Below are 506757 nucleotides of genomic sequence, written 5' to 3' on the forward strand. Positions count from 1 at the left end.
AACACTCATAAAAATGTTTCTCTTTTTGTAAAAGCCCTCTCCCTCAAAGCTTGCCAGTGTGTCATCCTGGCCCTCAGTTTTTATTGATTGATGATGTGTATGTTTCTGGCTTTAAGAATTTCCTAACTGGGATACAATTGAAGTTACGGTGCTGCGATACAGCACTTTTGCTTCTGAATTGAACGTTGTACCTCATGTCCTTAGAGCAAAATAGTTCTAGAAAACTGTCACTTAGTCCTTTCTGTTCCTTCTCCCTCACCGCGGTGTCCAACACAGTTCTGTGCCCGTGCTGCAGGAATGGTGATTATAGTACCAGTGAGGCTGGAAACAAACTGAGAGCAATAGAGAAGAGCAAATGTAGCCATACTTTGTTGTATTTTTAAAATCCTGACAGTAATTTCTGCTTCTGCTTCCCAAACCTATCCCTAGAAACTTTGCCACTGGATGATGTCAGACCTTTGACCAACTGGCCACTCTCTGTCATGACAACTGAGGCAGCTGGGCCCGTGTGGGCTAGGGAACTCCCTGTCGCTCTCTCCCCATTTCTAGACTTGCCACAAGTCCTTTGCTTCCTCCCTCTCCCACATGGAATACCGATGGGATGAGAAATGTTGGTCAGTTTCTCCTCATTTTGTTGGAGGCGATGGCAGGAAGGATCCCTTTCCAAGTGACATGTAACACTTTGGCAGCAGTCGAATGCAGAAAAATCTTACAGAACAGATGAATGGCAAAGATCCCCTAATTGCACTGGCTGTTTATTCCCAAATTAGCAACAATGCTGTTTCCAAGACCATTAAAAATAAACTGCATATTCCTTTAGTTGTTCAGCTTCCCACAAGATGCTGAGACCAGCCCTGGAGCTGCTGCAGCTCATCCATGTTCATGAGAGAGCACAAAGTGCAGGACAAATTCCAATGGTGAAGATTTGTGAGACTCCCACAAGGGGATACAGTTTTACACAAAGGCTTCTGCCCTTGTGCAAGTATTTTCTTGCGAAAATTGATGCTGTTATGCCAGCAAAGTCCAGGAATTTCTGAATTCATCTCAGACTAAAGGAGGATTGGAATTGTTATGCTTTTTCATGCTTAAAATGTAGGTGGTCTATTTTTTTTTTCAGTATCTTAAAATATTTTCAAAGGTCTCTACTATATTTTTAAAATTTAAAATTATTTTACCACCTCTCCTGAAGTGGTTATACACTGTCATTCTGTGCAGCTGCTCAGGACAGGGAATAGGGTCATGGATCTCATTTTAAAGTCCAGGTTCCTTGGCATTGATTCATCACAAAGAACAGAGACATTTATCATACTCCTTTTCAAGGTATATGGAGCATTATGCAGATGTCACTAAGTAAATTGGAAGCAGAGGGATACATTTTTTTGTAATCTTTCCAACCATACTTGGATTAGAATCACTTAGATTCAGACCAAAAATGTTTCATGTCTAGTGTCAAGGGAACATAATTGGAGAAACTGGTGAAAACACCTTGATCTCCAAAGCACTGCCGTATTTTTTCAGTACCACTAAACAATGTCGACCAAATGTAGATACACTTCCTATGCAGTTTTAAAAACCTGACAGTTGACTCCATGCATTCTTTTGACTGAAGGAGCTCAAAGTGCTGCTGAACTTGCCTTTCATCTTCCATGTAAGATAGGCCTGGGCTGCCTGAGCCTGTGGAAAACTGACCAAGGTTTCTGTGGTGGGATTAGCACTAATCTGTTCTCTAACAACCCAGGTCAGGCCAACGGCCCTCGTTACCAGTGCTCCCATTGTTCTGTAGGAATGCTGTGTGTGCCTTCATGCCCTGATGTCAGAATGTATCGAAAAACATTCCTGGATTTCTCTTCAGTCCCCACCTCTTTGGAAAAGTGTTCATGTTTAAGACGTGGTGTTTGTCCTATTTGTTTTTGCTGCTCTTCAGCAAAAATAAATAGTGGCCCGGTGTGTGTGTGCATTTTGGTGTTTCTCACAAACAGCTACCCATAAAGCTCTGCTTTCCCATGTTGAGAAGTCAAGCACCTTAATTGCCTGCATTTTGCAACAGTTTCAATTTTAAACTTTTTAAGAAACTGAATTTTTAGTCACAGCATCAAATATGAATTAGGCTTTCCAGACCAGAACCTTGTATCCTGAAAACCAGTTGTTACTGAGCATACAGTAACACCACATTATGTAACTACAAACAAGCTGGTTCACCAAAGTGGGGCCAAAGTCCCGTTGCTCCTGGAGCAAGACATGGTCAGTGGTGCTCCCAAGGGGCCAAGTGCCTCTGAAGGGGCAGCAAGCCCCAGACTGCCCTCCCCTCTCCGGAGAAGACAAGGCCCCTCTTACAGCTCAAATGAATGGAGTTGGCAGCTCCTGTGTGAAGAGAATGTGTACAGCAGTGGGGAGAGAATTCCTGAGGGATTGGTTCTGCGTTGCATAGTGTGAGCTAACGTCAGGGCTTTAGAATTTACTCTTTACTAAACTCCTTGGATCACTGCCCTTGTTAAAACTACAAGGAAAAAAGGAAAGCTTTGCAATCCCATTTGAAAATTTTGATTTGGTCTCACTTTCCTGACTGGCAGAGCATGAAGAAACATGCCATTCTCCTGAAGGGGTCCGAAGGGAGCCCGTTGCAAGCCGCTCGCCCTCTTCACTGCCTGTTCTCTTCATCTTTCTGTTTAATAGAATCTTGCACCCAAAAGTTGGCAGACTGCAACATCAGGACACTGGGGCTGAACGAGCAATTGGCAAAATTCTCCAAGATATTTGTAAATTAGACCTTGGAAAATGGCCTTAATCCTGTAAGAAAAAGTACGATTCTAAATCAAAACAAATCTTAGGAGGTTTTTGGTTCACCTGAATGACAGGTGACATGTATTCTGTTTGGTTTGTAGTTTAAAGGAAAAATTAATTTACTTTGTCAATGACTGCAACACTCTTTAGCAAAGCCTCATACAACACTGAGCCCCAGTTCACTGCAAAAACTTAATGATTTTGCAGTCAGTCACCTTTGCCATTTTCTAACGTTTTAAAATAAGATTCTGATCATTCATTGACAGTACTTGTTTGATACAATACTTGAGCTTTAAGCAGATGTTTATATTGTCTGCAGTGAAGTCTTGTCAGAGAACTACCCAGATGGATGTTGAGTAATCCTGTGCCACAAATATCACTCCTGAAAACAACGAAACTGCAAAGGAAATTTAGAAGCAAATCTTGTGTTCCAAAGTGACCTTTTGTGCTCAAAGAAAGCCAGAGCTTTGCGACTTTGCAGCTTTCATTTGGAAAACAGACAAGAGGAGTGATTAATCCCAATCCTGGAATGCTGTTGATGAGGGCAATAACAAACAATGCAAATATCTGCTGTGAAGTTCACAGGGGTTAGAAAATAAGCTTATAGCACTTGAGTCAGCAGCTGTCAACTGCAACCATCACCCATCAGACAAGATACTGGTTCTGTTCAGTTTTACACTTGTGGGTTTTTTTGGCTTTGGGCTCTTTTATTCATCGTAACATTAAGTGCTTTTACCAGAGTAACCTTCCCAGGAAATGGCTTAGGAGAGGCAGCCTTAACATTAAAGATGCAATTGCTTATGCAGCCAATCCCATTCAAAGTAACCCACAAAAATGTATTTGGAGATGGCACTAACAAACTGATGGAACTTTTTTCTCCTAACTTGTCCTGGTTTAAAGACATTTTAAATGTCATGCTGGATTTTGCTCATCTAGCAGAGTCTTCGATTTGGAATGGATTTAGTATTTCATTCAGCTCTGCAGAGGTCTCTAAAGACCTGGAGAATTAACTATTTTGAATAATGAAAAGAGTATATTTCCAAATTACTTATTTTTAAGTCAAGAGTAATTATGTATTCATAGGAAAATTACATATTCAAGGTTTTAGTTGAGCCATGGATTCATTTGGTTATTCCAGTTGTTCTCAACATCACCTAAAACTAGTATCTTTGTAATGTGATTCCACAGAAGTGTAGAATCTGTCATTTATAAAGAGTTTCCAAAGAATCTGGATGTTACAAACTCCTTTGGATTAAAATAAAATAAATACAGACGAAAGGACTGATAGAAAATTCCCCTTAATTGGATTTGACTGCTGAAAGCAGTTTGTTACAAGCTGGTTGATAAAAAGAGAAAGGGATGGAAGGCAAAAAAATGTAAACCTGGACAGAACATATCAGTGTCTTGTCTCTCAAATCCATCTTTGAATTTCCTCTGTTGGTTTCAGTTGCTGTTGGGAAGATTTTTACAAGAGGGCACTTCCTCTCGAATACATTAATGACCTGGAAGTTACCAAACCCACTCTTTCATATGCTTTGATTATATGAAAGACTAATCAAACCAAAACATTGTACTAGCATTTCCTGTATATTTCTTTCATTGAATTATACTGGCTAGTACTGTTCATGCAATAATACTTCAAATATATTCAATGTTTTTCTTTGGAATGCTCAACAATTGCATGGATGTAATTTCACTTTCTACCTACTACATTTTTTTTATTACCCCCTGAGATTATCTTCCTCTTGTCCAAAGAAGCTTTGAAATTCTGTGCCACCTTTGTGGAATAAAAGTCATGAAGAAGAAGAGGAAAAAAAGCCCAATACATCCCAACAGAAAAAAAAAAAAAAGAGAAGTGCTATAGAGCTATTTTCTGCCCTGCAATGTGTTCTACATTTTTAATAAGATCCCAGGTTGTCTGTAGCAGTGGCCATCTTTATTATTACTATTATTTTACAAGGAGTGAATGCCTTTGCTTCTGTTGCACACGTGCACATTTACTACCTTTAATGGCTTGTTTAAATTAAATAACACCGTGCACTTAAATTCTGGGAGTCTTATTATCTCATTGAGATGCTGCCGCTCTTTTTGTATTGTGACAGAAACCCCTTGGTCAAATTGTATCTGTCTCTTTTTATCCCATTTTTACCAGTAGATAATGTTGCGATGAAAGATCCTCCGGACTTATTGGACAGGCAGAAATGCCTGGAGGCCTTGGCGTCTCTGCGGCACGCCAAATGGTTTCAGGTTGGCTCTTTGTTCTTACCTTGTTGTTATTGTAGCCTTGCGAGGTTTAATTTGAGACAGTTTTAATTTTAATGCCTCTTTAATTTCTGACTAGTCCCTCCTAGAGCAAAGGTCTAGAATTCCAAACCCAGTGCTGTACTGTGCAAGCGCAAACATGACAGGGAGACAGTCAGCTGGTCCAGAGTTGTCATGAGGCTACAAAAGCAATCTTGACATTTCACTGCCTTTTTTATGTGTCTCTCTAAATTCAAGTGTACTTTTATATAAGTGTTTTTATTTTGCATGAAGCTGATTAAGTATTAAGTAATAATAATTTTTAAAAAAATCTATCCCAGGACTCTGTGCATTTAAAAAGAAAAGCAAAATTGAAGACCAGGCTTTTGCAGGTGTATTGGAATCATTTTGTTTGTTTTAGGCCAGGGCAAATGGACTAAAATCATGTGTAATTGTCCTTCGTATTCTGCGGGATTTGTGCAACAGAGTCCCCACATGGGCACCACTGAAAGGCTGGGTAAGTACAGAAAGAGCTGAAGGCCACAAGGTCATGTGTCAGATCTCCTGAGAATTGTAGCAGTGTCTGGACTGGAGAAAGCAGAGTCTTGTATGAGACTCCTCCTTCTACCCCCGTCCCTTTGCTCCCCATTAACTGCTCCCCGTGTAGGGGAGAGAAGGCAAGTAGTCAAGTCTGTGACACACTGATCCCATGGGAAGGGACACGCTGCTGTGGGCCTCTCGCATCCCGGAGGTTTGGCAATAGACTCCCACTTGTTACCTTCCATCCCTCTTGTTTAGTTTTCCAAAACTACTCTGGGCCCATGACAATGCCACCCCTGCCAGTGGTTGTTCCCCTTTCCTGGGGTAGGTTTGCTCTGCATGCCCGGAGAGGAACACTCTGTAGGGCAGCAGAGGTGGTGTTTTTCTAGCGTGGAAATGAAAACCCTCTGAGAGAACATTCACCTTACTTTATTTTAGAGACCTCTCCTTTTTGACTTTTTGGGCAGACGGTGGAGAGCAGTTGGTCTGCTCCAAAGGCAACTCAGAGCAGGGGACAAAGACGTGCCCTGCACGAGGATGTGGCCTCCTCTGGGGCAGGTCTCTGTCCCTTAGACCTGTAGTGGATTACAAACGAAGTGACCTGATGTGACTGACTGTCCCCTCTGTCCCCCCATATTTAACTGAAGTCACAGTTACCCTTGTGTCTATACTAATCGTAATTTAATGTCTTCTAGCCACTCGAGCTTATATGTGAAAAATCTATAGGTACTTGTAATAGACCTTTGGGCGCTGGGGAAGCGTTGCGACGAGTGATGGAGTGTTTGGCATCTGGAATTCTGCTTCCTGGTAAGGGGCCAGATGAACTCCAGGAACACAAAGAGATGGTCAGCCCACCTTAACATTTAGCTGTTGCTGTAGGATTACATGAGAAATGCCTGCTGTGAACCCTGAACCTGCCGTGGAGTGAAATTAATGGTTTCTTCTGTAAAATTAAAATTAAAAAAAAATATCTTGCATAGTGGTCACTGTGTGAATGATACTGCCACTGCAGGAGAAGTTAATGGGGAATGTTAGAGTTGTTATAAATTAACCCCTACCTCATTAAGGGGTTGCAAGTAAATACACTTAGTGATTATCTGGTTTCTACAGATTCCTTGAAATCTACATACCTGTCCAAATTATATGCTGTTTTCTTCTAAACCTACTGCTTTCAGTTCATGTTATCACCTGTGTGCAGTGTTTACCCTGGTTAAGTTCTGTGGCCACTGCAAGGGTCAGTTTGCTTTGTGTGAGGCCTGACTCCCTGCTGGAGAAGGGGTGCTGCTCACTCTGCAGCAGCTGGGCTCAGCTGCTCTGTCAGTCCCTGTTTGCACACTGCTGCTCGTTCCCCTCAGTAATCCCCATTCCTCTCCCTGCCAGGGGGCCCAGGGCTGCACGACCCCTGCGAGCGCGAGCCCACGGACGCTTTGTCTTACATGACAGTTCAGCAAAAAGAAGCCATTACACACAGTGCTCAGGTAGGGAACTCTGTGTGTGCTGCAACAGTGAGGAATTCAGCTCATTAGCACCGTTTATTCTCTACCAGGATGGCAGTCCTGACAGTTCTTGTGGTGTGCTATCCTGGAAAGGTTAAACCAGAGTCCAGGAGTGCAAGAGTTAAACGTGTGTGGAATCTTATCCTTGCAGAGGCAGTGGGATGTCTGTGCACCCACCTCTGCTCCCAGCACAGAGCCTCTGGGTGGGCTCCATGTCAGTGTGCCCTGCACTCTGTGTTACAGAAATTCATGACTTTTATGCTTTTAGACATTAGCATTCTCCAAAGACCAGCTGTAAAAGCTGTCTTCCTGTCTATCAAAACCACAGAAGTAGTTTTGTGTCTAAAGACTTATCAAAAAACTTGGACAACTGAAGTGAAATCCTGCTGTGTTTCTACTGTGCCTTTCAGCACGCGCTCAGATTATCAGCCTTTGGGCAGATCTATAAAGTTTTGGAAATGGATCCCCTCCCATCAAATAAGTCATTTCAGAAATATTCCTGGTCAGTAACTGACAAAGAAGGTAGGTATTATTTGTTCCAAAAGTCACTAATTGGGCAGTAAACTAGGAGTTAATTTAGAATTGGTGAACTTCTGAATTATGTGCTAAGTAGAACCTTTTCTTTGTTATATGTGGGGTGATTTTTTAAAAAAATATTTCATCATGAGGAAAAAATCTGGAAGTTCTGTTCTCTAGAAATACCAAGAGAGGAGAGGTAGAACAACCACAATATAGCCAATTATTTTCTTTAACCACAAAGTCCTTTGGCATCTGAAGAGCGAAATGCTCTTACGCTGGAAGGAGAGACTGTAGATTTGCCAAAAAACATATAGTGAGTGTCCACAATAAGAATTACTCTAAAATTCTTCCTAGAAAACAATATATATCTACTGAAAAAAAAATTCCATGTGCATTTTTTTGTAAAAACAACACTGTTGAAGGTCTTGCTTAGACTAACTGTGGAAAACAGCACTGCAGGTTTGCAGTCTTATCCCACAGCTGGTATTGAACACAGAGGTCCTGCCTGGTCTGGTAGAGTGAGCAGTAAACCAGTATTGGCTTTCATGAAGCAATAAGAAAGCTGTGACTGATGGAGGAGTTCTTTTCACTATAAACAAGCAAGGAACAGTGTGGGGCTAATCAGACTCCTGCTGTGGGATTGTGTTTTTCTAGTGGCATATCTGTATTACAAGGAACTTTACACCCTAGGTACAGGCTCGTCTGCTCTGAAGAGACCGTTTGAAGACAGTGTTGGGGATGATAAAGATCCAAATAAAAAGATGAAGCGTAATCTGAGGAAAAGTAAGTGCAGCACTTCTCCATTCTGTTTTCAAAGATCTATTGTACAGGGGGAGCTGGTTTAAAAGTTTCTCTGTGTTGGTGTGGGTAGAGCATGTGAAAAAGTCTTTGGAACAAAATTGTTGTCTCTATCACCTTGCATTTGGAATGTCAAACACCTCTCTTACTGTGCATCCCCTGACATGCTTTACTAACTAAATGATTTGCATTTTTATATGGGATTACCCATCAAGTTACACCAGAATTGAAGGTGCCTAAGCAGCTGACATATTTTGTTGGTAACATCCCTGTATTGTGGGGTCTTTTTAAAGTACTGCAGTGACTTCGCTGAGTGAAGATTGAACTCTCTTCACTCTTCCCCTTCCTGAGTTAAGTGTTGGTCTCTCAAGACCTCCCACAATGAGAATAAAATGTGTAATCTGCAAAGTGTTAATGTTGCACATATGCACAGACTAGAAGTCTCTTGGCATTGCTGGGATCCAGTCATTCTGGAGTCCAGTCATTCTGGAGTCCAGTCATTCTGGGGGCTATTTCCACTGTGCTACTTGCATGCCGGTTCTGGATCTGGTTCCCCATTAGCTATAAAACTTATTACTCCCTTTAGAGCAGCCAGGAGGAATACAGCTAGCTGCAACAGAATAGTGTTAATATAAAACCGGGTCATTATAGTTGTTACCCCAAATTAGAATGGCTTATTAAAGACTTAACAGCATTATGGCTCTCCTCACCCTCTTGAGAGGTGAGGGGTGGTTTTGCTCCTTGATACAGACAGAAGGCACTGAAATGCAAACTGTTTCATTTTTCTGTTCATCTTGTTTTGTTCATTTTCCTTCCCCCTCCTTCCCCCACCCCTTCTACTATCTTGTATTAGTACTAGATAGTAAAGCAATAGATCTCATGAATGCTCTGATGAGGCTGAACCAAATCAGGCCAGGGCTTCAGTATAAGCTGCTGTCACAGTCTGGTCCAGTCCATGCCCCAGTCTTCACAATGTCTGTAGATGTTGATGGTACGACTTATGAAGCTTCAGGACCTTCTAAGAAAACAGCCAAGCTCCATGTGGCAGTGAAGGTAAGGCAGCCTGAAGTAATCTGCTAACCCAAGATCTCGGGATGGAGTATGAAATGTGGTTAGAACTAATAATATGCAAGCTCAACATTTTTTTTTTAATTCATTAAGCTGAGCTACTTGCAGTGTGTTCTAAATGCAGCTGGGCATGGTTCAAAGAGCATCACTGGTTTTGTGCTGGTGGGGGAGAAGAACTGCCCAGGGCTCTGCAGGTCAGCTCATGTTGCAGTGGACTGAAGGTGGTGGTCAAATCCTGGATGGGAGGGGTTGAGCCGTGTTCTGTTCTACTCCTTCCTCCTGTTGGTTTGGAAATGGCATGTTGGTGGCTCCTTCTTTCTCCCCCTCCTTCTCTGTGTCCATTCCTGGCTTGTGTGCTCCTGGAAATACGGACTTCTGTCCTCAATGTCTGAAGAGTACCTCTGTGTACTGAGTAAACCATGTAAATGATTTATCCAGTCAAATTTCCAGTAGGACACTGGTATCATTCAGAGACTGGTCAAGGTGCTATTGCTTCCTGTAGGTGCTCTACATGACAGCAGGACAGACTGGAATGCTCAACGTGAGCATCCACCAGATGTGTTGCCTGGGGACATGGCTTAGTGGTGGGCATGGCAGGGCTCGGTTAATGGACAGTTGGACTCAATGATCTTAAAGGTCTTTCCCAACTTAAATGAGTCTATGAAAGAACATCTCTTAATAGAACTGCTCTTCTGATAGGAGCAGACCCATCTGTCATTCTGTGCCTCATTTTGGTTTTGAACAAGAATTTCTTTTTTAGAATCTTCATCTGGCAACTTTCTGCTTTCCTTTGATTTCAGTTTTGAAAATCCCATTGTCCTATGTGCTTTCAAGTTCAAAGTGCCCAGAAGTATCTGAGGGCATGTATTATTCCTCCAGGAAAAGTAGCTAGTTCTCTGCATGTGTGTCCTTCCAGACCTTCTGCCTCATTCTTTTATTCTGCCTTCCTCCCTGCAGTTTAGAAAACAACAAAAAAAAAGCCCAAAAAACCCACTTGCCCTCAAAAACTGTGACTGCTCTGCCCTTGAACCTCTCTGCGTCAGCCAGATCTGTGCTGGTGCCGACCCAGCTCTGTTTTCTCTAAATTTACACATCAAAACATCCGTGATTCAAGCCAAAAGGAAATGGATGCTGTGGTCGAGACTTGCTTTTTTTCCTTTATTTCCTTTCTCAGCAGATCCAGACCGTGCTTTCCCAGTCTTATAAGAGGGAATAATGTGATGATTTCACTTTCTAATCTGACCTCTTTAAAATGCAGAAGCCCTGAAAATGCAACCAGATGTGTCCCAACTGCATGGGAGCTGAGCCGGGGGTTACCCAGGCAGTTCTCAGCTCGGGGTTGGAACACAGTCATTTTTGCAGACTTTGTTCGTGGCCCTAAATTTTCAGCAGAGCTTCAGGTTCCTTTCAGTTTCCTTTGCCCTATGCATGGTAGCTCTGTGCAGCAGGGTTAGGAAGCTGGTTAAAGGGAGAGGCTGGCCTTGCTCATGGAGATGTTTTTGAAGTAACTGAGCTCCAGAAGTACCATCTTGTACAAGGCTTTAATTCTCACAAGACTGTTTGTCATGTTTGCCCCACAGTCCATCTCTTGATCTGGCCACAGACACAGAGAAGGGGGAAATCATGCATGAAACTATTTCCTTGTAAGGCCATTAAACAGTGTCTTTAATTTCTTATTTTACAAGGAATTTTTGAGATGATGAATGATGCTCATGAGTATCTTTGAGACTAAAATTCAGCTCTGTGTTGATTCCACTTTTGGAAACCCGAAATTATTTTCCCCATTGATATTGTATTCCCCACTAGCAACCATTGAAATGGTATCTCCATTTCAAGTAGGAGAAAACTAATATTCTAAGCAATCTGCCTTTTTTAAGTGTATGGTGGACTGTTGTGTTATGATCAGCCTTATATTTGTTCCTGTTCTGCTGCCTCTGTCACAGTTCATTTCATGGGGCTTTGTTGTAGGTTTTACAAGCGATGGGGTATCCAACGGGTTTTGATGCAGATGTGGAGTGTGTAAGTTCTGATGAAAAATCAGATACTGAAGGTAAAAATGAAACAACGTCTTCAATCTCAAGCAATAATAATACTGGAAATTCCACAGCCGACACCTCCGCTACCCTAGAGGTGAGGATTGCATTGAAAGTACAAGTGACGGAGAGGTTTGGGGTTTCACTTATCATTGGGGGTTTTTTTTCTGTTCTACTTGTCAAGATGGTAAAACAAATTTCTTCAACTGGGAGACTATTTCCAGACAGTGTGTAATCACGGATAACTCAAGCCACATGTGTTTAGTCCACTGAGAAATTTCCAGGGAAAGGGAAATGGATTATTTTCAATGGAACTGCCCTGTTTTTATCCATAGCTGAGAAAATTCTATTGCAGGTGATCTGGTGTGCTGAGATCTCAGCTCTACCTTGCTTTCCAAACAGCTACAGATATTTCTACTGAAACACGTGACTCAGGACGTGAGGATTTCTTCAGTCTGAGCTCGGTAGTGCCAGGACATAATTAGATGGAGCAGCAGAGATGTGTGCAGGGCTGGGAAGGCCAGTCTTTTGGTGTGAAAGCCTTCATTTTCAAGGAACTTGACACCATGGCCCCACCTTCAGCTTTGGATTCTCTCAGGGTTGCAATTCCAAGTGCAGCTGGCATCATGTTTAGTTTGTGCACACACTAGACCAAGCCATGAGGACAGTAGCCCTCACCAACAGAAATAAACAGGTGTGACTTCTGTGACACCATTGTTTGTCCTCCTGCCCTTATTTAGAGACTTCCCCTTTGTGCCAGCACTGCAGGTTATGCTGCAGCCAGGGCAGTGTTACCTGGGATACAGATCTGCAGAGGTTTGTCTGCCTTTTGAAAAGAGAAAGGCTCTCAAGTAACATCCTGCATGTCTCTCCAGGTAAGAACTCAGGGTCCCATACTCACAGCAAGTGGCAAAAACCCAGTGATGGAGCTGAATGAAAAGAGAAGAGGTCTGAAGTATGAGCTCATTTCCGAGACAGGGGGAAGCCACGACAAGCGCTTCGTCATGGAGGTGAGTGGAGCACAGGTGCAACTGGTGAGGGATTACTAATGGTGCAGCAGAGTCGCTGCTGCAGCTCACATTTTTTCTATTTTGCTTTTTGCAATGCACACCTGTGGTGGTGATTTCTCAGGTTTTTATGTATCTCATTGCTGCTGTGATGATTCAGCTGGGGAAAGGAATAGCCTTTCTACTTTAGGAAAATACAGTGAGAATTAAAACTGGATTCTGACAGCTCCAAACTTCATGACAAGGAAGACTCCAGGGTATGGGCTAAATTCAGTATCCAACAGATATGCTGGTCATCTTTGAGTTGCACTTGTAGTTTCCAGAGTCCCAGTATCTGTGACACATTGGTTCCCAGATCACCGTGGTATCCTTTAGCAGTTTCAAATCCAGAATCAATAGAAATTTGTCACACAAAACACTGAGGATGTTTTTCCCTACTGAAGTTCTTTATGGGTGGCACATCAGCTGAGTGGGTGCAGCATGGTGTTCCCATGGATCAATACTAGGCATAAACTCGTGTCTTCATTTTCAGGTAGAAGTAGATGGGCAGAAGTTCAGAGGTGCAGGCCCAAACAAGAAAGTAGCAAAAGCAAGTGCTGCATTAGCAGCACTTGAAAAACTGTTTTCTGGGCCTAATGCAGCAAATAACAAGAAAAAGAAGATTCTTCCTCAGGTAAGAATTGTCACTTGCTTTTTGGACCGTTATCCAAGCTCTGGGTTGGTTTTTGATACAGAAGGCAGCATTCTAGTAAAGTGAGGTTAACACAGGCCAGTGTTGTCATGAGATGGTTGTTTGGGGGTGAAATCCTGCCCTGGTGCAGTTATGTTGGTTCAGGAGGGTAAGGGAGATGCAAAACCAGTGCTGTAAGTTGAGGAGAGGAAGGTTGTAAGGAAGTGGGAAAGAGAGCAGGGAGGAGCAGCAGACAGAGGGTCAGAAGCCAGTGGTGGTCAGTCATGCCCAAATCCGAGGTAAATAAGGCACAGTCTGAGGGAAGGGACTGCCAGGGCTGAGCACAGGGAACGTGCTGGGCTCTGCAGGCAGTGACAGGGCCAGGGACCCGCTGTGTCCCTGTCACTCACATCCTCTGGCACAGCACTCTCCAGTCTGTGCTCAGCCAGCCTGGCACATCAGGCATGTTTACAGAGCCCTCTCAAAGGGGGTGATTTAATGCAGGTGGCCTTGTATTCCAGCAGCACTTTCACTCTCTGAACTGCTATTTTTTGTCGCTCTGGGCAGACTAAAGGGGTTGTCAATACAGCTGTTTCTGCAGCAGTCCAGGCTGTTCGAGGCAGAGGACGGGGTGCTTTAACACGAGGGGCATTTGTTGGGGCAGCTGCTGCTACTGGATACATAACACCAGGTAAGGCACCACGCTTGTAGTTGATAGTTTTGGTTTTGTCTGCTGGGGTGTTCTTTTTCGTGCGTGTTACTCACCTGTGCAAGTGATTTCTTTAACCATCTGAGATGAAGCAGAAGGCTTCATGGGGGTTTAAATAAATCAAAGAGCTGGAAAGCTGGCAGAGTGTATTCTTTATGAGTGTACAGCTTAAAGCTCTGTGTGCACAGAGCACACAGTTATGGGCATAATGGCTTTCCTGGCTTTATTATTTTATGATTTGTCTTCATAGTTCACTGCCATGGCACAATTCCCAAAACTCTCTTCCTACCTAAGAACCTTCTGGATCATGAGCTGTTCAGCATTAGGAATGCCTTTCCCAAAAATCCTTTGTGAACATGAAGTCAGCAGGCTCAAGAGTCCCTGAGCTCCCAAAAACCTTCTACATTAATTCCACCTGGCAGCATCTATTAGTAGCTTCTGTGGTGGCCAGAAATAAAAGAATTTCTTTTCATACTCTGGCTGATGGGAAGTCATCATCCCCACTGCATTGTTCTGATTAGCAGAAACAGCTTTTGAAGTCCAAAGGCTTCTGGTTCGCATTTCACATTTTCACAAGAAAATGTTAATGAAATGGTCACTTTTTCCATCCTCTTACTTTTCAAAATGCACTTTCTTTGTGACTCTACAGCATGTCTGAGGTGGGTGACATGAGAAAGGAATCCAGACATAGTTTTCACTTGCTAGAACAACCAGAGATTTGTAAGAATGAGATGCTGAAGATGCCTTAGTCAAAGTAAATCCAGTAGTAGCTTCCAAAAAATAACACTTCTAGTCCTCATGCTCCAGTTTTTAGATTACAGCATGAGCTCTAGTTACACCCTCCAGCAGCTCACACGTGCTAATAGCAAAGCCCTGTTGTTTGGGAGCCTTCCTGCCTGGCACCGTTGGCGGCATGTCATCTTCATTGTTCCTGTATGGTCATGTCATTTTAAATATTAAAACCCAGTAATTCATTTTTAATAGCTGTTAACATTGTTTTTGGAACTGTCTGTCTGCCTGAGGAGTCATTTAAGAGACACTTTAACCTGCCAGGGGCATGCTTCTTGCCAGTGTGGAATTATTCCAGAAATAAGTTTGATTTCCCAGTTGCTGTAGTTAAGCTTTTATTTGCTTTGGCGTTCATAGATTATTTCTCTCCATCCCCTATTCTTCTCAGAAATCTCTTGCTTTTTGGAGTGACACCAGTAGTCTCACCAGGAAAAAAACCCTGTAAAGCCTCCATGAACTACTGACATGTAGAAACCGATGCTGCTGTTACCTGTGTTGCTTTTTCTCTCACTTCAGAGTCACACTCTGCTCTCTGGGGAAAAATGATCTGTTTATGTGGAGGTGTTCACATGTCTTCTGTGGAACTTTGTCTGTTAGAAATAGCAGAGATAGCAGAATTCACAGGAGCTTTACTGAGGGGGATGTGGCATCTGCCACAGGCATCCAGCATTCCCCTCTTTTTAAAGGAAATTTAGGAAAATGACTGTTCTCTGCATAGATTGCACTTGTGTTTTAAGAAGAACATAAGCAAATATGGGATGTCTGTGTCATGCCAACTCCATGCTCTGACAGTGCAGACTTGAGGGATTTGGTGGAAAATGCTGAGGAAATGAAATAGGGAATTTTAACTCTTTGATGCTGAGGCTTGAGGAAGTCCCTGGTAGCTTGTTCTTCAGGCCACCGCATAGGAACACTGTAGTGTTTTCAGCAATATTTGTATTTATTGGTGTGAGTTTGTTTTTGCTGTGCTCTTGCTTCAGGCACGGGGTCCGTGCCCATGTGCAGGTGTGCAAACACTGACAGGCAGTGCAGGGAATGACCCCTCTCCCTCCTCTGTTTCCCCTGCAGGCTATGGAGCACCATATGGATACAGCACAGCGGCACCAGCCTACGGTACGTACAGCCCTGTAATTAACACGGTAGAAATTATGCAGAAACTGTTGTGGCAGTCCAAATGTGACAGTCCAAGGAGAAATTCAAAGAGATTTAAGCTCTTAAACCATGACAACAACACCACTTTTATGCCATAACCTTGTGGTTCTTTTTTGGTTGGAGTAGCTTTTTGCCTCTGCTTTGCCTGGTCTGTGGAAGGACTGCTTGTTCTAATTGCCTGTTCCCTTCATACTGGAACCCAGTCAAAGTAGTTCCTTTACTTTTTACAGCCAGTCTGTGCTCCATTCAAAGACTACCGAAGGGCCTATTTCAGCACCTCTGACCCAGATTTAGCTAAATGGCATTACAGTAACATTGGTGAAATGTTTGTCCCCAAGTGTAAGTGACTTGTGGACAAAGCTCCCTTAATGCTGTCAAATCTTTGAAGTCTATGGGCAAATACCCCCACCCCCACAGGCTAAAACACCACTGCTTGGGACTCCAGGATGGGTTTTGGGTAGTTAGTACTGGTAGCAATCAGTCTGTGAGGCAGCCAGGACACAGTCATTTGCCACAATGCTTTTCACTATGAAACATGTTATATTAGGCTGGCAAAGCACTGGTTTCGTGGAGATTGTAAAATGAGCTGATAACCAGAGAGCTGTGATGGAAGGGTTTTTCTTAACTCAGCTTCTCCCTCCCGACTGGCTTGTTTTACACTGGACTAACAATGCATTCCTCTAACCGGCCCTTTTGGTTACTTTGAATGAGGTTTATGTGGCAATGGGAGCAGGGCAGTTTGGAGTCAGTGATATGTCCTGGCACACACAACGTGAGCCCACCAGGATCAGTCCCACCAGCCTCTCCTGTGGCAGGGACTGGTCACAGTCTGCTGCTCAAATGACTGGCATGTTTCAAGGCCTTGAGTTTTTCATATGGGAAACTTTTGCTTTTTAGCATTTGTAGTAAGTCTTTCCTCCCAAATCTGTCTAACTTGGGCAATACCAACTCCCCTGATGTCATTATAAAAGTTAAAAATATTTTGAAATGTTGATTACATGATTTCTCTAGAGGTATGAGCTCTAACAGGGCAAAAATGCTGCTGCTTTATGGAAAATGTTTGCTTTGCCTGACTGGGACCAGCTGGTCCAGTTCTATACTGAAAGGAGAGGTAGAATGGGCCCACAGGCTGTGCTCAGTGTGGAATTCTGCCCTCAGAATTGGAGCAAACCTCTCCAGTTTTACACCTGCTGATCGGCCCCATGCTCTGACAGAAGGGCAGCTGGCAGCAGGGCTGTCCCATGGAGTGTTGTCCTTTGTGGTGCATGACACAAGGAACAGCAACATGTTTTCTCAGGGAAAAATGAAAGGAAATTTAGTTTGGGGTATGGATTTTTAAAAAAACCCCTTGGTTCTTTCCAAGCAACAGTCTCAGACTGTAACTAGGATTAGTGGTATTTGCATGTCTGTGTTTTTACAAGCAATGACATACTGTGATATGAAGAATCCTTTCCTTGCTGAAGGCAGGAATACAACTGTTACCAAGTTTCCTTAAAGCTTTTCTTGCTTTTTTCATTCATTCCTTCTGTTTCGTGCTTTTTTTTTTTTTTCCTCATTGTGCCTATTTTGGGAGCTGGATCTTAAGCACTTAGCTGTGTATATGTGACATATCACTGACTTCAAAGCATTGTGGAATTGGATGCCCCCATTTTTCACATAAAGAGTTTCTGTTCCTAATGTCTTATGATTGTGATGCAAAGTTCTGGGATAATGCTTTTTGGCTGTAAGGTAAACATGTCTCTTTGCCTTTGTAAGCTGTTGCATGTTGGGAAACTTCACTTTGATCATCTGGTGCTCTGGAATACCTGCTGTTGCTGCTTTGTGATTTCTAAATGGATACATAGGTTAAATACTAGAATTTAAATAGGCAAGATTAAAAAACCAAACAAACGTTTAATTGTGCAGAAGTTTGTGAGGCCACAAGAACTCTAAAATAATAATGCAATCAGGAAGATGTCAATCTTTCCAGATTTGCTCCTCCAGCACAGGAGAGGAAGTGCAGAATAAGGAAGCAGATGCAGAATTTACTGTAGGTGCTTGATTTTTGGCTGACCTACCTGGATGCTGATCAAAACTGCTGAACAGTTTCCCTGTGAGTTGTATTTTATGCACAGCAGTGCCTGTCTAGAATATCTGCAATTGCAACTGGCCTGTGAAATTACCTCAACGTAGAACAAGCTAGTAGAGATTAATTAACATAAAGATTATGAAATAGAGCTTCAAGTCCAAATACACACTCTGCTTTTGAGAATATCACTTCCTTTAATTTTACCAAACACCAGGACAAAAATAAAGCAGACTTTAAGCTATAACCATCTGTCTGGAATAGTGCAAAGTGGTGAAGCGTTACTGTTTATGGGACTATGCACCCTGACATCACATTGACTGACTGATCTGGAAAAGGTTAATGAGAACACTACTGTAAGCTCTTATCTGACTTTCTTGGATTGCTGAACTTATTTGGAGTCCTCTCCCTTTCTTCTCTCTGTAGGTTTACCCAAGAGAATGGTTCTGTTACCAGTTATGAAATTCCCAACTTACCCTGTTCCCCACTACTCATTCTTTTAGCAAATGGCAGAAGCTAATTCCTATTGATTGAACAACACAGTACAGTACAGAATGTTAGAAGAAAAAAAGCCTTTTTATCCTGTTTTCTTTGAACACATACTTGAGCAAAGTCATTTGTAAAGAAACATCTTTTTCCTACTTTTTGATTTTAACAAAATGCAAATTTAGTTCTCTAAAACTTGAAAAAAATGTTCTGTGAAATGTTACCTCATTTTCAAATAACTTATACCAGCCTTCTGTTATAGGGAAGAACTAGAAGCTTAAATCTTACGTTTTAAATGAAGTATCCGATTATGTAAAATTAAATTTGTGAAGGATGTATAGAATATAAAACACTGATCACAAATAAACTGTTTTGTTGTAACACAAGAGTACTGCCTGTTTCCTAATGCAGTCACACAGACTCAGTTAATGACCTGTATTTGCTGTAGGGTTATTAAATGCAGGGCATAGTTATTTAAAAAACAAAAATAAAAATTAAAAAAAACCCAAACCACACGATAGAAACTTTACAGTTAACATTTAACTTTGTAAATACTATGGTGTGTAATAAACTTAGTAAAATATGGGTTAAAATATTGTTTTATCTTATTTTTTATAGTTAAGCATCAGTACCTGAGTTTCCTTATAGATCAGCATATTGTAACTGTGATTTTAGACACAGTCTTAATTATCCAAGAAGACTTTTCACTCATACACAAAATGCTGAAAAACAAATGAAACAAAGGGAATTAGTCTGTCTCTGTATAAGGCTGCATTCTGTGAAACAAGTATTAAACAGAGGAAGTTCCCACAGAAGGATGCAATTCCAGGGATACACCTTCCACCCGTATTGCCCAGAGAAAGGACAACAATAATGTTACATCAGGTTCTTTAGAGCTCAAAAGCTACACATTTTCCTTTCTTTTCTGTTTTTACAAAAGAAAAAAGAGCAAAAAAAAGAAAAAAAAATCCACTTGTTCTTGTGGCCTTCTTCACTTTTAAGATTGTCTGCCCACCCTTGATTTTCCATCCACCATTTCTACAGAAAGCATTTTAGTTGTCAATTGTGTATTAAACCAAAGGTTCTCCTTTCCCCCCTTACATTTATAAGAATCTAAAGCAGCAACAAGGTCCCCATGAAAACTTGCTATTTAATTGTCCCAGTTCTTGTTGAGTGCTGCTGTGAAAAGTGACACACTTCAGCCATAGGCCAGTACTTTTTTAAGAGTTGGTGCTCAAACCCAGAGTCCTCTTTTTGATGACGAGTGTGTGCACCTGTCTGAAATTCCATGACAGGCCCCAGCTCCACGATTGGAGTCTCCATGGATTGTGGACTGCTGTGGGCTCTAATGAGGGATTCCAGTGGTCTTTATTAAGGTATCACCCCACAAATAAGCAGCATTGTTGGTTGCACTCTCTCCTCAGCCCTCACCCATTGCTTTTCCACAGGCTGGCTTTAGTTCCTGCTCTTCCAAAGATTTGCCTTTATCCCCTGTTCTCTAACAGACTCTGCTGCTGAGGCAAGGGGAGCTTTATCTGCGTTGAGGGTGTTTTAAGACTGGTGCTTAAAGCAACATAAAGTTCCTCCTCCCCACAGCCCCCTTAGAGGGAGAGAAATACTAGAAAAGCTGAATAAGGGGTGGCTTATAGAACAAGCTGCTTACCCTGGAATTAACTGCAGCTGTTATTCTTAAGCTAAGTGTTTGTGCTTAGGAATGTGTTTACATTTCCATGGTTCTCCTTCTGCCGTAGCTCTCGCTTCCGTTTGGTGTCGGTGGTACTTTAATAAAACGTAGATGATTGCCCAGGAGGGTGAGCCTGGTGTCACCCATGGAACACAGAGCAGGGGCCAGGGATGGAGCCAAATTGAGAGGTGCTCAGAAATCACTGATCTGTTTTGCTGGCCTATGGATGAAAGGAAGCCATCACGGAGCAGAAAAAGCATGGCTGATCAGAGCCCACTTTTGTTAATCAAATATTCATTAAAGGAATCTTTCTTCCGCACACATTTTTTTTCCCCCTCTTTTGGAGTTCCCCTGATTGGCAACTGTTTGTAGTTTTCTTTTTTTTTCCTGAATCCCCAGCTTTGTAAAATTCCAAACAAAATATTCTGTGAACCAATTGTATTCAATGAACATTTGTAAGCCAAAAACTTGTTCTTATTTCAAAGACAAGAAGGGCGCTATGCTCTTTTCCAACATGATGGCAGTCATTTCAGATGATTTATAGAAGTCATTTTTTATTTTTTGTCATTTGTTGGGAGTTACTAACCACATTGTAAACTTGCCCCCTTGCTGCATATTTTACATTTCTCTGCTTTACTGAAAATATGAATGAGCTGTCAGTTCTTTGTTTAGAAAGTGGTAACCTTGGAAGTGTTAGATGTTTCAATACCTTCAAAGAATTCAAAGTGCCCATTTTACAATGAAAATTCCACTTGCAGCTGAAAGAGCAGAGAAATTTAAATGAAGCTTTAGCTTCAGCCAGTCTCAGAAATTAACGTGAGGTTTTTGCTTCTCTGCTCTTCTCCCACTGTAGGTGGTTTTTTCATTGACAGTCCCTATTGCCAGCCTCTCAGCATCGCACCTTTTATTATTCACTTGGGCCCTCAAGATTTCTTCTCTGACTTCTAGAACCATCAGGTTGTGTGGCTCCAAATGGCATTTTGTACATGTCTTAAAAGCAAGAAAAACGTGCTCGTTTTGAGGTTTCTCAACTTCAGACATGGAACCTGAGCTTTTTTCCTTTTTTTTTTTTTTAAAGAGTTTTTCTCACTTCTTGAACTTTGCTCCATGTAATGAAAAGCAATACTTAGTCCAAGCCACAGTCCTCTCTTTGGGTACATAGCAATAGATGTGTATATACTCCTGGTTATTTCTTTACACTAGAAGGGGAAGGACTGGTGTGTTGAGGGGGGAAATCCAAACACCAAACCAAGGCACAACCCGGGTCGAGTGCTGCTTCAAGCAGTGAAATCTGCCTTTACTTTCACTATTGAAGTCCTTCAGAATTTTAATACTATGCTGTATTTGCATGTTTCCTATAAAAGTTGCTACAGAGCCGTGCAATGGTCACTCCCGAAGCAGCAGTGCTTTGTACCATTGTGCATGTCAGCAGACATGAAATGTAGCAAAATGGCAGAAGAAAAAAAATAGCATATTTTTTCCAAAATGTAACTGAATGATGTATTCTCTCTCTCTCTTCCCCACATCACTGATATGAGGCACAAAAATGTAGGCCTGAACTTGAAAATCAAGTGGATTGCTTTTGTGTCTCTTAAAATCATCACCAAATGATAAGAAAACACAGTATTTGGGAAATATCCAGCTCAAAATACTTTGCTGCTCTAAATTTACTGATTTTTTTCCCTCTTTAATATTTGTATGTTGATATTTTGAGATTGTCAATCAGCAATAACTGAAAGGTGAATGTTTTTTTAAATGGTATTGGAACATCTATATGTTGCAGCTTAAGACTTCTAAGCAGTTTTCAGCAGGTTAATTCCACTTTATTCTCATTCTCTCCGGACCTTCATAGCCATATGCACTTGTATAAAATAAGCAGAAATGTAGTGACTGTAAGCTGAGATCGTGATATAAAAGGTAAGAGATTTTATTTTCAGCTTAAAGAATATTTTTATTGCTTTTTTTCTAAAAATCTCATATACCTGTGACAATCTTGTATATGGCACGTTTTTATTATGTCTTGTTAACTCAAGTGTTTAAAGAGGTCTGAATCCCAAGTTTGTGTTTCTCAAGGCCAATTCAAATACTCCAGTTTCAGTTAAAAAAGAAAATATCACCTAACACTTAAGAAATTGTTTGGTTTTATCAACAGACTGTTCTCCTTCAAATATTTTTCATCTGTGTAGCATAAAAAGCTAAGTTGATAACTGCTGTGTCAGGCACTGCATTCCTTGCATCCCTGTGGATACACTTGGGTAGGTACCAAAGCCAGGCCATGGCCTGCTCTGAATGCCACACCTTGGTTCTGGCTATGTGGGATGGGTAACACTAATAACGAGAGAAATTATTTCCCTAAACTATTAAAGCTAAACTCCAAACGAGGAATGAGCAACTTTGATGATATAGCAGTTAAAATCTGCAGAGATCAAATTACATTAAGCCAGATTAATTCAGGAAGCAGCCAGGTTTGCTTCCCTCCTGTGGGTGCAGTGCAGGACAGGAGGGCAGGCAGGCAGGGATTTATCTCTGCGTGAATCATTTGCTTAGCTGTGGTTTTCTACAGCTGGAAATTAGGATACAGCCATCCATAAATAATTGTTTTCAGTTCTGTAGTAAATGTTTTAGCGATATTTTACTTAAATTAAAATGGGTTTGGATTATGACCTATTGGTGCACATGATATGTGTAGTTTTAAAATACTATTTTTTTATTTGTCTTTTAAACCTTGCGTTATGCAAAGTTGCATAGTACAGTACTCCAGAAGTGCAGTACTTGCAGTACTTGAAGTTGCTGGAAACAACTCTTTTTATATAAAAATAGTTAAAAAACAAAAAAGCAAAAGGGAGCAAGCTGATGATGATGTATTAGCATTTTAGGGTCTCAATTCAGAGATGAAAACATGAACAACCCCTAACTGGTAACAGTTGACACTGGTGTCAAGCAGAAAACCACTTGGTACAGAATATGTAGTGGTGTATCAAGCCCAAGGTCTGCATCAAAATATTAACAGCAAATATAAACCATATTTGATTTTAATATTGAATCATCAAATTCACTAAGTAACTGCATGTATAGGTTATCCATTCTTTAGGATATTTCTGGATATAATTCATAGGCTGGTAAGAGAAAAAGAGTTGTTCAATAGTGTCAGCTTTGCTCCTGTGAGCAGGAACTTGCCCCTGGGAAATGAACTGAGGAACTGTTCCAGGGGCTGGCCCTGGAAGCACATAATCCTTCCATGATATTTGCAGGACAACTGATGAGCAATCAGAACGTCCTTGCTGTTCAGGGGGCAGGTTTCCATCTGCTGTTATCTTCAAGGTGCAAACTCAGGGCTGGATCTGCAGCTCACCTACAGTTCAGTCCTTTTTTGAGCCTGGCAGGCCCAGCAGTGCTGATCCTGGAGCAGCAGGCTGCTCTGCTCCTTCAGATTGGATTTTATATGCATTAAGGTGCATTATAATGAACTTCTCCTGAATATTCCTTTCCTAAGCTTAACTGCTGTCAGCCTGACAAGCGCTGTCCACATCAAGGACTGCTAAAAAACATCTTGCTGACTCTCATTTGATCTGCTTCTTTGTGGACTGTGCTTGGCAGCTTAATCCATCTGTATTTCTTTCCATCAGAATTGCTTTAACTGTGAATTTCGGTATTTTTCTGTCATCGCTCTTTTAACTCTTAAAATCCTAAGCTTTCCACTCTCCTGCTGTTTTTTTTAAATTCTCAACTTCGTTGGATCTTTTTTCTCTAGATTTGTCTAATACCCTGCTGTTTGTAATGCAGTATAGCATTGCAGTACTTATGTGTGAGATGGCCCCTTGCCTTTACTGCTTCCCTTTTCAGTACGAGAGAACCATTTTCCGTACTTAAGACTCCTAAATCCTGGGTTCTGCAGCCACTTGGAATCAGAGGTAAGACCCTAAGGTACAAAATTGCCTGGGAACCCCTCTCATTGATGTGGAACTTGAGCAAAATAGCCCCATGTATTGAAGGGTCACAGAGTAGGCTCTGAAGTGCCTGATGTACTGGTGTTCGAGAGAGCAGCCAATTCTATCAGTAGGTTTTAGCCTAGTATCAGGCTATTATCTGATGAGTAATTTGGGTAACATCTGCTTCATCAATGTTGTGGCAAGCACTGTTTTGCTAAGGCAGAACTAGAAACTCATTTCTTCTGCATAATACTTGTAGGTTTCCTTTTAAAAGCCTCCTCACAGGAGCTTGGTCTGAATTGCCTTTTCTGTGAGGTTGGAGGTCTGTGTTACAGCTGAGCTTTGTATTTCTGCATGTACCCAAGAGCCAAACATGTAAACCTGGTTCCGTATGCTCTGTGCAGCTGCCAGTACTGTTACCAATTCTGTAGTATCTTTTCCGTGAAGTAGAAATGGTATTTTACAGTTTGAATTTCTGGTTCATGGAAAGAATTCTGAAAAAGTTCCTTTCAATTAGTACATCTATAAATAGGAGACATGGGAAAGTCTCTGCCTATACACTACCCACCTTAATGCTAGTTTTAGCTAACCAGATGATCATGTGTATTTTGGGAGATGGTGTCTGGCACTTAAAGGATTAAAAGCCAGAGATTTACAATAAAGAATTGACCTGTTTAATGTGTTCTCTATACTGGAAATGAATGGCATTACCATTGACTTTGGAATAACATCTGTGAGCTTTAGGGGTCTGCTTCAGTCCTACTTTGCCAGCCACATGAGATTCCTCCAGGCATGCTCTACCTAGAGAAGGGTTTAGAGTAACCAGGCTGGTTTGGACGGCTTGGCTAGCTCAAAGCATGATATACGGTGCTTCCTGCCATCGTGTTCTCTCTCTGCCAGTGCTTGCTGTCTTCCTTAAGCACATATTCAGGAGCTGGAACACCGTGACCTTATTCCTGGGCGTTACGCCAGTTGGATGGAGGGAGGCCAGCCTATGCTCCTGAAGGGAATGTGTAACACAAGGCCTCGGTTGCCCAAGCAATTTCTGTTGGACACAGTGCATAATCCAACCCTCACAAAGGCAATTTAGTACCTGGGTAGGTGGTTCCTAATCTGTCTAATTTGCTGTCGTGTAGCCAGTGTGAGCTAATTAGATGATTCGGCAATTGTCATGGCTCCTCACTTAATGTGCTGTAAATGCTGCTGCCACGATTTTCACTGCTAATACCTTTGCTTCTGTGAATTCTGTCCTCCTGCCCTGCCTTTTCTGATCATCTTCTAGTATCCCAGTAAGTAACTGATTCTCTCAAATTATGAAATTGTTACATATAAGTGTCTAAATTCTTAAAAACTTTTAATCAGACTGTGAAGCACTTCAGAGAAACTAGTTTTCCTACAAATATTTCAACTTATTCATATGCCAGAGGACTATTTCTACTCATTAACAAAGATCTGAAAACTGCTCCAGTATCTCTGATCTCTGGAGACAAGGATTCTTTCTTTGAAAACACTTGCCTTCTGGTAGGAAAAAAAGATTTAAAGTGTGTCTTAATAAAAGACTGTACCCTCAAGCCCCTGAAAGAACTTAATTGGGGAAAAGTGCACAAATCTAAAATTATTTGAGGCTTTTGCTTTCATTGAGCTATTGAGAATAATTTCCCTGACAACAAGTTCCTCAGATTATTAGGATGTAGAAAATGCAGGAGGAGGGGCACGAAGATTTTTCAAGTAGTCTAGGAAAAAAATGTCCTGTTTGTTGGCTGTTCAGCTATGGGACATCATTCCCTTGTCACTTCTTTATCTCCAAGACAGCAATAAATGTGAGTAGCTTTAACATACCATCTCTGATCCAGTCCTGGGAATGTCCCTTGGAGAGTAAGCCTGGCAGTCCCTGTCTTTTCTGCCACCAACTCCCTGAAATAAAGTTCCTTGCTTCATTTGTAATTATGCATCTGTACTTCTGAGCCAGTCTAGAGGTGGGATTGCTGAATATCCCTCCAGATCGGTATAAACAAGACAGTATTTCAGTCTTTACTCAGACAAAATTGCAAGTTTCCTTCTGCCTCTTGTGCTTGGTGTGCCAAGATATGCTCACTTGGTATTAGAACTTCTTGCCTTTAGCTAAATTCTCTCTAAGACAGTTGCCTGTTACTTAATGAAGGGAAAACTATGTCTCAGCCTCACTGAGTTCCAAGTCACAAAGCAGCTTACAAAAACAGCTCCTGTTTCCGGTGGCTCTGGGAAACAGCACAGGAGCTCTGCTGCTGTGGATTCCTTTGGATACATGATGAGATGTGTATACGTGAAATTCAGATTGTTGTTCTCAGTCATGAAGCTGACTAAGACCTCCCATCTCTGGCATCAAAAGAATGAAAATGAGCTCTGTGCTGTGCACACTGAGGAGCTCTGTTAGGAATGGCTGTTCTGTCTCAAAATACAGTAACTCAGCTCAAATGTTCAGCACACAGACCCTCTTGGGCTTCCTGCTGAATAACCCAGTGAAAAATGAGATATTTTATTGACTTGTTTAAAGCAAAGCAAAGAGACAGTGCAGCTGAATCCACTGTCTTAGTACAGGAGACAGCTTGTCTAACAGCTCGTTGGTTTCATTCCACTGGAAGTGGAAATTCTGCCGAAGTCATTTTAGAGCACTTCACCAGAGAAACCCAGCACTGAAGTCCTGTGCCTATGGACCACGGCAGCAGTTTCACATGCACTTTCTTTTGAACATAAACCATTTAAGTTAGTGGTTAAGTATTTGGCATTAAAAGAATTGTCATCACTAAACTGTTTTATTACTTAACCCCAGAGTTATGTCTCCTTAGCTTTATTTGTGTCATCTGAATCCATACCTATTTATGTCCAGGTATTCTGGTGCTTCCTTTTTCTGCTCATAGAAATGGGACTGATTCGCTTGTTGTTTGTAACTGATATGTGACGTAATACAAAAGCACAAGTAGGACACATCTGCCTGTTCCTCTGTCTACTCCTCTCTGGGGTTTCCCAGGAGAAACGGGGCTCTTCCTGCCAGACCTGTCTGATGCTGTGTAGGCAAGGCAGTGCTTTACTGTGAGTTAGGTAAGAGTAAAGTTCATCAGACAGTAAGGTTTAAATTCAGTAAAGTGGGTTTTTTTCTCCAGTTCCTGAGATTGCATGAAACATTCAGACAACATTGTTTACCTTGACATTTATGAGGAGCTGAATGTCCAAAAGTGGTGTGTGGAGATGTGCAGTTCTAAAGCATATCTCTTATTCTGGATGTTGTTTTATCTTGTATTTGGTGCCTTAACTCTACAATTTAAGGTCATATATACTGTACCACAGGTAGTTTAGTAGTTAAGTGTACTTGAAAAGAACCCATCAAGCCTAGTCTATAGAGACACTTGTACAGACTGAAGCCTTCTCAGGGGGAGAGTACTCTTCCTTATTTAATTAAAAATCCACCAGTAAGTGAGAGTTGTAAGAATGTAAAGAGCATATAAAAATTTTAACTGTAGAGACTGAATTTATCTGAGACTGAATTTATCTAATTTCTAACTTCAAAAGTTTGGGGCAGTAAGATAATTAAAGCTGCAGTCTCTTCCATGCTGTGTAAGTAAACAACTTCAAAATGTTTTCTCACCAGCCAGAACTACATGTTTGTGAAAACCTCTGGACTGTTATCTCTAGTAGAACAAATAACAATTTTAGAAGGCATTAATTGAATGTAACTGGCTATCCTTCATTGGTTAATATAAGAGAGTTGGAATGAGTAAGAGCTGCAGTTAATTTTTAATTAATTAAACTAAAGCCTCATTCATACCTCTTACCAGGATCTAGCAGCACCAGTTGTCTTATGCTGCTTTGCAGTTCATGAGGTGTAGTGCAGCATCAGCTTGAACAGATTTCTGAACGTGTCTAATCCTGGTAGAATGCACTGAGGGGAGAGAGAGAGAAAAGGTAACAATGGAAGTAGAATGTCCTTCTCAGTTTTAGAGGTAGAGCACCATGGATAGGAAGTTGGAGGGAAAGTTGCACTGCCTTTTCGAAGTCCATTAAGAGAGTCTGTGGTAAAACCAGGAGGTTTATGTGTGCTGGGAAAAGCCAGCAGCCTTGTGTACTATGAGCAGGGGGAGATGGAATTGCTTTTCCAATAGTTAGTGAGAAATTAGGTAAGAGGTTTAAGGTAGCCATACTGAAGGCTAAAAGCTGCTAATGATGTTGCTACAGGAGATTAATTTCTTTTTTGTGTTCAGTAAACAAGTCCAGGATTGCAGGTTTTCCAGAGGAGGAACGTGAGAAATCCAATGGCCAAATTTGTTTCCTGATGCAGCCCTACCCAAAACTGGGAGACAGTTCCAGGTGGTAGACAGAGCATGCAAAAGAATTTTGGGAGGGAAAGGAATAATAGTAATTTCCTCAGAAGGAATACTAGTTAGTTATTTCTGCAATGCCCACAGTATTCTAGACAAGCTGCCTTTACACCGAGGAGCATGGCAACAAGGGGAAGTAGATACTGCTCCCACAATGACCTGTGTAATGTACACATTTCAGGTCACCAATATTGGTGTAACTTGTTATGACAAAGTAGGTTCATCTTACCAGCGAAGTGTATTTTGACATTCTATCCACTTCTATTTTTTAAGCAAAAGGGGAGTTAATCATAGCACTCATCTGTTTCAAGGGAGTAGAGCAGAAGGTAAGTTTTAACTTCATACTTCAAAGCTGCTATGAATAGATTAACAGTATTCCATGGAAACAACCTGATGTACTTCGTTATTTTCTTTGAGCTTCATTTCTGTATTCTTGCAAAAGCACAAGCTTGCATAAGCGTAATCAATAAAAAGTTACTCAGGGTACTGCATCATCTCAGCAGTGGACACTAACTGCATCTTAAGTCAACAGGCACACATAAATCAAGCTTAATTAAGAGGAACAGGACATCTTGGCAAGTTTAGCTTTACTGCTGGCACTGCTACAATTTAATGACCTATGCATACCGAAATGTGTGTATTGTTGCACTCCCAACAGAATGTGAGTCCTGTAAGGGTGTCCTGTAAAGTAACAAAGTCAGGGTAGGAGAGACAGTATTTATTCTTCTGTCATTATTTTCACAAAGAACTGTTTCTAAGCAGATGGAAGGTCATTCTGCTCAAAGGAGAATAATGATGGGCTAGAGAACGGCATTCAGAGCAGTACAGCTTTTGAAAAGTTAGTGATCCTAAGAATTTTAAAAATTCTGATTTGCAGTACAGATTCTTTCCTGTGTTTTTAAATTCATATCACTGTTTCCCTGCTCAAAATAACAGGATAAAGACAGTGCAGTTTTCTAATAACATCTATTGCATGGAAATATGCATACACTGGAAGAAAAGGGAGGCTGTACTGCAGAGAGCATATTCAACTACAGAGCCATTCTCTGGGCAATGCTGAATAATTTAGGAGTGGGTAACCATGACTTCAGGGACAACATGACACAGAGCAGATGGTTAAAAAAATCACAGAAAAAAGCATCTAAGCTTTGTCCAGTCATACATTTATTCCTCCCTGCAGAAGGGGACAGGTACATTCATACATGCATAATGAATTATCTGTCAGGCACTGCAGAGGTCCTTAAGGACAAATGTTTTGGAACCAGTCTTCTTTTGGACAGAAAAAGGAGGAAGTTGACTCTGTCTTCCAGTTCCAAGGTGCAGTGTCTTATTTCTCATCCTAACCCTAAGTCAATATTTATTGATCAAACTGACTAAGCTTTTTAGGCCGACCAGCTCTCTACGAAGCAATTCTGTTCTCTTGAGCCTCTGCAGGGGCCAGTAACTGGTGCTTAACTACTGCTTCTGCTCCGGAATGTCACCCGTCCTCCAGCTGCCCCAGAGCCAGGCTGGGACACTTGCACTTCTCAGAGAGCAACACTGCTGGGGGTGGGGCTCTCCAAAGCACTGAAGTACTACAGCAGAGCAAGTCCCAGTGGGCTGTATGCTTTTTAAAGTCCTGTCCAGTTCTTAGTGACAAAGTTGAGCATGAAACCTGTACTGCCACATGTACCAGCCCCTTGCTGAGAAGGGCATTGATGGCAAGCAGTTTCAGAAGTGGAGATTTTGAGGAAAGGCTGGTGTTTTCCAAGGCCAACTCATAGGCTTTTTTTAAATGGTTGAATTTCCACCCACCAAAAATCACCATCAGTCCAATCAATTTAAATTGCTGCTAATTTGGGCTGAAATAACACCTTTGTGTAACCCAAACAACATCCATCCATGCGTCTAAAGAATTCCTAAGCAAAGACTCCTCGGGAGGGAGAGCCCTTCTGATAGGAAATCTGGCAGTGCAGTATGATGTGACTTTTCTGATGATAATTACCTCTCCAAGATAAGGAAAAGACAGAGGCAGTGCTTTGGGGCAGTGTTTCATGCTCAGCAAATTAGTAGAGGGAAGGAACGCAATTCTATAAATCACTTGTACTGTATTTGTTTCTAGACTTGAATGAATTTCACTCTTCCTTTGTGAGTCAGCATATTAAACGTTAAAGAAAAGGTCTATTTTTCTAAATCTCTTTCACCAGTAGAGGTCTGACCTGCAGCCAAGAGATGGATTTATTTATCCACAGAGGATGGAGTGTTTATTTTTAAACTAAGATTGGATATGGCATTGAATAAAAAGAAGTATGACCTTTAAACTATCTAAACCTTAAATACTATGAACGAATTCCACAAATGAGTAATATGGTGGACAATTCCATCTTTCTTTGCAATAAATCTCTCTCAAAAGAAGTTACCCAGAATTAAACTTCCAAATGAAGTACAAGAGATCCTTGTGGTCTAATTACAGACTACTTTCAAAATACTTCAGTTTTCTCCCAATTTGTAATCAGTAGAGAACAATGATGACTGAACTATTCCCAACTATAAATAAACCAATTTCAAATAAAGTAATTTGGCAACAACCATGGCTATTTATAGCACTAAAAATGTAATTTGAACATTTCGAATTTTCTTAATTTGGTAGCAGTTGAGTGGGAAGAAAAATAACTGCACAGTGAATTTTAAATTGAGCTCTATCTGCTCACTAGCCAAAAAAGCCTGCAAATGTAAAGGGAACGCTCTTTGTACCTTCAGTTGCTTCCTCCCGTGCTGCTGTACCCTGTACACTTGGCTTCATTTGGCTTCTGTGCTGTGGTTTGTATGCCAGCCACTGTTACTGACTGTACACAACACGATCTGCACTGTAATCTCGGGTCATTTCCACTGGTTGTAACCCAATGCTACAGACTTCTCTGTATATAAAACCGGAACCATGTCCCATTTGCTTCCAATAGCTCCAATAAAGACTTATCTCTGTAAACAGGAATTATGGCCTAGTGATTGTTGGGGGGGCGTTCGTTAACAGTGAGCAAACTGCTTTCAAGGGGTTTCTGAAGCCTGGGAAGCCAAACCACAGAGGTCCATTCTGCCTGAGTCAGGTAACTCGCTCAGCAGAAAGGAGAGACAGGCTTCCGATGGCTGCAGTGTTAGCAGAGATGACTTGGGAGATGCAAACATAAAGCACGTTTATGGTGGAACAAGCAGAATGCATTCCTTCACAGAGGTGAAAGTGAATAGAGCATTACAGGATTGCAACTGGCACGGGTTGCTGCACACAAGTACCTCTGGGGGTTTGCCTTGGAAGCAGTACCGGAAAAGCCCAGAGAAGGCCATGATGAGATCAGACACGAAGGCAAGTTTCACTCCAAAAAGAAATCTGGACAATTCCTAGTATTTAGCTACTTAGAAAAACTGGATGTTTATTTTCTTAAAAGATAAAGTACATATAAAGAACAAGGAAGGTTCTCTCAAACTTCTCTCCACCCATCTCATTTCACTGTATTTCTTAAACATTAAATTCTTGTGGTCCCAGTTTGTCCTCTGAGGTCCAAAGCAAATCCAAGCAATTTCCTTCTCCGGAGCCACTGAGGGCAGGAGTTGGGGATACATGACAATTGTGTGGCTGGTGTTGTTTGCTTGAGGTTGCAACTCATGGTAAGATTTACTGGAATATACACATATGTCCAGTTGCCTGGAGTTACAGAACCCAGCTTTACTCTAGAAGAGAAGTCAGTGAACATATAGGCTTATTTTTCTTAGAAGTGCTTTTCTGGTCTTGAAATGCTGAAGTGAAGTCTGAGTGCAGAGGTCATTAATCAAATTCAGAGGAGATCAGACTTGAGAAGGGATTAAAAACTGTTATGAGCTGACTTAACTGAGACTGCTCTTAATGAAATGAGATACATGAAATCCCACAACTTAGAATGTATGATAACTGGACCAGGACTTGGCTTGAGACTTTTGCCCTCAACAGGTCAGTGTGCAGCCAGCTCAGTCTGCTGGTGTACTGCAAACAAGTCAGTTATGCACAAAGAGCTACTCAGGGACAACTGTACCAAACCAAACTAAACTACACGTCACTCAAAATTCGGAGCTGTATCAAATATTTTACAAGTAAGATCCACAAGGAACTGAACAGAGTCACTTAAGAAAACATCGGTAACACCTGACTGAAACTGAAGTCAGTCTTACCTACTGTATTAGCATAACGCCTGTCTGTGCTCATGCCTGATGTTAGCTGGCTCACTAAGAGGTCATTCCGAAAGCTCCCTCGGGATTATCATCTCGGAAGTGCTGAGAAGACTGAAAGCTCTTTGGCAGCAGCCTGGCAACTGCTGGTCAGTGACAGCTCAAAGCGAGCTGGGCCCACTCCAGGAGCTGGCGGGCATTCTGTGGCCTCACAGAAATGGGAGAGGGGCACATATGGGAGTGAGACAAGGGAGAAGCCACACAATACTTACTGGGCCTAGACTGATAAAGGAGGCTGGCACATCCTTCTTTCTTCACCGTGAAAATGCCTGGCATCTCCTACTCAGTTTTACTCCTGTACTGCTGTAGCTACGGTAACTTTGCCCAGGCAATTACAGAGTATCTTGGTTGGAAGAACAAGGAAGCCCCTCCCCCCCCCATCCTTGCCCCACTCCCTGCAAACCAACAAATACCCAAGTCCATCTACTTTTTCTCGGCAACCTCTCACTATGAATCTGCAGCAGAATGCACACAGTGAAATCTGTAGCAGAAAGCTCCTTCATTTCTGGCCCTCCCCAACACTGCTTGCCTGCCCCATCCCCTGCTGGCACAGCACTGAAGGGATCCATGCAGAAGGAACCACCTGCTTAACAAGCAAGATGTCCAGTTTATCTTGCTGCAATCAGCATCACCTTGGACAAGTGTATTTGATTACAGAGGAAGCAGGGAAAAATACTGATTGACTGATGTCCAAGCAACAAACAAGCCAGTCTGTAACTTCCATGTGCAAAGAAGTGCTGCATCTATAAACCTGCCCAGAACAGCACCCCTCTCTCTTTCTGCAAGAAGTGTCACCTCATTTAATTGCTCACAACATAATGCTGACTTTGGTGGTTTGCTGCAGGGTTGAGTTCCAGCAAGTCAGCTAGAAAGAGTTTTTCCCATTTGCTAAGCTGTAAATTATCCTTCTCTTTTGTGACCCCAATCCTTGGTACAATCAACTGAAAGAAACTGGAGCTGCCACTGCTTTCAGGGTCCTGAATTCATCTTCACTTTCGGCTACACGTTCCAGCATATTTATTTGTAAAGCTGTAAAAAGCCTGTGTATACTCTTGTTACAGTTACAACAAAAGGCCCTTTCTTGCTCCAGGCACGAACATGGGGCAAAATCCTTAAAAGGCCTTTAGATCCCAAAAAAAGGTCACATACCCTGCACGAATAACACTTCCCTCTTCCCCTTTGCTTAGGTGCTGGCACACACCAAAGGTAGGATTTCCTGTCTGCAATAAAGGCAGGCTCAGCTCTCTCTTGGTTCTGATTCATTAAAAGGGGCCTTTTTTTAAATCTGGGTAACTTTGGATTACAGTAGAAGAGGGAAGGCTAAACTAGGGCAAGATGACAAAATACAGCTCAGTAAATCCAATTATGTTGCCCTGCAAAGCAGTTCCACACAAACTCCTATACAGCCAATACTGCAAGTCTTGAGGTAGCCACAGGACTCCTGCATCCAGCACAAAGCAAGCATGTGGACAGGGGTTTGAGCTGCTCAGGTCAATTATCCTGGGCTTAACGAACTGTGTGGTTTTGAGAAAGATGCTGTTACATGTAGAAGACAAGTAACTTCTTCTGTCTGTACATACTACTACTCTCACTGAGATCAAATGAATGAAAACTTGAATGGAATTTAGAACTTTCCAGTTACAGTAATTACTGGCCTCCTCACTCTGTCCTAACCATGGGAATGCATAGCACCTGTAACTTGTAAAGACATTCAGAGTTCAGGCTATTCCTGTAATGCTGAGGCTGGGGGCACACCAGGAGTTTGCTGTTCATGTCTACAAGCAGCAGCCATGTCATCCATAATTCACAGCAGTCTGGCACAAGCTCCCACAGCCCCTCTGGCTGCAGGTTTGCATCGTACCACACAAAGACCACCTCAGGGAGACGCACAGTCGTCATCGTGCAGAAACACCATCCCTTCCCATCCATGCTAGACAAAATCTTGTTCCTCAAGTGATTCCCTGTGGTATTATGCAGCAGTCCTGCCAGGCCCTGAGTAGGTGGAGAGCTCAGATACATGTTGCTCTGCAAGCAGCCAGCCTTCATCCTCCTCCTCTTCCCCACTCGTTCTCTCTGGTGCACCAGTGTTAATTACCATCAAACCACTTCTTTAAGCTAGCATAGCCTCCAGGACACAGAAGGCCTTAAATCACTCCCCTGTTTTCCTGGCAGCCAAGACTTGTGCCAAAACCACAGTGGTTTGCTGTTGTGTTCTTAAAAGAACTGATAAACCCCTTTTGTTTATGCAGTGACAGCTGACAGTGGCACAGCACTTTCATCTCAGCGAGTCCTTTACTACCTTTTCTCGGGCACAGCAATTGAATAAAATCTGCACAGCAGTTTTCTTTTCCCTGCGTGGCATAAACTGACCAGCCAGATCAGAAAACTGCATCAGGGGTCATTCCAGTGTCCCCTCCCAAATGACATTTACAAATGTGGCTCCAACGCCCTCCTTTCCCCCATCACACTGCCAGCTCTGTGCATGAACAGACGCTCCCAGCAGGGAGTTTAAACACAGAGCTTGGATGTTTTCATGGCACACACTAACTGTGCTCAGCATGAGGAGGGCTTCTGCTCAGAGCTGGCAGCCTGCAAGTCTCATCTCTTCTGCACCTTCTGGAGCCTCAGAGCCCAGTGTGGCTGCGATTCCATCTTAAGCACTGCAGCCCCTTCCTAAAAATCATGACTTGTGTCACACAAGCTGTTGATCAAGGCGGACCTCTGCAACTCCATAAGGGAACCGGCCTGCTCACTGCCATAAAACATCCTCCACTTGGACTCCTGATCCCCTCCAGTGACCGCCATGTTAAGCCACACACCAAGGGCCCTTCAGGTGAGATGATGAGAGACAAAGTCATGCCACCTTCAGCTGTAACTCAAGCCACTAAAGCTGCTAAAAAATACTTTTGCCCTAACATTTTAACCAATACACATTTTAAGTTTTTTGTATTCTGAAAAACTTGTGATAAACTTTTGCTACAAAGTTTGCTACATCTCCTATCTCAACCATTAATAGTAAGCAAAGGACAAGAACTATTTACCAGTACTTTAAGTCAAGTTCAAGGTGTATTAGAAACACATCCCATAGATTTACTTCCGAGACACTTCAATTTTACTACGGTTCCTCCTAGCAGATCATTTTTGTACAAGGACATAATACAACTTTCCGATCAGATTTGTAGGAGAACAATATGGAATGTTCTAGTCTTTACGCCGGGTATCACTCACACTGTAGATTTCGAATTTCCTAGAAGGAAATGAGAGTCCACACAGAGCAGAAGTTTTTCCTGAGCACCTAAATCTGCATTTCTGGCTGGATGCTATTTGGCATCCTGACAGATTCTGGCTTTATTAGTTCATTGCTAGAATTACCTAACCGCTGAATTTTACGAAAATAGACTTTAGCTCTGTATAACAGGGAGAACATTTAATTCCACATTACAAGATCGTTCAACAAAGATGATTTCTGTAAAGAATCCTGCTATTTAACATTGTTCTTTACAAGTTTTTCAGGGTCCAGGACTTTTACAATGCCATCCGTGGCAATTTCGTTTATGCCAGTTTGGACCAAAAACTGTAGTAAAATTAATTAAAAATACAAGGTATTTCACTAATTGGTTAGCAAACTGCTTCTGCAGTTCTCAGGGGCAAATCAGATAAATTATATTCTTCTCCCATTACTTCTGGAATAGAAATCAGAAAATTCTATTTACAGAAGAGTTTATCCTATGTGTTTGTATGCACTGCATGTATAAACCTATAAGCTACGGCAGTATTTTTTCTACACTCACTAGTTACTACACAGAAATAGCCTCCCTTTAACATCTGTCCAAGCATGAACTCAGTGATTCTAAGATTTATAGAGGTGGATTTATTTTTTCTTATTTGAGGTTTCCATACTCCCAGCATTGGAACACTACCAAGATTCACCAGATCCTCTAACAGGCTGGAGCAACCCATGAATTACTTAACCAGCAGCAAGTGGTGTGATTGGCTTCTCATGCAGGTTCTCCACGGGGAGAACAGCCCACGGCAGCCACTCATCACATTATAGATCAAACAGCTCCACTTTATTAGCTCTCACGGCCTATTTCAAAGGTTTCCACCTCAGGAGGCCTCAGCTCAGACCCGCCTGTGACAGGCTGCCATGAACATCACCCACTCTCCTGCTGAAAGGCTGCTGCTGCTGCATGGGAAGAACTCACTGCCTGCCTCAGCCTGAGGGGCCTGGGGGGGTGGCTGCAAGGAGAAAAGAACAGACGAGGCCATTTAAACCGCGTGCAAATTAAGGGAAAACTCTACCTCTTCTCCACAAGGGCCATTAATGCACTACAAGTTCTGTACAGGTTTTCCCCAAAGTACCATTCATTTCCACCAGTTATTGTCTGGATCTAAAGCTCTGCTGTCCTCCGCTGCCCTGGTGCTCTTCTAACACCCACAGTCTCCGGAAGAGCTCTGCGAGGATCTGCATGGTTCCCTCATGAAGCACAGCACCGCCCCGCCCCGCCCGGGGGCCACTGCTCCCCTCCAGCCCAGCTCAGCAGTGTGCCCGCGCTCCGCACCTCCTTCCAGCCGGGCAGCCCCGGCCCGAGCCGGGCTTCAAGGCTCCTTCCCCCGGCCCCGCGCGTCGGCTCTCCCAACCCTCACGGCAAACAAAATGGCGCCCCGGCCGCCCTGCCGCCCAAAGGCTGCTCCTGCTGCCAATCACCCGCCAGCCTATCAGAGCTCGCCGCGAGCCCCGCGCGCCCCGCCCCCGCGAAAAGCGCGGGAACCGTGAGGGCTCTGAGGCGGCGCCCGGCCGGGTTTTCGGAGCCGGAGGGTCCGGGGTGCTCTTTGACCCCGTCCTCGGCTAAATCCACCTCAGACAGCCCGGTTCTACTTCAGTTAGCTTGGTTCCACTCACCCCCCAGTCAGCAGGAACTGAGACCACCATGAGGAAACACTTGACTTCAATGTTAAACCCAACAAAAATGGCTCCTGAGCAGAGCCCTCCTGCTCGCCTCACAGTTCGAGTTCCCTACCGTGCCTGTGGCCAGATTACCCCGAGGGAAAGCCCTCAGTCCCGGAGTACGCTGTCGTGTTCGTTAGTATGCAGAAAACGCAGCAAAACCAAGCCTGTGTTGCTCAAATGCATTAGGATGTGCAGTGGTAAATTCTAGCAAAATCTGTATGAAGAGACCTTGATAGTCTTTGGCAATACAGAAGGAAAAATACTGCACAATACAGTCATGGAAAAAGGAGGAAAAATCGAAAGCAACCCCCTGAGTGTCCAGTGATGGCTCATTTTCAGTATATTTTTTTTATTTAGGAAGGACTCTCAGTTGAGTTCGTGGGTTCACAGGAGCTTCCCTGATCCTTCAGGCCTCTGGGCACGAGGCTGGGTGAGCTGCCCGCCTGCAGTGCTGCCCCCGCGCCTGCCGAGGGCTGGAAAACCTCCCTGGATTAAACTCTTATGTTAGGCACCTCCGAAGTGTCTAAAGTTAGGCTGGATGAATGTGAGCCAAGCTGTTGAACAGATGGAGTGAAATCCTCCTCTTGATAACAGGAACTTTATATCACTGCCACAGATAAGAAGGGCAGCTAAAAAAAGTCAGGGAGGTAGTTATATAAATTTCAAGACGGCTTACCAGCAATGCTTAAAGGTAAAACTTTCTGATAGATCCTGAATATCCACTTCCAGCTGCGGACCCTGAGCTGCCAAGTTGTTCTGCAACACAAATGAGATTGTGACACTTGAGCTCCCACACTGAGACCATCGGAACTTAATGATACAGCACAAACACGCAAAGCATTTGGAGCCTGGGGCACAGGAGATTAATCCCAGCATCAGCAGACTGGCACTGAGCTGGAGTTCAGTACTCAAACCCAGCTGAGGCACATGTGAACAGAAAGGTGATTGACTACCAGAAAATAACCATCTCATTAATGCCCCAAATGCTACCAAACACACTCATTCCTTTTCTCTTACACGGCTGTAAAATACTCGTGCTTAAAGCAGCTTTGACTCAATGTGGTTTTCTACCTTCCTTATTCATAGTTTTGAACATCTGCAAATTTAATTTCCTCATCTTAAAACTGACCTGCTTCCTTGTCTTTCACATGTAATTGTGGTTCAAAAGATGCACATCTCAGCACTGAATCCATTTTTCTTAATTAGCTGTGGATATTTTAGATGGAGTTGGACGTGAAATACATTGGTAATATTTATTTCCAGGGATCAAAAACCTTCAGGTAGGCATCTAAAATAATCCATGACTGGAAACTGACTATAAAGTGTTTCAGATGAAATGCTGTGAAACAATTATGCATGTTCTGCATCCATCCCAAGAGGGGAGTATATGCTGCATGCAATTTGAAGGTAATGTTTATTTAGAGAGCTGAAGAAATCTGAACAATAAAGCAGCTTTTCCTCTTCCTTTAAGTACCTCATTTTTGGAGGAAAGTACACTATTATACCATTTCCCAGTCCCTTTGAGGAAGACAAGTGGATGAAGTGTTCTGGGCTTGGGTTGCTTCCTCCTCTCCCCTACTTACCTTTAAACTTTCTCTAAAGGTTGCAATTACTGAGAAACTGCAGAGCTGCCTTACCAAGGGAGCCACCTCTGCAAAGACAAAGAAGTGGAGACCACACACAACCACATAATACAATTCTTTTAAAGCAAAATATGGCTGGAAAAGTGACATCCCAGCAGCCTCCTAGAGCAGGGCTGCTTCCTGAGTCACCTTTGGTTGTTTTGGTGACAAGAATCCATTTGTACTCCTGGCTATCTCTGCAGAACACAGGGCTGGGGAGCAGAGCTGCCCCACAACCCAATTAGTGCAGCCCTGCAGTCGCACGGCTGAGCCCGTGCTCAGCCACGGCTACAAAACCCTGCTGAAGATGACATGAACCACACTTGACCCCACAGAATTTGTTACTGATGGTGATAAGCAGAGATAGCCTACATTTATTTTGCAGATTCAAGCAGAATTTGGAGGGCCACGGAAAAAAAAAAGTTCTAAATTGGACATGTTTGAGAAATACTGAGTCACAAGTTTCAAGCTGCACAAGGTCATTTTTGCAGTTTCTTTTTTCAAAGCAAACCCTAGATTTTATTATATAAAACTAGTGTTGGCAGCACTCAGAACATGCAGTCTTTTTTAGCAAAGCCCTTTGCAGCATGACTATGGTTTCAGTCTTGGAGAAGCCTACAGATGCTACTGCTTCTACTTTAAGACCAGAATTAGCTTTATATTGCAAAATATTTAATAATTTCCTCTTCAAATGAAATGAAACAACAAAATAGTTATACAATTTTACTAGTTTATATTTCAATTCATAAAGTATACACACTGCAACTATGCTACCACAATGTCCACGCATCTAATATTGATGGAGTTACAGTATTTTTTTTTTTTTTTGGTATTAAACAATAGAGATAATGTATGCAGTTAAGGAAAAAAGCTTGGACATAGCATGTTCTATCCGGTAGTTACAGAGTACATTAGCTAGCATTAGTACAGTAAACAAGAAAAAGGTAGAAATACAAAATAAACCAAATATCTTTATATACAAACCAGTGCCTCTTATTGTTACCAGCTTATACTCACACTGCACACAAAATTTATCCACTGATGCAATAGATACTTCAGCATAACACAAACCATTATAAATTAAAAAAATTACAAGGTGCAAAACTCCATTCTACAGCTTTCTGGTGAGAACTCAATACAATCCAAGGAATGAGAACTCCAAGCACTTTTAGCACCTATTAGTGCAACTGCATTGAGCGTGAAAAATGACCTACACCACCTCAGAACGCTACCAGGGAAGCGAGTTAGACAGCTAGAGATGCTCGCAGCTACACTCGCGCTGTGATTTTTGCCTCATATATATCTCCGTTTATTGTTTCTTTGTCCCATTCATACTTATGTGCAAAACTAAAACCTGGGAGCTCTGTCTGAGCTCCGCAGAAGGCCTGCTACAGCCGGGTAAAAACAAACAAACAAAAACAAAACAGAAACCTGACAAAACCCAGACAGACTCCATTGAATGTCAGACCATCCACATAACTCGTACTTATCAGCAGTCCTGGTGCTGATTTGGGATTTGAATGCTGTTGATATGTGGATCAAACAATATGACACAAGTGAAACAGAAATTTGCCAACGATTCCGATTATTCTTGTCTAGCACTTTGACAAGTCTCCCAGCCTCCGGTGGCGAATTTGTTTGGCAGTCCATGCCAAAAAAGCCCAGAGTTGCATAGAATTGATTAGTAACAGAAAGAAATGCCAAACACAGAGATGGATGCTGCATCTACTAGAACAAAGTGGGGTTGCTCGACAGGAATGCTGAAATCATCCCCATTCATAAAGCAAAACATGTCACCTCCTACTCTCCATTTCCTACCTCTGGGGACTGCTTTCTGGCACTGATGTAGTTCTTGATAAAGTTGTATTTTTTTTGTTGCATTTTTTCTTTTTCTTTTTTTTTTTTTTTTACTTTGTTAGTGACACTTTTCCTTTCAAATAAAATATTAAAAAAGGTTATAACTGTAAAAAAACCTATCATATGTAAACTTAACAATTAGGGTTTGGTAAGTTCTCGTACCTAGTCTGTGAAAAGCCTCCAGCCAGACGCAGAATGGAGTGTTTCTCTGAAGAGCTTCAATCTAGCTACATCACCTGTTAAATATCAGTAGTATGAACATCCCATGTCTAGCAATAAAACCTCTCTTGTGTTTCCATCCTCTTTATCACTGACCTATTGAAATCCTGACATGCTGTGTTTCTATTATATTTACATTCTGGTCCTCTCACATCACAGAATTAAACATCTGGCCAAGGAAGGCAACAAAAGGTGTTGTGTTAAGAAGGTGTGTTTGACAGAACTGCTTTTCAACAAGTCTCTTTTCCTTGGACTCCAGTCACTGTTTTTATAGAGCTTATTGTTCTGTTGAACCACGTTTTCTTTGCAGCTTGTACTTCATTCAGGGCCAGACCCAAATGGTGCTCCAAATCCTGCAAACAGAAGAGTAATTTCATTATTTTGTTATGTATTCACAACACAAGGTTGTAGGAGTTAAACCCAGAAGGCTTCAGAACATCTACAAACTCTTGGCCACTTTGTAAGTTAAACAAATCTTACATAAATTAAAAGCAGTACAACAAGCTGACAAAGAAAAAAAAAAAAAAAGCTTTGAAAAGCAAAATAAGACTTGTGTCATTGCCCTTAGTGAAACATTCCACTTTCTTCAGTATATCCAAACTCTTTCATTCTCTCCCATCTGAGGAGGAGCTATTCCCACAGGAAGTGGACTTTCTACAAACTAATTTTTACCCTTCTGTGAACGAGCAGCACTGACATATCAGTTTTAGGCTAAAAGCACAGTGTTGTCATATTTTACAGAAATACCTCAAGTACCTGGAGTGCTTTGCAATCATGTTTTAAGAAACATTTGTCAATGTTACTTCTTCATTTAGTACTGATTGTGAGATAAAGACATGCATGATTCAGTACTCTTGGGCTCCTTCCAAGCAGTTGCAGGAGATCAGGCAGCCAGCACTGCACTGCAGACAGGCAGATGTCTGGAAGCTGTAGTGGCTGCTAAATACAGTTCATGCAATTTCAATTAAATCGTCTGCATACAGCAAGTTTCAGACGCAGTGTTTGGTTAAATAACCCATGCAGGAAATAGCAGGTTATAGTTTCAACCAACAGGATCTGTTCCAATCCCTCTACAACTCACACACACATTTTTCTAGGAATGCAGACACGCTGCACAGACTACAAAACAAACCTCCAGAGCATTACCTGTATTTTACATTCCGCCTCCACAAGCTGCAGCTTGGTCTGGGCCAGCTCAAGCTCCATTTCCCTCAGCTGATTTTTCAGTGTTTCCTTCTCCTCATCCGTGTCCTCGTCTGAACCATCCTTAGCAGTGCTGGCAACCTTCACACGGCCTTCCTTATTGAAGAACTCACGGCAGTGCTCGCAGTCATCCACCTTTTGCTAAAGTAAACACCTGGCTGTGAGCGAAGTGCTGGGGCTATGATCAAAGCCTGTCCTGCCTCTGCTCTGGAAGAGCAGCCCAACACCAGAGGAACCACTAATGGGAACCTTTGGGGAGGCACAGCCAAGCAGGAACTCTTGCCATCCCCAGACTCACGGCTTTGGAAACACCCCTGTGTTGTTTTGCTACAATAATGGGCTCTATCCCTCCCCCCTGTTACTTTAAGGTAAAAGACAGTCAGAGAATCTCTTCCAGAAAAAAAAGACCCCTCAAAGAAACCCCAGCATCGAGATTAGCATGTAACCATTATAGCATGAGAGGGCCCACAGTTACTCACCTTTTCTCCCAGGTCTCCCCCTTATAATCTTCTCTTTTATCTACAGGGACTCTCAGCCACCATTTTAGTAAGGAAATAAATTGTGTGTTTGCTGCTATGATTTTGCTTAGAGATTGAAACATTGTAGACTGTGGATCTATCTGTTCTCTTACCCGTATTTTCTCAATTTCAGCTTTATTTGCTGTTTGTTGCTTTTCCAGTCGCTCACTCAGCTGGGAACAAATCTGACAAGCAAAATTATGTTACCAGACCATTCATAAATGTAAATTCCTTCCCAAATGAATGCTAAAGCACAAATAAATGCTGTTGCAATATTAACATGGATAGTCTACGGACTCTTAGAAAGCTAGAAAAATGGGGATGCTGCATTAAGCTGTCTCATTGTACCTTTTCCCATTCTCTACATATTCTTCTATCCCCACAGGAAAAGGTGCAGTTCCAACATAAGTTATTAGCAGAGTTTGGCCTTGCTAAAGGAGCCAGTAAAGGTTAGGAATAGCATGGCCCTTTTGTTGCCTTTGGGAGAAAAGAACAGGCAAGACAGAGTAGTAATTAATTCCCTGAGACCTGTTATGGGCCTACTAAAGAGACACATGAATTTGCTCCCTTGATACCTTGTGATCAGGAGCTTGAGTGCCAAATCAAAGCCTTGAAAGGAAAAAGGCATCCTTTTTTTTTATTTCTTAGGTGCATTTGATTGACAAAGGGAAGGTAGGAGAGAACCTTTTTTGGCATGAGGTGAACCTTTGATGTCCCAGAGCCCATTTGAACAAGGTTTGGCTGTGACTGAGGCTGTGGTGACTCCTGATCTACACATACACACATCAGGGGCAAACAGGACTGACTACTTCAGGATCTCGGCCAAAGAAAATGCAAAACCAGCCACCGGCTTCCCATTTAGAACAGCTAAGTTGTGTCCTCAAATGCATGGCACAGATGACATTGGTTTCCAGAAATCTCCTAAAATACCTGAAAGTCTTGTACTTTGATAGCAAACAACATCATCATGGAGTTGTACTTACCTGCTTGTAGTCACCAATAATAGAGCTGTTCTTTCTGATCTCTGACTCTGCCTTATCTAGTTCCCTGCGACACATTTCCTTCAGCTGCCGGAAAAAAAAAAAAAAAAGAAAAGAAAGGGTTTATTTAGTTATAGTCTGAAAAATACCCAGGTGGTATTTCCTCCTTCTCCTTAACCTCACTGCTCAGCTTGACCCTGGGACCCAGAGCCCAGCTCAGCTCCATGCAGGCAGGGAAAAGCGGGGCTTTGCTGGCCATCACTGACAGAACAGTGGGCTAGCCAAGGGAAGGAAGGATTCAAAAAGTGCTGACAGCTGAAGTCCTGCACTGCCTCTCTGTGCAGCATCTCCGGCACAGGCTGAGACTTTGTGATTTCAAGTTAAAAATTCCCCACCCTATGAAGCACCTGGCAGGAAAGTGCCGAATTCTGCTTTGCTGACGTCCTTTACACCACAGAAGAGAGACAAACATGACTTAGAACATTAAGCCCTTCCCACACTTGTCACTTTTTATTTTTATCATTTCTGTACTGTACAGAACAGTGAGAATGACAGAAGTGCCCCAACCTGAGCGGATTCTTCCTCCAGGCGCCTCTTTTCTTCTTCTGCATCAATCAGCTTCTGTTTGGTCATAAGCAGCTCCTTATTGAGGGCATCTGCCTTCTCCTCTGCCTGAAACACAGAGTGCAGGCTGAGCAGAGGCTTCCCTGCTGTGCCTCCACCAGGACGGAGCCAAGAGTGCAGCTATTCCAGTCTTACAAGGTTTGGTTCATTGTTATTAAAAAAATACCACTTTATTCTGAAAATTATTTCTCTAAAACTTCCCGTCTGCAATAGCAAAGCAGCAACACATCAAAATTAATCACACTATTACCACTACACTCCAGCCCTCCAAAAATGCCTCCTTGAATTCAGTGATTAATTTTAGCAAAACTGGAGCAGGGATTGCTCCAAAGAAATCCAATAGCAGAAATAAGTTTCATTTTCTCATACAGTCTGGAAGGTGACCAATGCATTCTGAAGACAACCAAAAGCACAGAACAGCTCAAAGTGTGCAAGATCACTAAAAGACAATAACCAGCTCAGACCTAAGTTTAATTTGCAAACATTCACCCTTGCAATGAAAACAGAATTAACGCAAAATGCCTCTAGAATGTTTAAAAAGCCCCCCGAACTCTATGACACTTCCCAATGGATGTGATACCATCCCAGAAAATACATGAAAAAATTGAGCTGCCAAAGCAAACATAAGAATCAGGCCACTCTCTCCTTCGTCCTTAAAGGAAAGAAATGTCCCACCAGAAGCCAACAATCCCTTTTTACTGCAGTTTTTCAAGTATAAAAATATATTGTTGAAAAATTTCAAGCTCTTTATAAACCACTAAAAACTCTGCCAAGTTAAGACGTCTTTTCCTGTCTCATACACACAACACAGCACTTCCCAATAGGTGTATGGATTCTTCATAAAAATAGATCAATAACTCAACTGATATATAAAATCTTCAGAAACTACCTGTACCAATTCCCTTCAAAGGAAGAAAATCAGAAAGTGAATTTTAGTCCCTTAAAGTCCTGCTGATCCTTTCAAAAAGATGGCAAAGGCAAACAGAACATCTTTTCATTATAGATGGGGTTTAAGCTGTTTTAAAGTTAAAGAACGCTGGGATGTAGGAGTCCAACAACAGTAGAAAAATGAAGCCTATTTTCTGGTCTAGTGAAAGGATATTAAGGAAATTCTTGTATTTCCAAATGCTTTGTTTTGATCTTTTAGGTTGCAGATTTCAGACATGCCATGTAGATATCAGAAAAGGTGTGTTAAACAGTGTCCTTTGGTACTTTCCTTTCAAGACCTCAGGCTGGCAGAATGAAACTTATCATTTCAGGATCCAATTAGAAGAATTTATCGTGTCCTAAAGTAGGATCAAACCTACCTATCTCCTCCAGGGGATAACCCAAGTGCTGCCAACATCATTTACCACCCTTGAATACAAGACTATTATATATCAAATGAAGCATATCAATTTTGCTTAATTTTGTTCCTCTCCCAGCTCTCCATTTAAAAAAACAATGTAAAAGTATCACCGTGTCTCATGCAGGCTCAAGCAGTCACAAACAACAGTTAAAAACTGATAGAAAAAGCTTCTTCAGGACAATTTTTGCTGGAGTGCACCCCCTGAGTGCCACTGCTGGGCTATCATCAGTGTGGAGCTTCTGGAAGCTTCACTAATGAAGGGAAAAAGCCCAGGTAAGAGGAGGTGAACATACCAATGTGTGGTGAAAACCTGCTTCTGGAACATACTTCTATGATTCACATTTTAACACCTAAGAACAGGAGAGGTAATAAACCCAAAAGTCATAAACCAAACCTCATTAAGAGCAACATTCACCCACTGGCATCAACATTTACTATGAATAGTTTTCCAACAGCAAGTTTCCAGGAGACCGTGGGAAACCTTAAATTGTCTGAGGCACATCCAGTGAAACATTTTAAAGCCTGTCAGCTCCTGCACTGTACAACTTTCAGAAGTCATTTTCCTTTGAGATTTCAGAAATGCACTTATCTTGGTACAGAACAAGAATGGCAAAACATGAGCACTTGAACTCTTCCCCTCATCTCCCCAAGCAGACAGACTAAATGTGTTCTAGCCTCCCCTGTGCTAGAAATGCCAGTACCTTTCTGTCTCTGCATGTCCTGGAAAAAAAGAAAAAGCATATCCTAGTAAGATCTCCCACAACTGAATATGTAAAGAAGGGAGTGGGACAGCAAGCTGAAAAAAAATTCCTGTAACACAAAGCAAACCTGAAGTTTCCTCCTGAGAGCTCTACTGATCTGGAAACATCCCAGGATGAGTTCATACGGGCACATTCCAACAAGCCAAATGGAAACCACAGCAACATTTTCAGAGTTGCCTGAGGTACCTGAGAACCTGATCCATGCAGAGCCAGACAGACTTTCAAGTTTATCAGGCACTTTGCAAAGCCTGTCTGCTATGAAATTGTATTCATAAAAATCCCAGGAAAACACAGTCCAGCATCCATGTCATGATCTCTGTGATGGTTCAAAGACTTGACACAGCTCCTGCTAGACTTCTTTAGAGAAGAGAAAGTAACTACTCAAGTACAGGCTCTCCTTTCCCTGCAGTTATTCTGAATGCTTTTCAGGGTAATGAGTATTTCAGTCAGCACTCCTGTTTTTCCCATGGACCTCTGCCACAGGCCTATACTTGTCCATGTGCAATAAGGATGTGGAGGAAGGAATCCTGTCCCACACAAAAGAAGTACTCCATGTATCTCCTCTCCAGTGAGAGGAGGAACAAGGAATTATCCCTTGTCTGCCCTACACAGCATGAGGACATGTCTTACATTGTCCAAGTCCTTCCTCAGTGCAATCTTGCTGGTGACCAGCTCGTGGGCGAGGTCGTCGTTCTCCTGCTCCAGTCTCATGTTGGCTTCCTGCAGGCGCCGGTTCTCGCGCTGCGGGGACACAAAGTGGCCGTCAGGGAAAGGCTGCCCAGGGATTGCCTCTGACACACAGAGCTTCCTGTGCTCACACACAAATGCCCACCGTGCATCTCCAGTATGCACAGACAGTTCTACCTCCATGAAATTCCCTGGAACAGAACTAGCCAGCCGTAGTGTAAAGGTAAAATAAATACAGGATTAGCCTTGAGAAGACACCAAGTATGAATAACTCTGCTCAGCCATTAGTTGTTGAGCTACAGAAACGTTTGTGAAGCCTGCAATAGTAGGGTATCATTCTGCCATTGATACCTTGCCAGGAGTTTCCTACAAGTACTGCTTTTCTAGGCTCAAAATTGAATTTACATGCTGCAAACAGGTAAGAGAGGAGAATTCTGGGAAAAATACTCTATTTTCTCCTTCCTGTTACAACTCCTAGCACATAGATGGATACTAAAGAAGGTTTACATAAAACTGATTAAAATACATGAATTTGTTGTATATATGTCTCTCTGTGTGTGTTATTGTGGTATGTATATGCATACATAACTTTACATGTGTAATTTATCCCTGTATTACATTTATTTGATAAATAAACTATATATAAAATTATATGCTTAGGGCAATATACATCATTTGAAATTAGGAAGAGGAGTAAAGGTGGGATTATCATCATGGAAGGCAGAGTTAGAATCAGTCAGGCATTTCCTTTCTGTTCATGGCTTGTGGTGCAATCAGCACGTTAAACAGGCTCTACTGAAACAGTTCTATAAGCCCAAATAAAATTCATCCTATTCATTTTCTTGCACAGCTGGGCTCACAACAACCCCATCCTGATTAACGTTGCCAATACAGAGGCATTCCCTTCACGTTCATTGAGCTGATGCCCCTGTTGCATCCAAATTGGTCAGAAAACAAAACCAGCTCAAAAAAAAGAGTTCAAGTAGCAACTTCCTGTTTGTTAAATCAGACTGGAGAAGGTAAAGCCTTACCTCAAATCTTTCTATAGGGTCCTCCTGTTGAGCTTGCTGCTCTCTCATGGTATGATACTCTTTTTCATATTTCTTCAGCTTCTTCTGGCTAATCTAAATTAAAGCAGCCCATTAGTTCCTGCCCAGAACATTGATAGAAGAACACAACACACACAGGATTATGGAACAAGCTTCAGGCAACTCCTGCCTTCTACAAAGCACAGCTCATGGCTTCAGCCAGTTCTGAGTGTCAAACCCTCAGGGATGGTCAAAAACTCGGTTCCACTCAATATAACGACAGCAGCCTTTTCCTTTTATCCTTTTGTGGAATACAGGGAAGGTTTCAAAAGCCACCCAGAGCATCCTGCCCGAGCTCCCCCTTGGTGCTGCACAGCTCCCTGGTGCTCCACACACTGCAGAGCTTCAGCAGAACAGAACCCTGCGAGACGTGGTTCATTTTTGGACTGGCCTGATGCTGAGCCTTCTACAGCTGCTTTTTCAGCTGTAACATTTATCATCACACAGAAGTATTTGGTTTACTTTACATGAGACTGTAAATGTTGAAAGGGCAAGTGCAGGCTCAGCTGACATTTCTGCCAGTGTCACTCAAGCTCAGCAGAAAACAGCCCCATCCCTGAGCTGCCAAGGTGTCTGGGCAAGCAGCAGCACCTCAGAGGCACAAGTGCTCTGTCCTTGGCTCTGACACACACAGCACCAGCAAAGCCACTCTCACAGGCCCCCAGGTTCCCCTTCTGTGAGAAGGGACAGAAAGGTGATGTTGAATTCAGTATTTTGTGCCCCGTGTTCAAGTCCTGCAGGGACAGGGAACGCGAGGGAAGCTGTAATAGATCCTGACCAGCATTTTCCTGGTGTCACCTGTGTCACAGGTCACAATGGTTTAGCAACACAGACCACGCCAAGATCACTGTGAGCATTTCACATGCAAGACATTATGCACCTAAATGAAATCTCTAGCATTAAAAGTTGCACCTAAACATTTATTATTATCTCAGTAAACCAAATAAATGTAAAAGCTGTAGCTAAGACTTCCTCTTTAAAAACTCTTTTCTGAGAAACAGGTTGAATTTTACATGCATAAATGACAGGCAGAATGGAAAACATGTTTGGTTTCCCTGAAGTCTGGTTTTATCGTTAACAGCCTTCCTTGGAAGGAGCTGCAGAAAGCGGTGGCCAAGCTCCCTCTAGTGAGAGCTGATCAGAAACACCTCCCTGCTCTCGGGGGAACATTTCTTTGGAGATGCCAACCATTTACCTGGAGTCAGTCCAACCACACCACAACTGCAGGAGTTATTCTTGCACCCCAGACATCCACTCAGAGAATTAACCCTTCACTGACAATGGAGTCGGTAACTTGAGGAGATTATTTCACTGCTCTGCCCCTGCTCAAACACTGCCCAAATTTTGGGGTTTCACACCCCAAACCTCCTGCTACGTAAAGTTAGATCTTGACAAGTGAGGCATCCACCATGCCAGAAGAAAGGAAGGCAGGCACACCACTGCATTTTTATCTTCCATTTTTCAAGTGCATTAAGCCAATTTTGCCTTTTTTAGGTGATCTTGAGCAGATTTGTCATTGTCACAAATTCTGGGCATGGGAGGCCTGGGGAAGTCAGCAGGGATTCTGGGTTTGCAGAAATGAGCACTGATGTCCCACCACCTTTTTTCAGGGGCACAGGAGGCAGCAGCAGCTCAGCTAACATGTGTTTCTGAGAGAGGTTGTGAACTCCCCATCCCCATCCCAGGCTGGATGGCGCTTGGAGCAACCTGGGATAGTGGAAGGTGTCCCTGTCCTTCCACCCTGGCAGGGGGTGAAACAAGATGGGCTTTAAGGTCCCTTCCAACTCAAACCATTCTGTGATTCTATGACTTGATGGGAACACTGAGGAGTGACTTTAACAATCTGGTGTTGTCTCCAGCTGATGACTTCCTGACCTCCTTTCCAGCAGAATGCTGTTCTAATCACAATGCCTTACCCAGGCTACTTCTCCCTTCCTATAAATTATTTATTTTGACATCAGACCCTTTTCTGCTCAAAGAAACACTTCCAAATACAGAGCTGGAGATTTCTACTGACAGCGAAGGACTTATATTTTAGGTCAAGGGACGCAATTATGTGCAGCACTCCCATCCAAGGAGGTGATACAGAAGTGTTCTGTTCCGAGCCCAGCAGCGCTTCCTCCACAACCTCTCCTTTAATGCCCCCAAAACATCCAGCACTCCAGGAAGCCAGGGGCAGCCTTGCCATGTCCACTCAGAGACTGCTTGTGGCACTCCACACAGCACTGGGAACACAGGGAATTTTGGCAGAGTGGGAAGAGGAATAAGTTGTTATTTGGAAACATAAAAGGCAAATGCACTCAGTTAGGATGATGTGAACCAGGTGCATGTGGAACATTTAATCTGTGGCTCCAGCTAAATGATTAGAGAGATAAAACAGCTTTATCCTTGATAATTCTGTAATTTCTACACTAGTTGCACACAAGATATGCTTGAACTCTGTGCAGAATACTGGTATCCACACTGCTACTACACCTGGATCACAAAACGTCTGGAATGTTAACACACCAGGGAAGTTGTGTACTTCCACACTGACACTACAAAGGATTCCTCAAAGGAATTTAAGGACACTTTGAAAAATGTCAGTGCATTTGACTCAGAATTAATCTCCATGATCATAGCCAATTAACCTGCACTTGCCCTTGGATAAGGGGTTGCCGGCTGCAGCTGGAGCCAGGAGCTTTTCCCAGGCTGAGCCTGCAGCTGGAGCCAGGAGCTGCTCCCAGGCTGAGCCTGCAGCAGCCCATCCCAGCTCACCTTCATGTTGCAGGCCAGCTCCATCAGCTTCTTGGCGTTCTCCTCAGAGCGGTACCGCTTGGGCAGCTGCACACGGAAGAACTTTAAAGCCCCTTCAAAGTCAGTCAGCAACAAATCATCCTTGGTAGTCTGGAGACAAGGAAAGAAACACCAGAAAAAGCCAATTTTGTACAGTTATTGAAATCCCAGAGACAATAAAGCAACAACAGCTTTGGAAAGCTCCAGTAACATCACTGCTTCTTAACCTTCTGCAAAGAGTGTTTCTGTTTCTGCAACCTTCTGTTCCACCCCCCAAAAAAAGCACTGTGCTGCACAGGACATGCCACATTACAGCACAGGTACCACAGGCAGTTGTTAGCATCTCAAGAAAACCAACGTATTTTTGTAAAAGGCATGTTAATTTTCACACGGTGCATGAAGATGCTTAAACCACAGTGTAACGGTGTATACTCACTTTTAACAATCCCAGTGCAACATTGAAGATAACACTTATTCCCTGGAAAGAAAATATAATGACAAAATAAATTAATTTCTCAGTATTTACAAGCTGGGACATGAATTTGTTTGGTGAGTTTTGTTGTTTGTCTAGTTTCTGTGAAAAAAATAACAAATATAAATCAAAAGCACAAAGAAAGACTTTGCAAACAACTGGCAAAATATCTTTACTGGAGAGTCATTGTAGAGAGCAAAACAATCAACACCAGTTTTACTGCCTCCTTAGCAGTCTGAAACTCTGAAATTATGCTGTGCACTTTATTTTATTTCTTAATGAGTAGTTGGTCAGCTCAAGATAATTTAATTTTCATACAGCAACTTCTAAAAACACTGATTCAAATGCAGGAATATATACACCATTATATTAAATTCTGGTCTTCACAAACTGGGATAATTCATGTAATGAAAAGAAAGTGACTCACTTTAGGACAGAGTCCCACGACATCTATTTTGCCTCTACTCCTTAGAAGTGTTCTATTTATATTGTCCAATTAAATACAAACAGTTCTGCAGTCAGGAGTAGCTCACACCTTCTTCAGGGGTCCCACTCATAATCATGACACATTGCTCATCTTATTTCAAGATCCTGCCTTTCTTCTTCCCACCAACTTATTCTTCCACTATTACTTTAAAATGATGAAAAACCCCTTAAAACTTCCCTGTGAGCACATTTACTATTTATGAATTGAAAATGTGTTTCTAAACAAACAGAACTGATTTTCTCCATGCCATCTGCTGCCTTCTATTCCACTGGCACACAGACAAAGCAAGCAGCAGACACAGGGAAAGGGCAAAAACATTGACCAGGAGGTTTGTGAATGCTGAAACCCTTCAGTCAAGGAAAGGCAGGAAATTGGCCACTTCATAGGAACAAGTGCAGATCCAAGAAGAATGGATGCATAAAGTTACCCAGCAAATCATTAAATAACTCAAGGATGCTTCAGTACAAAATGGGATTTGTTCACTGATGGTAATAAGTGCTGACTGTAATTACACTGCTTACCCACGTAGCACCACATACAGTGTTCTAAACATGATTACAGACAACGTCTCAACATAAAGAATTTTGCTCTCTAAATATAAGCTGTGAAATATAGAGAGACCTCAACTTTTCCAGGACAAAGAGCTCCAAGATTGTTGATTACCACCATGAAAGTTATCTGGGCCATTTTATACACCATGGCCTCCATGCAATAATATTATAGGGAAAAAAAAGGTTATCGTTGTGTATAATGTGACTTAAGAACAGAGGAACCCACATATTTGTCAATCAGCTCTCATCCCACTTTATGGAGTCTTCTCACATAGATTCACCAGTGCCATAGGAAATAGGAGATTATAATCTTTTCTATAGCTATTGATTCCTAATTTGTTTCTTTAAAATGCTGAGAATCTTTGTCATTGCAGAAATGTAACACTTCTACATAAAAATATCACACGCTTTGCTCTGAGAGAACAGATAGTAACAAGGACATGAACCAAGATAGTGACAAACTGTCAAAAGCTGGAAGCTGCGTGAGTCTCCAGTTAGAACACATACCTCACATAGGAGTAAGTCAATAATATGGAAGACCATGTAGAGAGGGAATTTTGCAGTGAACAGGGTCAGGAACCACTGGGAAGCATACATGTGTGCTTCAAGGCTGATGTCCAGAAAGTGGTTATACAGATCAGGAATGTATTCCTAAGAGTAAAACACACAGAAGCACTGAGAGTCAATTTGGGCTATTTTGGAACTGTAGCTGAACCCCCAAATTACAGAAGGAAGTTGGGTAGAGTGACCATCGGTGCACGTCCTGCATCCACCAGGCCTGACAGGAACGGGCCTGGGGGCCTCCCAAGGATGCCAAAGGCTTGTCCCGGGGTGGATGCCCAGCAGGACCTGGAGTTTGCCTCAGTAGGACCTGGCAGTGGCTGTGCTGACACCAGAGCCACAGCAGAGCCACTGCAGCTGTCAGGCACATCTGCCTTCCCAGGCCCTGCCAGCAGCACCACACTGCTCCCGAGACCTCTGCTAGAACCCCTGGGATGGTGCTCGCTCTCCACCCTTACTCACAGGTTACAAACACCATTCCCCCACGAGAAACAGCCAGAGCTGAACTGCAGGCTCGGGTCCGTTCACCCTCCTCGTGTGAGCCCCCCACCTGCATGAGGCGCTCCAGCTGATAGAACTTGCAGTGCAAATCTTCAAAGTTTTGTTTGAAAAGTTCCCTGAGTCCATAATCAAACATGATTTTGACCAGAACACTGAAAGCTTGCTCCTCAGGCATCTGTGAGACAGGAAAGTGGATTCAGCACCGAGCATTAAAACCTTTCACATCAGCTCAATCTGCCTGTACCTCCCTTCTCCCTCTGACTGAAAGGCTGAATTGCCACTACTTTTTAACCCAGTTTAAATGTAAACAAGAGTACTAACACACAAAATGAGGCTTAGTGTTGCAAATGGCATTTCAGTGGAATAAGCCACCTCTCAATCATTCAACTAAAAATACATCTTCCAGACATCAAGACCAAAGCAGTTTCTCCAATGTCTTTATTCCAAAACTCATCAGAACCTGAATCTTACAGATTTTGGCCAGCCTAACCCTTTGTCACCTATGTAAATAAGGCAGAAGAAGCATTACTAGAGGATGTTAAACAGGATCTTTCCCTTATTCTTAACAATCTATTTACCTTTTTCAATGACATTATTACATTTGATGTTTATTTATTAGATTACATGAGTAAGAGAAACCAGTAACTGCTAACAGAAGTTCCACATCTCACAACTCAGCACTGGTTTAGGAAATTTCAGTATCCCTTTCCTGCCAAAAACTGAAGAAACACTCAAAGCTCATCAGTGTTTTGACATTTTTCCCTGCCCTTAAAATTCAGTTTTTATATTTCTGTTGAGAAGTCTGACTTTAGGTCAATTGCTGGTTCCTATAAAGGACAGAACATCCATCTCAAGTATTCTATTATTAATCTGCAGATGGAGTTTATTAAAACAGAAAACTTTGCTGAAACATTCCAAACTAGTAGTGAAGGACTCGCAGAAACTTAATTTCCTTTTCTGCAAGATTTGTTTTTATTATTTATTTTCCCTAGCAGCCACACTCCAAAGGCTGACTTCAAAGAGAATCAAATAAAAAGAAACTTATTTGAAATTTAGTTTTTTTAAAATGCATACATTATTCCCAGAAGCCACAAGTATTGTTAAAGAGAGAACTCTGGAATAACACATGGCTCAGTCTTGAGAGTGAATCTCTCTAAGGCAAGGGACACATGACAATGAAAAGCTGAAAGAAAGCACATCTGTTTCAGTAAAAGCATTTGGTTTTGTAGCAGGAAGTGTTGCCCTTCTCCATCTGATTCAGTGAGGAAATAAAGAATTAACTGCTCATCTAGGAAATACTTCAGATTACAGTTACAAAGAACTAAAAAGTTGTTATCATTAATCACTTGGCTTTTGTTTCACAAGAATGGAGTTTACAATCTCTTCTGTATACTCCCCTGACTTTACAACAGTATGGAAAATCCTCCCCTGAAGGCCAGACTTCCTTTTCCACCAAAGACTGCAGAGAACTCTTCATGCTCAGCCCTCTGTGGCAGCAACATCGCTGAAAGCAGCTGGGGAAAAGAAACCTCAAAGAACTACTGGGTTCACGTACTCTGCAGTTCCAACTACCCTTGCAACAGAAACACTGACAAAAAGCAGACGTTACTTTAAAATGGAACAGTCTATAAATACATAAATACAGATTTCTAATGCTCTTGTATTTCCCAAGCATCAGTGAATCTAAGACTTTTGCTCCTGACAACCATAAATCTCTCTCTAGCTTCTGAACACACCAGCAATTAAAGGATATTACACCGATGAGATCACTTATATCAACAGCAATTAAGTTTAAAAAAGCATAATACAGTTTCTTTTAAAAATATGAAGGTATTATTGTATCCTTCCCTAACCTCTCAAACCAAGAAGCACAAGGACCTACAAGACAACAGCCCACAGGCAGCACAGTCTGCACTGAGACCTAATGAACTGACATCCCTTCAATGTCCTAAATACTCTTCTGTGTACACAGGACATGGCAAACACCATCTGTATTCCTGACTGATTCCAATAGAAACATCTTTAAAAAAGCTTAAATCTGACCTTGAAACCCTGTAACAAAAACATTTACAGTGTTGTCTTATACACAAATTCCATGCCTACTACTGCTCGTGAGTACAAGCCTGAATGGAAGGGGTCCTAGAACAGGAACACAGGGGCATGAACGCTGAGTCCTTACAAACACCACAGTAAGTTTTAAACAGTGTACTCTTCCCTGTCTAAAATCACTTTATTACTGACCAACATATAAGTGGATGTGTGCCCTGTGGCCCTATTAGCTCAGAAGACATGCTGCTCTAGACATGTGCAGCAATACTTATTCTTAAACCTAAAACAACTGAGGGTAAACCCACCACTTACATGTAACAGCAGCACAGCAGCAAGAAAGGACTGGCCTTGGCAGTAGCCAATCTCTTCATCATACACAGAGTAGGCCTAGAAGAAGAATCAAGACTTTACTTGTACCGGTCTCCAGCTACAAACACAAATGAAACAGAACACTGCATTGAACACAGCTCCATACAATTGTCATGGATGGAGTGCAGCCACTGCCATTCAAACAAAGGGAAAACCTGTATGAGAACCAAACTGGGACATACAGAGGCATACAGTGGCTGGTTACAGTGATGCACCAAGGTTGCTGCAGCCTATTAAACCACTTATCTGAGTGCTTTTATCTCTAAACAGGTGCCACAGGGACATTAGGAAGAGGAAGAAATACTAGGAGTTCAAAAGAAAGTGCCAGAAGCTTAAACCATTCCAGCTGAGACACCTGAATACACCGAGCTGCCCATTTTTGCTGATTTCTTCCTTTTAATAATCAGCTTCAGTGCATGCCTATGGCTTTATAACCTTGATGGAGGTACACAGTCATCTCCAGTTACATAATCTGTCCTGCTTCATCCGGGCTGACAGGTCAGGAATGATGTGAAGTCTTTGCACCAAACACTTCAGTGCAGAGGAATCCAGAAAGGCTTTAGGTCTCCTGTGTGAATAACCAGAACCAGCCCAACAGCTACAATGGAGACCAGCCTGAGCCTGGTGCCAGTGGCTGTCTCTGTGACAGATAATGGTAACACATCCCCCTTCTTCTCAGCCAACAGTGACACTGCTGCTGATGTTGAATACAAGTTACCAAAACCAGCCCAGAAGAATTTAAAAAATACCTTGCATATTTTGTACAGGGAGTCCTGGCCATCTCCCCCAGTATCTTTGAAATAATCATGAGCAGGGAACGTTCGATTGATGTCTCGGGTGATGGCACTGTCTTGTGGAGACTCCTATTAGAAAAAGAAAATAATATGCAAATTAAAACACATCAAAAGAATATAAACTACAACATGCTAGGACTGAGACTTGGGAGATTAGCACTGGGTTCTCTGCACTGTTCTAAATTTAACAAAACCCAGTGTACCCCAGCAGAGCTGGCAGCTGCAGACCACAGCTGGGATAGTTTCGGGTACCTCAGCACATCTGGGGGGCTCACGGAGTGGCAGAAGGAGTACACACAAGCACACACGTTCCAGGCCAGGGCAGGGCAGATGCAGCCATCCCCCAGAGACTCCTGAATGCCAGCACTGCCCAGGCACATTCCTGTTATCCCACAACTGCAGCAGTCACAGTCAGCCGTAAGCAGCAGCTGTCCAAAATGCTGTCCCTGAGGTTCAGCTTGAGGAACCACTCGTCATCCCCTCCTCAGAACTCAACTAGAGAAAGTAGATGAGTGTGAGCCCTAGAGAGTGTCATACAGGAAAACATGAGGGAATGCAAGGACTGGTCCTGTATGAGCTGGGATTTCAGCATGAGGAAGATGCAACTTTGTTCTCTACATCACTCTGACGCCATCAGTTTCAGATGCCTTGGACATTTGGAAAGCTGAACAGTAAGAAAAAGGGGTTTAATCTATCCAAATAATCCATGTTTCTGTTAGGCAAATGGAAAAAGGTTAGAAGTAAAAGATAATAAAAAAAGTTCATGATGTAATCAGTGTAAAGAACATTCAATACAGCTTGTAGCTCTTTTTCTTCACAAAATGATTTTGCAAACAACAACAAAATGACCACAGCATGCTTCATTTTCTCTTCTGATTTTAATCCAAGGTTAATGCTCCTCTCTGGGGCTTAACACAGACATTTCATTAGGAAAGCATTATGCTGCTATTAGAATCAAAACCAGATTGTTTTGGAAATTATAACAAAAGTACTGTTCAGCACTCCAAATGATAATAATTAACATGCTAAAGAGGTCTGTCTCATTATAAGGAAATAAGAAACAAACAAAATCCAATGCTCAGTAAATTTCATATAAATGTACACCTTTTAAGTCAATTATGTGAATGGCTGGCTGTCAACTTCGGCTGGTTTAGCAAGCAGGGAAAGACAAAGCTCAGAAACAATTCTGAGAACTTTAAACATGTGAATACAAACTTAATGATAACTTTTAGTTTCTTTCAAGTTTGCAAGACTGAATTCCAGTGAAGTACCCCCAAGAGCACAGGTCCTGGCCACTGCCAGCAGCATCTCTGGTACCACACAAGTGGGTTTCCTGAGAGTCACCTGTGTTCTGCTGCAATGGCAAAATAATCTCAAATCCACTTGCCTTTTAAGCCACTTATTTAACAGCAGAGACCAAAGCATCTGCTTGGAAACTCTTAAGAGAGGATTCTCAAACAAATCACTCATTATGGCTAAAAAGAACTAATTAGTGGCCTCCCTGGCTTTGCGTGACTTGGTCAGCACTTGACTTCAGTGTCTCAGTACAATTCCTCAAGCAATCTAATGTGAGTTCCTGCAGCTGAAACACAGCTTGGGGAGAGAAAAATCAACGGAAATGATAAGGTTTAAAAAATGTTTTTCAAACCATGGCTTTGAAATCTCCCCATTAGTACAAACTGCTGCAATCCAAGCATTGTGTAACCTTTTCTTTACTCCTATTTTTATACCTTGCTGTGAGAATTGGCTCAATGGGCAATTTCTCATGCTTTCAGGGGACTGGAAACTGAAGGAAACCCTTCTGAACCCACACCCTTCACAAACTGGGATTGAAAAATAGAAAGCTAAGAATGACAGGAAGAAAAAGAAAGTAATAAAGAAAACAGAGTGGAAACCAGCCATGAGAACTGAGGCAAGTGTAGTGAAGATTAAAATTCTCATAACAGTTTACTGCTCTGAAGGAAAGCAGGAAAATGTAGATGCTCAGACTCACAATATGCCCTTCCTCCCCCTCTTTCATGCACTTTAAAATATTAGGCAAGTTATATTGAAGCCTTCCTCTCCAGCTGATTTAAACAGAAACTACGTGAGTAATTATGGAAACTAGGAGGCAGTCCAGCTGGGAAAAGCCCATTTATTCTGTCAGGCTGCATATAAAAGCATATTGGCTCCCACCTCCTAAACCTGACACATTTAAAAGACATTTTCCATGTATTTTCATGATCTTCCAGGGAGCATCCTGGGATCTGCAAACCATGTCATGCAGTTACAGCCTTGATCAACATATTCAGACTGAGACTGTGTTACTTTAGAAGCTTTTTCTGTAGCTTAAGGCACAATTAAAGGTATGGAAGAGCTGGAGTTCCCTCCTGCTGGGGCTGATCTACTTGCAGTTTTCAGCAGCTCAGGTTTATTCCTCCTAATCCCCTATATAAACCCAAAAGGATGAAGAAGAAGCAGCAGCAAAGAATTGCTAAAGGACAAGATCTGTGACGAAAAAAAATGAAATAAGAAACCTCCAGAGAACAGAGGAAGCTGCCTGCTGGAAACGGCTCATCACCCAAAGATCAGCTTCTGTCGAACCAGGCTCCTGGAGAAAATCCCCTGGGGGTATAACACAAACCCTGACCTGGACACAGGCTGGCTTCAGAACCACCACAGAAATGGAGAAATGGTGAGGGGACCAAACTTTGGGTTCCTCCTGCCCCAACCTGCAGAATGATTCCAAACTGGAATTTTCCTCACTGGGTGAGTTATCTGACACACCCACCACCAACCCAAACTGTGCCTGACTCTCACTCTTGCCACAATGGATCCATTTCCACATTCCAATTATTCCTTAGGAAGGTCCCACTGACTGCAAGAATTCTGCCACACGGTCAGAGATTACTGTGGGAAGGGTCTGGAGTCTCAATCCGTCAGTGGAATTTTCCTTGCTTTGCCCAGGGTGGGATCAGCACGTGGTGTGTTGCTGCAAGGCATGGACAAGCCACCCTGGAGTGCACCAGGGACAGATTCCAGCAGATCCAACAAGCAGAGAGAGCCAAAATTCACTGCAGCTTTCATGGCAGCAGCAAGGGTAATATTACACAATGGGGATAAGTTATTTTGAGCAGATCTGTACGTTTTAAGTACATTCAAAAACATTAAATGGTCTTTCGACAGCTATTTTGAGTGTTAGCAGGATCCTGTGCCACCAGGTCTATTTTGCAGGCTGATGGCATTCCCATAATTACTTTTATTAAGCAATATTTATATTCATTTTTACACAGAGTACACTTCCTGCATTTGTCTTTGCCCAAACCACTGGAGAAGGTTTTGGTAAGAGGAATTACACCTGTTACTGAGACCTTAAGGAAGTGACACAAAGCACGCTTTCAGAGTAATGTACTTGTTAACTTCCCATAAGGAATGCTGCCTGCAGAATGTGTTACCTGGAGTCAGCACTTACCAAGGACACTCACAGATAAAGAGTATTTGTGTAAAAAACCTGAATAATTTAGACAAATTTGGACTGGTTAGACACTGCAATTGGATACAATAGTGCATTGATACAGCATAGTTTCAGGCCAAATTTGGCAATATAGTGCAATTCTAAAAATAAAAGCGAATCCCATGTGATATCCAGCCCTTTCGTCCTGTTTGTTTCCTTTTAGGGCTCAAGTTTCCCACAGGAAAATTAAAGCGAGGAGTTTGCCTACAGTGCCCTGCAGCATGTATGGGTAAAGCATAAACACAAACCACGCTGGAAGGCTCTCCTGCTCCTGCACTTACTACAAGACTACTTAGAGCAATCAAGACAAGAGAAAAAGCCCCACCCACTGCCAGGGAACACACCTTCAGCAGCACAGTTACATAAAAGTCATCCGAGACAAGCCGTGAAAACATGTGACGTATCATTTATTTCTTAAATGTATTTATGATCCATTCAGACCTTTCAAATAAAGTGTACAAGTGCATTTCAGAATAAAAAACTACACTCTTCACACAGCTCTGTAGAACACTACATTTCATCAAGAAACTTGAAGCAAAAACTTCCTATTAAACCACCCATGCATCCTTTGGCTACAATAATATCACTTATCAACAAGTACTGCTAGTCAATTCCGAGTTCCCCTTGAAAGAGAAGGAGCATCCTAAAATATGCCATCCCTTCCAGAGACCTCTCTTTAAAGAGAGATTATTAAATAAATTAGCTAGGCTTTTAGGCAAAACAGTAAGGCTACTTAGTACTGTTGATGCATGATCCATATATTTGGAGAACAGGCAATCCCAGGCTATGTGAAATGCGTCAACAGCCCTTGAAATTTTAGTAGTATCAAGATTACATCAATCCAGAACAAATGGCAGACAAAAATGTAACCAGTGGAAAAATCACTGAAAAATGTGCAGTTTCTCATAGGATGGGAAGTGCTGATAACAGATTCAGAAAAGTGTTTATAAAATCCGCTAAGAACCACATTGACATTCTTAAAATTACATATTGTACAAAGCCCTAAACTCTGTGGCTGTACAACCACTGCGGTGTTAAACTGCTTGTCTGGGGATACATACACACACATATGTAAAATACACAGATATACTTATTTGAAAGCAATCAATTTAACATGGCAGTGACCGTACAGCTGCACAGCACACAAATATATATATGTATGTACATCTACAGCAAAAAGGAAACAAGCCAAGAGATGTATGACACAGCTGGGGTACACACCATCTCAAAAGTGAGTAATACATTTCTTGGAGTTTTAATAGCTCATAGCAAAATTACCTCTTGGAAATAATTATGCAAAGATTTAGAATCAGATATTTACATGCTTCCAATTTATCTAGTTCCATTTAATAATTAAAAATATGCAAGTATTATTTTAAATAAGTAACATTTGTCATTTTTGGCTCAACTGTAGTTTTTCTTATTATTAGTTGTAGTTGAAAAATCAGCTACAGAAATGTCTATTAAAATGATGGGGTGGAAGAACCCCTCTCCCCCGTATTTTAACAACAGTTCTGAGTTGGCACAACACAGGTAATTCTGGAGATCCAACATCAACTCTTCCTCAGCTGCCTTGTGCATGAGAACACCCTTTTCTTGTTTGAGCCAGAGCAGACCCAGCAAAGCCAAGGACCATCGAGGAGCCCACCCTGACAGTCCCCACTGTGTCAGAACTAAACCAGAATTAGAGAGTCTCGAGGGTCAGACTGCCTCTAATTCACCTGTTTGCTTTTCTAATCTGCTTTGGTGGAGATTTCTTTGCAGTTCTTCCTAGCAGGGGTTCGACACTCACAGCTCTTTCTCATCTTTCAATACAAAACAATTTCCAGCATTAAAAGGTGCACGAAGTTCTTACAGACACACACATACACATTCTCACCTGTGATTTTATCTACTCTTGGCCTTTTCACTGACATTCAGGAAAAAACTACCAGTTGGAACACTACTTGTGTAAGGAGCTGGATTGTCTCCTAAACAAAACTCCTTATAACGACCTCTGACAATGTCAGATCTCCACAGAACACACCAGAATAACCCCACTGGTGGCTTCTGCCGTATCAGGTACTGTGAAAGGTGTAAGGAGACAGGTGGGACACAAGGAAAAATGAGCATCACAGAGCCATGGAGTGGTTTGGGTTGGAATGGACCTTAAAGATCATCCAGTTCCAACCCCTGCCATGGGCAGGGACACCTTCCACTATCCCAAGTTGCTCCAAGCCCCGTCCAACCCGGCCTTGGACACTTCCAGGGACGGGGCAGCCACAGCTTCTCTGGGCAACAGAGAGGTTTTAAAGTAAGATCACTCCACTGTATTTCGTTCAGCAAAGCAACCTAAAAGCACATGCACGCACAGCCTCCCATGCTCGTGGTTTAATTGTAAACAGCATGTGAAAAAAACAATTTAAAAAGGTACGAATACAGTTTTGAAATCCCTGAAGAAAAGACATACCCACGAGTATTAAGAACAGTAAAAAAGCTCATCATTAGCAATTGCAAACGTGTTTCCATCCTGTTGCATTCATTAGAGGAATACAAAATTGAATCTAGTGTTTACATGCTAGAATAACAATAGAAACTAGATTTCAAAGGTTACATATGGAGAGAAATGTATCAGCATAGGAACTTGCAAAAGACTGTGCTGTACAGCATTTCTAAAGACATGAGTCTGTCAAGACAATACAATGACTGTAAATCCTTTCAGACAGTTCAAAAGCATGACTGGAAGTAATGCTGCTTTCTGTTCTCTGAGAGGATTAACTGCATCAGTATTTTTAGCAGATTTTAATGACAATTTAACCTCAAGAAACACCTAACCCCTCAAAAACCGAGGTGATCAGAAACATACAGGTACCTTACAGCCCTCAGGTTTTGTTTCTTTGTACACTAAACATCAATTCATTCGACAGCATCTACAGAAAACGTTTTAAAAAATGTTTTATGAAATACTTTTAATACTCAGTAATGCTAATATTTAAAAATACTTCACAGTGTGGTACTAATGTAACTCCATAAAACGAGCAACTTGAGTTTGCTAAAGCTCAAAGCCTTACGTTATATTAAAATAGTCCAAAGATTCCACACACACACACAGAATCACTAGCACTATAAATATACCTAAGCCACTTTAGTGCAAAGTCTGGTTTTGCTTCCCCTGACAAATCCCTCTATATTCCTGCCAGCATATTAAAATGTCATCCTTTACTAATCTAATTATTGATTTTCAAGGATTCACTTACAGATGAAATCCCAGAAGAACTTTTTTCAATTTACCATAAAAGTAATGACTTGGTTTATTAAGCATTTGATTGCTTGATTCACGTGGTCTCTGTCACACTGAGAATGACTCGCATATGCACAGCAAGATCTGAGTTCATCTTCATGAGGAGCCACTCAAATTTATTTCACCTTTTAATGAAAGGATCTCCAGTAATGACCATCAGAAAGAAGCCAAAGCTTTGAATTACAAAATTACTATCCTCATCTTACAAATTCATAAACAGAAGTCAGAACAGAAAGTTTGGACTCCCTGCTCTGTTCCGACCCCCCGTGCTGCACCTCAGGCCCCACGCACAGGCAGGTGGAGCATTCCCCGATCGCTCCCTTCCGAACATGGGTGTCTCTCTAAACCCCTACGCTAATCATTACCTAATGCAATGTGCATCCATTCAGCATTTCTAAAAACTTCTCAGCAAATAAAGCTACTGGTTACCAACCCACAAACAGGTCTGTCCCACAGGGACCTGGTGCCTCCTGGGCTCTCCTGGAGCAGAGCCTGCACATCCTGTGATCAGCTCAGGGATTGCAACATTCCCCCAAAACAGCTTCAGGACAAAACAAAGATGACTTTAACAAGTTCTGTTTCTCAGCTGAAACAACCACGAAATCACCAGCCTGAGGATCAGTTCTGACTGCACAGATTGCTGAAGGACATCTGAGGCTGTAAAGAAACAACCTGGACCAGGACACAGGAACATCACTTCTGTTAACATTTTCATTAACTGCTAAAGCTCAAGAGATGCAAATGGGATATGGGTGAGACCCACAAACACCTCCATTTGCAGCCACACTGAATTCCTGCAGAGCAGACAAGGACTGTGGCTTGTTTCCCACTCTGCAATAGGAGTAAGAACTGACAGATAACAGAACTCAATATTGCGTGGAGAACCACCAGCAAAGCTGCCTATATAAACAAACATTTCACCTGTCTAGAAAACAATGTCACAGGAAAAAACTTGAAAAGCTGACCAAACAAAGTATATCCCATCAGATTACCACCCTGTGGCTGGAACACCTAAGACAGATAACCATGACACGGACTGACATTACCTGAACTCAAATGAGGGGCTGATCATCACCCCAGGTCTGCAGGGAATCCCTTTGGGCTGGGTGTGGGAGAACCCAGGCTCAGAGGAGCTGCCTCCAGGGAGCAGCAAAGCAAAAGCAAGAAGGGTAAACTCCACTTTTTAAAAAAAGTGTGTATTGTAAAGAAAATGACCCCCATTAAATACTCCATTGTTTTGACCGACCTCCAGCGGGTTTCCTCTCTTTGTTTCCATCGGCCACAACTTTCAGTTTCTTTCTCTAAATACAACTGCACCTGGTCCAATGCTTACTAAATTTTAATTATGGAGACCTATCCCCTTCCAAAAATGTAACTTTAGTATTAAATGCCTTTGCTTATGTGCAGAAACATCTTTCAAAGCACTACCTCTGCAATGCACACGCAATAATGGAAATAACAACTGGAAATGAGAAGCCAGGAGAACACACTTCTTTGTAGTGAAAATGGGACATTCTCCCATCATCCCAGAAGAAGGGCTGTTTGCTTGGATGGTCTGTAAAACCTGACCAGCTGCAGCCTCCCAAGGTCTGGCCTGACCACAGCCCCATACACACAACAGCATTCTCTGTATAAGGAATATTAAAGATAACATTTAGATAAACTTGGATTAAAATCCGAGTTCATCTTGAAAGACACCATGGAAAGGATGGGTCGTATTCTGCAAAGCCATGGAAGGGAAGAAGAAACACTTCTAAACCAAACAATAAAATAAGGGTCAAGTCAGGCAAATGTTTCAGCAGGTGCTTCAAGAACTCAAAACCAAACACGTGCTAAAACAACAAAAAAAAGCCCTCCAAAACCTCCACTTCCTCTTACTAAATTAAAATTATCTAAAACAGATGAATCAGAAAAATTTTAGAAGGGTCTTTTGTTTGTATAGTCTGAAGGCAGATTCCTATGCTGACATTCTGGTTCCTAAGAAATACTTTTTGAAGCACCAATCTGAATTAGAAGTTCTGTCAACTTCAAACCCTGATGTGAAGTAAGATCAGACTGAAATGTTTCAGACTTCCTGACTCATGGAGTTACTGCCTTGATCATCACAGCACTTGGGAACACCACAATAAATAGCAAAAATTCTGCACACTGAATTTGCACACTGAGTGTTTCCATCTCGTATCACATCCGGGCCTTGGAAATCTTTTGTTTCAGAACAGACAAACTGAAATTTAGGATTCTCACACATAAAGCCTTTATATGAGCGGGAGGGAACAATGCCATTGGGAATTCTGTCTCTTGCAATTCTCTGTGCCTCAGTACTTTGTACCCCTTTCTTCCTGTCAAAGATTTGTGACAAATATCCAAAACTGCCCCTTGGCACTCTGACACTGAGCCACGTCAGAATTCCAAGTAGTAGAAACATTTCTGAGCGATAAGAAACTTAAAAACAAGTACAAACTCCCCAACAACAAATAAAGACTGTAGAAACTGGTAACATTTAATTAAAAAAAATTTGACAGTAGATAATAGCAAAACTTTTGTTTCACACAAAAGATTTCTGTTGAGTTTAAAAATACTGTTCCTTGATTGAGATCACAAAAAAAATATTTCACAGATATTTTCCCAGTCTATTTGGAAAATGACGACATAATCGCAACCTAAACTTCCAGTAATCTTAAAAAAAAAAAAAAACAACAACAAACACTTCTACATGAAGCAAATTACCACCTTCTGAGAGGTTTTGAGTACAGAAATCCTTCCCGTGGCACTAAAAAAAGCTTCCGAATTGCATCCTGCAAATTGAACCTTTCAGCAGCTTAATTTGAAAGTGAGGCAGGTAATTCTAATAAAAAAATAAATTTATAGTCTGAGATGAAACGCCAAAATTAGTTCATTTAATCATATCACAACCCCATTTTTATGAAGATGGAATTTGATTTCTGTCCTCTCCTCAGCATGGCATTTATCTGTGCAATGCTCTCACCACTGATTTCCAAAGCACCCAGACACAGACAGCACCAGGAGAGGATTCATTTCATATGTGCAAGGATGAAAATGATCCAACTGGAAAGTTTGCTGCCTGACCATTCCTAGCAGGGACTGTGATGGGAAGGACTCCTATGCCTGTGCTGGTTGCATGACAAAAGATGATCAATGCACTGCTGAGAAACAAAGTAATGTTTGTCAAAATTATTTCTCACTGTTGGCACAGTGAACAGAATTCGCTCCCTGCAATTTCACTGAAGACAACAGACTGAAATGTTGTAAATATTTAAAACAGCTAAACACATACTACACATACTACGTCAACATTAACTTAGAGGGAAAAAACACAATTTAAAATTTTTAAATGTCAATAAATTAACACAGACAAAAAGAGAAATATTTGGCACTAAAACTAAGCTACTGAGGCAACACTAAAAGTGTCTGTACAGTGGATGAAACTTGAACGCATCATTTGGCTGCAAATCCTCTCCATCCTCATCTCTTGGAGACTTCCAGATTCTGATTTTCACCTCTTACAGAACACGTCTGAACTGAGGAAGACTTGGAGATGAGTAAGGCAACTGAAAACAGCCTGGCCACCAGGAATGTTAGAACTGAACCTTCGCTGCAAAGCAGCAACAGCTGCAAGAATGCATCTGCATCTGGATCAGCCACCACGCTCCAAGTGCAATTCCAGGCTCAGGGCTGAAGTAGCAACTGCTTCAGCTCCAGTCAAATCTCTATGCCATGATTTAGACCCCTTACCAGTTTCAAAAACTTTCCAAATTCTCAAAAACTAGCACACAATGCTCCTATTTAAACTGTCTATGTAGCCATAAAAAACACCAAAAGCAACAATCTTTGCTTTCCAGCTTCCACTTAAACCTGAAACTGCCATTTCTAAGGTTTTAGGCTCCAGCAGATTCCTCTCTTCTGTTAAGTTTAATCAAATGCTATTTCAATGATACACTGCATCATTTCAAAGACTTAGAAATGTTAGATAAGGTGAAGAGTCAGAGAAAAGCTACTGGGAGTTTACCTGAGAGGCTGTTCCAAAAATACCACACACACACACTTTGACATGAGGGACTGAAGCCCTTGAATTGTTCCCCAAAGTCCACCTTTGCCATAGTACCCACAGACCGCCTGAGAACAATCAGCCATGATGTGCTGTGAGCTTATTATCCCACTTCTTTTACAAATGAGTCACTCCACCCCTGTGCTGCCCCCATGGCTGTCTGTGTCTAACCAAAATTCCGACTGCAAGGGCTCTGCCGAGCAAATCACCCTGGGCGTCTGCAAGGATCCAGCACAAGCCCCGGCTCTACGCTCTGCTCTTTGCTACAAAGAGAGCAAGAAACGGCGGCGTGAAGGCAGCAGGGTTTAGACAACCTGTGTTCTTAAAATTTCAGATGAACTGAGGAGGATGTTTATCTTGAGAGGTTTGGACTATGGATGAAATAGCTGGAAGCAGACCAAGATGCCACTTACATGCTTTGCCCCAGGGCCCTCCAAGAGAAGGAGGCAGCAGCAGCAAGAGGCTCTGCCCCATGCTCCCCAGAACAGGTACACACACATCCAGGAGAGGAACTCAAGTGTACCAGCGTGCCACGTCAGGAATGCTTCATCCTGCTGTTCTCTCTCTCCTTCCCCATTTCCTCACTGGCAGCCCCACGAGACCGTACTAGAGCAAATGTGGATGGGCAGCAAGGCCAGGCTGTAGCAATCGTGGCATGTGATGGGGCAGAGACAAGCTGGTATCCTCCGGGGCAAGGCATAGAGAGGCCAGGGCTCACAGCACAGCAGAGAGGAGGGGGGATTTTGCAGGAGGGACAGGGCAGAGTATTAAAAATATGATCTTGATCTAGAAAAACGTAGACTTGAAACCAATTAACAAAAACAGAGCCTTCCCTTTGGCCAAGAGAATTACCCCAATTCTAAAAATATCACATTATTTTTCCCTACCCTTTTTTCATTCCCACTGTGACTAAGAGCACACCAGCTGTACCAGAGGAGCTCAGGGAATTCCCCACTCAGCAACCCAAGGCAGTGACGGGAAGCACAAGGAGGGACATGGAAGGCAGATGGTCGGGGGCAAAACCTGCTCTCAGAACAGGAGAGACAGAGGGACAGCCCCTCACCAGGGACAGGGTGACACTGCAATCCACCACTACAGCAATACTTGGTTCACTTTCATTTCCACAATGGCATCAGTCAAAAGACAAGGATATTCTTTAGGAAAAACTCAGCAACTTGAGGGCCATTCTGCCTTCTTAACAGCATGACAGTACTCAAAACATTTAATCTAGGCTAGCTTGAACAAGCTCTGGTCAATGAGATTTGGTTTCTCAGATACTGCCTTTGTCTGACCAGTTAGATACGCTTTCACCAACAGGATTTAGCTCCTGCTATATTTGAACCATCTTTAATCCCATGAAGGCTAAAGAAAAATGTCTCTGATTTAGCTCTGTGCACTTATGAATAACTCAAATACTACAGTTAAATTTACAACATAGTTCCCTTAGCTGTTTAGAAGACAATTGTTTTCTTTCCTTTCCCCTTAAGTTCCAGTATGTAAAATATCAGAAGAATTTAGATTAAAAAAAAAAGGGGGACATGTTATTTTTAAAGTTGTTCTTGAGAAAATTTCCACATAAAAAACCCGTGGCATTTCTCCACTGGTTTGAGAACAATTTTCACATGTTGGCATCATCCTTGAGTGGCTGCCACAACTCTAGTATCATAAAGCAACACGTATTTCTCTTAGCTTATCAAAACACATTTTATTTAACTGCTAAATTTGGTCTGATCCAAGTTTTTCTTCTTACTTCACAACAAACAGGAAAACGCAGATGCCGCACTCTGATCCAAACATGCATCCTACCAGGGGAATGGGGCACGGAAGCCAGATCAGCCCTAAGAGTATGACTGCCCAGATCACATCGCTGCACTCATGGCTCATTAACAGAGTTCACACCGAAATGGTCACATTGTTCACTTCTGTTCTACAAGTCCTGTCTAGGTAGCACTGAAAAACAAATTGTTTGGCCCCTTCTGTTCTGACGCTGGAACGTTGTATCAATATACTTTGGCATATATTAAAAAAATCCCTGTAATATACCATAGACTGTGACATTTCCACTTCAGATCTATCATTTACATGTGAAGCACGAATTTCCAAAGAACCCAGTAAAGCTGTAAGAAAGACTACATTTTGCCGAAGCTCTCAGACACCCACTCCATTCAGTCACACCAGCTGGAGAGGTAAGTGTCAAGATACAGCTTTATTCTTTAAAATGAATGTGGAGGTGAAACTCCACAGCCTCCTCCACAGCAATCATTTTTTAAAGAGAAACCACAACGATATGTGCTCCTGATTCTTCTGTGTCAGCAGCATTTCTCAGAAACCTTTTTGCAAATCTGGGTATCTTAAAATCATATCTAAGTTATTTTGCAATCTATGCAATTGTCCCTGCACTTTCCAGTCCAGCTGACAGGCGTCCTAGACATGACATCCATTGGAAGATCTTTTGCTCCTAGAGGTAGAGGAGTCCTTAGCTACCCTCTGTCTAGCACATGAGGCACAGATGGCCCCCGAGAGACGCTTCAGCCCCTTCTGAAAGACACTGTTGGAGAGACTGTAAATGACACAGTTGCAGAAACTGTTGCTAATGGCAAGCCAAGTGGTCAAGAAGGATGCGACGCGGTTACTATAGACATTGGAGCTCTCCAGCAGGAAATAGATGATGTAGGGCAACCACAGGATGTAGAAGACACTGGTGATGCGGAAGAGGACCATGGCATAGCGCTTGTCCGGGCAGGGCTGGGCCTCCCCAGCCTCCCCGTCCTGGGAGCTGAAGCGCACCCGCCGCTCGTTGATCTCCTTGGTGTGCTGCTGGCAGATGCGGAAGATGTTGAAGTAGGTGAAGCAGACGATGAAAGCGGCCGGGGCATAGAGCATCACCACAATGAAGAGGGTGAAATAGGGATCGGTGTTCCAGGAACTGGCGCACCACTGGAACACATCCCCGTGATATCCAGGCTTTCCCCAGTGAAAGGAGGGTAAGAAGACCAGGCAGGAGTAGACCCAAATGGTCAATATGCAGATTCGCAGCCTCCACGGGGTAACCAGCGTGTTGTAGGTCAGCGGCTTCGTGATGGCAATGTATCTGTCAATGCTGATGCAGGCCAGGGAGGCCATGGAGACGCTCTTCAGCACTGATACCACATAACCAAAGATTTGGCAAACCAAGGACTCACTTAAAACAATAGGATAGTGCAGCAGAGACAAAGAAGGCACCAGACAGCTCACGCCCACCAGGAGGTCAGCATACGCCATAGTCTGGATGAAGTAGCTGGTGGTGTGGTGGTTCAGCAGAGGTGCACAGTGAAAGACAAATATCACAATAATGTTGCCCGAAATAATCAGCACCATGAGGAACACAATAATTACCACTTCCAGGAGGCAAAAATTGATGGTCTCCAAATAGCTAATGGCCAGGAGACAGAAGGGCCGGCCACTCTGGTTGCCAACCAAAGAGGAGTTCATCTTGAGCACTGCAGTGATCTCTCTACTTCATGCTCCTGCCTGCTGCCTGCAGCCACTCCAGGCAGCTGCTGTCATTGCGGCTGGTGCTCTGTGTGCAGCAATGTCAAAACCGGAGCTCCGGTCCCCAGGGCTGCTCCAGATGCTGCTGCTGTGCATTGTCTGCAGCACAATTCCCCTTTAAATCCGGCTCCCCGCCGCTGCCGGTGCACCGGGACCCAGCGGCAGGCATGTCAGCAACTTCCCCGGCACACGGGAGAGGGCTGATACTGATGCCCTCCTGGGTGGGCTCGAGCGCCGAGGAGGAATGAGAGGCTGGGGCAAGAGGGAGAGGAACCTCCACCGAGTCAGGACGAGAGTCCTCCCAAAAGCTGACAGAGAGAAGGGGAAAGTGCTTTACAGAACCGCCTCTCCCCCGCGCTGCCACCTCCGCCGCTCCCCTCCTTCCCCACGCCCTGCTCAGCGCTCCCCGCCGGCCCCGGCTGCAGCCCCGCTCCCTCCCCACGCCCCGCCGGCGGCAGCGGGAGGCGATGCCGCCTCCCCGGAGCCCCGGCAGCCGGGCGGGGGGATGCGCGGCGGGGAGGGCGGGGGTCCAGCCCTTCTCCGCTGGCTCCATTTTGCACGGCGCTTTTGTTCGCCGCCTCTCCCGGCCCCGCCGCCGCCGCCCCGGCCCCGCCGCCGCCCCCTGCCCGGCCGGGGCCAGCCCGGCCCCGCCGCCCCGGCCCTACCTGCGGCGGGGGAACAAAAGCGCGGAGCATCCTCGGGCGGGCGGCGTGTGCTCCGGCCGCGGCGATGCGGAGCCGGGGGCGGGGAGGCGGGAGGAAGGGGAGGGAGGCGGCGGGAGCGCGGGGGAGGGCGCGGCGCAGCGAGGACCCGGCGGGGAGCGGGGCCGCAGCCCCGGCCCCCATCCGCCCGCCCAAGCGCGCAGGGAGCCGGGCAGCGCCGGCCGCAGCCTCGGGAAGGCGGGTCCGCACTCCCGGGGCGCTCGGCGAGGCGGTTCCACGGGCGGCCGGTGGCTGTGGGAGCCTCACCCGGCGCGACCCCGCTGCCCCCGGCAGCACACGCGGGTCCCAGCCCTGCCCGTCCCCGCGCCGCCGGTGCCGCAGGGACACACACCCAGCGCGCAGCCCGCTCCTCCTCCTGCACCCCTGCACGGCGAGCGCCAACCGTCCATCACCGCCCTGAATTCACGCGGTTCGTCGTCACTTAAAGGCTTTTCCATCCCAGCCCTTTTGGGGAAATACCTAGTCGGGAATAAACGTGCCTTTCCTAGGTATTGTGTGTGTTGCTTAGGAGACACCTGAAACCAAGGGCAAAGCTGAGAACGATGTCCCACCATTAATCCAGATGATGCTCCAGGTAGGCAGGCACCTCCCTCCACACATACATATATACACAGAACACAAAGGCATCGCTGTCCCTGACAGTCCCTGGGACATCCGACACCAGAACAGAAAACCCAGCGACATTCCAGCCAGCAAACACGCGAGAGATTCACAGCACAACACTCCAACTTGTATTCACACCCTAAGTTAATACCACCTCACTATTTAACCAGAAAAACCTCTTTGAAGGCGGAGAGGCATAAAAGGTACAGCTCTTGTTTATTGTTTGTCAAGAGCTTCAACTGACAGGCTGGAAAACACGTTCCCATGGTATGTGGGAGCTCATCCTCTGACCCTGACAGTTCCACCGCCAACGCTTAGGACAGGCCCTTGCTACAGGAATTTGTATTTGAATGGATCAAACCAGTAAAAAACTGGAGTGAAGCTCTTCAGCAATCAAAATCATTTAGTCAGACATGAAAGTGTGCAACTGGCATCCTTACAAGCCTGAGTCCACACACTGAATTCAACCAATACCAACAAACCCAAGGTTTCGGTTAACCTAAGCTAAACATTGGTCACTGCAAAATACCTAATGGGAAATTAATTGAGGCCAAAGGGGTAGATGTCAAAGCAATCAAGATGCAACTCTCAGGTTTTTAGCTAACCGGTAAGTAGAAAAAACATTTCATGATACACTTGTGTTGGCCAAAAGTCTGTGCTGGACAACAGCATGACTTGGCAGATTTTACTCAGACTCATACAAATGTTTGAAAACAAAAATTTGGGGTTTCTGCCCTATGTTTAACCCAGAAAAGATCCCTTTACTATTGTCCATCATTTTTTTTACAATTTATGGTGTTTCTACTCATGACGACTGAAGTACTAGAACTGTAGCTAGGAAACATAAACTTTGAATTAAATTTAGGCCAGGGTATTGTGGATTTACAAAAAACAAGCTATGATTGAATTACTGCTGGAGAAATGATCTCCTATCTTTCCAAAGCAGAGAATGATTTACATACCGATTGATTCGAATAGTATTTCTGGATCCTTGGGCACAAATAGACACATTATAAACATCCCCAAGGAAACAACATACATTAAACTTTCTATCTCAGATACATAAAAATGAGGAAGCAATGGAAATACTGAACCCAACCAAAACAACATCTGGTTGCTGAAATTTTTAAACAGAAGCTGCACCATGAAATCAAAAACTCCCCAGTGTTCAGGTTTTTATGAAAAGTTGAATGCCCATAGAGCCGAGGTATTTCTATAGAAGAGCCACGTCTGTTTTTTCCTTTAACTGACATTCTATTGTTTCTTCGAAGCTGAGAGCAATGACTCCACTCAGTGCTCTTGCCAACTTACTCCTGTTTGCTTGAAACACCCAAACCAGCAGTAGCTCCACCTCCTCCTCCTGCCCTTGCCCCAGAAGCCAGCCCAAAGTGGCCCAAGGGTGCAAACTGCACCCAGAAGGTAACTGGGGTACAGTGCCTGCTCCCCCAGCTCTCTGCTCGGGTGCACCACCAGCCCACCACGAGAACCACTCCTAAAGACACCAAAATGTGTGGCTGAGGTGGCTGAGGTCCGTGAGGCTGAAAATACTGCTGGGGTATAGAGACTTCTCCCACTCTACACCATGTTACAGCACCACCTCATCTAAGGCAATGAAAAGTACTCAAGAAATTATTCAAAGTTACAATGAAAACTCTTGGGAAAAGTAATGCTTGTAAAAGATAATTAAACTTTTATCACCATGTGATCCAAACTAATCAAACAAGGGATCTTGAAGTTCAGGCACACTGACAAGGCTACACCATCTCACACTGTGATGCACAGATGCATGGTAGGTTCCATTTCAGTTGATTGTACACAGTCATGGCCCTCTGTACTCCTGAAAATTCAATGTATTCTTTTTAATTTATAGGAACATATGGAAATATGATTGTGATACAAGTGGAAAATAAGTGTTAACCACCCACAGCTAAGGTTCTGTCACATTTTATGCTATCGATGACAACACATTCAGTCAAATAACGGTAGTGACATTTTAATCTATTTCTTCATTAAAAACTAGCATCATTTGCACTGAGACAGACGAGTATATTTGGTAGAACATCTGTGTTCTATAATCCTCATTTCATGGAGACAAAAAGGTGGGAAGATGAGAAAGTGGGTAGCAGGAGTCCTGCTATAAGAAAGACTGGAACAAATTAATCTCTTACCAGGTCTGGGATTTCTCCCAGAAATGGTGACCCCGGGGTAACATTCCAGGATACTCCTCCTGACACTGGACTATAATTTTTTATTTTGTTTGTGCCACAAGATGTCCCTCTCATGTTGTAATTTTCTTAATATAGTGTATTTATCTGGTACAACAGTTCATGGTTTTTTTCCTTTCAACATTACTTCCTCCCACACAGACCTATATCCAAAAGCTTTTTATTTTCTCCTCAATATTGTAAATGTCAGGTTTTTAATGCTGCTATTATGAAGAACTTCTCCACTGAGAGATTCAGTAGTTGTGTTAATCCTTTCTAAAATTTGTCTGAGAAGTGGCTGTTGTCTCTTTTGCTTGGTATCATGATTATTTATCTTTTTTAGCCTGTCTGGCTCGCTTTACGCGCTTTCTACTCAACACCACCTTCCATCCACCTATGCCTGTCAAGAACATGCAGTATTTTTCCTGCAGGTGTCCGTTCATACCTGGAGTGAGTCCCCATGTGTCTTCTGCTACCTTTCAGTGGCTGGAAGCCTGAAGATTAACAGCCATAACTGTGATTGCCAAAGTGCTACCAGCACCAGATGCCTCTCCCAGGGATTGTCTAGATCGTTTTACCTAGAGCTTGCTTTCTGTCCCCAGTAGGGACATGACCTTAATTCACTGGGCTGGCTTTCATCCACACTCCCCACCACCAGCATGGCAATCTGGAGTTGCTAAAAGCTTTATTATTGCACACAGATGGCGTGCAAATTCTCAAAAGTAATTTGTGGAAGCACCACGATGGTGAAACTTCAACCTTCCTGCAATAACAAAAGCAAGGAGGACAAAACCCCAGCCAGTGTGTGGCAAAGAAAATCGGAGCAAATAATTAATAAATGCTGTCATGATGACTAGAACACAACAAGCACACCTTGAAGCACATTTTCAATGCCATTTTTAAGTCACATTCAAGAAGAGAGCTAGACACAGCTCTCCTGCATGGTAGAGCACAACAGGAGGCATTTCCTTTTCAATCCTTCAGTAGCCACAACTGAACAGCAAACAAAAAACTGTCCTTGCAGCAGTTAATTTGCAAAGGAAAGCAAAAACCAGAGACTCCCTGAGCCTGCCCAGGAAAGCGAACACCAGAAGAAATCCTGGGGCGCTGCATCCAACATCCTGTGCACAAGGGAAAAAAAAAAGCCCTGAAATGGGCCAGAAGGTTTTGAAACAGCTGTCAACACAGATCCTTATTAATTTGGGACTGTGCTGCCACACGGGGCCGTGAAAAGCCTGGCAGAAATCAAATGCAGCTACAGGAATAGAGGTCAACATGAAGAGAGAAAGGGAACTGCATTATGAGCACTCACACGGGTTTCCTGCATCTCCTGCTCACATTCCAGGGTATAGGTTTTACACGGACTCCTTGTGCTCCTGCACTACACCACAGCAGTTATTCTCACATAAACCCCCTTCAAGGCATGGTAATGCAAATAAACTGTAGGCTTGCCAGAGAAGAATTGGCATTAGTGACACGCAAAACACAGCAAAGTATTATGAAGATGGTAAAGCAAGGTAATGGACCCTTGTCTTCATATAATTAACAATTTTTTTTCCCAGGAACATTTACTCGTATGCATTGCTGCATACTGACTGTAACTGAGCTGCTATTTTAAGAGCAGTAAGAATTAGTCACATTAGAACTCCAAAATTATCAAATTTCATGCCTAAGAAAGGCATGAAAACAAAAATTTAAGGCCAAAGACCAGCCCAGCATTATTATACTCTTGGCACAGACTATATACAAAGGGTCTGCAAACGATACCTTGCTGTGCCTTGCATTCATGTTCTCCTCAGCCTCCCAAACAACCCTTGCATTTTCTGCCTGTCCTCCTCTTTAGTACCTCCACACACCCACTGAGAGATAACCCTATTTAAAACCTTACACTTTTTCCACTGCCTGCAGACTGAAGAAATCCCAATTCCCCTGTGAACCAAGCACACCCTCCTGTTCTCAAGCACCAACCTCTGTCCCTTCTACAGAAACAGTTCCGGCCTGTTTCCATACTTAAGTCACAACAAAACAAACAGCCATGGCACTGGGCTAATATGGCACTTCCAGATTAGGGAAACCTCATTTTCATTTGCTTGAGCTGGCTATGGCAGCATGCTGGTGGATATACTACAGACCTCATGGGACTACAGCAGGGTCTGAAAATGGTCAATCAGGACCCATTCTCTTTAATTTCTTAATTAGTTTCCGTGCTGAACGACCACTGCAGGTATAGCCAGTGCTTTTGCTGCAGAACACAGTGTTGGACCAGCCTACTCTCCCTTGTACTTGGACTCCAGAGATGCTTGCAACACATGAGATGCAGGTTACTTTCTTTGTCTCAGCCAAATGAAAACGAGTGGAAAGGTTTCACAGGTTTAAAAATGAAATGTTACGCTATCCCCTTCCAGCTGACAAAGATAGTAGCAGAACGTGTCACCAACTGTGCCACAAAGACATTATCTTTTGCATTCTGATACCAAAACACTGAAACAGAGAAACAAGTGAGGCTGACAGCTACTCACCAGGCAATTAAAATAACACAACAGCATAGCTGTGATCACTCCTTGCCAGAGCACTCAACCTCCACATTACTTATATGATTTATTCACCATGAAATCCAAGTTACAGCTCTACAATGCATAAACCAATATTAAGGAATTCAGATCAAGTTTTTTCTGTATTCACTAAGTATATGAAAACACTTATGGCAGAACATTTTTAGCTGATCTAACATGATTCATTCACATCACGTAGGATCCTTCCTGCATGATTCCAGCAGAAACTGAGTTTAATTTCAGAAGCCCTCTTGCCCTCAGAATAAGGTCTTTAATTGCTCCTTGTGAATCTGTGCCATCAGAATATAGATATACAAAGGCTGATTCACTTGTTTTGCTTTTTAACTGGTGAATAATTAATTTCTGTTATATTTGTACTAATGCTGCATCATGAATAATTTCTAATACAGTCCTTCTAGACTTGCATGTTTGATGAAAGCAATAAAATCCAATGTAGCTATACAGATAATGGTCAAATCCAAATTAACACATCCGTTTTCTAGATAAGAAAGCGACATTTCATTTTGTGACCCATTTGTTACTCAAACTTTGAGAACCACTGGATGATGTATGTACACACAATTCTTATATCCTTTTCCTACCTTACCGAGATCAGCATTCAAGATGAAAAGTCACAAAACTGCTGTCTAGTGCAAAAACATCCACATTGTTCTGTTTTCTTGCTATCAAAAAAGGCTGCAATTTCTACTAGTGTTGGATTTTTATCATAAACACAGACAATACAAAAAAATTCAGCCTCCATTCAGAAAAACCAAACAAGCAAAGAAAATTAATCTGTCCATTATGAAAGCAATTAATAGGATGCTTATTTTTTACAAACTAACTCAGAACTCGTAAAAAAGAAGCAGTGCAATGCTACCAGCAGCTCTCTGTTAGGGTTTTTGTTGGAGGATTGAATCATGGTCACTCATTGATACACTCAGGTACACTCACGGACCCTCAGGCAGGAGGGCACATACTTGAAGCCACTGTGTTTCCATTCTTTCAGAAATGGAGGGGAAAAGAGCTGAAGAAAGCCACGGTACCTTTGTGATGAGGATCCTGTACTTCTCCACGAGGTGGTCGTTGTTGTGACACCCTGCCAGCAGCTGCCACACCTCCCCCCGCAGCGCCTCGGGGACTCCGCTCCGCACCAGCGCCGACAGCGTCTTGGGCCGCACGCTCAGGTTCAGGTGCCTGCAGAGGGGAAGGCTCAGTTACTGCACCCAGCAGCAACAACCAACCACACATACCCGTGTGGAGCATCACACGTGGCACAACTGCAAGGCAGTCCAGATGTCCAAGTGAAATTCAAGTTTTGAAAAATAAATAACATTTGGAGAACTACTTCCCAAACTATTTTCTCGATTCCCATTAAATTTGTATACATACATATATATTTAAAACATTCAACAAACAAAACACTCCATCAAATACTAGAGGACAGAGGGCACAATGTGGAAATTCCAAGTTCAAACTACCCCAAAAGGAGCGGTTTGCAGAAGCCTACACTGCTCAGCTGCCCACAGCCCAGCAGGAAGATGACCTTCTCGGGGAGGGAAGGAGGACAGACGAGTCAGACAGAGCTCTAAAAGTCACCTCTCATGGTTATCTAACTTACATCCCTGCATTAGAGCAGCCTCCACTGCACCAGCCAGCCCCAACTGAACAGCTCTTTCCAGCAAGACCACTGACAGCTCATAAATTACAGCACTGCAAGTTGTAAAAACTAAACCTACATATAATTTATGCACTTACAGCAAGTTAACCTGAACAGCTCATTTGTGGCTTATATATAAAAATCCCCAAAAGACACAGGCCTTAAATCATAGAAATTACCATTTTTCTGCAGTTACTCAAAAACAAACTTCTGGATAGAATGATCAAGAGAATTGACAGACAAAGCCAGACAAAAAAAATGAACTTGTGTCACATCAGTCGCATTAAGTTCTTAATAAACTGGCATTTATTAATGTTTGTAACACTCTAACAGATATGTGGATGGTAATTTACACAGACTGGGACTCCCTATTGCCTTTCTCCAGTCTACAGTGTTCTGACACAATAACCTAGAGACTCGCAATGCAGACATTTAAATCAGTATTTACTGCACAGAACCCAGGACCATCATGTCCTCCTTCACTGTGCTTTCTCTAAAATAAATCAACTAACTAAAGTTTATATAGTAGTTACGTTTATATCAATACATAGTCATACCTATAGACATATATTTATAGAGCATTTATTATGCTTTTATAATATGTAAGTATATTTATATAAAATACTTCCTATATATAAAATAGCCAACATTTTTGTAAAGGCCTATAAAACTGCTTTGCCTCAATCTCAGATCAGAGGAAGTACAACAGCAGTTCCAATGAAAACAGTCATTGGAAGGCTGTAGAATAAAAACTACACACTACTGGGTTCTTCCAAACTATTTTTGAAATGAGAAAATTGTGTGACTCAGCAGTTATGAAACATCAGCCAAATATTCTTTGGTATCATAAAATACCAAATATTTAATTACTATACAAATCTAATTACACAATTCTAAAAAACTAGCATGAAACTACCTGAAGTCTGATTTTTATGATTTTCAATCCTCTTATGTTAAAAGCTGGAGGATCATTGCTTCCAAATACGCGTTTTTAGTTAAGAAGGAAAGCCCTTTAACACATATTAAAGTTGTTGCCAGCATTAGCACAGAAGCATTTCATATCCTCTTAGAGCTGCCAAAACATTTCCAATGGGAGTCAGGTGGCTTAATTATCTCTGAGCCCTTGGAAGAATTACAAAAAAATTCAAGTTGAAAGAAACTTTCTCACAGCAGCAGATGCACAGAGCTCATCTGGGAAAGATGTTTCTCCAAATCTAGGAGAGGGAAAAGGGATTATGCATCATTTTACCACAGCTTTCCCCTCTTACAAATGTTTCCATTTAGTGCAAAACCAAATTGGAAGGAGACATACTTATTCAAATAAGCAATAACTGCAGAAAATACTAAATAATTACGATCTTAAAGAGATTCCTTACTAAGTGGTCACATCAATGCTTTTTCTCAACTAAGCTGCATGACTGAGTCCAATCTCTGCTGTCCTGCTCCTTAGACCCAATACCCCATTCAACCCCTGACCTGCTGTACAGCCCTTGCCCTGCTCTCACTGACTTTAGGAAGCAAAAGGCCACAACTAAAGCCAGAGTCAAAACGAAACCTGTTTGAGCTCAGGCTCATGCTGCCCATCACACCACTTTGTGGGGAAAAAATAAAACCTAACAAAATCCCTGTCCTGGGGTCCTACAACCCCTGAATTTTGCAACAATCAGCATCACTTCAGAACTGCTCAGGCTACTTCAAGATGAATAAAAGATCCCTCATCAAAGGAGGATGGTGTTGCATTAGCAATTGGACTGTCAAGAAACAGTCTTCTTGTACACTGACATTTTCCAGGGAGAAAACAGCAGAGCTCATGTACTTCCTTCTTGGCAGGCTCTGGAGCCTTCCTTTAGATAAGGGAGGAAAAACATCTTCTCCATCCAAGTCCAAATCTCCCATATTCTTAAGCTACAGTCACTAAGATATGACAGCTGCAGGAAAAATTGGCTGTGAACCCAGTCAGAATTACAAAGAGGAATGGAAGTGATCTGTACAAAAAGACAAAGCAAGAGCTGCATCTTCTTTATACTGCTTAGTTTAGATTTTCCTTTAACAAAATCCCAAGGAACCTGAAGATAAGTAGAATATTCATTTTAAGACAGAACGAACTAAAGACACAGCATAAGTGAATTTCTATACATTAAGCATGCACTCAAAAATTAAAATATTTAGAACACCCTCTAAAGAAATCAGAAAACATCAAGCCAGAGAATAACGGGTGTTGTGGGGATGGATAGAGGACTAAATTCATACTAATCTTATCTCCAATGGCCTCTGGAAATAAAAAACTCCAAGCAGAAGGAGCAAACAGAATGAGAATACTCAGAATTGTAATTTTCAGAATGTGATTTTGCTACTTACCACTTGGACAGCAGCTCTCCCCACGTCTCAAGAATTTTTTCTGCACACTCTTTGGAAACATCTCCAGAACCACTTAAGAGTGGTTCATCATTGTCTGCCAAGAGAACAGAAGGGACACTTCAGCCAAGGCCACAAGGAAGGCCAGCAGGAAAAGTGGAAAAGCAGAAACCCAAGTTATCTCCATTTCAGCTTGGATGTAAGGCCAGATGTTTCTACACTCAGAAGTGGTCATGGTTTGGTTTAAAAGAATTTTTTAAAAGCAGAAAAAAGTTCTTGAAAAAGCATTAAGTTTCAAGCTGGGCAGGTCCTGGTACAATTTCATCTCTCACAGATGTCTGACTCTCCTCTGCACTAAAACGCTGCCTGCTGACACTTCCAAATAACACCAGCTTCTCCTTTCTGCTCTCAAATCTGTTCACAAATGCTCAGGAAGGGGCAGAAGCTACATGATAATCCCCAGTTTTCAAAAGCCCTTTTTCACACTGTCCCAAATACACCACACAGGAGGCCTGGGCTAAGAAAAGCAGGAACACTGAAGTGCCAGAGGAGGGAGAGGCTAACCAGGAATGCTGGGACACCAGGTATTGAACCTTGCAGTATTCCAGCAAAAAGAACCCATCAGTCAGGCAGATTCTGACTGGAAAGGATCCTGCATCTTTTATAACCATGTTATTTACCAACTGCCCTTTCTCAAAGTCCACAAAGCACAGGAGCTTCTTACCTTCCTCTTCATCATCTTCTGGAGGAGATGGGATCATGGAGCCTTGAGACCCCGACTGCGGCAGGCGGAGAGAGGGGCTGGCTGTGGTTTTCCTTCTCTCCCTCTCCGACTCACTCTCCAGGCACACGACCTCATACAACGTGTCCGAGTTGTTCTTCCTGTCCTTTTGCTTTATCTAGGAAAGGAGTTTCATTTTACTGAGGAAGCTACACAAATGCCAGATCACTTCCTAAGGCTCTGCCTTCTCTTTCTGGAATAGGAGAGCTGAGGAACAACTTCCACCCCATTCTACAGTGAGAAATGTTCACACCTGGAACACACTTAATGCAAAGTGCAGGCTGTCAGTGCTTCTGATGCCCTGAAATGTGCAGGAAGCATGCTGCACCCAGAGGCACAAAGTGTCTGTCACAAGCAGAACTGTCATTTGGATCTGCCATCCACAGGAAACTCATCTTTCCAACCATAAATGGACTGGACACAAATGCACTGATTTTTAAAGCTATAAATGCATCTGTGGTCTAAGAGATGAAGGTTCCTCAGTATGAAGCGATGTTGCCTTTATTTAAACATGCTGCGTTTATTTAAACAGGAGCAAAACCTTTAAAATTATGTCAAATTACTCTTCAAATAGAACTTCTAAAAAAAGATAAAGTTTTTGGGGATACTGATGGTGGCAAAAGTAGTCTTAAAAATTTTGTTCACATTTATTTGAACAAGATGAGCTTTAAGGTCCCTTCCAAACCAAACCAGTCTGGGATTCCATGATTTTCCCATGGCAATGGTCTTCAGCAAAGCTTCCAACTCTGTGTATACACTGCTGCAGGAACACAAATTGCTGAGTCCCAAAGTCTACTCTGTGGCCCTGTTTCCCCATAATTTTCAATGCTTTGGTACCTTCCTTTCCTTTAAAGAAGGATTTTTCTTTGTAAAGTGGTTCTAAAATTTTAAGGATTTAGAATTTTTTTCCTAACTGAATAAAAATATAGAGCAGAAAAGAAAAGGTGAATGAAAGAGGGAAGTGAGATTTATAATTATACTCCACACTAAGCTCCCAGTGCTCAATTTTATCCTTTGGAGCACTAAAAATGAAGAGAAATGCATCAAAACTAAAAATTACTAAATCACTAAATGTAATCGAAGCAAATAAAATCCCTCTGCTTTCACCATTTCCGAATAAAGAAACACTGCCAAAGTAAGATAAGCCAATTCTACACAGCTGTATTTTTAATAGGCTAATCATGACTCCACAGAAACAGGTTTCCCTTCCAGGCTTATCAGGCAGTACATTCTATATCTGTTGCTTCCACTACGAGTTTTGATAACCTTCCATTAGTAAACACTGGAAGTTGGATAACCTGACAGCATCTGTGGAAAAAGAGAATTGGCCAAGATAAGTCACAATGCCTGTGAATTTGGTAAGACAAAAGATACAGAATTAGCTCAGTAAGATAAGCTTCCTCTAAACTGCCACACAGAAAAGGCACCTTTTGGAGGCTGTAGAATATTTATAGCCCAACAGCCTCTACTGTTCAACATCTCCATGTTCCACCTCAAAAATATTCTAAATAAAAAGGCTGAGCTCATCCATGAAGAAGTTTTCCACCTTAAATTTTGAAGGAAAGGAGTTTTTTTACACAGAAAAAGAATCCTTGGTGAACTTCATCTTTGTTACTACCTAGATGCCATTCTCTGTTAGCACTTAAAGACAAGTGTAAAAAAGAAGGAAGAAAGGCCTCTTGCTTAACTCAAAACCTCTTAAAATAAGAACACATCAAGAAATCAGGACTCCCAACACTGCTTTCTTTTTGGACCACACCCAGAATTACTAAGCCTTGAGAGAGCACGTACATCCACATTGTTATTTGCTTCTATACATTTCCATTTCTTTAAACAAGAGTTTCATTTCAGAACAATAATATCTAGAGCAGAAGAACAGCAGCTACTTCAAGTACATGATCTCTTTAGTGACTTGGACCTTCAACTTACCAGCCTTATTTTGAGACTAAGTTATTGCCTTGTACTGTTATTGTGAATATCCTGGACAGAAATAATCCTTCCATTTTTAGTAGATGGGTAAGAAAGTAAGTTGGAAAAGACAGTAAAAATTTTTAACAAGTTCTAGGGATTTTTTGTGGTTGCTTGGATTTTTTTCCCCCAGGGCAAATTGGGGGTATGTGTGAAATCTGTTTCCAACCATGCAGAAGGGGAAAATAGACTTTTGACAAAAAATAATTTCCTTTGGAATTTCATATGGATGTTTGCTCATCTAAAAAAAAATTTAAAGAAATGTTAAATTTGTATGATAAAATAAGTTTAGTGATATATTAGATACCATATCACCAGGATTACAGTAAGGACTTTTTCTTTCCTCTTAACCCTTAATTTTAATTTTTTAATTAAAATTACCCCTCTATCCCCTTATGGCAGCAAGTCTCAGCATAGACCCAGTTTGCAGATAAATCCTCTGTTCCTTTTCTTGCTGTGGTTTGGCTGGAAAATCCATAAGCCTCTCTGTAACTTCACAGACTCATCAAAGCTACCAAAAAAGCTATTTCAGGCTCTTCATGGGAACTGCAGATAGCCAGCAACAATCAGCATAATAAAGGGCAGCTCTTCTAAAAGTGAAGTGCATTTATTTTACCTCTTTGATTCAGGAGGAAAATGTTGCATTATGAACATTAGTAAAAGTTTTAGCAATCATAGGGAGAAACAGCCCATTAATTGTCATTTTTATTCCTTTATTTTTAACACATTACCTGTTTCAATTTTAGGAAAAAATTTTCAGTTGAGCTCCTTTTGCTGAAGGGCCAGAACAACCTCTCATTAGGCGAGCAAACTCTGACTTTAGTCTCCAGAATGAATCGAACGGGTTCCTGCACCTCAGTTATCACCAAATCCACAGCAGTGGTCATGAACAACACTTTATCTAGAGAGAGAAAATGAAGCCATAGTATGAAAAGAAATATTTCAAATAAAATATTCCCTAACCCCTTTCCTAGTAACATGGAAGAAAAAAGGAAACTTTCCTTTTCAGAATCCATTTTCCCCCTAATTTAACATCTCAAGAAGTCTCAAAATAGGAAAATCAGATCACTATGCACTATCCACTAGAGAGAAAGGAAACTGCAGCCTTCAAGCCAAGAAAAAGATCTTGTTAAAGAGAATAAAATGTCTGCTTTTTCAAATCCCACTGAAATGTATCCAATACCTTCATTAAACGTTATAGAGGATCTCTGCACTTAACTGCACAGTGCAGATCTCTGGCCACCCAGCCTAATTACACTTCAATTCTTCCTTGGTTTTAGAAGTAACTTAACTGTTTAATACCATGATATTAAAGGCATTTAAGACCATCTCAGCTATGACATTCTGAAGATTTGACTACACACTCTGATGTTCCAAAAGAAGGCAACAGGGCTCAGCAACCTATGAGAGCTCTCTGGCAGGGAATGATAAATTGCGTCCTTCAGGCAGGATGGCATTCACTCCAGCACCAGATTGTGCCCAGCAGCTGACTTTTATGACTTTGCCCAGTCAATTCCCATTAACTTCCCAACCTTTGGCACACAACAGTGACAAGAGGTTGAAAAGATGATAATTCACAGCTGACATCTTAAAAGTAGTAATGACAGATCTCTTTCAGGACTTGAGAGAGCAATGCAATATCAGCTATTTTTGGATGACAATTGGGAGTGGTTTACTTTCATTTCCACAGGTATAGGAATCCTTCTGTTTTAAATAAAAACTTGGGTTTGGAAAAATCTGAACTGACCACAAGACACTGAGCAAAGCAAGTACCTGCAAAAGTCATTTAGTGCAATTCTCAGTGGGATTCTTAAAAAGCTCCAGTACCTGCATCCTGTCCCACAGCTGCAGAGCCTCCTACTAGGACACAGTTCCTACAAGGTATTACTGAACACAGTTTGGTTTTAGTTGTCTTTTTCAGATTTTATGTGGCATTTAGCACCCTACTTTCTGAGAATATACCCCATCCCGTGAAAGTCTTTTTGTGGGATTCATCGGAAAAGAAAAGAGAATTGATCCAATGTCCACTCTGGAAGTAATTTCGCTGCCTAGGGAAAACACCTGGCAACATTCATACCTTTTGGTGTTTCTTCATTTACAAACTGGAAGTGTGGAGACTTTTGATTCCAGCTCCCAGTGATCACGTATGATTTCCCATCAGAACTTTTACCCATGGACTCCTGGAAACAAGGTAAGTTTATATATCTTTATTTCAATTAAAGAAACCTCTACATTATGTGGTGCCAGCCCCATAGAAGAGCTACTGCACTGGCAAGGGAAGGGCAAGTCCATGTGACAGAGTCTGTAGGAGAGATCATCTCTGAAGGAAATAACAGAGTTCCCCTGCAATCCTTGGTCTCCATGCTGATAACAGAGAAAGGCCAATTAATACTATTGTAATACCAATTATTACAATTGGTATTGTAATACCAATTCTTCTATTAGTACATGGCATGACCAATAGTTTTGGAGATGGCCATTTGACAGCAACTTTCAGCTCACAGAGATGTAGGTGAGATCACAGCCAGTAACATGTTATTCAGCCATTAAGAACCAAGTCTTTATCTAACGTTCAGCTTGTCTGTCTTCCCAACAACCTTATTTTCTGGGCAATCCAAAGCCTGGTAAAAAGCAAAATTATTCATGTAGTATTAAACCTTTTTGAGTACTCACTATGTACTGCATAAATACTAGCAAATTTGTTGTCACTTCACACTTGTGAAGTCAAATGATCTCTATCATTACTTTATAGAGAGAAAAGCGAGTCATGAGAACAAAGCACCCACTAGCTCTCAGAGTTATATTTGAAGCCTCTCAGGCCTCGATTCTCACAGTGATAACTATTCTGTATAACTTTCCATGTTCAAAGCACAGTGCTTTAATATTCAGCATGTCTAAAAATACGGTTCCATGTCTCTAATTTCAGGCCTCTGAATGAGAACAGTCATGACTGACTGTAAAATTGGGCAAGCCCCTTGACCAAGCACCAGGTCACCTTCTAACTGAGCAGCAGAGGCGGGGACTCAACTCAACTGCGTAGAGCCCCACCCTGAGCAGTGGAACCTACAGCATCAATTCCCATCAACAACTGCAGAAGCGTCTTTTCTGTCTATCCTGATATCATGCACAATCATAATCAAAATTCTTACTGAATTTTGGGAAGAAAGATCCTTACCAAATCCAAAAGGTGCATGTCGCCACTCCGAACGTCTTTCCCACGGCTAAGGAGAAGGCCAAAACATCTGCAAAGCCAGGCAAAAAAATTTAACTGCAAAAATTAGACATGCTCATAAACAAACCATTAACATTTCTTATCTAAGTATTTGCTGTCATACACCACAAACAGCCCATGAATCCTCTGACAAACATCAACAAACCTTGACATTTGAAAGCAGCATCAAGCATGTCCAGCAAAACAATGTCAAGCCAACATCAAAAATGTTGAGCAAGATTTCAGAAGCATATTTACAATATGCTTTAACCTGGCTTACAGCAGCCTGGAAATTGTTCCACTACCTTTGTTTTAAAGAACAATGTAATAAAGTCACTGCTAACAAGGGTTCCTTATACCACAGCAACACTTGGCCCGCAGTCTTCTGCCCTTCCTTTGGTGGGTTTTTTTTTTCCTTCTTAGACATATTTGAATAGAATTTACCCTTCAGTAGGGACAAGGATCAAATGAAGCACAAGGACCTCTTTTATGATTTCATTTTGGCCTTTTCACAAGGACTTTTGGCCCACACAGGTATGTCCCACTTCATCCTCTGGTTTACCACACTCAAGAGAAGTGTGGCACTAAATCACACAAATGGAGCATCCACAGAACAATTACTAACCTGCTGCCTCAGAGGCAAAATACAAACATTAAACAGATAAAGAATCTTTTAAAAATTGATGAAATTACCTTTCAATAGCAAGTTCTTTATTCGTTGTCTGTTGCACATAAATCACTATCTTCTTATCAATCCCTTGGCGGAGTTTGAAGCATTGCCTATCCTTGTCTTTGGGAACTGCACTGTTATTCACCAGGAAAGGAAAAAATATCTCAGGGGATCATTTATCTGCATTCCTTGCATATACCAAACCCAGCATCAGACACTGGTGCAGTTCCTTACACCAAAGCACTCAAAACCTTTCTTCCTTGCATGCTGCAATCAGTAACATGAAAGAAATGGCAACAGATGTAGGTGAAAACCAACGACACAGTTTACAAAACAAAAACTGTGGGCTTATATTGTAGGGGTCAGTATTGTGAGACTTCCAGCAGCATTTCACCAGTTTCTAAATACTGTTTCTCCATGTAACATACAGTATTTCCTATAAGCAACTGCATATTGCTTGCATCTCACAAGGGACGTGGCTGCTGAGGTACATGACACCAACGAGCCAAGGAGGGCACCAACCCTTAGACTATTTCCCTTCTTTTTTTTCTTAGGAGAGGCCCTTCTAAATGCTGCAAAAAGAGTGGAAAAACCTAAAACTACACTTCAGTGCCAATGCACACACTGAAGTCCCAGCACCAATATTCCCAGCAGCACAGTCACAATGATGCACTTTCAGCTTTAGCAGCAATTTTGCTGAGCACAACTTAAAAGGCAATGAAAAGGACTTAAAGACAATAGAAAAAAACAAAATAGAAAAAGCACATCGCAGGTAGCACCATGTTCAGTTCAACAACCAAGGTTACATAGTCCAGAGGGTTGTCACTGTATTACTTCCCAAAATTATTTATGTCTGGGATTCATTTAAACTGTAACAGGAAACTTTCAAGGAGGCAATTTAGGGACCACCTCAGCCTCACAGTCCCTATTCACTCACTTTCCAGCAGAACCATATGCTGCATGCAAGATGACTCTCTACCTGAAATAACCTTTCCCATCATCTTCTTTGATTTCCAGGGACACGGAGAAGGTGAAGATGTCACTGTCTGGAGTCTGGGGGGTGGCAGTGGCTGAGAGCGGGGTCTGTTTGGCAGAGCGCCGGAAGGCAGTGGCAAAGCTGTACAGGATCCGGCTCACCTGCAGCCAGAGTGCACAACATCAGCTGAAACCTACCTGGATTTTCACTAATTCTCAACGAATTGTAGAAAACAATTCCGTTTTAGCATCTAATGAACTGTTTTTCTGCACTTCTTAGGATAAACTGTTAACCATGCATTCTTATCCCATAACTGAGGTTTCTATAATTATCTTAACTTGGAGTAGAAAAAAGCCAAAATGGATGGATTACATTACTTCCAAAGTGCCTGAAATACTTCACTTTAAATTCAGTAATAACATTTACATGTACACAATTATGATTTGATAAAAAATTTGCACTTACAGCCTCTTGGATTTCACATCGGAAGACATGAATCCTGAAGAGTTCTGCATTGTAGTGGCTTTCAGTGAAAGCAAAACAATCACTTTCGGGGGTCCCATCGTGCCCTCGTACACAGAAAAGGATTTTATAGATTGGATAATTTGCTATTTCTGTGTTTGTCTGAGGATCTAAAAGTCTGTTAAAATAGAGAGAGGGAGGAAAGAAAAGCAAGCTTGCACCTTTAGAAGAATTATTTCAGCCAGACATTAACTTGCAAGCTTTAACAATTTCATTCCTGCTAGAGAAAGTACACCACAAAATCTAGCTCCTGACTGTCATTTACTGCAAAGCTTGACCACAATAACGATTGTTTAAATTGAACAGCACAAAAAAGTACAATGCCACAGACATTGTCACCAGTAATTTCCCCATGGTTTTCAGGGATTACTCTTCAGAAAGTTACACGAATATTTGGCAGTGGACAGACTCATCCCTGTTAAGCGTCATGTATCAGACAATTTCCAGCTCTACAAACTACTTTCCAGGCTATTTCCAAAGTCCTCATCAATAACCAATCCCACTATGGCTTTGGGGACAGCTTGGATCATCATAGGGCTTCTTGGTAGAGTGTTTGGTAAATAGATTCAAAGGATCACTTTTCACAGATGTCTATAAAATCCACTTCTCTCACTAAACAAAAATCAAGTTGCTCAAGTCTCCTGCCAGGCAAACCATCAGCTTGTTTGCTTTCCAAAGGAGCGAAGATGAAATGCAGAGGCACAGAGCACCCGAGCGAGCTCCGTACCTCACAGTCCCTTCAGAGACGTTCGGCACCGACAGGGTGACGTCCAGGGAGATCTGGCACTGGCCGCGCAGGATGGACATCATCCGCAGGGCCTCCACCTCGCTGCGCGGGGCGTTCACCGAGGCACAGCCCAGGTACGTGAGCTTGCTGAACACCACGCTGTCCTCATCTGTCACGGGTGTGAACGGGCTCAAATCCTCACAGTCTAGGGCGGGACACGAGGGGGAACGTGAGAAACAAGGTAAGGCACCCGCAAGTGAAGTGTCAGAGACTGACCTGCCACTGAATAAAAGACAAAAGAGGCTAGGAACAGAAAAGTCAGGCCAGCTCAAAATACTGCAAGCCCTGTACTAATATTTTATACAGCCAGGCAAGTAAGCTGAATATTTGTGCACACATCTCAAGGCTGGTATAGCAGTGTTTTCAGAAGAGAGGCCAGTTCAGCAGATATTAACTCTCGCATCACATACATAACCTGGAACTTACTGCACTAAGTGACTATAATGTGAGACATGGGGAAAGGCTGGTGGCCACACCTGTACCTAAATTCTCTTCACTTTCCCCACAAAAAAACAAGCTCATAAGATACTACCAGGCATCCCCCCCCTTTTTTTTCCTAACCTCCCTGGGATGGTTTCACTGGCAAGCTCATATCTGGTTTCTGGAGTCCTGCCACCGACACTGGGTTAATGGTAGAGGATGCTGAAGCTTCAAGGACAACAGGTTCTTCCCCATCTCCATCAGTTCTAACTTCTTCTCCATGGTCCCGGTCACTGGACTGATCTTCCATGGGTGGATCCATCAGCACGTCTTCGAGCTCCCGCTGCAGCTGCTGTTCGCTTCCATTCCCCACAATCTAAGAGCCACAGAGTTGGAACACAAAAAAAAAGAAATAGACTGTTCAAACAACAAAAATCACCCCTCAGGGTCATTCATATGGCTTTTTATTTACCAGCCAAAGCACCAGTTAACCACTTTAACCCAGTTACAACCATAAACACAAACTGCAGTGTGCAAATCCATGCTCACCAGCATGGATTATATCCTCCCTGCTTTAACAAATCTACAAGCTCAAAGCAGGAATTTTCTAGCACTGGAAAAAGCAAGGAGATTAGTTTAAAACTAGTCTTTAATCACCAACTACAAAGACCAGCTTATGACAGAGAAACTTACAGATGCCCACAGTATGGACCATAACAATCCTCAGATTAGTACCAGAAAGGGACAAATATAATTAAATATGTTACGTGGTTCATGGGCAAGACAGCAAGGTTTCACAGACGAGAAGCATCTGGAACAAGCTTATGCCGTCACACTGAGGAGCAGTAACAGCATTGCTTTGTTTCCTAGTGCTCAGCTGCAGCCTGACTTTGAGCTCATTGAAATCAACATGAAAGCATGAAGCCACCTCAACAGTGTGAAATGAGGTCCTAAAGTGGAAAGGGAACCAAGGCATTCATTTCAGGAAACCCTCAGATACTGCTTCTAAGGAAGCTCTTTGTCCATTCCTCTGCAATTAATAGGGAAGTGACCAAGTTTACAGAGTATTTACCAGATGCCATCAGCAAAAGATGCCAACACTTTGGCTGCTGCTGGTTATTACTGCTGACACCAAAACTCAACCCTAGGAGCACTTCCATATCCTTACCTCTCTGTAAACTGACTGCTTTAAGATGCTACATGCCAGCTAATAAAATCCAAATTATGCAACTCCCCCAAAAAGTAATAACCTAGTGACTGTTTTGCTACAGAATCTAAACAACAACAACAACAGGAGACATTTATACTCTTGAAATTAATGCAAACAGAATGTCACTTTTTGTACAGATTAAAATACACTCCTGTGCTGTGATCACCTGCCAGAAGCAGGACAGGGTAACTCAGCTGTACACCCACATAGGCATCTGTAACCTGTAACTAGTTACAGAAATCCAAAGATTTCCATCTTCCTCCCAACAATTTTAGTATTAATTTGTGTGATTCATTGTGAGAACAACAAAAAATCTTGCACAAGCATGGGGTCATCAAAGGCAGAAGGCTTTTAAGCATCAAGTTTATTATTCAGGTCTTTGCAGGCATTCATCAGAAAGATGATGATGATGGAAGATGTTACTTTACTGTATGGAGACAAAAAATCTGAACTGTGAACTACTGTATTTGGTAAAATAATCAGTATGAATAACACATCTAGATGTTATAGCTATAAAACATGATCTTGAAAATAAAATTTCCTAAAAATAGTAGTGACAGGTAAAACACAAATTCAAGTTGTTTACAGAAAACAGGCATGCAAAAATAAAAAACCACAATCTCACAGATATTCTAAAACACCATAATCAAAACCCTCATTTAAAAAGCAACTTAAACTAATTTCTCCAAGAAAGCTTTCCTTCTCAGCCCAGACTACCCTCAAAAAGAATTTTAAAAGGCACAGTAACCACACTTTTGGACTAGAGGAGCCCTGCTGTTCTCATAGCCCCAAAAATCAAGTGCAACAAACCAGCTGCCTGCAAAACTGAGGCCTAAAACACAAACCAAGGTTCATTTCATGTTAATCAAAGCCTCTTATGCAACCATATGGATTCCCCACATCATGGGAACAGGGCACATGAAGGTGTAAACGTGCCTGAAGCCTTGCTGCAGCCCAAAAACCAGAGCCAGCCTGACAGCGTGGGGCAGCACCAAGCGCAGAAGGGAATGATACACAGGTGCACCTGATAGATGCTTGAGGCTGAGCAAAGAAACCATTACCCTAATCAGGACTTTCTCCATTTCTCACAAAACCGAAAACTGATTTTACTTAACCTTTAACTAGGAGGTAGCAAACTTCCTTTACCACACCAGGGGATTTATCAGAACTGTGATCTGTTCCCTTCTCCTGATGCATGTGCTGCCAGCCTCTGCTGGGAGAGGTCTCGCTGAGCCGGGGAGTTCAAGAACTCCTGCTCTACAGTGTGCTCCAGAAGCTTTCCTAAATCCAGTCCAGTCCCACTGCTAGTGGGCACAAGCAGACACAGGAACAATACTGGAAAGCAGAGACAGTTGGCAAACTGTATTTCTGGAAAACATTCACTGACAACCCCTTTTTAAACTGAACCAAGTGTTTCAGCACTGACAAAAAGCAAAAACACAATTATGAATTATGACCCACTGAATAAAAATACAGTTCCTAATTATATTCAAAAGAAATATTTCTCTGTCTGGACTTGAGGAAGAAAAGAAGTGCCAAACAAAAACTTAAGTTAACTCAATCTACAGCACTATTACTTAGAACTACAGCATTATCAGCAATCTTGAAAGAAGAGCCTTAGGCCCGATGTACAAATTTCAGAGCCTGTCACATTCAGCAAACACAAACCTGAACTTCCAGCACCATCCTCAGACTGTGCTCATTAGCAAATGAAACATCCTCAAACTGCTTTTCTAAAGAAACAGAACACCAGAAAGAGACACCTGCTCAAACAAAAACCTGAACTGATATTTTGCTTTTCTTACACGGCACGTCAAAGAAAAAGGGTTTGACACATACGAATTAACTTAGTTTTAAGTACCAAAGCAATTGCTTCTGCCCGAAAAAAACAATCTCATTTGTTCCTATGAAATACATAACCTCAGTTCTCATGCTGTACTGTTAACATTAATTTTTCATGCACTACTGAAACACTTTCGGGTATCACAGCGACAACACTTTTAACACACCTCTGACAACCTCCACTACTCCACTTCACTGGAAACTGAATGGCTATTTGCAAGCCGAGGAAAAAAAATACCAAGAACAAAGCCATAGGCCATGGCAGAATGTCTCTTTTCTTGTAGAACAATACCAAAATATCCACATTTTTGTCCCTAAGAGCTTAGGTAAAAAGTCTTCCCATTTCTTCTGCTACAAGTTTTCTCTTCCTTAACCAGAAGGAAGGAGCTTAACAGGAAGGTCCCTCTATGGGAGAATTTAGACTGCACACTGAGTGCTTGTTTAAGGTATAAAACTCCCATTAATCACTCAGATTGCAGCCAATAACCAACAGCACATGCTCTCCATGCTAGAATACTGAAAGGCTCAAGGTGAATTACTTTGTTCAAGGCTTGTGCTCAGTCCTGGCACCAAATTCATAAAGAAGCTTATCTTTAAGACCTGCAAAGCTCTGTGGCATTCAGTGCCAAATCAGGGAACAGCATAACTTTATTTTACAACTGATGATCAGGAGGCAGCAGAGCTCGTGTACTTCCTTCCTCATCAAGAGAAACAGCACACCTGTAGCCAGCATTTTATAAACCACTTTGGAAGCACACAGTGATACAAATAGCTCCCATGTGGGGCAAGAAGTGTTGCAGACTATGGCATTTCATGCTTCCAAATTTTCGTTGGGGATAACAGGATGGAATGGAGAATCTGGTTGACAGTGTCTGTCTCCTGGGATCTCAAACAGTGCTTCAGGAGCTGGTTACAGACACTGCCACAGAAGCATTCTCAAGGTAAGCACCACTATGAGATTACTCTGAATTCCTACATATTGATGCTGATACTGATCTTGATGCTGCTGGTATTTGCAGCATCGAGAAAGACAAGCTACAGCCTTTCAGCAGGTTTCACAGACCACCAGGCTCAGTGCTTAAGAAATGTTCACATTTTTTAGACTATTCTATGCTGTGAAGTGACATCTTCTGCAACAACCATAAAACGTAAGTGAACTTTTTTTGCCAGGTTAAGCAAAAGATCAGTCTTGAGACTCTTAACTAACAGAATTAATTTGAAGTCTTGTACAAAAGAAAAGAGCCACTATAATGGCATGTCTTGCCCAGAACTCAAAGGAACACAAGAAAAACAAAGCAGCTGGGAGGTAAAAGCAAGATGAGCAAAAGCATCAAGAAATGTTCAATAAAGTCTCTGTTACAACTACTGCAAAAGAAAAGAGGAGCACCCAGTTCAACAGGCAGAACACAGATTTCTTATCATCTTTAAAGATATAGATGCAGCTGTAGACAGACATCAGGTCCTTCTAATGGTGGAATATCTCTTTCCACCTCTCACAAAGAACACACTAACTTGTCTCACTCTAGGAAAGATCCAGTTTTCAACACATTAAAGTGATGGAATTTGGAGTGATTACCTTACTTGTGCCACTTTTCTTAAAAGCTGCTGAAATACAAATTGGGATGAAAGTTGCTTTAAGTAGCAAAAGAAAAATAAAAGAAGTAGAGGGTGACAAGGGTCTCTTTTCAGAACAGCACTTTTACAAGTGAGAAGATGTCAGTGCCCTTCCAATTCTCACAAGCCTTTCACACAGCGCTCGTGTTCTCTGATTCATGCCAAGGTGTTAGTTATAACTACACTTCTACGTTTCTTAAAGAGAACATTTCACATTGGGGAAAACTTCAATGTAACTTTGAATTAACAGATCAGGTCAAATCCACGTATGCTAATATTGCTTTCCACCTGAAAGCTGTGATAAAATCACAGTTCCACTTTCTTGACAATCAGTCTGTTTCATCCTAAGCACTTCAGGAAGGATTCTCCAAAGTGGGGAAAAAACCCACAGCTAGTGATGGAGAGAGCTCTTACTCGAAACCTAATTACCACCTCTAACATCAGCAATGAAGAAATTACTGACAAAACTGGTTCTTGAATAAGTTCTCCCTTCTGTCAAGTTTTCCACAATAAAGAAGTCCCTCTTTAAGCTCTCTATGGTTAGTTTGATATAGAAGAACAGGGAACAAACTCAGGTTATTGGTTCTTACCTTCAGTCCTGTTTTTTCATCATCACTACCATTATTTGTAGATGGTGTTTCATCCCCTTGCCTGGAAACCAAGACAAAATCTTCACTGTTAAGAGTGGATACCGAGTCTGAAGAGACACTGATTTTTCCAACAGAAGCCTTGTCATCCATGACTTAAAAAGGAAGTTCGATTCATGAATGAGATTAAATATGTTATAAATGCCTGAAAAACAAAAATCATAAAAATACTTATATAAAACTCCATGCTAAAATGCTCAAATGTTTCTTTTCAGAAACCTGCTGATTAATTATAAAAACTAACTCATCTGACAGCACAACCAAGCTCCAACTCCTCTCTCAGTGCACACTCACAGTCCTGCCTCCATTTTGCTAAGCAGCACATGCTATTACAGCACTGGTTTCCACAGCTCACAAAAGGGAAGTTAATAAATCTCTTTGCAGTATCTCATGGTTATGTCAGTCACCACTTTCTACACATCACACAAAACAGGGCCCTGGAACATACACTACACTTGCTGACAATTGAGGCCAGCACAATACTTCCTTCAGTTAATACCTGCCTTCACCTATGCTCATGCAAAAATTACTTTTATCTGTCAGAGCTCACTGTAGGCTGCAGTCACATTCTTTTCCCCCAGACAAGAGTTTGACCTAACTCCTGATATTTTGTCATAAGGTTGCTCTGAAACCTTGGGACATACAGCATTTTATGAATCTATGCTGAATCTTCTGTACTATAAGGAGCAATAAAAGCAAAGACTTCCAAGAAGCAGGAAGAACAGCGTAGGCTGGATCAGTACTGAGAAGCAGAGCCAACAGAGGATTTTAAAAAGCTAGAACTGGCACTGAGAGGCATTTGAAGAAAGGAACAAAAGGTGAAGTTCAGCTGCACACCTTGAACTCTACTGCACAGATTCCCAGAATCCATGGCTCAAAACAGACTGCCATGATAAAAATGGGTGATTAAATTTCCCAGAAACCCAAATATACCCTTATCTCAATGGCTCAGGTCTTTACAAACTCCCAAGCATGACCAAACTTTTCAGCCTCAAGTTCTGCCTTCCAACCTGGAAGCACCGTCCCAACCTGGCTTCCAACAGTGCAGCCAAACAACGGAGAGACCTGGCACAGCCACAGGCACAGCTCATCGCATTCCTGCCTGAACCAGGAACAATGCACCAAAAATAGCAAAGCCTGCTTTTATTCCTATCAATGCCCTTCTCCCCACAGCAACCAATACAACATGAAGTCTGCTAGGAGGACAACTTCTAACCAACTACCAATCCAGTCACTTCATGGTCCTGGAACATGTTTCAGAGGACAACTGAAGCAGAGTGTAAGAGAAAGAATAGATGTGGTTTGTCCATGAATGACAACACACCTCTGGTTATTTGGTTTCATTTTCAAAATCATGTGTGGTACTTACATACCCTTTTCAAACTCATTTTAAGATCCACTGACTTTCAGTGAGAATTACTCACTGGGAAATTAAGGTATTTTGAGAAGTTTTACACACTGTATGTGTCTATCTGGTATTACTCGCATGTATCTTAAAGGTAAGGCAGAGTTCTTAAAGATGCTTTTGTTTAAAGAATTCGTATTAAAACGTTTCTATAGAAGTTCCCTATTGCACCACCTATACAACACACAGATCTCTGAAAATACCTAAATCAAAGATCTTGAAACACAGACTAAAAATAAGCATCAAACACTAAATATCCCTTTGGCTTTACTGTTTTCATTCAAACAGAGCAAACTCATCTTCCACACTGACAGCAGGAGTAGAGGAGCAGGCTTTGATCACAAGCAGCTGTAAAGATCATCCAGGCAAGGATCAATTTAGCACTTTATTTTAGTATAGTGTGTCTGTCTTGAAGTGCTAATTTCACCTATTTCCCAAGTCTTTCAATCCAACACCTTTCACCAACATTACCTACAATTAAATAACAAGCATCCTGTGCTCTTCCACACTCCATGTCTGGCGCAGACAGTAAACAAACCCCATGCGGATCTTGGGGCACAGCTGGCCCAGCCTAACCCCACAGCAGTGTCACAATACAGAATTGCAACACCAGGACGTCCCAATCAGCCCAACTTTGCCAGTCTAACAGTGAGCAGAAGTCTCATGAAATTGCACAAGATAGGAGAGCAGAGGAAAGGACAGTGGAGCAGGTGACTGAGAGAAGCTTTTGTCAGTGATGTAGCAGCAAGCAAAGCTCAGATACCCAACTGTGCTAGAATCAGCCACAGAGGTTCACTGGATTAATGGTCAAGCACTCGAGGTGCAAAAGTAGTCTTCGAATATAAAATATTGCCTGAAGTTAACAAAATTTTCTATATCCTCACATTTTGCTTTGCATGGATTTAATTTCCTCTGTTCTGTGCCATCACGTTGTTCCGTACAGATTACCACATGGATCATTTTACCTGAATCAGAAAGCTCACAATGACAGAATCCCCACCAGAAAGCCTCCATGCCCATTAAAATAAGGGCCAGCCTAGAAGGGCACACATCAAAGACCAGCAGAGCAATTACTTGTGGCTTATGACTGCTCCGGAATCAAACCCCAAGAACAAACAGCAGCAGTGACAGTGCTCTTTAGGAATACCTGCAACTCATCTCAGACCCAAATGTTTCTGCTCTCACAGCTTAGGACAAAAGACCTCAGCCAAGCACAGAGCTCAAGTTTTGATGTTCTTCAGAAAGCCAGTGTCTCATCCCTTACAGGGTAAGGGGCTTTGGTTTGTTTCATCATAAATAGAATATGAGCTTTTGAATTCAGCACAGTTTAGCTCCTGACACAAAACTACACCACAATAATGCAGTGTGTTGCCTGAAGGTGTCTTTACACCTCCACGGGAGACAGAGTGTCTGGGTAAAACACATACGAAGAGGCAAACTTCTACCAACCTGACTTTCCTTGCTCATCTGTGTAATTAAATGGGTGTTCTGGCCTCTCCTCACACAACGAACTATTAGAAAGAGCTGCAAAATGAGAAAGTCAACACGGCTGGCTCTTGGGTCACTGCTTTCAATTTTACTTAAAATTCTAATTCACCGTGCAATTCCCCTTCACTGCTGTTATGCCTTATTCTCTACTCAAGACAATGTCCAGAGGAACAGCAGAGACCCCATTCACCATGCTAAAATCTTAAACAACTAGAAAGCAAACCTACCAAAGTTCAGATTAGTTACACAGACTTATAAAATATTTATCTTTTACTTTCCCTCCCTTTCCCAAATATTTGGCACCTGACCTGCAACTGGTGATCAAAGTTTTCCTTCTAAGTTCTGCCAGAATTAATTTAAAAGAGCTTAAAGCAAACAATATATAGAAAAAAGAAAACCTTCAATTTTACATTACTGGAAGAGGTTGAGGCTTGAATGCCACCTTGAGACGTACAACAAGTAAAGAAAGGCACTCATAACTATGGCTGGTCTCACTCCATTTCCAAGGAATACCCATTTTCTGGTGTTCAGAACATTCATAGCCACACAAAAGGACAGAGGATAAATGGAAAAATCAGTATTTCAGGCATGAACTTCTTGGACCTGAGAGTCACCAGCAGATGTAGCACCCTTAGCACAGAATTTACAGGGAAATACAACACAAAAATAAGTTCTGGGTTTCCAGGGCAGAAAGGACAATAAGCATGAGAACAGGTATGCAAACTAGAGAGGAAAAGAGACTTTTTTTCCCCATTCATATCTTTCTCAGCTTTTGTACCTCAGCTGCAGTTCCTAAAGTGATTCCACAAAGTTCCAATGTATCTGATGCAGAATGCACCAGATAAAGAACAATACAGCAATATTAACTAAATTCCTGAAGAACAGCAATTCATTTGCTTTAAAAAGCAAAGTCAGAAAGCTTGGCATGCAAAATAAACTTATATCCTCTATCCTCCAAAATATGAAACCACTAAGTATAGTGTTAAAAAACATGGAAAACAAGGTGACATGCAGAAAAGACACTGAGGTGGCTGAAATACCTAAATATAATGTATTTTCTGTTTCTATTCCTCTGGCTCTATGCACAGCTTAACAATAAATCCAGTATGGTTCAATTTAAAGATACAAAGTTCTGCTTTCTGAGTGTTCATCATTAGCATCTTAGTGTGGGTGAACAGTGGAATTTGTGGCAGAGTTCAGAGGCTTTACAGTGCACTTTGCAGAGTTGTGTTACGACAAAGAACCCAGCCTTCTGTAAGACTCTGAGCTCCTACAGCCTTGGACATCTGTGGGTTTTTCCACCTGTAAAATTCACCCAGTGCACACTCGTTTATTTAAAATACATTGCGAGTCCTGAAAAAAGCCTTGAAAATGCTCCAGGTCAAAGCCTGTGTTTTATCAGAGCTCTGGGAAAAAAACCAAAAAAACAGCGTACAAGAAATCACTAGCAATCTTTTTTCTTCTCACGTATCATATGATTAGTCTGCTTAATCATGTCTGATCTTTACCCACCTTCCCTGTGCAACACATACTCTCAAATGCAACAAGAAGTCCTTGGTACTCAAAATGAAGCAGGAAAGCCAGAGGAATACTGCATGTGAAAACACAGATTTAGGATGACTAAAGAGTAATTAATAAAAAATAACAACTACAAGTCTATCTTTTCTGTTCATTTTACAACACAGTGACAGCCACAGATGCTCCCACTAATTTCAAGAGCCAGAAAGAAAAGAAATATTGTTGTTTGGAGATAATGGTGTCTCCAATTCCACCCCTCTCCTCACAGATACCGGGAAGATGAGGGAATCATGAGACACTGTATGCAAAATCAGGCATCAGACAAACACAAGAGTTAAGCTAATGCAATCTTTGTTAACAATCCTTAACAGGTTGACAGCTATTGCCAACATCATTTTACTTTCAATCTTAATTTGAACTATCTGCTCAGAGGACAAAACTCTAATTTTAGGCTCTTGTAATCAGTAAATTCCCCATCCCAGAAACAAGCAGCCGGTCCTGGGAAACTGCAGTTTATAAAAGAAATGCTGACACTGCCTTAGCCAGCCCAGCACAGGAATGTTGCTGGAATGAATTAACTATGAACAGTTGGTTCATCCACGCGCCACAGCTGACGCTCCCCCAGCATCAGCCCCATCTCTGCGCTGTACAGCCGGGACAGGCAGGACACAGCACAGGCTGGAGGCTGGGAAAAAGGCAGTGCAGCCAGCAGCTAAATAAATTCTGGGGATGATGCTCTACGTACTGCTAGAGTTTCTCTCTTGTTAGGATTCAAAGACAAACAGGGAGTTACGCTCACCAGACAACCAGAGCACTTTAAAAATACACTGTGAAAGAACTGAGAAAAAAGGAGTTACATTCGGTGTGTGCTACTAAACACTGCCTGCACACGGGGCTGGAAATTGGAAGGAAATCCCTATGCCAAGCTCCATTTGTAATTTGTTTACTGTGCACACAAAAATAAGTTTGCTCAGGTCCTTGACCTTTTAAGTAGAGGCCCTTAAAAAGAATACAGCATTTCTGCAAGTCAATCAGCAGTGGGCAGCTTCTGTAATTACATGTTCTCTAAGTAGCCCAAAGTCTCAGAAATCCTACTGAGTTGCGCTTTAACAAAACCTTTAAGTTGAACAAAATCTGAAATACAGATCAAGCCATACCTGTATGCCCTACCTGTTCTCCAGCTTCTAGTCAAGAAATAAACACAATCTTTTTCCCCTGCAAACGTCTCACGTGATCTTTTCCCTCTCTCCAAACCTCTCCTGAATACTTTTTCTACTTCTCCTCCTCCCCCCCAAAATATCTTAATCAGGCAAATCTACACAGAGATAAACCACCAAGTTTACTTCCAGCAGTTCGATATCGACTTAATTTTTGCTGGTAAGTGTTTTTAAACCAACTTAACACAATCTGTTTATACTTAATTTTCACCTCTAACTGACACAACCAGTACTTAAAAATTATCTACTGGGGACGTTTCAACTGAAAGAAACACTTCCTTGACAACAAGAAGGAAAAAAAGCACAAAACCCACCGAGGTTACGGTACATAAATCAAACAAAGATGCCTACACGCAACGAAGTGCCACATTTTAGGATCCACCTGGAATCGACAGGCAACAACCGACACCCCGCGACACGGAGAGGGAAAGCGGGTACCCGGCCGGTCCCTCCGCGTCAGCCCCGCGGAGCCCCGCGCCGCCCGGGATGCGACGCGGGGGAAAAGCCGGCGGCTCCGGGACACGCTCGACGGGGTCCCTGGGACACTGACGCGGTCCGAGGAGGGTCCCCACTATCCCCCACACCCGCAGCTGGCGAGCTGGAGAGGACGGACCGGGCCCGGCGTCCCCCGCCCGCCCCAGGACTCGGCCCGGCCCTGCGGGACCCGGGGCGGTCTCACGGCCCCGCTCCCGCCGAGGCCGCGGCCGTGCCGGGCAGGGGGGATGGGGAGGCACCGCGCCGGGTGGGAGACACGGCCCCGGAGGCGAGGGAGGGACCCAGCGGTAGCGGAGCGCAGGACGGCCCCCAGCTCCCGCACACCGGGAGGGAGCGGCGGCGGGGCAGCGCCGCGGGAGCGCAGCGGGGACGGGGCGGACGCACCCCCGCGGCAGCGCGAGCCGCACCTACCCCGGCCGCCGCCGCCGCTCCCGGTGCCGGGCCTGGGCCGCCGCCGCCTCCCCACGTGACCGGGCGGAGGGGCGGCCCCGCCGGTCCTTCCGGGCGCGGCTCTTCCGGCGGGCGGACAATGCGGTTCCGAGTCGCGGTGCTGGGCTGCGGTGGCGCCTGTAGGTCCCGGCGGGCCGGCGGGGCGCGGGCGGCGGCCCCGGAGCGCGGCGCGGAGCGGCCCGTGGCTCCCGCTGCCCCCGCGGGCCGCGCTCGGAGGGCGGCCCGGCCCGGCCGGGGGCGCGGCGGGGCGCGGGGCCGCCCGGGGGGAGCGGCGGGCGGCCGGGCCCGGCCCGGCGCTGGGGCGGCGGCTCACGGCGGGTCTCCTCCCCTCTCTAGGTCCGTAGCCGGAGGCAGGAGCGGCCGCGGGTGCCAGCACGGGGACGCGGCCCGACGCTACAGGTACCTGCCCCTTCCCTCCCGCGGGGCCGGGCCTGGCGCGGATAGCGGCTTTTCCCCGCTCTCGCAAAGGGCATCGCGTTTACGTTGTTTTGGGAAGCTGCGCAGTCTCCCGGCTGAGCTGTGCTGGAATATCCTTTTCCCGGACCCCGGAAAGTAGATGTGAGGAGCCGGTGCTATCCGCGGTCGGTAAAGGCCGAGGAAGCACGTGCTTCCAGCGGGGAGCCATGCACGCCCGACGGGAGCTTCCTTGGTCTGCCACCCTCCCGAGATAGAGGGTTTGGGGTTCATTTGATGCTCTTTTGTAGATCAGTAGTAGTGGAAACTGAATGTGTGCCAAAGCAAGTCACAACTTTTCGATCTGCAGTTTCTTATGATATGGCTCTTGTAATCTGCCAGAGATAGGCTGAATGGCTGGAGTAGCTGTGGTTAACAGCACAGTATAACCATAGCATGGGTGCTTTAACTGCATTCATATTGTATGAATTCCCAAGGTGGAAAAAACAGAGTCACAACTGGGCTTCCCTCTTCACTTTCCAGAGAAAACACAAGAAGAAATAGTTTCATAACGCCTAAAATACACTGAAGATATACCAGGATGATCTATTGCTGTCATTTATATTTGCCAAAGGCTGTCGCATCTTAAAATTAAACTTTCAGCCCTAGAAATGGGGGTGAGTCAGGCAGCACTGATGGTGACTGAGGGACTGGTGGCTGTGCTTTCTGCAGATTTAGCAGAACCGGTTTTACTGCAGAATGATGCTCCCCCTGCTTCCAAACTTTCCACGGTCCCTGGTTTTTGAAGGCTTCTGAAATCCTTCCCTAATTTTTGCATGCCATACATTGGAAGATATGCTTGATGGGTGTGATCAGTGAGGAAGTCGTGTCTCCAAATGCTGTCTGAGCTGCAAACTGAAAACCCCTGATTATTGACTGATGCTTCCAAAAACATTCTTTGAACGGTTGTCTTGTGTGTTTATTCATTTCACTGGGCACGATGCCATCCCTGTGTGTACACCCAGCTGACACTTCATGCCCCAAGAGAGCAGTATCTGCTTTTATCTATAAACTTCAAAACTTCCTTTCTAGCTTTATGTGGTGTTTGTAATAGTTGGGAGGTGTAAGTTTTGCTTTGTTTTGTAATTTTATCTAACCAAATCTTGCATCATTTAGTCTCCTGTTATTTCTTCACTTCCTGCAATCCCAGTGCTCTGGCAGGATTGTGTGAACAGTGGTTCGTCCAGAATCAGTGTAGTCTTACAAATTCTTAAAGCAACTGTTGAAAGACAAAAGAACAGTACTTGGTTTATGGAAGATCCACTGTTCTTCATTCCAAGTACTAACAAAACAAGAACAAACTTCCTAGAGAAGTGATCTTCCAAAGAAAAAGGCAAGAAGTGAGGCTTCCTTTATTCCCCAGGTATTCAAACCAGGGAGCCTAGTGGAGTCCATTCTGAAGATTTTTTCTGTAATCTTAGGAAAAGCCTAAACAACCCACAGCAAAGCAACTCCTGCAGAAAAACTTGAAAGACAATCTAATGTGTTAAACCCAGTGCTGCAAAACCCAAAGCTTGCTAAAAATACACAGTTTCCCTTTACATCCTAACTCTTTAGGATATTGCTTCAGGAGAATTTCTGTCATAGCATCTCTACTTTATATTCAGGCTTCGTTAAACTAAAAAAAAGTTAAAGGTATTGTAAGGTGAGATGTAAACTTGATTTTGTTTTTATTTGTAATGGACTTCAACGTGTATGTAGGATAAAACATAACAGCTGATAAACACCCACTTTATATTATTACTTTAAACCTTTCTAACCTGCCTTTTAGAATCAAAAAGTTCTCATAGTTTGTTTTTTTTTCTGCTGCTTTTCCTTAGGTGTGCCAAAATGTCAGAAAGATCAGATATTCTTCATTTCAAGTTTGACAACTATGGCGATTCAATGTTACAGAAAATGAACAAACTGAGGGAAGAAAACAAATTTTGTGATGTCGTGATCCATATAGATGATGTTGAAGTTCATGGGCATAAAATTGTCTTTGCTGCTGGCTCTCCTTTTTTAAGAGATCAGTTCTTACTGAACGACTCCAGAGATGTAAAAATCTCTATCCTGCAAAGTTCGGAAGTGGGGAGGCAGCTGCTCCTCTCCTGCTACAGTGGCACTCTGGAGTTCCCTGAAATGGAGCTGGTGAACTACCTGACTGCTGCGAGCTTTCTGCAGATGAGCCACATTGTGGAACGGTGCACCCAGGCCCTGTGGAAGTTCATCAAACCCAAGCAGCCACTGGAGAGCAAAGAGTGCGAACAGCAAAGTGACTCTTCTGAGCTGAAGGAGCATCAGGGAGATGACGACTCTCTGCAGCAAGACTCGCCTTGTATTCAGCCTTCAGAAGACAGCATGGACATGGAGGATAGTGACATTCAGATCATCAAGGTGGAGTCCATCGGGGAGGTAACAGAAGTTAGGAATAAGAAGGATCAGAACCAGTTTATTTCGTCTGAACAAAGTGCACTGCATTCGTCAGAGCCTCAACACTTTCATATCAACTCCACTGTTGAGAACAGAGCAAGTGAAATAGAGCAAAACCACCTGCACAACTATGCCCTTTCATATGCTGGCAGCGATAACATCATTCTGGCCTCTAAAGATATGTTTGGGCCTAACAACCGAGGGATAGACAAAGGCCTCCAGTGGCACCATCAGTGTCCAAAGTGCACAAGAGTATTTCGGCATCTGGAAAACTATGCTAACCACTTAAAGATGCATAAACTCTTTATGTGTCTGCTCTGTGGCAAGACGTTCACTCAGAAGGGCAATCTCCACCGGCACATGAGAGTGCATGCAGGCATCAAACCATTCCAATGTAAGATCTGTGGGAAAACGTTCTCTCAGAAATGTTCCTTACAGGACCACCTCAACCTGCACAGTGGGGACAAGCCCCATAAGTGTAACTACTGTGACATGGTCTTTGCGCATAAGCCTGTTCTGAGGAAACACCTTAAACAGCTGCATGGTAAAAATAGCTTTGACAATGCCAATGAAAGAAACGTGCAAGACATTACGGTGGACTTTGATTCATTCACATGTAGCGCTGCTACAGACAGTAAAGTCTGTCAGCAGGCTGATGCCAGCCAGGTACTGGATGCAGGGAAGCTGCCTCAGGCTGTGCTCAGTTTAAGAAACGATAGTACCTGCGTCAATTAAGCAATTAAAACCTGCCCTGTGTAGGGATTGTGACTGAGAGGAGCAAAGCGCTGGTTTGGCTTCTTCCCTAAACTAGTGGTGTGTCCCAAAAGGCTATAGATGGTTGGATTGCAAAACCTGGCAGGTCTTCAGCCATCACTCTTAGTCTTACTCGATATTTTCTGTGAATAGCAATCCTCCTTCAGGTTTCTGTCTGTGTCTCTACTGTGGATTAAGGGGTTAATTGTTTCATTTCTCTCTGATTAGGAGACTCAAGACTAACACCTTTTGAAAGACTGTTGCTGTGGGCTGCAAGTAAACCATCTGCTGTACAGTTAGAGGCCTCTCTGTGTCTGGGCAGATGGAGGAAAGCAAAGAGGACAAGTGTGTGAGATAACCTGATTTTTTTTTAAAAAGCACTGGATAACTGAAAACACTCCATATACTTAAATTTAAACTTACCTCTTAAAATTACCTTTCTCTGATCTTACCCCTAGACTCCTGAAGTTGAAATGAAGTATTTTTGTGTCACTTTTTTGCCCTGCCCTTTCTAAACTTATTTCAAGAAACTTCTGCTGCCAATCAATGCTCTCTTAAAAACTCTCAGGGTTTTTAACCTCAACATGCATTATGAAAAGATGAAACCCTAAATGATTTGGCAGGGTTAGCTGATCATTGCATAGAGCTGTTCAAACTGAGGATAAATTGCAGCTCTGGAATGTGAGAAGCTGGTGCCTGGAGTGCAAATAAGACCTGTATACCTGGCATACCTGGGATTTTTAAAGGGCACTTACCAGTGCATGTACTGAGACAAGCTAAACACTTCAAAGCTAAAAATTATCCTCTATCTTCCATAAGTTTTGAATCAAAAACCACAACAGCTGTTGGGTTTAGAGCAAAGCTGGAGTGGAGAAATACTGCTTTTTGACACTGTGAAAAGAATATTTTTAAAGCTGCAATGTATAACAACTCCATGATTTTTTTTTTTTTGCCTTTTTCCTCCTTAGTTCTTTTATGTCTCTCCTTGATGTCTAACAAGGGCCACATGTCACTTAACTTTAAACAAAAATACCTGCTATAAGAACTTAACATAAAGTTTTTTGATTTCTTGAACTTTTTTGAAGTGACCATTAGTGTTTTACAGATGCTAGGATGAGGTATAGGTAGCACAATTTCTATAGGTTAATATATCAGCTATTGACTGTACTCAGCAATACCTCTTGTATACCGCCTTAAACATCAAATGTAGCGGGAATGGCATGTTTATTGGGATTCTGGGATTATACCATATTGCTTCTCAAAAGTGCTGTGGAATTATCTGCATCCCACTGAGGCTGAAAGAAGCTTAATTTATCTGAGGCACACCATTCCCAGTAGACCAGCACTCTTAGTACTGAAGTGTAGCATAGACTAATAATCAAACGGCTGATCCTCAGCAGAGAACTGCTGTTGGCGTTTGGAGTAAGGATTTCTTCCAATGCAACTCTTTTCCACAAGGTTTGCCGTGAGGCTGAGATTATGCTTCCTACCTAAACGTAGTACTGTTGTTGTGTTTGAATGAGGGGTGGGGGTGAAAGGCTGCTATTGTATGGTTAAAAATGTTAAACAGGTATGACCAAAGGTGTGTTAGAACAACAAGTGTTGTGTATGTCATTATCAAAAGTTGGTCTTGCTCTTCAGTTCTGTGTGTGTAGAAGTCAGGATTTCCTCACGCAGACATTACACTGATGGATGTTAAAACACGTTAATGTTGCAGAATGCTTTCAGAAATCCACATACTTTGAAGTAGAAAAGGAAGGTGATTCTGTGAATCCGTTTTTGCAATTGAGTTCTTGAACTACTGTACTTGACTGTTACATGAACTCTTACATGGACAGCTATGAAGTAAGCAATGGAAATTACATCAGGGCATTGATCTTTCAAGTTGTAGCAAATATATTTAGGCCTAAAGTCTAACTGTCTGAAACTTTTTAAAATTATTGTTCAGGTTCCTGGGGTAGAAGATAGGTTCGCATGGGAAGAACTGTTTTTCCTCTTGAAGCCACCCACTTACAGAGTTGTTTTGAACTAAATTTGACCGTGACAGTTGCATTTGACACTTGCATTCTGTCTTCAGGCAGAACCTTCTGTATTGTTCGAACATTTTGATAATCTATTTTTCACTAAATGGAAATAAGTTATAGCGGTATGTCAAGATGAAGATAGATGTGGAGAACAAGAGCTTGCAGAGCCAGGTCGACGTGCTGTAAGGTACTAGTGAACAATCCAAGGCAATATGAATATGGACACGAAAAAGAAAATGGTCTTCTGCCACAGAAAGGAATAAAACTGCACAAATGCTAGAAAACATGGCAGCAAAATGGACAGTATTGAAAGTTTTGTCTATCTGGAAAGTTTTGGTTTTTTTGGAATTATGAAGCTGTAATGTTACTGTAAGGAGAATACAGCTTGTTGAAGTAGCTGTGGGTGACTTGAAGCTGATATGAAGAGACAAGGGGTTTCCTAAGAAACAAAAAAAATTATTTGGTCAAGATACTTAGGTGTTGAGTCCACCCTGTGCTGTGGTGATTTGGACGTCTGCGAAGGCCAAGACTGCTGGGCTGTTCAGTTAAAGGCTGGTGTGGTCGTTTGGTGAGAGCACGGCACAAAGAAATAGGAAAAAGCAGAAATGCAGAAGACTTTCTTCACTGAAAATGGACACGTCTGTTGGATGAAAAGTGACTTCTACTAATGTCTGTGCTTTTGGCCTGGCAAAAGGGTGCAGACGAAAAGATTTATGCAGGAGATGGCTGCGTGACTCCAGAAACACTGGAGCTCTAAGGGCAATACGCCGATGCAAAGTGCACTGGTGGTAGAGTTCATCTAAAATTTGCCCCTATATGGAAAGACAAGTGAAGAGTATAGAAGAGGTATTAGAAAAGCAAAATCTGGCTAATGCTGCTTCTCTGAATTACAGATTAAAATGGAGTGAGAATTATGATAAATGGAATATGCAGAGGCAGCTCGATTATAGAATAAGATGAACTTAATTGTCCATGTATGTGAAATGTTGTCTTCATTGCAATGTCCCGAGTAGTGAAAGATTAGATCCATTGGTTGTTGCTACTGATGCTGCATATTCAGATGAGGACTATGGCAGTTATCATAATCTGTGTGTTACTGTGTAGAATACCATTTGCTGGTAAGTGGATAGTCTCACAACTTAATGTGCTGTACAACTTCCTGCATATCCTAAAAATAACTGAAGTCTATTACAAAAGTATTTTAATAACTCCTCAATATATTAGGATTTTTTTTTTATGTTGGCATTTTATTTATTTATATTGTATAGAAGAAGGAATTCTTAGAATTTAGGTTTGCCAGAGGTTTGGGCTCACCACTTCTCTGAGTGATGGTAGCTTGTGTGGCACGTGTTCCTGCAGCACATGCTCCAGCTGCACAGCCTGCTGCATAGATCAGGGCTGAGTCTTTCCTCAATTTATTTTTCTTTTAGAAGACATACTTTGCAAGTTAGTAACTGATAAATTTGAAGTGTCAGTCTTTTTCTCCCCTAGATTTTTGGCAAAACTTAGCTGCCGCTGAACTTCCGTTGAAATAATGTAGAAATTAATTGTGTGGGGCTGATTTGGTTTTGGAGTCATTGGGAGGAATAAAAGTGAGGAGGGAGAATCAAAATGTGATACAAACTGAAACTGTTGAGAGAATTCTAAAGTCACGTTAAATGTTAATTTTTAAAAACAAAGAGGGGGACATAGTGGTGCCTCCCGACTTGGTAAGGGGTGAGAAGGCAGGACGGACGCTTTTCCTTTGAGATTGTATAATCGATGGACTGAGCATTAGCTACCTCTTCACTGACTGGGCAAAAGTCTTACACTACGTGTGATAACCAAAGCAGGCGGGTCGGCGGCTGCCGGGCGATGTCCCGTGGCCGTGAAGAAGCCAGCAGCTCGTCCCGGTGGCGTTCGGGGCGGCGGTTCGCCGTTCCCCCGGCGAGTCCCGGCTGATGGCGAGGAGGAGCCCCGGTAGCCGCTCCCCGGGATGCCTTACGGGGGCGGACACGTCGCTACCTCTACCGAACGGTGGGCGAGGCGCGCCCCGGTGCCGGTGCGGTTTCCCCCAGCGGCAGCCGCTGTAGCAGTGCCAAGTCTTTTAATAAACGTGCTGCTAACTCTGTCTGCCGCCGCCTCTCATTTCCACCGCGGTCACGGCGCACGGGGGGCGGGCGGGCGGAAGGGGCGGGCGGGGAAGCGGTTCCGGGGCGCTGCGGCACGAGCGGCACGGGCTGCGGGGAGCGGCCGGGGAGCGGGGCGGAGCGGGAGCGCGGCCGGCGGCCCGGGAGCCCCGGGACAGCGGGTCCTGCCGGCGGCGGGGGTGGGCTGCGCCCGGCGAGACGCTCCGGCGGTGCCCGCGGGTCCCGCCATGGCGGCGGACTCGGAGGTGCTGCACTTCCAGTTCGAGCAGCAGGGCGATGCCGTGCTGCAAAAGATGAACCTCCTGCGGCAGCAGAACCTCTTCTGCGACGTGTCCATCTACATCAACGACACGGAGTTCCAGGGGCACAAGGTGATCTTCGCCGCCTGCTCCACCTTCATGCGGGATCAGTTCCTGCTCAACCAGTCCAGGCAGGTGCGGATCACCATCCTGCAGAGCGCCGAGGTGGGCAGGAAGCTGTTGCTGTCCTGCTACACGGGCGCGCTGGAAGTCAAGAAGAAGGAGCTGTTGAAGTACCTGACGGCCGCGAGTTACCTGCAGATGGTTCACATTGTGGAGAAGTGCACCGAGGCTTTGTCCAAGTACTTGGAGATCGACGCTTCCATGGAGAGCGGTGCCCAGGCTGCTGAGGGGTGCCATTCCTCGGATGCTGAACTGAGGAGCGGGGACGAGGTGTTAGATAAAGATTGCGAAATAATTGAGATCTCTGAAGACAGCCCAGAGAATGAAGAATACCCCGTGAAACAGGAGGATGGGGATGGCCCACACCCTGCAGCACAGAGCTTGGTGTCGGAAAGGAAGGACACAAAATCCCCAGAAATATCAACAGTGGAAATCGGGTATAAGGATGATGAAATCTGTGTCTTCAGAATGGATTCCATGAGCGTTGCAAATGTAGAAAATGATCATTTTCCTCAGCCTTGCACTTCCTCTAAAACAAATTTATATTTCCCAGAAACCCAGCACTCCTTGATAAACTCTACAGTTGAAAGCAGGAATACAGAAATGTCAGGAAATCACTTTCAGACTTTTGTCGGTGACAATCCGGAAGGAACTTCTAGTGGGGTGAACGGGTTCCAGAGCCTGGAGGATTCTGGCAGCTCATGGCGGCACCAGTGTCCAAAGTGTCCGAGGGGCTTTCTGCACCTCGAGAACTATCTCAGACATTTGAAAATGCACAAACTCTTCCTGTGTTTGCAGTGCGGCAAAACATTTACGCAAAAAAAGAATCTCAACAGGCACATCCGGGGGCACATGGGGATCCGGCCCTTCCAGTGCATGGTGTGCTTGAAGACCTTCACTGCCAAGAGCACGCTCCAGGATCACCTCAACATCCACAGCGGAGACAGGCCCTACAAGTGCCACTGCTGTGACATGGACTTTAAACACAAGTCTGCTCTTAAAAAGCATTTGACTTCTGTTCATGGAAGGAACAGCAGCGAAAAGCCAAACCTGAACACTATTACGAAAGTTAAAATAGACTATGATTGATAGCTGGGCAATTGTGGAGTCAGACTCCACAAAAAGCTCCTGGCTAGTGAAATTCTAGATGCAATTCCAGTTCCAGATCCCCATGTAATGGAGAGAAGCACAAACAGGTGGCTGGTGATCCAAGACAGGCCTTGGAGCAGGAAACCTGCCTGCTCCGTTAAGGTTGCTATTGCTGTCAGTGAAAAAAGGTGTTTCCTAGTTGAAAGTAAACTGCAAAATACGGGAAATTATTTCATGCTTCTATTATACTGAGCATGTCCTGGTCCCCCAATGATGTTTTATATTCCTTGTTTCAAGAGCAGGCACTGCTGACATTCAGACTATTACTGATACTGCAATAAGCTGAAGCCTGAGCCATGGTGTTGGTGAAAACAGCTGAGGGATGGGGGTGTTTGTATTTATTCAGTGAGTCAGTTGTTCCCATCCAGTTTCTGGATCATTCATGGTGAAATCACCTCCTTCTTCCTTGCCCAAACTTCACTAGATCTTCCAACAGAAAGAAGGTGTGTTTTCATACTCAAGTCTGTGATGTTTTAAGGACACACAACAAATGAAAACTAATCAAGGAAGCTTTCAAATTGCCTCTGACAAATAGAGAATTGGTAAAAGAGAAAGAAACAAGCAGTATTGCCTTGCAGTTTATTTGTAACTGGATAGTCCCATGAAAAGGACTTGCTTTTAATTTTATCAAGTTCTGAATTTTTATAAACTTCTTTCTTCTAATAGTGGGATTTTTTTCTGTCATACCAATGTATTTGATAAGTTTAGTTCTGTTTGTTGCATCATAACATTTGCCTTCATTTTTTTACAGATCTTAGCTATATGCACTCGTGAAATTCATCTGTGTGCTGTTGGGTAATCACAGTTTCAATGCTAATTTTGAAAAACAGGCATTTCTGTCTGACTAGCAATGGCTTAGACATAGAGGTCTCATACTCTGATTCTGTGACACGGTAACACAGTAATGATGTGTGATTGCAGAAGTGTGTTTGTGCTTTGTCAAAGGTCATTTTAGTTTCATCACGAGCATCGAGAGCCCTGTGATGCAGAGTCTGTGTCTTTGGCTGGTACATGTTTCTTCCACTTAATGTGATATGAATAAAGAGTCATTTCAGTTGTTAATATGTGATAATAGTACTTACAATTAGCAAAAAGCAGTAGTTCTTACTCTGTCTGTATCACACTTTCCTTCAAGTTTCAGAAGTGCTGTTCCAAGTTCTTGCTCTGAGTCCAGAAGTCTGGCCCAAATGCTTCAGAATCTGGCTGGCTCTAAAATCCAAGACAATAGTTTCTATTGTCAGTTCACTTTCCTTCCCTGTGTCTGTGAGTGCATCAGCCCATTTGGGGTTTTATTGATCAGCTAGGTTAGGGGTTGGGTGTGTACAATGTCTACCGTGCACTTTCCTGTTACTACTTGTTACAGGCATGGTCAGGTGTATGTGTGGGTATTTCCCTCATGAGCACTTCCCTGTGTGCCAAAGGGGAAACAGGCTGATCTTTTGAAGTGTATCTTCTGTGGGAGCAGGTTCCAAGCTATTTTGGTCATGCATGTAAACATGAGAGGGAGTTGTGTTGTGTGACAGGCCACCAGCATGTTCTGTTTGGTGGCTGCAGTGTCTCAGTAAGCTTTGTGAACAAACCCTGGTCTTGTGCACATGTTCACATTAGAGGTGTTTCCTCTCCCCTGTCCGTACATGTAACCATGTCCTGTCATAACACAATAAACGAAATGCAAATAAGGCATTGTGTCAGATATATATCTCGTTTTTTCTGATCACAGTTAATAATTCCTTATTATGCATACCTTAACAGTTAGTATTTTGGCTTGCAAGCCAAACCAACAAGATGCTGTAAACAAAACACGGTGTTCCAGTGGCGGTCATTTAGTAACGCGTTTTTCTGTCCTTCAGACGGCTCTGTCTGACCCACTTGTGCCATGAATTCTTTCCCCGCAGGAGTCACAGCCCTGCACCGCCGTGACCTTGGCTAGGGCTGTGTTATCTCTGCGTGACCGGAGAAGCGCGTGCAGCTGCCGGGTGTTGCTCCAGGGGCTGCCGTGGTGGGGCAGCAGCGCCAGCGCTCCCCTCACCTCGCTGGGCCCCGCCGGCCTGAGGCGGCTCCGGGACAACAGACGTGCGCCAGAGCGCGCCTCCAGTCCTCTCTTCCTCCTCACCGCCAGCAGTAATAAAGACATCAATTGCAATACAGAACAACAGTAAATAATCGACACTAGCGACGAAAGTTATCAGTTAAAATTTAAAAGGACAATAAATAATCGACGCCAGAGGGCAACGCTGCGCACCGAGGAACCGCTGAGGCGGCTCTGACCGAAGCGCGCCACAAGAGGGCGATGCCGGCGCCGGCCGCCACTCTGTCACGTCGTCTCTATGACCCCCGCTTCCCCCTGGCGGCGGGGCCCGTGCGACGGGCGCATCTGTACCGCCGTCTCTATGGTAACTCCCTCCCTCCCTCCGCGCGGTCACGTGCGGCGGGCGGCGCGCGGGTCTCGCGAGAGCGGTGTCGCGGGGCGTGGCGGCGGTGCCGCTGTCAGCGCGATGAGGCGGCGCCGCCGGGGCTCCCGCCGCTGCCTCCGCCGGGCCGCGCGCCCGCCCCATGGCGCGTGAGGCCGGCACCGCCCGACCGCGCTCCGGCCGCCGCCCCCGCCCCGCAGGTACGGACCGCACCGCACGGGTCGGACCGGGCTGGGCGGGGGCGGCCGCCGCGGGGGACGCGCTGACCCGCCGGGGCCCCGCCCGCCCGCCCCCCCCCCCATCACCCACCCCGGTCCTTCCTCTGCCTCCCGGCGCTGCGGGAGCCCGGCGGGAGCGGTGTCGGGCTGAGCCGTCCAGTGCGGCCCGTCGGGGGGCCGCAAGGCTGTCGGCGCCCGGCGGGCCCCGCCAAGGCCTCGGAGCCGGCCCGGGGACCCGGGCAGCCATTTGGTGGCGGCTCCGAAATGACGGCGGGAGCAGGGCCGGGCAGCGGGAGCGGGCAGCCAGGGCCGGGCCCAGGAGCGGGAGCCGGGCCGGGCCCGGGTACAGGAGCCGGGCCCAGGAACGGGAGCCCGGGCCGGGCCTTGGAGCGGCAGCCGGGCCTGGTGCGGGAGCGGGGCCGGGCTCGGGTGCGGCTGACAGCGGCCTGCGGACGGGGCGAAGCTGCGGGGGGACCCGCGGGGGCACCTCGCGTTCCCGGCACCGGCGAACGGAGGCAAGAGCTTCTGGTCCCCTCCCCGGCAGCCCCTTGGGGAGCCGCAGCACCGGACAGTCCGCGCTGAGATGCCCCCTGGCACCGGGGAGAATCGCACCGGAGCCATGAGTATTCCCACTCTGGAATACTCATGGAGCTGTGCGTTAGGGTAATGGTGGAGGAGAGTCGTGGTGGGAGACAGCTCCTAAGACTGCACCCACCGTGTCATGTTTTAAATGTCTTAAACAAAGCCAAAACAACTGAACAGGAAAAGCATGTCCCGGTTCTGCTGATGCTCGAGGTGCACAGAGGGTTTCCAGTTAAGTGTAGGAGTCAGCACAAAGCACAGGAAGGCCAGCAGAGTGGTGGGAGAGTGATGAGTTTTCAGTTCATTGAGGGTTCAGAGGGGAATGGTATGGATCTGTAACGAAGAAAATAATGACAAAGTTTAGACAGGCAACCAGGACAACGCCTGATCTAGGCCTGTTTCACTTCCGTGCAAGCTTAGGATTTTGTTTGGGTTTAATTGTAGTTCCTGTAGCTTCTCCTGTGGTTGTTCTCTCACGACCATTATAGCTACATCATAATAATGAACCCAAAATTAAAAACAGTCCTTTGGATTACAAGGGTGTAAATTTGCAATTGTGGCAGAAGAAATCTAATTTTAAGTGAGAACCAACCAATACAGCTGTAAGTCTTCTGAATCAAAATACTATTCTTTGACCTTTGGTCTGTCCTAAACATCTGTGGAAATGATAGAAATTGAAACTTCTGTTGCTGGTATAAGTATTATTCCATGAAACACTGTATTCTTAATTTTGTAGTGAATCGCTTGCCCAAGACCTTCATGCCTTTTTAGTGAACTTTTTCTTGTTTCTGCTTTTTAAGCAAAGCTTTCCCCAAGAAAAGGTGGTTTTATTAACTTGTGTTTCTGTCTTGTTTGAGGTTGTGGCCATTTATCTCAAAAATACTAAATTCCAACAGATTTTAGGGTCAGTGCTTTAGATATCCCAAAGTAAACTCGTAGGTCGTGAGTGTTGATCTCATTTATTTAAGGCTTTGTTGCTTTACAGTAAATAAAATATTTACAATATATCCAGATAGTAATAGCTAGTAGCATTTGTTAGGAGTATGTTACATTTCACTTGGTGATATTTTATATACCTTTAATAGGATGAATGTACAGGGTCTCTCCTTGCTGACTGGACAACCCTAAGGAAAGGAAAAAAATATATGTCCATGGGTATCTTAAGTCATTCTGTACAACCTTTAAAAAGGCTTTCCAGCTCCTCTGGAGCCCTCTGTTTTCTTGCCTACATCTCAGAATAGAATTAGTATTTCATTAAAATAGTTTTTAAAATATTGGAATACAGAATTTCTCTTCTAAAAATGTATAGTTTAAACATGGAGGTCATGTTAAAAAAAAAAAAAGCTTGGAGAACTAAACCATACATGGAAGTCCTTATTCTCTGAAAACATTACTGAAGAGTAAGGAGGTCTACACTGTATCTCTTCATGAAGTAACTGTGTCCAAGTAGATCTGCTTAGAAATGGATTCCCTTTCTCTGCATTCAGAGGGAGTTCAACTGATTTGAGTGGCAAAGAAAATTTTTCATTTATTTGCCCTTCAGTTAGTCCTGAAAAGTCAATACTTACAGAAGCCGAGTTGGTATCAGGCTGGTGGTGAGGACAGGCTCTCCTTTCAGGGACGCCTCTGAAACACAAGGAAAAACCCACTGTGGCATTACATAAGTATTTAGGAAACTTTTAAAATCTACTAACATGATTTGTGGTATCAAGGCTTGAGCAGGGAGGAGCAGGTGTGAATTGCTGAGGATACACTGACTCTGGTGTTGGTTTGGGGAGAGTTAACCCTGAACTGGGTGAACTTTGGCAGTCCCGAGCTTAAATTTATGTTGTACCCCTGTTGATAGGAATTACTCTTCAGCCACATGTTTTAAGGAGGCAGAGGGCATTTAAGCCTTGATTTTTTTAAACCAGATAACAAGAGAATCCTGTAGGCGTTTTTGCAAAACGTAGTCTGGGCACATGTAAATGTTCAGATCTATACTTAGGACACAAGGAAATGGAATGAAGCTATCAGGGAAGTTCAGGTTGGACATTGGTAGAAGGCTCTTCCCCCAGAGGGTGGCCAGGCACTGGAACAGGCTCCCCAGGGAAGTGGTTGTGGCACCAAGTCTGCCAGAGCTCAAGGAGTCTCTGGACAATGCTCTCGGACGTGTGGTTTAGCGTCAGATACTCCTGCGAGAAGCAGAGTTGGACACAATATGTCCTTTCCCACTTGAGATACTCTCTGATTCTCGTCTGTCCACAGGATTTCTATTGGTGACTCTTCTGGAACTTGAATTGGGCTCCAGATACTCACAAGAGCATTAATGTTCAGTGAAATAATTGTGTTGAAATACTATATTTCATGGTCATTAAAGACTTTACATATAGAATTTTCACATGATGTAAAGAGATTTGCATGTGACAGATATTATGGAGTGTAGAAATAAGTAAGTCTGTTCTGTAAAGAGGATTTATTTTAATTTCAAGCCGTCATAGCTGAATGATGCAAAGCTGTTATTGGGATGGCCCTTCCCTAAGCCTTTAATGAAGCCAGTCTTTTAGATCTGTAGATGGTGGCTGTTGAAGAGAAATGAATAAAAGATTCTAGCACTTCCAGAGAATACGTTAATACTGATAATTTGATTATGTGGATGTGTAAGTTTTTGACCCAGTCAGGATGCTTTCAGAACTACGTAACTAAGGAAGGAAAGCTTGAAAAAGTTGCCTCCTTGTACTGCAAACCAACCATTAATCTGCATAAATGAAAAATTTTAATGGAAATCACTTAGAAAAGGAAATACTGTGATCTCCACAGTCAGCATTAAGAGCAAGGCAATATCAAGGACGCTTTAATTTAGTGATTAAAAATAAATTGAATTCTAAGATTTAGGCTTAAATCCACAGTAAGATTGTAATTGAACCTCAGTTGTGAAAATGCCATATAATTTCACAAGTTTTCCAAGCGTTTCCTTCATCTGTAGAGAAGACTTCCCTTTGTTCAGCATTGACAGAATTATTCCATGTCTCATTCTCATCCAAGCTCTGCTTATTTGTTTTTGCCCGTGGCCCACAAGGGACCTGATGGGGTCAGCCTGAGCAGAGCAGAGCTGACGCTGTGGGGGAACTGAGTTAAGCCTTCAACCCTTTCTTTGATAAGGGGTGAAACTTGCCTATCTCGCATTTTGGCAAATGCCCTGACTGAGCAGTGTGGGAGAGGAACAGACTAACAGAAGAGCGTGATCACCTAAGCTTGGCTTCTTCAGAAAATAAGAATTGAATTATATTTATCATGTCCAGAGGTTATTGAGTAAGCATAATGATTTAGATTAGTTGTAGAGAATGTCTTGGGATTAGGTAGCTGTAAATTAATACAAAATAAGAACATCTAAATCTCACAACTTCCATCAGTTGTAAGTGGTACAGCTGTTTGAGGAAGGGTTTGAGGTTTTGCCTGTCATCAGATATTCTGGTCTAAAATGAGAAAATCAGTCAGTTATCATTGTTACTCTGATCCATTGCAGCCATTACTGCAATAGGAAAATACTACTGTAGTAGAAACACAAAATTACTCAGCTGTACTGGTTTTTATGTTTCTCAGTTTGTCATCTGAAGTATTGCTTCTGGTAGTAATACTATGAAACTAGTTGTAAATCACTACGTAATGATCTTTTAAGTAGCAACTACCATGACTTTTCAGACTGTTTCCTTGTATGTTTGGCCAGTTTCTGTATCTGCCATTTCTTTGGGATTTTTTTTGCAGGGTGCTTCTATTTTGACAGGGAACAGGAGTCCTGTGTATGTGTAGAGATAGATAAAAGTCTGCCAGAATGAACAGACAGACCAAGGGTAATTGTTCTAATTGAGTGTACTGCCTGTTAAAAACAAAGTCCAAAGGATTTCTAATATACCTTCTTTATTTTGCTCTCCTCCTTGTGTTTGCTCAGTTTAGAGCGCTGGAGCAATTTGTTCTTCAAGAGGACATCCCTGAAATACATTGTTTCTGACAAGGAGCAAGAATGTATTAAACATTGGCTTATGCTTTTTGTGGGAGTTGACATGGTAATTAGGAGACGTGAGATTGTTTTCCTACACACTGCGGTGCAAGAGTGGCAGGAGAGCTAGCAGGCTCAATAAAGTATGGAGATTCCTCCCTGTATGGCTGCTTGAAGTTTTGGGAGCGGAGAGCTTTTCCCAGCTGTTTGCTGACTTAATTAGATTTTTTTTCCTGTCAAGAAATCTGAAGGTCAACACATGCTTAGTAGAATCTGTCATTTGGGATGATTAAGCACCCAGAGATAGATCTTTAAAAACCGGTGGTGCACACTTGAAGAATCTGTTGTGTTCATTTCTATGCTGGTCAGGAAAACAACTGTATTTTAAAAGCTCATAAACAGAGAGGTGGTTTCTTGCAAGTCTCTGAAGCACCTGTGGAAACCGAACATGGGTATTGTCTCAGAGCAGAGATCCCTGCGTTTGAGATAATTAATGAGCAGTGTGGACATAGAGACTGTTTATTAGGAGCTCGTTAGTGACATACCAGCAGTTGTGCTCTCTGTGTACCAGCCTCTTCTTAAACTTTTCCCCGTGTGAGTCATGATGGTCACACACTTCCCAGAGTGGTCTAGTTTGTGCTGTTACCTGTGTCTTGCAGTCAGGTGAAAAAGCACCACTATCAGCCCTAGGTCAGCAGTTATGTTGGCATTGGTATCTTAATGTTTCTGGTAATGCTGCAAAAAGCTTTAAGGAAGGTGTTTACAGACAGGCTTTGCAGTTCTGTGCATCTCTTGTCCTGCTGTTTCGGAAGGGAAGCAGATGTGCTAAAGGAAATGGTGGGATTCTTAACAGAGGAATCTTTCTAGGCCTGTTGGCTCACTGTTTGGTTTTGCTCTTATTTGTTTTGCTTTTAAATTTCCTTGGTTAAAAGACAGATGTAGCAATAGCATGTTAAAGGTGACTGTGTTTGTTCATCCCTGCTAGAGCTTTGATTGTGCTTTGATAGAAGCCGGATGAAAATCTGATTTGTCCAATACATGGGAATTTTCTGGCTTATGTTGAAAGTATAACCTCAGCAGTTTGGTTTTGAGAGGTTCAACTTTCAGTTTGGTGTGTTTTACTATGGGAATTCATTTGGGGCAAAAATTGCTGCATAATATTGAAAAGCTCGCTGAGATAAGGACATCTTGTACAAGTATCCTGTTACTTAAAGGGCACTGAATGTTCATAGTACTAAATAGGATTTCTAAACAGATGGTCATAATTAACATAAAATACATCCACAGATAAGAGTCTATTTGGTGTTCTAGTAATTCTTTCAATGGCCTGGTACTTTAGCATTAATTAAACCATAGCACAGCCAACAATGGAATTGCAGTACGGAGTTTCTGAATTTGAACACAGAGGGGAGATCTCAGCTTCCTCAGAACAATTACCTTTTTTCTGTCATCAGAGTGAAAAAATAGAATGCTAAGCATGTAATTAAAACATTTGTGTATTTGCATTTGTAACAAGCTTGTTCATAGCCTCGAAGTGACCGAACTGGTCTGTAGGTTGCCTAGAGAGCCAACACAGTGGCACATCACAGCCCAGGGTGGGGCTGTTCCCTCCGGGGTGGAGCTCTGAATGTAAATCGTGATGACGAGAGCTTGGATGAGAACGGTTTCGATGAACTGCTTAGGCCTGGTACCTTTTTCAGGAATGTGATTTATATAAAATAGAAGAACAGCGTCCATAAAGCCATGTTTTCTTTGAAATACACTTACGTAAACAATTTGTTTGGTACTATGGCACAGAGTGAGATGTTTGAAGAAATGAGGAAGCCAACTGAAGTTATTGCTTGCCTTATCATAGGTTTTGTCCTAAATACCTGGATTTGACATACATCAAAGATTTTCTTGCTGTGAGTTCATGGACATAGTTATGTGTAAGGTAGAGACGTGAAAAGCAAAATTGCACACAGCAATCTCTGCCCTTGAGTGCTCCAGTTCTTGCGAGAAAAGGTGAAAGTAACATGAGAGATCATAAAACTAAAAACTAGTCTCTCATTCTTTTAGTGTTTTCTTATGGTTCTTGATTTTTGTTAGTTGATTTGTGTTTTACAGAAAATGTGTTTTTAAAAAGGCAAAGCTGGGTTTGGGTTGTTGTCTGATTAAGTCTGAATAAGATCTGCAGGAGGAAGGCATTCACTTCATTTCAAATGAAAATAACATTTTAAACCACCGCACCCCCCCAGAAAAAAAGAAAACCAACCTTTAATGCCATTTATAATAAGTTAAACTTACGGTAGTCTGCATTAATTTAGTTCATGAGGCTTTTTTGGTACAGATGTTAAACTAACACAGAGTTGGGGTTTTCGAGTACTTCAGCATAAGGATTTAGTTTTATTCTTTGTAATATTGAAATTTTGGTCTGTTTTTTTATTTAAAAATTATTCTAAATTGCCAGAAAACATGTTTTAAATACTCTGTTATTCGCTTACAGCTGCCAAAACATAGTACAGTGAAATAATGGTCTGCTAGCCTGCTAAACAAGTGTCCAGCTTCCACAATGCCTGTGCAGGCAGCTCAGTGGACAGAATTTCTGTCCTGCCCAATCTGCTACAACGAGTTTGATGAGAATGTGCACAAACCCATCAGCTTAGGTTGCTCTCACACCGTGTGCAAGACCTGCCTGAACAAGCTCCATCGCAAGGCATGTCCTTTTGACCAGACTGCCATCAACACAGACATCGATGTGCTTCCTGTAAACTTTGCACTCCTCCAGCTGGTTGGAGCCCAGGTATGACTGAAGCAGCTCTTTGTTTTCCCACTTTGTGTTGTTACCTTTTCCATGCCAGTTGCAATAGGTGTGCTGCTCTTCCTTCCTCATTTTAGCCCAAATAAATGGTAAGGCTTAGCTTTGGACTGTCTAGGAGTCCATACATGTTCTAAAAGCACCTGCACCATTTCAGAACCATCTTCCCATAAAATGAAAACGTGTTCTAATTGTAACCTGAATTCTGATTTTAAAAGGCTTTTGAACTGTGACTGGAGTAAAATCCCCGCTGGGAAACAGACAATTATCTGTCCCAACTGTCAGTAGAATGAGTGAACTTGCAGATTGCACTCATTCATCATAGCCTTGTGAGAAATCTTGTTTCTAAACGTCACATGTTTGGAAGTGGCTGTTTAAACAAGTTCCAGAAGTGTGTGTGTATAATTTTTTTTTAAAATATGCCTGATGATGGCTTTTCAGTTGCATTTGCAGACACTGGCTAATCAGGCCAGGAATGTTCCTTTTGCTGTCTCGTAGCAGTGGCAAAACAGTGATTATATAATCAGTACTGCGCTTTATGGAGACTAAATAAGTCTGTTCCTCTTACGCTGATTCATGTGCTTTTTCATATTACTCTCTCTCTAACACCTTGATGATGCAGTAAGAAGATGTATTTTACTTTGCTTTTTAATGTCCTATCACATACCTTGACACAGCTATTGGCAATAACACTATGTCAGAGCAGTTTTGTTTCTCAAGTTCACGTGTTCCTTTCATTTTTTTTATGTGTCAGATCACTGCCTTGATCTTACAACATTTATTTTCATGGTCTCCTAACTTCTTGCAATGTATTTCAAACAATTAATTTATTATGACTAATACTCCCTCCGTTTTCCTTATCTGACCTTGTTATTCTACTTAAAGGTTTTTTCCACCTAGTTAAGTTTCCTGCTTCTTCCCTTGGAAGATTTCAGCATGCCCAAATGATGATTAAATTATTTTTTAACTTTGCTTTATTATATTCTTGTTAGTTAATTTTGTCTTATAGCTTCCTTTATGTGTCTGTAGTAAATCGTGCTGATCACCTTCTCAAGTCTTGTGTTCTTCATTTTTTAGACTTTGGTTATTGTTTTCTACTCTACTTCTGTTTTTGAAGTGTTGAGTAATAACAAAAACCATCTTTCATCCCCCTAATCCTCATATTGGGCCCTTTTTGTTGTTCCTTATGCCATGTACATGCCCTGAGTGGGTCCTGTGTTTCCCTATTCTCAGAGCAGTGCACATCTGCAGTGTTATGTAATTAATGGTGATGTGGGTACCATCAGAGAGGTCAGCCAGGTGTATGTAATTCTTCTCCCCCTTCCTTCCCCTTGCATTTTTTTTAGGTACCTGATCATCAGACAGTAAAGTTGAGTAATGTAGGAGAGAACAAACATTATGAAGTAGCAAAGAAATGTGTTGAGGATTTGGCACTCTACTTAAAGCCATTAAGTGGAGGAAAAGGTGAGTCTCTGCTGAACAGTGGAATTTTGATGTAGCTTGCTTTTAACAGCATTGTGTTTTCAGCACTGATTGTGAATGTCAGTGAGATAATACTCTAATTTTTCTAATAAAATTGCCCTTGTGTCTTTAAAAGCTTATTCACACTTGTGACACTTGTTTGTGGTTTTTTTATTTTAAGTTTACAAAATACTCTATTTAATAATACCGCCTTAGGGCTAACTTTGTACTAAAGCTGAACTTTCACCAAAGGATGGCTTTGATGTCAGTTTAAGATTTTAATTAAAGTTCTTTTTGATAAAGAATTACACAGAGTTGCCTAAGAGAAGGGAAGGTACCTGTGACTGGTATCCAAGTCCTAGGAAAACACATACACTGTTAGACATTTTTTTGTCTCACTCAGATGAATTTGATCAGAAGCACTGCTTAGCCTTTTATCCCTTTCTCTGAAGGTGTTGCAAGCCTGAATCAGAGTGCACTGAGCCGTCCAATGCAGAGGAAGCTTGTGACACTGGTGAATTGTCAGCTGGTGGAGGAGGAGGGTCGGGTCAGAGCCATGAGGGCAGCTCGGTCGCTGGGAGAGAGAACTGTCACAGAACTCATCCTGCAGCACCAAAATCCTCAGCAGCTTTCTGCCAATCTTTGGGCTGCTGTCAGGGCACGAGGGTGCCAGTTTCTAGGACCAGGTAAGGGACCTCTACATCTGCAACAGAATATATTTAGCTGTACCTTTTCTGAACAAAAATTTTTTTGAAATTTCTTCTGTTCAGTTAAAGATATTCTGCCAGGAAGAAAGGAGAAGGGGGGAAGAAATTCCCCCAAATGTTAGTAAAATCTGCTGGCTTAAAGTGTTTGGTTGTTTCCCCTGCCCCTCCATTAAATGTTCTTTGAAACTGGGAGGAAGTATTTCAAAAAGCCTGGCAAAGAGGGGTCAGTAAGCACGTGTTGTGCACAGTTTGTAATGCAGTGTAAGTGTAGCAGGCTGGCTGTACTGCTGCCTGTGATTGGAATTGAATAGCTGTCAATACAATCAGCCTAACCTCAGCTGCAGCATACTTCTGAAATTTATAATGATCACATTTATATCTCTAACAAATTCATAGTTAAGAATGCTGCTGAAGCAAGCACAGAAACAAGAAGGAAATTCCCTTTAAAATGGAAGTTGTCCTCTCTTGATTCCAGTAACTGTTGATAGCATTCCAGTACTGTTCCCATATTTATTTTATACTTTCATGGTGTGGCACTGATGAGGTGTCCAAAAGGACAATGGCTACAAGACTGCACAGTGGAGAAAAGTATAAAAACTGCACTACTGATGTGTTTATTACTGAAAGTTAGTCTTAGCTCTAGGTTTGCTGTGCTTAGAGTGATTCTAAATACTTCTTCTAAACTAGCAACTTCTTCTAAAGAAGTTTGAAATGCTTTCTTTTAGTAAGATAAAAAGCACTAAGGAGTTACATTCAAGATGATTCAGATGCTTCTGCTTATCTGTTCAAATCCAGTAGCCTTGCTGTTTTCTGCAATATATTTAACTTTCATTTTTGTGTGTTAAAGCTATGCAAGAGGAGGCACTGAAACTTGTATTACTGGCACTGGAAGATGGCTCTGCACTCTCAAGAAAAGTTCTGGTACTTTTTGTTGTGCAAAGGCTGGAACCAAGATTTCCTCAGGCCTCTAAAACAAGCATTGGTCATGTTGTGCAGCTACTGTATAGAGCATCATGCTTTAAGGTAAAACACCAGTATCGTGGTTTGTGCTGTGCTTTTTATGATGGACATTGAGATTTTTTGTTAAAGAAGGAGTGTTTAACTATTACTATTTATTAGGTCACTAAAAGGGATGAGGATTCTTCTCTGATGCAACTTAAAGAAGAGTTCCGGAGTTACGAGGCTTTGCGGAGAGAACACGATGCCCAAATTGTTCACATTGCCATGGAAGCAGGACTTCGAATATCACCAGAGCAGTGGTCTTCCCTTCTTTATGGAGACCTGGCACATAAATCACACATGCAATCCATTATTGACAAGGTTTGTTGAAGGGAAGATTTTAGTATCTTTGTAGGATTCGTTTTGACTATTAGATGTTACAATAAAGATCAAAGAATTCCATGAATTAACTTTTTGTTTGTAGTCCTACCAAATATTAATTAAAACTAGATTGAAGTTTTTTACCCTGATGTAGCACAGTCATCATATGAAGTACTTTAATTAACTTTTTGGTGTCTTATGATGAAGCTTCATAGGGCAGATTCTGAGTTGAGAAATAAAATTTCTCTCCACTGATCCTCTCTGTGTGCCATCTGAAGACACTATATATTGCCTTTAGGAACCAATGTCATGAATATCTTTTTAAGATCAGTAATTTACATTGTAAGATGCAGCACACTAATGCTCTGTTTATTTTCAGCTTCAATCTCCAGAATCTTTTGCTAAGAGTGTACAAGAGTTGACAATTGTCTTGCAGCGCACGGGGGATCCTGCAAACCTAAACAGGCTGAGGCCTCATTTAGAGCTCCTGGCAAACATAGATCCAAATCCAGGTATGCAAATCAAGCATTTTAAACTTTTCTTGTATTCTTCATATCTAGCAAAATTAATTATTAAGATGATAACCTCTATTCCTGGTTTTGAAATTCCCACTAACATAATAAACTCTTCTTCAGGGCTCTCCGTGTTCTGTCCTAGTACTTGGTGTTATAAAGTAATACAAGACTTGCCTCTTATTTCTGATACTGCTGGGATTATTGGCAGAGTGACAACCCTGCTTTTAATTATTTTAGATGCAGCATCTCCAACGTGGGAGCAGCTGGAAAATGCAATGGTCGCTGTAAAGACCGTGGTCCATGGGCTGGTGGATTTCATTCAGAATTACAGTAGAAAAGGCCATGAAACTCCACAGGTAACCAGACTTGATCACGGCATTAATGTACATTTTCTGGGAGATGCAACTTTGAAAAATTACTGCTGATGTGAAATATTTACGGCCTTTACTGTGGAGTAATTGATGATACTGTTATTTGCTGCATTCAGATTTTGAGAACCTAGTATTTGTGAATATGGAATGCAGCAGAGCTGGCCATAGTGAAATCCATACAAGGACAACTTATCCCCTCAACAAGGAATGTCCTTGTCTTTCTGATTAAAAATGCAAAATGTAAAAACATACCATGGATGTATTTTCTGTATTTTAAGCCTGTTTTTGTGTGAACGTCTGATAGATGGTAAGAGGAATGTCTTGTGGTTTTTTTTGTTTTTTTTTTTAAAGCCACAACCAAATAGCAAATACAAAACAAGTATGTGCCGAGACCTTCGACAGCAAGGGGGGTGCCCAAGAGGAACAAACTGTACATTTGCTCATTCTCAGGAAGAGCTTGAAAAGTGAGTGTGGGAGACTTATTCCTTTTATTTTTTTTTTCCTCCTTTTAATCTAAATCCAAGCAATCTACAGAGATTTTTGAAAACAGTTTCTTCCATACATTCATTCATTTGGAAGGATTTGTGACTCTCTTGAAGTGACAATTCTTTATATGAAATGGAAGGTACAGCAAAGCAATGTCTGCAGACTAATTCCAGGGGTTTTTTTTGTTTTACCCTATATGAGGTAAAATTTCCTTTTCTGAAACTGAGTCTAAGCTCAGTGTCTCTCAGGGATTGATTTTATCACCTACAAGAGAGAATGTTAATTACATTTTAATTTATTAAGGAATAAACTGAGTTGTTGAACAGTATGCAGCTCTGCATTCTTGAAGCTGTTTTCACCCAAATGCATTTTCAAAGAACTGCAAAATGGATCGTACAAGAGGAGAGATGATCTTGGGTCCAGTTGTTGAAAATAAGTGTAATTTTTCAGTGTCATGTTCCTCCATTCTCTTCTTTTTGCTAGTTTTGCAAATCCATTAAACTTCACAATAAGCACTTTTTATACCATCTTGTCTTTTGTGTGTTTGCACGTTTGTTTGTAGATACCGCTTGAGGAACAAAAAAATTAGTGCAACAGTGAGAACATTCCCCCTTCTAAATAAGGTTGGCGTAAATAGCACTGTCTCAACCACAACGGGCAACGTGATCTCTGTCATAGGAAGCCCTGAGGCAACGGGCAAGATGGTGCCAAGTACTAATGGAATAGCTAATCTAGAAACTGGGGTTCCCCAGCTGATCCCCCGCTGTGCAGACACCTCCCTGAGAGCTCTGGAGAACACCAAGAAGGGAGGGAAGACTGGAGCCAATGGCCAGAACACTTCTGGGTCCCCCACAGAATCACTCCCTGAAAAGTAGGTGACTTTTTTACATCAAGACAATTAAACAGAACATTTTGCTTTCAGATTATCGTGGAGTTTGTGGGTGGCCAACAGGTGAAGTGTGGTACTGGCTTGCAGTAACTGCTGGTGCTCAGTGGCTGCAGAGCTGTGTAACGCCTTGCACTGCAGTGCAGGCACAGTCACACAAAGCCTGTGGGTTCAGGGTGTCAGAGCCAGCACCTGTTGTTTTAGCTGTTCATTACTTATGTGCAGTGTAGACAAAATGGTAAATATCTCCCTTTGTATTGTATTCAGTTGTTCTCAGCCTGGTATCTTAGTTACTGTTGGGTTATTACATAAAAATAAAAAGTTACGGCATACAAATAAATTATGTACATATTACATACAAATATGTTATTACATGCAATAAATTGTACTCAAAATTTTACATTTCCTAAAGCCAAGAAGGATGCACAAAGCATACTTCCTAGAAACCTTCTAGTTTTGGGGTTTTCACTTAAAACTTCGTAGATAATTCTACAGGAAACACTGAGTCTCTAAACAGCTTTTCAAAGCCTTTGTCGTTACCAGAATACACTTACAAAGGGTATCAAAACATTTATGTCCGCTTTTGAGTTCTCCTAGGAGAAAGTCTAAGATGTAGCACCAGTTTGGGGTATGAAAAACAAAATTCCAGAGGAAATGACAAGGCCCAAATTTCCATGTTACATGGGAGTGTACATGAAGAGGTGACTAACTGAAATAAGTGAAGGTCTGCTTAATGATGTGTTGGTAATTCTTTTCAGTAAAATTGGTTCTCCACCCAAGACTCCTGTAAGCCAGGCAGCAGCTACCTCAGCTGGTCCTCCTAATATTGGAACAGAAGTTAATTCTGTGCCTCCAAAATCCAGCCCGTTTGTTCCCAGAGTACCCGTCTACCCTCCACATTCTGATAATGTTCAATATTTCCAAGATCCCAGGACTCAGCTGTCATATGAAGTTCCACAGTACCCACAGACAGGTGAGTGAGATGAGCACTGAGTAAAAAACAGCTCTGAGCTTTCGTCTGGAAAAGCCCAAATACTGAGAAATATGGACAGACAGAAATATTTTATATCTGTTTTGTCAGTGTCTATTTTATTTTTATTAAATATCAGCCGAATCTTCACTTAATGGAATCCTAATCTTGTTAATTGCTGGGTATGTGAGGGACTTGCAGTTTGCTCCCAGTGTTGATGATTCTTGTCTCTGTGTGCTGTATGTTACACAGCTTACACATCGGCCTCCAGAAGAACTTGAACCTCAAGGTCTTTCATCTACTTTTTCCTTTGTTATCATTTAATTGCTTTTATTTAGGCTTGCTCTTGCCATGGCCTATCTGTGAGGGTATCCATGGGCAGGATTCAGAGACATAGCATGCTTCTGCTGGGAGGCTTACACGTCTTTGTGCTTGTTCAAGTGTTTTCAGAAGGTTCCAGTTATCTTTTTGGATTGCACTGTGCATGTTTATATTCAAGCAAACAATTGTGGTTTACAGCACTGAGTCATTCACAAGCTCTCAAAAGGTAGAGGCATTCAGGCAATCCTCTCAAAAGAGGAATAAGTCAAGTGTAAAATGGTTATTTATAGACTTTTTATTTTGTAGCAATATAGCTTTTTATTTTAGAGAGAACTATTTTAACTTCCTATATAAAGAATTGCTTAAGATCCTGTGTTTTCAGTTACATAGTTACACCGTAGCACGTAGGAGCAGTATTTTCCAAACTGGGTCCAGGTGGTGAAAGGCCAGCACTGCATCTGCAAGTATGGTTGTCATACCTGAAATTACATTTAACAGAAACATGGTAGGGGTCAGTAAGAGGTTTGTAAAGTGCGACTCCTCATTCTTGAAAGGTGCTTATCAGTGCTATTTACAGTTCTACAAGGTGTAAAATTCTTGGTCATTTGTGGTTGTATTAAATATGCCTTTTTCCAATTTTTAAGGGTATTATCCAGCACCTCCAACAGTACCAGCTGGTGTGGCTCCCTGTGTTCCTCGCTTTGTGAGGTCCAATAACGTTCCAGAATCCTCCCTCCCACCTGCTTCCGTGCCATATGCCGATCATTACAGTACATTTCCCCCTCGAGATCGACTGAATTCTCCTTACCAACCTCCTCCTCCGCAGCCGTATGGACCAGTCCCTCCTGTCCCCTCTGGAATGTATGCTCCAGTTTATGACAGCAGGCGCATCTGGCGCCCACAGATGTACCCACGAGATGATATTATTAGGAGCAATTCTTTACCTCCCATGGATGTGATGCACTCATCTGTCTATCAGACATCATTACGGGAGAGGTACAACTCTCTGGATGGGTATTACTCTGTGGCTTGTCAACCTCCAAATGAGCAGAGGACCGTGCCTTTACCAAGGGTAAGTGAGAGCCAGGAAGGAAAGGCTCTATGCAGAGTTGCTTCTGAAGGTCATTACTGGAAAGTTGGTAAACAATTAGCAGAGAGCTGTTTATTACAGTGGTCGAGACACGTGACTTGGACGAAGTTCGTGCTTTGTTTTTAAGCTTAAAATGGGCTTGCAAAACAGACCATTCTAATCTGCATCAGGACTAGAGCCCCTCTGCCTCTTTAATGCCCATGCATGTTGCTTGAATTAATTGTATATTTAAGATTTGAGTTGCCATACATGGGCCTACAAATTCTTATGAAAGTCTTCAAGTGATATCAATGGAGGATTACAGACCCAAGGAAATTTGGGGATCCAAGTGTGTCCCATGCAAGTATTTGCCTTCTCATTAGAGTGTGATGGAATATCCAGTCCTGTATTTGTTCTTTCTAGGAGCCTTGTGGTCATTTGAAGACTGGTTATGATGAGCAGCTGAGACGGAAGCCGGAGCAATGGGCCCAGTACCACACACAGAAAACTCCTCTGGTATCGTCAACACTTCCTATGGCAACACCATCTCCAACACCACCTTCTCCTCTCTTCAGTGTAGATTTCAGCACAGAGGTGGGAAGCCAAAGAACCTCTTTTATTTTCCCTTCCTGTTTCTGTAAGATGCCATTTAGTATTTCTAGTAAAGATTTTCTACCTGCCACTTATTGTTCATAAAATTAAATTAAAGTTCTAGCAAAAGGAAGGTGATACCTAATAATGATGCATTCAATTTGGTGCTAAGGTGATGCTAAACATGACTGCAGAAGAAAGGTCAAGAAGTGAAGTGATTCAACTCAGCCTCACTAAATGAAATGTAACTTTATTGAACTCACTTTGTGAACCTCCATGGTTTTGTGTAGGGAACAGCAGTTGTGTTTTCCATTAAAAAATACATTGCCTTTGATACTCCAAATGGCTTTTACTTGATGAGTAGCCTGAGTCAAACTTCAAGTGCTCATCAAGTCCCAAAGAATGCGTTCCCTTAGAAGTGGTAAAAGGCATCGGTAGGACATTGTGTACTTCTGTATAAGTCTTGAAGAATGGGAACTCAAGAAACAGCAGTAGTGTGCTTTTGAAGAAAGAATAAAATACTTCAAGGTTTTTTTTATCTCTCTAAATTAGATGCATCCAAGAAACTAGTTTGAAAACCACTGTGCCAGGCACTCTTAGCTGTGGTTTGACAGTTTTCTTGGTGGTATTTGAGGTGTTAAGAATGATTATTCAGAACAGATCTTGTAGGTGTACCTGAAGTGCCTTATGCATGCATTCAAGGTGGATCAGGATTCAGTCATTTTTACCCAGGCTGGAGGGTTGTAAGTTGTATTTCTATTTACCTCTGGCTAATACGTTGAAGGAAAACACACGGCTTCCTCTCAGCTAAGTTGCTGTAGGTATTTTCCTAAGGAAACCTGACACTAACACAGATTCCAGTCTCTCATCTTGGCAGGCCAGGCAGTTGTTTGTATGGCAAAGTTTGCCCTCTGACAACTGTCAGGGGCACTGGTTTAAAATTTGCCAAAACAGGTTATGTTGTCCCCAAGTCAAGTCTTGAATATGGCTGGAACTCCTTGATTGACTTTCGAGATACATTTACTGCTATTTAATTAAATTATCTTCTCATTTTAAAACTGAATTCCCTGTTTTTATTATTCATTGCTTATTTATTCCCTTTTCTGTAGTTCTCAGAGAGTGTCAGTGATTTGAGTGGAACTAAATTTGAGGAAGACCATCTCTCTCACTATTCACCGTGGTCTTGTGGCACTATTGGCTCTTGTATAAATGCTATCGACTCAGAGCCCAAGGATGTGATTGCCAATTCCAATGCCGTGTTAATGGTAGGGGTTTTCTGCATGTTCTCTCATTAGTGTGATGATCCTTACATGCTGAAGTGTCTTCTGTTTGGTTAAACCAGCCTTTTTGTAAAAAAAAAAGGTGATAGCTTCTATTATTAGTATTTTAAAGTAGTTCTGCTCATTTGAAGTTGTTTGGAATATCCTTTCCCAGTTATGTAAATAGGCAACAATAATGAGAAACTTACTGGCCAGCTGAAGAATGTGCATAACCTCTAATGAGTCCGTGTATCTTCTGTCTCCTGAATATGTAGGATTTGGACAGTGGGGATGTTAAAAGGAGAGTGCATTTATTTGAAACGCAGAGAAGGGCAAAGGAGGAGGATCCTATAATCCCGTTCAGCGATGGACCGATCATCTCCAAGTGGGGTGCGATCTCCAGGTCATCCCGCACAGGTTATCACACGACAGATCCGATCCAGGCCACTGCTTCCCAAGGAAGTGCTACTAAGCCCATCAGTGTATCAGGTACTAGTACAGGCTTGGTGTGACAATAATTCATCATTCATACACACCGTGAGCATTTCATCCTCTTTGTGCTGACTATAGCTATGAAATACAAAGAGCTAAGGAATATGTGTACCCCACTGAAGACAAGAGAAGATAGTGAATGGTATCTTAATTCTTTTACAGATTATGTTCCTTATGTCAATGCTGTAGACTCAAGATGGAGTGCCTATGGCTCGGATTCTGCTTCCTCAGCACGTTATGCAGAACGGTACGGACTCCTTCTCGAGCTCTGTTCACAGCTTTTCCTGTAGCTTGCAGTTCTTCAAAGTCCTCAGTGTGTGTGTGGGGAATCTGGAATGTCTATTAATAGGCATTCTTAATTTTAAAGTGAAAGACTTCTTACCTATCCAGCATAAAGCCTTGGAAAAAACTAGGTTAAAACTTGTGTAGTCTTTAATACTTAATGCAGTTAACAGTGCACAATTACTAGCAGTGTATCCCTTGAGAGACCTATCAAAGAACTGGAGTCAGGTGCTGCCAAGTTGTCATGTCAAAATCTTGAGGAGTTTCAGGTTTTCTTGCCACATCTTACCCATGTGTAAAATAAGGATGTTTGCTTCATACAATGCCTTGAGGTATTATGAGCCACAGTGAAGATGAAGAAGACATTGTCTTAATCACATCTAGTTTCTGTCCAAAAATCTAACACTGATTGACTAATGAAGTTATGGGATGTTTGATTTAGAGAACTTGTTTCTAATTCCTAGCTTTGCCTCCTTTCTTTTAAAGGGACAGGTTCATAGTGACAGATTTGTCTGGTCACAGAAAGCATTCCAGCACTGGAGATCTATTGAGTATTGAATTACAGCAGGTAAGACCAGTTGTTATACCATGAGGGTTTTTTAACTTAAAAATTGTTTAGTAAAGTGCTTTTAAATACACTTTCTTAGTGTAGCTTTTGGAAAACAGTACAAATGCAAAATGATCAGTAAGAGTTAAAGTAGACACGAGTCCTGCAGCACTTGGTGTGCTGCAGTAGGACTGCTAATAGGAGCTGTTCCACTGGCATCAGGAAGGCTGTTTTGGGGAGAAAGTGCTGTATCTGATGCATGTCAGCAAATGCAGAAAGAAGTAAGTGCAGTGCATTAAAAGAACACATGGTTCTCCACCTAGCAAGGGAACTGTGCTTTTGCGAGTGGGTTATTTTGCCATCTGACCACACATGGCTTAGGTGTAGTGGTTGGTAACTGATCTGTTTCTTTCCGTAGGCCAAAAGCAACTCCTTACTCCTTCAGAGAGAGGCAAACGCCCTTGCCATGCAGCAGAAGTGGAATTCTCTAGATGAAGGCAGTCGTCTTACCTTAAATCTTTTAAGCAAGGAAATTGATTTGAGGAATGGTGAGGTAAAGAAAGGGGTAACTGGGATGAAACAAATCTTTGAGGGTGTTTTTATATATATACAGAAGCGCATGAATTTTAACTAAGAGTTGAAACTTAGTTTTAATTTTAACACTCCCAAATATTTATAGCACCTTCTGTGCAAGTTAAGTCACTGTTGTTGCACTCAGTTATTTCCCTGAGATTAGGCAGGTGCACCTGCTATGGTGCTGCTCCAAACATGCATTTACAAAGTGGGGAAAAAAGTGACAATCATTTTCATGCAATCATTAGTTTTTGTCTTACTTGTATGTGTTATAAATCTAAACATTTTGCCAGTGGACTTTATTCAAATTTCTGCTTCAGCATTCATTTTATCTCTCTGTTACAGTACTTCATTGGGATTAGATTTAGCCTCGTATCCTATGTTGTCTATGGCTGAAGTTCATTTTTGTCTGACTAGCTCTCTTGTATTGTAGAAATCTTGTGTGCTAGAAATGCATCTTCTGTTTTCATTTTAATATTCCAGTGTGGTGTGAAGCAGGTGAAAAGCCAACTTGATATTTAGAGAACATATTAATTCTTTTTTAGACTGATTATCCTGAAGACTGTGCAGACACAAAACCAGACCGAGACATTGAACTGGAGCTGTCAGCCCTCGATACAGACGAACCTGATGGGCAAGGTGAACAGATAGAAGTGAGTACAAAAATCTGTGTCTAAAGAGATCGCTGGATCCTTTCATTAGTCTTTGTAGATCAGTATGTTGGAAGTAAAGCCTTTTGGTTTTAGTCCTAGTAATGACATCCAATATCTACCTTATTTTAACACTTGGGGTCTTGTACTTCTCACTCAGATACCTGGCAGTTAATACTAGTGAAGTTAAAAACAGCTCACAGTTTATATTGCTCTTGTCATTCACAGCCATCTTTGAATAATTGGCTTTTCCTTTAGTGAAATGTGGTAGACATTCCAATAGTATGACATAAAATTAAGGAGTCTTATGACTAGACTCCTGTTTCCATTAGCTTAATGTAGTGGAACTTAATAGGAAAATGTAAAGCTGGTAAGGACAGAGTTGATGGGCATTTCTTCTTTTCTCTTGTAGGAGATTCTGGACATACAGCTAGGGATTAGCTCCCAAGAGGATCAGCTGCTCAATGGAACAACCGTAGAGAACGGGCATCTGCTAAAGCAGCACCAGAAAGAATCTATGGAACAGAAGAGACAAAGTTTAGGTGAAGACCTTGTGATTCTGTGAGTGTTAGACAAAAAAAGCAGTGTCTGCCAATGTTAGACAAACAGCAGCATCAGAATAGTGGAAGCATGATTGTATAAGGATGAACTACGTACCTGCTCAGACTTGGATTAGACCAATCTGCATTGTTTATACATGGTGGAGTGAGAAGAACCTGTTAAGAAATAGAATTAGGCCACAAAGCTGAAAGTCCCAGGCTGGTACCATTGTTCGTTTGCATCGTTGTAATCGTACACACTGAAACGTGTCACAGCTGTTCAAAATACCTTTCACAGTCAGTAAGCAAAAAATGCAGAATATTTTTATAGTTAACAGAAATTAAGAAAAACTTCAAAAGGTTAAATGGCGGACTGTTTGCACAAATCTCCGTGGAGGGGTAGATTTTGAAATACACTATTTTAGGTTTATATGTTCTGTAGTCTTTAATGAGTAAAGCAGCCTTTGAAAATGAGGCAGACTATTTTAACATCTCAAGCATACCATTCCAGAGGAAGATGTTTAGCCTGTTGCTAAAAATAAGTTTATGCCAGTATTTATTTAATGCACACAATTCAGTTCCGGATACTTGTGCATGTCCTTGTTTAATATTTGTGTAACTTATTTTTCTCCTCAGGGAGGAGCAGAAAACAATCCTGCCCGTAACTTCTTGCTTCAGTCAGCCGATCACAACATCTGTTAGCAATGCAAGCTGCCTGCCCATCAGCACATCAGTCAGTGTTGGCAGCCTCATTTTGAAAACTGCTCACATTATGTCTGAGGATAAAAATGACTTTTTAAAGCCTGTTGCAAATGGCAGGATGGTTAACAGCTGAAAGGCATTCATCTTTCCAGCTTGTGACCACACCATGGAAGCATTTACACTAGCTTTTTATATATATAATATATATTATATAATGTATATTTTTTTTAAAAAAAATAATATTGGGGTCATGCATTTCCTGTGGACTCTTTGATACTTCAAGCCCCTCTCGCATTAGCATTCTGAAGAAAAAAAAAAACTTACTTTAGTAGGGTAAGGCGTTCACTTTCCACAAATGAATGGAATTTGGACATTGTTTTACTTAAGCTTAAAGCAGCTTTTTATGAGTTTGTAGCAATCCGGTGCGGTATCTGAGCCATTCTTGTTGAAAATGGCTTCTGTAGAAAACTAACAACTCAGTTATTTAAACTAGCAGGATCCTACGATGATACATCTAGTGAAAGGAAGACTAACTTATTTGTCTCTATTTTGTTTCACGAGAGAAGAACTTGTGTCTTGTTGCAGCTGCTTTTTCTTTAGTTGTGGAACTTTGCATGGAGTATTGTTTCCTGTTGGAAGACTGAGAGGTGGAGATTTGGACTTGAGGCTTTTACAGGGTTAACACACCATTAGCTTTGCACTGCTGCGTTATTTGCAGGTCTGTGGGGCAGTGCTTTGCTGCAGCTCTTGGTTTCCATTCCCCCCAGTTTCTGCTTTAGTACTGTAGATACACATACACAGGCTACTTGTCCAAGTAAAGTTATCAGAAGTAAATCAAGTGCCTAAGTCCTCCAGCTAATGTACTAGGTATTGATTTCCCCAAGCTATACATGAAAAAATTTTCAACAGTTTTGAGAGGTTATGCACTAATGTAACAGCAATTTTGGGTTTTTTTCTTCTTCTTTTTCTTTTTTTCATTAATAGTTCTCAACTTGGAGATGATAGGATCCAGATGACTTGGCAAAAAGTATCAGGTGCTCTTGGCTTTCCTTTGAAAACCCTGTATCTAGTGTTTGCACTGACTAACAAGATGGTATTGCTGTTTTTTGTACTGTTTTGTTTTTAATTTAAACTAAATATTGGGAATTTAAGGTGGTTGTAATTACCTTTGTTAAATGTTGTTAATCATAATCTTGTATTCAGGTTTAGTTTTTGTTTATTCAGTGGCAACTTACTTTCAAAGACCTTGAAAATACAATGAGATAGCATTATCTGACCTTCAGAGAACTGAAAACTGTATGAATTTATGCCCTGATAAGAGGTGACTGAGAATCATGTCAGACATGTCAACTGAAATTTGGTTTTCATAAATACATATGAATTAGAGCCCTGGGCATATTTTTTTGAGAAGCTTAAAAATCCACTTTTTTTTTTTCTTTTAAGAAAGCAGGACTCTCCCTCCTGATGATTACTATCTTCTTGTTTGTCCTCTTACTTTTCTTTGTGACAAGTTTTACATTTTTTTATGTTTTTATTAACTTCTGTGAAGTTGTTTACTCTGAAAATTGTACTGGAATATTTTAAGCCAAGCTGATCTTTCACCAGGTGTACTGCATGTAAGGGCTTTTCCTGCTAGCAAAATGCTTAAAGAGGATCATGTTACTGGTCGTCTGAGTTGTTATTTTACAAAATCACAGCTATGTGGTCGGGTAAGATTTTGATAACTGTTTTGTGCACGCTTCTGGGGGGTGGGGGTTGGCATTTCCCTGAGGGTTACTGATTAGACTAAGTACATATTGGTGTTTGATATCTCTCCTAATGAACCTGTCCATGAAATAATTATGTTGTAAATATACCTGCAAATCCAAGGGTTAGTTTTGATATTCTGGTGTCAGTATGGAAGATCTTACACATCTATTTAATACTCCAATGTCAAGGAATGTATGTAGAAAAACAGTCAAGTAGTCTTTTCTTAGTTTCCTTTGGCTGTTGCTGTACCTTCTCCAGCCAGTGCCACCTCACTCTAGGGTTAGACTGATGCTTCGTTTCACTCGCTACGTGAAGTGAATGGATACAAGAACCAGACCACCTTTGTCACCTTAACTTATTTCCTATTGATGTTAACTTTAACTTAGAATGCTAGACATAAATATGATTGTTGTATATTTTATACCAAGACCATTCTGTAAATATGAATTTATATTACTTTTGAAATGCTTCTGAGATACTATTATTTGCTGTACAATGTAATTCCAAAACAGATATGCAAACAAGTATGTCTCTTTCACGGATATTTAAACAGTGAGATCTTCCATGTTGAAGGTGATGTAATTTTTTTAAAAGATTTTTAAATTTTAAATTGCTATTTTGTTACAAAAATAGAGAAAATATAAAGGTTTGAGAAGTCCTTATTTGCCCTCAGGGAAAGAGCCCTCTGTGCACCAGAACTCCACAGAACATCTTCAGCATGATCTGAGGGTGAATATATACTACATAAATTGATTGTGTATTTACCTTAACTTTTTAATTTTAAAATGGCAATTTTAAAAACTTGGTTGTGCTCTGCTGGAGGGGGTTGGGATAAGCTGCTTACACACATTTGCCTGTTTGTCCAGTGAAATGACATTAGCCTGACATATTCCTGCCAAGGTCTTGGCATATTTAAGAACAAATGTATCTCTAGACTCTTGTCTGCAGCAGGAGGTCCTGTGATAGAGCAGTTCTCTAGGATGACCATACACTTCATATGAAAAGTTGGTTCTCAACTGAGGCTAGAGTTTTCTAGTTGAATTTTTAACCTATAATGACAGGCAAAAGAATTATTTGGGGGTTTAACAGCATGCCAGCTTTGTCTTACAGTTTTAACACTGACTGTGTGGTTTTTGCCATGAAACTAATGCCCTCCAGTGCCCTGACAGGGAGAAGAAGCTGCAGCTGGGAACACCTGGCTCTGGCTTCCTTCTTTGTTGAAGTTTCAGCCCTTGACCCTTTACAAATAAGTATGTATTCATTTGTTAGTTGTAAATCAGGTGCCTTTGGGCTATGGAAGGGCTTATTTTCTGACACTGAGAGAGAGCGACTTACCTTTGTGTGTCAATAGCAGTGATGCCCATTTAGGTTTTGGCCTAACTTACTGAGCTGTCAGAAAAGAAGGCCCGTAGCAGATCGGGGAAAGAGATTGGCTCTTTTGCTTTGCTTGGACAAGCATTTTGGGTTGGTTTGGTTAATTTTTTTTTTCCCCACTAGGGGTACAGCAGGGATTTCACATGCAAGAGAGACAGGAATTATTAGTATCTAAGTTAATTGTGTTGCCTCACTACCTGGATTCATTCCTCGGTTTGCCTCATTTCCCACATAGGTCTTAATAGAGACTAATGCTTGTGCTGGGAGAATGCTTGTGTGAGAAAGTAACTATCTGTACATTCTTAACATATACTTAGAGCAGAGTGATTGCCCTGCTACTGATATTTTGTTCCTGTAAACAGGTGACAAGAAATGAATCTTAGAGTTTATGCAGATTTTGCATTGTAGAATGTATACTAGACCCTTCAAAGGCAAGGTTAGACTCTTTGCAAAGCAAACTGGCGTTGGTTCTTGGTAGTCTAGTACAGGGACACTAAAGTTTGGCATTTGATTTAGGAAAAAGAAAACAGTTGTACACAGCTGATTATGTTAAATAAGCTCTTAATTAAGCTCTTTGTAGAAGTCTAATTTGGAAGGTTTTAGTGCTTTGATAACTCGATTGAAATTTTAATTTCTCCTGTACTCAAGAGCTGAATGCTGTTCTTGTATAATAGTGTACTAGGCTGGATGAGGTACAAAATAATGCACAGTGGTCAGAAACAGCTGAGGAAAGAACGCTTAAAATAAAACTCAATCTAAACTCAGAATAGTTCCAAACATTGGTTTTGTTTGCTTTTTTAAAGCACAAGTTGTCAAGTTGTACCTGTTGCTGTACATAAACACTGTATTTGCCAGCAGCTCCTTGATCATATTTGTGAACAGACTTTTCATTAATTATTAGACTGGTATTAAAGGAAGGTGTTGAAATTGAGAGTGTAACAAAATGAGAAATGATCAGATGATCTATAGGATGTAAAAGTCCATTTTTATGTTTTAGTTTAATCCCTTAGTTAGGAAGTTCCCTCTCATTGAGGGACCTCTTCTGCAAGCAGAACACAATAAATGTGCTTTTTTAAATGACCCAATTTCCCAGTATAAATGAACAGCTGACTTTGGCAGTAGTCATCCCCCTGCATCTCTTTGCTGGCAAGGGAGCAGGACAAGGGGGGAAAGAAAACCCCAAAACTGTCACTGATGAGATGAAACAAATCTGAATAATCAAAGTGCCCAATGCCCAAACATAATTCTACAGCCCATTATTTAAGGATGCTTGTGGAAGCTTTTAATCACTCAAGATTTTGCTGTAAAAGCTGAAATAAAGCAGAGCCTGGCTGCGTTTCTTACTGCCAAAAGCCAAGGTCATTTGCACATAGCCCATGGATTTCTCCAGAGTAGATCTCCGTTACCCAAGGCATGGGAATGCATGCGTTTTCTTAGCTGGGCAAACAAGTACATTATACAGTAGTTGTGATACAACACACGTGGCTTTGATTTGTACTGCACATACCCACTGTACAGCCACTCCGAAGTATTGTGGTTAGCTTGCAGCATCTGCTGTCGCATTGATACTGTTTACTGCGTATTCTTTTCCCTGGAAGTTTTAAAGAAAATTTTTTTTTCTTGTTGCATTGATTACATTTTATAAATTTGCTTAGCTGGAAAGTTTGGGAAAAGAGGCCTGTTTGTCAATTGTACAACCGATTGTGAAGCTCTAGTGTGAATATTTTTACGTCTGTATTAGACATTTTCTTTGCAAATCTATTGTTCGATTGAAATGTAAATGAAATAAAAGATGGTGTACACCCATCATGTATAAAGCAGGCACCATCGCTACGATGGATTTAATGCTCATTTTTATGGCGCATTCTCAGCTTCTATTTAAAACTATAATTTAAAGAAAAAAAAAATCTGTAAAATGAAATGGGGATATATGGGGGAGTAAATTCTATTCCGTTTATTTCGGTTTTGATTCCCAATGGTAATGTTTCCCTTCGTGTTAGAGTAGGGGGGCCCCGGCGGGGCCCGTGTGTCGCTGTAGCACTGACGTGCAGAGGTTGTAGCTTTGGCTGGGCACGGATAGAGCATCCCGGTTCGGTGTTTGAGAGACTCGATGGAAGAAGTTTGCAGTATTGACATGTATTTGCATGCACGAATAAAAATTATTTGTCCACCTTAACCGGCAGTTTGTCGTCAGTGCGGGCTGGGGGGAGCGGAGGGAGCGGGGCCATTCCGCGGTGGGGGGAGCGGGGCCGGGGCCGTTCCCGGGGCGGAGGCTCCCGGCCGGGCCGGTGCCGTTCCCGGTGCCGGGGCGGGGGCAGCGGGGCCGCGCCGGTGCCGTTCCCGGGGCGGAGGCTCCCGCCCGTGCCGGTGCCGTTCCCGGTGCCGCTCCCGGGGCGGAGGCTCCCGCCCGTGCCGGTGCCGTTCCCGGGGCCGGGGCGGGGGCAGGGGGGCCGTGCCGGTGCCGTTCCCGGTGCCGTTCCCGGGGCGGAGGCTCCCGGCCCGTGCCGGTGCCGTTCCCGGTGCCGTTCCCGGGGCGGAGGCTCCCGGCCGTGCCGGTACCGTTCCCGGTGCCGGGGCGGGGGCAGCGGGGCCGGGCCGGGCCCGTCTCCTCCCCCGGCCGCCTCCTTCCCGCCGTGCCCCGCGCGGCGGCCCCGGAAGGCGGCGGGAGCGGGGTGAGGCGGCGGCGCCGGGCCGCAGCGGCGGGGCCGGTTCGCTCCGCTCGGGAAGCGCCGCTCGGGCCAGGGCTCCCGGGCCCCGCACGCTCCCGGGTCGGAGCGCGGCTCTCCGGGCGGGAGAGGGGCGGGGGCGCGGCCCGGGGGTCCCGGGGAAGGCGCAGGGCGGGGGCTCGGCCGGGGCGGCCGCGGGCGGCTGAGCCGGTTCGCTCGGGGCCCGCGGCTCTCACCGGCCCCGGCCGCGGCTCAGCGTGTCCCGCCCAGGCTCGGCCCCTCTGCGGGGCGATCCTGGTAATCCCGGGCCATCTGGCGCTGTAAGCGGCTGAATCTGGCGTTGGTTAGCTCCTGCGGAGCCGGGAGCCGGGCTGTGCCTGTGGGCTGGCGGCAGGGTCTGTGTCACACACACGGCCTGGGCTGGCTGCGAGACCCCTGCACGGTCACGTGTGAGCGCAGATGAACTGATTTGATTAAAATTTCTTCTTCCAGGTCTTGATAGAAGCTTGTCTCTGAAAGACTGGAAAGGAATACAGGTCAGAACATTTTAATTTGCTTAATTACATTGATAGTTTTTCAGCGCAAATAAATTATTGTTAAATAACGCAAATAATACTCAGTAGCTGGGAATCGGCCTGATGGAGCTGTCTAATGAGGCTCAAAGGTTTTAAATTGAGTTTGAAATTGTGGTTTAAGAATTAACCCAGGTGACTGACTGCACCGGGGGCTGTTCTCCTGGGGTTAAAAACTGCCCTGGGGAAGTAAAGGACCATTGTGATGCATGCTTGATCAGAGAGCATCCTCTGTTTTGTTAATTTATTTTTAGAGCATAATGACTACTACGGATGATAAACTGCTTGGTGAGAAGCTGCAGTATTATTACAGCAGCAGTGAGGGTGAGGATGAAGACAGTGAGAAGGAGGATAAAGAAAGAGAGAGCAGCATTCCTGAAAGTGTGGGCGAGGTGGAGCTCAGCAGCGATGGCAGTGCTGTCAACACAGGTATCTTCATATCAGTGTACTTCTTTTGTAAATCCTTTGTTTATTGGAAATTTTGTATGTTCTTTTAAAATCCATTTTTTGAAATGAAACTCCTGAGTGTATGCATATTTGAGTCAGAGACTGATCATTCCTGGCTGTTGTCTAACCTTACTTTCAATAGCTGTTCTTTTTTTAATGTTTGACTTCTCCTCTGAGAGGATTCAGCATTATATCTGAAGCAGTCAGGCTTTGGATAGAAAGCTGAGACAAGGCTGATTTGTACAATTTGGTTGATAATATATCATTACTTTTGTTCTGATTAAAGCCGTGCTAACAATAGGGGAACTTTTGTGGGCTGTGCTCTATTTCAAGAGCACAGATATTAATCTTTGGGACAATTTTATATAAGAGTAGCCTAGTTTAATAAACTGTAGCCTTCTTATTAAAAAAAAAATAGATACACGCTCAAGGACATGCAAATAGCAGGTGACTTCTTTGATTTCATTTCAGTGTTTTGCATAGTTACAAGAACATTTATGACAGGGCCACTGTTTTACTGATTTATAAATTATTCCTAAATGATAGGTAAAATTGTATTGTCTTTTTTGTACAAAATGCCTGCCTACACGCTTAATTGCAGGTCCCAAGGGAGTCATTAACGACTGGCGAAGATTTAAACAGCTGGAAACGGAGCAGAGGCAGGAGCAGCGCAGGGAGATGGAGCGGCTCATTAAAAAGCTGTCCATGACGTGCAGGTCTCACTTGGATGATGAGGCTGATAAGCAGAAACAGAAAGAGCTTCAGGAAAAAATCAATGGAAAGGTAGGATGGCACAAAGGAATTAAAATGCCACTTAAGTGTTTAACAGTTTTGTTTGCCTGTGATAACAAATAAGTGACTTAGCTGCAATACCAAAGAAGCCCAAAACCTTTTCCCAGATTTCTCATCTGTTGATCAAATAAGTCAGCTTCAGGGGACTAATGTGAAGGGTTGTACAGCAAACCTATGAATGCTGCCTCCCCTGCCTGAAACAGGTTTAGGAGCCCTTATTGATTTAGTATTTAGTAAGTGGATGTTGAGAATTCAAGTCCGAGCTCCAGAAATTGAAGATATTGGAGGTAGTGAATGGTTTTAATCAGCTGGGCTGTAAACTAGCCCTGAAGAGCAGTCAGAGAAGTTACTAATTTGCAGATGTATTTGTGCCTTCAGATGATGAAGGTTGGCTGTGCTCTTCTGTATCTTGAGTGATGCAGATAAGTTTAATGAAGCAGGTGAACGGATAGAAAATACATAAAATCCTGTTAATTTCAGTTCTACAGGCACGGTGGTGCCACAAAATGTTAACTGAAAAGCTAAATGAAAATCTGATGAGAAAGAAGCTCATCTTAGGTCAGGCACAGTTTCCAGATCAGCCCTCCCAGCTTGGTGAAAGCACATGTCCACCATTAACCTGGATTAAAGTGGGAGCCTGGAGCAGCCACTTGTGTTGTTAGTGCATCTGGTAGAAACTGGAATACGCAGGGCTGAAATCACTGTTCCCACTGGACATGGTTTCTAATTAGATCAGAATGGAGTGTAATACACAGGGTGCTTGAGCCTTCATGGGTTGCACTTTGCTGTTATTAAAGATGAGTGACCCACATTAATCCTCTTGATTTACATTCTCATTATGTAAGTGACCCATATAGTGGTGCAGTTGTTTTTCAGCAATCTCTCTGTGTGTGTTTTTTAGATGACTTTACAGGAATACAACATGATCCACAACGATGAGGACGATGAGGAATTCTTGCAGCGCTACAGGAAGCAGCGGATGGAGGAGATGAGGCAGCAGTTGTACAGTGGGCAGCAATTCAAGCAGGTGTTTGAGATCACCAGTGGAGAAGCATTTCTGGACACCGTGGACAAAGAGCATAAGAGCACTCTGATCATGATCCATATTTATGAAGATGATATCCCCGGCACTGAATCCCTGAACGGCTGCATGATCTGCCTGGCTGCTGAGTACCCAACAGTGAAGTTTTGCAGAGTGAAGAGTTCACTCATTGGTGCCAGCGCTCGCTTCACTAACAATGCCCTGCCAGCTCTGCTGGTCTACAAGGCAGGGGAGCTCATTGGCAATTTTGTGCGCATCACTGACCAGCTTGGAGAAGATTTTTTTGCTGTAGACCTGGAGGCCTTTCTGCAGGAATGTGGTTTGCTGCCAGAAAAAGACCTACTGCTCCTGACTTCTATACATAATCCATCTGCATGTTACAGTGAAGACAGTGATCTGGAAATAGACTGAGCCATTTATGCCAAGGGCCTGTAGGTGTAGTTGTGCTGTGGGATGTTCTTGTGCTAGGGATTGTTCTCTCTCCTCCATCGTGTGGGTATGTATTCCTCCCCTTCATGCACTTTGACTTTTGCTCATTAAAAATAACAAGGAATTCCTAACATTTTCTTAAATTAATTCCATATGTACAACTAAAACAGTCTCATTTCTACGCAATTCAAATGTACTTTACTTACCACGAAGTTCTAACACAATTCAGTCAGCTTAGGAAATTGTCTGCTGTCATGTCTCAGTGTCCTTACACGTTTCAATTGAGATGTGGCCACCAGCTCCCTAACACAAGAACTGAGACCGCAAATAAAAGAGTTTTTAAAATTCAAGACTTACTAACCTGATGCTGAACTGCTCCAGTAAAAAGTGTGAGGTCCCATGTTCCATTCCACAATTTGCAGCCTCCTTCCTGGAAGTATCTTGTTCTAACACTTGGCCTTAAATTTTTGTTCCTCTCTCACTTACAAATAACGACAGCCCCTGGCTTCATCCTGAAAATTGCTTTTCAGCTGGAGAGAGTTCTTCTTCCCTTAACCTTCCCTGAGACATAAATGCAGCTCTTAATACATTCTTGGGTTTTAAAATACCCATCCTTGGAGTTCACAGTAGTCACTTGATCAGAAAATGAGCTCTGCCTCTTCAGAGAGACTATCTGCTACAGAGAGCTCCAATGTATGTGCTGCACAGCAGCAAGGAGAGTTTTGTTGGCAAAATGCAGAATTAGGACTTGAATAACCTTAGAATTTCATCTCATGCTAAAATTACTAAATCAGTGCTAAAGTTCTTTTCTGTCTGCCTTCAGTAGTAGTAAGTAGACTGTCATTACCTAAATACATGACCCAATGTAATGCCATGTTTAATGACTAAATTTAATTGCAATTTTTATGTAAAGCACTTTGGAACACCAGGAAGAAATGCACGTGTCTGTGGATCTTAATAAGAATGGATCTTGGGCTAGAAAAAGGAGAGTTTCTAACTGTATCTATTTGAACTGTGTTTTAAAAAGTAGTATGAGCAGAAAAATAAACAATCTGTAATTTAAAGTGACTGAGTTGGCACAGATTGTAGCTGTTTTAAGGAAACTGGCAGAAATCCAGGTTTTCAAATGTGATGAGAGATTATTTCTTTTCATCTGAGAATTGCAGAAAAAAAACCATGTAAGTTATATGAAATTAAATCATTGAGTGTGGATATCAGCACACTGAAGGAAAATATCAAAGTAACTGTAACTCACTTCCAGGATGACATTCGGTGAAGTTTGTTGTGCAGACAGGGTGCATTTTAGCATCATCATAAAACCTGTCTTGGAGAGGGGATCAAGGGAGAGCTGTCTGCTTGAGTTGCTTTGAAGTTTTATTTTTATAAAGTGCTTTTTTTTTGCCCCCTATGGCAGCAAAATTGTAACAGGATCAAACCCTCTCCTGCTGCTCTGTGTCCAGTGGCCTGGAGCAAGGTGACTCCTGGTGAGGAACCTCCTGTGCTCAGGTATGGGAGAGATGGTTTGCAGTGCCAGTAGCAAAAAGGAGAAGAAAAAAGGTCTGAATCCAATTAATCATTGATCTGGAAGGATATAACAAGCACAAGGAAGCGAGGGGAGAGAAGCTGTGCCCTAACCCTGCTGCATGTTCATGCACAGGCCACACAGCTGTGAGCAGGGAGAGGAGGCTGAGCTGGGAAAAAGCTGCTGCTGCTTTTGCCCTTTCTTGAAGCTGAATCTTCAAGGAGTTCTATAAATAGGAGTTGAAAAAGCACTTGTCAGGTAGGTATACTGCCTCTGGGAAACGTTTTGGAAGGAGCAGCTCAGTGCAGGGAGGCAGCCGGGAATGATGGGTGTTACAGGCCCTAGTTGTGGGATCACCTGGCTCTGCTCCCAGTTAATGATGTTCCAATACAAACAGTAGAGTTTGGGCATGGAATGTGAGTGCACAAGGAAGCACAGACGGCTGCTTGGCAAGGGCAGGAATGAAATCCTGGGATGAGCTCAATATGGACATTTAATCATGGTGCCAGCATGGGTGCCAGGCGGTGCAGGACAAGATTTAGCAAAGAAAAGATTATACTGAGTTTTTCTGGCCTCCCATCTGCCTCTTCTTTGTAAAATGTTCAACATATGCCCTTTGCTGAAAATCCAAACGAGGTTTCCTGTGCAGTCACTGGTCTGACTCCCAGGGTAGAGGGGCCTGCTGGGGCGGGCTGGGAGTCTAGGGACTCCCCCCAAGGGGAGATTGCTTTTCCATCCAGGGCCCTTCACCTCCTGCTCAGTGAATCATCGCCTCCGAAGCCACACAACCCCAGATGGATGATTTCATTGTTGCTGCACGAACCCAGGCAGCCCCATCCTCCTGTCCCTTTCCATCCCCAGGCGGGTAAGCCGCAGCTGGGCTCCTCAGAGGCCTGTTTAAAAATCCAGAGGATGTCCAGCAAGCTGTGTTTACCAAGAGCTCAAACAGAGGGTACTTCTGGCAGCGCTCACCTCTGCACCAGCCCCAGAGCACAGCAGGGAGCCCTTGCCATGGTTGGGTGATGCTGGTGGCCGCACCAAACAACTTCATGTGTGGATGCAAACACTGCCTTGGATGTGGCTGCACCTTGTGCTGGACAAACTGCTGAGGGTGGGAGTGATTTCTGCAAACTGCTGTGGCTGGAAAACCAGCACAGAAACAAGAGCTCAGCTGGGCTGGGAGAAGCTCTGTGTGCAGGGCTGTGGGTGCCTGGGCTCCTGGGGGAGATTTCAGTCGTGTTGGATGCTGTGCCTGGGATTGGTATGTGTTAGTCCTTCAAAGAAACGACTTCAAAGCTTTTCCTGCTAGTGGGAGGGAGATGCTTTGCTGTCCTGGACTGGTTGAAAGAGGTGCCAGGCTTGCAAGTGCTGGCTCAGCTGAGCTGGTTCCCAGTGGAACATGCCTCCTTGGTGGCAGAGAGCACCCAGGCTGCTCTCGGCGTGCCCGAGGGGCTCTCGTGCAGTTATCGGTTGGTCCCAAAGCAGTGCTGGCAGCCAGTGATAGCCACGAGCAAATGCAGGATGTTGTGGTTTAACTGAAACGAGCCGACCTTGTGCCTCTCGCCAGATGGATGAGAAGGATGCTCGGGGCTGGAGCAGCTCCTCGCCAGGAAGGGCGGTCACATGCACAGCTGGAAGTGTGCTGGGCTGGCCGGAGGCACGTGTGGGTGGGGAAGCACCGTGTCCTCCTTGGATTGCTGCTGAGCACTTCTGCACGACATGGTGGGAGTGGGAGCACTGGGGTATCCATGTGCCAGGACTGGTCAGGGCCAGCTCAGGGGAGCACAGAGCAGCTGAACCTGCCCACTGTGCCTTCGGGGGTGGTGTCAGCCTCTCTGCCTCCCCACATCCTGTAGGAAATTAAAATCCAGATGGGTATCCTGGTAATGCCATCTCACTTCAGAAGGGTTATAGAGAGTGAGTGAAAAGGCTCGTGCCTCGGGAGTCCCTGCTTGCAGATGTTTCCTTTGACATTCTCCTAACACGTCCCTGCCAAGGCACCAGCCCTTTAAACCTTCCTAGTTTAAAATTCCAGTAACAGCTCCCTGGGAGTCCTGCCGGGATGGAGCAGAGGCTCAGGAGTGGTCCCCTCCTCCAGGACAGCACAGGAGGGAGCTGCAGCTGCGTGCTCTCATATAGCCCCTGGCTATTTCATGTCTACAAAACACCCAGGCAGCCAGATTTATGTGTGGATAGATTTTTAAGTGATAGAAATACACAATGTTGGTCTAAGCACTGTGTCACCGTGGAATTACAGAATATCCTGAATTGGAAGGGACAAACATCATCACAGTCCAACCCCTGGCCCTGCACAGGACAACCCCAACAATCCCACCTTGTGCCTGAGAGCATTGTCCAAACACTGAACTGTGGCATTGGAGCAGCACAGGGTTGGGGGGTGGCTGGAGGAGAGTGAAGCTCAAACCCCCTTCAGGACACTCAGAGACCCTCATGGAAGCATCTAAGGGAGGGTGGTTGCTCTGTTTATTGCTTCAGGAGCAATCAGCAATGGCCCAGCACAGTGCTGGTGAGCACAGCCAGAAATTAGAGGAGTTTTAAAAATTATTTATTATTTTAAATGTCCTTTCTCCTGGAGCTTAACCAGGATCTGATGGGGATCAAGGCCAAGTGACAGTGGCTGCCAACTAGCACGTGGCTGGACTGGGCAAGGTGAGGTCTGTGTGTGTTTCGGGAGGAGGACAGAAGCAGGCTCTGTGTGCTGTGAGGATGTGTTTGCTGAGCTGTTAGTGCAGAGAAGGGTGATGATGGAGGGATGGAAGAGACTCCATCCCTTTGTGTGCACAGAGGTAGCATCTCACTCTGAGCAGCCCCGGGTTGGCAGCCAGTGGCACATGCCAGGGTCCAAGCCAGCATGACACAGGAGGTCTGGAGATTGACCTCGTGCTTCTCTTTGGTCTCCTCTAGGAGAGATACTGCTTTGGTTCCTTCTCCCAGCTGTGCATGTGTGCTGGGCAGGCTGTTGCGGGAGAACAGGTTCCTACTGCAAGCTCAGCCACTGCTGGGGCAGCATGAACTGCACTGTGTCCTCCCCATCCCTCTACATGCTGCTGCCTCCTCCTCTGCATCCCTCGGGTAGCTCATTGCTTCACCAGGTGCAGCAGGGGAGGAAGGAGTGCTCCCTGGGCTCCGGGCTCCTCTATTCTGGGCAGGAAAGAGGGTCTATTTACTGGAAATAGATGTCGTGTGAGGAAAAATTGGACTCCTGGTGAGTAAGAATTAAGTCAGTGCTAGCCAGTTAACTAAAATGAAATTTTTTCAGTCTTGTACTTTTCACTAATTCCAAAAATGGTTTTCAGGCATAACCTGGATGTGACCCCTCCGGAAGAGGGGCTGCTGGTGGCCTGGTGCTGGAAGGCAGTGGGGATGGAAGGTGACAAAGCACTGGGGACTCCAGAGTGTCCACGGGGGAGCCCCAAAGCTGCTTCGTGCAAGGTATTCACTAGCAAGAGAACTGAGTCTGCTGAGGACAGCGGTGGCAGCCACACTCCTGAGGCACTCAAGCTTTTCAGAGAGCAGGGAGCAGCCTCTCCTCGAGGGCTGGCGTGGAGGACACCCAGGATGGGACCATCTCCTGTCCTGTTCCTGTTTGGCACAGGGGTGGCAGGTCCCTGTGTCCCCGCCGTTCCCTGCAGGAAGGAATAGGAGGATACTCAGCTCCAGGCTGGGAGCTCAGCTCAGCCTGCACCAGGGCAAGGACAGTCCCTACCTGGGCGGGTCATCCCAGTGCTAGAGCTCAGTAGATGATCCACCAGCCCGAGGGCGGCCGTGTTCCGCAGCGTCCGGCACACGGAACGCCACGTACGGGCACTTCTTCACGTTGAGGCACACGAGCTTCTCGAGGGATGCCGTCTTAACAATCTCAAAGCCGGTTGCTCCACCAAATGTACTGGGTTTCCAGTACTCTGGGGAGCAGATGGGATTGCCAAAAAGCCCCTTCAGGGAAAATGGAGCTCCAATCTCCACCATGCTTTCCCCAAAAATGCCATTGGGTTGTGGTTTCTCGAGCAGCAATCCTGGGTAAAACTCCAGAGCATCAATGTCTCCATACAGCTCTTCCAGCTCTGCCGCCTTCTCTTCCTCTCCTGCACCAAATGAACATCAGAGTGCTTTAGCAAGAGAATCACACCTGGCAAGGACTGGCCTTGCAGTGGGCAAAGGGAGGGTGGCTCCCTCGCAGGCAGCGGTGAGCCTGACTTCCAGGCCAGGAACTGTCCTCCAGCCCACAGGAGGAAGGACCCTTTCATCCCCTGCATCAGCCCAGTCTACCCCACTGTGGGGCCACGAGCAGGCAGGGCTGAGATGGGCAGGAGAGGCTGCTCTGCTGGGCAAGCACAGAACATCTGTCCTGCCCCAGCAAAGCCCCAGGAGCAGCACAGCAGCCCTACCTGTCAGCTCCTGGAAGGACTTGTAGGGCTTCATGCCAAACCTTTTCCGATACTCATTGAAGGGCTGTAGCCTCAGCTGCCGGGATTCCTTTATGACCCCAACGGCCACATGCAAGACATTGGCGTTGATGGTCTGTCCCCCACCGATCTGGAGGGGAGAGCACAAGGAGGAGCACATGTCAGGCACAAGACAGCACCAGCATCGACTCCAGGGGGCCACCACACTAAAGCATCCATGTCCTGGGCTCATGTTGTGCACACCAGCAGATCATTGCAGCAGCAAGAGCAGGGGGAACCAGTGCACAGTGCAAAAACCAGCTCTAGAGCAGCTTGGTCAGGTCAGTCCTGCTCCCAGAGCAGGGCACAGTGCAGAAGTCCCAGATGGACAGTGACCCAGTGACCTGGGAGGAGGAGAGAGATTTCAGGCTCACAGGGAGAACCCAAATGCCCAAAGGGCCTCAGGCTCAGCCTCAGCTGGGCTGCTTCGCACAAGCAAAGAGGGTCAGGAATGGAGCTGCAATCGCTTGGAAGAAAACATCCATGCGATGGCAGCAAAGAACTGTGCCAGACGCTGCTCCAGGCTCCGCTGCTCCACAGCTGGGGAGATCCTGGCTTCCACAGGCTCCTGGCATCACCGGGATGTTTACTACAGAGCGCCCAGGGCAAGCAACTGGGGCTGCCAGGGCCAGCCTTGCCACGGTGCTTGTGGGGAGGACTCCTGATGTGCCCATGAGGTGCTGCCCTGGGCAGACTCGGTGTGACATGTGCCCCACTGCATGAGTGTCCCCCCTGGGGAGGGCAGAGCAGGACCTTACCCTTCCTGCTATTTGCTTGGAAAAGGACTCCACCAGCGCCTCCACGCCGTAGTCCATGAGCATGGAGGTGTTGTAGAGGAACTGCTTGTAGCTGTACTGTTGACCCTGGATGATGAAGGAGTCGGGCATCAGCCCGTGCCAGTGATAGAGCTGGTTGAACTCCACCGCGATGCGATTCCGGTACTGGAACTGTGACCCAAACAACAGCTCGGGGTCGAACTTGAGGCTCAGGTAGTACCCACTGAGGTGCTGGACGTAGTCTTCAACAACTATCTTAATGGTCTCCCCTGGGCAGGAGAAAAGAAGCAGCTGGCAGCAGCAGGAGCCACCAGCTCTGTAGCTGAAATCTGCCACAGCAGCATATCCCAGCACCCATCCACCTCCTCCTGGCTATGGGCTTGTTGAATTGGTTGGGAATTTTAGTTAATTCATTTTTCAACAGCAAAAGTCAGTCTGCCAAAACCAAAGGGCTCCTGAAGGAGCTGACCTGGATATATTTCTTAGAGATACTGTGGTGACATGGCTTATTTCTGGATTTTGATCAGAAATTACTTTTCCTGAGATGATAGCAAATTCATAATGAACATTAATAAGAAATAATTCAAAATTATGACAACCTTTTTCAAAATTAGTATTTTCGATGGACCAAAGCCAATTTTTTGCTATATGGACCAAAACCAATGATCCCCAGAAGGCTGCTGGAGGAACTGCCTCAAAGGCAGTTTGGCCATTACCCTCAAACAGAGGCTGGCCAGCGTGTGAGTCCTTGGGGGCCGCCCAGGGGGGTGGCACATGGCAGTGCTGGTTCCTCACCGATGAGGATGAGCCGCGCCGTCTGGAAGAGCTGCTCGTCACTCCAGGTGGGATGGTCCCTCTTGAGCAGGTCGCAGACACGGTTGTGCTCGCGCAGCCAGAGCGTGGCGTACACGCAGAGCCCTGGCAGCAGCCCAAACACCTCCTGCCCCACCGCCAGCTGCTGCTCCTTGGGCACGCCCGACGGGTACACCATGTGAACAGGAGCATCGGTGACCATGGGCGGGTACACCTCTCCATCCACCACCTGGGGACACAGAAATGAGATGGCAGAAAGGGCAGAGGGGATACAAACATCCCAGTAAAAGCCTGCCCAGCCAGGAGCTGCCTCCCTAAGGGCACCACATCTGCCCTCCTGCAAGAGGTGAGTGGAATGGAAACACCTCCCTCATACAGCCCTGAACCCCTGCTGCTGTCAGAGCAGCTGCATCCCAAAGCTTGTCCCCCGGCCAGCAGCCACACAGGGCGTCAGGCCTGGGGTCTCCCAAGAGCTGCCAGAGGAACATGGGCTTCAAACAACCATGGCTCACAGGACTGGGATGTGTTCCAGTTGTGCTGGGTGGTACCTGGAATTTCAGCTTCCCATCTCGGAAGAGTCGCAGCTGGTGCTGCCGCTGCAGGTTGTCCCCGTACAAGTGTCCCAGGTCCACCTGTGGAGAGAGCAGGGTGTCACGGTCGCTCTCAGAGGCACACGGGGCCCGGCCACCCCCTGGCTCCCGCTGTCCCCGTGCCCTCACCCCATGCCCCAGCGCCTTGGTGAAGCCGCGTCCCATCTTCCCCGATGTCTTGAAGAACTGGTGGGTGAAATGCTGAGCGAAGAAGGCAAACATCATGTTGGTGCCTCGGGGATCAGCTTCGAACTTCTGCCGCAGCAGGAACCTCTCCGCCAGGAGCTGGGGGTCGGGGAGCTGCAGCTTCCCTGCGAAGGATGGAGGTTGAGGGCAGATGCCCAGTGCCGACCCAGATGCGTACTGGTGCTGTCTGCTGTGTCTGTTGCAGCATCAGGCACACACTCCTCTGCACAGCCCTCTCACACAGGCCATGACATGCCCCAGCAGCTCAGCCTGAGCTGTCCCAGCAGCATTTTGGATGCTATCAAGCTCCTCCTGCTGTGGAGCCAGCCTGGGCAGGAGAGTGGTAGCACGTGGCACTGCCAGTGGTGCCGTGCAGATGTGTCCATGGCAATGAAAGCTTGGCCATGGCTGGGTGGGAAACACTCAGGGTGCAGGTCCCCAGGCCAGTGACATACCTTTGGTCCCCATGGGCGTGGGGCAGTCGTCCGGCACGGGCGGGAGGATGCGGGTGTAGTAGCTGACGTTGGCATAGGCCTCCCAGCTGATGTAGCCATAGTCAGAGTTGAAAGTGGGGGGGCTGGGGATGAGATTGGCACGAACTGAAAGGAGAGAGGGGGATCACCACTGTGGGGCTTGAGGCAGCACCCCACAGGCTCTGCCCCTGCTCCCTGCCTGCCTGCTCTGTGCTGCCAGACACCCTCCCCAGGCACCCCAAAAACCAGAAAGGTACCAGCAGTGGAGGCATGTGGGCATCCTGGGCTTTGCTCAGAGCCTTTTAAAGGCTGCAATTCCCTGCAGAAAAGGAGGGCTTGTGCTAGTGTGCTAAGAGGATTCTTGGATGATGAATGAGATGACAAACCCATAGAAAGGGTGAAGCCAACAGCCGGAGCCTTGTGAGCGTGTCGCTACAGCTCCAAGAGCTGGAACCTAAATATTTATGCAAAGTGATGAATATGGGGACATGAGTAACAAGGGCCATATTTCCACAGGCTGCTTTCTGTGCAGCTGTGAAAGAGCCCCCTTGGCCCAGGGAGCGCAGCATGCCAAGAGCTGCTCATGTTCTCCAGCCAGCTGGCAGCCTGGCACAGTGCTGGGGACCCCCTACACCCCACTGTGACCCAGCTGGGCAGCCCCCCTGGGCACAGTGACAGCGTGACAGGGTGATGGAAGGATAGGGTGGCAGCCTTCTGGGTCTCCTGGTGGGGTGACTCAAGCCTAGTGCCCACCTTGCCCACAGGAGCTGCTCAGCATTGCTGCAGCCCTGATATCTGCACCCACATTTCTGCTCATGCCAGGGGGTCCTCGAGTCCTGCTAAACCCCAAGACCCTCTGCAACCCCTCACCTGTTAGGACGAGCCTCATGAGTGTGTCCCTGATGAAGGTGCTGTTGATAATGTCCCAAAACCACCTGAAGTGGGTCAGGATGAAGTGGTAGAAGGCAGGACTGGGCTTCAGCAGGTTGTGGAGATGTGTCCAGAACTCAGCTGGGGGAAACAGACCAAGTAAATCACTCTTCCCACTCCCAGCCCACCCACACCTGTTGTCAGTGCGTGCTGCGGGCACAGTGCTGCCCTGGCACCCACGGGTGCCAGATCCTGGGGAGAGGGACTTACGGGAGGTGCAGTTGACCCCATAGTATCCCGTCCGTGTGCAGTCACACTCGTATCCTTTCAGGCCAACCCTCACACACACCCCTTGATTCTGGCAGGGGAAATAGCAACAGGGATTCACTGCAGGGAGGGAGAGAGAGGGAGACATCACCATCCAGCCACCACATCACTGCATCTGGCGGCTCCCTGCTCCTCAAGGGAGAACACTGCCTCAGACCCAGCCTAGCCAGGCCCAGCTCAGGAGAGGAGGTGCTTTGATGCAGCCACGTCCATGAGCCCAAACCCCAAGAAGTTTGGTGCCAACAGCGTGCTGCAGGAGCCAAGCACTGCCCTGTTTTGGTGGTCTCCCCCATGCCTGGGGGCGTAGCTTCGTGCCTGGGGGGCTGCTGTGCCCCTGGAGCCCCAGCACAGGATCAAGCCATGCAAACAGCATCTGTGTTAATAATAACAGCCATTGTCAGGGCAGTTTGCTTTGGCAGGCGGCCCCTCCGCGCCCGCCGCCCCGAGCGGATGGAAAGGGCCTCTCTGGGCTCGCTCCCGGCTCCCGCCCAGCCCCTTCCTCCACCACCTTCATGCCCAGCCTGCAGGGACGAGATAAGGGCCCCTTCCCGCCCGTCCCAGGGCAGTGGGATCCCGTGGGACAGGGAGACCCCCTGACACAGAGCAGCTCCCACACTGGGGCAGCACCATCCACACCAAGCCCCTCCAGTCCATCCCCGAGCAGGAAGATCCTGGTAACTCCACCATCTGCAGCCCCTCCAAGAGCACCAAAGTCAGGAGAAAGAGAAACACAGTCCATGGTGGCCAGAGACTCCTCTGCCTTCCATCAGCCCTAGGAAAGCTCTGGAAATGGGGATGTCCTCTGTCACAGCTGCCTCCCAAAAGCCTCACCAGTGGCATCCTCAACCTCACCAAGCCAGGTCTGTCCCCACAGACCCTGCACAGAGCCTTTGTGCCAGGAGGAGGAAAATGCCTAAAGCCCAGACCTCCTGGAGCACACCTGGCTGAGTGTCGGAGTGCACTGGAGGCCACCAGCCCCACTGGCTCACACAGCACTCAGGGACAAGGGTGCCACCAACACAATGCCCAGCTCTGGAGCTGCTGGCTGCGGGAATGGGGGGACGGGCAGCACCCTCAGTGCTGAAGAGACGACAGCCACTGCCTGTGTGCCCAGTGTCACAGCTGATGGAGGAAGGTCTCCTGAGTCCATCAGCTGCTCCATGTGGTTTGTGAGCTCCCCAGATCCCTGCCAGGCCTGCTTCAGGTTCTTCTGGAATTTGGGAACAGGTTCCAATGCTGGGGTGGAGAGATGGGAATGCAGAACACAAACCACATTTTTCCATAGGAAATTGCAGCTAAAAATTAACATCTTTGAAAAATAAAGCTAATTTTGTGAAGTTGCTATCTCACAACAGCCACACACTCGGGGCAGGGTAGGGATGGCCTGGGAGCCTGGGGCTCAGCCGGCAGCTCAGCCGGGCTGTGCTCAGCCCTGTGGCCCCAAATCCCTCACGCAAAGACACGTTCAGCTCCCAGCACTGCCATCAGGCTCCCTTTCATCTCAGATCTTTTCATGTCTGCAGACGGGAGGCAGCAGGCAGGATCTTATTTATCTCAGACAAATTAAGGTCAGACCACCCGTTCAGATTTTTGCAAGATGGGAATTTTTGGAAAGGGGGAGGTGTTGCAGCACAGCTGGAGCATCCTCTGGGCAATTCCCACGCCGGTAGATCCACACTCGGCTCTGCTGCAGACCCAGCAAAAGCCCCAAAGAGCAGCCCCGTGCCGTGCCCGGTGCAACCCGGGGGAAGCGGGGCTTTTGTGGGTGCCGCAGCCACAGGGCTGGGAGGATGCTCCGTGCCACAGGCTCCGGCACTGCCGGTCGTGTCCTGCCCCGTCTCTCCAGCTGATACGGGGAGTCAGGAGAAGTTCGCTCTGCCAGGACGCTCCCCGGTGCGGGGCTCGATGACAGTCGTGTCGAGCCCTCCTCCGAGGCGGCTTTGGCAGCGTGCCGGGCTCGGCCGGGCCGCCTCCTCCCACGGTTCACCGCAGTGTCAGTGCCGCGGGGTCCCGGAGGTGGGGTGGGAGCAGCATGTTCCAGCCAAAAGGGTGGGAAGGGGATAGAGCGTGTCCTGACCCGCGACACCAACCCCCTCACACCCTTACGGAGCCGCCCTCTGCAGCAGCTCCGTGCTTCTCCCCGCCCCGGCCAGGAATCCTGCGCTGGCCTTGCCAGGACGGCTCCAGGTATGGGGAAAGCCGCTGCCAGTGCGCACGGGGAGCGCGGCCCCTCCGTGCCGGCAGGGCTGGTGCACACGCTCCATCACCGCTGAAAAATGCCAGATTTCGGGGACAACATCCGTTCTGCAGACCGCAGCCAAAGCAACCTGGGGTGAATCATGACCGGGACGGAGCCGGGCTCGCTCGATGGGACATGGCCCCACGGCCGCAGGCTTTGTAGACGATGAAACGCTTACGCACTTTTTTGTTTTTCTGATCCAGGAAGGTTTTCTCCGGCCCATGAACTGTTCACAGCACACACGCCGCAGCCAGATCGTCATCTGCAACCACTTCTGACAGCACCAGGAGCAGGAGCAGCATGCCAGGGCCACAGCTGTGTTCCACGTGGGCTCAGCGATCCTCCCCCTGCACCTGAGCCAGGCTGCCCGCCCGGGATGGGCTGCAAAGATGACACAGCCCCAGGGCTCTCCTGTGGCAGCTGGCTCCAGTCTGCAGCCCGGGCTGACTCTCAGTGAGCCGCACTGCGGAGGGGATGTGCAGGGAGGAGGCACAGACCACAGGCATTGTAAACAGGCATGAATGCAAAGTAGCTCTGCCAGAGGTCTCCACCTGCCCTCACGCAACGGGGCCTGTGCCCGACCTGCCCCGTGGCTGGGGCACACGGACACGTTGGGGTGCTGCCACTGCTCCTGTTTGGCAGCGTGAGTTGTGCAATGGCTGCTGAGAGGACGGTCAGGTTTACTTTGCAAGAACACTTGAACAAAACTGCACCCCTGAAGGCAAGTTAGCAGCCAAGAGCAATATCTGCAGGGAAAACTGAGAAACACCATGGGACCAGCCTGGCTCTGCTCACAGCCAGAGGAAAAGTCTACAGAGAACAAACACCATGGCTCAGAGCCAAGGTGCAGCCGGTGAGGAGTCAAGGGGAGTACTCTGAGCAGCAAACATCAAGTGAGCAGGAGATCCCAGCCTCAGCCCAACATCCTGTTATTTGGTCTTCGAGAGCAGATCCGAGGACTAGATTAGGGCTGTGGTCCTCCTGGCGCAACACTGGGAAGGAGCAGAGCCCAGACACTCTGCTAACAGCACCTCGGGGCACAGCACAGTTCCCCTAATTTCTCAATCAGATATCTCCCTCCCTAATTAAGGCTTGGAAAAGAGCCGTCCTTTCATGTATATCATGCATCCCAGGTACTTTTTTCCCCCCACATAGTGAAATTTGCTTTGATCGTGGTGTGCAGGAGTCAGCTCCAGGGCTGCACCACTCCAGAGTTGCATCTGCCCCAGCTTCTTCAGGCACGTGGGTCCCCAGCATGTCCTCAGCCCTGTCCTGTGCTCAGCAGGACACACAGATGCTGGCCAGCTGTCCTCAACTCCCAGATGAACTTCTCAGGAAGATAAGACACATGCAAAAAGATGGCCAAGCGGGAGAAGGAGCTGTGCAGAAGCTGTCCCTTGCCTGTCTCCACCACCTGTGGTCCAGCCCAGCTGGTGACAGCCAGAGCCATCCCCTGGGGGACCTCCTTTCAGCAGACGTGGCTGATGTGCCCTGCAGTGGGGTGCCTGCCACCTGCCCAGACCCAATGGGGTCACTCAGCACTGGGGCCACCCAGCTCCACTGTTTCTGGTGGCTGGACCTGCCACTTCCTGCCAGGTCACAGCCCAACTCCTGGAGTCCCCTGCAGAGCTGGCATGGCTGCCCTCTGCATGGCCATGGGATCCATTCAGCCATGGGTCATGTTCCCTTTCTGGAATGTTCACGGCCAAAACAGGAAAGTCTGCACCTTGAGATCACTGGTTTTGCACAGGACCAGCTGCTCCAGCACAGAGAAGTCCCTCCTCTCCCAGCAGGATGGGGTGGGAGGGGGTGCAGACAGTGGGAAGGGCAACATACCCTGCTCTGCACCCAGCTCTGCTCAGCCCAAACCCACCCGGTTCAGGCTGCTTTTGCCACGGTCCCACTTCCCCTGCGATGGGAGTGCCTGCTGCACTTTGCATGCTCAGCCTGTGCACATTTTGGGGACTCCTGGGTGTGGGCACCTCGCTTCCCACAGCAGAAGGTGGACCTGAGCAGGCTGCTGGAGACAGGGTCACCATCAGCACCACTTGAACACAGGTGGCCAGAGACCCTTGAGAGATGCAGCCCATGTGCCTGGGCTTGTTTTGCTCAGAATGTTACTTTAGAGAGGAACTGTAAAATCTGACAAGGGCCCCAAGTCCATGCTGTTTTTCTTCAGGGAGGAAGGTCATTTCACAGAAGAGGAACTGGAATCAATGCCATGGGTAAGGACCTGGAGGAATCTGCACTGTAGGGGCTGGGGATGGAGCTGATGGGATTCGAGAAAGAGTTTTATTTAACCACATGCTCCATGGGTGCCTGCCATAATCAGCATTATTCCTCAACATCTCCTGGTGTGCCTGAGGTTGGGCAGCACGTGGTGAACTTCTACAGCACATGGGCATGGGAACAAAATGATGGCTGAGGCCACCAGAGCCATCCCTTCAGCTCCCAGCCCTCCGTCCTCACTCCCCACTGCAGTGTCACCGGGCGTGTGTTCGGGGACAGCGGGAAGGGGCCTGGCTGCCAGCACACATGGGTATTGTCCCTCTTTCTTTCGAGAAGCCTCGTCCCGGCCGGGAGGCTGCCAGAAGCAGCCGGGCACTGTCCCTCAGCCCCGGGTGGCCCCGGTCTTGGCGGGGGTCCAGCCCTGTCGTGAGTCTCCGGCTGCCTCAGGCCAGCGATTTCTCCCCAGGCCCTGCGTGTGGTCCCTGCGCGGCCGCTGCGGGAGGCGGAGGAGAAGTTTGTTCTACCCGGGCTCTTTGGTCCCAGCCAGGCGTGACGGGCCAAAACCTGCGGCTCCGGGCGCTGCGGGCACCCTGACCCGGGCGGTGGTCGTGGGGCTCCCGCCAGCGGCCCCTGCCCACCCTGCCTGCCCTCCGCCCCGGACACCGAGGGCACCAGCCGGGGTGACGAGCGCGATCCCACCCGGGACCCGCCGGAGCGCGGCCCCATCCCGCAGCGCCCGCCCCGCGCCCCCGCGTCCCCGGACTCCCGGTACCGGACCCTGCGGGTCCAGGCTCCCCCGCGCCCCCCGGTGCCGAATGCCCCCGGTGCGGGATGTCGCCGCCCCCGCGTCTCCCTCCCTCCCGTTGCGGTCCCGCCCCGCGTACCGGAGCCGGTGCCGGCGGCGCTCCCGGCGGCGCAGAACAGCACGGCGTGGGCGAGCAGCAGCCGCAACCCCGCGGCCGGCTGGGCCCGGGCCCGGCACCCACCGCCCATGGCGAGAGGCAGCTCCGCCGCGTCCCGCCGTCGCACCCGGCGCGGCCCCGCCGCCCCGCCCCCGCCGCGCCGCCTCCCGCCCCCGACGGGACGGGACGGGGCCGCCTCCGACAGCCCGGCCCGCCGGGGCTGCCCCAGCTGCGCTCCCCTCCCCTGGTGCCCCTGGCCACCCCTGCGTCCCGAGCCGTGCCCCGATCCTTGTCTCTCCCGGAACCCCAAGTTCCCCCGTTTGCCTCCCAGTTCCCACCTACCTGAGCATCTCCATACCCACCTTCTGGTCCCCACATCCCGCTGCATCCCCACGCCCATGCCCTCGTTCCCACATTCCCCTGCATCCCTGTTCCACACCCCGATCATAGCTCCCCCACTACTCCATGCCCACCCCCTGATCCCCTGGGCCTGGCTCAACTCCTCCGACTGGTCGCAAGAGGCTGCCCTGGCAGTGCTGCCCCGTTGTGCCAGGAGCCAGGCTGCCAGAGCCGCCAGTGGCCAGAAAAGCTGAGTTTATCGGTGAAACCATCGCCGGGTGTTTCCTGCCAGATGCTTTGTTCCCAGCACCAGCCGCTGGCAGCAGGGACAGGATCCAGCCAGCCCAGCCCGGGCAGGCACCAGCCACCCCACAGGAATCGTGTGGGGCTGGGAGAGGCTCTGCATGGCCCTGGGGCAGGTGAGAGCATGGTGGGCTGCAGACCTTGCTGGGACGTCCCCAATTGGTGGAACCCAGAGCTCAGAGCCTGCGGTTGCTGACCCTCTTCTGTGCTGCGCTGCAGAAGCGGCAGAGACCCCAGCACAGGCCTGGCTGTGTGTGAGGATTATCTCGGGTTTTGCTGAGCTGCAGGAAGTCCTGGCAGGCTGGGGGTGTGCAGTTCCTGCATGGATCCTGCTTGATTCCTCTGCAGGCTTTCAGCAGCAGGGAGGGAGTGTCCTCACAGGGCAAGTGGCTTTCGCAGGTGTCCAAAAATGAACAAGGGCCTCAGATCTCACTTCAGCAGGCAAATGCACCAGCCATGACATAAACATGAGCTCAGCGGGCTCTCGATGCGCTCTGCTCGATGCAGGGTGGGGACGCTGCCTCTGCCTCCCACTGACGAACTCGAGCGGGGAATTGGGGCAGGTTTTGCTGTAGGAGTGCAGCTGGTGCAGTCAGTGTGTGCCAGGGCTGCTCCTGCCCCCTGCCAGCCTCCCCGTGGGGTCACAGCCCCAAGGAAAGCAGTGGCTCACCCTGTGGGTATTTCCCCTCCATTCCCTCTTGCAGCACCACCAGCCCCAGCTCTGGCCCGTCCCCCTCCCGTCCTGCACCTGATGCTTGACACTGTTGACCGCAGCACGTGTGACCCCCCTCCCACTGTGGGCCAGCCCAGCAGCCCTTGGGGATGTCCCGCTCCAGCAGTGCTCCCTTCTCACTGCCCCCTCCTTTCCCTCTCATCAGGTTTTAATAACCACTCTCTTGCACAACACAGGAAATGGTTGCAACAGCCCGGGACCAGCTGTCTCGCCAGGACTGCCAAGGGGCTGCCATGGAGGGGCTGTCCCCACGCTTCTGGGCCAGGGAGGGGTGCCCTGCAGACCCCCATCACTCCTGGTGTCTCTCGAGTGCCCAGACCCCTCACTCCAGTGCTCAGTGCTGCACTGGGTTGCTCAGCTCTAAACCAGCAGCCACTGAACTCCCTGGTGCCAGCCCCGGCTGCCAGCAGACCTCCTGTGACTCTGTCTGAGCTGCAGCCTACGATGTCTGACCTCAAGTCCCAGGATGGGAGCCAGCCTGGGTGCCCAGATGAGCTCCTGTCCCCAGCCAGGGCAAGGGAGGGTGGTGCTGCTTGGGCGTTGTGTGAGAGAAAGCCTTGGTGCAAGGCCAGGGCCACCTGGGGAATGGAGGGCACGTCTGGGGGTTTGCCAGAGGCTTGGCCACCTGGGCACTGGGTCTGTCCAGCAAATGCCCTGACACCACTCTGGAATAGAAGGAGGATCTCCAGTGTGGTGCTGCCAAGTCCCACGTGTGCCTCACTGCCATGCCCTGGCAGTGGGGGGAAGCAGGAAGGCTGTCGGTGCTGCCCTGGGGATGAGCGGTGCCAGACCCACGGGATGGGTGCGGGAATGGCCACGGCGCTTCGGCTCCAGTGTAGGATAGGAAGGAGGAGGCAATTTCGAAGCCGTGCTGGAATGCACAGGAGCCCCGCCCGAGGCACCGGTGAGCGGGTTCACCGCCCCGGTGACCTGTCCTGCCACAGCCACGCGTGTTTGTCCCGGCGGGGCGGCGGGGCCCCGGTGCTGCCGGCGCGTCCCCGTAGGGAGGCAGCAGACACCGCCGATGGCAGCGCGGCGGCGGCGGCGGGAGGCGCTGGGAGGCGCTGGGAGTCACGAAGCATCGTTGGTGCTGAGCTGCTTCTGCCTTGGGCCGCCCCGCATCTCCTCTTCGGTTCCCTGAGACCCTCATCCCCCGCATTTGGGGTGGTGCTGCCCCCGGAATCCGAAATGTAACTGGAACAGGAGAGCGGTACACAAGAACCTGCGGCGGGTCAGCACCCAAAATCCTTCCCCCCATCTTCCCAAGGATGTTGGAGCCGTGGGGACACCCGTGCCATGGGGACACCTGGTGCCGTGGCCCCACAGCCGTGACAAAGGGGGCAAAGTGACAGCTCAGGGAGACCACCCACTGTGAGCCTCACGCAGGGAGCAGAGCTGTGGGGCAGCCAGGCAGGGGCACCCCTCCCCAGTCCAGTGCTCCGGGGGTGGCCGTGCCTGTCGGGAGTGTCCCCCCCTAATCCCAGGGGATCTGCATGGCCGTGGAGCATCCCCGGACTGACCCATCCTTGTCCATCCCTGAACAGCTTCTCTGGGATGGGGTTCAGTGGGGGAACGTCGACCGTGGGCTGCAGGGGATGTGCAGAGAACACGGAAGCTGAACCCCGCATTTTTCTGCTGTAAGGTTAAGAGGTGACTGGTGCCAAGTCCCCGTGGGGAAGGTCCCCGATAGCCACAGAAACAAGGGCACAGCAGATGCTGGTGGCTGGAGACCCTGCACGGGGCATTGCTCAGGGCTGGTCCCCCCTGCCTGGGCTCAGGGGGGCTGTGGGGGCACAGGGCCAAGGGGGACAGCAGCGGGGCAGCCCGGGGGGCAAAACCCTCCCCGATGGCCGAGCAGCCCTGGCGGCCCCCTCCCCAGCTCCGCCGGGCACAGCAGCGGAGGACCCAGCATTTCCTCCGGCATGGGGAACTGACAGACAGTTTGGGGGGCTACAAATCAGAATTGAAAAGCCGGGGCTGGACAGGCTGTCTGGGAACTTGTAACCTGAGCCCCAGGAAAGGAGGACTCAGGAAAGCGCTTTCAGCAATCATATTCATCATCTTCAGCTCAGGCTCATTAGGCTCGCGGAGCCCGGCCCCGCCACCGCCAACGCCTCCCGCACGCAGATAGAGCCGGCCGGCTCAGACAAATAAATGCTTCCAGCTTCCCGGTGGATGCGGCAGGTCAGGGAGCATCTGATGCCAATTACCCGCGGTGTAGGGTTCCCCGGCCAGCCCCGCGCAGCGAGGCGGCTCCTGCGCTCCGACCCTCCCGCCCAGGTCTGCCCCGGCCACAGCGTGCTCGGCCACCTACACGTCCCCTCCTGTTCGGGGTGGCCCCAAGGATCACCCCCTGCTCTCAGCGCCAGGAGCGATGGGAGCAGCCAAGGGGAGAGTTTCAGTCTTCTGTTACAGGGGGAAGAACAGCCCTGTGTCCCCGCGCTTTGGGCTCCTCCAACCCGGATCAGGGACCGGCACTGGGACTGATCACCCGGGCACTTCAGGGGATGGTTGAAGGCCACCTCACACCATATGGCCATCCCCACCAGTGCTGGGCACCAGCGTGTCACTGCTGTCACTCCCTCCCAGGCTGTCCCCACACAGGAGCTCACAACAGGGACCCCCCTCCCTGCTCCCTGGTGCCGGGCAGAGGGTGGAGAGAGACCCCGGCTGGTACAGCAGGTTTGGAGCCATCCTGGCTGAGTGGCTGGCAGAGGGGCACTGGGCAGCCCCTCACCAAGCAGTGGGAAGCGTGTTGGGGCTGTGCATCACCGTGTGACAGCACCTGGGTGCCCTGCACCCTACTGTGCCGGCCGTGCACATATGGTGGGTCCCACCATATAACCCTGGGGCAGCTCATCCCCACCTCAGGCCCTGAGCAAAGGACAGCTGTGGGAGTCTCTGTCAGATTCAGGTCCAAAATCACAATGGCACATGGAAACCCACGGACAGGGCTGGGAAGGGTCCAGGTATCCATCCGGAGGGGTGATGGCAGCCAGCACAGCCACGCAGCCTCGCCGAGCGCGGTGGTGAAGTGGGGACAGGGGCCTCTGCTCACCCCACAGCTCTTGGGGACAGCTGAACGTTCCCACTTCTCCAGGCTCAGGCTGGCCTGGATGTCCTTAATTGCCCAAAGGTCGGTGTCCCCGAGCCCGGGGCCACGTGTCGGAGGGACCCCGGGCAGGAACCTGACACGGACGCAAGTCAGTCGGGATCAACGCTGGGGGTCAGGAAATTACAACGGACACGAACCTAAATATGCTGCACGTCCCCCCAGGTAATCAGGGGCCGGGCCAGATTCCAGCTGACAGCTTAAATGCCTTAATTCCTCAGTCGCTGTGGTTTGAGGGGGTCCCGTGTGCCGTGGGCTTCTCCCAAATGGTCTCTGAGCTGGAGATTTGTCTGTAATTGGAGGCGTGTTGCATTCCCCTGAAAGTAGCCAGGTCCCGCTGGAGGGGGGCTGCGGGAAGGCAGCAATTTCCCTTATGGAATTATTTACCTGATTAGAGAGTTTATTTTATCAAAATTGCTTCAGAATGGGGCTGCTCGGTGTGTCCAGCACAGGGAGCTCCCCAGTGGGGCTGGCGGCCTGGAGACAGGTAATTTGTGTGGTTAATGGGACTAATCCACCAGGCAATTACACCAATAGATTTCACGGCTGCAAAGTGCTCTGTTCCCATTAATTAAAAATCTGTTAAGAAGATTAGCACGTAAAGGTATCAAAAGAAACCCACGAGTTTCTTTCCCCACAGGCCCCCCGAAGGCGAGTGTGGGAGTGCTGGTCTGCTCACATTAGCACAAAAATGATTTTTTTAAAGTTAAGGGCTTCACATCCAAAGTAACCGCTGACAGTTTACCCCGACTTCCCTACCAAGAGGTCTTTTATTTTTAATTACAGTTTTCTAAAATTAGCCCTGATTGTTCGTGTGGAGTGTTAGCTTAAATATATTTGGAATGTGTGGTTTCCCTGTGCATGGTGGCACAGGGCGAGGGGGGCAGCCCCCGGCCCAGCCCTGTGCCACAGCATGTGCCCCCACTGCTGGGCTGGTGCTCAGGACTGCCCAAGAGGGGTCAGGGGTCCGAGGGGTCCGAACTCAGCATCCCGTTGAGATGGTCCCACCAGGGCAGGAATGGGGATGGCAGTACCACCACTGGTACCACCACTGGTAGAGCCACCAAACCCGGCACTGGGCTGTGTGGGCACCTCCCCAGTGTGGTGGGGGCACAAGACTCCACCAGTGGCTTCTCTGTGGCAGGAGACTCGTGCCACCAGCATCTGCACCCCACGGACACCGCATTCCCATCCCCACGCCACCGCTGCCGGCCAGCCTGGCTCTGCTCAGCCCCCGCTCGGCTGCTGGTGCCACTCCTGGTTTTTGTCCACAGCCAGACACGAGCAAAACAAAAGCAAATTCCCCGGCAGCTGAAGGTGCCATTTTTACGGCTGGGCTGAAGGAGGAAGTATTTTTTGATCTCTTAAAAATCCTGAATATTATCTGACAGTTTATCTTGTTTCTCGAATCCGTGTCTTTGCAGCAACGCCAGCTCATTTACATGTGTATTGCGCCTGCCTCCACGGGTGCTGAGGTCAATTGAAACTCAAGAAAAGAGGAGAAATTTATGCAAAACTGTTGATTGCATTTGTATGTAATGAAATCATCCAATATTCATCTGACTATAGACTCTAATCTGAAAGGAGAAGTGAAGGACATAAGAGTCACTGGAAAGCAATAATGAGCTTCTGTAGTGATTAAAAAAGCACTTGAGCTTTCTGAAAATCCAGCCAGAAATCGTGTCTAATCAACACGGAATATAGGAGGCAGAGATTACATTGATACATTTTGCAAAGCTCACTGTTGAAAATGTATGCGCGCTGTAAACTCTGACATGCCATCCAGGGTCTGTTGGATACAAACCCGGGCGGCACAATCAGCGCCCGGCTCGTCCCTGGCACAAAGCAATCTTGGTGTCTCTGCTCGATGACTCACAAGGAGCGCAATCACATCTATTTTGAAGAGCAATGTTGTTTTTTAACTATGTCGAGAGCTTCCAGCTTCCTTGGAGTTTTTCCTTCCCTTTGCCTCCGTTTCGCGTGTCCCTGCAGCCACGGGGCTCAGTCCAGGAGCTGGCAGGATCCCAGTGTCTGCCCTGGTACTTGTCCAGCAGCTTGGAGCAGATTGGAACATCCTGGTGGAGCTAAGTGTGGCTTTGGGCAGCCTGGGAAGGGCACAGGTCTGTCCCGAGCAGGGATGTGCACAGGGATGTATTCCTCATGTTGGGAGTGTGACCCCCTTGGGGACCCCCACCCCTCCAGGCCACAGCAGCGCCCGCCAGGTGGGAACCTGCTGGTGCCCCAGATCCACAGGTGCTGTTGGGAGAGGGGTCCCTGCGAGGGCAGCGGGGTGGGGACAGCCCAGGGCACAGCAGGGGGTCCGGCCATGGCCCTCCCTCACCCCCTGCCCTGCACCGCCTGTGGCATTTGCAGCCAAGACCAAACCTTTTGGTGGCCGATGTGGCGTCACCGACACCAACCCACAGGAAAGCAGCCCAGCCGCTTTCTGGCCCATGTCCCTTCCCCTCCTGGATTATTTGGCACAGCTGGAGCTCCTTTCCCACCCGCCAACAGCATCAGCTGCAGCTTCTTATCAACTCTGGGTGCAATCCAGGCTGGAACCAAGTGAGAGGTTCCTGCTGGTGCCAGTGGAGGAGTGTTTGAAGCAGGCAGAGCTTGTGCTGCAGCTCCTGATGTGGAGCAGCAGGTGATTTATACTGCAAAGGGAAAGTGGGACCTCTCTAGGGCTGCCCTGTGAGCCAGCTGGTGGTGAGTGCCTATTCTCTCTTCTCCCGGGTGGTTCTGCTGTGGTTCTGTGGGACTGGAAGGTACTGGGGCTGGTTTTTTCTGCTTGTCCTGCAGTGCAAGGTCCCACAGGGAGCAGGATGGACTGTGAGGGCACAGCTCCCCAGGTTCACATGCCATCTGCCCTGCTTTGGTGGTACCAGGACTGAGAGCAGTTTCTGTGGGCCCTGTGGCTGTTCCTGGCTGATGCAGGACACAGGGCTGAGGAAGGGATGCAGGTAATTGGGCTCCCCAGCCACTCAGGCAGCTCCGTCCCCAGCCCAGGGCCAGAGCAGTTTTACCACAGGTTTTATTCCTTGTGAGGTGCAGTGGTAAATATCTGGGAAATTCCTCTGTGCAATGACCTCCTGCAGCTCCACTGCCTGCCTCCACCAGCCCCCTGCTGCCACCCCAAGGGCTTGGAGAATGGGAAGAGGCTGGAGAAACCTCCACAAGCAGCAGCAGTTCTCCACCTGCCCTGGCTTTGTGGTGCTCCCAGCTCAGCAGCTGCTGCTCCTGGGCAGGTATCAAGGAAACCCTTCCAGCCCTGGCTGCTGTGGGGATGCTGAGGCTGCAACAATGGCAAAAAACAGCCCAGTTGATAAATGTCAAAAGAAATCCAGTAATCGGCTGAAAGCAATTTCCCGAGCTGTGGAACCGCCCTGGGCTTGCCATCTTCCTTTATTCATTTATCATGGTAAGGGCTTTGGCCAAAATACACAAAGCAGAGAAATTGTTGACATGTGGGGCCCTAGCAGAGCAAATCCTTCATCCTCCTCCCCCTCCCCACGGCACACAAACTAACTTTTGGGGAGTTGTTTATTTAAGGAGTGCAGAGCACTCGCTGCTCTTTGAACCCAAATGCCTTGGGAGCAGGGCTGGGGGGCTGCCACCACCTTCCTGCTCCTGCCACCACCGAGGCCGTTCTGCTGCCCTCAGGAAGAACCTGCTCACAGTGAGGAGCTGAGCAGTGGGATGGGCTCAGGACCTGCTCTACTTGTACCTCCTCCAGCCCCTAAACTGCGGTGCCAGACACTCACACGAGCTTTTTGTAAATGGCTGGGGATGCAGATGCTGCTTTTGGGAAGTTCCTGTGTTGGCTTTAGGTCTTCTCAGATCTGGCTAAAGCAGCTGTGCTGACAGCTCTGGTTTCACTTCTCTCCCCATGAAGCCTTGGCATCCACAGAGCCCCTGTCCCCTGCCCACCCTGTGCTGAGCTCCCTCATCCCTTCCCACTCTGCAGCCATGGCACGGGGCAAATGCTCGCTTTGGAGCACATGAACCCAAGGGAACACACCAACCCGGACCTGGCTGTTGCAAGGCTGCTGCTCCACACCTCCTTCTGACTTTATTTCAAGCAAAAACAAACGCTGAGGTTTGCAGCAGGACAGGCAGGGTTCCTCTTGTGCGTGGTCCTGGCTCCAGGGGGCTGATGGTGCAGGGCACAAACAGGCCATGAGGCGAGCAGGGCAGTCCTTCCTCTGTGCCTCCAGCAGTTTCCAGTTCTCCTTCCTGATATTTTATTTTTGATCTCAGTTTTTTCAATTCTGTTCCCGCCTAAATGAAGGACAAGCAAGGAGAGCTTCCCCCCTCCCTTCAGCACACCCCAAGGTGGCCAAAGTGAGCAGCCAAGGCACAAAGCTGCTCGAGCTGCCCCTGCCCATCCCTGAGGCTGCTGGGGTGTGTGGCAGTCCACTCCTCCTCGAGGGGGAGTGTGGCCATTGGGATGCTGTTTATCCAAGCAGCTCCTTGGTCTTTGCTGCCAGCAGCTTGTCCATCTCCGTGGAAGCCTCATCTGCCATTTGCTGGATCTGTGGCAAGACAGTACAAATCAGAGTTCTGTGGGAGGTGGTGCCACAGTTCAAAGGGAAAGGAGTGACTGAATCACCCTCTGGAACAAAGCTTGAAGTCCCAATAAAACCCCAACAGAGCTGGGGCAATAAATGGCTTTTCATCGGGATTCCCACCAGCCCTCAGGGAATTTGTGCCAGTGTGGCACCCAAGGTGTGAGAGCAGGGACTGGTCAAAGGCTCTGAAAAGAGATGCCCACACAAGCTCCTGGCTGAGCTAAGTGGCTTGGTCAGGTTTAACAGAGACTCAGGGCAGAGACCTGCTGGTGCTGGCACCAGGGAAGAGGAGCTGTTACCTCCTGCAGCACTATCGGAACACAGCGGTAACAGCCTGTGCACGTGCCAGGAATTCACACATCATTAACAATCTGTTCATTTCTTGTAAAAAGAAAATGGTGATTGCTCAAGCCCTGCCCAGGAATCAGCTCTCTTGGTAACAAGAAATGGGCATGGCCAGTGTGCAGAAGAGATGAAAATGTGCAGGCAGGTAAAGACTCGAGCACACCAGGGGTTATGCACTGGTTTCACAGGATTAACATCTGCTTGTTCCCAAGGTCTGACAATGACCTTTGCTCATGATGAAAAATTTGGGTACAGGAAGAAAATTCCACTGGAGATGTTACCTCTACCAATGCAGAAAACCATCTGTCTGCTCTGGGAGAGCTGCTTCCCAACAGGATTTGGTTACAATGGCATGGCCATTTTTCCTGCTTGCACAAACGCTCTGTATATCGATGTTTATTTTTGTGAGCACACAGAGAACTGTCCTGGAGCATTTGTGATGTATCTAACTTTAGCTGTTAATAAACAAACAGCTAAGAAGTAATGGCCTGCCTTCAGAGGCATCAATTCAGCAGAACACTTAGGCTTGTGCCTGAGTTTATGCCCAAGTAATTGACTTTAGTGACATCTGCTCTTAGGGAATTAGGCATGTGCTTAAGTATTTTCCTGAATTGGAGCCAAAAACGCAGAACAGAGATAATCTTGCAAGCCTTTTCATTAATAACAACTGGAGCAAAGCTCATTAACACCAGTTTGCAGTGGCCAGGCACTGCATGAGTGGTGGTACAGCTGTGGTCGTGGATTGTTTTGCTCCCTAAATTCTGCTGGTTTATGCAACAATCCCTCATAGTATAAAAGCTTTTAGGGGAATTTTTTTTCCTGTGTCAGCTTACAATCATTCATATCATAAATCTGGCTTTGAGATTGAAGCCCCAAATTTCACAAAGCAGATACAAATGTCATTGCCAACTCCAAAAATTCATCCCAGGGCTGCCCATTCTCCCACTGGGTTCTCCGTGCTGGGGATTTGTCAGCAAGGGCTGGGACAAACACACCACAGAGCTGTGAGACACCATCATATGGCAGAAGGAAAGAAAAGTTACCTGCTTTTCCAGCAGCCAGATGGTATCTTCTGACACTTTGTTCTTGAACTTCTTTACCTGGGTGATGCTTTTGCTTCGCACCTTTCTCAGGGCCTCTTTGGACTTGTTGGTGGACTGCTTGGCCAGCTTGACCAGGCTCTCCCTGTGCTCTCTCGTGACTCTAGGAGAGAGAGGAGAGGAAAAACACCAAAAGGAAAAGCAGTGTCATGTGTAGCACAGCCAGATTTATTTTCTGTGAAGGACTCTGGGTAAATGAGTGAGCCTCTCCAACTGGTGCTGTCATGCCCAGGGACACACAAAAGCTTCTGGTTTTAGATGGAGCTGGCTCTGTGTGGAGACCCTGTGTCATAGGGCAGAGGGACTGAATAGCTCAGGGCACGTTTTTATTCTGCTGTGGTCCACCTGAGAAAATCTGCCAGCTCTGCACAGCATCCCAGGGAAGCAAGTCTGGAGCCTAGAATGGAAAATTTCCAGGCCAGCCCTAAGCTGGGGATCTTGGACTGAATCTTGCTTTGTAGTTGTTGCTGCAGTGCCTGAAAGTCATCTTGCAACGTTCAGACTTTCCTTACTTCCTGCTGCCAAAGCATGTGTGGGAAAGAGGAAAAATCCAGCTCCAGACCCGAAAGATGGAACTGAAAAGTGTCACCCTAAAAAGCACAATCCTGCAAAGTTGGGAGGATAAGTCTGCTCCTGAAACCTGGATTTGTCTCCCTGCAGCTGAAGAGCCTGAATTACGTACCTGGAAGCTACAGAGCTTTTCTTTCACTCAATCTTATTCCAGCTCACCATGACCTGGATTTCCCACCAAGATGATATGGACACCTGGTTTGACAAGAGGATGCTGCTGGACATGGTAAGCCACAGGTAACTCAGCAGAGGAGAATTTCAGGTGAACCTTCCCCCTGATGTGAGACCACAAGAAAATGTTCAATTTTCTATCCCAAACTAAAAACTGGTGATGAGTGGGTCTGGCCATCAAAAAGGCTCAGGAATGGCTGATGTGTCCCCTGAGCTCGGGTCAAGCTCCAGCACCTACAGCTGACCACTGTCAACTGCTGGTGCTTAACAATAATATTTAAATTATTTTCAAAGCTCTTGGAGTTTCCAGACTGCCTGGAGAAGGAAAACCTTGGTGCACTCCCTGAGACTCACTAGCAGGAGAACGCGTGGGGGTGATACTGCAAAATAAACATTTCACAGGAGTATTTAGAAATTGGCTGCAGCAGCCTGGGTCACCAAAACCCTGGGGCCAGGACTCTTTCCACAGAGAGCTCAGGAAATGTGGGATGAGAGTCCCTGGGCTCTGCCCCACAGTGGGTGTGAGTTACAGGGGGCTCTGGGGGCACAGCTGGACCCTCGGCCTGTCCCCACAGCCAGGTGTTTGGCAGCAGTGTCTGCAGAGGCACTGGCCTGTCACCAGCCATCCCTATTTCACAGTGCCAGAGGGAAGAGGCTTCCCAGAACCAGTTAGCACTTACAGGAATTTGGGATCGCTAGGAAAGCTGGCAGACCCAGAGAGCAGCACCCAGCCCTAGAACCCAGGGCAGCCCGGCCTGTCCCTTTCCTGCTGAGGGACTGTGGAGGGAAGTGCCAGGGAATGTCACATGGAATCTCAGAATATCCTGAACTGGAAGAGTCCAACTCCTGGCCCTGCTCAGAACAACCTCAAAATCCCACTCTGTGCCTGGGAACATTGTCCAAACATTCCTGGAGCTCTGGCAGCCTTGGGGCCGTGCCCATTCCCTGGGGAGCCTGGGCAGGGCCCCACCACCCTCTGGGGGAAGAGTCTTTTCCTCATCTCCAGCCTAACTCATCTCATGTGGCAGGAGGCTTCTGGTCAGCAGAGGCTCGAGCCTGGCCCAAATGCCTGACCAGGAGGAGCGAGCAGGGACCCTCGTGGTTCCCCTGCACCCCAACATCGACACCTCTGGGGCTTCTCATGTCTGACCTCCCAGCCAGAGCCCCACGGCACATCTGGAACCCCCAAAGCCGGCTCACAGGCACAGGTCTGCATGAGGTCACGCTCTCAGGCAGCTTTTTGGGGGGGTGGGGAGTCAATCCTGGCTGCTCAGCCTGGAGGAGGGAGCTGGGAATCTCTCCCATCTCCTGCTGGGTGGGAGGGAGCCGCTCGGCAGCAGGGCTGCTCAGCTGTGGGAGCCCGAGCTCGGCGATCCGAGCTGTGCCGAGGGTATCACTCGCCTGCCCGGGGCTGCCGAGCCTTGAAGGAAATGTTTTTGTTTATGCAGCGCTGCCAGATTTCCTCTGCTTCTTGGCACTGGGTCACAGCTTTCATGCCTCCTTGTCTGTCTTTATTAACACCAATTTCTTTTTATCACTGCGCAGTGCCGGGGAGTTTCTCAGCGGGTTTTATGTTCCAGCCAGACTGTGTGTAAATTCTCAGCAATGTTACCAATAATGCCAGAAACGGACACTTTTCCAAGCAGATGCTGTTTCTGGTTAAGGAATCCATCAACACGAGCCAGGCCCGAGGTTTCTAAGGACAGTTGTTTTAATCCTGCCCTGAGATCTGGGACTTTTAAGCTGGTCTTAGGTATGTTTTCTTTTCTGTCTAGTAACCATTGCCCCTACCCCCTCTTAAAGCCAAAACAAAGTGTGAAGTGAACTTGGGGAAAGTGTGTCAGATGGGGAATGAGGACAAGGTTCCACCCAGCTGCCCTCCCCTGCAGCCCATGGAGCACCAGGGTCAATCCCTGCCATTCCCCCAGGGACAGCCTTGTCCTGCCTGGACCAGGGCAAAGCCTGCTGAGTGACATGTCAGGGGGGTCACAACACACACCACACCACAAGGAACATCTTTTTTTCTGCCTCCCCCAGCTCCAGGGGTTTAAGCACTGCAGCCCTCCATGTCCCACCCCTGCGTGTGGCAGAGCAGACCCTCAGAGAGGATATGACCCAGCTCGGCTCAACACAAGACACTTCTCTTGGTAAGAGCAATTTCTGTACCTCCAACACCAGGAATTTCCTGTGAAGGAGAGGGATTAGTTAAAGGAAAGCAGCTAAACTAAACACTCTGCATTCATAATTGCAGATAAACACAGGGTGCAACATTTATTGCTCAATAAAAGGCAAGCGAGAGGCTCCTGACGATGAGCAGGAGCAGCTCAAAACAGCTTTGGGGTGTTTTCACATGACATTTTTTGGTCCTTTCTCCCCACAGTAGGTATCTTTGCGTATTTCTTAAAGGCCAAAGGGAAAAAAAAGGACTCACAATGAGTCATTAAACTTTCAAATGAGTCATCTGGCTTTCAGTAAAGCATGTGTAAAAATATTACTGATTTACAAACAATATCCAGTGTAACACAATGGGTCCAAAAAAGATGAATCTAAAAATGAGGCAATACCATAAAAGACAAGGTCAGGTCAAATTCGGCCAAGAGATCAACCAATACAAACGTTCCCATGGCTGGTTTTCTTTTTTTTTTTTTTTTTTTTTTTTTTAAATTTTTATTTTTAAACCCTCAGAGGTTACTTTTTAGGCAAATAAATATTGCCTATGCAGTGCTAGCCACACAAACAGGAGAATGCCTTGGGGAGCAGAGGGATCCTGGCACAAGTAAACACCAACGATACGAGTGTATTTTTTCTGTTAAAACTGCATTGCAAAAACTAAACTGATAGAATAAATACTGAAAAGCAAGCTCCATTTTTAAATGCTCTGTTGAAACACTCTGGAGCACAGATGGACCTGCACAAGGGAAAATATGACATGTGTGTCCAGCTGACAGGTCAGTCTAAAGAGTGGTTTTAATAACAAGTAAGGACAGTTTGGATTTGGTTTTATTTTTACCATGCCTCCCTTCATGAAAGAACCAAAGTCTGCAGAACCAATATTAATATTGTCTCTTCATTTCTGATTTGTTGCTTATTTTGCACACCTGATGTAATTTTGCAGTTTCACTGCATCTGTCTGTCATATATTCTTTCATGAAGTGCTGGAAATAATGCAAAACTTTGAAAACTTAAAAAATTAAATGAGGGATATAATTATTTCTGCCCTGCCTTTTTCGTTAGGGGGCTTTAAAAGGCTGGAACGGTCTGTTTGTCTTTTTGATAAGTGGCTGAAACTCCCAGAGCCCCAGACATGTAGCTAGAGAGCAAAAGGGACTGGAGATGCCAGTGAGGGCAGACCCCCAGGGCACAGCTCTCAAGCCAAAATCCTTAACTCAGGACTTCCCAGGCTCCCAAGCAGCCAAGAAGGGACCAAGAGCTGCAACCCTGACACAGGAGAGGAACACGGGAGCACACGAGGCAGAGCTTCCCTGGGAAGAGAAGACTTGTTTTCACTCTGCAGCACCACAGAAGATAGTGACAGACCGTACACATTTGTTTAAAAACACGGTATTTTGTTAAAGCTTGGGATTTGCAGTTTTGGAGTTTCCTCCCCTGCAATTCGTATTCAAGGATGACCCAAGTGCCCATTAACAATCAAACCACTGTGCAGCAACCCGGGAGCCTCAGCAATTACGAAGATAATGGTGCCCTCCTCCTCCTCTGCCTCCTCTCCTGAGGAATGGGGGAAGGGCAGGGAGCACAGGGAAAGAAAATCAGCAAATAGAATGATAATGTCATTCCCTCTCACCGACAGCAACGGAAGGCTGCAATTAGACTTCTCTGATCAAAATGCTGGGTAAAATTCCACAGAATTTTTAAAGGAGATTTACAGCACAAGAAATACCTGGTTCATCATTACCAAGAAGTCACCTGCTTGTGCAAGGAAGTGCACGTGCAAGGGGTTTGTGCACATCCCGTGTGGGAGCTGTTTGTCTTTACCATGGTGTGAAACCACGCCCAGCCACACCTGCCCAGGGTATTCAGATGCTCCATAAGGTCTGAGCACCCACAGGAACTCATGACTTTTCCTTGTGCCACCCAGCCCTGTGACAGGCTCTGTGTGCCAGCGAGTGGAGCTGCTGGGAGCTCTCTAATTTCATCTGAATGGACCCCCATTCCAGGCAGAGCCAGGATCACTTCTCCTGATCCAAACTGAAGCACGGATGCAGAAGTACCTCCTGCCTTGTCCAAGGGCTGGGAGACACTTGTGCTGGGTGAGGGAAGTGATGCTCAGCCCTTGCCCAGGGGGAGCCTGTTTTTCCAGCCCTATACCAAATTTTCCACACAGCCATCAGTTACACACTGTGTATTACACAAAAGTGTGAGCAGATTTTTCTTTCAAAGCTATAAATTTCCTGCCTCTCACTTTCATCAGTTCCTTTTAGTGCTCTCTGCAGCAAGGTGCTACTCTCCCCTAATACTACAGGTTCACTGCTGCTGTTCTGCGCTGGTGTAATTCCAGGAATTTAGAACAGGGCAGCAAAGAATCAGTCCCTGAATTAAAGCAATACAGTTTCAAAAGCCTTTGGCTCTCTCTTTCAAAGTGCTGCAGCCAGCTAGGACCAAGCTTCCTCTGCAGAGGGAAGATGAAAAATAAGACCAATCATCAGATGCCAAGATGTGGTGACTTAGAGCTCAGACACTTGGGAGAGGTTTCACAAGATGCTTTTAAGGGCTCTGATTTTTTCCCGAACCTGAACTCTTTGGAAGGCAGCTGCATGGGGATATGCAGCAATCATGCATGTTTACCCTCTGAAGGGGACTCACTGCAACCTTCTGTGTTATCCTGCATGATGATGAGCTCGGGCATCAATACTCACTTGGGAATTGGCACCCGAATCATCGTCCCGTCCACCTCTGGGTTCAGGTTCATGCCACTCTCCCTTATAGCCTTCACAGCTGCAGCTGTGCTCTGTAAAACAGATCAAAAGGTAAAGGGAATTAGGAAATAATCATTCCCATATGCCAGAACTCTGTCAATAGTTGGCAATCCATCTCCATGGAACATGGAAACATTTACTTCTGTTACCAGTAAGATCAGGAAGTTACATTGGTGCAGAGAGCTTTGATCAAACCAAATGGGAAACTACGGCCGCTCGTATTGGGGTAGGGGGGCGCGGAGGGGGAGAGGGGAAGCGAAGCAACAACAAAAGAAAACTGTTTTGCTTCTTTGAAACTATTTGAATGGTTTGAGGCAACGCAGAGTGAAACCGCAATAAATTCCCAAGGCAGGGCCTGACTGTGGCAAAGGAGATGAAAGATTCTGAGCATTTAAAAATTCCAGTTGAATGTTTCCCCCTAGAAATCACCCAGTGCCAATTTTGAAACCTTAAGGAACTTAACTACTTCAGCACTACAACCTGACCACAGGACAGCAGGGCAGTAGCAGATGGCTGCGAACCAGTGCCTGTGCCCAGCTCTGTTTATTTTACAGCTTATTACTGAGGATTAACTTCTCGAAACTCCCCCGCTGCTGGCTGACACCCTGCTCTGCTTAGAAGGTGGGGTGGCAGGTTTGCCTGGTGACTGCAAGGTGATTAAAAGGCTTCACCTCCATCACAGGGTGCGGGTGGTCCTCTACAGTGTTCCATGCTTTGGGGTTAAAGCGGAGTTTGACTGGAAGCTCCCACAGGGCTCTGCCAGGTCACTTCATTCTCGACTCTGAAAAGCCCCAGGAGTCTGTTTTCCTGTGGCACTCACATCTCCTACTAGGCACGATGCTATTTCTGATACTCTTTGCCATCATTAACTTTAGCTCCAGGCTGCTGCAGTATTTATGTAGCTTAGACTGTATTTATAAAGCTCAGCTTTTGCCAACTGAGGCACAAACTAAAACTCTGCAGATTTGTTCAGGTTCCTGATGTGTGACATCACTGAATGCTCTGTTGGTGTTCTGTAGGAGACAACTGCTGTCCCCTGAAACTACAAGGGCAGAGAAAATGCAACCAAAGTGATCTCAGCACATTAGGAATGTAAATGTGTTATTCCGTGGACAGTGCTTGTTCTGCAGGAAAGAAAGGCTCAGTAAAAGCTGAGTTGTTTAACATAAATATTGGAGGAGATAGAAGAAGAGGAAAATAATGAGAGAAGAAAAATATTGCAATATTGCCCCCATCCTCCTGCAGCCCATGAAAAAAATAACTGTATTTAAAAAAAGTGGTGTTTGGTTTTGTAACTCTTGGGAAAACAGACTGGCTCTGCAAGTCCTTTTCTATGATTATTTTATTTCTCAGACTCTTCAAGCAATTTTATTTGCTTCTCAATGTCATGAAGTACTGACTATATGCTGTAAATAATGACATCAAGTGATTGTGTCTGTGATGGTTTTAGTTCAGTCTATCACAAAACAGGTATGGGTATAAAACAACAGTATTGAGAGAAATGGCTCAAGTGACAAGTGGTCCTTTGGCTTAAAAATCAAATGTAGGCAATGCTATGTAGAGGAGATTTAATTTCTCACATGCCCATTTCTCAGCCTGAGCTCCTGCTTGGACATGGGATAAGCCATGGAGGGGCTTCCCCAGCCCTCTCAGCGCCGACACTCTGCAAGACCTTGCTGATGAGGGGCCTCCATTCTTCAGAGCCTTTATGCACATGGGATACACTTTAAGAAACACTTAGGCATCAAGTGCCTTACACTGACCTCCTCTGAGACTTTGCTGACTTAATTAATTGGGGAAAGCCTTTGCAAAATAAATAGAGATAAGCCTTGGCAAAGCTCCAGCCCTGGAGCGGGATGAATCGTTAACCTCACGCTCGCTGCTGCTCCCACGTGCTCGGCTCCGTCGGTGGGACCTGCTGCAGGGCATCACAAGGGCTTGATCCTGAGCTGGGATTTGGATTTGCTGCCTCATTTAGGGGCAGGTCTAAGGCTCCTGCAGAAAATTAACTTGTCTCTCACAGAAGATAAATCAGAGCCTCGGGTTCTGACCTGGAGGTGCTGCCAAGAGAGGAGCTGGCCAACCTCAGCAGTGCCCGAGTCAAGCTCTTTGACAGCACTTAGCATGAGCCAGCTCAGTCCCACCAGGGAAGCTGTTCAGAAGCTCACAGGCTCCATCAGCAGCTTCTCCCATGAACTCTCTGGGGTATCACAGCCCTGGTGATACATAAGCAAGTTTCAGAGGCATCTGATGAAGTCCCCAGCAAAAATTCCAATTACACATCTGGTTCTGTGCATGGCTACATCTTGACAAGGAACTGAAATAAATACAATGGGGCTGATACAGCATTGCAGCCACGTGCGCAGTTCAGGTAAGTTTGTGTGTGCTCAGGACTTCCCATAAATGCATGGGAAATGGGGAGGGGTGGAAGGGCACAGGTAATCCTGGCATCTGGTCCATGATGCTTCATGTTGTTTTGCAGATCCAACTGAGGGGAAAGCACCTGCAAAGCAAATCCCCGTAACCATGGCACTCCTTGGATACAACCCTGAGAGCAACCACAGCACTCCGTAACTCTCCTGTGACCCTGCGCTGCTGCAGGTGAGCTGCTCTGGGAGCCACATGGGGCTGGGGAGTTGCTGTCAGCAGCAAAATGCCCCTTCTGTTCTGTGTCAGCACAAAGTGACACAGCCCAGCCTGAGTCTGCAGCCCTGCCACGTTTGACTGATTTTGTCTAAACGCTCCTTTGCTCAGCATCAACCTGTTTGTTCCCATGGCAATTATCTCCCCTCCCAATGTCCCCTTACCTCTGGAAAATCGGTCATGTTCACTATCATAAGCTGCGGTGACTTCTGTGAGATCTGCCCCAGCTGGTTCAGCGGAAACTTCCCATCTTTTGTCATCACAGTTATGTGATCCAGGGCCCCTCAAAAGAACCAAACACAGGGAGGTTCAGTGTGATAAACCAGTGTGCAGCGACGCTGAAGAAAAACACATCCACACTGTCCCACTTCCCTTCTGCCATGCAGAATACAGAGGTTACAAAGGAAAAAATGGTGTTTATTCAGACTTCAGGTGCTGTTTGTGTTCAGGCATCCCCTGTGTATTCACAAGCTAAATATTTCAAAGCTGCTTTAAAGCACAAAAACATGAAAACAAAACTCTTGTTTGTTTTTGCTGCTAGAATAGGAAAACTAAGCAGGATTGTTAAGAATTAAAGGGAAATGGTTATTTTTTAATTCTTACAGCTTAAAGAAAATCAAAATGTTGCCATAAAAATCAAGACAAATATTGTCTTTAACTTAGCAGTGCTCTCTTAAACTCCTCTTTTTTTTCTCCAGGCCCCCAGAGGGGTGTTGTACACTGCCTAATTTAAAGTATTCAGTTTCTCCCTGAGCTACTCTTAATCTGCTCTCTACTTTCTGCTGCAAAATGTTAACAGGCCAAAAGGCACATGGGACAGGAGGTACTTTATCAGTGCAATTAAAAAAAATACCTATGGTTCAAATAAATAGTTAAGAGACTGAGCTATGCTTTCCAGCTCCATTAAAGACAGAAGTGCCCCTGCCAGAGCTGGGGTGGTGAATGATTCAAACTTGGTCATTGTTTAATGTTAAATTTTATCCCTGAAACTTGATACACTTACAAATGCGTATGTTCAGAGTGTTACGGTAACTGCAGCCTAGTCAAACATATTCACATTCCTTCCTAAAACAAAAAATCCACTACATGAACGAGGCCTGTACAGGTCACTACCCACAAAGATGCACAGCAGAGAAAAAGTTTGTATATGCCAGACACCAGCCCAATGGCAATTTCCAAAAGGCTAATTTAATGGCAATTGGATTTTTCCTGCCCTACTGCACCATTAGCTGACAACCTGCTTCTCCATCACATCTGCAAACAGTTCAGTTAGACACTTTTGACATCTCCCACTTAAAAAAGCTATTTCCAGGAAGCTATTAACAAAAATGGATTCTTCCTGGTCAAGCTCAGGGTGAAGAAAGCCTCTAGCTGGGGATGTCAGGGCTGTAGCAACTGGATGCCCAGCGGATAATTCCAGGAAAAAAAAACCAATTTTGGAAAAATTGGAGTTGTCCGCTACTAGGATTTGTATCCTTATTTACATACAAGGAAGTTACCAACCTGGTGAGGTTCTAACACTGAGACTTCTGCTGAAGTCTTCTTTCAGAGCTTCTATGACTGCCTGCATGTCTTCACTGGTTTCCTCCAAATTGATAATATCCTCAACTAGGGCAGCACTGATATTCACTTTGGCTTGACTCTGCCCTTTACCTTTAGCTGCAGATTACACAAAAAAAAAAATTAGTTTCTACTTCTGACAAGTTAGTTAGAAAGTAGAAAGAAGGTATTAAAGGCCTGGTCAGATTTACAATTGAGTCTAAGATAAACTGAAGTAAAACCAAAGTAACTGTATTTTCTAATGAGTAAAGAGCTCAGCACTTGAGCATGTTAGCCAAAATAAATAAATATATAAAATTATATAAATATTGAGAGATTGCAAAACCATGAAAAAAACAGTTGTTTTTACCTTTTTTGGTAGCCAGCTGTCTGCTCAGCAGCATCTGCTGGACACAGGCTGGGCAGCCTCTGGGAGCCTGGGGCAGCCACCTGGTCATGGCAAACGAGGACCGGTGCAGCAGGGACGGGAGAGGGCGGAGGCACCTCAGTGCCAAAGCCATTGCTCACAGCTCCTCTCTGATCCACGTGGAGAAGAGAAAGGCAGGCGGGCTGCTTGCCCTGCTAAAACCAAACAGATTCAGGTCTTAGTGGCGGCTGTGGGGGCAAGGTGACAGCTCAGTGATGTGGGCAGCAGGTTTGGGGTTCTGCAGTGACCAACGGGAAAAAGTGAATAGGGGTCGGTGGCTTCCAGCCCGTGCCCACGGTATCAGCATGGCCTTCACACATCTGTCCAGACGGGTCTGACACAAAAACCACGGCTGCTGAGCGGGGACAGCTCACCACGGTATCTATCGGGTGCTTGCACATCAGCTGGGCCGAGACTTTAATTTCTGTCTCACGAGGCCTGACACCTCCACACTCACAGGGTTTATTCATTCCAGCCTCGGCCGTTCGAGGCTCCGGGGAGTTTTGGCAGCTGCGGCTCTGCTGCGCTCAGAGCTGCGGCAACACCGACGGGACTGGGTCCCCGGGGTGCTGCCGCGGGCGGCCACCGGAGGAACCGGCCCTCCCTGCGCCGGGGGCACCCGACCCCTGCCCCTCCTCCCCGGTGCCGGTGCCGGTCCCGGTCCCCTCCGGTGCCCCCGGCCCCGCACAGGCCCCGCCCCTCGGCCCCGCCCACACCACCCCCCGCTTCTCAGGACGCCCCGGCCCGCTGGCCCCGGTGCCCCGTGGAAAGCCGGGTCGAGGACCGGGCATCGGGGGCCGGCGATCGGGAATCGGGGTCGGGGATCGGGGCCCGGGGGCGGTGAAGGGGAGGGGAAGGCGGGGGAGGGCGGGCGCCAGCGCCTCGCTCACCGTCACAGCCCCGCGCGTCCCAGCAGCGTCATCGGAGCGGGCCGAGCGTGACGTCACAGAGCGGCGCCAAGGGCGGGGCGAGGCCTGCGCGGGCACGGAGCGGCCGCGGCCCCGCGGGGGTGGTGAGAGCGGCCCGGGCCGCCCCCCGCGCCACCCGCACCCTCCGCACAGCCATGGAGCCGGGCCGCCAGGCACTGCCGCTGGAGAACGCTTCCATCCTCTCCGAGGGCGCGCTGCAGGACGGGCACCGCCTCTGGATCGGCAACCTCGACCCCAAGATCACCGAGTGAGTGACCGCGCGGCACCGCCGCGATCCGCGCCCTGCGGAACCCCCCGGGCGCCGCCCCCGCAGCGGCGCCGCCCCGGACGGGGCCGTGTTCCCGCATCAGCACCGAGCCCTCCCGGGCGGTGCCGCATCGCCCCTCCTCGGGCCCTGCCCTGCCCCCAGGGCCCAGCCTGAGCCCGAGCACTGCTCCATCTCTGGTACCAGCACCTCTCCGGGGTGTTGGGGGTGTTCCCGTGCCCGGCAGGCAGCACAGGCTGCTGTAGCACTCCCAGCTCCTGCCTCTGCCCCGCAGCGAGAGGTGACAGTCGCCCACTCGAGCAGATTTGCACTCTGAGGAGCAGCCCGTGCCTGCTGGGCGCTGATGCAGGCAGGGAGTCGCCTAAAATGTGGGTGTGTCTGTACGTGGGGTGTCCCCCACAGACCGAGGGGCTCAGAGGCAGGTCCTTGGCTCCTGCAAACAGCACCCACCCCCTGAGACGCTGCTCGGGCTGGGAGCCCAGGGGCTGAAAACATCCCTGTTCTCTAAAGTAGGGAAGTGTAGAATATCAGGTTGGAGACTTCCAGGGTGACAGCAGTACAAACAACGGTAAAGCAAGGCACAGCCCTGGAAATTGTAACCCCGAGTGGTTGGGGTTTGCAGAGAAATGAGAGTGGGCAGGGAAGACCTGACAGCCAGGGATCTGTGTCAAACAAGAGCCTTGTTTTGGTATTTTGCTGGGTGTGAGTTCAGCAGAGGAGAGTGGCTGGAGCAGTGGATGGTGGGGAGTGGTGGGCTTGGCTGCTGTGGTGGGTAAGTGCATGAATCAAACACATGTGTGAGCATTTTGTGTTTTCTCCAGGCTACAGATAATTATCTCCTGAGCAAGCATAACATTTGAACAGCTAAATTGTCAAGGGGACATGATGTGCTGTCCAATATTTGGATAGTGTGCTGTGAAATCACTAGGTTGTAGAAAAAGGAAAGCAAACCAAAACAATTTGGGCTTTACACACTCATAACAAACAAGCATTTTTGATTAACTATTGTGTGTGTCTGCCGTGGAATACTTTTTCTTCCTGGTTCTTTTTGTGTGTGTGCAGGTGCTGGGGTTTTATTCTGAGTGTGGTTCATCTGAACAGAGCAGCTCCCTAATAGCCTCTAAATGGAATCATTAATGCATTGTGATTTCAGCCATTCAGCTTGGGGAGGTTTCTGCATTAATTACCACGTCTATCCCACAGCTCTGTTACTGTGGTCTGTCCACATTCACTGACCACATACAATTAGATATAGGAATTCTTGAATGTTGTTTGCTGGGTCCTTAGGGATTCAGGAACTGGGTTAGAGTGAGGAGAGGAATGGAGGACGTAAGTGCATTGGATCCTCCACTCCCCGGGGTGATCCTCAGTGCTGTCAGAACCGTTCAGTAGAGGTTGCTCCTTTTAATCTTGGCCAGATAAGTCATAGCTTTATATGGCAAAATTTACTGCTTTCATCACTTGGATGGAAGTGAGTTTGGTGTTTCCTCCAGGGTTCTCAAACCTAAAGGGCTTCCATGCTCCTGAATGTTTAAAGTTTGCCCAGTGATGAGTGACAGTGCTTTCTGCTTATTTCAGGCTTTATAATTCTGTGTCTTCCTTTTTGTTTTGCTTTAAAATGGCTCTTCTCTCCTGCAAATGATATTGTATGTCCATTTCCTTGTGAATAAAGGAAGAGGAAGCTCCTTTTAACACATTGTCAATGTAGAGAAAGTGTGTGGTCAGTAAGTTTCTATAAATCATCTTGACCCTTTTTCTCTCATGCTAAGGGCTTACATCTCTTGTTCTAGTTGTTCCTCTGAATTATTCCTGTTGAGGTTATTATTCACATGACTAAATCAAACCCCTGAAAACGAAATGTTTCTGCATTTGCTGCTTTTATCTGTTTTTAAAGAGTTGCCTTTGTTATTTCTATGTTGGATTTGTTTAAGACAGAGTAAGGTTGATTGACTTGTTGGCAGAGTTAATAAGTGGTTGTGACACTCTCAAGCAGAAATGAGATCAAAAAGTCTTGAATCAATCCAAGACTTCCATTTAAAGAGCAAACTGTAGCTGCAGTCATGTGCTGGGGCGTTACACATTGGAACACAAGCTGCAGGAACAGGCATTTATAAATGTAGGGCTGCCCACAAATTACAGCCTGGGAGCTGATGCTTTTGGGAGGTTATTGCACACCCTGAGTGACTGTGACTCAGCTGGGGGTGCTGGCATACCCTGTGCACTGGGTTACAGTGGCTCTTCAACTGGGCATTCCTCCTTGCTGGTAGTGTTTGTGGGTGACTTCTTTTATCCAGCATCCTTGAAGGGATTGTCTGCCTGTGGAAGCAGGTGGTGTTGGGAGTCTCCTGAGTGTGTGCTTAGCAGCTGGAAGGAGGAGGGCTGGCACCAGGGGACCTCACAGCTGCTGCTGACAAAGGACGGTGTCTCCAGGCGATCCAGAAGCTGTGAGGTCCCTGCCATGGGGTCTGCATGAGGAGAGCAGCAGGTGGTTCCTTGTGGTTTGGTGTCACCACTGTCACCATGGGCATCTGGTGCAGCATTTGTGCCCCAGCTGCACAGCAGGGCAGGGGCTGTGCTGTGGCTCAGCTGTGTGATCTCATCACCCCTCAGTGCTCCCATCCCGTGGGGCAAAACCACGTGGTTTCGTTACCTCTGCGTGTGGCAGGTGGGGTAGAATCCCTCCTCTGCCCAATCCTGTTTGTAAAGCCTTCTGAGACCTTTCAGGGTTTTGGACAGGCAAAGATTTCATTTTCAGCTCTCTGGTTCACATTATCTGATTTCCCGTAGCCTTTCAATGCCCATTCATTTTCCACGGGTATGAAGTAGCTGGTGTTCAACTTCCTCAGCTGTTGTGCTGCTTGTCGAGGATCCCATCTCGATGAGTCTCACCTAGAAAACAATGTGTGCACAAGCTGTTGTTACAGACCCCCGCTGGCTCCCAGTGGGGCAGAATTCCTCACAATAATAGTTTTCGCATGTGGCCCGGTCCCCGCGCGGGATCCTTGGGACAGCATTGTTCAGAGGAAGCCTTGCCTGCGTCTGAATAGCGCTCGGGGTGCCAGGAGGAAGAGAGGAGGAAAAGGAAATGGGGGAGCTGCAGGTTTGTCTCGCATTCACATCAGATGACAGGAAGTGGAGATGGAGGTTGGCCGCGGGATCTGTGCAGCGTGGTGGGGCCGCAGCGGTGCCAACAACTTCCAAGCTCTGGATGACCCACGTTGTTGCCATAGTAAAGCTTTTTACATCTTCTCACCTTTTTTTTTTTCATAAGGCTTCAGGTTTTCCATGACAGTTTTCTTCTTCGGTACCTCTTGGCCTGAAGAACTACTTGTCAAGTTACTGTTAATGCCCTCATTATTTTAACAATAACAAACCATAATCACAGCCTGAAGTGTTAATTACACGAGATTTGTGAGCTGTTCCACCTTGAGGAGGTGACCTGCAGTTGTAAAATTGCAGGCATGGTTGGAAAAAGGATTCTAAATAAAATAGATGACATAAGTTGCTTCTAGACTGTTGATGAAATTTGTTTTAAAGAAGCAACTATCACCTCACTGCGAAGAAAGTACTATTTGAACACAGATGCTCTCAGAAAAAAAACACCCCCAAAGAGTTCCTTTTGGCAAGGCAGCTGCAAGGTTTTTAGTGCAGAACTCAGGGAGAATCTTCCCTGCCCTTCCCCTGCCTCTGTAATGGCCAAAAGGGCAACAGCATCCTGGTGGTAAGGACTTTATTTCCATACTGCTGAAATTCCGAGGGCTTTTTTGTAGCAGTATGTTTACAGAAACAAACCTGAGGTGCGTTTACATATTTTGGAGGCTCTGGAAGTCCAACATGTGGAGTTTTTTATACATCATGTCTCCAAAGTCAGTTTTTCACTTGCACATCTGTGTCTGCTTGTTGGAAGTGTGAGGTGGTGAAATTTGGCTACTGTGTAATCAGCTCCTTTTCTTCGCCCTGCTCTTTTGTGTTTCCCTTGCTTTCTGAGCAGAGTTTGAGAGCTCATGGGCTTCTTGGAAGACCATGCACTTCATCTGTATTCCAAAGGATGTAGGAAGCCTTCCATAATCAATGACAATGTGTGTGTTCCCCCGGGGGATAACTTGGCCCTTCTGCACCGCTCGTCTGTACACACGCTGCACCTTCACCTCTTTAAAAGTGCACATCCTGAATGTCCACCGTGACCATCCTGTGGGATGACTCACATTCCTGGAACTTTCTTGCCTGGCTTCTGAGGCTTAACAAAGGGCTAAGGCCCTTTTCACACATCCTATCAGGCTTTATTAGGAAAAATGTTGTCTGCCCTTCCCATTTGGACGGTCCCTGTAGTCGCCTGGTGCACTTGGCTGTCTTGGACCACTACTGACCATTCCTCTCTGGACATGGGAGGTTTCATCCAGTGCCTGGTGTTATCCTGGTAGGCTCTGTGAGCTCTGAGTGTTACCTTAAACACTAAAGATTGGGGTTAGACTGTGTGGTTTGCTAGCAAACACTGTACAGCTGCTTGGGAGATGAGTCCTGTGTAAGACACCCTTATTAAACACTTAAATAATCCTTAGAGGCCAGGGATGGGGTCAGGCGGTGAAGGAACAATGAGTGTCACTTTTCTCCTAGGCCAGCCAGTGTTGTTAAACACTTCAATCCCAGGGAACCAAAAAAAGCTGCAAAGAACTTGCAGGATTAGATGTGGCCTGTACAGCAAATGTGCTCCTTGTTTTAAGTTGCTCAATGCAGTAGATACTAAGCAGACAGATTTACTCTGGCTTTCCCCAGTTTTATTGGAAACAGCACACTCCCCACTGGATGGCAGGAAGATAATTGGCTAAAGAAGTGTCTGACTTCCATGAACATGTCACTGAAAAGCTGTCTGAGCCAGAAGCACTGGCAGATTTGGGCTGGATGATACTGAGGGCTGGCCGGTGCCTTTGCCTTTTTTGTTGAGGTCTACTGGCAATTCCTGGCTGCAGGTTGTTCTGTTTATTCTTCTGTTTTCCTACATCCCCATCTTTTCCAGGCAAGTGTCTGTGTGCCCTGGGGTGTCCTTGCCAGTGCACTGACACTGGTTGGCACAGGGAAGGGATGAGTTTGTGCAGGGAGAGGGAGGGCAGCAGGAGGAGCAGGATCCTGAGGGATGCAGGGTGCTGTGGATTGTGGGCTCAGACTTCTTGTGCTGGGAGAAGAATACAGGGGGAGCTTCAGGTGGTCACATCAGGGCTAGAGAGGGGGAGACAGGAGGGTTATGTTTAAAAGCAGGAGTGATTTAGTGAGGCAGGAGGCAAAGCCCTCCCAAACCCCTTGGGAGTCATTGCATAATAGTCCAAAAGGCAGCTATTAATAGATCTTCTGTGTGCCCTTCAGCTGGCACTGCTGGGAGGGAGCTTTGTGCCTTGGGGTTTTGGAAAGTCACTGGTAACACTGCTCAGAGCTGTGGATGCTGAAGGGGTGCTGCACAGGGCACCCACTTCTGCAGGGAGTGGGGAATGTGTGTGACTCAGCTGAATGTGTTGCTACCAAGTGTGAGCTGCATGTGTGTGTGTCGGGGGTTCCTCTCTATCTCCTCACTGTCAGTGGGATGAACCATGTCACAAATGTTTTCTTTTCTCTTCAGATACCACCTCCTCAAACTCCTTCAGAAGTTTGGCAAAGTAAAGCAATTTGACTTTCTCTTCCACAAGTCTGGTGCTCTGGAAGGGCAGCCGAGGGGTTACTGTTTTGTCAACTTTGAAACCAAACAGGTAAGTTGCTCTTTATCTAAAGTTCTGATACAAATGACTGACTTCTTTCCCCTTATTTAAAACTACAACAGGAAGGGATAAATTCAGTACTTTGTCTACACAAACCCACAGATTCTAACAGCTCTGCTCTGTCACAGCCACTTTGTGCCTGCTCCTGGAAGTAGCAGTAGTGATTCTCCTCTGCTGTCTTTTCCTGAATTCTGCTTTTTAATGCTAACCAGAAAGGGCCAGTTCTTTGGTCCATTTTGCAGCTGGTGATAAGGATGTCAGAAGAGCCCTGACACTGTGCATTAGCTCTAGAAAATTATTCATAGCAAGGTGGAGCAGCATTGCCATAAATCTTCAGCTGCTGTGAGTCAGGTTTTATGGGAGTGTCCCAAAACTGCTGAGCCCAGAACAGGACAGAGTGGATCATGGTCCCAGTGCACAGGAGCAGGGTCTGGACTGAGCAGGGGTAGGTGTTAATGACACACAGGTAACCTCTGGAATGAGTCACAGTGTTTTCTCCTGCACCAGAAACCTTCCTCCAAATGCTGTTCCCAGGGCCTCCATGTTTGGTATTTTCAAAATTGAGTATTTTCCCCATTTCGTCCCCCAAAACAAATGAAAGAATTAAACAGCAAGGCTGATAAAGTCTGGTTACTGGGAGTCTTTTGAAGATATCCCTAGATTGGGATACAGTGGGATAAACTTTCTGTGCTGTCAATGAGCTGTACTTACAGTAGGCTGAATAACAAAGAAAAAAAGGCTCTTTCCATGTAAGTCAGTTTTGAGTAAAGGCTTGGTTTGTTTATGGAGCTGTCTTCCTGTGCAGGAAGCAGAGAAGGCAATCCAGTGTCTCAATGGGAAGCTGGCCCTTTCCAAGAAATTGGTGGTGCGATGGGCACACGCACAAGTCAAGGTAAGCTGGTTGCTGGAAAGAAGAGTTGCTTTTAGTTTGCAAAATTGAAAAACTTTAATACTAAAGCTTTCTTATCAAGTCTGTCTTGGACTGGCAAAAAATAGTTTCAGTCTGTTCTAGGAAATAACTTGGAGAGTTGATGTTTACAATCTACAGCTTCTCCTGTCTACCCAAACTGTGCTGGATTAGCTGTGAGTGAGGACAGGCCCTTTAACCTGGGGTTCTTTGGGAGGGGGTTTCTGGTCAGAGCAGTGTGAACAGATTACTTCTATAAATGTCCATGTTTTAACTTTTCCCAAACTTAGTGAGTAATTGGCTGGAAGTTTGAATCCTTCCCTTTGTGGTTTTCTGGATAGGAGAGGTATGGAAATTCCCAATTACCGGTTACTGTGTTACTTTGTTCCACTTCTGAAAGCACTTATGCGGCAGCAGCTCTAATTAGTTTTGACTTTAAAGTAACATACTCTGCATCTAAGCTAAATATCCTTTTATTCCTTGTTCTGTCACATAAACAATCAAGTTTTTAAGATTGACTTAGGCAGTACCTTCTGGAACATCCTTATTTTAATTTTTTTTAATTCTTGTCTTGTTTCTCCTACAGTTATTTACTATCTTGTATTTGATAAAGCAATTTATTTTGAATAACTTTCTTTGCAGATAAACAGATTTTGGGGGAGGCAGAGAGGAGATGCTTGTTGCTATTTTCTTTTGGGTAGTTCTCTTTTAGCGTGTGTTGATTATCCTCCAAGCAGCTTTCTGCTCTGTCTTATCAAGTATATTAGTGCAGCTGTTTCGGATGCTTAAAAAACCAGACCAGGTATCTTCATTAAAGGAGACCACATTGTTTTAGTTACTGACTTCAAGGGCTCTTGTCTGCACATCCAAGCTTGTGCAAATCCAGTCTCCATTTTCTGTAGCCGTGGAGCTACTGGAGTGCCACGTGCTTCCGGATGCCTGAGGAATGATCAGGCCACGAAAGGAGTCTGAGCTGGAGGAGTGAGTATCTGCCCAGCTGCTCCAGGGTCTGGGGAGCAACATGCATAAATAATCACCTCGGTTCACATGGCATTTTCTAATCCCTGAATGGAAAGACTTAACAGCACAAAACTTTGGCTTATTGTAACAAGAGTTTGTTTTAGACAAGACCAGCACGGTGCTGAGCAGCTCTGAGATGAGTGGCCAAGGCTCACTAGACGCTGTCAGTTTGAGCAGCTCTGCTGAAAAACAAACCTGACTCTGTGCCAAGCGAAATAAGGAAGCAGAACACTGCAAATAGTTCAGGAGGCCCGTTGCCCACAGAGATGACAGACTCACAAGCTGCCTTCTACAGAAAGGAGGTGGTTCCTAACTGGGTCTTTTTCTTTTCTTTCCCACCTTTTCTCCCAGCACTGCCCAGTTCCGTGCAGTCATGTGCTCGGGTTACCTTCTGGCTCTGCACATAAAGAGCATAGCAAACAGTACAGTAGTTACCTTCAAATTTACCATCTTTGCTTCCTGCCTTACATAGAGGGGAACAAGAAGTGACAGGATAAGGTTTAAGGATCCACAGTACAGTGCACATAACTGTTCAGTATCCAGTCTGCATTCCATGTTGGTACTAACCAAATACTGTGGTTGGGATTTCTTTCAGCGTTTGGCCATCAAAATCTTTCCTAGCAAAAGCTCCACAAAACCTGAGGCTATGTTAATCCAGCTTTAAAGTCCATCTGTGGGAAATGTTTCTTTGTTCCTAATTGCAGCTGACTCAGTCCTTGGTCTCTTGCTTGCAGAGATATGATCACAATAAAAATGAGAAGATCCTTCCAATCAGTCTGGAGCCGTCTTCCAGCACAGAGCCGCCCCAATCCAACCTAAGGTAGGAGATGGGTTGGGTGAGAGGTGACCCAGCTGTGGGGCTGGCAGGGAACCAGCTTCTTCCCTTTCAGTAAGATTTAGAGTTGTTGGCATTGTTTGTGTTAAAAATCTAGCATGGCAAAAAAGCTGTTTTTGAAAGGGCAGTGCCTGTGAAGTCACTCACTTGATGGGGGATACTTCAGACTGGAAGTTTATTTTCTAATGTGCGAAGCCAGTGGCTGGTAGGAAGGGAATGAGGTGAGGAGGGGAATTGGGAATGTGTAGCACTCCAGCTCCCTTGGCCAGAATCACTGCACTTCATGTGGATTTCAGTGAGAGGGTTTTTACTGTACTAATTTGTTTCAGCAAAATGCTTATGAGCAAGAAGTTCTACTATAGTGGCTGAAGATTAAAACAAAATCACGGGTAGTACTTCGCATAAAACTATTTTTTTTGGTTTTTGTCAGTGGTTTTTTGCCTGTGTAGGTCTTGTCTGTGGGATGTAGTTAAATTCTCCAACCTCTGCATTTACCTAAAGCACATGGTGCTGCTTTGCTAATTCAGTTTGTTTGAAAGGGTGTGTGGTTTTCCTCTGTGTTCTGTCACTGGAATCCTGTGAGGAACCAGGACCAGATTAATGCATTTTCCCAGAGATAAAATGAGCTTGGAATTCAGAAGTAACAGGCTAGGAGGTAAAGAGCAGAGGGGTTTGAGTCATGCAGATTGTTAACTGCATCAGTGGCACAAAGGGGTTGCTCTAGTGAGGATGGATGGTGCAAGAAGCCACCGCGGGGAAGGGAGCATTCCTCCCCGTCCATACCCAGTGGAGGATAGTGAATAACAAAAGTCCTAGGAATTTGGGGTGTAACCTAGGATAGCTTCTCCCTTTGGGATAAACCCTGCTAATGCTGAAATAATGTTTCTTCCTGACCTAATTGGAGTCTGGGGTTTTCCCATCCCGAGCGGGCTGTAGCTGGGAGGAAGTCTGGCTTTCATTTCTCTGCTGTTCCCAGCAGCCTGCTCCGAGCTGTGCTCTGCTGCACATGCTCAGACCTCCTGAAATGACATCATTTCACATGAAGTAGGAAGGCTTGTCGTGTTCTTGTCTCACTCAGCGTCCTCAAGAAAGCTCTGAATAGGTGCAGGGGCCGTTATTTTGGGGTGCTGAGGTGTCCCTTGGAGGAGCAAACCCATGCAGAGGTTGAAATGCAGCAGTGTGGGCTCTGGGCAGTGCATTCCTGCTTCACTGTGGATGCAGCAGTGGGGGCTGTCTGGCCCCTCCTTGTGCAGTGAGGATTCTCATGTCAGCAGAATCTCTGGATTTCTGTAGTTGGGTTTCATGCTAAGATCAAGCTCAATTTCCCTTCTGCTTTTTCTCTTTCCAGTGTCAGTGCAAAAATAAAGGCCATTGAAGCCAAGCTGAAAATGATGGCAGAAAATCCAGACGCAGAATATCCTGCAGCACCTGTTTATTCTTACTTCAAACCACCGGATAAGAAAAGGACTACTCCTTACTCTAGAGCTGCCTGGAAATCCAGAAGATGATGCTTATGAGTGGATGATGGTAGCAAGAAACACTGCTTTGTATACCTGGAGTCCTCCAATGCTTTTGTACTTTTGTAGAGTGGGAAGGACGATGCCACCTGAGCAGGGCACGGCCAGCACAGCCCTCTGTCACACCTGAGGGTCTGTGCCTCCTGCCAGTGCAGCTCACAGCTGAAGGCTGTTCAGAGAAATAGGTTCCCTTCAAAGCCTCTGATGAACACACAGGCAACCTCTCGTTAAGTGTGCATTCATTAGCCAGATTAGAAACAGTAACCAGCATTCGGAGTAAAGCACATCCAAAAATACTCCATTTAACTGATTACTTTTTAAAGTATTTTTGAACAAAATGTATTCCAATTCGTGTTTTAATGGAAGGGGAAGCACTTGGTTTTGATTAACATGTGCTGTAGTTATCATGGAAAAACTTTTTCATCTCAATAAAACTCATTTTAAATAGATCTTGCAACACCTTTAGTAACTGTGCATGCAATATTTTATATGCACCAAAGCCAATTGATTTTGCATTTTGATTTGCAGACTCCAGAATGTTACTTTATGACGTGATAACCTTAAGCTAATGACACAGCACAGGTATTTTCAGTGTCATTTAGGCTGTAGGTGTGTGCCTGCATGTAGGAATTAGTGTATTTACAGACCACTGAGGTCTGTGCTGTGCCCTGAGCTTTGGCATTTGTGTTCAGTGGTCCCTGACGGTAGCAGCTCCTCATGAGCCAGTTGTGACAGTGTGAGAGTAACTGCAGCCTCTGAGACATCTGCCAAGCCATGAGCCTGGTGTTTGCCCCCTGTCCTGCCCAGCTTTGCTTTCCACTGGCTGGTCGAGGTGGTCAGCTGCCTCTTGGTGTGAGGTGGCACCAGTGTTTGTGGTGAGCTGGTCCTGCTGTGAGTGGGATTGCCCCAGGGGCCAAGTCCACAGATCTGATGGAAGGCATTGCTCTGAACCATCTGATCCGCAGCACGTTTTCCCCCTAAATGTCTGCAAAATAGAAATCTGAGGAAAAAACATCTTCTGGCAGCGTTTTCTCCTTTGTGCACACAGTGCTGTGACTGCATGTGCCAGGGGGATGTCAGAGAGCTCACGTGCTCAGGTCCAGGTGACACTGGTCTGATTTTCCAATGTTTGCCCTCCCCAGCCCTGTCAGACCTCATCGGTCACTCTTGAGCTGCTCCCCCAAGCTGCTTAATGGTGGTCTCAAACAGGAGGAGGAAAACAATTTGGAAACAGACCTGGTTTGTGCAGGCAGGAGTTGCTCAGTGGCACAGCCCAGGGAGGTTTGTATTCCTGCAGCAGCAGCACACCTCCCTCCAGGCAGAGCTCGCTTCCTGCTGCCGAACCGAGCACCTGGAACGGAGCCGTGCCTGTCTGTGGTGGAGGATTGTTGAAAGCCTGAATTGTTCAAAAGTAGGTCTTGTGCTGTTAATGTTTGTTTCCTAGTTTTTGGGTACCTGAGTAGAGGGAAAAGTGCTATTCTTGGGAGTTTGTACCCCTCTGAATGTCAGTGACACCCATTTGCATTTCTCTGTGAACAGCCTGTGTTTGTTCCTGCGTGGTCTAACATTTGTAGCTTTCCGGGTCTGTATCTGCATTGTTTAGAACAGCTCTGAATTCTGTTCCCATTAGGAATTTAGAAGATACCTGATTTCAAATGGGTGTGTGGCTGTGCTCCCATCAGAAGCATACTTTGATATTTATTTGTATTTAAATACAATTTGTTGAAATTCTTACAGCTCTAAATAAACATTTAAAATGCATGTTTTCCTCCAGGAAAGCCGAGGGTGGCAAGCAGGAAGTGAGTGAGGGTGGTAAATGCTTGGCATCAGCCGAAGTCCACGGACAGAATCTGGGTACAATAGCATCAGTCTTTTTTTTTTTTAATTATTTCTTTGCACTGCCACGGTCGCTAACAGAAGTGCCTTGTCTGTCGCTCGGCCAGACTCAGACCTGGGGGAGCTTTATTGCAGGTCGGTGTTTGTGTTGGTCATTCCTGCTGCCGCCGGCCTGGCAGGCGCTGGTGCTGCCTGCGCTTCCCGGGAACGCTGCGGCTTCCCGGCGGCCCCACGCCAGCACCGATAGCGCAGCGAACCCGGAGTTCCTAACCCCAGAGCTGGGAGGAGGGAAATGCTCAGAAACGTTTTTTTCCATGAGCATCAACCCTGGGACTTGGCTTAACACCGTCGTAAAAGAGATTTGAAGAGCACCGGGGAGCGCGGCATCTCTGCGGCCGGCACCGGAGCCGTAAGTAGGGAGGTTGGCAGCTGGTGGTGGGAAGGAGCAGGGCTTGGTGCCTGGCTCCCGTGAAGAGGAATTGAGCTGTTTCTCACCTCCAGCCTACAGTCCTGTCCTCTGAGGGGGTTCCTTGCTTCCCCTGTGTTTCCAGCAAATCCGTGGGAGCAAGGTGGGTGACTGAGGGCAATGTTCACCGTGGCCACAGTGTAGGGTTTTCCTTGGTATCTGAACCATTCTGCCTGTGGTCACGGTCCGTCCTCACTTGGGACTGGCGTGGAATCTTCACTCTGGGAGCATAGAACATTCCCAACCCAAAATTCTGGGATTCTGGCCGAGCTGCTGCTTGACACGCTGCCACCTTGTTGCTGCCTTGTACAAACTCCAGCACTGGTGGAGGGAGCACATGGGGGTAAGAACAGGGATGGGCTCGGTGCTGATACCTGTTAGCTCCAGTGCTTTGCGTTCACCAGTCACTGCCCAGACCCTGCTCCTGGTGCAAGATGCGTGTTGGAGATCTGTCTGCTCTCAGCAGGCAGTGAGAGCAGGAGACCCTGCAGAGCCAAGACTTACTCCCAAGGCTGTGGAAAGGCAGAAGCTGGGCTGGAGTCACCCAGTTCCTGAGCCTGTTTTGCTTTTGTGGGGTCCAGAGAGCCTGGTCTGTAATCATGAGAGCAGTGCCAGCATCTGCTTGGGTGCGTGGTGCTGGACCGTGGTGCTGAGCCATGGCTGCCACAGCCCAGCACCACTCTGGGGATGCAAACAAACCCCACACGGCCCTGCCTCGACCGGTGCTGCGTAGGGGGACAGACAGCTTTCGTGGCTGTGTCCATGAAAACTCCTACGTGTTTCTTCTGGAGCAGCCAGAGCTAATTCAGACCCTGCCAGTGAGACGAAGGGTTCAAATTGTCCTTTCTCAGCATCTCGCCTCTGCACTTGTCCATGTCCCCCTGCACTCCGCTTCTGAAGAGCTGGGGACAGAGGGGAGGACAAGCTGGCAGGCCTTGGGCTCCGTTTCCTGGGGGTTTCTCAGGCTTTCCTGCAGCCTCGATGTTTAAACCTAGTGCCTTGTATTTATTCTAAAATGGCTTTCATCTGATTTCCCTCTCGGTTAACAATTTAGCTGTCACAATCAATAACGGCGAGGATCCATCCCCGGCCGCCATCAGCTCACGTTACCGTCCTGCAATTACCCGGCGGTGGCACCGCTGCCGGGGCTTTGCTGGGGAATTATCAGGTTACTAATGAAGCCCGGGCAGCGGCGGGCGGCCAGACGCCGCGGCGGTGGGCGCGATCCCCGCTGCCGCGATCGGAGGGGGGCTGCAGGGCCGGCCCGGCCCGTGCGCCCCGTCGGGGCGGGCAGCGGCGGAGGAGGACCGGGACGAGCCGGACCGGGCTGCCCCCTCCCCGCCGCGCCCGCGGGCGGTGCCGCCGCCGGTGTGCCGCCGCAGGTAGCGGGGCCCGGCGGGGCGGGCGGCCCCCGGGGCGCGGCGGGGGGCGCCGCTTCCTGCCCGGCCCGCGGCCGCCCCCGGCGGGGGAGCGGGGCCGGCGCGGTTCCCCGCCCGGCTCCCCGCCCTTCCTGCCGCGGCCGCGGGACGCGCCGCCCGCGGGCACGGAGCGCGGCGGCGGCGGGCGGAGCGGGGCGCGCCCGCCCCATGCACCGGAGCCATGGGGGCGGGCAGCCCCGGGGCCCGGGCCGCCGCGCCCCGGCCGGCGCCCAGGCGGGCAAGGTGAGCGCTGCCGCCGCCGCCGCTGCCGTCGGGGCCGGGAGCGGGGCTGGAGCGGGGCCGGGCTCCCCGCGGCGGCCGGTATCGGGGCTAGGGCCGGGCCGGGGCCGGGGCCGCTCGCTGCCTCCGGCGCCAGAGGGGTGGATTTTTCCATCCCGGCGTTTTCTGGGGCGTTTTGTGCTCGGCAGAGGGAGAGGGGGAAGAATTTCGATTTTTAATTACTACCATTAAAAAAATCAAATTTGCAATTCTTTGGGTGGCCTGATGGATTCCCTGATTGACAGCCGGAATTGACACTCTGGTACCTCTTATCTCGGGCATTTACGGCAATTTCTAATTGCAGGTAGTTTGGGGGGTTTTTCAGCGCCTTGGCTCGCATGGGAACCGAGCGATTACTTCAAGAGGCCCGGGTTAAGTGCAGGCAGGGGGAGAATTCAATCCACATTCAAATTGCTTCATTAAAGAGACGCAGCTTTTGTTGCAAAGGATTTAAATGGCCACTAGAAAGTTCTTATTTATTGTTTTGAGGCGGTTTATATAGGGTGCCCCGCGCTCGCCCGGCGCATGGAGCCGCAGCCTCCCTCTCCCGCTCTCTCCATCAAGGTGATGCCGCCGGAGCCGCTGCCCAAGGGGAGCGCCCGCTGTCTCGACCAGCACTCCCGCGCCATGGTAAGCGGGGCCGGGGGTTGCGGGTTCACGCCGGGACCCGCCGGGCCGGGAACGCGGGGACGCACCGGGCCGGGGGTGCCGGGAGCTGTGGGGACCCGCCGGGATCCGCTGGGCCGGGGGCTGTGGGGACGCGTCGGGACCGGGGATTACGGGGTCCCGCCAGGGATGTCGGGGATTTGTGCGGACCCGCCGGGCCGGGGATGCCGAGGACTGCGGGGAGCCGGCGGGAAGCTGCGCTTCGGTCCTGCGGGGAACGGCGGGCCCCGGCTGACGGCCCCGCGGCGGCTCTGCCCGCAGTCGCAGCCCGACGGGGAGCCTCTGCCTGGCGCGCTGGAGAAGGAGGACGCCCGCTCAGCTCCCAGCACCCCTTCTACGCCGTCCGTCTGCTCCCCGCCGTCCTCCTCCTCCTCCACGCCGTCGGCCGGCAAAAACGTCTGCTCCAGCTGCGGGCTGGAGATCCTCGACCGGTACCTGCTGAAGGTGAGCGGGGCGGAGGGCGGCGGGGGCGGCGGGGGACGGCGGGTGGCCCCGGGTCTCAGCCCCTTCTCTGCCGCAGGTGAACAACCTTATCTGGCACGTCCGGTGCCTGGAGTGCTCCGTGTGCCGCACCTCGCTGCGCCAGCAGCACAGCTGCTACATCAAGAACAAGGAGATCTTCTGCAAGATGGACTACTTCAGGTAGGGACCGGGCCGGGGACGCTCCGGGGGTCTCAGCCGTCTCCGGCTGCCGCGGGGTCGGGGCCGCTCCGGCGCTGCCGTGGGGAAGGTTTGGAAAAGCCACCGGGCTCCCTGGAGCAGCCGGGTGGGAGACGACCCTCGGGAAACGGGGAGAAAGGAAGGAAGGGAGTTTGGGGTGCAACTACACAACCGCTCGAAGAGATTCCTGCCCTCTGGCCGGGCTGTGCGGGCCGCCCCGAGCCCCTGCTCCTCCCGGCTCGGCGGCGACCGCGCCCGGCTCCGGGGGTGCGGCGCGGCGGGGATGGCCCCGCGGCGGGGAAACGGGGCTCGAACGGCCTCGTCCCGGCTCCTGCCGGAGGGCAAATAGGTGCTGCCAGCCTGCGGTGCCCAGAGGCTTTCGGGGAACCCCTGTTCGCGCTGTGGGCCCGCAATGGCCGGAGCGTCCGCGGCGGGAGCGCGTTACAGAACGGAAACGAACGACGGGCAGCGGCTGCGGCCGGCCGGGGCTCGGCGGCGGCCCCGGGGCTCGGTCCGGACTCGCACACCCGGGCAGCCTGTCCCGCAGGGAGGATGTTCTGGCTTCGACAGTCTTTCTGTTCTAAACCTTAAACCACGAATTTTCCCCCAATTTGACTCGCACGAGGGGACCGAGTATTTTGAGCTCCTCTCTGGGGTTTAACTAAACATTGGAACCCCCTCTCCGACTTTCCCCATTCTACCAGGATGAGGGAATGCTGTTTGACCCGGGAGGAAGGGGAATGGCGGGCAGGAAATGGGAATGACCCCGGCGGGGCGCGGGGGGCTCGGAGCATCCTCCGGCCGCGGCAGAGCTCTGGGCTGCCCCGACGACAGCGGGCAGGGGAGCTCGGGGGAACACCTCAGAGATTCCTCCGGTGTTTTTTATTAAAGGGTCTGCGACTACCCGATTTTCCACAGCTCAGCCCCTGCCCCCGCCGGGCTCGGTGCGGTGCCGCCGGGAGTGCGGGGCTCACGGAGGCGGATGCGGGGCTCAGAGAACCGGGTCAGTCCCGAGGCTGCGGTGCTCTGCGTCCTGCCCTGTGGTGGCTTTTGTTGTTGTTATTACTGTTATTATTGTTGTTGTTATTATTTTCAAACTGCAATTTTCGGTAATTTCAGCGAAATTTTCCCCACTCAACACAGAAAGACACAAAGGGGTCCCGGGGCCTCGGTGCTGTTTTGGGGTACTTTGAGCGTTTTCATTCGTTTATCACCGTTCTGGTGCCGCTGATGTTTGGTTTGTTTTTAAGAACGGATCTTTCCAAAGGCGGTTTTAAAGTAGCGCTGGGACCTCGAAATGACCTTCGAGCAAATGTGGCAAATAATAGTGTTAAAACAAATCTGTTTCGCGATCCCCGGTCCGAGAAGCCCCGACCCCCTCCCCGTTGGGAGCAGTCGGGCTCTGCCCGCCGGTATCGGCGGGGCCAAGGGAAATAAAACGAAAATCGCGGAAGCCGCCGCAGGATGCTCCCGGTTCCTGCGGTGCCCGTTCGGGGGGCGCGGGGGCTCCCAGCCCGCGCTCCGCACTTGTCTTTTGCAAAAAAAAAGGTGGGGGTTTGGAGAGATTTTTTATTTTATTTTGGTGAATCTTCGAGCGGCGGCAGCGACGGCAGCGGCGGCGCTCGGAGCCCGGCGGGCGCGGAGCTCCCTCGCTCCCTCCGGCCCCGCGGGGATCGCTGCGCCTCCCGGCCGAGTCCCTGGCCGGCCCCGGTGCGGTGGTCGGGGGTGGCAGGAGGGGGTCGCTCCCGCCGTCTCCCGTGGCAGAACCCGCCGGGCTGAGCCACCGCCGTCGGTGCCGGTGTGCGGCCGGGAGCCGCTCGCCAGGGCTGGGATCCCTCCGGCTGCCCCTGGCAAACTGGCCTCGTTGTCCGCTCTCTCGGCCCCCTCCTGCACCCGCCCAGCCCTGGGAGCATCCCGGCTGGCGTCTTGTTGACTCCAGTCAGTGGAACCCGGCGCGTGGCACAGGGTAAACCTGATCCTCGGGATGGATTTTTAAATTTTTATCTATTATTTGAGGCACATTAAATGTGTGGGGTTTATTTAAAAGCAAAGCAGAAACCCCATCCTAACACGTGTGGTGCTTGGAGCAAGGCAGAGGGAAGGGGCAGTGGGATGCTCTGCACAGGTCACACGGATGCTCTGTGGCTGCAGTGCTGGTTCCTCCGACACCGGGGCTGTTGGGGGACGCTGAGGATGAAGGCTGTCAGGCACGGGGCTGTCATGTCCCAGCTCCACTGCCCACGGGGAGTGTGGTTAGGCCCTCTCTGTCCAAGTGTCCTTTCTCTGTCCCCATGAGGGGCTGTGTATGTGCTGGCACTGATGTGAATCCATGGCCTCGTGCATTTTTAAGCAAATGCTGCTGTTTCCTGTGTCTTGTCAAATAATTACATTTGGCATCTAAGGCTCCAGCGTTTCAAGGAGAACCAAATTAAAATTGGAGCTCATTGAGCAGAACATTGTGTTCCCGGGCGATGCAAGGGCTGCTCACAGCCAAGCTCCCACGGCTCCGGTCGCCCGGAGGCCCAGCATGATCCTGGTGTGATTCCTGCTGTGCCCTGCTGTGACCTCGGTGGGCAGTCTGTAGGCATGTGACCTTGGGGTCACTGGCTGGGCTGTGGCTCAGGTGATCTTCACCCCTTGCTCTTATGTCCCTCTGGGATGATGCTCCCTCTCAGGCATTGCTGTGGCTCAGTGTGAAATCCTCGCTGAGGCACTGCTGCTGTTCTGTGAGACTGGGGAGATGTCTGGGAGCTGCAGCTGACTCTGAGGGCTGTGTTAGGGGCTTCCTACAGAGTGGACCCAAGAGGGGACAGGAATGTTTGGAGCTGTGAGTGGCCCTGGGGCTGGGTGCCTCTTGCCCTGTCCCCACAGGCAGGGATGGACAGGAGGGCTGAAGGAGCTGTGGCACCGGGGTACGAGCGGCGTGGGAGAGACAGGAGGCACCAGGGCGTCCTCCCACCTCTGCTGTTCCCGCAACCCAGATGATGCGGCCGCCCCTGGGGGAGGTGGGATGAGTCTTGTTGGGATGAGTCTCTCTGGGATGAGTCTTTCCTGGTAACATTGCAGTTAGTTTCCATCCCCAGAGTTAACCTTTGGGGAGAGCATTCACTCACAAACCATGCACGCAGGGCTCTGATAGCAGCTGGTGATGCTCCAGCTTGTGCCACTGTTCTGGGCTTGGATAAATTCTCTGGCTCTTTGTCTCTTGCTACAGTGCGGCCCTGTCCCCATCCCCATCCCTGTCCCTGCCAGGCAGGAGTCATGTGGAACCCCTCTCCTGGTGCTCTACTGCTCCGAGCAGATGGGGCTCTTCGGGCTCCCACTGCCCTGCAAGGACGGTGAGCTAAAGCCCGTGTTATGTTTGAGCTGTTATTTGCAGTGGTGATGGGTCAGGACAGGCTTTTCGCAGGCATTTCTCTCCCCATTCCTGTGTCCCTGGCAGTTGCGGTGCCACGGTGGTTGTCCCTGCAGTGACAGTCTCTGTTGGGTGACGGTGGGTGCTGTGCCCGGCCCCAGCGCTGTCTCCGCAGAGCGCGATGGCTGCAGCGGTGCCGCAGCCGGGAGTTGGCCGAGAGCCGCAGGCGCAGCATCAGTGGTTGCGGGTGCCGCAGGCTGTGCAGCCCCGTGCCCGCGGTGCTGCTGAGCCTCAGCCTCTCTCCAGGTTCTGCTCATGCCGTGGCTCTGCAGGGACAGCGGCATCAGCCCCTGCCTGTGCTGCTGCCATGGCCACACGAGTCCCTGCGCCTTCGGCAAGCCCTGCCCTGCTCCCTGGGCACCGCTGCCAATCTGGGGGTCCTGCCTGGTCCTCGGGAGATGCCTGGGTGTCTCCCCCAGATCCCAGCTGACGTGTGATGGGGATGTGTGACCTTTTCTGTGTGGTGCCTGGTGCCTCAGTTTCCCCCATCCCCGTGATGTGCTCCCCCCGCGGGCTGGGATTCGAGCGGGGAGAGGCGATCACCACGTGCCATTAGCTCCCTACGCCTGCCCCTCGCTTGATACTGTTCAGCAAGTACGACTGTTTACATAGCACATTGTTCAAAGTAATTCAATTTGCAGGAATGATCTTTATTTCTAAATAAAAAATTAATACAGTTCTTTTGTTTGTGCGTTTATATAAACGAGCTGGCACAAAGTCAGTTTACAATGTTCCCATCTGAAGTAAATTAGTGAAGTCTCTTAGCTAAGTCTCTGTATAATTTCAGCACAGAAATGTCCCTTTTTTTTCTTCTTTGGTCAGCTATGGTCAGGCTTAAAAATTTAGACCCTTATTTTCCTCCCAAATAGTTTTGCTGTTAGTAATCCCAGCACCGGACAGTCTTTCCACATCTTGCTGGGCCCACGGTGGGCAGCAGTTCTGTGGTGTGGGGTCAGGCATGGGCAGCACACTGGCTGTGATGGCCTGACCTGGGCTCTGTCTCTGCCTGTCTGCAGAGCCTGGGGCTGCTCTGGCCACTGAACTGAAGGGTTTGAGGTGCGGGGTCTCTCCTGTTGCTTGTTGTGGTTATTTCTTGTCGGTGTTTTGTGCCTGCACTGAGAAATGCTGGAGCTGCTGTGGTGAGGGGCTGGCTGGAGCCCTCGGGAGCTTGAGGCGGCAGTGGCAGTTCTGGGGCTGTGTGGGGAAGTGCAGTGACTGTGTTGGAGTCAGAACCACCTCTGGGGTGGCAGAAGAGATGCTCCCTTCTCTCCTGATGCTCTCGCTGCTGCTCATTGCCTTTATTTTTTTAAGCAGTAATACTGAATGCAGAAATCAAACCAAGGCCAGGCCTGGCACCTCATGTCAGACACTGTCACCCCCTGTGAATCACCTGCCCTTGGCCATCAGCATCCTGATGGGAATGGGGTTTTTCACACAATCACCTGGTGAGGGGATCCTGGCTGTCTTGTTGCCTCTTCACTGCGATGAGCTACCTTCCATCATAGCTCATTCCAGCGCAGTCATCATCCTCTCACAGTGAGGAGACCTCCTCCATGGGGGAAAAGCAGATGTGTGCGCCTGTACGTGTGAGGAGAACACACATGGTTTGATTTATGGCAGCGGGAGAGAACCAGCTCTGACACAGTTTCCATCTGAGTCTCACACTGGCTGTTATCAAAATAAAAAACCCACGGGCTTGGAAGCTGATTCACGGCGCTGCGTCACCTCAGCGCCTCGGCCGCGTCTGGCGCCTCAGGGCTGCAGTGAGTTACACCCCACTCCTGCCCACGCTGCTGTCACGGGAAAAGCCACCGGTGGGGCAGCTCCACTTCCTCTCTCCACGAATGGGTGTTGTGGGTGTTGGGGTGGTCAGGGTGAGCAATGGGATCGACAGCAGTGCCTGCAACCCAGCATTGTGCTGCCTGCCCTCGCCCTGCCTGCCTTCCCCTGCCTGCCTTCCCCTGCCTGCCCTCCCCTGCCTGCCCTCACCTGCCTCTTCTCCTCCGCAGCCGGTTCGGTACGAAGTGTGCCCGCTGTGGCAGGCAGATCTACGCCAGCGACTGGGTGCGGCGAGCGCGGGGCAATGCCTACCACCTTGCCTGCTTCGCCTGCTTCTCCTGCAAGCGGCAGCTCTCCACCGGCGAGGAGTTCGGCCTGGTGGAGGAGAAGGTCCTGTGCCGGATCCACTACGACACCATGATAGAGAACCTCAAGCGAGCGGCAGAGAACGGTACGGAGCGCCGGCGGCCTCGGCCCGGGCAGGGTGTCACTGTCCCCCGCGCTGACCCTTAGCACAGGGTGTTGGGGTCGGTTCTATCATTGCCAAAAGTGGTGATGGGTGGCCCTGGGAGATGTTGAGCACAAGGCCCTGTGCTGGCAGGAGGGCTCATGGGGTGGCCAACGTGCTGGGAGCACCTGCGGCTCGTGGCAGACCTGTGTGCCGGCGGCAATGCCAGGGACAGTGCCTGGTCCTGCACTGCCCCACATGCAGTGCCTGAGGAAGCTGCTGGGATTTTGAGGCCGTGAGTCATAAATGTAGAAGGCGGGATTGGCAATTTGACTAAACCTTCCCATCATTTTCCACCCACCCTGCCCATCCTGGGTTGTGCCACTCCCAGCTGGACAGCGCTGCACCATGGCCAGCCAGCCTCCACTGTCCCAATCGATTCAGTGACACTGAGGTCACGCAGCACTGCAGCTCCTGTCCCTTCCCCATCCTCCTGCACGGCAGTGCCCAGAGAGATGCTCAGAGGAACAAATTTGTGGGGTAAATCCAGAGTGGTACTCAGGGAGGCCGGGCAGTACCAGGGCCTGTCCTGTGGTAGAAAGTACTTCAGCACATGGTGGGCACAGGGAGTGACACGCCATGTCCCGGCCCATGCAGCATGTGGAAACCATTAACAACCTGACAGGAAAATAATATGTTTCTGTTTACTGTGTTTGAGTAAGAGGATGAAAACAGAGTGCCCAGTTCGGCTGGGAGGGTCCCAGCTCGGACGTGGCTCGCGGCATGTTGGTCCATATGGTCAGCTGCTGCGGGGGCATGAGGGAGTGATGGGGAGCAAGGATGGAGGGGGAGAAGCCACGTGTCCTGCGGGAGCAGAATGGTGTGAGGACAGCAGGGTCTGGCACTGGGGACTCCTGCAGAGCTGTTGCCCCAGCTGAGGGCTGGGATGGTGGGTTTGCTGCTGCTGCTTGGAACAACCTGCTGGTGTGGGCTGAGCACCAGTGCTGGGCAGTGCTGGGGCACCTGGTGAGTGTCAGGTGTCACTACCTGTGTCCAGGAGGTTTTGAGAAGGGGGTGGGATCACTTTGGAGGGCTGTAGTTGCTGTGGAGTTGGAGGGCCGCACTCCCCCCTCCAGTAATTACCCAGCAATTTCTTCTGCACATGAGGTTTTACATACAAGAAAAATAAACAGATGTTGCTGAAGTCAGAGTCCCATTCATCATCCGAAAGAACAAGTCAAACTATATGAGAAAGTCCTTCAACTCAAGCCAAGACAATCACAGCCCGGTCCAGCTTGTGGAGCGATCGCCGGGCTGTGCAGGCGCATCCTGGGAGCGGGATGAGCGCCAGCCCTGCTCAGCCACCCTCCCTCAGCCACCCTCCCTTGCCCATTCCTCAGTGGTGCTTCACCTACACTGCCCAGAGCAGCCAGGGCTGCAGCAGGGCCCCAGTGAAGAGCGAGGGATCTGGCTCTGGACGCTGTCCCTGGAGGCTGCACAGCAGCATGAGCACGGCTGGGCTTGCCCCGACACCGTGCTGGGCAAGGGGGAGGTCAGTGCCCCCCTGGAGGGTCCCCCTTGGTGTGGCTGCTGCTCAGAGCGTGGCCACCCCAAGGCCGTGGGGATGGTGCTGCTCCTGCTGCTGCTCTGGGATGCAGGAGGAAGAGGAGGTCAGGTGCTGGGATGATTTGGGGCTGGGGAAAGGAGCAAAGAGCCCACTGAAATGCTCTGAGCAAACGAAAGGACTGATGGAGGCTGTGCCCACGAGGGAAAACAGGGTCACAGGGAGCAGCGAGGGGCAGGAGTGATGGATGTTGGTGAGCCTGGAAGAGACGGGGTCCCTTCTGAGCTGCTCCCTGGAGGATGTGGCCAAGTGGTGACTGTGAGTCAAGGCCAGTGGGACATCAGTGCTTGCCCTCACACACTACCTTGACCCTTTTCCTGCTCCTGTCTCTCCTTATTCCCTGTGGCTTCCACCACTTGCTGCATTTTTCTTAATTCAACAGTAAACCCCTGGGGAATGGTGGCTTCTCCTTCCCTGTGTGTGGAGGGGCTCAGCAGCCCAGGGCAGCTCCTGAGTGGCAGTGCTGGCTCCACTCTTCCTGCTCCCACTGCAGCAAGGGATGCTGTGGGTGTCCCACACTGTGATGCCACCAGGTGTGGTGTCCCCCAGATGAGCAGCTGCCGCACGCAGAGGGGGCAGGGGGGCAGGTGGGTTTCTGACCTGTGGCTCATAGGGCTTCTCTCCTGTAGGCAACGGGATCACGCTGGAAGGGGCCGTGCCCTCGGAGCAGGACAGCCAGCCGAAGCCAGCAAGCGAGCCCGCACCTCCTTCACCGCCGAGCAGCTGCAGGTCGGGCAGGAGGGCCGGGGGGCTGGGAGGGGCCGTGGCTCCCCAGCCTCACCCTGAGCCCCTCTCTCCTCTCTCCACAGGTCATGCAGGCACAGTTTGCTCAGGACAACAACCCCGACGCACAAACGCTTCAGAAGCTGGCGGACATGACGGGGCTGAGCCGGAGGGTCATTCAGGTGAGGGCAGGGATGGGCAGGGCAGGGAGGGGGCACCTGAAGGCTGGCACCAGCCAGGGCTCACAGCCCCGTGGCTCCTCACCCCGGGCCATGCAGCACCCAGCGGCTCCTCTGCTGCCACAGCGATGCCAGCACCATTCGATGCCAGCACCATTCTTTCTCTGTCTCGCTCGTGGGTTTTCTATTTGTTTTTCCCTCTTATGATGCAATGAATCAAAGCCCCAACAGCCCCAGCAATTTGCAATAAATCTCTGGGTGGGAAAGCTGCCGTTTGTACGGGGTCCTGGAGCGCTGTGCTCTGTCCCAGCCGCTGACACGGAGTGCGGGAGCTTCCCCGGCAGCCGGCCCTGCCATGAGCAGGCAAGGTTCACCAGCGTCAGGAAGCATTGGGATCAAGAAGTTTAAAGAAAAAAGGGTTTTGCAGCCCCAGGGGACACAGTGACAGGGAAGTCCCCGCACCTGAGCTGGGAGGGGAGGGCGAGTGGTGCAGTAGGGACAGAGAAATGTCCCCTCTGCAACTCCCAGCTCACAGACAGCCCAGCTTTACCTCTTGGTGACATTTGTACTCATCACTTTAATGTTCTGCTCACATACTTTCTGCATACAATAAAAACACGAGTGATTAAAATAAATTTCTTTAAGCTTTCATCCAAGACTGTTTCACCAATGACACATTTAAATTTTGTGTGTGAAAATCTGGCTCGAGCCTCTGTTGTTGAGATTCTCCATTTAGCTAAAGATCAAGCAGGCTGCACACTGGGTGATTTTTTATGTGGATATTTTTTAAAGGCGCTTCGAACAGGAAACAATTTGTCAAATGCTTACGACTGTTTCCTTCTCTGTGGTCCAGTGTGCTCTGCCTTGGAGAGCTGGTCTTCATTCAGTCCTGGAGAAAGTTTTTAGTCCCAGCTATCTTTCAAAAATTAGAGCATAAGAGCATAAGAAACAGATCACCTCTTTAGCATAAAACCCCACTTCCATGCATGTTTTAACTCTAGGATGTAATTCCTTAACTACTCCTTTAATTAAAAGTAGTGAGATTTGATCAGAGATCTCATACCTGCTGCTCACACAGACTATGGCTGTATCCCACCACAGTACCCTCCTTCCTCAGCTTTAATGTTCTGCTGATGGGGTTTTTGAATATGATAAACCACAAGTGATTGAAACAATATTGTTTGCATCATTCTTAAAGTCACAACTTGTCCTAGTTTAAGCTCCTACTCGTTTTTGTCTGCTCTTGTTTCTCTCTTTGCCAGTGCTCAAGTGTCCCAACTGATCTCAGCTGTGCTTTTAGGCCAGGTGAGCTGGGGCTACAGATTAAAATTTAAATAAGACCTTGAAAGGTGCTGCCATCATTTGCAGGGAAGCTGTGCAGGGACAAAGCTTTGCATACACAACTTTCCTCTCGCTCTGCTGAGTGTAAAACAAACCTGTGGAAGCTGGTGAAGTGCAGATTTCTCTATTTTATTCAGTTTTCATAAACACTTCGAAGAGACCCCCATCCAAGGACCCTGGCGAAGGACCACACTCCAACCCAATCGTCTCTCAGCTGTCACAGCGTTCGCTGCTTTTGTTCCAGGTTTGGTTTCAAAACTGCAGAGCCCGCCATAAAAAACACACCCCGCAGCACACGGTGCCGCCCTCGGGAGCGCCCCCGTCCCGCATCCCCTCCTCGCTGTCCGACGACATTCACTACTCGCCCTTCAGCAGCCCGGAGCGGGCCCGGATGGTGACGCTGCACGGATACATCGAAAGTAAGAGGCGGTGGCGGGGCCGGGGCAGGGCGGGGGCAGCGCCCGGGAGAGGCGGTGGCAAAACCTTCCTTGTGCTAAGGGTGCAGGGCTGGTGCCCATGCTGCTCCTGCTCCTTGTGTCTGATTAACTTTGCCTTTGGGATTACCTCGCCCCCAGGAAAGTCAGTGCTTGGGTTTTACCTGACTGGTCCTTGGCCCTCTTGCGCTCTCTGTGTCATGGGGAAGAGGTGTGAGCGTGCCCCGTGGGGCTCGGTGGTCAGTGGTCTCCTTCCTGCTCAGAACAGCAGAGTTGCTTTCCCTGACAGTTCCCGGTGCCAGTGAATGATTTGTGAGTGAGGGGCAGCTTTGGTCATGCCTGGACAGAGGTTTGGCTCTGTGGCTCTTGTGAGGCTTCTCCCCTCCCTTGCCCATGAGGGCTCCTGCTGTGCCTCTGCCTGACCCGCCGGGCACCTCCTGCTCCCCGCGTGTCCCGGTGGAAGCCTGGCCGTGCCGGATGGAGGGCGTGTGTTGTTTGTAGTAACAGAGGCTGAAGCCTCTTCTCATCCACAGGTCAGGTACAGTGTGGACAAGTGCACTGTAGACTTCCCTACACTGCTCCACCAGTGCACCTCAAAGCAGACATGGAAGGACCACTATCTAATAGGGGTGAGAAGGTAAATGTAGTCCCTCTTCCAGGCTGCGGGGACTACCCTCCCCTGTAGCAGAGATCTGTGTGTAACATCATTGCCACTGCTGTCTCCTGTCAGCATCACTGCCTCTCCATGACCTCTGGCAGCTGCCACCCACCCATGTGTCTTTCCTTAGTTTTGGGGGCCCTTAGGTTGATGTACCCACTGTTGGTCAAAATGGCATCACTTTGTTTTTCACTGGACACCCCTCGTTGTTGTGACGTGCTGGGACTGTGCGCCTGCATCCACAGAAGGCTCTCACACCCTCCTGCCTGAATCCTCCCTGGTTTCCCCTTCCCGTGTGCCCTGGGCTCTGTCCTGCTCCGTTCCTCAGGCACCTGCACGTGTTGTCAGTGTGAACAGCAACTGGCTGTCAACAACGGAGCAGGGGAGAGCTCCAGCATGCACTAACTTCCCAGTTTTCCACGAGTTAACAAAAAAGATTCATTTCTTGTGGATTGCAGTATTGCTTAAAAAAAAAAGCAAAAAAACAACAACTGGCTGTTACAATATCTGAAGTAGGAATGTTATTTCACAATGTCTGGCCGGGAGACAATACTGAATGTTGATATTTTTCTGTTCAGCACTTACAGTATCTGTTCTAACACACGGCTTATCGGGGGCAAGATTTCTCAAACATGCTTGGAAGATTTTATTTAGGACCCCAGTTTCAGTGGCTTCCTTTTCAGGGAACACTGAGCCTTTGGCAACTCTTAGTGGTTTTAGCTTTTGTCTTCACTGTTAGAGGTTCTCAGCACCTCTGAGAACACTGAGCCTTTGGCAACTCTTAGTGGTTTTAGCTTTTGTCTTCACTGTTAGAGGTTCTCAGCACCTCTCTTTTCAGATCTCTCTCTACTCAGTGCAGCAGCTTATTGAGCTATGTTTCAATGGGCATAAGCAGGGACCCAGCAAAGTTATTTTTTCAGTCTAAATTCTACCATTTTTTCATATCTGCCCAGCAAGCTGCAGAGTTTTCACAAAATATTATACAGTCCTGGTGCTGTTGTTAGAGAAGCTTCACTGCAGCAAGCAGCTCCTGATTTAAATGCAATTACTGCCTCACAGCTGTTGCAGAACAGGGTTCTCAGGACACGGAGCTTCCCCCCAACCAGCTCCTTTTCTAAACAATCACTTGCATGTTGAATTCCTTAAAACTGAAGTAGCTTTTTTTTTCCCCCACATCCAAAAATTTTTAATAGCTGAGATAGCTGAGATCCTGGGAAAACCATTTAAATGCTGAGTGTGTGCTTCCCTCTGCGTGGGGAGCACCCCCCACCCTCGTCTCGGGGTGCCCAGTGCAGTGGCTGGTGAGAACTGAGCTCAGTGGCTGCTCCCCCTGCCCCTACAGGGGAAGGGGCTGTACCTGCAGAGCAGCGATGTGCAGTGTTTTGGGGAGCCTGTGCTGATCAGTGAGTGAGTGAGGTGGACAGTCAGGGCTGCTGGTCGTGGTCTTTGTCTTCCTTGGTAGCTGCTGTATCACGGAACAGATGAGTGAAGTGCTGGTTTTGGTGTGCTGCCCGGTTTTGCTTGGTTTCACAGTGAAGGTGTGGTGCACCTCTGCCACAGTCCCGTTACCTCCCACCTGGGCTCCTCAGTGCGGCCCCGGCGGCTCCTTCCCTGGGCAGGGCTGGCAGCTCCCTGGCAGACAGTGCTTCCAGAGAGGGATTTCCTACGAGGAAGTGGCTGCCACAGCAGAGCCCGAGTGTGTTCTGCTGCTCCCTGCAAGCACATCACCACCGCGAGGGCTCTGTCTCTGGAAGCCGCTGACGCTCCCGTTTTTCCCCCAGGTCATCCTCTTTCAGTACTGACTGCGCGGACTCTTCCTCACCTGTCCATGGCCCTACCAGCACCACTGCCCCTCAGCCGCTGACACAGCGCCCAGCCCACGGCAGCTGCCACCAGTCCCGCGGGAGAAGCTCAGATCCAGCACTCTCAGTTCTTTCCATTGACCAGCACCTCGCGTCCGCTCTGATTTCTCCAGCGACACTCTGTGTATGTGTGTGTTGAGTGCAGAGTTACATTTTACACTTGTTTCTTGTGGACTTGTAGAATGACCGTGAGTCTCTCCAAGGCAGTGCCAGACACAGTCAAAACTGGTGACTCTACTGTGCTTGCAAGTCTTGCTCCCAAACCCATGGGAATATGAACAACCCAGAACACGCTGAGTCTCAGGGGGGTCGATGATCACCTCTGAGCACAAAGGAAGGAGGAATTTATGTGGTTTGGCCTGATTCTCTTTTTGCACCAGTGAAGCAGTTCCTGGACATCCCTCCTTCTTTCCACTCGCACGTGTGAAATCTGAAATTGGCTTTTTGGCTCAGCAACTTGATACATAGACAGACCTTCCTGAAGGAAACTCGCAGGTAGCTGAGACTCCACTGAGTGGAAAACATGATGCCAGCTGGAAATAGGCAGTTTTTCTTCCTCCTCAAAGTGCTTTAGAATCACATGTCCTTTGATCACTCAAAGGTAAGTAAATCTTAGTGTTTTTCCCCCCGGTTTTATAGGAGGGGAAGCAGAGATGTCCGAAACTGAGAGGAACCATGAGGGTTGGTGGCAGAGCCAGGTTTAGCACCCTGAAGTTTTTGATTGCTGACTTGTTCTTAGAACACTGAATATCTCTCTCCTCTCACAGCCATCTGCCAAATCTTTTTTTTTTTAAAGTTTTTTACTCTTGTTCTTTATTAACAAGCTACTTTATTTCCTTGGAGTCATATTGGATCACAAATGGGTGATTTCAGAATGTACCTACAGAAAACTCTCAGACAATCCATACTCTGGGACTGGGAAACGCTCACTGGAAGGTGCCCATAAAGGTGTAGAAATGTTCTGCCCTGCTGTGGACTCGAGTCCAGTCAGTGGAAAGAGTTGGGTAGAAACTGGAGACCAGTTAAAAAGGTGAAAACCACAGTAAGGCCAGCGGGAACAGTCGCTAGCCAAGTGGACAGCAAGGGGATGGCATCTTCCTTTGGCAGCATCGCTCTGATTCCCTCTGCCCTCCTGTTCTCCCTTGCTGGGGTACGGCTGTCGGTCCTGCCAGGCCCTGGGATGAGGGTGCATCCCAGGAGAACTGCTGGGCTCACGGCAACAGCAAAGGAAGTGCTCAGCAGTCTGGCCCTAAGACAGGAAAAGGACTCTAAAATGATCCTTCATTGATGGTAATAACGAAAAGTAAACAAGTGACCTCTGCCAGCCCTTCTCAGTTTGCACCGAGCCAAGAGCAGGTCTGTAACAAAACCTCTCTCCACGCAAGCACATGGGCCTGTCCTGCTGTGAAGTGTCTGTGAGGCCGCTCTTCCAAGAATGTGAAAGCCTACCCTGAGCCACAGCTAGTGAGGGATATGACTGAACCATGTCCGAGGAGCAGGAGATGGGAATCCATCTGTTACATAACTTGTTTTTAATTGGAACTGTGTTTTCCTCTCTGGGAGATCCTGGATCAACCCCGACATGGGCCGGGTGGGCAGCCATCGCTCTGCTCTGGCCAGCCCGTATTGCACACGTGGGGGGCCTTCTCCTGCCCGTGTCCCTGAACTCCGTGTGACACCAGCAGCCAGACACATGGCTCCAGCTAAACCACGAGGAGCGCTCCAGAAATGGCGGGAGGAGATGGGGACGTCTGCTGAGGTCACCGAGATCTCTTGGTTTGAGAAGTAACTGAGTACAAGCACACATTGATATTGGTTGGAACAAATACACACACACACACACACACACACATTGTTCTGTGTGTGTGTACATATATTAAGAGAGTGATGGTACTACCTTGGACAGTTGGGCCAGTATCTGTCTAATTGCAGCCAGCAGCTCTATTCCCAATTTAAAATGACATTTGAAAGGAGAGAGGGGAATTAAGAGAGGGGAATTAAGTCCACAAAATCTTATTGTCACCTCCCGATGTGTGAGTGACCATTTCCAGAGTGTGACCGGTGACAAGGCGCTCCTGCACGCCTGACCTGGCTGGAGCCGTCGCTGCAGAGGCGTCCCCTCAGGGAGGGGACAGTCACCAGTTGCTCCAGTTGCACCAGGTGCAGTCCTTTTTGTCCTTGTCCATAGCAATGAGGGAAAGATGGGTGTTCCCTTGGCTGGCTGTTGGTGACTGTTTGTCATCACAGGTTGAGGCGGTTGCTGTGTCCATGTGCCAGCCTTGAGATGCTTGTGGGGGCTGGGGGGTCACTGGGGCCTGACTTTTTTCTCCATTTGTGCTTGCACATCCTAATGACCATTTAGTTGTGGAATTAGTGCCATAAAAGAATGGATAGTTTTTTCATTTAAGACTGAAGGAGAGACTTCAGGCTGTAACTTGCCCTGACATCCCACAGTCTCTGAGATTGCCACAACTGTTCTGTTGAGGGAGAAAAGGGTTTGATGTGTTTCTCTCTTCTGTCATGGCAATACAATGAAAGGGAAACTATGAAATATGTATCTGCTAAATACCAACTTGATCAGAAAAAACCCACTTGTGAAATGTCCTGGATGCCCAAGGGTTTGTAACTGATACCACGGCAGGGCCGGAGTGCAAGGCAGGGGCTGAGGGAATGTAGGTGTTTCTCTCCAGGGACGTGGGCTCACCACAGACTGTGCTCGGGGCACTTCCCCCCATAAGTAGCCAGGAGCAGCTTTGCTAATTCAGAAATCAGGCTCTGTTTATATTAAGCCCAAATTGTTTGCAAAAACTGGAAGCAATTCAGCTTGTGCAGTTTTAGAGCTAATTATGTGTATGGAAAATACTCAACTGTACCAAGAATGTAAGAAATCTTCTAATTTATTCAATACATTGTTTCACAACATATTTCACACTGACTGTTGCCACTGAACCAAACCTTATCTCAGGTCATTTGCATTCATCTCCTGTCTGTGGATTAAAAAAAAAATAAAATTAAAGTCATTCTCATTTTCTTAGTTTATTCAGTAATTGCCAGATGGGTTCTGGTGCAGCAATGCAGACTCCACGCACTAAACTTTTCCAGTTGCTATTTACAAACCCTTTTGCAGACAGAATCCACTGAAGACAGCCAGCGAAAGGCTCTTCACTCCAGTTTAACAAGGTAACTAACAGGGCTCAGCTCTGGAAGTGGGATGGTTTAAGGTTTTATCACCAGTGATTTTTTCTGGCTCATGCTGGTTAACCCAATGCCCGAGCTAAAGGTGCTTACACAACTCACTCATTGGGACGGGGAGTGGGAACCAATCCTGCACTACTATCAGTGATTTATCTGTAGGATGCCAACTAAACACCAGTTTTATTTCATCTGCCAATCATTTTGTTGTAGCATGTTGCAATTCTGCATGTCTTGGCTACAATGGTTAAAAAATTTTTTCTCTGAATGAGTGGACAGTCAAGACTAATATTTATTTTAAAAAAGTAAAACAAAATTGTAAGCACTTTTTGTAAAACCAATGTCTGTTTTGTTACATACTTTTAATGTTGTGCTTTGTAAATGTCTTATTTGTGTAATAAATAAAGTTAATGCAAGTAGAAGTGCTGGCACTTACATCCAGAAAATGATGTAATTCCATTTTATTTTATTTTTAAATACTTTCTGGCTTACTAATCAAGCAGCAACCCACCCAGTTTTCCCCTTTTATTATTTTGTTAAACTCTGGCTTCAGGAGAGTTCAACAAACGTTCGTAGTAAATGGATATAATTTCCTAGTTAGCAAACCAGTCATTAAAGAATACCTCTGGTGTACATTATTACAATGATCAATCAATATCAAAGTACTGAGCAAAAAGAGAGGAAAGGAATTCACCAGGACAGCTAACTAAAATCTGGGAAAATAATGTTGATTAAGATGGATTTGAATGACTTCAACACCGAATCTGAGGCACTCTTTTTAACAAATTGTTTTCAGGCTTAATAATGTTTATACATACTACACTGCACACCTCTCAGGAATATTATTGTGAGTACAGTCGGCTTTTTTGCCGTGGCTTTTGCTCAGCATGACTGATTAAATGATTATTTCCATTTTTGTTTGTGCTGACAAAGATGACAGAAAGATTATATTCCTGTCGAGGGAACGGGTGAGACAAATCCACGAGGACAAATTGCGCTTATTGTGAATCAGATTACCTGCTTTGCTGGAATATTGTCTAGGAAAAACTGTTTTATGGTTTCGGTTTGTGCTCAGTTGTTATATCCCAGGCTTTCCGGCAGGTCCGAAGGATCCATTCATGCTCATCATTGTCTGAAAGGGAGAGAAAGAGAATGTTAAATATCCCCATGTCAGATCTGCTCTTTGCATCCCTGGGGTCCAGCTCAAACAAGCCATTTTTCCTTTGAAAAATAAATCCATTTTTTAGCCATTGGCATTTCTTAGAACACATTTTTTTTGTTTGTTTAAAAGATCGTGTGCTGTTGTGTGGGAATTTGTCAAGGCAGGAGATACTGGATCTGTGGCAAGGACTGATTATTCATCTGTTTGATAAGCATAGCTTGGGTGAACTACAAGATTTACATGTACAGATTTTATATTTTGTCTTTTTGGGCAAAATATGGAGGAGAAATGTTGAAACAATCAGAAATTAAGAGAGGCATTTTTTAAATACTCTGGCTGTGTTCCTTGTTGGTTTATGAAAAGTGAAGGTAAAGAAAAATTTCTAGTAAAATCCCAGGTTCTCGTCTTCCAGCTTTTCTTTCCATGCTGTTTTTGAGATGTATGTTGTGGCAGGTATTGATAAGCTGATGTAGTGGCTGAGAGATATTTTAGACCAACTCCTGAGTCCCTTGTTAGCATTCATGTCTGTCGTATTTATTCTGAGAGCATAATGACAGTGTGGAAAGAAAATAAAAGCAAAGACAATGTAGGAAAAAAAACTGACCAGCAAAGTTTGAATAGTAATTTTGTGCATGATTTACAAAAAAAATAGCTTGGTGGATGTTAAGTTGTGGCTTCTTAATTTCAGGGATTTAAATAGTCTTGTCTCCAAAAACTGTTCTGTAGCCATTTCTTTTGTGTTTGTGTAGGAGAAAAGAGATCTGTGTAGTAAACCAGGAAAAACAAACTTCAAAAAGCCTTGGAAAAAAACATTGAAGTATTACTTAAAACAATACCTGTAATTTTTTAAATATAAATGAAATATATTCAAGCTGCTTCTTGTGTTTACCACTGTCTTAACAAATTCATATTAGCTGCTTGTGATGTGTGTAAAAATCTTAATTTTGAGGATTTGTGGCAGCCCTTGTTACGTAAAAGAACAGATGACTGGGAGGAGGACGGAGCTGAGTGGGTGTAACCCCGGTGCTGCGACCATCACGGTCCCATTTATTCACACTGCTGAGCACTCTGCTTAGGCAGGTCAGAAAAAACGGAGAAAGAAGCATGTTACTTCTTTAGGAGTCAAATTTTCATGGAGATCTTTTGATTGTGGAGTTGTACCTTTATGTTAAAGCGACAGAGGAGCATTTGAAATGCAAAAGGCAGGAAGGTCCTGGGAATGATGTGTTAAGCTCAGAAGTTCCCAGAGGGGTATGTGACAAATTCTGATGCACAAGTCCTCAAGCCTGGGGGTTAATCCCATTGACTGTGGTGGCTCGTGAATCAAGTCAGCTTTGTCTTTCCTTTTTTCTTTCATTGCTGGCTGAGTGAGTCGGGCACACACCCATAACGTGCTGCTCACATGCTCACACACAGCTCTGCTGGCATCCTGGTGAGGGCAGAAAGCATCCTGGTGAAAGGAGGAAAGCATCCTGGTGGAGGCAGGAAAGCACGTGCCAAGGTGCTTGCTTTAATGACTGCAAAATGTTCATAATTTGGATAGAATAGTTAAATTCAGCTCTTTCTGTGTTTCACTGGTCTCTTTTTTATTCCTTATAGATTCATAGATCCATTACAACATACCCCGTTAATGGCACATTTCTAATATGGGTATAAAGTAGGAGAAAATAGATGCTGAAAAAACATGCTAAAAGGGAAATTAAAAACATGAGCACTGAATCTTGCTTAAAGACCACGCAATCCTCACGGGCAGATTCCACTGAGGGCTGCAACAGGAATGCAAATGTGGTCCTTAAGCTTTCTTAAAAACAACATCCAAGCCATGATCAATGTGCTGGCTTTTGTTCTATGCTCTAGGTGTTGCAGATGTGAGCCTGTGACAGATGTTGTCCAGTCTGTGTGGCTCTGTGGCTTTAGCTGGAATTGCCTTAACCAAAAAAAATAGTTTATCTGAGCTTGTAATAACTGCATGAAAAGGAAACTTTTGTCTATTTGTGTCATGGTGAAGGAATAAGAAAACTTAGAGATGCTGTGTATCACCACGTTTGGCTGGTAGCTGGGCACACCTGGCTCACCTGAGCACTAGAAATAACCAGCCTGAGTCTGTCTGAGCCTTTGACAGCACTCACTCAGCTGAGTATCAAGGGTGTAAGCACAAAGAAAGGCAGATGTAACTTGGCTTCACAGGTTTCCAACATACCCTTGGTTTGCCCAGATTGTTTCCTTCTGCACTCTGGGATTTCCTGGTCTCCTAGGAAAGCACCCAGGACAAGTCACTCCATGGATCTTAGCCCTGCCAGACTGGTTCCAAAATGTCTTGGTTCATGCAGTGATCTGAGCCCGCGCAAATTAAATACGTGTCCATAAGCCCTGCTTAACCTGCACATACTTTAACCAGATGTAAAAACTGAACGAGCAATGTGAATTTCAGCTTCATGTATGAAAAGGAAAAATAGATGTAATGACTCAACATAAAGTAGATCCCTAGAACTGCCATCCAACCCAGTGTGATGTACAACTGGTCCGTGGTCCAGGTAACGGGAAATGAAAGAATTGATCCAGGATAGGAAGAAGAACCACAGCCCAGAGATGAGAATGGCTCCAGGGCTGGCTATGGGAGAGGAGGCAGGGAAATATTAGAATGTAAAGAGTTAAGCTATGGTAAAACATACTTTTGCTACACTAAAGAAGACTGGTTGATAATTACTGTAGTTTTAGGGCTATTTGAATCAGTGCAGCTGCAACCTCTTCAGTAGTAACCCCTGAAACAAGACAAACTGGGTTTATTGTACTGAACAAGTCTTAAAGCTCCTCCCTGATTGTTAGTAATTGGCAGCAATGGACTTAACAGCCTCTTGACTACCCTTTTTACACTCTACCTGACTGTGCAGCTAACAATTTAAATCACAGATGCCGATCCTTCTTTGTGGCAGCTGCTTGTTAACTACACGTTCCTCTTTTTCTGTCACTGGCTGCTTCCATAACCCTGCAACACCAGGGTTAGATTGGAGAATCACATTTCATCAATATTTAAAATGGAATTAAACCTTGAAGTTTGATTAATGCTACCAGATAGTGAGTTGTAATTACTATTTTGCAAATTGCAATTGTTTGAATATGTTAATATGATTGTCTAAGCACATCTTCACCTTCAGAAGTAATTTTCCTTTTAAAAAAGATTTGAAAAAAATACAAACTCTTAAATCAGTGCTAAATTATCACCCTGTGCACAATTAGGTGGAATGGGGCTCTTGGTGTGGTGTGCTGAATTTTGTGTCAGCATATTCATCTTTAAAAGTTTATCCATTTTTTTAGATTTTCCTCAGTAGAATAAACAGTGATGGAACAGACTTTGCTGAAAGAGGACTAACCATGCTGGTATTCGAAGGTAAAGGAAAAAAGCTTTGTCTGAGCATTTCACTGCAATCTGGTATATCCCTGTGCAGTTAGTAAATGTTACCCAGTTATTTCTTCCCAAGTCAGTGAAATATAATCATTATTATCATGACATATTATTGGAATCTTGAAACTGAGACAGCAAAAGATTGTAATGGACGAGCTCTTGAATTATTTCCTTGTGTCTCAATCAAAAATGAGATCAGATTCTAGCACCCACTAAATATATCTTGAATACCGTGGGTGAGATCCTCAGCCAGCCCACACTGGGACAGCTTCTCTGTTATTTTTTGTGATTAATTCAGGCTGTTTTCATTAAGCAGGCAGAGGCACATGGAGCCAACCCCGGCAGGCACCTGCACGACTGGTCCCCAGAAACAGCATCTGCCCACAATAGGTGACTAACCAGGGGTGCAAGTGCTCCTGATCTCCTGTTGGACACTGTCCACACAGCCAACAGGTCAGTCTGGAGGGTCTCTTTAGGTAAATAAGACCCAGCTAAAGCTGTTGGTTGTAATGTGTTCCTGTAAGTAGCCCATCTCAAAATTGGTTCTTCTCACCAAATATTGCTTGGCAAGTCTCTGCCTTGTTTTGGGGGGCTTTAGGGGAAGTTCCAAATGTCAGCAAAGTCACACAGGTGTTGCAACTGCTGTTAGGTGTATTCCACAGTAAGCTCAAGCTGCAGCCCACTTAAATCAGTGGATTTCTGCTCTCTGCAAAATGAAACCACTTGCCTCCTTTCCAATGTTCAGGCTAAAAGCAGTGGCAGAAGAGATTTCCCCAAATACCACGCTCCAGATTTATCTCTCATCTGGGATTAGAAACAGCTGAAAATTCAGGGTGGCCTTGCTTCAGGGTGCTTTCAAGGGATGACATGAAAACACACTGTAATTTAGGTGCGTTTAATCTTCCTATATTAAATGCATATTGCAAAGTTTAGAATTATTTGCTTCTAACTATCGTGTTTCTGGGTTGCTTATGGAAACCTCAGCTGTGAGAGACTTCTGAGGACTCTGCATGCTTAGGTGCCTGCCACGGCACAGAGCTGAGACTGTCAGCACAGGCACTATTGTCATGGAGGCTTCTCTTAACTATTGCTTTCCCAGGAAACCACCGAGAAGTTGTGTTGAAATCAGAATACTCAGTGGCTTAAACAGGGAAAAACCTACATTGCTCACCTTTAGAACCTTGTCTGAGCATGCCAGGTCTTTGTAGCTGTATGTGTTCCTGGTGTCTTAGATGCTGTCTCTACGCTGGAGGCCTGGTGCACTCTGAAATTCAGATCCGTGGCTCCCTCCCCTGCCCAAGAGCAAGGTGGGACCAGATGTGAGTGGGTGTCATCCCTTTGTGTGCTCTGTTAGAGCCCGTGTGAGCGACGAGGGGAGTCAGTCGATGTCCCTGGGATGTGCCCTCACCAGGCCAGGGAGCGCTCAGAGCCCTGGCACGGCCGGAGGCCCAGCCCTGCTCAGCTTTCCGTGCCCATGCTTTGGAAGGGTGTGTTTACAACACACCATCCTTGAGCAGCAGCTGGGCTTCCTCTCTGTTTGCAGAGGGCCAAGCACATGCAGCCCATTGTAAACAACAATATCACTGAATTCTTTCACATCCCTGACTCCTCCCAGCACCCGCAGCGCAGTTTAGCGCAGTTTATCGCAGTTTATCGTGTTCTCCCACTGCACAATCACAGTGACATGTGATAGCATCTCAGCCATGGGTTCTGCCTGGCACACCCCTTCCATTTCCACTGCTCCCTCCGGGTCCCTACCACCCCTTTCCTTACTGCACCTGACCCCACCAACGTCAAGGCTGGCAAGAAAACAGAAAATGTGTTCTCAATTAACCTTTGCTTCCACCCACAAATTCTCACCCTTCCATTCTCTTTTAATTACTGTCATTCCAAAATGGCCCCCAAATGAACTTTCCATCTCTTGTAAAACTTGTTTTCACATGAACTGTATATTGAATGTAAGTGCCTATAGGACTCGTGTGTAACCTATTTAATGGATTCACAATAGGATGGTTAGCACCCAAACAAAGGTGTTATTCTTGGCATGCCACTCTTTGGAACTGAAACTTCCACAGTTTTCAAAAAGATAAGACCAGGAAACCAGAAGGAACAATATATCTGCAAAAGCTATAGCTACTGAAATTACCATAGTAACTTACATCATGATGCAAATATTAATATTATCATTGCTGGCTTTAGTCTGGAATATAAATTATCTTGGTTCGTAATCTATTTTGCTGAATGGAGGACATTTTAGATTAAAACATATAATCCAAATTTAATCTAAAAATATTCTTGGTTGCTCAGATGAGAAGTCTCCAAGTATCTCTGTCTGTCACCTGAGCAGACTTTGACACTGTGAAAGACATATGTATGAATTTTGCAATGGCATCCAAAATGTGCCTGATCTTAACACATTTCTATATAAAAAGATATGAAAAGAGCATATGACGGGTAGGAAAATTGGTCCAACATTTTAAGAAGTGTTTAGGGTAAAGTAAGAAAAAAAAAAAGAAGGGTAAGAAAACACCCCCAACTTCTCATAGGAGTCTGGGATCTTCATTTTAAATGAAGCAGACTCAATTTCCCTCTGCCACCTTCACTGCTCAGCCATTTGCCTTGCCCACTCAGCAGTCCCAGTGTGATCTTGCCAGGGTTCTGCCTCTCCTCCTGCTGAGATTTGGCTCCTCAACTAATTTATCTGTTAAGCATTGGGTATTTAGATCCAGAGCTCTGACATCAGAACAAAAGCTATCTAAGTAAAAAATAGGAAGAGGTAGATAAGTGGCACTTGGAGATCCAGATCAAAGAGTTATAATACAATTTCTGACCTGCTTCTGGATGTAATACTTTTCAAAGCTTCTGACTACCCCAGAGTCTGGAAAGCAAGTACCAGAATACTGGAATTGTATGAATGTGGCTAAAAACCTATATCCTGGGACTAGATGCAAGGGAAAAAAGTATGTGGGAGATGGAGGAGACAAGACCAGGAGGTGAATTTGTAGGTAGCTCTGTAGAGCCTTGTGGGCAAAGAGAAGAAGCTGAGTGCCAAGGCAGAGAGAGAAAATATTTTTTGCAGTGGTATTTTGGAGGAACATGAATCAAAGATGCCAGAAAGAGGAATTAGCAGTAAAAAGGACAAGCACTCCAGCTGTTGCAAGAAAAGCAAAGGGCTACTCACATTCATATGCTCTACTTGTGTAAACGGAGAGCAGTGTTGGCTCTCTGCTTTACAACCCTGCTTTCAGAAATAAGTTTGTCAGCCAAAGTAAAGAGAAAAAGATCAATGGATTGCAATAAATGGCATTTAACATAAAAATGAGTAAAATTTACAATCCCGTTAACTTGTTAAATGTTACAAAATCAGCAAACAATAGACACAATTTGTTTTGTTCAGAGCCCAGAGGTAGAGACCAAATCCTCTAAATTAATTTCTGCAAAAGCTGGGGTTTTTTTCCAAACAGGTCTGGATCCTATTCGTTGTAGAATATACTGATTACCAACTATTTTTAAGAGCTTTACACAAACATTATTTCTTTTGTTGTGTGAAATGCAGAATCAGCCATCTGGCAAATGCCCCAGAGCTAAAATCTTTTACATGACATATAATTCAAAATGATTAAATATACAACAGAAAATAGCTATAGCATTGCACTTAAAATAGCATGAACTTTTACTGCCGATCAAAACTGATTTCTTTAGCTTAACAAGTATCCAAAGAACAATTATTTGAAGAGCTTTTAAGAGTTTCAATATGTAGGAACTAAACCTCATCTAAATTCAGTATCTTAAGTCAAATAAAAAAGAAACAAATGTACAAAAGATTAAATGGTCCTGCCTTATAAGTAGACATTTAAATCTATGGGAAGCTAAATTCATTCGAACAAAAATCCCATATTCCCTCTGTATGTGTATTGCTGGGGCTTTCCTCTCCTTGCTCAGGGCATCTGCCAAAACAACTCGTACATTCTTAGGCAATGACTAGGGACTAGCCTGGAATCAGGCTGTTCATCCACTCCCTCCATCATCAGAAAGGGCAATTTCAAAGAAGAACAGGGAATAAAGCTCTGTGCATGATCCCTCAGTGCAGTCAATCTTTTTTCCTGCACCACAGTCGACTCGAAGTTAAACTTGCTGTCTTTTTTCCAGAAATACTCCAGGCCTGAAAAATTGCCAGGTCCTCATCCCACACCCAATTCTCCAGTAGTTTCTGAGAAAGAGCACGCAAACATCTGCATGTATTTGGGGTACATGAGGGTAGGTACAGAAATATTACCCTGAGCGATTATTGAGTGGTTATGGCTGTTTCTCAACTACATTTTTCAGGCAAGTCAAAGTCTACGTTTCCCAAAAAGCACTTGGTGTAAGTCAAATCTGAGTTGTAAGGAAAAAAAGTCCGAATGTAGGAAATTTCTCTCATGGATTTGCATAGCTGGATAAAAACCTGAAATGGTTGAACATATCATTGTTGACTGTCCAAAAAATTTGTGCTTCTCAGTCCTCTCAGACCAAGCATGAGAGCCTCCAACCCAAGGTAACAACATGAGGAAACTGTAAGTCTGTGATTATTAAGGCTTAGAATTAAAATGGCTTTGCCCCCTTGCCTGGGGAGTCAGCCCAGCCTTACAACCAAGGAACCTCAGATGTTCTAACCCCAGACTTCTCTAAACTATACGAAAATAATGTTCTTGAATCTTGACCTTTTCAGCTTCTAATGATTCCTGAAGCAGCAGGATTTTTCCTGCTGCTTTTCACAAGACTTTCAGGCTTGTAGAAATGCTGATTGCTGGCTGGCTTGGGACTGCAGTAACACCAAACCCCTCTTAATAAGACACTTGTTCTGGTATTCTGGACCTAATCCTGCTGTTAATTCAGTTCCCTGACTGAGCTCTGAGTGAAAAGGCAGATTTTGTGTCTTTCTGTGTCTTTTGATTTATAGTAAGAGGTACAAGTATATTCCAGGTAATATTGACTGCAGAAGAAATATGAAAATAGTAGAGCAAAAATCCTCATATTAAAAGAGGAAAAGCATGTTTTATATTATTTAACCCATCCCTGGGAAAACCACAGGAGAAACAAGGCAATTTTCATCAGAAATACCTTTGCTTTTCATCAAGACAGGCAGGTGACCCAGGCAATCTCCTGAGGTCTTTTCCATCTCAGTATAAAAAATTTCCTATTTTTGATGGTATTTGCTTTTTGAAAGTTATGGGCTTCTCTGATATTCAGAGGGCCTAAAACTTGACTGTCACAACTCTTCTTGTACCTCCCTGCTTCGCATTAAAAAATAACATCTTGTAGTTTCTACTTTTCACTGAAAAACTGGGAAATCTTCCGATCTTTCTATTGACCAAACTCTGTTACAAAGGTGCCAGGAGTCCTGTTTCTGGGGGAAAAAAAAGAGGAATACTCCTGGTGAAACAGGAGCCTGGTCCCAGTATCTATTCAAAATAAACAACGTATCTCCTTACAAATGAGCCTTCCCATTCTTATTTATGTGCTCAATTTTGCGTACTTCGCAATACTGGAAAAAAGAAAAGCTTGAAGAACACATGGAGAATCAAGAGAAATTTGAGCATCCCCAAGGAAACAGAGGTTTAGGGACGGAGTAATAACTGCGAGGCTGTAATGAGAATTTGGAAAACTTCGCTAGATAAAAACGTATAACAAAGCTGTTGCTGTCATCTCATTCCCTGGGCCTGATTATGTTTTCACGATGGGCCTTTGCACTGCTCTAGCAGCGAGAGCTCTCTGAGTAAATGAGTATCAGACCTCCGAGCTAGCGAAGTGCAGGGCTTGCCAGACTCCTCAGGAGTCTCTGTGGTGCTCGACATCCTCTCATCTCCACAGAGAAGTGCTGGAAGCAAACTCAGGAGTTTCAAATGGCGGCTGCTTTCCTCTCCTCTGGAACGGTACCTGGATGCTGCCAGTCTGGAGGCAAGGCCGTGCCAAAGCTCAGTGATTCCTCACTCTCCTCCACAAACAGCCCAGAAACAATTAGGAATTGCTTCATAATAGGGCCAGGGTGAAAGGTGAGGACTGGAGTATTCTGAAGCCTGCTGCCAGGGCTGAGGAAGACAGTGTCATTTTGGTAAACCTGTCAAGCTGTTGTAAGATCTTCCTGAATGCTTCCTACCATCTGCTTTTGATGCTTTCAAGACTTGGCTGGAAGCCTGGAGGTTTTCCTGCTCTTTCCTGCCCAACCTATAATGGAGTAATTCTGGATCTGTTCCCTGTCATCTCAGCCTCTTCCTCAGTTTCTTCTGCTTACAGCTGGGGTTTTTTTAATTTTTTTTTTCTCTTTACTTCAGTGGCCTTGTGCCCTGAATCATCTCTCCTGGGGCGGCAAGAGTTCCTCTGATGTTGAACAAGTGCCGGGTTTTTCAATTGTGTTCATGTTCTTGAGAGGAAGGGTCTGGCCTACATGACACATTCCTTCTTCACACTCACATCAACAACTTTAACTTTGTGTCCAGGCTCTGGCTGGAAGGGCCACACAAAGCCCATCTCCATGACTCTCTCAGGCTGCACGCTGTGCCGGGCTGCTGAGCCAATATTGATTGATATAATTTGTAGGGTTTGAGATAAATGTCATAAAGGACAATGAGTTCAAAGAACAGATTAAAAAACAATAAATTGAATTCCAAGGCGTTCCCTCCTGTACTAATCTGTGTAGGTTCCTGTGTTTTTGGAAAGCATGTTGCTTATCTTCCTCATCAGTAGGCCCACTGCATTCCAGTATTTTGGATCGATGCCATTTGTAATAATCTAGATCAGTTTTTATTCAACGTTTATAAAACAGGCCATGTATCACAGGGTATATTTTATAGCAGATGGTATCTCCAATTCATTTAACCCCCCCCACTTCCCTCCTCCAATATCACAGTGCACACTCACAAAAGCTCTTGAAAGTAGAGTAGAGCAGAATTTTTTTACAACAAATAGTAAATTTGCTGAAAAATGGAGTTTCCAAGCAACAAAAACTGTAGCACACTGAAAATGAAATGTTCTGTTTTCTAGAAAAAAAGAGGTTTTGCAATTTGGACATTTGAGAAAAAAAAAAAAAGCAGGGTGGGTGGTTGCTTTCAGAAATCAGTTTCATTTTAAAAACGTCTGCACTGAAAAGGTGATAAACACAAAGATTAAATAGCCAGAACACAAATTAGGTTTTCTTCAGGTCAGATTAAATTTTTTGAGTTATCCCAATGTCAACTGTTTGAGGATATTCTGTGGCTTTTAATTTGAAAAGTTTCTCTTTTGGCTTGGTAAGAACTAATTTTCCCCAAGGCTTATTAATTTGGGGACTTATCCATGTATTTGCCAGAGTCTACTCCAAATACAGCTCTCCAAGGTGAAGGTTTCCTGTTCAGGAAGGTAAGACCCAGACTCATTTTAATAAACTGGACTATTCCAACATGTAGAGATAAGCACATGCTTAAGCACTTTTCTGGTTCACAACATGGAGCTTTTCAGCTTTCAGGATCAGTGACGTGCCACTCACAACCACTCCCTTGCTTGAGATCATAACAGAAGAGACTGAAGATTTTTCTGAGATTAACATACCAAATGCTAATAAAATGTATTTATTCATATATGCTTGGGAATACTTCATTGTAATTTTACAAAATATTATTTGTACAGCTCTGGGGATACATAAATCACCGAAAAAACAAATAAATTAAAGATATTTTACCTCAGTGATAATAGAACCAAGTCATGGAGTTGTTTATATTTTGGCTTTAATCAGGCAACCTAGAAGATATGAGAAATAAACTCTTCATAGTTTACCTTGCAGAAGAAGTTAAATCATACCTGCATTTCTCAGAAACTTGTGTTTGTAGTCAACAACAACTCTGGTTTTGGGGTTATAGAATCCATCCCCACAGTCATAACAACCTTCTGGGATTATTTTGGGAGGATCCAGGTTTGTAAGCTGAGGAATGCCTGAAGGGGAAAAACAAGGTTTGATTTTTTAAAAAATTTATGCCTTTGATCAAGATAACTAACATACATCTCCATGGTGTTTGCTATAAAAACAACATAGTTACTTCACAATAAATTTTGTAAAGCATTTTGTCAATTTTGCAGATGTGGAAAATGAAAATGGAAAAATGCACACACGAAGATTGTGTGATAATAAACTGTCACTTTGATTTCCTCATTCACAGTCCTGGGATTCAGCCCACCAAGTTAACATTACAAGTACAACCCTAAAATCCAAAATGGGGCCAGGAGAGACTTGCTGGCCTCACAGAACTCCATGTCATCGCTAAAATATTCTATGTATTGTGTGTATTATGTTACAGATTTTACTCACTTTTTTCCTTGTAAATCCACCTTTTGACTACAATAAACAATAACATTATAGAAGTCTTTAGCAAAAACATAGACTGAACACAAACCTACTAAAAAGCTACGTGGGGCAGATGCATGAAACTTCATTTGATGTCCTGGATGCAAACTAATTGCCTTTGCTCAGCTTTTCTGTATCAAAAGCACCCTGCTGGTGCAGTGAGGGTGAAAGGTATAAAAGGGTTAATCAGGATATCAAAAGCTGTAGATAATAAAGCCCTGTCCTGTGGGTCATCACTCCAAGAGACCCGCTATGGATGCAGTGCTGCATCCCAGGCTGTGCTGGTGGAAGGTGGTGTCCACATTCTTCTGGCAGCGTCTTAGGGTTGTATGAAATTAGCCAGAGCATTTCTGCTCCATGTTACTCATGTAGCCGAATTAATCTTTCTTAAGCAAAGTTGTTAGTTTAATTCCTTCCAGACTCTTAGGATCGCAAACGCAATTTAGTACCTGGCGGTTTAAAACCAGAACAGATTTCTGTATAAAATCTTCTGTCGTAGCCATCGCAGTAATGCCATTTTTCCTCATCGTATTCGAGACCATCTGCAAAAGTGAATTTCCCCTGCAAAACATGTTTAAGTGCAGAGTTAATAAACATGATGGATGGACGGAACGCCAAGGCCAGGTTGCACCGGCAGAGCCCCAGCAGGGCCAGCGCGGCTCCGCTCGGCTTTTGTCGGGAATCCTGTCTGCGGTGCCCGGCCGCCAGCAGCCTCTCCCCACCCCGAGGGGCCGAACTCTGTCTTGGCTCGGAAATTCACGTATTTCACCTCAAAGCCTCCCTGGCGGCGGGGTCTCCTGCCAGCGGAGGCCCCTCGCGCTGAAGCCCCCCGGCCGTACCTGCGTGGGCGCCCCGCGGACCCAGAGCGCCCGGTACCCGCCGCCGCTGGGGAGCAGCAGCTCGCCCTGCCCGTGGAACATCCCGTCCCACAGCGAGCCCCGGTACTCGGTGCCCGTCGGCAGCGCGTAGTAGCCGAATCCTTCCATCCTGGGAGAGATGGGGAGGTGGGTGATGGCAAACCCGCGTCCCCGGCGCCCCCCGGGTCCCACCAGCCACCACCCCCCCACCGTGCCCCCATGGCCCATCTGCCACCCGCAACGCCCGCGACTCCTCGGCCCTCCCGGTACCCCTTTGCTCGCTCCGTCGGGCCCCCGGTCCCACTTGTCCCCTGCGAACGCCGCTGGGCCCTCCGTGTCCCCGTGCTCCCCCCCCCCGCCTCTTCCCGGACCCCCCGCTCCCACGTGCCCCCAGCACACCCCGTCCCGCTTCCCGGTTCCCCCGAGTCCCCCCTGCCCTTTCGCGGTCCCCCCGTGTCCCCGGTTGTCCCCCGGCCCCACCTGCCGCGCATGATGCCCCCCAGGTACCGCTCCCCCGCCAGCTCCATGGCGGCCCCGACGGCGCGTCCCGGTCACCGCGGCAACGGCCCCGCCCCCCGCCCGCCGCGGCCCCGCCCCCCGCGGCGGCGCGTGCGCGGTGCGGGGCGGGCGCTGAGGGCGCTCAAGGAGAGCCGCCATGCCCGGGGTGCTGCGCGTGCCGCCGCTCGAGGAGCTCGATGTGCCGGAGGTGAGTGCGTGAGGGGCAGCGGGACCTTTCCCGCCCTGCCCTGCTTTCCCCGCCCGCCCTCACGGCCGCTGTGCCCCGCCGCAGGTGACGGTGAGCTCGTCCGTGCTGAAGGCCGCGGCGCACCACTACGGCTCGCAGTGCGACCGGCCCAACAAGGAGTTCATGCTGTGCCGCTGGGAGGAGAAGGACCCGCGCAAGTGCCTGAGGGAGGGCCGGCAGGTGAACCAGTGCGCCATCGACTTCTTCAGGTGAGCGGCCCCCGGCCGGGACACACCGGCGGAGCCGCACGGGCCTGCAGGTGACGGTGCTGCGGGGCCTTGCCCGGCAGTGTCATTGGAGCGCTGGCGGTCACTCCTTCCACCTCTGCTCTGGAGACAGGCTGGGAGAGCTGCGGGTGTTCAGCCTGGGGAAGAGAAGGCTCCGGGGTGACCTTAGTGCAGCTTTCAGTACCAGAAAGGGCTACAAGAGAGCTGGAGAGGGCCTTGTCACAAGGGTATGAAGTGACAGAATAAGGGGGGATGGCTTCACACTGACAGAGGGCAGGTTTAGATTAGGTATTAGGAAGAAATCTTGCCCTGTGAGGGTGGTGAGGCCCTGGCACCGGCTGCCCAGAGAAGCTGTGGCTGCCCCATCCCTGGAAGTGTCCAAGGCCAGGTTGGACGGGGCTTGGAGCAACCTGGGATAGTGGAAGGTGTCCCTGCCCCTGGCAGGGGGTGGAACGAGATGAATTTTAAGGTTCCTGCCAATCCAAGCTATTCTGTAATCCCATGATTCTGTTTAAAAATGCTGCCACCATGATGGCCTTCAAAACTTTTACATTTGCTTCTTAAACTCCTGGGGATAGAGGCTATGTGTTTTGTCTTGATTATTTATACATTAATTTATTGTATCATGTGAAGCTCTGTAGCCCTTGGTTCAGAGCAAGTGGCCTGGGTTTTTGTTGGGAACTGAGGGCAGTGGTGTGAGGCTGCTGCACCTTGCAGCTGTGCTATGAATTCCAGGAAACCAACCTGAGCATTGCGTTGTCTGTCCTCCCTGTCTCACAGGTGCACCACCTGCGTCTCCTGACCAAACATGTAGATCCAAGGCATGTGCCAGTACTGCTAGTAAAGGACCTGATTTAATTACCTCAAGGCATGTCCACCTTCAGTCTAGCAGCTGAAACCTCTGTTCTAAGCACGGCTTCTTGAGCTTTAGACACAAAATCATTTGGAAGCATTAGAGCACTCTATAATGTAACTAAATTATTTGGCAAAACAAAGATGTCTTGTGGAGGGGCTGTGAACATCTACCCAGCAAAAATACCCTCCACATATCAGTTAAGTTATTGCTGTCTCCACGTGCAGTTAAGCTATATTAATTATAGCTGCAGTGATGGAAATTATACAGGTATTTGATACAAATACTGACTTGACTGAAAGTTTAGATGTTCCTGAGGACTTAAAGCTGCAAAACCCACTTTATCCCGAGCTGAGGTTGGAATGAGTGCGAGAGAAGAGCGCTGAGTGGTGGTTGCTGAGGGGTTTGTGCCTGTGCTGTCCCCAGGAGCATCCGAACGCACTGTGCCGAGCCCTTCACCGCGTACTGGACGTGCATCGACTACAGCAACCAGCAGGAGCTGCGCCGCTGCCGCAAGCAGCAGGCAGCCTTCGACTCCTGCGTGCTGGACAAGCTGGGCTGGGTGAGACCTGACCTGGGAGACCTCTCCAAGGTAACTTCTTACCCTTTGGGGCAGACAGGCAGATCCTGCTCTCCCTCCTTATGCACGTTTTGTCCAGACCAGGTCTCCAGCATCTCTTGGCCAGATGGTGATTCATGAACTCGGCACTGGGAGTCTGTGGGATGATAAGACTGGCAGCATTTTTCAGGGTTGCTTTTCCAGAAGACTTGCGCTTTTCTTAAACAATGAAACTCTTGCTGTTTGCTTTTCCTGGTGTAGAGACTTTTCCTTTAGGAATGAAGCCCATACTCACATGGAGCTACTCTGTAGTTGTGATGAAACACCCCTCCCTTCCCTTTTCTTAGAAGTATTGAGGAGCTCTCATCAGCTGAACAGTGTGTCCTTAGTATTGTTTGGTTCTTCTTCCTAGTTCTTCCTTGAAGTTCTGACTCAACCTGGCTCTTGAATGCTGTGAGAAGTTGTATCACTTCTTTGCATTTCTTTCCAGGTTACAAAGGTGAAGACAGACCGTCCTCTGCCTGAGAATGCCTATCACTCTAGACCCAGACCAGAGCCAAACTCACCCATTGAGGGGGAGCTGAAGCCCTCTCCCTTTGGCAGCAGGCTCTTTTTCTGGTCCTGGTGAAGTGGGCAGGCTGTGCTGTGACTCAAGTGCAGAGATGTGGCACTTGCACATGTAAATTGTGTGGTGTGTGTTGGGTATTATTAACAATTAAAGAGCCCCAAATCATTACATGGCTGAGCAGACTTCTTTAAACTCATAGCAACGAGAACAATGCATTTCCCTGTTTTGCTCAGAGCTCTCTGCAGTCACACAGCCCTTGGGACCCTCTGGGCACCAGTAATGTCAGCTGGTTGATCATGATTACCAGGATTGTCTGTGATGCGTACAAACGTAGTTCCAGTCTTTGACTGCTGTCCCATCAATCACAAACTGGCGTGAGACTTGATTTACTTACTGAGAACATTGCCTCATGGATCAAGGAAACTCTGGGAACAAACAAGTCATTAATGTCTTCCCTTAGTCTTGCAACTGATAATTGTGCATTTTTTCCAAGGGACTCCTGTAGAGGTTTAACCTAAAATCTGTCTTGGAGCAAGGGGTTTCTGGAATCTGTGGCATTTGCTGGGTATGAAGGCAGTGCTGTTTCTGCCAAAAAGATCCCTGTTGTGCTTCCCAGCTGCTCATACAACATTGGTTGGTGACTTCCACTTTTTGGACTGTTCTGTTGGGGGAACACAAGCTACTTTATCAGAAGAATCATACTAAATTTTCAATACCTTTCAGGAAAAATTTTCTCCTAAGGGATCTTGTTCCCCATGAAGCAGTGTAAGAAAGGAACTTGTATTCTGTCTCAAGGCCTTGACTTAAAGGGTTTGGGGCAAATCCTTCTCAGTTTTTAACTGTGATGTTCTTTTTGATAGAGGAGTTAGTGAGCTTTTTAAAATGTATCTTTTCTACAATATCTGAAAGTCGTGTTTTTCATAGGATTTGGATCTAGTCTTTCATTCACCTCCACCCAATAGCAAAAAACCTTATTCTACAGGTCAGAAAAAAATCCAGTGAACTTGTTTTTCCCAAGGCAATGTGCAATTTAACTTGCTCTGGGTGAGAGCTGAACATCGTTCACCTGAACTGTGGCAAAGAGTAGAACTGTGCTCTGCTCCTTGAGTAGCCTGCTGCTAGTAGGATCTGAAGATTTGCCATCTCCTTGTTTGAGGTGGGATTAAACTGTAATGGTTCTATAGCTGCAGCATATGTTTCTGATCCCTGAAGCTAGAGGGAAAATTGTGTAACATTTATCTAAAAATAGCTTGTGCACTGTGTGGCTTCTGGGTTCTTGCTACTTTCTGCTGGGGTGCATTGACTGAAACTCGAAGCAGGTGCTCTATTTGCATTTTAATGTACATACCAGGCTGTCTTAGCAGCTCCTTGTCTAAATCTGTGAGCCGGTGCTGCACCTTTGCAGTTTCTCCTTGCAGATCACTGCCACCATCTCGGAGCAGCCAGGTCTTGCTGAAGAAAGATAACCCTTCTCTGCTGAGACTGAAATCAGGACAAGCTTGGGGTCTAATTACATTCAGCTGAGTGAGTGAAATGAGGTTTGGCTGAGGAGAGGATAAATTGTTCTGGGATGTTAACACGTATCACATATGATCTTTGCTGACCTACTCCAACAGTTATCAGGAGCTTTTAGATCTTACAATGTTCTGCTAATAACTTACTATTGTCAGCGTATTGTATGAACCATTGCACTGCCGAACATCTGCTTTGGAATAAGCAGGCACGGGCATTCCAGTAGTCAGCCCCTAATGACAGTTAAAGAATATTTTTTCCCATTAGATTGCTTCTGAAAAGAAGGACATGTATGAGTAGGGGGGCAAATCTTTTCAGCAGCCTGATAGGAACCCCACCCTTAAGTTGGCTAGTACTGTAAGCAAAAAAAAAAAACAAACTAGTGATTTATGCTGAAGCCTCAAAGGTTTAAGATTGTTCATCTGTTTCTTGACAGCTGTATCTACAGCCTCTTGGGTCAGAGGTGGGGGATCCAGTAATCATGCACTGATCGTGGTTTAAATGTCAGAATTAACTGTCTGCTGGCCTGGATTCCCTCTTCAGTTTCAAGCAGGAGCGGGCAGGTGAAAGTACAAAAGAGATCAGCAGAGGAGGACAATGAAATGATAAAGTCAAGTAGAATTTAGCTGTACTCTGAGCATTTCCTTCATTAACCTCTCTGAGATAATTGTTCCTTGTCTTTATGTCTTAGCTAAATCTCTCTGGAAAAGTGTTGCCAGAGGCTTTTCATGGTGCTTTGGACAGTGCCTGAATGCAGCTATTTCTGGTCAAAATCCCGTGACGTTACTCAGACCTAGATGCCCCTTTGGAGCTGTAATGGGAACTAGAACAAGTGGATGTCAAGACTGAGTAAAGACCATAAAAGTATTTTTGAGGAATGTGTCTTGACAATTTTTTTGGCAGATGGAAAGCAGACAAAGATTCAACACAGATATTTCCCTGGCCCTGTGAGAAGTGTTATTTATTATGCTGTGGGCTCTCAGCTTTGCCAGAGTTTCTAATCACATGTTCAATTAACAAAAGTTAAGCCAGTGTTGTAGCTTGTCCCACCATGGGTCAGATTAGGCAGAACGTGCTCCATTCGTTCAGACTATGAGTAGGAAGAGTAAAATCTGAGCATAATTTCAAGTCTCAGTAAGGTGGGACTGCACATTTCTGGTGCAGCAGACTTGCATGGCAGTAGCGTATTTCCGAGGAGAAAGTCTCTCTCCAAAACATCTGGCAGTTAGAGATGCCCTGGTTTCAAATGGTTCTGCTCAATTCAGGACTGTACAATCCTTTTGAAGCTCTCTGTGCGCTCTTGTACTGGAAGAGTTTAGAAGGCAGAATCCATCGGGGCAGTAACAGGAGATTTCAGACTCCCTCTTGTGGCTGCGTTAAGCTGATTTTGGGCATCTCTATGAAGATTTTGCTGTCGAGAAAATCTAAATGCTACTTAAATATAGAAGCTTGATTTGATCTTTTGTCTTTGCTATAAAATTCACGTTGTCTCAACTTGATTTTTCCTACATATAAAAACTCTTGAGTATGAAGGGAAAAGAGGAAGAAAAATGCTTTGAAAACATTCTGATTGCCTCAGTCACATTTGATGTAGTTTAAGGAAGTTAAGGTAGAGTCAAAGTAGATGGAGATGGTTGGGAAGTTACAGTGTACATTGTAATTCCTTCTCTGAATCCAGAAAGGAGATGACCCTGAAGCTGCAGAGAGCAGGGTGGTTCTGCACCTGTGGAGATGGTGTGAAATGTGTGGGACAGGCAAGGATGGGGAACAGGTTAATTGCAGTATTTACCTTTGTATGAAAGCACATTATTTCTCTTTGTTAGGAACAGACATGGCCTCACCAAATGGTCTTAATAATGTTAGTAATTCTGTTAATAATTTTCTGTTTTTTCATGCGAGCCCTTCTACCTGGGGACTTGATCAGAATCTAAGGCACCTTCTGCATGGCTGAGCGTGGTGCAAATAGTACTTTGGCAAAGGGATGGGGTCTGAGAAAACACAGCACAGCAAACGAGAAGCAAATAGTCCATGGTGTGAGTTTGGCTTTAAAGTAGTAAATCAGCACTGCAAGCAGAAGCAGATGCTGGAGGAGGGGTGGCTCCCAGACCTCCAAGGCAGGGCAGCAACAGCTTATTCACTGGTGCAGGAGTTATTCCTGGGCTTGGTTTCTGCTTCAACAAATTTCTCCGCTCCCACGTGCTGCCAAAGCCTTGGCAAGCCCCACACAGGCATGGTGCAGGTTCCTCTGTGCTTGGCCAGGGCAGGCGGTGAGGAAGGAGAGCCCCATTCCCCCGTGCCCCAAGACTGCCTGGCTGTGGAGAGCTGCTCCAGGCTGTCCCAGGGCTGGGAGACAAGCAGAAGCTGCTGGGATACAAAGAGTTTTGCTGTACCTGGTATATCCAGGAATAGGGCTCAAAGAAAAGAAGGGAGAATTTAATGGGATAAAAGCTCTTCTACCTTGCCTGCATCCCAAGCTCTTTTACCTTGCCTGCATCCTTGCCAATCACTGCTGCCTGAGAAATTTCTTAGATCACATTTGTCTGTTGCTAGTGTCTGAACAAAAGGATTCCAACCTGCAAGTTCCTGTGCTCTTGGCTGGGCTTGGCAAGTGCAGGTGGTTAAAGGGAGTGTTTGGTTCACACTGTGTTCTGCAGCACAAAATGGCAAACAGCTTTTGCACTTTTGATAGGATTTAAATTAATTTCTCCCTTCTCACCAGGGTAAATGAGGGCTGGGAAGAATGGCCATGCCTGTTGCTTTGTTAACCTCGGCTTTGGCTCCAATTCTGACACCAAGAAAAGAAATAAAATACAGGGAAGGGGAGCTCTATAAAAGAGCTATGGGTCTGCTCCCAAGTTGATAGGTTAAACCACACAAAACCCAGAATCTAAGGCATTGCTCTAATATTTGTAAAATCAGCATGGCAGCTCTGTTAAGGGCTGAGTCACCCTGAGGGTGGTTCAGCTCTTTATAAGTAGTAGCACAGCCTTCTGCTTCCATGTAAACGGGAGTGAGGATTTTAATGGAGTCAGAATTACCCCTTTGGTTAGAGCACTGCCTGACCTCTGCTTTGTTCTCGCTGCCTCCCGTGTGCAGCTGGGCCGAGACAGGAACCTGACCCGGCTTTGGGAGAAAAGGGCTGGATGGAGCCCCTAAAGGTGGGATCAATGCAACCCTCTCCCCCCGCCGCTCCTGCCGTGCCCAGCCCGGGCTGTCTCCAGGCTCTGCCGCTCGGCTCCTTGGGCTGCTCCCGAGGGCCGGGGCGCTCAGGTGTGGCCGCCTGGGCTGTGGCTCTCAGGAAGCCGCTGACAGCAGGGCTGACCCGGCCATGTGCGCACGGCGGGAGGCTCTGCCCGTCCCCAGGCGCGGCCTCAGGCGCTCGTGGCCAGCCTGCGCTCTAGGCTAAACAGAGGAAGGTGAGGGTCAGCCGCCGAGAGCTCTGCCCAAGGCTCAGGAAGCACATTTTGGCAGAGGAAAGAAATACAATACAAGCAGGGAGGGAAACTCGTCTTCCATCCAACCCCCTCCAAGAAGCTTTTGGCTCCCTACAGCTGCTGGAGTCTTTACTACCAGTTACTGGGCTCTTTATTTTTACAGGCTTTCATGTGTTTGTTTTCTGTCTCTTAGACCCGTGTTGCAGAGGGGACAGAGCAGAGCAGAACAGGAGCAGTGGGGACTGGAGGGGACAGCCCTGCACAGGGGGACAGGCAACCCAGCTTCCCTTTCCTGCCTGTCACACTATCTCATTGTGTGGCCTTGGGGCACTGTCACTTCCCTCGCTGCCCTGGCTCCTCTGCGATGGGGTGGTTCCACCCAACACAGCTCTCTGCTTGTTTACTGTCTTTGTCCTTGTGAAGTACCTTAGAGGAGTCTTGGGGAAAGCTCTGCCTGGGCAGGGCAGGCACAGCCCCTGGCCCAGTGCTGTTCTCCTTGCCCAGAGCAGCAGGAGCTGCACAGTGACAGGGTGCGGGTGGGCAGAGCAGTGGTTCTCACCTGCACCGGAGCCTCTGCCCTCTGTGAGCGCTCAGCTCTGTGATTGGGGAGGCAGCTGGAGACCTCACTGCGGGGTGGAAGATGAGAAATGTCTCTCTGAGCAGTCTTGGAGGGGTATTTCCCAATTCTGAACTCCTCCTGCCTTCAGAGATCATAATGGCAGCACCCTGCCTTCCGCTCAGAGCCGTCCTGTGCCGGTGCTGGGAATGGCTGCGTGCAGGGAGCCAAGGAGCAGGGGAGGAGGTTACAGGAGAGACAGTCCCCAGAACACGTGTGGCATCCAGTCCTTGCACACCCCTCTCTGCTCTCCATCACCACTTGCTCAGAGCCTTTGTTTCTTCTAACCATGAGTGAAACCAGTTGTGGGAGGTTGTGCTCAGGCATGACATAATCTGAGTCTGGGACTCCACTGGAGGAATCCTTTTGAAGATTTACTAGTCTGGCTAATTACAATAAAACTATGAAGGTGCTGTGCTCTAAATCATCAGCAATTAATAAGTGGACATTTCTGCTTTCTTGTGCCTTTTGCTAGGACACAAACCAGAGTGATTCTGGCTACATCAGTGGTGTTTTCTTTCAGGAAGGTCTGTCAGAGGAACATTAATGTGTTCACAGAGCCATTGTCCATCTCTGGTTTTGGTAGCAGATAATTTGATTTAAAAGATGTCACTTCCTTGCTTCTTTCTCTGTGTTGCCTTTCTGTGTTTGTTTCAGCTTGAGCAGCAACAAAGGCCTGCAGGATTTATTTGCTGTTTATTGACATTTTCCCTTTCTGATGCGCATCCTTACGTTACCCCACAGAGTTCAGCTTGTGTCAGGCACGGATGGGTGATTTGAGGAAAGACAGCATTATCTGGAAATGCCCCTTCCACCCTCATTCCCTCACAAAATACCCACATTAGCAATGCATATAAAAATTCTGAATTTGAATATCTACTTCCCTTTTAGCTGTTGTTGACCTTCAAATACATACTTGCTATTGATTTCCATCTGTACCCTGCTTTTGAGAGGATGTGTCATTCCTTGTCATCTGGAGTAAGCCTGAGGTGTCTCATTCTCTGCTGGGAACGGGTCTGCTCCCTCTCGGAGTCCCTGCTGTTCCTGCCTGGTCACTGCCATTTCCTCTCCTCTTTTGCCCTGGGGTTGTAGCCGGGGTCACACAGGTTGGTATCTCACATGTAGCTTTCTCATCCACGTTCACAGGTGAAATCCTGTGTCAAACCAAGACTCTGGAGCTGTGGACTTCAAGCCCATCTCGATGTTTCTTTCAGCCACCACAGGCCACCTGCCCCATGGATCTGGGGGGAGAAAGGCTGAGCCCCACAAGCACTGCTGGAGCTCTGTGTCCACCTGTCTCCAATGTTTCCAGAGCACCAGCAGCTCCTGAGGAGCAGCCCAAGCTCCCGAGTCCTGGCACCAGGCCAAGCCCATCGGTGGGATGTGGGTGGCTGGGCCCTGGTGGGCAGGCGAAATGCTGTCGGAACAAAACTGAATTGAAGTGATTCTTTTCCTCTCCCCTTGGCCTGTGAGGAAATCTTTTTCCATTTACTATAAAACATGGTCCTTAATAGTGCTGAAGTGTTCTACATATTTTAAATAAACATGAGTGGATTTGAGCCCAGGAGGACATGAAAGAATGCAGCATTTGCGGGGTACCGGCCCGGCACACATGTCAGCAATTTGGCTGCCTTGTGTACTTTGGCTTTTAAAAAAGCATTTAAAAGTAAACAAATGAAGGAAAATCTGGCAGCTGGATTTCAAAGTAAATTGCTTTCAGCTGATATACCCTGTTTCCAGCTTGCTTGGGTAGTATCAAGCCATACACATCCAGCGAGAAGAGCGAGCGGCCAAGGAGAAGAGCGGGGGCGGGAGAGAGAACAAAAGCAGGGAAGTTCTGTGGATTTAATTCTTCCATTTCCTTCCTTTGCACCAAACCCTCCCTGCCTGTCAGTGCCCTCTCATCAGCCAGGCAGGTTCATGCTTCAGACAGCAAACCCTGAGCCCTGTTCTGCCAGGTTCTACCTCCCTTCCATCAGGTCTGGAGCAGGAATGGGATGGTGTGGTGTGGGATGGGATGGGATGGGATGGGATGGGATGGGATGGGATGGGAGTAGCATCCATAGAATGCTGCTCAGCTGTGACTTGTAGTGTTGCTTGAGCTGCTCTATCAAACCCTCATCCCACCCACTGCCCCACCAAGAATGAGGAGAGCCCCATCCCGCAGCCCAGACCAGCGGGATGAATCTATCCATGAGGGGTTTGGGAAGTGTGGGCTGGGATGCTGCTCCCCTGGGACTGCCAGCCTGGGGAGGGCATCACTGCTCTGCCGGTGGAGGGAAGCAGAGGTGGAAGTGACAGAGATAACAAGAGATAACAGAGTCATTAGAGGAGCAGGGCTGTGGGGAGGCCCCGCTTCAGCGGAAAGGCCTGGAGTGTCCCTGAAGGAGGAGACTCAGCAAATGCTGACAGATGACAGTGAGGTCCTGGGCTGGACAAAGGGGGAGGTTGCTGAGGTCACACTTCGGCTCAGCTTTAGGCTCCTTCTGCTTTGACTTGTGTTTCCTCAAGTTTATAAAACTTTCCGCGGGTTGGTTCAGTGGAAAGGGCAGAGGAAACTGGTGGGTCTGGAATCCTGGTGGTGTGGGGCCGGGGCAGGGCTGCTCTGAGCCCTCCGGCAGCCCCCACACGCACAGCACTCGTTCCTGGGGCTGTGAGCTGGGCTGAGCCATGGAGTGTCCCCAGGGGCTCCCAGAGGTGACACAAGGAGGATGTGATGCTGTGGGCAGATGCCCTGGCTCAGCACCCCTGTGGAGCCCCACGGGCCCGAGCAGAGCACAGACGCCTGGGCTGACTGTGGTGCAGGTGTGGTGGCCCCATGGACAGAGCGTGTAGGTGGCACCTGCTGTGCCTGCATGGGGAACTGTGGCATTTGTCCAGTCCTTTGGGAATTGCAGCCATGCCACAGGCGATGCCAGGCTGGCAGGTGATTCTAGGGTCACAGGTGATGCCAAGTTGGCAGCATGCCCCTGGCGCTGTGGTGCCCCTGGAGCACCCAGGAGCCAGAAGAGAGGCAGCCAGAGCAGAGGGGACAGTGTCCCTGCAGCCACCTGCGAGAGCCACTCCGCTCCTGGCTGTGCTGGGGCTGTGGGCCCGGCTCTGTGACGCTCCGTGCAAAGCAGCAATTATTCAGTGTGCGCCCCTCTAATGGCTCTTCTTTTCCCTCAGCACATGGCTCCCTCTCCCAGTTCAGGACTAACTCCGGGCTCCTGGCAGTGCAGAGGTGCTGCCAGCTGGAACCTGCAGGGCAGAGCCTCGGGGTGAGCAGTGTGGGAGCTGGAGGAGCCAGGGCTCAGCCTCTGTCCTCGGCTGGCAGTGCCAGCAGGGCCGGCTGTGCCCGCGTTCTGGCACGGCTCTCATTATCCCTTGGCACGGGCTGGTCCTGGCACTGCTGTTGGGAGCTGGCAGTGCCCACACGCACCTGCCAGCACCAATGAGCTCACCGGCATCTTCTTGTCCCTCATTAACACTACGTAAAGTCATTTCCCCGCCGCCCCTCCAGCCTCCTGGAATGTCCTTTGGTGGGATGGAAACAACCCCACAAAGACAGTTGCTCTGGATGTCCCTGTGATTAAGGGAAGGATATGTAAATGTATATGGCCGTTGTCATGGCTACCACAAGAACCCTGGGGGAGGCAGAGCCCCTGGCCCAGCCTGGGTCAGGATTTGCATTCCTGGTGCAGCAGCACCCCGCACACCCCGTGGTGCTGGCACAGGAGCAGCCAACCCTGTGCTGACCCTTGTGCCACATCCCCAGCACAAGCAGGGGACAGTGACCCACTGCTCACAATCCTACAGCACTGGCTGCCCCATGGCAGCACAACCTGAGCACTGCAGCCTCTCACCAACACAGGTGCACCCCCAGCCTGGTAATAGGGTCCCCTGGGAGAAAATACCCTCACAGGAGGGATGTCCCTCAAGTCCCCTGGTCAGGTCTTGTCATGCAGCAGCAGAAAGCAGCAGCTGGATGAGGATGGGGATGCCCGATGTGCCCATGACCCTCCCACTCCAGGTGCAGAAACCCCCAGCCCCCCTCCCACCAGGCCAAGGAGAAGGAGGCCCTTCCCGGCTGCTCATTTTGGGCTGATTCTATAAAGCTGGGAGGGAAAACGGCCTTCCCCTGTGTGGAGCATGCGGAGCCTCCCTGCCTGCGGCTCTGGTGAGTGCTGTGGGTGTGCAGGGTTTTGGTGGGGTGGGTTGTGCTGTGCTGTGGGTTGGGCTGTGTCACCGACCAGTGTGGCTGTCACAAGTCCTGGCAGGAGCCCTTGTTGGGCATCTCAGGTGCTGTTGGCAAGTGCTTGTGCCTGTGCATGAGCTCCGTCCCCAGGTTGTGCCAGGTGGCTGCAGTTGGAGTGGGAGAGTGAAACCCACTGGTGTCCAAGTGCCCACAACCCAGAAGTTCCTGGTGACCTGTTGTGTGCTCATCTCCTCCCCTGCAGGATGGGTGAAGGGGGTTTAAGGCTCTGTAAAAGAGACAAGTTGCTCCTATAAACCGAGAAACGAGGGAAGGAGGAGAACTGAGCCTGCTGCTGGTATCCCCTGGCTGTGGGCAGCATTGCCAGACCCAGCCCTTCTGGGTCCCCACCCCCCTGGGGCACAGGGACCCCTGGTCCACAGCCTTTCCCTGTCCATCCCTGGCTCTCTCCACAGTCTGAGGGCTCAGTGTGCGTGGCCAGGCTCTGTCTGCTGTTTCCTTATAATTTAAAAGCCTTCCTCACATTAATCTTTTTATTTTTATTTTGACAAATGTATGTTTCCAGGAAGTTGCTGAGGTCAAAGCAGCATCTGTTGCTCGTTATTTTGGGGGATGCAGAGGGTCTTTGTGAGGGTTTCCAAAGCAACAAGGAATTAAGTGGTTTGTAAAGCGGAGAGCAGGAATGAGGAGCAGGCTGGGGCTTCCTGAAAGGCGGCTGAAGATGCTGATGAAAATCAGATCAACTCGGCTCTATTTTCTTGGAAACTTGATCTATTTTTCTTGTACAACTGTCAGCCTGACTCCTGTATTCCAAGTGCTTGGCCACCGCCAGCTCCACGTTTCAGCGCTGGGATTAGCGTGGCCCCGGTCAGACTCACTTTCCCCGGCTCGTGCCGGGCGCTGCGGGATGGGAGTGGAGCTTTTGGGAGAGGCAGTGCATGTCCCCTGCTGTGGCCCTGACTGGGGACACGGGCCAGAGACCCCTGGGATGGGCACCAGGCCACTGTCCCCTGCCCCAGGGCTGTCCTTCACCCCCCAAACTCACACCATGAATTGCCCAGGGCACCCCACAGGGGGCCTGTGGCCAAAAGTGCTTTTTCTTTCAAAACAAGCTGAGGAGACTCTGGTGCCAAGGTGAGGGCTGCGAGGAGCCCAGGAGATTTATCGCTGAGGAAATACTTTCTCCAGCGAGGGCTGACGGCCGCAGCAGGAACAATGGGAGATTCGCAACGTGAACAAAGCTGATTTCGTTCTTCTTTTTATCAATGCTTTTTCCTTGCGGATCCTCCCTTCCTGGAAGTGGGAGATGCAGCTTCCCCCGCGCGCCGGCCGTGTAATCAGCAGGAATGGCCATATCCTGGCTGGGAAGCGAGCTGTGAAACGCTGTCACCCGCAGTGATTTATGAGCCCGTGGCAGCGGCCAGCGGCGGGGCTGGCCCGGGGACAAGGTGCCAGGGCGCGTGCAATATCCACGTATTCTTTCTGCTCCCCGCCGGGTCCCCGGGGAGCCGCCGGAGGAAGTTAATGGATTAGACACACACGTTCCACTTGATTTTTATTTTTTATTGCTGTGTCTTTCCAAATGCCTTTAGCAGATGCACGAGCACAATGGGGTCGGACGATGAGCATCCCGGCCGGGCAGGCAGCGGGGCAGCAGCCAGGCTGGAAAAGGTCAATGTGGAGAATGCTTGCGTGGGGACACCAGGACAGCCTGTCCTGGCGGGTACAGCCCTGCCCCACGGGGCCGTGCTCAGCACCGGCTCCTGCTGTGGAGAGCAGGGATAAGGTGATTCCAGCTCCTCCACAGCTGGTGCTGACCAACAGCCTGAGGCCGCCACAGCCCCTTTCCCGCAGGGTCGTGGCCACGTCGGAGGCAGCCGGTGCCCAGCGGGTCTCTCACCGTGCCTGGAGCCGTGATGTCCTTCCCGGGGGGCTTATGCCATCATGAATTGGATCGTTCCACTTCCAGGCTCACACTTCTGCCACATTATGCAATCTTCACCCGATACTGGGAATATGAAATAATTATTCCAAGTGATCAGATTTTAATTATGCAACACAGAGGATGATTATTGTACGCCAAATTGGTGCCGAATGCTTAGTTATGTATATGCCAAATTTAGTCTATACTATTATACCCAGTGGGTGGCCGTAGACAATCAGGAAGTAATTAGTTTTGCTGGAGGTTGTTCGCCTGCCTGGTTCGCTGTGCTGTCTGGGGAGCGTCTTGCTGCGCTCCGTGAATACCGTGGGCTCCGAGTTCAATACCGTCTTTTTGTGACAAGCTAATAAGCTGTCTGCATGGCGGCCTGTAATTAGCGCTGTCGATATTCATTTGGAAACGGAGACCGCGCTGAGCGGCTCTGCCGACGGCGCTTCCCTTTGTCGCGGCTCTGGGCTGGTCCCTGCTCACCTCCGAGGCGGGCGATGGGTGCGCAGGGACGGGGATGCGGTGCCGGAGGCGCTCGCGTGTGTGCGGCACCCTCGGGTCCCTACCCAGAAAAGCACCAGCCATGAGGGTGCTGAGCCCCTGAGATCAACACCTGCCCCCCACCCACTCCTGTGTCACCCCGGCCTCGTCCTCCATGGGGGAGCTGCCACTGACTCCAGGTGTGGGATGTCCCCAGGGCTCTGTCCTGCGGCGCTGGCCAGGAAGGCTGAACTGGCGTGAGGTGTTCGGTGTCAGGGGAATGGGGACGTGGAAGGGGCCTTGGGCTGGGGTGGCCACCCCCTCCCCAGAGTCATGGGGCACTTGGGGAGTCCTGAGCATCACTGGGGTGTGCTGAGGTGCTGCATGCTTGCACCTTTCCAGGCAGCCTGATCCTGTAGGATCTGGGCTTTTCCGATGAGGTCTCACATGCAGAATTCCTGAAGGGCCTGGGGCTACACGAGCTGGGAGATCACTGGAGCATCACCCCCCTGAGTGGTGTTTGCAGCTGGTCAGTGTTGTGGGGGCACCAGGAACTGTCCAGTTCTGTGGGAATGGTCTGGATCTGCTGGGCGGGAATTGTCTGAAGTATGGAGCAACTTTTACCTCTGTTACACAAAGGAAACTTTCCTCCTCTTTCTGTCGGAGATGCTCACTCCATTGAGATGATTGGCAGACTGGAGAGCTGAGAAACTAAATTGTTTATACACTAATGAATAGAAGCTTGATTGCAAGATCCTGTTTGGAAAATTATAGTGCTGAATTGAAGCCGTACAATTACATCCAAAATGCTGCATATTCATTTCATCTGCTTTGCATAGAGATTAACAAGCGAGCCCTAAAGCAGACTCTGAAATTAAAGCTAACACCAGATTTAGTCACAGGTTACAAACTAAATGGCATTGTTTGATGGATATGAATCTTTACCACCTGCCTGCCTGATGATTGCTAGCAGCTTAGCAGACAGCAAAGGAAAAAGTTTCTTCCCATGAAGGAAGCATAATAAGGCTCTGGGCTGGAAGTGCCCCCTCCCCATGCAGGCAGCCCCCCTGGCAGATGTCTGCAGTGGGCCTGGGGAAGGGGCTCCCTGCTCCCCACTCTGCCGTGCTGGAGGCTGCACCCACTCCATGGAGGGATGGAGAGTGGTCCTGAGACCCCACAGAGGTTCTGGGTGCTGGGTCCCTCCATTTTGGTCCCCCATCCTGCATGAGGGGGACAATCTCACAAGGTCCTTGTCCATCCTGGAGTCTCTGTGCTGAATGGCTCCTGGACTTTCTTCCTCACCTTGCAAGGGTCAGGAAACTGCAGAGGGCAGGGGTCTCTTGCCTGTCCTGGCTGCAGGCAGCCCCTGGGGATCCCAGGACCCTGGCATGCCACTGGTCCCATCCCATCCCATCTGGCTTTGCCATCTGCCTTCTCCCACTTCTCATCCTGTGTGCCGGGGCCAGGACTTATTTCAGGAGCAGAAATGGGACCAGGAAAGAGCAAAAGGAGTGTGTGGGGAGCAGGGCCCTCCATGGTGGTGCCCATCCTGGTGGGGGCTGCTCAGGGAGCAGCTCAGAGGCTCAGCTGCCATTCCCAGCAGGGATCTTTCCTCTTTGGGAACACCTGGGAGGTCCCAGTCTGCCCCACAGGCTCAGGACCCCCTGTGCACGGGCCCCATGGGGCAGAGACACAGCACTGGCTCTGCAAATCTGACACCTTTATTTTTTTCTTTAAAAGTCCGTTACCAAACCGCAGCATCCTATGGAGGGGCCGGGCTGTCGCTACTGCACTACGGGACAGCCCAGCCAAGCTTTACAACCCCCGGCCCGGTCACCAGCCCCTCCTGGCTCCATCCCTGCCACGGCCGCCTCTGGGGGCACGTCCTGTCACCCCCCTCTCCCCGTGGGAGCAGCACCATGCCAGGGACAGGCAGCACGGCTGCTCCGAGTCTCCATTTCTGCTTGACACTTCCCAACTTGACTCTCCAACACTTTCCCAACACCCTCTGACAAACAACCAAGGTGGATGAGCATCCCCCTGGTCCCTCCACAAAACCTGCCCTTCACCCCACGCTTGGCTTCTTCCTCAAACCTTAACTCCTCCCAGGACACTCACATTTCCAAGACCAAACCCAAACCACACCGTAACACCCTAAAATCAGCACAAGGAGCAGCCTCCTGTCTGCAGCCACCAGCAGCTCAGGGGGCATGGGAGGGCTTTCTGCCCTGACCCCAAGACATGGGGTGCACCCTTCTTTAGGGGGTCACCCCCCACTGCCACAGGCTCCTAGGGTCAGCCCTGCACCCATCAGTGGCCTCAGAGGGGTGGCCCTACCTGTGTGGGCAGTGGGTGCTGGGGAGTAGGAAAAGGCACCTATGGAGGCAGTGGTGGCTTCACTGCGTGGGGACACAGTGGTGGGGCTGCTGTCCCCAAAGCAGGGCTGGGCACAGCGTGGGGCTGGTGGACACTGGCAGCCCTGGAGACGCCCAGCATGGTGGCAGTTTGGGACACACTTCAGGGAGCTGGGCAGGGGCGTGACACCGTGGCTGTGCTGCGTGGCCCCGCTCAGGCTGCCATGGGTGGCAACTGATGAACCAGAACAGCCTCTTGTCCCACAGCCCTGTGCTGTGCCCTGCCCAGGGCTTCCACCCTTCAACTCCCTGGAGCTCTGCTGTGACCATCCCTGGCTGTGTGAGCAGGGACAGGATGGCAGTGTGACAGCAGTGTGAGCTGGTGCAGACTGAGGCAGGGCTGGCCACCTCCCATCCTGTGGGGTGGCCCCGTGGGTGGCGGGGGAAGCTGTTACATGGGACAGGGACAGGAAAGGGACCTGTCTCGTGGCCTGGGCACAGGGACCCCCAGTCCCAGCACAGGGTTGTGGACAGAGCTGCTGGGGCTGCCAGCCACCAGCTGCCACCTACTGTGGCCCCACTAAGAGGGGACTCTGCTGGGCCCCACGGCAGTGTCCAACTCATCTTCAGAGAAGCTGATGTGCAAGCAGGTGTCGTCTGCAGGGGAGAAGGGCAGTGAGCTGTCCATGGGGCTGCCCAGGGCCATCAACTCCTTAGCCAGGGTCTCGCTGGCTGTTGGGTCATGGATGCTGGCCAGGGGGGACACTGGCCCACTCTCTCCAGTCCTGTCCTTGCCCAGAGTGCGCTGGCAGGTCCCGGCAGGGCCGGCCTCCATGCTGGAGGCAGCGCTCCGTGCAGGAGTCCTTGCCTCAGGGTCCAAGAGGGTGAGGGAGCTGGCAGTGATGCTGGTGAGGCTGGAGATGCTGGCACTGGGCAGGCTCAGGTGGGCAGAGCTCTCGGGTTTCACCTCCACTTCCAGGCTTGGGGAGGTCTTGCTTGACCTTTTGCGTAGGATGGGTGGTGGCGGGTTGAGCTTGGGAATGGGCGGCTGCCGCCTGTGGAGGGAAAAGCAGAGAGAGGAGGTGATGGGCAAGGCTTACCTGCATTACCTGCAGCACTCAGGGTGTTCCCGCTGCAGCTGGCAGGACACAGAGGTGGAACACTCTACCTGTCCTCATCCCCTCTGTCCATGTCATCTGCCTTCTGCCGGCTGCTCCCGTTGAGCAGAGTGAAGTCGCTGACCTCGGAGCCCTCCACGCGCCGGCTTAGTCCGTCCTGCCCCTCCAGCACTGCCAGGCACTCGTCCCCCTCCTTGCTGCCATAGCGGTGGCTGCCCCTGTCCAGGCTGACGAGGTTGAGGTAGGAGTCCCTGGGGCCCAGGGAAGGCAGCGAGCCAGGGGCCACGGGGCTGCCCAGGACGCTGGCGGGGGTGGAGGTGGACGGCAGGTGGACGTCCAGGCTGTAGTGGTTCTTCAGGTTCAAGGAGAGGGACTGGGCCAGGGACAGGTTTTGCAAGGAGCGGTCAACTGTGAGAGATGGACGAGGGGCATGTGAAAAACTGGGCATCTCCAAAACAGCTGCTGCCTTGGACTGTGAGGGGTGCAGAAATGCCCCAGACCCCCAGAGCCTGCTGGGACAGTACTGGGAGCACTCCAGTTGCTTCCTGTGACTGCAAGGGATGCAGCGATTGTCCAGAGGGATGGAGCTGGGGCACCCCAGCACCCAAACAACCTCAGTGAGGGTGTCACTGCGCTCACCTGGCTGCCAATGCTCATCCCGGTGCTCCTCCCGGGCCTCCAGCACTGTCAGCTGCCGCACCAGCAGCGAGACGTGCTGCAGCAGGTCGCGGTTGGTCAGCAGGAGCTGCCGCACCCGGGCCTGCGCCTCGATCCGCGCCGCTGTCTCGGCCGCCAGTTGGTCCTTCAGCAGCTGCACCTGCGGGACGGACGGGGCGATGCGGAGGGGACGGTGCGGGACGGGGACGATGCGGAGGGGATGATGCGGAGGGGACGGTGCGGGACGGGGACGATGCGGAGGGGACGATGCGGGAGGGGCGATGCGGAGGGGATGATGCGGAGGGGACGGTGCGGGACGGGGCGATGCGGGACGGGGCGATGCGGGACGGGGCGATGCGGAGGGGATGATGCGGAGGGGACGGTGCGGGACGGGGCGATGCGGAGGGGATGATGCGGAGGGGACGGTGCGGGACGGGAGGAGCATCCCCGGGAGCGCCCGGTACCGGCGGCGCCACAGCGCCCCCTGCCGTCCCCGCCGCGCCACCCCCCAGTGGCCCCCCGAGCCGGTCCAGCCGCGGGCGGGGATGCGGCGGCAGCCCGGGGGTGTGCGGGGTGTCCTGCTGGCCCCTCGGTAACGAGAAACGCCATGGGGAGGTGCCCAGCCGGGGGCACCGGGCTCCCCGCTCTGATGCTGGATTGGGGGCGGGATGGTTTCCAAAAACGGGATGAGACGGGGTGAAAGGTGAGCTGGGGGCTCTACCGGACCCTGCAACACTCCTAGAGCAGCCTGGGGCTGTGTGTGCAGCCAGCTCCGTGTCTGGGGGAGCTCAGCTGTGCCGCAAGCGATGCTGCACGTGGCGCTAAAAGCAATGCTGCGAGCTAGGCTGCAAGCGATGCTGCGAGCTCTGCCGTGAGCTGTGCGATCGGGAACGCTGCCAGCAGCGCTGCGAGGGCCCCACCTGCCCCGCTGTCGGCCTAGCCCGGCTGGACGCTGGAGCAGGGAGAGGAGAAGGGCTGGTGCCGCCTGAGGGGAGGGCAGGACGTGTACCTGGGCCACAGCCACCTGCGTCTGCTGCTGCTGCTGGAGGAGCTGCTGCTGGAGCAGCTGGAGGCAGTGCTGGGAGGCCAGCGGGGTGATGGAGGCCGAGGAGCAGGGGCTGCTCGGGCTGAGCAGCTGCTGGGAGCTGGCCAGGTGGAGGGAGCAGTTTTCGGCATCCTGGGCACAAAGAAATGGGCAGATGAGCGGATTGACCGGCTCAGGGTGGGATTTGGATCGTGGTTCCCCACGGCACTGACCCCAGAGCAGCAGAGAAGCCCCTGCACTCCAGGCACTGAGGGGGATGCTGAGGGGCAGCCCCTGGGCTCGGCGTCAGATCTGCACATCTGTGGGATCCCCAGGACAGAGTGTTTGAGAGAGACTCCTCCCAGAGAGCTGGCAGGGCTGCCTTGGCTGTGTCTGGGGAGGGCAGGTCCCCAGGTCTCCCAGGGAGGAGACAGCAGGGAGTGACCCAAACGCTCTACCACCTTCCCATGCTGTGGCTGCCCAGGCTGGGCGGTATCCTGGTGCCTGGAGCATTTGCCAGTGCCTGTGGCCACTGCCCTTCCTGCCCCTGCCCTCCCCTGCTTGGGCAGTGGCAGAAGGAATGCGAAGGAAAACCCGGCCTTCCCTGGCACGCAAACGAATCCCATGGAGTTTGTGTCACTGCAGCTGTTTCCAGCCAGGCCCTGCGAGCGTTACTGTTGTGTGAGCTGAAGCGATGCCATTCAGGCCTCCGGGAAGTGCTCCCAGAGCTCTGTGGAGCACCCATTCATTAAGGTGAAACTGCTGCTCGAGTTGGATGTGCCCCGGGTGCCCGCGCTGCCAGGGCTGGGCCTCCTCGGGAAGTTGCTCCCTGGGCCTGGAGTACGAGGGGAGTCAGGGATCACTGCCAGGGCAGTCAAACAAGCAACCACTGCAGAGCAGCACTGAGGGCATGGAAATCCACCCCGGGTGGTGTTTGAAGCCTGCTCAGCCATGCGCCGCAGCCCCCACCCCTGCCTCTCGCCTCAACCCCCACCCAGCACTGGACACGGCCTTGCTGCAGGTAAACTGGGAACTGAACAGCCTGTCCTGAGCAGGGAGCCAGGAGGGAGGGCTGCAATGGGGTCTCCATGAAAGCACCTCCAAATCAAGCCATGATAGTGACCCTGAGCAGAGGGCCCTCAGCAGCAGCAGAGCACATGAACCGTCCTCCAGCCCACCCCCCATTACCTGGCCATTCTTTTCCTTTGAGGCTTGCCCAGGTTTCAGCATGCCGAGGTCCCCTCTGGCACCTGGCAGCTCTCTGGGTCCCCTCTCAGACACACAGATGCCACCAGTATCGATGCCAACCTCATCCACATCCGTGATCTTGGAGCCCTTTATCTGGTGAACTTCAAACAAGACGGACACATGAATCTGAGCCTCCCTTCCCTGTGCAGGATTGCAGGAAGAGCCAGGGCCCCATGCAGGGCTGGGAGCTGGGGGAAGCTCAGGGACAATGGCCAGGACTTACTCCAAGTCTCAGCGTGCTGTGAAGGGGCAGGAGGGAGGGAATGGGTTGGCCGAGAGGCTGCAGACCCTCAGCTTGCTGGATGAGGGGGCTCAGCCTCCCCCTCCCCAGTGCTCAGTAGGAGTGGGCAGGCAGGGCAGACTCCGCATGCTCCCCATCCGAAGGGGCCCAAACCTCTCACTGTCACCACAGCTGGCCCATGAAGGACCGTGCCACCTCGAGTGTCCCCACCCCAAAGCATCCCCGCACCACTGCCTCAGGGAGGGCTGTGCTCACGCCCTCGGGACCTCGAGTCACCTTCCAGCGGCTGCTCCTCGGCCGATTTGTCGCTGGCGCCGTCGGCCTGCCCGTCGGCGTTCTGCAGGGCGTGCTGCAGGCTCAGCTTGTGGCACACCTCGAAGGCCTGTCCCACCGTGCGCACCACGCGCATGGCCTGGCTCTGCGGAGCAACCCGCGCTGCTCAGCCGCGGTGCCAGCGCCGCTCCCACCGCCGCCCCACCGCCCACGGGGGAACCGCAGCCTGCCCTGCCTCCCACCCCGGGCTGCTGCGTCTCATCCTGTGCTGGCTGCTCCAGCAGTGCCCCCCGGTTCTCCGCTCTGGATCTGGGTGCTCCTATCCCTGTGTGGAATGCGCCGCTGCCCAGGCTGGGCGGGAGGGGACAAGCACCAGGCACGTTGTTTTGGGGACACCCAGCACAGCCGCTGCCTCAGTCACCCCCCAGGGATCTGCACCCTCTGCCCCAGAAGTTATGCGGGTGTATGCCCAGGAGCATCCTACCTTCTTCTTGGATTTGAAGACGTTGCACCTGAAGGAGTTGTTTGCGCCGTCCCTTGCGATGTAACTAAATATTTTCAGGTCTTGCGAGTCATGAGAGACGTAGAAAATTCTAGGTGGGAGAGAGACAAAGCGAATTAAACACCCGGGGAGTCTCTGCCCTCCAGACCACCTCTGCTCCTGTGTGTCCCCAGGACTGGAGGAACGAGGCAGTGCTGGTGCATGGCCCCTCCTGCAATTTTCGAGGCAGGAGGCGATGGATTTAGAGAGCGTTTCAGGCTTGATGGAAAACCTTCTGCTTTCTGAAGTAGGCAAAAGCTTTTTAAAGACGCCGTGGGAAAGCGAAAAAATCTATAGTCTTGGAAAGCGAGTGGCTATTTTTAGCGCCAGCAATTAACCCCTGCCCAGGCTGCAGCGTGGCAGAACCGCCTGCAGGGTTGTGACTGTCCTGCCTCTTGGGGCAGCCAGCCCGGGGACCCAGAGGGTCCCTCCTCGGCAGTGGGCAGGTGGCACAGCACAAAAGCCTCTCCCAGGGATGCTGAGTGCACTCGGAGGATTCCTCTCTCTCCTGCTCAGGCTAATTCTCCTCCTCGTGCTGCAAAACCATTTTGAAGATTTTCATATGTGTTTGATTTAATTGGGTGAAAATGTGACAAGTGAGTTTAGCTTTGAATAGAGAAGAAACCAAAGGCATTCTTGAAATGTTTTTTTCTTCTGCTCTTTCCTGTCACTGGAATTTTTTGGGTGTTGAACTTGCAATTAGAGCAGTTATTGCCAAAGTACCACATCTTGTAGTAATCGTTAAAGAAAGCCAGAGGTGAGAAGTGGGCTCAGATAATGCATCAGCACATCCTCTGTCCCTTATCTTCTCACTAAGGGCTCTGAGCCCAAAAACCAGTGTTGGGGATCCCCGTTCTCAGGGCTGTGGGCTCCGTGCTCATGGTACAATTATTCACTTTGCAGATCTAACAGCCTGGAGCACCCCGTGCTCTTAACCCATCCTCAGGCCATGCCCCATCGATGGGGTTGCCTCCCATCCCCAGGGGCTCCTGAGGCACCAGATTTACAGTCAGTGTAAACCTCTGGGTGGGGCTTGTGGTGTCTGGAATACCTCAATATCCCATGGAAGGTGCTATGGAAAGTCAGTGCTTTCTTGCCACATCTGTAAGGGTTAATTCCCTGTGAGCACTTAGACCTCAGAGTAAGGCCCTGCTTCAGAAGCACAGGGAGAGCCATACTCTGAAGGAAAACCGTGGGAAGCCTGTCTTCAGAGGCAGAATCAGAGAGTAATCCAGGTTGAAGCATCTCCAGGGTCACCCAGTCTAACCCTGTTCAAAGCAGAGCCAGCTTCAAAGCGAGATCTCGCTCTCAAAAATGTATGAAAAGGATTCTCCATCAGCAGTAACTTTGTGCCCTTGTTAATTTTAGATGGTCCTTTGGAAAGCCCTGGTGGAGGTGTCTCAGCAGGTGGGAGGAAGGGCACGGATCGCCCAGGGCTGACTGGCCCTCACTGGTTGAATCCCTGCCATGTACCTGTACACGGGATCGTGCATCACCACCATCTTACTCTCGTCCCAGGTCCACTCCTTTCTCTGTAAGCAGAGACAAAATTACAGTAAATCAGGTGAAACTCTGCCAAACTGAAGGGTAGGAAACAGAGAACAGTGCTTTAGTCCCAAGCCACAATCCAAGCTGCAGTGTGATTAGATGAGCCATGGCTGTTTCAACAGTATCTCAGATAAAAATAGATTTTTTTGGATCATTTATCATATCTGATCACAGCCTTCAGGGCTGAAAATGGTCTCTAAGATTAATTTATAACATCAAATATGCAGAAGAGTTACACGTTTTGAAGAAGGCTTGGAGTTGGGGCTTAGATCTGGATTCAGTGACTCAGTGGAAAGGACAGCAGGGCAAAGAGCTGAGGGGTGCTCATGGAAAAAAAGCTGTCTGGTATTAGGAAGAAAAAGAACCAGTATCTCCTGAGAGAGATACTTTTTTGATAGAAAAAAAAAATCCTCTTCCCGCAGTGTAATATTCCCACTCTCTTTCCAGCAAGGTTTTGTTATTATTTGGGTGGAAACAAATGGAGTGTTTTCTTGTGAAAATTCTGGGTGTTTTTTAAAAAAAAGGCCAGTTTTGGTTAGAAATGTGACTGTCCTAAGCAGCAGCAGCAGCACCCTGGGCTGGAGCAGCCTCACCTTCTGCTTCTTGCGCAGGATCACCTTCACCCCATCCACGGACACGATGATGCTCACCTTCTTCTTCTTAATGTTCTTGGCTTTGAATTCATACTGGTGGGAAGAAAAACCCAAGTTTAAGAGAGTACTGGGGGTACCTGGGACAGTATGTGGTAGTCAGTGTCTGACATGAAAATCCCGACTGCTGAGGGAGGTGGGAATTTGTTTTATTGTGCTGAGAAAAACCATATTGGGAAGGACTTGCTGCACCATCACTAGCTGGGATGCCAGGCAGGATCCTGGCTTTGTCAGGAGCATCCCTTGGGAGAGGACAAGTGGAGCTCAATCCTCTGGATTGCATCCAGACTGTTAATTTGGATCTGGGAAGAGCTTTCCCAATGCATTGGCCATGGCTGGTCCAGCAGGACTCTGCTCCAGAGGTCTGATGGGGAGGTGGCACCAAGCAGGGACATCTCTGGTGCCCTTGTGTGTCAGCACTGCAGTGCATGGGGAATATAAAATCACTCAGGAGCTCCAGTGAGGGCCAGATGGGCGGCAGTAACGTAATTATACCTCAGTCATTTGCATAATCACATTAACCTCTGTGGGATCAGGATCTCTGGAGAAAAACCCTGCAGGTGTCTGCTGCCTGTACTCACCTCCATTTGTGTTAAAAATTAAACACTGGCTTTTAAATGTTGCTTTAGCTGACAGAAGCATGGCAGAACCCTTCTACTCTGGAGACCTTTGTTTACAGCACTCATCCTTCCTGCCCCCATTTTAAGCACCATTTTCAGCTTCCAAATACAGCATTTTGATACTCCATATTTTTTGCAGTCCCTGTCTGAAATCCACCTCTTTGTCATGTTGCTTTGGTGAATCAATGCAGACTCTGATTTGTGGATGTGGAGGAAAAGGCAATGCCAAGCAGCCAGAAATCTACCTAGGCCATGTAATTAGATATCTAATTAGAACTCTGATTTCTTTATACAGTTGGGGAGGTGCAGGGAGCACTTGAGATGCAAAGCGAGCCCAGGCACCTCTTTTGGGATGCTGAAGTTGGAGGACTGTGTGTGGCTCTGTCACCCAAGCTCTGCAGAGAAGATCCACATCTTCCCAGCCCCTCAGCACCAATTGTAAGCCACGCCAGCCTTACAGACAGAAAATTGGGTGGCTTTCATGTTTATCAGGCTTTTGATGCTGCTCATTGAATTCTTAGCACTCTGCAAGGTTTATGGTATCAGACAGACCCCGGATTAAACCACAGCCTTTTGATCTCCCCATGAATTATTACTTTCAGACAAGCTCTTTAAAAATCTATCTATAGCGCTATTGCGTGTGAAGCTGGAACTAAATTTGCTATACATGTTTTTTTATTTATGGGGAGGAGTGAGAGGAAGGGTGAGGTGGTGAGTGCATCCTGCAGGGTGCCGGGGGGCCCACGGGGATGCAGCAGCGCCTGCGGGTCTGGGGCCGGGCAGATGGACTCGCCAAGCTCAGCACCTGAGAGGGCTTCTCCACCCTCCACCCCTCATGCCCAGCTCCCCCAGCCCAGCTGCTCCCCCTCCCCTGCGCTCACCAAACTGTTTGTCCTTGTCTGCTCCATGAATGTCAATAAACCCGGGATAGACTGTTCTGCCCGCTAAAGAGCTGTTTATCTTTCTTTATACACAAATGGCTGGGAAAATACTAGCTGAGCTTTCCAAGAAAGAGCAATACAGTGTATTTTCCCATTGTAGCAACAGGGGTGCAATTACATTCAAACAAGGCTCTTTACTCAAAGACTTTAAGCAAAGTCCAAGCCTGGATTTTGCAGAGATGCTTTTTCTTTCTCTCTTGGACAGAAAGAAACAATTGGGAGCAGCAGCAGCGAATCTGTGGGTGCTGCCAGGAGTGATGACAAGACTCTAAACCCGGGGAACTCCAGCCAACTCCCACACAGCACCACCCCAGCTTGGCTCCAGGACATGCACAGAGCTTCAGCTCCAGGCAGAGCTGTGCAGCACCGTGAGCTGGATGTGGCCACAGTGGCCTCAGTGAGGAAGGGGTTTGTTGGACCTTCTCTCTCCACAGAGCCCGTGGCCCCTGCTGCATCCTTGTTGGAGCACGTAGCCAAGGCACGCTCCCCACAGTGGAGGTGCCTAGGGGCAGGCCGTGGCCTGAGCCAGCTTGGCCTGAAAACAGTTAAAACTCATTAGTGCCTCAAATCTTTTCTAAAGGGTGAAACCCCTCAAGCAGCAGAAGCTGTACGATGTCCCAGCACAGGAAGCAGGAACATCAGATGGGTGAGAGCACCGTGCCCCAAGAGCAGGGCTGGGCAGAGCTGCACACTCACATCGCACCAGCTTGGCTTGGACTTTCTCTCCATCTCTCCACAGAAGAGGCAGATGAAACACAGCTTCAGTCATTTAATTGCTTCCTATCAAGCAGGAATCAGTATTTTAATGAACCATGATTTACGTAAGGACAGGAAAGCACATGGAAAAAGGCACTCTGAGACAGCTGACTTTCTCCTGTAGAAATGTCCATGCATAAGCCAACCTCCATCCCGGCACGAGGCTCCAGGCTGACCTGTCACTGCTGTCACAGCACAGTCTAGTCACTGATTTTCTTCTTACTATTGAATTGATGGGATTTTTTTCCCCAGATTTGTCAAGTTTACTGACAAATCCAAACCCACACAGCAACATTTCTCTCTGCTGCCTTCCACGATTCAATCGTTATTCTCCTGTTGTTTGTGCTGTCCTATGGGGAAAAGCTCTCTGGATGCTAAAGGATCTGGAGTTGTCCCTACAAGTGGCGATTCAGCAGCCTGTTAACTACAGAGACAAGATGGGACATTTTATAAAAAAATGCAGGTCAGAAAAGGGTTATTAATCTCATTTATTTTAGCAGCATCATTAATTCTGTATCTGCTGTGTTTGACCTGGAATACTTTCCACTTCTGCTCTTAAATCCCTGTGTTCAAGTCTTTGCCTTTCCTATGGTCCCACACACTGCTGGCATGTAATATTAACTTACCCACGAGCTAAAGACTGTATGACTAGAAATGTTAATGGCGCCGTGTGATGCATATTTCATTGGATAATTCCACCCAAGCAGATATAAATTACACATGCAGTTACCAGCTTCCATCTGCTGATGAAACTTGGGCTAATGCACATTGGAAATCATGTGCAGTTTCCAGCACTAGGAACAACCTGCATGAATAGAGTTATTCAAGGAAGCAATTCTTAATGTGATTAATTACCGAAGGTATCAGGGCCTTCATTATGCAAATGAGAACTGTCATAAAATAGAGATTTTGCAGGTCTTGGAGGCAATCTCTGCTTCCAAAAAATGCATCTTCTTCATTAACAAGGAGCAGCAAGGCCGGAACATGCTCCTGGCCTTGGTTCAAATGGTGTTTTAAGTTGTATTAAGGAAAATTAAAGCAGAGGCTCTGCAGGTTTTTGAAACAGGAGTGTGTCAGTGCCCCCAGTCACAGCTGGGTATGTACTTGTTTGCATGCCCATAGGGAGATGCCACAGGCTTGGAAACTGATGACTCCTTCCTGCGGCCGTAAATTCTCCAGCCAGCCCTCAGCCTGCTGTCCTGCCCTGGCCTCCCCTCGCCCCATCCCGGCCTGGCAGGCTGCAGGATCTATGTGTCCATAAACAACCCCCAACAATAACCCGTCCCAGCCCCTTCCTCAGCCTCGCCCGCCAGCGGACACAGGGAGCATGGCAATGAGGAGGTGGGAATGGGCTGGGCTTTGCCCCCCGACTGACCGGCTCTGGGCAGCGCCACCCCAGCCGGACCCCCAGTCCCTGCTCCCCTGACACGTGGCTGCATCCCAGCGGGATGGGAAGCATCCTTCCCTTCCCTTCCCTTCCCTTCCCTTCCCTTCCCTTCCCTTCCCTTCCCTTCCCTTCCCTTCCCTTCCCTTCCCTGTGCAGCCTCCGGTCCTATACAAGTCCCATTTTAGGAATTAAAGCCATGATGAATCCAAGTATTTCCAGCTCAGGAATGTAATTAATTTCAAACCAACTGACCCACATGGGGTGAGGACAGGGTGTTATCTCAGCTGCTGTTTGAACTACCCATGCTTGGAGTGCTGCCCTTGGAACTGATGCTACAGAAAACTCCGGAGTTCTTCTCCCAGCCAGTGGGGCTTAGCCGAGTGCTGCGTGCTGCCCTGGAGCTGTCAAACCAGCAGCATCAGTTCCCACAGCCTCTGGACCACAGGCTGCTGTCCAGCCTCCGACCCCCCCTTCAGCACCACATCCCACCCTCCCGAGGTCACTGCCGGCCGCGGTCAGCACAGCCCTCCCTGTGGCTCCGTCTGGAAACCGCTGGGTTATGGCCTCCCCTTTGTCCCCCTTGGGAAGCATGTGCCTGTCTGAATCCTGTGAACCCCCGTGCCCGCCGGCAGCACACGCTCCCGGGGCCGTGGCCGGTGTGAATGCGGCCAGGCATAGTCTGGGGCTGTGCTGCAGTAGCTGGGCAACACGGACACAAAAGCGACGCAGGAAGCAGTGGAGACCAGGAGCGCACCTCCTGCCCAGTGGAAAAAAGAGAATTTATGATCCTTAGAGACATAAAACTGTTCACTGGAAAGCAGAAACCGAAGAGGGAGTACAATAGGCAAGGAGAATGCTGGCAACATACTCAAAGTCTTCTTTTCTCATTTAAATGAGCTCCTTCCACCATCCAACAAACCCTCTGTAGATGCCGCAGACCGCTCCCCACACGCTGAGATGAAGGTGCTGAGGAGCTATCATGGCCCTGCTGGGTTTCTGGGAGTCCCTGGAAGGGCAGCAAAGAAATGTGGCCCCAGTCCATCCCAAAGGATGCCTGGGTGGCCAGCAGTGCTGGCTGACCTGGGGCAGGGGCTGTGAGGATGCTGCCCTGGCTACAGCAGCTGGAGGCTGATCAGGTAAGGGGAGGAAAGGAAAGAGCTGCATTTTGTCCAGGTCTCCATTGACATCTGAGGAATCCTGCTTCAAAGCATTCTGATGGACATGGTAACACAGGCCTTCCTCTTCATCCCCCTTCTCCTCATTTTCAACAGATCTTATATCCTTGGGAGGTCCCAGACTGCTGAAGCCTCAGACAGCCCTTAAAGATAACTCGATCTTCCCACCTAAAGGTGGCTGGAGTTCAGATACTTCTCTGCGCCAGTCCAAAGGATGTGGAGGAAAAAGCGGTCAGAGTCACACCCATGGGGGTGAGTAGGGATCCTTAAGGTGATGGGAGCTGGTGGGGAGCCCAGGGCTAGCAGTGTCTCTTTAATTAGTCTTTTCCACCTCTGAAAACCCACAGACTGTCTGAGAACAAAGCTTCTTCGACTGCTTTTAAAAAGGGGTGGGACAAAAGCAACCTTTTCATTGCCTCCTCCCTGTGGAAGAGACAGTGCAATACTGCTGAGCTCCATCCTGAGAGGCACAAGCAGCCTCACAGCACAGCGCAAGGTGACATCATCTGGCCTTTGGTGCCTCTCTGACAAAAGCACCATTGTGTGTCTGTCACTTCCAGGAGCTCCCTGCTGTCCCCAGGTTTAATAGGGAGCTTTCCCACACACGGCCCTTCAGTCCTTGTCTTGCCAGGGCAGGCCAAGCCCAGCTCACAGGGAAGCCGGGTTTTATTTTCCTCCCTACCTCTATTCACTTTGCAGGAGAAAACAAATTACCTTTTCCACCCACAGTGCCTTGGATGATTAATTAGCGTCAGTAATGAAGTAGTGTCTCGGGACCCCACCCCAATGGAGTCCATGTACCAGGCACTGAGTGCACAGGAGCATGAAAATGTCCCTACCTGAAAAAGCTGCTAGGTTACTGCAGATAAAAAGTGCTAATTTCATTAGAAGCAGGTCAGATTCACCTGAAATAACCCTGAGAAGTGAAACTGCAATTATACACTGCGATATCTTCAAGTAATTCCATATTTCCCTACAAACATCTGTGTCACAAGGCCCTGCAGAGAAGGGCCTGGTTTAGTGCATGTTTCATATCCTAGTTGCCCTCCAGTCTGGTATGTAGGACAAGAGGCAAGTTAGGAGACTGGATTGCTTTGAACCTTGTCCATCAATGTTCACACTACAAAGCTCCGAAGAGCAGGAGCCAGGACTCTGCAGCAAGCTCAGAGCTCCATGAAAAAGCCCCAGACCCCCTGCATGGCTGTGGGAAGGTAAGAGAGTATTTTCTACGTCTGGTTCTCACTCACAAAGCAAGGATATTCATTTTCTACTTCATTCACTCAGTTGTTCTGGTTACAGCCAGTCCCTGCCAAGTGACAGCTACCCAGCACCTCGCTGGCAGGGCCAGGCCACCAGATACTGCTTGTCCAGACAGGAGCAGGAGGCAACTGAGGATTTCTGCTGCCTGCTCCAAAGTTCCTGTTGTACTTTCAGTCCCTACTCACCTCTCTCCATGAGCCTGACAGGCCACGGCAGGGGAGATGCTCCTGGCTCACTTCCTGGTATTTTGGCTAGGCTGTGCAGAGATGGAAAAGAGGATCTGGTGTCATCAGAAGCAGGAGGGGGAGATGGGGCAGAGGTGATTAACAGCGCTGCTTTGCTCTGTCTCTGCAAGTTGGTGTTTATTGCTTGTTTGGAGAGAGAATAAAGCCAATTTTGTTCTTCTGTGGCTTTTCAGAGGTGCGTTTGTGATGCTGTTCTTCGGGAGAGCAGAGCTTGTTCAGCCCACGAGCAGTTTGTGGCCAGGGGGGCCAGGCAAGGCCCACCACTGCAGTGTGTGGGGCAGGGCTTAATGAGGGTCCTGGCAGGGACTCACAGGCACAGCACAGAGATGGGGAGAAAACCTAATCCCACTGCCATGCCGAGGCTCTGACAAAGGCAGGTGCTGGGATTTTAGGCCTCTAAATAATGTAACACTTTGTGTTTATGTAAGGATGCTATTTTAGTGCAGGTAGTCCAAGGGAAGGGGGATGGCAATCCGGAGGCGGAGGCAGCCAGAGCAGGCTGGGAGCCACGCTCTGAGTGCAGGGATGGAGAGGGAATGTGGGTGCTCCTGAGACCTGGGGCAGGCAAGGGGAGGTTCAGATAAAGAGGCAGAGAAGTGCCCACGTGTTCAGCCTGATAACCAAGTCAACCCAGGCCTGGTTCCCAATAGGGCCAGGTGTGACCTGCTGGGGTTCTCCACTTCCAGCACCGTGCTGCTCTGCAGCCTCCTCCTGAAAGCCTCGGTGACTTCAGGGTGTGGGGGAGAGTAATGCTCAGCTTCCAGGGTGAGCACCTATCCAAAGGAGAAGGAGCAACCTTGTTTCTGTTGAGAATCTGGAGAAGCTACATCTGCATGACTAACACCTGCTCTGTGTAAATGCTGCAGGGAGGGAACATCTCCTGGCTTCCAGACTTGCTATCACACCCCATATGCATCTCGGGTGCTGTCCTCCAGCTCTGTGTCTTGCCATTTCTCCTAGCTACCTACTAGGGAAATTAGCATTTCCTTTGCATATCCACAGCAGAGTCAGGAAGCTGGACTTGGCACCTTTATCTTCGAGCAAGCAGAATCCAAGCTAGAACGAAGACTTGATCTCCATTTGCATTCAGAACCAGCACTTGATTACAAACTAGACCAGAATGACAATGGGGGATGCTGAGTGTGCTGCTGTGTGCAGACCAGGCTTCAGGACTCCTTTGCTAGGTGCAATCCATCTTCATTCTCCTTCGGGGCAAAGAGCTCTTTGTTAGCTCAAGCCCTGGGTGTGCAGATGAACCTTCCTGCACCTCAGTGCCAGCAACTCCCATGAAACAGCCTTGCGATGTACTGGTTTGAGACACTCAGAAATAATCTGCTTTATTGCCAGGCAAGGAGACTTTTTCTATGTAGCTGTTAATGCTATCAATCTCCAGCAGTTCCACTTGAGAAAACATTTCTTACAGAAAACCCAGTGACTTATAGTTGACCTCCAGGTGCTGCACTGAAAGGATGTGTTTGCATCTGTGAGCAGCAACAGTGCAGCAATTCCAGCCAGGAACAGGCCATTGAGCTTGAAGGGGGTCAGTCACCACAGGGACTGCATGTGTAAGGTCTGTTAGTAAAGACCTGGCGTGCAGTACTGAAAGATCCTGCTTCCTTAGGAAAATCAGCAGCCAGGCCCAATGCTCAGACGCAATTGTTAAGAGGGATTTTCTAAAGCACACAATTCCTAATTCCCACTGACATCAGAATCTTGGTTATCCTGAATCTTGGTTATCTTTGGTTGTCCTGAACAACACGTGGGGCACAAATGTCTTTTGCAATCTGCCCGCGAGCTCTTGTATCGTGTGCATTCCTGGAATACAGCAGAAGTGAAGACAGGAGGGAGCTCACCCCTCTCCTGCCAGGCTGCCCTAAGTGCAGCCCTGAGCAGAGCCAGGCACAGCACAGCTCACACGCTTCTTCTCTCCAAGTGGGCCTTACTTAGAAATTATTGAGTGCTAATAAAACTGCAGTTCCTAAATTTAAAGGAAAGTCTCTGGGTTCTTCTCAAATTGTCCATGAAACTTCACTCAAATTTGGAAACAAGACTGCTACTGTAAGAGAAAGAAAATTCAAGCCTAATTGTGTCATTTCCAAAACTCCAGAATATTAAGCAGTTCAAGGACTCTATTAGCCTCAGGGGAGCTACTGACATTAGTGAATCATGATGAGAGAAAAGCCTGGGTCTAGATATGGAAATTATGGAAAAAGAGGGTTTTATGCTCTCAGTATTTATCATCACTGAGGTCTTGTCACCAAAACTGTACCAGAACATCACAGGCCCCTCTCTCTCCCCAGTGCTGTTCCCTGTGTCCCTGGGCTTGCAGTGGTGTCAGCAGAGAGGTGTGAAGCTGTGGACATCAAGGCATCCTGCACTGCTCACACACAGGTCAGTGATTAACCCCAAACCATGTTCCCTGCCCCAGCTCACGGCTCCTGCCACCAGCTGGGATGCAAGGAAGCGAGACAAGCAGGAGACCAGCATTGCCCTGGGGGGCAACAACATGAAAACAGGAACATGTGCCTGGGATGGAAGTTTATGCCCTGTAATGATTAACAGCAGGAGCACAGGCCACAGCAGGACCGAGCAGGTCCATGATGGTGTGGGATCACTGAACCTTTAGTGCTCCATGAGCCGTGTGTGGCTCTGCAGTAGGTAAAGGACACTCCACAGGTAGCAGGCAGCATTTGGGCCTGAAGAGAACCTGTGTGCCTTACACTCTCCTGCAGCAGCTGTGACTGCCTCATCCTCTGCCACGCTGCACCCGGCCTGAACACGTCCCTCTGCCCTTCTTCGTCTGACAAAAAGAATTTGATTTTTAGGAAGAAAACCCTGAAGCTCAGAGGGTTTGGTGGGATTCCAGGGGTACATCGGACCTGGCTGTGCAGGGAACAGGGCGATTCAGGGCCCTGACCTGGGATGCTCCCTGCAGTGCACAGGGCCACATCCTGCCCTCCAGCAGATCTACCCAGGCAGGATCTCTGCAGCAGCAGTGACAGAAGGATGGAGGAAGTGGAAGTGACTCAGGTGTCCTGAAAGCTGTCAGGCGGCTGCCAATTAGTCCAAATAACCCATCTGGTCCAGGGAAAGGACATTTAAAGAATGTCTAATCACTGCTGCAGGAAAGAAAGAAAACCATTCCGTAATGCCTTCAAAAAATCCCTGCCCCCTCATCAAAGCATCCTTCCTTCCAGGGACCCATTCAAGACTTTTATGCTGTGGATTTTTCACACTGTTATTTGGTCAAAACATGAAGTAGCTTGTCAAAGCACTATGTAAAGTAACATGGATTCTGTTTGCCTTCAGGCCTCATTTAGTACAGAGCAAAAGCAGATTGAAGAAAGCAAGCATAGAACCAAGCTATTGTTACCAAATCTTATTTTACTGGGCTGAATTTGGCTTTGTGGTCACAGTCCCTCAGGGTCCCTCTCCTCAGAACACTGATCAATAAAGTACAAAGGGCCCTTGCATGTGACAAAATCAAGACAACATCTACAGGGACACCCACTGTTGTGCACTGGGTCTGGCCTTCCTCCTGTGTCCAGCACAGACTCAACCTGAGAACCAGAAAGGCTCAGTCAAAGCATGAGGTTACACTGTAAGCACAGGCTCATTTTTTTGTTTTTTAGATTTTTCTCTGCAGGAAGAGAGACCCATGGGACAGACTTAAGTGTTTATATCTGCATAGGCTATTCTGTTTTGTTCCTGAAACACATCACCCTGCTCTGGCAGAAATCCACCCCTGCACTTGTATTAGCTGCACAAGGTGGGTCTCTGCTCCACCCCATGGGCAGCCCCAGCTCTGTGCCCCTGCAGTTGTCACTCAGATTTAGGCAGCTCCTCGTTACCAAGCCAATCCAATGTGCTCTCTAGACTCTGGTTACCTTCTCAATTACATTTTTTCAGGCACCAACAAAGAAACAGCTTTCAGTCGTGGCTGAGTGTTCTTCACCAGAATGTAATTTGAAAGCCATTATATTTCATCTCTGTAATACTCTACAACCAGTAACATAATTGGTGAAAAAGCCTCTTTATTTCAAACTAGATAAAAGCGTTGCAGAGATCTCATACAGCGATATTTTAGCTAGTGAAATTAAATGCTTCAGTAATATAATGATAATACTGTTAAAGCCACTTTATTTTACAATTAAAAGGTACCTGCTTCATCGCCAAGATTCAGCATCAGACAAAAAGCTCTGTCTTGTTCTATTTAGCACTAACATTTTAATTTAGCTTTTATCCATTAAAATGCTGCTTTTATTAGCCTTCAACTAAACTCCAATCTACCATGGCTCTTATGCAAAACAGAATTAATGTGCCTGACTGGTTCCACCCCCTCGCTGGAGAAGCCATGGAGTTCCGAGCACTCTGAGGAAGGCACTGAAGGTCGCTGTTGCCTGGAGATGACACATTTCACTGACTGATCCCTCCACCCATCTGTTATCGATCCTGCACTGCACACTCTGAACGGGGTGGAAGAACTGAAGCATCTCTAGTCACCGGCCACTCCTCAAAAACTGGGTCAAAGCATGTAGCTACTGAAAAAGCCCCAAGCTGCCTTCTGGCACAGTGGCCTGTATTCACAGCTTGACCAGTCCCCACTCGTTTCAGCTCACAGGTTAAGTGACAGAAGGTAACTAATTCTTCTGTGGCAAGAAGTGCAGAGGTGATTTAGGGTTGGAGATGAGCAGGGTGGAAACCTGCAGGAGTTTCTAAGTCAGTGGGGCAGCTCTATGGCACGGTGAGACCCCACCGCAAGCACTGAGCAGAAGGTTGGATTCTTTTGTAATCTCAGAGGTGTTTTTTCCTCTCCTCCCACTCAAGACATACAAGCAGAGCATAGTCAGCTCTCCACCACAGTCACACAATGCTGCCTGGAAACACTGTGCATGATGGCACTGCAGAAACAGCTCATTAGGAGCTTCTTCCCTTTGTTTTAAGACAATATGAACAGCAGAAAACGGGTAAAACAAGCTTGGGTTTGTCTGAGGCATGGCAGACTCAATCCGTCTAGAAAGCCAGCTTCCACATTTTGAATTATATGTTTTGTAAAGTTAGGACAGCAGCATGTGCATGGAGCACACCAGCACCTGTTAAGGTGACCATGGACCAGAGAACACGTGGAGAGAGGCCAAACGAGCTGCACCTGCATGACCCACCCTTCCCAACCCAGCCTTTCCCTTCCTCGGGCCTTTGTGATAAGGGGTCTCAGGGAGATCTAGTCCCACCTGGTGTTTTGGCTAATTGGTGCTGCAGGGCAGACTGGCAAGGGGGAGAGGCTACAGAACTCAGTGGCAGGGCAGAAAGCCCTGCCTGGAGGCAGGAGGGGAGTAGGGTGCCTGGGAGGTTGCAGCTCCTGCAGTCTCAAGCTGAAGCCACTTGTTTTGCCTGGAGAAATGGATTCTTGCCAGACCTTCTGCCAGAGGGCTCACCTCCTTCAGCATCCTGTGCTGCACACAGGTAAGACCTGTAATGTGTCTGTCATCCCTTAAGGTAAGGTGGCATCCCTGTCAGGTCCTTTACCTTCCTAAAGACCAGGAAACAGACTGTGGGAACCAAACCTGGGGCATCTGCAGTGTGGAACAGTAAAATGCTTTTAGTAGAGCAGTGCATTGAATGTGGTGGTTTCAGTGCTGCCTGCCCTGAGTAGGAGCAGGTAAGAGCTTTCTGGCAAGGCTCAGGTAGGACCCTCAGAGCACAAGGTGGGACTCCTGCCTCCTGGGAAGCCCAGCCTGATCCCCATCCCTGTGCAGGAGACTCTGCTATAGCTGCAACAAACAGAGGAAAACAAACTAATGAGGCATTAGGGCTAAACTTAGCTGCAATTAACATTTAATTGCTATCCTGAAAACACTTGCTGTGTTTTGCCAGGGCCTGGAAAGGTAAACCCAATTAACTTAATCTTGTGTGGTAGAAACCTTAAACTGGTTCAGATGCCTGGTCTCATGGATGGGGACCCTGAGAGTAACTGGTGTTTCTGGGACCTGGAACTGAGCAGTCCTGTGGGCTGATCACATACTGCCTGTGTGAAGCTCAGGAGCCTTTCTTAGACCTCTGCTCTGGAGAAGAGACAGAACTGACACGAGACATTCTGCAGAAGGTGCCAGAGCAAGTTTGTGCATGCTTATGTGTATTGGTTTGGCTCTCTCCTGGAGGCTGTGTCTAACACTTAGCAGGGTAAACAACCCTTGCATGGTTCTCCAGAGATGCAGGGAAGGTATCCTAGAAAAAGATGCTCTCTTTGAGCATACTCTGGGGTGAATATATAGTCTTCTGAGTGTGGGGGAGAAGAAGGAAGAGATGCTTGTGTTTCACACTCTAACCTTGTCAGAACTGTCATCTGTTTCTCTGGCACCTTCCTGTAAATGAAAGGAAGGTGCACGGTGCTCTGAGAACTAAAGAAAGGTCCGCCCCGGCAGTCTGAGGCTGCTGAAATATTTCAAGATACTAGACTGTTGTCTGTCACAGCCCAGGGCTATCATTAGCTGAGCACTTGGATGCTCTTCCAAAGAGGCTGAAAGGGAAAACCCTTCAGGAACTGCAGCAGAACAAACTCCCATCCAACAACAACAGCTCCTGCCGGGCAGCTACAGAGGCCTGTACCCCAGGGCAAATGCTCAGCAGTTTGCACTTCCATGTTTGAGCCTGTACCTCAGCTACAGCTGACCAAATAACTTCACTATAGAGGGAGAGGCTGCACAGACTAACCAAGAAACTCATGAGCTGGGAGTTCAGCTTCTGGGTTTTTTTTTTTAGTTCTGATCACAACTCCAGCTCAGATTAACATGAAGCTGACAGAAAAACATAGCTCTGAGCACAATAACTCAGGAAGGGTTTATAGGCAGAATATGTCAGAGGAATCCATGCAGCAGTTTTCTTGGTGAACTTCTGTAGTGAGAAAGCTGCCTGCCTGGGAAAACCGAGGGACCTGTGTTCTAGAACAATCTCACGGACAAGCCTATGAGACATCTCTACCTCTGAAACCTGTCAGAGTAATAAATTAAACTGAGAGGGCTGAAGGCAGTCACTCTGCCCTCTGCCAACTGTCCACCTGGTTCCTCTCTCCTTCTGTAGGAAGAGCAGATAAATCACATCCATATTTGCTCCTGAACCGTTGGAATTTACAGCCTGGCAGGGCTTTAAGTGCAAGGTGCTGTGTGAGCCAGCCCAGCTATGGGACTGGGAGCTGCTGGAGTGCAGAGGCAGGTTCTCTGCAGCTGTCCCTGCTGCCTCTGCTTCACAAGTTTGTGCAGTAGGACTGTAACTTACTCATCCTAATTTAAATTGCTGTCATGTCACACTTCAACACTACCAGTTGATACTTGGCAGTCAGTCTGATGTACAGTGTGGCTGGATTGCACTTCCTCACTCAAATACCATGTGGAGAAATTGCAACGTGCTGAGGCTCTGCTCAAAGATGGATGCAGCAAGAATGATCAGGATAAGAGGGAGGCTGAAGTGAGAACCCAGTTCTCATTCCAAGGGGAGCACAGGCACTTCTCATGTATCTTGTGCTGAGATTTATAAATGTTTCTGTTTCTCTGGCACACTGGCCTCTGGGGAAAAAGGCTTCTCAATTCAATTAAGCCCAAGAAATGTGGAGGTAACAGAAGACACACCAGTCTGGATGCCTGCCTCCTGTTTACTCATCCTGGTGTTTGGATGGGCACAGCACCATTTGGCTGTTCCCTTACAGAATGATTAAATAATCCAACATCTGGCTCCTTTCTGAGTGTCAATACCTGCTTAGGTCCAAGCTAAACCTTCCAAACAGAACTGAAATTGGTAGGCTTCAGAGATTCTTAAGTACAAATTCCAGGGAAACTGATTCTGTGCCTTAAAGGTAGATAAACAGAGTGTCTTGGGGAATTGCTGGCAGCAGGCTGTCTGTGGGGATGACAGGCTTTGTCACTTACTCCTACTGTGTCCTTGTAGAACTCACCACTCAAAATAGCAGCATGTCACTAGGCCTGCTCAGCTGGCTGTAAAGTGCTGGACTGAGGGTAGAGGTGCTCTAGGAAGGGAACAGCCGACTTTCTCCTCTGGTCAGTGCTGGCTCTGGGGAATGCATGCAGGACATGTGGTGATGTTAACCCTGCACTTAAAACCATCCATTCCCTGGTCTCCCAGGCTAAGATTTTCCAAGCAACCTCAGCAGCTTCAAGGAAGTGTTTTGTGTTTTACAAAACCCATCTTCACATTAGATAGCACTTGAATTGTGCAGGAGGAAAGATCTTGTACATAAACTCCCTGGAGTGCTGAAAAGGCTCCAATACTTGCAGAGGAATCCACTCCAGCAGAAAGCCAGCTCCGCCAGAACGCTGATGGAGCACGGGAGCTGCCAGACACCCAGACCTGGATGGCCTCGGGCAGCTGGAGGCAGCAGATGCTGCTCCCTGGGAGGTGGGGGAACACCTGCCCGGGGTGCTTGGAGCTGTGTGATGAATTGGACTCTCCTAAGCAGGCCCTGTCAGGGTACAGTGTACTTATCCAAGCTGCAAACTCATTTCATCATGTCCCCTGCCAGGGCAAGAGGTAGAAGGATTAGCTTGAACTCTGATCATATAATAACAACATGGCAGCTGTAGGCAGCTAATAATCCACTGGAGGGATTAGCAAACTTAAAAGTTGTCTAGCTCTGCATAATGGAAAGCTAAGAACAGCAGCTTCCCTGTTCTACCTATTGCATTTGCATTCTCTCCAGTGGAAGCATAGAACATGATGAGACAAGGCTTTCCAGTCTGTTATGAAATGGGATCTAATGTGTGACTAATGGAGTATTGCTAGCAATTCTACAAGCATCCATTCAGCCCAGGATATGGATTTAAGCTTCACTAAGAGAGTGCACCTCAAATACCTACTGCCAAAGAGCAGGTCACGATTTCAGCAGGCTAATGCTAAAACTTGTTATTTGAGGCTCTCTGGGAGTAATGTCCTGAAGTCTACAGGCAGACTGCTCTGCTTATGCATGGAGAATCCCACTGAGCTGATCCTGGGTTCCCTGGTATAATTCATGGGTAACTGGTAAAAGAGCCCAGTACAAAACACACAAGGTGCCAAGGAGCAGACTTGTCACCTGCTGTTGCTGCTTCCCTTATGACCCTCTCAGGACACCTGGAGTGCTCGGCAGCTGGAGGCTTTTCCTCCAAGGCAGTTTTGGCGCTTGTATCAATTTACTGATGAGTAACTAGAGTAACCAGCTCTGACCCAGCCTGGAAAAAAGAGCTGTGACTCCTCATCCTCCTCCCTGCCCGCTCATGGAGCCGCAGAAGCAGTGAGTAAGAGCCCTCCTGTGCTTTGGGCCGGCTCCATCAGCGCCTGGATGGCTCACAGCTCCTCCCGTGTCGCAGGGCACAGGGAGCAGCACAGGGAATGCTGTGCTGGGGCTTGTACTGTGTGACTTTTCCCTTCTGCTCCAGTGGAGAATTCCAGTGGAACACTGGAATGCACAAAGGATGAAAGCTTCACCACGACATGCCCCTGCCAACACTTGGCAGGGCTGTGGGACCTTACTCACTCTTGCAGTGCAAACAGGCACTACCAGTCACAATAACATAGGAGCAAAATACTCATTTCCCCCAATAGCTTCTTCCACTGTTTCCTCCCAGTTGTAACTGGTGCTGCTGAGAGTCCATGGGAAAAAACTCTAGTACAGACAAGGCCTCTGCATGCAAATGAACGCTACATAAATAACCCCCATCTTCCCTCAGTTCCTAGGTTGGGTACTCTGTGCACTAGAATTCTCTTCAAAGACCTCCCAGTTCATTCTTTATGCTCTAATTAAGGATCAGTGCCAATTAACTATCTTCAATAGAGGAGCATCTTCCGCTCAGCAGCCAGGAAGTGTCTGAATAAGATCCTGCTGTACAATGTGCACATGAAAAGGGAAGCCCTCCCTTTTTGGAACAGGCTTCCAAGATTAAAAACCCAGTATAGATTACTGGATGCCTACTTTAAAAATCTTGTGTGACAATATTAAGTGACGGCACCCAGGATGCAGAATGGGTTTTTTACATGTTTCTTGTGGCACTCAAGCATTCTACTGCACTGCCAAGGCTCTGAACTAGGTACCACTGTGGCAATAGCAGGTGTGAAAACAGAATGTGACACTTTAAGTGATATAAAATACTGTTTGCTTTTTCTTACAAGGGTGTCATAGATCAGCAGAAGTGCAGTGTCAAATCTGATGATAAATATTGATTCAGGGGAAAAATTGCCAATAATTATGCCAGCACCTAAACTGCCCTGGTAGTCCTCACCTATTGCTTTTCCTTCCTACAGATATTCACCTGTTCCATAAATAACCAGGCAATTTAGACTGCTGCTGCACTGTGTTCTGAGCAAGAGCTGTGCTAATAGTCTGAGCAGGCAAAGGGAGGGGAATGTCATTTCTAAGCTTGGCTGGAGATGAATACATCAGCTCCCCAGCCAGTTACAGGCTAAGTTTAAAAAGCACTATTCTAAAGGAAAATTAGATGGTTAAACACTGTGGGGGAAGGGGGGAAAATAGGATAATCCCTTCAAAGCTTTAAATGGAAGATTCTCAAACTTGCTTCAGCTAATGTGAGACATATGAACAGCTTCAGAATTAAGACCCCTGCAAAACTTCAGCCAGCCACAACAGCTGCACTGCCTTTTGGGGGAGATGCACTTGAACTGGTTATACACGAAGCAGATGTAAGTCACCCAACCCTGCTAATCACAGCTAAATCTGGGGACCATTCACAGGCTGCTCTGCAGAATAAAGGGGCAAAGCAGGAAAAGCACAGGCTTGGTGATGAGAAACACGAACTGTAAAACTGTATTGGAGGATGGGGAAAGCAGCAAATTATTCTAGGAGCAGCAGAATCCACAAAGTCTAGTCAGATGGGATTGACATCAATCACATCTGTCAGGGCACTGATATTTCAATATATAACACAATATATTTGGAACTGTCAATGAACTCAATTGCTTTTGTGGAGCACATTGTGTACAGCTTATTTTTCACACACACAAAATTCCCAACAGGCTAAATAAATCTCTTAGTTTCAAGGAGAAGCCCCATGGCTGCTCAGCACAGAAGAGGGGGTTACATTTGAGTTTTGATAACTGGTCCCTTTGCCAAGAGCACAGGATGAGCCTATGCTAAGATGCCTTGGGAATTTCTGGAGAAGCTTGTTGCAAACCTGATTGTGCTGAGATTGAGCTCCAGATAGGAAGGGCTGGAGGGAATGCAGAACAGTAGATTGCAATCAAGTCACTCCAGGAAGTGTAACCTTTAACTCTGTGTGGGGCTCAGCTCTTCTGCACTTACCCGGATCCTTCTCATGGCTGCCACAATCTCCACGCGGCTGTTGGGCCTGGGGACATCCAAGCTCCCGATGTACTGAAAGACACAACAGTGAGATGTCTGTGCAGTAATGCACAAGTTCATGGTGTGGCCTTCTTCAAAACAGGTGGCATTTCTCATTTATTTAGTCCCCCCTTGGTTAGACTCCTTTGACCCAGGACAGGATAGGAATATCTGTTGTAGATAACGTTATCAAGTCAGTGATTTCTGAGGTTGGGTGTGAGGCTCTGACCTCATTCAGGTTCTGGATGTGCCTTTAACAGTGCTTTGCAGGGCAATGCTTGCTGCTAATCGAGTCATGATCCCATGTGTCTGGAAATGGGACCGTCTATCCTGTGTTCTTCCTTACTACACCTGCTCAAAACTAAAAGCACATAAGAGCTGGAAAGCTGCCAGGATGTGCAACAAACACCTTTCCTGGAAAAGCCTTGTGATTCTAGCTTAAGTTTTCAGTCTGGACCATCCTCCCTCTGGATACTGCTGTGCCTGCTTGGTTGGACCAGCTCAGCTGTCTGCAGAATCCTGGTAAACCCACCCAAATCTGTGTCCTACAACCCTGTTCTTAACTCTGCCTAGGGGAGCTGCAGTTCTAACCATGCTGCTTGGGCCAAGTGTCTGTACCAGTCCTAGCAGGGTCTCTTACTGGGGTCTGAGATGTGGCAGATGGCAGGTTCCCACCACCTCCACCTCTACCATAGCAACAGCCTCCTTGAGCTGGTTGCCTCTTCTCCTGAACAGAATGGCAGTACGCTGCCCATGCTCCACAGGTTATCATGGAAGACCCGCAGGCAGCTTCCTGCTGCTGGCATTTCTCCCTCCTGTGCTGCCTGTACTCTCTCCTTGTGTGCCAAGGCAGAACCTGCTCATGCACCTGTTGGCAGGAGGCAGCAGGTGCTGCACGGTGGCACCGGTGACGGCACACGTGGCACGGCTGCACAGGAGTGCTCCGCGCTGCCGAGTGGGGGAGGCACAAAGCTGCCAGCTCAGCCTTGGGAATGAGGAAAACCTGTGGCGTCCTGGACAGTCACACTGCGTGGGGAGCAAAGGCTGCTGATGGTGTAAAGTGGTGTGGCTCAGCTTTGAGGGAAGACCTGCACGCCCAGGACATGCTGGTGAGGACAGGGAGAATGACAGCTGAGTGAGAGGGTGAGGGCCCGATGACAGCGTGTGCTGGGAGTGGCCCTGGCAGCTGAGGGCAGGTCCTGGATTTGGTGCTGGTGGGGGCCCAGCGGGGTCCATCAGCTCCCTCAGGGTAAGACAGCCCATCTCTGCTGTTAGTGGTGGGGGACAGAGTTTAATGACCCTTCCAGGAGCATTTGGTTCATGAACTGTATCTGGCTTTTAGCGTGTGGTTACAAGTTGTTGGTTTTTTTGGAAGTTGTTTCCTTGTGCAGAAGAAAAGGAGCAGCTAATCAGGAGGCCCCTGCAAGCATTCAGGGTGATATTATACATATGAACAGAGACAAAGTAATTCCCCAGAACAGCCCCATAGGTATTGCTGTTACTGACACAGTTCTGGATTTATTTCTCCATTGTACTACTTGCAGATGGCAATGGGTTTTATCTTGTAAAATGTCTACTTAAAAGGGCTTTCAGAGATGAGCTCTCCTGGCTCAGTATTTACTGCTCTTTCTCCTGCCTTGAAATAAACACCACAAGCACTCTGAAAGGTCATCTGGCTTTGCTGTTGCTTCTGTAAATGCCTTTGCAAAATGGCATTTTTAGGAGCAGTTAAGTTCAGCTATAGCCTTTGGTAAACCACAGGAGAACCAAGCTCAGAGCATGAGAGCTTGAGGGCAGCAGGGAGGGGAGCAGCAGAGCCAGGGCTTCCCTCTGGGCTGGTGGGGAGGACAGAGCTGTATTGCTGTGATCTGTGGCCTCTTTGGTGTGCAGATCTCCTTCCCTGCTCCGCCGTGGCCGTCAGGACAGTCACGGGTAATCCAGATGAGCTCCCCGCAGCTGGCTGGCCTTTTGTCTGCCGACAGCAGAGCTGCAGTGGGGAACAGGCCATGCTCCTAATGATAAATTAATTGGGGCAAGAGGACAGCTGGGACTGCTGAGCTGGAGGAGATTCTTTCAAACACCCTGCTCTGGTCTGGCTGCAGAGTTTGGGTACCTGTGCTCCCACACAGAGCCATGAAACTCATGAAACAGCACATGAAGCTCTGCCCAAAAAAGCAGCTCCCAGTACTGACCTCCTGAAGATTATAGGGGAAGAAAGGCAGTTTGGAATGTGGAGATTAGAGAGTGAGTGTGGTCAGTAAGATTGCCTGGTGCGAGACACCTGCAGCCAGCTGCAGCCTTGTCATTGTCAGCGTCGCAGCTGACTGATGTGCCCACAATGAGCACCATAATTGGAAGAGATAGACTGTAAAGCAGAACTGAGCAAGCATTTTACTAAGGTAATGCAAACCCCATCCCAGACCCACACATCCTAACAGTGTGTTATCCACTTGCTAGCTTTGGATGCCTGGAGCTGCCAATCTGAAAAGCCAGTTTCACTCAGTTAAAGGTACAGTTGCTTCTCTTCTTTTAAAAATCAAATTAAGGATTTTTCTTCTCCTCAGCACAGTCTGCAGCACAGCAAATGTTAATTTAAATAGAGGAATCACAGATTAAATGTTTTCTTCCCTAAGGAAGATAGATTTTTAAAATACATGATTAGCTGTCTATTCAGATTCATCCTGTATCCTGCTTAAATCTTACAGCTCTTTCAGCAGGAAAACCAAGAGGCACAAAATCCATATTTCAAAGCTTTATTGGAATGTATATGCCCCTTCTTTCCAGCTCAGGAGACAGCAGGCGTGAATTCCATTTCTAATCTGTGTTAGGCCACCTGCAAAGAAGGGAAGGGAGCCTGTGAGTTGCTCCAGCAAAATGCAATTCTTCTTGTCAGCTGAATTATAAACCCATTCCCCATGCCGTCTACAGAATGCCAATTCCAATGGAGTCACTTTCTGAGAGTGCTGCTGTGCTGCCAGGCTGTTCTTCACGATCAATATGGAATTTCTGACAATATCAGTATTTCTTTCTGATGCCTGAAGGCTGTGGACCTTGTCTGTCCAGCTTTTCATGCAGGGAAGGGGTCAGCTGGAGTAAGACACTATTATCTAAGCAGCACATAGCAGTCTGCTGGTTTCCAGGGGAATAGGGAGGTATCACCCTGCCGTGGCAGGACAGGGCAGCCCGATGGGGGGACAGGACAGGCACTGGATCAGGCCGGGATGAGCACCTGGGACAGCATCCATGGTGCTGTCAAGAGGGGTCATTCCAGAGCAGTTCCAAAATGAAGCACACAAGGCAGCATCTAAGGATTACACAGCTGCAAAAATACTAGGAAAAGAGCAAGAACCTGTTTGATTGTGCTAATTAAATGTAAGGCTTTCATAATTGATTGCTGTTTTCTTTAGACTCCCTCAGCGTGGCCCAGGGGCACTTCCAGAGCTCAAGAATAACCGTGGCAGGGCTGGGGGGGGGCACGGCGAGCCCGGCCTCGAGTCACGGGGCCATCGGCCCGCGGCCAGTGGGTGCCGCACCGGCGGCTGCTGGACAGCACCGGACCCCAGCCCGCGGGGACCCCGAGGCCGCAGAGACCTCCAGCCCCGTCTCTGCAACAGCCAAAGAGGGGGAACCCTCCGGGGGGCTCGCTGCCAAGGCCCCCCGAGCGCGGGGGCCGCGGGGCTGTGACAGGCGGGGGGGACCCGCTGCGCCCCCGGGCCCAGGGGCTGCGGAGGGGAGCGCGCCCGGGGCTCACCTTGGCCTGGAAGTGGATGCCGTGCTGAAAGGCCTCCTCGTTGTGCAGCGGGACGCGGGAGTCGCAGCCATCGTCCACCAGGTTGTACCGGTTCTTCACCGGCATGGCGGCGGGCGGGCGGCCGCCTCAGCCCGCGGCCCCGCCGGGCATCGCGGCCGGCAGCGCCCGCCCCGCGGAGCCCCGGGCGCCGTGCAGGGCTGCGGGCGCCCGAGCCCGGCCGCGTTTTGAATGAGCGTCCGCGGGAGCGAGCGGGGCCCCGGCCCCGCCGCGGCGCCATTGGCCCGAAGTTCCCTCATGTGATGCGGGGGGCGGTGGGAGCCGCCCGGCCCTGCCCGGCCGCCCCGCCCCGGCCCCGCCGCGGAGCCACCGCCGGGACGCGGCCGGAGCCGTGCGCTGCGCTGGACGGACGCGGAGATGATGAGGGGTCTGGAGCATCTCGCTTATGGCGGAACGCTGCGGGAGCTGGGCCTGGTTAGTCTGGAGAAGACTGATAGGGGATCTCATCAATCCATACAAATAACTCCAAGGGGTGACAGAGGATGGGGCCAGACTCTGTTCAGTGGTGCCCACCAACAGGACGAGGAGCAGTGGCCATAAACTAACACGCAAGAGGGAGAACTTCTTTTCACTGCGGGTGGCAGAGCACTGGAACAGCTGCCCAGGAGGGGCTTGGAGTCTCCTCTGGAGACATTACAAACCCACCTGGATGTATCCCAGTGTTACCTGCTTCAGGTGGCCCTGCCTTCACAGGGGGGTTGGACTGGCTGATCTCCAGAGGTGCCTTCCATCCCCAACCATTCTGTAGCCGGCGTTCACTTGGCTGCTTCTCCTGCTCCTGGCCTTCAGCACCTTTGTTTGGGTAATCCTGAATCCAGCTTGGGCCCTCTGCAGGGAGCAGAGCCCCCTGAATCAGGAAGGAGATTTGGCCTTGCAAAGGCTGCTCTGTGGGCATGGCAGTGAACACATGCAGCACTTGGCGGAGGTTTGGTCACAGAGGGTTTGTCTCTCCACGTGTCTGGGATGTCCTGGCCTGGTGGTGCCGTCTGAACACTGAGGAGCCATTTCATACCCTCTGAGGGCACAGAATGCCAAATCTAGGCTGTACATGTCTGTTTTCCATGTTAGAAACTCTAAACAGGCAATATACAAAATGATCTAGAATCACTGCAGCTCCTGAATGAGTGGTCACCTACATTATGTATGTCCCATGTCAATGTGACTTACAGCTCTGTTAGTAATTAGCACACGCCCTCTCTCAGAATCCTGACGCACAGTCGATGCCCACTGTGTCACTGAATATACTCTCAGGATTTGTGGCACCCTGTGTGCTCACAGTGTTCTTTCCTTCCAGCTTCGTCTCAGTAGCAAGGCACTGCCAGGCCCAGGTGAGTCCTCACGGTTGCTGCTCTGGGACACCTGACACATCCGAGTGTGGCATTCCTCAGTGGGGACCAGCACAGGTAAGGGATGAGGCCTGTGCCCAGCTGTGATGGCAAGGCCCGAGGTTTGTCTTCTGACTGTTAGTACAGCCACACTCCATTTACAGGAATGATCAGAAATGTGAACTGTGTAGAATCCAAAGGGTGGAGGGTTACTTGCACGCCAGTGGATTTCGTCTGGGTTCTCCCAAATTAATTTTTGAGTCATAAAAATAACTCCCAGCCAGATGTTTGAATGCTTTTGGACACCGTGTTTTATTTGGCTTTTTCATTAGCAAGAATGAAAAGTTTGACCACAGGCAGACAGTGCACAGTTCCCTGTATCCGTCTCAGGAGCATAATCACCCTGAGCTTCTTGGCATTTCTGAGTACTTGTAAGTCAGTGGGAGATGGGCAAGAGCCAAAAATCCAGAAATTTATAATTAAGAGAGGGAGAAAAACCCCGAGGAATTAATACTGGTTCACAGACTGTGACCCTACATGTTCAAGTATTTTGAGGTATTAGCAGATCTTTCTGGGAAGGGTTCTGTGGTCAGCCTTTTGTCTTCGTGAAGTTTTTCTGTTTCCAGACAGACTTCTTTTCTTCCAATCTATAACACTGCATTACCTTCTCATTTAAATATTCACAAGTTTATGCTAATCCCACTTTCATACAGCATAACTCAATATGGGTTTTGTCAGTTGGTTTCTGTCCAAGATGCTCCTCTAGATACACATCTCGCCTGCAGATGCATCGGTTTAGTTCTTTGTTGGTGATTTTTTGTGTGGTCTGTGCTGATGTTTAGGGCATACTTAGAACATTTCATGGCACTTTTCTTATCTTGTACATATCTCAATCAAAAAAACAACTGTTGACCTGAATGAATAACCTAGATTTTGTGTGCAAATGTCCTTGGACTGATTGAGCAACATTCAGGTCTTTGGTTCTCCTAAGCCCAAGGAGGAGGAGATGCCACCCAGTCAGGCTAGGCTCATGCTTCCTTTGATGCTAACGCCAGCAAAGCTCAACTCATATGGGGAAAAACCTAACACAGCCACTGCTGGTGAGTCTCTGCATTGATTCTGCAATGCTGCATTTCAGCTGAGGCATGCAGGAACCTGCCATCGTGCTGAGCTGCTCAAAGCTTCTCCTCATTACCCTCCCATTGCCACAGGAGCACTCCTATATAGGTGGGAGCATAAGGAGTTCTCTTGGGATAGTTAAATTTTTAAATCTGATAGAAAAACCAGGATGAAATAAGAAGAATGGTCTTTTTAATTCCATTCTGGTGCTCTCCAGTATCCCGCAGATTATAAAATCCTTTGGGTAGGAGGAAAGAAATATCTCATGGGAATCCTGAGAAAAAGAAGGCAACTGTTATTTAATAAAGCTTGCAGTGCCAGTTTCTGTTAGATCACAATTGGATGGAGGTGTTTAATACTCCCTGTTCATGAACTTCTGTGAACTTTTCATGGGGCTTAAATCTCCGGAGGTTAATGGTTTGGATCTGTGTTCGAGAATTGAGTTTGAAGGCTGCTAAACTTAAAAAGATGTTAATTTTCTAGTTTGTTTGTTGGGCAAAGAAAATTCTTTGACTCCACTGGAAGTAAGAAAGCTGTATGCCTTTTCTTCTGGACAATGAAACTGGGCAAATATGTGGAATGAAGCATTTACACAGGACATCGTCACGGATTTAGGATAAACAAACCCTGGGTAGCATTGAACAGTTGGCCAAACCTCATGGTGGGTGTTTGCATCACATGGAGGTACTGAGTGAGTTATTCCTTTGATGTGCAAAGCACTCACAGAAAGTCCCGTTTCTCTGAACACAGTAGGAGTGAAGCCCCAAGACAGCTTCTTGGCTCGGAGCTGCACGTGTTTTTGCAGGGAACAGGTTTGTATCAGCTTTCTCTCTTGGGCACAGGCTCCCAAGATTTCTTTCCTTCTCTTTCTCTCGCATGGATGCACATTTCTGCCCGCCCCAACATTTACTCTGCATGGAAATCCCTCTTCTTACCTACCTTAATTTTTTTGAGAGACCTCAAATGTGGGGTAAATGGGGTGGTGGGTGTTACGTGCAGGGTGCTCTTTAATCAGTTCCTTGGTTGGTTTGTAGGGAAGGGAGCTTTTGCTCCTGTCTGATCCTGTCTGGTTTTCCCAAACCCACCTTCACAACTCAGATGAAGGAGTTTTAGAGGCACTGCACCCTTTCTGCTTTCCAGGGGAGATCTGGTCTTGATGCCATGCAATTTTCCTCCCTTCTGCTAACCCTTTTAAGCACTTCTGCACAGCAGAGTTGCAGAGATTTTAAATGATAAATAAGATATGACGTAGGAAGAGCAACCAGACAGATGTCCAATAATGGCAGACAAAAGCCTCTGTGGCAGGAGAGCACTTCCATATCGCACATAAGAGCTGAGGGGTCTGTGCATGCCTACTATCCTAGGAGATCTGGGTTTGTCATGCCACTTAATCAACATTATTAATATTTACTTGTGCTGGTGCAATTTTAGAGCAAGGTCTCCAGTGTACTAACACACCAGGAGATGTCCTAGAAATGCTGCTGTGGGAAGAAATGTGGGGGCAAGAATAGATAAACCGGCTACTGTTGACCGAATTGTGTGGTTACTCCCTGATGCACCGGGGATTTCAAGAACAGCAAGAAAACTCACAAACAAAATCTTTGAGTCTCCTGAGCTGCCACATGATGTGAACTCAGAGGTGACATGTGGAACTCATGGTTTCAGCTCCCTCAGTGAGTGTCATACGTGTCCTCTGCGAGCACAGGGGCTGCTTGGTGAGATGATTATACCAGATCTGTGTTGCTCAAGAAGAAACAGAAGCTTAATGTCTCGGCGGTTCAGCTCCGCAGCGCAGCCAGGCAATCTGCCCGTCAGGACTGCAAACCTCTTTCATGCATGGCCAGCTCCAAAGGGCTGTGCAGCAGGACTTGGCAATGAAAAATGTCATCTACAATTATGCATATTTGCATCATCTTCTATCATGCAAATCCCCCCACCCCAAATATGCAGCACATGTTTTGTTTGCATATGTAGGTCAACCACAAATCTTCTGTGGTCGAACATAAACATGGGCAGCACGGGGTGATGTATATGGATTTAAATCCAGGCTGAAGCATAACTTCACCAAAGACATTTTCCAAGTGGAGTCTGTTTACTAGATTTGTTTTCTTCTGACTTTTCATTTTATAGAGCACTGCTTTCTCATGGATTTGTGAAAGAACAACTGATGGGAGATACTCACCATCATTGCAAAAGGAGCTATTAACTTCAGGCACAGATGGATAGTTCTTCATGAGTAACTTTTTTTTTTTAATAATAGCTTGAGGAATGTGTTCTTTTTCAAAAGGGTACACTAAAGTATTTCTGCAAATTTGCCACTGGCAGGAGGCCAGTTTTGTATGATATTTTAAAAAGATGGTATGTTCTTTTTGCAAATTACATGCTACTTTGTTTTTCTTGTCTTGGCTATCTTTAAAAAAGAAAAGTATATAAAAGAATACAGTTATTGTCCTTATGATGCTACATAAAAGCTAAAAATGTGGATCCCAACTGGGAAACAAAAAAGCTTAGTGGAAGAAGGCAAATTTGTTAGTAAAGAAAAATGTTACTTGTTAATGTCATATGGTTGATGTGTTCACATGCCCAACTCATGAATTCCATATACCACAGGTTGGCAGTACAGTTCACTCTCAGTGTGAGCTGCTGGGATCAGCACAGTGTCGTGATGGAAAACACACTGTTCAGTTTGCTGCATCTGTAAAATTGCTTTATTCCTGGATTCCTCCTTGAATGTGGCAGTTACCTGTGCACACACAGACAGCAGGTAAGTGACGATTTCAGGTAAATGAGAGTGAAGTTGTTAGTCTGAGAGATGAGTAAAATACTGTACAATTAAATAGTATCCTCCCCACTCCCTTAAAATGAGACCAGTACCTCTGTTGTATTTGATATCCTGAATTTAATTAATGAGAGCATAGGGACATTACAGTTCTCCTGGATGGAATGCACATTCTTGTTCACTTATTATTACAAGATAGTAACAATCTGTTCTTATCAACAACTCCCCCCGAGCAAGGGTCTCAGGAAACAACCTTGTGTTGAAGAGCACCCCATAACTCTACATTTCCCCTCTCCTCACGGGGGACAGATGATCTCAAGTTTCCCATTTCTCTCCTGCTGCTAGATCCAGCTTGCTGTATCCAGCAGGATATGCTCTCCTTCTGCATTACCCTGTGCCCAACCTATACTTTACTCCCCACCTTGCTGTACCTGAATGCCATGTATAGTCTGACCCCACACTGCACACTGCAGCCCATCTCTATTTATCCCAACAGGAAATTAAGGTTTTATCCACACAACACAGGCAAGCCAGGTGTGGGATGTATTACAGCTTCTCTGGTAGAGGAACAGCTGGTCTGTTATTAGCCTGTAAGAAATGTGGATATATGATAATTAGGTATAAATATATTTCCCCTTTGCAATCATTTTGATTGGTATTTCCCATGCTCCAAAGCCTCTTAATGCTTTGGCCCATCTTAACTCTTTTCCCGGCTTTCTTTCAGCAGTGCTGACATTGGTGAGGATAAATCTCTCTGTTAAAAATACTCATCTGGGAGCCTGGCAGTAAAATAAAAGACAGAGTCAGGCCACCGCTTTATATCACACTCCGACATATTTGAATTTCTTTTCTTACAACTGAATTTTTATGCCAATGTTGAACATAAGCAAAATATTAATTTTTCTTCCCGATTTGTACCTGCCCAGAAAAGAGGTTTGGAATGAGATCATCTTTAAGGTCCCTCCCAACCCAAACCTTTCTGTGATTCTGTGATCTGATGGTGGTGGTGAAGCCAAGGATGTGCTTTCAGGGATGGACATGCAAAAGACGCCACCCAGACAGCTCATCCTGCCAACATTACCAGCCCCTCTGAGCTCCTGCTGGAACATGGAAATGCTCCCAAGTTTTTAATTAAAAACTGTCACAGCTATAAAAAAATAATGCACGTCTTTAAATAGCAACATGAGAGCAATGAAGAGCAAGCTACCTGACCTCAACCTTCCTGGTCACTTCACGTTGCAAGACACAACTCTAATTAATTAATTAATTAGTTTCTTCATTGCCTACAAGGGTAAATGATGGAAGATTGGTGAGGCACTAAAAAAATAAGGGTCATGACACAACCTTTTTATTTTATCTCGCAGCTAGCTGGCAGTGCCAACTTTTTCTGCATTTATTTAAATTTTGCTGTAGTTTAAATAATTTCTGCTGATATCCTGTTCCAGTCCTGTTCCACATCACGACTCTGGTGATCGCTCCTTCACACAGAACCCTGATTATTCCTGTTTTTTTTTCCCAAAGTCTTGCCTCTCAGCCCGAATTCCTTGCATCCAGGCTGGATTTCCCAGGGCGCAGCGCCACCGCCTGCCCACAGCCCTGCGCTCCCCGCATTCCATAAAGCTGGTTTTGCTCCAACAGCCGCTTTACTGACATGTTCTCAATTTCATTGCCTCGTAACTATATCGCGAGGGATTCGTGTATCATAGAATCGGAATTCTGGAGTGGCTTGGGAGGGAAGGGACGTTAAAGATGATGTAGTTCCAACCCCCTGCCATGGGCAAGGAACCTTCCAGCTTGCTCAGGTTGATCACGGAGCTGCTGTTAAGGTTATTCATTCCATTACTGACAGTGTAAAAGTCGCTTTCCTATTTTCTTGCTGTGCCTAAGAGCGTTTAAAATCCGCAGATGGGGCTCTCCCAGGATCGATTCAGATGAACCTGAACGGACCGTGGGAACGCCCTTTGTGAGAGGCAGCGGTTTGAAACGGCGGCGAGAGGCTCGCCTTACATGAAAATCTTTCCGTCACACGGTAAGGAGTGCACCGAGTCTCTGAGCCGCCTGGGCGGAGGGTTGGGTGGCGGAGGGCACGGCGGGCACCGCGCCCGCCCCTCAGCCCGGCCTGAGGCGGGGCCGCCATGGCGGGGCGGGGCCTCGCCCGCTTCCAACATGGCGGCCCCGCGCGGTTCGAAATGGCCTCCCGAGCGGGGCGGGGCCTCTGCCCGCTCCCAAAATGGCGGGGGCGGCGTCAGCGCGTCATGGCGGTGGGGCGGGACCAGCGGGTCACCGGCCGCGCCGCTGCCATGGCAACGGGCGGGGAGCGGGGGCGGGATGCAACCGGCGGGGATGGAACCGGCCGGCATGGAAGTGGCCGGGATGGGGAGAGCTGGGACAGAACCGACGGGGATGGGGATGGCGGCAGTGGAACCGGCCGGGCTGGAATCGGCCGGGCTGGGGACGGAGGGGATAGAACCGGCGGGGACGGGAACAGCGGAGATGGGGATAGCGGGGATAGAACAGGCGGGGACGGGAACAGCGGGGATGGGGATAGTGGGGATAGAACTGGAGGGGATGGGGACGGCGGGAATGGAGCCGGCCGGGATGGTGCCGCCGGAGATGGAGCCGGCCCGCGAGGCGGAGGAGCCCCCGGGGTCCCCGGCCCTGCCAGCCGAGCCCGCGCAGGATGGCCCGCCAGCCGCGGTGCCCCCGGGGCAAGGGGCGCTGCCCGCCGCGCCCGGCCGGGAGCGGGAACAGGAGCGGGGCCGGCGCGGGGCCGACGCGCAGGGCTCGACCGGGCGGGCGGCGCGGGGCAGGGCCCGGCGGGCCTCGAGCCGCCGCAGCGGGGGCGAGAGCGCCAGGCGGGCCGGGGTCACGGTGGACAGCTCCAAGGCCAAGACCTCTCTGGAGGCCCTGAAATCAGCCTGCGGCAGCTCCGCTGGAAGGAGGTAAGCGCCCGGCAGCGGGACCGGCTCTCGGGGAACTCGCGGGGCTCCGCGGGGCCGCGTCCCCATCCCTGCCCCTGCTCCGGCCTAGCGCCGGTCCTGCCGAGGCTCCCCTCCCGTGCCGTGGGTCTGCCCCGCAAAGCCTTTCGCCATTCTACTCCTCCTCCTCCTCCTCCCGTGCCTCTCTGAGGGCCGCTGCTGCCGGGAGTCTCCCGGCTGTGCCACCCCGACCCTGGGGCTACTTCTAACCAGATGTCGGGTCCGGAGCTGATTTGATTCGTGATTACGAGTGCCACGTCTAGTTATGCAAGCCAGAACAGGGGTAATCGGGTATTGCGCTTCCGAGCTTAAACTGATCACGGAAAGGACAAGAAAGAAACCTGCTCCCATGGGGAAACGTTTGACGTGTTGTGTAGATTTGCATTTCTTCTCTCCCACCCTTCCCTCAGGGCTTGGGTACGTGGGTCTGGCCCGGCAGAGCCGCTGCCTGATGCTGTGGCTGCCCTTGTTTGCAAGGCGTGTCAGAGAGCACGGTGTATGAACGCAGTGGTATTAAGCCAGCTGATAATGCACCCGTAACAGGCTTTAGACTGCTAATTTACTTTATGTAGAGCAGCTATAGCTATTTTTTTCTCCTGCTGCTCGAGTCATGTGTTTTCTCATTGCTTTGTGCGGATTTCAGTGAGTGCCAGCATGTGCTGAACTGGAATCAGGACAATAGGGGAGCTGGCACAGAACTGATGCTTTGCAACTCCTTATTTAAATCCTGGAGAGATTTCTCAGATACATCTTACTATAGATAGTAAATTGTTCTCCAACTGTAAAGATTTTCTTTCCCTAACAGCTTTATAAATAGCTTTATAGAAGTTTACATGGCTTCAGGAGCTTTGTGAGGAACTTGTGTAAGAAAAAGGGTAATTGTAATCTGTCTGGAAGAGCGAAGGTGGAGGGAAAAGGAGAATTAAACCTGAGGATGAACTGTTTCTCACGTGCAGAACTAAGATGGAGCTGTGTGATCTCTGACCAGCAGCTACTCCACTTTACAAAGCTGCCTTTGGGATTGCCACTTACAAAATAATGATATTTTTGTGCACCTGATGCTTTTAAAACAAAATCTGTACAGACTTGGGGTAGACAGTGTGTTCTGTGCAGTTTCTAACCTCAGAGTTAAATGCTACAAATTTATTTTCTGGAAGACTGAATGGCAATAAATGTTACCTGTGTTTGTTCATAATGTCCTGAATACCTAATCCCACAAAGACATGTGTGCTTTTTGTCAGGAGGAGTACTGCTTTCTCCTTCTCTGACTTCATAAAATTTTATTTCAAGATTTTTGTTACTTAAATCCAGTGGCAGAATTTCAAAACCTCTTTGCGCCAGCGCCCCAGTTCTCAACTCCTGCTTGTACAGCAAAATAGTAACAACATACCAGACTTGAAATTCAAACCTGCTACATTTACCTCTCTTAACCCTCAGTGCACCTGTGGCCTGTTTGTCAGCAGCCTTGCTCCATGTTTTATGCAATGACATGCAGAGCAGGGGCACTTCACACTTAATTTCTTTGGTTTTATGGTTAAATTTTATGTTCAGAGGGCCGGGAGCCATTCCAGAGAGGGTTTCTGGATCACTGATATCAGTTAGCCTCGCAGATTGTGCTGGGAGTGAGCCACACTTAGTGGTTAATTTTGTCTTTATAGTTTCCTGAGACTTGACTGTTTTGCATTTGTCTTGCACTTGATAGTCTTTCCTGCTAATTGACTTGTTTCACAAGCTCTTGTTCCTCTCATGAATCTCTGCACTGCATTAATCAGCTTTTTCCTTCCTGCTTTGCATCCCCCAACAGCAATTGCTGCTGCTTTTACTTCATCTCTCTTTGTTCCCTGTCTCCCTCAATATCCTCTCTCCTCCATCTCTTTCTTCAGTCAATATTTTTCATTTAGTTTGTTGCTTCCTCCTTTGGCCACTTTGTCTCTTAATAAAGAAGAGACCTAATATGGAATTTTGTGATGCTTGACTGCACCATCTCCGTGGCTGATAACTCATTCCCTGGAAACAAGTCACTGTCAAGTATTGCTGTATATCTTCAGCTTATAAATAGGCTAATAATATCTGGTCAGGATTTGAAGAGAAAAATACAATTGAGAAGAGAAATCCAAGGACAACTCTTTATTCGAGCTACATGTAATCCTGAAAGCTCTCCCTTTCAGACGTTTAGAGAAACAACAGTGAAATATTTGTTCAGACCCCTGTCAGGGATGGCCAGAGCCTTGGAGCTGGTTGCACTGTTACAGCAGGACCAGCAGAGGGAACACGGATGTTGCTTGTAGGATCCATGAAAATAATACAAAAAAAGGCCTGGCAGTAGTAGTGAAATGCATGCATTTTAAGTACTGGTGTTTCAGGGACTGCTATTCTACTGTTACCCCCTGTATAATACTTCTCAAGAGATTGCCCACTGTAGTAGATTTGATCCTTTTCCCTCTTTACTTCTCTTACATTTTCCTGTTCTTGCTTTTGTTTCGTTTCTGCTGTTTGCTGCTGGATGTGTTGGCTGGAATATTTTGTTGGGAGGAGACAGTATAATGTGCTCTTTCAAGTAGGCTCCTTTTCATCCATAACTCTTTCTGTCTAATGTATAGCATTCTAACAGTGTCATATATCCGTTTTTTATTATTTTATTTTGTTTTAACTTGTACCTCCTGAAATCTCTGTCGTCTAATTTCCCTGCCTTGCTGGAAGAGCTTGGTTCCAGTCACAGTCTGTCCCTGCAATGTGCTCCATGATCATTTGTAGAAGTAAGACATAATGTACCATGTGATTACAGCATTGGCCACAGGGTAGTAGTTCATTAGTGAACTGACATATGGTAAATGCCATTATAAGACATACAAAAAAAGGAAGAATACTCTGAACATTGGCAATACTGGTGAGCAGTTTATTCTGTGGCACTGATATGTGGGGAAGAGGTGAAGGAGTCCAAGACAGCAAATTGACCATTGAGATTCTGTTACAGAAGCAAAAGACAGGAAAAGAAATCCAACTTTTTTTTTCAGCTTTGGGAATTTTGAGTAAATTAAATGATCAAGTGTGACAGGCCTGTGTGGGTGGACCTTTTAAGAAGCACTGCAGAATTTCCACACGTGTGCCAATTCTGCCGCTACCCTGGACAATGTGATCCAGTGTATCAGATTCTTTAAATGAACATGATATGCCAAATGAAATAATGGGCACAAATTGAGCTTGCATCCCGAGTTTATTCATCACTTAATGAATTATTTCTTCAGCAAGCTTTCAATTACCAGGAAAATGGAAGAAGCAGATGTCCCAGGCATCAAATATCCCAGTGTTGAGCATTTCATTTGTCTCGCTGTTCCGGAGCTGCACAGAGGTGTAGGGAGAGTTTCAGGTTTTATGCTGGAAAAGCTGACGAGTCATTTAACTTGTCATTAAACATGATGGAACAGACTGATGTGACCTGCAAGACAGTTTAAATTATTGACTTCTTATCCAAAGGTAGAAATGACCTGTCAGACAGATTTGACTATGATGGATTATTAATCGTGTCAAAGTTGTAGAAACAACTCTATTCTCTTTATGGTTCCTTGTTTATTTTTTTCTGACAAATGTTGCCCAAATCTGAATAAAAAAGATTTACAAGATTTTAAAAAAGGATGGCTCCAGCCACATTTACAACCTCCATCCCACTGTGGCTGGTACCACCTTGGCACTGGGTAGTGCAGATCTGAGGCTATTCCACCTGACCCAAGGCAGCTGAAGGTACAAGGTTTTATGTCCATCTTTCTTTTTGGCCGCTGCCCCGCACCAGGAGCTGGGAATGTGGTGCAAAGGCCTCTCCCACCACAGTAAGATTAATTTATATCTGCCTGGCACTGCCAGAGGCGCCAGATAATCAAACTTGTTGGCTCCTCTCCAAACACCACTCTTACATAAAGTGTACTGCAGAGGTTACAGAATCCCCTCCCCAGCTCATTCAGGAGCTGAGTTTGATCCCATTGTTGGATAAGTCCAGATAATCTTGATTTCTCAGGAGCAGGGCCCTTGCTGTGCTATCCCAAATTTCCAACAAGGGGGTGCAGTGCTTCCATCTTCCTGTCCAGAGCTGCTCACTCCTCATCTGCTGTGAAATTATTTCGGTGCAGTGTTTGTAGGGAGCTTTGATATCCCCTGTAGATGAAAGGTGTTATATAAATGCAAATTTTGTTCCTTTCATTTCAATTTCATTTAATAAATAAATAAATTGCTCAGGTTTTAGTGGGAAGGGCACTCTGAGACTGAATGCTGCATCTGTATTCTGGATATACCTGTGGAGAGAGGTTAAGGCCACTGATTGTCTTTCAGAGCCCAACAGAATTAATTTTCACTTGTACAAAAACAGATTTTGCAGGCTGAATAATAATGAAATAAGTGCAGAATCCACTGACTCTTGTTAAATTGGGTTTCTCATCCCTGCAAGTAAGGAAACAGAAAGGATGCATTGCTCAATTAGCATTTTAAATTAATTTTTCAAGGCTATTTACTGAGGAAACTGAAATTTTAATTAAAGTAGCAAATAAAGTAATGCACTCAAAAGGTTTATGCAATTCTTTTTTCTGTCATACTCAAAGAAAAATAATCCACTGCTTAAAGAAATGTTTTAAAACAAGAAAAATTACATTTCAAGTAAAGAATAAGAAATATTCTTATAATATAAGAATATTTCTTCTATATACTGGGGTTCTTTCAATACATAAATGGTACTGGGTGATGAGGGTGATAGGTATTTAATGCAAATGTGTCCTAACATGCTAAATATAGCAGATTTATTTGAAAAAGGTGTAGCCTAGTAATAGAAGCTCTTCCTGTGAATGTATTCCACATGGTAGTTAAATGGCATCTTCATGGAGCTGCAGATGAAATGGTTTTTTTGGCTTGATAAATGGGGCCCTGTCGAAGAGAATAAGTGAGAAAAAGAAGAGCACCTTCTTTACACAAAACTAATTAGGTTTTTTATAAACCACTTTACTACTATTAGAAACTTGCTCTCAGTAATTGCCAGTGCTGCTTCTGAGCTCTTCAGAGTGCTTAAAAAAAGGGTGATCTTTTTGATAATAGAAAACAAACTACAGTTTTCCAATTTACGGTGAAATCTTGTGTGAATGGGAAAAGAACCTGGAATACTTAATATTGTTGAAATAATCGCCTTAGTTCTTAATAGTGGGAATACATATGCTCAACAAATGATTAATTGAATTGCAGGCTTTTATTTAAATTACAGGCTATTAGTACCAGAAAGGAATTAATACTGTAGAAATTAATACTTATAACTGGATATATATAAATGAATAATACAGTCATTGCACTTAAATATCTTGCTTTGAGTGTCCACTTTGCATTTATAACTTGTCTGTGGCTGATCAGAAGCTCAGGGCTTCTCAGTACAGCCCACACCTGAGTCATTTGGGCTTGGTTTCTAAAAACCTCTCTTGGTTTGTTCGCTTTAAAGTCTTGGGCTGATCCAAATATTCTCAGTTTTGCAACCAAAATACAGAGCTTGTTTTCTTTTGACAGTCAGAAGACTGTTTTTGAATGGTTTATGCTTAAGATGAGTGTTTAAAAAAGACAGGAATGAACAGGTATTCCCAGACTGCTCAAAACTTGTTGCCTCTCTTTTGCAGTTTCCATTAGGCCGCCGCTTGCCGTGTGACATCTATTGGCACGGGGTATCATTTCATGATAATAACATTTTCTCAGGGCAAGTCAACAAGTTTCCAGGTACTTCACTTCTCTTTCTAGTTTAAACAAAATGCTTTAAGAATGCTTTATTTGACCTAGTTCTGTGTTTCACTGGTTTTTAATGTGAATTATCTGCCTAATCAACTGATAGTATTTTTGGCATATTACTGGGTTTAGTGGGTGATTTCTGCTGAGGGGGTAAGGATATCAGAGTGGGTGTCTTGAACAATTTCTGAACTGAAATTTGTTTTGGAGAGAAAGTGGTTTTGATGAGAAGAATACTTCATACACGTGAAGTTAGGAAAAAGAGGAGTGGTAGGCTGTAATTTAAGTGAAGGATGCAATTACTGTCTGTTATCTGGCACTGATAACAGTGCTGTATCTTTGGATTTGGTTTTGATTCAAAGTGGAAAGAATCTGTTTTGTTTCGTACTCTGACTTATCTCAGGGAGAAGATTGAAGCAGAATTCCTTAAATGGATTTTTTAATATTGAAGAGTTCATGTCAGTCCTCATCTTATGATGACTCTTCTACTTTTTTAAGCTCCTTTTTTCTCATTTAATCCCTGTTGAGATCTCTCTAAATAAGAGCTAAGAGCTTAGGTATTGACTTATATAAGCCCTTTACTTCAGATTTATGGCTGCTGTTAGTGTGCTGTGAGCATAAGAACCTCAGATATCGAACTCCAACCTTTATTTACCCTGGCTTTCTCCTGCCTGAGGGAAGTTCCCACTTAGGTGTAGGATGGTATTGTTTTCTGGTGGTTTAAATCAGTGTTAGATGAATATTACCTGTCTGTATTTTGGCTTCTACCTGGTGAACAAGTGGCTGCACAGGAAGCAAACCAGAGCCCTTCAGAGCTAGACCTGATTTCCAGGAATGTCGTGCTAATTTGATGCAGGGTTTTACTAGAAACTTTTCCATAAAAATAGCTTTTTAGTCATGTTCCAAATGGACATAAGACTTCAGCAAATGTTTGTTTGGCTGTTCACAAAATAACCTGTTCTTTGTGATGCAGATACTTAAATAACTGCAAAGTAAACACAAAGTGGTTGATTACATTTAAGTTACATTTGTACCTATTCCTGGAATGATAGGTTAGAAAAATAATTTTGGATTATGGCAAAGGCACTAGTTAATATTTGACTAAAGCTTTCTGTCTCTTATTCTGAGCTGTATTTTTGAGAATTATTTTTTTTCTAGTATTATACAGAAACACATACAATAGGAAATAGGCTGGGGAATACCACAATTATTGTGTCAGATTTTAAATCTCAAAAGATGTTCAGCTTTATTGACAGCAACGACCAGAGTGCCTTCCCAGCCGGGTCAGTAATGATACTCTGAAATGATACGTTTACTGTTAGGATGAGACTTCAGAGTGGGGTTTCTGTCACTTTGTTCTCTTCCCAGGCATGACGGAGACCGTACGGAAGATTACCCTGAGTCGGGCCATGAGAACAATGCAAAGTCTGTTTCCTGTGGAATACGATTTCTACCCTCAATCCTGGATTCTGCCAGAAGAACTTTCCCTCTTTGTGGAAGAGGTACACAGTTTTCACTCTCAGAATACTACAGTGATCCATGACATCTTTTCCAGTTTGCCTGGGATCAGTCATGGTCTGGATGTCTGGATGTTAGCTTTGTTTGTTACATTCTGGAATAAGCTTCAAAACAACTCCGCTTCTCTGCTGTGCCAGGAGAGGTGGCTGAAAATTGAACCTGATAGAACCATAAGCCCTTTCCCTGCATGTTCTGCTGGCCTGAGAAGGTTCCAGTACAGTGTGGCGAGTGTGGTGCTTCACCAGGTTCATTGTCACTGAAATCTTTTCAGTCCACTTGGCCCGAAGAGCATTTTGTTCTGTGCATTGTTAAATACACTCACATCATCTCATGTCAAACTGTTGTTTTGTTTAATACTCAGAATGTAATAAAATGCCATTCTTTTTCTGCTTTTTTGAAAAAGGGTGATGCTGTGTGTTGGTGTTTGGTTTTGTTATTACAAATATTTTAAAATATAATATATGTTTGTTTAACCCTGTCTGACTCGTCTAGCATGTTCCTGCATCCTACAGTATGCTCTGCTTGGAAAAGTGAGAGCAGAAAGGTCTGGGCTTTAACAGAGTTCTGTACTGGGTGCAACTTTTTAGATAATTACCATATCTATAATCCAGCTGAATTCATTAACATATTTTAATAGATACTCTTCAAGTGGGCTGGGTCACTGCCATGGCACTGCTGCAAGACCAGTCTGTAAAAGGAGTGTAAATCATCCAAGCAGTTTAGCAAGGACAGGTAGATCAGTGCACATGGGCTGGAGGCAGACTGTGAGGAGGGTGCAGTGGGTGGTGGGGATGAGCCTTTTGGGAGCACAAGGCAGCGCTGGGCCAGGCTGAGCTGCCGGCGGCCCGCTCAGCCAGCCCCGTGCGCCGGCACCAGGTGGCACTGCGAGTTAACGCTGCTCTGCTTCCACTCCCTGCATTCAAACGCTGCCGTTTGTGTTCCAAGAGGAACAGATGTCCAGTAACACACTCCTAGGAGTTTCCTTTGCATATGTTCTTCCATCTGTGTTGGAGAAAAGCATAGTTCTTGTTATCAAACATTATATTTTATGTTGTAAGAGTTTATGTTCTACTTAACACAAGTTCGGAGTGTAACCCCTCCAGAACAAGAAAAAATACAACCCAAAACATTCCAAATCCCCTGTGAACCATAAAAGGTTCAGAGCACTTTTCACTTGCAGTTTGGTGAGTTCTCAGCAGGAGTTCTCCAGTCTTTTCTGTTGTTTATTTGTTCATATGTGGTTTTGTTTGCTTTGCAACCCTAGTGCTGCCAAAACCGTCAGCTCTCCGAGTCTGCATTTCAGCTTGTTCACAACAGACAAGTGGGGATCAGCTTCAGTGGTGCCTGCACATCAGACATGTCCCTGGAGGAACTGGGACAGGCTGGAATATGTTAGTTATCAAAAGTCACAAACTGTGTCAGTGCAGGTGTAGGTTAGACACGAGAAGATGGTTTGGTGCTGTTCATAGTGTAGGATTTTGTTGCAAAGATCTGGATGGGAAATGAGCACCTGTGAGATTTTGCCTGTAATAGAAATGATTATTGAAAGAAGAAACTCCTTGAGAATTTAAATCTTGCTGCTTCCCCCATTTGCACTACAACATTTCAAAACAATTTCTCAAATATCCTTATTGTGCCTCATTTCTGTAGTCATGATAGTAAAGGTTTTCATACATATGTATCAGTAATGAAATCAAATGCTGTCAGCTTTCCCCTATACCTAGATTCAGGTAGAAAACACTACAGGTAATCTAATATTAATCTTCTGTGCTTTGAAAGCCAGTAATTGAAAAAACTGCACTGGAGTTGTGTTGGATGAGCTTCATACTGGAAATATCAACAAAAAGGTAGTTCCCTTAATTTCATTTATATTGAAATGAGATGGTGATGGGTGTTTTCATCAAGGGCTTAAAAGTTCATTTTACTAAGTAAATATATATTTAGCTATTTCCAGTATTCACCAATTTTTTACTTTCTAAAACATTTTGTACTAACATGTCACTGTACCAGAAGATGAATTACAGATAAGCAAATCTCTCAGGTGCTGCAGTCATCACTTCTTCACTAGCAGGGAAGAATATGTTGGAATGTGTGTGCTGAGGACATTTCCAACATGAAGTTCCAATTTCTGAAGAATAACTAGCTTGGGATTCAAACCAGGACCTTGATTGTTCTCATACTTCCTTCTTTGTGTTGTCTGTGAGGATGATGAATAGGCCAGTATGATTAATTTTTAATAAGAATCTAATTTGGATGGTCTAATTTCCAGCACAGCATATTTTTGGTGGTTTAATCAGGTTTTCAGCTTTTGGAGACCTCTTAGGCATAGGCATGAATATTCTAGTCTTTGTGCTGTCAGATCTTATAGCCCATTATTTGCATTTTTTCCAGAACACCATATTCATTCAGCCTGTGTTTCCTCATGAAAGCCAAACCTGCAGATTTTCATCAAGCTCTCATCTTGCTGTTAACTGTGCATGGTCAACATGCTTTTTAAAGATAATTTCTTTCTGTCAAGCAAAGGACACAGAAATATCTCATTTCATATAAAGTCATTTTCCTACATGACTGAATTTTCTAAGTCTGGACAAGCCTCCTCATAATGAGAATTTGAAAGAATATAGTTGAGGGGATTGTGGAGAATTGGAAGGCGACTCTTGGGAATTTCCTTGAAGATCAAGAAACCGTCTGTTTTCTTCAAGACAGTAAATCTGCTAAAAAACAGACTGACTCTGGATTACTATTCCCCCTTTCCCCACCAGCCTATCTTCATCTGCCATGTGTAGGTTTTGATGGACTAAAAAGCCTGAATAATATCCAGGCCTTTTAATCCGTTAAAAAAAAGGAATAGAAAATGGTGAAAAAAATTATTTGCTTTTCATTTTAAGAGGAGATCTCAGAGGCCAGTGATTGTTACAATTTTTAAAGGCAGGTTCTTTTGCATCTTCAGCAATAGTCCCTGAAAAGCATAATCTCTTTTGGAAAGGTGCTGCTGGAGCAGAGCAGACGTAGCCTGAGGGGTGAACAGCAGACATGGGACTGGGAGGCAGATTCTTCCACCTGGTGTCACAGCGGTTCTTTACTACTTTCTGCCCCAGGAGGGCATTATTGGCACTTTGTATGTTCAACAGGAGTCACAGCAGGGTGTGTTAGGTCATGGAGGGTTAAGATTAACCAGGTGTCTCTCTGTGGTGCTGACTTTAACAACGGTGAACCAGAGAACTCCTCTGCTCTGCAGGGTAATGTCACATCAGGGGAAGATTATTCTATAGTGGCAAAAAGACTAGGACATAAATCCTGCTTTCCTTCTTTGCCCATCTAGGCCTGCTGATCTACTTGGACCTATTTATCCACATGCCATTTATGTAAGCCTGACCTCCACTGAGGCGTTTTATCCCTCAAAGTGACCTATTTTGAAGAAGGATCTTTCACTGAGTCAGTGTGACACCTGTCCGTGAGAAAAATCCTAGTCTGGATAATGGATCTTGAATTTCTGCTGCAGCTGGTAGGAAGGCTTTTAGCAGGGTGACTCTCAATGAAATAAATAACTGGGTAGGGTGGAGCCAGAAGCCCTTGAGGCCTTGGGAATCTCACTGCTAACACAGCTGGGCCTCTCCTGGGGGTCAGCAGCCTGATGTCACAGCAGAGGTTGCTGCTTTAAAATCACAATGATCTGACCATGCTCAGTCTTTTCCTGTGGGCTGATTTTTTCCTCTTTCATTCTGCAGTGCCAGTGCTGATGGTGGCAACTGATTTGTTCTTTCTTTGTTAGCTTGTGTTCCTCAGGCTTCTAAAAGTCAATCTGCAGTTGTTGCTGGCGAGCCGCAGGGTAAAACCAGATCTCCGACTCGGCTCAGCACGTGCCTGGCTGAAGGGAGAGGGTGAGCAGCTGCAGGGCTGGTGCCCTAAAATGTGGGAATGCAAGAAAGGAGCGGTCAGTGCTGAGACATCCCTCTGGTTTGGAAGGAAGAGGTTTTGAGTGCTTTATTGTCCTGAATCCCATGAGTACCTGATAAACCTGCTAGCCTGCATCCTGCATTTCTTTAGCTGCTTTCTTTGTTAGGGCTCCCCTTTCTTTCTCAATTTCATTTCTGATTGAGGCATCCCCATCTCTGCAGTTCTGACTTTTGCTGTACAAGTAATAAATAAACTAGAATTTATTTAGGCAGTGGGGAATATGCATGTAACATGAAAGCTCTGATATTCAGCAGATGTATCAGTGACATAGTTAGTTATACCTGTACATGGTTCAGCATTCCCCAGGTTTATTAACACTGGGGATCTGATGGTGAAAAATTTTCAGTGGTGGAAAAAGGTATTGTTAGTGGCCAATTTTTACTTCAGTTTTCCTTCTTCTGGTAGTATTTGCATTCATACCTCAATAAATAAGGCACCTTTCCTTAAGTTAATGATTGTCTTTGTCAGTAGTTGTTCAAAATGCAGCACGAAAGTTTAACTTTGCAGTTTCATGTACATTAGTGACTACTAGAATGGATCTCATGAGATATACCACATTTCCTTCTGTAAATTGGAACAGAACATTAAAAAGAAGTTCCTGAAATGATTTATACAACGTCTTGTTAAATAAAATGACCTTTTGTCTGTACTAGTAATTCCCTACTTGTGCTTTTTTGTTTCTCCTTGTGCTTAGTGTGTCAGCACTGTTTATCTTCTGCCTTTTTTGCATGGTGTTTACTACTCTGGTGATGTGATCATGCTATTTTTATTTATTTTTGTTTGCTGGCTTTCACAGTATCAACCCTTCTTCCCCTCCCCAGTTAATGCCTTTCACTGTAATGCTTTTCCTTCTAGGTTCGTATGATGAAAGACAATGATCCATCCTGGAAGCCTACTTTTATTGTAAAGCCTGATGGAGGCTGCCAGGGGGATGGAATCTACCTCATCAAAGACCCAGGTGACATCAGGCTGATGGGGAGCATCCAGAGCCGGCCAGCTGTGGTCCAGGAATACATTTGCAAACCACTGCTCATGGACAAACTGAAATTTGATATTCGTCTCTATGTCCTGCTGAAATCCTTAGAACCCTTAGAGATTTATATAGCCAAAGATGGACTTTCTAGATTTTGTACAGAGCCCTATCAAGAGCCCACTCTCAAAAATTTGCACCAGGTTTTTATGCACTTAACCAACTATTCACTAAATATCCATAGCGGGAATTTCATCCATTCTGACAGTGTAAACACTGGCAGCAAGAGGACTTTTTCAAGCATTCTGTGCAGACTGTCTTCCAGAGGAGCTGATGTCAAAAAGCTCTGGTCAGATATAATTTCATTGGTGATTAGAACAATTATTGCACTGACACCAGAACTGAAAGTTTACTATCAGTCTGACATACCAGCAGGAAAACCTGGGCCAACTTGTTTCCAGGTAAGTTGGAATTTCTGCCAGGAATGCAGTTACTTCTATGCATAGATTAATTTTCTTTAATGTGTTTTATGCCTTTTCCAAAAGGCTTCTCTAGTTATGGTGGTGCTCACTGGTGGGAGCTGAGAGCTCAGAGCTCCTCACCCAAGTCAAACCTCAGTCTCCTAACCTGTGTTACTGCCAGCCCTAAGGAAATACAGAGAATTTTCAATGGATGTAGTTTGTTAGCAACAGTATTCACTCCAGATTCCATCTTCTGCATGTTAGAAGTGAAGCTTTGCAGGTTCCTAACACAGTTTTGGTCCTGGCAATTTTAAGATCCTCTCGTCACGGGTGCCAAGATTCCATATTGGCAGATGCAGATATTTAGGGATGGGGATGGTGTGAAAGGAGCCATTGGTATGGGAGACAAGTGGCTTCTGGAGTTATTCAGCACTATGTGGAGTTTCTCAGTTATTTCTTTTCTGCCCCTCAAATGTTTCTTCCTCCTTAGTGTTGCCATATGGACAAACAGTGCATTCTGTAGAACACTGTGAGTAGAACTGAAGTAACATATTGCTTGTTATGCACAGATTTTAGGGTTTGACATTCTCCTAAAGAAAAACTTGAAGCCCATGTTACTGGAAGTAAATGCAAACCCCAGCATGAGAATAGAACATGAGCAAGAGGTAAGAGTTCTCAATGTGATGTTGGAATGAAATTGCTTAGGTTGGGTTTTCTGGGCTTTTTTCCTTGTTTGAAAGATGAAAGCTGTCTGCTAATATGAAACCTCCAAGGTTCTCTGTAATTTTCTGCTTTGAAATCATTGCTAATCTTATATGTAGGAAATATGACTTATTGGAATTGTGAAAGCTCTCCATCATCTTTGTCATAAATGCATTTATTCATCATCTCCTGCAGTCGTTAATTGTGTTTAGGGGATTGTTAATAATCTTTTTCATGTTTGTATACATAATATAAACGGTAACATCGGCAGCAATCTTTTTTTAAATATTTCAGTTTACTAGAGAAATTTGCCACATTTTGTTGTAACATCATACTGAAAATGCAAAGGTATTTGTGCATCTTTGAAGCAGTATTTTTGTAATCCATCATCGTGTATTTAAAATATAGATGAAGTGCATGAAGTTTGATCAAATGTGGAATAAACCACCCTTAGTTCTGTAGTGAATAACTGTATCCCTCTGTGATGGAAAGCTTTCTCCTGGAGTATTTGAAAACGTCCCAAGCCCTGTTGATGAAGAAGTGAAAGTTGCTGTCATCAGAGACACTCTGAGGCTGGTGGACCCTCAGAAAAAGAAGAGGAAAGATACCCAGTAAGTGTGTGTTGATTTTCCTTGGTTTTGCATCAGTGTCTTGCATTAAGTAGAAAAGTGAAGTACTGCTTTTTCCTGAGAAGGTCCACAAGCTGATAGTAAATCAGGATATACCAGTTCCTCTGGAATATCTTATTCTGAACTGGTGCAAACAGTTCAGTAACTCAGATTTATTTATTTGTGCTTCTACTTGAGGCCTCCTTTTTTTATCCAAAACAGTCATGAAACATAAATTTGTGTATTAATTTGCTTGCAAGTCACAAATTACTCTGAATGAATATTGTATTTAAAAATTGCTTCCTTAATCTGTGATAATAAACAGAGTTAAATTTATGATCTAGGAACAAGAGGAGCTGCCTGAAGCAGCTTGCACAGGAATGCCTGTGGTGGGATCAGGCTGAGAGCAATCATATCTTCTTTTTTGATGAAACACTTTATTTTAAGCAGTTCCTTGAAGACATGAAAGGGTGATTTTTTTTCTTTTTTATTTTTTCCCTAGAAATTCTTGCTCATAGGTCTGCTTCCATGCTAGAATACCCATTTTGTTCTTCTCTGGGCACTCAGTGGTAACCTGAAATGTTACTCACATTCCATAATGATTTCAAGTGCAAATTTGCTGTCCTTTTGTAGACAGAGGCCCATGAACAAGACATTACTGATAATACTAACAAGTTCTGTATTATTGTAATATTATTATCAGATCAAACGCTTCCTTCAAAGGCAGTGCCACACAGAGGTTGCTGTGGTCAGTGTACAAAACGTTTTGCAAAGCAATTTAAACTCTGTGTTGCCTGTACTTAACCTCTACCCTTAAAGATTACTTCAGTGCTTGGAGCTGAAAAAGATAATTTTTTAACCTGTAATTATGTAACTAGTCATGTCGGTTTTTTCTGCTGAAGTTATGTCAGGCATTCATTAACTACATATTAGATATGGAAAAAAGGCAAATGATAATTACAAATAAATTGCTAGAGGATGCCAGTGTGTGTGGAAGGCTCATTCAACTGAGGATTCTTCTCTGATACATTTTGAGTGCTAAATAATTTCTAACAGGATTAGTTGGTGATGAGATAAACCACTGGCTCTTCACAGCAAGAACTCATCAGTGGTGCAGCTTTTCTTTCAGGCTAATCTGGTTAACAGAGCATCCTGTAGATGAATATTTCTGTGTCTGCACCATCAGTCAGCCTGCAAAGGGCAATGCCTTGGGACCTGTTGGTGAGCATGTGCACGAACTCATGTGACAACTGCCCACCTTTCCATTGACATTTACCCCTTCTGCTTCCACGTGCTTTTTATTGAACTGGGGATGGCATGTGGAACTTCAAGCAAAACTCGGCCTATTGATAGAAAAAAAAAGTCTGAAAGAATTGGTGTTCTGACAGCTAACCAGCAGCAAGCCTCACAGACTCAAGTTTTGATGCTAATTAAGTAAGGGGCAATCATCTCAGGAAGGTTTTAGCAATATATATAACATAGAGTTTGAACACACAGGGGAAATACTGAGAAGTCTGAGCCACATCTCAGGTAAATATTCTGCTGTGGAGATGGATTTGATTTCCTTCTAATTATCTCCCAGATTAAAATAAATGAGGCATCTAAATGAAAGTGAGTTTTAGAAGTCATCCTGAAGTACTTCATTATCAGGAAAGATTAACAGCTGAGATTTTTTTACGTTTAATTTTCCCTCATCTTCACAGGTGTTTTGATATTTTTTTTCCTCCTTCCTATCATGTGATGTATAATATTGAAAAAAAGGTTAAGCTGAATAAGATCAGTTTATCATTCCATACATATCTCTTAATTTTTCCAGCACAACTCCAGTCTTTACATGCAGGGATTGCTGGTAATTATTGTGACAGTGCCAACAATTAGTGATTGAAAATCGGCAGTGATACATGTTCAAGTCAATGTATTTGAATATGCATGGTGGCTTTTCTTCCACAGCAGAACTGATCTTTTCCTAGTTTTAAGTCTCTTAATGTGGAACTCAAGTTTCACTTGTCATTAAGAAATTAAAACATTTAATAAAATAACATGGAAGTTACTCACTCTTTGCTCTGTTTGTGTGGCAGTGCTGTTCTCATGGATTTTAAGGCTTGAGCAGATGATGGCAAACATCCAGGCCATTGACATGCTGGAGCAAACCCAGTGCTTTGTGTGACTGAAACTTGTCTGAAGCTTGTGTAGTAATTATTAAACTTGCTCTGGATTCACTCCTTACAACAGAGGTGCTGTTCACAGCCTGCTGAAGGTGGGATAAGGCTTCAGCTAAAGGAAATTTGCACAATTAAATGAATGGTCTAATGACGCTGAGCAACATGTAAAGTAAATCAACGTTACTTATATAAACAGCAGTTTAATTAAGATAATCACTGATGCAAATCATTGTGTATGTTGTGCCTCCAACAGAAAATCCATTTCAAAAGGCTTTGCAAACTTTTATTTTTCTGTGCCTAATTTGTAATCTTGATAGTAGTAAAAAGGTTTTAGTTTCACTGTTTGTTTAATTATTAGCAATATATTCTTCTTCAAATTGCATTAGTTTGGAGGAGCAAAAAGGAGTCTCAGTCTCATGTAAATGCTGTGTATTCTCCACTGGATGTCAGATGTTTGGAGGTATAATGGCAAGCTGGGAGGATCATTTGGAGCAGGACTGCTCAGCATGTTCTAGGAAGATCATTTATATCATCTCAAAAATGCTAATGACCCACTTTCCTGTCCTGTCAAAAATATTTATGCCCTAGTTTATTAATGCTAATTAATCCAGCAATAATAAGGACCTCTTTGTATTTTGGTTGCTGTTGTTTACTCTGTATCCTAGTGTGATCTCTTGCATTTACATGCCTAGTTTCTTACATATCTCAAGACAGAAAACAAGCATTTTATTCTTTTGATAAAGAAATCATAGCGTTATGGCATGCGTGTCATTAGAAATATGAGTTGCTCATGGAATAAAATCTGCTTTTTCCTTGCTAGAGATGATGAAGGTGCAGCCCCCTAAGTAATATAATGACTTTTATTCAGCTCTGAAATAGCCATTGACAGAAGAAAGAATTGAAACACTTTGGAAATGAAATGTAATTTAATCTATGGCTGTTACAAAAACAATCAATTCCTTGTGCCCTCCAAACGGAATGCTTTTGGTTTATTACCTATCACGCCCTTGCTGTTTCATTGCTAGTTTATCTTTTCTTGGGTGCTGTTCTCTCTCACTGCCACTGCAGTGCTTTTTTCCATTTGAAACCAGCCTTGAAATTTATTTGTGATGTTCTGATTATTTTTTTCCCCTTGTTTTTAAAATATGTCAGGTGCAATTCTCTTCTCTGGGTTCTGTGGCTCTAGCAAATGTCAAATATGGTTAACTAATTTCCTGAGCAGGAAGAACCCCAATGTGGTCGCTCTCAAATTTTTGCAAGATCAGCATGCAAACACTGGCTAATGTCACTCTGTTCTGAGAGCACCCTGTAAATATTAATGTCTGTCAGACTGACTTTTTTATTTTGTTCTTTTGGTTTTAGGAAGAAATTCAGTCAAGGTTTTGTAGAACTTGCTACACAAAAGATCATCTTCTTTTGCACAAAACAAGATAGTTCATTTTTTCCACTGTTGATTACACAACTTTCTCTCTTGAAATGATTCCTTTTTGAGATAGAGGAAAAAAATGAATAGTTTCTAGGAGGAGAATGGGATCTGTATTTAATGAAAACATGAATTAATTTCTGGTCATTCTACTTAACGTGCTTTCTGCCTGAAATGTGACTTATTTTAAAGTGGCAGCTTCTGCAGGAGATGTCACCTGCTGTGCTAGTGACCGAGGGGTCTGACCTTGTCACTAAACTGCAAGAGGAATTTGGGTCTTTTCTTAAACAGGCCTCTCAATAATGGTTCTCTTTTGTATGTTCCAAAGACATTTTCCAAATTCTAATGCTGTTTTTAATTTCTTGATTTTGAGGAGGAATTTTGTACTTTTTAAAGGAAAGTCAGGAAATCACCTGTTCAACTGCATTCCATTTATTTTCCAGATATTTTTCTTCAGTTTCATAACCTCCCCTGATGTTTGAGTCATGTTTAATGGAAAAATGAAAATACACTGTGCAGAGATGTCTCAAGAGTATGATTAGCCTAGATTTTGTTGATGATAAAGTCATTCTTGCCATTTATTACTGTGTTTATCTCACTATCCGTATTGTAAGATTATGATTGTGTGACAGGGGTGGTTTAAGAGGGTCAGAAACTCAATGCACAGGCATGTGGAGAGGCTGGATAGGAGAATGCTGGTGCTGCAGCTATCACTGATCAGAAAATAATGACTGTTCTTCAGGCTGGCTGTAATGTATCTTAGTTTCCGCTGCTGTGAGCAACTGTATTATGTTCCTCAGGGATTCATCACTCAGGGTTGTCAGTGCCTTTTGCATTATATGGAGTGAGTTTAGTGCCTATCAAAATAAGCATGTAATAAACCCAGCTATGGAAGTATCAGTGTTTGGGTTTCCATTTGCTAATTGACTTTAGGAGCTGACTGCCAGAGCTTTCGATTGATTCCTGTATCCCTTTCCTTGCAAGTCTGCCCAGGTTTGCAGCTATTCAAATGCCTCTCAAGCACCACCTCTTCATTCCAAGCCTTATTTCTGCCTAAGACTATAAACTCATATGTGTGGCTTTCTGGAGATTGATCTTTCTCCTCTGGTTCATTTTGGAGGCTGACACAATTCTTTTCTCCATCAGTCAAAATGACCCAGTGTTCATATTCAGGCTCATTCTGCCAAAGCCCTTTGGAAGCCCATTGAATTAGCCCCTTTCTCTTTCCTAGAGGGCTTTCTGGTTTAGTCCTTCATCAGGCAATCTGCCAGCTCCACTATCAATTCGTGTCTGTTACATTAGTCTGGGCAGCTTTTGATGAGTTAGACATGTGAGGGAGACTTTTAAATGTGATGTTTGTCAATGTTCCTTCAGTTCAGATTACTGAAATGTTAACTTGGTTTTTCTGTAGTTGGAGAGTATTTATTTCTACTGCTATTTCTCATCCTGCTCAAGAAGAACTTGCCTCAATGACTCTCTTCAGTTTTGTGAAGCAGATGTTGTGGTATCTTGATCCTTGCTCTCTGTTCTTGCTTTTCCAATTATTTATCTGCTACATCCTTAAGAGCATTTAACCTTTGTCCTATTGATTAGGACTGGCCCTATTAGAAATTCTATGAACTACAGTGTGAGATGTCCCTCCATAAAGGGAAGGATTTGGTAGTGCTTGACTGACAGAATAGCTCTACAGTGGTTTTAAGAGCCACTTACATTGTACTACAACAACAGAAAATACCATACTGAGTGCAGAACATTGGCAAATAATTTGAATGTGCTGTGGCAGAAGTCCCAACACAGAAAAGATGATTAAATCTGATGATAGATCTTTTCATTTCTAAGTGGCTATAATCTGAAATATAATCTGAAATGTTTTAATTGACTAAAAATGGGTAATAATGGGTAATAATATTTCTTTAAAAACAGCTAAAAACACATCCCTTGCATAGATACAGGTTAATTTACGATTATTCCTATTTTAGCCTTCACCACTGCAAAAAGTGCTATTATTCATAGTCCAGCTTTGCAAGCAGGTCTGTGTTTGCTCACACATTGTATTCCAAACACTCACATCTTGGCTGGACAGGCTGTATTTTAACTTGCACATAAAGAGTGAATTCAGTCTTATCCTGAATCTCTTGCAATGACCCCATATTGAGGGACAGCTGGAAGTGCTTACAATGTACTAAGCAAGTGAGCTGATGACAGGCCCAGCTCATTTGGAAATTTTAATGGACAAGAACTGATATGGGTTGCAGGATTTGAAAAGGTTTCATTTTCAGCACTGTGGAATTAATTGGCCCAAACCCGTGGTGTGCTTTAGCAGTAATTGGTGTGTGCAGTGCCCCCGGCTCTGGGGTGAACCCAGCTCTGGGTCTGTGCTATCAAATTGGGAATGGAGACTAGTTTGGCCAATTAGACTTGAATCACGATGTTTTGAGATGCAGCTAATCTAATTAGTTTTTTATTGACATCTCTTTTCTTTCTTTTTTCTCTCTCGTGAGCAGTAGAGGAAGGAATGGAGATAAACTGAGGAATGTGACCTGTCACAAGTGTCTCCATAAAATCTGAACTTTCCAAACACTTGAATGTACCAAAACATGCTGTAGCAATTACATCTCCTAGATATTCACACCATATTACAGTTTAAGTTGATCATTAAGAAGGGGTTTTTTTTGCTTTCTCCCATCTTACAATGACTCTTATATAAAAAAAAAGCCTTTGTGATAAAATACAGAGAAAAGGAAAAATATGTCACTTTCCTTTAGTTTTTGTAGTGCAGCCACAAGAGTTGCTGTGATCTCCAAGGTTTGCCCAAAGGGAGGTCAGGAGTAAAGGGAGTGGCTGCTTCATCTCTTTCCACATGGCATCAAAATGAACGTGGAGGCAGCAGGTCTCAGTACATCTCTGGATTCAGTTATTTGATTAGAGATTGTCAGTGAGTCTTGATGGTAAGAGACCCTGGTTTAAGGCAGGTTTAGATGCAGTTTGTGTCCCTCAGCTCTGACTGGGGCAAGGGGAGCAGCAGCCGATGGTGCAGCTCCGCTGTCTAAGCCTCCTTCCCAAACTGCCACATGGATCTTGGAGCTCCTCTGGTGTCTGCTCCTGCTTTGACTGAATTCTAACAAAGTAAGCTGCTTTGTGGTGCTTTGCTTTGTTTTTTAAACCACAAAGTCAGCAGTACTTCAAAGCATCCCTGGGAGCTGTGTTGCATGCAGATGTTTGCTGTATCCGGGCATTGCTGATGGGAAGCTTCAGCTGAAACCAGTGAAAATTCAGGTTAAATATGGTCAGAAATTTGCTCAAGTTATATTGGAAAGGATATAAAACAATAGCAATTTTGACCTTATTCATCAAGTACCGAAGTGTTTACTTAAGTGTGTGGTGGAGTCAGCCTTCTGCTGGAAGGGACCTTAAAGATCGTCTCGTTCCACCCCCTATAATTTCCTCTTTAGTGTTCAATACAAGAAAGCTGTTGTAGTTTGAAGTTAAACCCACTTTTTTTCCTCTCTTAAAGTCTGGGGCAGAGGCAACATCTGTGTGTGCCTTCCCTGTCCAGGGAGGGGTCACTGAATTTCTGTGTTCATACAGGGAAGGGGATTAATAGTTAGGTTTGAGTGCAAAGTATTTTTTCCTGACACTTTATTATGTTAATCATTTGAGCTGGGTTTCTGCTATCAACAAAATCATCTTCACCTCTGTGTAGCCCATAGTTTGCTAACAGAATCTTGGTTTTGGGTGGTATCTTACTGCAGGAGCAGTGATTCAGCTGCACTCTTCACTGTACAGCTTTTTCCTGGCTTTTGTATATGCACAATTTCCATTACTAATCTGCAGTTAAATGCTTCTTGAATGAAATTTGATTTTCAGAATATTAGCTTAATTGCCTTGTCTAAAATGAAGGATGTATGTGTATTTAATTTGACGTTTTTTCCCTTTCACCTTCTTGAGTGTTTGTGCTGCACAGAAGCAACTCTGCCTTTAAATCAATTTTCCCAGTTGCTCTGTAATATAAACTCCAATAACTTCTAATTTTCTGTAATCTCTCTTGTACTGAATTGCTTCCCACCAGATAGTTTTCATAGCATAAGTGTACAGGTATGTACTCCAAGCAGAAATTGTAGTTACCTAGTGTGTACTTATGTCTGTATGTACAGACAGGGCTATGTGCATATAGTATAAAAATGTCTTATTTTGTAACTAAAACTGCAACCAACTGTGATAGTTTTGCACAAAATCTCTGGGGGGAGCCTTGAATGCTTTGTCTTGGTCTCCAGTTCCATCTTCCAGTTCCTCATGTGACTCCTGAGTCATGGCATGTACTTTGTGTTCTCTCAGGAATGGCACAACCCATGAACAAATTGATTTCAAAAAATCAGATTTCATGCAGCCTAGAAGATGTTAGAACCAATCGATCAGCCAAGGGCAGACTGAGGTGCATCACCTCACTAGGAAAGGAAACAAATCACTCCTTGGAGTGGGGCTCCTGGGCCACATCACAGAGTTGTAATAGATAACAGTGAAATGGAATAAATGAACGTGCACGCACGGATTATATCCCTGAACACCGGTGCAAAGTTCTTACGTGCAGGTGCCTTCTAAGGATTAGAATTTAAAATAACATGGATATAAATGACAGCTGGAAATAACTTTTTTTTTTCCTTCAACGGGAGTACTGTGATTTCTTGGGACAAAGTTGAAAATTTTATCTTTTCCTGGCAAGATGTTTACACTTCAAGACTTCTTTTTTCCTGTTGTAATTATGTGATAAATGCAAGCATTTATTTTTGCTAATATTTGATCTTAAATAGACATGGAATGAGAAGTGAAGGAAAAATGGAGACTATTTCACAGACTTTTTTGCAGGAGGTTTGTTATTCTCATTAGCATCAGACCATCAGAAAGTTACATGTCTCAGGCACTGCACATAATGAGAGTGAATATTGGATCATAAACATATTTGAGCACTGTTTGCTTATTCCCCTGTTTATACTCAAATAATGGTGAGGGAGTGCAAAGCAGGTTTTTAAGGGACGGCAATATTAAGTGCTTGGATTTTGGTTTGACTTAAGCAGAGGCATTGAGCAGAAAAAGAACATTTTCCCTCTTACAGGTATCCTTCAGGTGTCAGTTCTGCAGGATCCTGGTTTTATTACATCAATGACAAGCAGCTTAAGGCTTCCAAAAACATAGTCACAGACAGATGTTGAGCCTGTCTGGGGATTAGAAATATCCTCTTCCATTAAGTATAAATTAACTTAATCACCAGGTATGAAAGATAAGCAGCATAAACATCATTCCCTGAAGCTTTCATTAAAATTAAAATTCTATTTAAAACTAGGCGCGTACTTTCTATGACTTGATCCCCCTTCAAAGAGATTATATCTGCTGTAAATTTTTACAGTGACAGAGTGACAGAAATTAATGTATTGGGGGCAGTGATGCTCTCTATTATTTAACTTCTGCTGCTAGTCATCTTTCAGTAAGAGAGATGATTGGCTTATTTTTAAGTAATAATTGGTCTCTAGTCTCTGAAACACTGAGAAAGCAATAAAACTGCCTAGCACCCAGTTGCCACAAAATGAAAGCATGAAATCACATGACTTAATAGCAGTGTAATCATCAGCAGTGTTATTTTGTATATGAGAATTCACCTGCTTTAATAGGAGGATTAAGGCTGATAGAATGCAATTGCACTGCTGCTTTCTGCTCCGTTGGATGACAGGGTAAAGCTCCTTTTCTGTCCCAGTGTAAGCACAACTGCTTTCTAAGAATAATTTCCACATGGGAAGAAATATCCTGGGGTTTGTTTTTGTTCTGTCCCACTGTAATTCACTTGGTGGTCTAATTTCAGTGTATTGCCAGGCTTTACAGCTGGTTTGCCTTTGCACTATCCTGCATTATTATTTTTCAGGCACACTTTTCTAAAGAAACAAAAGAAACTCTGGAGAAATAATGAGGCACATAAGTACCTTGAAAGCAAATAGTGAACACAAATAAATCTACTAGGAATAATAACAGCTACCTCCACAGAAAATAAAGTATTGGGGACTATATTTAATGATCTTTGTTCTGTAATAAGTTTTGCTACAGTGGAACAAAGTCTTTGGATGCAGGATTTGCATTGCTTATCCATTATTTCATTACAGTAATGCCATATTTTCTGCTGCACTCATAGCTGACAGGTAATAACATAAGCATTCACTGCTTGTGTTACATTAAAGGTAATAAATCTGTAGTGAATACAGAATCATATCACCATTATTCTTAAGAGGAGAAAGTTGGAAGTAAAGAATCTCAATTAATAATTAGGAAATAGCTGGGTTTTTTCAGCACCTGAGACTCCTCAGATGCATTTCTCCTTTAATTATTTAAACTACGAATTAGGGAGGGCTATAGAAATCAACCCACAGCTCCAGTCTTCTCTGCATATGAAATGAAAATGTCAGTAATGTTCTCATCCATGGCTTTGTGTCCCTGGTGTGGAGCAGATCAGGATCCATGCCAAGTTTCTACATCTTGGAAACACTCATTAACACTGTGTGGAGGCAGCAAACTTTCCAGTCTTCTGTTTTCTGCCAAAAGCTATTTAATCTTTAATGAGAAGTGTTTATTTTTATAATAAATCCATCAATCTGAAGAGGCAGTGAACCATCCTTCTCAGAAAGGGGACTGATGGCTGTGGCAAACAAACACCACTCCAGGGACAGAAACGGAGAGCCCGGAACGGGCGGATGCTGCGGGTGAGAGCTGCTGTGATGGCTGCTGACAGGCTGCAGGGGCTTGGGCTTAACTTTTCCAAGAGTCTAATAAATTACTTTGGTTTTCTTAAGCAAATGGCAAAGCTATGGAGTACATTTTATCTATGGATTCACCTAAAATGTGTTTGCCAACTCTCCGAAACAAGCAGTGCGCTCTGTGTCCTTCGCCCTTCCACAGGGACACCATGTCAGGCCTGGAAGCTGCAGGTGAAGTTTAAAATCTAAGTGAGGTGATTTGCCCAATTTATTTCTTTAACTGAGATACGGGTTTTTTTCTCTCAGAGAGAAATGGAACTTCTGCTTTCAGCATTTTCTGCTTCCTAGAGACAGGACAGCTGCTGTGTTTTCAAAATGTATTTGGTGTGATCAGAAGTTCGTTGTCTGCCAACAGCATGGTGGTTATCAATCCTTATGTTTAATCTGATTGATTCTGCTCTTTGAAATATGGACTCTTTCCTGGGGTTGCTTTGCCTGCCTCAAAGTATTCTCCAAAGTGTTGAATAAACTCTATGTAAGAGCCATAATTTTTCTAACATAATGTCAAAAATCTCTTACTCTGTGGGTTTAACATTCTTTTAATACTTCTATCTTTGTGCAACTATATTATTATTTTGAAAGGTGGAAATTCTTGTGCTATTGATGTTTTTTTACTTTGCCAGAGGGTGAAGAGGGGATGAATATTCATTTTCTTCAAATGACACTCACGAGTAGCCAGAAGGAAACAAAAGCTGATTACTCACACAACATGCAGGCAAACCATGAAACTGCTTGCTATGACATCCTGGGAGTGCTGCAAGTCTCTGTGTTAATAAAAGTAATGGGATTAATTCATAAAAGCAAATTCATGAATGGTTGATAATGCAGAGACACTGCTTTGGCTTGGCCTTAGTTTCCTAAATGATTTATTTCTGTGAATAAGCACAAGAATATATTTTTCTTCCTACACGCTCCAGGTAAAAACACTTATCTGTTCTTTGGGAGGTCCATATTCTGTGGTGATAAATGGGTGGATAGATAGATTTGTCATGCAAAATATTCTTTGCTTTTAACTATGTTAACATAGTCCTTGCTTGGAGAATAGAGGATCAGCTGAGGGAATAATTATAGCTTCAGAATCCAGAACATAATATTTTCTTTTATTAGGTAAGCAGTTGTAAGCTGATACTGAAATTGCTTAATTTATACTTCTAGCAATGCCCTAAATGTAAAATACATCCAGTGAACATTCTTAGAAATATTAATATTGTGATTCTTACCCCATTTTACTCTGAATTTGACAGCTAAATTTTATGTACAAGTATACAAAATGCTGCAAATTTTGAAGCCTTTAATTAGTAGTTGCAAATTTGTTTGTCCCTTAGCAACTTGTATTTGCATAAAGATTAAGGCTGGTCAGAAAGAAAGGGATGAAACATAGATGGAGGAAACATTAATAAATTAGTAATCATGTATAAAAGATAAGTAGTCTTAGATGTCATTTCCATAAGCTTTATTAAAATTTAACATTTTTTTTAAAGCTGCACCACAGTTGATCATTTCTAAAGAGTGATCTGTCATAAGCTGCAGAATTAGAGAAACGAATGTATTGAGGGCAGACATTAGTATGTAAATGAAGCTTTGCTTTTTTCTGTGTGGCAACAGAAGCATTACCTTATATTTGACCTTTCATTCATTTGCCTGACTCAGCTGTGTCAGTCAAAACAATTAATTCTAATGAGCAGCTTTAAAGAGTGGGGCTCAGCTTTCTTCTCCTCCCCTTGCCTGTTGGAAATCCCATGGGAGAGGAGCTAATGGAGGGAACCTGGGCAGGATTCTCTGGAGATGTGGAGTTCCTGGCCCCTTCCCCACAGCCCCACTGCGGCACCTCACGGTGTCCACGAGGTTTTCAGGGCCAAGCCCTGGCACAGGGTGCCCAGGGAGGCTGTGGCTGCCCCTGGATCCCTGCAAGTGTCCAAGGCCAAGTTGGATGGGGCTGGGAGCAGCCTGGGATAGTTGAAGGTGTCCCTGCTCATGGATGGAACTGGATGGGCTTTAAGGTCCCTTCCATCCCAAACCATTCCGTGTTTCTGTGACAGGTAAGATTACAAAAATGAGTACTTTTGTGTTTTTCAGTTGACTGTTGAGCTAAAGGTAGACAGATGAAAATCCCTCTCACGTTTTCACTGTTGCTGGACTTGGAGCTGTATTTCTGCTCTTTGTAGCTCCTTCCTCCTGCACTCTTCACATCATCTCTCCTTCTCTCTGCTGTTTTTTTCCCTCCTCCTTTCCTTCTGCTTTGCTCTGAGGAAGCTGCTGATCCTGGTCTTTGACTGGGTGACCCTTGGGGAGTTCTGCCCCTCATGGTGTGGCACTGGCAGATGGCAGCCAAACGCCAGAGAACATGTAATGGGGCATTGCAAGGAGTGCAATTTGTCTGAGTGCTGAGGCAAAAAATGGGCTCTGCACCCTTTCCTTGCAAAAATATGCAATCACAGTAAAATTCTGTATTTATAGGCACTGCACTTGGCTGTATGGACCTACCCAGGCAGCTTGTCTTACTTAGTTGTGTTGAGACCACACCGAGGTGGGGGCACACAGGTGTGTGAATAATACAGAAAATAAACTTGAGATAGTAGTGTCTGTGGTAGCAGTGGAGAATTGTACCCTGAAGATAGTCAGTGTAAATCAGGGAAGGTGAGTGTGCAGAATAGGTAGGTCTGTGGATCAATTCATATTGCAGACACGCCCTTGTGCAGGTTTGCTTTGGAAAGTCTGAGTTTTATTAAAAGTGCAAAATAGATCTTTCACTATAATTCAAATGTATGATCACATTAATTGGGCTCTAGTGTATTAAAAAAGGAAATATAAGAAATCTTGTGGGGGGGAGCTAAAGAATGAAAACAAATCATTAAGCTTTATAAAAGTCCTAACCTGCAAAAGCAAACTAAGAAGTATATTCCCCTTTTTTTTTTTACCAAATGGAAGTACAACATTTGGCAATAACAACTAAATTTAGTTTTCTTGTTCTGATTTAAATATTTTACAGACTTTCCCAATGTATAAGTGGAAAGGAATGAGACATGCAGTAGCATCCAAAAAAAAAGCTGGTTTTAATCTTAAAACACCTTTCTAATAAGAAGTATGGATTTAAGAGCTCTCTCAGTAAAAGTCTGAAATGGGATGCTGGTTCTGAGTTTTATCCATGACCTCAAAGACAGCTGTAGGCTTTTCTCCACAGAAAGGAGGGGAAGGAGGATATTCTAGGTGGTAGTTCAGAGCCTCTGCTTTATTGCATTCAAGAATATTTTTTCTTTGACCAAAATACAATTTTTTTAATGCCCTAAAACAAACCAAAGATATTTTAATAATTTGACTGTGTCCATTTCCCCTCAGCCAGGGAGACAGAGTTTTTTGTGGCTCCCAGCAGTGATGATGTGTCCAGAGCACTGCTTCTGGTTTGGGTGTTCTCTTAATTTCTCATTGCTGTGGAGGATGGAGGTTGAAAAATGAAAGGCTGAAAAAAATCTCTTTTAAACTACTTCCTCAGAAATTCCAGGGACTGCTGTTTAGCAGGGAAGAGGTGTGGGTTTGTGAAGGAACTGCAAGTTTGCAGATGAGGAGATGCTGTTCCCAAGCCCTGGGCCAGGATTCAGTGCTCTGAAGCTGATCCCTTTAATAGTGTCTTTAGTGTTTTCTCTAAAAAACGAAACATCTTCAGCTCTGCTTGCACCTTTTAAAGTAAAGCTTTATATTTTTTTAACTAAAAACATTAATGATGAATGAATAATGTACAATCCAAAACACTGTTGAATTTAGAATGAGTTTGGGGCTTCCAGGCATCATTAAAATGAGAGTTATGTTACAAACACCACAACCTTCTCTCTACTGAATATAAGGTTTCACATTTGGTCAAGGTCTGGTTCAACTGGCTGAAGATTTGAGTTTTTAAATTCATGAACAGACCTTTTAAAATTAAAAATAGAAGCCTGTATGCTTGTTGTTTCTTGGCTGTAAATACTCTTGCCCTTTTGGCAGGTGTTCAGTGGCAGTGACACCGCCATCCAATCTGACATGAGAAAGAACAAAACTAATACCTTTAAGATTTACTTAACTAATGACAAAAAATAACATTATTTTTCTACTTTGCTATCTGCAGCAAAGAGGAACATTATCAAAACACTACCTAAGGTTGTCATTTATTTTTAAAGACTTTTTAGGCTTTTATAAAAACAGTGATCACATTTCTAGATGTTCAGCCTCAGTGAATATAAGTGTGGATACAAAGGAATACCATTATTTTAACATTTTGCAGCATTAGTCTTAGAAGGCCAGAGGCTTTGTAAACTGCAGCGTGACGGTCCCACCCGAGCAGCAGTGGCTTGGTGTCCAGGAGCACCCTGGTCTGTGGGAGGTGTCCCCATGGCAGGGGGTGGATGAAATGAGCTCTAAGGTCCCTCCCAAGCCAACTCCCTCTGTGATTCTGTGCTGCAGGTGCCAGAGTTTGGAGCAGGCGCGGGAAGGGAGCCAGGAGCTGCCGGAGGCCGCTCTGCCCTCGCTGTGCCTCAAGCAGGTGTTCCCCAAGTACGCCAGTGAGTTCAGCTACCTGCGCCTCGTGGACAGGGTGGCCGCCTTGTTCATCCGCTTCCTCGGGGTCAAGGGGACAACCAAGCTGGGGCCAACGGGATTCCGCACGTTTATAAGGTCAGTTGGATAAAAGCTGGCCCTAGGAGTGGTACGCTCTCAGCTTGCAGGTTTTGTAATGCCTTCCGAAGTGGAGCTAGTGCCTGTTCTGTTACAAAATAGATACATTTTCATCATTCCAAGCTCCTGAAATACCTGACCTATGTGTCTAGGAGGAAGTTGGGTCTTTATTTGACAGCAGATCAGTGATACTTTGGCAGACACAATTTGCCGTCTTCGTCAACATGTCACGTTCCCAGTAAATGGTAGAAGTATCATAGTGAGAAAGTGACAGCTGAAATTGGGTCACTTGATCTGATTCTGTCGGCTGTGGGGGCACCGCCGGCCGCCCCAGGCTGCAGGAAGGATTCCCAAATGCCAGTTCCTGATGCACAATGCAGGGAGGATTTGCATTGTGAAATTGCACCTTGCAATGTCAAGGAACTCAATTTATTTTTTCACATACTTTTTATTTAGGAGGGTTTTTTTCATTGTTTTTTATGGCTGTATCTGTTCTAGTCATGGTACAAATACCTCATTTTCTGTCTTTCATTGACTGTGACAAAAGAAATGAGCAGCAGCAGCAGATGTATTCTTAAAACACAGATCCTGTTTCTATGCAGATGCATTTAGCATTCAGGAATGAATATAAAACAACTTGGTTTATACAAATTACGGTATATAGAAAATGTCTGAAGGCATCTGCTCCATCCACAGACCACGACAGGATTGCATCCAGTTCTGTATTTTCTGTAGTTTAATCCAGCCTTATTTTGGCACTTGTCAGAGGAACACAGAATAAATGCCAACATTTCTTTTAAGAATATTCAGATGAATTGCCATATCTCAATGAAATAGTATTTGCAGTTTCTTAATGCATGTTAAATTAAACTTTTTAGTACTGGCAGATATTTTGTTTATTTTCTCCCAGAGGATCTATACCAGCTATAAGGCCCTTTTTGAAGAGCTGTCATTGCTGCTCATTTCAGAGGGAGGGTCAGGCTTCTGTGTGTTGTATCACTTTTCAGGAATAAAATGGTACACGAGTAGGATTTTGTGTGTGGGCAAGTGCTTGCAGACTGTCCACCCAAATTCTAGCTCATCAAAATCTGTTCTCCTTTAATATTTTCTTCATTCTAAAAAAATAACTAAAAGGGAAACACTGACTCTGTCTCTAGTCCTTGCTTGGATGCTGCCTGAGAATTTTTGGGCTATCTAGGCGAGGCCTCACTCTATTTTGAGGGAGCTCTGCTGAGGTTAGTAAAGAGTGAGATTCATTTCAATTATTCAAGTTTGGGGTCAGTTTTTTGGGGTGTTTTTTTTGTTTCTTTTCTGGTGAGAAATTCTGGCCAGCTCTTTGGCATGTGCAGTGGTTGCAGCCAGGCTGCCAGACATCTGGAAATCCTGGACACAGGGCCAGTTCCCATCCACTGATCAACACCGCACTGCGGACCCAGACCACGCAAGAGTCACAGCTCCACATCCCCACAGCCTGAGCTGCATCCAGAGCTGTTTTCCATGCAGTGTTCCAGACCACGAGGGTAAATCCCGTCGGTGTTCAGGCATGGAGAAGTAAGGCTGTGTCTGAAAGCTTCCTCCAGCCCTTTCCAAACAGGATCAGACAAATAAAAGGGTATTTCTCTGTGCAAACTCTGCCTCGTGCAGATAGTCTGTGCAGATTTGTGGTGGGTTTTGTAGTGTACCAATTAATTCCATTCTCTTACAGCCTCAGAGTACTGGCAATAGCCTGGGAGAAAGCTCTGTGTAACAGTCAGGTCATATTTTTAATTGAAATATTCCGGGTTTGGGCCTGTTCCATTCAGATAGGAGCACTTAATGAACACTGGTTTGTTTGCTCTCTGCTGTGTGTGTTTTATTAGACTGAGCACGTTACAGCGGGTCTGTACACATGACATGGGTAAACTTTTCTCCTGCAAGTTGCCCTTGCAGAATTTTTCCTTACTTGGGAGTTTGGATGCAATGAGAATCTCTTCTTTATTTTGTTTCTTTTTAACAGAAACTGCAGACTGAGTAACAGCAATTTTTCAATGGCTGCTGCAGATATCCTATATATTGATATCACAAGGAGGTGGAACAGCATGGGCATTGAAAAGGAATCAGGTAACCCAGGTTTGTATTAGAAAACTATGAAATCTGGCTTTTGGGGTTATTTTTTTCAATTTCAGTAGCTCAGGTACACCTCAAACATTCAACAGAAATGGGAACAAGCCATGTACACCTGAGGCATGCACATACACAACCAGTTCTTCTGGTTAGTGCTGTGGCAGTTACCCTCCACAGTAGTACTACTTTAGGTACGTGAGGGTCACCTCAGTTTCACGGCTATCGAAAATTTGAGTATTTGCATTTAGCATTTCAGGGTGGGTATAAATCATTTATGTGGTTGGCTGATAGAATCTCACCAGGAAAAATAACAGGCATGCAACTGAATCTTCAGGCTTTCAAAAATGAAGAGAAGATTTGTGGTTGGTGTCAATGAACCAGATGGTTTTTGGGTGTTAAAACACAAACTATCCACCTATTTCTGTGGGCTTTGTGTTTGGCCCACTCCCAGCTGTAACCAAGACAGGCATGATTCTGTTGTTCTAAAACAGCTTCTAACTTTTTTATAATATGCTTCACATGAGTGTCAGTTCTGGGGAGAAAGTGTGTGCGCTACCAGAGGTGCTTTCCCTGCCTGCAGCTCACCGTGACTGATAAAATAATTTACTGAGCTGGCAGCTGCAGCTTTCAGATAACTCAACAATTCCTTTGCAAGCTGTTTTACAGCCAAGATCGTAAACGACCCCAGCTGCAGCCTTGGTTGAGAGAAATTATAGTTCAGAATGTAATTGTCATATTCTGAAAAGGTGCCTTTCTTACAGCATCAATAAGCCAACACAGTTAAAAACCCCAAACCTTTCAATATCTCGTCCTAAAATAATCTTCTTAAGTGTATGTTCAAACTGGGAGAGCCAGTTAAAGCACAAAGCAGCTCTAACTGTGCCTGGTGGCTGGCATTCTACACAACCAATTGGGGTCTGGCTTCTTAATTAAGAATTTGAGTAGGTATTACTTCAAGGTTTTAAATACAATAATTAGTGTTAATACTCAGCTTCTCTTCCCCTTGGCTCTGGTAATGTGCTGTTAGTGAGATGTGATCAAACAGCACCTGAAGAGTCTCTACTGCAGCGTGTGGCTTCTGCAGGGGACTTCTGTGTGGGAAGGGGCAGAGCAGTTGTATTATAGCAGAGACATTTTTTTGGCACTGCACAGTTCAGCTGTTTGTTTTTCATTCAGTCAAAACAACTATTGTGGAGTTGCTGGGTATGACTGAAAAAATGGCCTCTTCACCTTCAAAAGGGTTTGTACCTGGTACACGCTGTGCAGGAGGGAAGCAGTGCTTCAAATAAAGTCACATCTTGCTAAGGTGATACTTGGTAATGGGGTTACCTTCATAGTGCTACAGACTGAAATAACACACTGGTGTGAACTTTTGGGTCAGATCCATCTCCAAAAATACAGGGTTGAAAAGACTCCATTCAGCTGCCGACATAAACTTGTTTTTCTCTCCAGCTGGATTGTTCTCCTTGATGCTCAGTATGTTACTATGTGTCTCATTTGGTTTCAACTTAATAATTTTGGCAGCAGAAATCAAGGCTAATACTACATCTATTTAGTGGTGCAATATCCTAAAATGGCTTCTTGCTGTACCATTTAACCTCTGGATTCCAAGCTGAGGTCTGCAAAGCCAGAAGCTGCCTCAGTGATAGAGAATGTCACCCATCTGTAGCCCAGCCTGGGCTTTCCCTGCCCTGAAACACCCAATGAGTGTGACACAAATAAAACATTGGCTTTTGGTCTTTGAAGGATAGACAATTTCTTTTCTTTCTGAGCGTTCCAGATGGCTGCCATTTAAATGCAAAGATGTGAACTAGCACAATTGTTTGTGTTCACACCCATCACACACACATTTGGCCTTGTTGCCACAAGAAACAAGAGATAGTATTATCCCTACGGAATGGAGGCTGCTAGAAATGCTGTGCTCCCGATCTCCTGTGAGCACCTTTTCCTTGCAGGAATGTGTCTGCAGGCCTTTGTGGAAGCTTTCTTCTTCCTGGCCCGGAGGAAATACAAGTCTCTGCCGCTGCACGAGCAGGTGTCGGCGCTGATCGAGTGCTGCGAGTGTCGCCTGGCTGCCCTGCGCAGGAAGCGCCTGGTCTGGGGCTGCGGCATCGCCGAGCGCCAGGAGGCCCTGCCAGGCACGGGGACTGCACCGGGCCCCGGCTGCACCAGCCCTCCTCAACCGCGCGGCCACCAAGCGTTCAGATTCCAGAAATCATCGCAACTAAAGGTGCTGATGTGCCAGGACAGAACTGGGAGTTAGTTAATCCCCAGCTAGGTGCGGGTACTGCTGGAGGAGAGACGGATGTTGGAATTCCTTCATCTGAGAGCGACAGCTGTTTGTTTCAGCTGTATTTTTTATTTATGCTCTTCAAAAAGTCTCCTGCAACCTCCTGTTTTCAAATAACGGCCCTGGCAATGGTTATTTCTTCACCTCTCTGTGGGATTTATGGTGCACGTCCCGTGACAAACTGTGCATTCATCCTGAGTGCGTGGAAGAGAAGGACCAAACACAGGATGATAACCAGCATGATGGGATTGGCTGCACTGGCTGAGAGGCACGCTTGTGTCAAAGGAATTACATTGCTTTGTGTGCACAGGACATGTCACAGAAGCCAAGGAAGGAACTGCAGTCACAAATACCAGACTGGAAACCTGAAACCTGGAATTAACTTGGGGTCAGACTTCAGTCCTTGACCCTCTTCTTTCCATGGCTTGGACTGTACGTGTTGGAATCAATACAGATTTGGTTCATGTCAATGCACTTATTTTTTAAAGTCAGTCTTAAAACACTGAAATCATATTTTGGCTTCTACTTCTTTGTACATGTCTTTGCCATGACAAGTACTGTTAGTTTTTTAGAGAAAAACTAAAACTGTTTATCCTTTTGCTTCCACAGAGCCAATAAGCTTACACTTATTCACAGAAAAACAATTTACTTAAGTTGAATTTGGTGAATCAAGTGGTGGTTTTGTCTTCAGGGATTCGGCGCTGCTTCAGCAGAAAGCTGTAAAGGCCTAAGAGGTCGTTTAAATTCCAGTGGAACCAATCCTGTCACTGACTTTAGCCTAAACTAACTGTATTCTAGGTTTGCTTATTTTTTGTCTTTTGCATGTTTGTTACCCTGTTAGGACCTGCAGTAACATCTAGAGCAGCTCTTTTTTGTGTCTTTGCACATATTCTTCATATTTCCCTTAAATAACAGCGTAACTCTGTACGAATTGGATCTAAGGATGTTGTGTCAAAACTGCTGGGTTGTACTGCTGGAGTTGTACAGAGGAGTCTTTTTCAGGAAGTGAACCATGACTTCCATGATCACACTTCTTGTGGGGGCTAAGCAGAACATGTGACTGTCTGGAAGGACAGGAATAACTTGGAACTTCAGGGCTGTTCAGTGAAATTCTTTGTGGTCTCCTATTTTATTACAATAATGAATGGCTACATCTGAGCTTGATTTTCCTCCTTTGTTCTACTCTTTAATGACTTGGCTTATGTTTCAGTGTCCTCCATGCTATCAGAAATGGCAAAGCTGTAAGATGGGCACTGAGCTTTGGGTTGGAGAACATTCCCTGAGCTCCACGTCAAAGTGTTCCAGTGGCTGGTGCCCCAGAAACATGCTCTGTCAGTGAGGGGGAGTCCACCTGTTTCATGTCAGGGACTAAATGCACACACAGTATTGAGTGAGTTTTCACTTCAGGGAACGTTCATAGAGTTTCTTTCCTGATTTCAGTTTTAAGCAGCATGTGTTTTCCCCAAGTGGCAATAGCAGCATGGCAATGCAATGCAGGAGTCAGGCTGAGCCCACACAAAACTAGTCCCCAGCATGTGTTAATCTCAGATGTGGGCATCCCTTCTCCTTACCTTTTTCTGTAACACAAATGAAATAGTAGTAGATGATCTTTTTTAGTTCAACGGCCAGACTCTTTGAAATTTTATGTATTGTACATAAGAGGACAATTGTAGACTAACTAATGCCACTGCCCTCAGCCTTGTCCAAATTTCATAAAGATTATTGCAGTATGAAGATAAAATGCCAAACTCCAAGGTCTGGCACCTGTCAGAACAAATGAAGCTGAAAGGGTCATTTTTTTCACACTTTCATTGTAATATATTTGAAGACATTCACAAGTTGAAAAATGGTTACTTCTCCTTTTGTGACATCTGACATTTGTCTTGCGATTGGCAGTGTGTTACTGGAAAATGGCTTACAGTTCCTCTCATCTCATGATTGATGTCCTGTAAAGACAGAGTTATAGAGGAGTCGGATTTGAAATGCTATGACTGTGAATGCCTTTCCTTGCACCTTTGAAGTAGTACGATGTGTGGCCTAAAATATCCCAGCTTTGCTATTGTATAACTTACGCTGCTATCAGTGGAATAAATTAACTATTGTATATTGAACACTGATAAGATCTCTCTCTCTATGGGAGACCTTTATACTCTCTGGATCTAATAGAGGTTTTTATAGCTTGTGCATCCACAGGCTGATGCTGCACGCCCTATTCATCTCCCACTTCAAATACGAAGGGTCCCTTGTAGAATAGTCAAAATATTCAATTATCCGCCTCTAGTAATCCAGTGTTCGTGTATTTATGTAATTGGAAAATTGAATGCCATATTATTCTTGGAGGGGGGGAGGGAATAAACCAGGAATGTACTTCAGAGATTTAATAGCAGTCACATTTCTCTTCCCTCCTGTCTAATTCAATTTCTTCTGAATATTATTTAGCATCCAATTTCATAGAGCCTTTAAGTTACCAGTCTGTGCCCATGCAAATGACCAAGAGACACTTTATCCAGGATATGAATGCTAATGCACTGATAATCTGTTAATCCTGAGGTACCTCTCTAGCTAAAGAAACAATACATGAAAGGTAGCAGGCGTTGGGGTTTTTTAACAGCACTTTTGTATATATTCTCTTCAGAGAATACCACAGCACTGCACTCATGATTCTTTTTATGACATATATGATATAAATATTGTATACCAGTGAAATCTTTCTTGTTATCAAACACACTGGGTTTGGTATTCCTCTCTGGGTAGATATCAGAATAAAACAACATCTAATGAAAATTTGAGGCAAGTGAGTCCAGAATTTCAACCCTCTTCCCTGCAGGCTTGTGTGCAGCCTGAATGTGCCCGGACTCGCTCAGTGATTCCTCGTTCCATTTGTGTTCTTTCTCTGCACCAGGCTGTTGCAGGTAAGTCTCCTAAAATCTGCCCTGGGCTCTGGACACTGCTTGTCCTCTGTCCGCCACGCCCGTCCCTGCCGAAGGTTCTGGAATATTGCCCAGACCCCAGACGGATCCCCTCGCTGGGCGCACACCTGTGGCTATTTCCTTAAAAGGAAGGGCGGGGGCGGTGCCCCGCTAATTACTCAGTTAATGACCAGCTGGGAGACCCAAGTCCACCTGTACCCAGTTGGTCTCCTCGGCGCGAGCTGCCCCCGTTGCCGGGCGGTGCCTCCCGGTTACGGGCTTTCCCCTCAGGGCCGCAGGAGGTCATGGTGGCCTTCTCGGGGACGGAGTTGCGGAGCCCTGGTGATGAGGAGGATCTCGTCCCGCTCCAGCCCGAGCCTGGCGGGGTAGGTTCGCTTTCCCTTGTGCTGGGTGCTCGGGTCAGGCGGGCATTTCGGGGCATGGCTCCTGCACTGCTTTATGAGGGAGTCCCCCAGGGCTGTGCTGGGGTTGTAGGAAGCTGAGGGCCGGCCAGTCCCGCTCTGCAGGGACGCTATTCGGTTTCACGGAGCAAAACTGTGGGGTGACTTCTCGGTTAGATCCTCCCGATGGAGCCCCGTGGGCTTCCTGGAGAGCCTCGCGCAGCAAGATGTCCCCGGGAGGATCCCAGGCGCGGGCAGAGCGCGGCGCTTCCAGAACTTTCTGGCGGCAGGGGCCGTGAGGGGGGGAAGGGGCCGTGAGGCGGGGAAGGGGCCCCGGCGGGTTGTCAGTGCACACCCGGGGTGAAGTGGGGCGTTTCCATAGTAATGTCCAGGGTTTCCCCTCCATGCGCCGGACTGAGCCCTGTCAGTGGCCGGTGGACATGAGCGTGAAGGAGCTAGTAGGTGCTGCGCTTTGTGCTTTATTCCACCCCCCGTCTCTGTCACAGCGGAGGTTGATCAGGACCTCCTGGAACGGGGAGTACTGCATGGCATAGCTCCGTGTGGGGGAATCTCATCCCACTCTGTGCCATGGCCAGGGACACCTTCCTCTATCCCAGGTTGCCCTAAGCCCCATCCAGCCTGGCCTTGGACACTTCCAGGGATCCAGGAGCCTCCCCACCCTCACATGGATTTCCTCTGCTTTCTCAGAGGTCCTGCTCCCTCTGGAGACACCTGGCTGTGCCTCACAGGGGTCCCGCAGCTCCTTGCTGCTCACCTTAGCAAGAACAAACTGCTCCAAGCACAAGCTGAACACTTGATTTTCTTAGGTACCGACTCTGCTCACGGAGTTACCCCCTCCTTGGGCCAAACTGATGGGCACTGCTGGCACACCTCAGCCTGAGAGAGCACACTGGGTCTGTCCCTTTGCCCGCTGCAGATGTCCTGAGTGGATGAGAGATGGTGTTGGGGCTTCAAATTCCTGCTGAAATAGCAGCAGTGAGGTGTCTACATCTGCCCAGCTATGCTTGACTTGTCTTGCTTTGCCCTCTGGTTGTTCCTTCATAAGGGGAAATTGATAAAGTATTTATTTTTCTCTGGCTGTTTCCATCTGCACTGCCTGGAGAGCATCCTCTGGCTCACTTGGTTTGTTCCAGCAGGATGAGGTTCCGAGCCTCCTGCTATCCCTTCCCCAACCGCATGCAGCCCAACTCGTGCTTTTCTCTGAGATTATTTCTGCTTTACTTACCTTCACTTCACCTTAAGCACACACACAAAAAATCATCAGCGCTACCCAGATAAATCCATCTGGTCTCTGTCTCAGCCTCATTTAACCTCCCATTGAAGAGATTGTATCACATGGTATTCAGCTGGAACCTATTACCTTGCATGCCCAAGCATATCACATTGAATTACCCTGGCCCACAGGCCTGCGGTGTTTGCTAATAGCTAATGGCTGCTTTTAACTTAGAGGTGATTTATTCGAGCGCGTTTCTATTCGCAGTGCAGCGGGGGGGGGGGTGTGGCACTATGTTAACCAGAGCTCAGCGAGTGAGCGCCGGCTCGGTGGGATGGCTGAAGGCAGCCTGGCTTCACAGCTCCGCCAGATGCTGACGTTTCCCAGCATTCCCGTTCCCCACCATTCCCGTTCCTCACCGCTGTCCCAGATGCAGCAACTGTTAGGGACTAGGAGTGGCTGCTCCTGGCTGCACGCAGCAAGAGATGCGGGAGGGTCACAGTGCTCTGCCTGCCTGCTGTCACCAACCTGAATGCCAGGGAACTTATGGCACTTCCTTGCGCTCAGGAATGTCCCGGGAAGGGGGCAGTGTCCCCACACGCTGTCCCCTACCCTCTGCCTCAACTGCTTCTGTGGGAGACCAATGTTTTTTGCAGTTTTGATGGCAAAATTAACTTTACTTGTGTTATTGCTGAATTTACTGCAGGTGTAGTGTAAAATTGGTATGAAATTGCAGTAAAAGACAAAATCGAAAGCCTGTTATGGTGATGTGAAGCAATTTTCCCTCTTACTTTGCCTCATCAGTGGAAATACAAAAGCCCTTCTGCAGGTTAGGTTCAGATACACTGGTGAACAAGTGGGAGTTTTGGTTGCAAACCCACTCCCTGATTTGTGGTTTGCTGAGTCTTGGGCCTCATGTTTGTCCTCTTGTCAGCCCCGATCCCCCAGCACACAGCTCTCTGTGCTCAGGGGGTGAGGAGGGACCGTGGCTTCCAGGAGGAAGAGTGTAGCGACTGTAATAAATCAAAGTCAATCAACTTGGGAGCTCTGTTATTCAGGCTTCATTCTTTGATGATGTAGCACAAAAATCAAATGGTTGAAGTTATTCAATTATGGCTCATACCACCAATGGGGAGGTCTGATCATGTACACGGCCTGCATCAATATTATTTATGTGTCGAGGAGCTGTGCTGGCTGTCAGGTGGGAAATGGCAGAAATCCTACATGTGTCCAAGTTCTTCTCTCTCTTCCTCCCACCTTACTTAATAACCAAGTAACCTGATCTGCTGTCTGTCTAAGATCAATAATAGCACAGGCACATCATAACAAGCTGGAAAACATTTTTCCTGAGTGTCTCAGGACACTGCAGGTGCTGAGGTGATGGTGGGGAAGGAGGTGCTGCCTGGCACAGGACACAAACCATCTCCATCCTGGCCTGGCTGCAGGCAGCACCGCTGGCCCTTCCTGCAGGATGTGGAAGAGTGTGGGTAGTCAATAGACGTGGATAAAATAAAGTTGTGAACAGCAGCAGGAGCTAAAATAGCAACATCAATAGCAGTTTCCAGATAATGATCTAATTAGCACAAACAACAAGTTTCCACTAATGACTCTTGTTCTTCCAGCTCCTTCCTTTCTGCTTGCTTGTCATTATTGACTCTCTGGCAGGGAGCGGCTGTGCTCCCGTCTCTGGGGCCAAGGCTTTGGAGGTTTGTTTACTGCCTGGCTTTGAATTACTTCTCCAGAGGATGTTTGCTCAGGAGCCTGGGCTGCTGTGCGTGGGATGGCTGCGTGCAGAAGGTGGAGGGGGAGGAAAGTCAGCTGTTTGGCTTTTGTAGCTTTCAGGAAGCCTTGGGAAAGTTGTGCTCCTACTGCATGTCCCTGTTGTAAAAATAAGGATGCTGACGTTCACCCACTGCAGTGGAGTGGGAGCTGGCTGCTTGTGAAGGGCTTGGGAAGCTGTGAGGGAAAGATGCTTGTGAGGAGCAGATTAGAGACTGTTGAGGAGCAGACCCAAGCTGTTTCTGTCCCTTCCCTCCCTAGGTATGAGCCTTGTCTCTGCACCTCCCTGCCTCCCTCCCACTGAAACAAACAGGTTCTTCTGTGCTCTTAAGGCCTCAGTTTGACAAGTATTGGCTAAATGCTGTCACTTTCTCGGTTGTCAGTGGCCACTGTTCTGGCTGCTGCTTTGTCCTCAGTTGTGGTGGGCAGGATTCTTGCATTTGCCTGTTTTGAAGATGCCCAGTTCTGACATCTCCCAGCTGCCAGTTGCTGCTGTGGGACTTGGCTTTGCTAGGGCGACGGAGTGAGACCACGGCTGCACCACCTCAGCCTTGCCTGAGGTGCTTACTGGGCTGTACTGGAGAAGGTGCTGCCCTGCACCAGGAGCAGTTCATGGGCCAGTGACTCTCACTAAACTCAGAACAAACTCTGTAAGGGTGCAATTACTGGAACATCATTATTGCTGATGAGTCTTGTGCTAAAATGACTCTCCAGATTAAAAACCTCAAGCAAACGCATCTGCGTTCCCCAGCCTCCCAGCCTCGTATTCCTGTGGTTGTTCTGGCTGCTGATCTGCAATTCAGAGTCTCACTTCTCCCAGCCCTGCCCGTCTGCCGGGGCCCACTGGGAGCAGCTGCAGCCGGGCTCCGGAGCCGCAGATGCTGAGAGCTGTCAAGTGCACAGAGATGTTCTGGGTGTTTTTGGCTGAGAATTCAGCTCTGCTCTAATGAAGCCGAACAGCCGCTAAGGAGGTTTTATTCAAGTCAAGGTGGTTTTGACTAATCCCTCCTTGCAGCGTTTTCTGAGGTGCTCTGTGTTTCCAGGGCTGCATTTTTCTTTCTCTCAACCTTCAAAGTCAACAGTGATGAGGGGGATGGCAGAGCCCTGAGGAAGGATTTTGGCCTGGATGGGTTTTGCCTTCCCTCCCTGGGCAGGTGCGGTTCCTGATAGGAACAGGAGGAGGCTTGTCCCAGCTGGGCAGCTCAAGCTGCTGGCAGCCAGCAGAGCCCAGTGCCCAGCCCGGCTCCAGTGCTGCTGAGCACAGGAATAGCCACAGGTGCTCTCCACATCCCGACTCATTTCGATGCAGCCAGCCTGTCTTACACCTCTCCCGGAGGAGCTAATTATGGTGATGTTAATGAGGCAGAGGTGCTGATGCTGCCCAGGGTTTTAATGACTTTCCTCCAAGTTTTCTGCTGCTTTTACTGGAGGCAGAAGGGTGGTTTGTAAGGAGTGGTGGGGGCAGGAGCAGGCCTGACTGTCAGGCCCCCCCGAGCACGTGAAAGGAAGGTGGTGGAGCCAGGTCAGGGCTAAAATACTATTGGGAGCAAATTGCAATGATCTGTTTGGGGAGGCAGATAAGACACGTTTGTGTGTGCATGTGGCATGTGCCAGGCTGCTCTAAAAGCTGGAAATGACTGAGTAGAGGTGCTGGAGCACTTACGTAAAATATCTAAATAAATCTTTAATATTTCTAATTGCAAATGTACATAAATTGCACAGCCACATCATTTCTTTGAACACCAACAACTTTCTCTGTACATTATTACATAGTTTAAAAGGAGCTGAAGGAGATTCAGCAAACACTTCCACTTTGCTTTTTTGTTTTTTAAACATACTTACAAAAAAAGATTTGTTTTTCTTTATAAGAGGATATAAAACATAGCGACTGCTTATCAGGAACAAGTATCAGCCTAAGCAGATATACAGAGAGAGGTATATCTTAAGACACAGTGATGTATGATAAAGGAATATGTGAACATGGATGCTGCACTCTGGGGTACTGGTAGCTGATGCAGAGCCACATGGCATTTACAGCAATGTCACAGCTCAGGTGATCTGTGAAAGTCAATGCTTGAACGTGACACCCTTTTCCAAAGCATGGTTGTTTCTGGATGTTGTGCAACGCCCTCAGGATTGGATTTGGTTTGGAAAGCCCATGAGCTGCATGTTCTCATGCTGCTGTTGTCCTCCTGCTCCCCCACGTGTGATTTTCCCCAAGGGAGAAGGAAAAGGCAGCAGTTACCTGTGTGGGGTCAGAGCAGGGCAGGTGCCACTGTCTGAGCCTCCTGGCTGAGCGGTTTCCTCTGAAACGGCCCTGAGGCTCAGAGACCAGCTGGGGATGGGCAGGGAGTGTCCCTTCTTGTGGCCACTGAAGGGAGCTTGTGGTGGCCATGAGGCTGTGGCTCTGACCCAGACCAGGTCCCAGTCCTGGCCAGCCTGGAGGCCTGGATTGCTTTGAATGCAGACCTTTGGGAGGAAGTGACCCCAACAGTCAGTGCAGGTGGGAAGGACGGAGCGCCCACCCAGGGACATTGTCACAGGTGTTCCCTTTGGACTTCGGCTTCGTGCTCTCCAGGCAAAGCTGTGTGTGAAGGACAGGGCAGGGACTGTGGTGGAGCTGCTGGACCCGCTGGTCACAGACTATCAGAAAGGCCTCACCCCAGGGCTGCTCACCCTGTCCTGGGATTGCTGGGGGAAATGAGCCCCTCTCAGATCAGACCCCTGGACCACAGCCTGTGGCTCTCCTGGCTGAACATATCAGTGTATCTGCCATCTGTGACTGAAATTCCTCTCCTTGTCCATCACAGAACAGAGCTCAGCACGTTTTCTATTGCATCTGTGTGTGGACATTAGGAACAGGAAAACACCTATGAGCTATCTAAACTTTGGGAATTATTGATTCCTTGCTGATTGCTTTCCTAGGAGAGCCTGTGACACCTCACTGAGGTCCAGCAAGTCCCTATGCCCTTTAGGAATAGTCATAGTAGCAGAACCTGTGTCCTGCAACCTGCAGCAACCTCTGGGACTGGCTCCCAGACCAGAGGGTTCCACGTGTTCTCACAGTGCAATCAGTGCTTTACAGCTGCAAAAGCAGAAAACAAAACCAACCAGACTCAAATGACAATGCGGAGTGACACCGGACTCTTTGGATGGTGGCAGGATCTGCTTAAACTGGTGCAAAAGGGGCTGGTGACTACACTGTAGTATTAGTTGGCATGGAGAAGGACTGGGGTCCCTCCCATCTTTTGGCACTGAAGCCATAATCCCTGTCCAAAATGATGATACTTAAAGTCCGCAGAGACCTTGGGATACTGGTCAGTCCATTTCATCCCCCTTCACACAAAATCGCTCATTTTTTCAGGAGCGTTCACTACAGTTTAACAAAACCCCAAATCAAAACTCTTAGAATCTTTGAGGTGGGCCCACCACAAATCTGGATCCATGGCTTTGCTGCCTTCCCTTCCCTCAGATCCCCAAGGGAGGAGGCTGGAATCAGAATGTGGGTCTGGATCCAGATTTGGCAGCCCGAGCCCACCTCTCCAACACAGCAGTGAGATACAGCCAAATCCTGACCAAATAAGCAGCACCAGAAGTAAGTTACTATATACAACTGTTAGTGAGATAGATACGGTACAGTAAACACTGAGAACATTTACAAAAAAATATTAAGACTTGTATTAAGATAAAAATTGGAGTGTTTTTGCTTTGTTTACACTTTGACGAGTTTGCACTAGAACAGCCTCTTACTGTAGAAAGCGCAAGAACCGGAAAGGAAATGGAGCCGATCACAAAGCCTTGGGGACAGCGGTGGTTTGCTCTGGTGCTGCAGCACCTCTCGGGATCCAGGTATTGCTACGCCAGGTACCAGCTCCGAGGCCACGGCAGGGAACGCGTGGGGCTCCCACACTCACTCACACACGCACACATGCACAGAAATGTACAGCTTATAAATAACAGAAACACAGACTGAAGGAACAGAACTGAGCCTGGACCTGAACACCTGCCCCCAAATCTTTTTAGGGGAGGGTTCACAGTTAGGTCCAGTTGTTGACAGTTGCAGGGGAAGAAAATGGGGAAAAACGGGGGAATTTCTACTGTAACGAGACTTCATCCTGATTTGAATTTCTTTTTGTACTGGCTCGGGAAACTAAGCAACAACTCCAGAAGGTGTTGGCACTGGAACTTTTAAGATTTTAATAACTGGCTGTGGAAGGATTTAAGCATTCCTGCTATTTCAGCAGAACAATGTGTTCAGTAATTTGCAAGTTTGAGGGTAACCAGGAGTTTGTGACAGATCGGGACAGGGCGGGGGGGAGCAGTGCCTTGGCTTGTGATTGAGGAGAAGATTAAGATGTACTGTGCTTAGCTTCAGCACTAAACAATTGGTTTGTGGGTGTTTCTTTTTCCAGCTCTTACGGAGAGCACTGACTGCATCCCAAAATTACTTCCATGTATGAATGGAAACGTTGCTGGTGGGACGCCCGCCCCATACCCTGTTAGCATTTCCATTCCTCTATGTCACTTCTGTCTTGAAAAACTCCAGTCTCTCACAACACAAATACTTAGAATGCAAAACGATCAGCTCTAAACAGACATCTCAGGGCAAAAGCGTTTAAAATAGTCTTTTTGCAGGGTTCTTATCATGTATTTGACTCTGAGACAGTGGCAGGTGTAAATCTACGTACCCAACGGTTCACAGTACCCTGTATAGTCCTAACCTGTCTGGGTCTTTCTCCAGTTGTAACCTTGTCAGATTTGTGAGGTTCTTCAAAGCCATCTGTGCTAGTCTCCAAAATTCAAAGGTGACTGTACTTGCCATAAGTACTGAGTTATGACATTGCTCTGAGGAGCTCCTTTTGGGGTTTGCTGTGTGCTGCACCCCTCGGCAGGTGTTGGCGGGGTGCGGAGACCTCAGTGCAACACGTTCGCTCCTCCTGGGCTTGGCCCAGGGCTTCCAGGGACCAGAAAAACGTGTAGGAAAAAGAGCATCTTTAATTTTGCAAACGATTGCATGAGGAAGAATGCTGTTAAGGAGCCTTATGGCTGTGGGGCAGCACGGCAATGCAGAGCTTACTGGCAAAGTGTCCTGCTCAGGCAGCCTGGGAAGTGTGAGGCTGAAGACGGTACCTAAGCAGAGCAGAGCTCAAGGAACGTCCTAGTCCCTTGGACTGTACATTTACACATGGCAGGAGGAGCTAGGACAGGCGTTGAGCAGTGTGTTAACCTTTAGAGGGAGCATAGGCAGATGTCCTGTACACTGTACACTGTCATCCGTATCTCAGAGAAACCTCTGGCTCTCAGTACGAGGGACCTGCTCTGAGAGTGGGACTTGTGAAGGACTAACTGCAAGAACCACAAACCAATAAACACCGTGGCGGCAGGTCAGCGGCACAACCCCCGTGAAGGGGTGCCCCCTCCGCTGAGCACAACGTGTCTGTGCCGAAGCTGCGCGTTCGGCGCTGGGAAAGTCTAATCCTGGCTTATGCCTGCACAGTGCTCCTGACAAGGGGCCTTTCGGTGGTGGCTGCTGTTCTTGGTGGTTATTCCCTTATGACCATGTTTTACATTCTTCAAGCCGGTTAATTTCCATGCAGTGCTCATTCCCAATTTAAAGAGGACAGTATTCCAGAAAATGGGATCTTTTTTTTTCTAATGCATACTGTGAAAGAAAAGAAATACAATTACCGATCTTCATGGGTCTTCAGGGCTTTTTCTTGTTTCTTTGTCTGTTTTTTTCCCCAGAACTAGTAAAACTCTCAGCACAGAGCATTCCATCCCCACAATGAACCCTTGATCAAGCAGGAAGCTGCCACTCCATGTAGCCCCTCGCTCCCCCTCTACCACAACAGGCACCAGCAAATCCAGCCCCTGTCCCTCAATCACAGCTCAGGGACCAAGCTCAGGCAACATTCACTTTATTCTGTGGCGGGAAGTGTGCGTGGGACAGTGCCTGGGGCTATTGCTTACAAAACTCTTCCCCTTTATTTGTGAGAGAGCAGAAGCTGTCGAGAGGAATTGAATTCCCATTCACCACGTGTCAGCTCCTCCCTCCACTCCTCTGCCAGAGTCTTGGCCTTGCTCTGTGCCCCTGGGCTGCCCAGGGACCCCCAGCAGCACCAGTCCTGCCCCCCTGCCACCGGGGTTCCCCACACAGCACCCATTCGGCCACCACACCGCCCTGACCTTCCATCTGCGCTGTGCTCCCTGTATGGGCGGAGTTAATTAAACACTAATTAGCAGCATAAATGCCCTGTGGATGCAGGAAAAGTCAGTGGCCTCACAGAAGCCACCAGGAAGGACGCTGGGCTCGGCTGGGGTTCACTTTGGGAGGGCTGTGCTCCGGGGGGAGTCACAGGAGGAGCGGGCCAGGCTTTGCTGCCATCGCTCGGATGCTACATCCAGCGGCACACTTGGAACTGGACTTACTGGGCCCCTGCCTTCTGCAGGCTCTGCCCAGCTCCCTTTATTTTGCTTACTGCAGTGACAAGGACGTTACTCCTTGCTGGGAGGGGTGAGGCATATCCTTTGGGCAGTTTAGAAGGAAAAGGTTACTTTTGTTTAAACATTAAACACTGATTCAAATCCAACAGTGACAGCGATTCTCAAATATATGTTATTTCCTTATGCCACTCATCTCACACTCGACATTCCCGTCCCTCAATGTGCTGGCAGGACATCTCCCAGCAGGGTCAGTCAGCGCCGTCCGCAGTAAGGAGCTGGTGCTCGGGGAGCAGCCGTTCTCTGAAGCCGCGGCTCACGCCTGCTGTGCACGGTCCCTCCGGCCAGGCCTCTCCTGCGGCAGCGCCCTCCGCGCGTTAACAATTACTGCTGTTTCTGAATTCTCCATTCTCTGTAATCTGCAATTTAGTTGGGTTTGTGGGGGAGATCCCATTACGTGTCTGCATGCTGTACCTCTCTTTCAGTTGAGTAAGGGCACTCATTAGCCGTGCGTTGGCAGCATCCAGGGAAGCAATGCGTTTCTCCTGCAAGCAAACGGGCAGAGGGCATGGTCAGTGGAAAGGCACGAGCCCTGTCCCTCTGGGATGTCAGCCCAAGACAGTGACCCAGAGGCCTTTCGGACCAAGACCTTTCTCTTTGGCATTCTTAAGTGGGGGGTTTTAAGTGCTACACAGCATTTTTTGAAATCCGCAGGGCTACAAATAGCCCCTGTCTGTGCAATGTGGGCTACATTTCTTTCAGGATCCTGATGAAAACGGAGGTAACACAGTTGCTCTAATTATTCAGTTGTATGTCGTACTGTTTGTTTTAACTCAGCTGTTACAAAGATGGTAGGCTTCCATTTCTAAACCCAAACTCTCCCAAGATAGTTACTCTTGTCAGTGTTTAATTAGTGTAAATTAATAGTTTAAATGACTTGTAGCCTCCCAGGCTGTCTTTGATGGAAACTCTCACCGATTACAGTGTTGTAAGGATGGGAGCCAGAGCTTCCATGTTGCAGCCTGATTCTACCACTCTCTTCTTTGTGACACTGAACAAGTGTCATCCTCCTGTGACTGCCACAAGCAGAGGAACAGAACCAGCTCGGGGGCACAGCAGTTGCTCGTGTATAACTCTGAAAGTCAGTGTATGAACACGTCCAACACACGAACAGCCTGAGGTGACCAAAAGAGAACAGTACAAAGTGTGCAGGGCCACGGTCAGAACCTCACACGTACCCCATGAGGTGCAGGGGACAGGAGAAGGTCCCAGAGCTGATGGGAGGCTGCAGGTACCACCACTCACGCTTTAGGGACACCCTGGGTCTGCTCGGCTCTGCTGGAGCGCAGAACAGAATGGGATGGATGATTTAGCAGCTTTGAACAAATTGCTCTGCAGGAAAACTGGGGTTTTTTTACAAAGTTACTACTGTCTCCATTTTAATTAGCTACACAGCGAATTGGTCATGAGTAGTGACTCACAAGTGATTAACAGGGTTGTTAAGTGTAAGGCCAGAATATACTATCACTTCTAAGCCACAAGCGGTAGGGAGGCCTGGCTGCTGAGGACATGCTGGTCTCTGTCAGACAAACTAAGAGATAATGGGCTGTATTTTCATATTTTCTTTTCCAAGCACAGTGTTTTGCACCCATCATATGATGCTCCTCTTTCACTGTAATTGATTGCAGTAACTGAGCTTCCCAGTCCTGCAAATCACAACCCAGAGGCTGAAAAAACACGTCAGCTTGGCTGTGGGCAGGATGTGTGTTCCTTGTGTCCAGGTCCTGTTCTGATTATCCAAGCATTACTGGGATATGAAGCACCAAGCAGTGCTCCAGGGGATGTGATCCTTCCACTCACTCACTGAGTTGTGGGCACAATCCCTCCCCAAACTGCCATCTCACGCCCTCTGTGCCACGCTCCAAGGCTGCAAACAGCTGTGACAGTCACTGTGTCCTGCTGCAGCTGCCCTGACCCTGACTGTAGCTTGGTGCTGACTCACCCACATGGTCTCACCCTGGGCTGGCACTACTGCAGGGGGGGACTGTGTGTTGGCAAACCCACCCTGAAAGCTGCTGCAGCCCTTGGCACGGGGCACTCACCTGTGCATCGATAATCTTCTGCTTGGAATCCACAGCAGCCTGCATTTCAGCATGGTCCTTCTTTAACTCCTCCTCAACTGACATCAGTCTGGGAGCCGAGCACACAAGAAAAAGTTACACGGGTTGGGCTCTGCTAAGCCCAGGTATTACCCTCACACTCTACCTCCTCTTACCCACAAATGAAGCCTTTTTTCTTGGCTCTTATTCTTCCTTGGAGCTCTCTCTAGCCAAGTGCCCCAAAACTGAAGTGACAGCACAGTGAAGGCTGACCCAGTGGTGAGGGCTGACTGAAAGCACTAAGTGGGTTTGGCTCAGGTAAAGGTGAAACCAGCTGCACTGCAACAGTCCTGGACAAATGTGAACACCACATCCCACTGGGTGGGAGAAAGGGATTTAGAGTCACAAGTAAGGGATGGTGATGAGATCCTTAGCTATACAACAGAACAAGCCTGCCAGAGCCTCTGAGCTCTCCCCTCCCTAAAGTTTTGCCCTTGTGCATCAGGAAAGTGTTGGGGTTTTTCCTGTCCTAGGTAACACTGAAGGGAAAACCCATATGTGGAACCTGCCTGCACCTCCAAAGAAACCTGATTCTCCTGAGCAGGGGTCAGCTCTAATGCCAGCCAGGCTGCCCTGCCTTACTGCCATCCCCAGCACTCCCATCTCCCTGTACCTGCTGATGATGCCCTTCATTTGGATCTCCTTATCCTCCTGCTGCCTCCGGAGCCGCTCCTCGCTCTCCTCCAGCCTGGCCTGGTACTCCAGCACCAGCTTCTGTGTGGTCTCCTCCTGGCATTTGAAGCGAGTCTCATATTCCTCCAGCTTCTTGTTGGAGATGCGGAGCTTGTCCTGCAGCACCACCAGGTCCTGCTGGTACTGAGCGTGCAGGGACAGACACAGGAGGAGAAAATACATGTGGGACGTTACCTTGTAGAGTTCGCCCTTGCCAGGGTTTCCCCCAAACCCGCTCACGCCCCTCTCCTTGTATCAGACTATAGCTGCAAACCCGTATCAGACAACCCTGCTCGCCGACACCTCCTCTTCCATCTTCTCCGCGGCGCCAGGAGCGATGCCGGGTCCGCGGGGCGGGCAGGTCGCTGGCAGGTGCAGAGAGTGGGCTGTTAGCAGAGTCTGGCATTTCACAGGGGAAATGCAGGTTAGAGCGGGCCAATGGCAAAGGCAGCAGGCAGCTTCTCACACTGACAGCACGGGGCTCGCACAGGCAGGAGAGGCTGCAGCCGTGGGATTTGGGGTTCATACAGGAGCTCTTCAGTCTGCAGCAATAAATGTGGGGGCTTTGGGCAGGCTGGGAGCCAAGCACGAGCTGCAGTGACAAATGCAGGACACTGCTGTCTCATCGCCCTTCATCGAGCTGAGGGCACTGTGCTGGCTGAGCAGGGCACAGAGCACTCCTGCTTTTTGAGGCCCAGCACTTAACTCAGATCTCAAACTAGGGTTCAGTCCAAGAAGAGCTGCTGCATGCAGCCAAGACCCCACAGTTGTACTGTTCATTTGGGTGAAGCTATAAATCAGCAGCAGAATCACATAAAGCAATTAAAAAAATTAAGGGCTTTTGAACTTGGTGAAACTGGGTTCAGCTACTGTGGCAGCACAGCATTCAGTAAACTTGCTTTGCTAAAGGAAAATCACAGTGAGTGTGTGCACAAGAAAACTGCTTTAATTTCAAAAAATTGTATTTGGACGTAGTCTTTTAAAAAGCATCTCAACTGGAATAACTTTAAAATAATTAACATGCAGCTGATAATGTGACAAGCTGCTTTTAAAGAGTCATATAAGGGAAAAAGGCTCCCATCTGAGTCATGAAGCCTGTTAAATCTACAAGTGGTATTAATAAACTGAGAGAAGTGCACTCTGTTGTGTCTTGACTTGGCCCTTTCCCTTTGGCCATCTCAACTGGGTAAGCACTGCAGTGATGGGTTGGGTCATGTCCCAGGTCTCAGAGTCCTCCTGGACCATGTGACCCCCAGACCAGCTCTAGGGAGAGGGGAGGGCAGCCAGGCTGCTGCTGCTGGGGACTGGCCAGCACTCCACTCACAGCAAAAACAACTGCAGTTTCTAAGGACTGAACACTTAGGAAGCTGATGGTCTTCTTGAGCTGCCAAAGTACTGGAGCGAGGTGTTTTTCCTTTAACAAAGCTCTTACTGCAGCATAGGAATGACACGGTTTGCACATGGAACCTGGAGCAATGAGGGAACAAAGCGCCTATACAGCTGCACAGAAGCACTAAAGTCAGACAGCAGGGAGTTGCTTGAACAGGAAAGATTAAATACCTACCCTAGCCTTAAAACAGGAGCAGCATTAAGTGAGCTCAGAGGAGAGCAGGAGAGGCCTCAGAGCCCGAAGGAGTCACTCCTGTCTCTAGAACACTTGTCTCCTTCTCAGTTACCATTCAGGTCTTACGGTAATGGGGGGAGAGGTTATGCTAATGGCGATCTTGAATGTCAGTGACTGATGGGACAGCAGAGTAGGGAAGGATGCTGCATGGCAATGAGACAGCCTGGGCTGGGGCTCCCGCTGGGCTTGGGGCAGGGACTGGGATGTTGCAGTGCCATCGGCGTTTGTAACCCCACCATTGCCTGCCCTGCACTGGGTAAGGATGGGCCAAACCCACAAAACTGCTCTGATCTTCCTGGGGGCAGCTGGGAGCTGCTGCCTTGTACCTCCTGGGTCCTACAGCACCTGCCTTCAGCATTTTCCTTGGATTTAAGAAGTGACAGTCCCCCAATGATACAGCACAGCAGAATGAGCACAGGAAGGCTATTAGAACAAAACCAGAAACATGTCTGTGCTGGGAAACAGGACTGTGGCTTGAGAAGGGTGATGTCTGCAGTGCTGGTGTGACAGAAGAGAAGCACATTGAGGAAACATCCCAAAAGCTGTTGGTGCTCAAGTGTCACAATCCTGGCAGAGCCAGGCTGCTGGGAAAGAACCTTGCAGAAGCAGCAATCAGCAAAGATGGGATTTTCCCAGCTTCTGACTGCTGGATCCTCATTTTTATCCTGCTTTTTCTCCCTAGCCAAGCCTACTTTGTCTCTTCCCAGCTTCTCCCACCCCAGACTCACCCAGGAAGGAGGGGAAGAGAGTAGCACCCCTCTGCTTCAGAGGCACAGGGCCTCTGTGGGACCCAGGGGCGGAGACTGAATACTTTGGACACGGCTTCCTGGCAGATCCCCGACTGGCCAGGCCCTCATCTGTGTGATACAGCCATAAGCTCGTGGAAGTGCCACAAAGTCACCCCAGGCACCAGTGCTGAGACCAAAATCTGGACTTAATTTTCAGGTCTGTGAACAGCCTTTTGACATGGAAGCTGCTCCCTGCTCCATGTCCCTGTTGTGAGGCACGAGGCTGCCTGTGCCTTACTCCACCTCTGTTACAGGTGTGCTTAATCCACTTTTTAAAGCTTTCCTCCCAGCAGTTGGATGAGTTAGAAAGGGGAGAGTAAGAGGGACTGGCTGGCTGCAGAATTTGTTTCAGGGCAGCATCAGCACTTCATTCCTGGCTCCTGTGTTTCTTACTTGATTTCATCAGAAGGTGATTCCAGTCACTGAATGTGTGAAAACCTCCCAGACCTTCCCCACAAGTTCCCCGTGAGGCTGAGTAGGACAGGGAGCGACTTGGCCCCCTCTCTCCTGGGCAGGGACCTGCACACAGCCCACCTTCTCCCCAGGGTGCTCAGGGAATGACATTCAAGGAAATCCTCTCTCTATTCAGAAACTTGTTTCAATCCAATCAGGTTTTACCTTTTCTGCTTGGCTGAGCTCGTCCTTATTCCTGAGCTTATCCCTGTGCTTGGAATCTGGGTCAATGCTTTCATCTTCTAAAAACTGCATGTTCATATTCAAAAGCCAAGCAGCAGTGCGGTCCAGGGCATTGGGGTTCACAGGAGAAGGGGCCTACAATGAAACAATGATACAACCATGACAAAAGAAAAACCTGTAACACAAATGGTTATGAAGCTGGAGAGAGAGTTTCCTTCCAAGCAGACCCTTTCCCACGCTGCTCAGACAGCAACGAGCCAGGCTGAGCTACCAGAGCAGCTGGGGCTGGAGCAGGAACGACTCCTGTTCTGCAGCTGGACGTTAGTTTGGGTCAAGCAGTGGGGTCCTGCTCGAAGTCACGTCCCTGGTGTCTGCGCAGATCCTGTCACCTCACAAGGACGTGACCTGCGAAGGCGCTGAGCTGCAGGTGAGTAGAGTGACTGGATGTGGTTTATTCACTCCATGAGCAGAGTTCTCAACTCTTCAGCTTGTTAGGAACCATCTTTGCTTCCTGTGAAGATTCCGTAAAACAAGATCTGAAAACTGAAACACTCCTTATGACCGTTCAGGTACTTTATTGGAGAAGAAAAGTTTCTTTTCAGCAGAGGCTACACTAAGGATGCTGAAGAGGTCTAAATGCTCAGTATCACTTACTAACAGTGATATTCCATGGTCAGTGAGCTACAGTCATGTCTGCTGCCTTTCAGTCCTGGCCTGGGCAGGGACTGCCAGTGGCATTGCCTAAATATTTTCCAACCACATACAAGGAAGTCACTCTTCAGCTATTTCCCTTCCCTCCTGCCTTGTTATAAACTGCAGTAAACAGTCAGATGAACACATGGGATCTGGATGACTTGGTCATTCAGGTTAATGACTTGGGAATTCAAGTCAACAAATCAGAAATGTCAGAGACTTTCTCCTTCATTCCAACCTCTGGATAGGAAAACCCAGTCATTGTCAGGCAGCAGGAGATTCTGAGTCAGGAGTGGGGAGTGGTTTAATTTCCTCACTGGGGTTAGGGCCTTTCCCATGCCATCTTCCAGTCTGGTCTTCTACCTCCAGAATTATGAATCCAAAGCATCAGACTTGGCTCATGAACATTGCTCGTTACAAATCCTCATGCTGCCAACATGCAAATAAAATGTGCAGAGTGAGGGTGGGAGAGGCATTCTGAGACTTCAGGTCTGAAGAGAGACTTCAAGAGGACCACAGGGGTGGGTGGAGGAATCTTCTGTGAAGAGAACCTGGCCAGGGCTTTCCAATGGCCACCTGGAGAATCCTTGTGTTTCTGGAAGAAACCCTGCTAGAACCATGCCTCTGCTGCTTGCAGAGCTCTGTGCCCTCTGTCCTTAACGAGTATTGATTGTGTTACACAAAGGCTGCTGCACGGCGCTGCTAATGCCAGCGCTTACGGATCGATAGCGAAATCGTGGAACAGCCCCAGATGGGAGCTGCCTTCTGTGGGCAGCACTGAGCAGGCTCCATGGCTGCCCTGTGCATGAGAGGCGCACACAGCAACACTGAGTGCTGGAGAAGGGCCTGAGCTAACTCAGGGTTTGGGTGCAGTGGGCTCTTGCTGGTTGTCCAGTCTCTGCATTTGCTTTTCTTTTCTAACTCTTCCTTTAGGCACAGAGGCCCTACCGTGATAATGTTCTGTAGGGCTGGTTTTGAAGTGTAGAGTGAATAAATGCACACTATAAAAACCATTTGTTCATGCCAGAACAACCAAAGGGCCCTAGGCCTGTGACCTACTGCCTCCCATTTTACCCCCACAGACAGTGGAATGGAATTCTGTGCAGCCCAGCACGTGGTCTCGGACTGGGATCACTTCAGAGCTCTGCGCAGCGGGAACGTTGCTCTCAGCTCCTTCCTCCCCGCTCCTGCGGGAGAGTCTCACAGAGCAAACAGGAATGTCCAGGAGCACCGTGGCCCCACTGGGACGGGAGCAGCAGCAGGGAGACTGTAGTTACAGGAGATCAGGGTCTGTTCCAAGCCTGGGAGATGGTGCGGGGTATGGCATGGGATGAGAGCCTGGGCATGGAGAGGCAAAGCAGTGACAAGATGGTAGCACAGGACAGTGGCATGGCTGCCATTGCCCTCAAGCCTCTGCCACCTACCGCCGTCACGCTCCAGTGTGCCACGTGACGGAGGGACACCGGGAGTGGACACTGCTCTGTGTTCTGTCCCTGGAGGGCCTCTGTTTCAGGCTGAGCTGGGTGCCAGAGCCGAGCTACATCCCCACATGTGATGCCACTGTGGGGTTGGCACTGATGCAGCAGCTCAGAGCCACATCCCCTCCCATGGCAGCCATCTCCACAGGCTGACCCCACCTGGCCCCTTCAGTGCCAGGGCCTGGACAGCCCAAACTCACCTGTTTGTGCATCGTGCGCTGCTTCATCTCAGGGCTGTCGCCCTTGGAGGAGGAGGACTGCTGCCGGAGCCGCGCCCCGCTGCCAGGCCAGTCAGGTGATGAGGACATCATGCTGCCGCTGGAGGGTCGCTGGTACTGGACTGTGTTCAGCAGGGAGGGCGGGGTGCGGCCGCGGGTGACGGGCGGGGGCGGCGGGGGCGGCTGGTCGATGCGCCGCTGCGGCCCCGCGCTGTTCTGCCGCGGCATCGTGGGCTGGCCGCCCTTCTCAGTCAGCGACAGCTGCCGCCGGGCCAGCTCCCCCGGCCGGCGCGAGAAGTCCTCACCGGCGGCGGGGCCAGCGAAGCCGTGCTTGTTGGCCGTCAGCTCCTCGCTGTTGCTGTGGGAGCTGAGCGAGCTGTGGCACTCTGAGCCGGAGTCGCCAAGGCCGCGGGGGGACAGCGGCAGCCCGGCGGCCATCTGGTACACGGGGTTCTGGAAGGACAGGGGCGCCAGCAGCTGGGGCCGGCCGGGTGCGCTCTCGCCGCTCGGCGTGGTGGGGGTCTGGCCCACCCGGCGCACGGTGGCCATGCCTGTCACGCTGTTCTGAGTCCGAGTGGTCCATACGCCCTGCAACTGCCCCAGGGACGACTGACTGTCATTGAGGGAGTCGGCCGTGCCGGGCGCGTTGGCCCCACTGTCCAAAAGCCGATTGTCCTGCAAGTCCACCATGGACAAACTCTTGCTGCCATTAGACATCTGCACGTCGGGCTCATTGGCCTCTGAGTAACTGGAGCTTCGGGCAGGTGAGGGCTGGGCCCCAGCAGACCTTGTGACAAAAAACAAGTCCTTGTTTTCAGGGGTTGGAGATGGTAACCGTGTGAAATCTATCAGACTGCGGGGAAGTCAGTGCATAAGGAAGAGGAGAGGAAAACAAAACAAAAAAGAAGAGTTGTGAATGCTGCACCGGAGCAGGAAAACGAAATCACTCAGAAATCAGGGTGGCGCAGCTGTGTGGGACAGGGATGAGGACAGGGACAGGACCCAGCCCTGCCGGGAGGAGGGACAGGGGCTGGCCCAGCCAGGGACAGTGTGAGGAGTGGGGAGGGTGCTGTGGAGCCCCGGGCTGGCCTGGGAACGGGCAAGTGAAGGCAGGTGAGGGCAGTGTGTGCCCGCAGGGCACTGCACTGTCACGAGGCTCAGGGACACACTCCTGGGGGCTGCTCTGCTCTGGGTTAGTGTGTGTCACCCTTCCTGCTCCCAAGGGCTGTATCCATGCCAGTCCCATGTCCCCTGCTCTGTACCAGGGCAGCAAGCTCCTGCGGGCACACTGGCCAGGATTTGGACGGCACAGAACACCGTGGGGGCCGGATGCGCACCAGGCCTCCCAGGGTCAGTGAGCGCTCGCATAGCAGAGCTAAAGCCTGGCAGCCGAAGGTTATCCCCCCACTCCTGCTGCAATGCACATTCATGCAATATTGATTTCTTGGGGAGAGGAAGAGAGAGCTTTGCAGTAGCTTAATGTGAATATTCTGCTGATCAAAGATGGTGCACTGTAAGCAAGTATTTGGGGGGAAGCATATTGTCAGAGATCCTCCATAGCATTGGATTTAAATAATTGCACCTCATGCTGGGAGGCACTAGAGATGAAAGCTCTGATTAGAGCAAGTCCAGTGCCATTGCTGCCTTTCATTCCTAATTAAACTGTTAAATATTATGCAGTTTCCACTTACAAACTATTTAACTAGCACAGTCTTTCCATTTGTGTGGGCTCCATTTCATTTTCCACAAACAGAAACTTAGAGGTCTGCAAAAGCTTCATCCTCTCCATGAATGAAGCTCCTTACTTAATAAGGCCAAAAAGTGTGTAGGTGACTGTGTCTGTGAATCACTGCTCAGCATTGGAAACTCCCAGTTTTATAAAAGCTGGACAGAGTAGACTGGAATTCATTGTGAGGCCTCTACAGCTTGGCAACTGTTCCAGAACTATCCAGGTTTGGATCTCAGTGAATTCAGCACACACCCTACGTTGTACAAAGAGGGGCGAGGCCAATCCTGCACGTCTCACAGCCCTTAACAACACCACCCATCACCTCAAGGTCAGCACTAGCAGACCCCCAAGTCCTCAAAGGATGAACACTTTGCTTCTGCAGCCACATCTCAACAGCTGAGACCGGTACCACCAGGTTCCTGATGTCCCAGGCCACATCCCCAGTTTTGGCTCTCAAGGGGCCCAGGATGGAGCCACAGACTGGCACTACCACCCACTGCTCTTTCCAGAGTCAGAGTTGAACTACATCCAGCACCAGTTCTGCGATAGGAAAGCCTGGCCAGTGGATCAGGCAACTCTGCACCCTGTTGTGCCTGTCTCTGCATGAATATTCTGAATGTCCCTGGTGTGTGGCCAGGCCCCCGTTGGTCTCTTACCCAGATAAGTCATTCTCTATGACCATTTTCTGCAGCCCCGCGGAGATGCTGTTGCCAGCACTGGGTGTGGAGGCGGCGTGATCGGCCGTGACTGACACCTGCACACAGGCTGGGTTACTGAGAGCAGCGTTGACATCCCGCAGGATCCGGGGCAGAGGCCCCAGTTTGGTGGCAGTGCCCTGGGCAGAAAAGAGAGCAGAATTACCGCCAACGTCTCGTGCTTTTTGCTAGAGAACTTCGGGCTTTGCCAATTGCTGGACAGTCTCTTCAGGGAATCACATGAACAACATTTTCTCCATCATTTCCTGCCCCCAAAGCTGTCCCTGCCATCCCCTGGATACCTGCTCCAGCTGGGAAATGACTTCCCAGAGTAGTGAGTGCAACGTGGACAGTTCCCGGCCCAGGTCGATGTAGCCCTCAAAGCCAGCTGTGTTTGAGATAGTCTCGGGATTGGAAATCTCCAGGAGAAATCTCTGCATGTTAGTCCATTCATGCTCCAGGAACTGATTCATAAAGGACATGTATTCTTCTTTGCTGCCAAACCTAGTGAGAGAGCAACACGGATTTCAGGTAAATGCAGGGGAAAAAAGGCGCAGTCCACTGAAAGGGCAGGTACAACACAGCTAAGAACCTTCCTCTGGCACCTCAACCCTTCCAAGCCTTTGGGATCCCTTGACTGTGAGCAGGCACCTGGGACACCTCACTGATCATGGAACCAAAATTAACCCCAGCCTGATCCAGCTAAGCCCTCGTCAGTGTAGGATCTGTGCAGCAGAGACAAAAGTGAAAGCTGGCTAAACAAAGGAATTCTTGGTAACATAGTGTCTCACTGCTGGGTCAGGGCACAGCCTCCAGAAACAGGACCTGTCAGTGGCAATCAAGGTGCTGTCACAGCAATCACTCTCAGCTGACTGGAGCCCAGCGACGGATGGGGGCAGGAATCCTGCACTCTCCAGCAGTGCCGGCACAACCGCTCTGGGATCACCCGGGAGAGCCACCCCTGCACCTGGGCCACCCCATCAGCCCCTCAGGCTTCCTGCCACCTCCTTCTGCCCTCCAAGCACTCCACCCTCAGTCTTCTCTCTGATTTAGAACACAACAGGGAGGGCCTCGTGGTTGGACTGTCCTGGCAGCAGTTGGTGCTGTGCCAGCGGTTCCATGGGACAGGCTCAGCCGGGTGCCATCCACAGGACAGCTCAGCTTGATCACTTCAGCTTGACTAATGTCAGCTTAGTTAAAGAGCCTTTCCTCCAAAGTGCTGGAAATCTGAAAACCCTTTAGTTAGGGATTGGTCAGGAATACAGAGAATTTCTGTCATCTAGTGTAACACACTTGTACATCTCCTGCTGGCGTCCGCAGGCGCGTCCGTGCGTTCCTGACTGCGAGTGTGAGCACTAAGCCAGTTTCCAGATCTAAGAAGCTTTAGATAGAAACTGTCCATTCATGTTTCAGAAAGCTCATCATTTTGTTATCAAAGCTCAGGATAAGTAGCTCAGAGCTACAGCCAGTGGAAAGATTTTCAGAAATCTCTCGCTTTGTTTCCATCAAACCAATGGGCTTAGTTAGAAATTGATGGTGTCCCTGTTCTCAGGCCTTCCCCGTTCAGTCAGCTGCATTTTAATAGCAGGGAAGGTCCCAGAGCTCAAAGGAGGGAGGGATGGAACAGTTCCTGAGCTGAGCACATCACTGCTGCTGGTCGGGTTCTGGTCCTACAGGACATCACAGGACAAAGTCCCCGCTGCCATCCTGCTGCTTGTCCATGTAGTCAAAACAGCCTGTTTTCCTGCTCATAAAACATGTCCTGTTTTGGAAACTTGAATGATCTCCCTGACCTGACCGTGAGGGAACAAGTCCCAGAGAGATGTGGAGAAAAAGCCAACAGGAAGCAAACAGGCCCTTTTCAGTGAGGAAGGGAGTGGCCAGTGTGGGACTCCGTGCCGGCGCCATGGCTCTGCCCACGCACCTGGAGGTTCTGTCCCCTCCCCGGCCCTGCCCTGCCCATGGCATGGCTTACTTGGCAAAGTTGGCAAGGTTCTGGGTGACCTTGGCGATGAGGGTCAAAGTGCGTGCGGTGCGGTCATCGGGGTACTCCTGGAGCAGGCTGAACAGGGATGGGGACATGATGGCTGGGCACAGGAACCGCAGGAACAGGGAGGCGCTGATCAGGCGCTCGCTGATGTCAGGGCGGCCTCGGTTGCTGCACTCTTGTCTCCATGAGGCAAAAACTTCTTTGAGCTCTCTTGGGAAGACACTGAAATGACAGAAGGGCAGGCATTGTCTGTCAGGGTTGGAGTGTCAGGAGTCTCAAAGCACATAGGGAAAAAGAAAAGATGCTCTGTAAAGTTGTAAGGGAAGCAGCTTCTATTAGACCTTATGCTGGATGCCAAGACCCCAGAGAACTGGGAAGACTGGGATATGAAGCAAACCGTGCACACCAGCTCATCAGGACTCAGTGGCTGTGCCATGGGGTGTTCTGAGCTGGAGGAAGCACAGCCAGCAAGGAGAGCATCTCCTGAACAATCACCAGCAGCACTGGAATCTCTGGCACAGCTAGAGCTTGGAGGGGGGGCTGTGCAAACTGTAATACTCCTGTTGAAGCACCTGGATCAAATCCCACTGTGCCTAGTACAAACACAGAGCCCCACCGGAGTTACTCCAGCCTTGTAGCTGCACAGACCTCAGCCTGCCTTTCCCGGATGCCAGAATTCCCCAGGGGCCAGCAGACACTTGCTGCAGCAGCCTTTATCACTGGAGAACGGCTGCCTGTTCCTGCCTGGCCCTCCCCAGCTCCCTGCTCCCACCTTATCCTGTTCCCAGCATGTGTTATTTATTCAGCTGGAGACTCCCACCCGGAAGCAGGCTGGCACTGGGCTGCCACTGGTCCCAATGTCCCTGGCACACAGATCCCATGGCCCTGGCCAGGAACCACTGTCCGTGTGTCACACCCGGAGCTGTTCCCCGACAGCGGGGGTACAACAGCAAGTGAGGAGGGTCAGGCTCTATTCTGGGCCATCTGACCTTCTGACACAGCGGTGACACTCCATGGAAGTGCCTGGAAACCGCCGCCATCCTGTTCAGCTTCTGCTCTGTGCTGCCTTCACACTTTTCACCCTCATGAGCTTTCACCCTGAGCTTTACAAATAACATTAACCAATGTCTTTGGCTGGATAAATTCTCCTCTGTCTTTGGCTTGATCCACACAATTGGACAAAGCCCTTTCACTTCATGGTATTTGCCCAGAAACAGGAGAATCCTTTAAGCAATTTGAGGCTTGAATGATCAGGACAGGTTGTGCAGTGACTGGAGAGCAAACCTCTGAAATGCAGCACGCACACGTTCCCGTCACAGGCTGGAGCCCGTGAAAGTTTAATTGTGTCACAGCGGATGGAATTTGGATCGTTGGCTTTATGTGACAAACGGGCCCATAATTCATTACCCAACTTCCCAGTAACGAGCTTCCACATGCTGAAATTCTGCTTACACTGAAACTTTCCAGATGTCCAAATTATGTCATAATTATAACAATTTTCGGTTATTGTGAACCTCTTTCCTCTCCCTGACTCTCTCCACAGATGAGCACACACACTCCAGTGCTCTATTTAAAGCAGGCTCGTTGGCTGTTGGGATACCTTGGCCAATCCCAACACTCATCAGCCCAATTAATCCCCAAGAACCGCTGAGCTCAAAGGACTGAGGGGGAACCACTCAGAGCAGCAGCCCAGCTGCTCCAGCCTTCCTTGGAAAGACAGGATGAGAGCAACAAACTTCCGTGCATTCCTGACTTTCCCTGGGTCATTTTTCAAGCCTATTTTTAGTGCGACCTTTTGAGTGCTGCTTTGGGTATTTTTAGGAAGACATAAATTCAAACCATTATAATCCACTGCTGACTGGAAGTGGTGAATCCCTCCTGGGAGCAGGTGAATGCCATTCCTGAGTCAGAGTTATTAATTGGCCAAGGATAAGGATACCTGTACAGAACCTGCCCTTGGTGTACCTGTGGTAGATAAAGGCAGCCTGAGCAAGCCTCTTGCTCCCTGCTCTCTCCCTGAGCAGGATCAGGAAAAGCAATTCCCTTCCTGGCTTCCAGGAGGGCACACTCAGTATCTCAGGAGATTATTTATAGTAAGTTTTCTGACCTCAACACAACAGCTGGGAGAGGAGAGAAAACAAGAAATCCTCATTATCAAGAACTTCCTTCCTCTAATATTATCCCTAGTTGATGGCTTTGCAACAACAGTGTTGCTACTAAATACATTAATTAAAACTAAGCCCAGATTTTAAGTGGAAAGGCTGGAAATCCAGCAGTGAGACAAAAATGCTCCTTCTCTCATGATCAGGACCAAAGGCTCTGGGTATGTTAGGAAAAAAAAAAAAAAAAAAATTCTCCAAGTAAAGAGTCCCAAATCCATCTTTTTCCTCTTTGAGGTCACCTCTGGAAGCAGCAGCTGTCACAGACCCATGGACTCCTGGCTCCCAGTCCCAGCAGGAACACCATGAGCACAGCTGTGCCCAACAACCACCTCCACAGCAGGATGCACTGCCTCACGCCAGCCCATTTGGGATATTCGGGCCTGTCCCAACCAGTTGCAAGAACCTTTACCCTGAGAACAAACAACTCGGAAATGCCTCCAGCTGCATACCAGGCCTTGGGCCAAGGAGGCAAAGGGCTCCCATCACCCAGCAACCGCCCAGGGCTGGGAGAGAGAGGGGTTACTCCAAAGGAATGTGGGATGCTGAGCCAAGCAGGGAGAACAGCATCCTCCTCCCAGTTCCAGCACTCAGCAACCAGAGAACATCTGCCCAAACAAAAGCTGCCTGTGCTGGGGCAGCTCCTCGCAGGTGCCACACCCCCTGCCTGCTGCAGGATTTCCGAGCTTTGCCGGATGTTCTTGGCGGTGGAGATCCGTCAGTCCCATCCAGACTGACTTGTTCCACGGGTGGAAGATCCAGGCCGTGCATCTCTGCTCTTTATTCCAGAATTTCGTACACGTTTGGCACCAAGTACCTCTCTGAATCAGTCACCCTTGACTCCACTGCCCTGTCCCTGTATCCCAGTGACCTTTCAGCACCTCTGAAAACAAGAGTGACAGAGAATCCAGGGGGATGCTACATCCCCAGAGCGGATACTCCAAACTGTGGCAGAGCCCCGCAGCTCCCCCTCCAGAGCTCCGCCAGAGCTACGGGACAGGTGACACAGAACTCCTGAGGAGGGAGCGCCACTCCTGGGATACCCACCAGTAGGAGTTGATGATCTTGCAGAAGGCCAGCTCACAGCACATCTTCAGGTTGCCCTGATGTTCGGGGAGGTCCGAAGACGAACATTTGCTGGGATCCACCTCACAATTTTCATCTGATTCGTACAGTGCTTTGATGAACTCCCCTGTAAAACAGAGTCAGGGATGGGTTTGGAGATGTGAGAAGTGCAGCCTTCAAGCAGCTCTGTTGCTAAGCCCCCGTGCCCGAGCAGCTCCCTGGTACCCCATCACATTGGGGGAAGGTGAGAGGGATACGAGAGCACATGGTGGCCCCTGGGGCAGCTCTCCATGTCTCTGACAGGACCCAGGAGAGCCTGGCAGTTCCACAGGAGCTCACAACCAGCACAGCACAGCCAGCACCCTGCACATTCCATCCCTGTTCCCCAGCTGGCAGCACTGCCCCTGTGGCTCTGGGATATTGCATCAGGACTGTGCTGCCCAGCACCTGCCTGACCCCTTTGCACCAGTTCCAGAGACGCTCCCTCGGGCTAATCCACGAGGAAGGATGCTGGAAAGCCCTGTAATTATTGGTGGCATGGCCTGCTACTGCAGCCTGTGCCCTGGTGCTGACAAACCACTGTGATTCACAAGAGAAACAGGTAATTAAAGGAAAGAAACAATTTAGTTGGTTTATTTTGAGCTGAACATCACACAAAATGAAATTAAAATATTTCCCTGAGTTTCCCTGAGCTCCTCTTCGCTGCCTGGCTGCTCCTCACCTTTGCAGAGGCTCACACTGGGCTGCTCCACCAGCTTCTGCTCTTGGGCCACTTTTCACCCCAGGGTACCCAGGCACAGCCCCTGCACTCAGGGTGGGGCGGGGGTCAGTCCTTCATCCCAGCAGTGACTGGGGAGATCGGGAACAGGGTAACAGGGATGAGGAGGCGGCGTTTAGCGTGGGTGACATTCTGGGAGAAAGGTTTGCTTTGGTTTTCTTCTAATTCCAGTTGGTTTGTTCCTAATTCCTGACTGTCTTGGATTTTCCCATCCTGTTTTTTCCCCACTCCGATCTGCATTCCTTCCCTGTTGCCAAAACAAATTTTAATTATATACTGGAGAGCCTCTCCAGTGTATTTTCAGCTCTGCCAGGGAGCTCTGGAGCTGTTCTGCTTGCCTGCAGGTGATGCCTGCTGTTCTTACCTGGCCCCATCACCTGCTCCATGGTTCCAAGGACAGTGCCACGCTGCCCTGGGGCACCTTGTGACACACCGGTGATTCATCTCACTGGGAAAAGTTCGCTCAGAACCAGCACCCTACAGTGAGCAGGAACCCCAGGCTCTTCCTGCATGAGATGGAACTGGCCTGGCAGCACTGAGCCCCCAAAAGGTAATATTGCAAAATTCTCTGATATCATTAATCTCTTGACTTTTGAGAATTTTTGAGAGTAATCTACTTACAGATTTGCCTTCAACCAGAAAGCATTACAAGGCAGAAATAAATAATATTCCCTTTGCTATTCTTGTGGGCTCTTTGCCTGAATTTGCTCAATTATTTCCCTTTCCTCAAGGTTTTCATCATCATTATTATTCTCTTAATAAAGTATTTATGCTTCTTTCTTCCTTGCTAAAATTACACAAATCCACTAGCAGGAACCCAACATACTGAAAAATTAACACCTCAGTAGAAACTCTGCTCGTCCTGCCCTGGGATGTGGATCCAATGGAAGCTCACAGAGCTTCCAAGGCAGCCTCTCCCCATCCTCGTGCGGTACTCCCTGCATGCAGCAATTCCTTCCTGACCTGCCCAGAAGCAGAAGCTTCTAATTATTTTCATTTGCATCAAGAGAAATATTTTTTGAGCCATAGACAGAGCCAGCACTTTGGGAAAAAAAAAAAAAAAACCACCAGGGGGGTTCCCAGTGCTGGATGATCGGGGAGGCAGCGCATCACTGCGACTTGGGAGATCTCATCTGACTCGGGAGCGCTGCAGGAGCCGGGCAGCGTCCCTGGTGGGGGTGCAGGGGGGGAGATTCAATCAGCCCGTGACAGCCAGCGCTGAGACAGAAGCCCTGGCAGGCAGCAGAATGCCTTCAAACATCCGCTCGTTATCTGCTCTGAAAGCAGATTAAGGCGCCAGCTCTGCGGTCACCTTCACCTGGCAGCAGGGAGCTGCCCACTGTGGCCATGGCCACGACCAGGCTTGGACCTGCTGCCAGGGGAACCCTCCAGCAGGAAAGCGCTGGGGCCTCTGATGGCCATCAGGGCTCAGGTGATGTCCCCACCGTGCAGCTTGGAGAACGTCTCTGGGCGAGACCTGCCAACGCTCTGTACGTACCTAAGGCATCTTGTAAGTATTTCTGCCCCACCAGCTTCAGGTATTCTTCAATTGCTTTGGTGGCCAGTGTGTTCTCCCTGAAAATGAGATGCTCATTCTCACCACAGCGATCAACTTCAGACATCATCAGGTCAGTCAAGAAATCCTGGAAAGCAAAGCCCATGGTGGGTCACCACGCACTGACACTGGTTCCGCAGCGCTGCAGCTCCCCAGCCCCGAGAGGTCCCACCTCCGTCAGACACCCGAGGGACTGGAGGTGCTGCAGGTGATCCTGTGTGAACGCACTGCCTCACCACCTGCCCAAACTGCCGCACAGACGAGGAGAAATAAACCTCTGGAGAGCCTCAACTTTTGCACCCCAGCAGTGACTCAGACCCGCATCTGCCTCTCCATCAGTGCTGCTTTTTGGCTGGTCTCTTGTCAGCCTCACATTTCGTGGGCGAAACCTTTTCTCCCCTGTTAAACATGGCTGCGTTTGGTGTCCAACTGCACTGGCTGCAAACCAGGGCCCTGCTCCGATGTCATGAGCTGTGTCTACAGTTAATGGCTGAGAATCAAGCCTCTGGTATGCACTGAGATGCTTGGATTTCCAATTTCCTCCCTATTCATGGAGATAAACAGCGCTGCGACAGCACCCATTTGGGGCACATTTTTGGTCTAATGTGCACACAACCAAATCCATGGGACGTGATAATCCCCTGTGCTGCAGAACAATGGAAGGGGTGAGCAGGAGCAGCTCCTGACAGCTGCCCCTGCATCAGTCTGGGCTCAGCTGCAAATTCCAGAGGAAAAACAGCGTTCTAGAGCGAGCTCCAGGTCTGCTTCAGCCACAGCATTCGCTGAGCAGAGGGTCTGGTCAGGAGGTCCTGTGCACGCTGCTGATGCCAAGCATGCTGCAGCCAGGGCTGATCCAGGAGGAATGCCAGGCCCCTGCTAATGCTGATACACGTTCTCTGCACTGCTATGGGACAGAGCAGCTCTGCTTGGCTCCTCCTCGCTGCGCCAGGTGCTGAGGTGTCACCACGCGCCTGAGTGACAATGGAAAGAGGCTGCTGGCACTGTGCAAATCACCCACGTTAACCCCTCTGACTGCCTCCCGTGCAGGAGACAGAAATGTTGACAGACACGTTCATTCACCTCCACAACCAATGGCACCTTTTAAAACTCATTTCCATTAAAACAAAATAATCTGCTTAGTAGTAACCTTCCGCTAAGAAATTCTTCGTTTCCCTTGATGGTCACAGCCCGTTCCTGGCAGAGGCAGCAGGAGCACCCCAGGCTGCCACACAGTGCCCCAGGTCCTGTCCCTGATGTCCCCAAGCAGAGCAAAGCTGCCATGGTCCAGCCTGCTCCAACCCACACGGGGGAGAAGGGACATCAGGTCCCACTCCCTGCTGGTGGCTGGATGGGAGATTTGCACCAGAGGCAACTTGGCATTTTTCACATGGACATCTCTACATTGAAAGTTTAATCAAGGTTCAACAAACAGCTTTCCCTGAACCCAAGAGACCCAAATAATTTAATCCACAGACCCTCCATCACTGTGCTCCTGTCCCAAGCAAAGGCAAACCCTGGGGCAGGCAGGTACATGCCTGTGCGAGAGCACAGCAGGAGAGGAGATGACATCCCTGCAGTACCCATCAATCGACTGCTCCCACCTTCCCACAACACTGTGACTGGGACCAACACACTGCCTTGACCTTCCCCCAAAACCCTCCAAAAAAGCCAGAGGAGGAGCTTTGAGCTAAAAGAAAAAAAAAGTCACTTCCATTATTTCTTTAGCCACAAGATGCCCTTCCTCAGATCCTGCTACGTCTGCAATGCTCCGGCAGCTGCAGAGGCAAAAATCCCTCCTGGAAGCAAAGCACGCGCCTCCCTCTGCTATTTTCTCTCATTTTACCCTTTTTATCAGCCAAGCTGGAATGAAACTTTAAACCCTGCTCAAATCCCGTTAGCTGCTATCTGGGTAACTCTATCACCTTTATCTTCCTGGGGCTCTCCCAGGGTACGTTTCAATTCCAAGCCACCGCTCAGGCTGACACAAGGTGCTGATTCTTAATTAGCAGCCGCTGACCTTGGCTTTGCTTGGTTCTCTTTCCTGTCACTTTCCCAACATACTAATTATCTCAGGAACACCGAGTTTTACAGCACCTCTTAGCCAAGTGTTTGCTTTTCCCCATCTTGTCAGCTGAGCACTGGCTGCTGAGTCCTGGAAACCCAGGGCCAAGTGGAGCCAGAGTTAAATGTGAATTTGGGATGATCTACAGAATTCACTAGAATTTAAAATGAGACAAAATTCCATGTCAGGACTCAACACAAAGCCAGAAAAGATCCCCTGGAAATCTCTGCTGATGTTATTATTCCCTATGGAGCATCTGCAGCTCAACAGCTGGGAAAAGGACCCCTTGTCTCCAAAGTGGGAAGGAAAGCTGCTAAAGTCCCAGAGAGCTTCATTCATTATGGCAGAGCACCCAAAGCCAGGGAGTAACATGGCAGAACTTGGCCTTGCAACTGAGCAGGGAAAGAGGGGGGAGCCCTTTCAGCATCCCATGGGTCAGGATTGTCCCTGTCCCTGCAGATCTGGGCTGCAGAGTCATCCAGCCAGGCTGTAGGACCTGGCCCTGGGATGTGTCGGGGGTCAAAATTCCCCCAGCCAGCATCCTTGGGCGAGTTCCTCTGCAGGGACCACTCTGGGCAGCTCTGCGAGTTGCGGGAAAGGCGCCTCGGCCGTGGGTCAGTTCCCATGACATCCTGCCGCTTCTGTCCCAGGGCTATGGGCCAGACCTTCAGTTCTTCCCTTCCCTCCACACAGAAAAGCCACATTGGCTCTGGATCACACTTCTGCTATCTCTGCCTTAAGTACTCCAGCAGCCAGCACTCGGAAGACACAAATGGAATGCAAATACTTGTGGAATCCCTCCGGGGGCCTCACTCACCCACATACAAGGTCCTGAATAAAATGCAATAACTAAAGCCAATAAAACTCCCTGTTTCTGAGCAGCAGAGATCAGCAGGGGGTTGTTTTCAGTTAGGGCCCCTGGCAATGGAAGAAAATAAGATGCTTTATTTCATTACCTCGGAGTTGAGAGGGGAAGGAGAAGGTCTACAGTCAAAATTAGGGGCTGTGGCAATGTTCTCCAGGCTTGTTCCCATGTTTATTTTAAGGCTTTTTGCTTCAGACTGGACGGATCTGAACCTGTGCGACCCGTCGCTGCACATATGCTGATAAAGAAGAGCACTTCATAAATAAATAAATTCAGAGCATGACAGCACAAGGCTGCACTGGTCTCCAGCACTTTGCACATAAGCCAGCCTCTGCTATTCCAAGGCAGCTCCTCCCCTGCTCCAGGAATGCACGCAGGAGACGGCAGACCCCGTCCCGAGGGGTTCCAAGTGCCAGTCCCTGTGCCTGGGAGGCAGAAGGGTGAAGCCAGCTGGGTGCCTGGCAGGCCTGTGGTGGGAGCAGGAGGCTTCTGAGGGAGCCAACAAGCAACACAAATCTTGTAGGATTTGTCCTGTCCAAATCCAGGAAGGATTCTGCACTTTGCCATCCCAGGAAGGTCCTCCCACTCCAGCCTCTCTGGGATGTGTCCACAGCTGGAGCACGTGGGGTGCCAGGGAGCTGAGGAGACCCACGGCCGCACTCCCCGTGGCGGTCACGCACCCTCTGGGCTGGAGCTGATCATTGCTGATATCGTAACTGACTGATGGGCAGACTGACCTTGAAATAATAAGGTTCTCCAAATCACAAGCCTGATTAATAGGATTGACTTAACCTTAAGAGGATTGAATTGATAAAGGTAATAAGATTATTGCTTATTTCAAAGACTAGCTCGAGTCCAGCTGGGCCTTTATGCAAAGGAGAAAAATACCAGTGGTCGGTAGGGCTGTAGGTTTCAGGTGGAGGAGTGCTGGGACACACCCACAGGGGAGGGAAATGTGGCACAGGAGGGTGCAGAGTAGGGAAAGGAGAGTGGGAGAGAGGCAGCAGCAGGGTCCTGGACAGATGGTGTGAAACCAAGGACCCCAGCCCCAAGTTCTCAACCCTTTCATCACACAGTTCCTCTGAGGATCTGCTCCAGTCACTTCTCTGCCAGAAAATACAGTGATGTTCTCTCCTTCAAACCCTGGAACTCATCCTTGGCACTTCTGGCCTTTTCTAATTCTCCTTGGGAAAAGGTGGTGAAGTGGCAATGTGAGGGTTAACTCTGTGCCCATCACCTTGCTCAGGGAAATAAAACCTGAGGGATACAACACTAACACGATGAGTGACCCTCACATCCCTGTCCCTGCCTGAGCAGAGCAGTCACTTTTCCACAGCCCTGTGTGGACTCTGCAGGTCCCAGAGCCGTGACCCAGCACCAGCTCTGCCACTGGAACGTGGGGTTCCAGCAGATCCACACGAGGGGAACAGCTACATCTGCTCAGCTGAGGCACATCCTCGCAGCACAAACAAACAGGGACACATGTTTATTCCTCACTCCATTCCCTACACCATAAATATTTATTTCCAGTGAGCAGCTGATTAGCTAGAGCTTTGTCTAATGCTGGGTTTGATCTACCAGCTCTCTGGACAAGAGAGGTTTTTTATATATTTATGGTCATGAACTGAGCTCTGGGAGCTCTCAGACAGCCTCAAAACAAATCTAAGCATGGGAAGAAATCTGGAAACATCAAAAGTCCTTTGGGAAGGATGCAGCCACCTATCCACAACCACATCACAGGGGCCACACCAAGCCCTGTACGGCAGGACTGAGCACTCCTGGTAACACCAACCCTGGCAGCAGAACTGCTTTATGACTTTGTGTCTTTTGTCTGTGGGCTGCAAAACACATGAAAGCAATCGGGCATCTCCACATCCTTACAGGGAACAAACACTTCATCAGTGCTCTCACTAGGAAGGTGGAAGCAGGTAACAAGTGAAGGACTGAGCTGAGAGCCCACATCTGTTTCAACCACCAAATATCCCCCTTTCAGCCCTTCTTGCCATAAAAAGAGACAGGGAACATCCTGTGTACCGAGAGCTGATGGAGCACTGGATGTGTCAGATTTTCCAGTGGGCTGGGGCAGCTCCCTCCTCCCCGAGTGCCTGCACACAGAACCTTATCAAAACCCTCTTCCCCTCCTCTCCACCCACTGTCTTGGCAGCTGCTCAGGGCTTTTCAGGCGTGCCCCATGCACACCAACCCAGCGCTGCGGGGATCAAGTTCTTCCCTTTCCCACACAGAGATCGAGGGAAGCATGGACTTTGACTCCAGAGGGGACTCTGCTTTCATACTCCACCTTTTAATCTATTGTGATACAGCTGCGCAGCCCAGGAAGAAGCTGAGATTTAGGGAAAAAATTCAGCTACAGCCCTTGTTCCCCTTCCGCCTGCAGCCCCAGGCGTCCTGCCCCCAGCAGGAGGGACTCTGGGTTTTAGCAGCTCCAGGTAGCCACACCCCGCTGGCAGGGGACAGCTTGGTGTGGGGTGTCTGTGGGTAAGGATGGCCCTGCATCCACCGGCGGGGCTGCACAAGGACACACACTGGTGGCCGGGACCTGGCTGTGTCTGCCACGTGGCACCATCACACCTCCCCTGTGGCATCTCTCCTGCCCTGGAGCTCCGGGCAGACACACGGACCGATCGTGGCCTCATTTAAGGGATTACTCCTTATTTACAGCAAATCGCTGCAGGAAAACAGGGCCCGAAACAGCACAACAGCAATTAGCTGCTAACGAGTCTTTGCAGATAATCTACTGGACACTTGCTTCACAGTCCGACCATAATTGCTGCTTTAGCTCAGCTACAGCGGCCAAGAGCCACAAAACCCCCTTTATCAGCAGATTGAATCAGTGGCTGCCGATGGCCACGTCTGCAGGGCAGGGGGGGGGCTCTGAAGGGCTCACTGGGAGGGCTCACCAGTGATGCACAAGGATGAGGAACCCACCTCTAGCCCGGGCAAGCTTCTGTGAGTCATGAGAGGACAGAGACCTGGAGAAGGGGGTCCCTGCCCTGCTGTCCCCGCATTCGGTGCCCAGGGTCAGGGTGGTGGGGCAGCCACGGGGAGCTCTCCTGAGGGGCAGTGGGGTGCACCCACATCCCCCAAGCAGGGCTGAGAGGGTGCTTTCTTCTCTCATTCATTATTTTTCTACCTTAGTGCTGCTTTTCTCTCTCCCTGCTTGTCCAGTCCAGGATGCACCACCTGGTTCCCATGCTTCAGTAACTCCGGTTGCTCTGACAGCTCCCCGAACCCTGTGCTAATGCTGATGGCAGATGACAGGCAGGGAAAGCAGAAGCTCCATTTTAGGGGAAAAGTCATCAAGTCTGTTTACTGTTTGCTGTGTCCCCTGTGTAGAACCTCTGGGATCTCAAGCACTGATGCAGACACATGTCTGGAAACACACTTGCTCTCTCTGGAGCCTCTCCAGTACTGAGAGGCAGAGGAAAAAGGCTGGGGCAGTGACAGCCACTCTCAGCCATGCCCACACATGAGCTGTGGTGATTAGGACTGGGATGACACTTGAAGCCTTTTGCACCAGAACTGTGTAAGCCATGGACAGGGTCTTTCATGGCAATGTTACTCCCACAAAGCCCTGGCATTAGAGCTGCTGGAGCCTCAGCAAGGGGCAGCAGAGCCCCTGGTGCCAGCACAAGGCAGGGCTGTGCCCAGGAACCACATGCTGACAGCTCTGGAGCCCTGGCACAAGGATTGAGGAGAGACACCAGCCACAGCTCCTTGTGGAACCCACAGCGTTACTCCACGTAGGACCATGGTCCTTCCCCGCGCTCCTGGGATCAGGAGGCCTTAACGGAGCTGTTTTCTCTGCTGCTACAACAGCAGGCCCCCCGGCTCCCAATCCTCTCTCAGTGAGCTTTGCCTGCCTTGAACTAGATCAGGAGGCCAAGCCACTTCTCTGTCTGACAGATGGTAACTAAACCTAATCCACGAGCCCAGCCATGGGCCCCGGCAGCAGCGGCAGCTGCCAAAGAAGCAGAGCCCTGTGATTCCCCCTCAGGTGAGGAGCTCATGTCTCCTCAGCACTGCAAAAGCTTTGGACATCTTGCCCTTCCCCAGTTCTCCCCTGCAGAGTGCAGGAAGATGGTAACAGAGAAAAACAGTGATGCTTTAACTCCTGCAGCCCTGCCGCAGGCACTGCCTGCCGTGGCTGTGCCAGGCCACCAGGCATGGAGGATGCTCTGCAGCGGGGGTCACTCCCTGCCCTCTGTGCTGGGGACCTCAGCAAGGAAGGGCATTCCAGCTCTGCCCACCCTGCCTGCTCCCTCACGGATCACAACCTGAAGTAACTCCCACTCTGCCTCCTCCTGGCCTCCTTCTTCCCCAGACCTGGCAGGGGATTCCGAACCAGGAAGGAGGCTCAAAGTGGTCCACGAAGGCTGAACTTCCACCATGTGCAAGTCAGTGGCATCAACCTCCAATGAGCACTGCCATGGGAGCTCCCCTAGACCCCCTTCCAAAAGCAGTAGGAGAGACCCTGAAGACCAAGAGCTGATCCAGAGACATGTGTGCCTGCAGACACTTTGCTCTGGAATTCTGGAGAGGCTGCTTGCTCCCATTCAGCTCCCACTGTGCAGGGCACTCAGTGCAGAGGGAGCAGAGCACAGATCCTGCTGGGTTCCCCAGGAATACCCAGCACACACAGGCTGCTCAGCTCAGGCCAGCACTGCTTACATTCCATCCTGGAAAACTGCCTTCTTGCTTACTTTCACAACTGTGCCTGTTTATAGTACAGAGAGAGCCTGACCCCTGAGCCTCCAGAAGGAGAAAAGTGAAGGAAAGTGGTCTCGTGGTCCCACCAACCTCTCTGCTAATTAAGCAACTTGTGCTGTGTGTGCTACCAACTTGTTTGCAATCAAAGAAAAACAAAGCACATTAATGATGGCCCAACGGATGAGGAGTTTTCCCAACCCAGCCCCAGAGTCTGCTTCCAATAGTGTCTGGTGGGACACTACTGATGGCAGAGGGTCCTACCTTCGCCTTGCCCGTGCTCTGCAGGATGTGCACCAGCGCTGACGCCATCTCCTCCTTGTTCTTCACGCTCAGCGAGGGCTCCAGCACCGAGCACAGCACCATGTAATTGTTGGTGATGTACTCAGCAAACTCCTTGTACATCTCCATGGGAAGGATGCTCATGCTCTGGTAGCGGGACTTGATGCGGATCATGGGCCCTGGGGACTTGCCCTTGCTGGGGTTGGGGCTCACCACTGGGTACCATTTCTCCACGAACTGCCGGCCCGTCACCGAGCTCACGGGGATGTTCACCTGCCCGATGAAGTTGGTCTTGTCCTTCTTCTTCTTCTTGTCAGTCTCTTTGTATAAGTGCACAGTAATGTTTTTGAGTGATGGGAGGTTATTAAATTCAAAGTGCTCCCCCCAAAAGACATTATCAGTTTTCAATTTACAGGTAGTTCGTGCATAAAGAACGTCATCCAGGCATAATTCACACAAGTACTTTTTCTTAGCTGGCAAGTCCTTGGCTTCGATAATCCATAACTTTAACATATTCTCTACCCTTCTGCTGTTGTCCTGAAAAAAAGATGCAAAGAAAAAAAGGTCAATAAAAAACCCCCACAAAGCCAAGCACAACAAAATGGGAGATATGAATTAATTATTTCGGATGTGCTAAATGAGCAGAGGCTTAATTACACTTTATTTTAAGGAAATACTGGCTCTCAAGAATTTGCATAATAACACTACTTATGTTAATTTTCCAAAATATCATCGTGCTCTCCATGTCTGTTGGTGCCAATTAATATAAGGAACAAGGGAGATAAAACCCCTCCAAATCATAAATGCACCATTTCCCATTCCCTGCCAAGAGGGTCTCCGAAGAATCTGAAAGAACCTCACTGGTCCTGAATGGTTCCCACAAAGCAGAAGCTGTTACAGATATCTCATAGCCTCCTCCTTTTCCAGTAGAGCTGCTCTACAGCAGCACTGAGTTCATATTTACTGTAACACAGCAACACAGAGGGACCTGAACACACACCCAGGGATCACCTCATCCACATGGGAATGCCACCACCTATGGCAGGGAAATAACTGTAAAACCTCACCCTATTTTAGGGCAGAAGTCCAGAGCACCCAAGTTAAACACTGAGAGGAATCATGAGGGAGAGAGTCCCATGGGAGAATGATGACAATTCAGAGAGACAAATCTGCCTTGGATATTTTTTAAACAATAACAGAGCCAAGAATACTGTGGATCTTTCAGAACTCCCTCGTGATGCTGACCTCATCCTGGAAGAACATCCAGGGGCATTTGCTGCAGGAGTGGCTCCAAAGATAAAGCACTGGCAGCTGCACCACTGCTGGGATTCTGCAAAACCTGTTTTGTTTGGAAACCCCTCACTGAAACAGCAGCCACGGCTTACTCTGCTCAGCCCAGGAGTCTGGACAGGAATATTTCTGCTGGAAGTCCACAATGGGGTACTGTAGGTTCAGGAAGTACACACAGGAACTGCACAAGAACACTGAATTCCTGACAGAAATACCAAGTCAGATACTGTGAGTTTATTGTCTATGAACTCAAACAAAGATGGAAAGTCAGCCATCAGTTACTGCAGGTTTTGAGATGATGGAAACACTTCCAAATGGATTTCCACTCACCGCTGCACCTTGAAGGCATCGTGAAATGCCCAGCCCCAACTCTCATTCCCCGGAGTTCTCTCACGCTAAGTGTGACCACACAAACCTTACACAGCTCTCTCATGTCAGGACTACCAGGAAAAGCCCTTGGAAAGCACTGGAGCCACTGAACTACACTAGAGGAACACGCTGCCAGAGGCAGAAGGCCACCTCTCCCCTCCGCTGCTCACACCCTGATATTGAAGGAAATCCTTCACCCTGACATTTGGCACTGTGCTGGGAACAACAAATTCTGAGACTGAGGGCCCCTTTAGAGCCCACCAGGCCTGGACTGAATTTGTGTGCACAGCCAGGAGGAGTTCACAGGATCCCATCATTTGTGTCTTGCCTGACCAGCAGAAAAAGACTTGGTTGAGCCCATCAGCTGTGGAATCCTGCATTAATCCTGACCAATCTTTGCAGCCAGCAGGGAAGAAGCAGCTGTACATTTATTTTAGGATGTACTTAGTCTTAGTGGGCCATAAAAATGCATATTGGGCATCCCTGTGTTCTAGTGAAGAGAAGGAGTTGTTCCTGTTAATCCCAGGAGATGATTTTGCACCTCAGCTGGCTGGAGAAGGGAAAGCTACATTCCACTGCTGCCTCTGGAAAATGGACATCTGAGCTCCTGCATCACTAGAGCGGACTCTGTGTCAGGAGCCGACACGTGAACTCTTCAGACTATTCAGTCTTGTGACTTTGCTGGCAGCTACCTGACATCTGTCCCATGGCTTTTGGGAGGTGAAAGTCCTATGGAAGTGGCAAATACCATCAGTAACAGCAACACTGAAGATTCTTCAGGTCTGACCAATTCTTAGCAAGAGCTGAAGCAGCATGTGCTGAGAAAAGAGGGGAAGGAATAATTGGCGCTTGTCTGTAAATATAATTGTGGAAGAAAGCAGTATGGAAAAAGGCTGACCCAGAGTGCCACTTACTCACTCCAATGACAATACGTCCCCTGCTGCTCCCATGCACTGGGATATAAAATGTAATAACGAGGAACTGAACTAGAGCAGAGGCAATTCCTCACAGCCACTACCTTGTTGGGGTGCACGGCACGCCGCAGGTTCTCCATCCATTTATCTCGCTCTGCTGCCGAACGACACGAGAAGCACTTACTTCCTGATGAAGTTGTCACCTACAGGGAAAGGAACAGGATTATGTCTTGACCAGCACACTGCAGAGTGTGGTCTGGGGGGAGAGGGGGACTTAGGGAAGATGCTAGTGGATTTTATTTTTTTTTTTTAAAGTAAACAGCTTTACCCAAGCATGAAGCAACAGCCCCTAAGGCTGGCAGAAAAACAGGACAACTCTGTATGTCACAGAAATAATCATAGAAGCAAATTCCAATTACTTCTTCTCTTCCACACCAGAAAACACTAGATAATGGGCCCCATGCATGTGATGCTTTAAACCACCAAGTTCCACAACTGAGAGAGTGCAAATCCTTAGATGAACTAAAGATAAATTGGAACTCTGAGTGGTTACTTGGCATTCCTCCAGGCTCAGCCCAAAGCCTGTGACAGTAACAACCCATTCCTTGTTTCCAGCAGAACATCAGGCTCAGAAAGGCTTCCCACCTTCCCCCTTTGTGTCCTGCTGCTTCTGGAGCCCTTGCTGTGAAGAACATGGGGACAGGTCTGTACACCCCAGTCCTGGCCATGGTACAGCTCATAGCAGCTCATGGCCCAGCCAGGGGCACTCCCAGCTCACAGCAGCCATCCCCAGCTGGGGAGAACCAGGGGGGCTTCCCAACCTGGGCACGGCTGGGAAGTGCTGCTGAGCCCTCCTCTCACCTCTCATGCTTCCAGGATCATCCCAAGGGATTTTCTGCAGCGTGTGTGTGACTTTGGCCATTGGGAGTTCATAGCCAGGGTTTAAAAAGCACACTCACAGCAGGGACATTTTTAGACGTGCAAGTGCCTCTCTTATTCCTCATCGCCTTCCTGCTATCCCAAGGAAACTCAGCCCTGCTGAGCCCATGGAAGCACCACTGCCTGGCAGCCCAGAATGACAGGCACCAAATTTTCTTCCTATGCCCCCATGCCAAACTTCCTTGGCATCAAAGCCAATAGCTCCCTGCACCTTCTCCTCACACACAGATACTCCCCAAGCTGCCCTCCCCTCCACACCTGCTAGTCCTGACCACCAGGAATGTGGCTCCAGCTCTCTGCCCTTTGCATTTGCTTTTGTCCAGCAATATTCTCCCTGTACAGCTCTGCTGGGAGGCTGAATGGACCTGGTACTTTAAATAACTCCCCTCTGAGCTTCATTTCCGCCAGTCTCAACCTGCAGAGTTATTTGTGAGTGCTTTATCATCTCCCAGTGTTTGTGTTTACACACTGTGCACTGGGTTATCAGCTTCTGGGAGACACAATCTCCTTTAATTTCATGTATCTCCCAGAAGCCCAACCTGTTCTTACAGAAGAGCTGGCACTCGCTAAGATTTGTCATTAGCGAACCTCAGTGATAAGTTGAACACATCCCTTCCTTTGAACATAGACCAGGGCAGAATGAGAAGAGGCCTGTTCTGTCTTTATATAAAAACGCAAAGAATCTTCCAACCCTTGATATTCCAGAGGCTTTCCCCTTCAGACAGACACTCTCCCTGTCCTTGCACACTTCTATACTCTGCCTGTAAAATACATTCTGCTGAGCACAAGCTCTCCTGGAGTTCCAGGAACAGACTCTGTACTAGCAGGCACAGCAGTGCAATCTTTCCAGCATCCTTTCGCCGGAGTATTTCCAGCTTCTTCAAAATCTCCCACCACAATCCACCTTTCAGTAAACTACACCAGTAGTCCACTGGCCATTTCTCACCCAGCTTTTTGTTTAGCTCTTTGGTTTTGATGGAGTTTGGTGTACAACCGCATTTGAAAATGTTCTCGGATCTAGAGAAGGAAACTTGGAAGCTCCTCCATAAAGGAGAATTAAGATTTCTTTGGTTGCTGTTGCAAGATGATCTCTTAAAGATGAGTTCTCCTTGGTGACACACATGGATCCCACAACTGCAGAGAGGCTCATGTCCAAATAAGTAACCATGTAATTCAGCTGTTCTTCTGAATCTGTTCAGTCAGTGTCAGTTTTTCACCAGCTATCTGTTAGGTTGGATATCCAATGTATTTTCTTGCCACACTTAAGTAAACACATGAATTATCGTGGCCAAATTCATCATTCAATTTTAAACCAATTATAAATTAATTAATCTTTCAAAACCTAAAAAACTGTAACTGTCATCCTGAAGTGAGAGAAGGGGGAAATCGTGTGCCAGATATGAAGTGTGTCTTGGTCTGATGGGAGCTGAAGGTCACATCTACCATGTGTGACCAAAAATGTAATTTTCCCCAGATCTGCAATCACATCCCAGCTTTGAGTTCTGACTTAAATATCATATGGCATTAATGATCTTTATGAGATATTAATTATCTTTATAAAGAGAGTATTCTGGTCTCATCAAGATTTTGGATATGCTGGAATACTGTTAATGTACAGGATAAACTCAATTAATAAAACTCATTAATTTCTGAAATGTTACTTATTCATTATCCCCAGTCCTTGGATGGGTGATCTCTTTAGTCAGATAAAATCTTGTCTTTTTAAGACACTCTTAAGGTACAGGCTACAGGCTTCACCTGGAGGGACATGCATGGAGTAACAGGGGATGATAACTGAGCTACTGGAGGTGCTTCACTCAGTGTCCAGAGGATTTTCCAAGGCCCAGTCAGGGCTCAGCTGCACCCCCGGCCCCGCAGAAGCTCCAGGCATTCGAAGGGCCACGCGAGCAATGGCCAACGTTTACACAGCTGGATCAAATTTAGTGCTGCTAAATTTAGCTCCACTAAATTCTCCCTTGCTGAGGCAAGGCCAGGATGAGGCAACAGGCTCAGCTGTATTGGAGCAACCACAGTTTGTCTTTCCCCCAGCTGTGTCCTGGGACAGCTAAGGCATGAGCTGTGCAACAGGACAAGGCTTTGGTCTGCCAAGACATAAGAGAGCCCCTCAGCCCTAATGGCCCTGCCTGGCCCAGGACCCCCCAAAGAGCAGGGCCAGGAACAGGCTCTGGGAGCCTGGGCTCTGAGCCTCTGGCGCTGGCTGAGATGCCCACTGTATATTTAGCACACGCAGCATGTGCAGTGGCACGGGATGATTTGCTGACGGAGGAGTCTTACAAGGAGAAAGAAGATGATGCTGAGTAATTTAAAAAAAAAAAAAAAAAATCAGTGAAGGAAACAAGCAAATACTGACTGCCAAGTACTCAGCAAGTGAGAAAAAAGCAAGTTTCACAAAACTTGGTAAGCAGAAAAAGCCAAATGCAGCCTGTGGAAAAGCCCTGCCCTGGTGCTGACCGTGCTCCCTGGCAGAGCTGAGGGGAGCAGGGCCGAGCACGTCTTAATGCAGGGTGGTGGAGATAAAAGGGAGGAACAATTCCCTGCACCTTCATCCACCAGCTGCCTCCCAACGAGCCACTTGGTTGTTTTCCACTGCAGATGGCTTTGGCACCTCTCGCTTTTGTCTCCGTCTGGGTGCGCTGCCAGCTCCTCTCCAAACCCGCTCTCCTCCATCTGCAGCCGTGTCAGATCTTCCTGGCCTGTTCCCCGGGCCACGAGGCAGCTCTGGCAGGGGAGGAGCTGCGTCAGGTGAGCCCTGATGGCCACCAGCCAGCTGGGGATGGGAACAGCTCCCGAGGCACTGTCCCTGCCCGGCCACCCCACCTCTGGGAGAAGGTGGTGAAGGATTGTGCAAGGCTGGCACTGCCCAGCAACAGCTTTGCTTCTCAGCTGGAGGCAGCAGCCCTGCCTGTTCCCAACAGATCTCCCCAGGGAGCAGGTCCACAACAGCAACAACGGGCAGGGATGAGGCACCACCACCAACTGCAGCACCTTCCCAATCCACTGCACAGAAAACACCTGGGTTCCCCTCATCCCTGTGATCCTGGCAGGGCCTTCTCACTTGGCATTTCTTGGTCAGGGCTGCTTTTCCAGGACATCTGCTGAGCTCCTTTGTGTCCATCACTGGTACCTGAGTGCTGTGGGCTGTAGTCACTGCCTGGCCCCCACCAGGGATCCCCGGAGATCTGCAAACTCATTCCAGTGCTGACCTCACTCCCAGCTTGGAAGAGGCTCTCAGGAGACACGAGACCAAGGCATTGACACAAAGTGCCACTTAGCTCTCACCTCGGTCCCTCCCGCTGGAGCTTGCTGGTGAGCAGCCACCAGTGACAAACCAATGTCCCTGTTGTTTCCTGGAATTCTTCCTCTCCTCTGCAGGGTTTGCAGAACAGCAATTAACACGTTCTTTTTTTACAGTGTGACTTCTCACTTAACCCCAAAATTTTCTTCCTCCTTCCAAGTGCATGACTTGTGTAATTTCCCTCTCACTCAGCTTTCTACAAGTTCTGTTCATATCCCTCCCTCTCCTCTTGTGGGCTGAACAGAATTGGTAAACAACTCTTATATTATGGATGTCACATCTATTTTCCATCTAGCTTCATTTTATCTTTCTTGAGTGGAATGTAATAGAGGACACATAATTTACAGGACTGTTCCCCTCCTGACCCATTGCACTTGCTCAATTCCACAAAGAATGAACAGCACTGCAAAATTTATATCTCAGCCCACTAGAGAGTTTATGTTCGGGGCTATTTCTTTGTAAGGCTGTTTTCATGTTACCTGCTTATATTTTAAGAAATGGATCTTTTAACTCATTTACTTCAAAATGTGCTAATTTCAGTAAAGAAAAATATCTTCATCTTTCCAGTCTGACTGCTCTTGAACACTGACATGTGTTCTCATCCAGCCCTGCCCATCCAAGGGCAGCCTGCAGCCCTGTCGCTCCTACAGCACAATCCAAGCATGGATACACCATTTACCCACTTCTCTGTGTCCAAGCACAAGCAGGTGTTACCTTCTCTTCACAGAAACACAAACATTCACCACCTTATTACAGTAAGAAAACCATTTCCCAGTTCTGTACCTAGCCACTGCCACAAGCAATAACACTTTGCCATCCACAATTCAGGACAAATGATTCCCAAGATATACTGCATTGAATTATCCAGCTACAGCCTGGGTTGTGCATGTCCTACTCCCTCCTGCTAGCACAGACCTTACCACATGCCATAACAGATGTCAAAGTAATCTCAAATACTCACAGATTTTTCTATTTACCCAAACAAGGGAAGCTTCAGTTTTCTAGACAAAGTCCTCCACACTCCCACTGACAGCAGCAGGCTGGCTCTGTGACCACATGTATGTCTTTGGGAACACTGAGTAGGGATTAGCACTTTCCAATATCTCTATGAACATAAACTGTAGGAGCATAAACAAATTTATGCTCTGCTGATACCCAGCCCTAAGCAGTGCAGCACCTGTGCCAGCAGCTCTGCTGCGACAGCGCTTACAAGGAGCTCATTGCTCTGATTGTGTGGATATGATCCTCCTTGGAAAGATGGGAGCAATTTTCTGCCTATGAAATGGTCTCTGTGTAGCAATTCTGAGCAGCAATGTTTGGTAACAGCCAGACTCCAGATGCCAGCCCACACCTGGCTCCCCAGCCGGCCCCACGGCACAGCAGGAACAGCCCCGCACAGCTCCTTACCTCAAAGCAGTAGTCTTGGCCCAGGATGCTACTGTGGACTGGCTTGATGACCACTTCCTCCTCCATACTGAGATCCAGAGCCTCAACAGCACTACTGGGACTGAGCAAGGACTCGTGGGAGCGCGATTCTTTCAGCCTCGGCATTAGATGGGATCTGGAGGAAAAATGTTAACTGTGTCAGTGGATGCTCTCCTTCCCAGAGAAATTTGTTAGCAACATCTGTTAGCAACAACTGCCCAATATTCCCAGGAATGTTTTGTCATGAAATAACTAAGGGCCCTGAAAAACAGGGTCTGCTACACTATCCCATTTGTAATTTTTACTCTAAAGGTTCCATGACAGTCACTATGAGCAATAAAACATTTTTTCCCAACTCCAATGCAGTCAAGAGTCAATTATTTAGAGGTTTGCACACTGTGGGTCTCTGAACAACTGAATCAAACTCTAAATGGCCACACCACATGTGCTGAGGGAGACTTCCCAGGTGTGGGGTGTTCCTAAACGAGACTTCCCAGGTGTGGGGTGTTCCTAAACGAGACTTCCCAGGTGTGGGGTGTTCCTAAACGAGACTTCCCAGGTGTGGGGTGTTGCAGGGTGGGTGCATTGCAGCCAAGCTGGCCCCAGCACCCACTGCTGCCTCATCAGCACCACCAGGTCTGCAGCACCTGGTGCTGAGCTCTGATGGTGCCAGAACCTCACCGAAACACCCCTGTGTAGATTCACACTCTGTCACCAACAACCCTTGGGCTCGTATGCTCTCTCTGATTGTCACACGTATCCCTGGGATGGGGACAGTGTGGAAAATAAGGCTGTGATAGCCCTATTGATTGATCTAAATGCTCTGGAGTCCCACTGGCAGCATTTAGCAGCGGGGAGCCCACAGACAGCGAGCAGAGCACCATTTTTGAGACAGCCAATACAATCAATGGTGCTGTAACTCTTAAAGCAAAACCAGAGAGCTCAAGGGGTGAAAAAAAAAAAAAAAGAAAGATAGTTAAGTACTCCCAGGGAAAACACAGCAAACCCATAAAGTGGCAAGGGAAAAAATAACTTGAGAGCAAAGGGAGCAGCTGCCTTCTCTATAGCCTGCACCATGTCAGATGTTCCTACGCCAGAGCTCTGATCCCGGTAACTCTGACCTTTAAAACCTCTGGCAAGCACTTTGGGGGCTCCCAAAGAGACCAAGGGTCCCTGTCCACAAAGGGAGTGTGACGCCTTCTCCAAAGGCATGGAAGGACAGCAATAAGGGGGTTTGTCATATTCTCAGCATGGTCTTTCATGAGCCAAACAACAATGCTCCCAGTATACTCCCAGCTTGCTCTGATGTGTGCATCGAGTTTTGTTGTTCTCCAGAATAAAGCTGACCAAAACAGAGAGAAATGTCAACAGTGCATGCAAAATTCATCACTTCCAGTGAATCACACGCCAGGCTGGATCCAGAAAACAGCCCAAGGAGATTCTCAGACAAACAGCAGCAGCAGATAGACAGGTGCTTCTCTAGATTTGCCATTAAGATTCAGGCCATGGATGAAGCCCCAGATGATAACGGAACCACCTGTGGCTGGTTCCCTGCCTGAGCTGCTCCGCACACAGCTCTGAGTGCCAGGGCCACCCCTCCTCACCAGGGCCACCCAGCCTGGGGACACGCTGGGGAGGGCTCTGGGACACTTCCCTGCACCTACTGGGGCGCCAGCCAGGACCAGCTGTGGTGACATCAGTAAAACATCTGCAGAACAGCCACCAGCACAGGGTTTCTGAGGGGACAACCCCCAGCCCTCAGGTGCTGAAAACCCTGTTGGGGTTGGCACAGCCCTGTGCTGGATCAGGAGCCCCGGGTTCCCAGCAAAGGCTCTCCATGCCATTAGCCATCCTCTCAACTGCCCACTCACCCCACATCTCTGTGGTGAGTAAATTGATCTTTAGGAACCCAGCACAGTCATTTCCCAGTACTTTGTGGCAATTTTACACTATTTTCACAGAAAAGGGTCCCTATCCTTCTCCTCTGAATGATACTGTAAATTAACTCTAATACAGGCAGACAGATCAAGTTACCTCTGGATGCTCAGTGCAGAACTAATATCCAGCAGCTCAAGAACTGACAATACAGACTGCTCACCCAGCCCAGGCAAGCCCAGAATCGAGGCATTTATGGTAACTCTTATGCCCACATTTTACAGATGAAATTAGAAAAGGTAAATAACCAATCTGAGACTTGCATTCTTGTGTAGACAAATATAAATACTGATAAAATAAACCCACAACTCAGTACATTACTGAGCTGCATCGCTTCATGCTGGCCTAAGAATTTTTCTAAAAATTAAAACAAAACAAATCTATTTTTCATTTAAAACTACTGCAGCTGGATGGCCACGGGTGGGAGTGCAGATGTGCAATACGAAGAATTACCAAGGGGGAGTTTCTCAGGACATATTACACTCTCACCAGATTCAGCAAATGTGTATTTCTATCCCTCCATGCTCTGCTGAATGCCTCTGGGAATCCTAAAATGAACAGGACTCTTTTAGGGAGGTTATTTGTCAGGTCCTTGCCTCAGCAGGACCTGCTCCCACGACATCTCTCACTCCTGAGCGCCCGCTTGGATCCAGCCCAGGTCAGCAGCAGCCACATTTCTCACCAGATGCTGCTCTGTGCAGGGCGAGTGCTGCAGGTCTCAAACCAGCCCTAAAACCCAGCATCTGTCTGTGTATCAAGAGCTAAGTGGGGAGATGTCATTAATTAGAGCTGTTGGAAATCTCAGCAGCAGGGATGAGGATCTCTCTGCCACAGCAGCCCTGGCAGGGCAGGACGAGCAGAGCCCTCTCCCAGGGCTCTGTCCCATCTCTGTTCCACCCTCCCATCTCCAAAGGGCACAAGGTCCTTTCACTTTAATCCCTGTTCCAGGGCAGAGAGCACTCGCGTCCCTCGGTGACACGGCATTTGTGGCAGGAGCCCATTCACTGAGAAACGTTTGCCAGTCCCCATCGCTGCTCCCACAGACTTCCCCTTGTACCAGCAGTAAGAAAAGGCCAAAGCTGCTTTCCTGAGCCTGAGAGCAGCACCCACAGTGACTGGGACACCTGAGTCCCTGCAGACCTGTGCTGTTCCATGAGCCATCCCGAACAGCCAAACGCACCTGGAACACCATTTGCTGATGGTTATCACACACTTCCAAGATGACAGAGGTACTCTGTTCACATTCATCCCCCCACCATCACTCTGAAGATGCTGCCTGTGGGGCCATCTGATCTCTTGCTCCAATAACTCACTGCATATTCCAGGTCCTGTCCTGGTTTACATCAGCTGATCTAATTCCAATCCTACACCTTTGTTTTAATACGCTGGGAACGGCCAGCTGCCCAGAGCCATCTCACAGCGGGAACCCTCTTTCCAAACAGCACATTTAGTTCTTTTTGCCAAGGGCCTTTTTTTAATCCCTTTCTACTTGCTTAAAGTTCAGTTGAAATGAAGGGGGGAGGAAAAAATCTCATAAAAGACCACATTAGTTCTAAAGAGAAATAACATTACTGCTACCGGCACTGACCTGGCAAGTCCTGCGGAGCAGCAGCCAGTCTCTGGTTATTAAAGAAAGAGCTCTGCTGCCCAAGAGCAATGAGAGAGGATTGTTGTGCTAAATAATAAAAGTCATAAAACGTTACCACGTGAAGGGATGTATCCCCTCTGCCTCCACAGCCACTCGAGTATCACCAAATCCAACCAGGACCACATGCACTGCAGGGAAGACTTGGAAAAACAAGCATGGAGGGACAATCCATCCTCTCCTCACCCAACTCCAGGGCTGGATTTTAAGCAATGGAGGCAGCAAACAGTGCTGCAAACAGGCAACTCTGTCAGTCCTCATTTCAGAGCCTCACCTGCTTGAAACCACCTGGCTGCTGCTCCTGTGGTTTTATGATGCAAACGTTCCTGATTTTTCTCAAGAGACAGAAACAAACAGGGAACCTGGTGGGTGGCTGCATAGGGATGGAGCAGACACAAAACCTAACACTGAAACATGGGAGTTAAAAATGAAGAGCCTTTCTTAAATCTCCTGCTATTCTGCTCTGAACAGACTGGGGAATTCTGAAGGAAGTCCAGGTCCTAAGACGTCCCATTGACATCAGCTGCAGAGCTGGCAGTGTGCATGCTTCCCCAGTGTCAGAGGGATTTGATCTCCCAAATTACAAGTTTGACTCTGTGACACGTCTCCTGGCCAGGAAAGATTCCCTGTGTGCAGCTTTTTGAGGCTGACAGTTCTTTTCTGTGCCCAGCAGTGAGCTGGTTCTTTAGGGCAGCCCTGACCCCCTCCCCAGCACTCGCCCGCTGCAGGGGGTCCTCCGCGCCCAAGCGCAGCCGAGCAGCCTGGCAGATCCACATGCAGCATAGACAGAATCTAAATCTGTCTCCAGCCCGGGGATTAGGGGTTTGTTATGACTGAGTACAAAGTGCACAACTCCAGTAAATTGATTTGCAACATCAGATGGGAGAAGGATTTTAGCAGTCGCAGATGGGAGTAAATCACCCACCATCCTCTGCCAGCTCCATCTGGGAGCTCTGCCCTGTGCCACTGTCCCTCCTGAGCCTCACTGCTGCTGGTTTGCTCTGGGACCACGCTCTGCAGAGCCCAGACTGCTCTGATTTGCTTCCCACTCTCCTCCACAGCAGCTCTCCCCAGGTTTCAGCAGCGCCTGAGTGACCCCCCCGCCGGGGACCAACTTCCCGCTGACCTCGCGACCAGTGCTGGGAGTTCTCATCCCTTCCTCCCCTGTGCCTCATCCTGCTTCAATGTAACAAATAAATACCAAAGCGATGTTGTGGGAATAACCACCACCACCAGCACACAAGAGAACTCGCAGGCTTCCAGAAGATGAGGAATGTTTTTTTTCCTGTAGGAGAGGACGTGGGGATGAAGTCTCAGCACGCAGCAGCAAACCCTTCTCCATGTTCTGCTACCCGGAACTTTCTCCTGCCGTTCCCTGAAGTCCAGCTGCTGATCTCTGCCTGGGAAACACTGCTCAGCACACTCACGATGGGAACCCGGCATTACAGGTTGCCCTCACTAACGTAACACCTTCCCTGAGCAACACAAAGGACATGTAATTAAACTTATTAATGCCTGCCCTTGTTTTTAGACTGTTCTCAGTTTCAACCGGCAGCAGGATTAATTACATTCAAAAGGACTCTGTCAGCTTATACCAGATTCCAAATGTTGTTTTTGCCAGAGCAAACCTGAAGGATGATTTTAACCTGTGACATTCACCCGAGTGTGGGTATTAATAATGTGCCACTGCAAAGTTTGTCAGGGGCAGCCTGCAAGCCCAGCACAGGACAACCAGCAAGGACACCGATGGCATTTGTGACGTGCAAGAGGAGAGGAACTGCAAAAGCAAGGAAAGGGCATCAGAAGCAGGATGCAAAAGGTGATCAGAAATATACCTGAACTTCAGTCATCAAAAATGTTTTCAAGGAGCTCCTTCCCCATAAGCAGAATGGCATTAACATGTCACTTTTAACAGAAATCAACACTTACATTAAAAAAACCCCTTTTATCACATCAGCCTAAACCAGCCTTAATAGTACCAGATCTGGGGACATCTGATGCAAACAGCAGTGACAGATCCAACACTCTTAATTTGGAGCCCGAGCCACAGCACAGCCCTAGGAACAAGTCATTCCCACAGCACCAGCCTTTGGAGCGAGCAGGGACCGTAGGGCCTCAAAAAACACCTGGGGCGCGTCCATGGCAGCAGAAGCAAAACCGGGACGCAGGGACCGAGCCAGAGCCCCCCTGCTCCCTGCCAGCACTCACGGGAGAACTCCCGGGGTGCTCCCATCTTCCACGGGGGGAGCAGGGTGGGGATAAAGGGTTTGATTTCTATCACCTGAATTTTGCGTAACATCAGTCCGGAGGCGGAATCTGGACAAGGCGGCGAAGGCGAGGCAGGATGTGTCCTCCTGGTCCAACCACACGGAAATGGAGCCGCAAGGCCCATCTCCACAGCGCGGCTGCCGAGCCCGGCCACGGATGATGAAACGCCGCCAAGGATGAAAACAAACCGCGAACGCACGGAACGAGGGACGGAGCGCGGCCGCGCATCCCCGGGCCGGGCCGGACCGGCCGGGAGCGGCTGTCAGCGCCCGTCCCTCCAGCGCGGCGGCCTCCGCGCCCCGGCCCCGCTGCGCCCCCGGCCCCGCTGCGCCCCCGGCCCGCTCCGGCCGCCGCCCCGCCCGGCCCCGCCGCTCCGCTCCGGGCGCTGTGCGGGACCCGCCGGTCGGGGCGCGGGGCCGGGCGCGGAGTTGGCGCTGCCCGCGCACCCCGGACACGGCCGCGCAGCCCCGCACTCACCTGCAGGGCCCGGCCCCCGCCGCGCCGCCGCCGCGCCGCCGCCCCGCTCGGGCTGGGCCATGCCGCGCTCCCGCCGCCGCCGCGGGCGGGGACCCCCGGCCCCGCCGCCCCCGGCCCCCGCCCCGGGCCGGCCCCGCCGCCGCTCCGCCCCGCCGCGGCCCATTGGCTGCGCTGTAGCTGGGCAGAGCGCCCCGGGCCCGCCGGCCCCGGAGCGCGGGCTCGGCTCGGGGGGCAGCGGGCGCACCTCGCTCTCCGCCGCGGCCGGGGGTCTCCCCCCCTCGCCCTCCCGTCGCTGCCCGGCAGCGCCGCGTGCCCCGCGGTCCCCAAGCCGCTCACCCCTCGCCTCATCCCGCCCGTCGCTCTCATTCTGTTGTGATAAACCGGGGAAAAGCGCAGCTCTCCGGGAGCCCGTGTCGTGCGTCGGCTGCCCTGGGCACCCCTGTCCCCGCCGCGTCCTCCGGCCTGGCACCGGGAGGGGAGGGACGGCGCCGCCCGCCCGCCTGTCCCTGCCCTCGGCCGCGCACCGCATTCCTTTCCCGTTTCGGAGAGCCGAGTCACTGACCTTTGCAGCAGCGCGATCCACAGCAGGGAGTAGCGCCTGCAGCAGCAGCCGGCGGCCCCTGCGTGAGCCATGGTCCTCACCCCGCACGGAGCGCGCCCGCATCGGCGCGGAGCTCACCGGGGGCTCCCGGCTGGGCTCCCCGGCGGGGCCCGAGGGCGCGGGGCTCAGGCCCGGGCGGCCTCACGGAACGCGGGGCCCGGGGGCAGCAGGTGAGCGGCAGAGGAGACGCGAGGCAGCGGAGAAGAGACGGGAAGGCTGCGCGGCATGGTCCCACTGTCCCGACTGCCACCATCCTCACCCAGCCCACGCCGACACGTTCCCAGAGCCAGACTGCTGCTGTCATCCTGGCGTATTCAAATGCCTCCATTACTCATCAAGAACAAAGTAGGACTATCTAGTAAATGAAAAACCACCACATGGCACTGTCCCCTGCCTCCTACTGATGGCTGCTTCCTCTTCCACTTTTCAAAGGCTACTGTCCATGTCTGCAGCAAAGCATAAATCCTCCAGCTCATGCGAGGCAGCTCCGGATCAGCGGAGGAAGCCGGCACCTGGGCTGCGGACGCTGGTCAGCTTTGGAGGGGCAAACGCCAATAACGGTAAACATCCCCAGGTGACAGGAATACTCGGGCTTTCCCCAGAGCACAGGAGAAGGAAGCAGGTCCCAGAGTGGCAGACGGGCAGATCCTGCCCGAGGCAGCAGGCACAAGTCTCGCCTCCTCCAGGGACACAGAAGCCGGATTCCCAGACAGACCATCCCTCCAGCCAGCGCCACCGTGCACGGCACTGACAAACGAGTCAAAGTTCGCAGGTTCTCTGCCCAGTTCCAACACTAACTCCCTGCACACACTCCCCTACGTGCCTCTCCTCCTCAGCCAGAGAGGTGGCCATGACCCTCTCACAGCCAAAGGATCCAGAAAACGTGAAGCAGCATTATTGCTGGGCTTGGCTAACAAGGAGCACGGTCACCTAAGGCCACTCTCCTTCCAGAGAGACTGGTCCCCAGCGCACCCCGGGGACAATGGCACCAGCTCAGCAGCCACGCTGGCAGCAGAATGCCCCAGTCTCTGCCTGTCCCAACCTTCCCTCCCTAGCAGAGGACATGCAGACCCCTTTTCCCTTGAAGTCTGCAAACAGCGCTCTGGATTTAGCACATTTTGCCTCATTTTTGCCTCCCCATTCCCCCACCAGCGGTTTGAAGTTTTCTCACCCTTTGCTGGCAGATGCCACGCAGAGAGACAAGCTCGCTGTCCTTGATCTGCTTTTCAGGGCTTCTATAAAGTAGGGCACCAGCATCAACCCAGCGTCAGGTTTTTGATACATTGCTGGAGTAGCCAAAAATAATAACAGGCAGCTTCAGTCAATCTTTTCCTTCTCAAATCTGCAGCAGCAGCAGCAGCACAGGGGTCCTTTGTGTGGTGGAGCACAAATACGGTGCCCGCCAGCCTGCGATGCTGGTCAGCAGTGCAGAGCCATCCCCGCCTGCCAGCCGGGCTCCCCCGCGGCTCTTGAGCCCTGCACGGAGCTCTTGCCTTGTGGGCTCCCCTTCCCCAGAGCCATCTGTGTTTCGCTCTCTGTATTTCCTTTAGCACCTTATCTCCGTGGCTGCTGCGAAATGCTAAGGTCAAGTTACAGTTTTACCAACCCTTTTATCTTCCTGGCAAGGCACTAAAACACAGAACCTGAACTTTGGAACGAGCCTTCGCACCTGCAGTGGGGTGGAGAGCCGAGCAGACCAAGGCAGCGGGAGAGGGAGAATTCAGGTTCTCTCTGCAGCCCAGCGCTGGAACAGCCTCTGTTGCACATTCAGACACTTTATTTGGACACTCTGGAAGGAAGTACTGAACCCACCAAGCACGTGCTCTGGCCTGTGTTCCTGCAGGAAGCCGGCTCTGCTGGGAACTGTGGCAGCTCCAGCTGACATAAGGACCCAGCACTGCTCCACTGCAGCTTCCACATGACAGCAAAGGCCAGCAGGACCCAGTGACAGAGCTCTGTCTGCTGGGAGCTGCCCAGTTGAATTCCCCCTGTCCCAAACCTGAAATTCCAGACAGTTGGTCTGTGCAGGGCTGGGAAGTGAGCCAGGCATCGGGATGAAGTAACGTTTGACCTTGGAGCCCGTGGGACTGTTGTGCTGCACATTGATTCTCCACACTCACCTCAGCAAATGACAACTGTGTTTTCCCAAAGTGACATGGGAAGTGTCACTGTGCCCCTGTCCCATCCATCACTCTGGGGTTGGGCTGGAGTCTAAAAGACACAAACTTGTTGGAACACCGATCTGCAGTGCACAGGCCATGCCTTGCCCTCTCCCTCTCCACGGCCTCTGGACTGAATACCATGTGTGGCTCAGGAGGTACAGACGGAAATTAAAACTTTGCAGACCAGGGCCTTGGGGACTGCTCTGTCCCCGTCCCCAGGGAGTGCCAGGCAGTGAAGGAACCACATTCCACTGACTCAGTGTTCAAATACTGCTGCAGGGAGCATTTACTGCCACCAAGAAGAACCTGTACGTCGAAGTCTCAGCTCATTTTGTCCAAGCCAGGGTTTATCCAGCTTCCTTCCAGCGAGCTTGTAGCTCACACCATGTGTGCACAAGGTGTTGTTTCCCTGTAGACAGCTGTTCTCTCTGTTCAGCAGGTGATACCGAGGTGTATGGCACAGTCAGAGCTGTCACTGCCCCTGCAGTGCTGGTGCTGTCCCCGGGAACTCTACGTGCCCTCCACCCCACCCCTTCTCCACACTTACACCTCCTGTTCCTGATGGGATCCCAGCATCACCCACTGCTCAAGAAATGGCATTTGTGGAAGGAATGCCACTGTCAGGGCAGGTAAACAGTACATTTCCATGGATTATTACAGGAAGTTTTCCATTCCCAGTTATTATTTGTATTATTTATAGTCCTCTTCTCTTGGGTCACATTTTCTCCTCTGGTCCCAGCCAGGCTTGGCTGACTCTGTTTCCTTGGCTGGGCAGAGGAGGATGGTCACAGCTTTGCCTCCAGCCCTCCAGGCAGCAGCCTTTCCACACTCCTGCCATGTTTACCTTTCAGAGCTATTAAACCCAGATATCTCTCACTTTTTATTGACTGTGAAGCCAGTGCTTTGTGCTTTATGACCACACTGTCTATCACTGGGAAACAAACAATTTCCTAATAACCTCAAGGAGTTAGCAGTGGAAGGGATTGTGATTATCCAGATCTACTCCAAATTTACAGTTAAAATCAAATAGCCATTGATGTCATGAAAGCACTTGTTTTAAAAAGTTTGAACAAGCCCATATTCCAGCACAATTAACGTTCCAAACATGGACTTGCACAGCTGATTGGCTGTTACTGGGCTGCTGCTTCTTCCCCTGCGGTATTGACCCCCAGAGCTGAGCTGCAGTGATGGGGCAGAGTTGACTCGAGCACCCCTGAAAAATGGGGAACTGTTTCAAGAGTGTTTACACTGAAAGAATATTTCACTCTGCCTCCAGCCACCTTTCACAGCACCCAGACAGTGCATCTGACTGGCCAATTTCTCTTTCTGCTTATAATTAGCTTTACTTTTCTGCTCTCCTGGATAAGCATTAGACTTTCCTCTAGGAATGTAATCCCAATCCACAGGAAACCTGACTTTACTGAGATGCCACTCATCTTTTCTGCAGGTTTTATTTAAAACAGAACATTGTTATTAGCAGCAGATTTTTCTAAACCTTTTTGTGAGGTCCCATTCCTGCAAACATCCAATATCATTCCGTGCGATTAGTCTCGCTTCAGAGACACCACTTAACATTCAACCACAATTTGAGCCAAGGCATTTGCAGGAGTCAAGTTTTGAATTTCAAATCTAAACTACAGAGGGGTACCAGTGGCAAATGACTTTGAGCCTGACAAACACAAATAGATGTTTTAGCATCTAAACTACATTTTCCTGTGATTTGTCCTTCTGTCTAACAACACTGGCCTGTATAATGGGCTCAGTTTAATAGGGAAGAGCTGACTTTGGAGGCTGAATGATGTTCAACAAAACGATGTTCTTAAAAAGCAATATCCAAAGAATGCAAAATTTATAATCAGAATAAAGTTGGAAAAATATTCTTTTGCTGCTGCCAAACTTTCCCTTAAAGAAACAACAAGAAGAAAAGCTCAAAGCATTATAAAGTTTGTTTGTGGTTTTTTTATCCATAGCTGGCACCAGGATATAAAGCTAATTTCTTCCAGTTGCTATCTGCCTTTTAGCCAGATAGGTTTTAGTGTCTTCTAGGGATGGATATAAAGCACATCCTTCCCATGGGAACCTTCTTTTCAGATGGAATGAGAGGTTCACACCAAGGAAGCCAGTGATTTTTCTATGGCCTTTTCTGGGAACGACCCATTTGTTTCCCCTGGAGCAGTGTGAGGTACAGCTCTGCACCAAACCCAGGTCAGCCCCAGGGACCCTGTTGGACCATCCTGGCTCTCACCACTCCATGAGCAGGGATTAAACTTGGCAGTACTGGGGTGCACTGCATCACTTCTCCAGCTCATTTTTTTAAGTGCAAGTATCATTACTGCATTCTCCATGCAATGCCAAGGGCTGCTACTTCCAGAGCTGATGTAAAAATTGTTATTAAAACTTACAAACTGTGAAAAACTCTTTAAAAAGTCCAAATCCTGGCACTGCCCTAAATTAAATTACAGCCAGGAGCTGCCAGGGGTACCTGGATAAGCACAGAGCCAAGCGTGCGTGCAGTCCTTATCCACAGCCCACACCTGCTGCTCCCTCCTGGAAGTTTCACTAATGAACACAGTGTACAGCCCAGAGGATTTCAGATAAGGGAAAGGTCAGGGTGAAGACTCAGGAGTGAAGAACAGATTGAGCAGGGTTCATAAATGAAAACCCCATTTTAAATCTAAAATTAATTTTTTCAATAAATTAGGGCAAGTGAGCTTTCCTCCAGCTCAGACAATGAAGCTTTCCCTGGATATGGACCACTGGCGGGAGGAGGAGGCACGTGTGCTCAGGAATCAATGCTAATACCCTCAAAAATTAATCTCTGAAAATTGCTTCAATGGAATAGAAACGATTTCATATAAATCTCTGTATGGCAAGAGCTGACAGAATATCACAGTGATACCTGGAGTAGGTACAGACTGAAAAAACCAGGCTTTGTCTTTTCTTACACAGGGTTGGTGTGGTCACTCTGCCTTTGTGTGCCTCAGTTTCCCTGCTGTGGACACAGGCTGGGGTATCAGGGAGTCTGTGAGAGCTGCCAGGGTCTGCTGAGAGCCAGCTGGGGTTACACAGGGTGGATGTGGCTTCCCCAAGATGGAAACATTGGCTATTCCACTGGAAATGAGAGCCATGGCTTGGATTTCAGCATGCAGCCAGGATGGCTCTCTCCAGGGAAGGGAGGCCGGGCGCTTACTGCAGCCACGGGGAGTGCGCTGCACTCGGAATGTGTCTGGGAATGGCAGTGTCTGTGCACACTGTGCCTCCTGCTACCTGCAAGACAAAGCCAGCCATGGTGGCAACAAGCTTTGCAGATCTAAAGCAGCCCTCAGAAGAACAGAGTCTCTCAGCCTGGCTGAATGAGGCATTAATTAAAAGAAGACAGTGAGTAGCGTGTCAGCTTTGCTGCTGACAATTCACCCGGGGAGCTGCAGCCCCTCCTTGGCTCCACCTGAGCTGTGCCCTGCTGAGCTTCCAGGGGGTCCTGTTGCTCCTGCCCCGAGTACCCAGCCCACACCTCTGCACAAATCCTGCGAAAGGGACCCAGAGCCTGGCTGCCAGCAAAAGGAGAAGGAGCTGCAGAGCCATTCCTGTACATGCAGGACACTCCAGACCCAGCAAATCATCCTGACCAGAAACACTTTGTACCATCTTCTGGAGATTCCTGAATGCGTTCTCCACGTGGATATCTCCACCCACATCTTCTAAACAAGGGAGCCAGAGGGGAGCTTGACCTAAAGCTTCACCCTGTGGAAGGGAATGGAGGCAGGAGCAGGGGCAGGTGTGAGCCCCAGTTCAGGAGCTGTACAGTAGAGGCAACTTCCTTTTGTGACCAAGCTATTCTAAATCAATCTAGTTAGAGAGATGCAAAGCACTGACACAGATGCACTGAAACTGGTTTGATCCTTGCCTGAACAGGATTAACTTGCCTCAGTTATTAACTAAATTAAACCCAGCTCATCATCATTGCAAAAATGACTGTATTTTACACTCACAGTTGTGCGGAATTTTTGTAGACAGAACCTGGAAGGATTTTCCTTTGTGATGGTGTTCAGGGTCACCACAGAGCTCCCCACAACCCAGCCCAGCCTCAGTTAACTCCCTGAGGTAGACCTGTGCCTGTCTCACCTGCAATTTTACTCCATTCTTAATGTCTAAACCTACATTTTAGGCCATTAGCCTGTACTGATCACAGGAAGAGTTAAAACTGCTCAGACACTCTAAGAGCCTGAGTTGATGTAAAGTAGACTGAGTTAAAATAAACAGAGTTGCACAGACACCTTTTTTTCTGCTGGGGTTCACTCCTTACAGTCCTGGCTCTGCCTTTTCCACTCACCACCACTGGCATTGCTTTGCAGTTCCCAACTCTGCAGGGTTAAATCTGCAGAGCAGGGCCCAAAAATTCTATTTTACTTTCTTCTGAGAAAATGCAAAATGTTTGGATCTGGTTTAGATTTTGTTCTTGTATTTAATTTCTCAAAACACCAATTTCCGCAAATATTTTTTCTTCCTCTGATGGAATATAAAACCACCATCCAAGTGGGAGGAGCTGACAATCCCCTCTGCCCTGCTGCCCATCCACTGAACTGCTGCCATGCCACTGCACTAAACCACTTTTTCTTATCCTGACAGATGCTCAGCTTAGGTCAAATCCCTGGGAATACGTAGGGCCAGCGTATGTTCTCATAAACAACACTGCAATCTGCTCCTGAGCTGATGAGGCTGCCCTGGATTTACACCATGGCTGGAACCCATGTACAGCTCTGTGGTGGAGCCTGCCCAGAACTCCCAGATGCCGTGGCCAGCAAGGAAGCCAGAGAGGGGAATGTGGGTGCTGGCCTGGGTGGGCAGCGGGCAGGCGGAGCCCGGGAATGTCCCAGCCCAGAGCCGGGGATGAGCATGACTTTGCTCCCTCTGGTGACAGGGGCTGCTCTTCCAGTCCCTGCCCGGCTCCAGGAGAGGGCCTGGCTGCCTTTATACACCATTCCAGGGCACCAAAACTGAAAGCACCAGGTGAGTTTCCAAGTGAGCAACTGTGCTCTAAACACAGCAAGAAAGCAAAGTCCATCCTGATGCAGTCCCAGCTGCTTCCCACTCCATCGCAAACAGGAGCCTCAAGCCTCCGATGTCACCATCCTGCACGAGCAGCATTAAAGCCTAAAATGGTTTCGTAAAACAAATGGAGCTGTTCGAAAAGGACATTCTATGTGGCCCTGGGCTGTACTGTCCTCTCCAGGATGGGACCCCCAGCCAACTCCTGATGTCCCTGTCACAGGGTGGGAGACAGAGCAGGATTCAGCTGGGAGGACACGGGCACAGCTGAACGCCAGTGATTCAGCTGAAGCTCCAAATGAATTTAGGTGAAAGGGGAGCTCATTTCAGCAAGAGCTGTGCCACCTCCCCACCCAGGAGCCCACCCCACAGACGGATGTCCCTTGCCCAGGCTGCTGCCCAGGGATACGTGGGACTGTACCCCATGCAGAGGTGTGGGGTACCCAGACTGTACCCCAGCCAGAGGCCACGTGGGGCTGACAGGGGGCAATGGCCCTGGGCCACCTCATCCAGTGCCTCTTCTGGAGTGCTCCTCGGAAGCATCAGTTCTGGCCATCCCTGCCCATTTGGTTTCAAACTGTGAGGCACAAAACTGCATTTCCTATTACCAGCCCCGGTATCCCTGCTCTGCCCACTCTGTGTTTGCAGCTCCCTGACTTCATCCCCCTGCCCAGGACACGGCTGCCAGCTCCAAATCCCAGACACACAGCCACAGCCACAGCTACAGTCGGGAATGGGCTCCTGGAGCCCATCACATGCAGTGTGATTCACTCAGGCTGGAGCTGCCCATGCCGGCCCTGCCAGGGCTGGCTCTCCACGAGGAAATCATCAGCCTGTCAGCAGCAATTACAGGAACGGACCCTGGCTCTTGGTGAGTAACCGAGCACGGGCTGTGACTGAGTCCCTGCACAAGCTTCAGTCCTGTCTCGTTTACAGGGCACAAGGGTGGCAGTTCAGACTGCTGGGCTCAGAGGTGGGACAGGGACAGGCCTGGCACAGTGCAGACTTCTGAGAAATTAAAACAATTGCCAAGTGAGAAGAATGTTCCATGATTTCTTCACTTCTTTGGACACTTGAGAAAAGCACAAGAGATGAGGCTCTGGCTGGCTGATGTGAGGATAAAACAGGAATCTTCCCTGGGATGAGGGATGGGTTAAATGCTCTGTGCTCTCCAACCTACAGCTCTTGCAAAATCCAGATGCACCAGCTGCCACATAGAATATAGAGAATTTGGGAAAAGCTGCCAAGTGCCTTGTCTGTTAAGTGCCTACAACACTCACATCCATGTTACAAATTATGGGATAATAACTTAAGATTTTTTGCTTATGGATTTTTTTTTTTGTTTAGCTTTGGTTTTTTATAAAGAGATTAGAGCTGGAGGAACGTGTTAGCCCAGTCCCTGGGCAAAAATCAGTTTTAGTTCTGGGAGCTGCAAGGATGCAGCAAAGGACTGAATGTTAAATCCAAGTCTGAACATTGTGGTTTGGGAAAAGGCAATAAAACCCCCCTGGCATTAGGTTGATGTGCAGTTCCTGAGTACAGTCTTGGCCTGCCTTATTCCATCCCTTAAACACTTTATTACCTTATACACTTTGAGAAACAAAATAACTTTTTAATTCCTTTGCCTGTAGAATGTGAAAGCAACTTCTTCCTAAATGCAGCGAGATCCCAAGTGGAGCCAGGAAGCCACTTGAGTTGTGCACCACAAACACTTCCACGATGTGAATTAATAAGTCTCTCTGAGGATTGGGAAGTGTGCCACATGCAGCATTTCTGAGTCCACAGCCCTTTTATCTAAGTTGTTTTTTTCCTTTATCCTTGTCTCCCTCCATGACAGTTTGGAGATTTTTGGCATCCAAACTGCAGCCTGGCTTGTCAAGCTAAACATCAGCCGAGCCTTTATATGTACGTGAGAAATGAGAATAGAGACAAAAATAGTTATTAACTCTGCTTTTAGAATACTGAACAAGCACAATGGCTGTGTGCCAGTAAAGGCAAGGTTTGGAGCAGTTCTGATCCACATCTGTTTAGCAGTGTCCAGCACTGCTGGCTCCAGGGAGCAGCTCCTGGGGCTGGATGGGAGATTTCCCCTCTCTGCACGGTTCTGTCACCCCGATGGTGCCATGTTGGGGCAGTGGCCACATCAGCGGGCAGCAAGGGGCAAGTTTTAAGTAGAAGACTTGGTGCTGCTGCCCTGTCTGCTCCCTGGGAGGAGAGGAGGCTGCTCCTGGAGCACATCAGTGGGTTTGGCTCCTGCCAGGAGCGCTCCAGGCACTGGGATGGCTCCGTGGTGCAGATCCAAGCATGGTATGTGGGGACAGTGGGGAGAGTCACCTCCCAATCCACCCTGTGACACTGGCATGGCTCTCAGAGGGCCGGAGTGCCTGCAGGGTTTCTGTTTCCAGCACAGTGACGTTCCTTCCCTCAATCACATCCACACAAACTGTTTCTCGGAGACCATCCCAGCTTGCTGCAAACACTGAAACAAGTTTGGAAACACTGGGAACACTGGACTCCATTACAAAGAGGCGATCCACGCCAAGGCGGAGAGAACAGGAATGTGACCCAGCGGAACAGCCTTGGCTTGCAAATGGCTCATGGACAAAGCTTGCTCTCTCTCCCTTGCTTCTCACTATTGCCAAGCAGTGCCTCACTCCCTTTATTCTGGCAAGTGGCTTAGGTAAAATGTACAAGAATTTATCTCCATGGATAGAATTTTAGAGGAGAAAATGGTGCTGGGTGACCAGCTAGAGTTCAGCAAGGTGCTGGAGCAAAGTCCTGCAAGGCTATTGTGGATGGCAGAACACCCAGCCCAGGACTGCAGGATGCTGCAATACCTGTGCCACACTTTGAAGGAATTTTAATTATAAATAGGAATAATAGGCATGGCCCAGATCCTCACTCCCTGCCTGGTGTCTTCCCCACACTTTGAAAAAAAGCCACTAAAATCAGAGATGTTCAGCTCCTCATTACAAGACTGCTAAAAACTCCAGCTCCTTTAGTAATTACTATAAAATACTTTCAGGCAGTTTTTAAAGGCATTAGTGAGATAAAATGAAGAAAAGAAATACTGCTGTTAAAGGTATGTTAACCATTCGCCTTATCATCCAGCCACTTTATTTTAATGAGGTTTGTTTTACTTCTGGTATTTACTTTGTCACACAGTGCAAGTCTCTGAGTATTTCTGGGTGAGATAAATGACTTTGGAGCAGGTGGGGCTGGCAGTGCTGTGGGCTGGTGGATGCCAGCCAGGCTGGGCACGCTGGAAATGCAGTTGTCACTCATGCCCTGTGTCACAGTGGGCAGGCAAAGGCTCTGCTTCCATCCCAGCACAGCTTGGAGGGCTGCAGATCAGAGTGTTCGGAGAAAGCCTCACGCCGATCCCGCGCATGGGAACGCAGCTACAGGAGCTTTAGATATGGTGGTATTAAATATGCAACAATCATTCCCCAACATCAGAGTAATAAACATCACTGCTCCATCTGATCTGGAATCAGCAAGCATGCTTCTCACATTCACAGGGAGAGACAAAATGCTAAATTATTTATGCTTTGACGATGAACAAATATAGAGAAATAAGTGAGTTTGGTACAATGCAGCAGAGCAGATTCAGGGCAGGTTATTGTACGTCCTTCAATCAAAACAGACTCTCTCATTACTCTAAACAATTGTTTCTCCTCCAAAAAAAGTGGGTTAAGGAAGTCTAATTAAGGGATAAGCTGAATAATTTTGGGTAAGTTTTTTTAGATCTGACTACCCAGGTACAACCATCGCCCCTCTCAATCCCTGAGTGTTAACTGGGATACAGCACCAGCCACAGCAATTCCACAGGAACACAGGGGCTGACTGACTTCCCAGGACATGGGTTTTCATTGTACCTGCTCAGGTCTCTCTCTGTTTTATTCAACCCTGCCCTGCCCAACCAGAAGGCTGGAAACATCAGCATGTTAATGAACCCATTTATGATCATTAGAGCTATTAACCAAGGAGGGCTGTGAAGTTTCGGGGCTGTTGTGCAAACCTGGGGAGCTCAGAACCCACCATGGTCTCTCCCTCATTCCCAGCCCCTCACTCCCTCCACGGGAAGCAGAGGAGTTCTCTGAATGTGGAGTGAATGGCTGCGCTGAGGCTCAGCCCTGCCACAGACAGATTTTAAATGTCCCAGGAAGCTCTGTAATTAAATGAATGAAAGGAGGATACTCCAGAGTGGCACAGACACCTTCCTATTTTCCATATAAATGCAGGATCACTATTACACCTTCCACTGCCCTGAGACCTGCGGCCAGAATTAGCTGATGTTTGCCGTGCCCCACTGACATTTCAAGCTTGGCAGGAATAAAAATCCAGAGAAAGTGGCGGAACTGCAGGAGGAATGACAAGAATTCTGGGACAGGAATGCCCTCAGAGCCTGATTTTCAGCAGCCACATCAAGCCCTCTGCTACCCACATGTGTGTGCATGTGATAGGGAAGGGGATGAGATGGGAAAGAGGGGATGAGAGCTGTCCTTCAATTTCTCAACTGTTTCTTAACTTAAATCCTTCATTCTGAGCATAAGTACTAAATCAGGCTCAAGGAAGGAAAAACTTAATTAATCAGAGGTAGCCAAGTTCAAAGTGCGCCTGGGGTCGGCTTTATTACTCTCCTTCACTTTGGAGGTACAGGGTTTATGGATAATCCCTGTCTGCTGCAGAATGACAACTATGTGGTGCTGAGTATTATTTCCTGGCAGTAACTAAATTTGAAGGTCTCCTTTCCTTCCACTCATCTTTTTAAAGTTTAATATTGTCACTGAAATATAACCAAGGGCCATATATAGCACAAGAGTTTAAAATACCATGCCCAGCCTGGTGACACCTGGTTCCAGCTCCACTCGTACCTTGCAGACTCCCCTCACCAAGGCTTTTGATCCTGTGAAACTGGGAATTCCTGGACATGAGCAAGGGCTGCGTGGTGCCCTGAGGTAACAGGCCAAGCAAGCCTTCTATATGCTTACTGAGTACCTCCATATCCATAACTCTGCTGCTTCAATCCAGGGAACTATATCATCATAAAAACCACTTGATTATCTCCATAACAAACACTTCATTTTCTCCATGGATAGAATCACTCAGGAATTTAACCAATACCAACAGCCATCCATTACCTGATTAAACACCAGCAGTGATAACACCATCAAAAGCAGAATCAGGTGTTTGTGGAGCACCCCGTTAGCAGAACCAGTCTGCAGAGCTGCCCACACACTCTGCACCAGCCCACGGACTGAGGGATCTGATCCCTTCCACTGAGCTGCCTCGTGTTCCCTGCCCACAGTGCTGGCAGCGAGCAGCCAGACATTTCCCTTGGGTATGGAACAGCCCCAGTTCCTGTGTTTGGAGCAGGGGCACAGGGGTTCTGCGCCCAGCAGCCCATTCCCCCATCAGGGAAGGAGGATGCTTGCACAGCACACTCAGAACTGTTCTTTTCCTTATTCCCAACCAGCTGGCAGCAGGCTGTGGGAGTTATTTCTTCAGACCTGCATATGTTTGGTTATGGATCATCCATTCAGATTTGCAGTGTTTTGTCCAGGCTGAATGCTGGTGCAGCAGCCAGGCTGGGAATGTCCATGGGATTCAGCTGAGTCTCAGTTCAAGAGGAGTGCAGGGATGTCACCTGCTGGGTCACACCCAGCTCAATGCTGGAGTGTTGTGACACTCACCTGGTCCAGTCTGCAGGGAAGGGCTCAGCGACACGAGGACTGTACCCACTCCAGAGTGAGTATGAGAGGCACAAGAGCTGTTCAAACTGCAGGGCAGCACGGGGGAAACAAGAGGCTCAAACTGGCTGTGAATAGATTCAAACTTGGAAATCAGGAGAGAGCTTTTAACCATGAGAGAAGTGAAATCCGAAATTAGCTTTCCAGAAGGAGGGAGAACAGGGAACAAAACCTCAGTGATGTCAAGATGGAGAAAATATAGTTATGAAGGATATTCAAAAACATGGTCATTGGGAACAGAACAGGTCTGGATGTGCTGAACAAAAGGATCCCTTCTGGTCACATGGAAAACGTCCTGGCTGCCCTAAGAGCCTAAAGACTTCTTTGGCATGTGGAGATGCACAGCCAGTTCTTGGATACCCTTCCTGAGGTCTGGTGAAGGAGGGCAAGTGTGGGCAGAGGTGCCCAGCCCAGCTGCTCCCAGCTCCCCAGCAGCCCCCGCATGGGGCACGGACCAGGATGTTCCAGGGGGCTGCGGTCATTCCCTCTGAGGCTCCACCAGCTCCCGCCTGTCCCACAAACATGAATGTTCATACTGGACAGAGAGCCCCATTCCCATCAGCCCCACCAGGAACAGTGGGATGGAGGGAGCTGGCTGGGCCCTGGCCAGGACTGGGCAGGTGCAGGAGCTCCCCAAGGGCTCCCTCAGTGCCCTGAGGTGGGATCTGTGCCAGAGACCAGCAACTTCCAGGGAAGCATTTGTTGGGCTTGGGATGGGGAGTTCTGCCCCATGCCTAAATAGTAAAGCCAGCATTTAGTTCCTTCATCTCCACACGAAGTATCTCATTTCAATTTAATTTCACAGTTGTAATGGATTTTTCAAAAATATTCAAGAACATATTTACTTTCCAACATCTTATTTCCTTTCACATTTGAAAAAACTTTCTATCTAATCCCTCAAGTCATCCTACAGTCTGAATAATTTCAGGTTTTTAATCAATAGCTGTCAGACTTGTCAAATTACTTTAGGGACCACAAAGCAATTTTTAAACATTCATAAACCCTCGTAGAACAGTTAAGTGCACTGAATTTTAAAAGAAAGAGGAACTGAATAACACTGATCAAATAGGATTATATTCTGGCAAATTATAAATTAGGTTTTTTATGAATCTTCTCACAGCTACTTATCTAGTGTCAGGCTTCTTCTGCTGCAGGAAGAAGTGACTGTTCACCTCTAGAGAAAGAAGCCTTTTCTCTCCTGCCTCCAAGCCTCCTTAGCAGGAGCAGGGTGCAACGCCTTTTATGTTGTCCTTTTTAAAAGCAACATCATTACCCAGCCAGCTACCCCAGGGTTCTCTCCATCATCCTACTGCCTGGGCCAGAGATGGCCAAGCTGCTGCTCTGAAGCTCTGCAAACGCATCTTGGCTCCTGGCATCCTTCCCAACACAGTCTTTGCTTCCCAGTGTGCTTCTGGCATGTGCATCTGTCTGACATGTCAGTCTAGAAATGAAGGTCGCCAAAAGTTCTCAATTTATAGGACATCTGTACCAAACCACAGCTTGAACCTTTTATGAGGCTGATTTTCCATATTGCATTAAGTCAAACTCTGAGGTGACTGTGGGAGCCTGTGCTGCTGTTGCCTGTTCTGTGCTTGTTCTGGGAGGAGAGATCAGGAACATCTGAAGAAGTCAAACATATTTCTCCAGAAATGACTACACACCACAGTCCCACGTCACCATCGCAGCGGCTTTCTTAAATTTGAGGGATGTGGCCTGAATGGGGAGGAAAAAAGGGAGCTTCATAGCTACACTGAGAATGCTGGAAGTCTTCCAGGAAAAAGTACAGCTCAGATCAAAGAGGAGCTGAAGGATGGTGAGAAGAAAGGAACATTTGGTGAGAAGAAAGGAACGCTTGGCTGCCCACGTTTGGCTGGCCACATGCAAACGAACAAGCCTGAACCCTCCGTCCTCCTCCTTCCAGCCGAAGTGACTCCTCTGCTGCCTCAGAACCTCCTCAGACACACCTGCCCTGCTCCTGTCCCCGTGGGAGGCTGTGTCCCTCTGTGACAGCAGCCCTGTTTCAGTGGGACGAGCTGGTCACCAGCTCAGAGCCCGGGAGCCCTGTCTGTGGCACTGGATCCACCACGACACCAGGGACATTCCCGTCCCTTGGCTGCTGACCACAGGACGGGGCAGGACGGTGTTTTCCTGGGGAATAGCTGTCGACAAGAGGGATCACTGCTCAGGTAGGGCTGTGGGAGCAGGACACAGGCAGGACATGGGGGGAGGCCGAGGTGCTGGGGACTCGCACACTCTGCTGCTGCTTCTCATCCAGTACAGAGAGAGCTCAGAACCGGGGCCCGGGGCTCCAAAGCCCCCCTCTGGAATGCTTTACCTTATCCTGTGCCTTGTTTCAGCACTGTTTCTCTGCCCTTTCCCAGTGCTCCTCACGCACAGATTTGTGGCTGGTCAGCACTGTCAGCCCTGCTCCCATCCCCCTGCAGCCTAGTGAGCATTAAACACACACCCAGCTCCCTGCATCTGCTGCAGATGCCCTTTGCCAGAGATGTGCAATTTTCCCTGCAAAGCCCCTAAATACCAAACAATGGCTGCTTTTAACCTCCACACTGGTTTCTGGTTTCCAGAAGGACTCTTGCTGTTGCCATCTCCATCAGCTCAGCACTGACAGCAACACAGGAGCCCTGTCCTTCCGTGGTGTTGCTGCAGCCACCCGCCTGCAGCTGCTGCCGCCTGCCCAGGCACAACTGCCCCAGAGCTGGATATCAGCAGACACAGATTTTTGATATCCAGCTGACCTAGTTTTGACAATGGTTCGATGTCTAAACCATTGCTCTGGGAGCTGAACAGGTCCCAGCTTTGGGAAGCCTCATTCCTGGAGCCCAGGTGGCCAACATCTGCCCCAGCTGCTTCCTCAGCCTTCAGCCGGGGCCTGGAGCTCATTAACACCAACAGCTCCGAGGAGCTGGGAAAAGGGACTGGAGGAACTGCTTGCGAGCTCAATTCAGCCACAAATGTGGGATGTCTGACTGATTCACAGTTGCTCTTTTTTGTAGTTCAAGCTGAAGATGCAAAAATTTTTCTCAATGAGAACATCTCGGCAAGTTCTGAGGTTTTTGAGGCTTGCTTTGCTTTTCTTAGCAAGGTGCTTAGTGGGTCTGACAAGCTTGACATCACAGACATCAAAAATGTGTTATTCTCATTCAGTTTTCTCTATATTTAGCTTCTTTCCCTGTAGTTAGTTTGTTTCCCTGTATTTAGCTTGTTTTCCTGTATTTAGCTTACTGCTGTTTGCCCAGTGAAGCACAAAACCAAACACACCTCATTGTTAGCACTGTGCTAACACACAGCAGCTCAGACAAACACATGTGCAATTACAGGTATTGTATGTGTCAGGCTAGAACAATTTGATCTTGAGACCTAAAAAACCAGTAGAGAATGATAAATATAAATAAACAGGAGAAGGACACTGAGCAGATGAGTTCAGTGTAAATGATGGCGCAAACTTTTCCTTTCAGCTGAAATGATTAATCCCCCTGAATAACACTTGATAAGGATTCAAGCATGTCATCACTTTCCATTAATAATAATAATAATAATAATAATAATAATAATACCAAAGTACTCTTTGTTGTGAGATAACCTGACTGGGGATTTGTTAAAGAACATTTAATTACAGGGCTACTTCATTAAATGTAAAAATTGAACTGAAGACAAGAGGCTTTGATTTGTGGAGGAAAAAGTAACAGGGAAAAAGAGGCACTTACAGGATCGAAAAGGAGATAAACACCCTAAAAGAAGCACTGAAGAACAAATTCTCATGTTCAGAGAGAGAAACCTGCCTGGGACCCCCAGGACAAAAAGCTGAGAGAAGCCAACTGAACAAAATACAACCAGAAAAGGGAGAAAAGCTCCAGAAATGGAGTAAGAAAGTTGGAACAATTACTTCAAAAATGAATTTTAAGTTGGCTACAGCATCCTCACTCTGTTTCACCATCAGCTGGGTGCACTTCCTTTCCCACAGGGCAATCCAGAGGCAGCAGGGAGGGGAGGCAGGAGCTGTTCTTGCCACCACCCTGGTGTCCTGGTTCCCCCACCACTCCCAGGTCTGCCCTCCTGCACCCTCACTGCAGCTCCTGGAGAGTGTTTGTTTTCCAACAGCTTGTCCTTATCTGTATTTGTGGAAGCATTTCACAAACTCCATCAGTGCCTCAGGGAGCTGTGCCATGGTCTAAATGGACTGGGAGCTGGGAATGACTCAGGAACTGGCTGGAATGGTTCAGATCCTACATGTGGAGTGGTGGGAGCTGATCCAAAGTGGGTGGGAAGAGAAAAATGATCAAACAGAAAAGCTTGGATCTTCTGAATACATTGGGTTTCTCTTAAGCCAGGCTGTATCTTCTCTTTCCAGAACATCCCCCTCACACCTGCCAATGCTTAACTTTTAAAATAGTTGGTGCTGCTTCCAAAATGTGTCTGCAACACTTCCAAAAGAGATAGTTTCCCTAATAAGAAAAATAAAGTCCTTCCTGAAAGAATGCTATCATTAATAACCCCTTGCTGTCATGCTGGTCTCCTGTTACCCCTAAAATCCCTGAGAGCCATTCAGTCTGTACCTGCTGGCTCGAGGCGCCTCTTGGAGCCCAGCTGTGGGACTGGGACTAAATGGACTCCCCACCCAGCTGGGCTGCTGCGAGCACTGGTGTTAATAGACAGAAACGCCCCCTGCTTTCAGAGCCTGAGTGCCTTTCACAGCTGAGTAACTCCAGTCACCAGCCAGGCCACAGCTGCGTCGGGAGAGAAGATGGAGAAAACGCCGCGCGCCTCCGGAAAGTTTCATGCTTGTCATCGTCTGTAACAGGATGCTCTGAACACAGGGTGGCTGCCAATACAGAAAAATTAAGACCCATTTTTAAACTCCACTGAAATGCCCAATGCTGCAAGAAGGTTTCCAGGCAGAAAAGTGGAGGAAATGCCACATAAAGTGGTAAAATATGTGGACAGTCCTGCCGAGGAGAGCATTCCAGCATGGCATGTGAGAGGTACTGGGACAGGGCTTGGAAGTCCCAACACCACCTGAGTTATCCTGTATTACACTTCATTCCTCTCACAGAAACAATAAACCTGGTTTAGGAATACAGTTCCACAGAAATACTGGGAGATCTGGCCTTAATACATGGGTTTATAATTAACACCAACTTTAGTGTCTATGTGAGCAAAGAGGTCTCTGGGGTCCTTGGTCAGGGAACAATTCTGTTTGAGGCCTGGATTGATGGTGTGGTACAGCTGTGCAGAGGGGACTCAGAGCTCCAAGAGTTTGGTTCCAAAGCACTTTAAGGGGATCTTCCCACAGCACAGAGGGCACTCACAGGGCTCCTGGTGATCCATGAGGCTGCCAGGACAGGGTAGGGACTGGAGTATCTTTTCCAACCAGCTCCTGGCTAAGCAGGAGGAAGAAGCAGAGATGGAAAATACCCTGAGGTTATAAGATGGTATTTTAAAAAAAAAAAAGTTCAATTGAGAGATTATTCCTGGGATTTGACTTGCTGCCATTCCCATTGGCATTTCTGGGAAGTTTTCTTTTTACAAACAAAATATATTTTAAAGTTAAATGTCTCGCTTCTAGGTTTTCTGGTGCAACCCGGTGAAGAACACTGCATAGTATCTTTGTAGAAAATAAAGCTCAATTATCTAATAGGCCTTGGATCTGTGCTGCAATTGTAGCAACAGGGTGAGCGCCCCAAGCAACAGGAACTGTGCAAATACAGAAAGTGAACAAAGCCCACAGAGATTCACCGTTTCAAACAAAAACTGCTCCAGTCATCCAGTCCCTCAGTTCTGCCATCTGTGAAATGGAATATGGTCTGCAGCTGCTGCCTTGAAGAGAGCCTAGAATCAGACAATGCCAGAATGGTTTTGGTTGGAAGGGACCTTAAAGCTCAACCAGTGCCACCCCTGCCATGGGCAGGGACACCTCCCACTATCTCAGGGTGCTCCAAGCCCCGTCCAACCTGGCCTTGGGCACTGCCAGGGATCCAGGGGCAGCCACAGCTGCTCTGGGCACCCTGTGCCAGGGCCTCACCACCTTCACAGGGAGAGATTTCTTCTGTGTTTCACTTTGAGCCAATTACTCCTTATCCTGTGACTACCCTTCCCGATAAAGAGTCCCTCTCTGATGTTAGGAGGACTTATACAAGAGTAATTAGAAAATATTACCTCTTTGTGTTAGATGTTACTGTTCCAAGAGCCTTTTCCTGTAAGCTGCTGGGAGGCCCGGCTGGCTTTGTGGCCTTTGGCAAGATTCTTCTCTGTCCTTTCACTCCTGTTGCCAGCCCAGTATCCCAGAACAAGCTCCATCTAACCTGGGATCCTGCCTCCAGCAGGAAGGCAATCTTGTTAACAAAGAGAAAATACAGTTCCTGACCCTTCAAGGCAGGCAGGCAGAGCCCTGAAACTTTTGATTTATTCTTCTTGCTGATGTTGGTTGCTTAGCTACAAATATTCTCAATGCTCATAAAAGCCTCTCTCCATTAGTCCTCACCGCAAGGTTTTAAGTCCAGCCACAGTTTATTTTTCTTGAAACCTAGGTGATGAAATTTCATGTTGCTGTTCCATCTGAGACGGAGAATGCCCTGTTCCCTGTCCAGAGCTCGACAACTGCCGTTAGCACGAGCAGGAGCAGTGGAGATGTCACCCTCCAGCACTGAAGATGGGCAACAGAGCTCAGCTCTGGTGTAAGAGCACTCTTAAAAAAGGAAACAGGGAAAAAAAAAGTAAGAGCCAAGCCTGATGAACCAAACCGAGCCTGCAGCTCAACCAGAGCTGCTGGCAGCTCATCCCGTGGAGCTCGTCCGAGGCAATGCCTTGAAACCTGACGGGTCTGCTCAGCATCTGCTCACAGGGGACGTGCGGAGCCCGAGGCTCCCGGGGTAAACCATCCGTGGGCAAATCAGGCTGGATGGGATCAGCTGGTACAAGTCTGGCATAACAAGGGCAAAACATCCCCAATCCCCCACAGAGCTCCCTCTCCCCAGCCCCTGACGTGTGTCCCTGCGGAGCGTGTGGCTGCCACCAACAGCTCTCCCGGGCTGCTGGAAGGTGGGAGCATTCCTTAACCTGAGGAGCACCAACTCCATCTCCCACCCTGCACTGCCTCTGTGTGAGGGACAGGAAAAGGCCATCAACAGGTGATATGAGTCACTGGGAAATTATGGTCTGGTCTCAGGCAGGGAGAAGTAAAATTACTGTGAAAACAATCACCTCGCGGAGCTGCCCGGCAGAGAACAAAGGAAGCGGGTCCGGGTAGGAACCCAGGGACAATGGTGGCACCAGCTGTGGGGACAGGGCAGGCAAGAGAATTCAAAAGTGGGCTTTTTCCTGCCTGCTGAAATTAGAGAACAATGAGCAAAACCTCTGTGGTAGGAAAGGGAAGCAGCTTAGCAGGAACACACAGCTTTGGCACCCAAGTGCTTCTAGTAGACCAGCAGTACCCAGCTCCTCCCAGCCCAAACTGGAATTCTGTGATCCTAAAATTACTGGACAGGAAGGAACAGACAAGCACAGAGAACTGTGAGGGGTGTCACATTCTGATGACTAAAAGCTGGAACACTTGAACAGTGAAAAGCACCTTTTGGGCTCATGGTGCCTTGTGTTCGGTGAGCAGGTAACAGAGGAACGCGCTGGGAGTCAAGGGCCTCCTTATCAAACTAATTTTTTAACGAGCAACCTTGCAACGATGCCAAGAGAGAGCAGAAAGCTCCCAGTCAGCACTGCACTGCAATCAGCGATTAATTTGTTGCCCGATGCTTTACTTGCTGCCCATGACAGAGCTCATAAATCCTCATTTTTATTGATGTCCTGGCCGAGGGGCCACGCTGGAGAAGGCTGGCTTGTGCTGCAGGTGTCCTGGGCAATCACCTTGCAGGATATGACAAACTGCTTATAGGCTTTGGTAAAGCCTTTTAATCATTTTATCAGTCTAATTCTTGTTTTTATTGTCTTTGCTGTAAATTTATGGCAGCAGCTCAATTTGCATCCTGCTCTTTCTGGGAAATGGAGTGTGAGACCCTCCCATGGCAGCAGGGCAGAGGCTGTCACCTCTCAGTGCCACAGCACCAGCAAAAGTGCTACCAGCAAGGTCCCAGACAGGCCCAAGGAAACTGGGGCTGTTCTCCCCTCCCATTCCTGGGTGCTGGTGTTACCATAGTGGAAGGGATGACATGAAGAAAAACTGCCTGTTTAAAAAAAGACAGACATTTCCTATATGGTGAAGAGGTGGAAGAAGGAACCAGTGCTGGGGGAAGGGAGACTCTACTGGAACAAGTTTTCAGCCATCAATGTCTGCTGGACAAGTCTTTAAAAGTATTAAAGTCTGGGTCTTAACAAGCCTTAAAATCTGGGTCTCCAGCACCTAAAACTGTGTCTGAACTGAAAAGTGCCTTTACATGTTGGTTTGCCAGGTGATACAACTCCAGGTTCTTTGAATGTCTCCTCTCAACACAAGTGACAATTGTATCTTATTAAACCTGTCATCAAATTGCAGGTCTCTGAAACGGTGCAAGTCAAAGAGAAGCAAAGCAGGGGGGTGTTTCTGTACAATACCCAGCGGAGCTGAGGAAGCCTTTTACATAAGAAAGGTGTTATTTCTGCCACTTTGAGCAGAAGGAAACTCAGGGAATTACTGAGTGCTTTCTCATCCCACTCACTATCTTCCCAGCTTCCCCAGTGCACTCCCTGGGGCCAGGACAGCCTGGCAAGGGGCTGTGACAGAGCACCAGGCATGGGGCTGTGGCTCGGGCTGGGGCAAGTGGAGCTCCACGCGCAGGGGTCACTGCAGGCAACGGAGACGTCTCCTGAGGAACTGCGGCTCCCCTTCGTCTCCAGCTCTGCCCTTCCACCCGCTCTGCTTGCATCTCCCTGTGCCAATATTGGCACTAACAAGGCCACAGGAGGCAGCTCAGCCTCACCAGTCTCTGCTATCTCCACAAGCCCCACGGCAGCTCTCTTCTCCCGGGCTCCAGTCCTGCCCAGGGACACTTCCCACTAATTGCTGTGCAGTGGGAAGGAGGATGGTGCCAGGAGGTGCAAACAATCTGGAAGGTCACACGTGCTGCTGGCTGGGCCTCTCCAAAGATCACCCAGACCCAACCCCGCTTCCTCAGTGCTGCTCAAAAGAACTGAACTCATGGCTGGGAATCAAGAGAAAGCATGGAGAGTCCTATCAGCTTACCTCTGAGCATTAACACAACCATTAATTACCATTTGCTCATCAAGCTACATCTTAATGAGAACCAATAGAGATGGGGCCATGACCTTTCCTCCCTCCCTGCACACTCCTTTCCTTAAACCCGTCCTCCAAGCCTGGTCCTGCCTGGGGCAGATGCTCAGTGTCACTGCTGGGACAACTCATCAGCTGTGACCAGCTCACAAATCTGAATGAGGCTTAATGCAAGAATTCCCTGCTTTCATTCTATGTACGTGTTCCTAGTTGTAGGGATCACAGAATCCCAGAATGGTTTGGGTTGGAAGGGACCTTATAGTTCATGTGGTTCCAACCCCCTGCCACGGGCAGGGAACCTTCCACTAGACCAGGCTGCTCATATTATTATAAATACGCTTTGTTTTCAAGCTGTGCTGTGATTATTATTTGCTGCATTTATTGGCCAGTGCATGGCTATGAGGGCTAAGAGGGGTTCTGCTGCAGTTTAAGGTATTGCAAGTGATACTGGCCACCCTGCAACTTTTGGGAAAAAGGAGATGGGAGGGAAGAAAATTGTCTGAAGCCTAATGAGGACGCAAGCACTCTCCAGATTTTAATTTGAAATACTTTCTTTCTTTTCAACCATATCCTTTTCTGCTGGGCTCTGCAAAGAGCAGAGCTGGACAATCCTACGGGAAGCTGGGAGAGACTAACAATAGAGGAGGAGTGGAGAGGGGAGTGGAACCAGCCTGGCTCCTTGTGCTCAAAATGAAACAGATAAAGAAACAAATTGCATAAAGGATGACTAACAAAGACAGCTTTAAAAATCATTTCAGGGTTAATCTTCTCAGGTTCACAGCAGGGACAGCAGGAAAGGACATTCGGTTTCACACATTACGTAAGTTTTAGTCCATCTCCCTTTCAAGTTCTCCGGCTGCTCCTACCACGTATCCAGACACCCACATCCCCGGGACTGCCTGCAAACACCCCGACCGCCAGGCACGGCCACTTCCTTCTTTACAATCACGCAGATCTTTTACAACGGCTTTGAAAAATCTGTGAATTCTGCCTGGCCCCTCCGCACGCTCCGCTCCCCGTGGGTGCGAGGGAATTGCTTGCCTGTGATCCGTGCTCCCAATCCACCGGATCCCTTCTGCAAGAGCATGAGGGCCCAGAGCAAACACCTCTCCAGCAAACCATGTCACCATTTGATTCCTGCATCCTCCTCTCTCCCCACCAGTGCCAGAGGGAGCGCCGGACGCTGCGTTCCTTGGCGGGTGATGGAATACAGAGCTTGGCTCCAGGCGCAGCTGCCCCGACCCCCACAGGCTGATTCCACAGGAAACAGCACAAACATCTGCACCACCGAACTGCCGGACAGACCTCGGCAGAGCTCTGCTCCAGCAATCCAACCGCTGGAAATCCGGCACACTGCAAGCTGCCGTAGCCCCAGCAGTCCCACTAGCTGAAACAACGTGCTGGAAAATCTGTTTTCTCCATATCTGCTCCCTGTCCCTTTTGAAAATGCAGTATATCAATTCAAAAGATTGTAAAGGTCCAGCTTTTCCAATCTGGATCATCCACTTCCAGAGGAAGCTCATAAAGGTGCAGGGAATATTTTGTCATTGCAGTGCCATTGCACTTTGGCAGATCCTGGTGAACCACCGAAGAGAAAGGTAAGTGGAAAACTACCAGGCACTTACCCAAGCCTCCACGGGACAGAGAAATAAGATCAGGACAGAAAAATAAGATCAGGACAGAAAAGCAATGCTGAAGTCCCCGGGAAAGTCAGCTGCTCCGGGAGCAGGGCGAGTCCATCCCCCCAGCTGCCCTCCCTCGGCCGGCTCTGCCTGGTTTGGATTCAGCTGCTCTGGAACCGCTCGCAGACTCCCGGACTGCGAGACTTCCTCTGCAGCTGATAGTGGGGTTATGAAAGTAAACTGACTATTGCCCTTTGTGGGGGAGGAGGGGGCTGGGAAGCTCAGCCCCTTCCCTTCCTTTGTAATTCAAACCCTTCCTCGAGGCTCAGTGTTTTGGAGGAGAGGCATCTGCTCCCAGCCCCTTCCCTGCTGCCGAGGAGCTCACACCGGTCCTGGCGGTGAGCCAGGCTTGCGAACTGCACTCGGAGTTTACATGACAAAGCAGCTCATTCCTAATTAAACTTCATCCAGCATTTTTCTGTCTCATACATAATTAGTGCAGAACAACAAACCTAGAGGTAAGAAGGGAGAGTTCGAGCACGGGCTGCTCTGTCTGCACCTCTGATTCATGTTAAGATTTCCTCTTTATTTATGCAGTAACTATCTCGCATCACTTCCAAAACATTCCGTATCCACCATCCCCGCTGGGGACACTTGGCCGAAGGTTGGGCAGTGCTGGGAGGATGGATGGGAGGAGGGATGGGAGGAGGGATGAGAGGAGGGATGGGAAAAGGGATGGGAGCAAGGATGGGAGAAGGGATGCTGGTTGTGCCAGAGGAGTGCACATTCCCGAACCCTCCCTGAGACACGACGCTGCTCCCAAAGCCTGTCAGTGCAGTGTCAACATCTTTCCATAGGCAACTGCATCAGGATCGGCCAGCTCTGCTCTTTATTACTTCCTGAAGGCAGTTAATCTTTAAAGCTCAAACTATAACTGCTGTCAGCTTAGCTCGCAGCCTCCTTCTATTGGTATTTACAAGTCACATTTTAAATTGCGAAGAAGTCCAGGCGTACGGGAGTTTGTCCACAAACCAGACAGACAGGAATTAAAGCACATTTTCCTCAAATCTGCTTGAAATCTAAACTTTTATTATTAGCCATCCCCAGTGCGATAATAAACTCTAGTCCCTGACAGGAACATATGGATCTCATCTCCACTGTATTCCAATATTACAATAATCCACAGTGACCTAGTAAACAGGCTCAATCCAAAAGATTTCACTTCAGCTAGCCAATGAGAAAGTTCTGGGGTATGACAGAAATAAAAGGAAAATAACCCTGAATATTTTGTTTAATTTCCCACAACTCCTTACGACTCCCCCTCTCCTGACACACATCCTCCCCGAGGCAGAGGTTCTCACTCATTTCTGATGGCAGATGTTTAGATTTGCTGCTCTGGTGATGGCCACAAACAGTGGGGGATGGCCAGATTATCCATCTCAGCTGTCTGCACCATTCCCTGAGTGAACAAGAAAGGGAACCCAGAGCATCTGCCATGAACCAGTGCTCCAGGAGAGCCCTGAGCAAGGACTTGCTGCTCCTCAGGACACATTTTTATTGACAGAAGCAAGTGGAAAGGTGGAATTCCAAAGGCGTTCTGTTCTCTCCTGCGTCTCTGCTCAGGGCCCAACCTTATGCCAACAGCTCACCAGAGACTTGTGAATAATCCCAATAATGTACTTCACTATCGCCCCAAAGCAAACACCATCCCGCTAATCTCCCCGGGGCCTTTGCTCAGCTGGCTCGCGGGACACGCGGGCACGCACTGCCTTCGCTCGGAACCACTTTGTACCTGAACTCAGGTGTTCTCACATCGGAAACCCTGCTGCATCCACGCCTAAGAGGCAAGAACAGAACAGGTTTGCAATCCCTGTGATGAAATGCGTTTGGTGTCTGCAGGCCAGATGCCAACCTAAGTCCAGTGGTGGTGTTCCCTCTGACTTAGCAGGAGCAGGATCTGACCCCAAAGCAGCTGTGATGGGATAACTGCAAGCCTCCCATTTCCTGGGATCGCCTCCTTGCTCACACCAAGGGTGGATTGGCTCTACTGTCAGCCTGGCACTCAGGGCTCACCTTAACTCTCGGCCTTAGGGCACCACTGGTAGGTAAATACTAAATGGCACAATAAAAACATGGACAGTGTAAGTAAGACTGGTAAAAGAGTTCAGCTAAACAAACAAACAAAAAAAGCCCAAATATGTGTTTGTATTGTTCTAAGACACAAGGAGCTTGTTTTTCTTCTAATTACACTGGTTCAAAGTAATTATTCTCATTTATCCTCCATGTACATGAGCACATCAAAATAGGAATTGACCCAGCATCAAATATTCCCTGTTTTAGGAATTATTCCAGCTGCTCATAACACGGAAGGTCCACAAGAGCCTGGGAGAATGTATCCACACGCAGGCTTATCTCTTCATTTCAGACCATTCATCATTCCTTGCCTGGAAGCAACAGTTAATTTACAATAACTCAATGTCAAGATGGCAGTTTAAATCCTCTTGAGGATTGCCTCAGGAGAAGATTTTGTCCCAGTTCTTCTGCAGCTACTGTAGAGTCAGCCTCTTTTGAAGTCACTCAGCTTTAGAACGTGATAGAAATAAAGAGTGAAGATCTGTTGGTGCCCATCCCAACCCAAGGAAGGATCAGCTCTCCAGAGCCTTCTCTTGGGATTTCAATAGGGACAGAAATTAGAGTCAGAACGTTTTGGATTGGAAGGGACCTTAAAGATCATCCATTTCCATCTCCCCTGCCATGGGCAGGGACACCTCCCACTAGACAGAAAGGAAGAATATGGCCAGCCAGAAAACCCTGGATGGCATGGAGATGATTTCCTAGGGTGTCTCATTTTCTCTGGACATAGATTTAAACAACTCTTGTACAAAGTAGGAGATACTTCCAACTTAGAGTGGAGGACAAGGATCAGAGCCAACACCAACAGACTGGACCTTTCTGAAAAGGCCACATCACAACCAGATCTGTTCCCCAAACCTCCCAAACAGCAATCCCAACAAAATCCCTGGGAAGAACCCTCAGAGCAGAGCAGAGTTTCCACACCCCCTTCTCCCCTTTTCTGTCTCTTACATTTACTTGGATTCAGCTTTATCTCTTCATTTTAAGGACTCTCTCACCACATTTTACTGGCGTTGATGGCCCTTTTACCAAGGACAATCTGCATCGAACATTTTGGAAAGCAATGATTTAAGAAGCTGCAGGTAGCACGGCAGAGTGGCTGACGAGCCATCTCTGGAAATCAGAAGGTGTTTAAAGAGGGTGTTTACAAGCAGAACGCTGCTAAAAGTCTGCCTTGGTTGCAGATAACAAGGCTGAGACAATGACAGATTTCCTTCCCCTGGCAGCCAAGAGCAGCTCCCCGTGATTGCCTTGCCGTGTTTATCCAGGATGCTGGGAGAGAGCAGGCACCAAATATGCAATTAATTGGCAGTTTGCAAGAGCATATTGCCTAAAGATAAACAGAGTGGGTGATCGTGTCGTATGGAAAACGGCTGAGTGCTGCAGATGTAGCATTGACCCAGTTTAAAAAAAAAGAAGTTTTTTTTGTTCTCTTGGAAAATAAATGTATTGAAATGAATACTTTTTTCTTTTTCATGGTCCCTCTGGCCGTTGAATATTTTGTGTACGTAAGCCATTCTAGGTTCTTTCTTAATCTGGAAGTACATAGTAAATTATGAATTAGCTGAGAAGTTTTCCTGCTGACATCAGAGGAGCAGGGGGCACATTGTGACACAGTGTTAATGGCCTTTACTCTTCACCGAGGGTGTTTTGCAAGCAGGAGAAGGCACAACTGCTGGATTTAACTGGGAATCAGGTGATGTGGAAAGGAACAAAACTGCTCAGGACGGGGGATGTGGAGATCAGGTCTAGAGGGAGGAATGGTTTTTCACAGAATCACGGAATCACAGAATGATTTGGGGTGGAAGGGACACCTTCCACTATTCCAGGTTGCTCCGAGCCCTGTCCAACCTGGCCTTGAACACTTCCAAGGATGGGGCAGCCACAGCTTCAGGGAGGAACTGGACCAGGATCAGGGGCTTGGCAAATGGAGAGTGCTGTGAGTGGGAGGAACATGCTCCAGTTGCCAAATACAGATATTGTCAGACAAAAAGGCACAAAGATGACATGAAACCCAAAGTGAGGGAAGGAAAAGAATGATACAGGAGAGGACTGAATGCTACTGAGGAGCTCAGGATAGGATATACACTGTGGAAAATACGCTGAGGCTGGAAAGGGAAGGGGAAAAGCAACCTGAATGTGATGCTGGTTAAGCTGGGAAGCTGGAGAGACATAAGAAGGGATATCTGTGACATGATCAGGGCAGCAGCACAAACCTGTGGATCAAGTGCGAGGCACAAATGCTAAAGAGACGAGCTCTCACTTTCAGGAGACAGAATTCATTAGTAGGAAAGTCCTCGATGTAGAATTTCAGACTTAATGTTCTGCAGCTCCCGTGCACAGCAATAGCAGGCAACGAAAATCAGCGCCCTCACAGGACAAAAGGACACTCTCCCCTCTCATTTTTTATATTCAGTGCTATAAAACTCAAGCCCAAAGCATGTGACAGAACTCTCACTTCATTTTACTGCTACCACACTGACCTTTCCAGCACTGATCAGATCCAACAGGAAAACAAGTCACAACCTGGCAACTTCTTTGCAGGGACAATGCACCGAGATCATATCTGGCCTGACCAACGTGACACACCAAAAATGCCTTTACAGGAATTCCTGATCCCATGGAGAGATTGTTACAGCAGGCTTTGACTTGTTGTTTTGCTGGATCCTCTCCCTGTGCCCTCGGCCCAGGCTGTGAATGGAGTGGACAGGGTACACTGCAGACTCCACAGGTGAAGATGTTCCTTCTTCTACACCGAGGTGATTCCAGGTGAATTCTTCATGCAGGACTCAGTCCAGATTTCCTTTGAATTCCCCCAAAGGCCAGGCCTCAAGGAGGAATTGGAACACCAACACAGCAGCTTGGTGTTTCAGAAGCATAGCAAAAATTCAGCAGCTTTTTAAAAAATCTTTTTCTTTTAGATCAAAGTTTCTGTATTTGGGTACCTAAAATTAGCTAGCAAAATAAGTGACATTTTATTCAGAGATGCAAAATTTCCATTGATTTTAATGGATTCAGCATCCCAGAAAACTAGGCCACTTATTTATGTACCTACATAAGCATTTGAATCCCTAACTTGAAGGAGCCAAGTTTGTAAATGATGACCTTATGTTTTAAAAATCATGAGACAACTCTGCATGCATCAGTCTGTTATTCCCTTTATTTCTGTCAGCAAGGCTCATTCAGAGGTAGATTTAAGCTGTAAAATGTGCCTTTAAAGTTTCCTGCAATAAGGTCTCTTCTATTTAGCAAAACACTTAGGCACAGCTTAATGTCTTCCCGAAGAGAAGCACATGAGGGAATCGAGGCTAACAGCTTCCTCACCGCCCTCCTTGAGATGAGGAATGAATCTCTGTCTCCCCACAGAAAATTGCTGATCCTGATGGGAATGGCTCAGCAGCCTTGAAGACTCTTTCTGCCTCATCACTTTACCCTAGGAACAGACTAACATTGCCCAGTACTTGGGTCTGCAACGCACAGCAAGGTAACAACACTGAAAAAACACTCCACAGGTGTTCCAGGCCAGGCTGGACGGGGCCTGGAGCAGCCTGGGACAGTGGAAGGTGTCCCTGCCCATGGCAGGAGGTGGCACTGGATGGGCTTTAAGGTTCCTTCCAACCCAAAGCATTCTGTGATTCCAGGATTCTGCAGGGACATGTGTTTCGTGCAGGGCCAGGGTGGAGGGAGGGAAAGGGGCAGCAAGAAGCAGCAAGACCCCAAGCAAGAGGTGTTCCTGGGGAGAGCAGGTGTAAAGCAGTGAGGCACCAACCCTTTGCTGATGCAAACCCTCAACCCCTTCCTTATCTTGTAACTTATCTCTTTTAATCCTGTGCCACTGAATGCCCCTCAGTAAACTGCCATGTGGCTGCTAAAGGAAAGAGCTGTATAATTTACCCCCGATTGTTTCAAACACTTGGCAGGAAACAATAGATAAAAACTGACAGGACTTTCACAGTTAACAATGCAACCTAATGAAGTGAAATACTGCTCAGAGAAATATTGTGACAGGTATCCATGGATTCAAATAAAGGAAAAGACGTGGTCGGGTAGATTGGGCTCTGCAGTCCCTCAGCCCTGACTGTGAAGTCACCAGATCTTCCTTCCCTCTGTCTGCTCTTGTGTCGGGCTGGTTTGGTTACACAGCACTGAATGCAAGTTTGTCAAAGCAGGGAAGTTAAAAAATTTCCCAGAGAGGAGCTAAAATGAGTTGAGCTCCATTCTGCCACATTTCCACATTCCTGCAGCTGTTTCCTGCAGGAGTTCACCACTGGAATGCCACGGACCATGAGAGGGGAGCAACGGGGGAAAGCCCTGGACTTGGACAGACACAGAAGCAGGACTGAGGTGCCAGCAGGAGCGTTTGTGTGCCGGTGATCACAGGGACAGCACCACAGGAGCTGGGCTCGGGGGCTCCTGCCCGGCTCACTCCTGAAGGCACTGGCAGGATATCGAACCTCGGGAGGAAGAGTTACTGCCACTGCAGAGAGCCACAGGCACTTTCTATTTGCCTTTATCTTACAAATTGCAGCTCAGAGCCTGAATTATTCAGAGCAGACTCCACTGACAGCTCCTTGGAGCAGGGGGGACACAGACACACAGATGGCGGCTGCAGTTTTCCCCTGCGCAGGCGTATCCCGGTTCCCAGGGGCTTTGGCTGGACAATTAGCGCAATTTGTTAAGCAGGCAGGAGGCAGCGAGGTGGAGCACACCGTGCTGGGCAGGCAGACAGGAGGGAACCAGCCCCTCTCCTCGTGGTGCCCTCAGAACACAGGATGCTGAGATGAGCTGCAGCCAACCTGCCCTGGCCCGGGACAGACGCCAGGATGTATGGGGCTGGTTACCTGCGGTGTCACCCACCGGCCTGGCTAAAATGGCATTAGAGACCCCAAGGAAACTAATCATCAAAAGCACTGTCAGGGAGCTTTTCCCTGTTGTGATCTTCCTGTGGGCAAGGTAAGATTGTCTTGGCGTGCTGTGAGGAGCTTCTGTGCACAGAGCAGGATCAATAACCCGATGATAAATCTATCTGTATCTATATATACACACTTCTGACTGTGCCACAGCCCCGGGTCACCCCTCACAGCAGTGTTTCTGGCTGCTTGGTCACCCTCCATGCTGCCAGCCTCCCTCTGCCTTGGCCACAATGGAGAGAGACATAAGGCTGTAGCTTTCCCAAAAAATCACAGGCAAACAGAGCATCTGGACTTTGAGGCAAGTTAAACACTAGGAACTAATTTGGTTTCCATGGTGAAGGACTGCAAAGTTTCACTTACGCTAGGAAGAATGGGGGTTTTCCATTTTCTGGCCTCAGGTAAAAGTGTAAAGAAAATTACATCTGGATGGGAGTGGAGACAACTGACTGGGAGAAAACTACAGAAGAAAATGAAGGGGGGAAGTGGTGCAGCTCCAGCAGCACTGCCTGAGTACCACCAGTGTGATGCACCCTGGCCAAATTTTTGTTATTACCTGTCCAACTCTTTTACACAACTCAATAAAGAACACCCTGACCTACGGTGGGAATATGCTCCAGCAGCTCTGAGGAAACAAGCAGGCGAATCCCTGGAAAGGCAGGAGAATGGGAATTATGGGGTGTGGAGCCAGCACAAGCCCCAGGCAGGGCTCAGAGCCCACTCTGCCCCCTCTGTCCCAGCCCCTCAGCCCAATGGGCAGATTCTCTGCATCTGTGGCCACACTCTGCCCTCTGCACAGAGGGAGTTTATCTGCTCTGGACAAACCTAGAGAGGGAACATTTTAAAAAGCATCTGGTCTGCTCCCAGCAGTCCCCTCCAGCACCAGGATGCAGCATTCCTCAATACTTTTAAGCTAAAACTGTTCAAGGGAATGTGAGACGTGCCAGACTCCGTATTTCTAACAGGAGCTGACACTGCCAGCACTGGAAATCAGATGGGAAGAAGTCCTCAGACAAGGAGACTGATTAAAAAACATAACTGACACTGGCAAATAGCTTAAAGGATTTAAACCCCACCAAATTAAATCCATCCTCAACCCAAAAATAAAACATACAGAAAATCTTTACTTTTATACAAGTCAAAGTTAATTTAAAGGCAAGGAAATACTCTAAAGGCCACATGGATTTTTCATGTATCCATGCACCTGATAGTCAAGGCCCTGCTTTCAAATTGCACTTGAAATTAATTTACAATGTACTGATGTTTCTGAACTCACTAAACTAGAACTTCACAGGAGAAGGCAAATGGGGGCAACTGGATCAGATCAAATACCATTTTCTGGGTGGCAAGAGGGAAGAATCCTCGGGCCTGGAGCACTGAAAAGATACCAGGAACTCTTTGGAGCAGCTGCCCCTCTGCCCTGCCCCGAGTCCTGGCACCCCAGGCACCAAAGGCTCTGGAGATGTGTCTCCACTGCCACAGGAGCGCTGTCCCACAGGCAGGTGAGGCTTGGGACTGGCACAGCCCAGCCCCATGGGACACCCCCACTGCCCCACAATTCCCTGCATGGCACAAACATTCCCACCGGGAATGGCACCGGTTTTGTCTTTCAGCCTACTGTTCTCTCTGGGTTAACCAGAACTTATGTTCCATTCACAGAAGAAAATCATTCTCTGTGTGAGAAAACACATAGCAGGCTTGAGTGTAACACTGCTGTTACCACACCCCAGCAAAGATGAAAGAAACAATGATAATAGTAACCAAAAGTTTAAAAAATCTCTATGCATATTTCACTATGACAGAGATTTGCATGTTCATCTCCAAAACTGGGTGAAAAGTCTTAAAATACTGGTTTTGCTATTTTAACTGTAAACACAGGAAGCTTTTTCTGTCTCTACCTACTCAATGACACCATTTCAAGACTTTTTCTACAGTTTCATTACACAAAAAGGGGAAAAACAGAAGGAAGGAAAGAAATAAAGTCCTGTCTTTTAACTAGTGAAAACGCAGTCAAAGTTACATAATAATTCTATGAAAGTGGGGGATGTTATTAGCATAGGGTGAATCAGAGGAGGTTCTGGAAGAGCTGCACAGGGCAAGTGACCCTGTGCTGTGTCTGGAGCCAAGAACAGTATTCCAGGAGGGAATCTCTCTGAACCAATGTGTTTGAAGGCTGCAAACAACCTGGATGTTCAGTTTGGTGAGTCACAGCTTGTGGCAGCCCATAAAGACTTTTGTGTCTGCTGTGACTATGATTAATCTCTCAGATACAGCCCCAAAATCAAAAGTTTCAAAGGCCCTTGGCTGCAGCTGAGCCATGACAGCACTGCTTGGGTCCCTGGGGAATTAATGCTTCAAACCTGCCCCTCCTGCAGCTGTGCCAAAGCTGCCACTGGCTCCGAGGGACAGGAATGGGCTGCAGAGGGCACAGACAGAGCTGGACTGTGCCAGCAGCTGCCTTGTGTCATCCAGGGGGACTGTCCCTCATTGGGAATACCAGGGGCTGCTCCCTGGGAAGAGCTCCCAGCTGCAAGGGATCAGGGGCACTGGAGTTCCCGCACTGATTCCCTCTCCAGTACCTCAGCCCAAGCCCAGAGTTTTGCTGCAGCCACCACAACACAACCCACCACTGCCGTGTTCTCTGGGTGTCATTAATAAATAATAAATGAAAAAAAAAAAAAGAGGGAGAAAAAACCTATCTCCAATGTTTTGGAGCACACTGAGAGGCCAACAGCAGTGGCAGGCACGAAAGGAAAAGTCTAAGGGGCTGGGCTCTGGGGAACAGCAGCTCTGCAGTGTCACAGAGACAGGTTTGCCTGGCACTCGCTCCTGCTTCGCTAATGGGCCTGGTCTCATTGGGACTGAGGGTGGAAGAAATCTGCTTCCCATCAGTTTTCCTGCGCTTGGGCTGTGGGAAGTATTATTTCTTGGAGGATGAGGCAGTTTATTGGCTAGGGACATTTCTAGTGCATTTATTTTGTTGTTGTTGTGAATCTGGATTAGAGGCATCTCCTTCCTCCTGACAGTTGCTGGCAGCATGCTGTAAAAATATGATTAATTAAAGTGTGACTATGAATCCACTCAGAGGCTTAGAGTTTTACTCCTCTTAAGACTAAATAGAGAAAGGGCCACTTAACCAAGTTCAGACCTTGAAGCAGATTTCAAAGTTCACTCAGTTTAGCTCAGCACAATGAGGAGGTTCAACCTTCAATATTTAAAAGCTACGAGCCCTTGGAGAGAAGAGACTTCTGCTTCTGGTCCAATCCCAAACACAGAAATAAATAAATAAGAGATAATTAACCAAGCCACGCTCAGAAAGGACTCCAGCAGCACGGCAGAAATACACTGCTCACCTGGGGGATCCTCCTTAGCCTATGTGACATTTTTACCTTTGTAGACAGCTCAGCCATGGAACACACGCAGCCCTGAGGTTTTAGATTAAAACAACACACTCTGGCTCTTGCTCTGCAAGAAGCCACTGGAAATCCTGGAAGACCTTCAAAACTGAGCAGCATAGTACTTGAAAAAGAGACACAGCTTGACTAAATTGAAAAATCCGAATTTCCTAACATGGACTTAAAAGGTGCCACTGAATCATTAATGACTGCAAGATAGAGCTGGCTCAATCTGAGCAGGGCTCAAGGTCTTCTTTTGAAGAAGTCAAACTTTAAAAAAAATAAAATAAGAAAAATGTCTGCTACATTCCAAGGTCACAGAGGGTTCCATGAAACTCTGTATCTCTCCCAACTCCGACTTCCTAAATGACAGTCACTTTTGAATCCGGAGCACCCACTTCAACCGAGCATAATTAGCTGGGGAAGGAAAACATATCAGCCTAAAAGAGTCTTTCTCTAACAAGAGGTTGTGAGGGGCAATGCGCTGCAGATACAGATGGAAAATGGGGCTATTTATTTATTTCAAGAGCACAGAATAGCTATTCATTAAATGTTACTTTTAAGCTGTTTGGTATTCAGACTTTTCTGACTGACAGACAGCCTGGAGGGCCGGACTGAGAATGGGAAGCATGGTTTTGTTGCTTACAGGTATCCTTGGGGTCATTCCCAGCCCACTTTTCCAAGCTCTCACACTAATTTCCCACCACCAGTACTATCTTCAACCCCCACAGTCAGTTCCTCGGCATCATTAATTCTGTTTTAGACAAGAACCCAGGCTACAGTAAAGCCCCTAAACAGATGAGCTGTTAGGCAAAGAGGTCAATTTAGATGGTCTAAGACTGAAAATGTAAATTTGAAATGAAACATTTAAAGTTTGGGTGAGGGCAAAAAAATATATAAACTCTTTGAAAGACTAGCCATTATTAGAGATTATAAATCTGCATGCTAATTTATGGGATTGCTATTGATATTTTCTTTCTAGTTCAGTTTTTAGCCCTTTTCTTGCATGCAGATAAATTCTAGTTAAGAGCATTGTGATGTGCAGAAGGCTTAATGCAACAGAAACCCCCTAATATGCAATGTAAGGATCTCAGGTTCATTAATAGTCCTAGGAGCAGCTCGTTTAACAGTTTATTTCACAGGGCTGAGTCCATCTGAGACACTGGGTGCAGCAGAATCGCCTTCCCACAGACGCCCTTTGGAATGTCCGTGCCAGGCTCCTGTGGGGATGGAGCTCATTTCAAGGGCATTCTTCACCCTCAGTCCATTTACTGGACAGGTAGAAACTGCAGAATCCTGGAAAGGTCTGTTTCCCAGAGATCCCAGCATGATCTGTCCTCTCTGCAGGCATTTTAATAAGAAAATGAAATGAATACCCAAACACTCTGCCTCTCATCAACCATCGATTCACCTACTGGCAGTTTCAGTAATAAATTAGATCAATGTAATTATTGTGTGTGCACACAGATGTCAAATCACAATCACTATGATCAGATCAGCTGGGTGTTTCCTAGAAAAACAGTATTTATCCATATTTGGTAGAGGAGAGAATGTGCATCTGCCCACCCCAACTCAAAAGAGACAAGTTTCCCAATGAGGTTTTGACACTGTTTCATGGACTAAACCCTGAAAATAACAGATTTTACTCTGGGAAATGAACACATTATTTTTCTAGTTCTGTGCTCTACCCAACCACTTCCTCTTCAATAGATCCAACTATGGGAAAGGCCAAAAATTCCCCAAACTTTGTAGCTTTCAACGCACTGGAACAAGTCAATATTTTGTGGGTACAACGCCCACCTCTGGTAGTGAAAGGCAGCAGCTGAGCTGACAGAGAGACCCCAGAGGAAAGCACCAAGATCCCCAGAGAACAAACCCTGTCCCCAGGACATCCCCACAAGAGGGACCCAGACATCCTTCCCCTCCTCCCCCAGCCCTCCCACTCCCTCATAAACCTCCTGGCTCTCAGACCCAGATGGGATCCTCTGGTGCCACTGGGAAGCAGAAGAGACCTGTTGGGTGCTTGACTCCTCCAGCACATCCTCTGGGCAGGCTCAGGGATGGGGAGCTCTCCCTACTTCTCCAGGCAGCCTGCTCCGACTGACACATGGGTGCAGGCAGGTGAATTCCTGACACCTGGATGCCTGCATCTTCCCACCTTTTCTCGTGTTTACCTGTCAATTATCCACCCTAAATTCTTTCACCTCCCCCCTGTTGACACCTCTGAAATGCATGGTTATGAAATTCATCCTCTGTTATCTGTCAGCGACCCAGATAACAGCACTGCCTGTGCTGCACGCTCCCTTCAGCATCTCGAGAACTTATCCTTATCCAGCCAGAGCCGTTTCCCAAGCTCCGAATCCGATGCTATCGGGGCTATGTTTAGATCACACATCAGGGCCTCGTCAGACGCCATCCCAAGGAGCATCCACCAGGGCCCAAGCCTACTTTGCTGCCTCCAATTTAGCTTGTTAACCATTCCCAAAAATGAGTATATTTTAATTACTGTTTTCTGAGAATTGGGATTATTTTCCTTCTAAATATATTCGTCTGATTATCTCCAGGATGAAATTCATTTGGTTAATTACCATCTTTTTAATTTGTTTAAGACTGCGTTTCTGTTTCCTGTGCTGTAACACCTCCCTGCCAACTCTGCCTGCATTTATTCAGTGTCTGACAGATTCCCATCTCAGGGAACAAACAGAAGGTTTCCATACAAAACATGCAGCGCCCCGAGCCTTGCAGGCAGCCTGTGATCCCACCTGAAATCCAGGGGAAGGGAGAAGCAGCACTCAAATGTGAGCCCCTCTCAGCCTCTAATTCCACTTCCAATCCATGTACTCAATCCAAGCCCTCCTGGCAGACACCCCTTTATGTAACATCTCATTCATCCCCCAAACCCCAGCAGTTTTGTACCTGGATTATTCTATTGTCATCTTATTACTACCCCAAAACAGCAACAGACAAATTCCAATTTCATTACCAAGATCTCGATTCCAGTCACTGACGTATTTACTGGAAGAACCCAAACGTAATTTTATTTCCAGTTTTTTAGACTGTCCCAGTAATAAAAAATAAAATCTTCCGTGGGTAATGCAGATGAGACCAGTGGAGACATTAGGAGAAATTTCAGATATTCTTAAGCCAATAGAAACACCTCCCAAAGGGAAAGGTCACGGCACCTAATTAAATTATGTACATGGACTTGGAGTGCAGAACACCAGGAGAGCATCCAAAAGCTTGGGAAAAGATGTTTACATGGAGAACACTGACTGTCCCAGCTGGGTGGACATGGAGCTTCCTCTCCCCATGACCTCAGCCAGGCTGATCCCCTTCTCAGTTTGCAGGGATTTTGCACAGCAGCTCGGGAGGCTCTCCCAGGGCTGCCTTGAGACCATGGCTGTGCCCCAGCACAGCCCCTAGGCCACCCCAGCCTCAGCTGCATCCACGTTTCTTTTCCATGCCAACATATTTCCATCTTATTCAGAAAGCTGTTTGTCCCTTAACAGGGCACATTTTCCAACCAGCTTTGTTGTTCTGCAAATTATGGGCTATAAAGAATTAATGGTGGAATATAAATCAATTTAGTTCACTGAGAGAGTGTGTGTTTTATGTGGTAGAGGTTTTCAAAGAAAAGTAATTAGTTGATTTGGCATTTTAATCTTCAGAAAAATAAAGAAGCTATTTTTCTCCTAAGAGGATGTGTTTGAACACATAAACATATGCTGCTTTTTCTGAAACTATATTAAGAAGTATGATTTATTGGTTAGATGTGGCTGATAGCTATTTCTACTGTCTCAGGAAGATGCTCTGTGATAACGATTTCACTACAGGGACTTCACTTTCCAAAATACCTGACTAAAGGCTTTAAAAAAAAAGCCAGAGAGGTCCAGTTCCCTTCTCTCCCACGTCTGTCCCTTTCCCAGGGATGTCCCTTTCTTCCCCAGGTGGTCCCTTCTAACGATGGTTTCATGTCCCAGCAGCTCATCCCTCCATGGCTGCACAGGGACTGTCCATCTGGCCACTTCCATAAGCAGCAGACAGGCACCAGGGAAGCTAAAATCCTTCTGTGGCGCCTGTGTGTGTGTGAGGAGCAGCCAATCCTGCTCTGCCCTGGAGAGCCCGAGGAGCTCAGGCAGAGCCCGGGATGACGGAGAGCAGCAGCCACCTCCCGGGGACTATTGCATAAGATGCCTCCGCTTTGCAATTCGTTCTCTCCCTGGCTGCAGCCCGAGTGTCTGAAGCCAAAGGGCTGTTTTGTGCTTTGTGAGAGAATAAGCCTGTCCCACTGGTGAGTCTCATTTGTCCTCTCCATGTCCGTGCCACACAAAAAAAGGATTCCACCTTCCTCCCTTTGCTGAATTTCCCACATTAACACCCCGGGTGTGTTCAGTAGAGCCAAAGCAAAACCAGCCAGCCAAGCATCTGAGTTTGCTTTCCCCCTGCTCCCCCATAACAACTCATTTAACAGCAGCACAGCAATTAGAAAATCGATATTCCATTCAGACATGACTGTTTCGGCTGCAGCATTGCTTAAGGAACATCTCTCGCAGCCCCATCTTTGCCTGGACAAAGGATAAGGCAGGAAGGACACCCCGGTGTTGGGAGACCTGATTGATTTAAGATGATTTCCCTTAAAGCCCACACGGTATTTGCAGACTGTTCCAGGTACAGGCAGTGTGGAGATGACATTCTCCTAATAAGCAGCTCTGTGCCAGGAGTGTGCATATAAATACAGCTGCAGAGAAATGCAAGCTTGCTTTCTTGTTTAATATCACACCACCCACCTGAATAAAACAGAGCTTGACACATGTCATAAGGAATTACTGGAAGAATGCAAGGCCCTTAGGCACCAGAGTCCCATTTGTATTCCAGTCATATTAACCAAAAATAAAATAAATAAGTAACAATCACAGCTTTGCCATGAAAGGATTTTCCAGCCATTCAAGCACTTACTACGATGCTGCTACACACTCCCGTGCTGGAAGTGCAAGGGCAGCAAAGGGGAGGGAAACAGAGACAAAGCAAAGAGCAGAAATCACAACAGAGAAATTAGTGAGATTTGCTGCTTTGGAGCTCATGCTGGAAGGACCAGTGCGGCCCAGCTCAGCCCAGCTCAGCCTGCCTGGCCCTGCCGTCTTCCCCGAATTCTATAATTAGTAACAGTGATTACTCCAGCAGGATTCAGAACTCTGCCCATCTGCAGAGTCCAGGGTGGGAGCAGCCTGCTTTGTTTTCATGTTATTTAAAATAAGAACCGTAATTGCCAATTGTTGTGGGGGAAAACCACTCCCTTATGGAGACAGGCACGATGGAAAGCACTATGTGGGCTCCGCCTTTCCGAGCCACCAGGGAGAACGGGAAAGCAAAAATTCCCCAAACTCTGAGCAAACCCACCCACCTTCCCCAGAAAAGTGAAAATCAGATATATGGTTACTAAATTAAGTAGCAGGAACTCCTTTTGCAGGGAACACGAGTGCTGAAAGCCGTCCAACACAGGCTTCCCGAGTCCATCCCACATAGCAATCCCTGGTTTGTTTGCCTGTGTGTGTGCTGTTGTGTAAGCCATAATTATGCAATCTCACAGTTTAGCACTGAGGACATTCCCAGCTTGTTCCAGCTCAGCAGCAGCTCATGGCCATAACAGAAAAAGCGAGACTTTTTCTACAAATTTATTGACATGGAATAATGTGACCTCTTGTAGCACAGAAAAGGGCAGTGCAAAGATGAGCTCCGGGAAAACAGGCCACTGCTGGCCAAAATTACCAGCAGTGGACTTCTCGTTAATGCAAAATGAAGCCAACCATGGCAGGGACATGTGGAACCTTTAAACTGGTCCATGACGAGGTTTCTATAAATTGGATGCCCTGACACAGCAAAGTGGGAGCTCGGTGACCTCAGGAGCAGCACGACAAACAGCTGCACAGAGAGGCTGCACAGAGAGGCTGCACAGAGAGGCTGCACTGAGAGAAAACATTTCCCAGTGCACTTTTTGATGGAAATGGTAGATAAAGTCCCTGGACAAAACAGCCCATCCCCAGTCATCATCACAAGCTGCTGCATCTGATGACTTTTTTTCAATTGGGTCATTAGTCACCCAAATAATTTTTCAACAACAACAAAAAAGAAAAAAAAGAGAAGATTTCTCAGTAGACTGTTCAGGTGAGACAGAATGAGTCTAATTTTGAAGATTCACAAATAGTTGTAAATAATGGTCAGATACCAGGAATAGCTGTAACCAGTGTTTCAAACTATTTAATCTCCAGAGGTATCCAATGGGTTTTGAAGATCTCTTTATGTTAATTCATTTTTGGAGCTGAACACAGCTGGGAGGAGTCACTTTCTCCAATGTATTGTACTGACACCCAAGTGTTGTTCTTTATGTACCAAACACCAGGAGCACAAATCAAATTTAATCCTGTGCTCTTTATGCACTGACATTTATAGAAATAAAAACGTGTCAGAGGAAGAAAAGTGTCCACAAAACTACTCAGGGCTGAGTGATGCTTTCTCAGCTTATCAGTGACAGGGGCTGTGGTTTCAGCACATCACACGGCAGGAAATCAAAGTGCCAAGATGCAGGCGATACAGCACAGCCTGTTCTGGGAGCACTGACACTGCTCCAGCCTGGCACTTACTGCAGGACCGAGAATGCCATGGGCTGATTTGGAACAAAGTAGGATAATGGGCTGGGAGAAACGAGGGACTGTGAATTATCACAGAATCCCAGACTGGTTTGGGTTGGGAGGGACCTTAAAGCCCATCCAGTTCCACCCCTGCCATGGGCAGGGACACCTTCCACTATCCCAGGGTGCTCCAAGCCCCGTCCAACCTGGCCTGGGACACTGCCAGGGATCCAGGGACAACCTGTGCCAGGGCCTCCTGACCCTCACAGGGAAGGATTCCCTCCCAATATCCCATCTAGCCCTGTGGTCTGTCAGTTTGAAGCCATTTCCCCTTGTTCTATCACTACACACTCTTGTAAAAATCCCTCTCTTAAATGTTTAAGGGAACTTGATACTTCCAAAACCTTCAGACTTACAATTGGACTGGTGGAATTATTTAGGTCAAGTCATGCTTTGCATGTTAATTTGAAAAAATAATCAAATCTAACGTGTGTTTCAGAATGCCAATGCCAGGACAGCCAGCCCAGGAAATTATTGATGAGCTTTCAGACAGGACTGAAGCAATTAAGAGTCACTTTTGGTCGTCTGAAAGAAGCTTGGTGACCTGAGTCCAGCTCTGAGGCAGAGAGAGGAGATCCCTGAGCTGTCCTTCAGGGCCACATTCATGCACAGGATGTTTTTTTCGCATTTCTTAAAGTTGTTATTGGAAAATGTCACTATTCATTGCCGAGGTTCCCAGGATGCAGCAACTCTCATTACACCTAAGCCTCCTCAGCACAAAGCAGCCACTGATAACCTGGATGTATTTGCTGCAGCTGCTGTTCCAGAGGCTGCACTCCCGTTCTGTGGGGGGATTCCCATCATTATTGGCTCTGTTATTTTGTATCTCGTTCCTCTGCATAATGCTGACTCCAGATCCCTTCATTTTAACAAAAGGATGTGTTCCTCTGACACGAGCAGGGATGAGGAGTCTCAGGGATAGAAAGGGATGCTGGAGGAACGGCAGCAGGTCATGGTTTTCCCTAGGCTGAGGGCACGGGAGCCCTGGAGCCCCTGTCCCTGCTGCTCCCAGATGCCCAGAACAGACTTGCCAGTGCTTCCAAGGCAAACAGGTGGAGAAAAGATGTTTCTTCCAACAACATAATACTGTACATGAGCAAACACACTGAGTAGGGAATGCCTCAAAGTGATAAAACCCATGGAAAACAATTCAAGAGGAGTGTCTTTAGCTGGAAAAGACAAGGAGACTTGACAGGACAAATTATCAGCAAATAATGCATGGTAAAATCAGGAATGAATTGCCTGTTTCTATTTACTGTCTTTTCTAAAATGGCCAACGAATAGATAATAAAGATGAAAGATAATGGAGTTTAATAGATGAAAAACTGTCAGTGCTATAAATTATGTATCAGACAGTGTCTGTCTGAGGAACTCGTTGATACAAGATGTAATTGAGACCAAAAACTTCAGACCAGTCAAACAGGATTATTGTTATTTCTTAAGACAATGAAACTTTTTCTACTGTTCAGAAGAGAGAACAAAGCTCTCAAGTCAGGGAATAACAGAGAGCTGGCCCTGGCTCCTTGGCCACCCCTTGGACGTGCTGGAGTCCCTCTGCTCCTCGCTCCCTGCTATCGCAGTGTGTAACGGAGGGTGCGTGGAGGCTCTGCTGTTGTGTGAGAGGTTGGGACTGAGATTAATGAAGTGAGGGAGAGCCTCACCTTCAACATGGGTGACTTTATCTAATGAGGGTGAGACACCCTGTCTGGGCTGGTACAGAGAGAAAGCTTCAGATATAAAGGCATCAAGGCAAACTTCTCTCAAGTGTGTGTCAGAGCAGGTACAAGAGGGCCGCTGTAATGAAAAAAAAGACAAATAATTCTTTGCCCTTTTCTTGCAGGCTTCACTCAAGGACTGGAATTGCTCTATGAATACATATCACAGAGCTGCCAACAGACTCAGGAGGCAGCAGTGTTATACAAAGATCGTAAGCCATGCTTAAGAGACGAGAGTTAAAAAAGACTCCAGTGCTGCAGTCAGCTGATGAATTTTCCTATCTTATATCTTCTGTTAGAACATGTTTAAACAGAATCAAAATTATTGCCTGCTCTGTAGGGCTCAAATGCCCGTGTAAATGAAGCTGGGAGTAACTAGTCAGAGGAAGAAGGACTGAGGCGATTAATGTGAGCTACACTCACTTCCCTAGATGGCTCAGAGAGCTTATAACAGAATTGGGATGCTGGAAAGCAATTAAAAGAACTAACTTAAATAAATCTCCAGTGCTGAAGGTTTGCCAGCATATACCTCTAAATTCTCCTCTGATGCAACCAGACCCCTTCCTCCAGGGATGTTCTAACAAGCTCTCAGACATCAGGATAATTATTGCAAAGTGTGACCCAGACTGTGGTTACTGGTATAATCAAAAAACCCCTCGAGGTTTCAAAATTAGACACAGTCTCACCGGTGGAGCAGAGTTTCCAACTCTTGGTAACAGTGTTGTAATGACTGAACTCCCAATTACACTGTCTGAGAGGGGAACAGCCCCGGTGGCTGGGGGTGATGTTGGGGCTGTGGGGCTGCCCACCCAGATGGGTTTTCCTTCTCCCAGAGAGGATTCCTGGCAAGGAGCACACTCCAGGAGTAGCAAGGGGAGACGAGAGATAAGAGCTCACAGAATCACAGAATATCCTGAGCTGGAAGGGACCCACAAGGATCATCCAGTCCAGCTCCTGGCCCTGCACAGACACCCCAGCAATCCCATCCTGTCCCTGAGAGTGCTGTCCAAACGCTCCTGGAGCTCTGGCAGCCTTGGGGCCGTGACCATTCCTGGGGGAGCCTGGTCAGTGCCCCACCACCCTCTGGGAGAAGAACCTTTTCCTGAAATCCAGCCTAAATCTTGCCTGGCAGAGCTTCATGCCATTCCCTCAGGATGGAGAGAGACAACATCTAAATGCTGTTCTTGTGAGAGTACGATTTGACTGGTGAAGTCCCTTCTCCAGCAGACCAAGCACTGCTGTTCCCTCACACCATTTTCTAAGCAGAACATGTTCCTCTGATATTTCAACTTCTCAAACTGAGTGTTTGATCCCTTTGGGAAGCTTAAGGCCTGTAGTGGATTTGCTGGTTTCTGGTGCACAGGGAACTTCCACTTCCACTGCTGGGATGTAAAGCCTTGCTTGGTTCTAACACGCAATCTCCAATTTAAGCAAACAGGGAGCAAGGGAAGAAATGAAATACTAATTGCAATCCAAATTGCTCCATCTTCCATCCACCCCCTGCCAACCCTGCTCCCTGCTCCCTAATCCATAAGGTCTGAGTGATGATCAGTGAATAATTAATTCGGGGGAGCTGGAGAGGGTTCCTGCAGAGAGCCTCTGCGGATGCAATATCCCGTTCAGGAAAGGCACCAGGAGCATCCGGCGGGGCCTGGCGGAGCCTCGGGGTGCCCAGCACCCTCCAAGGTACCCCCTGCACGTGGCCCTGTGTCACTCACTAATTACACCTTGTTGTAGAAGCGCTGTGCTCACCCACACGGACCTGCACAAACAACACGCACTGCCACCTTCCCTGGGAGCACTGGGGAAGGTGAGGAGGTGCCACGATCCAGGGAAATCACGGACACTGCCATGCCATGATTAAAACTCTTCACATCCTGATGGCACTTGGCCTTGCCTGGTGCCCGGGAGGATTACGGCCAGGCAGAGGATAAACACCAGACTCCAAGATGAGCAACAGCAGCCCTGAGCCTTTCATTGCAATCCTCAGAAGGCAGGCATTGGTAAAAACTCTGCTCTCACCAAAAGAATTTAACATATAAATCCTTCTCTCTCTCTCTCTCTCTCTCTCTCCGTGTATTCCCATCATCTAAAGTGCTACTATATAGCAACAAACACATCCCTAATGGAACAAATCTCCCCACACAGCCAGGACAGCAAAATATTAATAATTCAAGGTACATAGAGCCGAGTTATGTAAATCACTTGGGACCTGCCGCAGGCCCGCTCTGCACAGGGATTCCGCCGGAGAGGTGGCACTGGGGGCTGGGATGGGGTTGTGGGTAATCCCCCCTGGAGTGGGGGAGGCAGGGTACAGGGCCAGCTTAATCCCAGAGACATCTGTAAACGTGAGCAAAGGGCACAGCCTGACAGAACAGCTCTGCCTACTAATTCCTACTACATTTCCATCATTTGGAACGAGGGTATGCCACCCTCCTGCACATTATCAATCACAAGGCATGCCACAGCGCTTTCTCATATAATTACTTATGTAACACACGTGGATTAAAGCTAAATTCATATTTCTGGCTTTAATTCAAATCAGTTCAGTATTTTTAAACAAATTACATTTTCATTCCAGCTAAAATGCATTGGTTTAATTCAATTAAAATCAGTTCTTGCTTTTTTCATCACACCTGGCCTGAATTGTGCGGAACAGAACCTAAGTGAGACATTCTGTAGCTGTACTGAAAATTTGAATTGTAAGCACTGCCAACCAGATAAGCACAGTAATAATATCACTATCATAAGATATCCATAGGTGAACAAACTACTTGAATTCTCGCTAATAACCATTTCAGAGGCTCTATATCCTAAGGTTTTATTAAAGAATATGGCAAAGAAGAAGCATATTTTTTTCCCCAGTCTGGTTTTTCCTTCCCTCCCAGCTGATGGATGAACTTGACAGAGTTATTTGGAATTCACAAGTCCTGAACATCATTACAGCCAGTGCTCTGTACAAGTCAGAGCCAGCAGTGAGCTCCAGCTGCTGCCTCCAGCTACAATCAGTGGATTTCAGTACCCGAGCACTGCAATGACAACTGGGATAACAAGGAACACACGTCAAACATCAGCATGTCCCAGCTCTGAACAAAGGCTTGGAACCCTTCCCCACCTCACTTCCATGTTCACTTGCAACTCTTTGTCCCTCACACAGATTTTCCAATCGAGATTTTGCAAGGTTTCAATAAAGAACAGAGTGGAAGTTGGTTTGAAAAGTTTTTAAAAAACATTCCTTCCTTCTTTCCTTCCTTCCTTCCAAGAGAGAAAACCATTTATTGCTAAAACTGATTGCCACTAGAAATGAGAGGAGGACAGCAAAGTGTGAACCAACATGCAATGGATCTCTCCTAGGAGATGGCAAATTCCATGTAAGAGGGAAATTGGAGGCAGGTGCCAACTGGACATCCTTCCCCCAGGCCCACATAGCAACGAGGGACAGGAATGGAGAGTACAGTTATACCCCATTAAATGCAGCTGCCTGTGCCAGAAACAGGGAAAGTCCCTGCTCTGCCATCTCCCTGCTTCTCTGCAGCTACTGGAGTTGGTTCGGTGCCCCAACCAAACAGAAAATCACCCCTTAAATAATCATTTCCCATTGAATCCACTTGCTGACCTTCCCAAGATCGTGTGAGGGGAAGTGGAACACGTGGGCAGGAGGCAATGGGCTGGGTAAAGCAGGACTGTTCCTCTCAGTGTACACTCGATGGTTTCATAAGGAGCAGTTTTCCCCGTGAGCCAGAATCACAGAATCCCAGACTGGTTTGGGTTGGAAGGGACCTTAAAGCTCATCTCATTCCACCCCCCTTCCACAGACCAGGCTGCTCAGGGCTGTGGGAGGTGTCCCTGCCCACCGCAGGGGGGTGTTTAAGCCTGGGATAGAAGTATCTCAGTATCTATTGTAAAGAGATGATATTTAAAAAGAGAAGAGTCTAGAAGGAGCAGAAAGCATCCTCTGGTAGAAAAGCTGCAGCGATGGCATTTTCTTTCTCTTTTTTTCCTTTGAGGTTATTGACATGAAGAGTAATGCTAATGTAATTGCACTGAAATTCATGCACATGAAAACCTCACCAGGGCCAAGTCAGAATAAATGGTCTGTTTGGAAACAAAACGTTGATGCAAGGAGTAGCAGTTCCTGTCTTCGACCTGGAGAGTATCAAGACACCACGGGCCACAACGCAGTGGAACTGTCACCCTGGCTCAGTCTGTGCTCGAGGGACACGAGTGGAGCTCTCTGCTTGTCCCCCTGAGGTGTGCACTGCTGCACCACCACATCCCAGCTGCCAGGCAATGGCCACACAAGTCAATAATGTGTATTCAGACTGGGAGAGCAGCAAAATGAAAGCAAGCATCCTTGTATCCATTAATCAACCTGATCCTTGGCCATGGAGACAATGCCTCGCGATTGTCGGCATTTCCCAAACATCCCTCACACGCTAACCATCTGCAGCTGGAATACAATGCTTTGATTACAAACGTCAGAAAGATAGAGCAGAAAATTAACTTCTCCTTATTTAGTAGGTTTGGAGAAATGTGCCTTCACGCTACACTAATTCAGTGCCCTCAGTATGAAAACTCCCCATTACGATGTCTCGTCAAATTAGAGCCGACGATCCAGCGATGTCATCTCTCTCCTCACACAACGCTCTATTTTGTAATTAAGCAGGACAGGGAAACAATGGCCTTGCGTATAGAGAAAAGGTCAGGGATGCAAAACATATTTTTGCAAGCTAATTGTAAGATGCATGAAGCCAATTATCCCAGCAGAGCCGCATATGCCGAAGCAGGAAGGATTTTCTAATTTTGCTCCGTGACTCCGAGTTGAGTCAATGTACCGGCTGCACCCCGTGGGGCACAGGGCTGTCAGGAACCAGTGAGTGCAGAACTGGGAAAAAGGCTGGGAAAATTCTGCCATGATTCTATGATTCTATGAAAATCACTCCAGCCTCTTAGCCCTTCCCTTGGCATTTATTACGACTTGAAGAATTACCAGGAGTTCATTTAGTCAGTAGTGACAGGTATTAGGCGTGACCCCCCGTTCCATTAGGAAGTTGGTTTGAACGTGTAGGATAAAGGGAAGTGTCTCTGTATTCCTTTGAGAACGGGGAACACATTTACCTCAGGCCTCTGATACAAGTTCACAGGTATCTGCAAAAGCCAAATTAACAAGAGGAACAGTTGAGACCTTGCTGCTGCCTTGGGAGAAGCTGAAAGGCCCCACGTTGCTTTCACTCCATCTCTGTCCCTCTTGGAGTTATTAAATTATGATTTTTGTTTCTTTCAATGCCTCCCAAAGAAACCCTTTCAAAATGCCCTCTTTCCATTAACAACATCCTCCTTTTTAAAATGTCTAAACTTCCTAATACCACAAGAAGAAGATGAGGAACATCACAGTTGATGGAAAGAAATGATAATTTCTTCCTGCATCTCTCCTTCAAAGCAGCTCTCGCTGATTCTACTCCAGCCTCTTAACACAGCCATTAATTAGAGATCAGTAATTAACTTTCTGGTTCAAGAAATATTTTGCAAAGGAACCCCATTAAAAGGCTGATTTGCATATTCCAGGACAAAGCAGCCTTGGTATAAATGCAGGTACTACACAAGGCCAGTCTCAATTCTGAGACTGTCCTTGAATCTTGGTTTTCTGCTGAAATCTGTTCTCTGATGTGAGGACAGTGGGGACAGGCATCACCCCTGGCACAAGTGACATGGGTCCTGCTGGATGCTCCTGGCTGTGCAAGATGTTTTATTCTGCATTTCAGTCACTGCTGATGGGGCTGGATGGTTCCCTGCACAAACTGCACGGTGTTTCCTCACAGTATCTTCCTTAGAGCCCGGCTGTCCGTAGTGTGGTGTCAGGGCTGCCCTTCAGGGGATCCCCACTGGTGTAGGTTTTCCTACTCAGACAGCTTCCCTGGATAATGCCATTTAAGCAGGAGCCAGAAGAGGAAGCAGCTCTCCAGCACTTGTTCACACAGATCTGAAAGCCCTCCATGCATTCTGGGGTCTGCCAGTGTCCTACTTCTGCAGGATGAGTCATTCCTCTTTCCAATTCCAGAGGAAATAGAGCAACTTCTTCATCCTTCGCCATGCAGCACTCACCAGATTCTCATAAAACTTAACCAATTTCATCATGCCTAAAAACATTTGGCATATCAGGTTTGTTGGGAATAAACAAATGGTAATTAGATCCCCAAGAACTCCCAAACTGAGTTTGCTGCAGGAGCACAGACGTTCATCAGTTCCTGATGCACCAAAGTTAAGTTTTGTGCATGTGGAAAGCCCCTCTACAACAGACAGCATGGACACCACAGTAGGAATTAAATGTGTTGCAGTACATGACTTGTACAATTCCTCTTCCCTCTGGGGGTTAGAAGCAAAAATTTTGGATGGGCTAAAAACAAAAAGGAGTTTAAAGAGGAAGTCTCAGTAGTGCAAGTTACTGCTGTTATTAATGCAGGGCTGTACCCCTTCCAAGGCTGAGGCTCATTTAACAATCAGCCATATGCTCAGGCTTTTGTAGTGCCAATAAAAGCTTAAATGGAACGTTATCTCCTGGAATTATAAAAAAACCCAAAAAAACAACCTTGCAAAATAATCACAAATGTTGGTAATCCAGAGTCCCTTAGCATTAAATGGATTCTAGGTGCACTGAGGAAAAGCATCCCCAGCAATGATCAGTTCAGGGATTACATTACCATTTCCCACCAAATCATGACAATCTGAAGGCATTTGTCCCACACAGTGATACTGTGGCCCTGCCCTCTCAGTGCTGGTATAAAATCACCTTTGCCACCACAAGAAAACAATCAGCAATGCATCCCCACCAATAATTAACAACTGCAGCAGAACAACCTTCTCTCCCTTCTCTGGCTCTGCTCCCTGTGCTCCATGTCCAACCCAGAAATTTTCTCCATCACAAATTTTGTAGGAGAAATGTGGGTCCAATTAAGAAAAATCCATCTGCCAAATGCTTGATTTGTGGCTGATTCCAGAGGCCACTACAAAGCCAAGCATTCAGCGCTCCACGATAAAAACTTAGTGAGCTGCTGTAATAAATCAGGAGGCAGGAGACATTGTTAGCAAAAAGCCACTTTTTGGAACCCTTTTTAGCTCTAACAAGCAATATGACCAGCCAGCAAATTGAAAGAAACACTCATTCCACAATCCTCCTTTAGATCTCATATTTACATACTCTGAGTGTACCAGACTAATGCACCTCTCATACAGAACGTGAGTTACACTTGCTCTGATTTTGCTTCTTTTACTCACTAGCAGTAACTGTATTACTGTTTCTGTAACAGGAAAAAAAACCAGTATGCACAAGACTGGCAAAATTTGGCCAATTCTATCCATGTGAACCCCGCAGTAATTTAGTGAAATGTATTTGTTTATATTCTCTGCCCCACACACAAGGCACATCCATGTCATTATCTGTCTGAACATGCATGTGCACAGTTCATGTACTTCATATATTCATCTGAAGGATAAACAGGACATGCAAGGAAAGGAAAAATAAAGGAAATAAGGGGCAGGAACAGTCCCAATTTAGATACAAAGAAGCCAAGTAACAGAAGCATTTACGATCTACTGTAGCTCAGTATTTCAGCCTGGAGTGTTTTGACTGCATTTACTGCACTATTCATTTCTGCTGTGGCATTCCCGCAGAAATTGGCCCACGCTCCAGAACAGAACACTGCTGTAACGGTGACTTCCACGAGCAGAGGAGTGGTTCCTGAACAATCAGCTTCAATACAAGATGGAGTCAAGAATCAAATATTTAAGAGGCGTATATTCCAATACCAAATGCTTCTGCGAAACAGTTCTTGGATTACAAGCACGACAAGCACAGCAGAAAATGCACGAGAATGATCTGAAAGACCGGAGCTCTTTCATATACATTGTGCACATACAATGGGATGGGAATGTTCAGGAAGATAAAATTATCTTCTGTAACCAAAGCCTCGCTGCATGACTGAGAGGCCCAGCTGCTGCTTTTCTTTCACCTCTCTGAGAGCAACAGTCCCTAAGGCCAAGCTCTCCTGCAGAGGACTCCTGCTCACCTGACAGATCTGACACTGCCATGGCAGCGAGGGACTAAGAGCCTGCTGTCAAAAGCCACTGAGTCTCAGTGTCCTGCAGCTCAGGGATGTCTGTGTATCACAGAGGAAGTGCATTTTTGAGTGATGCCTGCCTAACAGAAGGTCTAATCTCAGGTATCATTAAGGTATCATTCATTTTCAGTTTCTCATACTCATATAAGCAAATCTTTGGTTATTTGAGGCTGCCAAGTGCCACCTCTCCTCTAAGCCACCCTTTCAGCTCTACACTGGAAACACATTGCAGCATTCCCTGAGTCTCTTTAAGGAGAAGTTGCAGTACATCTGGCTCTCTGGAAGCCCAGCCAGCTCCGGGGCTCTTGTGCTGGGAGGGCAGGGAAATTACAAGGCTTAATTTGGGAAAATGACTCTGGCTGCAGGGCTGGCCAGAACAGTTAATTCCCATATCCTATCCTGCCAAGTCACAGAACAAAACAAAACTCATCCAGGTAGAAAGGAAACATTGCCTAATCTGCCTGTTCTCCCAGCAGAGCAGCAGCACCCCGTAGGCACATTCCCGGCCACCCGGCTCCGCTCGCTTCCCTCTGGAACACAGTGCCCTACTTCGAGCGTTTGGGAAAACTGCAGCACAGGAATCAAATCAACTCTGTCTGCCCAGATAGTAATCCCTGAAATCTTACTCGGCACTAACCACCACAATCACTTCACTTGCAGAATCCAGAAGGAAAAAGCCTAGGAGGCTGCAATAGGTCAGGTAAGGTTAAATCCAGATTGACAATTGTTATTTGCGGGCTTCAAAAGCTCACGGCCCCTCCAATGAGTAAGTACAGCTAAGACAAAGTAAGTTGTCATTCCTTTTCAAAGTGAAGCATTCACTCAATGGGTTCTCAAGTACCTGGGGTATTAAACTGCCTCTGCTCTGAACTGGTTACATCAGGGTATGTCCAGCCTGGCGGAATTTTCAGATGCAGACTTTTCCTGGCACTTCAATGTTTCTGTCACCCCCCAAAATGATTTGTGTAAGGTTGAAAGATCTTCCTTTTGGAAGCAAACCACTGGTCTGTTTCTGTGGTTGGTAAAGGAATCTGTCTTCCCCAACCATGACCTTGATCTGCATGTGAATTTCCACATGAATTTACCTCGAACGGTGCCTGTCTGATGCTCACACTGACATAAATCTACACATACATAAATACACACAAATCCACTAAAGAGCTGCTCTCCTTTCTAAACCAGCTGAAGAATAAACCCAAGATCTCATTTCTCTTTTATTTTACTCCAAATTTGCTCCAATACTGGCCATCCCACGTGAAATGCTTTATCAGATCCATCTGCACATTCCCTGCAACACATCCCTCCTGGACTGAGCTCCTGTCATGGCTCAGACAAGCAGCAGCTCCAGCCACACGCCGAGGCTCCATCTCCGTGTAATGACAGCAGACAACGGCGGGATGGAGACGGATGTGTGTGAGGGGGAGACAGGCATTTGGGGAGATTATGGTTGTTATTGTTCCATGGTATTGTTCCTACCGTGTGTAACCCAGTTGTGATCGGTGCAGTCCAGTGTGGGAGCATCCCTCCACTCCCTCCCTCACCTGCATCAGTCGGCTCTGGCTGCTGCATCTCTGTGCTATTTATATGCGGGTGCATCAACTTAGGATTTATTGAGAAAGAGAAAGCAGAGCAGTCAGGCTTCTCTGCACCTGGAATTTAACCTGAAAAGGGAGGGCTTGCACCGCATCCTCAGCAACAAATTAAAACTACCCCTCTTGCAATTAACCAAGTCTACTTCTATCAGAGATGCAGCCCTTGCTCTGAATAAGATAAGCAAGATCTTAACAAGAGCTGGAAAAATCAGTATCTTCCTTCTCTCTCCCACACCCTCCGCGAAACATCCCCTTACCTTTCATGGTCCACACTCCTGAAGCCAGGTAAAATGTGCCGGAAGCTGCTGTTCCTATCGAGCTTCGGTTGGCTCTTTGTCCTTTTGATGGAGCCTTTAAGCCGACGGCTGAGGAACCCCTGTGGGGTGAGACAAGAATACTAAATTACAGGGCAGAGGGGAGCGGGGAGCGGGAGCGGTGCCGCCCGTGCAGCCGGGCACAGCGTCCCCGGCAGCTCCCGCATGAGCGGCGCTGGCAGCGCCTGGCGTCAGCCAACATCTGCTCCCGGCGCTCCCAGGCCGGGGCTGCGGCGCGCGAGACTCCCCGAAGCCTCCGTTGCCCTGGCAACCATCAGCTCCCATAAAAATCCCGTCTGAAAGACAAGACTGGCACATCGCAGCTCCTGACGGGAGCAGGGGCTGGGTCCGGCCGCCCCAGCCCAGACGCCACCCACGCCGAGCCGCCGGCACACGGGAGAGCTCCGTTACCTGCTCGAAACCCCCCGGATTCGCGGCCATGGCCGGCACAGCCGGGCTCAGGTGTTTCAGCTACATGGACGGAGCTCCATAAAGCTCGTCCGAACACCGCCTGTGGGCTCGGGGCTACAGGCACCACCTTAGAGAAGAAAGAGACGCTCGTTCCTTCTTCTCCGCCGAACCTCCTCCCTCACGGAACATAAGTCACGGCTCCTGGAGAGCTCCACAGCAAAGCCAGCACTAAACGTTTTAATAGCAAAGCTTCTAATGTGTTATTTGCTTATTGTTAGGAGTTAATGTTCTACATAATCTGAACATTACATTTAATCTCTCCGCTAAATAAGGCAATAAAAGTATAATACTACTGTGCTGGCCGGCATCTACAGCGCATGAGAATGGTCCGAGAGGGTCAAGCACTTTGGCCAGAGAAAGTGGGGGGCCATTTTAAAGAGAAACCAGGATTTTGGGGTGAAGCCTGAAGGCGTGTTCCTTTTAGGGACCATCACACTAAAGAAACAGATCAGCTCCACATAAACAGCTCAGCAATCCCCGCAGAACCTGAGGTTCTGCACACACCGCTTCCCTTCCCCAGCCCCAGCAAAGGGGCAAGGTATTCACGGATCAAGCACAGATTCTGACACGCGTAAGGAAGGAAACGTGAGAGTACCAGAGCAGCATCCCAGCCATGCCCACAGTGCACCCCCTGCTCCAGGCAGGAGCCTCAGGAGTTCCTCCACTCAACATACAGGAATGGATCCTTAGCAGCTCCCTTTTATAAATGAATACCTTTAATATGTCTTGCAGGGAGATAATCACAGTCTAACTTCTATGTAGCCTGTCATTTGTTCATGCCATTTAAACACTCCTTCCCCACCTCGGATATTCATGGCTCACATTATGTCTTTCTCAAGCTGCAAAATCTCCCCGGGCACTCTGTGTGCCTCTTGTTATGGTAGTGACTTTCCTGTTCGTAAGTGCACCAAGAATTTCAAACATCTAGATAACCAAAGGTGTTTCACATTTATTAAGTGCCACTTCACTTACAAACGAGGTATGTAACATGCATTCATGTGAACTGAATATTTCTCCGGGAGCTATTTGCATGACTGAAATAGCAGGAGGTATAAAACACAGGCCATCGCATTGTACACTTTGTCATCCTGCACAAAGACAACGTGTGAGTTAACAAAGGCCTTTTCAAACGGGTTCTGTCCCTGAGAAATACCTTTAGAGAATTTTATAGTATAGAGAAACACGGCTGTGAAAAGCAAATTTGAGGATTTGCATTATCTAGAGCATTGTTAAGGTATTTCCCTCAGTACTCAGACCTTAGCCAGCCTCCTACTCATCGTATCAACGTGCTATCAGCCCCATACTCATCCTATCAACTCAGTATCAGCCTCACACTCATCATACCAACTCTCCATGCTCTTGTTTGCTCTGACTGGACCAGGCTCTGGTTGCCTGCTATGGACACAGGCCAATATTTGCTGTGAGAGGAAAATCCAAAATACACGACTGGCCAAGCCCCTGATATTGCCCTAAACTACTCTGGTGAGAAGGTTTTGGCCCAGGAGCGAGAGATTGGAGTTCCTTAATCCCTGCCAGCCCACCCACAAATATGTCCTCATTTTATCAAGCCACTTCTTCAATCCAAGAATAGCTTTGAACTCTGGACAGGGAATTGATAAGGAACAACCCAAATGCCTTCTGCAGCCAATGGTGACATTTTTCTTCCTCTATCATGTATTCCACATCTCCACAACTCTTCCATGATCCATGCAGGATTTGGAAATTAGAATTTAGGGTTGCAGCAAGACATTACTCTCCTTCTGTTTCCCATTGTTTTTCCATTTGTTGCCACCAGAAGGAGATCACACTGAGCCATTTTCCGTTTTCATTGCCAGCTTCCTTGGGAGAATGAGATGTCAGAGATTTTAATGCTGATAAATTATGCTGCTATAGCAATACTTTGCACCTCCATAGTGCACACCAGAGATCAGAAAGTCTAATGTGTGAATTAATACCTTCTGTAATTTTCAGATGGGGTAAGAAGAAAAGACAGAAATTTGTCTGTGAAAATACAAGAGAGAGATTCTGACCTGGGGTGTGACCACCAAGCTTTCCTAGTGAGATCATAAGGACATGATCCATTTCTTCTTCACTTATGACTTTAAATAACATTTGATTCTCATCTCCAGACAAACAGGGCTAATCCCACCCTCGGAGCACTGCCTGCTCCTCTAGCTGAGCTGCATTCTTGTCAGTTCCAGCAATTAAAGCACTGCCCTTTGCATGCATGTTCTTTATACACTTTTAAGTTTATACTGAGAACTGTCTAGGGCAGAATTGTGTCTTCCTGTGTGTGGGCAGCATTCACCACCAGTAAAAATATCTTAGCAAAGATTAAACTAGTAACTGAGAAAGGTTTCATTCAGAAGTTAATAGTCTCTATGAAAGGACAAAAAATAGAAATCTGCAGAGCCCAAGAATCCCTTCAGACAGAGTAAATGATGAAATACCTTTTACAATGGAAGCAGAGGTACTAGCTATACAAATTCATCCCTGCACAGCCTAAACTCTGAGCAAGAAGAGATCCTTTAGGGTCTTTAGAGACAATCCCTCTGGTCAAGAGTATGGCCCCATGCAATCCATGAAAGCCCACAGAGCAATGTGACGCAGAATTCATCAAATCTGGCAAGGAAAAGGGATGAACCATGGAATCACATAGTGGTTTGGGTTGGGAGGACCTTCAACAGCATCCAGTTCCACCCCCTGCCATGGGAAGGGACACCTTCCACCATCCCAGGCTGCTCCAAGCCTCATCCAGCCTGGTCTTGGACACTGCCAGGGATCCAGGGGCAGCCACAGCTTCTCTGGGAACACACAGAGCTCCCACTGAGCACTGATTTCACTTTTCAAGTGCAAGGGCATTGCTTTTCTTGCTTTGTTTCTGCTGCTTTGCCTCTGACATCTCCAAGCTCGGAGTACAATCGCTCTAATCACAAGAGCTGACTGGAGTCATAATAAGACACAAAGAACGAAGACAAAAGAAAACAAAACAGATCCTTTTGAGGAATGGCTTAATCACAACCACAGCAACTTCAGCTAAAACAGGATGGCACAATTCAAAACAGCACAATTAAATCTGCTGTGATTTGGGCTCTTTTCTTACATGTTTGACAAACCCAAAATCCAACGCCATCATCTCACTGCAGACAGAGAAAGGGTGCGACTCTCATTTAAATTTTTCTTCCTTATCAAATTTCATTTTCTTCCTTATCAAATTTCATTTTCAATTACTCTAGAACCTGGAAATTATATTATATTATATTATATTATATTATATTATATTATATTATATTATTTGGATATTTTTGGTATTATAATACTTCTAAAGCATATGTGCAAACCCATCACCACCATATGCCTTTGAGATGCAGGAACTGTAGAATTCCACACACCCTGGGGCAACAAGAAAAAAACTAGAAAGAAGAGAGAAAAAGGGAGGGGGACAAAACTGAGCAGAGTGTTAATGACAGCAAAATCTGGAGCTCCTGTTTTATTAAACATAAAGTAATGATGCAAGTCTTGTGTCTGGAGCTGACTCCCACACCAATAATGTTCACTCGCAGTGAACCCACACGATAAAGTTATAAAGGTAAAAACTCGGCACCATGGAAACACAATAGAGATAAAACTTAAAAAATGATATATCAATAAATCAGGCTGGATGCATCACAAGCAGCTTTATTTGGAACAGTCCTGGCAGCTCTCTGTATTCTCTAAGCCAGGAAAACAGGGAGAGGGCTGGGCAGACCTGGGGCACTGGGAGGGCACTGGTCAGACAGGAGCACAGACACAACCCCAGCTGCTGCTCTCGTCCCAAACCCACACAGAACAGCCCCTACAAAGGCAGACCACAGGAACTACTGAACAGATGGGGTTATTCTTAAAGTTCTTCCACATCTTTTTGTCTTAGTTCAAGCAAATCTCAACTCCAGGGGACATGAGAGGACATCAGAAATTTTTTCACTACTCATAATAAGGAAACTGCTATAAATATTTGCTCTGAGTACAAACGTGTCATGCAGCCTTTCATCCCAGGTCTCCATGTGTTCTGCTCTGTCAGGGATAAGGTATAAAACTGGGAGTAAATCTTTTCTACCAGACCCATCCTTATTCTGCGCTTTAGAATTTTTTATTTTTGATATTAAACTTAATTTAATTCTGGAATTAGTTTGGGGTTTTTTTTTTTGCTCCTGCACAGCACGTGGAAATACCCTCTTACTGAGGCTCCACTGAATGGATAATTAATATTTGTATTTGTGAAACAAGTAGAGCTGTGCCAAAACTAAGTATCCTTTTATAGCCATTAATGTTCCAAACGTGAGTTTTCCCATTTCTACAATTACCAACGTTAGTCTTAGCTTTCAAAATAAAAGAGAAACCTTTTTGGGGGAGCATCTGATGCTGCTTGTTACTAGGTAAAGACATCTAAGTGCACATTTTTACCCTTCTCTCTGTACAACACGACTGCACTGAGCTACCCCAAGAATGCAGAGGCCAAAACAACACTGAGGGTGAGTTTAGGCACCATTTGTGTCCCTTGGAAGCCCAAGAACAGAAATAATCCCCCAAGTGGTCCCTGGCACTGAAGCAGGGCAGGAAGGGAATTTCTGTACAACACTGACCTTTATGGATCAAATATTTTTCATTTGTTCAGTGTTAGAGGCACAGGGCTGGAAGTGTCTGTAGCCCCTCAAACACTTCATATATCATTTATTTCTGTCAGCTCTTTTGATTTGAACTTTGGAGTTGTAAGTTGCTTTGCTATCCTGCAGCTCTGCTCCTGTCAGGTGTGATGAAGGGCTCTGTTCAGGTGACTGAGCACATGGCCCCTATGGAATTCCCTTCCCCAAAAAGTGCATTTCCAGAGTGCAGGAGGCCTGCACAGGGGCTGTTTTGAACTTGGGCACATGGGAGGCAAGAGAGCGGCAACCTTGAGACTGAACAACCCTCAAACTTATGAGAAACCTGCAGGAACCTTAGGAAATTACAGTTTTGGAAGTTTATCAACCAGCACCCCCAAATTTTGTTTACATGGCAAACCCCAGCTTGCTGTGATTGTGAAGATTTGCCCAGTGCAATCCCAGGGAAAGGGAAAAGGAGAGCAACAGTCTCCCAAAGTCTGCAGAGCAGGAGAGATGTGAACTTCAATGGAAAACCAAAAGAGTTTATTTATTCTCTCTGGACCTAGAAATGCCCCCACAGATTAACGTGTGTTCTCCTTCTGAACCTGTGACTTTGTTCAAGTGGGTGCAAAGTCCCTCAGTGTCTCTTTCTCCATTTAATTTGATGAATCTCAGGACTGTTCCCTGTCACCCTGTGAGCCCCTAGAGGCAGAAGCAGAGCAGAGAATCATGGAATTAAGGCTGGAAAAAACCTTTAATATCACCAAGTCCAGCTGCCAATCCAGCACCACCACCCTGTTCACCACTAAACCGTGTCCCCAGGTGCCACATCCACTTCCAGGGATGGTGACTCTACCACTGCCCTGGGCAGCCTGTTCCAACACTGGACAACCCTCTCCTTGAAGAAATCTTTCCTAATATCTCATCTAAACCTCCCCTGATGTCTCACTAAGAGCAAGGAACGACCACTTGCTCTGACTGATGCTACCCTAAAACATTCTTCTAAAGGGATAAGGAAAGCCCCTCTGAGGCAGAAGTGTCTTGGAATTAGGTTAATCCCAAAGGAATGACAAAATGGCTGCAAACCCATTGCATGGCCAGTGATAACTGGCAATAAAAACTCCAATCCTGCTGCTCCACACGCTGTGGTCAGACTCGTGCTCTGGCATCAGGAGTTAAAGGATAAACATGGAGATCCAGCACTTAGGATCATGAGAGGGGACGTCTGGGAGCCAGGCCATAAAGCAGCCCTGGAATGTGAGAAGCAGCTCGTGTTGTCAGTGCTGCTTAGCAACACTGCCCTGCCACGGCCAGAGATTAATCAGATCTGCAGTGTCATTGCAAACACTCAGCTGAGCCCATCTGAAAAATCAGATGAAGATGCACTGATGTCCCCCAGGTCACCCAGGGGACAGTGTGGGTCTGGCCAGGTCAGGAAAGCTGGAATTACGTCAAACGAGAGGCACTGAGGGTTAATTATGAATATGGCAAATCTCACCCATGTGAGTATCAGCAAAGCACAGAGAAGCAGCAGTAACAGAACACATTAACACACAACATCTCATCCCTTTCCCACCTCTGGCCAATAAAGGATTGCTGCTTGAGCTTGATTTTTGTAAAGATTTTACCTATCTTGTTGAAACTGCCTTGGTCACGGGGTCTTCTCCCACTGCCCTGGAGAAAGAATTCCATGCACTGACAGCTTTCAGCTCAGGACATTCTCCCTGATATTTTCAGCCAAATGCTTCTTTGCAGAATTTCACTCTGTTCCTTTCCTGTTCTTTTCTACCAGGGAAAGATCCCCTTCGCAGCCTTTGGTAGAGTAACAGAAACCTTGGGAAGTCTGGGTCAGTATTCTCCAATTAGCACTGATGACTTCCATGGAACATGGACAGGGGACAGGTGGGACATTAATAAAGGATGAAGGAATGCAAGTGTCAGGAAGAATCGAGAAGACAACCACACTTCAACAGTTGTCGTTATTCAGGGATCACCTGGTTCTTCCATTTGGATTCTTTTGTTCTCCTATTAAAACAAACCCACACTACTCTGGATTATTTGTTCCCAGCTCCGTAATTATCATACTGTCAACATTTCATATCCCAACAAGACAGATAAATCTTCCTTGGGAAGGTAGGAGAAGGGTAATTGAGCAATCAGGGATGAATGATGTGGAAACAGAGACAGGGGCAGAATGCAAGAAACCTTGAAGAGCAAACCCAGTGATTCACCCAAAGAGAGCAGGACTGGAGACAGCCTGACCCAGGGAAGCCAAGCAAGGGTGGCACCTGCAGGAGGATTTCAGTGGGATGGAGCAGTTTCCTCATTTAACAACAGTCACTCAACCCAGATGACAAACTGCTGTATCCAAAGCTCCAAAACATCCTGATCCAGGTCACTTGGGCTTTTGCCAAGGACTAAGGAGCCCAGGAGCTTTCAAGAGCTGCACTTTGGAACTGTTTCTGCGGGGCAGCACTTCAGCTCCAGTGGGTCACTGACCACCGGAGCTCAGTACAATTACACCAGATACAAAACCTGTCTAGGAATAGCTGGCATCAACCACTGTGCCCTTCTATTTCAGGAAAAAAATGTATTTTTTTCATATAAAGCAGATTAATTTAATTCTTTTGGAATCTCAGAAATGAGAATATGCCTTTTAAAAGCCAGTCCCCAGGCAGATCCATGCTTCAACAAGCTTACTGCCCAAGGAGGGAGAATCGAGGGCACGCTCGTGGAGGTGGGAGAGCAGGTAGGAAATGCTGTGAGAATGGAAGCTTTTGGCAGGTCACAGAGGGAGGAGGGTGAAGGCAGAGCTGTCCAAGTGATTTGCTGCACTGACTATCCACAGATAAGCTGCAAAGCCAGGATTACTTCTCAAGTGCTCATTCCTATGCCAGCCCTCCAACCACCCAAATACATTGCTCCTGCTAAAACAGGTATCAGAGCTCTCCAAGATGAGCAATAAACATACAGGGGAGAGGAGAAAACCATCTCCATAAATCTCCTTACATTACTGTTCTCTTTTAAAGTCCACCTTTGGATATGATGCAGAGTAAACTGGATCATGAGTGTGTTTTATCCCTGCTTTCCCTACTTTGATTTATGGTCTTGGAGCAGCACGTGGATGTCCTGCTGTGTCAGGCATCTCCCTGCTCAATTCCACCTGAAACCCCTGGAGAAGAGCAAATACTGGAAGAGAGAATCCCATTTTCCACAATACTGATGGCCAACTCTAAGTCTACAGGAAGGTACCAACACCAAGCTGCCTTATTTTCACTGACAAACCTTGTGTTCTTTTAGGAACACATTTCCTACAAAACCAGCTGCCAAGACAATAAATTTGGAAAAGCAGTTGGTAGATGATGTGTTTAGAGTAAAAAAATATTATTATCTTTTGAATGTAGGGATTCATTGTGTAATTTTGCAGTAAAAGTTACTCATTCAAATATGAAACTCATGTTCCAGGCAGATGCTCTTGGCTTCAAAGACTTTCCCCACATTTCTGCAGCTTAAATTGGAACATTTGTATTCAGCAATAATTACAGCTGCAATCAAACAAAAATGTTCACTTTTGTAAAGGTGTGGGGAATACCAACTGGATTCAGATGATACATCAGTCCTGCATTTCCCCTATCTACCTCCCTAGACAACTCACTTCCCAGACATTGTGCAAATACTGAAGATGAAGTTCATTTATCCTCATCTCAGAATTTATGAAAATAGCTATTTCGGTTTAATTCACCTCCTACTTACAGCTTCAGAAAAAGGGAGAAAAATTACAATGGAAGGATAAATATAACACACATATGACACTTCCAGGAGTACTAGCCTGGCTTTCATGATTTCTCCATCCTTCAGGACACACAGATCAGAGAGCTTTTTGATTAAGAAAGCTCAGAGAGAAATGAAAACCAAGGCAAGAGTACTCCCTGCTATTTTTCTCCACCTTTACTCCTTTCCTCTTCCTCCTCAGCTCGTACTTAGTGTCTGATTTTGGGCTGAGGTGCTGAGGAAGGTGATGTGAGGCAGCACAACTGACAATTCTGTTAAAACACTCACACTGAAAGATATAAACCAAAAAGAATATCCTTCAGGAACTGGAGGCAAAAATTAAGTTCACTGCTAGTTTATCCCTCAAAATAATAAGACAGACATTGCAAGTGACAGATCCTATTTTTGGGTCTTAGCAGTGATTATTTCTTGCCTAATTATTAGCAGTGGATTTACCATCTTTAAAGCAGAATTTTGTCACCCAGCAGGAAATTTCAATTCTATCAGGCAGATTTAAGTGTCATTCACTTATTCCTTAACTATTTTTGACTTGGTTGCTAATTATCAAGGAATACTTCATTCCCAGAGGGCCTGAGGGCAGGCCCAGCATGTGTCCCTCAGTCACAGCCAGTGCCACATCAGCTGGGACACTTCCTTGTTTCCCAGGAAGGGATGTGAAGGTCTCCTCCTTCACCCCCTAAGAACAGCAAAAAATTTTTTCCTCTTGTGTCTAAATGGCCTCTCTCCAGGGGCAACCTGTACCCATCGCCCCTCGCCTTTTCCATGGGACTCCTTGTAAAGTAAAAGTAACCTTGAGTTTACTCCAGTGAAGTAACCTTAATTATGTACTCCAACCAGGTCAGCCTGTCCCATCCTGGGAATGCCATGGAGATGACCTCGCAAGAGACAGGAATGAAGGGAGGGGACAAGGGCAGGGACAGGGACAGGTTATGCTGCTCAGGGTGAACTCATGCTGCAAAGCCGTGCAGGGAACTACGGAGCCATTCAGGAAATAAAGACATGACTAGTTCTGGAGCTAATTTCCTTGGTGCTTTGAAAAATGTTGCAGGGAAGATATGATCCACTGTAATTATGAAGGAAGATAAAGACAAGAAAGTTCCTGGCACAGTGCCAGGCCTGGGAACACCTGAACACCTCAGGAAAAGCAGCAGAGCTTCCCCAGCTCTCTCTCAAATTATCCTTGATGCCTGAGCCATGAATATCACTGGGAAAAAGAGTGTGGGGAGGACAAACACAGCCTATTGCTTATCAGAGTGCAGTGCTGAGGAAAAGTGACAGCATGGAGGAGAAAGGGAATCTTGTTTCCATGGCAACCAAAGTTTGAAAAAAGTATATAGAAATCAATGTCATCTTCCCATGCGTGCTCCACCCAGAGCCGCGGAATCAAAGGTCTTTCCTGCAGTATCCTGAGTCCATGCAGTCACCAGGAGACCATGGAATCAGACCTGCTGTTCCAAGCAGCTGCACTTGCTTTGGAACAACAGTGTCACCACCTGGAGAAACAGCCTCACATGAGGCAGCACCAGGCTGGGATTTGGAGGGGAAGAAGAAACCTCCAAAACAACTTCCAAATGATCCAGCTCAACAGGAAGGGCCATAAGCTCCTCCACGTGTGTTAAAGCTCAGCCACTTTCACGGGGTGAACAACACAGACAAGATCACTTCCAGCTGGGATGGGGCATTTCTCACATGATTTCCTGTCACAGCACCCTCATTATTATCAAAGTACACAGGTGCCACGTGAACCATCCACAATGAAAGATCAAGAAATTATGTCTCAAAATAAGTTCTGGCAATTAAGGAGAAGTGTTTAGTCTAAACTAAAGACAAAATCTGTCTCAGAAACAAAACTTGTAGAAATGTATTGAAAACTATTCACAGTGAACTGTGGCAACGACAGACACTTCTATTAATTCCAGTGCAATGAATTCAGTATTTAAGTAAATACTCAATATCCCTGAGCTAAAGCAGTACAAATCCCAAATGGAAGAAGTTCAGAGATGAAGGTCCTGATGCAATGGGCACTCATGTTCCACTGAAGGTCTCCAGGAGATTCAGATAATACCTTCCGCTCTTTGACTTGTTTTCTGAAAGCACAATGTCAGTGCTGCTGGAAGAGGGAGAATGGAATGTGTTTATTATCCTACCTTTCATATCTGCAGGACAATTCTTTATCTGTGACCCAGAAATAAATTAAAGGGACACTGTCATGTTGCATATTCCAATGGCCCTCTCTTCTCTGTGCTACCAGCAATCAGAGAGTTTTCAGTGCCCAGAGGTTTAAACAAATTGAACCTTTTGTTTGTTTACTTTGTGCCTTTCATTCACTCCACAGAAATGAAACCAGTCAGGTCCATTTGCCTCCCTACAGCCTATCAATTAGTCCTGGCTGTTTGCACTTGGGCTTCGTGGGAAGAGACTGAAACACTATCAGATTTTTTTCTTGTAGTAGCTTTGAAATGAACATTTCTGTTCAAATCATCCTTTGGAGACAGAAGTCTCTAAAGAACGGATATGGATCCAAGTATGTTGCTGAAAAATCCAGGGAGAATCTGAGATTGTTTCTCGGTGGGGGGAATTCAAACAAAAATACACCAGAGCACCTGAGTGTATATTGAATTGTTAAATTACCACCAAAAAGAATGCTAAATTAACATGTTTCAGAGAGTAAAGGCCAGTCATCTGGCCAGTTTAAACCACTTTCACTATTTTAAATGATGCTTTGAGTTGGTTTTGTTCCTTATGAGATGCCCAGCACTACTACACAGCCCCAACTGTTTCATACAGATTTTGAATGATGAGGAAAGTGGTATAATCTTCCCAGGCCTTAGTTTCCCATTTATTTTCAGGCATTATGGTAAATTGCAACCCCACAGTGCCTGCAAGCCTGAATTCATTCAGATTGGCAGAACACTTTAACAGCTCCAGATGAAAGGTGCTACAGAAGTGCCAAGTACTATCACTGTAATTATCATTCAATATACACTGATCAAAAGAATGAAATGTGAATTAGCATTTCCTATTAGCCCTACTTACTGCCTAAATGTTAAATATTCCTCCCATGGGCTCTCTCCACGAAAACACACAGGAGCTGTTGGTATTTCTCATCTGGCTACAACACTGCTTCCCCAGGAGTGGAGGAATGGAGGGATCTGAGAAGAGTCATGAAATCAAGAGAACACCACAGGTTTATCCCACAAAAACTTGCTCAGTCTTTCTGGAGAGAGGGAGTTTGGAGCTGCTTTCTCATTCTCACTCCTTCCCTTCTCCTTCCTGGCACAAGGAATCTATCCCAGTCCCAAGGATTTTCTGCTGTTCACCTCCCTAGGACCCTGAGCCCTGCTCTGAGTCATGGGTTTCACACAACCCAGAGGGATCGGTTCAGTGTCCTCAAAGGCTGAGAAAGTGTAAACATCTGGAGTAGCTGAACAAAATCAATGGAATTGTGCCAATTCAGACCCTCTGCAGAGCCAGGCAACTTCCTGAAACATTTGTTTTCCTCTTCCCACCTGAGAGCCACACAGTATTTGACTTTATCTTCCCCAGAAGCACAAGCCTCCCCGTTTATCCACTGCCCAAGCTTCTCCCAGGAAGCAACAAGGTGAGTTCCTGCCCTAATCTAGAACACATTTCAGTGGTGTTGGGGCACAGAAATTCAGTGATTTGTGGCATTTCCCTCTCGGTTGAAGCTGCAGATTAAACCAGAGGCTCTGCCTGGGCACTGTGAGGATCCTCACAAAGCATCCTTGAGATGTAGCAGCAGATGACCAGGTCATGTCCCATCCCCTCCTCATGGCCACACACCAGAGCCAGCCCTGCCCCTGCCCTGTGGAACTTCTGCTGTCCAACCACCTCAGTGTGACAGCAATCAAAAGCAGGCCAGAACCCCACAAAAACTACAACAGGATCACTAATACTTCTATAGAAAAGTGGCCTCAGTGTGTGAATTAAGCTGTTGATGAGCCCTTATGCTCTTCTTTTCTCTAAAACTGTCCTTCAGACAGCTGCAGGCTCTGAAAAAGAGACCTCCCTGGAACATACTCAGTTCAAAAAGGGAAAAAATCCATACCCTGCCTTGCTGAGTCCTTTTCAGTGAAGCAGGTCATAGCACCATGTCTTTTATCCTGTCATTCCTGTCTCCTGCTTGATGCACATCATAAATCCACAGTGGTTTGGACTGCAGCTCTGTGCTGAAATCTGACAGTCCCTCCTATCTCTGACCATGCTGCCTTCCAGTACTCCACAACTGGAAAATCCAGGTTTACTTAAAAAAAAAAAAAAAAATTCAAGATACAAGGTCAGACTCAAAGAATTAAACATATCTTTACAGTCAGGTTCACTTTCCAATCCCCACACTAGGGAGCATTGAGAAGGGAAAAAGATTCCCTTTTTCAAAATGAAATTCATCCTTCATACCTTAACTAGAATTTGTCTCATGTCTCATAAAGGACAAGCAAAATTTAAAGATTAAAAATACCCACAGATTTATGTTAATAAGATGACTTAGAAAAATAAGGCAGAGGACTCTAACTTAAATAACAAGCAATTAGGAATTTGACAACACAAGGTGCTGGCAGAGAAAGTAAGAAAAGCCAACGCATGTCTGCCCTGGGAACAAGGACTTGGGAGTCCAGGAACCCACTTATTCATTTTCACATTACTGCATCAATTTGGAGAATATTTAATTCTCTTGAAACTGAGGAGGATTTCAGAGAGGTAATTAGGAATAGCTTAGCTAGTGGTTAACACCAGGATTGGGAATAAGAAATGAAGAAATTCGGCTCAGAACATATTTTTGGGCTTTGGAGCATGATCAAATTTAAGTTAGTTAAGTTTTCCCTCCCTTGGTTTTCCCAGCTGGAAAATGAGGGTGGTAAGAACGAACCACCTTTGTGGAGAGCTTGGAAATCCATCCACAAAAGATGCTTGAGGTACAAAGTCTGGGTGCTGGGGTACCTGACGAACCCCTCTGATGGCCAGGTGAGCCCTCCTGATTTCTGCCAAGCAGTACCAGGGAGACTGGAAATAACTGCAAAGACTCCAAATGACCTCATTTTTCTTCCAATCCCTAAAATGCTCACAACCCCAAAGCTTCCAAGCATGTCCTGTTGCAGAAGTGGTGACTGAACCGACAGATACATTCTCCAAGTAATTTCCATATTTCTTGCTGCCACCAACACTGGTTACCCAAAGTCACTTGCAGCTGACAGTTTAATGATAATGGCTTTATGTTTATATAGCATCCGTGATAATAATGTTCCTATTCTCCTTAAATTCAATCCCTGTAAAAGGGGCACTTTAATGTATGCAGCCACAGACCAAAATGATAGTAATTTTCCCTCTGAGCTGCAATGGTTTAGTAAACAATTACATTTCAATTAAAGAGGGGTGATCATGCCGAGGGAAGTGCCATTCCACTCTCCACATAATACAGGAACATAAATTCTCCAAAGTCAAGTCATTATAATATAATTTACATGACTGCTTTCAAACAAAAAAAAAAATCAAATGGAAAATAGAGTGTATTATGCACAGGCAAAAACTTGGGAAAAAAATCCCTCTATATCTTGTCCACAGCAGCTTGAACCGGGATCCCATTATTTAGGATTATGTTCAGTGAAGAGGAATGGCAGAAGGGCTCTTCACTTTCATCTCTCCAGGAGTTTCCATTTACTGCCATTAGTATTTAATACTTCATTTATCAAGGATTAAAACCAGGATAGATGGAGGAATGCCATAGGAGTAGCTTATGATGGATCACTGCAAATTCAGCTGTGTACTGAGCCCAAACAGGCAGGAAAACTGCAGGAAAACAAGTTCACATTACAAGAAGAAAAACTGTGTTTTGGTGTGGTTTTTGGGGATTTTCGGAGTCAATGTGGCTTCAACCAGAAGAAGCACTGAAGTGTTTTTGGTGCTCCTGGAAAGCAAATGATTAATGCTAGAACTGAGGATTAAAGATCTGGAGAAAGAAATCCTAAATTCTGTCTAGTAAAAGACAGAATACAGATGCTTCCTCAAGTTTTTTGGCAATTTGGACTTTGCTTGGCCTGGGATATTTTCCTAGAAAACGAAGTAAATCGGGCTCTAACAGAAGGTGTCAATAGATGGCAGTGCTTGATGGGATGGGAGCGAGTCCTCCCCAGTGAGCCTCAGCAAATCCTCCCCTGCACCACTTCCCTGCAACGTGGGCACAGTGAAGGATTTAATTAGCACTCAGCAGACTTTCCCAGCTTCTGGTCCCCGAGTTTGATAAAATACCCCACAAATGTCAGGCTTAACCCATCTCACACCTCAAACTATTGGGATTCAATGCAGAGAGGCAAAATGCTTCTCTGGATTCTCCTAAAAGCAAGGCTTTAACCATGGCCATGGAGAAGGGACACGTTGGTGTCTCCAGCTCTGCAGCATCACCAGCTGCTGTCAGTTGTCCACTGGAAGTGGAGACTAAAATCTGAACACTTGGTTCTGAGAGCAGGCTCACAACAGGGACCTCAGCTCAGTGACCACTTGGGTTGGAGCCTCGAATTTCCCATTCTGCATCAGCTCATACAGAGCTCTGAGAGCATGGAAGTGAAGGGAGGGATTTACACAGAAAATAATTATTATACAGCATGAGATAACCAGGACTAGGGAAGATTTTTCCGAGTTTAAGAAGCTTCATTAAAATTTTCTTTTAGGAGAAGGAGTAAGAACAGCTAGTCACATGTTAAGATACAGAAATCTTAAGACTTGATTTTCAAGGTTATGTTCTATAATTCAAAAACTACCAGGAGCTCTTGTTTTCAAAAACCACAATGCCCAATTAACTGTAACCTTCCCATATAGCAAACTGCTGTATGGGAAGGGAGCTCCCAAGGGAAGTTCCCAAATTTCCACCCTAGTTTGCTCTAGTTTTGAAATGAAAGAAAGCAACTGGGAGTGTAACACTGCCAAAATAGCTGAATCCAATGGCTCCTGAGCTTCCCAGGCCCTTGGAGACTCAACAGCAGAAGGATGGAGATGTCAGGGAAGAACAATCAGCTGTAAAATATGAAAAGCTTACAATTTCCAAACCTACAACAGCAGGCTCAAAAGTAATAATCCCATTACCACTAAACTAAGGCACTAATTACTATTCCCAGTGGCTGGAGTGGACTGACTGCTAATGTTCCTCTGGTTAATGAAGGAAGGTGAGGGAGAATATATTTCTAAAGTCAGACATCTGCTGAAGGCTGGGCAGCCGCACCAACTGTACCTAATGAAGCCATTCATATTAATGCAGTGACACTCGGAGGGGGAGCAGGGGAGAAATCAGATGAGGGTGGATTTTAACTCAGAGAAGACAAATGTCATGCATTACCCGTGTGCTGGCTGCCTTTATTTAATCCACACTGAGTAACAGAGCTGCTCAAAGCAAGGAACTGAATCCCACGTCAGCTGTTCCACCACCAAGGGCTGACCTGCTCAAAGCTGGAATAGCTTCTCTAAAAACCCCAAAAAGCAGGATATATGCCACTGGAAAGGAATAAACAGCTTTTTATTTTCATTGACTACAAGGACACTAAGAAAAATATTCCCAAATCCTCTGTCTTGTGAGGAATCCAGATTTTCCCATCATGTTTTGCCTTTGTCACCAACAAGCAGTAGTTGTTTAAGGTTCAAGGATACTCATTCACTGAGATCTATAGGTTCTGATGGCTGGAAGAACAATTTACAGAACTAAAATAAACTCCTTGTACAAACTGCTAATCATGACTCATTCACCAGTGCAAATGTTCTCAGGTGAACTGGGTGTGCTCAGATTGTTTTTTTCAGATTGCACCATTGTCTTTCCTTTGAAATTCTGGTTCTGCCTCCCTGGGTTTGGTAAGCAACAGCTGAGTCTGTAAAGAAGGTGTGGCCTGCAGAGCAAACCTGCTCCAAGACCATTTGTGTCTTCTCTGAATAAAAATACCTGTGTGCAATGAGAGCCAGCCCAGACACCTGATGGAGGAGTGCAGGGAGTGGGGAGGGGAGTCTGTGCTCAGGCTCCTCACACTGCGCTGACCCTGGGCAGTGACAGAGCCAGGGCTCAGCACCAACAGATCCCATTCTTGGGGTCCCTGTTCCCATTTGTAAATGGACATTGCAATGCCCTTCCCATGGAGCACCAAGACCACTGTTAGTCATGTTAGTGAACAACCAGTGACATCTCAAAGCAAAGGGATTGAAGTCATGGAAAAAGCGGATGGATCCTCCAGGCTCCTGCTGGGACAGGATCCCAGGCTCTGGGCAATCCCAGCTTGGCAGGTGTCCCGTGAGTTAATGACAGGTTCCTCTAGAGGAGGTTTTCTCTCTGTAGGAGTATGAGCACACACTGTACAGCTGCAGACAGGTAAACGCACCCAGGAATACACTGCACCAGGACTCACCAAGGAAACCTCTCCAGGAAAGTCTCCCGAGTGAACGACTTACCCGAACTGCTCCAGACTCCACTCAAACCCTACTGCTCTACCAGGATACATTTGACAGCTGCTTGTTGCTAACAGTATCTAACACCACCCCATTTCCCCACAAACAAGTAACCAACCCAGTTTCACACGCAGCACTTCTCCTCTCAGGGTGAGCGAGTTCCTCTCCCCTCTGGCAGCCCCCCAGGCCACTCATTAGGATCCCAGAGCACTCCCGAAGAGGGGAGACACTGACCGTGACCCGGAAGGGCGTGGTGGCCGCAGGCTCCATGGTGGGGTTCTTCTCTGAGATGCCGCTGGGCATGCTGCGCCTCTGCCCGCACCGCTCCGGGGGGGACTCTGCGGGGCACAGAAAACAAGGCACAGTTACAAACAGGGACACAGGGACAGCCCAGAACGCCAGCAGGCCGTGCAAAACGCCGCGTCTCCTTCGAGATGTCCTCGCAAATGAGCCAGCGTGACGACCCCACGGCTTCTGCTCGCATTTCCCCGAGCTGCCTGGAACAACATTCCATCAGCAAGACTTTCACCTTCAACAATTAGCATTTTTCATACAACTGTAAGCTTCAGATAATGCCTGACAGGTTGGCATTATCATTATTTCCAGTCTGCAGATGAGTAAACAGAAACTGTATTGAGATGAGTGAGAATTATATGCAAAGTACAGATCCGTGCACTCGTGGATTTGATCCTCTTCGGGGGAAACTGCTAATGGGGTTGGAGGCACGGGATGCTTTAGTTACCTCTCTAATGCCTTTAGCAATTTGTTTTGGAACCAGGAAAAAATCATTAAATCCTGCTTTTGCTAAAGTATAAAATGAGGATAGGAATACTTACCTCCTTCCCTGTCGGTGAGAAAGGAAGGGGGCCAAAAAGGCAAAATTAACAAATATGCCGAACACTGTCAGGAGATTCAGAAAGATGTTAGGACAGGTCAGCTACAGCATTGTAAGGTGGTGTTCCCTCAGTTTACAAACCCTCTTTGAAAGCACCATGGAACTCAGAAAAATAGATTTATTTCCAAGCTGCCATTCAATGATGCTCAGACCTTGTAACAAGCTTCCCTTCCCAAAACCATTCCAGAGTCCTCCTTAGCCAAGCATTTCCATGGAGGTTGTTTCCCCAGCAAGGTTCTGCCCTTGCCAAAGCCTGCCATCACCCGAGATCTGTACGAAACAACACCAGCAATTCCAGCCAACAATTGCTGGGATGTATCTTAAACTATTCCAAAGGAACAGATTGAGATTCCAGCCATGGACTGGGTGAGGTGACGGCTCAGTGACACCTTCCTTGGTTGCCACGTAACCTGTGTGAAACTCAGCCAGCCCAAATCAGCCGTTCACTGGCTTCCCAGCTTTCAGCCGAGCCTTCAAATGTCTGGGGCACTTTCTCTCCAGAAAGCTGCACTTTGAATCTCAAGCAGTAAAATCCTTTGGTGTCATCTCCTCTCACAAGATTCAGGCTCCCACCCCATTCCTTTGAGCCTTCTTTTGTTTTTGGACTGTCATAAAGAAACTACTTGATTACAGCATTTTGAAAGTGAGCTCGAGATGACAACCGAAGAAGCTGCTTTGCATTTTCTTAATGACCGGAAAAATCAACATTGTTTAAAGCATTTCTCACACACCTGGCTGGAAAACAGGAACGATGGGATTACATGAAAGGCAGCTACAAGAAATTGCTTTCCCCAGGTGCTCCCCAGCCCCAAACACTGCTCAGCACCGAGGGAAAGCACCTGTATGGGGGTAAAAGCCCCCCGATTTAGCTTCTCACTTCATCATTAAAATATACCCCAAGCAGAGCCAGCAAACACATCAGTTTGATCCAGACCAAACAGAGAGCTGGCTTAGGACCTAAATCCTGCTATAATTATTAAACTTAAGGATCATAAAATGTTCGGAGTCAAATCTCCATTTTAGCTTCGTTTAAGCACTGTGGGTTTCACTGCAGGAGAGAAAAAACCCTCTGTAAGAAACCAGAAATAACCAGAAGGAGGGTTGGGTGTGGGTGTTGGGGGGGATGTGGGGGGAGCTGTTTGTTTTAAAGGTTAATAAAAATAGCTTACAGGTAAATTAGTAACTCCAGGAATGTACAGCAGAACAGCTTTACATGGTGAGCAGTATGAATATATAAAGGTTTAAGTGCCCTTTTTACTTCTTCAGGGCTGGAGGCACCATCTCAGGCCAGGTCACTCTGCCCAGGGCCTGGCATCAGCCATGCTGCCACAGCAAGCCCAGGGCCATGGAAAAGGGCACTGTAAGCCAATAATAAAAACTCTCCACAGCCATGAGAGGCTGAGAAAGAAATGTTTTAATTTGCAGCAGAAGATATTTCAGTTATGCACTGGAAACGGTCCCTTCCTGCCATGGACAGTTACACACTGGAATTGATGGTCCAGAGAGGGAGAGCTCTCCCTGCCCAGTGAGGTTCAGGGGCAATGAGCTTCCTTCCCTCCCCTCTCCTGGGGCAGATGGATACCAGACACCTCCTGAAATCTTTTCCAGCTCTATTTTCTGTGATTTCTGACAAATTTGCCCACTTGTGCAAAAAATATGCAAGCTACAAGAGATCAGATTCAGTGTCTGATTTCAGCATTTTCTTCCCAACCTCTCCTGAACTTCCATCTCTGTCTGGACAGACTCAGTGGCAGTTCTGTGTCACCTCTCAACAGCACAGAGGGCTCAAGGCTCACCCACGTTATACAAGACAGGAGAGAGAGAAGAAAACAACAAGGCTTCCTGCTTTTCCAAATATTTACAGAAGGCTGCAATGTTTTGGGTTTCCCCCTGTATGGAGTAAGATCTTTAAAGAGAAACCTCCTTGAAATTACCCTGAAAGCTCTCCCAGGTTATCTCACACAGCTGGGCCAACACATTGTTGGCTGTGGAAGGCACCAGGAGGTTTTTAAGTTGAACATATCCCACTGCCAAGAGGACACACAGCACTGCGAACACTGCACATTAATTCAGGACTTCAGGTTTATGAGTATTTCTGAAACTGTTTCTGTACAGTAATAAACACATTTGGTTTGTTAACTAATTCAAGGCACTGGCACTGACAGAATAATTAATCCTCCATCCACTCTTCCATGCCTGTTTTTCATGCTGCGGAATCGTTACGGAGCAGCACAGCAATCCCCCCAAGGCTCCAGGGCAGCAGCAGAACAGGCTGTGAGCAGCTCCTGGCACCCAAACTCTTGTTTAACCCACCCAACATCACTGCCTCCTTTGATTCAGCTTCTCATACGTTGCTCCAAGCAGGTTGTGATGTGTAGCAAACACACAAACAACTACTAATACTGTTTACTTTTCACTTAGCAAGTGAGGTGCTCCTACATTTGCATTACCTGCTCCTGTGGATCCCAACTACTCGAAGAGATCATCAGGATTATGCTCTCATTGTGGAGAATAAAATACATTAACCTTTGTTTGTTCATCTCTCTTCACGGTCCCCCCACCTCACACAATTCCAGGGATCAGCCAGTGGAAGAGACAGCACGAACAAAAGCAAAGAGAGGCAGCTGGAAGGAGTAACAACAAGCAGGCACTTGCCAGCAAGTTGATTTCCCGATAAGAACCTGCTCCAGCTCCAAACAAGAAAGGGAGGTCCAACGTGAGTGCTGGGAGAGAAGTGAGAGAGGAGAAATCATCTCCCTGAACTCACCACAACGAAGCCGTGCTGGTGAGCAGCGCACATGCCATGGCACTCGGAAGGAGCCGGGAATGAGAGGAGAGGTGATGACTTCATCAGAGGCAGCAAGAAAGAGAAGTATGACTGGAATGCCAGAGCAGGCAGCAGCACCGGGAGATACGGCAGGAGGGCAGGTTCCTGCTCCCACCGCCGGGACGTGCCTATGGAAAGGAGACTCTGGAGCACAATAAAACTTCACCGGATCGTCTGGAGGTGTTGCAGAAAACTCTGAGTTCTCCAGAACCAAGGGCTGGTGGGAGCAGCTCCAGGCCGCAGGGAGCCCTGGACAGGTCAGGCTGCTCCCGAGCTCGGCACTGAGCCGCCAGCGGGGCTGAGCTCCTCCCTGTCCTGCCCCACCGGGCACTGCCCGACATCGCCGGTGCCCCAGCGCCTGCCAGGGTGGAGTTTCTGTGAAACCAGAGGGAACAGGAATTACCGGTCTCCTGCTCATACAATTATAGGCCGTGAATTAATTTTATTGCTTAATGAATTCAGGTGTTATTCCTCTAATTTCTGCATTATCTAATAAGTCCTTATTACAAACCCAAGAGAGGAGAGGAGGACGCACGGTGACAGTGATTTAACATGGCTCACGGTAGCATTTATGAATTAAGAACAATCCCTGGAGGACAGGTATCTGTAGTGTCTGTGTGATTCCAGACACTCAGGAGAGGCTGCAGAAAAATCTACATTTCAGACAGCTCTGGGTGGCCACAGGAGCCCAGGAGAAAAGATGCATTTTTAGTCTGAATCCAAATGGGGATTTCGGAGGGAATAGAGGCACTTTTAAAAACTGGAATAGACAATGACAGAAAATAATAAACACTGAGCTGAGCCAACTTTCCCCTTCACAAGGCGTGAAGAACTTCAAGTGGGAAGCAGAGATGCCAAAATGTCTGATTTCCAATGACAAAGAAGCTGTGAGAGGTTCTAAAAGCCCTTCCTGCTGCCATGAGCTGGCCCAGGAACACAGCTGAAGGGCCACCTTCATGGTTCGGTTACCTGCAGAAGTATTTATTGGAATATGTCACCCAGAGCCCTGCTGATCCACAGTGAATTCCAGTGGATCCCTTACAGCAATACTATAACCATACAAAATTAATTAAAAGCCAAACCTTTATTAGGCAATAAAATAGACTTCTAAATGAAAATGGTCATGAAGCAGAAGTTTAGGGCAGGTACTGATGCCCTTCGAACAAGTAAACTCCTCTGAAAGCAAAGCTAATGAACACAGAGAGGGTGTTCTCCAGGCTAGGGGAACTTGTGTCACCCCCACTTCTTATGTTAGAATATCATTATTTCTTTTTTGCATCTTAGACTCTCTGGTTTAAACATTCACAAACTTCCATAAAGCCCAGCAATCCCCCTGGCTGTACCCACAACTCTTCCACATCAGAACCACTGATATACTCCCCACACATTTCATGCTCCAAGCAGAAATAGTTTCACATTTTCTCATGCTCTCATGACCTTTCCAGACAATTAAGGACACTGTTTACAGAACTACAGCAAGTAAAAAACCCTCTCCCTTATCTAACTGTTTACACACAGAACAAAAAAATAAATTGGGATCATTACTTGCCTTCTGGGCTACACTCTGGCACAAAATACTTCGAATTTAAACAACTGAGTCTATGCCTATAGTTAATGCTCCCCACAGTGACTACACCAAACTGATCCAGCTTCTTACCAGTACCTTTGTTTTCTCCACAGGTGACTTCAGTGTTACAAAAGCACCATGTTCAGTGTGTCTCTGACTCAACTGTGCTGCAGCCTAAAAGCAGCAAAAGGCACCTGAAGCACCACTTAGAGCCACACAATTCTCTGCAGCTCCAAGAGCGGTGGCTGGGACAGTTGTGTGAACTGAAGAGCTTTATTAGAAGTGGCTGGAATACAGAAAACAAATCCCAGAAAACATCGGAGCACACTGGTTCCCTCAGCTAAAGTCTATTACCATCTTCTCTCAAAGTGGGACCAAGAACTCCTGAAAGAAGAGCTTTTTCTTTGTTAAATATTGATTTGGAGTGACACTGACCTTTGCCACGGCATCCTGTACACTTTAATGGATCTCCCCTCATCTCTTTGTCAGGTTCCTGGATATCATGGATTTAATATTCCTCATCCTGCTCCTGAGCCAGTGCTATTAATGGCTCTTGTATCTAGTACTGAAAAAAGCTCTGCTATTTTTCTGAGTACTTGATATGCATCTATTCCTCTATTTTCTCTATTACCCAGTAAGAGAACTCTTTTCCCAGCAGCTGCCACGGTGCTTTTTGATGTGTACAAGCAGCAAAGACTCTTCCCCTGCCTTTCTGCGGGCTCTGGCTGCCTGCTGCCACAGCTCCTTCTCTCCTGGAAAGCTCAGGTGGGATTTCCATCCCACAAAACCCGGGATAAGGTGCTCTGCCCTCTCCAGCAGCAGGATGCATGTGACAGCCGCAATGCCAGTGCCTCACTAGATGGAGCTGGAGGCCCTCGGCTGGCCAAGCGCTCCCAGCCCCGACCCAGCTGCAGCGCTGGGAATTCTCCAGGTGTGGTTTGGCTGCTGGGTCAGTTGATGGTCAGTGGAGTTAAGAGCGTTTTCCCCACTCTTTCCCCGCTGTGGAGCCATCCCAGCACAGCCGGGCACTCAGCTCCCCTCTGCCCGCTGACAGACACCCAGGGCAAGTCCTTCCCCCCAGAAATCCAGAGGGAACACATCCTTCACCTGAGGAGACAGATAAAATGTATTTGTCAAGGAAACATTCCCCTGTAAGGGCAAAAGGGGAAGATGAGAATATCACTAATGGGAAAGGAAAGCTGAGGTAATTCTCACTGTAAGGAGTCTGAAAATACACACAGCAACTTCTGAGTGCTACAAACCTGGAGACCAGATCAGATCCATGTGCACAAGGCACAGCTGCAGGTCCCCAGACCTGGTGCCAGGGAGAGAGTATAACACATCCATCAAATGACCCTCCCTTTCTAAAGATAAACAGCAAATCATGCTGATTGAGCAGCCTGTAGTACAAACTCCATTTTACTGTCTGGTATTTTTTAACTAGATATGTGTATATATTTTGTATTTTTATTCTTTTTCTTAGTCTCTGAAATAAAATATGTATGGTATTTATCTTTCTCTGGTATGATATCCACAGAACAAATTCCTCCTCTGCTAACGGCACATCCTTAGGAGCCTTTTTTCCAGGGTGAAATTGAAATCAAGCTCAGACTTAAAAAATACATCAGAAAAAGCTGAAATTCTATCCTGGTTGGAGGCCAGATCCTGGTGACTGCCAATACCCTGGTTATGGTGGAAAAGATGATAAAGTGAAGTGGAACATCAGCTTCCTCCCATGTGATGATAAAGACAAGCAACACGGAGTGTGGAGAACAAGGAGTCAGCTCTGGGGAGATTTAAATTAGGCTCATCCATCATGCTGAACCTTCCTGCAAAGATTCTGCTCTGTCACCACACGCTTTCTTGCAGCACTTTATCCACAGAGGCAATCTGAGGGCAAGGAGGAACTTCCATACTCTGCAATTCCCATCTCTGTCAGCTGGAGGTGTCACCCGGACACAGCACCCAGGACAGAGCTGGGTCTGTCCCCCGTCAGTGAGGGTTGGTTTGGGGCTTTCCTCCAGAACTGACCTGGACAGCTGAGCTGCCGAGCAGGCCAGAACAGCTCACTCACATGAAACACCCTGAGGATAAATGAAAACTTCACACACTGTAATTCCCAGGCCATTTCTCCAGCCGTGCATGGTGGCTGCTGGAACAGGTCTGTACTGGTAAAATGCAAATTAAATAAATAAATACTTAATTTATAAGCATGATTCATCAGAGGTTTCATCTTCTACAGCAAAGAAACAGATGTTCTATTGATGACACTTCATTAGAGAGATAAATGGGGTCACACACGTATCTCTGTTCACATCCATCTGCATAATAGACCAAACATTAAGATTTGAATTTCACATGGTGCATGTGGCTCTTAGAGCAGCCTCAGAGAGTCTCAACGCCCAGAGCCAACTCACCCACCTCAGACTGCCTTAACAGCCAAGGAACTCCAACTCTGCTCAGGAAAGCAGAAGGTTGGGATTTAACCGTGGCTATTTAGGAGACAGTTTCATTGGAAACACAAAAGAATACTGGATTTTAAGTCACTGGATGGCAGTGATTTTTGATAGGTATCCACCATAATACAGTATCTGACATGAAGAAGCAACTCAAAGCAGCAGTGACAGCAAACTCTGGAACCACTGTTCTTCCTCCAGGTCCACTTAGGGAGGGTTAGGATTGGGGATAGGTTCAGGGATAGCTGAGAGGGCTTTTCTGATTTTCCAGATGTTTATGCAGGAGGCCTCAGAGTTCCCCAGCTAACAGAAACAAGTCTCCTTCACTTTAATACGCAATAATAGAAGATAATGCTTACAAACTGAGTGCTATTTTTCCCCCAGATGTTGTGGCTTTGCCATGTGTGGATCTGAGTGCGTGCACAGGCAGCTGTGTCAGGTACATCAGCTCTGCACACCTGGGCAATGCACCCCTGTGCCCTAAATCCAGCTGAGAATCCATCCCTGCTCGCTGCTGTTCCCCATCCATCTCTCCTCTGGCTGCTCAGACTCTCTTAGCAATTGTTTCACTATTAGAAATTGTGGAATATAAATCCTAATTTATTGTGACTGATCCTTTTATTTCCTCTGGGGGTGGGTGGGTTTTTCTGCTCCTCTCCCACAAACCTGCTCTGCAAACACTCGCAGGTGGCAGCTGCACACACTCACTCTGCAGTTTTCAAGCAAACACCATCAGTGCCAAGGAAAGACAAGAAACATTAAAAACCAGTCATGTTTTCACTTCCCAACCTATTTTTGAAATAGGAGGGAGCAGGAGGATGTTCTTACCTACACCAACACTGACATTTGCATTTTCCATCCTAAAAAATATGCCAGAACCATGTTGGAATTCCTCCCTCCACTACTGCCCTGCAGTCACTCTGAGGAGCAAATGGGCACTTGAACAGCAACACTGCAACCCTGCAGAACAATTCAGCAATTTAGTGACCAACATTCACCCTTCTGGGGAGGTTAATGCACCCCATTCCACCCTCTGAAATTTTATTTTGGTGTTCACCCAAATTTCTGCTGATCCTAGAAGCAAAGTTATGTAAATGAACACCAAATGTTCTCACTTCAAACACACCAGCCCCATCAAAATGTGTTCTTGTCTAAGGGTATAAAGGTAATAATTGGTAACCTTTGACTGCTAAAAATGTAAAGGGAAAATATCTTTCATTTAAAACTTGCTCGTTTGGTTACCATGGACACTGCTTAATCATGAAGGATGACTATTACTTGTTCCTATAGAAACCAAGGAGCTTAAGAAGCATCCTGTAATTTAACTCCAGATGCCAAATTTTACACCAGTCCACCTATTACCACATTTGGGTACTTCAGAACAAGCCCAGCCTTGATCTCCGACTCTAAAAGAAATTCAGTGATGCAGAAATGCTGTAAGAAATCAAAAATATGAGCACATAAGGTATAAAAGAAACTTGCACTTCACATAAATTGGTTTCTTCAAAAGGAAACATTAAGTGCTCAGCATCTGAGGATTCCTCTTTCAGTGCAAATGTTAATGAAGCAAAACTTTGTCGTCTTTATTCCTGTCCATGTTCTCCAAGTCCATACAATTGCAGGGCATGTTTTTCCTCCAACTGAATGCTTCAATGCTCAACTTCAGATGAACTTCTGGAGCAATGTGAGAGGCTGGGATTCCTAATGAACCTCCGGGAGCTGACTGTGGTCCCAGCCTGGCTCTCCAAACCAGACCTACTACAAAGACATGCCCCTCATGCAAGGAAAAAACCAATGGACAGAACAAACCTTCCAAATTCAGGCCATGTGTTGCTCTAACCAGTCTTTTAGAGTTTCTGCTTATTAATAAAACCACAACACTTGTCTGGCACTGCTCATCACCTCAAAGCTTTACCTTCAGCACCAAAGAAACATTAGTCAGAATCTCTCTCTCATGTAGGTCTGGAGGAAAAAAGCTTCCAGAAATTACCTGTGGCTGACACTGTTCCTTGACCCTCACCGGCTCTAGGTGGGGAATGGATTCACAGTTCTCAAAGGCCATCTATTTTTACATTCTCTGATGCCCAAAGGGGCCCAAGGGAACTCAGTGTAAAAGCCTGACCCTGAGGCTGCACAAACCAATGACAGGAGAAGGGAGTTCTGGGGCTTGTGCACCTTTTCTAATAAGCATATACACAAACACACAAACAATTAATGTCTAACTAAAATATTCTCTGGAGTGTTGCAAAGGAAAGCAAACTACCCTCAGTAGCGTCTGAGCTGAAAAAAGCAAAACTGATAAAGCCCAAATGAGAATGTTCCCTGACCCAGCTCATTCCTGTCTCTGTTGAGAGCAGAGTGAATTAAAGGATTAGAGAGTGCCTTCAGTGCACTAACTTAGGGGATTAGTGGCACACTAGAAGACCTTCAAGGGAAATACAGGTTTAAAAGCTTTAAAAGGCAGCTCCGTGTCTAAATTGTTTGGACTGCCACAGCTGTAAGGACACAAACTTACTCTAATACATGAGTGATCATGAAAAGTCTGCTGAAAGCCCTCTAAGCATGTTTTTGGATGCAATTCTAGTTTGGACTCAGAGCAGGGTTTTTAACCTCTTTCTCATTTATTACCTATGGCTTGTAGATAAAACCTCATTCTGTATTACTCGAGAGCAAATCTGCTACTTATTTCCTTTCAGAGCAGTCAGCCCCTCCTAGGAACACTGTCAGGGGAAAAGGAGGGTGCTACCAGCAGGAGAGGGCTGTAAACAGAGATAAAGATGAGCAAAAAGAGACAGTGCTCCTCAGAGATTCCCACTGGGGCTTCCCAGGGGAAGTTTTACAACTTGATTCATTTTTGATCTCGTAGGAATTTTTCACAGAGAACACTCACTGAGTGTGGATGTTCCTGCATTTCTGACATGTCTGGAGGAGGTGGGGCAGGTCAGTGTTTGCTGTAGGAGCAAAGGGAGTCAAGGCACTGCTGCCACCTCGCTCCTGCTGAAGGGTCAGTCCAATAATCTTGCCTCAAATAAATTCACTCTAAATTTTTGCTTATTAAAGGGATTCTGAGATTTAAGCATTGTTTAATATCAAAACAATTCCAGAATTCCTCCATCATGCACCACTTCCCAAGTCATTAAATTTAGTCTCGATTTTTACTAGACAATGAAGCATTGAGCAAACACAGCAAAGTCTCAGCTGGAGCACTGCTGCTAAAAATAGCACAGCTGCCAGTGAATATTTCCTATAAACAGCACAGCTTAAAACATTTTGCATATCTTTTCTATGGGCATCTGTCAGCCATGCTGTTAAAATTTCAATGAAAGACTGCAAGACTTCTGTGGTGAAACAGAAAATGCCACAAAAGAGATTTGAAAAACAAAGCAAGAATCATTAAAAAGTGCAAAGCAGGAAGGTCTCCTTTTCCTGGCATTTAAAAGACACCACCCTTGGAAAAAAAAAAAACAACCAAGCCCGTTGCTAATATTTATGACTGGGTTCCTCACTTGCCTTCTCCCAGCCCTTAAATGAAAAACAAAGTCCTGCAGAGGTGGAAAGGGAGAAATTCCACATGGCATTCCTTGTCCAATATCACTTTTTGTTAACGTACTGCAGAACAGATTTTCAGCTAGGAAAGATTACTGAGAGGTGAGTGCAATTTCAGTTGGCTTTAAATATAATAAAACCTCCTTAGTTGTTATGTCACTCTGGGACATGCTGGGACAATTTTCCAGTCGCTGCTTCCCCTGTCCCAAGCGAGTGCCTGAACCTCCAAGGTATTGATTATTTGGGTATAAGCTGATCTCTCATTTATCACTTAAAAGGTTTTGATTTCATGAAACAGAGAGAGAAAGACTAAATTCCAGCTGTTTTCAACAGATGTGTATCTGAATAGCCTGTGCTGAGAAAAAAACCCAGCCTGACCTTGGCCTCCCTGCTCAGTGTTTGGTGCACTGAAATTCTGGGCTTTGCTGAAGATCAGTCAGTTTTCGCTTCACAGCAGCCATCAAAGGAAAGGAAGAAGAAAGCCTGTTTAATAAAAATCCTTTTCATAAAACATCTTGAAAAGCATCTGTGATAAACAGAACTCAGAGCAAGACATTTGTGTCTGAGGCTGACAGAGACAGAAGTATCACGAACACTGAACCTTCAAGATCAGGAACTCCAATGTTCTCAAATACTCAGGGCTTTGATGCCAACTTTGATTGCCTACAGAGTTTTACACAAGAAAGCCCTGAAGCCAAAGCTGCATTTGGCTCAGAGATGGGACTGTGAATGGAGCACCCATGAGTGGTTTCTATCAGCAAAGGGAATTTTCGGAACACTTCCCACTGACTCCCACTCCCTCATTGTGTCCATGAGTAAGGAGAGGCAGAGAGACCCTGAAGAAAGCCACAGACCCAAGTGCAGCCACAAGCAGGTGTTGCTGTCCCCGAAAATTTTCCTTTTCCCCTCAATGCCTCCCAAGCACCTTCCACTACATGAGATGGATCACCTGGGAATAATCATAATTACTGCCACGATTCCTCCCACAGTCCCACACATCTCTGAGCTGAGCAGATGGCCCAGGGGTTCTGCAGGTAGTTTTTTTATCTAGCTAATGTTTACCTGCAGCATGTCCTGACTCTCTGTGGAGGGCAGAGCCGGGGGTTTCAGGCACTGCCCTCATTCCAGCAGAGATTAACAGTACAGTGAAGCCTGAATGCTTTACCAACTCTCAAACAGCCATGGTTTAAACGTGCTGGAGGCAGGATCCCATCAGCCTCCTCAGAGCAGCCCTCCCCTCCTGCTCAGCTCTGCTCTCCCCACCAGCGTCACTGTTCAGATATTCCAGCCTGTCCCAAAGGCACAGAGTGACAAACACACTGAAATGTGATGAATGTGTTAAAGGCACCAGGGCTGACCAGACAGCTCCAGAACAGAGGATGCCATCACATGAACCATTGAACAAGCTGCTGTCACTGCCATCAGCTCAGTCCTGGACGTTTTTGCACACGCTGCAGCAGATTGGCTCCATCTGGAGTCCCAACACAAAGCTCTCCCCTCCTTCCCTTAGATCCTTGCACAGAAAATGCAAACTCTGCTCACTTTGCCCAGCTAAAAGCACCACAGCAGCACTTTCCTGAGGGAGTGGCTCTCTCTGCACCTCAGGAAGCAAAACCCATTTCCCAAACTGGGTCTCAGCCCTCACAGAGCCGTGCAAGCTGTAACCCCAGCCTGACTTTTCCTGCTGTTCCTGGGGCAGGATGGGCTCCGTCCCTCCATCCCTACCAAGGGCTGGCAGCAGCAGCAGCAGCAGCAGTGTCAGAAGGGCAGGTGTGGGTGGGTGGCAGTGCCTCTGGGGGGAGAGTGGGCTGTGGCAGCATGTAAGTACATGTTTTCAAACACAACTCCTGTGTGTTCAGAACCTGGTGGATACAAAGCAGAGGGGGCTGGAAGAGGGCTCTGACTCACAGCAAACTGGCAGCACCTCAGACTCCTGGGTGCTCCAGCCTGAGCTCCAGCACCAGGCATTCATCATCTGGGATGGAGGGAGCACAGGGAATGGTCCCACATGGGGACAGGGATCCTGTGCCAGCAGAGATCTCCTCCTCCCTGGTAAATGTGTAAGGATTGCCCGACCCCCAGCCGGCTCCTGGTCCAAAAGCATGCTGAGCATCTGACATCCCTTGGAAAAGATCAACTTCCAGGTATCACTGCTCCTCCAGCAGAGCCACAGGCTCACCTGGGCCCTGTGGGGATCTTGGCAAAGGGTCCAGAGACTGCAGAGTGCAACAACTGCCAAGAGGATGTCTGGGAAACACACATGTGGCAAACCAGACATTGCCAATTCCTGTGAAGTAACTCCAGCACGCCTGAATTTATGGCAACCTCCCACTAAGGATTCCTGATCTCCGAGTATCCCAGCCAGAGACAGCAAACTCCACTGTGCATCAGCCTTTGAGGAGGGGGCCCTCAGCTCCATGCTTCCTCCAGACTTGCAGGGTTTGGAATTCAACACTACATCACCCCCCAAGATCTAGAACTTCATTCTGATTTCTGCATTTTCCACAGCCCCCAGACCCCTACAGCCTCCTGTTCATCGTTCTTCCAGTGGAAACAAAACTGTCAAGGAGAGTTCCTGTTGCATTATTCCAGCACTTCCATCACCCTGCCCAGCCTGGACCAAGTTCCCCTCTGACCCACTGCGTGGCCTGGCTGCGTGACACCACCACTGCACAACAAAAACCTATAAAAAATAAAGAGAAAATTCTCATGCAGCTTTGCAAATCTCTTTCAGATCTACAGATAAGAGGAGCTCAGCTAGTGCTGAGAGGCAGGAATCCCAGAGAGAAACACAAAATACTCCAGGAGAGATCAACAGCAACAAGATTTCAGCTGGTTCAAATCCAATTTCTTACAAACTTTCGGGCTGATTCCCATTTCTATCAAATCTGCCTGTATATTCTTCGTGTTCCTGACAAATTATGCCATTAAGTTCACATTGGGTTACCTAAAAGAAACTAAACACATTTAGTTTGTCACAGTAACTGAAATGACAGTAAAATATTTTGGTTTTGTGCAGCACACAAATAAAGAGGGAAAGGGAACTGGGACATGTTTGGGAGTTTACAAATGCTCCTCCCTGACAGGCAAAACAACAAAAAAAATAATGCAAAGAAAACCGCTGTCTGCTTAAAGGAAAAGCTGAAGCTCAGGGACTGATTCAGCTTCCTATTGTTTTCTCAGCAGTGATTCAAAATCCTTAAAATTGTCCTGAGTGCCAGGAAAAGAGGAAAGGGGACATTGCACTGAGCTAAATCTCGCAGTGCTAAAGTTGAGTTTAAAATCTACTTCGTAAATCAGAATTAACTGCAGTGAGACAAGTCCAAGCCTGGATTTGCACAGACACCTGATGCAAAGTTGCAGTTGTGCTTTTTAGTCACACAATAAGAAGAAAAAAAGGAATTATTTTCAGTTAATGGCTTTGATTAAGCTCACAGCATGATAAATATATCAGGACTGCTGCACTGGAGGGAAAACACAACCCTCTTTCCTCCTTTCTGAAAAAATTCAATAGGAAAACACTCCCAGACTCCCACTTTTTGGCTGCTTTAAGAACAGGCAAAAGACCCAATAAACAGTTATTTCACACTAGAAGAGAAAGGCAGAATAGCTTATTTTAAAAATGCAACTGGGTCAGGAGCTGCCTCCAGTAGAAGGAATGGGCTGCCTGTGCCCTACAGAAAGATTCCTCTGTGGACCTCCCTCCTGCTGATGAGGACAAATAGGCCCTTTTAGAGCAGGATTTTTAAAAGTGCAAAGTGATTTGGGGCTTCAAGTCCCACAGGTTTCTGCAATGCCTTGGGAGCACAGTCTTTAGGCTCTTTGGAAAATCCTACCCCTAAACTGTTCTCAGCTTTGTCATCTCAACCCCCTGGTGACACTCGGCTCATGAAGAACAAGAAGTTCCAGCAATACATCTCTGCAGAGAGACACCATCTCCTAGGCACGGCCTTTCAAAGCTCTGTAAGCATCAATTAGGCCTCCAAACATCTCGGAAAAGTAGTTACCTTAATTACACAAAACTGAAAAGCTGACCCGTGGTTAGCTGGAACGCCTGGGTTAGTGACATTACACTTAGAGCAGCCACGCCTGCCCCGAGTCCCTCGCACACTGACCTTGTGCAGAGCCCGACCCGCTCCCGGGGCGCGGGGCCACTGCCCATCCTCGCCCGGCTCATCCGCACCTACCTAAGGCGCTACCTGGCAGCGGCGGCCGCGGGCTGCGCAGCGGCAATTAAAGAGAACTGTGGTTGCAATTACCCCTGCTAAGCCTGTTCCGGCTGCGGGATCTGCTTCGCTGTCTCTGAAGTCGTGACCTCCGGAGCAGTCGGTAGTAGTAAGACGGTCTCCCGGAACTTTTCCTGCTGTTCATGGACATTTTTGGATCTATTTTACACATACACACATGCAGGCACAGGTTCGCTCTCCCCTCTGGCACAGGAGCAAAACAGTCCCAGCGTTTTAATGAACTGGAGGGTGGTTCTTTGGAGTGGAAAGGGAGAGGGGGGAAGAGGAACTCTTCACCTGACACATTTAAAAAGAAAAACAACGAGAAGAAAACATAAAAGAGAGAGAGAGACGGAGAAAAAGCACGCGGCACCGGAGTGCATGTCTCAGCTGAGAGAGGACTCGCAGCGAGCAAGATAAACTGTGCTAACAACTCCTGCCCCCAAAAAGATAAGCCTGCTGGAGTAGTAATAGGAAGCCAGAGCTGGCCTGGGCTCCTGAAACGTGAAGCATAGGCTGGAAGAAATCCTGGACTGGATCCTCTCCGCCAGACAGCATCATCTGATCAAAGTGTCCTGGAACAATTCCCAGCTCCCTGCGCAGCGCGGCCCGGCGGCCTCGGCTCCGGCCGCCCTCGCCTGTCCCGAGCAGCAGCCCCGAGCAGCAGCCCCGAGCAGCAGCCCCGAGCAGCAGCCCCGAGCAGCAGCCCATCGCCGGGAGGAGGCTGCGGCTCTGCTGCAGGAGGGATCTGGGAAACGCTGCGTTGGGGAAGGGGATAATGATTTCCTGGCCATGGGACACATGTTAATAATCATCATGGAGCAAAAGCCCCGGAAAATAAAGTGAAATTTGAGAGGGGAAAACTTTAATTAGAAGTTGAATGAACAGAGCTCCAGACTCCCCTGGAGGCCCATTTCCTTTCAACATTCAAACTGAGTTATAGCACATCCCACAAATTAGAGAAAGGGCCTATTTACCATTTGGGTCCTGATGGCAGCGAAGATTCTGCCTCCGGCTCATATTGCTCCATAAAATTACATTTCAGTGGGCAGAATTAACACTTAAGGCCATGGAAGAAAATAAAATTAAAAAAATATATTAAACAGATAAAAAATTTCACTCCACATTTACCATTTCAAAAGGTCAGAAGTGAATTGTCAAGAATCCTGCACCTAAGCTTCCTCCCTTGCTGGCACAAAAACGACTCTGAAGGAAGAGTGGCAGAAAACATTTCAGAGACCCAGAATGGTGGCCAAGAACTTAATGTGTGGCTGCTGCTTCTCCCAGGCTGGCAGGTAAGAGAGAAACCTCATCTGAGTAGGATGAGCTGCAAAACAACATCTGCACAATAACTTTCTGTGTTGTGTCCTCGTTTTGTCATTTTTCCCAGACTTCTGTGCAAATTTATCTTTGTGGTGTCTTATGACCAGACACGGGCTTGGCTGTGGATGAGCCCCGCTCCCCTGTCAGCCGGAGCTTCTGCAGAGGTTGGAAAGCTTCCTTGGATTATCTTGTGTTGTACCTCCAGTAACAAGAGGCAGAAACGATTCCAGTTCAGCAACCACACCAGGACAGGAGTCCCTTCCCTAGCACCAACCATCCTCCCCAATTTTAGGATTTCACACATTTTGGCAGTCACGGAAAACATCAGAATTCTACACAACCTGTGCTTCCTACTTCCATCGAGAAGTAAACCCACACCGTGTGTCAGCTAAGAAAGGCCCTTCCAGGAGGAAAACCCAAGTCTGGCTCTTCCCCGAAGTCCATGCCTGGTTTTGAGGCCACACGTGAGGAATTCGGCGCCAGCTTTCAGGCAGTGCAGGAACGAGCAATCGGGAGGGCAGCGACAAGTTCAGGTCAAGGAGGCAGATCCCAGCTGGACAGCGGAGGCTCCCTGCCCCGGGAGGGGGATGCTGCACCGGGACATCGCTCTGCGCTTGCACCGGCCCTCACCACATCCCACAGCAGACCCCGGCAAAAAGGAAAAGCCTTCGCTTACTGCACATCTGCGCTCTTCTTCTTAGCCAGAATAATTTTCTTTTTCATATTTGGGTACATAAAAAAAAAAAAAATACAGGGACAACTTTAACCGTTTTCCAGACGACCAGAGACTCATCCTGTGCAGCTGATTCAATTCCCAAATGGAGCTGAGAACATCCAGAATACAGTGATGGGAAAGGCTGAAAATACTGACGTTTGGTTAAAGATTTGCTGTAGACAAGCACCCAAATATTCAGGTGTCTCTCTGCAATTTTGTGTCATAATAACTGGGATGAAAGCTCTGAAGAGAGTCTTCTACAATTATGCCTTTATCACTAGAATGTCTTTAAAACGGCCTCTCCAATTTACTTTTGTCATTCCCAACAGCAAAAAAAAAAGGCACTGACAGAAATGAAAGTTTGAACAAAACCATTTTAAAAGCTTACCCAAATTCATGTGATCTGAAAGGGGAAGGTTTGATTTTGCTTAACTGGAGCCAAGTGACTCATGCTCAAAGCACTGGGGATTCGGGAGAGGCGGGTGCTGGGGATGTCCCCAAGCTCTGAGGGAATGTGAGGTGGGAATGCTTGGGGATTTTTATTTTTCATCAGCCTAGTACCTTCAGAAACAATCATTCAGGTGACCACGAAGCAGGAAAGTTAATGAGGGACTATAAACTATTCTGACAAGAGAAAGCAGAAAGCAGCCCTATATAAAAGCAAAAATAAATGGTTGGGAGTTGTGTTCCAGTTTTGCCAGCTTGGCTCTGTCTCTCTTACTTAACAAGGTTTTTGAAGACTTTAACTTCAGATGCTACAGAGCAGCAGGCAGGAAAATGAACAACCCACCTGGGGGGATGTGACTGGGCCAGACCTTCCCAATTAATACACACTGCTCTGTTTTCTTCTTTCTTTACTACTTTTTTTTTCTCTTTTTTGAAAGCCACACCCTGACACAAATGCTCTGTGTACAGCGGAATCTGCCACTCACAAACGTGGGATTATGAACTGCTCAGGAAAGCTGACAACATTAAATCTCTGTCTCTAAAATAACACATCCCAGTCTGGCTGCTCCCTCCAAAAGGCAGCTGGATGAGCTTAGTCACGGGGATCTGCTGGATCTTTCAGGAAGAAGAGCAATTGGAGATAAATGTAGCAGTGATTTTTGGGGTGTTAACTCCTCCTCCCCAACACTGAGCACAAACCTAACCCATGGAATTAAAGACAATTAAATATATACCAAACGGTGGTAGAATATCCAGTCTGAGGCACCACTGGGCTTTAGCACAGAACTCGGCACCCAGGGCTGACCTGGGTGTCACCCACTGCTGTCACCCTGCCCTTAAACCTTCCTAAACCCAGATCCCTCTGAGTTTATGGCAAGGAACATGAATTCCTTATACTGAAGGTGAAAGTTTCCGTGCTCTTTCAGTGGGGTCCAGTCCAGCCCCAACCCCCCGATTTGGACAGGTTTGAGAACGTCCTGACTTGTTCACACATGGAATTCATGGCCTCTGAATTCAGGCTGCCTTCTGAGACAGCAGCTTCAGGGATTTCATTTCAGTTTCCCAGACCCCTTTCATAAAGAACTGAAGCTTTCAAAACTTAGCAAACAACCTGAACCAAACAAGAAGAAAAGGTTTTGGTTGGGCCAGCAGAGAGGAGTGGCAGGTATCAGCTTAATTTCTAATTTGCATTAGGCCAATGAACTGCAGACAGACCATCAAGAAATTGAATCAAAATCAGACTGCAACCCCAATTTCCCTGTCACATGCAACCCCCCTGTGCCTGAAGAAGGATCAAATTCCTCCTGAAGTCAGAGGGAAAAGGAGGAAAGGCAAATCTGTGCAAACTATCTCTTTTACAACACAAGAGAAACAGTGGTTCTGTCAGTGCTCCCAGACACTCCCAGCGTGTGCCTGCCTGAATTTGTTCACAAGTCCATTGCAGACTCCAGTCCAGCACACTCTGAAGATTTCCAGGCAGGGATACATCAGCTCATAAGCAGAGCCAGGGACGAAGGTAATTTCCTTTGTGTGAGGATAACTTAACTTTCAATTCAGCCGTACCCACACCTAAATCTTCAGTGACTTATTTGTTTGAAGACCTATGAAGGAAAGTTTCATACACACAACTAAAGTAAACCACTTCCTTTTAGTATTTTAACAGAACATGATGATTATTTTAAGAGTGCACATAGGCAAATTCATTTCCTTACTACTTTAGGTAGAATGTAGCAGCTTCTTGAGAGCACTGCAACAAAACGATCCATAGACTGGGGATCAAAATGAGAAGAAATACACATTTACTTTAAATTTAGGCAGAGAATTCACCGCTCTCCATTTATTCAATGGTGTCAGCACTACCACAACACTATGGATTACTCTTGCTGTGTGTATGGGGATGAAATCCAAATGTAAATGAAAGGGAGTCATTATACATAGTATAGATATTTAATGATATTAATGAGCAGAAAAAGCAGTGCCATATGAAAAAGCAAGAGGAAAAATGTACATCTGAATAATGAAATATTAAATAGGTGTTCAGGCGGTCTCCTGGAAGTTAAACCAGGACATGAATTCTTTCAGCATCACTGTTCCCTCCATGCAGACTGTGCCTGTTGTTTACTGTCATTATGGTCATTATATATTTACAATGGTGGGGCCAGAGATGCAAAGAAGGATCAACGCCCCATTGTTTTGGGATCTGCATAACCACCAATTAAGAGCTGACTCCTCATGCACAGCACTTATGATCTAAGGAAATGCAGAGTATTGCACAAACTGCAATAATGAAGTTCCCAAGCCCATTCTATGACTGGAGAAGTGAAGCCATGAGCGATTTATTCAGCACCACGTGGGAAGGCTGGGGCAGAGCGAGGCAGATACCCTGCACCCCTTATCCTTGACCAAAGAACAAATGGAGCTTCCCCACTCTCCTGAGACAAGCCCCTTGGGATGAGTAAGTATTAAACGTAATCATATCTTTTTTTCCTACAGTGTCTTTTGTCCACCAGAGCACCGAGGCTTCTGCATATTTGCTTCTGCAAATACTTGTTCAGTTTAATGTACTTAAAACACATGAACTTCCTCTTTTTCACTCAGGTAAAAAAAAAATCTAAAGAATGTGCCCAGTATTAAGCGGGAAAGTCAGTTATTTGCTTCTAAATTATAATGTCCTGATTTTAAGAAAGAGTCATAATATATTTTTTAAATGTGAATGAAAGAATTTCTCAAATATCACTATCCAAAAAGGAATTGAGAGAAAAACCCTCCAATTCCCAACAAGCTCAGTTTTGGATCGCATTTAATTTCTGCAACTGCCTGATGGGAATTCACAACACCCTGGATCCCAAGAGGCCAGCAGGAGGTGGCCAAGCACGTTATCCTCGTGCTCTGTGTTAAACACACGCAGAGGTGCAGACGGGAAGGGTCTCTGTCCCCAGGCAGGGCACGGAGCACGGAGAGCCGGCATGTCTGAGAACCGCGGAGACGCTTCCTGCGCCCACGATGAACTCCAGGAACAGCAGAGAAACAGCAGAGAAACAGCAGAGAAACACCGAGCCTGACCTCAGAGCACAACACATTTCCTGCCCACTTCCCAGCAGAACAATAGAGCTAAAGAACATCAGCTTCTCAAATCAGCTTTCAGCAAGCTGGGGGAGACCAAAACAAAATCACTCCACTTGCTCTACTGCCACGTACTCCTGATGATAAAGAACACTCCACTCAGGTACACAGGTTTATGACCTGGCTGGTCATGACACTAATAAAATTTACAAAGTCAAAATCGATCTTAAGATTTTTGCTAAATTTCCACAGACCTAATGAAGCAATTAAACACACAGAGTCCAACACAGATGGAAGAAGAAAATTCTACCAGAATCAAACATCCTGTGCTTCAGACCAGCCTGCTCCTTTCAACAGGAGGAAAAACCCAGGAGAGTGAAGTCTCCATTGTACAGCAAAAGTTCCAAACTAAAAAGAAAAATCTTGTACAAATCCCTACAAAGTCCCTCAGACATGACTGGGAGCTGCACAACACTTCCCAGCACTGTGTGTCTTCCACGCCGAGCTGCTGGCAGGAAGTATTTGTTTAAGGGGGACTGCTCTTTCCAAAAATCCCTTATTACTAAAATAAAATGTTATCAGTGATTCACTGAGTGATTAACAGGGTAACTTCAGCTCTGGGTTTCCCAAGATGTCCCATTTCCTTCTCCAAGACAAAACTGGAGCAGTTCTCTGCCATGACCCTGGAGGGGCTCGAAAGGGACCTCAAAATCTCACCTGGTCCAACCTTCAGTGGGAAGGGAGCCCAGGTGATGATCTTTCCTATCTGCACATTTAAATAATCAAAACCCACATCACCTCTAGGTTAAGAACCTAATTATTAGATGTAATAACAAATTATTGTAAGAAACTACATAATCTGCATTGACCTTGATCAAAATATTCATATAACAAAATAAATTAACTCCTAAAAATATTTTTACTTTGTATTTCAGCAGTAAACTTGCTGTTATGTTGCTGCAGGGAAAGAGTTGATAAAAGTCTGGCATCACTGACTTTCTGTGCCAGATTTATGGGTTATTATTAGCAGAAGGCTCAGCTACTTATTGTGAGTTCTGTTTCAATGGCTTTCCAATGTGGCGTGCTAAAAGGTCAGGGAAAAAACCATGAACCTTTCAGAAAGTTGCTGCAGGGCATCACTCTCCTTGCTTGCGTGGAAGTTGAGTCTGTTCTAACTCAAGGTGGGGAGGAGAGAAGGGTTTTACAGGTGTTGCAGAGCCCAGGAACTCCCTCTGTGCACAGACAACTTCTCCCAGTCTCAGGAATGCAGTGGGCTCCAGGGAAGCAGCCGCCTTCCCTCCCCTCCTGATGCCATCCGGACACCTGAGGCTCCCCCAGCAGCAAGAATCAGCCCCCGGGGTGTTTAATCTCATGACAACATCCAATGAACGAAGCATCTCTGCTGGCAAGTGAAATGAAAGATTAACTTGATTACACATGCTATGTAAAACTTATTTCCTGATTAATTAATAGATTAGGCACTTCCAATTCATGTTTAAATGCCCGATAATGATCTCACGCTCATATAACAAATCACTGATTTATATACACACAATCTAAACTTCATTTTTCATGTGACAGATTATTTTCTTCCTTTCCTTGCCACAAAATTTGCAAACTCCACTGCAAATACAGTTGCTCGTTTCACTTGCTTTTTGGCATCAGATGACTCAACCAAGGAATATTTTGGCAAGAATGATCTTTAGCCATCTTCCTTATCAGGCTGACATGACAGTGTGGCACAGAAAACACCCTCTGTTTTAAAAGAATTCCCTGGTAACAAGTTGAAAAATGAAAATGTAGCTATTGTTTTTGAAGAGGGCTTTACAAAAGCAACTGGAAATCCTGCAATCAGTTTTTAAATACCATTGTGAGGGTGGTTTATTTAAATTTACGTTTTTCCTTCTGGCACAACAACACAGGGCTGCCCTGAGAGATGTTATTGTCTGAGTGCAGCTGATTGCAAAATGTGGAGAGCCTCCTTCAAACAACAGAAATATGAAAAACACCCCATGAGCAAAGCAAGGGCTGGGATGTTTTGAAATGTGGAACCTCAGGGCATCCAACACCTCCAGTGCCTGAGTTCCCTGGGAATTCTCACCCTGCTGGGTCGGTACCTCATCAGTCCTGTGCAGGAACTGGGTGATGATCAGATAAAGGACACTCCAAATGAAAATAATAGAGAATGTCTAGCAAGGCACACAGTGCCCAATAATGCTCCTTTACTGCAGCATCAGTCCAAATTGATTTTTTTCTGCTTATCCTCCTACTTTTTCATACAGATCTTTCACTCACAAGTGTATGTAGTCTATATGTTCCCATTCCACTAACACGCCCATTATATTTTTAGAGAGAAAAGGCTACTAAAAAAACCTCTTCCTACTGAATTTATATCCTTTATTCTTCTAGTATACTCATTTTTACTGGATTAACAAGTCTAACTCTTTCCTTTGAGCCCCTGCAAAGGCCTATCCAATAGCAGCTTGTCTTCACATCCTCAGACATCCACGTGGCAGCAGTCCTGGACGACCTGGCTTGCAGGGTTTGTACAACTCATTAGTCAAAATGCCACACTGACGGAAAGAAGGCAAAGTTTGTCTGTTTGGTGTTTTATCTAAAACAGTTGGGTGGCCTCAAAGCAATTCTGGGAGGAGACACAAAGAGTAGCTCCTAACTGACGCAGCTCATGCTTGGTGATGAATGGCTTTGCAGGAATCATCCTCCCACTTCCCTCTCCTCCACCCTAAAACAGAACTTCATTGCTGACCCCTTTGCTGACCCTCCCAGAGGGTACATCTGAGGTAAACATTGGGAAAAGAGAACAACAGCCAGGCAGGGCAGAGCACTGCCCAGCACTGGGGATGGGGCATCACGTGCACTGTGCAGACATTCCTTGTGTTTTCATTAGGGAAGAAAATGCAAACACCTGCTACAACTCTGAGTGCAGGATTTCAAAACAAATTCTACAAAGAATGAAGAGTTCAGAGGGACTTTGATATAAAACATGACCGAGTCTGCAGCCCCTAAACAATGCACAGATACCTCGACACAGATCTAGATCTATTTATCTCTGAGAAGAAACGACCCCTCCACACTGCCCAGCTCCCACCAGGAGCCCCAGCAGGATGCAGCCTCACTGCTCAAACTACACTGTCAATCTTTGCTAATCTTGGCCTAACTCAAAACTCTACTTATCTTTTCCTTTCTAAATCATCCCCAGGATAAGACTAGAATCTCTTTTGAAATGTAAAGGTTCTATAATAAAATTTAGAAAGCACATATGGTACAAATATCAAGCGTGAACATCTCTTCCCATCTTGTACGTTTCAAAGCCTGTGCAAACAGCACTTTTCCCTGGTTTTGATCATGCAGCCAAAATGAGTCATCTGTGAACAATTATGGCTCTGGCAGGGGCCTGACTGTTGGAGAATGAAAGGAAACACTTTATTATTGAAATGATCAGTATGCCAAGCTGAGCGGCAACTGCAGAGAATGTTAAGAGTCCTTTATGCTCCTTCAGCCAGCAAAATTGAAAGCAGTGGATGCAGCACTCCCCTCTCAGACACCTGAGAACACCTGAATTCAGAATGGGCAATGCAAAGCACAAGGAAGCGGGAGCTGTGGAGATGAGCAAGGGGAATATATGGCAGGAAAAGAAACACAACCTTAAAGCAGGAGGCCTGGCTTAAGAAAGTGTTGGTTATTCCTGGCTTAGTTCTCCCAGGGGAGTCGTGAATGTATTAAAGGAACACACAGTCAGAGGCCGCCAAGCTGAAACCCGAAACTATTAAAGGACATTTGTTGGGAGTTCAGGACTGGCTGAGTCTAACAGGCTCTTCTGAAAGGGGATGAATGGAATTGCCCTCGAGGGGAAAAAATAGCAACCAAACAATTTAGTAGGAACACGGATCTCCCTATGTGCAGCCCGTTTTAGCCGTGATACTGCTGTGTCTGCATTTGCTGCCAGCAGGGACTAGGTAGGAACCCTCTGGAATTCCAAGGGTAACTCAGGATCTAAGGTGCTCACTGAGAGCTGGGCAGGGCAGGGAGTTGGGCAGGATATTGGTTTGCTGGACTCGGCAAATGAGCAAGAGATGGTTTTAAAACTGGACTATGAACAAGCAATGTATGAGCAAGTAATTCTTGTCCTCTTTTCCATGAGCAGCTTGCAGAGGGAGGGGGAACAATGTGGTGATCACCACCCAGAGCCTACAGACTATTTAAAGACCATGAGGGCTGACAGGATGACAAGGGAGACTCATGTACACAGAACTGCTAATGGAAGGTGTAGGGGGGAGATCAGGGAACAATCTGGGAAGAGCACATCTTGCACTCTGAAATTCAGGTCCAGCTCCCAACAGAAGAGATGTTGGAAGAATTTGAGATCAATATTCTGACAGCAGGACCTCTCAGGTCTGAACATTAGCTGACAAATACCTCTTGCTGTTTCCAAAACTCTGAGCTTTGCCAACCTTTGGAACAGACTATCCCACCACCACCACAGTTTGAGCAGCCTGGCTCCCCAAAACTAAGTGTTCTGACAGGCCTGGAGGCCAGGCTGAGCTTGCAGGATTTATACCATGTTAGCAAGCTGCTGAGGGTGCAGGCTCACCAGTATGAGGGGATTCTTGCTGGCCAGGGCTAAAATGTAACTTCCCTGTGATCCTGAGCAGGGCAGGGAATGTTTACAGGGACACTATTTGTCTTTGAAGGAACCAGCCTTGGAAAAGGTCAGATTCTGCCTTCTTCAGAGTCTCAGAGAGATCAGGAATCCCACACTTACTGTGTCAGGGTAAGTTCCTGGAACTGAGGGGCTTTTGGAGGGTCCTGTTTAGCTCATTATACAAAGGCACTTTTGCTCCTAACAGAACTCCTCAGGACAGGGGTACAAATTTCCTCCCGATCTACTCCAAACAAGACAACCTGGCAAGCACTGCCACACCTGAAGTGGTAAAACACTTAGCAGCAATGCTGAAAACAGACATCAGGAACTGGAATTTCCAAAAATGCTCATTCTTTGCAATTCCAGGAAGTAGCCCATGGTTACCTTCACACAGTAAGTGGTAATCCTACACGGAAGGCGTCTTGTTCAGTCAAGAGCAGCCTGGAATCTCATCTTGGCAGCAACTGGAGTGCTCTTTTTGTTTGGGTTGTGCCACTCATAAACTTCCTTCCATAACACACTGAGCTGGGTATAAACCCACGTAATACAGGGTATTGTGGAGCTTTTCCCAGCTGTGGCCAGGCTGTGCTTTGCACACATGCACTGTACACCTCTCTGCAGTTTGGTTTGACTTTTCCGAGCATTCCTAGGTCACAAACAAGCCCTCAGAGTCCCTCAGTGCTTTGACTACTGCAACAGAAATTAGATCGTTTCAATTTACACCACATAAACCAAGACAATGTCAGTGGTCTCGGAAAAACATTTGTTGTCCACACTGAGCACGGAGGAACACGGGAGAAGGGAGGGAGCTTTTCCAGCTGAAAACTCCAGAAACGCCCTGTCAGCACGTTAAAGCCCAAGAAAAGCTGCTCTGCTCTGGACACAGCCCTGCTGCAAGTCCAGCTGCTCACAGGGAATTCCTTCACGGGAAGTGCCCGAGGTGCTAAGTGTGCTGTGGCCAGCGCTGGCTCTCAGGTCGGTTCCTCATTTCAGCGCCGGCCCGGGCTGTTCCCCGGCAGGGCTGTCCCTGTCCCTGTCCCTGTCCCGGTCCCGGTCCCGGCGCAGGCGAGGATGAAGCGGCTCCGCACGGCTCTGCTGCCGCCCGCAGGCGGGACGGCGCCGGCTCCGCCGGGATCGCTGCCACATCCCCGGGACGGGGGTACCGCTCCCTCCCCAGAGCGGGTTTCCTCTTAAAAACCCCTTTCTACGGCGCTTAGGAAATATGTTCCCTGCTTTTTTCCTTGCCTAAATGCTAAAGAACATAAAAAAAAACCCCAAAACATTCCTTTTACTCAGTTGGAAATCCCAGTGAAGTTCGTTACTCAAGGATTCATTCCTTGCAACCTAATAAACCCCAACAAACCACAAATCCTTGTGTTTTGGAATAATATTTAAACGAGGAATAGTCCAGGTGAGACCGTGGCAGGACAGCTGAGGAGTAAAGTCAGTGGCAAAGCAGCCGAGTTAAACGTATAGGCTTTATTTCTAGTGACAAACTGAGGAACGGGTTCCTAACTCGTGGTGCTGCATCCCAGGTAAGTTTGTCCAGATTCCACATACAAAGAGGTCAAGTGGGTTTTTTGAACTTGCACTGCATTTTTAATTTTGTTCACGAAAAGGAAGTCAATTATTTAAGATGCTGAACAGTCTGAGGGCAAATTAGCAAAACTTACACCCATACTTAATTCCAAGAACATGACTGAAGGAAAGCTGAACACCCCAGGTTTCATTGCTTCCATCTGTAACAGCACACAGGCCTGGGTACGCTCCCAGTCTTTCACCCAAATCACTTCCTGGCCATCACAGAGGTTTTACAGCCCTGCCTGGGAACCTGCCCAGCTTTTCCAACCTGCTTTTTTCCATGTCATACTAAAAAGCATATGTGAATTTAATAATTGCTAATCCAATGACTGCATTACTTTATTGCATACAACTGAGCTAAATGTGCCAGCATCAAATGAACCCAGAGCCCTGGACAAAACTGAAGGTCTGGAATATGCCTCTGCTTTCAGAAACACGTGGGATGCAGCCAACAACCACTATGGAACACATCCTGCGCCCATGGCAGAACTCTGACAAGGAATGTGACTCCCAGGTGGGAGATGAGGATCAGAGAGCTGAGGTATGGTGCCCAGCCAGTCTGAGGCACAGAAGCACTTGGAGCAAACTTTAGGGAATCTTTTCTCTATGAAAAAGGGATCAGAGAAGTATCAAAGAACACAAATTATTTATTGCTGCAGTGAACTCCCAGACCTTGGTTTGGACACAAGAAGAATCAAGGACTTGCTTGGTGATTTGTGACCATCAGACCAAGCAGCTTCCACTCTCTCCCAAGCCCACTGTGACATTATGGCCATTCCCAGTGAATTTTCCCCTCTCCTGTGGAAGTGGCCCCAAGCTGAAGCACACAGAGGATTTTGGCACGGCTGCCTCATCCCAAGTGATGCTGCCACTCGCTGTCCCCTGAGAAGTGCTCCGACCCCAGCTTTGCTCTCCGAATGCCCAGAGCACCTCCAGCCTGTGGAAGGATGACGAAGAGCATCCCACCAGGAGCACAGGCGAGAAGGAGGTGGAGGAAGCTCCTGGCTATCTGCCAAGCCTCGCCACTCTGCTTTTTCATTTTTAGTTTCTGCTCTTTGCTGGAAAGTTTCTACTTATGCTCCGGTTTCCATGGCAACTGCATTTCTTGCCTTTCTTCTCCAGCATTAAATTTTTTATTTGATTTCCCTTTTTCCCAAGACATGACTCTCTTTTCCTTTTGTAAAAATGAATTAAGTGTTGTCTTCTCTTTGGTTGTTGATATTTTTAAAGGAGGTAGGAGAGACTTTCACTCAGCCGCAGAATCTGTCTAGAACAGCAGCAAAGATTTAATCTCCCAAGGAAGAATGTCGGGGGATTCCCTTGCAGAAAAGCCATTTACTGTAATTATCTTAACAAGGTTATGACACGTAAGAATTCCAGATACTGTGGAACCCAACATTTTTTAAAAATTGGCTGCTTGTTTTTATGAGACCAGACCTGGGCATTTTTTCTCTACAACTAAACATTTTAAAATTTTTTTTAAAGCATTACTTGTGACTCCTGAGCAGTCTCAGCTGAACAGTTTAATATTGGAAGTGCACTAGGAATGTGGTCTTCAGTTCCAGACTGTAGGAAAATTCAAGTATTTTCACTGACAAAGTTCTCACCTGGCTGGGAGCGGTGTTGGGGTGAAGCTGAAGGACCCTTCTTTCCCCTGCCACGGTCAATCACCCACAGCAGTGCCCTGCACACCCTCACACAAAGCACATAGAGACAAAAACCTCACAACTCATGGAGCTTAAGCTAATTAATTTGTCTTGCCCTTGTCATGTTGGCATTGAATTAATCTTAAGACCTGAATTAATTTGAAAAGGAAAAATTCATCAGACTAGCAAATCTGGATTAGATCTACCAATTTGGTTTTTCCAAGCTTTAGCTTCATCATAAACACAATTTATATGCTGCAAAGCCCTGAAATAATACAGGTTTTCATGCCAGTTCACTATGAAAGATTCTCTCCACATCTAAATTCTCCAGCACGTTCAGGCCATAAACTGACCCTCCTGTACAGTTGTAGATTACAAGGTTTCCAGTCTTTATCTCTGCCTGGTGGGATTTCACAGTAAATTCTTTCAGGACTGAATAATTAAAAGAAGCAAAACCACAGCAGTTGGCTCACAAGGCAACACAAACAAATCTGTCCATGGGTGCTATCTTGTTTGCAGCACATGTGCACAGATTTACATGTAGGATTGAGGCTTAGTGCTCTGTTTAGATTTTTCATTATTCAGTACCCCAAGCATAACGTAAATTGTATAAAGACTGAACTTGGAACAACTTTAAGAGTGAGCTAATCATCTTAAATAATTTCATTAACCCAATTTTGTGGTTTTTTAAGACTCTTACTACTCAAAAGAAATAAGGGAAATGGGTCAGAAGTGAGGAGTCCAGTCTACCATACTTGGTTCATGCTTCTCTCCTGCTCTTGAATTCCCTCCTCCAAGGAATATCTAGGTCAGGAATTCACAGGATCTTATATAAATCTGGCAATGTTCAGTGTGCTTGCCAGCCAAGCTATGTGAATTGTCAGATATTAAATATATGTGCCAGGATCTGTATTGTAAAATCCCATTACAACATACACAGTGCATGAACTCCCCATGGATTGGCTTCTCTGCAGGACAGGTCCCCCACTTCGAGTCAGGGTCAGGAGGAAAGTTTTAGACATCTGAGCATGGCCTCCCTGCTTTCTTCCCTCGGAGCTCCCAGGATTAGGGATTCGAAGAGCTGCTTTAGGCGTAGTCCCCTAAATTGCAGCCATAATGCGGCTTTTATGTGGCCACGGACAGGCTTCATGCCTGCACTGTTTCAATTCCCAGTGTGGGGATTGATTTAGGCAGACAGCAGCTTACTCAGCTCTCTCAGCTGCTGTGCTGAGGCGAGAACATCCAGCAGCCCCTTGCTCATCCTCGCTTGATTTAATGATTTGCTGGCCAGACTACAGAGAGCGGCTCAGGAACTCCTACCCAGCGTGCCATGATTTGTGGGTTGCTGCTGCTCATCTGTAATTGCAACGAGAAATGCTCATCAATCACTCCAGCTCTCCAGCAGAACGTTGGGAGACACAGCAATGGAGAGCTTTCGACCTGGCCTATCTTTTTGAAAACATTCTAATCCTGCAAATAAAGATCTGGATGCTGTCCCGGTGCCAGGACGAGAGCAGCTCCTGCCTTCCGACCCTGAGGGGCACAACCACCCCTCAGTGAAAAGAACCAGTATTCCTCCCCTGAGAGCAGGGCCAAGGGAGGCTGGGAGTAAAATCTGCTGATCTTCATTGCTGCACTCATTAACAGCAAACTCTCAAGTCACAGCATCAAAACATTTTTCTCCAGCTCTCTTGGAGCCTCTTTAGGCACTGGAAGGGGCTCTAAGGTCTCCTCGGAGCCTTTTCTCCAGGCTGAAGAGCCCCAACCCTCTCAGCCTGTCTGCAGAGCAGAGGTTCATCCTTCATCATTCATCCTAAATGTCCAGAACAACAGTCTGACACGAGGATGTCCCTCTCACAATCTCTGCGCCTGAGCTATCTGAGCCCCATTACAAACGTTTCCTCTCCTCTGTGAAGCACAAGCTGCAAATCATCATCAGTTAGTCCCCCAGAGGGACAAGAGAATCCCTGTAGGTAAACCCAAGACTGAATAGGGATTCCTGGGAAGCTGCACTCCATATCTCTACAATCCTTATCACCCTCGTTATTGCTCAGCCAGATTTGAAAACCCTTTTTCTAACAGTCCTGTGAGCAACACACCTTCCCAGTAACGCCCATATTCGAACCACTCGCATTAATTTCCTGCAGTCTAATAGAACACAATCTTAACACGATTTATTGAGACAATTAAAATTCAGAAAACAAGCTTCTCCGTGCTCCATAAAGCACAGCAGATTTATTTGCTGCAGTCACTAAAACTCTGCTGCCTAAAGCTGTGCAGTAACTCAGCAGGGCCTGGCCAGGGACTGCGGGACCCTCAAAGCTCATGCTGGGATAATCAATTAGAGCTGGGTCTGCACCGGGCCAGCTGCAGGGACCCCGCAGCTCCCAGGGCCTTCCACACCTGGAGAAGCAGAAAACAGAACCAGGAAAGAAAAGCTTTGGAGGGTCTGTGGTTGGTCTGTTGTGTTCAGCTGCCATGTCTACCACTTCTACCAATAATTGTGACCAGCTTCGAAGCTGTACATTTATACTATCTAGTATTTCAAGTTCCCTTAACCAAAGACAAAATAGAATGGATTTTTCATCCACCAAATAAAAAAACCGTCTCTAGTTTGGAATCATTGGAATCATTACAAATGTGTAGGAAGGCTGCAAGCATTTGGATACACCACACTCAAGCCCCAATACATACATTTATGTAATGAAATCACTTAATTTGAAACAGATCACCAAAAAGCCAGCTTGCATTTAGGCTGCCACAACGAAGAGATGTCACACTAGAGATTTTTCCAGTTACTTATAAAATAATCAGTTCTTTAAAGTTATCTGGTTTTGAGAGGTAATTATTAAGTGAATTTAGAATATAATTGCTCTGAACAATGATAAACTTGTATTATACCCTGAGTAAGCACTACAGGCAGGTGATAAATTGCAAAAGTAATGCTACATCAGTTTAACTTCCTGCCGAGTCACCCAGAACTGCTCCAGCCTTGCACAAAATAGCCCCTGCTTTCATTACTAATAAAACACAGAATTAATTACTCAAAATAAAAGAGGCCTTGAAAATGTGCCCAGACACTGAACCAAGCTGGCTTTTGCATTCTTTTTCCCTTTCTTTTTTCTCCTATAAAGGAACCTCAAACTCATTGCTAGTTATTTCTTCAAAGCCAGCTGTACCACAGCAGATTTTGTTCCAGGTCTCTTCCACTCCTGAGTGGAAGAGTGGATGTGAGTGGATGCTCAGGACCTGCACACACAGCAGACTCTCTAGTCACCATACTCCTCTCAAAATACTTAAACTGATGGCTGACTGCACCATAAATTTCGTTTCTCTGACGGGATTATGATAAAAATTAGCTCAGTGTTGGAAATTCACTCAAGCACTGGAAATATTTTAGACCGGGATCCAAATCTTTCAAATGTCTAGTGCTGGAATGGAATTCTCCAGAGACTTTCAGGCAATTCTCCTCCAGCTTGAACAAGAAGAATCCCTGGCTTGTTATTATTAGCAGCTGGGAACCTTTATTTCCCTACTCTCCTGTACGAAGGATTCCAGCTTCTCCCAGAATCTCATCATTATAGAACATGCAGGTTTAGAGCTGTGCCTGTTTTCATCTCAGCAGTTCTCCAGGAATTTGCGTAAAGATTAAAAAATCACCCCAAGTTTCCAGGAGATTTTAGCTCCTGTCCCATTTGTGTCACCCCCCACATGCTGGCACAGGGCTCTGACAGTGGGTGACTCGCATCCTCCTCCCTCAAAGTAACCTTGTCGTGAGCAGGACCAGGAGCAAGCCACAGAACTTTTTTAGAGAAACACAGACTCACTGACAAGGTTCCCACCAATTCCTAACCAGAGTATTTAAAAGTTCTTGGGCACCTGCCCAGCCCTTCTGGCAGCCCTGTGCTCACAGAGGAAGAGAACACGGGAGCAAGAGGCAAATCCAACAGGCACGAGAAGCCTGAGCAGCCAAACAGCTGCACAACGAGCCCGGGAGGGGCTCTGCAGGGTTCATTTTGTAGCCCAGCACAAAGCTGAGCACCGCCTGGGGCCTCACTGTCTGTGACAAAGTCCCTGCCCAGCCTTGGGCACCTCCTTTCACCTGGCTGACCTTGAGTTACGGCTTTGCCTGCTGAGAGAAAACTCTTCCTCCCTTTCTGGAGCACCCAGCTGGGGATGGACCCTCCAAAGAAGAGGGCTTGAAGGTTTTCTAATTGTCAGAGACAGTGTGGAAGGTGCTTCATGGACCTCCCAGGGTTCCCCTGCAACACCTCCTGATGTAAGAACGTCTCTGGTTCTGCTGAGCGACTGCAAAGTCACTCTTCCAGTTCTCCGAGGCAAAGAGTGACACATAACAGAGGCAGGATTTAGAGTGTGGGCTGAATCTCATGTGAGAAGATTCTGACTGCAGAGGTAAAGTATTGGCTAAATTTTATAATGATGGAGTTAATTTTGTTGCTAAGAAAAGCAAAGGCACGATGAGGACTGGCTCCAGAGATTACACAGTGTGTGGTCTCTGCACTTGAAGAGCTCTGCACAGCACTCACTCATGTTACATCAATTACTTTAACAAAGTTAGATTCAGAATAATATTTATAAAGCTGAGATCCACAGACCTTTTTGCAATCACCTGGGTACAATCACCTTATTCACAAAACTGGCTATAAATTATGCTAATCAGTGAAACACTCAGAAGATGAAGAGAGGTTTCTTGTGTAATTTTAAATGGATTCCTATAGAAGAAAAAATTGGGAATATATAAAATTACAGAGTTTCAGTGCACATTTCTATTTGAATCTTGGGTGTCAGTAATACAAAGGTTAAAGCATTATGATCAGGAAATTTAAAATACATCGCTTTTATTGTGGGACTCCTATGTCTCCACAATGATTAAATATAATATTGGAAGGTTTTGGTGGACACAGATGTCATCTTAAGCACCAATCCTGACCACTCCAATGAAGCCTAAATGAAACGGTAACTTTGCTCTCAAGATGACAGTCCTGTCTCTGACTCAGCCCCTCTGTTGTATTTTACCATTATCTTAAAAATAAACTTTTTTCTTTGTGGTTTTCATAACATAAAAAGTTAAACAACACAGTGAGATACAGTTTTTTCTTCATGTCCTTTGGGGGGGCAATTAAAAAAATATTTAACTTTAGCTTACCTCTAATGTATATTTCAATTAGTGGCAAATTCCTGTGCATTATTCAGGTGAGACTGCACCTGCTGAGCAGTTGGTACTCCTTGGAGGTAGTCAGGAGTAGAAAGACCTTTGTTAAGTCTGTGGTTCTTCTGTAAGCCCTGGGATGTAAGAGCAGAAGGACTGACACTCCCGAGGGAGGGTCCTGCCCAGGATCAGGAGTGCTCCTCTGGTGACTGCAGAGCTGGCAGCTGTCTGACTTCAGAGCAGCATTTCCACCTGTCTGACAACATGGGATCTTCTCTGACTCCTGAGTAGCCAAGAAAGTCAGAAAGAACAGCCTGGGAGGTCACTGGCTGTGAGGTGATTTCCATCTTTCAGCTCAGGCACAAGAAAGGTAATATTCCACATGTTTTTAAACAAATCCCAGGATTTGAGGCAAAGTACAGAAAATCCCATATTAGGTGTGACATCTGGCAGCCCTTCTTTAGGGCTGGATGCTGACAAGTGAGGAGGATAAATGACTCCCTAAAGCCAGGACTGGGCTCTGGGCATGGGCTGCCCCATTAGCTGGGACACTGCTCTTCTCCACCTGGCTCTGCCTTTTCTAGGATCAAAGGGAAGTATCCCAGGCCTGTATCCCAGACTTGTATCCCAGACTTGTATCTATGCTGCCTGCCTGGTTCACAGAGCACAGCTTCTTCACCCTTTTTGCCCAGGTTTCTCTTTACTCAAGTCAGATTTTCCCGCCTCCCTGCTCTGCTCTCCCTTTACTGTTCCCAGCTCATCACCAGGTACAGACACAGGTGACTCTTCATCTGACTTTGATGACATCAAGTTCAGAATCCATGGAATTAAAATCCCCAAACAGAGATTACAATTTACAGAAGTTATAACTCAAAGTGTCCAGACCTCTGTAGGACTCAAACACTTCGCAGCCCACTCCCAGTCCCTGTAACACGGCCCTAAGGGCTGTAAACCATTAAGGAATGTCCTTGTGTGTGGATTCTTCCTTGTTTCCATGAGGTTATTTGCAGACACAATGAACAGTGCTGCTACTTGGGACACAAAACCCCATTAAGAGGAGTGATGTGCTGTCTAAAATTAACTATGTATTTGTTTTCTCTTCAGTTTCTATAGAACATGAAGAGAGATGCAGATGGTTAACAGCACTGAGATTATAGTGATAGCTGTAAAATTTGATGACTGTTATCAAAAGCATCGTATGGCTTATGAGAGCAAGCAGCAATTAAAAAAAAAAAAAAAGAAAAGAAAAAAGATTTCCAAGCTTACCCTGGACAGGGAACAGGAATAGCAAAGGGGGTTAAAGCCAGTTTCATACTAAAGGATTTATTAAAATAAGAAGATCACTGCTTCAACCTTGGCAGACACAGGTTATCTGAAGCAATTCAGATGTGAATGAAATAAATGTACTGTGTACGAGCCTGAATCACTGACAAAGGGAGATTTAAACCTGGGGTGGGAATTCTTCTGCTCAGGAAAGCAAGGCAAGGATCAGTTGCACTGATCTGAGACAGGCCGAGCAATTGCTGCAGATCTCCAACTGGCACTCCAGACAGAGCACTCTTTCTCCATGGCTAGGAAAATCCTGTACTGCACCTTGTTGCAGGCAGGGAGATGCCTGACAAAATAAGCTGAATCACTCACTTTCTCCACTTTCAACCAGAACAAGACTTTGTTCCACCTCTCTAGATGAAATATTAATCCACCCTGTAAGAGAACGATACCCACAACCTTCCATCAGAGACCCCTCTGTTCAGACTCCTCTTTGGAGAATTACCTTTGCTCTTTCCCCAGCTGGAAAAGTTCTTGTATTCCTGTTTCCCCCTCCCTCTTCTGAGCTGCCATGACTGGAACTCCAGACTTTCCAAAGCTACAATGATTTATTGAAACCAGTTCTACTTAGTAAGAGCTCTGGCAAGCAGAAGCTGTGCTAATGGACCCAGCAATCCAGGGAGCAAGATAAAATCTCCCAAGAACATTTTCAAGTGGTAAAAGAAGAAACAACGAGGGAAGGGTTGGAAGTTTTCAATACTCATTGAAACATGGGAAGATCAGAACCCTTTTCTCTTAAGGTGCATATCTGCCCATTCACTGGAGGAAAATTAGGGATTGACTCATTAGAAATCAGGACAGATGAAAGGACAGGACACACTGTTCCTTGGCTTGGCCTCCAGAGAACACATCCAAAGCATCTGTTAGAGATGGACCCTTAACCCTTAAACATTACAGAGCTTTCGAAATATCCATGTTACATCTACTGGGATACACATTTTTTACAGTAGGAGAAAGTTTATTACAATCCATTGGGGAATATGTTTCTCTGTGTTGGTTTTTAATTTATATTTAATCTCTATCCAACCCCAAAATATGTACATATATAATTAGCTTAAAATATTCAAGAACATTTCTTGATGTGGGATCCATTTGCAAGGAAAATGACAGTAAGCACCAAAACTGAACTGATTTACTGACAAAGCACCAATGTTTTCAAAACAGAGCTTTAAAAAATTCACCAAGTTGCTCCTAGATGGCCCAAATGCCTGAGATCAAGAAGTCAGGCAGCACTTTCCAAAGGCACATAAAACAACAGCAGTCTCAAAAGGCCTTTTGGACCTTTTTGACCAAAAATACTACAGTAAGTTACTGACATTATTCTTTGCCTTCAGCTCTCTGTTCCTACATTAAAAATTACAGTCTCAGAACAAGAGAGTAGAAAATCGGGGTTTGAGCATTTAAAAGCCCCTCACAAAATTGCCATGAATCTCTGGCTACATTTTTTCAAGACTACATCCCCAAGCTTGATTGGAGCCCCCGCTCCAGTCGCTCCATACCGCTCCCAGTATGATATTCTGGGCCAGGGATCTAAGGACAGGCCCCTCCCAGGGGCATAGCTTCCTGTGAGAAAAGAGAAGACATGGGCTGAAATTCCTTGAGAGAAAGAAGGACATCCAAAATTTCCATGAGGAAATTCAAAATCAACCCTCCTTTTGCTGATTTTCACTTCCGCAGCTGCTCTGCAAAATGGTTTCACATAGTCTGAACCATGAACCAGGAATTCTCTGGTTTCCTAAGCTTGCCACTAGATTGCCCCAGTTTTTCTGAAGTGCTTCTATCCCCATCAATGCTTCTCTTCTGTTTAAAACATTTGTTTCAGTGCTTCATCTGACCTACATGGAGGAAAAATATCAATTTTTTATCTTGATTTTCTTATCTTGATTTTTAAAATGTTGATAGTCTACTGGCAAGCACCAGGAACAATGACATCATAGCAGGAGGCGGCATCTATTCCAAGGAGCTCAGAGCCAGCAAAAATACTCCCAAGATCACAAAAATAGTTCCTATTACATTTTACTCCTTGGCAAAGGACTGTTAGATTATATAAACGGCAGGGCTAGCACAGATACAGGCAAAGAACTTCATGGTCATGGTAGAGCCTCATCACTCTGGGTCATGTCTGCAAGCTGGAAACGTCAATTCTAGGTAGGTCAGACTTATCTTAAGCTGAAGTTCACTAAAAGTGTCCTGATTTAGACTCCAGGAACTGAGTATGGCAGAAGGAGCCACATTCTTTGTGAATTAAGTGAGACTGAACTCCCAGAGAAAGTCTGGCAACCAAGACAGACAAGAGAGCTGTGCTGAAGGAGAGGAAAGGAATCCATGTGGATTCCTGAAATTGGGCTGTAAATATACAATGATGTTGCATTGCCAGAGTTGCCACTTTAGCAAAACAAAGTACTTTCTGGCAGTGAAAATGAGAATTCTTCATCTTCAAGGAAACAAAAAGCCTGGTCTGCTGAAAAATCTGTACTGACATTTTCCAGACCCCAAAAGACATGGCAGGTGGATTGTGCTCTCCACAGCAAAATGAAAAATGCCCTCCAGCAATTTATAATTTTTTGAGGGAACACAGAGGGAGGAAGAGCAAAGAAAAAGAAATGGGCAAGGAGGAGGACTGTGGAGCAAGAATGGCAAAGGACTGACGGGGAACACAGGAGATCCTGTGCCACTGCAATACCATGAGAAAAGGTCCCTGTATGTGACCCTGGACGAGGCACTTCTAATTCAGCTCCCCTTCAGAAGAAGAGGATAAAAGCAGCACATTTAAGCTGGCATGAAGTTATCTGGATTAGAGAGGGAAAAACACTGGAGCATTGCAGTGCTGATGATCAGAGCAGCACATCAGCCACAGGCAGGCGAACAGAAAGTGCTTTGCAGCTACACAGGATCCCATGAAAAGGAAATATTGACCCGTGCTAAGTTGTGGAGGGGTTTGGGAGGAATCCAGCATGAACCCTCTGCAGAAGGGTTGTAACCAGTAAACTCTACCCTTGCAAAAATATCTATCGCAGTCAGACCAGTGAACCAAGGAATTGCTGTTGAATGAAGTATGAAAAGCAAAAAATAAACACACTTTTCCAACCAGCTGGTGTTTGATCTGAGCATGCATATGGACGTCCCACGGAATTACAGAGCTCTCATTCCACTGTCCCATATTCTATGGGTCACCCCTCCCAATGGCTGAGCCAGGTCTGGAATGGAAGAGATCCTGCCTCTGGAGTTCAAAGGTCAGGATTTCATTCCTCATTACAATCACTATGTCTGGCCCAATGACAGGCTGGGAAATCTATATATGACAATTTAATTCCAGCAAAAAAAGACCTAAGTGAGCATTTGTTGTTGTTGTTGTTGTTGTTATTACTATCAACGAATGAGAAATAGTTTTTCTATCCCCAAAATGTGTTATTACTGGAAAACCCCACTTGGACTGGTGCATGCATGACCTTTCAAAGATTTCTGAGCATCCACAAAATGAGTGGCACACGTGGCACTGTGAGACCTTAACCCACATATCCCATGTTCCCAGCAAGCACAGTGCCCTCCAGCTAATGGACTGTCCTGGTGCTGCAGCTTGGTGGGATTCAAGCACTGCTTCATAGCATCATGGAATATTCTGAGTTGGAAGGAACCCACAAGGATCATCAAAGCCCAGCTCCTAATTCCTTCTGGGACTTGCCACAATTTTCCTGATTTAGGCTTCAGCAAAATAAGTTTTTTCTTCATTAAAGGAGTTGCTTTTGATGATCTGGCAGTGGGTCAGAAAAATGATTACGTGAAAAGCTGCCTCACTGTCAATGCAACAGCTCTTTTCTGTACTCCAGGAACATTTGCTCCACAGGCCTGGGTGTAAGAAAGCACAGTAGGAACACGACCTTCTCTTGTTTATCTGAAGTTGATTGAAAATGAAAAGTTTGGGTTAGATCAAGCATCAGTTACATAAATCTACTGTTCCCTTAATTACAGGTACTGAACATTTGCCTTGGAGTACATATCAGTACATGTAGCTCACACACTTGCTGCAGTTAAAATTAACATACCAACACAAAAGAAGCTAAAAATCAGGTATTCGTCAAAAATAAAAGACTACAAACCTTAAGCAAAGTCTTAGAACTAGTTTTTGCAGATTTCCCCCTTGAACAGACCACAGTAAATTGAATGAACTGGCTCACTGGAAGGAGGGCCAAGATTTTGCAAACCATCAATATTTCTTGCCCTCCCTTTGCTAACTTTGCCTTGTGTACACAGACGAGTCTGACTGAAATGCAACCTGCAGAAAAAAAATTTATACCCATATTTTAAAAGTCACATCCAAGAATTCAGGATGTGCTAACAGGGAGAGACTGGTGTCCCTGGGCTGTGATATCAGGCCTGCTGTCCTGAGGTGAAGGAATGGCCCCAGTTCTCTCTGCAGGTCATTAGTGAGCAGGATTTAACAGGCTCACAAACTACATCTTGTCTTCTGCAAGTGGAAATCCAGACTGCTGAAAACTAACTGCGTTTGGTCTGAGATAACAGAAAAAGAGATTCCATAAGGAGGAAAACAAGAGCTGAGAGAGTTGTCTGCATAAAGATACAAACCCAAAAAAGAGCTGCTGTTCTGAATTACAATTACACTCACACTGCAGAAAGTTTGGGTTAAGATCTATTGTAAAATAATTTCTACACAAAAGAGCAAAAGACAATCATTGTTCCAACTATGCTCATTAAAGAAATTCGGAGACAAACCCCAGTCTTTGATCTCAGGCATTCCTAGAAGGCAACTGTACATTGCAAATGAGACACATTCATTCCTAACAAAACAAACCCCCCCTGCAAGTAAAAAGTCAGTCCCGAAATGCAGAAATCCTTCCCTGCTTACCTTTTTATGAGCAGGTCAAATTTTTGGAAGTAGTTTCTCAAAGCAACTCAGACATTCCACGTTAACTCTCGTGCTGCAATAAACAGCTGCAAAACTCCCTGATTTATTTCCTGGGTTGGTGTGCATGCTGAACCCCAGAAGAAATCCCACACAGGGGAAAAAAATAAAAGAAAAACACCCCCAAAACCCACAGGAGAAGCAATTCAGCCCTCAGGCAAAGCACAAAAAAAGTTCCACAGGGAAACAGAAAGGAAATCCAGTGACAACTAAAAGTTTGGATAAGAAAGAGGGAAGGCAGGCTTGCTCCCCTTGCCTGGAGTCCTGGCTAAAGGTGCCTCTCCAGCAGAATCCACGGAGGCTCCCAGCTCCTCGGAGCAGATGGTATTCACACATTATTCCCGAACAGCAGCATTCCCCAGTCCAATCAGGAGGCAGCACTCAAAAGCCAAGCGCTTCCCAGACTCTGTTACAGTTTTCAATAGCTATAGCACAAGATGAATGACTCAGAAAATGAATAAGCAGGGAAAATAAAACCTGCCTCTCTCCTAGGCAGAGGCACAGGCAGGCGGGTCAGCAGCCCTCAGCATGCTGAGCACTGGTCGCAACTTGAATGCACCTGCTTTTTCCCCCAAATCCTAAATGCTCATTACTTTTTCTATGTCTTGAATTTGTGTGATCAGCTTCATCTTGGGTTAAAAGTCGCAATAATTAAATCTTCTCTTTTTTTTTTTCTTCAGTCTTAAAAACAACAAACACTTGTAAGAGTCAAAAAAAGGATGAACTGTGTGGGTGCTTTTCCAAACAACTCAGAGAAATCCCTCATGCCATCTCTTGCTGAATACATCAACATATATTTCTAAGATTAAGGCCTGACTTCACAGATCCTGTTGCAAATGAAATAGATTAATACATCCTCTGTTTTTGCCTGAAGTTTACCAGGAAACCTTAAGCTACAATAAAACAAATATCTCTAAAAATATATGAAATAAAAATGACTACCAACTTTCAGGGAAAGTACAACCATTATCCAAAAACTGGCCAAACTGAACTGGAAACTACTTCCAACTGCTTTGTGTAGCTTCCAGACCATCCCATCCAGAGGGCCCTTCTAAATACAACTCCTCAACTCAATGCCTGTATTTTCTGACAGCTGCAACCCAGTAATAAAGGATGATCTGCTAAACAAAGCAAGTTACTCATGGAAACACGCACTGCACCCGGGTTCTCCCTGCAATACCATAGTGCACTCCTGAGCTTTCCACAACACGCTGGAATTCTCTCTAGCTTTGTAGCAGAAGTGACTGCAAGGAGGTTTTGTGGTGTTTGGGGCTCCTGCCCCAGCTCTGCTGCAGCCACAGACTCTGTTTTTATTGCTGCTGCTCAGGGCTGAACTCGGCAAAGCTGGACATGCGCTGCAGTCAGGCAAGCGGGATCACTTAAATCACTGAAACTATTTGGGGTGAGAAACATTCCCCCAGGTCCCCCTGGACATTTTCAGATCTTTGGCTGTAAATTGATCCTTTGCATTCCTGTCTGACACATGGACTGTGAAAAACTCTTCAGGGATATTCTCCCTGCCAGGAGTAAGGCTCTAACAGCACTTCTGCAAATACAGGGCCAGTCGGAGAGACAATAAAATTTTGTGAACTCTGGACTAACTTTTACTATTATTATTCTATCTTTTTTTCTTTTTCTTCATTCTGGACCAAGTAAGAGAACTCTATTTGCATTTTAGTTTCCTATTTTCAAAACACCAAGTATCAGGGTTTCTCCCTAGGATTCAGAGCAGGACCCACATCCAGAGGTATCATTTTGCTCCATCAGCCAGGCCATGCCCACCCAACACTAAGCAAACAAACCCACACAGGCAGCTCCAGCACAAAGAACAAGGGCTCGTGTTATAACATCTGCCACAGCTGCCCACCAACCTCCAGCTGCAGCTAGAGAAGTGTTTAAAGGTATAGGTATAAAACAAAACTAGAGACATATCTAGATCTGCTAGGAAAACAAACATTTTCTGAAGCTTCATTTTGGCAGGTATTTTCTGATCCCTGCACTAAGCTCCATAGCAGCCAAAATCATTTTGACAACTGACTCACTGAGCAAGGCATCTGCTGGGCCTCTGAGGCTCTACCAGCAGGAGGAATGCTTGGCAATTACAGCTTTTCCATGTGCTGGTTCCTTGGAGATGCTCGGAGAGGAAGCACATCTAATTCCAAACATTATCCCTATAATGCTCTAAGTGCTGGGATAACCCCGTGTACGCCCCGAGGAACCTCCTGGGCAAACATCCTGATCAGACATCATAAAGAACGTTGCAGTGGCTCAGGGTAAGCAGCTTTTTATTCCACACATCCCTCTGTAGGGTGGATCTGTTAGCCAGGGATGGGAGGCATCAGCACCTGTCCATCTCTCTGGGCACCACCAGAAGAGGGGGCTCCTGGCCAACAGCTGAGTTACATCCATGGCACCACAATAACCTTTGGCTGAAGGGCTCAGAAATGCCACTGCGTGAAAATGCGGGGCTCAGATCTCATTAACACGGGACACTTCCTCCCAGGCTCCTCCAGTTCCTGTCAGCTACTACCAGAATCTCGTTAATTTAGGAGCTGCTCACCTATAAACACCTTGATATGTCAAATGTATGCTCGAACTCCTCATCATCTCTTCTCCCAGGAAATCCCTTGTCTATGTCTCTTCCATTCCATCCAGCTATGCTGAATTCACCTTCCAGCCACAGCTGATATAGAAAGTTCTGAGAGAGACTGGCAGTGCTGTATGGAAGAGATGGATCTGGGAGGTTCCCTCACAATGCTCTGCTTTGAAGTTCCTCTCTTTTAGGAGGAATATAAAAGAGGCCTTGAACTTGCCTGGCTATGAAAAGACCCTTCTCTTTAGTTCCAAAGAACCAAGAGATGACTGTGACTGCTTCCAGCACCTCCAGGTATGGATGGTTACGTTCCATTCGTTGAATGTTCCTTCAGGGTTCCATAGGGATGGCTCTCACTTGTTAAATGCCCATAATCCAGTGGGATGCTCATTTATTTTTTGGCTCTGCCCTCTTCTACTGATTTCAGCAGGGACAGAGAGGAAGCCACTGCATGCTATGGTTGTCCCCACCTCAGTTTCCAAGCTGGAAATTGCAGAATGCATCTACAGATCATTACACAGGAATCTGCTGAATCCTCGATCCCCCGTTCCCCTGGAGCTTTCCCACTCAACTCTGCTACCACACATAAGGTACCAAAATTCCGTGTTCCCAGCCCTTGCTTCTGTTTTCCTTTCTACCAGTGTGATTTTTAATGCATGTCAAGGTGTCATTGAGGCCAGGATGTCATTACTGCCCTAGAACAGTGCCTGAAGAATTACCAACAGCAGACAAAGTTCAAGCCTGGCTGTCATCCAAGTAATTCACCTGGTTCAATGTGTATGTCAGAGACTGGAAAAAATATGCTGTAATTATTGTGTTACTAAAGCACAATGGTTTAATTTTATTTCTTTGTGGCACAAAATCTGCATCCGTGATTCACACCTATTGTGTAGGGAATATGATCCCACTAAAACCAGTAGTTTGGATCTGGTCTACAAGGTTGTTCAAAAAGTCTAATAAAAATCTTACGCTCTTTAAGGATTAACATCCAAATCATACAGAAATATTGTCAGGACACAGAAAAGAATAAACTCAGAGGTGGTTCCAGTGTTGACGAGCTATACAAACTGAGATCTGAGCAATTAGAAGACACAATGAATACATAATTCATAGATATTTTGTACTCAAGAGTTTGCACACAAATAAAACATCTTATAAATCTTCACCAGCTTGCAGAAAGCTGCTGAGCTGTCTTTTATTCTTGGAGCAGCAAGTGGCTATAGTACAAAAGAGAAATCCGTAGCTCTGATATGTCATCCCTCCGAAATGGGTAATTTAGGGTTATGGTTTTGGAATCAGCACATTCTTCAGCAAGTTTCTTCCAATAATTTTTTTTTTTTTTTTTTTGGTGAAAAGAATCAAGTTAATCCATGCTGGTACATTAAAAAGAACACTTCAAAAAGTCAGAGCTGTGAGCCACCATAAAATGACAATAATCTTTTTCTACACGCCTGCATTCCAGAGAATGGAAAGAAAATAAGGGTAGGGGAGAAGGGGAAAATAATGTGGGGGTTGCTTTAATGATTTTTAAAATCCCTATGAGAACCTGTAGCTTTCTGTGAGCCTTTACCCCATGCAAAGAAGGAGAAAAGTTACAGAACTCTCTTCACAAATCTCTAAATGAAGAGCAGCCTGTCAGGCTGTGTTCAAAGCACTCAAGCACTGCAGCTCCATGGAGAATCACAGAGAAAAATCCAGTAACCACTGCACCCACAGGTGATGGTTTTATCCCAGGGGCTGTTACGTCAAGGCAACCAACACAGCTTAAATCTCATTTCAGGCCCCCACATAAATGAGTGGTGATTCCCTGTTCCACCTACAAGCAATAATAAATCTACGAGGCATCTCCATGAAAAGTTGGCAACTTAATTTGATTAGGAAAAAAACCAACCTGTGCTAAGAAATGAGACACAGCTTCCCAGTCTTGAATATTCCACCAACGTCCTGCGAGCTGAATTCATGCATGTTAGTAAGCAAATGGAGGGGCTGCAGGAGGCAAAAAAAGCAACTCTCAAGTATATTATTGCCACAAATTCTTCAGAACAGCTTTTTCTGTCATTAATCATCTATTGATTGTGCTAGCAATAAGCAACACAGAAGGAACTGAGGCTGAATTTTAAGGCAGATGGTTAACCCACATGGACTCTCAGGTAGATCAAACATTATGATGAGAATGGACTTCATTCTGCTGGCAGAAAAGGGGATTTGATTTGGCATTCTTGAAGGTAAAAAGGCACTTTCACAGCAAGCACAGGAGTTTCAAGTCATGGTCACTCCCCAGGGCATTAAGACTTGTCACATGAGCAGCCCAGTGGGATAAACGCAACCGTTCCCAGCATGTCCAGAGCTGCTGGACATCCAAGGGACCGAGGGGCTGCTTCCAGAACAAGGGAACGTTCTCAAGGGGCAAATCTTTCTGAACAGCACTCTGCTGGCTGATTTCTGAGAACTTTCTGTTTCCTGAATTCATGCAAAATAATGCCTGGAATCTCGGAACTGCAGCTGAGTCTCTCAGTCCTGCAGTGCCACAGCTCCAGCAGCAGCACAGGGGAGGAACTGACCTTCTGATCAATAAACGGTTCAACCCATTTGTTTACAATGAGATAGTTTAAATCAAAGTAACTAAAAATAAACCAAAAGAAAGATAGGGATTTACATAGTTAGGAAGGGGAAGCAGTGAAGTTTTTTCCCAGGTCCCTGGTACCAGCAGTGCTTGCTTATCTCTCATTTCCCAGATTATGAACCTTCCCAGTGTTTGCCGACTTATTCAAATATTTTGTAGGAAAATGAGTTTCTACACAATGTGACAGAATATACTTTAGATGTCTGTAAGAAAAGAATGAGAACCTATGTATCTGCAAATATGCATTCTAAATTCAGTGAGAAATTTCACATATTAGAGAAAATAAAGTTAAACTTGTATTCCCCTCAGAACCCAGACACTCTCTGTGACTCCTAAAGGACAGATTCTAATGTTGGGATGGGCAAGAACAGTTGCTTATATATTTGTTAACATCAGCTCAAACTATGCATGCACTTCTCTGAAAATCCTAAAACTTCCTGCTGGAAAGAAAATGAGATTTAATTCTGTGTCTCAGTGGTCTAAGAGGAGGTATAAGACATGAGAGGTAGATGCTCTTCTTCTAGACAGGAATTAATATAACTACATATGAAATAGAAAAAAGAAATAAGAAGAGTGAGACTCTCCTCTTAATCTTTTCATGCAAATATCCTAATTTGAAACACCACTGAAATCTGCCCTGATTATTTTAAACTCAATTTCAGCAGGGCACAGAGCCCCAAGTAAAGCAGTGCTGCTCACTTACATCTGCCCAGTCAACTGTTCACATAGTTGAAATGTTACTTCATTCCCTTAACCACATTCTTTCCACACAGTTTTAGGTCTCTGTGATATTAACACTGCAGTTGTGTCAGATGTGAAGCTCTAGTTATCAGCAGAGAATATGCTGTGGGAAATCCATAACTACTTCCTGAACAATATTTATGTAGGAAGTGGAATATTTAGTGGATTTCAAGCTGCATTCAGAATATGCCGAATGCCTATTAAACAATTGAGAATCAATTTATTCCAAAAATCACCATCTGAAATTGTTTTCATAAACATGAATACTTTGTAGTCCTTAATGCAGCCAATTCTCTCCACTAACAGAGAAATAAGACTTGCAAACAACTTTTTCCCTCAATTTATGCTTTTTTTGTGTGCTTTCCAATAGACTGGATAGCAGAACATCAGCATGTGGAATGCTATAAATCCATGGAATAGCTGCATTTTTAACCATGGACTTTAATTCCAGGGTGAATTTATGTGGTCCTTGGCTAAATATATCCTCCTAAGTAAATTACTCATGCGACTGCCTGTAGGAAAGCTTTCTGCAGATAAAGAATCTGTTCCCAAATGCTACATTTGACAGCACATACGGCACAAAGTTTCATTCTTTTCTCAGTGGCAAAAAGCCCCCCCAAACTGAATAAGGTGGAATGCACAGGTCCCTCTTCCTTCTGCACAGATTGCTCAGGAGACAGGTTAATTCTGCCTGCTTCCTGCTCCTTCCAGTAGAATAAATATCTCAATGTATCAGTCTACTACATGTTTGTCTCCAGATCCTGTAAACAGAGGGATTTCTAAGCTCTTGTGAAGCACATTCCCACATTCATTTCCACTTATCCATGCAGAAGACAGTACAAACACATGCCTACCCCTGTGCCTTTAGCAGGATGGGTAACTCAGACACTCTCATTATCCTTTTTTTCCCTCTCTCTTCTATGTTTTCTACTTCTTACCATTGGAGTTGTCCTGGTCCAAAGGATTATCTGGTTCCATTACTTCAAATAAAAGCATCCAACATGCAGTTCTCCATGCAGCAGAGGCATAAAAACACAGCAGTTGCCTAAGCTGATTCACCTGATTTATGAATTAGTGCAGCATCCATAAGAGGCTGTGTTTCTTCTTTTGTATTACATCTGGCTCCTTTTCCAACTCGATGGCTGGGTATTACAGCATCCAGGCCTTTTTCCAGCATCCTCTTAATGCATTATATTTAAAGTAGCAGCAACCCTTTTCTCCCATCCCCCAGACTAAGTTACAGCAGTAACTAGGCTGAGCTGGCAGCGAGCGCAGCTCATTCAGAACAGGACCTGCAAGCGTTCTCCGAGTCGTGGCGCTGCATAAAGAGGATGATTGATACAATAAAAAGTAAGTGGGCTTTGACACAGCACGGTATGCACTGCACAAAATCCCACCAAAACCAGGCAAAGGTCCTGAGGGTTTGGGGAATGCCTCGCCGAAGCCACCAGTCTGCACCCCCTCACGCACAAACACAAATTATGTCCTGTTCCCTCCTCCTCCCCCCCCCTCCGCTCCAATCTTTTATAACCCTGGATCTCCTCCAGCAATAGTCTGTTCCTTTACTCAGTTTATAATAAACTCTGCCATTCCCCCGTGTCCCTCGGGCTGGCTTGGAGAGGAAGGAGGCTGTTTGCAGAATGAATAGCCCTGCCCGTGCCTGACTGGGAGGCAGCTCCGGGACTCGGTGCCGGGCACTCGGAACTTGCTGCAGCAGCAGCAGCCTTTGGCTGGGGACCTTGTCCTGCATTTCCCTGCTCTGCCAAGCCAGGACTGCTGCTAGGCTGGCGTTGGAAAAGTTCCTGCAAAGGAGCTGAAGGACGAGCCCCAGCTTGGCTGGACTCGGATGGCAAATGACACCAGAGTCTCTCCACAGAGCCCGTATCAGCTGACAGACAGATCACAGCACTGCAAGTCAGGTCACCTTCATTCTGCTCCTTGGGTCTGCCACTACCTCCTTGAGACCTCTCCTAATTCAGAACTGCTCTCTGTGCCTCAATCTGCTGTGATAGAGACATTGAAATATATCTTATCTCACAGGAAAGGAGCTGAAACCTCCCAGCTTTACACACTTTGAACTTCTTGGATAAATGATACAGTACAAGGGCTGAGGAAGAAGACTCCATCACCTGGCTGAGGAATAAAAGTTTCATTTTCTCTGAAGACATGGCCACAAAATAACAGAAAAATATATCAAAGTGCAACTCTAAACCAAGCTGTGCCTCTGAAAAGTAAATTCATATTGCTGTTACAACAATCCTGAAATAATTCTTCAAATCTAGCTTTCAGGATCAATTTTACCTTGAACCCACAATTCAAACTCTTTCCTCAATACTCCAGCTAAGGCATTAAAACATACCCTGTTTCAAAAGAATGCTTTTCACAGAATGCAAGGCAAGAATCGCTCTAAACACCTAGAGCAGCCTGAGTGCATTTTGGGGTTGTTGTGGCTGGTGCCAGAGCACTGAGGCAGGCAAGGGTTGCTATTTCGGGCCCTGGGTAATGCTCCTGCCTCAGCAGCTCCCCCTTCCAGAGCCATGGAAGCGGCTCTGGAGCTCCCCGCTGCCGCCGGGGGCTCCGGGCTGTGGGCGGACAAATGAACGGCTGGCTGAAGGCAGCAAAACACGGAGCTCTGCCTGGAGGAATTAACAGCAGCCTGACAGAACTCTGCGGTAATTGCGCCTTGCAAAACCATTTTAGCACTGTTCCTGAGGGCTAGGCCATATTAATAGAAGAAAGACTCATTTCCATCTATTTGTTTTAAGTATTGCACAGTCTATAGCCCCTATTAAATACTGTTCTGAGATCTCTGCCCTGGGGGAAATTACAGTGCTGCAAACCCTCTATTCTCCCCCCTCGCACCCTACGCTCCCGATGTTCTTTACAACTTCAATACTTCTCCCACTCACTGACAAAACAAAAAAACCTCCCTCTTTCCACCTTCCCCACAAAAACACCTACTCCGTGCCTGCAGGCACATGGTACAGCCTGTCAGCAGTGCTCCACCTGTTCTGGGTCATGTCCACGGGCCAGCATCAGTGTCTGATGGAAAAAGGTGTCTTAACTTCTGACTGACACACTGCACCCCTCCAGCCTGTCAAAAATTGGTATGGAAGGGATTTAGAGACGTTTTGGGGTGAGGAGGCCTGAGCAGGTATCATCTGTCTATTCTGTACCCCAGGACATGAGGATATACAAACACAGGCTGAGTGACTCACTGACTCCTCGATCACAAGGGACTAAAAATGCCTGGAGAATCAGGATTGTCGACGTAAAGGAATCCATAGTTCTGCAAGGAACATCTGAGTCAAGACAAATTATATCCAGAGAAACAATTTGTATTCTGCCATGAAACAGATGCTGCATATACATAATAGAGACAATTTAGAGCCAGAAAAGAATAAACACCTGTGAAATCTTTCCTTGTGGAGAGTCAGAAATAATTCAGGAATGCTACAGAATAGCTGATATCAAGAAATCAAGATGGGAAAGTGAAAAGCAATAGTTATTTAGACCTCAGTGATTTTTTGTGACAACCAATTTGATTTTAATGACATCCAAATGATTTGCTAATCTCTAGTTACAGACCTAAAAATTAATCCTTAATGTGTAAGTCAGAATGATGCCAATATTTTGGCTAAGACTATTCACAGTTCCTAACAATTGAGCAATTGTCATACCTTCTTTCTTTGAGCTCAACTCATGCAGTGAGGCAAAGGAGCTCATGCCATGATTGTGAGAAACAAGGGACAGTTGGAAGACCAGGGCTTTGATCACTCGGGATTTTAATTGCTCAGGCACTGAAAGGAAAACTGCAGAAGTGAAGAGGGAAATGATTTTCAGACAAATGGCTGAATGGTCAGAGGCTGTGCAAGACCAAATCCTAGGAAATGAGCCAAGCGCACCGAACTAATGAGTGTGGAAAGAGAAGTCCAGCGAGCTTGTTCTCTGCAATACCCATGAGGTTAAGTGGAACACAAAATGGAGAGTTTTGGAAAGCTGACTCTTCAAGGAAGGAATTTAGAAATTGCTGGATGGAAATGGAAATTAAATGTCTTCTGTTACTGTCTAATCAGAGCATCTCTGCATTCCCCTCAATAGCTGGTTTGGAGACAGGAAAAAGAAGTTCTATCTAATTGCCTAATGGCTGTATGATGTTTGCTTCAGCATCTTTTATGTCCCAGGCTCCAGTCGTGCTCAATATGTCAGATTTTATGCTGGAGGAATTGGGAGCTGCTAATTCCTAACTCCTATGTCTTTTCCTAACAGATGGAATCATCACTCACATTGGCATTTATTTTACACCATAACATGAAATTGTAAACAAGAAAGATGACCCTTGTTTCTGGTTTGCTGTAAAGCTTGGGGCAAATCACCTCATCTCTCTTTTATCAGCCACACAGATCAGCATGGAATCTTCATCATGAAGTAATTGTTTCTTTCCAGATTAAGCAATACAGTCTAAGTTTGCAGCATACATGTGGTGATATAACTGGTCTTGGATTTATTTCAGGGGAAGGGATTTCCTTTGTAGGTCTGTTTGGACCAGGTTTTCCCACTTTATGTATAGTAGCAATAGAACATAGTCAGCAGAGTCTATAAAAAGCCTTTTTTTCTGTTCTACCAGGTGCCTAAAGATCTATAGGAAAAAGTAAGTAGAAATATTGTATAAACAAGTGTAGCCAAGAGACACTGTGAGAACAGCATTCCATTCTTCAAAATAATATTCCATTCATCCAGAAGATAACGCATCATCCCCAGCAGTGTCCCACTGTGGGAGAAACCCAAGCTGGACTTGACGATCTTTAAGGTCTTTTCCACCCTCAATGACTCCAGGATTCTGTGACTGAACAAGGAGACATGAGAACCTTTGAGGCTGGCTGTCTCCAGGAAGGAGTGAGGGCAATTTCTGTCGCTTTTCCCTCGGAGCGGAGCAGGCTCTGTTACGTGGCGGCGGCTGGAGGCGGCTGTTGGGAGCAGCGCAAAGGCCCAGCGTGATGCCCCAGCTGCCGCCACCACCCAGCCCTTCCCGGAACACAAATTCCCATGTAGGAGCGAGCAATGAATGCCTGCGGGTTGAAAAGCCAGCGAGGCACAGACCTGCTTAACAAAACCCTTTGCCAAGGTTACCGGGGGTGTTGTCAAAGCCTCCTCTTTTGTGAGGGCTGAATAACAATTCATACCCAGTAACCAGCTTCAGTTTCTTTGGCTTTACCTGGCACATTTTCAAAGTCACTGCTCATGGCTGGGGCTGTTCCCATTGAGATGCAGCTTATCTTGCCCTGGACAGCAAGTGCAGGGATCATCCGACTCCAAAAGTTCATGCCAAAGCCCTATTGTGCTGCTTTGCTGCTTGAGCTGAACTACAGCTCTTAGAAATGTGCTTGAATATGTCACAGGCACAAATGGAAATGATGCAGCCCTGGTTACTTCATACTGGGGGCAAGAATCTCCCCAAGAGATTCTCCCCAATTTAACCATTTCATTTAGAAAAGTCAAATATAACTGGGATATTCAGGAGGCCCCAGTTGCAGAGCAGCCCCAGCTATGAAGATTCTATCTGTGCAAACACTCCTGCTATTAAGTCAGCAGGCTTTTACCTTAATTTTCGGAAGAAGGTGATGCTCTAACCACACATCTGAGGTGGCAACTTTTCATCCAGAACTCAACATAGCTCCACAGAGCTCCACAGAGAAAAAGCATGTGCAGAAAAAAAGATGTAGCGATTAAATGGAGCATGAAAAGCTGCAAGATCAGTGTTGGAGAAAAAGCCAATGTGAAAGACATTCCCCAGGATATCAGTGCAAGAACTGGCTCCTGTCACACTTTCCCTCAGTGCTCTCTGTGCTGTGAACCATTAGGAGTTTGGTGTATCAGAATGTTCTCTGGTGGAAGAGCAGTTCTGTGTCTGGTATGTGCCCAGAACATGGTACTTCCTCAACCCCCTTTGCCTTCAGAAGCCATTTGCCCAACAGACTGAGCCTTCTATCTCTATTTAAATCTCTGCCACAAACTACCAAATCTTGTAATCATTAACAAACAAAATTCTAAAGAAAAAAACCCAACAAAATGCTTCAGAGTTACAGGTTCCATAGTAATTATAGAAAATACAACCACTGCTATGAAAGGAGGACATATTAAATATTCTACCATGAAAAATGCCAACAATCAAATGTAGTCAATATTTTAAAGACCCCAAAAATTAATAATAACATCAGGACATTCATTCAGGGTCACTAGGATATAACATTACCTCCTGCTACTGTACACTTCAGACTGAAGAAAGTGTCTTTGGGCTTCTTTAGCAAAACCCTCCTGGCAGTTTAAAGGAGGAAAATAAAACTAAACTGACTCCAGGGCAGAAATAACAAGAGGCCTGCAATACCCAGAGTTCTGTGCCCAATTTACTGAGCTGTCTGCTGAGATTCCATCCAAGCTGACTCTACGGATTCCTCACTATGCTCCTGCAGTTGTCTCCTAGAAACAGGAACAAGAAGCATTTGCTGTTTTCTCAGCTCTTTTGAAAAACTCTGCAACAGCTTTGCTCATGTTCCGGATGCCCAGGGATCAGTGTGTGTTGCCACAGTGGATGGACAGCCTTAGAAAGCACATTTCTCTTTGCTGCCATGTTATGGAAATGAAATACAATAGCAACAGGTGTAATATCAATGTATCATTAATAAAACCTTGGACAAAAAGTACCCATGGAATTCAGAGAAATACTCATACAGACATTTGGCTATTTAACCAGGATCCTGAGGATATCCAAACATTGGGTCAGTATTTTACAAGTGTAGACTACATTGAAATTTACTCATCTTTCCTTCTTGCACCGAGCTAAATTCATAGTGAATGTAGCTCTGAAGGGATCTTACTGCACAGCAACGGGGGAAAATCACATGCAGACTATTGAAACATGGACGGAAATTCTACCTGATGTTTCTGTGAAGGTCCAGGCTAAAAGAAATACAATCCAAATAAACTACTAAACCCTTTACAGTGTCTGCTGGAAAAGTAGTCCTGCTGAAGCATTTTAAATCTTTTTGTATACTGAATATCATCTTTTCTTCCCTCTTCCAGGTATGACCAGTGTCATACTCAGTGTAAATAAGGGAAAAAACTGACATTCCAGATCCTCTGAAATCTCAATTACCACAGAGCAGTAAATTATTCCCACACATCCATAGTTACAGTATAGAAATAACGGATTCCTTTCCATTTGCAAGTTCTCTCCAGAAATACATGGAACTTAAAAAGAAGAAAAAATCCCAGACAGTGTTTAGGCACATGAACAAAGCTGCTGCGTTAAAACATAGTGTGAGCCCTCAAAGGCTGTCAGTTTGTCTGCTCTGAGCCTGCTCCTTCTTCTCCTTCATTTATTGTCTCCTGTCTTTTTCTCCTTCTCTCCCTTTCAGTTTAGAGATTCAACCAATTGTTGTCCTTCCAGATCAAGCAGCCTCTTCATTTCACTGGCTTTTTGAGGCTAAATTCCTCCATACAGGGTCTTGTTATGTGAAATTCCCACAGCAAAATGCAAAGGTTTTGAGCTAACTTTTGTTTGTTGCTGTCACATGGAAAGTGAAACCCAAGATAAATGATGGCTTATTCTTTCTTAAGGTTTCTAATCTGTTTCTGGTAAAAAAACCCCAAACTTATAATGTCTCTTTTTGGGATATTACTGTCAGTCTTCCCTTTTGTTGTCCAGTAACTTCTGGTTTCACATTCACTTTTTCAATATTCTCCCTTGCTTTAGGCAGAATAAAAGTATGAGAACACAGTCTCTGCTCTCACTCAATTAGCTCTGCCTGAGCCAAGCCCTCAGAAATTGATCGAAGTACCTGACAGAGAAACCAGTTTTTAACCCAAGGTTTCCACAGAATTGTTGAGATATTGGTGTGGGTGTGAAGTACTTCCAGCAAATCTCATTTCAGACTTGGCTAGAAAATGAGAATCTTCACTATAATCAACAGGAAGAGGAAACATAAGGTGAAAAGACAGAAAATAAACGCTCATCTTGGCATCCTTGTGAGGTTCAGACCTGTTACTCATTATGCTGATGAACAAAAAATCCTGACTAACCAATCATCTATCCACTAGCACTTCCTTTCCTTACTCCTATGATACTTCTCCAATTAGTCCATGTGGGGCTTATCCTTTGTCTTTTCTACAGAGTGTTTTGGGAATCCAGAAGAGTTATTCAGGAATCCCACCCTCTTGGTTCATTCATTCACCACAGATCGACCCTCAGGTGAGGGATGCTTCTTCCATTTACACTGAAATACTTCTTAGCTCAGCACAGATGAAGGTCAAATAGAATTACCATTCACTCACAGCATTTTAGGCAATACAGCTACAAAGACAGGAAATGAAAGAAAAACATTTTAGTCTACTTAAACCCAAATTAAATATACAAGTTCCACTCTCTGTGTGATTGATCTAGTTGGATTTCCACATACAGGCATTCTGTCTCTGCTTACTTTACTCACTCTAGACCCTCTTTCCTGGTGGAACATCCTGGGTTTTACAACAAATCTTCCTGTATAGCTCATCTCCTCTAGAAACTCCAGTAAGGTGTGTACAAGCTTCTTCATCTTTTCATTAACTTATTCATTTTCTGTATCAAGTCTGACTTGCTGCAGTGTGTAACTGCTCTAGACTCAGCTGCTGATCCTGTTGACTGCTCAGATGTGTGTGTCCACCTCTCCCTGGACAACATTACCATCTCCAGACTCTCCAACCTTCCGCTTTGTTCTAACTGAAATTATTAGAATGGCTGAAAAATTAAAAGTACTTTTTTCCCCCTCCTTTGTGGCAGCCTACTTTTATCTGATTTAGCTGTGTCCTCGTTTGCCTTCTTATTCTGACAAGTAGATACAACAAATTTCTATAATCAGTTCCCATCACTTGATAGAATAATTTTAGTGTCAGATGAAACTGGCTTTGCCTGATGCTTAGAAATGCCTTTCAGCCTGCACAGACTATGAGATCCCCTCTTGGGCTTCTCTTCTGCTGCAGGCTTTTTATCAGCAGCACAAAATCCTCCCCGTGTCCAATTCTGCAGCCACAAGGGGCACGTCAGTAAAACACATCTGTCCCAGGATCCTGTAAAGTGCTCCTCAGACACTGGAGCTGGGGCTTCAAAGCTCTTTGAGCTCCCGTATCAAGCACCAATTTAATTTCCCTTTCTTCATCAATTCTTCATTCTCTCGTGATGTCTTGGCAACATTTTGTTCCTGTTCAACATTCATCATTAGCTTCTTTTTTTTCTTTTACTTCCTTTTATATTCCTTTCCCTCCCATCTGCTAATTTAAAAGGAAATTGCCTGGTATTCAGCACTATCAGCCAATCTGTTTACTCTGCTCTTGTTCCAGTGAAGACCATTTCTCTCACACTGAGCTGCTCTGCCTCACCCCCTACCTACTGTTATTATCCTCAAAGCCTGTATTTTTTTCCATATGCCACCTGGAAAGTTAAGTACCCTTCCAGAGGTACACAGCTCCCCAAAATTCAGTCTCTCTTTTTAAAATTAGGATGTGGAAACAAAGATCCAAAGATCCATGGGGAAGAAGCGAGTTTCCCAGACACAGGCCTTGCCTCCCTCCCAAGCAGTCCCAGCACAGTGGGCACACTGGCACCCACGGAAAGGAGAGGTCCTGGCACTGTTCTGGCTATTGGAGGAGCAGCCTTCCAACCCACACATCCCACACCCAGCCAGGGGAGACCACCTCCATGGGGATCAAGCTTCTCCTTGACAAACAGCTTCTCATAGTCCCAGCTCCTTCCCTCCCACTACATCAACCCAGCTGTTCTTGGCAGTCCCTCCTGGAAGCACCTAAATCATTTCTGTTCCACATCGCCAGTTTTGCCGATCCTGCCTTGCTCAATATTACACAGTTTGTGATTTCATTACTGACAATAACTCTGATTTTGACCTCATGCTCCAAGCCTTTAAGATACCAGATGAATACTACAAAGTCTCCTTTGATCCCTATCACAGTGGCTAATGCTGAGAGTAAAATGTTAAACAGTCCTTGATAGCAATGACGTGAGAGTTTTGCTTACCCAGGGCCAGCAAGTGGAACTGGTGCTAATGCTGCTGAAAGCCAGTGGGAAACAACTCAGAGGAAAGGCTTTGTTAAATCTCCAAATGCCCCAATTCTCCTCTCATGGTCTACCGAAATACTTTAGAGAGACCCCTCCAAAGGAGGTTGACATTGTGACAGTCCTATTGAATTATTTAAAATATCAATATAAACAAAAATATGCATCTGTTTCTATAGAGATGAGATTAGCTGACAAAAATTATCTCCACTATGAAATGTCAGATGTGAATTTACGAAGTGATCAGAGTTCGGAATATATGAGAGAACTGAGATTCCACCATACCAAATGCTATAGTCTGTATTTCAGGTAGATGTTATAAAAATATCTGTGTTGATCTGAACAGAGATTTGCCATCCTCTCTCTGCCCTCAAGCTGGTCCATGCTGAGTGAGGTATTCCAGCACATCTGTAATTTTAAGCAGGTAAGCAAGCAAACCTGCTTCAAAGTTGAAGCATTTTACTTAACCAGTACTTTGATAAAAGCATGTCTTGACAAACACAGTGAAAGCCACACAACCCCAAAATGCCTAAGACCAACTTCTCTGGGGGTAATTAGGAAAAAATACTAAAAAACATATATTTAACTCTTGGAATTTAAAAAAAACTCAAAAATGTCTAACTTTTGTATGATTTTGTTACTAATTATACAAATCTTTATGTGCTGAAATGACTGGATTCTTGTGTAATGGAAAAGTAGATCAGAATAATTTTACTGAATATTGGAGCTTGACTCCTTACCAACTGCAGAAGGTATCATGCTGCTGTATTGTATGTTGCTTAGCAATATAATGTGAGAAGCAGCACCACAGTCCTTGACAGCAGCATTGTCCATTGAAACGCTTGTGAAATATTACCTGGGTTATATAAAGGTAGCACACAGTCACAGAAAATAGCATGAAGTTTCCAAAAGCACAAAGAAGGCTGGAAAGAAAAGGCATTGCTGTTCCAATGGCAAAAAGGGCTCCCTGGATGATCTTTCACTATCTGAATGCAGGCAGCATAAATTAAATATGGAGAAATCATATCTGTAAAGTCTCCCTGCAGCTTTGCTTACCAATGATAGGCTGTGGAGCAATTATCCCCTCCCAGTGGAATAGCTGAGTCCAGGGATGTGCCAGTGCCTCTGCATTACTGCCTCAGAAAGACCGACTGCTTGTTGTTCCTTGTCCTGCTTTGGAGGAAAAGTTTTGTGCCCTCACTCAGGCTGAGCAGAATATGGGCAAAAGAAGGAGCACTAAGCCAAGATGGATTTGTTCTACCAACAGATGACATGATAGGGCCTTATCAGTTAGATAAATGTGAATATTCACCTCTGAAAGCCTCACAGCACCCCAGGGTTCCAGGCACACCTCCCATACTCACAGCACCCCAGGGTCACAGGCACACCCCCTGCACTCCCGTGCTTGCTTTTGCTCCGGGTCCTTTAGCACAGATGTGTCAATCTTCTCCTGCTTGATCGGTTTTGACAGCCTCGGTGTAACAGCCTCTGCCAAGATCTGCCTTCATGTGAGCCCTGGGATGTTTCTCTGGCCCCTCTTCGAGCCATTCCTCACATTGTAACTGTGAGGGAAAGCAGCTTGGGCACTCTGCTCTCTGCCCTCCTGAGCAGATGCCAAGAGCTGGGTATCGCAGCCCACGCAAGGGCTGCCCCACTGCCCAGTGCTGTCACACTCTGAAACTTCAGCATTCCCAGTGACATCCTTCTGCCTGGTTTCCTGAATGTTCACCTTTCCCTGGGAAGGGCTTCATGTAATTCTGAAATGACACATGACTGAGCTGGAGTGGCAGTGCTGTGAATAACTCCAAGGGTAATGGATTCCTCTGAACTGCTGCAGTAGCAGGTCACAAACCCAAACCCGCACACAGGAACTGTGTCATCATCAGACTGAACCTGAACTCCAGGACCTTGCAGTTCACAACACAATCACTGGATTCACCAAGTGCTGTCAGCTGAGCAAACATCAGGCTCATATTCTTACTTGGTCATATGGAACAAACTTCACATTATGATGGTTCATAAAGACACAGGAGCATATCTGCATCTTAGTAAAAAAATACTGAATGGACATGACAGATCCTAGGGGCCTTTCCAAGGAACAATTCAATATTCCCTTTTATAGTATTTGGCACACCACAGAGTTTATTCAGCTTGAATTAACTAATGGATTTGAGCATTCTCTTTAACAAAGGGAAAAGATGTTGAGTTGCACTGACTGCAGAGTTACAGAATGCTTTAGACAAATCTCACAAACTGATTTACCACAGAATCTGTGCTGGCTTTTCTCTACACTCACAGGAACTTATGCCTCATATTTTAAAATGAGAAATTTTTAAATGTGTTTAGAGCATTTATTTTTGTTGATAGATGTATTACAAATAAACATGGCAAGTAATTTGCCTTTATAAAAAAATGAACATGAACAACATTTAAGATGCTGTGCTGTTGAAAGAAACCATAGAAGAGAAGCAAAGGTTTCAGGTGGGCCATACCTGTCCAACATGCCCACAAACCCCACTGCGTGAACACACATACCATGGAATTAGAGGAGGATCCAAATCCTTCCCACAGAGCAGAACCTCGTACTTAATACAGGAGTAGCAATAGTGAGACTTAACCTGTAATAAACCTCACTCATTTTCACCCAAGAGAAATATGCTTTTGATCTCAAGGATCAAGATGATACTCAAGGAGTATCATTTGCATTTGCTATGTAAGACCCATTCTCCTAAATCAACATTAAGTGAGTAGTTTAAGCAGGAAGGGCACTTAAGCTGAAAGTAATTATGTTTGTTTCCACATGAAAACAGAAGTGTTTGTTATGGAGACCTTTGTGAACTCACAGCTACTCCTTGTAGCAAACTGTGCAGCCTATTGGTGGTGCTAAGGAGGCAAATCCCCCTTCATGATGCAGGAGTTCCAGAGAGGAACTGGAGAAAGGCCCTTAGAAAGAGCTGTTCCCCATATGTGTCCAAGAAGTGTCTTCTCCCCGGAAAAGAAAGCAGGAGAACTTGTGCAGGTCCCGACTAATCACCGGGCAGTGTTCCCAAAAGTTTGATAATTTGAAATAGGGACTGCAGAACAATGTATGGGGCATCAGAAACACCGTATTTTCATTACAGCCTTCCTTTGGCCTTTGAACAATTTTGTATTTCTTTGAATTCCTCAATTTGGTTCCTTTAAGTTAGCTTTTTTAAGCTTCTGCCACATATTCGTGGTGTTTCAGCCTTGGCTTCCTTTCACCCAATCTGAAATGAAGATCTATTCTGTGCCTCTAATGGATTTTCTGGTTAAACATAAGTGAATGTACCATTCAGCCAGAAGGTTTTTCATAAGAGTGCAGCCTTACAATAGATTAAAAGCAGTCAGCTTTTACTAACACAGGCCCCTTTTTGGATCTGGTGCTTCAGAGAAGATCTGCAGAGACAGACGTCTGCCTTTATTCCTTATTTTCATCCTGAGGAGAGGTTTTTCAAATTCACTTAAACTAAAGTTGCTCTAGTTTTTCTTACTTTAATTTGCAGCTGAGAACCAGCGAAGGTGGCTGGCATGATACAACTGCACTCTTGTCTCGCTCTCTGCACAAATAATTTTAGCAGGAGAATAAATAACAGCTCTGTTTTCATAGTCAATTGCTCAGAATAACTTTCAAAGTCTGCCCTTACGTTTCTGACCTTCCTGAGCATGCTGGAAGCACCCAGAAGTGAGGAACAGTTTCAGTTAAAGGGTGAAGAGCAAACCCATTCCTGGCTTCCTCACAGCTGAGCCTTCAGTATCAATCAACATCATTTACTTGGCTCGTCAGTTCAAACCCATCCAATATTCATCCTTGTGTTTCCCTCAGACTAAGCTAAGCCCTGTGACTAATTCCCTCCGGCCAGAGGATGGAAAACACACCTGACCAACAGCTGGGGGCTACATCTGCCTCCAGGGTGAAAGTTCAGCAGTGACCCTGCTGGGTGAGGGTCCTCAGCCTTGCACACCAACGCTCTCCCCAAGAGGCCTCTCCTCCCACACTGTGTTCCCTAAAAGTGGCTACAGCGCAAACCGGGAGCTAAGGGATGAGAGAATGGCACCCACTCATGTTCCAAAGGCTCCTCAGCTGCACAGCAGGAAGAGCCATCATCTTTAATGCACAGATGGCCAACAAGTACAATTCAGTGACAACAGTCCACTGGAGTACCTGCCATGGAGACACAGGGAAACAGCTCTTCCTAAAAGACCCCACAGCTGAAATACAGCAATGATGGGAACACCTCTGCCGGCCTCTGCCTGGGATTTGGGGCAATGGATATCGGTGCATGAAGCCCTTTTAACTGGGATTATCTGAAGAAACCAGTCTGGGCACCAGCGCTCGTGGCCCATTTTGGTGCTGCCTTTGTTCCCCCAAAGCAAAGGCTGAAACTCCCTCTTGTGGGAGATTCGAGAAGATCCCTTCTGGAACAGAAACACCACAGCCAGAAATTATTCACTTTTAAATCCTCACTTCTCCCCATGCTATGCCCCCTGACCATTCGGAAACGGGTTTATTTCAATACCAGACAAGACAGAGCCTTGAGCAACCTGATTTCACCTCAGAGCTGCCCCTGTCTGAACAGAAGTCAGGAAAAAGAAGCACAGAAGCGTATTAGGAACTTTGTACTACTCTATTTCATTAATTCCAAATGTGGCTGACATCATCAGCTGTTGAAGATTTTAGGCAAATTACTATAGGAAACATGGAAATGTACTTCCCTGTCCTAATTCCCCAAATGAAGAGAGACTAAAGATGAAACAAAACAAACAAATACACAGGATTGGGTTGAAGTATCTTAAGAGCCTCTTCTGTTTGTACCCCAAAGGAACCACAAACTGCAGCCCCAGGTACTGCTAAATTACCATTTTGATTCACCACAGCCTAATTCTAAAATACCAATGTAGTTCTGAGCATCAATATTTACTTTGTAAAACCAGATAAACAATACATCTATACAATGTTTTACATCCACAAGTCTCAAAGCACTTTACAAACTCAGAGGAGCACTACAGATCCTCAGAGGTTACAATTGTTTGCTGAGAGTTATGAGCTCAGGCAAGTGCCTGGATCTTGGGCTTTGTTGCAGAGCACAAATTATCCCACGAAAGTTCAGTTCAGTCGCTTTGGGCTCAACATAATGAACATTTTATGAGATGGCAGAGATGAAGACAGAAGATACAAAGGCAAAAAAGAATTTACCACTCAGGAAATGTTCCCATTCAAAGCCTGTATATAAGTATAAACTCAAGAAATAAAAAGAGTATTTGAGTCATTTCTTACAACGAAACTTTATCACATCATGAACAAGGTATCAAGGCCACGGTAGTCCAAACGCTATCCAAGTACAGCTGTACCCCTTCGTTGCTTATATTTTTAACTGAAGTCAACTGCTTGTCCTTGAATTTATTTTTAGCAACCAGCAGTCATTTCAGCTGAGGGTACAGGGCACTATGAGCGCACACTTACATATTCAGCATGAGTGACTAAAGGAAGAAGACATCCAAATCCTTCTAGATTGTATCCCATTCATAAATTAAATGCAGACCTCATCTTCTGAAGTTATGTAATACAAATTGGGATGGAAATTATGTTGAGTGTTTCCTCTGGCAGAGCTAGGTTATGCAGCTTCCTCACCTTGCTCTAGTCTGCAGTTTCTGGATCGTGCCCTGACCTTCCATTCCACTGCATTCCCACTGACGAAGCTTCAAGAGCAACTGAGTCACCTAATCCTGTTCCAGTGCAAATATTCTGCACTTCCATTCTTCCAGCCTACTCCTAAAAACATCTGTTTGTCCTTTCAACCATGTCAGGTATTGCACTATGTCTGCCTTGGTTTGTACAATAATTGGAATACTGATTTTCACACGAGTCTTTGAATTCATTAAATTCCTTCAATGGAATTTCTCTCCATATTTTCCATAATGTAAAGACTGGAAAGTTCCCTCTACAGAGTTCTGATAATCCCAAACACGTATGGGTATTTACACAGGCTGCAGATGTCCCCTCCTCTTAAAATTCAAATTCTTGTAAGCACACACTTAAATTACACTAGAACTTTAAGACAGGTTAAAACTATGCACTGACATAGATCTTACTTCTACTCTTTTTAACTGCAAGGAAGAAAATAATTTCTCAGTACCAAAAAGTTATGACTGCACCCAAGAGCAAAAGAAATGGGAAGAAATCTCCCTAATGACAAATTATATATAAAATCAACATGGAAATCCAGAGATGGGAGGCAGGGGGGATATGCACATTCTTGGCTCAGCAGAACCCCAATCTTTTTTACTGCAGAGGTTGTTACACTATAATAGAGAACATTTGGCTTGCAGCTGAATGAAAAGGTGGGTTTACAATTTGGTACTAAAGGACAATCAGTGACTGGAGAACACAATGAGCAAGACAGCACCTGATATGAAATGCTACTTGTCAAGCTTGACATTTTATGTCTCTATTTATATCAGTCTCAAGGAGATGGAGTTTGCTGGCAGTAAATCCCAGCCATTAAAGCAGGATAGAACCTGCTGGAAAAGTTTGTGGCTCAGTTTAATTGGGCTATATTTATCATTAACATTATAGTCTTTAACATCTAACCTACTGACATTATTTTTCTCCTTCAAGCCTTTGTAACTTCTCTAGTGCCATAAAGTCTTGCAAAAGTTTTTTTGTTGTTGCAAATTAAGGGGGAAAAAAAAAAGAAACATTCAGTCATGCCCCATAGCTACCTAGGCCCAGGTAGAATTTTTAATCTGCGCATAACATTAACAGTTTCTCATTTTTATGTTTCCCTGAAATCACAGCAGAAGCAAATGTTAAGCCTAATGTCCCCACCAGCAGCGAGGCTCATTAGGTACAAGTTGCACCATTTCACTAGGAAAAATAATACATTTCTCTGTGATTTATGAAAGCCAAAACTCAGCCAAGTGCTCAGGTCTCTCCCCAGTTGTGTTACAGCTCAAAAATTTGCAAAAGGGACATTTAAAACACATTTCAAAACAATTTGCCTGAGTGTACATCTTGTTTACAAGAACAAACTACTGAAGCTGAATAATAAAACTTGGAGAAATGCATTTTATAGTGGAAACTCTGGCATGGCTTTAATTACTTCAGTGTAACTGGCATCTCTGTGGACAGACTGTTCAGGCACTTCCATTGTATTTTAAACCTACATGAAAAAGTCAAAGGACAAATCCATACAGCAAGAAATAGAAACATAAATCCCTTCCAAATGTGAGATGACTTCAGCTGAGAAAGCTTGCAAGCCATTAAGACACAGTCCTGCGGATGAAAGGAGAGGCAAGCAGTGGGATTTCCCCCCTTGTCTGTGTTGATTCCAGTCTGATCAGAGTCACAGGGAGCTTTACAACAATAAGGAATGAGACCTCAAGCCTATCACAAATTGAGCAAAAATAGTAATTTAGGAAATCGATTGCAGGCTTTGAAGGAAATGCATCTTCAGCTGCTGTATGAGGAGAGACATTCATACCACTGCCCACTCCCTGGAGACAGCAGCAAAACAGAACAGAAACAGGTGGAGTATCAGTAAGGACCAAACCATCAGCAAATTAATGGACTTGTGTTGGGAGCACGGAGCACTGAGAGGGTCACACACCATATCCACCATACTGTTAATCACAGCACCGTTCCTGGAGGTGTACGCACATTAAAGTAAAAATACAGCGTGGTGTAATTTCAGACTGTCAGCCAGAGAATTCAGCAGTACTTTGCAGATTTAATGCACTCTGTGAGCTACAGTGGAACAGTTTCATCGACCGCTGGGGTGCATTGCAGCAGCTGCTTAGCAAGAGGAACAATCCATGGAGGAAAATCTCTCACATCTGAGGGATGTGAGGCACAGATGACCCAAAGGGCTCCAGAGGGCTCTCCTGCCCCTCTCAGCCACATCCATTTACTGGATCTCACAACCACTCATGGTCTGTGACACAGGCACGGTGTGTGAGCACCAGCCTCACCACACCAGCACTGTGGGCACATCTTCTGACACACAGCAGGGGAATTCACTGAGGCCCAGGGAAACTCTCCATGAGCAGAACCCACACAAGGCAAAGGCCAAAGAGATGTCACAGGTTCTTATGGAGCAGAGGATGTCAGGGATTGTTTTATGCTACCATTTGGAATGTTTTAGCTACACCTCTATACGGACTGTCAGTAAACACTTACAGTTATTGAAATTACAGCACAATTCCCTCCTGGTTTGTGGTGTTCCTTAGAGATTTCTTCCTAAAACTAGGCCCCGCCTAGTGTTTGGAAACTGTTTTGAGTTAAATGCAAGGAAAGAGACTATACACAAAGAAACCCACACACTTTTCAGGAACATCCACACTGCACAAAATAATTGCTTCTAATTCATCTAGTTCAACCAAAAAAAAAAAAAAAAAAAAAAAAAAAAAAAAAGATACCAAAATAGCACTGAAGTCAGATTATGATGTTTTATGTATACACCAAACTTCTTTCATGTTGTAAATGAAAATGCCATCTTATTACTTTAAGGAAAATAATTAACAGTAATAATCCTAAAAAAGGCTTTCTACTAAGTAAGTTTCAGAAAATAGCAAAAATCAGCCCAGTGGGGGCTCATAAAGCAATATATCTGTCACAAAAGTTTTTTAAAAATCTATATAGCTTTGTGGGGCTCCCTCGAGCTGCATTAGCTATGACTAATAAGAACAGATGCACTCAATATGAAATTGTCCTGCTGAAGCAGTAGAAATAAAAATAAAATATTTCTTCCACAAAGCACACCAGAAACTGTTCTATGATCAGATAATCAGCTGCACAACAAACACTGCACAGAGACAAGCAGTAAAAGTCCCTGACTAAAGATTGTCTTGACAGCTCTAAAGAAAGCTTGAGTAAAAGCTTCTACAAGCAGTGCTTTATTAGAGACATTTACTAAATATAGCAACATCCTCTTGAAAAGTGTATCATCATATCTTGTAATTTAAACATAGTCATCAAATTTATCTAACTTTCTAACCAACTAGATCTTGTCAACCAAGTGAGAGAGTCAGAGGCCATAATGGTTTAATAATTTCTGTTTTCTTTTCAAATAATGTTACTGCTGGCCCTAGGGGATAAACAGTTTGTTGTAGCTCTCCTGTTCTGCTGTAGAATATTGTACACAATGTATTTGGAATTACTTGGAGTTAACCGTATTGATAGTGTGGCTATAATTCTTAAAATACAGAGGTGAACACAGAAGATTTGGATGCTAAGGAGTGTCCTTTTGACACAAGACAGGGAGTCTGAGCTGCTCAGAGTGAAGCTCAGATGGATGTTAAGATCAGTGATTCTGTTTAGTAAAGTCTTGTTAGTAATCTATAGAACGTGTCTGAAATCCATGTGAACTCCTCTTCAACCACCTGCAAAATGGGCAGAATAGAGCTGACCTCTCTGGGGTTGGAGATTTCGCTCAGAGCAGCAACTGCTGCTCTCTGCAACCACGTTATAAATCAAGGAAGGAAAGAACATCTCTTCTAACTTGGCATGGTGACAATTCATCCTTTTCAAGCCCTCTGACAGCAATTTACCTTTCCAGAACCCTGCACTGCTATCCCAAATTCTGGGGAGAATGCAGCCAGAAGTGAAAAGAGAGTGGAATAACAAAAGCCAGAAATGCACGATACTCATGAATTCGTTTTTATCTCTTGAACTGGGAACACGTCATTGGGATAATTTCAGTCATTTGGTTTGAACAGCCTCACAGAGCCAAAGCCAGTCATTATTTTACATTGTTCAGCTGCTGGCACCAGCCTGTTTCTGTTTGGTTTTGTACAATGGAGACAGTAAATTTTTCTCCCATTAAACCACTCTCACTATCTTTAAAATTATCTAAACCCTTATTAATTTCTCCTCTTATTTTGTGGTAAAGCTCCAAACACCTGGTGCACTCCACTCAATCTATTTAAAGGAACAAATCAAACGAGCCAAAGCAGAAATATTTCATTTCCAGTATCAAGCACTTATGTCAGAATGAAAAATCCTGAACTTTAGGGTTGCCTGGTAGCTGCTGTTGGAAACAGTGTTCTTTACATTATATCCCACATTTTACTTGTACAACAGTATTTCCCCCAAGGAGAGTAGCAGCAAACACGGGAAATAGTTCAACAAAAGATTGAAGAGCCAAATCAAGAGGAAAGAAACTGCAGGTAGCTCTGAGTTTTCCAAGGAAGTGGGAAGAAAGAAAATTCCTTAAATTGGAAACAAATTGCTGTTGTTTTCCATATTACTTTTCAATTCAAAGCATCAATTCAGAAGTGAATCTATACTTGGTGTAAAACAGTCTAAGTTCCTGAACTCATTAGAGCACAAGTAAAAATACATGTGTTACTTCATTTGCTCTAAAAGTCAGTATTAGAAGACAAAGATGAAGATATTTCAGTCTCAACCAATTATAAACATGAGCATATGCTATGTTCCCAATGAAGCCATTTATATGGCTCATGGAATTGTGAGGGAATTAATCACAGCCAGCACAAGGTGCCACTGACTTCTGAACTAAAACTTGATTAAGTGAGAATCAGTCTCTGCCGTGAACTACTGAAAGATCTGGTAGAAAGTGAGGATGAATAGATGGTGCATAATGAATTCTAAGGCTGTGAACTGATCTGTGTTGATTAAGAAAGAGAAATCAAGTGAATAAAAGCATGGACCGAAATAGCACAAGGGCTCAGTGAATCACAGCTTTCATCTCTGACCAGCATGTTCCGCTTACGATACGATGAAAAAATTGTACAGTCTTGGCCTCGTTAGCACAACCCTTGGCACAGGCCTTGTGCAAGGGGTGCTGCAGCACCAGGGAGAGACAGGACAAGGGGGAATGGCTTCCCACGAACAGAGGGCAGGGTTGGATGGGATATTGGGAAGAAATTCTTCCCTGTGAGGGTGAGGAGGCCCTGGCACCGGTTGCCCAGAGAAGCTGTGACTGCTCTATCCCTGGAAGTGTTCAAGGCCAGGCTGGATGGGGCTTGGAGCCACCTAGTCCAGTGGTCCATTGATGGGCTTTAAGTTCCCTTCCAACCCAAACCATTCTGGAATTCCACAACAACCAGACAAACAAAGAGGCCACTGGCAGAGCTGTGGGGAATCTGGGGCTGGAGGCACGTGGCTCAGCAGGGCAGGATGGACATAGCAGAGAATGAGGAAGTCAGAAATGTGATGAGTCAGGACTGGAAATGCCCTGAGATGTGTACAGGAAATGCCTACATCCTATGACCAACTCTAAGCAAGAAGTTAATGCTCTCAGACTCAGCAAAAACAATTAAATATTTCAACAACAGCAGCGGAATGGAAACTTACACCCATACGTTGACTGCTGAGCTGCAGCTTCTCTCCAGCAATCTGTCCTAAAAATCTCA

The 506757-nt window shown here is 46.7% G+C and overlaps 17 protein-coding genes, 1 long non-coding RNA gene and 1 other non-coding gene across 52 annotated transcripts in view; 12 read left to right on the forward strand and 7 right to left on the reverse strand.

Annotated features, from left to right (window-relative positions):
* LOC104688381 (spermatid perinuclear RNA binding protein) overlaps nt 1-31290 on the forward strand; it is a 60015-nt gene extending 28725 nt beyond the window's left edge. For 2 of the 10 annotated variants that reach the window (XM_039561633.1, XM_019284830.2), the window contains exons 6-17: nt 4934-5028; nt 5444-5539; nt 6258-6369; nt 6943-7040; nt 7469-7580; nt 8268-8360; nt 9229-9428; nt 11412-11573; nt 12352-12486; nt 13016-13156; nt 13721-13844; nt 15720-15901. In XM_039561633.1, the coding sequence (XP_039417567.1) occupies nt 4934-5028; nt 5444-5539; nt 6258-6369; nt 6943-7040; nt 7469-7580; nt 8268-8360; nt 9229-9428; nt 11412-11573; nt 12352-12486; nt 13016-13156; nt 13721-13844; nt 15720-15901 (1550 nt within the window). Of the gene's footprint in view, nt 1-4933; nt 5029-5443; nt 5540-6257; nt 6370-6942; nt 7041-7468; nt 7581-8267; nt 8361-9228; nt 9429-11411; nt 11574-12351; nt 12487-13015; nt 13157-13720; nt 13845-15719; nt 18077-18294; nt 18741-20891; nt 21159-21890 lie in introns of those variants that run through there. The other 8 variants (XM_039561640.1, XM_039561639.1, XM_039561634.1 and 5 more) reach the window with 8 other exon arrangements.
* An 8545-nt stretch (nt 31291-39835) lies between these two features.
* Nucleotides 39836-102697, reverse strand: RABGAP1 (RAB GTPase activating protein 1). Its single transcript, XM_039561631.1, has 26 exons — nt 102618-102697; nt 96027-96228; nt 90912-91146; nt 90291-90495; nt 89507-89681; nt 89045-89202; nt 88089-88199; nt 87360-87426; nt 86262-86364; nt 84916-85085; nt 82160-82334; nt 81439-81532; nt 78467-78617; nt 56925-57038; nt 56119-56193; nt 53807-53932; nt 53203-53346; nt 51622-51663; nt 51168-51296; nt 48354-48446; nt 47266-47376; nt 44470-44574; nt 43906-43989; nt 43036-43107; nt 42348-42545; nt 39836-41554 (listed from the first exon to the last, which is right to left on the reverse strand). Exons 2-26 carry the CDS (start codon nt 96174-96176, stop codon nt 41432-41434), a joined length of 3210 nt encoding a protein of 1069 aa, XP_039417565.1. The 5' UTR covers nt 96177-96228; nt 102618-102697; the 3' UTR covers nt 39836-41431.
* GPR21 (G protein-coupled receptor 21) lies at nt 62818-72091 on the reverse strand. Its single transcript, XM_039561644.1, has 2 exons — nt 72005-72091; nt 62818-71647 (listed from the first exon to the last, which is right to left on the reverse strand). The coding sequence occupies exon 2, from the start codon at nt 71277-71279 to the stop codon at nt 70233-70235; it is 1047 nt and encodes a 348-aa protein (XP_039417578.1). The 5' UTR covers nt 71280-71647; nt 72005-72091; the 3' UTR covers nt 62818-70232.
* Nucleotides 102698-102701: 4 nt separating the features above from the next.
* Nucleotides 102702-110410, forward strand: ZBTB26 (zinc finger and BTB domain containing 26). Of its 2 annotated transcripts, XM_039561642.1 has the most exons (3): nt 102702-102775; nt 102993-103055; nt 104930-110410. In XM_039561642.1, the coding sequence occupies exon 3, from the start codon at nt 104940-104942 to the stop codon at nt 106254-106256; it is 1317 nt and encodes a 438-aa protein (XP_039417576.1). In that variant the 5' UTR covers nt 102702-102775; nt 102993-103055; nt 104930-104939; the 3' UTR covers nt 106257-110410. The 2 variants fall into 2 exon arrangements, with proteins under 2 accessions (XP_039417576.1, XP_039417577.1); XM_039561643.1 differs by lacking the exon at nt 102993-103055 and having other exon boundaries at nt 102733-102775.
* A 155-nt stretch (nt 110411-110565) lies between these two features.
* Nucleotides 110566-113689, forward strand: ZBTB6 (zinc finger and BTB domain containing 6). Its single transcript, XM_019284809.3, has one exon. It carries the CDS (start codon nt 110655-110657, stop codon nt 111936-111938), a length of 1284 nt encoding a protein of 427 aa, XP_019140354.3. The 5' UTR covers nt 110566-110654; the 3' UTR covers nt 111939-113689.
* An 857-nt stretch (nt 113690-114546) lies between these two features.
* Nucleotides 114547-141022, forward strand: RC3H2 (ring finger and CCCH-type domains 2). Of its 3 annotated transcripts, none has more exons than XM_039561481.1 (21): nt 114547-114609; nt 121671-121967; nt 123329-123446; nt 123896-124129; nt 124998-125173; nt 125270-125470; nt 125850-125982; nt 126223-126341; nt 126708-126820; nt 127405-127713; nt 128487-128701; nt 129664-130091; nt 130512-130682; nt 131789-131944; nt 132214-132427; nt 132593-132677; nt 133199-133280; nt 133678-133812; nt 134378-134485; nt 134895-135043; nt 135658-141022. In XM_039561481.1, the coding sequence occupies exons 2-21, from the start codon at nt 121737-121739 to the stop codon at nt 135854-135856; spliced, it is 3576 nt and encodes a 1191-aa protein (XP_039417415.1). In that variant the 5' UTR covers nt 114547-114609; nt 121671-121736; the 3' UTR covers nt 135857-141022. The 3 variants fall into 3 exon arrangements, with proteins under 3 accessions (XP_039417415.1, XP_039417418.1, XP_039417417.1); XM_039561484.1 differs by having other exon boundaries at nt 134895-135024; nt 135658-135781; XM_039561483.1 differs by lacking the exon at nt 131789-131944.
* Nucleotides 125649-125762, forward strand: LOC120410930. Its single transcript, XR_005603283.1, has one exon. It is a non-coding gene; the product is annotated as a small nucleolar RNA SNORD90 (small nucleolar RNA).
* Nucleotides 141023-141457: 435 nt separating the features above from the next.
* PDCL (phosducin like) lies at nt 141458-145862 on the forward strand. 4 transcript variants are annotated; one of them, XM_039561748.1, is made up of 5 exons: nt 141458-141518; nt 142006-142048; nt 142339-142513; nt 143133-143314; nt 144225-145862. In XM_039561748.1, exons 3-5 carry the CDS (start codon nt 142345-142347, stop codon nt 144774-144776), a joined length of 903 nt encoding a protein of 300 aa, XP_039417682.1. In that variant the 5' UTR covers nt 141458-141518; nt 142006-142048; nt 142339-142344; the 3' UTR covers nt 144777-145862. The 4 variants fall into 4 exon arrangements, with proteins under 4 accessions (XP_039417682.1, XP_039417683.1, XP_010396162.3 ...); XM_039561749.1 differs by lacking the exon at nt 141458-141518 and adding an exon at nt 141553-141614 and having other exon boundaries at nt 142005-142048; XM_010397860.3 differs by lacking the exon at nt 141458-141518 and adding an exon at nt 141717-141832 and having other exon boundaries at nt 142005-142048.
* A 2919-nt stretch (nt 145863-148781) lies between these two features.
* Nucleotides 148782-160313, reverse strand: PTGS1 (prostaglandin-endoperoxide synthase 1). The gene is made up of 11 exons (XM_039561747.1): nt 160167-160313; nt 154758-154874; nt 154488-154628; nt 153600-153743; nt 153088-153269; nt 152917-153000; nt 152351-152597; nt 151538-151824; nt 150723-150870; nt 150044-150419; nt 148782-149963 (listed from the first exon to the last, which is right to left on the reverse strand). Exons 1-10 carry the CDS (start codon nt 160273-160275, stop codon nt 150064-150066), a joined length of 1815 nt encoding a protein of 604 aa, XP_039417681.1. The 5' UTR covers nt 160276-160313; the 3' UTR covers nt 148782-149963; nt 150044-150063.
* Nucleotides 160314-168021: 7708 nt separating this feature from the next.
* MRRF (mitochondrial ribosome recycling factor) lies at nt 168022-181945 on the reverse strand. Of its 6 annotated transcripts, none has more exons than XM_010397852.3 (7): nt 181862-181945; nt 180915-181123; nt 180509-180664; nt 179170-179288; nt 176303-176394; nt 170631-170790; nt 168022-169206 (listed from the first exon to the last, which is right to left on the reverse strand). In XM_010397852.3, the coding sequence occupies exons 2-7, from the start codon at nt 181063-181065 to the stop codon at nt 169129-169131; spliced, it is 756 nt and encodes a 251-aa protein (XP_010396154.1). In that variant the 5' UTR covers nt 181066-181123; nt 181862-181945; the 3' UTR covers nt 168022-169128. The 6 variants fall into 6 exon arrangements, with proteins under 6 accessions (XP_010396154.1, XP_010396156.1, XP_010396158.1 ...); XM_010397854.3 differs by having other exon boundaries at nt 180915-181126; nt 181862-181909; XM_010397856.3 differs by lacking the exon at nt 181862-181945 and adding an exon at nt 181429-181606.
* On the forward strand, nt 173090-179176 carry LOC109144394. The gene is made up of 3 exons (XR_002045152.2): nt 173090-173181; nt 173466-173575; nt 178845-179176. It is a non-coding gene; the product is annotated as an uncharacterized LOC109144394 (long non-coding RNA).
* RBM18 (RNA binding motif protein 18) lies at nt 181937-193949 on the forward strand. The gene is made up of 5 exons (XM_010397858.4): nt 181937-182147; nt 187774-187900; nt 188715-188801; nt 190571-190656; nt 192020-193949. Exons 1-5 carry the CDS (start codon nt 182035-182037, stop codon nt 192177-192179), a joined length of 573 nt encoding a protein of 190 aa, XP_010396160.1. The 5' UTR covers nt 181937-182034; the 3' UTR covers nt 192180-193949.
* Nucleotides 193950-196115: 2166 nt separating this feature from the next.
* Nucleotides 196116-213801, forward strand: LHX6 (LIM homeobox 6). The gene is given in 11 exon segments (XM_039561753.1): nt 196116-196151; nt 196752-196817; nt 197115-197297; nt 197374-197495; nt 202938-203158; nt 205409-205465; nt 205468-205508; nt 205589-205684; nt 207267-207441; nt 207990-208093; nt 209896-213801. Coding segments are annotated over 10 exon segments (1083 nt in total). The 5' UTR covers nt 196116-196151; nt 196752-196754; the 3' UTR covers nt 209917-213801.
* On the reverse strand, nt 212856-227507 carry MORN5 (MORN repeat containing 5). The gene is made up of 6 exons (XM_039561754.1): nt 227424-227507; nt 226926-227073; nt 226536-226647; nt 225546-225677; nt 214186-214300; nt 212856-212963 (listed from the first exon to the last, which is right to left on the reverse strand). Exons 1-5 carry the CDS (start codon nt 227468-227470, stop codon nt 214221-214223), a joined length of 519 nt encoding a protein of 172 aa, XP_039417688.1. The 5' UTR covers nt 227471-227507; the 3' UTR covers nt 212856-212963; nt 214186-214220.
* Nucleotides 227508-227548: 41 nt separating this feature from the next.
* NDUFA8 (NADH:ubiquinone oxidoreductase subunit A8) lies at nt 227549-230063 on the forward strand. Its single transcript, XM_039561941.1, has 4 exons — nt 227549-227649; nt 227734-227897; nt 229195-229360; nt 229818-230063. The coding sequence occupies exons 1-4, from the start codon at nt 227599-227601 to the stop codon at nt 229953-229955; spliced, it is 519 nt and encodes a 172-aa protein (XP_039417875.1). The 5' UTR covers nt 227549-227598; the 3' UTR covers nt 229956-230063.
* A 12741-nt stretch (nt 230064-242804) lies between these two features.
* LOC104688509 (carboxyl-terminal PDZ ligand of neuronal nitric oxide synthase protein-like) lies at nt 242805-273348 on the reverse strand. Its single transcript, XM_039561774.1, has 11 exons — nt 273190-273348; nt 269400-269471; nt 251660-251752; nt 250992-251050; nt 249462-249570; nt 248981-249122; nt 248404-248564; nt 247201-247368; nt 246174-246351; nt 245585-245942; nt 242805-245471 (listed from the first exon to the last, which is right to left on the reverse strand). Exons 1-11 carry the CDS (start codon nt 273292-273294, stop codon nt 244997-244999), a joined length of 1920 nt encoding a protein of 639 aa, XP_039417708.1. The 5' UTR covers nt 273295-273348; the 3' UTR covers nt 242805-244996.
* Nucleotides 273349-281023: 7675 nt separating this feature from the next.
* TTLL11 (tubulin tyrosine ligase like 11) lies at nt 281024-317607 on the forward strand. Its single transcript, XM_039561604.1, is given in 10 exon segments — nt 281024-281380; nt 281383-281411; nt 287084-287180; nt 288555-288688; nt 293517-294092; nt 294662-294757; nt 295287-295405; nt 310216-310425; nt 312422-312525; nt 314484-317607. Coding segments are annotated over 10 exon segments (2016 nt in total). The 5' UTR covers nt 281024-281037; the 3' UTR covers nt 314792-317607.
* A 47-nt stretch (nt 317608-317654) lies between these two features.
* On the forward strand, nt 317655-348767 carry LOC120410900. Its single transcript, XM_039561605.1, has 2 exons — nt 317655-318113; nt 342661-348767. The coding sequence occupies exons 1-2, from the start codon at nt 317914-317916 to the stop codon at nt 343439-343441; spliced, it is 981 nt and encodes a 326-aa protein (XP_039417539.1). The 5' UTR covers nt 317655-317913; the 3' UTR covers nt 343442-348767.
* Nucleotides 322806-486693, reverse strand: LOC104688508 (DAB2 interacting protein). Of its 14 annotated transcripts, XM_039561592.1 has the most exons (17): nt 442592-442939; nt 439164-439267; nt 421555-421673; nt 361991-362144; nt 356433-356531; nt 353738-354292; nt 345765-345909; nt 343471-343615; nt 340250-340486; nt 338577-338778; nt 338236-338414; nt 335833-336703; nt 333444-333596; nt 330355-330557; nt 329685-329772; nt 328057-328127; nt 322806-326803 (listed from the first exon to the last, which is right to left on the reverse strand). In XM_039561592.1, the coding sequence occupies exons 2-17, from the start codon at nt 439230-439232 to the stop codon at nt 326794-326796; spliced, it is 3300 nt and encodes a 1099-aa protein (XP_039417526.1). In that variant the 5' UTR covers nt 439233-439267; nt 442592-442939; the 3' UTR covers nt 322806-326793. The 14 variants fall into 14 exon arrangements, with proteins under 14 accessions (XP_039417526.1, XP_039417529.1, XP_039417530.1 ...); XM_039561595.1 differs by lacking the exon at nt 442592-442939 and adding an exon at nt 486321-486693 and having other exon boundaries at nt 322806-328127; XM_039561596.1 differs by lacking the exon at nt 442592-442939 and adding an exon at nt 486200-486388 and having other exon boundaries at nt 322806-328127.
* Nucleotides 486694-506757: the final 20064 nt, after the last annotated feature.

The sequence above is a fragment of the Corvus cornix genome, chromosome 17 (assembly GCF_000738735.6).
Source record: "Corvus cornix cornix isolate S_Up_H32 chromosome 17, ASM73873v5, whole genome shotgun sequence".
Taxonomy (NCBI): Eukaryota; Metazoa; Chordata; class Aves; order Passeriformes; family Corvidae; genus Corvus; species Corvus cornix.

Excerpts from the sequence above, each read along its gene's own strand:
- LOC104688509 (XM_039561774.1), bottom strand. The coding sequence starts at position 273,294 with ATGCCGGTGAAGAACCGGTACAACCTGGTGGACGATGGCTGCGACTCC. Across the intron at positions 251,753-269,399 it reads CAGCCATGAGAAGGATCCGG|TATGAATTCAAAGCCAAGAA; the intron begins GTAAGTGCAGAA and ends TCTTCCCACCAG. Across the intron at positions 249,123-249,461 it reads TCTTCAAATCCAAGAAGAAG|AGCCAGGCCATGCGCGTGGT; the intron begins GTAGGATGCTCC and ends GTTGCTCCGCAG.
- PDCL (XM_039561748.1), top strand. The coding sequence starts at position 142,345 with ATGACTACTACGGATGATAAACTGCTTGGTGAGAAGCTGCAGTATTAT. Across the intron at positions 142,514-143,132 it reads TGGCAGTGCTGTCAACACAG|GTCCCAAGGGAGTCATTAAC; the intron begins GTATCTTCATAT and ends GCTTAATTGCAG. Across the intron at positions 143,315-144,224 it reads AGGAAAAAATCAATGGAAAG|ATGACTTTACAGGAATACAA; the intron begins GTAGGATGGCAC and ends TGTGTTTTTTAG.
- LOC104688508 (XM_039561594.1), bottom strand. The coding sequence starts at position 454,618 with ATGTGTAAAATAGATCCAAAAATGTCCATGAACAGCAGGAAAAGTTCC. Across the intron at positions 343,616-345,764 it reads ATACTTACAAGATGCCTTAG|GGGAGTTCATCAAAGCACTG; the intron begins GTACGTACAGAG and ends TCTGTTTTACAG. Across the intron at positions 330,558-333,443 it reads AGCTCAGCCAAGCAGAAAAG|TACCAGCAGGACCTGGTGGT; the intron begins GTAAAACCTGAT and ends CTGCACGCTCAG.
- RBM18 (XM_010397858.4), top strand. The coding sequence starts at position 182,035 with ATGGAGCCGGGCCGCCAGGCACTGCCGCTGGAGAACGCTTCCATCCTC. Across the intron at positions 182,148-187,773 it reads CTCGACCCCAAGATCACCGA|ATACCACCTCCTCAAACTCC; the intron begins GTGAGTGACCGC and ends TTTTCTCTTCAG. Across the intron at positions 187,901-188,714 it reads TCAACTTTGAAACCAAACAG|GAAGCAGAGAAGGCAATCCA; the intron begins GTAAGTTGCTCT and ends CTTCCTGTGCAG.
- ZBTB6 (XM_019284809.3), top strand. The coding sequence starts at position 110,655 with ATGGCGGCGGACTCGGAGGTGCTGCACTTCCAGTTCGAGCAGCAGGGC.
- RABGAP1 (XM_039561631.1), bottom strand. The coding sequence starts at position 96,176 with ATGGATGACAAGGCTTCTGTTGGAAAAATCAGTGTCTCTTCAGACTCG. Across the intron at positions 85,086-86,261 it reads AAATGAAGAAACACCAAAAG|ATAAAGTGTTGTTCATGACC; the intron begins GTATGAATGTTG and ends TTCTCTCTCTAG. Across the intron at positions 42,546-43,035 it reads CTGAAATTGAGAAAATACGG|CAAAAGGTGGATGACTGCGA; the intron begins GTAAGAGAACAG and ends TGTTTACTTTAG.
- GPR21 (XM_039561644.1), bottom strand. The coding sequence starts at position 71,279 with ATGAACTCCTCTTTGGTTGGCAACCAGAGTGGCCGGCCCTTCTGTCTC.
- ZBTB26 (XM_039561642.1), top strand. The coding sequence starts at position 104,940 with ATGTCAGAAAGATCAGATATTCTTCATTTCAAGTTTGACAACTATGGC.
- NDUFA8 (XM_039561941.1), top strand. The coding sequence starts at position 227,599 with ATGCCCGGGGTGCTGCGCGTGCCGCCGCTCGAGGAGCTCGATGTGCCG. Across the intron at positions 227,898-229,194 it reads TGCGCCATCGACTTCTTCAG|GAGCATCCGAACGCACTGTG; the intron begins GTGAGCGGCCCC and ends TGCTGTCCCCAG. Across the intron at positions 229,361-229,817 it reads ACCTGGGAGACCTCTCCAAG|GTTACAAAGGTGAAGACAGA; the intron begins GTAACTTCTTAC and ends ATTTCTTTCCAG.
- PTGS1 (XM_039561747.1), bottom strand. The coding sequence starts at position 160,275 with ATGGGCGGTGGGTGCCGGGCCCGGGCCCAGCCGGCCGCGGGGTTGCGG. Across the intron at positions 154,875-160,166 it reads CGCCGCCGGCACCGGCTCCG|TGAATCCCTGTTGCTATTTC; the intron begins GTACGCGGGGCG and ends CCCTCCCTGCAG. Across the intron at positions 150,420-150,722 it reads GTCCTTCCAGGAGCTGACAG|GAGAGGAAGAGAAGGCGGCA; the intron begins GTAGGGCTGCTG and ends CATTTGGTGCAG.
- RC3H2 (XM_039561481.1), top strand. The coding sequence starts at position 121,737 with ATGCCTGTGCAGGCAGCTCAGTGGACAGAATTTCTGTCCTGCCCAATC. Across the intron at positions 121,968-123,328 it reads TCCAGCTGGTTGGAGCCCAG|GTACCTGATCATCAGACAGT; the intron begins GTATGACTGAAG and ends CATTTTTTTTAG. Across the intron at positions 127,714-128,486 it reads ACAGAATCACTCCCTGAAAA|TAAAATTGGTTCTCCACCCA; the intron begins GTAGGTGACTTT and ends AATTCTTTTCAG.
- MORN5 (XM_039561754.1), bottom strand. The coding sequence starts at position 227,470 with ATGGAGCTGGCGGGGGAGCGGTACCTGGGGGGCATCATGCGCGGCAG. Across the intron at positions 226,648-226,925 it reads TCCGCGGGGCGCCCACGCAG|GGGAAATTCACTTTTGCAGA; the intron begins GTACGGCCGGGG and ends CATGTTTTGCAG. Across the intron at positions 214,301-225,545 it reads CAAGTTTCTGAGAAATGCAG|ACAATGATGAGCATGAATGG; the intron begins GTATGATTTAAC and ends TCTCCCTTTCAG.
- MRRF (XM_010397852.3), bottom strand. The coding sequence starts at position 181,065 with ATGGCTTTGGCACTGAGGTGCCTCCGCCCTCTCCCGTCCCTGCTGCAC. Across the intron at positions 180,665-180,914 it reads ACAGCTGGCTACCAAAAAAG|CTAAAGGTAAAGGGCAGAGT; the intron begins GTAAAAACAACT and ends TGTAATCTGCAG. Across the intron at positions 176,395-179,169 it reads ACATGACCGATTTTCCAGAG|AGCACAGCTGCAGCTGTGAA; the intron begins GTAAGGGGACAT and ends TCTGTTTTACAG.
- LOC120410900 (XM_039561605.1), top strand. The coding sequence starts at position 317,914 with ATGACCAGCTGGGAGACCCAAGTCCACCTGTACCCAGTTGGTCTCCTC. Across the intron at positions 318,114-342,660 it reads TCCAGCCCGAGCCTGGCGGG|GTCACCTCTGGAAGCAGCAG; the intron begins GTAGGTTCGCTT and ends TTCCTCTTTGAG.